At 41.5% G+C, this 576,716-nt stretch overlaps 7 protein-coding genes across 27 annotated transcripts; 4 read left to right on the top strand and 3 right to left on the bottom strand.

Annotated features, from left to right (window-relative positions):
- Positions 1-59,550: 59,550 nt before the first annotated feature.
- GRK4 (G protein-coupled receptor kinase 4) lies at positions 59,551-252,382 on the top strand. Of its 2 annotated transcripts, XM_063457695.1 has the most exons (16): positions 59,551-59,825; positions 143,458-143,553; positions 175,409-175,521; positions 190,265-190,342; positions 206,762-206,862; positions 224,213-224,305; positions 228,724-228,787; positions 229,157-229,297; positions 242,933-243,123; positions 244,247-244,284; positions 244,551-244,640; positions 244,791-244,999; positions 246,183-246,320; positions 247,873-248,010; positions 249,810-249,941; positions 251,177-252,382. In XM_063457695.1, the coding sequence occupies exons 1-16, from the start codon at positions 59,774-59,776 to the stop codon at positions 251,228-251,230; spliced, it is 1,728 nt and encodes a 575-aa protein (XP_063313765.1). In that variant the 5' UTR covers positions 59,551-59,773; the 3' UTR covers positions 251,231-252,382. The 2 variants fall into 2 exon arrangements, with proteins under 2 accessions (XP_063313765.1, XP_063313766.1); XM_063457696.1 differs by lacking the exon at positions 59,551-59,825 and having other exon boundaries at positions 143,491-143,553; positions 175,413-175,521.
- A 12,691-nt stretch (positions 252,383-265,073) lies between these two features.
- On the top strand, positions 265,074-338,855 carry LOC134566052 (piRNA biogenesis protein EXD1-like). The gene is made up of 12 exons (XM_063425764.1): positions 265,074-265,140; positions 280,742-280,884; positions 281,688-281,756; positions 284,573-284,615; positions 304,144-304,250; positions 314,880-314,941; positions 316,109-316,195; positions 320,258-320,362; positions 327,792-327,872; positions 332,179-332,322; positions 334,320-334,511; positions 338,307-338,855. The coding sequence occupies exons 1-12, from the start codon at positions 265,115-265,117 to the stop codon at positions 338,853-338,855; spliced, it is 1,608 nt and encodes a 535-aa protein (XP_063281834.1). The 5' UTR covers positions 265,074-265,114.
- Positions 338,856-349,839: 10,984 nt separating this feature from the next.
- NOP14 (NOP14 nucleolar protein) lies at positions 349,840-374,135 on the top strand. The gene is made up of 18 exons (XM_063457697.1): positions 349,840-350,374; positions 352,009-352,143; positions 354,798-354,939; positions 355,576-355,721; positions 356,122-356,256; positions 356,676-356,798; positions 357,082-357,213; positions 357,312-357,621; positions 358,995-359,125; positions 362,771-362,856; positions 363,611-363,746; positions 365,443-365,544; positions 366,088-366,241; positions 368,200-368,353; positions 371,436-371,583; positions 372,004-372,125; positions 372,787-372,942; positions 373,631-374,135. The coding sequence occupies exons 1-18, from the start codon at positions 350,183-350,185 to the stop codon at positions 373,731-373,733; spliced, it is 2,607 nt and encodes an 868-aa protein (XP_063313767.1). The 5' UTR covers positions 349,840-350,182; the 3' UTR covers positions 373,734-374,135.
- A 3,653-nt stretch (positions 374,136-377,788) lies between these two features.
- Positions 377,789-383,758, bottom strand: LOC134615345 (vimentin-like). Its single transcript, XM_063459851.1, has 3 exons — positions 383,250-383,758; positions 381,476-382,141; positions 377,789-378,589 (listed from the first exon to the last, which is right to left on the bottom strand). The coding sequence occupies exons 1-3, from the start codon at positions 383,713-383,715 to the stop codon at positions 378,531-378,533; spliced, it is 1,191 nt and encodes a 396-aa protein (XP_063315921.1). The 5' UTR covers positions 383,716-383,758; the 3' UTR covers positions 377,789-378,530.
- Positions 383,759-385,577: 1,819 nt separating this feature from the next.
- Positions 385,578-416,121, top strand: MFSD10 (major facilitator superfamily domain containing 10). Of its 4 annotated transcripts, none has more exons than XM_063457698.1 (14): positions 385,578-385,633; positions 386,228-386,329; positions 389,995-390,179; positions 390,845-390,941; positions 393,301-393,404; positions 395,870-396,028; positions 397,397-397,585; positions 399,703-399,811; positions 404,336-404,447; positions 406,578-406,686; positions 409,444-409,534; positions 410,967-411,014; positions 412,158-412,247; positions 414,085-416,121. In XM_063457698.1, exons 3-14 carry the CDS (start codon positions 390,024-390,026, stop codon positions 414,195-414,197), a joined length of 1,377 nt encoding a protein of 458 aa, XP_063313768.1. In that variant the 5' UTR covers positions 385,578-385,633; positions 386,228-386,329; positions 389,995-390,023; the 3' UTR covers positions 414,198-416,121. The 4 variants fall into 4 exon arrangements, with proteins under 4 accessions (XP_063313768.1, XP_063313771.1, XP_063313772.1 ...); XM_063457701.1 differs by lacking the exon at positions 385,578-385,633 and adding an exon at positions 385,693-385,766; XM_063457702.1 differs by lacking the exon at positions 385,578-385,633 and adding an exon at positions 385,722-385,741.
- A 6,503-nt stretch (positions 416,122-422,624) lies between these two features.
- Positions 422,625-488,443, bottom strand: ADD1 (adducin 1). 17 transcript variants are annotated; one of them, XM_063457712.1, is made up of 20 exons: positions 488,163-488,269; positions 488,113-488,132; positions 463,586-463,799; positions 458,582-458,744; positions 458,345-458,496; positions 455,741-455,821; positions 454,613-454,762; positions 452,495-452,638; positions 452,204-452,302; positions 451,327-451,500; positions 449,866-450,207; positions 445,639-445,740; positions 444,402-444,491; positions 444,291-444,308; positions 436,631-436,723; positions 433,308-433,464; positions 432,125-432,463; positions 431,015-431,104; positions 429,164-429,197; positions 426,498-426,587 (listed from the first exon to the last, which is right to left on the bottom strand). In XM_063457712.1, coding segments are annotated over exons 3-20 (2,424 nt in total). In that variant the 5' UTR covers positions 463,781-463,799; positions 488,113-488,132; positions 488,163-488,269; the 3' UTR covers positions 426,498-426,586. The 17 variants fall into 17 exon arrangements, with proteins under 17 accessions (XP_063313773.1, XP_063313776.1, XP_063313775.1 ...); XM_063457703.1 differs by lacking the exon at positions 429,164-429,197 and having other exon boundaries at positions 422,625-426,587; positions 488,163-488,268; XM_063457706.1 differs by lacking the exon at positions 429,164-429,197 and having other exon boundaries at positions 422,625-426,587; positions 449,959-450,207; positions 488,163-488,267.
- A 26,970-nt stretch (positions 488,444-515,413) lies between these two features.
- On the bottom strand, positions 515,414-564,566 carry SH3BP2 (SH3 domain binding protein 2). The gene is made up of 14 exons (XM_063457722.1): positions 564,367-564,566; positions 538,801-538,940; positions 533,886-533,988; positions 530,939-531,056; positions 529,786-529,856; positions 529,398-529,480; positions 528,676-528,735; positions 524,862-525,705; positions 523,772-523,889; positions 523,031-523,086; positions 522,315-522,393; positions 518,536-518,595; positions 516,989-518,052; positions 515,414-516,911 (listed from the first exon to the last, which is right to left on the bottom strand). Exons 1-13 carry the CDS (start codon positions 564,438-564,440, stop codon positions 517,912-517,914), a joined length of 1,947 nt encoding a protein of 648 aa, XP_063313792.1. The 5' UTR covers positions 564,441-564,566; the 3' UTR covers positions 515,414-516,911; positions 516,989-517,911.
- Positions 564,567-576,716: the final 12,150 nt, after the last annotated feature.

Below are 576,716 nucleotides of genomic sequence, written 5' to 3' on the forward strand. Positions count from 1 at the left end.
ACCCCCACTTGACTTATACTCGAGTCAATGTCTGTATTATGGCAACTTACATTGCCATAATACAGACCAGGACCGCCGGGCTCATTACAAGCCCGGCGGTCCTGTTGGGGGCTGGCAGGAAGCTGTAACTTATCTTTCCTGCAGCTCCTGTCAGCTCCCTTCTCTAACCTCCGGTCCGGTCAGCTCCACTGTAAGTCTCGTGAGAGCCGCGGGGTCAGAGCGTTGCCACGGGTTACCGTGGCAACGCGCGGCCGCAAGACTTACAGTGGGAGCTGACAGGGGAGCTGACCGGACCGGAGGAGAGAGAAGGGAGCTGACAGGAGCTGCAGGAGAGGTAAGTTACAGCTTCCCGTTTTCACAGTTTTTTTGGGTAATATTAGGGGCCTCTGCTTATATTCGGGTCGGCTTATACTCAAGTATATACGGTATATCTGCTATGTAGGGGAGATGAAATAGGATCAGTATTTCAATGCCTAGTGCAAGGGTGTTATATTTTCATCAACAGGAACTATTCTTACATTAGTTCACATAAACTAGAGGGACTTTTATGAATAACTCAATAAATCATACTACTTAATATAATAAAAGGTAATTGCTGGACTTTCCCTGCCTTCACTGTCTCCTCAACATCTGTTTTACCGTTTCATTCAAACATTCCACCATCTGTCTGCTTTCTAGACAGATGTCCACATGTTCTCGAAACGTGAAAAGTTGTAACAAATCTTTCATTATACGTCACCTAAACATACCCAGGTCTGTTAAATTCCCTTCATCCGTGCTGCGTACTATGCAGAATAGCTGCATTATTTAAAAAACGTGTTTATTTTTGTGAGCTTAAAGCGGCTTTGTCACCGCCCTGTCACTTTTGATTATTTCACAAACTCTTTATGAAATACTAATACTGACTGTGTTCAATCAACAGATATCTTGAGACAAAGTAGAAGCTATGGTCAAAATGAAAGTTGACAAAACTATACAAAAGGCAGAGCTTTCACCATCACTTTTACTAATCAACACAGCCACCTCTTGTGACATCTACAGGAAAAAGACATCTTCTTGCAGATCATGAGAGTTGGTCTATGGAGGATCCCATGCTTTTGCATGATCGGCCATAACATTTGAGTTGTACTCTCGCACATGCACAAGAGTATTACATTGACATGGGCTCCTTCATCCACGAGAGGCTAAAGATGTCCTCCGTAGTGAAGATGACAGCACCTATGAGGAAGAGGTTTTATTGGGTATATCTGCCTTCTCCTTCTGGCCCTGGAAACACAAGAGGGCATTTCATCATTTGAAGTCTTTGCAAAACATGCAGAGACTCCAGTCCTATCGGTGACAGAAACACTTTAAGAACATAAGAAAAATATCTCAGCACCAACACAATCACATTTGTGCACGGAGAAAGATATCGATTTTAATTTTTTTCCAGTAAGAAAGTAGGGACGACAACATATTGTTTGTCGTAGTTACAGCTCTTTAGTTCGATCCACATTATTACTATGGTTCACTGAGGTGATACTTTAACGTCTTAAGGATGGAGGCAATTGTCCGAGTTATGAACCAAAACAAAACCTAGAATTTGTTTACTATGGTTTAAGGGTGTCTCTGTAAGTACCCTCATACATATTCTTCATATAATACATTGTTTGGTTAACCACAGAAAATACTTCAATATAATGTCCCATGTGTATATGTAACACAGCAATAAGTGTTAATAAAAGGTTAAAAATGGGGGGGGAGGGGGACAAATTTTGTCACATTTTTGCTTACAATAATTTTTACACACCCAGTGCTACTAAATAAAAAGAGCTCAAAATAGATTTATGTATCAGCTCTGGTTGTTAAATGCCTCATATGTCTAGAATCTACACATTTTTTTTTGATAGTTAATGATGACCTTACCCCTAACCCTTTGCTTACACTAACTCTAGCCATATACTCAAGCGCTACGGAATCTGTTGGCGCTATATAAATGGCAATAATAATAATAATAATAATATACCTGCCTTAACCTTATCCTTAAATGTAAAAGGATATTATAAACAGCAAAATAACTTTAGTTTAATGAAGCAGTTTTGGTGTATAGATCATGCCACTGCAGTTTCACTGCTCAGTTCTCTGCCATTAACCCCTTAAGGACGGAGGACGGTTCAGGACCGTCATCGGCATTTTTGCGTTGCCGACCGGTGACGGTCCTGAACCGTCCTAACCGTCCAATGTACTTACCCGATCGCCGTCGTTCCCCCGGCGGCGATCGGCGGTGCTCCCGTTGTGGGGAGACTGCCTGCAGCCCAGACATTCTCCCCATGACGGTTTAGGACCCCTGTGGCCATGTGATCGCCCAACAGGGCGACCACATGGTCACAATAGGTGTCCAAGTATCTGCCTGCAGGGGGACTGTCTGTGCTGACAGGCAGTCTCCCTGCATGTGTAAAATCTGAAAAAAAATTAAAGTGAAAGTTAATTAAAAAAAATTATTATTATATATGTGTATATATATATGATATATAGACATATATTATACCTATATAATATATGTCTATATATCATATATATAATGTCATGCTAAGTGTATTTTTATATTAATATGTACATATATTAATATAAAAATACACTTATAATTAAATTACACACGTATATATATAATATATATAATAACTATATATATTGTATATATATTATTATAAAATACGAATAATAAGTAATTTAAATTAAATTAAAAAAATTAAAAATAATAATAAAAATTTAAAAAAATTATATATCTATACGAAATTTTATTCTAACTGTATTTATATATATATATATATATGATATATATTTATATCAAAATACACTTAGAATGAAATTGTATATATATCTATGTATATATAAATAAATAAAAAGAATGCAAACTATTCATATGTCCATATACAAAATTACATAAATAATTATATAAATATACACGTAGACTTCAAATATATAAATATGCATATATATTTAAATTCTACGTGCGTATTTATGTAATATTTTTACATAATTAAGTTATTTTATTGATTGCAATTTAAGGGACCTGCCTGCCAACCCAGGCCAAAAGTCCAGAGAATTTAATTTGCTATCACTGTATTTTACCCTGTAACGTTCTACGACACCCTAAAACATGTACATGGGGGGTACTGTTTTACTCGGGAGACTTCGCTGAACACAAATATTAGTGATTCAAAACAGTAAAACATATCACAGCGATGATATTGTCAGTGAAAGTGACTTTTTTTGCATTTTTCACACACAAACAGCACTTTTACTGATGATATAATTGTTGTGATACATTTTCCAGTTTTGAAACACTAATATTTGTGTTCAGCAAAGTCTCCTGAGTAGAACAGGACCCCCCATGTACAGGTTTGATAGCGTTTTTGAAAGTTACAGGGTCAAATATATGGGTCAAATATTTTTACATTGAAAACGGCCAGGTTGGTTACGTTGCCTTTGAGAGCGTATGGTAGCCCAGGAATGAGAATTACCCCCATGATGGCATACCATTTGCAAAAGAAGACAACCCAAGGTATTGCAAATGGGGTATGTCCAGTCTTTTTTAGTAACCACTTAGTCACAAACACTGGCCAAAATTAGCGTTCAATTTAGTTTTTTACTTTTTTCACACACAAACAAATATGAACGCTAACTTTGGCCAGTGTTTGCAACTAAGTGGCTACTAAAAAAGTCTGGACATACCCCATATTGAATACCCTGGGTTGTCTACTTTTAAAAAAATATGTACATGTGGGGTGTTATTTAGCGATTTATGACAGATAATAGTGTTACAATGTCACTATTGATACATTTTAAAAATGTATGTTTTGAAACCGCAATATCCTACTTGTACTTATAGCCCTATAACATGCAAAAAAATTGCAAAAATCATGTAAACACTGGGTATTTTTAAACTCAGGACAAAATTTTGAATCTATTTAGCAGTTTTTTTCACTCGCTTTTGTAGATGAGTAAAAGATTTTTCACATAAAAGTCAAAAAACTTGTGTTTTTTTAAATTTTTCATCATATTTTTTAATTTTTAAATTAAAATTAAATTACATGAGATTATATAAATAATGGTATGTAAAGAAAGCCCCTTTTGTCCTGAATTTTTTAATCTATTTAGCAGTTTTTTTCACTCGCTTTTGTAGATGAGTAAAAGATTTTTCACATAAAAGTAAAAAAACGTGTGTTTTTTTCAATTTTTCATCATATTTTTAAATTTTTAAATTAAAATTAAATTACATGAGATTATATAAATAATGGTATGTAAAGAAAGACCCTTTTGTCCTGAAAAAAACAATATATAATTTGTATGGGAACAGTAAACACCACAAAAGTGTAAAAAGATGCCTGGTCGCAAATGTACAACATCGCAAAAACAGTCCGGTCCTTAAGGGGTTAAGGAGTAATCACTTTGTTTATAGAGTCCTAGCCAAACCTCCCTGCATGTTACATATACAGCATTCCTAAGCACTTCCTGCAAAGAGAGATCTAATGTTTGCACTTCATTTATTGCAAATTCTGTAAATTCCTATCTCCTGCTCTTTTAATAACCTTCTAAAGCCTAGAGGAGCCTTCTATGATTAATTAAAATTTCTTTTGATGCCTATAGTATCCCTTTAAACCTACACTAACCCTAAAACAGCACTACGCCTTAATATATAATGTTATCCCCTCTCAGGTGACGTTTTTCTAAACTAAAGAGGTTTACATTTGTTAACCTTTCTTCATAGCTGATATGTTCCATTCCTTTTATTAATTTTGTAGCCCGCTTCTGCACTTTTTCTAGTGCCATAATATCCTTCTTTAGAACAGGTGTCCAAAATTGCAAAGCAAATTCAATATGTGGTCTTACCAGTGATTTCTAAAGAGGCAAAATGATATTCTCATCTCGAGAATGAATGCCCTTTTTCAAGCATGACAATACCCTACTGGCCTTGGCCACTGCTGATTGACATTGCACATTGTTGCATAGTTTGTTGTCTATAACATGAATGCACCAAAAATAAAAGACAAACAAAAAAAACACCAGTATAAGCTTGAGCTATATCATCTCAGACTAGTCAGAATTTTTCTTTTTGAATAGTTCAGAAATGATCATTTAATAGGGGAGCGACCTGGCTGTGATCATGGAAGAGCTCCACACCATCACAATTAGCAAGAAACAGACCGCGCAGGCCCTGCATATTATACATATTTAACAATCATTTGGGACTTTGACAACAAGGTTTGATGCATTGGATGATGCTGACAGGCACAAAAATATACAAATCAGCAGAGTATCATAAAATTGTTAGATCATCTTCTGCTGACCTTTTTTTTTTTAGTATTTATACCGATCCACTGTGATATGGAAACAGTCTCTATCCTTCACCACTAAACTGTGGGCGGACTCAGGAACAAGGTGCTGATGGGAAGGGGAATAGAAACCTTCTAGCTGTCGTGAACGGGGCGCAGTATAAGCTCACATCGGCGTCAGAGCCTGCTGCTTTTATACAAGTCTTGGGGCTACCTCCTACGTTTTCTCACTCATGGGATCACACCGTTTGTAGTCTGGCAATACTGGGTGAAATGCAGGACTTCATATATTACTTATATATAAGTATCACTCCAATAGCCATTTAAGTGTAAGCTCACTTGTTTATGCTTAGTTTTGTATTTTTATTTTTTCAAATTTCTATTCTCCTATATATTTGGATGTGGTGCCTATGGGATCTATTATGCCTTATACTTCTATGCCTCTTTTTATGTACATAGGTGAATTACCTGTATGATCCCCCCTCCCCAGCTCAGGGGTTATTGGGCACTTTACGAAACATCACTGTAGAGTTTCCTATGTTCATTAAATAGAGATCTGCCATATTTGGGCTATTTTAATACTAATTTATTTGATAACTGTGATTACTGTAATCTCTCCAGTGATTACAGTTTCCATGGGGTTGAATCCCAAATAATTCTGACAAACATTTTCACAATATTAATAATGTTCGATTTACGTTAGGTTCTCCTCATTATCTTTTACTATTTTCTTTACATACTCAAAAATTGGGTTGTATCGTCGATTGCATTGTTTTCTATTGTATTTTTATTTCTCTACCAAGCATTGAATTGTATGTGTCTTTTCATACACCCAATAAAAATGTGATCGACAAAAACAAATGCCCTTTAATAAATAGGCCAGTATCGTCCTGCAGTAAAATCCAGAATCTGGCTTGGGACCTACTGACTTTTGGCACATGTTGTTCTAACAGACCAGAGTGTTCCAATTTGTTTACAGATGCGCAATAAAATCTATTGACTTGTCTTTAATAGCATCCGCAGGGCCTGGAATATTCAACACACAGATTACACATGGTCGTTCTGGTAATAGCGCCAAAAAAGAATCAAAGAGATTGTTCACAAGAACACATAGACTTTACAATATATCAACATTTGTAGACAGGAATGTCTGCTTCTCTGGGTCATACAGTCAGACAGAAGCCTAGATTGAAATGGAGAAAATGTAACATTCCATTCACGATATTCAATACGTTTCAACTGCCTCCATACCTGCGCGATAGGAGGAAACTGTATTGCAATACTCAAGCTATACATTAATAGAGGAGATGTGACAGAATGAAGAAAGAAAAAAAGTATATTTCATCCAAATCCAAGATTTAAAATTGCTTCCTTGATGGCATCTTTATTATTATTATTATATTACTATTATAGAAAATGTGTATTCCTAACACCATAGTGCCTCTGCCATTGCCCCCTACCCTTACACCTTCTTGGCAAATTAAGAGTTAAAAAAACACCTATAAAACCCTTTGTATACTCACCAGATTCCCTTTGGTGCTGGGTCAGCCGATTGGAGGACCTAATGCACATGCATGTCTCAATGTTTTATTTAAATTCTTTATTTTTGCAGTGCAGAGATTTAACAAACACGCTTGTATCGCCACAATAGCGGGTACAAGCCGATGAAGAAATACAAGTTTTACAGTATCATAGCATCATTAACAGCACTTTTTTTTTTTTTTTTATGTGAAAAAACATAGTTATCCGGAAAATCAACATTTCTCAGAGTTTAGTAGGCTAGTCGCTGGTTAATCCCGGACCCTGTGGAGTTAACATGCTAGGTGAACGTGTCTAGCTCTTGCTTATGGTATATAAAGTATCATTGCTGTACTATCTAGACAAAGAAATGATTATGTAGAACAAGAGAAAATAAGCTTGTGCAAGATTGATCAAGAACATATATAACCAAGCTTAACGTTACAAGTAAGTACAAGAGTTATCTATTTGAGGCTTGTATCTTAGCTGAACAATACATTGCAAGAAATAAAACTGTTTAGGACAGTTGCATGGTGATTGGAGTAAGGTAGCACACATTTTTGGGTTAGTAAAACAAGTAAGTCTATAGGAGACCACTGGGAACAAGCTTTACCGATATTGGCTATGGGTGATGGGAGTTTGAAAAGGAGAAACACTGAGTTGGCGATAGGCTGTCCTAACGAGATGAGAAGTAAGTGCTTAGTGTCAGCAGTCCAGGTAGGGTTTGTTGCATGTCAGGTAAACAAATAAGATGCATAAAATAAATCAGCAACTGAAATACTGAATGACAAAAAAAGTTCACCCAATCCCCAGTTTCATCTTCCCTACTCCTTGGCTGGTGAATGTCCCATTGATCCGTAACTTGGGACTCTGTCTGCTCCAGGCTTGAGTAGGAACCCGTTTCAAGCTTGTCGGGCTGCGTGCATCTCCGATATCGGTATGTCGCTGTGGTTTGGTGTTTGCTGGGACTTGCGGTTTATCCCTCCGCAGGTGCGCTGCGTGCTTTGGGGAAGATCCCCTTGATGCTCTCAGCTTCGTTGTAGTGCGGTGAGTGAGCAAGTGTGGTTGGGGTCGGTTGTTCGTGCCTCTGGGCCTAAATAGAGTCTCTCGTGGAGAGGTGGGTGTCTGCTTGAGGTCGGGGGTTGTTTTTCGCAGTTTCCTCCCGCTTGCCGTTCTGCACAAGATGGGTGCGTGCTTACTTCGCCGTAGGGTGAGTTTAGGCGCCGTCTTGGCTGCAAGCTGGTGCTGAGTGCCGGGTGGCATTTGTCGAGGGCGGCGTGCAGTGAGTGGTCGCGGGGTGCCTTGTTGCAGCCTGTTTTCGGGTTTGAGCCAGAAGTTTAAGAATATCCTGTCTATGCTGGACAGGGAGCTTAGTGGTGTCTCATGGCTGTCTACTGGCCGCATGGTCTCCGCCATTTTAGGTTGGCCGCTCACCTCTCCGGCCCATGTCACTGTTGTCTCCATCGTGTTGGAGGGGACCCTCATGGGTGGTCCGGGATCACCCCCACCGGACCAAAGGGGGGGGGTTGCGGGGTATCCGCTCGTGGCAGGTGGTGTCCGGTTGGTTCCAGGCTGGGAGATCGGCCGACTCTCCCACCCGGTGCCCGCCAGGCCACATGTCCTCGCGGGAGCTTTCTGCCGTCTGTAGTCCGCTTACAGGCTGCATCACCGGTTTCCTGTAAGGGTAGAGGATTAGTAGGTCGCTTGGAGTCCTGTGGTACGGTTTGTAGCTGGATAGGGGTGCCTTTTCAACCATTTTTCCCGGATTAGTGTGGAGCTCTAGTTAGGCACGTCTTCCCTCCATGACAGTCAGGCCCCGCCCCCCTCAATGTTTTTATATGGACGTTCAGCATCATTTCACGGAGTCAAACTCTGTGAAACTGCAGGAAGCACCTCTAGCACTTCCATTAATAATGATAGAAGCAGCATGTTTGCTTGGAACAAGATATTTTGAGCTTTCTGTATCCCAACAGTTCTCTGACAGAATACTGTGATTACATCATGCAAGCAGCCAATAGGAAGACTCGTTACAACAACAAGTGACAATGAAAGTTATCGAGCTGTATTCCATATTTGTGTATATATACTTGTCAATAAAGGGACGCTACTGGGGAAGGCCTCTTGGGAAGCTATACTACCAGGGCCGGCGCCATTGTTAGGCGAACAGGCATTCGCCTAGGGTGCCAGCCTGCTGGGGGCGCCCACCGGGAGGTTTCCTGGTGGGCTGCCTGCCCCTGTCTGGGGCTGCAGCGCTGGGAGAGTGGCTCTTGTGCCACCCCCAGCGCCAGGCCGATCCTCAAGGCGCCCGAAGGTGGGGGAGCAGAGAGGAGCCCTGCCACATCTGGCCACCTCAGGGCGCCCCCGAAGCTGTATTAGGTAAGGCAGAGCAGACACCTGCTTACCTTGATGGCAGGTGCCTGCTCTGCCCAAAAATGCCGGTGACCTGTCCTGAGGAGAGGGGAATGGAGACGCCTAGCGGTGAGGAAGGCTGTTCTTGCAGCCTCTCACTCCTCCCTTGCGCGCTGTCTGTGATGCCAGGAGCCGGAATATGATGTAATTCCGGCCCCGCATACTAAACAGCGCGCTGGAGAAGTGAGGAGCTGTCCCACACTGGACCCGAGGATGGTGAGTGTTTGACCAGTGTTTGTGTGTGTGTGTGTCTGTCAGTGAGTGAGTGTATGTATGTCAGTGAGTGCCTGCCTGTGTGTGTGAGTGTTTAACTGTCAGTGTGTGTGTGTGTGTGTCCGTCAGTGAGTCTCTGCCTGTGTGTGTGTGTCTCTTAGTGAGTGGGTGTATGTCTGTTCGTAAGTGTCTGTGTGTCTGTCAGTGAGTGAGTGTATGTCTGTCAGTGAGTTTCTGTGTGTGTGTGTCAGTGAGTGAGTGTATGTGTGTCAGTGAGTGAGTATATGTCTGTCAGTGAGTGTCTGTCTGTCAGTGAGTGTGTGTGTCTGCCAGTGAGTGAGTGTATGTCTGTCAGTGAGTGTGTGTGTCTGTCAGTGAGTGAGTGTATGTCTGTCTGTCAATGAGTATCTGTGTGTGTCTCTTAGTGAGTGGGTGTATGTCTGTCCGTAAGTGTCTGTGTGTCTGTCAGTGAGTGAGTGTATCTCTGTCAGTGAGTTTCTGTGTGTGTGTGTGTGTGTCAGTGAGTGAGTATATGTCTGTCAGTGAGTGTGTGTGTGTGTCTTTCAGTGAGTGTGTATGTCTTCCAGTGTGTGTCTGTCAGTGAGTGAGTGTATGTGTGTCAGTGAGTGAGAGTATGTCTGTCAGTGAGTGTGTGTCTCTCAGTGAGCGTGTTTGTCTGTGTGTGTCTGCCAGTATGCGTCTGTCAGTGAGTGAGTGACATGAGGGGGTGGAAAAATGGATCTTTGCCTAGGGAAGCAGAATGTATACTACACTGAGTTAAATACTCTTGTTTGGATCTCACTCAACACTTATTTGGTGTAAGGGTGGTGTGGTATTCCTCTAAGCTTTTGTCTGTTCTCCAAGTTTTCATATTCTTTGTTTTTGCTATTTTGTTGATCTTTTATTTTCTGCTTAGTCCTCCAATTTGACAGCAGGAGTTTCTGGAAAATTAAGAGTTTGTAGAAAAGAGATGTGAAGCTCACTAGAAAGCAATCCCCCCTTGCAATCAACTATCAGGAACCACACTAGTTTTTAAAAACGTTTGTTCAGATTTTTCGATTACAGCTTATTTTAACCAAATATTTTGTGTATCGGTCGTTTCTAAAACTTTTCTTTAGCTCAACAGATAAAAATGATTCTATATACATGGGTGTGGTGGTAAACGAAAACGTGGATTAAAAATGGATTATTGGACTTGATCCTACTGCAGATCTATATAGAGAAAATTCACCTCATTCAATTAGCTCATTCAAATCATTACAACTACCTCTACCAGACTTTGGACGCTCATAACAGAAAACCTTCAAGACTGTAGACTAGTAGACAGTGACATTTACGGGATCCACTTGCATTTGTGCAGATCAAGGAGCAACAGGGAATATTGCAACCGGCATCAAAAAGCAGATTGAAAACTGTTAAAACTAAATAAGAACAATTCATATGCAAGTATAATCATTTTTTTTTTTTTTACTAGAAAGTTATTTCTTTGTTCATTATCTATTAAATTGAATTTTAAAAAAGGAATTGAAATTTCCACCCTGAATTATCCCTTTAAGAAGGCAGATCACGGGCCAAGTTCTCATGATGCAGTTCATTTGAGCATTTTCCACTTGTCATCACTTGAAGTCATTATCTGTGCAGCATGTATAACAGAAGGGGAAAGTTTCATTTTATCTATCATTGAAGAGAACGCCCATATTTTTTTTTTTTTCTTTCTCTTTTTCAAACAAAATACTGTTATGTTCCTTTTAGATAGCAAGATTGTTTTTTAAAGATATGTTTAGATGATTTTATAATTTTTCATGCTAGAAGAAACTACATAGAATCTAAAACAACTTAATTCAGCTTTAACGTGTACTCTAGAGCAGGGGTTCCCAACCTAGTCCCCAAGTACACCCTACCAGTCCTGGATTTAGGGAATACCCAGTTGTGTCTAAAATGTTTTTGTTTTTCTTCTTCTAAAACGCCTTAGACACAACTGGTAATCCCTAAATCCTGGACTGCTAAGGGGTACTTGGGGACTAGGTTGGGAACCCCTGCTCTAGAGGTAAAATCAAAATGCCATCTATGGGCTTCACACTGTACGTGCTCAATAGTCAGGTTTATTGGTGCTCACAGGATACAAGAAAATAAATACAATGTTTCGGCCTGCACTACTGTGGGGGTCGCAGATCCCTCTTTCACGAAACCCCTGCTGGGGTGCTGGTAATCAGAGACCAGTTACTGCTTGAGTGCCACAACACCCTATTATTGGAATTATACTCTAGAGGTGACATGGTCATAATTACTATTGTTTAGCAATAACTATGCTAGTATTACAATTTGTGAATCACTATATAAATGCAAGTCATTATTTAGTTTCACATGCACAGTAATATCAGGTGGACAGAACCAGTAGCAGGAGTCCAGTAGAAGACCTAAAAGGGGCCTGTTGTAATGCCACCACTTGTCCAGGTCCATAGAATGGAACAGTAAGGCATAGTCAAGACTCCAATCAAATAATATCCCCCTGGATGTAATTCCATAGCCACTCTAACTTGACATAAAGAATAGTGTAATGTCCTTGAGTAGGGTCCAAAACTGCAAAACACAAACAGAGAAAGAATGGAGAAACATTGACACGACATGAAATGAGTTGGGTCTTTCACCATCATAAAAAGACACTGATGGACCTGTAACATATACTCTGTGAATAGGTTTGAGGCATAATAGGTACAGGAATTCAAGCTATAGGATAGGGGTGCATTGCATTAGTGAAATATGACAAAGGATAAACATACAGATGTTATAGGGGGCATATTGATCATGCATTGTAATCAAAGAAGAATATAAAAATATAAGTACATAATCAATGAGCAAAGCCCTCATACCTGGTATAAGCATGCATTTTGCACACACATTCAGAGCTCCCTCTCATTTAGTATGCAGTATGTTAATTATACACAGTTTGCTATATTACTATGTCATATCCTTCCTGTGACCGATTTAACTAAAATACTGGTTACAGAGTTAGACCTCCAGGGAGCAGTGGTAGTGACTAAGGTCAGTACAAGCACAGACCTCAGCTTACTTGTTATAAGAATTCACTATTGAAATAGCATGGGAAGTGACATTGTTAAAATAGCACACATCAAAACTACATTTTGTTGTAATAGCATTGTATTCATTAAAATGCAGCATTATTACAGTACTGCTGTACTACTTTGTACCCAATAAGCATTGTATCCTAAACTTAAAGGACCACTATAGTGCCAGGAAAACAAACTTGTTTCCTGGTGATACCGGAGAAACTGACGGAAGCCAAGCACAGAGAGATGGACACAGGTTTCTTCAGGAAGGAAGAGATTCTTTATTGGATCACCGATCGGGACTCAGAGGGACTAATGTCACCAAAATACAGCAAGTTCTGAGCCCCGGACAATAGTGCAGGCTCCTTATATAGGCACATAACTCCTCCCATATTAAGCTCCACCCGCACATTCTCTTGACCAATCAATACAAATAAGAATTAACTTCCTGCTTGACCGCATGGCCTGTCCAGCACAATGGAGGAGGGGAATACTATATCCTGTATTCTTGCACATGCTCCGTACACTACTGATCGTATCTTGCCTCGTGCAACCAACTGATCGATACGTCAGCATATGCACGTACACATGCCACGTGGTAATCTCGGCCTACTAAATTTATTTTTACCGAGATTCCACCACATTCCCCCCTTCGATGCCTCTTGATATTTCACAATTACTTGAGGCATCACTTAACCTTGGTTTGCATACACCGCAAGTTACCTTGAACCAGACCAGACTTATCTATGATGTGAATCTTCAACACTCATCTTCCTGCATTAGTTCTCCCTGATCTAGAGCCTTATATTTATAAATTGCCATTATCTGTGCAGCAGCCTTCCTCTCTGCTATATTTTCTATCAGGCTTTGCACAGACCTAACTACTAAGGGTATAAGACATGGCAGGAGTAGACACAACATTAAAATCAGTAGGACTCCACCTACCACTGCCTTAAGCCCTCCAAACCACTCATACCAGCTACCAAACCAACTACTTGGATTATACCCTTTCCATACCTGAGTAGGTACATGCGCTAGTTTAACCATATGGCTAGTAAGCTCAGCTATTGCTTGCCCTTCGTCATCTATTTGAAGACAGCAATTGCTCAGGTTAAACTTCCCACATACACCTCCCTCTACTGCCAAAAGGTAATCCAAGGCTAATCTATTTTGGTATACTGCTGTCCTCATCCTGGTATTGTGCTTCGCTAGAAGATTGAGCGCTTGTGATGTCTCGTTAGTAATGATCTCAACCACTGCCTGTAATCTTATAATACGGTTGAGCATATAAATTGGGGTTCTATAACCAAAGGTACCATCCTCTGCCCACGTGGCTGGCCCATAGTAATCTATAATACGCTGGGGAGGCCATTCATTATCTTCCCAGGCGCCTATCTCTATGGGTCCCCTTTTCTTCCTATGATTCACATCATACACTTTAACACCTAAAGTCTCACCTGTTTCAATAGGTAACAAGAAGAAGGATGGTTTGAGCATACCCAACACACATGCCCCTTCCCAGTCCTGTGGCAACTCCGAATAGGCTTTCTTACCACAGATCCAGTACAAATTTGCTGGGGCTCTCCAGTTAGATGTGATGGTTAGATCAAACCACACATCCTTTAAATTGGCGTATCTAGCAAACGGGTTAGATGGTTCTGAGACATTTGAAGCCGACCACCAAGTTGTATTCTTTGTATCATCATCATAAGCTTTTTGCCCTAGACAAGTTAATTCTTGTACTTTCAGCTAAATCAATAAACAGGTTTTTAGCATTATGGGGGATCTTATTATCTATGCTCATCTTCTTCATAAAAGGAATGGTATACTTGATGAGTTTGGGAGGTTACCGTATCAGTCTCTATCCCTATAAACAATACTGTCCCAGGATCTAAAACCGTCCCATATATTTGAAACCCAAATAAATTACCATATTTATCTAAGAACTTGTCGGGGTTATTTTTTTTTTTTTTTTTTTTTTTTTTTTTTAATTCTTTATTTTTGATGTGCACAAATTTGACAAACAGCCTTGGCACGCCACAACAGCGGTGACAAGGCACTTCAATACTACATCATTACAGGTTGTGGCAATTATTAGTAAGGCACATTTTAATTTTAGTAGAGCTAATACGTAGAAGCGTTTATCACATTTACAATACTGCTGCACTTTACTAGTAAATACAAGCTATTTTAACTTTCCTGTCATCTATGAAGCAATGCAGGTGCTAAATATGACTGAATGCAACGATCTGCCATTGTTAAAATAAAGCTCGGGTAAAGACACGCTTAATAAGGCTTAATAAGGATGTTTCCTAACTTATCAATATCTTCGCAAAAAATATCACCCTGGCTAGTCTAAAAGGCATGTACTGCAGGGCGGGCATGACATCTCGCTGGTAGGGGCAGACCGTTCTGCTATGTCCGTGTGACAGTGCATGAGCGTCCGCCAGAGCAGGGATTCTAGCAAGGTCGTTGGCTTCGCTGTGGGAGTGCCTTGCTTGACCACTGTGTTGGAAGTCGCCGTCGGGGGCAGTCGTCGTGCGGTGTGCCATGGGCACAGTCTCTGGGATTCCCTGGGTGAGCGCCTGTTAGGACGGCTGTTTGGACCCTGTGTGATACAGTTGGCTGCTGGAGGAGACTGATGTTATGGCCGCCGGTGATCAGAAGGTGTGTGTGGGTTGCAGTTGTGGTCGGCCTTACTGTGGGTGTTCCCCGATCTGCTGCGTTGTCGGCATTCTCTGGTGGTGGAAGGCCGGGTGAAGTGTGGGCCGGTTCCGATGCCCTTGTGGCTCGCGCTAGGCCTCCTCCGCTGTTCGCCTGTGGCGAGGTCAGAGTGGTGGGCTGGCGAGTAGTCGCTTGTGGGATTGCGGTGGGCAGTATGAGGAGCTGGAGTTCTTCCGGCCCCCTGGGCCCTTGTCCAGAAACCCATTTTGTTGCTCTGCTCCCTGCAAGGGCGCGCTCCCTTTCCCCGGCCCCTGCGCACATGGTAGTCGCCATCTTGGATGCCGTGTTCGGGCCTGTAGGCAAGATGGTGGCGCCGTCGGGCCCTGGATGTGTAGCCTCTGGGTGAGGACCGGGATCTCCCCCGCCGGTCCATAGGGGGGGAACAGGGCCAGGACCGCCCGGGTCTCGATCTCCGGCTTAGTACCTTTGGGCAGGATAGTGGGGCAGCGGCCGCCTGCCCCTCTCACCGCCGGCGTAGGCCCCAACTTGATAGTCATGGGCTTCACCTCCTGGGGACTGTAGCTGCGGGAGCCAGCCTCTCCCAGGACCCGGTAACTTCGTGGTGCTGAAGACCCTTGCTGCCGGTTAATAGTTCGGTCGTTCGCCATAAATTTTAAGCATATTTGTGGGTATATTGCAGGAGCTGAACTTGTGTGCGACCGTCCAGCTCGGCGGTCCGGCCCCGCCCCCGTCGGGGTTATTTATAAGTATATGGACTGGATTGCATTCCATAGACTTACAATATGGACTGGTAGGCAACTTAGTCACAATCATGTCCTTGTCTGCTGTCTGTCCCCAAGTTGCCCACCCCACACAAGACCAATATGGGCAGAAGTTATAATCTCTATTTGGGCATCTAGGACTCACATACTTATTTTTACTACTGGGACAAATATATTTATCGTTAGACCCATACGTCCTCTCCCATCTAAGATCCCCACATACATTCCACGGCTTTCTACCACTTGATATCGCCTTACACGCATCAAATAGCAGAACACCCGAAGAATGTACGGATTCTAATACCGTCTTATTAATTAGGGTTCCCTGAGGATCTCCATTCCTGAGAGTCAACCAAATTGTACGAGGTTGATACTCTGGACTGAAGCACTTAGGTTCTCCTACTCCTAAATGGCACACACTATATTCTATATTTAAGTATCTACATCTTGATACATCTCCTTTACACTCGTATTGCGAATGCCAAATTAGGGTTTGGGAAATATGGTTACCTGTTCTTGTAGTCTTAATGCATACCTCACAGCTTGGAGTGTCGGTACCTCTACCTTCCTGAATATAAAAATACACATATAAAAACATTATCAGAAACACATCTTTCGTCGTCATCCTCAGTCTTCGTCCGTGCGAAGGCACCTCAGCTTCCAGGATGTAAGGGCTGCAGGGAATGGAGTTCTGCTCGTCTTCACAGGGGTCCCTTCGAGACTTTTCCTGACTTATACACTCGTTGGTGAGCGGACAGGCTTTATTATGGCCTTCTCACTCACTTACCAAATCTCTGAAACAATAAAATTTGTAATCCACAAGGTTCCTCGTCACTCCGACTGAGTCGTGCGCTTTAACCGGATCTTGCAGGGATTCTCTGGATCTGCTGTAGCTTGCCAAGAATCGACTGCTGCTGGTTTAACCCTGGAGTGATGTATCCACGGAGTCACTTCGGCTACTTTTATCGCTGTAGGGGTAGACAAAAGAACAACATAAGGACCTCTCCACTTGGGCCCTAACGGTACATTATTCCACTCTTTAATCCACACTTGGTCTCCTGGGTGGTAACTATGAACTGGGGGATAAATATTCACAGGTAATCTATCTTGTACCCATTTCTGTACCTCCTCCATAGTCTTACCCAACTCTACAACCTGCTGCCGGGTAATTCCTTCTCCCAACTGACTCAAATCCCCCCTTAAGTTACCAAGTACGGGAGGTGGTCGCCCATACATGATTTCAAAAGGAGAGAGGCCCATCCTTCTGGTAGGTGTACTGCGGATTCGCAATAGAGCTATGGGCAAGAGAGCGTTCCACTTAAGTTGGGTTTCCTGACACATTTTAGCCAACTGATTCTTAATAGTTCTATTCATTCTCTCTACCTTACCAGAACTCTGGGGTCTATATGCCGTATGAAGCCTCCACTTTATACCAAGCATATGAGTCAGTTGTTGTAGGCACTGATGAACAAAAGCTGGACCATTGTCCGATCCTATAGAGCAGGGTAGTCCATATCGGGGTATTATTTCTCGTAGCAGGAATCTCACAACTTCTCCTGTTTTCTCCGTACGAGTAGGACATGCTTCTACCCAGCCTGAATAGGTACACACAACTACCAGTAGGTAGCGATGTCCACCAGATTTAGGCATTACTGTATAGTCAATTTGTAGATCGGACATGGGGAGTCCCCCCATAAACTGGACTCCTGGTGGCTTTACTGGTCCTTGCCTTGCATTATTTTTAGCACACGTCTTCGTCATCTTCGTACAATGGCCTGAGTCAAGTTGGACAATCTTGGTATGTAGAAATGTTTTCTGAGAGATTCTTCTGTACTATCTCTCCCAGAATGTGTCCCGTTGTGATAGTTTTGGACAATTTCTACCGCTAGTGATGCTGGAATGACTATTCTTCCATCTTCTAACTGATACCATTTGTTCTCCAAATACTTTCCAGGTTCAGTCTTTAACCACTCCTCTTCTTGAGCTGTATAAACTGGAGTCCATTGAGACAGTGGAGTTGGTATAAGAGCAGCTATATGCCCCACATACTCCTGTCTTCCTGATTCAGCGGCACGCTTAGCTGCACTATCTGCCATCCGATTTCCTTTGGTTACATCACCATCTCCTCTCAGATGCGCTCGACAATGTATAATACCGACTTCTTTCGGCTCCCACACTGCTTCCAATAGTTGTAGGATTTCAGCTGCGTACTTGATTTCTTTGCCTTCTGAATTCAATAGTCCTCTTTCTTTATACAAAGCTCAGTGGGCACGAGTGGTTAAAAACGCATACTTGGAGTCCGTGTAGATATTCACTCTTAAACCTTCAGCCAATTGTAACGCTCGTGTTAGTGCTATCAATTCTGCCTTTTGTGCTGATGTTCCTTTTGCCAGTGGCCGAGCTTCTATCACCTTGTCTATCGTTGTTACTGCATATCCTGCATAGCGGATCCCTTCTTTCACATAACTACTGCCGTCGGTGTAATATTGAACATCGGGGTTCTGGATGGGAAAATCACGAAGATCTGGTCTACTTGAAAATACTTCATCCATTACTTCCAAACAATCATGTTGACTTTCAGTAGGTTGTGGCAAAATGGTAGCTGGATTTAATGTATTAACAGTCTCTAAATGCACTCTTGGGTTTTCACACAACATTGCTTGATACTTGGTCATACGGCTGTTACTAAACCAATGATTTCCTTAGTAATCCAACAACGTCTGTACTGCATGTGGGACTCGTACATAAAGTTCTTGACCCAGAGTGAGTTTATCGGCTTCAGCTACTAGCAGGGCGGCTGCAGCTACGGCTCTTAGACAAGGTGGAAGTCCGCTGGCCACTGCATCCAGTTGTTTAGACATGTAGGCAACAGGTCTTTGCCATGATCCCAAGTACTGTGTCAATACTCCCACAGCCATTCTTCTTTGCTCATGTACATACAGGTAGAATGGTCGTGTGTGATCAGGTAGACCTAATGCTGGGGCACTCATCAAAGCCTTCTTCACATCTTCAAATGCCGTTTGCTGTTCTTGAGTCCATAAGAAGGGGTCGTGCTCTGTACCTTTGATAGCTGCATACAGAGGTTTTGCCAGTATCGCGTAGCTGGGAATCCATATCCTACAGAAGCCTGCTGCCCCCAAGAATTCTCGCACTTGTCTTCTATTCTTGGGTATCGGTATTTGGCACACAGCTTCTTTTCTCTCTGGCCCCATAATTCTTTGACCTTCAGAGATATGGAATCCCAGATATTTAACAGTTGGTAAACACAACTGAGCCTTCTTTCTAGACACCTTGTATCCTGCCTTCCAGAGAATGTGTAGTAGATCGTGCGTTGCTTGCTGACATATTTCCTTTGTAACTGCTGCTATCAACAAGTCATCTACATATTGTAACAATACACACTCTCCTGGGATGGACTCGAAATCCAATAAATCTTGACTTAGAGCTGAACCAAATAGGGTAGGTGAATTTTTAAACCCTTGGGGCAGTCTTGTCCAGGTCATTTGGCGTTTCGAGCCCGTCACAGCGTTTTCCCATTGGAAAGCGAAGATACATTGACTTTCTGCGGCAATTCGGAGGCAAAAGAAGGCATCTTTGAGGTCTAAGACTGTAAAATAAGTAGCCCCGCCCGGAATTAAAGCAAGCAGGTTATATGGATTGGGTACAACTGGATGTATGCTAACAACCGCATCATTGACTGCTCTCAAGTCCTGCACAGGTCGATACTCATCTGTACCGGGCTTTTGAACAGGCAGCAATGGGGTGTTCCAGGGGGAAGTACAGAATTTTAGGATACCATACCGTATGAACTTATCCAGATAAGACTGGATGTTCTTCTTAGCCTTCTGCGGGATGTGATATTGTCTTAGGCTCACTGGATAAACCCCAAGTTTTAGTTCGATTTTAATAGGTGGAATATTGCGGGCCAGTCCTGGTGGGTTGTTCTCTGCCCAAACTCCTGGTATATTGAATAAGGATTCATCACTCCTAGGGTTTTGGCTAGTCAACGCTGTATAAAGTCGCCACTCTTCTTCCTTTGGTACGGATAATGTCATAATACCTGAAGGTCCATTAAACTTTAAGGATGTTGTTCCATTTGGTAGGAACGTAATCTGCGCTTGTAACTTAGATAGCATATCACGTCCCAGCAATTGGACTGGACATTCAGGCATGTAAAGGAATTGATGTTTTACTACGTGGCCTCCCAATGTACAGAGTCGACTTTTAAGAACCGGTTTTGCAGCACTTCTTCCAGTTGCTCCTATTACAGTAATAGGTCTTCCAGATGGAGGAGCAACTAGGTCAGTCACCACCGAATGTTCAGCACCAGTGTCGATCATGAACGCACTCCTTTTTCCCCCTATTGATACATCGACCATAGGCTCCGCTCGACCAAGGGGGATGGAGCCCGGTCGGTATCAATAGTCCTCCATGACCGTGTCAGCCAATCCTACAAAGTCCCTACCTTCTCTATCGCGGGACCTTTGCGCTGCTGGATAGTACCTATCTTCCCTTACACTTCCTCTGTTCCCATTACTTCCTCTATTACCATTGCTCCCTCCGGGGCCTCCTCTACCTCTCGCTCTGCCTCTAAAGTTTCCGTAACCTGCCCTGGGTAGGTCTCTCTCGTACTGCTCTCTTTGCGGACACTCGTTTCTCCAATGCCCTTCTTCCTTGCAATACGCGCACTGATTCCTACTCAAAGGCTCCCTATTCCATCTACTATCGCCTCTATCTGGGCCCCGTCTATCTACGCCTGCGATCGCTACCGCTAGCATATCAGCCTTTTTACGCATCTTGCGCTCTTCCTCTTTCTTTGTCTCTGTTTCCCTGTTCATGTATACTTTATTTGCTACCTCCATTAGTTGGGTGATAGACATTCCTGCAAACCCTTCTAACTTTTGTAGCTTGCGCTTAATATCTCCGTAAGCTTGGCTGACAAAGGCGGAGTTTACCATTCGGGAATTATCAGCGTCTTCCGGATTAAAGGGGGTATACAAGCGGTATGCCTCCAATAATTGGTCATAAAAGACACTGGGCGCTTCATCACTTTTCTGAATCACCTCAACTGTCTTCGACATATTAATAGCTTTCTTCCCTCCGGCTTTCATGCCAGCAATTATAGCGTCTCTATAGGCTTTGAGTTGAACCATATCTGCGCCATTAACATTCCAATCGGGATCGGTATTAGGGTAATGTGTTGCGGCCCATGCTGCCGGATTGGCTTGATTTAAAGCACGGGCTCTATCCTCTAGCGCTTTAATGGCCGCTTGGTTAATCCTTGTCCTTTCCTCATTATTAAACAATGTCATTAATAACTGCTGGCAATCAGCCCATGTCGGATTATGTGTCTGAACTATCGAGGTGAACAGATCGGTCATAGCTTGTGGTTTCTCAGTGTACGAGGAATTGTGGGTCTTCCAATTCAAGAGATCGGTAGTCGTGAACGGGACATATACGAAGACTGGGTCAGCATGTGCCATTTGACCTGCGGCATCGAGATAGGCTGACCCAGGATTCAGACGAAGAGGCATCTGATAATGTTTGAGTTGTTGGGTACCGGTCAGTTGTCTGGTTAGTATAGGGCTACGTGAAGGGGCGTCAGTTATGGGTTCCAGTCGGGGGGAAATAAGGCATGAGGATGTGGACGCTTGATTTTGGGAAAAGCTAGTAAATAGAATACTCCCAGCCGAGCTAGAAGAAGCTTGACAGGAAGTTTGAAGTGGCGCCAAATCAGGATATTCAGATCTAACGGGGGTTGGTTCTGGTTCCGGAAGGGGAGGTTTAATACGAGGGGGGGTGGATTCTGTACTGGAGGAGGAAGCGGAAGTGGATGAGGGCAATGAGGGGAGGGGTATAGAACTTCCTGCACTCGCGTCACCTCTTCCTATAGGGAAGTAAGGGGGCGGCAAAGGGATCTCGGACTCAGGGGGCGTGTCCAAAATGGGCCTAACCATAGTCCTAGTGGACAAACAAGTCCTGGCCACCATGAGGCGACATTGCTCCTCGTGGCATATCTGAATCCATTTTGGCGAGTCGTTTACGGCCTGTCTCCAACAATCAATATATGGAAACTGTCCGTAAAGTTCAGGCCTACCTGATACAGCCACGTGTACACGCTGTACCAGAGTTGGATCCAAACTGCCAAGTGGTGGCCATGCCGCAACCAAAGTAGGCCACTCCCTAGTGCACAAAGTGACCAAACGTACAGGAGACATTTTAACCCCAAAATCACATGTTTTAAATCCCTTTTTAAAATTCTTTACCATACAACCTAAGGGATCCAAAATAGTTGACTCCGACGCGCCCATACTTATCAATGGAACGTTGTTGACAACGAATACTATGCACGCGTTCTATTCAACAGTCATACCTGTTTCCTTCGGCAACAGCACCACGTGGTACGGTTACCAAGTGAAACGTACACAATAACACAATAAACACTCAGGGAATTCCCGTACACACACAGATGTTACACCAGTCACTAAATAATCAATATTATGCCCTTTGGCGAAACTATACAGTCACCCACGCTATAATTCTCTATATACGAATTACCCGTCTATAACACACCCCAGCAACATCGTCTTTTACAAATAGCGGTTACAGTACGGTTAGCATAGGTCAAAGCACAATTTAAGGTCACAATACAATTATTAGTGGTTATGGTGTTAAACATGCAATAGACGACAATGATTAGTACTTATATACAGTGTCAGTAAATATACAGGGTTATGGTACCGTGCACTATGATAAAGCAACACACTATTAACACTCTCGCTAGACGGCTGAGCTCGCGCTATCTAACAAGATATACACTTTACTAACAATCTTTAACACATATACAATCCCAACTAAACTATTGGCCAGTACCTTGAATGGACTACCTAAAACTATGTACACCCGTTTTGGTTAGCCACACTGCCCAAGCACCACATATAGCGAACTAGAGGGCGGAATTTACAACAGAACCCTCTTAGTCTATTTACTCTATCAAAAATCTAGTGGGTTCCAAATTTACACGCCTTCCCACTTAGCCAAGATAGGTTGAGATCTAGCGAACCGAATTTACACAGACGCCGCTTAGTCTCCCGGTCCCTCCGACCTAGCGAACAAAATATACACCCTAGAACACTAGTCTAGACAAGACACCGGTGTCCGGCTAGGGCTATTTACACAGGACCCCGCCTGACTCCAAACCAAATCAAACGGTCTTACTAAAGAGCGTTCGATTGAGCGGTGCGCCTTCGCTCCTTCCCTCCGACAGAGGGGGCAGATTCCATACACAGATTTAAACCCCTTTTGGGCCTACCGCACAATCGGTATACCCCTAGTGGGTCTGCCGTCTAAAACAGCAGTTGTCTTACCTCCTCGTTCCTGAACCTGAGTTCACACTCATCGACGGGGACACCCCAGCACTTCTTACGTAGAGGCCGATGATCTCCTGGACAACAGACCAGTGGCGCCGAGACGAAGGGAGGTCCACGCAGAAGTTCAGGGGTGCAGCCGTAGAGAACGTGGGCAAAGATAGACCGTCTCACGCCTCTGCCTCTCAGCTACCGTTGAACGATGAGCTTCCCGGCCAATGCACCAAATGATACCGGAGAAACTGACGGAAGCCAAGCACAGAGAGATGGACACAGGTTTCTTCAGGAAGGAAGAGATTCTTTATTGGATCACCGATCGGGACTCAGAGGGACTAATGTCACCAAAATACAGCAAGTTCTGAGCCCCGGACAATAGTGCAGGCTCCTTATATAGGCACATAACTCCTCCCATATTAAGCTCCACCCGCACATTCTCTTGACCAATCAATACAAATAAGAATTAACTTCCTGCTTGACCGCATGGCCTGTCCAGCACAATGGAGGAGGGGAATACTATATCCTGTATTCTTGCACATGCTCCGTACACTACTGATCGTATCTTGCCTCGTGCAACCAACTGATCGATACGTCAGCATATGCACGTACACATGCCACGTGGTAATCTCGGCCTACTAAATTTATTTTTACCGAGATTCCACCACACTGGCACTATAGGGTCATTAGGTCGCCCCCCACCTTCAGGGCCCCTCTCCTGCTGGGCTGAAGGGGTTTTACCTTTCTCCAGCGCCGGGCGCGCTGGTGACCTCTCCTCCCCCTGCCGACGTCAGATCCGAATGCACATGAGCGGCAAGAGCCACGCACGCATTCAAACCGCCCATAGGAAAGCATTACTCAATGCTTTCCTATGGACGTCCAGCGTCTTTTCACTGTGATTTTCAGGGAGACAGCCACTAGAGGCTGAATTAACCCTCAGTGAAACATAGCAGTTTCTCTGAAACTGCTATGTTTAGAGCTGCAGGGTTAAAACTAGAGGGACCTGGCACCCAGACCACTTCATTGAGCTGAAGTGGTCTGGGTGACTATAGTGGTCCTTTAATAACTAAAGTCTCAGAATAGAACGCATTATTACTAAAACCGAAAAGAACATTAATTTCCCCATCACAAAGCAATCAGAAAATGTAACTTTTATATAATTATAGGATTCCGATTAAATTAGAAAGCTATAATGTTTGTCCACTCGGTTTAGTTTATTCAAAAAATCATTTAATTAAATATTGCATTCCATTTCATTCTCGTGGTCTGGGTGCCTATAGTGGTCCTTTAAACATGGACATTAGAGATAAAATGTAATGATCATCACTCTTTGGCTTTCTGAGAATCATGGGAGTTACAATCCTCAACTTCCTAAGAGCAGATGCATACCCTAATTTTTATGAACATGTCTCTAAACATGGACACTGTATATGCATAACCTTCAACCTTGTCACACAGTATAGGGTTAACCTAACCCCTAACCAGGGGTTCATAAACCTAAAGAAGGGGTATAACGAGGTACCGACGATCTTTTGTGAAAAATCCTCACAACTTGGAAGCTGCAATTACTCTGTGCAATATCCTACATGTAGACTCTACTGACTTTAACTACTCTCAGCCAAACTGTGAACCTTATAGTCATTTAGACTACACAGTCCTCTTGGACTGTCCCTGAAACCTAAGCCTGGGCAGTGGGGCTATGGGTACCTGTTCCTCATTTAAAAAAAAAAAAAAGGTTCTAAACAAGGGCAAAGTAATAATGCTGATTAATAAAGGCAACATTATGACAAAGCTAACATTTTCATTAAACAGAAGTTAGATTTATCATTTATCACCTAAAACACAAAAAATGAGTGTCAGGGATTTCAATCGCCTCCCCTTAAGCTCTATGAAAAACACAACACTGACAAGGCTGTTCACTAAACTCATAATGGTCCAGTACCGACTGAATGGGGTAAAACCATCCGGTGTTGTACAGGGCCATTCATACTCTTTAACAGAGTCCAGATACTGCAGAGAAGGCTCAGAACGAGCCCGGATATGGTCCAAATTTCACCTGAACCAAAGACTGCCATATGGTTGAAATCTGTACCTGGATTGTTAAATATCCAAACTATATGCCCACTGACAGTGCTAGCAGCCAGTGGGAAAATAGTTAAATAACCCTAGGCAAAGCAAGGGTTAATCAAGTGGCAGATGGCCAGCACGCTAGCCAGCCGCTACTTTAAAACAGTAAAACTTTAAGTTTAGGGGGACATTATGACCCCTATATTGCTATAAAGGAGGTTGCAGATCTCCCCTTGCCAAATCAGCTATGCAGCTGGTAAGGGCATATCTGCTAAGCATAAAAATCCCCCATTGGGGAAAGCCATCTTTAATGTGGGGCAAACGGGGCAGCTGCCTCGGGCCCTATTACTCCTGGGGGTTGAAAAGCAATTTCGTATAGGATCCAGCAACGTCGGAACTGCCACCGGTGCATCAGGTAGCACATGCATTTAGGGCCACCTGATTGGTATCGCCCAAGAGGGGCCCGGTCAGGTGCCGCTGTCTTTAAAAGCAAGACTGGCCAGCTAGGGAAGTGACAGCTGATCTCTTCCCCCCAGCTTTAAGGAGAGAGTGCCGCATGGGAGGCAAAAAAGGCACAGGCAGCAGCTGGTAGCGACACAAGGAGTGAGCTGCTGAAGACTCCCCATGCATCAGTCTCTGCCAGCAGCACCCCAAGCAAGTCGCCTTTCTGCAGACAAAAGATATGCTAACAGGAAGGTGGCTGCAAATATAAACATTACGATGTGTGTGTACCTGTTTGTGCATATGTCAGTGTGTGTATCTGTGTGCCAGTGTGTCTACGTGTTATTGAGTGTATTTGTGTGTCTGGATGCGCCAGCGTGTATCTCTGTGTATTATTATTATTATTATTGCCATTTATATAGCGCCAACAAATTCCGTAGCGCTTTACAATATTATGTGCCATTGTGTGTAACTGTGTGTCAGTGTGTGTATCTGTGAGTCAATGTGTATATCTGTGTGTCAATCTGTGTATTTGAGTGTGTGTATGTTTCTGTATACAGTGTGTGTGTGTGTATCTTTGAGTCAGTGTGTATCTGTGTGTGTGTGTGTGTGTATCTGAGTGTGTTTATGTGCCAGTGTGTTTCTCAGATTGTGTGTATGTGCCAGTGTGTGCATCTGTGAGTCAGTGTGTCTATATGCCAGTATGTGTGTTTTTGCCACAGTGTGTATGTGTGTGTCAGTGTCTTTATCTGTCTGTCAAGGTGTATGTATGTGTCAAAGTGTGTCTGTGTCCAGGTGTGTGCATGTGTCCGTGTGTTTATATATGTGTATCTGTGTGATAGATTACATACAAACACACCCCTGAATTAAAACTCCAAAATTAGATACAAACACACCCCTATAATCCAAACACTATCCTGCATGGAGCTCACGGAGCAGTCCCTCGTAGACGTGGTCTTGGGCATATTTAGGCCACTTCTCCCCGACGTGCCGGAGCATCTGTGGCACATTGAGCGGGCACATCGAGCACTCCGAGCCAGGAGGGCGGATGATAGAAGGCCGAGGGATGTCATTATAAAATTCCTGTCTTTCCAAACAAAGGAGGCCTTGATGAAGCGGGGCAGGGATGGCCCAATTACTTACAGAGGGGTAGACCTGGCCCTGTACCAATACTTAACCCCGGCTACTTTGCGAAAACGGCGAGAGTGGCGCCCTATTACCGATCTCCTGCAGCGGGCTTCCATTAAGTATGCCTGGGGTCACCCTTTTCGGCTACTAGCCTTTAAGGATGGCCGCACGAGAATTTTGTTTGCAGATGGCGATCCGGCGGGTTTCCTGAGAGAGCTGGGGATCCGACTCCCGGAGGGTTTTGCGGTTCCGATGGTGGCGGCGGCGGTCCTTCCTACCCTTCCTCGTGAGTGGTATGCGGCTGATGATTGAGGTTTGCTCTTCCAACGCAGCTGAGGGTTGGCTGTTGGCGGATCCATGCGGTGAGCCTCTCCGGGTGGGCCCCTGTTGTTTGGGAGGGTGGGTTGCGGAGTAAGCCCCCCCCCTTTTTTACACCCTTTTTTCGCCCTTTCCAGTCCGGGTTTCTGGGGTTCCTGGGGGTATTGCCTCGGTTCGTATTCCCTCCCTTCCTCGGGCGGGTTCGCTATGTTTGGGGCGGGCTAGGGGTTCTATCAGTGTGCTTGACTTCGCTGCCATTTACTTGCAATCCTCCTGGTATGGCCCTCAGCTCATGTTTGCTTCTACGTCCGGGGGGGTTGAGGGGGGATCTGCGGCATTGCGAAGAAGGTTGTCCCTCATTGCCCTTGTGAGTCCGGGCCGGCAGCGGGCGATTTTTAATCTTTGCCGTTTATCTGACTTTCGATTCCTCTTCTGTTGGACCTCGGGACTACTCTAGGCGGTGGGCGGGGGTTTCTTATACGGTTGGGACAATTGCTATATGATGTGTGCTATTTGTTTAATATTGCATTGTATTCTCGATTGCTAGGCGTGGGGGGTTAGCTTTGCAAGGGGTTTGGATCCGGGTCTGGAGGGGTTCAGCGGTAGCTAGTCCGGTCATGCCTCTGAGGCGGGGAGCGGGCCCTCTGTTTTGTGCTTCCCCCCTTCACTAGGTGATACGTGTGATAGGGTTTTTCTTGTGGGATTTTACTTGCTCGTTTATTTACCGCCTCTGAGTTACTTGTGGTGGGCTATGTGGGGGGCGGCATGTCCTCTGGGGTTGCGGGTGGGTTCGGTTTTACCCCTCTCCTCATATTTTTGCTAATCCCGTTTTTTTTTTGTTTGTTTTTTTGCCTGTCTATGTTCCGGGGGGCAGACGGTTGGGTGCCCGCATCCTTGCGGCTGCCCCCCGGGGCATCCGGCTCTCGATTGGGGGATCCCGATCTGGAGGGGTGTTTCCCCCCCCCTCCTCTTGGTCTTCCCTTCCCCTTGAAAAAAAAAAGGTTTTTTGTTTGTACGGATGCTGTATTCACTATCTGCTGTCCCCCCCCTCTGCCCCCTGTCGGTCATGGAAGGGGAGCTTCCCTCCTGGGTGGCGGGGAGGGGCGTTGGGAATTGCACCGAACTGAGCTGACTTGGTGGGGAAGATGGCCCCTCGGCACGGGGGCAGGGGGTGGGGCCGCAACCGGCGGTTTCGTAAAGCGCGTCGTATTTCATGAAAGGTTTTATATGGGCACCCTGGGGGTGCTTGTTTTTCGTTGGTCTATGTTTCGGCTACTCTGGAGCCTTTGCTGGGCTCTCGATGTGCTTCAACATATTCCCCAATTTACCCTGGCTATAGGTAAGACCAGGCGTTTGTTCTTTGTGTTACTCTTTCTCTCTTTTCTTCTTTCTTCTCTTTCCTCTCCCCCTTCTTTCCACCCCCCCTCCCCCCCTTTATGAGATTCCCTTTGGGAGGGGATGCTGGTATAACTTGCTGCGCAATACTGCTCTGTTCTGGCCAATGGAGACCGGGCAGCTGTTCTCCATTGCTGCATCATTTATTATTCCTTTTATACCAGCTCCTGGTGAGACTGGTCGGGAGGATGGGCCTACCTCTTGATTGGCCACAATGCCCCTGAAAATATTATCCCTGAATGTTAAGGGCCTAAATGCTCCGAGGAAACGTCGCCTTATGTTCAGGGACCTTAAACGCTTGAACCCGGATATAGCGTTCCTGCAGGAGACACATATACCGATCTCAGCGAAATTTGCTCTCAAGGATCATACATTTAGGTCTGTACACGAAGCGAGTAGGTACTGTTACCGCTGATCCGAGTGGGCGCTATGTCATAGTATCCGGGAGTTTGTATTCACACACTATACACTTTTTAAATATCTACGCTCCCAACGACCCCTCTGTAGACTTTTGGGATAACATGACTCACATGGTGAACGGCTTACCCCACGGCATGGTAATTGTCGGGGAGACCTTAACGCTACACCGTGCCCTGCGGTGGACAGGGGCCTGTGCGGTTGACTCCCGCAATCGCACAGGAGAGGAGGCCAAGACAAGTTACTTCGCTCCTTTTTGCACCATACGGGCCTCATCGACATCTGGAGGGCACAACACCCGGATGACCGCGACTACACCTTTTACTCAGCGCCCCATGACACCTACTCTAGGATAGACTTATTCTTGGTGAACTCTCATTCCGCATCCAGAGTTTCGGATACTGCAATCGGCTCTATTACATGGTCAGACCACGCAGAGGTCACGCTAACTTTGGATAGGTTGTGTGCGGCTTCTCCGTGGTCTTGGAAATTAAATACTTCCTTACTGCCGGATCCGGCCGTAGTAGACACGGTCCGCAGGGAATTGTTGAAATATTTCGCGAGGAATACGGAAGCTGGCCTCCGGCCGGCTACGGTGTGGGCCGCGCATAAAGCGGTTATTAGGGGTGTATTAATCTGTGAAGCTTCCTTGAAGAAGAAACGTAAATCACAACTATTGTCATCATTATTGGAGGCTCTGGGAAAGGCGGAGGAGAAACATAAGGCTAACCCATCACCTGGCACTCTGTCAGATGTACGAAATTTGCGATCCTCGGTCCGCGAAACGCTCTTAGACGATACTGCCAGAGATATAACATGGTCCAAGAGGACTTTTTATGAAAAATCCAATAAAATGGATACACTGTTAGCCAGATCTCTCCGCCCGAGACAGGGACACTCACATATTACAAGGATTAAGGACGCCTCAGGTAAGTTTTGTATGGACCCTACTGAAATCGCTAAGGTTTTTACGGAGTATTATACCAAATTATACAATCACTCCAATGGGACCGCCTTGGACCACCAGCGCGAAACTGACGACACTCGTGCCTTCCTGTCCCACCTATCTTTACCAACATTGCGGGGAGAAGAATCTGCCGCCCTTGGAACACGGATCTCTGCTGAAGAAATAGATGATGCAATCTCACTGTTGAAAGGCAATAAAGCTCCAGGTCCGGACGGTTTTGAGGGCGGCTATTATAAGACTTTCCAGGAGGAACTCACCCCCCACTTGGAGACGTGGTTTAATGACCTTATGGAGGGGGGCGCCCCGGATAGAGATATGTCACTGGCGGATATCGTGCTTTTACCGAAACCGGGCAAAGATGACCTTATCCCGAGCAACTTCCGCCCGATCTCGTTGATCAATCACGACTCGAAAATTCTGGCGAAAATATTGGCTGGCCGACTGAATCCCCTGCTAACAAGATTGATACACCCAGATCAAGTGGGATTTGTACCCGGCCGGCAACTGTTCGAGAACACTAGGCGAAACGTTGACCTCATTTGGAGGCAGACAGATAAAAAGATCCCGACGTTGCTTTTATCCCTAGATGCGGAGAAGGCCTTTGATAGGGTTAAGTGGCCCTATCTCTTTGAGGTTCTTCGACACTTTGGCCTCCCGGGCCCTTTCATTACCGCAATTCAAGCAATGTATACAGATGTTAAGGCACGGGTTCGGATATCGGGGGCAAAAATTACGCCTTTTAGCTTGGGGAACGGTACTAGGCAGGGATGTCCTTTGTCTCCCTTGCTGTTCGTCCTCTCCTTGGAGCCCCTTTTGCAGGAGATACGGAATAGCTCAGATATTCAGGGGATTTCGATTAGGGGCCAGCGGTATGTGGTGTCGGGTTTCACCGACGACATCTTGCTGACCCTGACGGACCCGGTCAAGTCAATGGGGGTGCTGGCAGCTGTCCTTGACGCCTACGGCAGGCTGACCGGTTATAGGGTGAACATGCCTAAGTCTAGCGCACTCCCTCTTTGCATGTCTGCTCCTGACATAGCCTTCATCGGTGACACCTACAAGATTTGTATAACAAGAGACCACGTTAAATACCTAGGGGTTTGGTTGACGGCGGATCCTACCCGTCTATATCAACAAAATTACGCACCCTTGATTCGCGCCTTGATAACCGATATGGAGAAATGGCTGGATAAACCGATCTCTTGGATCGGTAGAATTCATTCGGTAAAGATGAACATTCTCCCCAGAATTCTATTCCTGTTCCAGGCCCTCCCGGTCAGGTTGGCTAAATCTGACCTGGGTGTGCTCCAGCAGGCTATAGGAAAATGTATCTGGCAAAATAAGAGACAAAGAATTTCCCGAAATATTCTCTATAGGGCTAAGACAAGGGGGGGTTTGGGCCTCCCGAATCTATACTTCTACTATTTGGCGGCTCAGCTAACACAAATAGCTCTATGGCACTCTCCCCCAGAAGAGAGGCGGTGGGTAGACTTAGAGTCAGCTCTAATTGGTTCCGACTTGCCCCAATTTTTGATGTGGGTCCCTAAAGACCATAGCCCATCGACCCGCATTGACTGTCCAGCCATTGCGAACTCCTTGAGACTTTGGGACGCCACATCGACTAAGTATGGTTTGACACCCCGACTTTCACCCTTGGCCCCTTTTTTGAGAAATAAAGCTTTTACCCCGGGACTAGTAGCTAAGGATTTTAAAGGTATTGAAAGCACAGGGATCCAACGTCTTTGCCATCTGTACGAAGGTGGATCCCTTATATCGTTTGAGGAATTGAAAACCAGGGCTACTCTGCGCCCCGCTGATTTTTTCCGCTACCTTCAGATTTGGGATTTCGCCCAGACTCCTTCGGATAAGAACAGCGCCCTGATGCCGCCTACTTTCTTTGAAAATATGTGCCATAAGGAGCGGTTCCCTAGGAGCCTCATCTCCATATTGTATACACACTTAAGCACGAGCACGACGGAATGGGGGGAACACACTTACATCTCTCAATGGGAAGCTGACCTGGGCGAGGAATTGGAAGGTGTTGATTGGCAGGAGATCTGGGAAGCCGCGGCGACCTCGTCTATATGTGTCTCTATGCAAGAACAAGCATATAAAACTATCTTTAGGTGGTACACCACCCTGGTAAAGTTATGTAGGATGCACAAGTTGCCCACAGATCTGTGCTGGAGATATTGTGGTCAGAAGGGGACATACCTACACATGTGGTGGGAGTGTCCTGAGGCACAAAAATTTGGGAAACTAGTGGCGGGACTCTTGAAGGATATCTTTGATAGGGAGGTTAAATTAGACCCTTGGGTATTCCTTCTGGCCAGATCTCTGGACGATTGGTCCAGAATGGAACAAAATTTACTACATAAAGTGAACCTGGCAGCCAGGAGAGCCCTCGCACAGGTGTGGCTACATAGGGAGACCCCCCTACTTGGAGTGGTGATACAGAAGATCAAAGACGCCTTCATCATGGATAAGCTAACGGCGTGGGTGAGGGGCACCTTTAAGAAGTTTGATAGGGTCTGGGCCCCATGGATAGATAGCGGAGTAGGCGATTAGGAGGCGGGGAAGACGGGTTCATCCCCCGGGCCCCTGCCTCTGTTACCATTTTCTTAGCCTCGTTCGACTCTCTCAATCTGATCTCCTAGGGTGGGACTTTCAGGATCCCGCCGGGAGGTTTTCGGACATGGCCCGCGCCTTGGGTACCATGGTCTTGCCCATCTTACATGGCTATATGGATTCTAGCTCACGGGAACTGCTCATAATATTATTTTATTGGCAGTGTATTATACTCCCCCCTCCCATCCCTTCTCCCAACCCCATAGTCATTGCTTCTTCTCTACTTTTCTTCTCTCTACCTACTCTACGATCATCTATATTTTTCCTTTGTACCCCTCTCTATTACGCTTCCTCTTTGGACTGCCTTCTCCAGTTAATGCATCAGGTAACGACACCCCAAGTGTTCATGTGGTGGGTTATATGGAGCCTATTGCCAATCCGGGGCCAGCTAAACCATCTATACAGGTGGCCCCGTGCTTTTGATTGGTGATGGCAGGTCTTACTGGCTAAGAGTACTTGTTCCATATCCCAATGAACGTGGGAGACATATGAGCCTGATGGGTATGATGTAGATGATCGCATTTTTCTTGTTTACTTATTACTTAAAAAGACAGGGTGAGACGCCATGAACACTTGACTTCCTATGGCTAAGGAACACTCATTTGTTATAGACCAGCCACAATGGTTTCTATTATTGCTCCTTATGCTTTCGTATTATTCGTGCTGATATTATATGTGTTCATGTCTATGACATTGTACTTAAAAGTATTTCGCTGTTTCATACTGTTTTATGTTGCCTGTGGTGTTTAACCTTGAAATAAATAAAGAATTAAAAAAAAAAAAATAGCAGCCATTTTAATGAGTGGCCATTTTAATCTGAGCTTCACTAACCTGTCACTTGTCCCTCCCACCCTCCCTATGTGTTGTGGTCAGTTCCCGTTTGGTCACAACGGCGGGAACAGGGCGTGGTAAAGTCAGAATTTTGCTGGAATTGGAAATGGACAGGCCAAGGCCTAGGCTGGAGTAGGCCAGATGGAAGTGAGTGTTGGTAGGTTCAAGCTCTTCGGTGGCTACGAACCTGAGGGGTAGGGGGTGTCTGGTTACACCCGTACAGTCAACCTTATGGATATGGGGCCTCTTTGGAAGGCCATGTGTTACAAGTTAAATGTTGTTTAAATGTGAATTATTGGTCAAGTGATAGGGTCATTGTCAAGGGTATTGTGCGGGGGGATAGTAATATAATGTCAGTTATGACAATGACCCTAAATGTTAATTTATTTATATTTAATAATTAATAAAGCTGTGGACATTATACTCCAACAGGTTAAAACGGTGTCCGTGTTTTATTTAAGTTAAGATAGCACTTGCCGAATAACGATGGTGCATATGTCATGCAAATGCAAACATTACATACAAATACACTACTGTATTAAAATGCTAAAATGAAATAGAAACAGCAACTCTATACACAAAAGCACACCTGCATTTAAAAAATGCAAGGGAGGGGGGGCAGGATGCAGGGGGCTCAAGCAAATGCTTGCCCAGGGTCCAAAAGACAGCCCTGCAGTTGGGCAATTGATAAAGTCATAAAGTAGAGGGTGGATAATGTAGTCCAGGCACTCAGAATCTTTTTCAAAAAGCAGTTTTATTAGAGAAACACAGCAAACAAAGCAACGTTTCGATCCACACTCGGATCTTTGTCAAACTTGACAAAGTGGGTCGAAACGTTGCTGTGTTTGCTGTGTTTCTCCAATAAAACTGCTGTTTTAAAAAGACCCTGAGTGCCTGGACTACATTGTCTTCACTATATGGAATGGGGGTCTGCCAGCCCTAGGTACAGTGCATCAAAGTCTACAAGTGATGAGAGTACGGATCCCTCCTTTGTTTGCAATAAAGTAGAGGGGGGGACATAGTGTTCCCTTATGCCCCCACCTGTGGCCAGTGGGTGGAAGCTATTAAATAAAATGAATGGGGAGGACCTAGTGTCCTCAACCCAGCTCTCACCCTTTGGTGGCAGGTGGGGGCTATTAGTATAAAAATAAACACAGGGGGTCCACCAGGTACCCTCCCCCCCCCCCCCCATTAGTGGAAGATGGAGGCTTTAAATATAACAAACCAGAAGGACCCATTGGCAGCGATTGAGAGTTAATAATAAAATATACAGGGAGCGTGGACATTTTATTGTCCACTCCCCCCATAAAAAATAAATTGTGGCTATTTCTAACACTTCCCAGTGTCTAGGAATACCCAAGCCCCTAGCCATCCCCAGCAATACAATGACCTTGCTTACTGCCGTTACACTAATAATAGTGATAGTAGGGTCAATCAACTAAATTCCTGTAGGAAAAAAAATGATAGTTACCATAAAATGCCATCTATCTTATTCTAACTAATTGAACATCACTTTGCAATTGTCAATAACCCATGACTGCTTTTAAGTTGTTGATATTATTCGTGTCATATATTTTGTATCTTGCATTCACAATAATAATTGTTATGGAAAAATCGCAACAACAAAAAAACAATAAAAAACTAAACAGAAAAAAAAAACTGTGACATAAAAATTAAATGTCCAGCCATCGATGGTTCTGCAAAGACTGAGCTTCCATGATGGGAACAATCCTTGTAAGGCTATCCCATTGCTATCCCACATTATGCAATCTTGGTCAGAGTGCACTGATTGGTTGTCTTGTAAGCCAACCAATCAGAGCATTCTGACACACAACTCTCACTTTTCTTGAGATAGAGAAGTGAGAATCCTGTCAGAGCACTCTTATTGTTTGACTTGTGAGCCAACCAAACCGATTAGAGTGCTTTGAAGGAGAGTGCTTTGCAAAGGAAACCCTTATAACCCAGCAAGCTCAGTCTGCATGGAGCCCTTGAAAGACCAACTTGGATTATTATTATTTTTGTTCTTTTGTGAGCAGGTCCTTTTTAAATTTGAATACTTGCATTGGAACAAAAAAAAAAAAATCAAATTACGAAGTGATTGCAGGAGCTACGATAATGCTTTAAAATTCACCATCCAATTGTGTCCCCTCAGGGGAATGCTTCTGTCTGGTCTCCCGCTAAGGCCTCAGATCAACCACAATTATTTGCTTTAATAAAATGTAACACTGGCATGTCATCATACTTAGGAATAGTGCATCATGTTAGGAATAGTTTCAACAAAGAGGTTAATGAACTATTTCAATGTTTTTCACATCCCCAGATCACGTTCCATTTGACACACAGAGAGATACATGCTTTATTCCTGTTTAAATGGAACTCATTAAGAAACATTTTTCTAGTTTTCAAACTCTCGTCTTACAGTTACTGAGTTCTGAAGAAATATGGTTATAAGATGAAGCTCACATCAATTCAGGAAAGGACAGCAATGCTCCCATACTGTCCGAGCGTCTCTGCAATTCACGCCACATTCCAAATTACAGTCATAATGTAAACCATCTGCACACTACTGTATGTATAAAGGGGGTGTGGAGGGTAAAGGAGGGTCCGTTATCTTACTCTTAGTTCTTGGTTCTAGCTCTGAAACTTCAGCTATTTAGAACAGATGTGAAATTGACGTACTCACTGCTTATAAAATAAACAAACATCAGGAACATTTGCCAAACAATTTCGAGAAAAGCACTTAGAATAACTAATGCTTCATGTGGACATCACAATGTATAAATAAATACAAGCACTTATATTTTTTTTGTAGGAAGCACATTGTATTAAGTCCACGATATAAGCAAAAAATAGGCATGTCACAAAAATTCCAGTTAATACGAAAATACATTTGTTTCAAATAATTTATTTTGGTTTTATTTTCATGTAAACATTGCAAAGAAAAAAATAACATGTTAATGCGTTACATTTCTTAGTGGGGGTGCTGGTTCAGATTTTGCTTTTTTTGGTGTCTCTATATGGCGCTACCTAGTACCCTTTTGTTTTCTAGGAGTAGGTACTGCTAGTCCTTGGTTTCTAATGTCAGCCGTACATCTTGTACCTGGTTTATAATGACAAACCTCTGTTGCTGGTATGAATATCATTTAATCAGATGAACATCCCTTTCCAGGTTCCTAATGTCACAGAAGCACCATGAACTGGCTCCCAAGTCCAACTGGCTCCCAAGTCTACATAGGCTGAAAAGAGACATGCGTCCATCAAGGTCAGCCTCACACCTGTTTTTGTTCCAACTTTACTACTCCTTTACCGGGTCCCTTGACTTTGGCTTCTTAACGGATGACTGACTCCATAATGTGTTTCAGTCACCTCTCTGCTCCAAAACCTGAGGATGCCCCAACTGGCCTTCTAGGAAATATATAAAAATCATACTAAATGCGTCCAAAAATATTGTCATTGGCATCTGAGACAGCATCTTCCTCTAACTTGTTTGACTGGCTGAGAGACCTTAAATGACGAACGAATCCTTACCTTAGCTACATGACAGGCACCTTAAGCCATATACATTCATCTTGGGTCAGACAGTGTTTGAAAACCCACAGTCAGTCTCTATGGTCTTCCCTGCTTCACTCTCAGCACAGAACAAAGAAGACCATAGAGACTACACTGTCTGGCCCCAGTTGTGTGTATATGGCTAAAGGTTCCTGTCATACTCTAAATGTAGGGATTCATTTTCTTTCTTTTCTTTCTATATATGCTTCATATATAAAATAAAGAAACATATTTTTTTTTCCATACCTGATGAAAAGATAATTATACCAAAAATAGTTTTGGGGTGACAGTTGTCCTTTAACATTTCCTTTTCATACAATTACACACAGAAATTGAGATGACTATTAAACTGTATATAGAGAGAAAGAGGGAAAAAAGGTTAGTTTGGCTAATGACGTGGCCATGGCCAATAGCAATTTGCCATCATTCCACAAAATATAGTACTCTTAGAATGAATCCTTTCTAAATAACCAATAGAACAGATCATTTAGGGGGCGACGCCTGACTCGCAAGCTGGCCAGACGTGTTCTCGAGGAGCTCCTGACAACTAAACTCTTGAAACTACCCAAATCGCACAAAATAGCAGCACAAAAGTCTCATCTACCGACTGGGACACCGAGGTCTCCCAACTCTCATGACTCAGCTACCATAGACCACGGGGGCCTGCCACCGCAGTCAAGCACCACGTACGCCCACAGCAAGGCAATGCTCGGACGAGATGAGATGGGCGAAACCCAAACATGGGGCTGGCAGTGGGAGCACGGAAGCGGGCACCTCGTAAAGGGCATCGCCGCAGAAGCTCTGGCAATTCTGTGAACAACCAACGACATGGACCACAGACAGACCAGAGAAGTCCCCACACCACTCGCTCACGCCCGCTAGCGATGTCCACCTATTGGAACAAGAACACTCCTGGAAGCAGTCTCCAGACTCGGGTCCTATGTGCGGCTCGGCGAGACAGCGCTCCAGTCTTTGGTTGCGGGGGAGAAGCTAAGTGGGCCACCCATGAACACTCTCCCTGGATAAGGGGACAATATCGGTCAGGCATAGGTTGAACCAGACGCTCACACACAGCAATTTAACAGACGCTGTGACACCAACTGTATATACCTTCTCACTCATTGTCAGACACAGTAATATTTGCATCTCATGTTATTATCGATGTGATTGGGTGTCCAACCAGTGGTATAACTGCATGCTGTTTCTGCCGGTTACCCTTGACAAGGTACAACCTTAACCAGCAACCACACAAGTTGTGGCCTAACTTTAACACACTTACTCAGCTAGAATGCACCTCACCAGACATAAAACACACATATATGTGCATATAGCCTGAACGCGCCACTGCTTACTCACAACCGCACGCTCACACATTAGTCTATCAGATGTTTGCTCTACACCTGAGGCATGCTACTTATCCTACTAATCCTATTATTACCCTATGTCAACCTCTATAAATGCCAAGTTATATAATCCTGTATTACCCTACTACCTACTCATATTTTGGCATGACCTACATACTGTCACAGTTCTCACCGCGACAGACAGATGGCCAGACGTGGTCGTCCCAGGAGTTCCCAACAGGGGAACTTCGCAATCCTGGTCCTGCTTCCTACCTCTGAGCCACAGCAGCTTTGTTTATCTACTAGTCATTCCAGTCCTGTTCATCCTGGCATGTCTACAACACTGGGGGCTGTACCTTGACTATGACTGTGCTTCACCTGACCCTGATCAGACATCAGCAGGGTATATAAACCCAACCTCGCCCTGTGATCTGGATCAAGTCTTTGATCCTGTTTTGTGTTCCGTACCAGTGTTCCTGTCGTTTGATCTTCTACTTATTATTGACCCCGGCTTCTGACTACGTTTACTCTGACCTCTGGCATCCCTTGACTTCGGCTACTCCTCGTTGTTCCTGCTCTCTGGCATCCTTTGACCTCGGCTATTCCTTGACGATCCTGCTGTTTGAGTCCTTGCCTGTGCTGTGACTTGGAACTTCATTCTGCACAGCCCCCGTGCACAGACCCACAGGCCAGGTGAATTCTTACCTGACCACCTTGGCCTGTGGCTATCTGCAAGGGTGAGCAACATATCTGCGCTACAGACTCCCAACCCAGGTAAGACCCTGACACATTATCTTGTTTCCTTATTTAAAAATTGTGCAGTTCAATCTTATGTTATGATACTCAATGCATTGATATGCCTGTGAATGCTGTTGTGGCACCGCAGGCCTGCTTGTAACTCATCTTGCACAACAAAAATAAAGAATTAAAAGAACAGATCATTTCAACTTACCATTCCTTCTTCCCCTCGCATTCCCCTTTTTTCTTTTTTTTCCCTTTATTTACTGTTTTGACTTAATTATCTACTTTTTAATTTCTTTGTTTCATCCAGGATGGTTTTATGATATTCTAAGATTTCTTGACTCTTTTATGGTACACATTAGGATGTTACCAAAATATTTCATGTTGTGTTTTCTGACAATGTATTGGTTTATCTCTAATGTCTAAATGAAATGAAGAATTATAAAGGAATACATAGAAGCTAGCGTGCTATACCGCATGTAACATTGTAGAATGCGTTCCCACCTGGTCATGTTCTCAACCCCACGCACTGTTCTGTTAGTGCAGATATATCACACAGTGCAGGAAGTCCATGCCTGGATCCTCTAGTTGGTGTCTGATACTGCTTGGAGTTATTATAAGTACTGTATGTGAGAGTGCTGTTGTGCTTAGACAATAGAATTCATGGAAGTCAGGAGACCTGATATAACATCTTACGAACATTATTATTCACCATAGTTTGTAATAAAATTCAAAATTCTTGGCATGAAGGTGATCAAAAGATGCAGATGGTAATGAACAAGAAAATCTCTTTAGCAGTAATAATCTCCAGTTAAAAGATGAGCCTTAACCATTATTCCCTTTTTATTCATAACACTGATCCGGGTGTTGCTCAAAATCTCGAAGTCTGCAAACTCCAGACTTTCATTCGGTTTGATCATCGATATATTGGTCCAGGTTCCCCCTTCTTCTCGCTCTAGGTGTGCATAGCAAATGCTTACCAGTTGCACTGCAACCTTCGATAAATGTACCATACCTGACGCAGCAGGAAGAAGAACTAAAAAAAGATCCTATTTAAAAGATTTTCTCTGGCTGAGTGGACTTAAGTGAAATCCACTAAAATTTAAAGGAATCCTGCATACGCTACCAATACAAGGGAAGCAAACCTGACTACACGACTGCTTTTTAAATAGCATGTCCACAATACTGATTGTAAAGTAGGTAGGAGGCATTCAGATGTTGCATGATCTGCAATGGGTGGCCTAGGTCAGCAATTAAAGTAAACAGAACAATAAAATACACAAATGCATTCATATTATATGAAATCCTTGATTCCAATAAATTGTATTTTTTTGAATTTCATAAACATTAAAGTTTCTCTTTATCTTTAACAGGTTAGCACAAAGCCAGGTTGACTGACGGAACACTAAAAATAATCCTCATTAATGCTTTGAAAAGTAAAAACATATAGACAGCTTTAATATTCTTCACACACCAGGACAGTTAACAGGGTTTCTAGACGTGTATGACCATAATATGCAGACCTAGCTGAGAGAACTTGAGAAAAAAAGATAGTACTGTATACTGGTCCTTAGAGTGGCCAGGCTTAACGTAATGTCTAGATAGGTGAAATAGTGGCAAATAGACAGGAAAAAGCTAAGGTCAACTGGGATATAGAAGGGCACAAAGTGAGAAACAGCCAAGGTAAAGGATGAGTAGTCATCATAGAAAAGCTAAGTCAAAACCAGAAGACCCAAGAATGTATCACATTTGCTCTTGGGTATGTAAAAGTCATAGCAGGACAAGGAACAGAGCCTGGTCCAAATTACATATAGACCCTTACTATTGGTCAGCATCAGAAAAGCAATGCCAGAACGTTCACGACCAATGTCACCTTATTGACACAGTCAACTCAAAAAAATTATACTCTCCATTCTGGGTATAAAAGGTTGGCGCCAGAACGAGTGGGCGCCAGAATCACAAACGTCATTTATTTTTGTACAATAACAGCACTCAGCTGGAGGAGGAACTGCAAATACTGTGACAAATGGGGAAGCTCAAGACAACCTTAGGCAGTGCTCCTCAACCCTCCCCTGAAGGCACACCTAATAGTCCAGGATTTAGTGACTACCCAGGTGTGTGTCTCAGGCGTTTAGAAAAGAAAAAAAAAACAACCATAGAGTCTAAAGCAGGTATAGGAATGGAGTGCCGAAGGTTGCCTACCCCTGTCATAGACCTTTCTGTTAGTTGCCAGAACCATTTATAAAAATGTTTTAGAGCATCCAAGACTAACCCATAACTTTAGTGCCTTGATCCCCAAAACTCACAATATAGGCTCTAGGACTACTTCATCTCAATGTTTTAACCCTGCAACTGAAAACACTGCTGTTTTGCAGGAACATCAATGTTTTCAATGCAGGGTAAACATGTCTCTAGTGGCTGTCACACTTAGAGCCACTAGAAGCAGTTCTGTCCCAGTTGCCGAGTTTGTTTGGCGCAGGGCTGTGTTTTGATGCACATTTGCACTAGCCTCCAGTTATGAGCACAGCCAAAGAGGCATAGCGTGATCGTAGAGACCAGTACGTCGAGGGCTGAAAGGTAAGTACTACTAACCCTTAAAATGCTCACATGGCAAGGACACAAATCACAATACGTAACAGAACACTATAGCATTGGAAAGACATGTTTGCAGTCTTAACGCTATAGATGGTGTTCCTTTACGTACCAAGCCAACAAAACTGTGTGAAATGCTAAAGGGTGCTATTTTGCTCCACAACCTTATATAAGCAGTTCCACCTTTCAGCTTTCACCCAATTCCACCATGCTGGTACTGTGCTCTTTAATTGCAGCTAGTGGGTTGCATAATCAGATCAAAACAAAAAAGACCAAATCACATACCTTATTTATCGGCGTATAACACGCACTTTTTCTCCCTGAAAATAGGGGGAAAATGATGTGTGCGTGTTATACGCCGATATACCGTATTTTTCGCTCCATAAGACGCACTTTTTTTCCCCTCAAAAGTGAGGGGAAATGTCTGTGCGTCTTATGGAGCGAATGTGAAGGTTTACTTACCTGTCTTGAAGCGTGGGCCGGTGTTCAGCGCGCACCGCGGTACTGGAACTTCAATTTCAGGTTCCGGTTTCCGGCGGGACTGAAAGGAAGTGCGCACTCAGTGTGCACACTTCCTTTCAGTCCCGCCGGAAACCGGAACCTGAAATTGAAGTTCCTGTACCGCGGTGCGCGCTGTGAAGCCGGCCCACGCTTCAAGACAGGTAAGTAATTATGGGACAAGGGGAGGGAAAGTGCACTATGGGACAAGGGGAGGGGGGACACTATGGGAGGGGGGAAAACACTATGGGATGAGGGGGGAAACACTATGGGAGGGGTGGAGAATACTATGGGAGGGGGGGAGAATACTATGGAAAGGGGGGGGACACTATGGGATGAGGGGGGGGAACACTATTGGAGGGGGGGAGAATACTATGGGGGGGGGGAATTTCCTGAAATTTCCTTCTTAAAATGAGGTGCGTGTTATACGCCGGTGCGTGTTATACGCCGATAAATACGGTAGTTCGCACCACTTGCGGCTTGACATTTTTGGACTTTGGGAAAATCACGTGTAGTACGAAGCTACCGGTACTTTTTTAAATCTCCAATTATTCCCATGGCCCCTTCATTGGCATAGGTGAGATCTTGAAATTATTTGAGAATATGTGATACGCTGACTAGTTTTTAAGACCTTTGCTCTGAATCTGAGCTGTCCAGCATTTAACTTGTTGACATTCATAGGTTCGCCAGGGTAATCAATTCATGTTTCATGATGCACAATGTTGACATTAGCAAATCCAGCATAGGCTTTTTTTGCAAATGTTATTTGGAGCATTTTGAGAAACGTGCAGAATTTAGTTTGAACATGGTTTGCTCATTTGCAAAACAAAACATCATATACATACTCTGTACATCTGGGAAGCAAGATTCCAGTCTCTCATATGCACATGACTTGGGGGCTGCGCTTCCAAGCTTTTTATTAGTGAAATAAAGAGTTTTGGGGGAGTAGGACTGCAGACACTATAACAACTTCAAAAAAATGAGCTTGTTAAAGTGCCCACAGTGCTCCTTTAATGTATTATAAGGGACGTATAATGATCCATATATCTATTAGCAGTTCCTCACATAAATTACCTTAATTGTCTGCGTTTATAGTATAAAAAATAAAAAAATAAATCTCCCTATAGTATAGTTTATTTCACCAGGGACACCCAGCATGGATATTTTATCACATAGACAATAGTAAGAAATTACTCCAACAAAACTACTCCAACTTTTGGACAAAGGCAGGCATAAACTACCCTCATACCTGTGTAGCATTGATTAACTTACACCCACTATATTCATTTTAAATCAGGTCATATGTAGTCATAATACTGTCTTACAAACATTGACCCTGCTTTTGATTGGATAACACTGTTGTGTGACAGACCTGTTCTACAGTGTTTATCTAGGAACACATTAGGACCCAACTGAATCTAGTATCACATTCCAAAGGACTAGCACTGTGCTGGACAGACATACCTGAACTAAACACACGTCAGTGTATCAATGCCAGTAAGCAAATAAATTAATATTTACCGGAAGCTACCTTCCAGGAAAGAACCCTGAAGTTATGGCACAGGGCATACCCGACCCATTCTCTTCAGTTTAAAAGTATCTTCCATACAGACTCCTGTCCCAAATGTGACCCTGCCAATTCTAACTTAAAGGAACACTGCAAATGCATAATCACTACAGCGTGCAGTAGTTGTTATGGTGCCAGGAATGCCCTGGTGCTCCCCGATTTTAGACTGGTTTGACTTCTTACCTGGGGCTCACTAGATGCCACATTGGACAGCTCTTAGAAGAACCATAAACTTTTGCTTAGTAACTTCAATTAGTTTTCCTGAGTTAAGCCCCGTAGAACCAGTTTATTGGTGGAGACTCTCAGTTGATCACTTTCAGCCACAGGGCTTAGCTTAGACCTAGAACTTCCACCTAAGGATTCCTAGTTTTTTATGTTAATTTATTGCCACCAACATCCAAAGTCAATCCCCAAGAGCAACAGGTTTTGCAGTCATATTCCACATCACAAGGCCTCCAGAGAGCACTTAACAGACTTGTCATTATGTCCAAGGATACCGCACTGTTTAACTACTTGCCTTTTCACATTTTGGCTAAGGTATTAAAACTTGTTGCCTGCATCAAGCTTGATATTGTAAACCTGAATATGAAAATATCCCCATTTGGCGGGGGTGGGGGGGAGTGGCTGATTGTCTCGCTGAATAGATGTGTATATGTGTATCCCACAAGCAGGGCCGGATTTAGATGAAAAGAGGCCCTAGGGCTAGGCTATTCCACTTATGAGGCCCTTTCACCTCCCATTTTTAAGTTTGTAACTGACATGAGAGACAATAAAATACATCATTACTGTGATATATATCAATATGTTAAATGAAACATGTTGTGATTGGTACTAACCTTTATAAAAATGTGGCACGGATAATAAATAAAAATAAAGTCGAGATGAGGAGGGGGGGGTGATTGTGAGAGGGAGGGGGTGATGAGGAGAGGGGTAGTGATTGTGATAGGGGGGTGATTGTAAGAGGGAGGGGGTGATGAGGAGAGGGGGGGGTGATTGTGAGAGGGAGGGGGGTGATAAGGAGAGGGGGGTGATTGTGAAAGGGAGAGGGGTGATGAGGAGAGGGGTGGTGACTAAAACAATTACCTTAAATCTCTGGTGGTCCAGTGGGGGCTGCCAGGTGGTCCGGTGGGATCCCTGGTGGTCCGGTGGCCCTCATTTCCGGTAGACCATGGATCTCGCGAGACCCAATCAGAGCGTTGCCGTGGTAACCCGCGGCAACGCTCTGATTGGGCAGTGCATGGTCTGCAGCTCTGCACATTGCGGAGCTGCAGACCACCGGTCTCAGCGATCGCGGCAGGAGAGGCATTGCAGTCTGCCCCGGGCACCCCCCTAGTAAGTGGCACCCGGGGCGGACCGCCCCCCCCCCGCAACTCTCTTAGTACGCCACTGGTCATATCATATGCGTAGAATTTCTCCTTATTTTCGGTTCAGTGTTTTAGTGTTCACTGTTTTTAGAATAGTGTAATTTTAATTCTGCTAACAATTTGAATGTAGGCCCCTCTTGATCTTGAGGCCCTAGGCTGAAGCCTAGTTAGCCTATAGGAAAATCCGGCCCTGCCCACAAGCAACTATATACATGCTTCCTCCCCAGATGCCAATATAGGGCGCAAGAACAAATCGTTTCGCTTCGCAAAGACCTCTAAATTATCGGATATTCGACTGTTGTTTGAACGGCCTACACCACCTTCTCCATGCAAGATTGTGCCGGAGGCACACAGCGATGAGGAGGCCTCAGAAGACTCCCAGGACAGGGGGAGCTTTATCTCATCATCAGAAGGGGGCCCTCTACCATGAATCAAACTCTTATGAGCTATAATGCAGAGCTATAAAAATTGTGAAAGCAACCTTGGGGATAAAACAACCCTAAGGGATAAAAAAAAAAAAAAAAGAGCTACAACCTTGGTACTAAAATCCAATAATCAGTTTATCACCAATGCTGCTATCACATATATAAGTCCTGATGCTGCCTTCAAATGGAGATATCTTTAATACTCCTGTGTATATCAGATATAAATAAAAAGTAAAAGAAAGCACAAAAAGCTGTATATCATGTGACTAAATAATTCATTTTATTCATAAATGTAAACAAATAAAGTGTAATGACATAAAAATGTATATGCTTACAATTTTAAAAATATACCAGTGGTTATCAGAAGGATCAGAGGGAACTTCCACCTAATAAAATCTAGTACACAGGACCCGTTCGATTAACGCGGGATGCGAATCCTACGCATTTCGTGAGTCTTGCGCTCACTTCTTTAGGGATGAATTACGAACACCGAGATAGACGTGTGTGGCTTAAATACGCGAAGAAATCACTTCTTTGAACCACATGTGTGGTAATTAAATTACTAAATACATTTGAGAATTCACATCTGCTCTCAATAAAAACGAAATAATATTGCAATATAGATTACATTCTGAGTTACATGGATTCCAGCACCACACTTCAAAGAATATATAGAAGGTTTAAAATATATAGAAGGTTTAAAATATATAAATATATAAAATGTCTGAAAAATGGGGTCTTGTATTGATACATTGTATTTGAATTTTTTATAAAAAGAGTGACTAGGAGTAATAGAGGACTGCTATTAGTATTGAAAAGTCCATGTTTTATCCATGAATTTAGGTCCGTGGATGAAAAATATTCTTAAAAATTCTTCAAAAGGTATGAAAATGTGTATATATAAATATATATATATATATATATATATATATATATATATATATAAAAGTGTGTAAAAAAAAAAAATATATATACCCTACTATGTACCCCACCCTCCCTCCCTTTCTGATTCTGTAACCCTCACCCCTACCAACCTATGACCAAAAATACAAATAAAGAATGAAAAAAATATATATATATATATATAATAATGTATAAAAAGTAAATATATAAAAAATATATATAGTTAGAAATAAAAAAAATATCTATAGTGGACCTCACATTGTATACATATATTTCTCATTAATAGCTGTTATATACCCCTTTGTAGACTGGAGAGCTAATTTATCCGCTAATTTAGAAAGCTGCTATGTCTAGGTCTTTATTTAATCCACCATTATACAAAGTGCCCATCTTAAAAGTCCAATATGACTCTCTCTGTGTTAAAATCCTAAGTCTATCTCCACCTCTCTTTGTGGGATAAATATTTTCTATTCCCTTCACGCTTAGGCCTTGTGGATCTCCATTATGTGCCTCGAGAAAGTGTTGGGGAACTCCATGGTAAGTACATTTTTTATTTATGGCTCGTACATGCTCACTAATTCTCGTTTTTAGTTTTCTGCATGTACAGCCAATATATTGTTTGCCACACGGGCATTCTATGAGATAAATGACATAGGATTCATTACAGTTGATGAATCCTTTTATTTCATATTTTTTGTCTTTATTGTTGTGGTTGGACGAAAAATATTTATTGTCCTTTGATTTAATAAATGTGCATGTAATGCAGTTTTTTCTTCCACATCTATATATTCCTTTCAGTGACAAATTACCAGTATTTTTATTTTTATTCCGTATCACGCTTGGGGCGATAATATTTTTAAGTGTCTGGTTCTTCTTGAATACAATTCTTTTGATGGTTTATTGCCATCTTCTATGTTCATCTTGTTTTCCTGTGTTATAATTGGCCAGTGCTTCCACGTGATATTCTTAATTTCTAGTGCTGCTGAATTATACGTAGTCACAAAAGTTGGAAGAGGTTTGGCTTTGGTTGTGTCTAGTACTGTTTCTTTGTTCTCAAGTGCTTTTTTAGAAATTAAGTTTTCTCTGTTGATGTTTTGAACTTCATCACAGATGTTCACCAGATGTTTGTAGTTGTAATGTTTTTGAACAGATCTGGTCGTTACATTTTTTAATTCTTCCTCACGGTCTGTGGGTCTACTACAATTCCTTTTTATCCTCATGTATTGGCTCTTGGGAATATTTCTTATCTATCCTGGGTGGTGGGCACTTCTAGCATTGAGATAGCCATTACAATCAACTTTCTTAAGCTGGTTCTTTGTTTGCAGGTGTCCATTTTCATCCACGAATATGTTTAGATCCAAGAACGTGATGCTCGTTTTACTCACTTCATATGTGAATTTCAAATTTAGGGTATTGGAGTTGGTATAATTAATAAATTGGTTAAGGTGATTTTCGTCTCCTCGCCATACCAATAAAATATCGTCGATGAAGCATTTATAGAATGCCAGATGTTTCTTGAAAGGGTTGTGATTCCAGATGTATTGGCTTTCCCACCATCCTATAGTTAGTTTCGTCACCTTAGCATTCCCTCTTGTTTGAAGATAAAATTGGTTATCAAAGAGGAAGTAGTTATGTTCTAGAACAAAACTAATACAATCCAATACAAATTCTTGTAGGTCTTTATTTACCTCATTGAATAGATCCAAAAAGTACTTGACTGCTTCTCTCCCAATTTTCTGTGGAATAATGGTATAGAGTGATGTTAAATCAAGACTCGCTAGATAGCAGTCTTGGGTTCATTCTATATCAGGAATGAGTTGTAAGAGATGAGATGTATCTTTCAAATGGGAATCCAGATGTATTACCATAATTTGAAGATAAAAGTCCACATATGCTGACATATTGCTGGTCAGAGAATCTATACCCGATATGATGGGTCTATCAGGAGGATTATATAGGTCTTTGTGGATTTTGGGTAAATGGTAAAAGATAGCTATTACTGTATTTCTTGATATAGGAAATGAAATTCTTCTTGATTTAAGATCCCTTTTCTTTTAGCTTCTAGTAACAGTATAAGTAGATCTTTCTTGAAGTCTTGAGTGGGATCTACATCCAATTTCCTGTATGTAACTTGATCTCCTATAAATCTATGTGCTTCTTGGTTGTATTCGTCTTTGTCTTGTATGACTATGGCTCCCCCTTTATCCACTTCTCTTATTTGTATAGTCATATTATTTTGGAGGTCCAGTAGGGCCCTTTTTTCATCATGTGTCAAATTTGATTTTATCTACTTCTTTCAAGCACATACGTTCTGAATGTCTTTAACTACCAAGTCGTTATATACTTTGATGTATTCTCCTTGTTCATGACTCGGATAAAACGTGGATGTTGGTTTGAAATTTGAATGGATAACCCGGTTTGAAGTTTTTGAGCACTCCTTGATATCCTGTAATGATTGAAGTGTACGAATCCCTTCCAGATCTCTTATTGGGATATCCTCAGGGAGTTGCCATGGAGTACCCTTTCTGTCATGTACAGTGTCTTTCCGTTTGTTGAAATATCTTTGTAATGTTTATTTGTGAATACATTTCTATACGTCAATGAATATAGTGAAATGGTTGGGAGTTTGTTTAGGGGCAAATTTTAAGCCATGTTTTAACACCCCTTTTCTTCTTTGGGGGATAGAGTGTATTTAGAGGTGTTAACAATGGAATTTACTTCTCCAATCTTGCATTTTCTCTGTTGGATCATGGCTCCTGCTCTGTTTCCTCTCTTTCCAGGTTTCTTTTTTGTTGCTGTTTGGTTTGAGGGGTATTGTTTAAATATTGGAGTTCCTTGGTCTGTTTTGTATTTACCAATTTTTTTACATACCTTTCCATATATATATATATATATATATATATATATATATGTATATATATATATATATATATATATATATATATATACATATATTCATACTTTTTGAAGAATTTCGAAGAATATTTTTGGTCCACGGACTTTACAATTTTAATAGCAGGCCTCTATTACTCCTAGTCACTCTTTTTATAAAAATTCAAATACAATGTATCAATACAAGACCCCATTTTTAAGACATTTTAAACATTCTATATATTTTAAATGTATTCTTTGAAGTCTGGTGCTGGAATCCATGTAACTCAGAATGTAATCTATATTGCAATATTGTTTCGTTTTTATTGAGAGCAGATGTGAATTCTCATATTTATTTAGTAATTTAATTACCACACATGTAGTTCAAAAAAGTGATTCCCTTAAGTATTTAAGCCACACACGTCTATCTCAGTGTTCGTAATTCAACTCTGAGGAAGTGAGCGCAAGACTCACGAAACGCATAGGATTCGCATACCGAGATAATCGAACGGCTCCTGTGTAACCTGGGAGCCTCCGTACCTTTATACTCCGGTTTTCGATACACGTAAAGCTTTTTGGCCGGAGAGGATCTTAGATTCATTTTATTTATTTGTTCGTGAGGAATACCGGCGGATCACTCATAGGAGCTACATAGCTGAGAGGATTGGATACACCGTAACTCAATTTACACCACAAGGATAGACCGAGCAGAGCAGGAGCGCACTCCAGCTATCAGATTCAGTTTAGATTTTAGCATCTTTCCTACAACGGACATTTTATTTTTTATCTATCCTTACTAGATTTTATTAGGTGGAAGTTCCCTCTGATCTTCTGATAACCACTGGTATATTTTTTAATATTTTGTATTTTAAGCGTATACATTTTTTATGTCATTACACTTTATTTGTTTACATTTATCAATAAAATTAATGATTTAGTCACATGATATACAGCCTTTGGCGCTTTCTTTTCATTTTATCTATAATAAATTGTCACAGAAGGATACAGGGCACGTAGCCCTACGTCTATGTTAACTGCCCAATAATGTGTCAAGGGGGCTTGTAATTTTGGTTTAGTGCCTCTTCTTTTCTCTGGTGCCAATTTTTCATGGATGAAAGGTTTCTCCAAACTGTGTCCACTGGGTGCTCATTTCAGGTGCTCTCCAGAGTGGTAGTTCACTGTGTGCTTTGTACCACTTGGTTCCACAAGGACAATCGGTTGCAGCCACATGAAAGCCAGGTTTATTTTTAGTGAACATCTAACTATGCTCACATTCAGCATTTCCTGGTCATTTTTCTTGTTGCCTTTTATGCTCAATAATATTTTCCTCCCGTCTAGTAATGGCATTTATTTTTCCACATTTAATATTAAATTAAGTTCAGCTTATTATATAAACTGATCATTCAACTTCTATGTATATTTCATGTTTCTAATTTACGTTGTTTCGTTTGTTTGACTGGAAAAATCATTTTCTTCTTTAGTGCCTTATTGTTCAATGATTTCTTCTGGCTTTTGTCTACAATTTCTCTCCCTATCTGCCGCCTTATTCCTCACATACACTATAAGCCATACATGCTTGGAGATTTACAATATGCTTTGCATATCCGCTCTTTGTTTTTTCTCGTTAGAGAATGTTATTTTAACAACCCCTCCTCCCCCCCCCCCCCCCCCCCCAAAAAAAAAACCAAACAAACATTTCAGCAATACATTTTTGGGAAAATAATGTGATAATTATAAAAGAATAATTAATATTATTTTAACTATTATGTAGAGGCGAGAATAAAACAGGTCTGGTGAGAATTGTAGGTGCAAAAAGATTTACAGAGTTCAGGGAGCTCTGGGGAATCTGGGAAAAAGTTTACGAACCAGGGGGTTGATGCTTGATTGACATTTGTCTTAGAGATTCATACAAGGACCTCTAGTAATCTGCCTACAAAAAGAAATGAAACATGTTATTCCAACGGTTGGTTCAGCTTTATCCTAGGTCTGATTATGGTTCATGGTTTAGAGCAGAGAGGCTGTAGCTTTCCTTGACTTCTGGAGTCCATGCTGTTACATCATGAGTTGCCTACAAAAATAAACTGCATTTCATTGACGAGGCCCAATGTAAACTGAGGATGTGTCTTCAGATTTATGTTTCATTTGATTTCAAATAGATTTGCCTGGAACTTTGAGGCTAGTCTCCTTTTTTGTGTGGATTGATTCAGACTTATCTGCTACAGGATATTTCAATCATTTAATCAATCCGCAATGATCACATACAGCTCTTTTACATTACAGACAAATTACGGAGCTTCTAAAGTTTTTATACATTTTTCATTTTCAAGTGACATAGTGACATAAAAAAAATTAGATCCGACCTCTTTCAGACGAAATAGCTTACTTCCAATCTATATTGTGATACATGTTCCAATTTGCCATTATAGTTTCCTTGTCAAACCAGTGGTACACAGATCTTGCGATTACACGAGTCCCTCTTTTAGGTGGTAATTATGGAAGAGATACCCAAAGGTAATCTACGATACAATATAAACAAAAAGAAAAACATCAAGCAACTAGACAAGCGATGGCATCATAGAAGGACCTTATGGACCAAAGGAAAGGGGACCTGTCACTCCACAGGATGTTATGTTTACTTATCCCTAAGAGAGTTATTTACTAAAGTGAAAATAAAGCATCGAATCCAAAGTGAATTTCTAGTTTAAGGCCAGCATAGCCGAAAAGCAAACATCGCTGTCATAAGAAAACATTTCCAGTTTGGCCATTTCACTTTGAAATTTCATGATGTATGTAACACATATATATTTGTGAAGTATGAATTAAATTAACACTATAATGTTAGGAATGCAAAGCTGTATTCCTTTTTTTTTTTTTTTTTATTCTTTATTTTTGTTGTGCAAGGTTTAACAGCAAGCCCGTGGTGCCATAACAGCAGTCCCAGGCATAACATCATCGTACATTATCATACATGGCAAATGAGAGAACTGCACATTTTTTATATTTTGAAGCGGAAAGGTCGGGTCATCTAACGATTTTGTTAAAATAAAGGACATGAAAGCGTGGTCCAGATATGCTTGTATACGGTACTAACATAATAACATTAAACATTAAGAAACATGTGTTGGTCGCGAAACCGGACATAAGTTACGCTCAATAGAAGCGATAAAAAGTTATGGTGTAATATCACCCAGCTATCTAGCGTAGTTTTTAAGTGTACATTTACGCTGTAATCAGGCTTAGTCAGTGCAAAGGTTAAATCGTTGGCATCGCGAGTAATACAATTATACATTGCCAGCTAAATAGTCAGGCTGGTACGGTTAAGTTTGTTAACTGTAGCCTATAGTTGAGGCACTGTAGCCTAATAGTGGTAAACTCTGCAGGTATGTGACCCCAACAGAAAAATGTCAAACCGAAATAAAAAAGGCTAGCTGGTTAGACAATAAGTCATGCATGTATTAATAACAGTGTTGAGTTCCATTGTTGCCCCCTGGCTGATGGCGAGTCGCTTAGCTGCGTTATATAAAGCAGTGTGGGGGATGTATCGGTTGCTCGTAGAGGGTGAATATCATGGCCTTGTGTGAAATGCCCTGTTATGTGACAAGGATAATATATGTATGTCTGTGTTCGCTACTGTCGGCTCCGCTACGTCATCTCTATAGTAAGGCTAGCTGTAAATACGTATGCGTGGTGTAAAGCCATCAATAAGCAGGATTAGTGAAACACGTTTGAGTGGTAGTGAGCAGCATAAAATAAGGGATTAAACCAAAATAGCATATCGTTAATAGTAACATGCTAGAATCATGTACATATGACGGAAAATATCTATTAGCTATGCCCGTATATATATATAAACTCATACACAATAGCATTGCTAGAATAGTGCAATAACCCTGCCATGGGCAACCCGATTAGTGTAATTGTGTATCATTAGTCGTTTTACAGGGCTATGTTAGCTATGCTCATATACTTATAAAATCTATATACATAACATTTCCAAGGTATTCTGTCACTTCAGGACCACAGCAGTATGTTGGCCTGCACTACCAGTAACTCAGGGAGTAGGCCGATTCTGATGGGAAAGGTAAATGCTAAGAAATAAACAGTAATCATTGTAGCTTGTTATCTGAGATCAAATTAGGAGTAGCTAGGGTACATGCCTAACACTAAGCATGATAGCAATGCCTTGCCTCCGTCTGCTGTAAATACCAGTCTTTGCTTCCTAGGCAGGGTTGTCGGCCGTAGGCCGTGTGGTGCTTGAGAGTCTACTGTGTCACCCGATGCCCGTTTTAGCAGCCTTGCTTGTGCCGTTGGGTAAGAGTCCCTTCTGGATTTCCACCCCGGTATGTCGTGAGCAGGTTTGCTGCCTGTTGCGTCTCCTGGGGTCCAGCTTCGTTGCTGTCCGGTCGTCGGCACGCCATGCTTTATGGGCCACTGTGTGCAGGCTTATGCTCTGCTGCTCGTTGTTGTTGTCTGTGGTTGCTGAGCGAGAGGTATGTCGGATCTGCTTCTGCTGTGTGGGGTCGTGAGAATTGGCGTCCAGAAGGCCCTGCGTCGTTTCCCGCCAGTTTGGGCCTGGGCTCCAGCCCCGTGTGGAGGCCGCTCTGGAGCCGCAGGGGGGGCCCCATTGTAAGGTACGCCGGATGGTCGGGCGAATCCACGCAGCCACCGCTCTCATCAGCCTCTGGTAGGGTTGGATCCGCGCTTTCAGCCTTGCCCAGTGGTGAGATCTTACCAAGTCCACAAAGTCCTTTGTGTGCTCGGGCGGTGTGATGCACGGTTGCTTGACCCGGGGCCGCGCCGCCATCTTGGCTGGGCCCTGCGTCTTTCTTTTGCTGGGCGAGTACACTGCTTGTTCAGGTATGCTTGTGGGGGTAATCGTCCCCAGCGAGGACCGGGATGTCCCCCACCGGTCCAAAGGGGGGGGCAGCAGGGCTGTTTTGGGCTGTTGCTTAGGAGCTCGTACTGTGCAGGGAGGTCAGCTGTCCTCCCCGGGCGTCATGCTCTGCATTAGGTTAGGCCGCATGGCCTGTTGCAGCTTTTCCGCGGCAGATCGGTGCCGGGTTTGTATCCTCGTGTGCTGGGTGCTGTTCTGCTTCTGCTCCCAGTCACCGTTTGTCGCTTATGCTGTCCTGCCTGTCGGTATTGTCGCTTGTGGGTCCGTTATTGCAGGAGCTCCCGAAAAGTGCGTCCGGCCATGTCTGCTGTCAGGCCCCGCCCCGCAAAGCTGTATTCCTAACACTATAGAAACCTTCTCCCCCCCAGAGATGTAAAGGGGTAAAAAAAAACAAAAAAACAAGGGACGTTGGCACAGGAATCAGCTAAGTGATTAAAGTTTTTGTCTGTAAAGCTCCTCCTCTGCTGACGGCAGGCAATGGGGGGACCTAATGCGCATGCATGGTGAATGCCGCATGTGCATTAGGCCTCCCCATAGGAGAGGATTGATTTAATGCTTTCCTACAGGGTTTTTCAACACAATAGACATCCTCTTGCAAAGCGTTTGGATGTAAATCGTCGTTTCACAGAATCAAACTCCGTGAAACTGCAAGAAGCACCTCAAGTGGCTGTCTGTTGAGGCTGTGCAGAATAATTCTCTAAGACGCAGTACAGGAACGGATAAAACAGGAGAATCGTCGTGGGTAAGCCAGAGGTCAGAGGGTGCCAGAAATCAGGATATTCGGAGTAACAAGCCATGGTCAGGAATCAACAGGAGCACACTTGAACACAAACAGCAATACGGAACCAGAGTCAAGGAACTGACCCTGCCTTCTGGGAGAGGCAGGGTTATATACCTGGCTAATGAAACTATCATCTTCAGGTGTACCAAGAGTGACAGGAGTAATTCCAATGCTGGATACTGGCACCTGGTACAGAAGGAAGAACTATGCTTTCGGTAATAAAATCATCTTCATGCATGACAACGCACCATCTCATGCTGCAAAGAATACCTATGCATCAATGGCTGCTATGGGGATTAAAGGAGAGAAAGTCATGATGTGGCCTCCATCCTCCCCTGACCTCAATCCTGTTGAGAACCTTTGGAGCATCCTCAAGCAAAAGATCTATGAGGGTGGGAGGCAGTTTACATCCAAACAGGGATAGCCTCTGGGAGGCTATTCTAACATCTTGCAAACAGATTCAAGCAGAAACTGTCCACAAACTCACACGTTCAATGGATGCAAGACTTGTGAAGCTGCTAGCAAATAAGGGGTCCTATGTTAAAATGTAACATGACCTGTTAAAATGTTTAAAAAGTTAAAATGTTGTTATAAGTTTGATTGAAATAGCTTTTGATTTCAGTAAATATGCTGCAAACACAGCAAATGACCATTTTCAGTTCTTTACAACCTATAAAGTGTTGTGCGTAATAATTTGGAACAGTGCAGTGCAAAAAATACTGTTATCATTAGGAGGTTTGTTCAATAAAATTTGAATTGTACTCTTAATAGTTGATAACTGAGAATTAAGCTGACTGTTATTTACATAAATTATTTAGGTAAATGAGAAAAATATCATTTGCATAATAATTTGGAACAGGGTGTATATATTAATATCAAAATTCAGTTAGAATAAAATTATATATATATACATAATTTTTATATTATATTTAAATTTTTAAATTTATTTTTAATCAATTTGTATTTATTTTTTATAAGGCCGCGGGGGCCTAATTTGCAGAGGGGGGACTGTCTGGGCTGTCAGACAGTCCTCCCAGACGGAGAGGAACACTAATCGCCGGCGGGGGAATGCCGGCGATCGGGTAAGAAAATAGGAATAGGTATGTCCGTAGTCCTGTGTGTGGGGGTGGGTTAATACTTATATAAATATTTTTTTAAATTACACTAACACACGCTCTGCATTCATTACACTAACACACGCTCTGCATTCACTACGCTAACACACACACTCTGCATTCACTAGTACAACACACACACTCTACATTCATTACACTAACACACACTCTGCATGCACAACACTAACACACACTCTGCTTTCATTACACTAACACACACTGCATTCATTACACTAACACATGCTCTGCATTCACTACGCTAATACACACACTCTGTATTCACTAGTACAACACACACTCTGCATTCATTACACTAACACACACTCTGCTTACACTACACTAACACACAGTCTGCATTCACTACATTAACACACACTCTGCTTTCACTACACTAACACACACTCTGCATCCTCCACCACACACTCTGCATTCACTGCATTGACACACACTCTGCATTCACCACACTAACACACACTCTGCATTCACTATACATACTCAACATCCACTACACACACACACACACAAACACACACTATGCATTCACTATACACACACTACACACACACACACACTATGCATTCACTATACGCACACTACACACACTATGCATGCACTAAACTGACACACACTCTGCATTCACTGTACACACAGCATCCACTACACACACTCTGCATGCACTAAACTGACACACACTCTGCATTCACTGTACACACAGCATCCACTACACACACTCTGCATTCACCGTACACACATCACATCCACTACACATTCAAACACTCTGCATTCACTATACACAGACATTGCATCAAATACACACACACTTCATCCGCTACACAAATACATATTCTGCATTCACTATACACAGACACTGCATACACTACACACACTGCATCTAATACACACAAACACTACATCCATTACTCAGACACACACTACATCCACTACACAAACACACTCTGCATTCACTGTACACACAGCATCCACTACACACACTCTGCATGCACTAAACTGACACACACTCTGCATTCACTGTACACACAGCATCCACTACACACACTCTGCATTCACCGTACACACATCACATCCACTACACATTCAAACACTCTGCATTCACTATACACAGACATTGCATCAAATACACACACACACACTTCATCCGCTGAACAAATACATATTCTGCATTCACTATACACAGACACTGCATTCGCTGCACACACTGTATCTAATACACACAAACACTACATCCATTACACAAATGTAAAATCTGCATCCACTATACACACTGCAGCCATTTTCCACTCACTCTGCATCCACTATACACACTGCATCCACTTTACACACACTGCATCCACTTTACACATGCACTCTGTGTCCATTACACACATTCTAGTTCTACATCCACTATACACTCACCACATTCAGTACTGGATCCCTGTGGGCGGTTCAGGAAGAACCTTGTGAGCGGACTCAGGGGTGGGCCCCGGGGGCCCCAGACCTTAAGCTTTGTCAGGGGCCCCAAAATGTCTAATGGCAGTCAGGGCTGGACTGGGGATACAAAGCAGCCCTGGAAAAAAAATCTGTGCCAGCCCCATAAGTCATTGTGCCATGTGTTGTGTGTATTGTGTATATATTATTCAATCATCTGGGTGGCAAGATAGAGCCTTACATATTATTGGCATATTTATTTTTCTAATTCAAAATATTGGTCCTTTCAGAGTAAAACATTTCATTTCAAGTCCCGGGCCCCACATTCCCTTTCTGCACATATATATATAGCGATGATCGCTATAGATATGTGCAGTGCAGGTGCAGCCACGGGCCCAAGGCTCCCTGTATTTGCAGAGGGGGCCCAGCAGTTTGCAGCTGTTCATTACAGCTCTTACCTCTCTCTAACTCCCCGCGAGATGTGCGGTCGTCAGAGCGTTGCCACGTATTACCATGGCAACGCTCCGCGCGGCATGCACATCACGCTCGCGGGAGTTAGAGAGAGGGAAGAGCTGTAATGAACAGCTGCAAACTGCTGGGCCCCCTCTGCAAATACAGGGAGCCGGGGGGCCCCACCATGCCACCGGACCACCAGGGATGGAATCTCCACCGTCCCTGAACCAGGTAAGAAGCAGGGAAGGGGGAGAAACAGATTTTACATTTACATTATTACATTACATGCATACACTAGTAAACACACACACACTCTCCATTCACTACACTAACACACACACTGCATTCACTACACTAACACACACTCTGCATTCACTACACTAACATACACTCTGCATTCACCAGACTGACACACTCTGCATTCACTACACATTAACATACACTCTGCATTCACTACACTAACACACACTGCATTCACTACACTAACACACACTCTGCATTCATTACACTAACACACACTCTGCATTCACTACACTGACACACACTCTGCATTCACTACACTAACACACACACTGCATTCACTACACTGACACATACTCTGCATTCATTACACTGACACACACTCTGCATTCACTACACTAACACATACTCTGCATTCATTACACTGACACACACTCTGCATTCACTACACTGACACACACATTTTGCATTCATTACACTAGCACACACTCTGCATTCACTACACTACAGCGGGCACAACTGCGGCTGCACCAGCCCCCAGCTCCTCCCTCTTTACTCCCCTTGGACTGAGGCTGGCACAGTCCGAGGGGAAAATCATTTAAATGACATTAGCCTCATGATTTGGGCTGTCTGCCCGGCCCCCAGGTGCCGCGGCCCATCGGGAAATTACCCATTGATACCTAGAAAGCAGGATAATATGCAAGTGTGTGTTTTAAGGCGTTCAGAATCTTCCAACCCAATCCAATACAATGCAATTAGTCTTTACCATGATAATAGATTAGTTTTGTTGTTGGTTTTTTAAATTGCAACAAAAATGATAAAGTCCAGCTTCACCTGCCCCCAAAGACCAGCAGGCTCCAATATTGCTTTTTAAATAATTAGTGTAAAACTAATATTGTATACATGAGATGGGTTCATTTTTACCATACACAGTGTGCCCACTGAGCTGGTATGAAGTTTACAATGGCTATTTTGTTACAATATTGTAAGTATATTCCCCATGCCAGGAAGCAGCCCAGCAATCAATCACAAGCACTGATCACAGCAAGCAGTCCTTTTATATGTGAGCTACTAGTTTTATGGGACTTTTATTAATAAGGTGGCACTTTAGATGAAGATCATTGATTAAACCGGTTCCCCTTTTCGTTCAGCTGGCAGGAGGTGACTGCAGGATCTGACAGTAGTTGTTCAGCCTGCTTTCAGGAGGGGCCAAGGGCTGGATCCCCGCCTCACTATAGGGGCAGCCCTGAGAGCAAAACAGGAAGGAAGGAGCCCAGAGCAGGGACAGAGAGAGGGATAGAGGGTAGGGAGGCTGGCTCACTCTGCACCCTTGTCATTTAATGCAATGTGCAGGAGATGAGGCTCTGCACACCCAGCAGGATCTATGCAAGAGGAGGGCAGGTGGTGCTTGTCTTGAAGGGTGGCCATTAAGGATCTATCACTGGTCTGCAGTCAGGGATGTATGGTTTTTACTGCACTGATTCCTGATCATGGAGATTGAAAACATTGTAGCCAACACCGTTCTATTGAAAGCCAGAGAAGGTAAGAGAGAGAGGGGGGGGTACAGGCTGTGTGGGGCTGTGTGAAGTTGGGAGCATTGCAGGATAGTATGGGATTGTGCAGCCTTAACATTGCTGGGGCAAGCATGCATGGTATGTGAGCAGGGCTTCCCCAGCCCCAGTCTTTTTTTTTTTTTTTATTCTGCAAAAATAAGGGAAGGGGGGCTGACAGTTTGTGACATAGGGGGCGCTTATATTGCTGTCATTCAGTCATCTTACTCATGCCTTGCCAATCAATGCTTACTTTCATGCTGCCTCCTAATGTATGAAAAGGATTACAAATTGCCTGAGCCACCGCTGAGCTCTCATAGACAGCCTGCAGAGAGCATATTAGTAATACACAGCTGATGCAGAGCCTCTTGGCAAAGAAAAACGAACCCCACAAAGTAACAATGTGTATATTATTGCTCTGGATTTTTCTTTATTTCCATGTATTGGAAATCTATGATAAGCAGGCTATTGGCTATTTTCTTTATTCAATAGATGTGCTGCAGATGTTCTGTTCTGTAGTGTGCTGATATTGCTGAGTGACAAGCCCCAAGCCACTGTCCCAGGTGGTGTCCTTTCACTCTGGTATTGTAGCCACAGGTGTACATACAGGAGGTTCTGCAGTCTCTGAGCATGCTGTCCTGTTTAATCTTGTGAATGCAAAATAGAAATCCCCCATAATCTAGATCAGGGGGTTCCAAACTCTGGCCCGCCAGATGTTGCAGAACTACAGCTCCCATGATTCTCCAGCTATCTGTTTCATTCAAAGAGTCATGGGAGTTGTAGTTCAGCAACATTTGGAGGGCCAGAGTTTAGAGAACCCTCCTCTGGTTTGCAAATTTGGCACTTGTGCACCTTGTATAAAATCACAGTTAATCAGCACCTGGTTTGATCAGAATATGAATGGCACTGTGTGTTTTTTGTAAAGGTGCTATTCTGTTAAAAGGACTGTAATCATTTCATATAAGCAGTGACTAAACCTGTTTGTAAAGTACACTTGCTATGATGCACAGTCAGCCATTGGGCTTGCTGAGCATAATGTGAGCATCATGAGAGATGTCATTTACAAACGCTGAGCCATCACAGTTTAACTTGCAAATTGTCCAGCGTTGGTGAAAACGGATGCACCTTTATGGCGACTGCTTGCTAGAAGAAAAGAAAAGGTTTTGAAATGAAACTTTGAACGTTCTATTTCTTATCACCGTTAGGATTGGATGAAGACGGCTATAATGCTGTCATAAGAAATAGTTCATAAAGATATAATGTAAATAAGATGACAAGGCGAATATGGACTGCTGTGCTTCTTCATAATCCGGTTTCAATTCAGTTTTCAAGATTTGCTATTTAAGGTGTTTTTGGTTTTTTTTGCGTTAAAATAAATTAAATACTATTTACGGTTAGTTTACTTGCTGGAAACGACTTTCCCAGAAACCCCCCACTCCCAAAAACTGGACTCTCTTTTTGGGACCCTCCACTCCTCCAGTTCATCCGTCTCCCATCCCACCTATTGTATTTTTATTTTGTCTATTATTTTCTTATGTTGTTATGGGATATTATGCACTAACTAAGGCTGGCTTAAAAGTTTACTACTAATATATTTGTTTTAACCCTTTTAAGTGTTGGATATATATTTTTTCTGTACCTAACCAAGGATTAAAATCATTGCTAAGTGTGCTTTATCTATTTTTATTAATTTTGTTTTTAATGAGCCTAGAGTAGGTTCAATTTATATTACCGTAAGCGGAGAAAAGGTTAATTTTTACACGCCTACACCTTTTGGATAGTTTGTTTACTTAGGTTTTACACTTAAGAGATGAACAAATCATTTAATGTAATGTTTTGACTTTTCAGATAATCACTTTCTTTTATTTATTTATTTTCTTACTTTTGCACTTTATGCTCCAAAACGGCCTTTTCTTTTCTTGGTCGTGTCAAAAAGCACCGGAATTTAGTGAAGGTATGGCTACTGATTACAAAACGTTGAACGTCGAGGCTTAAAATGTCATGTTGATCGCTTTCAGCAATTTTACTAAAATGTGTGTCGTTTACTGTTCCTGCTACAGATTATGTTGGTATTTTGTCAAAGATTAAAGTGAATATTTCTAAAATAACAGTATCGTGACCCTTCAATCTTATGTGAATAATTTTTTATTTTTCACAATCACTTGAATTTGAGATTAATTTCTTTTTATTTATTTAAAAAAAAAAAACTTTAAAATTAATATTTATATATATATTTTTTTTAATGACTTTTTTTTTTTTTTGCTTTATAATCATGAGACTACTTGGTTAATGTTCATCTATCATTCTGTTAGACCTGTCTGATGCTTTTATGCGTATTTTTGTTTTGTTAAATGGCTGAGGGTGATAGGAATGGCAGTCTGCACTCTGGAGTCTTGTTGAAGGACTGTATTTGCTTAGCCCTGTGCTCGTGGCAGTTGGGTGCAACCCAGCACTGATGTATTCTGAACAATTATTTCATATCTCAGCGTTAAGTGCTTGGGTGCTTCTGGGAGGTAGCTTGCAGGCTGTGAGCCATACCATACAACTCACTCTAGTGTCGCAGAGGGACAAGAGTACTTCACCTTAGTCCTGAGAACGTGGCTAACTTTAGATACTACTTGCTATTTTTAAACTGTCTATCGGAGTTTCTTCCCTATTATCCCTCATGTATTGTACATTCCAGGAGAGTGTGATGTGTATGGGCTGCTATAAGGAGAGAGAGCCCTTAGCAGCCTGATGTATGTTGTGGACAAAGATTGTCTTTCTCCCGAGCTCTGAACTACTGATGGTGTCCTAACAGGTGTACACATTGAACCTCTCTATCCAAGGCTGGTGCCAAGCTGGAAGGGTTTATAGGCCACATGTGGCGGTATTGTAAATAATTATCAGAACTCACGCCTCATGTGCCAACGGATTGCGGAACATTAACATTGTCATCTAGGGAAACATTTAAAGCTTGCTAGGTTATTGGTATGGCTCTCTATTTATGTAATCTATTTGGACAGATGGAGGTTTGGTACTTCTGGAATGTATGTAGGAAAAACAAAGTTTGTTTACCTTAAATTATTAGCTCATAAATACACGAAGGTGGCGTATACAGTGTATGGAAGAAAGCTGGCCTTGGAGATTTAATCATAGGCAACAGTAGCAGATGGAGGACATAGGGGCCTTAATCATAGGCTTACTTTATATTGTCTAGGCCGGGCTTCCCCAAACTCCGGCCCTCCAGATGTTGCTGAACTCCAAGTCCCATTATTCTCAGCCTATCTATTTCATTCATAGAATCATGGGAGTTGTAGTTCAGCAACATCTGGAGGGCTGGAGTTTGGGGAAGCCTGGTCTAGGGTTTTGCTTGACTGCAAGCTGAGAAGTTGTCTAGGGCAGCCATACACTGAAGGAACAGCGTTCGGTCTGGAGCTGCAAATTTTAAATAAAAGTAAATGAAATTGGTGATGACTAGGAAAAAGGTGTGTGTGCAATTATCAAAGCTAGCTGTAGGGAAAAAATAGTTATTCACTAAACCATGGATTGTCAAAAACTTACCAGCGCACGCACATTTTAGCACAAAATAATTTGGGAAAAATCTCCAGGTCAACTGTGTTTTCCAGCACATCTATTTTACTTTACATTTTCAATACCCTAGTGATTTATTTGTATAGTTCAAGGTAGTGCAAATCCCTGAACGTGATGGTCAAAGAGTGAGCTGTCCCTGCTTAGAGTGCCCTTCTGTTGATTCCATCAGAACAATAGGACCCTTAATGTGGGGAGCGTTGATTGACTGACCGTGAACAAGTCAAAGTGAATGCTTCTGGTATCAGCTTTAAAATCCCTCGAGAAGAGAAAGTGACATTTAGACAGGAGGCTATCTCCTGCTTTAAGCACTGTCTGTCTGTAGCATCTTGTGTCTATGTTGGGCACACTGTATGCGTAATGTATATTGATCTGCTAAGGATGGATATCCATCCAGTACTATATAACCAGGATAAGAAGGCGTATTGATCATACAATTATTACTTTTCAAGTACCATTTTCCGATCACTGGTAAATAAAAATATGAAATTAATATGTCCCTCTCTCCCATCCAGACAGAATTTCTGTCTACTTGCTCTTTGCTAATGGAATTATTGATTTGCACTTCCCCAATGCACATCCTTGTGTACTGTTTCTATCTCCTAGCAATGTTCCTACCTGCATGATCTCATGGTTTTCTACTTCTAGAATGCCTTTTGGGTATCTTCATTTTTTTAAAAAAAAATATTTTCTGTTCACTCACCTTTTCTGATTGTTCTTACTGCTTAGTTTTATCCACCTTAATTAAAAAAAAACAAACAAAAAAAAAACCTCAAAGCAAAATCTAAGAAAAGCCCTCCTGGCTTACCTAACTGTAACCTAACCTATACAGTGTACCCATTTGCAAAAAAAACCCAAAAAACTTGTTCCTAAATATGAATAATGAATAATTTGAATGTTTTTCAGGTGTCTGATCCTCCTTTGCTAAATCTTAGAAAGCGTAGATTGGCTGAGCTCTCAATCTGTCCCCAAGAACCATGCCAGTTGAGATCCCTATTCTCGTTAAATTATATAAAGTAGTGGATATCACGTCAGCGAGGGAGTGATAGTGGCAGACTCTCTAGTTAGTTACATGATTTATATTGGTGAATAGGCATGCTAGTTCCTTGATATATACAAATTAATAACCGGGATTTAGAGAACCGTATGCTATTCATGGACTCCCTCAATTCTAAGGTACAGCTTGGGGTTCGCGGACTTGTCTTGATGCTTGTTATTGTCTGACCTTCCATAGAAGTTGAGTAATGACCCATACGGATGACTAGAACAATCATTTTCTAGAAGGCCGGTATTTTTAAAAAGCTTTTCATAAATATTAAAGTGTTGCCTTCCAAGAAATGAATGTAAGTGTGCCGTATTAGCTCTGTGCTGGTGGCTTCTCACTGTAGTGTATTAGGAGTATGATGTCCATTGTACTCCTAGTTTGTGGCTATTATACGTTTTGGAGGGGGGCATTTCCTTTGAATATTGTGATTTATTTTAACTGCATCCATTAATACACCACGTGCTGTATCGTGGTTATAATACCAGTAGGTTTTTAGAACCTTTTGTTTTTAAGCCTTGGTGTAATGACACATATTGCATGTCTTTCACTTAGTTTTTAATCTGTGTTGGGAGCAGTTGAAAGGGTTGATTTCCTTCAGGAAATCCTTGTTCTGAATCCTTTTTTTATTTAAAAAAAAATAAAAAATTTAATACAGATATATAAGCCATTTGCATTATATGTGCTGACAAGGAAAGGAGGTTTGGTGGAAAATAGTTATTTATTTATTTTTGTTGAGAAGAAACAAAAGCTGGAATAAAAATGAGATATAAAAATGAAATGACTGACTTTGCAATACAATCAGAAGATACATACTAGACAAAATATGAGCAAATTTGTCTCATGCAGGACCCAGTTTTGACAAAATGTGCAAACGGGTGGAGCTTCCACGTGACGTTTGATAGGAACATGTAACGTCACACAGGATATGCTGTGGATGTCTACGACGTCTTATTGTTTATGCACAGAAAGGTCCCATTGTCTTCTAAAGCAGGGGTGCCCAAAAGGTATATCCCAGGATGTGTGAACTACAACTTCCATGATGCTTTGCATGCCTTCAGAATTCTTTAGTATTATTATTATTATTTATATAGTGCCAACAAATTCCGCAAAGCATCATGGAAGTTGTAGTTTAAAAACATTTGGGGATCTACCTTTTGGGCACCCCTGTTCTAGAGCTATCCTTAAAAAAACAAAACAAGTTAAAATGGCCATAATTTTATGACATTTTATAGGACTGACATTAGCAAGTGAGAAACGGGGGGAGAAGGATGAAGAAGCGAGAGGACAGGAATACAGTTGGGTATACAAGAGAGGGGTTAGTATGGTTTGTAGTTCATTAACAGCTGGTATTATGGAATTTCTCTACCTCTCTTCTGGTAAACCAAAGAAAATCTAACCTATCTATCCATGTGTTACTGCAGCAGCTAAAAAACACAAAGATAACAAACTTTTAATATTTGTTTCCCACTTGGCCAATACTTTACACTAGGGCTGTAGTTGATAGTCTTCATTCTTTTCATTTCAGCCCTGTGGAATGCATTTTTTTTTTTTTTTTAAAATATGAAATATTTTGCCCTACATCGGTGTTTATCAACAGATGGCATTCTAATGAATGGCTATGGCTCCCATAATGAAATTAAATAAAATAATAAAAAAAAAAAAAAAAAAAAGTGAAACACTACATTTAAAATAGGTGTGTACTTTTTGTGGTTTTGGCAAGAACATTTAACATAATCAGCTCATCCTGTACCCGAAGACAGGTTTTTGTAATCAAAACTAGCTACTTACCTGTTGATATTTAGATCATTTGTAGGACGAGGAGGCAAAAGGTGAATTGTTTGCTGTTGACCCCTGCCCTGCCTGTATAAGGTGATCAGAAGAACAGGATGCGTGTGGGGATTTAAGTCTCAATACGTGAACATTAGTAGAATCAAGAAATACTGGCTTAACTTGTATTTTACATTTTCTCACACGCAAAAGCCACACAATTTGCACAATTCTTGGGCTGCTCAGAGTAGTTGTCTTTATGATTTCGGACTGAAGGAATGGTTATCACCCTACGCTACACCTCTTTGAAAAGGTGCAACATTTTTTGCTACGCTCGCCTTAAAGACCTCGAGCAGGATCCAAATGAGTGCAGGGCTTCAAACTTTACTGCTGAAACTGGCACTAGATCAAACAGAATAAACTGCATCACAGTTACGGTAGTTAATGGATTACTCTAACCATCAGAACCACTGTAACCTGCTGTATTGGTTATGATGGTAGGAGTACTGTGGTCTCGTTCCACGATAAAGGGGCAGTTTTCAGGTCCTGCCGAACACAGAGTTTCCGATAAAGGCAGAGTAGCAGTAGCCAGATGTCTATTTTGCCTCACGTTCATTGGCTGAGTGACTGTCAGCTGAGCGCTCTCAGCAAATGAATGAGGGTCTTTGCCTTGAAATATGCACAGAATTAACATTAGCCAGCAGAGAACTCTTGTCCGAGCTTATTGATAACGCCCTATGAAAAGGATAAAAGGATAAAATACTGTAGGCACCCTGACCACTTCAGCTCATTGAGCATGTAATTATTGCAGTTTTTATAAACTGTAATAATTACCTGCTAGGGTTAACTCCTCTTGTGGCTGTCTACCAGACAGCCACTAGAGAGACTTCCGGGCTCGCAGGCGACTTCTGGACTTCCTCACGCGTTGCAATAATGCTTTCCCAAGGGGGAATCCTAATGCGAGCGTGGCCATTGCCGCGCATGCCCAATTGGATTTCCTCTGCTGACATTAGTACTGACATCAGCAGAGGGATTTTCTAGCTAACACAGAACAGTCCGCTCTTTGAGGGATGCATACTGCTCATTTGTCAGTCTGGTGCCACTAAATATGGCCCGAGGTATCGATTTGATAACCTGGGTCTCCTCCATGTGTGCAGGGTTTTAACCCTGCCCACGCCAGAACTGCCAGACATTCCATGCTGTCCTAACAACGTTAAAGGCCACTATTTTTAGGACGTTCTATAATATCCTAACGTTATTAAGGGATTAAATGTAAAATGTCATAGCTACATTTGCAAAAGCAAATTCATTTTATTATTGGAGAACTGATGTGTGGTAGAACGACCAATTTATCCATCCATCAATCCTCATGCATACACATCCATGCATACACATCCATCCTTTCATCAGTCTGCACACTTGGGTACACACATGCATCCATCTATCATCATGCACACTTTATACACTTACCATAATACATCGGCACACATCTATTAATTCATGCATCTCTTCTGTCTTTCCATCCATCTGTGCACTCATACACATCCATCCATCCTCATGCTCACACACACACGTTCAGCTGTCTGTCCACATACAAGCTCATGAACACATCCATCTGTACATATACAGACTCACACAGCCACCCACATCTATGTGCCTGCTCATGTGTTTTGGCTAAAATGAACTAATTCTCCATAAGTTTAGTGAATAAACCCCTTTGTATGAAATGTATTAAGGAAATAAAATAAGCACCTCCTCTCAAAGCTTTTCTCAGCTGGGATCCTGGTAAAGTGGTATAATTTATCAGGTTGTGTGCCAGGTAATTTCCCTTCTCACCGCAAGCAAACAGCAGTACATTGGGTTAGGAATGTTACAGCAGTGGTTTACACTTTAATCTTTCCACGTCAGCACTCTGAGTGCAATTAATCTTACATGCATATTGATGAAGTTTTTACTGGAGCCCAAAATGGCAGATATCCCACCTATTGGTGCCAAAGGGATGAGGAGTACGTTACTCTTCCCCTCTGGCACAGGAAGGCAAACATGCCTTTTAATCTGCATTTTTCTGGGTGTAAGACGTCTGATTGGAAGTTTGAAATCTGTTTTCTCACTGTAGAAGTAGTTTGGATATAGGATAGTTTGGGAATGTCTGGTTGCAAATGTAGCCTTCCACTCTCTGATAGCCCTGCATTCGTGCACTTTTGTGTGAGTTTGGGGTTAGCTTGTTATGCTCTGAAGCAATCAAAATCATAACTCTGTATATCCCTGATCACAAGTGGGAACAGATGTATCTTGTTTTTTTATTTTTTATTTTTTTTATTTCTGCCATGGTGAATTCATAGCACACTTGCCACAATAGACATGCAGAGGCCTCTTTAAGGCGCATGCCAAAGGTTTACTATATTGCGAGGATGGTGCTATACGTAAGGCGGCACAGGTGGGGTGCTAAGCAGGGGTGCTTAGTGTCTGAATATACTGCTGCAGTATACTGCATTTAAAAAAAAAATTCCATGATGGTCAGGTGGTTAAGCACATGCTCTGCACTTCCACTTGGTGCAGACCACATTAATAATTGTATTGTGGTTTCATCGCTCAGTGAGGGAGATGGCACAGTTGCAGGGATTCTGTACTGTGACTGTCTCACTGATCGCTAGACGAGAAGAAGCCATCAATATGGTCTGCACTAAGTGGATGTGCAGACCATGCACTCCATCACTGGACTACCAGGGATTTATTAAGAAATACAAGGTGGACAAGCGTTAAAGGACCACTATAGTGCCAGGAAAACAAACTCGTTTTCCTGGCACTAGTGCCCTGAGGGTGCCCCCACCCTCTGGGTTCCACTCCCGCCGGGCGGGGGGTGGGGAGGGGCATGGGTCAGTCTGTGTCTGTGGGTGGGGGGGTGGGCAGTCTGTGTGGGGGTGGGTTCAGTCTGTGTCTGTGGGTGGGGGAGGGCAGTCTGTGTCTGTGTGTAGGGGTTCAGTCTGTGTGGGAGGGTCAGTCTGTGTGTGTGTATGGGGATGGGTGGTGCAGTCTGTGTGTGGGTGTGGGGGGTCTGTGTGTGGGGGTTGGGGTTTAGTCTGTGTGTATGTATGTGGGGGTTTAGTCTGTCTGTGTGTGGGAGGGTCAGTCTGTGTGTGTATGGGGATGGGTGGTTCAGTCTGTGTGTGGGTGTGGGGTCAGTTTATGGGGATGGATCAGTCTGTGTGTGTGTATGGGGTACATATTACAAGCACAGCATATATGTTGTTTTAATGTTTAATTGCAGTGTTGAGATAAATAACCTGGTCTCCAGTTTCAGTTTGGGCACTCTAACTTTAAAAGGTTCGCCATCACTGGCCTAATGTGTTCAGGGAGTGATCGCATTTATTAGACCTGGTTGGTTGAAACTGAAGATGGATTTTTTTCATGTTCAAAAAGAACATCTTTGGTTAAAAGAATTTGTGCATACCATCTCAAATCTAGGCTAAAATGTTACAGGCAGGGTACGGTATCTGTTCAGTATCATTGGATTTAATGCTGTAATCAGACAGTTTTATCTGGGAGGAGAGTTAGAATGTATTAAACTATGGGGAGTTTCCTTGATAAAGCTGGGTGTGTAACTGTGTGTACAATGTACACAGTTAAACATTGCAATGTCCTCTGCGTACGTTATCCATCTCAAACTGCAACTAATGAATCCAAATGCCTCCTTTCTCCCTGTTCCTTGGGTTCACTTTACTATTTTTCTGTTTAAAGTACAGGAATGCCAAGACGTACGCTGATCGTGCATTGGCATGTGCTTCTTTTTTCAGATTTCTTGTCTCTTCAATAAAGAATACAAATACAAAAAAAACCAAAAACACATTGGAGCACTACTTTTCCTTACATTTGCTTTCCAGCACCATATTAGGTTAAGATATATATCCCTTTAAGGATCTAAAACTCTCTTTTTGACGAACCGCTAACTTGGAAAATGTGCAGCTCAAAGTTATTAAAGGGACATGAGGCATTACGTTTATTATTGCCACACTCTAAGCGCCAAAACCACTACAGCATTATGTTACCAGGAGTCCCAGGATTTTTCAGATCTGAATTGATCTGATAAAATGTAAGTTCGTACTTCCATGTTATCACAACCAACTGATGGTTCTCGGCCAATGAATTGCTTTGTGATAGCAATTTAGACCAGAACGATTGCAAGAGCCTTACCCAGAAGGGTAATTAGCAAATCTTTCATGAATGATTTGACAGATTACTGTCAGACGGCACCTGGTGACTTCTGGCACCATAACCACTATATCCCACTTTAGTGGTTCTGGTGCTTAAAGGGTCCTTTTAAAGAGGCACATTTATCCAGATTTGTTTATCTTAATCCTGCTTGGTTATTTGGCTTACAAACGTCCTGTGACGTTTGCTGTAACCACTATTAACCAAACAAACCGCATCCTATAAGTATGGCTATATTCAAATAGACTTATTGGAAGCTGTGAGTTTTGTTTGAAAATAGTCCCAGTCGAATACAAACCAAACGGCAACGAAATTTCCCTATAATGAGCAGACAAAGCTACGATATCCCACTTTTCTTTACTTCGATTTTTAGGGAGAGAGGGCGGTATAGTAGGCTGTCAGCCGAGGTAATTCACTTTCTGTCATTTTCTGTCTATCTTGCTAAATATACTGGGGACAGTATATATGTTGTGCTACATACCATTTGTGAAATTTTACGATAAGTCGTTTAGTAGAACACTTGCTGCCTCAGACAAAGTTTTATGATTGAGCTCACTCTCGAATAAATCATTCTCAATTGAGATATAGATAGACTTTATTGTTTTCAATTCCACTATGATTTATTCAATATCCCTTTATCTCCGTAGACTAAATCACACTCATTCTAACAAAGACTAGATAGGATTTTTATTTATGACAAACATTGAGACTTGTGTGATAACCACATAGGCATCTACTGATACACTGTACATTATAATTAGGTAATTTGTCATTTGTCTTAGTCTTTTTTTCTGTTACATTTTTTTGGGGAGATAATTAACGTTGGAGTGTCAAGATAAGGTGAAGGGTATAATCTCCGTGATTTAGATTTAGGGGACATTTTCTCTGGTCTGCATTGAGGGATATGATCTAAATAATTAAAGAAACACTAGAGTGTTATAGTAACTGTTTTACATTATTGCCGGTCCCCCTCCAATAAAATGAAAAGATTGGCTTACCTTTATTCCCCCATGGCACAATGCCTCCACTGGCTGAGGTAATCAACCCTGATTATCTTAGCATCCAATGCTTCCCTATAGGGTATCATTAGAGGCTAGTGTGCATGCGCGGCACATCACCACTCTAAGCCATTCAGCATCTCTGCATAGAATCGCATTGCCTCAATGCATCTCTGTCCAGGGCGTTCAGCGTCTCCAAGCACAGTGTGGAGACTCTGAACGGCAGTCCTGTAATGTTTTAAGTGACATCCACTTTGCAGCCTACAATGACATGTTAAATGCCCCAGAATTGCTACATTACACTGTAGTGGTTCTGGTGCATATAGTGTCCCTTTAAGGAGATTTGACTGCATTTGTTCCTATGTATTTAACGGTTAACTGAACAGCACCTTAATGCTAGTGCAGACATGGGTGAACTAATTTAATCTGACTTTTCTGTATAGCTGAATGTGTTTTAACTTTTAGTTGAAATATCCATATTTGAACAACCTAATGTCAATTGGCTGCTGTTTGATTTTTAATGAATAGATCATTTCACTTTGTTTTTCCACCAAGAATTTTATCTGTAGAAATAACTGCATTGTACGAAAAGCCCATTCAGTATTTTCACTCTCTGCCTTTTTGTAAGAACCATTATTCTACATCATTAATAAATGAAGACAACAAATGGAAGGCAGCACAAATCTGTGAAAAAAATGGCTTCAATTACATATTTTTGTTCTTCCGTAAGTCATTAATATTTCAGGGAAACTGGATGTTCTCCACAAACTGCTGACCATTCCTGGTTCTTTTTACACGTATAGTTCCTCCTAAACACTTCATAGTGAATAGTTGTAGTCTCTTTACCCATACAATGGAACATGTTCCTGTTCCTGGGAAATGGCAATATTTACAATTGTCTGAGAACATGTGTCTAATGGCTGGAGGCACTTCTTCAAGAGCTTTGATTTTTTTTTACGGTCGTTGAATTCCGCATCATAATGTACAACTGGCAACACTAAACACAGCTAATGTGCTTTTATGTACAATCATTGGATTCAGTGTTTTTCAATGAGAAGCATCAGATTGATGAAGAATGGCAATTCCCCTGACAAGGCATAGATCTGCAATGCTATTTTAATCTTTTTTTAAATTTTCCCCTCTAGGCGAGTCGAGTGGCTTATAGTGATAGCTCCTAGCAGAGGTTATTACTCCCCTGGCAGGATTATCTCTCTCTCCCAGAATTGCTTATGTGAGTGGAGGGTACATTAATAATTGCCGGGGAAGGGGGGGGGGGTGTATTAAGACATCATAATTAGCGTAAGTGTCAACTAGCTGTACAGAGCTATAGGTGGAGGCATGTGTAAATATCTCCGGGCGGTGTGAAAGGCAGACAACTCCTAACAGTGTAGTTAGGTAGCCAACATATCATATAAAACTAAAAACAAAACAGAAACATTCTGTAACTGTGCCGCTATGAATAACCACTATTGAGGGAACTGCGGTCTGAGGGCTAGGTGTCCCCTAACATGACCGTTAAGTCATGGGAAACTCTTAGCTGTTCAGGTCTTCTCCCGTGGAGGTGTTGGTCATCTGGATGATCGGGGAACGAACTCCGGTACTGCAGAGGTATCCTGTCGGGACAGAACCGATGTCGCCATCTTGGGAGAGTCTGCAAGTCCCAATTTGCATAAGAGTGTCTCCAGCTTGGAGAAACCGCAAGCTCAATGTGTTGTGCCCTGATGTTGAAAAGGGAGCATTCTCGGGGTCTCCCACCGATACTGGATGCCCTTGTCATGGAGCAGAGATAGTAGTGGCCGCAGGGCCCTGCGTCACTCAATGGTGCCTCTAGTGAGATCAGGGAACAAGGTCAGCGTGGCTCCTTCGAAGTGTAAGGGAGTCTTCCCTCTGGCAGCCACCAATAGGAGAGTCTTGTCTTGCATGAACTGAAATTGGATTATCAGATCCGTGTGAGCGGATGCTGGCGCTGTGGATGATGAGGTAAGTCTGTTAGGCCGACAGAGTCCGGTATACCGCAGATTTTGAGGTTCTAACGCCTCCGTTGAACCTCAAAGGTGTCAACCCTGTTGTTGGTGGCTGTTTGTTGTTGCTGGATCTCTGCTATTTTAATCTCCATTAATTCTTTGGTCTAGGGATATTGATGAGGCCTCCAGCGGGGTGATCCTTGAGGTGAAACCTTCTATAGCGTCTTTAATGCATCTTTAATGCGACGTTCTTCCGTAATTCAGCTAGCATGCTCATTAATTGAGTAGCTGTCACCGGTACTCCAGTGGCGGCATGCTGGGGCTTCAGTCCGGCTATTGGAACACACATTGCCCCTTCTCCTTTATCGAATGCCTCATCTTCTGAGAAGTCATCCTCCAGCGCCTTTTTTTTTTTCTTGATGACATCACTTTAATTTTAAGTGTAACTTCTTTATGGCCTGATCAGTGGTAAATAACGTAATCCATCAATCAAACAAAGATGAGTTTTATGGGAAAATAACCATGGCAATGGGGTCAGAAGCTTGACTAAGCTCTGCCTATTGCTAAAGATTACAAAATAGCAAGTTCCCCAAAAGAAAAAAATCTTTATTACATCTTATAGAAAAGTTGAAAAATGATTTCATAAAAAATGATATAAAACAAAGGAACCGAGAGAGAGAACGTGGGTAATTTTTGTTTGTTTTCTTCTTTAATGAAAAAAACAATAGTTCTTCATTTTAAAAGACATTAAAAGGACTGTCCTAGTTTATTATTTTTTTCTGGGATTCCTTTGTATTTATTTATTTATTTTTTTAAATTATTTTTTTAATACTGACTGATGTATACTTTTTGTTGACTAATGCCACTCAAAATATATTTGTATAACTGGCATATTGTACATCCTGTCAATGTTAAAGAATTATATAAAAAAAAAAAAAAAAAAGGGTTAATGTCCAAGTCAGGTCTGTGAATGCTCTTCGTAACTGGGGCCTATTATTCTGGGCTAGATGCCTTGTGAACCTATGGTCTGGCCAAATCGTTTTCAAGGTGTTCTAGGTGCGCTTAGCAAAACTGATCATCTTTTTTTCATGACTGGAAATAAAATCCATTTGCCAAAAGTAACATGAGCGATGAAGGAAGATGTTCTTTACCAAAAAGGAGATGAACATCTGGCATTTCCTTTCCAACAAGCAAAAGCATTTTTAAGTAAAACATTTATCATTCTGTGTGTGTGTTTATGTATAAATGTATGTAAAACATATAAAACCACGCTCTGACTGTAATTTCAACTGGTAGGCTGTGTTTTCAAATCACATAAACCGCATGTCCTAGTGTGGCGTAACTTGGAATCTCAGGGTTTTGCCAATCGTGGTACAGCACCGGGGCATACCATTCCTGAGCTGCCCGTTCAGTCACAAGCACAGCTGCTGTCATTAATATGCCCCCCTCTTGTTATTAATGCTGGGTGATCTATAATAATTATTTATAAAAAGTGTTCTGACAAGTGGTGCAAAGATTTAAAATGAGAGGAATCCCCAATGGAATGTCTGCTGGTGATAGCACTACTTTTTAGAACTTTACACAAATATTCAGCACGTGACACTTTTTTTTTTGTTTTCATGCATAACTCTCTGCGTGTCTCCCTCCCCAGCACCTTTCTCTGCAAAACGGTAATAAGAGAGGGATTAAACAAATGACCGTAGCAGGGAATTGAACCTGCTGCCTGGGAGTGTGACTTCCTTTAATATGTGACTGTACCGCTGCAGCACAATAAATAGGCAACTATGTAAGAGTGTATGTAGCATTCCGCAGCAGCTTGAATAAAAAAAACAAAGCAATCCTATAATATAAAAGATAGTTAACAGTGAAGTGACCCTTGGTCTTTTGGTTTATGATGTCTCCAGAACTCCCTGATGGCATTATTTTCCCATAATAGAATCTGTTATGTGTCCTCTTACATATGTTATTTTAATGAGGGAATGAATATGACTTCACTCAGTACGCTGTCCGTAGCAAATGACATATCCAGTTACAGGAGTGGCTGCCATCGCAGGAAGGCATTATATTACTTGTACGAATCAATCATTTTTTTTTTTACTTTTTTTTTGTTTGTTTTTTGTTTATTCCTCCTTAATAGGGACTGTACATTTTATTTGAGTTTCCTATGTCTTGGTGAACCGAAACCTAATTTTCGTTCATGTTCATTATTTAATGGACCCCTGTCATGCCTAAAACTACTTTAGCTCTTTTTAGAGAGCATTTAATATCATATATGCATTGTGCTAGCAGTTTTGCAAGCAAATGTATAGATTAGAAGAGACCCCTATGAAAGAGTTTTTTGTTTTTTTTTGTTTTTCTCTCCAACTCGTCAATCAATTGAAAAATGGAGAGGAGTAGAAACCTCCCACAGGCAGTGTATCTGCTCTCCACCCATAGCAACCACAGTGCATGAGCTGTGGTTGCTAAGCTAACTCCCCAGCCAGCGCTGCTGGTGCTGGTAGCGAGTATAGGAATTGTGTCGATGTCATGGAGAAGGTTTGCCCTTCTTGGGAAGATGAGCGAGTGCGGTTTTACCATAGTGTACCTGTGTAATGAGATTGTGGCAGGGGAGCGAAGGCTGAGGTAACTGGTGGCATGTTCCCTTTAAGGGAACACTATTTTTTAGCAATGTACTTGTATTCTTATTATTATTATCATTGGCATTTATATAGCATCAACTTATTCTGCAGCACTTTACAATGTTGTAAAAAGGGGGAAATATAACCATAAATGAGACAATTACAAGATGTTTCAGGAACAATAGATTGATGCTTACCACTATGGTTTCCTGTTACTATCTAAATATGTCGTTCGATGTCCGTGTGAGCATCTGAAAAGTGAGTATTGCTTATTTCAGCTGCTCCTCTCACTGCCGGGCCCGCCTCTTTGGCTGAGATTATCACTTTTGATGATTTCAGCCGATCCACTTTCCCGTAGGGTGGCATTGGGAGGCTAATGCTCATGCATTATAGCAGAGGAATTGCCTTTAGTGGCAGTCAGAATGATGGCCACTAGAGGCGTCTTAGACCTGCAATGTGAACATTGCCATTTCCAAAAGAAAGCCAGTGATTTTTAGATTTTAGATTTTAGATTTGAACAAACAGGGGCAGTGCACCCAGATGACTTCATTGAGACTTCCGGTAGCCTTTAGTGTCCCTGTAACGTAAAAATCCACTTATCTTTATGTAGTATTTCCATTTCTTAAGTAAAACCTTTTTATGGTAACATACAGCATTATTTATATGAGACAATGCTGTGTGTGATGGAAAAGCGTTGAGCACCCGCACCATGTGCTTATAAACAGTGCCAGTTTTATTTTGTCAGCTGATTCATTAAGTATATTTTTGGCAAGTGATGGAAAATTCACTTTGACCAGGGTATCAAAAATAAATATATAGCTTGTGTGCCCCTTTAAATTCTGTTCTTCTGCTCCCGTATGGATTTCGGATATTTTTAATTTGAATAGATCGATAGATTTATAAATATGCATTTCTCGCTCTCCCCCCTCTCCATTAACTATTCTACTTTATGATGACCATACATGACTTGGTATTAGGCTTGCATGTGATTTCCTCTTATTTGTCTCACTGTGTCACAGTGCACTTAAAGAGTCTGTGATCTGAAGTGGTCATGATGCATGTAGTTTCTATGTGCAGTGTTTTGCTATAAACTGCTGCATATTAACAATTTAACCCCTATGCTTCTGGACTTGAAGCTCCACCCCCAGCGGTGTCATTAGCCAGCCCTGAACTAAAGTTCCAGGGTGGCTAAAGGAAATTCTATGCATATTGGATGCTGGCAACAGCAGTCTAATTAGATATAATTTAATTCTAAGTGTATTTCGATAATAATTAAATAAAATATATTTTAAATAGATTAAATATATCTACATACATATTCCAAAATAGAATGGGGGATATAAATGGATGGGGATATATATATATATATATATATATATATATATTTTGTGCATAATCATGTGATTTTATTAATCATATGATGGGGGATCTGCCTGGCAAACCAGGCAGTCCCCCGCCAGGTTAATCTGTCAATCACGTTGACCCGAGTCATGTGATTGCAAAGTCACCACAAAGATCGTCGGGATTGGAGGCAGGAGGACTCCCTCGATTTTTAGACACTAACTCCGATCGGATACAGCGATGAGGGAGAGTATTTTTACTTGCAAGGAGGGCCTGGTCGTTGTGCTACGCCGTCCTAACAGCGTTAAACCCCTCCTTCTTTATGATGGCATAGCACGCCCCAATGTCGAGAAAGGGTTAAAGTCTGCTATTGAAATGTGACACTTGTGAATGTGTATGCTGTTAGGACTCTGTACAGAAATAATGTGCTCATTAAATTGTTCTGCTGCTCAGACATGTAACTGGGATTATTCACGAGCTTTAGGGTTTTAACTGATGAGTGCATGAGACGCTATCTTCCCCTCATCTTTTATCATCTCCTTAACAAACAAAATAAAAAAGGATGAACTTTTGAATTGCATTGACGTCACTAAGGAAAATAAGCACTGGAGAACAAAGCCTCATATTTTGTAAATTGTGGTCTCTCCCCTTGGATACACAAGGATGATTATTTATTTGTCTAAGGATTTTATGTTCTCTCTTGGAAACTGAAATATGGAATTGTGGTAAAATATTAGCTTTTTTTCAGAACAACATTATATATAGTAAAGGAACACTAGGCACTATAACCACTTCAGCTTCCCCATTGTAAGGAGTCAAATTATTTGTTTTCCTTACTGGTGTCTGCCAGGCACTGCACCCGCCCTCTACTACAGTCTCCCAAGAGCCAGAAGTTCCCCACCAGAGACCGTTGTCTCTGGTTAGGTAAGCGTGCAATTAAGTGAGCTGTAGTGGTTATGGTTCTTACTGTATTCCTTTAAAGATGAACGATCACTTCCAGAGAAGTAACAGTTCTTCATTCGTATATCCCAGGAAATGTTTTTACTTGGGTAAATAGAGCTGTGAAAGTAAGTAAAAAGCTTCATCGCCTAATGATACCTTGCGCTTGGGCTTCTAAGGGAAATGCTATATGAAACTGGGATTGAGAATTCCTTTCTACCCTTCAACTAAACCAAGCCCTAACCTTTATTTTATCATTAAAAGGACACTATAGTCACCTAAACAACGTTATCTTAATAAAAACAGTTTTTGTTTATAGATCATGCCTCTGACGTTTCTCTGCTCAATTCTGTCATTTAGAAGTGAAATCACTTTTGTTTCTGCCCATGCAGCCCTAACCACACCTCCCCTGGCTGTGACTGACAGCCCCCATTAAAAAATAAATAAATAAAAAATGGTTTCTTTATTTAAGATGTTAACATACTTTATATGTTTTTATATCCTGTTCTGTAAATGTAATTTTTATCACAAACAAGAGGCTCCTGCAAGATTTACTGCAAGGTTTACAGCAATATAGGATATAAAAAATTCTAAATTAAACAGACTGTGCAATAAAGAAACCATTTTATTATTAGATCTCTCTTTACAGGAAATGTGTGGAGGCTGTGAGTCACATGCGGGGAGCTGTAACTAGGGCTACGTAAACAACGTGCTTTAATGTTTTAAATGGCCTAAATTGAGCAGTGAGGCTGCAGGGGCATGATCTATATACCAAAACTGCTTTTATTAAGCTAAATTGTTTTGGTGACGATAGTGTGCCTTTAACACAATCTGGCGAATTTCAATTTCAATTTCAAATGTAACGTGCTATATTGACCCTGTAACTTCCCAAAACACCATAAAACCTGTACATAGGGGGTACTGTTTTACTCATGAGACTTTGCTGAATACAAATATGTGTATTTTATTGCAGTAAAAGCAAACAGTATTATGACATTGACAGTTAAAATGTCATGTAGAACTAAAGAAATAACAAAATGTCTTATTTTCTCCCAATTTTTTCATATTAAATTATGTTTCATAGCTAAATATTTAATATTAAATGAAAGCCATGTTTCCCCTAAATAAAATGATATATAATAAGGGGGGGGTGCATTTAATATGAAAGAGGTGAATTACGGTTGGACAGACATATAGCGCAAATGCCAGGTTTTTTTTACTTGTTTGTTTTGTTCTGTTCACAACGTGTACATTTGGCTCAGTCCTTAAGGGGTTAAACTGCAGTAAACCCATTTAGAAATAATTCTGTATAAATAAGATGCTATGGTCTTGCTCCAAAGTACATTTTACATAAATGTTTGAGTAAGTTATGGAGTTTTTAAATGTCCTGGAATTGTGCTGATTCTCCTGCCACACCTCCAGAAAGCACTTCTAAAATGAAAGCGTTCCCTCTTTGCTCATTTCAAATTTTACACAGTGTTTAAGCCGTTTTCTACCTTTCTAATATACTTTAAGTAAAACCCTCACTACTACCACTCCAGGATCTTGTATCCTTCTGTCACGTTTTATGTGTAATTTGCCAATTCTGCTGTTCTTTGGGGGAAGGCAAAGGGAAACCGTTCCTTCCATTTAACATGGACTATTTAGTGGGTGTAGCAGTAACACGGCATTCTGTTCTATGGGTCTTTTCACAAGCCGTCTATCCTGTAGCTGCAGTTCCACTCATCACAAAGTATGAGTAAAACTACTTTATAAAATGATATCAGCCATTCTATTGCTATGCACGCAGCCCAGTTTACTGATATGTCTGTAGATAAGCCTGGGTTCAAACCGCAGCAATTAAAGTGACCCTTTTAATAATATTAAAATCCCATCATGTTTAAATAAATCATAAAGGCTAGTTTGGCCTAAAATGTTAAGTTCACTTCGAATTCCTGAAAAGTCACAATTTAGTGAGTAACCATTGTAGTCTACGCCTGGAAGCTGCCATCTTTCAGATGGACAGTACTTAATACCAATAGTTATGCTCTATTAGTTTTTCATATGTCAGATCATTTAAAGAAGGCTCCATGATATGACGTATAGTCTTCTGGTGGTTATTGTACTTTGTTTCCCAGAATTCTCTGTGAGCGGCAGAGAGCCACGATCGGGCACTGTTGTGTTGTGTAACTCTTCCAGTGCTCTCAGTAATTCTTCTACTCCAACCACTCACTTTCTCCAAACACTGGCTTTATTTAATGTGTGTGCTGCCTGCCCCCTCTCCTGACTTTTTTTCTGCTTTGCTTTGATCCTGTAACTGATGTGTATCATTCACTGGGGAGGAAATCTTCATCTGTGATGATGAGTCATATGTTTGATCTCAAAGGCTTTCCCCATATCTCTCTCATCATTTTCCCTGATGCCGAATGTCTAAGTGAGATTCTAAGCACTTAAGACCTCATATAATCGCTGCTGCAGTACACAGGCATTTAATAGTTTCTGCACTCCTAGCACTTGGTAAGTGTGGCTGTGTAAACGGGTTCTTTTTCCGGCCGAGTTCTTATTGATACGGTTATATTGGCAGCGGGCATTTGTGTTTAGTACCCTTAACGCAGCTCTGTCACCAAAAAGAAACTTAAAGGGTTACTTCAACCTCCCCCCACCCCACCCACAGCCTCCATTTTTATTTAAAATGCCCTATTAGCCACTATTCATTTGGTTCCCCATATAGCTTGCAGTAAAAACTGAAAAATAAGTTTTTTTTTTTTTTACCTGGAATCCAGCAGCAGGCGACGCTCCCAGAGCTGCCTTCCAGAGCTTGCGTGCTGACGACAGATGCAAATTTTGCACAGGATTAGCATAGGGCAACATTTTCCATACATTGGCTTATATGAGTATGCTGCCAACTCTCCTGAATGTTTCTGCTTTCCTTTGATCCTGTAAGTGATGTATCATCCACTGGGGAGGAAATCGTCATCTGAGATTAGTCATATGTTTGATCTCAAAGGCTTCCCCCATATCTCTCTCATCATTTTCTCTGATGCCGTATGTCCAAGTGAGATTATAAACATTTAAGCCATGACATAATCTCCTAAATAATGAGTGCCGGTGGTTGCAAAACCACAAAACTACCACCCCCGGGTTAGCCCCGCTCTCCCCCCCCCCCCCCCCCATATTGAGAATTTCAACAATTTTTTTTTCCATTTGTTAGATATTTGTTAGATCAATAATTTTTTTTGTCAGATCTACTCTAAAATATGCAATATTAACAGCCATTTTCAGAGGGGGCTAACCCGTAGCCAGCCCCCCGCTCTACAAAAAGTTGTACAAAATTTTGTTGATTATGATAGCTCTACGTTAGATCAGGCAAAAATATTGTAAGGTCTAGTCTAATCACTGAGATATCGCATATATAATTAGGGGTGGCTAGCCTCCCCTCAACTAAAATTTGGACAAAATATTAAAGATTTGGGTAGATAATGATATTCGTAAGATCAGGTTTGAGCAACTGGTTTTTTTTTTTTTTAGATCTATTACGCAAGAGGCGATATTCACTGAACGACTTTGTGGCCAGAAGTACGGGTTGCCCTCCCCATCAACTGAAATTTACATTTTTATTTTTTTTTATTGATTTTGGTAGATATTCGTTAGATCAGGTTTGATCAACAGTTTTGCACAGCAAGTAAAATGAATTCAAGGACAGAGAACCCATAACTGAGATTATCGAGGCACATTTACTTTTTATAGAATTGAGTGAGTTCTTCTGCCAATCCTCTACTTATATCTCTGTATACATTGTCTTCGGACTCAGCATTGGCTAAACCCATCATAATCCCATTGTCAAAAAAAGAAATCACACACTACTTGCCGTTTATAAATGAATAAGTTATATATATTTTTTTCCAAACAAACAGTCTGTGTGTGAAATATGTTGATGTGTGAAATAGCGTTTAGTGATGCGCCATTGATGTCATCTGTTTATTAGTATTACAAATCTAGGGAGAGATTTATGGGCCACAGGCATTCTCCATAAGTCCAATAAGCAGTTTAAAGCTACACTGTCACAGTCCAGCTACATTGTGTAGATTTTATGTCCGTTATATCTTCAGCTCCTGGAGGCTTCATTTTCCAGGAGCCACCGTCCCTTTTGCTCAGTTGCGTATGTGGAAAAAAAACCCAAAAGAGAAATTTCTATAGATAAATTTTAGAATTGGCTGCTGAAGCAAAGATAATATAATGAGAATCGCAATTATAGTAAGCAGAGAAGCACCCACAACTGGCCATGGCAAAAAGGATCTCCACTTAAATAGTCACAAATAGAATTAATTCAGAAGTCTGCAGTAGATTTCAACTAAAACCTACCAAAGGCTGCTGGGAAATAGCAGGCTGTAGAGGCAGAAATTCCGCCCATTGCCACATTTGTTTTAAAAAGAATTACATGACACAAAGTACTCCCCTACTGTTTGTATGTGTTTTTATTGCATGAGATGTCAATTAAATTTCAATGCAGCCATAATTAGTTTTTATAAAGAATCTATCTTTATGGAAACTTAAAAATGACAGTGCTGCTTTAAACCACTAAGTGAAAAGAGGGTGGTGTTCACATTTGTTATAAGTAGGATTCTCTCTGATACTGTGGAAGTAAAAAATGTGATGCTCAAGGGCACAATTCTATTCTAATTTTTAATGAAATGTAAAATGCTACAAGTAATCTTTCCATATATGATGATGTCTCCAAATTATAGGGATTTATTTGAAAGAGCAATTTAGTGGGATTTATTCACTACAGATGGCAAATGAGATACAAGATTGATAATTGTATTTGGAATGTTAAAGGGACACTATCGGCACCATAGATATTTTCTGATTTGAAGTGGTTATGGTGCATGAAGTCCCTTGGCGCTAGCTCATGGTTCATGGTTAAAGAGGAACTGGCACTTCATGAGAAGTAACAAAGCCTCATTCTTTCTCTCTAGTAAATGTTATGTCGGCTTTTACAGGGGGTGAATAACACAGTGAAGATAAGTAAGGAACTTCCGTCTGTTGCTCTTCCATGTACGACTTCGCCACCCCATGATGCCTCAGGTGCTTGAAGCATGTAATTTAAAATAAAAGAAGATAGGGGTATAAACCTTTTAATAGCAGTAGTAAATCCTGGGTTTGCTTTAGTTTTATCTGTCACTGAAGGTGTATGGCTACAGCAGACTTACACCATGTATAAGCCACACCAACTCATATGTACGATGGGCTCCTGTGAAATACCGAGAGAGGTTATCTGATTTATTTATTTTTTTATCAGCGGTTGCTGCAGAATCATTAGCCAGAGGAGCTGGGTTTTAGGCACCCAGTGTTCAACTGTTTAAAAAACGTTTTTTCCACTCAATTGGGAGGTGTTGTTAGGGACTCAAATCACCATAACCACTTTAATGAGATGAAGTTGATATGGTGCCTAAAGTATCCCATTAAGCACAAGATACATCTAAAATGAATGTGCTCAGGCGAAAGGGAATCCTTGCAGGAGCATGACGGAGATCAACAATAGCAGCTCAATAGCAGTGCACTGTGTCAGACTGCAGCTGCAAAAGCAAACCAAACATGTCAATGCTTTAAAGGGGCTCTGTCATCTTCTGGGGTCTTTACATATTTTGCAAAGATCCCCGATAGTGAAATCACCACTTGGGGTGCAGAGCCTGGCAGTATAGGAGTGTTGAGTTGTATTTATCTGATACTGTCCCCGGCGTGCGCCACCATCTTTGATCTTTAGCATCTGGCACTTTATCTGCCAGGAGCTCACGTCAGTGCGGTAGGCTCGCGCAAGGCTGTCTATTGAGGATCCAACAAGAGTCAGACCTCAGGAGCTTGACAGTGGTAGGCCTGCTTTTTAGCAAGCTTTGTCCCCGTTTTGTCTTATATCTTTTGACTGCAATGAAATTTCGTTGAAATTCCAACAGTCTTTTTTTAAATTTTTAAATATTTTTATTTTTTTCCCCCTGTCTTTTTGTTTTTGTTTTGCTTTTGGGGGGCGGGTGGGTTTGAGTCACTTTAACATTTTGAAGAAAGAGCAGCCACCAGCTTTCATTGCAGTCTACCTACAATATTTAATACGTATGAAACTAGTCCCTGAAAAAGAAATGCTAAAACATGAGTCAAGGGTTGGAAAAAAAAGTCTAGTGAAATGTGATATATTAACTGTGAATGTAGAATTCATATTTATAGGACATAAAAACCGTGTTTGGAGAGTAATGTAATCTTTTGTGACAGAATCATGCAAGTCCTTTAGACAAATTCTTCTTTAATTTATTTTTTCTACAGAAAAGAAAACCTGTTTTACAGTACCAAGACAATGCAAGCATGACACTGGTGCACTTTAAAGATCTCGTATGTTGTTTTATGCTTTGTGTTAACCTAAATGCTATGAAATGTAGATTAAAATATACTTAATCTGCAGATTATATTTTTTTAAAAAATTGTTCACACCTTTTATGCTTTTTGTGTTGGCAAAGAGAAGAGATTGTAGATCTGCACTACATAGGGTGGTATTTCCATTATGGATCTTCCATTGACTCTCCTGAGTTGCACTGTAGTGGTTATGGTGTTTGGATTGATCCTTTAACAAATTGGGGTCAAGCTAATGTATGTTTTTAGGGGAATTTGTAATCAATTTTAGGTGTTGTTTTCTTTTTTTTGTTTTGTTTACTATAGTCCCAAAAACAACTTAAAGGACCACTATAGTGCCAGGAAAACATACTCGTTATAGTGCCCCCACCCTCAGGGATCCCCTCCCGCCCGGCTCTGGGGAGAGGAAAGGGTTAAAACTTACTTTTATTCCGGGGCCGGCCGGGAGCTCTCCTCCTCCTCTCCGCCTCCGATCCTCCCTTTCGGCTGAATGCGCATGCGCGGCAAGAACTGCGCGCGCATTCAGCCGGCCGCATAGGAAAGCATTTACAATGCTTTCCTATGGACGCTTGCGTGCTCTCACTGTGATTTTCACAGTGAGAATCACGCAAGCGCCTCTAGCGGCTGTCAGTCAGCCACTAGAGGATTTAGAGGCTGGCTTAACCCTTATATAAACATAGCAGTTTCTCTGAAACTGCTATGTTTATATAAAAAAGGGTTAAACCTAGGTGGACCAGGCACCCAGGCCACTTCATTAAGATGAAGTGGTCTGGGTGCCTAGAGTGGTCCTTTAAGCTTAATGAAGAAGTTTTGGTGTATAGATTGTGTAGTTCAGTTAGCTTTTTGGGTTGTGCAGAAATCTTGGTAACGGTACCGCTTTAAACCTGGCAAAGGATATTGGGAATTTTATTTCAGCAGCAGCTTGGAAACCATTTTGTGGCCACCCCTGAAACTATAACTAATATCAAGATCGTGAGTTACAGTCTGTGGCAACTAAAACTCAGATGTTGCAGCTACACACACACATACGTCCTGTAAACTGTAAGAATCTTGTGGTTTCATTAGATTAAGGACTGGATGTAGCAGAAAAGGGTTAACCCATTCACAGTATCCTCATAAACATTTTAAAATGATGGTTTCTCGTTTGTCACCGTTTTAGTGAAATTGAACATTAGGTAACATTTCCTGACTTACGTAACATGCACTTTAAAAGTCCATTTAGCAAGGTACATAAAAAGTAATAGTATTTGTCTATGCACACCCTTTTTATTGAACTCCTGCTTTTGATAGTGGTAATACGGTCTGGACACCATGCTGTTTTACATTTTATACAAGCCCTATAAAACAAGAACTTCGAAAACATAGGAAACTATTTACACGCTTTCTGCCTCTATTTCTATCTTTCCAAGTATAGTATTATTGCCTATGCCGAAAGATACTTACATTTTTTTTATTTTTTATTTTTTTATTTTTTTTAAATTGGAACCTTTATATCCGCATGTTTAAAACCATTTCTGGAATATATAACAATTTGATTAAACCAATAGTCCTTTTAGTTGTGCTTATCACTTTTGGGTAGACTTATCAGTATTTTATGAATATTCTTAAACCCAGAAAGACCTTTAACGAAAAAAATAAATAAATACATTTAAAAAAACAACAACACAGTAATGTGCTTTAAACACTCCCAACCCTCATAACCGCTTCATCTCATTTAAGTTGTTATGGTGGCAGCACTGACGGAGCACGAGGCATTCAATATTACCATAAAGAGTATTTCTGCAGTTGCTGCTCATAAACTCATGCACAATTTCCCCATTTTACATACAAAATTGCAGATATTACAATCTATCCAGTGCAGTGCAAAATAATTTTTTTTTTTTTAGAATCCATAAAATTAAGTGTCCACTTACAATATTTGTAACCTTTATATTTGGGTCTGCGTATGCACACTGGATTTTTTTTTCACGAAGCCTGACTTTCTTTGTTTTACCCAAGTGACATTTACTGGATATAGAGGAAAACAGAAATGGCATATGATGCCTACAGCTTAATGTGCAGCTATTGGTATTCCACTGTGCAGGCAAGATTATTATTATTATTATTATTGCCATTTATATAGCGCCAACGGATTCCGTAGCTCTACGGATTACAATATTATGAGAGGGGATTTAACCATAAATAGGACAATTACAAATAAACTTACAGGAACAATAGGTTGAAGAGGACCCTGCTCAATCAAGCTTACATTCTATAGGACAGTGATGGCGAACCTATGGCACGCATGCCACAGGTGGCACGCCGAGCCCTCTCTGTGGGCACGCGGCCACAGGTCCGCCATCACTGCAGAATATGCGAATGCCTGCCCGAAATGGCAGGCGCCTATTCTGCTTCCGGGTCGGGAGGCAGGGGGAGGGATCTGTGTAGCAGCTCCCCTGTCCTCCCGCGCGATGCTGTGTGGAGCGTTGCCGAGCGTTACCATGGCAACCCTCCACACAGCATCGCGCGGGAGGACAGGGGGAGCTGCTACACAGATCCCTCCCCCTGCAGTACTTACCACCACCGGACCACCAGGGATGGCTGTGTCCCCCCCCCCCACACTTCATTGAAGGTAAGAAGGAGGGGGTGGGATACTAACACACCACCCCTACCCCCCCAGAAGTACCCTTACCCCCCCTGCAACACCCCACCCCCCAGCACCACCCCTACCCACCACAGCAGCACCCTACCCACCACAGCAGCACCCTACCCACCACAGCAGCACCCTACCCCCCCAGCACCACCCCTACCCACCACAGCACCCTACCCACCACAGCACCACCCCTACCCCCCAGCAGCACCACCCCACCCCCCAGCAGCACCCTACCCCCCCAGCACCACCCCTACCCACCACAGCACCACCCCTACCCACCACAGCACCCTACCCACCACAGCACCCTACCCACCCCCCCAGCAGCACCCTACCCCCCCAGCACCCTACCCACCACAGCACCACCCCTACCCCCCAAAGCACCACCCTACCCCCCAGCACCACCCCTACCCCCCACAGCAGCACCCTACCCCCCCAGCACCCTACCCACCACAGCACCACCCCTACCCCCCCAGCACCACCCCTACCCCCCCAGCACCACCCTACCCCCAGCAGCACCCTACCCCCCAGCACCACCCCTACCCACCACAGCACCCTACCCCCCCAGCACCACCCCTACCCACCACAGCACCCCACCCCCCAGCACCACCCTACCCCCCAGCACCACCCTACCCCCCAGCACCACCCTACCCCCCAGCACCACCCCACCCCCCAGCAGCACCGTACCCCCCAGCAGCACCGTACCCCCCCAGCACCACCCCACCCCCCCAGCAGCAGCCCCCCCCCCCCCCAGCACCACCCCTACCCACCACAGCACCACCCCACCCCACCACCCCAGCAGCACCCCTACCCACCACAGCACCACCCCACCCCCCCAGCAGCACCCCTACCCCCCACAACAGTACCCCTACCCCCCACAACAGTACCCCTACCCCCCACAACAGTACCCCTACCCCCCACAACAGTACCCCTACCCCCCACAACAGTACCCCTACTCCCCCACACACAGTACCCCTACCCCCCCCACACAGTACCCCTTACCCCCCACAGCACAGCACCCCTCTCACACACATACAGCACCCCTCTCACACACATACAGCACCCCTCTCACACACACACAGCACCCCCACAAACACACACACAGCACCCCCACAAACACACACACAGCACCCCCCCAGACACACACACAGCACCCCCCCAAAACACACACAGCACCCCCCCAAACACACAGCACCCCCAACACACCTCACCCCCCCAAACACCCAGCACTCCCCCCAAACACCCAGCACTCCCCCCAAACACCCAGCACTCCCCCCAAACACCCAGCACTCCCCCCAAACACCCAGCACTCCCCCCAAACACCCAGCACTCCCCCCAAACACCCAGCACTCCCCCCAAACACCCAGCACTCCCCCCAAACACCCAGCACTCCCCCCAAACACCCAGCACTCCCCCCAAACACCCAGCACTCCCCCCACACACCCAGCACTCCCCCCACACACCCAGCACTCCCCCCACACACAGCACCCCCCCACACACACACAGCACCCCCCCCACACACCCAGCACCCCCCCCACACCCAGCACCCCCACACACACACAGCACCCCCACACACACACAGCACCCCCCCACACACACAGCACCCCCCCACACACACAGCACCCCCCACACACACACACACACAGCACCCCTCATTTACACATACAACACGCACCCTCCCCCCCACACACGCACCCCCCCCCCCCCCACACACACACGCAATTGCCGAGTGGCACTTTAAGGAAAAAAAAGTTGGCATGTATTGCGGTTTGGGCACTTGGGCTCAAAAAGGTTCGCCATCACTGCTATAGGAGGTGGGGTGTAATACACATTAGGAATTTGCAATCAAATAAGGTGGGCTGCCCTTTAGGAGAGGGCAAGAGACAGGTGTGTGAGGAAGGGGTTAGTCTTGGAGGCCATAAGCTTTCCTAAAGAGATGGGTTTTAAGGCACTTCTTAAAAGATGCAAGACTGGCGGTAGGCAGGCTATTCCATAGGAAGGGAGCCGCCCGCGAGAAGTCCTGCAAGCGCGAGTTGGCCGTACGGGTGCGGACAACGGACAGGAGGTGGTCACGGGCAGAGCGGAGAGACCGAGAAGGGACATACCTATGGATCTGTGAGGAGATATAAGAGGGGCTAGAGTTGTTCAGTGCTTTATAGGTGTGAGTTAGTACCTTGAATTGACTCCTATAGCATACAGGAAGCCAATGTCTAGTAGTAGGTATACTCTAAATAAGGATGTGAGATAGGTAGGTCTAAATGTATCTGAAGATACAATTCCAGCGGATTACTGGTATAGTACCAGTAGCTGGGGATTGGGATTTGTTTCCAAAATGCCAGTATCACCTGTTCCATAGGGGTGTAGTTTATGAACTGCGCTCAAATTGTGACACACGTCAGGTATTTCTTGTAAAACTCTGTCAACCCTGAGACTTATCCTACTTATTTTTATGAGTACCCGTGTGGATACTGGCAAATGTATAGGTTCTGTATTTATTGGAGTTGCAGTTTTTAGAATGTGTTTTTGTTTGTTTTAATATCCCCTCCATGGTCGAATTTGATTTATAGTTAAGCACTTGATGATATTTTTTTTTTTTTTTTTTAAAAAGGGTTTGTTTTTTAAAATAAAAATGTTTTTATTTATTTTTTTACAACATTGTCACATTATTTGTTAGTTTCATGGTTCAGTCTTGTGCTTTGCCTTTTTAGAAATTGTATGACCTTCTTGTCTTGGATAAACATTCATTAGATAATTGTCTATTTATGACTAAGAAAACTCGAGACTTGTTTTTTTTTTCTTTCAAGAAACTTTTGGCAGAAGATAAGTATTTTTTTTTTTGCTTTGTTATTGGTGTAGAAGCATTGTCTGTTTAATATAGTTTCCTCAAACAGATCCACTCCTAAAACAGGGCTGCCCCACTGGGGTCCCAATGAATTGATTTTAAACCCTTGAGGGCAATCGAGTTGTCCAACGCCTTTTCTAAAAAAGATCAAAAGGTTACGTTATATTGTTTTTGTAATCCTCATCGACTTGAGCCTAATAATAGACTAATCGTATTCTTAAAGGATCACTATAGTGTCAGAAAAACAAAGCACTTTTCCTGACACTATATTGCCCTAAGGGTTCTGCCACCCTCAGGGTCCCCCTCCCGTGGCGCTGGATGGGTTAAAACCCCTTCAGCAGCTTACCTTTATCCAGCGCCGGGCTCCCTCGGTGCTGGTGACCTCTCCTCCCCCGCCAACGTCGGCTCCCGCGCGCTCATTCAAACCGTCCATAGGAAAGCATTTCTCAATGCTTTCCTATGGACGCAATGCGCGATGGATGTGAAAGTCGCAGACGCGCCTCTAGCGGCTGTCGGGAAGACAGCCACTAGAAGCTGGATTAACTCCTAATGTAAACATGGCATTTTCTCTGAAACTGCTATGTTTACATCTGAAGGGTTAACACCTCTGGGACCTGGCACCCAGACCACTTAATTGAGCTGAAGTGGTCTGGGTGACTATAGTGTCCCTTTAATACATTATTCTTCTAAGCAGGGGGTTATTATTGGTGGTGGCAGCGGGAAGCTGGTAGAAAATATATAACAAGATGGAATAAGACTTATAGGTCAAAAGATATATCTAATTGTTCCAAATAATTTTGATGCACATAACCTGTTCCTCTTGGATTGTTTTAAGTTCCACCAACTGTTACAACTGTTTATTGTAATCTTCCTGCTGTCACATTTGAAGGGTGAAGGGTTCCCCTTAAAATTACTCTCCCTAGCAATAGGCTAGCTGTATTGGACGTTGAACGTTGTTGGTTATAATCTACACTGGATATTCGTGGACATCCTGTTAATGGTTTTATGACTGTGATCTTGAAGGTGTGTAAACATTGGCACACATTTGGTGACGGTATCATTAAAGTGGCACTGTCACCATCTGGGGACTTTGTATAATCTGGCCATCTTCTTACCGCCGGTCGTCTTCTGCCAATGTCACTGCTGTAGTCTTGTGAATTCACGTGAGTACATCATTGAGGTCTATGGAGGATCAAGAAATATCCTCCATGGACACCGCAAATACCTCCGCAGTCGTCGACAACTGGGAGATTGACACTGTTAAACTGGGCTGAGTTACCGCTGTGTTGAAGTGTCAGACGTAGGAAATATACTATTTTTTTTATATATATTGATAAAGTGTGGGGGGGATGCCCATCCATATTTCATTTCTTTATCAAGGAAGCTTTGCAGGATTTTTTATAGTATGTATACTTGTCCTCTGCGTTTAACAAATATGTATTCATGAGGTTTGAAAAATAAAAATGTTCAAACCAGCAACTTTTTTTTTTTTTTTCTGCTACTTTTATCTTTGCCTCCTGAACACCACTATTAGTAGCTTTGCCATCTGTACCTGGCAGAGAAGGCAGTGTTTACATTAAATAGCCTGCAGGGACAGGCTATATACCCCAGAACCACTACATTAAGATGCAGTTGTTTTGGTGACTGTAGTGTCCCTTTAAAGAGCTCCAATGCCAAGGTTGCACGACAGGTGTACTTTAAACATTAATAGTACCTTGAAACTGCTATTACGAGCCATACATTAAGAATGTCTACTCTCATTACAGGTTGTTGGGTATTGGTAATGTGCTAAAGTGCATTGTTGACTGCTTTGAGAATGAGCATTGCCAACCCTGTTCTGAAGACGTCTGACCATAAAATCAGAGTGCTCTTGGTTAAAGATTTATTAATAACCTTTGTGCCTTGGGATTTCCTGCTTCATAATGGACTGGATGAGCTGATGTTTAACTTCCAGGCAATGCCGTTTTTATACAGTTGTTTTATTTATTTATTTGTTTGTTTTTTCAATGCTGATTTAAATATCCAATAGCCGATTGTGTGCTGATATTGAAATCTCTTTTTTTTTTTTTTGATCACTGTCATTTTAAGTCTATTCTTGGCCAACTCATTTGTCTAATTTGAAAGACAAGTCACGTTTTTGCATTCTGTATGTTTTTAGATAGATAAATCACTTTCAGGACTTTGATTATTTCTGTTATTTGTTGTGTACAATATTACTAATCCATACATTACTGCTGACATCCTTTCTGGCAAACATGCATGAGGTCAGTTTTGGATTGTAAATCCCTTAAAGACCAAGTTTAATTTGCCTGTTTCTCACTGAAGGTTCAAAGCCATTATTGCCGTGTGTGTTCAAGCATAATTTCCATCTTTTTCATTTATTTCACCAACACATCTTATATACCGTTTTTTAAAGTACAAAAGTGCTCAAATTTGATGTGACCCACACACGTGTGTGTGTGTGTGTGTATATGTGTGTATGTATATGTGTGTGTGTATATCTATGTAAATTATCATTTATTTATAAAATAAAAAATGAGATAAAAATTGAAAAACACATTTTCCCCACTATTTTAGCAATACTAACTTGTGCAAAATTAGTGCAGCTTATGAGAAATAATTCAAAATAAATGTATTTATTTGGCAGGATTTACAGAGTACATCATATGTCTAGGATTTCAGTTTAATTTTGATAGTTACAGGGCACATAATACAAGCAATAAAATAAAAATTCAATGTGGAGCTATTTTAGAATTTAGTATGTTTAATAACACTACAAAATATACAATTGCCACTCAAAAGTATATATTTATTTAAAGTAGACATCTCAGGCTATTTACTGAAGGGTATTTTGACACTTTTTACATTTAACTCTCTGCTAATTATTGTAGTAAAATTATGTTTTTTCTGATCTGTAACATACAATTAGGTTATTTAAAAGTGTATTTCGTAAACATGATATGTGCTACTCCTGTGCAAAACTCAAAATTTACAAGATAGTCTTACGGCATACATTGGTGGGTATTGCTGTGTACAGCAATACCCACCAATGTATGCCGTAGGCGCTATCTTGTGAAGTTACAGTACCATAAAAGAAACCACACCATCTTAGCTTTTTAGGTGTGAATATTCATAGATATATTTGATGGGTCTATGTCTCATTTTGGGACATTTAGCAGTCAGCAGACACTCTTAGCCAATCAGTAACCCCCCATTCACAAAACTGGCTTGGTGTCAGGATCGGGACAGGGATCCAACACGCAAAGTACAAACAGGACAGGGTACGTATACCGGACCTTAGAATGGCCGGACTAACGTACGGAGAGTAAAGAGAATGGTCAGAAACAAGCCGAGGTCGAGGGAACGAGAGGACAGGTGAGCGAGGAACAAGCCGGGTCAAGGATACCAGAGGGAAACAGAGTAAGTCAAACTAGCCGGGTCGGAACCAAAGGAATAACTGAAATCGCCAGAGCACTGTGTGACTAGACAGGCTAGAACCACGACAGGGCAATGAGTGAATGGGAGAAACAGGTTTAAATACCCTGGTTACAGTGAGTATGCCCGCCTCCGACGAGTCCTGAGTGGCTTCCAGTCACTTGAGTGACAGATCGGTCCGGACTGACGTCATGACGTCGGGCAGCGTGCGTGACGTCATAAAATGAGACGGATCCCTCGCAGCCGGCGTGAGAGTGTCTAGGAGAGCCGCGAGGGATGGAGGAAGCCGACCTGCTGGAGGAGTAAACTAATAAGTCTCTACCTCTTTCGGAGGTAGAGGCTTCAGGTACCCTGACACTTGGAAAAGAACGTACCTTTTCCAAGCCAGTTTTGTGATTGGGGAGTCACTGGTTGGCTGAGTGCATCAGCCGGCCACTCTCAGCCAATCAGAGGTGCCCCTACCTGGAGGCACTCCGCACTTACTGAATCTGAAATTTCAGAAGCTGGATGCTGCGATTGGGGAGTGGAGAATGGCGCTGGAGTCAGCTTTGGGGTTAAATCTTTTAAAGGTAAGAATGTGCCCGGGGCCTTCTGGCACCATAACAACTTAATTTAGATGAACCAGTGTTGGTGCCTGTAGTGTTCCTTTAAGCTGAAGTTGTTTTGATGCTTTTACTTTTCCTATAATGTAGGTTGAAAAAAAGACTTGTGTCAATGAAGATCAACCTTTCACAAAAAGAGGACAATACATTATTTTGGACTGGAGGGGTGTATGTCTGGTTCAGATTTATTTGTTAATATTTTCATACTTAAAGGACCACTCTAGGCACCCAGACCACTTCAGCTTAATGACGTGGTCTGGGTGCCAGGTCCAGCTAGGGTTAACCCATTTTTTTTTATAAACATAGCAGTTTCAGAGAAACTGCTATGTTTATCAATTAGTTAAGCCTTCCCCCTAATCCTCTAGTGGCTGTCTCATTGACAGCCGCTAGAGGCGCTTGCGTGATTCTCACTGTGAAAATCACAGTGAGAGCACGCAAGCGTCCATAGGAAAGCATTGTAAATGCTTTCCTATGCGACCGGCTGAATGCGCGCGCAAGCTCTTGCCGCGCGTGCGCATTCAGCCGACTGGGCGGAACGGAGGCAGAGATCTCCCCGCCCAGCGCTGGAAAAATAAGTTTTACCCCTTTTCCCCTTTCCAGAGCCGGGTGGGAGGGGGTCCCTGAGGGTGTAGGCACCCTCAGGGCACTATAGTGCCAGGAAAACGAGTATGTTTTCCTGGCACTAGAGTGGTCCTTTAAATACTTGTATATCCTAATGTTCTATATTTTCACTTATTGTTTACTCTTTACTTTTATATACAATATAGATCATGTTAACACTTCCAATATCATACGCTGATGACCTCAAAATATATTAACATTTTTTTTTTTTTACTATTTATTTATCATTCTAACCTATAATATAATCATGAAAGCCAACTGTTCTACTGGAAATCAATTATTTAATAAACTAGGAGGAAAACTGGGTGGTGGTGGTGGTGGTGGTGGTGAGGACCTATAGGATTTAAATGATTTTGAAATTCTCACTCGTTTCTCCTGGTGATACCGTTGAAGATGTAGATTCAGGTCTGGGCACTGATTATATGATTAGATCAGGTAGCTGTTCGCTGTGATGCAGATGTAGGCAGACGTGTGGTCATTGGTGATCTGGGGTGAAACTTTAGGACTTGAAGACTTGTTTTTTCACTGTGATAGAAAAAGAATCACATTGGTGGGCCGTAGACTAAGGAAAATGTGTCTTTGATATATATATATATATATATATATATATATATATATTTATTTCTTCGTTTTGAAATGCCATTCTCGCTATGCCTGTTTGAGATGTTAGGACTACTGGCTGACGGGCCCAGGCAGACCAGTTAGACTCTCTAGGGGTATCTGGATGTGGTTGCCTCAGTGACCACCTTCTGAGTGTAATGCAAGACAGGATTATATTCCGATTGCTCTTGGTGGTATTTTACCCCAGTTGGTAAAAGCTGTATTAGGCGTAGTAGGCGTAGATCAGCTGCCGCATTATATGCTATGTGCAGGCAAAATAAAGTTGCTTCCTTTATTATGTCCATTTTTGTTCGTAGCGGTGGCTGTGTGTGCTATGCTATTTGTGTGGATCATATTTTGTTTCTGGTAGAGAATAGGGAATGGATGCAGCATAAAAAAAAGTTTGCTTTCTCTTATAGTAGTGGACTTCTGATTCTGAACATCTGTTATTCCTGTTTAACAAAAATAAACATTTCCTTTTCATGTAAATGACACAGCGAATATTTACTGCAACCGAAAGGACGTCAAAAAGTTTTGTTGATCTTCTTTTTTGAAAATGTATTTTCTAGAAGTGTAAATGCTATCTAGCCTGCTGTTTAAAAGTCTTAGTTCTTTCATTTGTATTTTGGTTTTTGCTTTTTGGATTGTTTGTGGTTTTTTTTTAAACTGGAACCTTTCTTTAATTTGCTAAAGTTTTTAACTGGGTCTGAAAGGCTCTTTGAAACTGCTTCATTGTAAAAAGTATCCTCAAGCGCATATAATATATGGTAAGAAAACTAAATAGTTTGAGGGCTCCCTGGACGTCAGTCTGGGACGGTTTTGTTTCTCTTGGTAATAGTTGGTTTAATTGCAAGGTTCTGTTAAAGGAACACTATAGGGTCAGGAATACAAACCTGTATTCCTGACCCTATAGTGTTAAAAACATGTCAAGTGGTTGCCTTTCTGCCTTAAAATGGGTCAAAACTCTCTTGTATTTCAGCGCCTCACAGGTCCACCGCCGCTGGTTCTGCATACGATCTGTTCCCTTGTATAATCTTTTCTAATCCAATGCATTCCCATAGGAACGCATTGGGAGTCTAATGCGCACACGCAGCAGAACAGTGTGCTGCATCAATCCGCTTCTCCGCATAGAGATGTATTGAATCAATGTATCTCTATGGGAAAAGTTTAGCGCCTCCATGCAGAGTGTGGAGACGCTGAAAGTAGTGCAGCACTGATCCAGGAAGCACCTCTAGTAGCCATCTGAGGAGTGTAAACATAGCCTTTTCAGAGACAATGCCGGCAGGGACTGACTACACACACCAGAACAGGTACATTAAGCTGTAGTTGTTCTGGTGACTATAGTGTCACTTTAAGCTTATAGGACACACATGCAGTACTCCCCACATTAGAAAGAATTGAAGATTCTTATCCACACACACATTGACCGTGCATTCACAGGACATATGCAAACATCACACATTCATTCCTGTGGGGAATAGCCAGGCATGAATAGTAGGGAAGGTACAGCACTTTCCTAAACCAGAAAATTAAAGCCTGAGTACTCACCAATGAGAAAGCATAAATCTTCAGGTATTCCTGCATCAGGTAATACATTTGATGGGTACTTTTCTACTAAGGAAAACAAAGAAAATTAAGTGTGTAAATTGCTGCCTAAGGACATCTCCAGTAGCAGTTGCTCATACGGCCACTGGAGGTGCTTCCTGGGTCAGTGAATGCACAAACTGCATTCATTATACACACACTACACAAACACACACTCTGCATTCATTCTATACACACTACACAAACACACTGCATTCAGCATACACACACTACACAAACACACTGCATTCACTATATACACACTACACAAACACACTGCATTCACTATACACACACTACACAGAGTGTGTGTTTGTCTAGTGTGTGTATAGTGAATGCAGTGTGTGTATATAATGAATGAAAACACACACTGCATTCACTATACACACACACACTGCATTCACTATACACACACACACACACACACACTGCATTCACTATACACACACACACACTGCATTCACTATACACACACTGCATCCACTACACAAACATGCACTGCATCCACTAATCAAATACTTTCACTGCATCCACTACACACACATATATTCTTGAAAACGTAAAAAAATCTGACTGGCATGTATATTTTGTGCATTTACCTTAATTAAAAAAATGTTGCAAAATAATAAATAATAAACATGTTCAGTTAACAGTAGATTTGTGTAGAAATAGTTTTTTTTTTTTTAAATGGTAAATGTACAAAGTATCGGTAAGTTATCGGCTATCAGCCTAAAAGTTCACAGATTATCGGTATCGGCTCTACAAAAATCAACGTCAGTCGATCCCTAATAACAATTTGTGATGACTAAAGCCTTTTTTGAATTAAACTCCGTATGAAGCTTGCCATGAGAACTATGTCTATGAAAAGGGGACAGAAGCAGCTTTAAAGTGGGCTCGTCCAGGATTTAAACCCAAAGCACGCCATTCTTTGAAACTAAGATGCAGGCACCCAGTTGCAAGATAACTTTTAATTTTATGTTTCATGCCTCACAAATATGTATTTGTTTCCTATAGGGTATAAGTAAAGTAAACATAATATTAAAAAAAAAAACATGGGTTGACAATTCCCCTTACAGTCCTATAACATGGGACAAAAAGGTTCCGGTGCAATGCTACACTAGGTTTAAAAAAAGTTCTGATATTCTCCTATACATGCAGATAGTAAATGTTCTGGTATTGTGTTATAGTGGGAAAATATTTTTCACAAATGCTTTTTACAATATTTTGAATTGTAGGTATTAGTAGAGTCTTTTACTAGATTCACAGATATTGTACTCTTCCTTCCTGTCTACTGTAGACTTTAAACTTGGACCTTACCTCATCATGGGATTGGTGAGTACCCACACACACCAATGTCCTTGGTAACCATTTTGCTACTCCTGAGTTTTAATCACGTGATAAATTGATCAGAAACCTTTTTGTATTCACTATGAGGACAGACAAAGAGCAGTGATTGATTGGAAGGTTAGTATCAGTGTATTTTGGCAAATGCGCATGCAACTCTGACTTTATTTGGTGTATGGGTTTGTGAATAAGGTTAGGATTGTGGTTTCCTTACTAAAGTGACAGCCCTTCTCACATCTGCTCTGTGTTTTAGTTCCTTTTTTGTATTTTTTTCAAAAACTTTCTTTTTTTCTCTTGTCTTTCTGTTGGTGGGTGCGGCACATTTTCGACACCCAAAATCCGTTCACTCATATTGAAACTGTAAGCAGGAGCCTGTTCGCGGAAGGCACAGTTACCACGGTTATTTTACATTTCTCTGCATTTATTGTTTGAATTTAGCTTGCTCTACCTACAATGACAGCCATAAATTAGAACCCAGTTCTCATGAGATTTTACCCGCTTTTAAGGTTATTGAATTATTTTACCATTTAGCAGTTTTAGTATTGATTAGGTAGTGTTACAAACCAGAAAACACTTAAGATGTACTCCCCATGCCTAATTAGAGGGACACTAAAGGCAGCCAGGCAACCATCTCAATGAAGTGGACTGGATACAGTGGCCATGTCATTTCAATCTAAAATCTTGTAGGTTTGTAGAAATATATTTCTAGTGGCTCTGCAACTACTCCGGTTTTACTCGGTCATGTGATATCCATGAGGACTTCAAACATAATAAAATGCATTTCATAGAGAAACATTCCTTATTTATATTGCTTTAAAGTCTGTTGTTTTAAAGTTGTGATATCTGACACTGTCCTTACTAGTTATAGAATTCTAAGATAACCAAAAAGGGACAGCGATTTAATTTTTTTCCCTGTGAATATTTCACATTTGGAAACATCTCATAAGAGTTTAGCTTGGTTGTATTAATACACAAAACCTTTCCATTAGGATGTCAGGCTAATTCCAGAACGGTCTGGGTGCACAGTGTCAAGCAAGTATGTTGCAAAGGATTTCGCTTGTTTTAGGAAAAGTGCTTTGCGTCTTGGATTGTGCACTCTGGAAATCGGGGTGGCTTAGCAGAATGTGAAAGGGGTGGCTGTTGAGTCAAGTGTGTTCTCTTTAATATTAAAAACCATTTTGAAAAAGATGATGTGAAGATTGTATTTTGAAAGGTGTATTTTTTTTTTGTATGATGTCCTGCGTTTTATATTGTATTTTTGCACCTTTTCATCTACATTACTGTGTAACAATGAACAAGACTTGCATGTGATGTTATGTAATAATTGTGGTCTCACACTAGCAGCTGTGGGGCCTGTTGTTCTGTTTTCCACAGTTTATGCAACAAATATTCTGGTAATGGAATAGTCAAGTGGGTTTCCTTGCTAAAATGTGAGAGTAAAAAAAACAATATATATATATTATTAATGATGTCCAGTTGTCTTATATTAAAGTGGATCTGTCAATAAATGGGGGTCTTTGCACACTTTGCCATGACCCCCAAAACGGACAGATACGGTGAGGGTCCTGTGCCCAGGGGTGCAGGGGAGGTGAGTTATACTTGCCTTAGACTGACCCTTGCGACCACAGTAATGCTGCAGGCCCTGTGTGGCTTTAGCTACCAGGAGCCATGTCTCCCGCGCATGCATTTAATAATGTGTTTTAGAGTCTAGAACCTTAGTACTATCTCAATTCACTGCCTGTGATGGTGTGTGCGATCATTTTTCATTGCATCCAGGCTACCATTACATCTTTTTCTAGATGATGAATTCTGACAAACAAATCTTTGTGTCTTAGATTGCTCTTTGCGTGCCGGTTTTTGTTCAATGTTCAGTTCAATTTCTTTCAAATGCATTTGTGGCTTTCTAGGTGTATACTTATTTATTTATAAATGCAGTTGTTTCCTCTTTCTGTGTTGTTTTTGAGGTTGATTTTAACTGTGATCTCACACACTTGTATGCAAACGGGATCTCTGCTAAGAAAATGTTTCTGGTCAACTTCGGCATTCTGATACCCGTATATCAGGGTTTTAAATTACGAATGAAAGTGGTTTTGATGTTTCCACATCCTCTTAAGCTGCTTTTATAAAAAAGAAAATTTACTTGAAAAATATAAAATGCATTTTTTTGGGGGTTGTATTGAGTTCAGCAATAGATGAGACATGGACATTTACTTTGTGTGTGTGTGTGTGTGTGTGTGCGTGCAAGATTCCCTGGGAAACATTTTAATTCACTATTTACAGGCAATCAAGCTTTCACTTTTTGACGGTGATATTCTGGTGGTTTATCATTAAATAGTTGACACTCGATTGACAAAATGTAGGTTGAAATAACCTTGTTGGGGTGGGGGAAACCCTTTTTTTTTTTATTCTTTATTTTAGTAGTGCATAGAAAGGATACCAACAGTTTACAACATGACATTAATAGTTAATACAATCAGGTAAGTTGCATATACATAACAGGTCATGTTAGGAGGCTTGCACTTTTTTGTATAAATCATTCAAGAGGTAAGAAATATAGACATGAGAAAAACATTGAGCAAAAATAATAGCAAGCGTGTTATTCATGTCAGGAAGAATTCTCATTTTGGTAGTATACTAAACAAGAGTATGTTGTCGCTTACGCTGAGGCCATTGTGAGATAATTACAGGAGAGTCCAAGCAATGCTACAAGGTTATCAACGGCCTGGCTAGAGTGACCGCCAGCTCATCTATATGGTGACTTTTATGTATCTATACTAGGCAATATTCATGCTAGACAGTGTCAAACAAGTATTATCGGCAGAAAACAGATTAGCAAATCATAAACACAAGTCGCATCAATATTAGTCTGTATGGCAACTCTTAAGAGCTAAGGAGCTTAATGCATGCTTAAATACAGGATTTAACAAAATGCCTAGACAGGATAAACTCAGTGGGCTGCGGGGTCAGCCGGAGACAGGTCCAAGGAGATGGTCAGCGCAGCCAGAGGGGATCCTCCAGTCTCACTCACCAGGAGTGGTCAGGAAGCAGCTCGCCATGTTTAGCAGTTCCCTCCTCGCCGTTTGTGTAAGGAGAGTTTTCTGTTTGGAGCCTCCCGGTACTCTCTCCCCTCACCTCTTTGTTATGGGAGATGCGAGGGAGCCCTTCTGGATCGGAGATCGCCGGACCAGTGGTTGGTAAGTGGAGCTGTATGGCTCTTTCCTCCACCCCTCTCCAGTGTGCAGGTCCCCATAATCTCACTATAAAACCCCCCTCTGACTTTGGGTGCTTCTCTGCTGCCCTGTTCTGTCTTGGAGTTGAAGTTGCCGCCATCTTAGATGTGGTTGGCGGTCGTGTTTGGCCCAGTATAGAGTAGTGTGCTGGCGGGGACCGGGATGACCCCCACCGGCCCAGAGGGGGCGGGGGGGGAAACGGGACCATTTTGCCGCGCCTTTGAAGAGCCAGCGTTGGGCAGTGAGCAAGGAAGCAAGGCGGCGGCCGTCCACCTCACTCCTCGCTCGAATAGGCCTCAGTTTCCGAGGTCTCGTTGTATGGGTTCAGGCTTTAGTGTTCCCGGAATTGGACCTGGCACCATCACCAGCCGTTGTCCAGGTAGCAGTGTCTCACTTTTCGGCTCCAAATAGGGTCAGGCTCTGCTGATTTTCAGCGCTGTAAGTCAAGGTCCCCAGGAGCTGCTCGGGCTTGCGACCTGTCGGCATGGCGGTCCGGCCCCGCCCCCCGGGGGAAACCCTTTTAACTGGACACTATTCACTATATTAAACAACTTACAAATGTTTGAATTTTAAAGTGACACTGTAGTCACCAGAACAACTACAGCTTAATGTAGATGTTATGGTGTCTATAGTCAGTCCCTGCGTGATTTTTATGTATACACTGCCTTTGAAGAGAAAATACAGTGTTTACATTAGTGCTTAGGAACACTTCTAGTGGCAGACACTCAGACAGCCACTAGAGGTGCATTGTGGGTCAGTGCTGCACATTGTACAGCACTGGCTTTCAGCGAGACGCTGAACGTTCCCCATAGAGATGCACTGATTCAATGCATCTCTATGAGGAGATGCTGTTGCTGAAAATACATTTACCTATTTCAAGCCAGTTTTATGAATGCCAGTCAGCTGCACCCCAACCTAATTTCCTGAAAGTGAGGATCGGTGCTGGAGGCACTCTTTGGGGTTAAACCATCCAAGAACGGTTTAACCCCTTAATGTAAAAGTGTGCCTGGGGGCATTCTGGTACCATAACAACTTTAGTAAGATAACATTATGGTGCCTAAACTGTCCTTTTTAATGAAGCAGTTTGGATGTATAAAGATATTCTAGGCTCCTCTATTATCTTCTGTTGCACAGTCTGCTTAATCAAGAATATCGTATCTCCTGCTCTGTTAATGGTCTCCTAGACTCTGTGTGTTTAAAGTTCCATTAACACAGCAGGAGCAGGAAATAAAACCATCTAAAGTAAGTTAAGATCCTAAATGCAACCAATTTAATTTTTCCTGCAGGTTGTTTGAGTCACAGCCAAGAGAGGTGTGGCTAGATCTGCATAAACAGAAACAAAAGTGATTTAACCCCTTAAGACCGCAGCCAAATGTACAAGTTGTGATCCAAAAAAACGTAAACAAAACCTGGCATTTGCGCTATATGTCTGTCCAACCATAATTCACCTCTTTCATATTAAATGCACCCCCCATTATTATATATCATTTTATTCAGGGGAAACGGGGCTTTCGTTTAACATCAAATATTTAGGTATGGAACATAATTTAATATGAAAATAATATTTAAAAAATGGGAGAAAATAAGAATTTTAAAAAAATTTTTAGTTCTACGTGACATTCTAACTGTGAATGTCATAATACTGTTTGCTTTTACTGCAATACAATACAGATATTTGTATTCAGCGATGTCTCGCGTGTAAAACAGTACCCCCTATGTACAGGTTTTATGGTGTTGTGGGAAGTTACAGGGTCAAATATAGCGTGTTACATATTTCAGTTTTTTTACATTGAAATTCGCCAGATTGGTTACGTTGCCTTTGAGACCATATGGTAGCCCAGAAATAAGAATTACCCCCATGATGGCATACCATTTGCAAAAGTAGACAACCTAAGGTATTGCAAATTGAGTATGTCCAGTCTTTTTTAGTAGCCACTTGGTCACAAACACTGGCCAAAGTTAGTGTTAATATTTGAAAATGCAAAAAACTAATTTGAACGCAAATTTTGGCCAGTGTTTGTGACTAAGTGGCTACTAAAAAAACTGAACATACCCTATTTGCAATACCCTGGGTTGTCTACTATTGCAAATGGTATGCCATCATGGGGATAATTTTCATTCCTGGGCTACCATACGGTCTCAAAGGCAACCTGGCGAATTTTAATGTGAAAAAACTGAAACGCAAACCTTATATTTGACACTGTAACTTTTGAAAACACCATAAAACCTGTACATGGGGGGTACTGTTTTACTCGGGAGACTTCGCTGAACACAAATATTAGTGTTTCAAAACAGTAAAACGTATCACAACAATTATATCGTCAGTGTAAGTGCCATTTGTGTGTGAAAAATGCAAAAAATGTCACTGTCACTGACGATATCGTCGTTGTAATATATTTTACTGTTTTGAAACACTAATATTTGTGTTCAGCGAAGTCTTCCGAGTAAAACAGTACCCCCCATGTACAGGTTTCATGGTGTCTTGGAAAGTTACAGAGTTAAATATAGTGCTAGACAATGTAATTCCCTGAACTTTTGGCCTGGGTTGGCAGGCAGGTCCTGCAAATTGTAATTAATAAAATGACCTAATTATGTAAAATTATTACATAAATATATGGGTAGAATTATTATATATATATGTGTGTATATATATATGTGTGTATATATATGTATATAATTTTTTTTAATTATTTTTATTTATATATAGGTATATACATAGTGATATATACGTATATACTTATGTATATAGATATATATATTATTTCGTTCTACATGTATTTTGATATCAATATATATATATTAATTTTAAAATACAGTTAGAACGAAATTACGCATGTTTATATATTTTTTATCTATTTTTTTTTCATTATTTTTTTATTATTTTTTTATTTATTTTTTTAACGTATTTATATATTTATTTATTTTTTATTATATATAAATATATATATAATGAAAATTATATATATATTTAATCAATATCATTGTACGTGTATTTTGATATTAATATATATATATATAATTATGTATATATTAATATTAAAATACACGTAGACAGTGTATGCATATTTATGTGTATGTGTGTATATGTGTGTATATATATACTTAGATCATATATATAATAAATATATATATGATCTAAGTATATATAATTTATTTTTACACTGTTTTAACATTTTTTTTTTTTTTTCAGACAGCAGGGGGAGTACCTGTCATTACAGGCACTCCCCCTGCTGGCAATGCCTTGGACGGCTATGCCGTCCATGTGATCGCGGGGTCCTCGCAAGGACCTCGCGATCACATGGCCCTGGGCGGCTGAAGAGGACGCAGGGGGACTCCCTGGGCTCCCAGGTAAGTCCCCCATACCGCGATCGCCGGCGTGGGATCGCCGGCGACCGGGTAAGTACATAAGATCGCAGGACGTACTATGCCGTCCTGCGGCTTTTAGAGCCACCAAAATAAGGACGGCATAGTACGTCCTGCGGTCTTAAGGGGTTAAAACCTACATGACAGACAATTGAGCAGTAAGGCTGCAGGGGCATGATCTATACACCAAAACTGCTTTGTTAACCTAAAACTGTTTTGATGGCCATTGTGTCCCTTTAAATTACTAAATTTCTGAAGCTGTTCTTTTCTTGAAGTCTGTGTGCCTGTGCTATGTTCACTACCAGGTGTTTCTACTCAGGAAGCTAACATTCACAACTATAGTGTGCTCACATTATACATCAATGATGAAACATAAATATGACGGATTTCCTCTCCAAACGTCCTATCTGGGCCCTGTATTACTTACTGAATTCTTCTTCATTGCAAGGCCTTAACTAGCACATTGTTCTTTTTCTGAATATGTTTTATCCTGCATGCTAGTTGGCTTGTTGTGTTTTACAGAATGTAACTTATGGCTTTGCAGTTTATGAAGGTGACTTAAATGAACGGCAATTATTTTTTTTCCATTGCCATTGCAGGATTTAATGCCTCTCCAGCTGCTGTCACTACGCAGAAATTTCAACGTAAAACTAGGATATTTCTATCACATCTTTTTGCAGAGCAGCATTTTGCCACCCTGGATCACTTGCCTCCCAACGCTATCTATGGCAAGCATTTGCAGGTGCAGGACAGTCACCTAAACGGCCACCAGGGGCAGGGCACTATAGTGTTAGTAATAAACAAATCAATTCCTAGCGCTATATTGTTCCTTTACATTTTGGGCCCTGCTTGCCCAACCTATAAACCCGGACATCTAATTTCCTATTTAATTTTACCTTGTTCTCCTTGCCAACCCTATTAAGTTTCCAAGCATTAAGTGGAGGAATATAAGGGCTCACAGAGGTATTGGCCTCACACTATTTACAGATATTAAAGTTGAACATCTATTCTCGCTACTGTCTTCTGAATGAGAGGTGGTGAATAACACTACAGGTCAGGTGAAATTGTTTGTGGATGGAGATGGCCTAGGACAGAATAGGCTTGGGGTACAGATATGTTTTTGTAAGTGGAACTGTCCATACTCTGGAAATTACAGGTGCAATTTATTAAATCTGTCTGGTATTTTCGTCTGTTGCTTCTTTGTTTTTTATCAGTTTGTCCTTTTACTTTTTCCGTCAGGAAAGTGTTTTCGTTTAACTTCTCTGTCTTTTCCACAAATCCAAATTTGGTGTACTTTTCTTAAATGGATATCTCTCGATAAAGGGAGTTTCTGTTTTAGCATTAGCTAACCCTTTTCCACTTATCACTGGGGACCAACTTTGGGGGGGTTGAACCGTTACAAAACATTTTTACACCAGAAGGGTAGGTGGCACCCAGATACTTGTGCCACCACAACAACTTCAGTGGGCTGAAGCTGTCATGGTGGTGAGGGTATTTGTTTAAAGTAAAAATAAACCGGTCTGTGTCGTATTTTAAAGTGTACCTTTTATTTTTCGTGTAGATATTTTAATGTGTTTGCTGTTCAGGTTTCATACATTGCTTTTGTGGTGGAATCTCAGTAAAAATAAATTTACTAGGACAAGATTGCCATGTGGCATATGTGTAAATGGTGTATCAGTTAGTTAGTTTCACGTAGCTAAGATACAATCAACACCGTATTGAGCAAATGCAGGAATGCAGAAACTGAAAACACTTCCCCCCTCCTCCATTGTTCTGGGTGAGCCATGTGGTCTAATAAGTAAGGGAAGTTAGGCTTTGTTCAGCTGATTGTGTAAAGAGTATATGGGGGTAGAGTTAACTATAGGAGGAGCTATATGTCTATATCATGCATTTACACAGTTAGTTCTGGGCTCAGATCTTGTTGTATTTTGGTGACATAAGTCCCTCTGAGCCCCGGTCGGTGAATCGAATAAAGAATCTCTTCCTTCCTGAAGAAACCTGTGTCCATCTCTCTGTGCTTGGCTTCCGTCAGTTTCTCCGGTATCATTTGGTGCATTGGGCCGGGAAGCTCATCGTTCAACGGTAGCTGAGAAGCAGAGGCGTGAGACGGTCTATCTTTGCCCACGTTCTCTACGGCTGCACCCCTGAACTTCTGCGTGGACCTCCCTTCGTCTCGGCGCCACTGGTCTTTTGTCCAGGAGATCATCGGCCTCTACGTAGTAAGTGCTGGGGTGTCCCCGTCGATGAGTGTGAACCCAGGTTCAGGAACGAGGAGGTAAGACAACTGCTGTTTTAGACGGCAGACCCACTAGGGGTATACCGATTGTGCGGTAGGCCCAAAAGGGGTTTAAATCTGTGTATGGAATCTGCCCCCTCTGTCGGAGGGAAGGAGCGAAGGCGCACCGCTCAATCGAACGCTCTTTAGTAAGACCGTTTGATTTGGTTAGTCAGGCGGGGTTCTGGTGTAAATAGCCCTAGCCGGACACCGGTGTCTTGTCTAGACTAGCGTTCTAGGGTGTATATTACGTTCGCTAGGTCGGAGGGACCGGGAGACTAAGCGGCGTCTGTGTAAATTCGGTTCGCTAGCTCTCAACCTATCTTGGCTAAGTGGGAAGGCGTGTAAATTTGGAACCCACTAGATTTTTGATAGTAATCGACTAAGAGGCGTCTGTGTAAATTCGGTCCTCTAGCTCGCTATATGTGGTGCTTGGGCAGTGTGGCTAACCAAAACGGATGTATATAGTTTTAGGTAGTCCATTCAAGGTACTGGCCAATAGTTTAGTTGGGATTGTAAATGTGCTAAAGATTGTTTAGTAAAGTGTATATCTTGTTAGATAGCGCGAGCTCAGCCGTCTAGCGAGAGTGTTAATAGTGTGTTGCTGTATCATAGTGCACGGTACCATAACCCTGTATATTTACTGACACTGTATATAAGTACTAATCATTGTCGTCTAATGCATGTTTCACACCATAACCACTAATAATTGTATTGTGACCTTAAATTGTGCTTTGACTTATGCTAACCGTACTGTAACCGCTATTTGTAAAAGACGATGTTACTGGGGTGTGTTATAGACAGGTAATTCATATATAGAGAATTATAGCGTGGGTGACTGTATAGTTTCGCCAAAGGGCACAGTATTAGTTACTTAGTGACTGGTGTAACAGCTGTGTGTGTACGGGAATTCCCTGTATGTTTTGTTGTATGAGTTTGACCTAGTAACTGTGCCACATGGTGCTGTTGCCAGGGAAACAAATGTGACTGTTGTAGGTGTGTTTGTTGTGTTTCTTTGAATTAGACGCTCCATTGCTAAGTATGGCAGCGCCGATTTAAAGATTGTTGATCCCTTAGAATGTATGCTAAATAACTTTAAAAAGGGATATAATGTGTGTGATTTTGGGGACTACCTTATGTAGTAGAGAATGACCAGTTTTTGACTGTTAACACAGTTTGTGTTACTAGATGGTTATCAAAACTGGTCTGTCCATCCCCAATGGAATCTGACCCATCTGACCATCCCTCAACTAAATTCTTTAGCAAAAACTGGTGCAGCTGGTATGTCCCCCTGTGCTCTAATTGTCTCTGGCTCTCAGATGCCTGTCCCCTCCTTTTTCTGTGCCTACCTACCCCCCCAACTGGTTCTTTGTATTCAGTTTTATTATTAGCAGTCAAAATTGTGAGGAGAATTCTTAATAACAGTAACTGAATCCACTGAAATCAGATAATTCTCAGCAATTACAAAACACCATAACCACTGAAAATACCATAACCACTGATAATACCATAACCACTGATAATACCATAACCACTGAAAATACCATAACCACTGATAATACCATAATCACTGAAAACACCATAACCACTGATAATACCATAACCACTGATAATACCATAATCACTGAAAACACCATAACCACTGATAATACCATAACCACTGATAATACCATAACCACTGAAAACACCATAACTACTGAAAACACCATAACCACTGATAATACCATAACCACTGATAATACCATAACCACTGAAAACACCATAACCACTGATAATACCATAATCACTGAAAACACCATAACCACTGACATAACACTATAATTACTGAGCCTTGTGTGCCTTTAGTAACAGTAAATTAGTTTTGAAATACAACTGGATGAAATGGTCAATGGTATAGGACGCTGGAATACACTTTTACCATTTTTGGTTACTGGTCAGGCTCCTCCTAGCCCTGTCCGAAACATTTTGTTAACCAAGTTACTGACCAGTAAAATTAATTTATCCATTTCCACCTACCTCACCACTCCCCGACCGGAACCTATGACTAAACAACCCTATCTAAGTCCCACCCTAACCTGACAAATGACCGGTGCCCTCCAACTTTGACATTTACAAATGCCACTGTAGCTTACCCCTGGTCCACCACACATTGATATTAATGGTCAATTACAGTTGGCAGACCCTGTATTTGTTTATGTCCCGTTCACCATGACTGATCTGTTTAATTGGAAGACCCATAATTCCTTTACGAAAGCAGACGAGTAACCTAATGCTTTCTATGAGAGATTGCTGGAGTCATATAGATTATATACTCCTTTTAATCCAGAGGCCCCTGAGAACTCTCGAATGAACAACTCAGCATTTGTCAGCCAGACCCAAGGTGATATCAAAAGAAAATTGCTAAAGTTAAAGGGATTTGTAGGAATGTCCATATCACAGTTCAGGTGTATATGAACAGGGAGATTGAAACAAAGCAGGAGGAAGAACGTAAAATGAGGATGAAGGCAGATATGCTAGCTGTAGCTATCATAAGTGTAGAGAGACAGGGAAGGGAGGTGAATAGAGGAGTTGAGAATAGCCTGAGTAAGGGAGGAAGTAGGAATCACTGTGCGTATTGTAGAGAGGAAGGATATTGGAAAAGTGACTGCCCACAGAGGGAATATAAAGCAAGTTATAGATAAGACAAGAGAGAAGGTTACGAGATGGTTACAGAGGTGGCTATAGAGAAAGTCTTGGAGGTAATGACAGTAGTAACAGAGGAGGTGTTCAGGGAAGTAGATACTATTCCCCTACCCAGAGATTAAGGGATAGAGAAGATAGAGATTTTGTCGGTCTGGCTGACACTGTCATGGAAGACTATTGATACCGACTGGGCTCCATCCCCCTTTAGCCGAGTGCAGCCTATGGTCGATGTATCAATAGAGGGAAAGAGGAGCTTTTTCATGATTGACACTGGTGCTGAGTACTCTGTGGTAACTAACCTAGTTGCTCCTCCTTCAGGAAGACTATAATTATGATAGGAGCTACTGGGAAAAGCGCTGCTAGACCAATTCTCAGGAGTCATACTTGTATTCTAGGAGGCCATTTGGTTAAGCACCAGTTCCTATATATGCTGGAGTGTCCAGTTCAGCTTCTAGGACGAGATCTATTATTAAAGCTTCAAGCCCAGATAACTTTTAAACCCAACGGATCAACGTCTCTGAAGTTTAATAGATCACCAGGCATAATATCAGTATCGGTGCAAAAGGAAGAAGAATGGCACTTCTACTCTATAATAACAAATACAGACCCTAAGAGTGATGAATCCTTATTTGACATTTCAAGAATATGGACAGAGAATAATCCTCCAGGACTTGCTCGCAATATTCCACCAATACACATTGAATCAAAGCTTGGAGCATATCCTGTTAGCCTTAGTTAGTACCATATATTATAGAGGGCTAAGGAAAATATACAAACCTATGTGGATAAGTGTGCAAAGTATGACATCCTAAAATTCTGTACCTCCCCTTGGAACACTCCATTATTACCTGTTCAGAATCCGGGATCAGATGAGTATCATCCTGTACAAGATCTAAACGCAGTTAATAATGCAGTAGTCAATATACACCCAGTGGTACCCATCCCCTATAATCTGCTTGCTTTAATACCAGGTGGGGCAACCTACTATACCTTCCTAGACCTCAAAGATGCTTTCTTTTGTTTCTGGGGTACTGCTGAAAAATTATGTATGGGCATCCACCTTCCATACTTGGTAACTTAACGGGGGATTTGAGTCAGTTGGGAGAAGGAATTACCCGGCAGCAGGTTGTAGAGTTGGGTAAAACTATGGAGGAGGTACAGAAATGGGTACAAGATAGATTACCTGTGAATATTTATCCACCTGTTCATTCTTGCCATCTAGGGGATCAAGTGTGGATAAAAAAATGGAACACTGTTCCATTAGGTTCCAAGTGGAGAGGTCCCTATGTTGTTATTTTATCTACCCCAACAGTTGTAAAGGTTGTAGAAGTGACTCCGTGGATTCATCACTCTAGGGTAAAAAAAAAAAAAAAAAAACAGCGGCAGATTCCTGACAAGCTACCATAGATCCAGAGAATCCTTGCAAGATCCAGTTGAAGCGTGTGACCGAGTTGGATTAAAAGTGGTTTTTTTTTGCGAAGATAATATTGTTAAAAGGGAACATCAACAAAGATCTACAAGTGAGTGTTTTTGACGGCCATAATAATGCCTGTCCGCTCACCAAAGTGTTATTAAAAGCCAGGAAAGTCTCGAAGGGACCCCTGTGAAGACGAGCAGAACTCCATTCCCTGCAGCCCTTACATCCTGGAAGCTGAGGTGCCATCGCACGGACGAAGACTGAGGATGAAGACGTCGAAAGAAGTGTTTTTGATAATATGTATTTTTGTGTCTTTTTATATTCAGGAAGGTAGAGGTACCGACACTCCTAGCTGTGAGGTATGCATTAAGACTACAAGAACAGGTAACCATATTTCCCAGACCCTAATTTGGCATTCACAATATGAATGTAACGGAGATGTATCAAGATGTAGATACTTAAATATAGAATATAGTGTGTGCCATTTAGGAGTAGGAGAACCTAAGTGCTTCAGTCCAGAGTATCAACCCCGTACAATTTGGTTGACCCTCGGGAATGGAGATCCTCAGGGGACCCTAATAAATAAAACTGAGTTAGAAACCGTACATTCTTCGGGTGTTCTGCTATTTGATGCATGTAAAGCAATATCAAGTGGTAGAAAGCCGTGGAATGTATGTGGGGATCTTAGATGGGAGAGAACATATGGGTCTAATGATAAATATATTTGTCCCAGTAGTAAAAATAAGTATGAGTCCGAGATGCCCAAATAGAGAATATAATTTTTGCCCATATTGGTCTTGTGTGGGGTGGGCAACTTGGGGACAGACAGCAGACAAGGACATGATTGTGACTAAGTTGCCTACCAGTCCATACTGTAAGTCTATGGAATGCAATCCAATCCATATACTTATAAATAACCCCGACAAGTTCTTAGATAAATATGGTAATTTATTTGGGTTTCAAATATATGGGACGGGTTTAGATCCTGGGACAGTATTGTTTATAGGGATAGAGACTGATACGGTAACCTCCCAAACTCATCAAGTATACCATTCCTTTTATGAAGAGATGAGTATAGATAATAAGATCCCCCATAATGCTAAAAACCTGTTCATAGATTTAGCCAAAAGTATTGCCGGTAGTCTTAATGTTACCAACTGCTATGTGTGTGGAGGTACTAACATGGGAGACCAATGGCCTTGGGAAGCAAAGGAGGTAATGTCCGGTTCTGAGGCAGTTGACCAATTAATATCTACACAAGCCGATTATCATATGAGTGTTAGAGGTAAATCTGAGTGGAGATTAAAGACCTCCATCATAGGTTATGTTTGCATAGCAAGGAAAGGAATAATGTATAATACTTCTGTAGGAGAATTAACTTGTCTAGGGCAAAAAGCTTATGATGATGATACGAAGAATACAACTTGGTGGTCGGCTTCAAATGTCTCAGAACCATCTAACCCGTTTGCTAGATACGCCAATTTAAAGGATGTGTGGTTTGACCTATCCATCACATCTACCTGGAGAGCCCCAGCAAATTTGTACTGGATCTGTGGTAAGAAAGTATATTCGGAGTTACCACAGGACTGGGAAGGGGCATGTGTATTAGGTATGCTCAAACCATCCTTCTTCTTGTTGCCAATTGAAACAGCAGAGACCTTGAGAGTTAAAGTTTATGATGTGAATCATAAAAAGAAGCTAGCATCCTTGAATGTAGGTAGCTGGGAAGATGAGTGGCACTGGCTACCTTAGCGCGCTTCATTGCCAATAGGAGGGATGTAATATGTGAGGGAACTGGTTAACAGCCAAACTGTATGCCCATGAAGTGTTATTGTATTCTAATACAGGGATTCAAGCCTCATTCTACCATTAGGCAATTATGGATTCCTCTGTAAAGCACATAGCCTTATTACCAGGTAAACCAGTTGGGCTGTTGATAAAGTCCTCCATTCACTTCCAGTGCAAATAGAAGGAGGTGTATGTGGAAAGTTCAATCTCAGCAACTGTTGTCTGCACATAGATGATGAAGGGCAGGCAGTGGCTGATCTCACAAGCCACATGGCTAAACTGACGCATGTACCGACTTAAGCCTGGAACGGGTACAATTCTAGTAGTTGGTTTGGAAGTAGGTACGAGCAGCTTGGAGGGATCAAGACATTGGTAGGAGGAGTCATGTTGATTATAGTGTGTCTCTTTCTACCATGTTTGGTTCCATTGGTAATTAGGTCCATACAGAGTGTCATAGAGAGCACGACAGAAAGGAAACCAGCTGCGCATGTAATGGCTGTTTGCAAGTATGAACCCTTAGCCCAGAGAGAATATATTCAGAATGAGGAGTGCTGAAGGAATTTGTAAGGATGCTAAGATGCTTACGAGGTCTGTTCTGATTCATGGCAACCTGAGGTGTAAGCAAACTATGGTTAAGTGATGCATCTGGAATTGTGAAATATCAGAAGCATCAAAGGGGGGAATGTGGTGGAATCTCAGTAAAAATAAATTTACTAGGACAAGATTGCCATGTGGCATATGTGTAAATGGTGTATCAGTTAGTTAGTTTCACGTAGCTAAGATACAATCAACACCGTATTGAGCAAATGCAGGAATGCAGAAACTGAAAACACTTCCCCCCTCCTCCATTGTTCTGGGTGAGCCATGTGGTCTAATAAGTAAGGGAAGTTAGGCTTTGTTCAGCTGATTGTGTAAAGAGTATATGGGGGTAGAGTTAACTATAGGAGGAGCTATATGTCTATATCATGCATTTACACAGTTAGTTCTGGGCTCAGATCTTGTTGTATTTTGGTGACATAAGTCCCTCTGAGCCCCGGTCGGTGAATCGAATAAAGAATCTCTTCCTTCCTGAAGAAACCTGTGTCCATCTCTCTGTGCTTGGCTTCCGTCAGTTTCTCCGGTATCACTTTTTGTTCGTTTTGTACTCTGAATCGTCACTGCAGTCAATATCTGTATGTGCGATCATCTGCCTTTCCAAATGACTTTGTTTGACTTTTACAGATGGGTACATAAAACAGTCCTATTCATCTTATGATGATGAATAGGATTGCTGTTTGCGAATAAAGTCCTTATCTCATATAAACCCTTACTGGATAATGCAGCAACTCTGGGAACTCTTAAAGGTAATTATTGTTTTGTTTGTTTTTGCATTCTTCTTTAAGTGCATAATGTATAGAATGTTTTACAAATGTGGAGTCAATGCTTGATGTTTTTTGTCTTCCTTAAACATATTCTTGTGTCAGTCTATTAAAGGAAGACTCCACTGCCAAAATTAGAAAAATAAATAAATACAAATCACTGTTTAGCAGTTGCACCCCCAATGAATACATGCATACATTTTCATGCATGTATTAACTGGGGATGTAGCTTAAAACAGTTTGCATAATCTGCAATTTGTATTATCTGCAGCGTTTGCAAGCCCTCAACCATATTTCCTTGGAACAACCTATTAGAGCTGTTGGCTTTCCTGAGCTGGAAGGAACCTCCCCCCCCCCCCCCCCTGGCTGATTAAATATTTACAAAAGTGCTGATTTCTAATATCACATTCATAAACTGTCAATATTATTGGATTCTCCTCACCCATAAAAACCTTCAGAAAGTTGGAGTGTTCTTTTAAAATGGCAATTCTTCCTATAATTATTGCCATTTATATAGCGCCAACAGATTCCGTAGCGCTTTACAATATTATGAGAGGGGGGATTTAACAATAAATAGGACAATTACAAAAAACGTACAGGAACGATGGGTTGAAGAGGACCCTGCTCAGACGAGCTTACAGTCTGTAGGATGCACTATAATAACGTCATGGGGGTAGGCTTAGGAGACGGCGTAAAATCCTTGCAAGTTATTACCAGTCTTGGAAGTGTGTGAGCTGTTTTGCGGGATGTTAAATATCTCCCAAGATTCATTTGCTATTTCAACACCTATTTGTGTGGGATGTCACAGGCACCATTGAACTTAGTAGAACAAAGTGGAGAAGCCCTTCTCTACACTCCAGCAAAAGCCATATTGTCACCTTACAGCAGCATTTTCCAGTGAACCGTATGTGCGCTGTGCCAAGTAGGCAAGAGGAGTGACGGTGACAATACTTGAGTCTCTCCCTAATTTTGTATTAAACCTTCTTGGCAGGATAGTAATAAATATCAAGCATGGGTAGGCCTGGTGTACACAAATAATATCTAAACCTCTCCAATGCCTTAACATTTACTTTCTGTTTCAGCTGCAATTCACGAGCTGCAAGGGTCCATCCAGGATGCATATAGTGGGGATTAATCACTAAATTATAACTTGTCAGGTATTCAAAGCGCATTTTACTGTTTTAAGTAAAAATAGTCAAACTGCTGCTCTTGTTATCGTTTTTTTTTTTTTTTTTTAATGGATCAGTTCCTACTTTTTAAATACTTTGCAGAGTCACTCCTGACACCCACAAGTATGGTTGCAATATGTAGGCTATGTTACAGTTGTGTATTTTTTTTTGTGTGTTCTTTTGCTTTACTCATAGGACAACTTACCGTAATAAAATGAGAGAGTCAATTCTGTTTTCATTATGGCTATTTTGGCCTTAAATATGAAATTCCATTTTAATTCATTTTTTTTTTTTTTTTTTACTACTGGTAATGCCATACTTGTCTCTTTCTGCCGCCCTCCTTTCAATCCTCAATTGTTTACTTATTTTTGCACCAAAATTACTGCTGTACATGTGGTCATGGCTTAAGCTTCTGGGAGTTGTAGTTAATTTAACTTTTTACAGAACAGAGAGCTGATCTACCACTCCGAGAAACCCAACTGTTCACTCAAACACTGTTCAGCCAAAACATTAAAACCACTGACGGGTAAATATATTATATCTTTACAACGGCACCTGTCAGGGGTTGGGATATATTAAGGCTCAGGTGAACAGTCAGCTCTTGAGTTTCATGTGTCAGAAGCAGGAAAAATGGGCAAGTGAAAAGGTTTGAGTGATTTTAACAAGGGCCAAACAGTTATGTCTGGATTACTATTATTTCCCAAACAGCAAGTCTTGTGAAGTGTTCACGGGAAGGAGTGCTTAGTACCTACCAAAAGTGGTGCAAGGAAGCACAACCAGAGAACCGGCGTCAGTCATGGGAGCTCAAGCCTCATTGATGCACATGGGGAGCAAAGGCAGCCCATGTGGTCCGGTCACAAGAGTTACGTAACTGTACTCCAAATTGCTCAAAAACATAAAGTTGCCCATGATAGAAAGATGTCAGAACACTCAGTGTATCACAGTTTGCTGCGTATGGGGCTGTGTAGCCGCAAACCGTTCAAAGTGCCCATGATGACTGCTGTCCACTGCTGAAAGTGCTTTCAATGGTTATGTGAGTGTCATAACTGGACAATGGAGCAATGGAAGAAGGTTGCCTGGTCTGATCAATCATGTTTTCTTGTAGATCAGGTGGATGGCCGGATGCATGTGTGTCATTTACCTGGGGTAGTGATAACAGCAGGATGCACTATGGAAAGAAGGCAGGCCGGTAGAGGCAGTGTTATGTTCTGGGCAATGTTTTGCTGGGAAACCTTGGGTTCTGGCATTCATATGGACGTTACATTGGCAAATACCACCTACCTAGAGCTTATTGCAGACCATATATACTTCTTCGTGGCAATGGTGTTCCCTGATGGCAGTGGCCTCTTTCAGCAGGAAAATTCACCCTGCCACACTGCAAAAAGTGTTCAGGGATGCTTTAAGAAACATGACAGAGTTCACGGTATTGCACTGTCCTCCAAATTCCCATAGAACTCAGTCCGATTGAGCATCTGTGGATGTGCTGGAACAACAAATCAGATCCATGGAGGCCCCACCTTGCAACTTGCAGGACTTAAAGGATCTGCTGTTCATGTCTTGGTGCCAGATAGCACGGGACACATTCAGAGGTCTTGTGAAGTCCAAGACTTGAGGGATCAGAGCAGTTTTGGCAGCACGAGGGGGACCTTCATGATATTAGGCAGTGGTTTTAATATTGTCAATGTACTTTTATTATTTTATTTAAAGAAGCACTGGAAGTACCATAACTAAATCTGCTCAGTGTAGTTGGCTATAGTGCTGTAAGTCAACAAATGCTGCCACCCTTTTCGTGTGTTTTTTTTAAAGCAATTTGAAACAAAAATGGGGCTCCTCCTGCCCCACTACAAACCCCTGAGTGCCTCTTCTTCAGCTACACTTATAATGCAGAAACCACAATTTTAGTTTTTGTGTTTTAAGTAAAAGCACTTAAAGGACCACTATAGGCACCCAGACCACTTCAGCTTAATGACGTGGTCTGGGTGCCAGGTCCCTCTAGGATTAACCCTTTCTGCTGTAAACATAGCAGTTTCAGAGAAACTATGTTTACAAATGGGTTAATCCAGCCTCTAGTGGCTGTCTCATTGACAGCCGCTAGAGGCGCTACCGCGCTTCTCACTGTGATTTTCACAGTGAGAAAACGCCAGCGTCCATAGGAAAGCATTGATAATGCTTTCCTATGAGACTGGCTGAATGCACGCGGGGCTCATGCCGCGCATGCGCATTCAGCCGATGACGGGAAAGGAGGAAGAGAGTCCCCAGTGCCGAGGGAGCCAGACGCTGGAAAAAATTTAAGGGATTAACCTCTTCCTCCCTCTAGAGCCCGGCGGGAGGGGGACCCAGAGGGTGAGAAGGACCCTACAGAGCCAGGAAAACAAGTATGTTTTCCTGGCGCTATAGTGGTCCTTTAATACAGGAGTTACTTTATAAAGGGAGATATTTTACTTACAGGGTTATTCAGTAAAGTGAGAATTCAAAGTGAATTTAAAATTTAAGGTAAAAATTGCACGCCCGGGAAAAGTCAGCTATGGTTTAAGTTAGGCTACTTTGACTTTAAGTCTGAAAATTACTTTGAATTCCCACTTTAGTAAGGGAATTCCTGTTTGTCCAATAAAAAACTTAATAGCAAAATACTGTAATCCTCCATTATACTGCACGTCTATACCCTCCAGCACACTCCTATATTTAAACTTTTCTAAATGTGCTCGTTTATATAAACCAAAGTTCATCTGAATAATCACTCTCATTAAAGCTGCTGTTAACACAAGATGTAGTAACATATTCGAGTGCTGTGTAAATGAAATGTAAACTTTTACTTGGGTGACAGCACTGCTTAAATATCATGAGTTGCCATTCAGGTTTATTATCGTTTTATGTTTAACACATTCCTTGGGGCCTCCGTAATCTACAATAACATTGTCACGTCTGTCGTCACTCTGCATTGGTTATCTTTGCTCAGACTGTGTTACATGTGACTTCTGTTTCACTGCACAACCCTAAAAGGGTTTCCAACGCATTTGCGTGTGTTCTCCTTACTGTGTGTGGCATTGCCTTAGGATTCACACTGACTGCTTTAAAGATATCATGACTTTTAGAATAATCTTATTGTGTCTGATCTTCTGTGCTTTAAACTGAGGTAATTGGCGCTGATTTGTACATACCGAATGTAAAGGGTTACTCCAAGCACTATGATCACTTCAGTTGTTTAAAGTGGTTATGGTGCCTGTAGGCGCTATAATAAACTACACATGCAGAGATTAACCCCTCTGCTGCCAGAGGTGAATCTCCACCTTCAACACGGTCATGGGGCTGTCATGTTATCTGCCATCCAGGAACTCCTGGCTGGCTAATGTCAATTCTGTACAACGTTTGTTGCTCAGAATGACCGTCATTGGCTGAAAGCATCTGCTCTCAAACAATGACCGTCATTTTGTGCATCAAATGGCCACAGCTTCCAGCATTTGCAGCTCTATGTAAACAAAAACAAAAAAAGAAATTCTTCCTATAATATGTATTTCTCTTTCCTCTTGTTGGAAGGCTTGCCGTGATGTTAATATACATAAATATTCAACTTCTTCTGTGTGTCAGCTAGAAACAACAATATGCATCAACATTTTCTTTAGGTTTATTCTGCTTACAATTACTAATATATAATAAAATAACAAAGAATGTTACAAGATGATGGATATTTAACAGCAGATGCTAATTGCTAGACTCAGGAAAGTAGAGAGAGATTATTTAATGTCTGAGAACAGACCGACAACAAGCCTCGTTGTCCTTTGTCCATTATTCTGTATAGCTATGACCATAATGATGTCAGACCTTATAGCTAAAACTCTGGCCATATAAGGACACGCATGAAGACCCTCTTCATATGCAACCACATTCCAGAATTCTCAAACGAAAAAAGCCATGTGACTTATTGATACCATCTGTTACTTATGTTCAATCCAGACACCCATAACTAATGTGAATAGAATGCACATTATTCTACACTCTACAAAAGGTGGAAGATCGTCACTGGACCACTAGGGATTATTGGAGCACTTTGGGGACTTAGGTAAGGGGGCAAACTGTTGTTGACTGGCATAGCTGACTTAGATCATTTTTCCATTTCAATACCTGCACATATTGTGTTAAACCTACCTAAATCCAATGCCGCCTAGCTGCCAGAGCTGCTCTCCATTCCTCTTTCCAATGTCTTCCCCGCCCTCCAAAAGCATATGATTGGACAGTTTGCCAGCTCAGCACATGCGCACTCTGAACAGGGTGCTACTAGCCCCTGGCACAAAAGTGCAGATTACTCTGTATGTGCAGCTTTTCAAGCTATAACACTGCACATGCCAACTCCTACCACCACGACCACTTCAAGTCACTGAAGTGGTCATGGTGGTTGGAATAACACTTTAAGTTTTGCTACTGTGCGCTAACTCTAATAAGTAACTTTCCTCTTTAAGGTGTTCATGACTTTTCAGAAGCATTTCAAGCTGCTGGAATACCAGCACAGTACTGTTCAAAACATTGACCTATAGAAGGAAATGTTCTGTTGAATTATTATTATTATTATTTTTTTTTACTAGGTTGGCTGAGCATAATGGGAATATGTTGGGAATAATCTATAGAGTCGCGGTTAACTTTCAGACACATGGTGACAACAGTGCACATTTTGCTTCCACCCAACTGCCCAGTATGGGATCCGTGTCATTATTCAGGAATCGGCTTTGCATACGTACTTATTTAGTTTGTTCTACTGTGGTGTTTTTTTAAAGATTTATTTACTTTTGCTGTTGTAAACCTCTATTTGTAAACTGCCTTTGTTTCTCTTATCTTAAATGCCAAATTCTTTCCCTCAGGTGCAGCCATATGTGGCAGGGAACACGTTAACCTGAATTGGTGCGTTATCATGTAAACTTGCTCACTCATGCCCAAGTTACTTTGCACGCACATGATGTGACGAGGCTTCTGGAACTGGCTGATAAGCCTCGATATGCAGTATTTACGCAAAGTCAGTGGCAAGTCACTGGCTTTTACATGTGGTGTCCTAGTAAGGATAAACCCATTGGACAGCTAGTACTTTTTTCTCTTTCAAGGTTGGCTAGTACATTAAAGCCCCCTTTTCATGCTTGTTTATTGCCAAGAGAATATTCTAATCAAACTTTTCATGTAATCAAACTTACCTTTTCTCTGTCTGCACTGAAGAGATTTAGCAGTCCATGTTTTTACTCTTTAAATGGTTACTCTAAGCACCATGACCACTTCAGTGATTTGCAGTGGTCATGGTGCCTGGAATATGTATGGGCCGCATTTCACTTTGAAAAACTGCACATACAGTGATGGACCCCTTTCATGGCGGTATAACTTCACCTTAGCCAGTGTCATTACCCAACCCAGAAAAACTGTCCGGACTATTGTCAATTCTGTACAAAATTGGCATTTAATGGCAGCACACACATCGTGCAAGGCAGGTGCTCTGGGCAGTTGCTGCATCTTGAGTTTAGCTTTACTGAGCTAAACAACCAGGAAGTAACATGACTGATTGAGAGCCTGGGGATGTACCAAGGTTGATTGATAAAAGTGCTTTATTCTACTGAAATCTGCACTTTTTGTATAATTCAAAAAAGGACACATATTTTATACGTAAATCTGAACTTCTTTAGAGTGTTCATTTAAAAACTCACTTTCCTTCTGCTGCAAGAAGGGTTTGACTTTGATATTTTTTCAAGCCCAGGCTTAATAATGGCTATATGTTGTGCCAGCCCCCACTGCCCCTGTCCCTGTCCCTGTCTGCAATTCTCCTATTTCCCCTTAATATGCGTTATCGGAAGCTAATTACCTCGTGAGCACTGAGAGCCTTGAACGAGCTGTGTTCAGGGCTATTTATTTTGTGCTACAACACTGGCCGTGAGAGGCTGTCATTGTTCCCTTTTGGCTTATATCGTTGACTGTGGAGGTGTTTTCCCACAGGAACTAACTGTAGGCTCAGTGAGCTGCACAGTCTGACGTCAGAACCCGACACCAGCGAACAATGACTGACTTAGGAAACCCAGCCTGCTCTATGTGTACATCTACTATAATTTAACACTTCGTTACCAGGATGATACTGTAATTGCCTTGTTGAGAAAGGGGAGCGAGTTCATTCCCTCAAAACAAATGGTTAAAGTTCGGTGCTGATCCAAACAGCTCTGTGTAGCAGGATTTCCTTTCTGTTGGGATTATGTATCTAGATTGTGGTTTTGTTGCTATATGTATGGTAGGCAATATTTGTATAAATAAAACGAGACACACAATAACCACAGACAATGTTTTTAATTGGCTTGGCTGCCGTGTTTATTCAAAGCTCAAGGGGCCTACAACCATAACTTTGTAACCATAACCATATAACACATGGTTCACCAACTTTAAAAACTTTGAACTTTATTAACCACCAAATAGCCAGTCAGTCATAACTAACCTGACTGCCTTTTATTTAAAACCATTTTCCACCATATCCTTCCTCAGAACTTGACCCTGAGGATGACTTTTGCCCCAGTGCTTCATAACACCACGACAATACAATTAAATAAAAGAAAAGGGAGGGGGAGGCGGGGTGCATCCGCACCGTTCCTGCTTCGGTCCACTCTGACAGGATTAAACTTGTGCTGCTTCTTTTTATACTGTTCTAGTTTCCCGCTCTTTTTCTGCTTGCAACTTTCAACCAATCCCAGGCCAGCGGCAGCCCCCAGAAACAGCTGTCATCAATTTTGCCCAGATACCTGTCTTATTGACAAACTACCACAAGATGTAAATTTCCTCATATTAACCCTTTAAGTCCGGAGGACGTACTATTACGCCACGCAGAAACCGGCTCTAAACGCCGGCGGGCGTAATAGTACGTCCTCGCTTTTATTGCCGCCCACGTGGCCGGCGGTATTCTCCCGCTGCAGATCGCGGTCGGGGGGGATGCCTGGCCCCCCGGGCAACCCCCCCTGTGGCCGGTGACTGCGATCTGCAGTCTCTGATCGCAGTGACAGGCTGTCACTGCGACCAGTATTCAGCATGTGTCAGCCGATTTCAAATCGGCTGACACATGCGGCCGGCGGCTTTCCCGTTGTGCAGATCGCGGTCGGGGGACTTACCTGGCCCCCCAGGCAGTCCCCCTGGGGTCAGTGACCGCGATCTGCTAAGTCTGATCGCAGTGACAGGCTGTCACTGCGATCTCAAAGCACTCTGATCGCAGTGACAGCCTGTCACTGCGATCAGTGTTACATGTGTCAGCCTATTGGCTGACACATGTAACTGGCACAGTGATCCCCCTGCAGATTGGAAGGGGGGAGTGCTTGTACCACCCAGGCACTCCCCCCTGTGGTCAATTACCCAATCTGCAGGAGGTGATCACAGTGACAGGCAGTCACTGTGATCACTGATCCTGTGTGTCAGCCAGTGATGTGACATCACTGGCTGACACTGTCTCTGCCCCCTGTCCTGTAAAAAAAATAAAATATTAGTTCAAAAAATAAATTAAAAAAATTACAGTTACAAATAAAATATACTTAGATCATATATATATAATATATATGATCTAAGTATATATATATATATACACATATACACACACACACACACACACACACATTTACACATACACGACGTGTATTTAAATATTAATAAATATATATATATATATATATATATATATATATATTAATATCAAATTACACGTAGACTGATACTGATTAAATATATATATAATTATTGTTATATATATATTTATATATAATATAAAAAATATATATATGTAAATACGTAAAAAAATTAAATTAAAAAAATTAAAAATAAATAATTAAAAAATATATAGATGTGTGTTATTTCGTTCTAACTGTATTGTGATAATAATATATATATATTTATATCAAAATACACGTAGAACAAAATAATATATATCTATATACATAAATATATACGTATATATCACTATATATACCTAATATATAAATAAAAATATTAAAAAAAAATTATATATATATATACTTATATATACACATATGTATATTGTTACAGAAACACTAGTTCTCATTATGCACCTTTAAATTATTGGGGAACCGCATTGCAATATTTGAACGGACACTTCGAATACCGCTGACGTGCCGAAGCCGTCGAAGTCCCTGAGGTAATCGAAGCGGCCGCCATTACAGTCGAACACGTGGCGGCGGCCATTTTAATGCAGTCCAATGCGGTCATCGGTAACCAGTGTCTTCTCCGACGCTTTGACACGAGCCGAAGTACGTTTGAATATTCGAACACCGGCTTCGGATGGAACTTTACCTCAACCGACCACACAGCCGGAATCGGTAGAACTGGTTCTGGACTTACAAACCGGCGTGCGGTCGGTATAAAAAGGACTTTTTAATATCTTTTGAACTACTGGGCGGATTCGCACGAAATTCGAGTATGTTGTTCCCCACTGTATGTCCTCCACAAAAATACAAGTTTTATTAATGTGCTAGGTAAAATAAAGAAGTTATAAAAATGTATAAAAATGTATAAGTTTCAGCTTGGAGATAATCGAGTAGATACAGTAGGAAACTCAATTATCTCCCAAGCTGAGGGGAGGGCATCAGGGGGCTGTACTATGTCGTTATTGGTTATTTTATACCTCCCCCTGGGAGGGGTTTGTGTGTACCTGATTGTAATAAAAAGCAGGTTGGGTGTTCCAAACCTCAGTTCTTACTTGACCCTCAAATCGCTGCTTTGACTCGTTTTGTGGGCAGAAAGGTATCCTAGCTATGCTATAGCTAGTGGGATGAGTCTACACTTACAGGACTCATATGGAATACTATGGAAATCGGCTCTCCCCTCTTCAACAACTAGGAATCCAGACGACTAAACGGTCCAGCTCTCAGCAAGCCTAAGGGTAACCGTAACATATATATATATATATATATATACATATATTAATTCTACACATATATTTATGTAATAATTTTACATAATTAGGTATCCTAATTAATTACAATTAGCGGGACCTGCCTGACAACCCATGTCGAAAGTATAGGGAATTTAATTTGCTAGCACTATATTTAACCCTATAACTTTCCAAGACACCATAAAACCTGTACATGGGGGGTACTGTTTTACTCGGGAGACTTCGCTGAACACAAATATTAGTGTTTCAAAACAGTAAAATGTATTACAACGATGATATCGCCAGTAAAAGTGACGTTTTCTGCATTTTTCACGCACAAACAGCACTTACACGGACGATATTATTGCTGCAATACTTTTTACTGTTTTTAAATACAAATATTTGTGTTGAGCGAAGTCTCCCGAGTACAACAGTACCCCACATGTACAGGTTTTATGGTGTTTTCAAAAGTTACAGCGTCAAATATAAGGCTTGTGTTTCATTTTTTTCACATTAAAATTCGCCAGATTGCTTACGTTGCCTTTGTGACCCTATGGTAGCCCAAGAATGAAAATTACCCCTATGATGGCATACCATTTGCAATAGTAGACAACCCAAGGTATTGCAAATGGGGTTTGTCCAGACTTTTTTAGTAGCCACTTAGTCACAAACACTGGCCAAAATTGGCGTTTTTTGCATTTTTCACACACAAACAAATACTAACGCTAACTTTGGCCAGTGTTTGTGACCAAATGGCTACTAAAAACGACTGGACATACCCCATTTGCAATACCTTGGGTTGTCTACTATTGCAAATGGTATGCCATTATGGGTGTAAATTTAATTCCTGGGCTACTATACAGCCTCAAAGGCAACGTAACCAATCTGGCAAATTTCAATTTCAAATGTAACACGCTATATTTGACCCTGTAACTTCCCAAAACACCATAAAACCTGTACATAGGGGGTACTGTTTTACACGTGAGACATCGCTGAATACAAATATGTGTATTGTATTGCAGTAAAAGCAAACAGTATTTTGACATCCACAGTTAAAATGTCACATAGAACTAAAAAAAATTAAAAAAAAAAAATTTTCTCCCATTTTTTTATATATTTTTTATATTAAATTATGTTTAATACCTAAATATTTGATGTTAAATGAAAGCCCTGTTTCCCCTGAATAAAATGATATATAATAAGGGGGGATGCATTTCATATGAAAGAGGTGAATTACGGTTGGACAGACATATAGCGCAAATGCCAGGTTTTGTTTACGTTTTGTTCTGTTCACAACTTGTACATTTGGCTGCGGTGTTAAGGGGTTAAAATCCTAGACAAAACAGATTAACTCCATCATTGCCAGCATACATATATGCCACAGTGCTTAGTGCCTGTGACTTCTTTTTAAGTACTAAACAGGTGAACGGTTATCATACAGCTCCGTTAAGAGGTTTGGGATGGGGAGTATAGAGAAAGACTTTTATTTTTTTTATTTTTTTTTAGGTTTTTGACAGAATTGCAGCTCCTAAAATTATTTCTAGAGCATTAATAATAATAATAAAAAAAAGCAAGTTTGAACTTTCAGGTTTTGCAATGTGCGGCACATACCAGGCAAAGTATAAAAATCTGGGAACTGTGGATGTGAATTCCATGTTTTCATGTAGATAGGTGCACCCAAACTGCAGACGATGTGTTATACAGGGCGTTGACACAAAGTGGATGATTGATTTTTTTTTTTTTTCTTAATCCTTAATATTTCTAGCCATAACCTCATTACAGGTGTGTGGTTTGACGCCACAGTTTTGTTACCATAGAGAGACTCAATCACAACCTGGGAAAACAACTATCTTTATAACACAGCAATGCGAATGTGTTTTATTACGAAATAAGGAAGGAACTATTCACACTCAAAGCAATGCAGTTATTTGGGGGGGGGGGATCACCAAAATTTAATGAAAAATATATGTAATTTGATAGTACACTAATCCCTTAAAAATTGGGCCCCCATTCTATATCTCCAAATATTGGAAACAGGTGTGTCATATTCATTAGGCCTCAGGCAACTGCCTGTAGTAAACTGTTTATTGTAGCAGCTCTGTATTCCCCGAATGTATTTACCGTATATATATATATTATAAGAGATTGAAAGAATAGCCCACAGAGTTGCAGTGTTAAATTCACTGTTCCTTTCATATTAGTATGTGTAAATTGATTGTTTATATTTCCAAATGGTACAGCGCTGTGGAGTATGTTGGCGCTATACATAGTTTTTAAAAAGAAAAACACAAAAAAAATAAACATGTTTGTATTGTTGGTAGCTGTCAAATGTGGTTCAGAATAATTGATTTGACTGCACTGTCGGTACACAATAACAATAAATTATATTTTCCTGCCTAAAGTAATTGGTTGTAGTATAAAATAATGCACGCTCTTTGGATTATCCACTAGAAGGTTTACAGATTTGCTGAATTGCAGTGAAATAAATATAATGGCAAAAAACAAAGTTGGCAGAGGAGCGGTTACTTTCTCCTTTCTACTATAATGGCTTACATTTTGCATGACTGCAAACGACTATGACCAGGACAGACCTAATCTCTGTCATCACTCCAAGTAAATGCTCTCCATCCACTCTACAAATGTCTAACCACACTGTTTTCAAATATTAAAACGTTACTCCAAGCACCATCACCACTTCAGTCATGTGAAGTGGTGATGGTGCCTGGAGTCTGTATGTGCAGTGTTTCACTACGAAGCCCTGCTCATGTAGAGTTTAAATATATCTATATATCTTGTCCTTACCCACCACCTGTCAATGTGTGGGGATGACGCCTACCGTAGTCTAAAACAAGCTGAAATCTAAAAAAACTGAAAATGAGCGGATGTGACAAAAATGAAAGGTTCAGTGCAATGCATGGGTCGATGCTCTCATGCCTTATAACTGATGGGTTTTTTTTTTGTTTAGTTTTTTTGCTTATTCGGATTTCAGCATAAATTTAACTCCCTAATTCTGTGGCAGATTGGTAGCTAATGTGAATAGGAAAATTGGCTTATTCTAAAGCAGAATTGAATTCTTCCTCCAAATTGCAAACTCTGCAGAATCATTCGAATTTTTGTTCAATGAATAGCTTAACAGGAAGTGGGTTTGTTTGTTTGTTTGTGTGTGTGTTTTCCCTTCCAGTTTGACAGTACTGTCATTGCATTTGCATTGTTTGACCACAAAATAGCCAATTCCGCCTTTTAGTGAATAACTCTCTGTGCGGCAAGTATCCAATACATAAACAGTAATTAATCCTGTAGAGAACTGGATTTATCTCCGGAATCTAGAAAATCTATCAACCACAGTCCGGCTGTAATGATCGTAACAAACACTAAACAAAAGAGCATACAGAGGGCGGAGGTATACCTGAATAGTAATTTAAGGGTAAGTGTGAAGTTATACAAGCAAAAGAACCTTTCTCCATAAAGGTGTAATGGCTATGTGTAGACTGCTAATATAATTTAAATGAATGCCACATTCTCTAGCCAGTTCTGTTTTCTGCTGAACTACTTTGACCTAAAATTCTAAATTGTCTTGCAGTCTTAAGCGATATACACTTTTATTCCATGCGCGTTGCATTCAAAGATACAGATATGTATGAAAAATAGATTGAAGTAGATCTGTTTTTATTTGTTTTTATTTTGGTTGGTAGTTTGCATAATAAATTGAGCCACCTATCTTTTCCCCAATTTTTAAAGTGTTCTATTAAAGGACCACTCTAGGCACCCAGACCACTTCAGCTTAATTAAGTGGTCTGGGTGCCAGGTCCAGCTAGGGTTAACCCATTTTTTTATAAACATAGCAGTTTCAGAGAAACTGCTATGTTTATTAATGGGTTAAGCCTTCCCCCAAATCCTCTAGTGGCTGTCTCATTGACAGTCGCTAGAGGTGCTTGCGTGATTCTCACTGTGAAAATCACAGTGAGAGCACGCAAGCGTCCATAGGAAAGCATTGTAAATGCTTTCCTATGCGACCGGCTGAATGCGCGCGCAAGCTCTTGCCGCGCGTGCGCATTCAGCCGACGGGGCGGAACGGAGGAGGATCGGAGGCAGAGATCTCCCCGCCCAGCGCTGGAAAAATGTAAGTTTTACCCCTTTTTCCCCTTTCCAGAGCCGGGCGGAAGGGGGACCCTGAGGGTGGGGGCACCCTCAGGGCACTCTAGTGCCAGGAAAACGAGTATGTTTTCCTGGCACTAGAGTGGTCCTTTAAGTTATTGTAAATGTAGGGGCTATTTCACGTAATGGGTCTTTCCTTTTAGAATCTCTGTATGACCCAACTAGAACTCACTACCTCTAAGCCGAATTTTCTTTAACCTCAGGTTGTCCATTTATAAAATGTTCTCTCGACACTTTTGCATTGGTGCATCAGAGAAAATGTAACTAGGATGGTGGGCCAGAGATCCCAAATGGTATGGGAAAATGTATATACTTGGCCAGGTAGATGGGTGCCTTGAGTCATATTATTAATTTATAATGCTATATTGTGGGGAGTAATTGTAGTAGAGCAAGTTCCTGGAAATAGTAGGGAACATATTTAGCAAATTTCTGAGTGAGAAGCCCTTTTACCTTTTTGTTCCTTTTTGCTTGGAGTGAGAACATTTAAATGTAAACCTATTAATTGATCTGCTAATTTGTTGTTACAACACAATGAGTGCTTTGCTGTTTATACTTACTCGGAGGTAAATAGGTTACACAGATAAAAATGATTTGATAAAAGCTAGATCTCCAGCTGTTCTACAACTCCGGATTTTCTGATGTTTTGTCAGGTTTAGGCATAACATAAAAGGGAGCTATCCCTGCTTAAAGGAAGTCTCGTTGCCCTGACTTCCCCTGGTCATTTTGGGTCTGCACCAGTTGTTTTGATTAACTTCTGTGTACTTTAAGTCTTGTGTTATTTCTTTTTTTTTTTTGTGGTTTCTTACACGTCAGTACTGTATGTATACTTCCTGTACTAATTAGGGACTTCTATATAAACACAGATTATTTGTGTATAGATATTGCGTTTAGTTCACGACCCAGCATAATAATGATGGGAGCAGTAGAACGCAACCAGAATTTTAGCAGGCTCCCCTCCCCCCACCCCTTATTTTATTTTATTTTCCAATGCTGTTTGAAAGACAGATATTTACTGTGGCAGTATAGAGCGATATTATTCCAGTAATGTTTAATTTTTGGAGTGTTGGCATTCGTGGCCCACAGCTCTTGTCATGATTTGCCAGTCTTAAAATTTTATGCATGCATCAGTGGTTCTTAATCTATTTATTTAAACTGGGACTCTTGTTATGTACATGGCTTTGGTTTGGTGATCCATTCATCAAGTGCATTAGAATTTAAAGTAAACTACATTTCTAAAAGTGCCTTCATTAGTCTCTTCTACGTATCAAAACATCTTTATTGCAGTGGGGACAGCAGTGGCGTTGCAGTAAATACATAATTAAAGGCATTTGCAGGAGTTTGAACATGATGTCTGAGGGACCTGACCATAAGTAAAAGCTATTGACCAATAATGATACATTTTGTGGTTTTATTACCTTCTTTAGAATCACAACAGAACATGATGTGGCTGAATTTGATGGAATTGAATTGTTTTCTGATCTTGATTGCTATGTAACTGTAATGCAAAATTGCAGACTTTACCAGGATAAGGTGAAGTTCTCCTCCTTGTCAGAGATGGGACTGTATGAAGCAAACCTATTCTAACTTAAAGGGACCTGTATTCCTAAAGCTTTAGTATGCCTGTCCTTCGTTGTGTATGTTTCTCTTTCCACCCCCATTATGTACCAAACATAAAAAATAAAAAATAAACTATTCACTTACCTTTTTCCTCCATTTGTTCAGCTTACCTCTCCTCCCGTAAAGCCATGGAAGAGACATGACCTCCTTATCGATGGTCTAATCCAATGCTCCTCATAGAGTGTGCACATTCAAGTTTCCTCATAGGAAATCATTGAATTAATGCTTTCTTGTGTGGGCTTCCGCATTACGTGACTGAGTTTTCATGGGTTGTTACACTGACAGCCACTGGAGGAGTTGTCTGCTGCAGCAGCCACCGGAGGTGTTGCATTGCCATTTCTGCAAAACCTGGGTAACTTTAGTGGTTGTCATTCTTCCTCTTACTAAGTCACTTACCTCTTACCTGTCCGCCACTGGCACAACCCCCACATCAGTTACAATGACATGCTGGTGTTCCTGAAATAGTGTTTGTGGTGATCCCCTGGTTTTGTCAAACCTGCCCCTAATGACTCTTTTAGGAGTACCGGCGAGGTGGGGGTTGTTGCAGATGCTGACAGGTGAGAGGAAGGATGACGTTGGCTAGAATAGGCTTGATTCATACAGTCCCACTTCTGACGTGGGGGAAAAGACCCTCCTTTCCTGCCTTTTTCCCATGAAGAAGTATTATGGGTCTACCTGGATAATTTCCCAAAAAGGTTATGAACCTTTTACGTTATTTAGTGGAGCATAAACAGTGTCTATGTATTGTTCACTTTAAAAAAAAAAAAATATTTTTAAAGGTTGATCAGGTTTTGCTTCTTCATAATGATGCAGTTTCCAGTGACCTGGATCAGCTGCGTACCATTGGTTTATTGCTTTAATAAAACGGATTCACCCTAGAAACGTAACAAAAATATTGATGTTGTCTAGATTGACATACTCTTCATTGGGTTTACTGTCCTTCTTCAACACACAGTTCTTTATACTCTTACTGATAAGGCATTTAAAACAGCTGCACAGCTTAGTTTCCCCTGTGTTGACATATTTTATTGCATGAGAGTTAAAGAAACAAACTCCATCGTTGTTTATTCCTGTATTCTATTGTTGTATATGCCCACAACAATACATGGGAGGTTTATTCACTTTATAGAGAATTATGGTGAATTAACTTTGTTGAATAATGCAGGTCAAGTTAATAGAAGGACAACAACAACAAAAAACTCCAAAAGAAACAAACTGTGGTACATTTTCAGTTGTCCACCCTGCCCCCTCACAATTTACAGAATAATATATTGATAAGTGATGCACCCTGTTAAATGGAAAAATCCTAATCCAGCGAGGTTATGTTTTTAGAGATAAGTTTAATACTTCTGTTTCGGGGTCTTGCTTCCATTCTTGTAATGTCTCTCGGGGTCTTGCTCCTACTCCTGAAACTTCTCTTGGAACATCTCTCGGGTTCTTGCTCCCATTCCTGGAACATCTCTTGGGGTCTTGCTCCCATTCCTGGAACATCTCTTGGGGTCTTGCTCCCATTCCTGGAACATCTCTTGGGGTCTTGCTCCCATTCCTGGAACATCTCTTGGGGTCTTGCTCCCATTCCTGGAACATCTCTTGGGGTCTTGCTCCCATTCCTGGAACATCTCTTGGGGTCTTGCTCCCATTCCTGGAACATCTCCCGGGGTCTTGCTCTCAGTCCTCGAACATCACTCTGGGTCTTTCTCCCGTTCCTGGAACATCTCTTGGCTCCTTGCTCCCATTCCTGAATTGTCTCAATTGGTCTTTCCCCCAGTTGAATCAGTATTTTCTAATTCATTTATTCCACCTGTTTGGAAGAAGCTGATTTGTGCTTACTGCTGCTAACCGTGAGTAATTGAATGAAAAACATTTCAAAACGTATGACCCCCATGTTTTATTTATTTTTTTAATCTAAGTTACACTTGTGCCTAATTAGTAATGGTAATATCCGTATACTAAAGGCACTTTTACAGACATGAACGGACCTTAAGATATTCGTTGATGTATTTATTCCATGTAGAAATTGTTCTCAGTATATGCAGAACCCAGTGGTGTCCAAACACACATACACACACTCACACAGTGATTTTTTTTTTAATATCTCCAGCCACCCTCCTGTTAACTTACCTTATGTGCCAGGAGGGTTGCTTGGAGTCCTGCTGCTTTGGGAGTGAGGGGTCATGAGCTCTTCATGCTCCTCTCCTCTCACACTGCAGCTGCCTCCTCTCCCTCCCGCGTTGTCTCCCTGCGTGATGCTAAGAGGAAGAGACAAGCTGTCACTTCCTCCCAGCCGGCCGACATTACAGGGGCCCGGTTGCGGTCTTAAAGGACCGCGGCACTCGACCGGGTCCCTGTTGAGTAGTAATGTTTCCCTCGTGGCTATAATCATAGCACCGGGGAAATATTCTGCAGCTCCCCTGTGTGTCTTCCGTGGCACACAGTTTGGGAACCGCTGGCATAACCCATCCTGTGTAATGAGAAATTGCATGAAAATGTTGCTACTAAGTCACAGAAAGTGGCATATGTTCGAACAGTTATCACAGCTTTGGCATCAAAAATAGACATCTCTACACTGATATAAAGAGTTTTCCTGCTCACATGACATCCTGTACACAACATTAAACATTGGGGCAAGCAGAAAAAGATAAAGCACTTATCATTTATTTAAAACATCTTGCCATTGACCTTATTTTGGTTTTAATGTTGGAAGAAGAAGTCACAGAATATTCGCACGATATCCACAAATCTTCCTTTTCGTGTGCTGCTTTTAATGTGCAGAATTGCTAATCTCTGTTATGCCGAATATATCGTTATATTAAAGGGACACTATAGTCCCTTTATTTACGGTACAAGAAATTGTTGTGGATTGCAAATTTTAGACCAAAATTAACGTAATAAAAGAATTCTCCAACACAGATATGTTTGTTGTTCGGTTTGGCCCGCATTTTAATTTACCATGTCAATTCTCTATAGTTAACCTCCTCCCCCACCCCTTGGAATGAATTCACTAAACTGGGAATTATGTGGAATTCACAAGGAAATCGCAAACGTTAGGCTAAAATAGTTGGCTGGAAAAATAGCCTAGAGAATCTTTGGTTTTTTACTTTTCTAACATTTTCAGATCTCTTAGTCATTTCTTGGCAATCCCTGGTTTAGTGTACAAACTTTCTGTGCGTGTGTGTGTGTATAGATTGCGTGTTTGCATATGCAGTTGTGGATCTGTTTGTATGCATACAGATAGTGTCTGTGTCTATTAAACATATGCTTAATGTCACTTTTGGAATGTGTGCCCTTTCTATTTGCACTTTGCTAATAATGTGTGCTTGTATATAGTACACACGGACTTGCATATTTTAAAAATATAGCTGCAAGCCTCGACACTTATTATTAATGTATAGTCCTTATGACATCAATGCTGAATGCCACGCATATAACAGACCCAAATGCCAAAGTAAATAGCTTGCAAGGGTTTTCGGATAGATGTTTACATAAAAACACATAACCTTAGAATTGTTCATGCCAGTGTGACACAGATGCTTGCGACCATCTGCAGCTCAGACATCCCAATGTTCCCTGGAGTGCAGCTGGATTTTAAGACTGTCTCTCTCGGGTTTTCCAGCATATATAGCAATGACGTCTCTGAGCTGTCACTTACTACAGAAATATAAACAAACAAAAAAAATGAAAAGGACAGAGGTTACATGATGTTCCCAAGGTGATTTCTGGAAAATCATTACAATGGCAGAAAAGGAATAGCAGAAAGCAGTAAAGACCAATGCACATAAGTAGTAACTGTATATCGATATAGAAAGAGAGAAACGATAACAGAAAATCATATATTATGGGAAAAATAAGGGCATCAATGCATTCTGAGACATATTTTGCCTGACAGCCAGATGGTGTAACTAAGGGATCATTCTCTTGAAATTGGCACTTTTATAAAATATGCCAAAGGGGACATGGAGGTAACCCTTAAAGTACTGCAGAGTGTCCTTTTGATTCAGCTCCCTTTAGTGATGTACCAGGAGAAGAGCTGGGTAGAAAAGTAATCATGCCTTCACTCACTCTCAATCTGTCTAATATGTACAGAATTGTTCCGTGGGCTGGCTAACGGGATAGACTTTTACCTCCGACAGCTGAGGAATAAACTTTGTTTGGGCAGCATTTTAAAGCGAAACACAGCACATACAGACTGCAGGCACCATGACCATTTCAAATCATTGAAGTGGTCATGGTGCTTGGAGAAACGCTTTAACCGTGCAAAATTAATTTAAGGACAATAAAACACAAGCCTTGAACACGACTTCCTTCTTTTCTTTTTTTTTTTTTTTTTAAATAAAACCAAAAATGACATTTAATGCCAAAAACTGTGAAATAACTTCCCTTTATATCACCTGCAGGCTGCAGTCATTTTTTTGTGCATTTCTATGCGTGCATTGGCTTATGTTGTGTATTGTGAAATATTTTTTCTCTGTGATTTTTTTTTTTATTTTGAATTTTGAATTTTTTAATTTGGAATGTCCCTTTTAATATTCACCATGTATGCAATGAGTATGTGCAGCTATCTATAGTAATTCTAAGTCAGAGTACACAGCACTAATATTGCTTTACTGTATATTCTAATTGTATGCCCAGAATCCTTGATAGCGTCTAACATTCTTATATTACCATTCTGAAACCACTTTGTATGACCGTGCCCTCGCTAACCTTCCTTCAATTGTTAAGCGATGCAGACAATCTGTGACTTTCCTAGGTGTGCCCAAATCTATCTGTACGTAAGAATTTGTCTGGAAATATAAAAATATTAACCCTTAGGCCGTAGGAGAGTAGCAGGAATATTTAATGAAGTCCATTACATTGAGCATTAAGGAAACTATCCCTTGCCAGCCGGAGAATGATCCCCTGTATGAAACCAGAAAAAGAAACAATTAAAATAAATCTGAAACAAAGTAAAGAGTTGGATACTGACGGTGATGTGTTTTTTGTCGGTTCCAGGAATTTGTCAAGCTGGGATGTAAGTACCAAGGCTCACAACCATTGTGGAACACTTGGACAATATGTAGTTTATGGCGGTGTGCGCACATAGCGTAGACATGGTTGACAATACTCATTTTAGCATCGGTTCTAGGATGATATAACCCCTTAGCCATAGATAAATGAAAAACTTGATTAAAAGTAAAAGATAACATCTACTATAGCCCCCTCTGTATACTATTAGTTAATCATACATGTAAGTAAATACATCCTTTTCATTGCATCTAATGGCTTATCCTACTTTATCGGGCAGCCATCTTAAATCTTTCAGTATTTATTAACTAAAGTGAGAATTCAAAGTGAATTTCAAATTTAGGGTCAAAGTAGCCCGGACTAGAAACATTATCTAAGTCAGTTGCACCTTCAGTTGAGCTATTCTGGCATTAAATTTGATATCCACTTTCAATTCGCTTTGAATTCTTACTTCAGTAAATATCGCCGTTTGGATAAGATCGCTAGTGTGCGTTCACACATCTACAAAATCTAAAATCAAATAAAAATTGCACTCTACCCAGTTTTACTGTTAAAAAAAGTTAATATCAAATATTTCATATGCATTATCAACGTTGTTATTGTACTCTACTCGTTTTCTTAATGATGCAGCCATGCATGGCAAATCAATTATATCTTGCCTTCACACAATATATATATATATATATATATATATATTTTTTTTTTAAATGCACTCCGTTTTGGCTTCCGTCCTTCACATTGTGATAGTACATAAGTAATCCTTCTGACCAGATTGGAATAAAGATGGCTGCCCCCACTGAGCAAGGGTAGGCCAGGAGGTGTGCTCACTAGAAATATTGAGTAGAGGAGATCTCATCTACTCCATATCAACTACCAGACAAGAGAGACTCTGGTCTGTGGGTATAATAGCTGGCTTTCACATATGGTCATTGTAAGTGCTCGAAACCTCTTTTATTTTCACTAGAAGTATTGACTTACAAAATAATGCATGATACATTTAACTGTGTCAGGCCTATTTATCATGATCTCATTGCTATAAGTAAATTTAAACCCCTGATATCAAACCTAAACATAGATCCGTGTACGATTTGTGCGGGTATCCGCTGGTTGGAATATTCATAACCATTTTTTTTTTTTTTTAGGGCATAGGCAACTACTCATTATATACCCTGCTTATTATAGGTGCACTTCTTTGTGGACAAGTCTAATGAAGGCATATAGATGTTAAAGGACCACTATAGGCACCCAGACCACTTCAGCTTTATGAAGTGGTCTGGGTGCCAGGTCCATCTAGGTTTAACCCTTTTTGCTGTAAACATAGCAGTTTCAGAGAAACTGCTATGCTTACCTTTGGGTTAATCCAGCCTCTAGTGGCTGTCTCATTGACAGCCGCTAGAGGTGCTTCTGCGCTTCTCACTGTGATTTTCACAGTGAGAAGACGCCAGCGTCCATAGGAAAGCATTGAGAATGCTTTCCTATGGACTGGCTGAATGCGCGCGTGGCTCTTGCCGCGCATGCGCACTCAGCCGATGACGGCGAAGAGGAGGAGGAGAGTTCCCCGTGCCGAGGGAGCGCGGCGAGGAAAAACAGGTAAGATTTAACCCCTTCCACCCCCTAGAGCCCGGCAGGAGGGGGCCCCAGAGGGTGGGGGGACCTAGAGACCCTATAGTGCCAGGAAAACAAGTATGTTTTCCTGGCACTATAGTGGTCCTTTAATAGAATGAGACAATGTAATAAATAATTGGTCATTAAGTAACATTTCCAACATAGGCCTTGATTTAATAAGCCTTCCAAATGATTCGATACCGTGAGAAAGATATTCCCAATAATGTATCTGCCGTAGTCAACATTAAAGTGAATGGAACATTTTGTAGAAAAATCATTTGGAAAGTTTCTCTGATAGTATTGAATCATATGGAAAGCGTATTAAATTGAAGCCATCATTTTTTTAAAAAAAATTCTTAAAGCGATTTCCCTACTGTGTAGCGTTTTTTTTTTTTTTTTTTTTTTTTAAAAAGCCTGCACTTGCAATCACATTTAATGGAGACAGGTGAGCATTCGCAATCATATTAAAATACTTAGCGATTATTCTGCGATATACATAGATTACTGCTGCCAACAGTCATACTAAGGTGTGTTACTGCGCGACTTATAAACCCATGTGGCTTCAGGCTATGTGTAAGCTAATACCATGGAAAAGCACATCTCTAAGAGACATAAACGTGATAGAAAAGAAGACTATCCAAACTAATGAGTTTCCTATAACGGGTGTCTGATGGGTGTACAGTTTAAAGCTTTTCCATTGCAACAGCACATTTAAAATATCATTGAGTGCCACTTGTAAGAGCTCAGTATTGTTCTACTGCCATTCATAATCGCACCTGCTCTAAATGGAGAGCTAAGCTTAGGAGCGGTGAGCAAGGTAAAAACAAGTGCTATTCTGGTACTAATATGTCTCTAAACATTTAGCACTTTGCACCTGTTTTGCCTTGATAAATATCCCCCTTAGAGTAATGAGAAGCGGTTTATCACTTTACCCCATGCTTTAAGGATGCGGGGTTACTGCAATGCCTTCCACTTAACTTGTACACTTGCTATAACTGGGTGACTGGCTGGCTGAGCATCATAAGAGATGTAGTCCATCCCAGTCATAGTTCCACAGAATCAACATCACTGTTCTAGCTAGTCACAAGACCACGATTCCCCTCCCTGTATGATGGCTTGGTAGGCTGTATGTTCTGCAGCACGGTGAGTTGCAGTTTGAAGGTCTGCAAGTGGTGTATGTTTTGGCAGCTGTTGCCGGATGATCAGTGTTTGCCTCTGTCATTCTAGGGCTTGTACCTTGCTACACTTGGCTTGTCATCATTTGGAAGTAGGAAAACTCAATCCAGGTTTGTTCTACTGGTTTAAATGCAAAACTGTCAATCTCTCTTTAAAGTGAACCTGTTACGACAGATACAGATTTGCAGTTTTCGAAACATCTGGCTTTACTTATATTACACAATTAAGTGTTTCTTTCCGTAATACTAGAATAAACTCATATTTTAATTTATTTCTGTGATCCCTGTCTCCTGCTAAGACTATATCATGTTTTCAGTAGGTGTTACAGGTGGTGTGAGGCACACCTCTCCTGCATACCCATCTTTGGGAATCATAGACTTGCTTCCCATAACAGGTTAAAAGTCATCAACATTTTATGTTGGTGTAAATAAAACAGATTTGTTCTCTCTTTCTCCATTCTCAGATTGCTAATATAAAGCAATAAATCATCCTAGCTGTTTCTCACCTTCCTCTGTGCTGCTGCTACTCTCACATAGAACCAGGCCACCCTCACCTTTTCCCCTTGCAGGCATTGCTTTCCTTAAGACTGAATTCAAGCACAGACTGGCACAAACTTGACTGAGGAGTGGGAAAGGGCTGTTTCTAACCTCCTGATTTTAGAGAAATCTAGACATTTGCTAGCAATTCTGCTTATATAACTAAACATAGAACTTAAAAATGAAAAATTAAGGGGGGCGGGGCCTGGCAGCCAAAATGGCCGGACGTGTCCTCTGAGGGCTCCTGCACCGGTGGGCACACAAACGTCCAAAATACCTGATATATCGAAGCCCACAACACAAGCTGTCTGGATATCGATCCGGGACACCAAGCGGAGCAGAATGGTACCACTCCGGTACCGAACCGCCACAGAGAAGCCCGAACCGGCCATGCGGCCTAATACTGAGCGGGGCCTAGAGCATGGAGGAGGCGGCCGATCCCCCGGCTCGGGGCCCGCTCACAAGCGAGAGGAAAGCGAAGCCCTGCTACCCCCCCCTCCGGACCGGCGGGGGTTATCCCGGTCCAGCCTGGGGACGACAACCCCTGCGAAACCGCAAAAGCAAGCGACGACCTCACAGGACCCACGAGGTCCAAACAAGATGGCGGCAACGAAACAGCCGGAGACGAAGCTCACAACACACAAGCCCCCCGGAAACATAACAGAGTTCTGCGGCAGACTCATGGCTTACCTCTGCACACAGTTCCACACCCGGGGACAAGCCTTTAGGTGGGCAAGGAGCGAGGCAGCAGCTTGGATCCGCCCGACGACCAGACGGCGCATGAGCTGGATCCCTCCTCGGACCTCCAAAAGGGCGCCGGGGAGGAAACGCCGGCACCTCACAAAGCGGGACCAGCAGTCAAACCCCTTGAGCACTGGCACTCGCTACCGACTAAGCCAGGGCGAGAGCCGCAAACAAGGCCAGCCAGAAGACCATCGGGTGGTACCGGACTCCTCAAGCCAGCGGCAGACCTTGCAGCAAACCTGGACACACGTCGTCCGCAACAGAGGACACCAAACAGCTGAAGGGACTGGTGCTACAGAGCGAAATGAGCGGAGAGCTGTACCTCGACCTGCCGGGGGGAGACCCCCAAGAGGACAGGGACTAACCATATGCACACGGGCATGGCGATTCCCAGCCCTGGGAGTGGGCTGAAGAGACACTTGCCGACCAGCACAAGCCCAAACCCCAAGAGACTTACTCGTTTATCCTGCCTGCGCTATTATCGGTAATGTTATCAGGGAGAGCCCCAGCAGTGCACCCATAAATAGATCCCAGCCATATGTTTTATGTGCTATGTTTTCAGTTTGCTTACCCTTCAGTAGTCATGTAAAGTTTTTAATGGCATAGCCGGTCGAGACCTCCCCAGCTTTTATCATATCCTTATTGTCAGTTAACCTAATCTGCTGTCTCATCTCGATATACTATTCCCTGACAAACGCTTTCTTTGTTTTCCTCACTATACATCACAATCGTACCTAGCATGTTCCAACGTAATACAAAAAAAAAAAGTGCAGTTTTTACGTGCCTATCTGAATAATCTGTTGACTAATCTATGCGTGCTGTTGTGGCACTTTTGCTATACTTGTAATTCTTCTTGCACAGTAAAAATAAAGAATTAAAAAAAAAAAAAAAAAAAAAAAATGAAAAATTAAGCCAGTTTAGAATAAATAGTGTTTAAACGCTGCAGCAGATTACTTTTTTTTCCCTCTAAGTAGAAAGCAGTCTGATGAGTGTCTCCATTAAACAATGAGGGGTCATTCAGGGAGACTAACGCACCCCCCACTGATCATTTGGCATCCGGCAAGCTATAATGTTTTTACTGGCATTAGTTGAGAAAGTGGTTTTGCTAAATGTAAATGATACTGTTTCTGGAGAGGAGTCTATGAAATACTCTATCTGAGAGTCTTGTGTAAGGACTGATGATTTAACCATCTATAGGCTTGAGAAGAAAGCTATGTGCCGACTAAGAACATCCAAGTTAGGCACACTCTGTTGTGTTATTTTTCAAGTACCATTTGCGAATATGAAAAGTTTATAGCTCAGCTTGTGAATGTAGTGGGACATAACTAATTTAGTTTTTTTAGTAAACGCCACAACACAAGTTATTGAATGTGTTTCTGTACACAAAATCATGAGATTACATTATACTACATTAAGGTGCCTGGGAGTGACTGGGTAATTGCAGGAAATAATGTTTGGAACCTACAGAGAAAGTAGTCTGCAACTTTATTTCACATATTTACAAATAAAAAAGTTTCTGTTTTTCTTTTCCAAGATCCAAGGCTGCTCTCAGGCTAGGCTAGTTGGCAATTGCCAGAGGCCTGTGCCTTTAGGGAATACCCTATTGGGAATTAAAAACACTAGCAGTGACTTTGGGGAAAGGGTGGGCTGCTTGTAATGTTAGGGTTGAGCATGCTGATGACTAGGAAATGCAGGTGGGTATGAGCTCATGACATTAGGGATGTATAGTGACAAACTTACCAAGATAGGTCTGAAATCGGAGGAGGGTGGGCAGATAATGCAGTTAGTAGCACAAAAAATGTATCCACCGAAAATAGGCAGGTCACGTGATCAAGGAGACCCATATACTGACCACTGCTGCAGCTCTCACGGATGGAGTGAATTTCAGGGCATTTCAATAGAAGTGTGGTAAATAATGGGATCGCACTGCACTTTACTCCAGGCCTTTTCCCGTGCTGATCTGTCGGGCAATCTGGAGGATTGTGCGAAGCTCATATATCACAAGGAGTTTGTGTGACTCTACAAATATTGGTGTCAATAGGGCAGGTGGAATCTTACTTGATATCGACGAACCATGAATGAAAACTAATATACTGTCCATGTGGCATATCAGGCTGCCTTGATTCTAGTGCTTAGTGTGTATCACACACACATATGTATTTATATTTTTAATGTATATCGAAGAGTGAAAACTAGGGACATCCGTGGAAAGCCAGCGAATATCTGAATGTACCTTTCCTGGTTTAACACTTTCAAATATTTCTGTAGCTTGGTTCAGCATGTTCAAGTAGATGTCTTCTACTCTGGGTCTTATCTTCTTGGTTATCAGTCTGTATTCTAATTTAAAAAAAGGAAAAAGCATAACAGCCCGAAAGCAACCTGTGCAACAGACTCTTGCAAGAACTATAATTAAAGCAAAAATTTAGGAAGACCATCCCAAAAAAGTAATAGTCTTGGGCTGCCCCATTGCTGCTTTCTCCCAGATGTGCAACGTGTATGGTTTCATATCATTCCATGTAGCTCTTTATAATGCCACCTACACATTTTGTAGATTAATTCAATAACTACCATACAAATTCAAACGTATAGAAAGGGTTTTTATTTATCCATCTCTGTATGCTGAGCACAATCAGACGGCTAAAATTCAAGCCAGCATTTGGCAGATCTAATATTCACATGTCTAGGAATATCCTGAGATCCTGGGTTTGACACCTAATTTCTCAGACTCCAGTTTTTCACCTAATTGCCAAGCTTCCGTGTTTGTGTACTTAATCAGTGTTTTCTCAAACTATTTCCATCCAAACCAGTAGGAGATTATTCTGTCCACCTACTAAGTAGAATAAGCCAATTCTTGCATCGGAACTTGAAACTGTAAAGGTTGAGAAGCCCCTGGTACTAAAAATGGTGTAAGAATGGAGGTAATGTCAACCCACTCTCGATGCAGAGCAAAACCGTTTTGACACTTGCAGGGGTTGTGCACTCCTAGAGTTTTTCGTGCAAGCTCACATACGAAATTCTGTATGCTAGTTGCTCAAGTATGTGTTCTGAACAGTCTGAGTGGGCATGAATTAGGAAATAGTACTGTGTCTTTGAGCTACAACTATTTAGATGGCCCAATGATGAAGCAACGCATTAGAGTAGAATTTTCCAATATACAAAACATTTTGTATTATATAAAAAATGTAGATGCTTTTAAATGGTAAGACTGGTACATGGTATTTGCACTATAACTGCTATTATACGGGAGGTATGAACTTGGGATTGGGGGCTACCTAAACCTTGATGGCAGGCCTACCTAAAAAGGGTCATGATAATCTGGTGTGTATTCATGGAATTAAGATGCTCCTGCCAGGCCCACTCTGCCTACAGAACACTGAAGCACTCTCCCTGTTAGCTGACCCCTAAGAGCCCTCCTGAACTTTTTAAATGATGCACTCTCTGCACTTTCTGGGGACAATTTACTGGTTTCAACAGGTGCTAGTTATCAGGGGGGAAAAAAACTGTGAGGCAGGACCTAAATCTGGACTTTTCGGCCAAATCTTTGACTATTGAGAAGCTTGCTATAGTGATTCTGTTGCTTGAAGTGTTAATTTTGATCTGTTTTATTTATTTTTTTCTTCATTTTTATACATCCGACTTATTGCCCCCCAATCTCCCCCCCACCAGTGCTGTGTACAATAATGGCACATTCCAGCACATCGTGTGGCAATGGCTTTACAAATGCATACTCCTAATGGTAATTTACACCTTCCTTCACTGTACTCTTGATCCCAGTAAGAGATTCAACAATGATTTCTGGGGTGATGGAATGAAGAACTGTCCTTTTCTGTTAAATAACTATTCTACGGAATAACCCCCTGAGACAGGTGGCCAGCACTGCTGACATAGCATGCATAGGGTAGATAAGAGATAAGTGGAGATGCCCAAATGAAAATTTTGTGTGAAATGTCTTAAGACTTAAATGGAGAGCATGCAGACTAACTGGGTGAATTCAGAGTCAATTTCAAATTTTGAGGCCAAAATTTTACTTTGACCTTACGTTTAAAGTTAGAATTTGCCACAATTCTCACTTTACTAAATAACGCTGTAAGTGGAGAAATAAGCTAAAATGAATACTGATTATTTGTTTTTTCTTCTTGTTTTACAGGGGGAGGTGGCAAGCGGAATGGCCGCAGTAAAAAGTGGAAGGATATGCTGAAACTGCCGCACATTAGTCAGTGTGAGGAGCTCCGGCGTACTATTGGTGAGTACAGTAAACTGGAAGGACGTGGAACCTGGAGATACGGCTCAATTCTTTCTAAGATACATTTTGTAATGTTTAACTTCACCTTTGTGATGGTAAAATGGAGCAACGGCACATATTTAAATCATACATTTAAACAAAAACAATTCTGGTAAGCTGGGCAGAATGGATTTCATGCCCATATTGAGATTAGCAAAGCCACCAATGAGTGCCAAGTTTGAAAACCGCTTGTTCAGATTTTGGCCCTATAATTTCCCAGATGGCTCCTAGATCTACGCCTGTTCATGTATTTCCAGAATACGGCAAGTTAGAACAATTGCAAGTGATGGTTTAAGCAAAGCAATCTGCAGAAAATCTGTTTAGAAACTGTAAAGGTCATGTTATGATTTTAAGTTCTGTAACTTCCTGAAAACTTGCAAAATCTATAAAAGTGGGATATTTCTGTAATCAGGAGACTTCGCTGAATCGATTTTTTTTTTTTTTTTTTCTTTTTACTGTTGGACATATCCTGTTCAAGAAATCCTAATCAGCATTGCTGCACGTGTTAAAAACAAGCATAACACGTAGGAATTGGAGCAGATTTTAACTCTGTGACCTTTGTTACAGAACTTGACAGATTTAATCCATTTTGGGAACCAGTTCAAACATTAAAGGACCACTATAGGCTCCAAGACAACTTTAGCTCATTGAAGTAGTCTAGGTGCAGTGCCATTATTTCCCTTTATTCCTGCAATGTAAAACATTGCAGTTTTCGAGAAACTGTAATGATTACTTTGCGTTACTAAGACAGCCTCTAGCAGCTTTCTACCAGAAGTTGGAGGAGGTGACGTCTAAGGAGGCGAATCGGGTAAGTGATTGAAGGGTTTTTAACCCTTTATTGGCCGAGGCAGGAGGAACTACAGTATTCATAACCCCATAGTATCCCTTTAAGCAGTTAGACAGCACATGCAAAATGGCACTTAAATTGCACCCATCATTTGCTACATCCTTCTAACACACACGGTCTTCTAAACTATCCCACTCTTGACATCTAAATTTTTTAAGACCAATCTAACATTAAGAGTTCATATATTTTTTTTTTATTATTATTTTTTTATTTTATTTTTTATTTTATTTTTTAATTCTTTATTTTTGTTGTGCGGGTGGGTACGAGGTTTTATCAGACGCCACAACAGCGTATTGCAGGATTAATACATGTTTAGCAGTGGCATGAAAAATCGCACAGTTTCATGTATTTACAGTTACAGTCATGGTTCCGCAAATACTATCCCCCAAACACCACACTCAGGCAAGACTGGCAATTACCGCCTCTTGAGCAACTATGTATACAAAACAAGCCTCCCACTAAACTAATATCCCAATTGTACAATATAATTATCCAAAGACTTTACACTGCAAAGCCCACTTTTATCTCAACTTGGGAAACAGACCTCCAAAAGAAATTGGAGGAATCCCAATGGGCCCGTATATTTATGGCAAATAGGAACTTAACACTATGCACCACACATGTAGAAATGTCTAGAAAGTTGTTATATCGCTGGCACCTGGTTCCAACCAAGTTAAAACATATCAACCCCCAAAATTCAGGGCCATGTTGGAGGTGCAAAGAGCAGCCAGGCACTGTGTATCACATATGGTGGTCTTGCCCGAAAATAACACCATTCTGGACTCAAATCTCGAAGCTAATAACAGAGTCCTCAAAAATGGTAATGCCCCTCCAACCCGAATTATATCTGTTACAACTATTCCCACAAAACATGGCAAAAACCGCAAGATACCCGATTTATCACATACTCATTGCAGCACTACAAACAATCAGCAGAAACTGGTTAGCATTTCACACACCGACTTTAACGGAATGCACCCAAATTGTAGAATCCTCTAAACTATACGAAACCATGGCTAGGAAAACAAGGCCCACACAAAAAATTTGGGTAGAGGCTTGGGAATTATGGGATGACTACAATAGGCGAATAACTCCAAACACCGCAAATTAAGAAGAACAAAATGGAAATCTAATACTAACTGAAACCAAGATTTGAACCATAAATCTTATCTACCTCGACCACATTTTTCCTTATTGTGAGAACATTTTTTTACATTTGTTGATGTTGAAGTTAATGAAAACTGGAAGGTTTACAATATTTATCTACTAAACAAATGCCAAACTTACTCTGTATAATATTCAGACTTTTGAAGAAAAGCTTTAACCCCTTAAGGACACATGACGGAAATATTCTGTCATGATTCCCTTTTATTTTAGAAGTTGTGTCCTTAAGTGGTTAATAAAGTCTATGTCCAGAGCTGTGCTGCTGGCTGCGACTCTGCGAAGAGCTTATCATTTTTGTTTTCTTCTGGTTTTCCTTTTCTTATGCCTCTTTTATCGTAATGATTATACTCCCTCCTTAAATTTTCTTTGTGCTGGATCTCAATACCTGGACGTAGCTATTTTCTTCTCTATTGCCCATGTTGACTACTGATGCTCTTTTGTAGGGTGGATATATTTGATTGGCTACTGAAGAAGAACCACCTTGCTTAAAGCCCCGTCCACTGTATAGTTTTGCCAACTTGACTGCTATTCATAAGGAAAAACAGTACCTACAGTTCTTTATGCATTTTATGAAAAGTAGACTGGTCAGGAAAAATTGAGAGATCAAGACAAGAAGCAATATAGAAGCATATTAGATCAAGTTTATTTTTATTGACTGGGCCGCTTTAAAGGGACGTTGTAGGCACCCAGACCTCTTCATCTCATTGAAGTGGACTGGGAGCACTCTCACTGTCCCCCTTAGTCCTGCAATGTAAAATATTGCAATTTTAGTGAAACTGCTATAAGACTACCTCAAGTAGCTGTCTATCAGACTCCCCATAGAGGCACTTCCCGGAGTTTCACATAGTTTAACTCCATAAAACAACATTGGACATCCCGCGCTGTACGTAAGGACATCCGGTATTAAGGAAAACCCAGAAGGAAAGCATTGAGGCAATAATTTCCTACAAGGAAGGCTTAATGCTCGTGCAGAGCACATTAGAGGAGGCGGAGGGTGACCCAGCACCGAGTGACATGGTCGCTTGATTCAGGTAATTGAATAAAGGCTTATTTAAACCTTTACATCACTGCAGGGAGGCAGAGCAGCACGTTGGTTAGGAATACATCTTTGTATTCCTAACACTAAAGTGCTCCTTTAACATAGCACTGTTCACTAAAGCGTAAATGGTTAATCTGGTAACATCTGCGGTATCAATGCTATACGTTTACAGGGCAGCACCAGTTATCACGTGATAAGTAGTTTATCCCAAGAGCACTTCAACTTATCCAATAAAACCCTGCTAAGGAGAATTTTTCCTCCAAATTTTCCTTTTGCTTTCCCTTAATTTGATGGAGCAATAATTTGAGTTTATAAGTTATATACTTGTAAACACTAGTCTTACAATAATTTTATTAGAGCTAGTATTCCCTTATATATGTAAACAGCCCAACCTCCTGTCTATCTCTGTTGATGACTCCTACTTGACCTCAACATGCTTTCCTCCACCAGAGACTTGTGTCATCCTTAAAATGATTGTTTTACCAGTGAGCGTGGGTATTTGCTTTTTCGTATTCTATTTAAAAATAAAATAAAAATTTTTACAAAATTGAGCGCTCTGAGTTTGATGTGTTTTATAATATTCTTGTGTTTGCCAGTTAAGATGATGATCTGAGTGATGACTGCAAAGTTGTTAGGGCATGTTCAGACAAGTGATGTCATGATTTACGTGAAAAGAGAGGGACGTCCTACTTTGACAAAACACAGTGTTCTAGCATGTTAACCCCTAACTACACATTTTGTGTATTTTACTGCTGCTGAGTTCTGCCCGCTCTGCATAGGAAGTTATGATTCTGCATTAGATATATAACTTTTGTCCTTGTAATGACTTTATTCCTTGATTTGGAGTGTTAGATGATACTCTCAGCCCATGAATACATCAAAAGACAGACAAAAGTAACCATCAGATAATGCAAAATTACATTATGAACAGAGTGGCCCTTTAAGGAGTTAAGCACATTTATTCTTGTATTCTCCTAAAAGTGCGATAACCATTTTATTTATTTATTTAGAAAAAAAATAAAGGAAGGCTCTTAACCTATCTTGTCTCACATGGTTACTGGCCTGCAGAAATGTTTTAGAAAGCTACCTGCAATGAATGAGACAAACTTTTAACTTGGTGAAATAAATAGTTCTGAGCAGACTTTGGGCATTGAGTGTAAGGTGCGTGGTTCCTAATGATGTAACTGGGGCCTTTCTTTCTATTTAAAACACACTATACATTAGGTTGACCATTTTGCATATTTCGTAAAAGACTTCCGATGGTGGTTGGTGTGTAGTGACCACCAGACTGCTGAATCCGTACACACACGCAGACTGCTGAATCCGTACACACACGCAGACTGCTGAATCCGTACACACACGCAGACTGCTGAATCCGTACACACACGCAGACTGCTGAATCCGTACGCAGACTGCTGAATCCGTACACACACGCAGACTGCTGAATCCGTACGCAGACTGCTGAATCCGTACACACACGCAGACTGCTGAATCCGTACACACACGCAGACTGCTGAATCCGTACACACACGCAGACTGCTGAATCCGTACACACACGCAGACTGCTGAGTCCGTACACACACGCAGACTGCTGAGTCCGTACACACACGCAGACTGCTGAGTCCGTACACACACGCAGACTGCTGAGTCCGTACACACACGCAGACTGCTGAGTCCGTACACACACGCAGACTGCTGAGTCCGTACACACACGCAGACTGCTGAGTCCGTACACACACGCAGACTGCTGAGTCCGTACACACACGCAGACTGCTGAGTCCGTACACACACGCAGACTGCTGAGTCCGTACACACACGCAGACTGCTGAGTCCGTACACACACGCAGACTGCTGAATCCGTACACACACGCAGACTGCTGAACGCATACCTCAGCAACATCAAGGATCCAGTCCACTGAAAGTCCAACACAGCCAATGTAAGTTTTTCATTACCATTTTATTTTTATGAAATACTCAGTTTTTATTGGGGAAGTTACCAAGTCGCTTTCAGTGGAGAGTTTACCAGTGCAATATAATGGTTTTGCCTTTTTGTTTTGTTTGTCTTCCCATTGTGTTATACATCGTTATTTATAAAAATTTGTTAATGAATCCCTTTGGGTTTATTATACTGAGGATCTGTCTTGGTAATTCTGAAGTACACTGTTTGCCTCCACAAACGTTCCCATAGCTTGAAACTGAATTCTTTTTTCGAGAGTTTCTAGTAGGTGTGCTGTAAATATTATTCAAGCTGTTTTGTAAGAAAGCTTTGATCTCTGGAAATTTGGAATTGCTGATGTGATATTCCCTCATTTTGGTATGAACCTCCCCATGAAAACCTTCATGGAATGTGTTTATTTCTGCTCATTGTGCAGTCACGGTAAGTAACCTCTTACTGGCTGACATTTGTTTTCATTGCAACTTTATATCACTAGAACATTTGAATTATTTATCTATTCACTCATCCTTGTTCAATAGTATAAAAAAAGTATGAGTCCTCTATTTTTATAGATCCTGTGTTGGCTGCCAACAGACCCAACCAGTGGTGTACACCCCAAACAGTGTTGGCCATACAAAGCCGTTAGCAAGGCGGTCGCGATTGGATGAGAATCTATACTCTGTTAAAGTCACGTGTTTTTATATAAAACCAGCAAGAGAACCTAGATCAGGCATAGGCAACCTTCGGCACTCCAGATGTTTTGGACAACACCTCCCATGATGCTTTGCTAGCATTATAGGTGTAAGAGCATTATGGGGGATGTAGTCCACAACATCTGGAGTGCCGAAGGTTGCCTATCCCTGACCTAGATAATGCCTTCCCAGGGGTAGGCAACCTTCAGCACTCCAGATGTTGCGGCATCATCTCCCGTAATGCGTTTACAGCCATAATGCTCGCAAAGCATCAGAGGAGATGTAGTTCACAACATCTGAAATTGGTTGCCAAAGATTGCCTGCTCCTGCTCTAGTCTTTGTCAAATCCAAAAAAAAACAGCAATACTCGCTGCAGGAAGCGTTGTGTAGCTGTCTGTGATAGTGCAATTCTGCTTCTCTCATCATCAATCATAACACAACTGGCACAACGTAAAACGGCATCTTAACCAGCACATGCCATTTTATCCTCATTGTGGGTTAGTCATGGTTTACAACGTGTTTTCTTTCAAAGAAACAAAAGTTGCAAAGGTTTATGAAAGCTTCACATATAATTCTTTTTATTGGAAGCATTTTATTGTGCAATGATAATTTTTGTTTATATTAGTACATTTTTCACACTATGTGGAAAGTGATAATATGGATTCACTGATGCTGATTTGAGATACGATATCATGTTTGTTTTTATCATCATTTTTTGTGTACTATAACTAAATATATATACTACTATATATTCTTCATTTAAATAAACACGGTAACTCCTGTTTATTCCACCCGTTAAGTTCACATGCTTATTTGGACACTGGTGTGTGCATATTGGCAATAGGGAAACCCCAATAAAAAGAATTATAAGAATTCTGTAAATGGTTGTTTTTTTCTGTTTTTTTTTTTTTTTTCCTGAAAATGGGTTAGATTTTAAAAGCACATCTGAAAATGTGACAATGCAACATCAATTGCATTTAGTGCGGTAAAATAATATATTACTAATTTTGGCAGCAAATTACACCTTTACTTCCATCATGACATGTAAGGAATGTATAGACTGAAGAGGGAATTGTGGACAATTGACAAGGGAATTACGAATATTAGGCTAAATTGGTAGATTGAAAAAGTATTATTTTTTAGCTTGGTTGGTTTGGTCTTAAATTTTCAATTAATACCTAGGTTCTCCACACAATTTCCAGTATAGTCATCGAACCCCAAAAATAAATGAGTAACCGGTCATTTTGATTTTAAGTTTTTTTTAAACAAAGCTCTTGGAATAAAGTAAAATTATGTTGTAGAATCCTGTAATGAATAAATTACTGGAAAATCCTAAACACTCAATGTTCTAATCCATATATAACAAGGGTTCAATTACTGTTAGGATTGTATGTATGCATATAATATGCAAATATTTATATTTGTGTTCTTTTATTGTATGTTTGTAATGCACACACTACCCTAAATTATTAATTCTTGCCACTTTTGCATAGAAAGAGTTAAGGTTTATATATTTAAACTTTTATAGTTTTTTTTTCCTTTTTTTCCTTAGTTTGTAAATTAATACACACACATCTGTTTCTAAGCGCTGTCTCTTGTCCTCCAATTACTCTGCTGCTTTACTAAGGGCTTGCGTCATTCATGTTTATAAGCTGACATATCTTTAAGAGCATATGTTTGGCTGCAGATGTTAACTTGTAAAAATATGCGTAGCGGTTACTCTAAGAGCTCTCTGTTGTGTGAACTTGAACACAAATTATGGTTTTAATTTACTCTGGGTACCCGCACTTTTTTCTTTTCTTTCTTTTTTTTTTTTTTTCTTCTTCTTTGCGTAGACTCTCTAATTTTGTGGAATTATTTGACCTTGCACTTGGCATCTGTACGTATACTCTGGAACAACGACAAAATAAGTGATTAAACATTTACAAGGAGCAGAAATATATAAGTTGACAGTAGATACGGTTTTAGTGCTTAAACTTTTTTTTAAAAATGTCCTCTGTTTTTGTAGAACTTCAGATACTTTAAATTTCTTTCATGTGTTTCATGACATTCTGTCTGTCCCGAGTGCATTTTTTCTCTTTACAACATATTCGCCATAAGTTACACGAAGAGATAATATCTGGTATTTCCCACGGGCCCGTCATATTCCACGCTGAGAACCGCTTGTGCTTGTTCATATTACTTTGAAATATGTTTTTAGTTCTGTTACTTCTTGAAGGCATTGACGCATTTTAGAATCCTTGGATTCTGTTTCAAAAAGATGTATGTAGCCGTAACTTGAAATGTTTCTATAGTACATTTAAGGATTTCCAGATCTGTGCTGACAAACCTAATCTGTCCTCATGTTATACGAAACTGCATTGAAATTCAGATAGCAAGTTAAAGGGACACTTCAGGCTAGAAATTACCAATTATTTTTTTAATGCACTGTATAGATTACGCATTAAGATATGCAGAAACAACCGGTACAAAATAATATAGATAAAAAAGACACTTTTAACATTCTTCTTTTTCCCATACTAGGAAGTGTCTTGGCCAATCAGGAGCCTCTCATTTTGGTCTTTGGATTGTGTACTGTAAAAATGAAAATCCAGTGCACTCCCTTATCTACTAAACAGCTACTTTGGTGCTGACCGATTTTGCTAGTTCTATTAAAAACACCTTATCTAGGCAAAAAATAATTGGGGTTTAGTTACATTATATGGTCATACATCTTTGGCAGGTCCTACTCTAATAGCCAAATGTCTCTCTTGGGGAAATCCTTCCGTCTCTGCAGTAGAGATGAGGCACCTGTGACAGGGAGGGGTGCAAAACCAAGGAGCTCACTAGACTCCTAAATAAATAAATATATATATATAAACAAAGTAGAAGAGGTGCACTCGTGGCACTTTTTCAAAGGTGAAATCTATTTTTTCAATATAACAAAATTGATCCCGACGTTTCGACCCCTCAGGGGACCCTGAGGGGTCGAAACGTTGGGATCAATTTTGTTATATTGAAAAAATACATTTCACCTTTGAAAAAGTCCTACGAGTGCACCTCTTCTACTTTGTTTATATATCTATACGCTGGTAGCACCAAGGCTGAAAAAACATTAAGGAAGTGTGCCAAGGATTACCTACTGTGTATGTGTATGTGTATGTGTGTGTGTGTGTGTGTGTGTGTGTTTGTGTGTGTATATATATATATATATATATATATATATATATATATACTGGATTTTAATTTTTACTGTACTTATTGGCCCCCAGCAGCACCCCAATTAAGCATGTTCAGGTGAGTGCAGCCAACCCCTTGTTTTGGATTGTGTACTGCCCAGTATATTTAACTCATGACTGCAAGTGTTAAAATGCAAATTGGGCACTAGTCTTAACTTTCTTTAAAGAGATTAGATATGTGACAGTCACTAGCAAACACAAGATAACTCATTCCCTAGTAATCTGTTAAGCAGTCTTTCGTCGTTAGTTGTGGGGGAACTCACTCTTTCTTTGTGCAAAGCCTCAATTATTCCTTCGCAGGGATTTTTGTGACTTTCATTTCAGTTATTGGCTTCCTAATTATTATTTTTATTTATATATTGCCAACATATTCTGTAAAATTTTACAATAATACATTGAGTATATAAAACAAATGTTGACATACAAAGTAATGTTGACAGACGAGTTCAAAATAGCTCACAATCTAAAACTTATGAGCTGACTAAGCTTCAATTTTCTGAAACCTTTGCTGTGCCCAGTGGCGTACCTACCACGGTCGCAGTGGTTGCAGCTGCGACCGTGGGCCGCCTAGACACCGCCCCCTCCGAGTTTCCCCTGTCATAGGGGAGCCCAAGAGGTGGCATGCTGGCCACCTAATGGACCCCCCTCAGCGAGTGGCAGAGTTCCTGTCAGGCGCGGCGAGGGAGCTGCGCTTCCTCACGCGCTGTTTGCTGATGCCGGGAGCCATAATATGATATCATATTCCGGCTCCCGGCATCAGTAGACTGCCCGCGATGGAGCAGAGCAGAGAGAACACAGCTCCCTCGCCACGTCTTACTAGAACTTTGCCGCCCGCCGTACTGAAGCCCCTCTGGACGCCAGGGACAGATCCACGCCAGCTCTCCAGGTAGGGAGGCTGGGTGGACATTTAATATTAATAATGTGTGTGTGTCTGTAAGTGTATGTGTGTGTAAGTGTACATGTGAATATGTCTGAGTGTGTGTATATGAGTGTATGTGTGTGTGTCTCTACATGTGTCTGTATGTATGGGTCTGTGTGTGTGTCTGCATGTATATCTGTTTGTCTGTGTGTGTGTGTGTGTGTGTGTGGGGGGGGACGACGTGTTGCGTGGGAGGTAGATGTATGGTGGGGGCCCCAGGGTAATTTTTGCACCAGGGCCCTGTGGATTCTAGTTACGCCTCTGGCTGTGCCTCATGGTCACATGTACATCTGTTTTATTGTAGGTGGAGGAAAGGGACAGTTCCACCATGAAGAATGTGTTTTAGACTAGTGAATTTGGGGTCGGAATAGACAGTGATAAAGGGGACACTCCAAGCACAGAAAGAACCTATGTTTCTTGCAAATCAGATGGTGTAATGAGATCCTTGGTCCTATGGCGGTGATGTTGCCAAGAGGTCCTTGAGCTGTCCAGTGGTAACTAATCAAACCGTTTTAAATGAATTGACACTAAACTGAGTCCTTCAAGTACCCTCTGACCTTCTGCTTGTCACTAAAGTTGAAGTTTCGATTCCATGTTAGAAATATCAATTTTGTCCCTAATGTTGACCAAGTGCACTGGGAGTTTGTTTATAAATTAGCTGAAATGCAGGAGAGTGGGTTGGCTTGAGGGACTAGGTTTTTGCCCCGTAGAGAGAACAAATATTTATAAAACGACTCAAATTTCTTTTGACATAAACTAGGTACATGACTTCCTGTAACTCATTGCACAATGAACACTACTGTGATCTGTAGTAATTACAGTGTTGAGAAATTTCTTGAAGCTACTGCACTTGCACTTCAAAGATGGTGCAGCAGAAGACATTTCCCAGACCTGCAAGAGACTCCTCCAGTCAGGAGCCACCTGGTCTGGTCTGTGTCATCTGATCTTACCCATAAAGTCCTGAAGCAGAAATGTATGGAAAGTTCAGCCCAAGCTTCGATAGGATTTGATGAGAAGAACGGCAAAATACGTTGGTAGCAGCATATGTTAGTTTATTAAAGGAACACGCTATGGTTGTCATGACAAATACAATTTAATCTTAAATGATAGTGAATCCGATTTAATCTATTCTTTGTGCTTTCAGAATTGCTAGCAAATGACTAGATTTATCTAAAATCATCTAAAATTATCTAAAAACAGTCCTTTTCCTCTTGTCTTCAGTCACTGCCGACCAACCCAGGGATATAAAGGCAATACTCCCCATGTCTGTTATCAGGGAATCCCTCCTCTGGGTATCTCTCCTGCTTGAATTCTGTCTTGGGTAGAGCAATGCCTACAAGGGGAAGGAGGAAGAAGGGGCAGGCTTTGTGTGTTAGAGCAGCACAAAGAAAGCCAGAATTATTTACTTCTAGCAGCTTTGGACTGACAATAGAGCACAAAATGGACACAAAGCCAACATAAGGTGATGGGGACATTTATCCTGTTATGGGAAGCAAGTCTGGGCTCGACAAACAGGGATATATGCAGGAGAGGTGTGTTGTACAGCAAGTGTAACACTGACAAACATTGTTAATGCTCTCCGCATATGAGATTGTAATTTTATAAGGGAAGGAACACTTAATTGAACAACATGAGTCAAACCAGATGGTTAGAAAACTGCAAACCTATATCTGTCGTGACTGGTTCACTTTAAAAATAAATGTGCTAATTTATTAATTTAGATTCAACCTGTACCCTTTTAAAATTTGATAAATTTAAAATAAAAAAAGATCTTACCTGTCATCCAGTGTCAAGACAGGGTTACCTCTTGGCAGCCGATTTGCCTCTTCTGAGATCATCATTTGTGATGAAATGAGTTCAGTGCTCCTTGTAGAGGGAATACTTAGTGTGATGATGCTTACATTTTTAAGATCTTTCTTCGTGCCTGCCCGACAGCCATCAAAGGAGTGTTATGCGGCAAATGTAAGCTTTGCGGTTTCCCTGAAATGGCAATGTTTTACATCGCCAGAGACAGGGTCTATGCATCAAACCATTTAATTAAGATGAAGTGTTTTTTTCTGCTTAGTGTCTCTTTAACAGACCAGTTTACAGTTTTGAGAACATGACATTCTCCCAAGGTGCAGACCATCTATGCACATTCCTCTGAACTGTCCCAATTTCAGCTGTATAGTCCAGATTTTCAGGTGCTCATCTGACTTGGGCCTCAATTTTAATATTGGTGGATAAGCTTTCCAAATTATTTGATATTTTTGGATAAACGTTTAAAATGATTTATTATTATTAAAAAATATTTTAATTTTGTAATATTTGTATTTTTTTTTTTTTGTAAAACAATTTAATTTGTAAATTACATTTTATTTTATATTTTAGTATGTTGGAAAAAAAAATCATTTGAAAAGTTTATCCAAAATATTGGATAATTTGGAAAGCTTATTTTTAAGCTAATATTAGCTTATCTTTAAGCTAATATTAAATAGTTTCCTGGTGTCCCCAAAAGCAGGAATATCACGCTATGTTCAAGGCACTAAAACCCTGAAAGGAACTTGTGCGAACACAAGGGCACAACCCTTTGAGGGCAGAGCTAGATCTATCTATCTATCTATGATCGATTGATCGATCTATCTATCAATCTATCTATCTATATCTCTCTCTCTCTCTCTCGCTCATGCTGAAGTACATGGCATATTTGTTTTTACACTGCAACATGGGTTAAACACTTCCTAACAAATAGGATGTATTTGATTATAAATAATTCTTAAGTTAATATCTATTGCCACATTATACTGTTTTGCGTGTTTCCCAGTCAAGTTACACACCTGAAAAGAGACATGCGTCTATCAAGTTCAGCCTTTCTCACACCTAATTGAAAAAGTCTGATAAATAGCTACCCCCACCCCCCTGCTACTTTAAACATTTTATCTGTATGCATTGACGTAGACACAAAATGAGTTGTAAAACTTAATATACAAACCATCACAATATAATAGAAAAGCTCAAGGGGAAGTCCCTGGCCTCATTTTATATCACTCACGAGCACTTCTAGATTCAGTGCGATTGCATAGTGTTAAACAAATTAGAAAACCTTTTTATTATGTTTGCAGAGAGTGAGCACACTAATTACAATTAAACATACACAATGCAAATTGGCTAATTATTGAAGTGAAGACTTTGATCACAACAGAAGGACTGAGAGCATCTTTATCAAATTGAAGTTGATCTCATTTCATGTGTAATATTAAATTCGATCTCTCTTATTGGAAATACTGAATGCTGAGAGTTGTAGTTTATAATAAGATGGTAAAATAAATTGTCTTACGTGGTTATTCATTGAAGAGTGAATTGTTAGGTGTTTAACGTGAATCTCACCTTTTTAGATATGCAGTCACTGAATGTTGGGAAGCTGTAACAGACTGTGACTCAAAATTATTCTTCCAAAACCCATGCTTTAAGAGCCTTACCAAGTGATATTGCTCTCGTGTTTACATCTAATGAGACAAAGTATTAGAGGAGGTGTGACTATGGCTGTCCAGTATTATGTCCAATGTTGGGATGGTCTTGGTGTTCACGCAGTCTAGTCTAAAAGAATAGAAAGTTTAAGGTTCTATCAGTTCCAAAAGACTGTAAGTGCAATTCTTTAATTTACCTCACCAATGCTATTGATATATTACACTATATTCCACCTCCACAATCACAATATAGCACATTGGCAGGTCCTCACTCTTATAAGATAGATATATGTATATCTATTAGAACAGGCTCCCAGCTTGCATTGCAGTATCTAGACAATGTTCAGATTTGGGTAGAGGAGTCCTCCTTGGATTCCAATTTAGATATGCACCCATTAGTTTATTGATCTGGTCATAATAACCTTATAAACACAGTGCTAAATGGGGTCATGTCACCATATACAAACTCGGTTCTCATCTTATTACATGTAGACAAACCATTACAAATATTCTGGTGTGTGACGTGTAATGGTCCAGGGGTGATCTACCCTTTCATAAGAATGTCATTGGTTAGGTACTGACTGCAATATGTGGCCCATCTGGCTTCTCTCAGAACCTGTTTTTTCAAACGTAATGTATTTCCAAATTCTCTACTATATTGATGGGGTTTGGTGTATTTTGAAATGAAGGATAAAGATTTATTGTTTTAATTATTTAATTATAGTCCAGGGCAAATAGTGTAAATTATCATTGACGAAGAGAGATCGGATCTTGCGCGGACATCTTTGGAAAACTAATTCGTAGATTACGTGGAGACTGTTAACAGTCAAACCTTGTGTGTATGTGTGTGTATATGTGGGAGGTTGTTGATGGTAAGCGGTGTAAAGAAGACCTGTTATTATTAATTTGCCAAAAAAACTTGGCAAATTTTAAAAATGATTCCCAGAAATGCCAGTGTTTGTGTATATATAGATATATATAGTTATAAAATATACACCTTAAGGAATGTTTATATGATTATGGTGTCTTTTTACAAAGGAACATTGTGCGAATATTTACAGCGTATTTATTTTTCTTCATGTCCCCACTCGCCAACATTAGGAATGTTAACAGACAGGCCATTGCAAATGGGTAGGTATTTATAGTCTCATCTCTACATCAATATCTAACGTATGGATTTACTTGATTTACTACAACTGTAAGCTTAAATCATTGGTTAGGAGACTTGAACTATGTATCAATACTTTGACAGTTCAGTTTGTATGCCTATCCCCTCCCAGGACTATGAGACTAGTGGTCTGTTAACTGTAATTTTTTTTAAAATACATTTTCTTGTGAAAGTGTTTGTGTGGTTTTTTTTTTTTTTATAATTATGAAATCCATTAACACAGGATAAAGGTTTCAATTTAAGTAAAACAAGCACTAAAGTATATATTCTACATGAGCAACACATTTAAGAAAGCATTTCATTATGAAAATGAATTATTATAAATACAAAAAAAAAAACAATGAAACCCCCCCACCACACAGACACTCATTTGCCAATAGGTATATAACCATTGTAATGACATGGGTCACAACTCCACCAGGTTCAGTGCTGGGACCATTTGATGATCAAAGTAAACAATTGTAAGGGTTAGATAATTTAATGGTATCTGAAATATATTCCACAGAGAATTTACCTAATATTAGTTTGGATCATTGCTGCAGAAGATGATGCATCTTCTAGTACACTGGTGTCCAAAAGGTAGATCCCCAGATGTTTTAAAACTAAAACTGCTTTGCCACTAGCCATTGTACAGACTGGCAAAGCATCATGGTAGTTGTAGTTCTACATCACATAGAGCACTCCTGGTTTAGCACCTTGCCACACATTGGCAGACTGCTGTAAAGATTCCAGTTACAAATCTGGTCGAGATGCGCTACACCAAGGCTGGACAAATCCCAGGCGTCAGGTCAACTAAGAATTTTGCCCTGGCGCCTGGAATTGGTCGGCCAGTTCTCTCGTTCCTCCCGCAGGAGAATTGCAAGCTTGAAGGGCAGCATTTAAAGATTGCCAACTTGCTTCCCGTCCGCATTCCTCCGACCACGCTCACTCACATTGCGCAAAGCTGGTCTGCCCGCTCCCATTCCACAGAGTCAGCCCAGCCGCTTTCCCTAGAGCCAGACGCCAGCCCGTCCCTTCCAACTTTAGTGGCCGTTTAAATGACGGCCACTAGAGGTGTTACTAGGCAGCAATGTAAACACTGCCTTTTCTCTGAAAAAGGGACAGTCTATAGACACCAGACCACTATATTAAGCTGTAGTAGTTCTAGCGAGTATAGTGTCCCTTTAAGAATTGTATTTTTGTCGTTGGAAAAAACTGGCTCCTAACTTTTTTTAGCTGACTCCTTGATTGAAAGAAAAAATTTTTAAGCCCTGCGCTACACTTACCTTTATAGCTTTTTCTAAAACTGGGAAAAAGATCTAATAAAACACCATACCAAAGATATTCAGGATTTGAATGTGGGCAATTGATTATCCTGTTCTTTTTTTATATATATAATGGGGGGTTTAAAATCTTTTTTTTTTTGTTTATCTTTTCATTAAACAGGAAGCATGTGGTGACTTGGGATATGTAAAACTGCATAATTATCAAGACATAGGTCCTGTCTAAGGTGTCTGCTCAGCTAAGAAACTATACTCCACGAAAGCTTATGTATATATGTGTGTGGCAGTGAATTTTATGCAAAGATAACTCCATTTCCCACTTCATTATTTTTCTTTTCTTTTTTGTTTTAGTTTCTTTGTTTTTTTTTGTTTTTTTTTAAAACCTAGGATTTATTTATGTGGATCCAAAGGAGTACAATCAAACAGTGCAAAAATCCACCATATATCAAATGTGCCAAGTAAGACACCAAGTCATAGTTAAAGAAACGCAACGGACATTATAAAAGGTTATATGAATATGAATAAAGGTGGTAAGAATATGCAAAACAATATAAAGAAAAAAGAAAGGAACAAACCGTAAAGCGTGTTTAAATAATAAATCGAATAAATGTGGGCTGTATATGTATGTTCAGTGTCAAGGTAGAATATATTATAAATCTTGCAGAAACGGTTTGTCCATGTCTTATTCATTTATGATGAGTGTAAGTATCCCAATATCGATAAAATATTAGTTTTCTCCCCCCCTTTTTTTTCTTTTTGCACAGCTCTACTCATCAATACATGTGATTCCTAAAGGAAATGCACATGATTTAGAGCAATAGCCTTCTCTCCAGGTAGAGGGCCTTTGAAATGTGTTTACCTTGAACTAAAAGTAAATGCATGGGGAAAATATTGGGCTGTGAGAACATACATATAGCCAGACACCATCCATCTGGTGTAGTGAGAATATTTAGCAATATCTAGTTGTTTGAGGATAAGTGACAAAATTCTCAATTTAAATCAGATTCTTACTATCCTGCACAACGCGTTTCACATTAAGAAACCCTACAAATCAGTTAATTGAATGGTAGAATTGTATATTGTTTAATTTAGAATGACTTCTTATTAGCTTTATTTTACCTGTTGCTTATATGTTGAACACTCTCCATGTAGTTGCTCTCCCCATTCAAGACATGTTTTCACAAGTGTCTCAATCAATCTGTTAAGACGTGTTCTGTTGATTCAGTTTTATATCCTAATTGGAGATAAGCTTGCCAAATATATACACACAGTGTATGTGTTTAATTTTTTTTTTCTTTTTCTTTTATATAATGCTCTGGGGGGCATTGAACTGAGTGAATAGTACTCAAGCAATTTCAGTTGCAGCTTCTAATGGCAGGTTAGTGAATAATGGGGTCTTGATGTTAAAATAATCTAAATTTTATTAAAGATAGGAGGTGAATATTTTCCTTAAACCTTCTTTACCAACACCTCCATCAGCAAAGGAACAATTAACACAGGTATCAGAAAACAACCAATCAGTACAAGGAAGGGCATATAAAAACCCCAACAGTACCCTCCCAATTCTTTTTTCTTTGATGAGGTTGATCAGAAGCGTATAAAACTCTAAAGATGAACTGAAATGAAACAAAAAACTCAGGTGAATAAGAACCATAGGAAACCATCCAGATCAAACAAAAAAAAATGAAAAAAGAAAATCATAAATGAAAATGCAAAAAACAAAATGCATGAGCTACTAAGTGATTAAGAGCAGTAACATAATGCAACAACACAAACCTCGGGCGAAAAAGAATGGACTTCAGATACCTGATGAAACTAGATCAGTCAAAATAGAAGGGGTCTTTGTCTGGCCATTCCTCCCAAAAAATGAGAGCGGAGTGTGGGAGCCTCAGAAGGAAGCAATTATGCTAAAGGAAAGAGGCAGGGGGAGCACAGGAAAGTTATGCGACCGCAGAGCCCAGTCAGGCCCAATGCAATCATGGGGGAGAGCCAAGGAGATCCCTGGAGAACCAACCCTCCCAGGCAGTCCCATTTATAGCAGCATATAAAAAAAGAACACTCACTAACAATAAAAAAAAAAAAAAAACTGAAATGGTAACCACTCACCTGGAGGCAGCGGCAAAGAATGAGAGTGGGAGGGTACTGCTGGGAGGGGGAGGGAGGAGGGGGGTGTTATGTCCATCCTTGTGCTGATTGGTTGTTTTCTGATACTTTTGTTAACTGTATCCGTAAATAAGTTTTAAGCAAAATCTGAAGCCTCCTGTCTTGCTGTAAAATTCTACTTTGGCGTTCCTATTGAATGGTTGAATTTCAGCATTAACTTATTTCAACTGTGATTACCGCTAAAGAACACTTAACACATTGAATGCATTTCCCATTAATACATAGTGCTTTGAAATCACTATTTGGAAACGGTTTACATTGTAAACAGAACATTTATTATAGATCTCCTCAAAGAGTAAACCACACACCAGCAGTTCATTCATCAGATCACTGGTCTCATGGCGTTAGAGGATTGGAACACACAGCTATACGCTGTTAAATATACGGTATTCTGTTGTTACATTATTTCTTTGCTAGTTTGTTTTATATTTTAAGTGTCCACCTGAAAATTAAGAATGTTTGTTCATATGGTAGATACAGTTGCATCTGTATGTCACAAGAATACTCAAATGGCTTAAATAGTCACACAAGACAGCTGATAACCTCGATAAAGTGGCAGCTTGTTGGTGTCAGGCCTATATGACAGTGTGACAAAATGCTCTCTGTACTACATTAGATCTGCCACTATGAATTGTTGTTGTTTTTTTATCGCTGATGAAGCCTATTGGGATGTTACACTTTGGCTATGGGGATTGATGCTAATTGAATTATATGTTCAGACGTTTGTCCTCAGTACTACTGCCTTCAATAAATAGTCTGGAGGGAACTTCAGCATGTAACATTTCAACATGAGATCCAAAGCCGTACTCCCCAGTGGAGTTTGACTGCACCCACTGCTGTTAGTGTAAAAGTGATGAATTCCCGATTCCCTTGGCATGATCACCCAAGAAAAGGTAGCTATTACCTCCCCCATTTTGCTGTTTTACATGTGGATAGACGAGGAGTGTGTTCAATATCCTTTGCTACACTGCCGGCTTGTACAACTTCTAGTGGCCCAGCGTGTGGATAACCCAGTACATCATGCTTTGTCAAAAAAAAGGCTTATACAGAAGTTTATATAGGACTCTCTAGCAGATAACTATCTTTAATATTGAAATTATATTTTGTCATTCAATCGCTTTAATTCATTTGCGGAGTAAGTATGTGCATTGTTATATTTTACGTGTTCATTGTAGAGGTGAAACTGTTCTTTCACTTTGTTGTTTAATTTTTTAAATTAGGGAAGCAACATTCTTTTGTTATTATTTTTCTCCCTCCCGTAAATCACATCTGCTCTCCTCTTGTGAACCTTAGAGACTTGTCTTTGTATAAATAAATAACTTAATACTATCTCATAGAAGAGGCACCATCTCTGTTTGCTTTTTCCCAAGATCCATTTTGACTAACCTGAAACAGATGTCCCATAGAAGAAACAAAAAATATAATGCAATTGAATTTCTTTGCCTGTCAAAAGGTTTATTGTACTTTGGTGGAATACTTGTCAAATATATATAATCGCTTGCAGAGGGAGCATTTTGGTAACCATGAAAAGTGTAAGTGACATCGTAATTTAAATACTATTGATGTCCCCCCACCACCCCTGTTATTTAAACTGCTTATATGTTTATACTGTTTATGTATCAGATTATCTGCATGCCAGCCTCACATTGGTGACAACATTTGCCAGTTGTGGTACAGTGCCCTGTCATTAGCTTTCTTTTACAAAACTGAGGTTGGTGTAGCAAGTGTGATACTTCCTGCTGCTTGATAATGGCGTGGTGAGCGCTACACAAAGCTAAACTGAGACAATCATATTTATCAAAAATTGCATGGTTCAAGTACGGACACATGCTCTGACCAATTATAGGAAAGAGGAGGCCTGGTATTTAGTTAGTAAAAATATTTGATTTGATGTTGCGCTGTTCCATTCAAGCATTGTTTAAGGAATAAGCTTAGCAATTCTGTAGAATGTTCCCGGAGTCTGAAGTTACCACCAAAAATTCCATCACCATTTTCTGTAAGATAAGATCACAATATACATTAGGATAAGAAAAAACTGCCTACAAACTCTTTTCACGTACATCTACAGCATATGTCCTGGTTTGGTGAGAATCCATTGCAGAAACTGCAGAGACTGGGGTTTTGTATCTTTTTTTATTGTTTATAGTTTTTGAATATTTTTAAAGTTGCATCTATATCATTTTAAATATACTTTATTGTTCTTCTGATGGCAGTGGGGGTAAAAGCTACCATCTTAATTTAAAGTTTTAAATACATTTTGTTATCATTATTTTTTTTAACTTGGCATAATGTAAGGCTGACTTGAACAACATTTTATTTTTAATAATTACAACTTATCATTTGGTTGCGTATTAATTAAAAGGAACAGTATTAATAACTGATCTTCCTATATACTTTCCAACATGGGGAGGTATGCAATGGGGTCAGGTGGGCAGGCCCAATAGGAGGGCAACTGTAATGCCTATAATGGCTGGCTCTGCTTATAAAAGGGGATGGTCCACCCACTGAATGACAGAAGATGCCGGTCTGGCTAACAAACTAAATTAGTATGGTGGGACAGGCCCTAAAATTGGGACTGTCCCAACTAAATCTGGACTGTTGGGTCACCTGCTCCTATATAGGGCATAGCACCGTGCTTCCATTGTTATGTCCTGTATTGTAGCTTATTTCACTCAATTAGGCCCTGAACATATTCCAGATGCAATGGCAACCAAGATTCACTTAAATATTTAAAGAGGCTAAATGTCTTGAGTTGGAAACTCTGGTGTTGAATAGTGTAATATAAAATGCAAATGTATCCTCTTATCGCTGCTTCGTAAGGTAATCTGACTAAATGGAAATGGAAAAATGATATAAACATTAAAAGCATTTTTAAAGTGATTTTTTTTTTGGGTTCTTTGGGAAATCTCTTTTAATAAGTTAGTGAAATGACTTTACACTTTTTTTTCTTTCATTCTTTCTTTGCAGAAAGCAAAACTATTGTTTCTACGAACGTGTTTATTGCAGATAATTCCAAGTGAATTTCAAATTTTAGGCCTGAATTGTTGAATTGGAAATAATCCTCAAATCACCTATTTTAGCCCGAAATTTAATTTACATTTCAATTTACCGGCTATTCACAGTTTAGGGAATAGCCCTGTCAGTCAGAACCCCCTGTCTACGGAATTATCTTTGTATTTTTAAAACATTTGAAGCAGTAATACAGTGAACTCATGTGTTTGCTAGGCATTGTGGGATTGCAAGGGAATTGTTTGGAGGCATGTGGACACTAATGTTATAGATGTGTTCTGTCTCTCTTACCTATGGCCCTATAGCATAGAAAAGCAATGGATAAAATGTGGGAAAATGCCTAGTATTTACTGGGGACCTCTAAGCATCATAACCACTACAGCAAAGAGTAGCTTTTATGGTGCTGAGAAGCTATGGGGGACACCTTGTGTTTCTGTGTCCAATGTTTAGGTGTAGTTTAGAATATAAACAAACAATAGAAACACTATTTATTAATCATTACGTTTGAAGGTTTTATGTATTTTTAGCATCAGGGGTCAGAAACAGACACAATCCAATTCAAATGAAAAAGACATATTGTAATATTTTCAATATTTGTTTTTGTTTTCTCAGCTCATACGTCTAAACATGTGTCTGTTATTTTACTTTATTGTTGTCATCCCCATCGTATTCTTGTCTCATTAATGGACCACTATAGTGCCAGGAAAACATACTCGTTTTCCTGGCTCTATAGGGTCCTTGGGTCCCCTTACCCTCGGGGCCCCCCCTCACACCTGGCTCTAGGGTGAGGAAGGGGTTAATCCCTTACCTTTTTTCCAGCGCCGGGCTCCCTCGGCGCTGGGGAATCTCCTCCTCCTTTCCCGTCATCGGCTGAATGTGCATGCACGGCACGAGCCGCGCACGCATTCAGCCAGTCTCCTAGGAAAGCATTCTCAATGCTTTCCTATGGACGCTGGCGTCTTCTCATTGTGAAAATCACAGTGAGAAGCATGGAATCGCCTCTAGCAGCTGTCAATGATACAGCCACTAGAGGCTGGATTAACCCTAGGGTAAACAATACAGTTTCTCTGAAAATGCTATGTTTACAGCAGAAAGGGTTAATCCTAGATGGACCTGGCACCCAGACCACTTCATTAAGCTGAAGTGGTCTGGGTGCCTATAGTGGTCCTTTAATCACCCCTTTTCCACTTACCCCATTCTTTCTTTTTTTTTTTTTTTTTCATTCTTTATTTTGTAAAATTTTGTTGTAGGGGGGAGGGGTACAAAAGAGAAGTGGGGGGTCAACGTTTGTCATCCAACTTTCATCACATATACATGAGCTAGTGATTCATCTCGTAACAGGCATTAAACATCGGCCTAAAGGTGTACATAGCAGGTCGCATGGCAACATTGGGCAATTCAATAAAGTATACATTTTGCTGTAATCTACGGGTGCGTACAGTGTGCATTATAGGTCGTACGAAATGCATTTCTTGCTGTGTGTAGCATTCCCGTAGTACAGGTAGCCTACTGGGTGGAGTAGGTGTTAGGAAGCCGCCTCTTGTCGCGGTTTCAGCGGTTTCTATATTTGTTTGCATTGTATTGGTCAGGTGTAGTCTTGGCAAGCCGAACACTGTGTTCGGAAGTAGGTGGGGGGGATTTGCGGGCAGCAGGGAGGCACGGTCTTGGGGTCCCTGTTAGATAGGTCTGTTCGAGGTCTATGGGGTGGGGGGGAGTGGGGGGCCGTTTTCAAGTAGTAGGTGCATTTAGTGGTCGAGGGGTATGTCAGGTAGTTTTGTCCTGTGTGTGCGTTACCCCGGGGTCGTGTCCTTGATAGTCGCTTCCTTGGGATGTCTCTGGGTTTTGGCCGAGTGTTACCTATTTGTTTGGAGTCTGTCCAGTCCAGTTTGGTGCTCTGGCTAGTATCGGGGGCGTCTCAGTCGGGCTGGCACTGTTCCGGGTTGTGAGGGTTGGGTGGTGTCTGAAATTGTAGGATAGTGGTCCTGGGTATTGGGCGTTTGGGTAGTCTGGTTGAGGTGGTCCGTCTCACAATCAACATTTGTAGGCCCTGGGGGGTCTTTCGTGAGTGTTGTGTCGTGTAGTTGGTCTCTCCAGTGAGCGGGGGGGGGGGGTTTCTATCTGAGTGGGTCAGCATGGTGGCGGTGGGTCCTTCGTTGTGGGGTGTGCTGTGGAGGAGGTGGGGTTGCAGGTTAGTGGGGTAAGGGTATTGCAGGTGTGGAGGAGAGTAGGTGTAGGCATAGAGGGGGGGAGGGTGCAGAGGATCCACAGGGGGGAGCGGTGTCCGGTCCCGGGCCCCCAGCCCAGCCCCCCCCCCGCCCCCCGGGACGCGGGGCAGCTCCGGCTCTTCGTGATCGTCTTGGTTTGGTTGGGCGGACGGCCCGGCTCCCGCACCGTCGCCAGCTGGGTCCGCCAGGGCGTCAGCATCTTCCTCTATTGTCAGGTGTTGTGCTGCCCCCGCGTTTGTTGCAGTGGAGGCGAGCCATTGGAGCCAGTGGTACCACGCTTCGTGGTAGCGTTGTATGCGTCCCGTTGCGGAGTGGATTAGCTCTTCTATGCGCCTGATGTCCTCCACTCTGGTCATCCACTCTCTGATTGTCGGCGCCGTGCGTTGTTTCCAGTGTCCCGGGATGAGACTACGGGCTGCGTTCAGTAAGTGTGGGATCGCCGTCTTTTTAAAGCTGTTGATGGGGATCGTCGTTAGTTGGAGTAGGTATGTTTCGGGCGTAGGTTGCAGGTCTGCATCTGTTATGGTTGTGAGTATTTTGTGGACCTCCGTCCAGAAGGGCTGGATGAGGGGGCAGGACCACCATATATGGAAGAGGGACCCGAGTTCTCTCCCGCATCTCCAGCATTCCGGTTCGTTTGTGGCTTTCATCGTGGTTAGCTTTTCAGGCGTCCTGTACCAGTGCGAGAGCATCTTATATCCTGTTTCTTGGAATTTGGTGGAGATGGAGGCTTTGTGTGTGAGTGTGAACACCGTTGACCATTGTTCCGCTGAGAGCGTGTGTCCTAGATCCCTTTCCCAGTACTTGGTGAAGTAAGGGGGGGTGCGTTGGTGGGGGTGTTGGTTTGCATGCGGTATAGGATCGAGATTACGTGTGGGGGGGAGGGAGGATTTGCACAGATGGTCTCAAACACGGAGGGCGTTCGTGATGCCGAATCTAGAGTCGGTATGCTTCTCAGGAACCTCGTGAGTTGGTGGTATCTGAAGCGTAATAGCGTGGTGTGTGGAGTATTCGGGACCAGGGTGTCCAGGGGCGTTATCGTGCCTTGGTGGTATACATCTTTCAGTCTGCAGGGGGTCGGTAGGCCCAGGGCAGGCATGTAGAGGGGGTCCAATGCTGGGGTAAATTTCGGGTTGTGTGATATGGGGCACAGTGGTGACAGTTCCGGGGCTAAGTCCGTCCGGTGCGCCAGTCTCCTCCAGACTGCCATTGTGGCTTTTATTGTTGGGTGTTTTCTTGGTAGCTCTCCAGCCATGGTTTTCGGCAGCCAAGGGAGCAGTGTTAGGGGTATTTGTGAGAAGCTGGCCTCTATGGATATCCATAGTTTGTCTTTCGGGCCATGTGTCCATTCGATCAATCGTTGGAGGTGTACAGCATGTCTGTATTTCGTCATGTCGGGTAATCCCAGTCCACCTTGTAGTTTGGGTTTGGTGAGGGTGGCGAAGTTTAGTCTCGCTTTTTTGCGGGCCCAGACGTATTCCGTCAGGGTTTTACGGGTTTGTGACAGGAAGGTTTTGGGGATCTGAATTGGTAGGGTTTGTAGGAGGTACAGGAGTCGCGGGAGTATATTCATTTTGAGGACACTGATCCTCCCTAGCCACGTAATGTGCGGGAGCTGCCAGGAGTCAAGGTCCTTCTGTATCCGCTCGAGGAGGGGCGGGAAGTTGATACGGTAGATGTTCGATAGGTCTGCCGACAGCCATATCCCTAGGTATTTGATCATTTCTTTGCACCAGTGGAAGGGGAACTCTGTTTGCAGCACGGTTGCCAGTGCTGGGGGGCAGTTAACGTTGAGAATTTCGGATTTTGTGTAATTTATTTTTAGGTTGGATAGGGTGCCATATATGTCAAATTGGTGCGTGAGCTCCCTGAGGGAGGTTGTCGGGTTGGCGATTGTGAACAGGAGGTCGTCCGCGTAGGCGGAGACTTTGCTGGCTCCCCAGCTGCCCCCAATTCCTGTTATGTGGGGTTGGGCTCGTATTGCATTGAGGAACGGTTCCAGGGTTATGACAAAAAGTAGGGGCGATAGGGGGCACCCCTGTCTGGTGCCGTTCCTGATCTCAAATGGGTCAGAGAGAATCCCGTTGACTTGGACTCGGGCCGTCGGATAGGCGTACAGGGCCAGGATTCGTGCCATCATATGGGGTCCCATTCCCAGGCGTTCTAGCGTGTATCTTAGGAAGGACCAATCGACCCTGTCGAACGCCTTCTCCGCGTCGGTCGAGACCAGCAGGGCGGGGGAGGTTCCTCTCCGGGCCGCATGGAGAAGGTTGAGTGCCTTGGTTGTGTTGTCCCTGGCCTCCCGGCCCTCCACAAAGCCCACCTGATCAGGGTGGATGAGATTCGGCAGTAGGGGCTGCAGGCGCAGGGACAGTATTTTGGCAAACAGTTTGAGATCGGCGTTCAACAGGGAGATCGGTCTGTAGTTGGCGCATGAGGAGGGGTCTTTTCCTTCTTTTGGGAGTACCACGACGTGTGCTAGGAGCATGTTGGGGTCCAGCGAGCCTCCGCATTGTGTTGCGTTAAAGAGTGCAAGTAGGTGCGGGGCGAGTCTATCTGCAAACATTTTGTAGTACTTCGCCGTGTATCCGTCTGGTCCGGGGCTCTTTCCCTGTTTGGCCAGTTTAATGGCCCTATGTATCTCCGCTTCCGTTATATCTTCTTCGAGTGCAGATATGTCCTGGGGTGTCAGTGTGGTAGTGATATTCTGTTCAATGTATGACTTTTGCCGTGTTCTGAATGCCTCCTCTCCTTCTTGTGCACGTACAGTGTTCGAGGGTAGACAGTATAACGAGGCGTAATATTGCCGGAAGCCCTCTGCTATGGCCTTCGGGGTCTGTAGCGTGGTTCCTGCCATGGATATCTTTGGGACGTAGCTCTTCTGCCTCCGGGCCCTCAATGCCCTAGCAAGCAATTTGCCGCTTTTGTTTCCATATTCATAGAATGTCTTTTTCGTGAGCTGGAATTGGAATTGTATTTTTGACGTTAGACAGGAGTTGAGTTTCGCTCTGATCTCTAGGAGTTGTTTATAAGTTTCGTCTCGGAGGTCATGTTTGTGGAGCGTTTCGAGTTGCGCCAGTTGAGTGGAGAGGTGCGCAATTTCTTTTGTGCGCTGTTTTTTCAGGCGGGTGCCGTGTTTAATGAGTATCCCTCGAATAACGCATTTATGCGCTTCCCAGATGGCCGTTGGTGTGCTGTCTGTTGTCTTGTTGGTGAGGAAGAAGTGGTCCAGGGTGTTTTTAATTTCCGTTTGTATCAGCGGGTCTTCTAAGAGTGATTCGTTGAGTTTCCATGTCCATTGTGGTCGGAAGGGTCTTGGGTTTTCTATGGTGAGTATCACAGGCGCGTGATCCGACCAGGTCATGGGGGCGATACGGGCTGAACGCAGTATGTCTAAGGCTCTGTGCTGGGTTAGGAAGTAATCTATCCTCGAGTAGGATTTGTGTGGTGGTGAGTAGTAAGTGTAATCCTTCTCTGCGTGGTTTAGGATGCGCCAGCAGTCTACGAGTTGGTGGTTCGTAAGGAGGGTCTTCAGTCCTCTGGTGACGTGTTCCGGGATTGTGGAGCTTCCTTTAGATGTGTCCATTCTGGGGTCCAAGGGGGCGTTGAGGTCTCCTCCTATTATAACTGTTCCCGCGCTGAACGCGTCCAGGTTTCGCAGAGCCGAGGCTAGAAATGGTTTTTGGCCTTTGTTTGGGAGGTAGAGGTTCGCGAGTGTGACTTTGGTGTCCCCTATATACCCTCTGAGAAAGAGGTATCTTCCTTCCCGGTCCCTCTCCTCCGCTTCCAAGCGGAACTGGGTGTCCGCCGAGAACAGTATGGCCACTCCTTTGGATTTGGTGGAGGGGTTATGCGCGTAGTAGCCAGTTGGGAAGTATTTATCTGAGAATTTGGGGGCCTGTGTTGCTAGGAAGTGTGTTTCCTGAAAGAAAGCTATTGATATCTTGAGTGCTCTGATTTCTCTCAGTGCTCTTGCTCGTTTTTGTGGAGAGTTCAATCCCTTCGCGTTGATTGTGTAGAGTTTAATGCCCTCTACCCCATTCTTTCAATAACCCCAGTCTTCTTCTCATTTCAGCACTTTGTTATCCTCTGTCTTATATTTGTTTTGTTTTTTAATTATCTTTTTCAATATGCATGTTTATAAGGGTATATTTTATTAACTGACACATTACTACCTCAGTTATAAAAACTATTACATCAGACATATGCAGTATTCTGTATACTTAAACAAGTGGTTCAGTTTAAACTAGAGATGTGCATGGGTGAAGAAAAAAAAAAGTTTGTTTAGAATATTTCAGTTTGGTCGAAATTCTGAAAAAAATCAATTTGGACAAACCAAATTTTGTGCAAAATTTAGATAATTCCCTTAGATAACTCCCTAATTTACTATCTTTACGAGGCATTGCCAATAAGGATGCAAATAATCAAATAAGGGAGTCAAAACGTAGGGGGTAGCCACAGAATCTCACCTTCAATACGGAAGATGGTCACCTAAACTGTGCTTCCTCAGAGTGGATAACCCTTAAGTAACCAATAGAAATTAGAAAAATCCCAGTACACTCCCCTAAAAAGTAGAGTGGTAGGAACACAGTCAAGGTAATAGTAGCAAGTACATTTTTGTTTTTAAATGTCTGGCTTTTCCTTTATATGAATTTCTGTTGAGTATGATTTAAAGCGGCTCTATCACATTCGGGGATCTTCGCGTATTTTGCAAAGAACCCAATGGAAACCAATTCGTAGCAGTGGCCGGGAGTGCAGGAGAAGGTTGATTTTACAATCTTTAGCTCTAGGTACTTCAGCTGCCATGAGCCCACGTCAGTGCGTTACGCTTGCCCATGTGCGAAAGTACAACGCTGATGTTTATAGAAGATCCCGTGGTAGCCGTCATAGACTATGCTTTTTTTCCCTCACAGTTCATAATATAATTTTTCTGTGTCTGCCATGCAGAGGCAGGTTTTAAATATTAAGGATCAGGTGTAGACTGTCACATTGGAAACCAGTGCCATTAGCAGTAATGTCATCCGGTATCTCCTGTCGCAAACTGTTAAGTCACTAACTAGTTTGGCGCCAGCTACGTTGGAGATTAATGGCTGGTCACTTGCAAGCCAGTCTTAAACTGGAAAGTCTTAGAATCAGCTGCTGTTTTGGTTACATTATGACCGTTTTTATTCCCTTCATGTGCTATCTCCCTGGGATATGCTTCCTTCGGTTTTGCACTGCTATGTCCCTACATTTTTTTTCTCAGACTGTTTCAATAAAATTTATGTTTTATTTAAAAATTGATTACATCCAAATTATATATATATATATATATATATATATATATATATATATATATATATATATATGATTTTCAGTGTTAGCCGGCGTATCCATGGATTTTGTCAAGTCCTAAACTGGGAATTCTTGGAATCCGCTGTGGGTTTGGTTACATTTTGACAGATTTTTCTCTCCTTTATTGGAGAAACGTGCTGCATAGCATATACTTATGTGTCCTACATGCAAGAAAATGAAATCTTAGGGATGTGTGTGCTTGGAGAGCCCAGCAATAGATCAGAGGTTTTCACAATGATTTAAATGGTGACATAAGTAGCACTATGATCAGTTTTGCATGACACAGATTACCAGGGGAGGGACTCTTATTGCTAAATAGTTTGGCATTTTTGTGAAATTAGTGAAGAATTGCGAAATAAGACTCTAGGTAATCTGATAAGAGCAGACTTTCTCTATCACTGGGGAATAAGCATGAAATATAAATATATAATAATATAATATAAATAAGCATATATACTAGTAGTATTTTTTGTAAAGTGTCTTTTTATTTATTTATTTTGTTGTCAATCTCTTTTTATTGTCAATCCACAATTAAGACATGCATTGCAAAATAATAATAAACAGTTGTGAGGCAAGGCAATTAAAGCATGGTATTCAAAACAATACTGCTATTCTAGGATTGATGGTTTTTGGTTGTATTAAAAGTATGTGTCACAGGTTCAGGCTTGAACTAAGCCCTCTGTACCCCAGTAGGAGATCTGCAGCTTGTTCTAAAGTGACGCGTGAGTAGGTAGGCTATATACCTCCATGGTCACGGGTTGCTACTCAGGTTATCAAGGAGCGGAGGCTATCACCCATTTTGCAAGTTGTGGGAAAGTGGCTTAAAGCCATGGTCAGTTGGTGTGAGGTTGGGGGGGGGGGGGAGGAAAGGTGGTGAGGGGCACTGAGACCCCTTTGTCAGAGGAAGGTAAATGCGTGTGCAGCGGAGTGCTTATTCTCTGCATAAGCTAATACAACAGCATTAAGCTAACAGACATAAAACGTTGCTAACTCTCTGTGCCTAAAGTAGACAAAATGCGCAATAACATTAAGTCATTCAAGCGATACCCTGGGTCGCGGTGCTGTTCCGTCGGGAGGCAGGGACAAATGGGCGCACTACCGCCGGATTTCAGGTGGTCTTCTGCGCAAGGAATACTGAAGGCTGTTCTCTTGTATCAACGGGCGACAGCCCGAATTGCTGAAAGATGCTGGTCGCTTCTGAACCACTTCTTGGTATTAGTAGGCACCGTGGTGCACCCCATTTATAGGGTATCTTCTGTTTCTGGAACTCAGTGGTCAGCACTCGCAGGGACCTGTGCCAGTCCATGGTGGCCTTGAAGATGTCAGGATAAAACTGTAAGGAATGTTCCTCAAAGTAATAGGGAGAGGCGTTGCGCACCGCGGACAAGAAGGCTTACCTGTCCGGGCCGTTCTGAAAGCTGATGATCACATCTCTACTGGACCGTGATGTTGTAGCTTGTGGCGGTGGTAGCCGGTAGTAGTCATCTAGCGTCATAGCCTTTGCTTGTTTAGGGGAGAATAGGCCAGTAAGTAATTTCTTTGTTAGGTGTGGAATATCAGTCAGGGTGATGCTGTCAGGTAGGCCCCTTACTTTCACGTTCTTCCAGTGTCTATGGTCTTTCATTGCTGCCATATGGCACTGGGATTGGGTCATTTCTTGCCTGAGCGTTGCCATCTCTGTTTCCAGGCTAGCAATGCGCACCTTATGAGCAGCGGTGGTGACCTCGGTGTCATGGAGGCATGCAGACACCCCATTGATTTCTTCCTTTAAGCCGTAATACTTTGGCGGAGTTCATCGAGGTAGACTTTCAGCGTTGCTTCTGTGTCCAGAGGGCTTCCTCTCTGCATGGCAGGCTGTTCTGCTCTCCTCTTTGTGACTAGTTGCTCAGAGCCCCTTAGGTCGGTCAGGGAGTCCTCACTGGTCGAGCAAGAGGGCCCGTCCGAGAGCGGCCTCATGTGATCTTGCGGCCTGCGCAGCAGTTCGTCAATATCTGCGGTAAACGGGGGGTTTTCCAGCTGATGTTTTTTGCTTTTGCGCCTCATATCATAGTCGGAGTCGGTTTGGTAAGTAGGCGGGTTATTTTGCCGTTTTTAGCTTCAATTATCTCGGAGCCCCGCTGAAACTCATTCATTAAGTATGGCTGCTGGTTCCGCCCCCCTCTTGTAAAGTGTCTTGATTTGACTCTTAATTGACTTAATAGCCACCCCTCTTCCAGTTGCACAGAGCAGGGCTTTATAATTCTTGACTGTTTAGATATGACCTGGAATCTGTAGGGTTTGTAATATGGATTGCTGTCTATTGGCTTTCTATAGCCTGAATTTATTCTCCTGATGAAAAATTTGAGTTGCTACTATACGGAAAATTGCTAATGTTTAGTTTAGTCTACAAGCTCCATCTTGTTCAACTCAACACCACTGCTTGGCTTTCATAAATGTTGGATGGGTGACCAGGGAGTTGATCCCCCAACTGTGGTGGCCTGGAAGTAGATCCCTCAGCTATGGTGACCAGGAAGTAGATCCCTCAGCTATGGTGACCAGGAAGTAGATCCCTCAGCTATGGTGACCAGGAAGTAGATCCCTCAGCTATGGTGACCAGGAAGTAGATCCCTCAGCTATGGTGACCAGGAAGTAGATCCCTCAGCTATGGTGATCAGGTAGTGGATCCCTCAGCTGTGGTGGTCAGGATGTAGATCTAGTTGTGGTAGCCAGGAAGTAGATCCCTCAGCTGTGGTGGCTGGGAAGTAGATCCCTCAGCTGTGGTGGCTGGGAAGTAGATCAACTGGGGTGGCCAAGGAGTAGATCCCCCAGCTGGGGTGGCCAAGGAGTAGATCCCCCAGCTGGGGTGGCCAAGGAGTAGATCCCCCCAGCTTGGGTGGCCAAGGAGTAAATATTGAGCTGCTGTAGAACTTGAGAATTCTGATTGATCTCATGTGAACTGTAGTTCTGTAACAGCTGAGAATCTGCCATTTGTCATTGCTAATGTATAATAATGGTTACTGAGTTGCTAAACTGTGAGGCTCAAAACTGTCTATCTTTCTAGATTTATGTTTCTGGCTATAAACCTATAAGTGTCTGTATTGCACTATATTCCACATTTGTAAACTTTTACTTATATAATTGAGTAGATGGTTAGCAGATGTCTTTAAATAATTAGATTTTCTGACAGCGAGAAGAGTCAACATTAACCCCCTAAGGACACATGACATAAATATTCCGCCATGATTCCCTTTTATTCCAGAAGTTATGTCCTTAAGGGGTTAAATACAACTTGAACGAAGGTAATGTGTTATGGAGGGATGCTTAATCTTCTTTTCGGAGGTGTATGTGTGTCTACTTACTGTGGGATTCTGGCACTTTCCCTGCTAACTCTGTTTATTCTCTTTTTTTCACCTAGAAAGAGACTACCGCAATTTGTGTGAGAAGCAGCCGATAGGTAGACTGCTTTTCAGGCAGTATTGCGACACCAGGCCGGAGCTGAAAAGATGCATTGACTTCCTGGATTCTGTGGTGAGCACTCTATCATTCGATATAGTTTTAAATGCTGTCGGTTATACGTATTCTCTTGTACAGTCAAATCAGAATACATTGGGGGAGATTTATCAAAGTGTCACGGATCACTTTATGCCTCTTTTTGCTTTTTGTTGCACAATGTATTAGTTATTTATTTTTAGTATTTTGTTATTTTTTTTTTTTGTCTGTTACTTCTTTTGTACCTTACTATTGTACGCCTTGTATATAGCGATCTTCACTTTTTTTCCCCACCCCTTTAAATTTGGCGGTGTGTTCTGAAATAAGTATTGATGTAAGAAATGGCAGACATTTTAAGTATAGAAAAACAGACCCTTATTAAAATATTTTTAGAGAAAAATTACATATAAACAGAGTAAACATCAAAAATAGAAGACACTCTTCAGAATACTTTGATTAATCTTCTCGAGCATTACATATTATGGGGGTGGATGGAATGCTGTAATTTAAAGGAACATTATATCTATAGTAATTCAATGGGTATTCCTATCACCATAGTGCCCTGTTAGAAGAATAGATGAAGAAACGATCTAACCGTCCAAAGGAAATTAAGTAGTTTACTTACCTTTTTCACCCATGCCGCGGTGCTCTGTCTCTCACCTCCATGGCTGAGATCATCAAGGCTGATGATCTTTGTCAATCCAATTCTTTCCCTAGGAAAGCATCGGAAGGCAAGTGCACATGAGCGTCAAAACTCTGCGCCAACTACCGTCTGATAGAAATAGCCGAGTTTATTAAAATATTTCAAAGGAAGAGCCTATAGTAGCCGTCACAGTGATGGCCACTAGAGGCTTTTAAACCTTGCAGTGCAAAGATAACCATACTTCTAGAACAGCAATATTTTACATTGCGGGGTTAAGCAGACCGTGACATGGCACCCAGGCCACTTCATTGACATTGTCCCTTTAAATATGTTTTAGTAACCACCCGTGTAAGAAATACATGTATCATGTGAAAGAGATCTCCCTTTGTGTGAAAATGAGGGTGTCTGACGATATTAGATCCCTGCAGAACAATGTTACAATTGTTTTTCTGACTATAAACTTGATTTCATTAGAGTCAATATGTTTTATTTTCTCCTGCTAAGCATTTTATTGGTTTGAATTACTATTTAAATACATTTAAAAAAATATATTCACAAATTAGTACTAACAATGTGTGGTTTGTTTGCTTGTCGTCCAGTCCCCCCAAGTAATATTAACTTTTTATCACTGTTACACAATTGTATTTCCTTTGCTAATACTTGATGGTCATGGGACAAATGCCATTCAGACAAAAGTGAGAGATTCTGTGTTCTAATTGATTATGAATGACCTGACTAAAGGATTACTTTATGAAGAGTGAGAAGGAAAAGGAACATCCGTTAACTCACATGATAAACTGTAAGAAATGGCTGTCATCCAGGGCCGGTGCAAGGATTTTTGCCGCCACCCCATATGTTCTGTCCACCATGTGGCATCACAAAGCCCCGCCCACATGATCTGCCATATGGGCCAACGCCAGTTCTGCATGAGGTGTCTTTTATCTGAAAAGGCAGTGTGTTTACATTAAAAAGCCTACAGGGACAGGCTGTAGACACCAGAACCACTTCATTAAGCTGTAGTGGTTCTGGTGACTATGGTATCCCTTTAATGTGAGGTAAATTAGAGATTAGTGCCGCTAATAATATATTGGGTTGCCTACTTACCACCAGATGAGGACAAGAGGATGATGATGGGCTCAGGCTGCAGTCTGGCTCCACAGGTCTGGTGGAGAAGAGGCTCTCTGGAGAGTGTTTGTAACACACAAAAATCAATGAACAGGAAGCAGCTCCATTGTTTGGGGCCCCTTACACAACTCAATGTCTGGGCCCCCAGGACCTTACTGTGAGTATAATCTAAGACTAATGAGAAAGTTTTAAATTGGCCTGCCTACAATCTGAAACCTCCACGGCTATCATGAAATAGTTATGCTTTAAGAGGCACAAGCTATTTTTAAAGTTTATTGACTCTTTGAAAGAATCAACTTCTCATTTATATTGCTTTGTTCTTTAGATGAAAATAAACCAACCTTTGCTAAACCCACTCCCACCCCAAATGTAATAGAGCTCAGCCATGTTGTATGCTGCTGGCATAGATTTGATACTGGCGCACGAAACCCTTTTATCTCTGCATCCAATTACAATGTTTCACAACACATTTTTTCCAAGTAAGTTAAAGTGAGACTGCAGGCTCTGTAACTGAGTCATCTCATTGAAGTGGTTATAGTGTCTGCAGTTTCCTGGTGTCATTGTTCCATGCAGTATCAATTATTTTTTTTTTTTTATGTTTTAATGCTAAATACGAGTCCCCAGCAGCTTATCCCCTCTGTGCTGCTTTGGCTAATGAGGAAGAATTAGCCTTAGCAGCAATGGGCGGCTGTAATTGGATTAGTGTCAGGTGTGGATAGCCAGGGACCATTATTTAGTGTTATACTGCTTAAAAAATGGTTTCACTGTAGACACCATAACAACTTCACAGATTTTAAGTTATTATGGCACCAGGAGGTGCTTGGCACTGGCTTACCTTTAGGGGTTAAAACGTTCATGAACCCCAAAAGTCCTCTCTCTTGTGCGGTTTATTTCTGCTCCTGTCCTTCCGCTTCTCTGAGATTCTTCAAATAGGAAGCCTCGGACTCCCCCTGTCAGGAACATCACTGATTTGCTGAGAGAATCCGCTAAAACAGTAAGCCAATCAATAGTGCCCCATTCACAAAAACGGATTGAGAAATGTACATATTTTTCTCTAGTCATTGAGCTAGTAATTTGTTTAGAGACACTGGAGAAGTGTAGAAACCGGCCTCCTGCCACCGACTATGGTCCAGGTCTGGGATACCGTTTGGGAGTTATTATATATGTAGCGGGATAGAGGACCTAACTACACTGCATGGATCTGAGTGCTATTTGGATAACTTGGTGCTCAGATCAGGGATTTTTAACAATGTATTGCTTGTGGTGTCCCCTGTTTGTTTTCCCTTTGACTGATTCTGCTCTGGGAGAGGGGAGTTGGGAGGGGAGAATGGCTACCGTTTTGCCCACACACACAAAGTCCCATTGGACCCCCAAGGTCTTGGACTGTGGACTCAGGGGGGGTCCAACAGACTTGTTGCAGGCCCGTCGTGGGTCTGGCCACAAGTCTGTCTATTTCTATGGGGGGGAGATATATGATGGATGGCTTGATTTGTTTGACACAAGCCATAAGCTTGCGGCGCCATTTTTGTGACTGTTTTCCATGTATCTAGATATCGCTGTATTGTGTACCTGTATTCGTCATAGAGCAGTTTGTGTCATAGAGCAGTGTGTATATGCAACGGTGGGTCAACAAAGCAGCTCTATAAACTATAACGTTTAGTTAGGTGTGAAATGTATTCTATGTGTTAATTAGGATAATTGCTGTACTGTGAGTGACCACCTGGTGTGGGAGTCAGCAAGTCTATCTACGACAGCAAAAGGCTGTGTTAATGTAACCAGAGATTGCTCTGAAAGGAACAGTGGGTCCAACCAAGATAACCTTTTGTTGTCATGGTGGATTGATGTATTGGAGGTGGTAACTAGAGTAAGAAATCACTTTGTTGCTTTGTAGTTCTTTCTCTGTGACCTGCTCTGTTTTCCCATTGGTGAAAGTTTTGTGTAATTTTATGGAGACCCCCTGCTGGGGGTCTGTGTATAAACTGGCTGAACCATGTCCCATTAAAATCAGTTCAGTTGACTCCCAGGACTATGTTTCGTCTGGTTACTGGGGGAATGGGTATTTACGTGCTGATGGTTCCAGAGGGGATGAAGGAAGGTAATAGCGGAGGTAACCAGTCGGGTGACCTGTGGTCCGCTACAATGACTTCCTGTACAGATCGAGTAGATGTGCAAACTATAGATACCAACCCAGAATGCGCATTTCAAGTTCTAGTCATGAATATTACAAATTTGAATTCTTAGCTAAATTTTCATTTCAGCTATATTGTCCTAAAATTTAAGAGTCACTTTGAATTCCTGACAATCCACATTATTCATCAATAATCCTATCAGGCACTATGTAGGTAACGGCAAATATTTGTGAAAAAATAATGGTCGATGGCCTTACATAAGATACAAAGACAAGAGGGAGAGCAGGAGAAACCGGATTCATATAGAGGATCCTCTATATGGCAGACTGTCACTTCCTCCCAGCCAGCCGACATTACAGGAGCCCGGTCGCGGTCTTCAAGGACTGCGGCACCCGACCGGGCCCCTGTTCAGCAGTAATGTTTCCCCGGTGCTATAATCATAGCACTGGAGAAACATTCCGCTGCACCCCTGTGTGCCTGTCGCAGCGCCTCAGGGCGCCACGGCACACCGTTTGGGAACCGCTGGTTTAGCATATGCAGACTTAAAGGACCACTCTAGTGCCAGGAAAGCATACTCGTTTTCCTGGCACTAGAGTGCCCTGAGGGTGCCCCCACCCTCAGGGACCCCCTCCCGCCCGGCTCTGGAAAGGGGAAAGGGGTTAAATCTTACCTTTTTCCAGCGCTGGGCGGAGAGATCTCCTCCTGCTCTCCTCCTCCGATCCTCCTCTTCTCCTCCCCGTCGGCTGAATGCGCACGCGCGGCAAGAGCTGCGCGCGCATTCAGCCGGTCACATAGGAAAGCATTCATAATGCTTTCCTATGGACGCTTGCGTGCTCTCACTGTGATTTTCACAGTGAGAATCACGCAAGCGCCTCTAGCGGCTGTCAGTGAGACAGCCACTAGAGGACATAGGGGGAAGGCTTAACCCATTCATAAACATAGCAGTTTCTCTGAAACTGCTATGTTTATGAAAAAATGGGTTAACCCTAGAAGGACCTGGCACCCAGACCACCTCATTAAGCTGAAGTGGTCTGGGTGCCTAGAGTGGTCCTTTAAAGGAAAAGAATACAAAAATAAACTAAAACAAAACTTTGTTATTGACATTTTTTATTTGAGAGAAAAGTCAGAAAAGAAGGACATTGTGACATGCAGTAAATTGTCCAATGTTCGTAGAGTTCCCACCAGTGTAAGTGTAGTCTATGCGGGTATAGCATTTTTACAAAACAAATAAAAGTGGTATAGCTAATAGTGACAAGTGAAAAAATTGCTCTAAAACACCCGTGTGGTATCACCTATACCAACACAAAAATATACATACAGTACAAACACAATGGATGGAGCAATTATAATCCCCTCTTCTCAATTCAATAATTCTGTGGAGACAGAGAGGTACACTAAATAGTGCAGATAACTTTAAATATAAATATAAAGTGACATATGCAAGGTAACACTCACAAAGGTAGAGCCAATTGTAAACCTGGCTCTGGTGTCAATAGCCTCAGGATCTTTCAAGGGTGATCCAAGTCCCTCTCTGGATGGTCTGGATGTCCAAAAATAAGTTAACTCCCAATCATAGACTGAAATAAATCCAGATTGTTTAAAAGTAAAACTTGGATTTATTGGTACATAAAATGGAAATAAAAGTCTATATAAAGTAAAGTAAATAAATAGCCAAAACGCGTTTCGCCTCTGTGGCTTCCTCAGTTGGTTGTATGTTGGCTATTGCATCCATATTTGTCTTTAAATGCTGTGTTTCGCGGTCTTTTTCCGGTGGAACGCACCTTGCGTTCCATTCCTTTGTTGGCAGTTGCTTCTGGGTTCCGGTCACGTGGGGCGTCAGCGCTTTCTTCCGGTTTTCGTTCTGTGTTCGTAGGTGGAACGCAAATTGCGTTCCACTGAAGGAGCATCAAATCCTGTGATATTCTCAAACGGAATTTATGTAAATTAACATTAAAATTAAAATTAACAAATTTTATCGGATAGGCATAATAAAATATGCATCAAGATCAATTCTTTGTATCATTCATATATATATATATATATATATATATATATATATACAAAATTACAAGATCACTAGATATTTATTAACAGTGCAAATGCAAATATCCTTCTATTAACTATCTTAAAGTGTCAGTGCACATTTTCTGTAAACTAAAATGACACTCTCTTATACAAAGGATTTTTATAAATAAAAGTGAATGTGACAGAAAAATATATAGTATAAATTATAATCATCTTATTAAAAATCAATACACATGTCCCTATAAAAAACTTTAAAAGACTATATAAAATGGCATAACTCAAAATCTTGATTAAGACCATGTGGCATTAGTGTCTTAAAATTATAAATACACTTCATCTCTTCCTCTCCTATATTTTTATTAAAATCTCCTCCTCTCCCGATCTTTTTGTACCAACTTAATAGCACAAAAAAACATGTTCACTATTATGGTGTGTTTTAAAGTGATTTGACACGCTGTGCGTTTCTAAACCCTTTTTAATATTTCTTATGTGTTCTGCAATCCTGACATGCAGGCATCTAATAGTCCTGCCCACATATATTGGACCACACGGGCATCTGAGAATATATATATCAACATTTTTTGAATAACATGTTAATAAGTTATTGATGGTAAATACTTTATCCTTTGGAAATTGGAAAGAAGTAGTATGCCTTTTTTCTTGGTTGGTCCCTCTGCAGGCTAAACAAGATCCACAACCGTAGAAGCCTTTATTTTTATTTTAAAAAGTGTTCTGTTTTTTTACTTTTAAAACTACTTTTCACTACCATTTGTTTTAGGTTTTTACATCCCCTATATACTATCATTGGTTTAGGGGGTAGGATCTGTTTTAAAATAGGGTCTTCCTGTAAAATCGGCCAATATTTAATAATAAAGTATAGCCTTTTTGGTCGTAAAAATAAAATGTAATTTAATTCACCATTTATTTAATGCTTTCCTATGGGGATTCCGGCGATGCTGGAGGTCCTCATGCATAGAGTGAGGACGTCCAGCGTAGTTTAAAACACTTTTCGTGTTTTAAGAACACGGAAGTCCCTCTAGTGGCTGTCTGATAGACAGCCACTAGAGGAGGAATTAACCCCACCAGGTAATTATTGCAGTTTATAAAATTGCACTTGCAGGGTTAAGGGTGATGGGAGTTGGCACCCACACCACTCCAATGGGCAGAAGTGGTCTGGGTGCCTGGAGTGTCCCTTTAACGGAGTTCTCTCTCGGATTAGATATATCTCATCAGCCAAATACTTTAGAATAAAACAGAATATGGTACAGAAGCATGTTTTACAAATCATTCTCCATGAATGCACGTTCAGTAATAAAATCTGAAAACATGAAAAATAGTAAGTTGAACGTAATATTTAATAGGCTGAGCACTTAAACCAGTAATGCCTAACCTTTTTACCCAGATGTCAAAAATAGCCAATCTTGGCACCTTAAATGAATATGGAAATGCCGCTGTGTTACCTCCCTGTACAGATGTTTAACGATATACTTCACTTTTAGTCACTTTGCAGATTAAGTCCAGAAATACTAATTATAATAGTCTTTTGTGTGTTTCTCATTGGCAACACAGGATTTTCACAGTGTGACGCCTGGAATTATTTTCACATGTTTAAGGTAACGGTTTGAGAATGTCTATTGCCATCATGAGTAATGGCTGATTAACCCAAATTTATTTTTCCCTGGGACTAAATCCTTTGATGTTTGATTTTAAACACCTTTGGCCAGATGTAGCAGAATAAAACAGACTCCAGTTTAGCAGGCTGTATTGCATACCATTTTCTATCAATAAGCCTTCAGTAAGTAATATTAGACAAAAAAAATATACTATAAAAAAAAGTGGGTGTTCTGAATAGATTTTTAAGTACATTTCCCAGGATGCCCCGCTTTCGAAGCTGGCTGAACATTCTGTGATGCTGAGGTTAGCCGTAAGTGAGATGGGGAATTATTTACTTCTCTAAGAATCATAGTATATTGAAAACCAAATTGTAAAATGTAGATAAAGCTAGCCAAGCTGTAGCTGTTACTGAGCCCACACAGTAGTATATAGAATGTATCTGCCGCTAGAGGGAAATCCATTAAATAGTGATAGCTGCTCCTTTAGGATCACAGATTGCAGGACACTATTTGTCATATACTACCTTACAGCATGTGGAAATGATGCCTGTAGGAAAACATAGTGAATTTAGCAACCCTGAGCATTACACACTTAGTTTCTCTAGTACATCAATTAGGGAGCTACATTAACCCTATGCAGAGGGGAATCTGTCTCTCCTGTGAGAAGCTGGGGCGGAGACAGAGAGACTGTGAGTCAAAAAGACTGCTGAAACCGTGGGAACAAAAAGGTATTCCGCAAGCCTTCTATTTTGTTATTTGTTAAACTGCTAGAGTCAGCAGCATAGAAAGGGTAGTCTCCAGCCAGCCTATATATATATATATATATAGAGTACATGAGTGGTTCACTGGCTTTGCTCCTCTTCCCAAGTTGTGTTTTAAAGCTGTTGTATACAGCAGACACATACTCCAAGGATTCCATGTGTAAATGGTTTTTTTTTGTTGAGTTCATTTGCATACGCCTACCCAGAATCCCTTGCAGTAGTGAGAGCACTGTTTAAGTGAGATTCCTGTGGGAAAAGCAAGTCTTATGGCTTGACTGGTGTGTGCATTTGTGATTAGCAATGTATTGGCTATACACACACACACATATATATGTATATATATATACCGTATATACTCGAGTATAAGCCGACCCGAATATAAGCCGACGCCCCTAATTTTACCCAAAAAACCTGGGAAAACTTATTGACTCGAGTATAAGACTAGGGTGGGAAATGCAGCAGCTACTGGTAAATTTCTAAATAAAATTAGATCCTAAAAAAAATATATTAATTGAATATTTATTTACAGTGTGTGTATAATGAATTCAGTGTGAGTGTATGAGTGCAGCGTGTGTGTATGAGTGCAGCGTGTATGAGTGCAGTGTGTGTGTGTTGCAGAGCCCTGGTGGGGGGTGGACAATTTTTTTTAATTTTTTTTTAATTATTTAAAAAAAAAAATATTATTATTTATTATTATTATTTTTTTTATTATTATTTAATTTATTATTATTTATTATTTAATTTAATTATTATTATTTTTTATTATTACTATATATTTTTTTCGTCCCCCCTCCCTGCTTGATACATGGCAGGGAGGGGGGCTCTCCTTCCCTGGTGGTCCAGCATTGGTAGTTCAGTGGGGGGGAGAGGGGGGCTGGCAGAGCTGTAACTTACCTGTCCTGCAGCTCCTGTCAGCTCTCTCCTCCTCCGCGCCGTCCGTTCAGCTCTTCTGTCAGCTCACAGTGTAAGTCTCGCGAGAGCTGCACTATGAACCCGCGGCTCTCGCGAGACTTACACTGGGAGCTGACCGAGGTGCTGAACGGACGGCGCGGAGGAGGAGGGAGCTGACAGGAGCTGCAGGAGAGGTAAGTAAACTCTCTGCCAGCCCCCAGTCTGTATTATGGCAATGTAAATTGCCATAATACAGACTATTGACTCGAGTATAAGCCGAGTTGGGGTTTTTCAGCACAAAAAATGTGCTGAAAAACTCGGCTTATACTCGAGTATATACGGTATATATATATATATATATTGTTTTGTGTCACAGTTTTTGTATTGTTCTCATATTCACACAAATCTGAATCTGTAAACATGTGTAGATGTAATTATGTGTGTGTGATTGTATAAGCATGTTGTGTGTAGATACACATATATACGCATTCACACACCTCTACGAAAAACGATTTCATAATGGGAACTATGCTTGGAGAGCTCCATGCACCATAAGCACTGCAGCCTGCTGGCTCCCTCCCAGAGTAAGTTTGAGAGCAGTTTGACAACTTACCTGTAAGTAACCATGTGGACATATAACTATATGTGCACATATAGAATAAAATTGCCTGTACCTCATGCAGAGCATTGTGCCACTTGTCACTGTTGTTTAGAGGGGTAGTATAGGAGTAGCTTCATGCAGCCCTGTGCGTTCCCCCATTGTTCATAGAACTACCCGAGTTCCATCTTTCATTGAACAGCTAGCAGAAAGCTATCCTGTATGTGGATCAAGTCAATGCGGAGTATACTGTTCCACACAAAGGAGGTCAGCTGCTCTCTTGTGTATGGAAAACAGACATTAGTGTGCAGGACAGCATAGCATACATTGCTAGCATTCTTTCCTTTTCCTCATATCCCAGCAGCCAGCCAAGCAGTAATCTCTGACTACTACGGAGCCCTCACACTCCTCTTCCTCAAGGTTGACAGCAGGAGGGGAGAAAAAGAGTGACCCGTCCCAAACTTACTCAATTAAACTTTAGAGAGTCCAGTTTTAGAATTCATGAACTGGGTGCCAAAATAAGGGACTGCACCAGCAACATCTGGACAGTTGGGAACTAATACAAGTGTACCGTCTGTATATCCAGGTCTGTGCAACAGAAAATAGCAACATAACTGCTTAACATTGGGGGATTTATCGAAGAGTTCTGTTCTAAAAAGTGGAACGTTTATGGTTCGCATCTAGGCAATGGACAAACCATAAAAAATAAAAATATAGCGGCTAGGCTAACTCTTTTTCTCCTGGCACAGGCATCTTTATGGGAGCAGCAGGCGCCTTTTGAGCCGTTTTCACCACTTTCTATCACAGTAAGGCAAGGTGGATTTGATTTAAATCTATTTATTTTTAATAACTTTCAGATTAGTTCTACACTTACATCATACACCATTAGATGGTTCATCTTGCAATAACTTCATCATTAATAGATTAATCACTCCTGTTTAGAAAAGCGCTTAAATTAACACTTTAACATCTTTAGGACATGTCCTAAAGTTTTAAGTGTGAGCAGGGTTAAATCCCTGCTCACATCAAGTAGTTCTAAGTATCAATCCCGTCTGTTCAGGTGGGCCATTTTACTGAGCTGCTTGCAGGTCTTTAAATAGGCATTTAAATGCCTACGACTGGAGTAGGGTTATTGTTCTTGTACCCTGCAGCACTATATGCATATATTGTCACATTAACATGTTTTGTAAAGTTCTGCATCCCTAGACTTTCCACTTCACCTATGACGCCTGTTCCGGGTTCTCCAGCCTGCATGGACTAAGACGTCTCACTTTCCCAGCTCCCTCACAGACAGCAGTGTAGTAGAGCTTTGATCCCATGCCCATTGTCTTTATGCACTGGCTATGGTGACCAAGATTTGTGTGTATCTTGGAATCCTGGAGAGAGTGTTTTTTGTTTTGTTTTGACTGTTTTTTACATTAATGTCTGTGTATGAATTGGAGCGTTACCTTTTAGGAAAAAATAATATATTTTAGAGCCCCTTTCAGCTCCCAATCCTCTGTTATGACAGAGCTTTCAGTTCAATTTTTCTCATATTCCAGACACTGACATTAATATTATTGGGCAAGAAAAGTCATTGTATCTTTTTATCTATAAGAGCTGAAGGTTATGTGTACTTTGTATACAAATAAAGCAAACATAGAGCTGTTAAAACACTGTTCCAAAAAAAATAAATCGTGTTTTAATTGAAAAATAAACACTTCGGGCTTGTTTTGCTACTTTTTATCGGACAGCCTTTACTCACTAAAATGCCTGTCGCTGCTGTTGGTGAGAAGCGCCCACTTACTGACAGCAAGATTTTCACCAGCAGCAACACATAGTTACCAGCTTAAAGCCAGTCTATAAGTATTCTCTTTGGGAGTCATTAACAATTACTTTGCTACTGTTTACAACCTGGTTTTCATCCCTCTCATTATATATATATTTTTTTTAATTCTTTATTTATAGCGTGCAGGGAATTACAATCATGCATGGTGTGCCACGATAGCACGAACAAGAATATACATTATAGATTTTCATGGCTGTTTGAAACAAGACTGCACATTTTATATTTAAGATAAACAAGTTAGACTAAGCATTTTTCAGTTTTAAATGGTTCACATGCTGGTGTTGAGTATGTCGGTTTACATGAAGTCGTACATTAGTTGGGTCATTTCGATTAGATGCATGAGGTATGCCTAGTCAGAATATGCACATTAAGAGACAAAAGAACAAGAGTAAAAAATAAACATGCTTTCAACATAGTAATAGGTGGCTGGAAACCATGGACAGGCTAATTAGAGCTGACTAACAATTATCCGAGACGCTAGCCACGGGAGTTTTCTTAAGTAAAGTAAAGCAGGGGCCACTGATCTGACAAAGTTGCTTAACACGAGTGGGTATGCTGGTGTGTGGCGTGAAACTTGCCGGTGTGGTTCGCGTGTTTACACTAAACGATTAATAAACCAGTGGTCGTTTGACTAGCTGGTCTGTCTTCATGAGATTAGTGAGTAGCAAGCTATCTGCGCTGTGGCGGAGTAGGTGCTGTACCTGCTAGTTATCAAGATACGAGGAGGCAAAGATTAGTGGTAGTGACTGCCATGGGGTTAGCTTACAGTGCAATACATTGGTAGAGATCAAGGTTTGGGAACCCCTGGGTGCATTCTATCAGCGCGGCATCAATTAAAGAAGTATAGCTGAGATAGGGTCAATATAGGCTTAGTGTGTGGCCATCATCATTCACTCAAAACACTCAGTCTCTGTATTGACATTTATATTTACATGGCGTAGGCAGTCTATATGTCGACGGCTATTGCCAGCTGTGATTGTGCCTTCCAGAAGTATATGTGGGCTGTTCACCTGGGAGGCACAGAGGCAGGTCCCTCAGCCAATGCCCAGCGCATGGGCGCGTCTCCTGCTTTCAGCGGTGGGCTCCCCGAGGGTGTCCTGGCACTGGGGCTCTTCTCCAGCAGCAGTCGGCAGGGTGTTCGCCTGTGCTGTTCTCTGGTCCGCAGCTGTGATGTGAAGGGATGGGTGCGAGCCATGCTGGATATTGGCACTCGTAGCTGGTGTGTAGCTCATGTGGGAAGCCAGCTTAGCGGTCTCGTTCTCCCGGGTGCAGGGGCCATTGTGGTCGCCCATGCAGTATGGCGTTGTTTCCCGCCCTTGGGTTTGATGGTGTTTGCGGGGTCTGGATGCCTTTCTGGGTGCTTGTAGTGGGTGCCTGTAATGGCGCCGTCTGGTTATTGGACGGATCCATGTGGCCACTAATTTCACCGCCAGATGGTAAGCCATTCCGCGGTCTCTCAGCATAGACCAGAAGCTCGCACAGAGTCGATCGAAGTCCCCCAGGGGGTTCATGGTTGATTGGGCCTCTGTACTTCGCTGGTGGGGCCTTCGCTGGGCGGCCATCTTAGCAACTTCCCTGTGACCCGGTGATTATTGGTGCCGTGCTGGCTCAGTAGGACAGTCACCTCTGTGTTGCAGTCGTTGCTTTAGGTGCCGGGATATCCCTCTCCGGCGGGGGGGGGGAGGAAGTATACCGGGGAGACTTCCAGGTGAGTGGCCGCAGTCCCTCGCTTTGTCAGGGTAGGCCTCTGGTAGGCCTCAGGTCTATCCCCGGGTAGGAGCCTCCGATTACAGTCGGGATGCTTGGCTCTTGGTTCGACACTGTCGTGTCCCCTTTTTCCAGGTCGCCCAACCGTCGCTTTGGGTAAATTTTGCCCTGATTTTGGGTGTTCGAGTGCGATTATGCACGGAGCCCATATGCAGTGCGACCGCTCGGCATGGCCGCTTAGCTCCGCCCCCCTCTCATTATATTTTAATGGCGTACCCTCAACCCAGTCTCTTGCCTGGTGTAAAGAAGTTAACAACGACCTCCCTTCATCAAATAGAAGGAATACATGTTAGCTACATGACATTAGATGGAAACCCTACAGCACATGTCAAAGCATATCTAATAGCAATAAAATTAAAGTACATGCCAGACACATTTTATAGAACATACAATTGTTCTTTATATTTATGTAAAGAGCATGTCTCTGGCAAAGTTGTTTTCTTTTCTTCAAGTAGTTTTATTCATCCCCCCCATCCCTCTCCACTAGATATAGTAAAATCTTACTTTTATTCCAGCCTGCTGCTGCTGGCTCTGCCCCTCACCTGCCTGCTTGTTTGACATTATCAGAAATTATGATCTCAGCCAATCACAATGCTTTCCCATAGAAAAGCATTAGATTGGCTGATATTGTCAAAGAGTCAGATTAGAGCCAGCACAAGCTATGCACAGGGTGAGCCCTTTTTACTGATAAGGAGTGTTTTGCTATGGTGATCGGTATCTCTGCGAGCAAGTGTTCTTGCTAGCCAGCAAGTAAAATATAAAAAAAAGGAGAGTTGAAAGCCAGTTGGTAATTAGATGACATCAGCTGTTGATATAAATAATAACTATTTGCCAACAAGGTTAGAATCGAGCCCTGTTGTTTCTCCCCACTTATTGTACCAATTTCTTCAGTTCCCTGGTGATCTCATGCACAACCATCTAAATGCGGCACGCTCTGACGTAAGCAGGTAACATGAGCTCTAGGAGAGATTGTGGTCTTTTTCCAGTGTGTCTAGAATACGTGGCCACATGTCTACTAATCTACATTAAGACTTTCACTCTCCTCCTAGTTCATTGCAGAAAGGCTACATGAAACCTGGACTATTTTGCTGACACCTTTGAAAATATTGGACAGATGAGGGAATGTCTTATGTGGGTGAAAAAAAATGTTTTCATTTACTTTTTTTTTTTTTGGACCTTGCTCTGTGGGTCACATTATTTTTTTTTCTCTTCAAATTGAGATTTTTTTTTTTCTGCCCAGGAAAATCTGTAATCTTAATTGCAATAACAGAACAGGAACACTTTTATGATAGCCATCACCCGCCTTAATAAATCTGGTTTGCAACCTGCAGCAAAGTGTGATTTTGAAAACGAATAAAAGGAAAGTTTTTTTCAATCTGATTTTTTTTTTTTCCACTCCTAGGCAGAATACGAGTTGGCTCCGGATGAGAAGAGAAAAGATCATGGTCTGCTAGTGATGAACAAGTTCTTTAACAATAGGGTAAGAATCTTCGCTGATTTTCTTCACAAAAAAAAAAACAGTGCTGCCGATAGAGCGCATGTGGGGATTTAACGTTCGGAATGTTGTCTTCACTAAGCAAACACATGCAATGGCAAATGTAATCATGGGCTTCCTATAACTGGCAGCATGACTTTGTATCCTTTTGAGAAATTTAAATACCAGGTCTTTTCCTTTGACTTTGACAGAGAGGTCAGTGGTTTTACCATACCACAAGATGGAAATACAAGGAGGTGTTTATTGATGCCCATCTGTCATTTCTGCTGGTGTGTGGTTTTACAGAATTCAGTGTAGATTCTTGAGGAGGAAGAGATTCAGCTGCGTGTGGCAGGCAAGCGCGGAAGCGAAAAATATATCTAAATTATATTAAAAAAAATATGCATATCGTATGTGGGGGAAAAAAAAGCAGTGGTGGTTATGGTGCTTAGACTGCCCCTTTAAAGGACCACTATAGTGCCAGGAAAACTTTCTCGTTTTTGATTTGTCAGTGTCTGTGTGTGTGTGTGTGTGCCTGTAATTGTATTTGTGTAAGTCAGTGATTTTGTGTGTGGGTCTGTGACTGTGTGTGTGTGTGTGTGTGTGTGTATGATTGTGTTTGTAGGTATGTGACTGTGCGTATAGGTCTGTGACTGTGTGTATGCATTTGTGATTGTGTGTGCATGTATGTGACTGTGTATGCGTCTGTTATTGTGTGTGGATATATCTGTAAATGTGTGTGTGGGTCTGTGATTGTGTATGTATGTGACTGTGTGTATAGGTCTGTGATTGTGTGTGTATATTTGTGATTGTGTGTGTATATTTGTGATTGTGTGTATAGGTCCGTGATTGTATGTGTATGTCTGTGTGTGTGTACATCTCTGATTATGTGTGCACATGTGACTGTGTATAGGTCTGTGATTATATGTGTGTGTGTGTATAGGTCTGTGATTGTGTGTTTATATTTGTTATTGTGCGCATAGGTCTGTGAGTGTATGTATGTGTGTGTGTGATTGTGTGTGTATACCTGGGGTTATGTGTGCATGTGCATATACATGTGTATGTATTAGTAGATAGCGCCCTAATTTGCTATCCTTAAATATGGCAATTCCACATAAGGATAACAAATAAGGGAGTTATCTACTAAACAAAATACATTAACAGGTTTTTTAAGTTTTTTATTATATAAATTAAATATATTATAGATTTTATGTGTTTCCCAAAACAATTCCTCTGCGCTAATCTGCTTAAACAATAGACTGATCAGGATTTGCAGGGAGACTTTGGATTCAATGCTTCTTATTAAGAAACTTTGCCATGCAGTGATTGCACTTCATGCACCGTGCATCCCAATGCATATCTGTGAAAAGTATTCTGTTGACTGAGCGTTCCTCAGTGTTGATGGTTTCCCAGAGCTGCAGTGAGGAACCGTATTGATGCCATAGTAGAGGTAAGTTTTATTTATTTACATCTATTGGGAGGAGTGGGGACAGAAGACTCCCCAACACTCCAGTATTCTAAATAAATCTATTTACTTAGAATGTCGGAGTGTTGCTTTAAATTATGTATTATAGAAGGTATGTGTGGTGCCTCCAGTCTGGAATGTTCCTTTAACTACAGCCACTTAATATACTGGCCAGAAAAAATAATCTTTTCTTTATTTTTTAAACTCCCATAGCTTAAGAGAAGACAGACGATTATTTTGTTTTTCAAATCTTTTAATAGCTTAAAAGTCACATAAAATAGTTTTTTTTGACAGAAGGCTAAAAAGGTCATAAAAAAGCACCGTATAGATGAAGTTCAGTTTCCGTTACATTATAAGTTATATAGGAGCATTTTTACACTCATAAAGCTGCACTTGTGACAAAAATCACACCTGCAACTTGTCTATTGTTTACGGCTTACAATTGAAATATAAAGGATGGGGGCTTGCATTCCTTGTGCAAGTTTGTATGTGCCATTGTGTTTTATTAAATAGGTCACTATCTAAAATGTTTCTTATGCCACAGGCATCTGTATTTACACTTTTTTCCAACTTAGTACGCAATCAATTGATTGTCTACTGTGGCCGTTCTAGAATGAAAACTCTGAGTGTTCCAGAAGCCTCTTCATGTTGCCTTATTGCTAGACTGTTTTTTGCACTCTGCGGATCTTGGAAAGCGCATTGTGACTCTTTTTCTGAAACCCATTCTTCAAGACCTCTGAAATGTTAAACAGATGTTCTTGGCCAAGTACAATAGCAACAGGAAATTAGTTTTGAGTGCGTTTTTTGCAGTCTGGCTCAGAATCAAAGCTCACAAACTATTAGCCATAAGGCATATTATAAAGAAAATGCAGATTATGGTAGGTGTGTGTGTAGGTTGTATGATTATTTTTCACTTAATGGGAACATTTAGATAATATATTTTCATTCACACTAGCTAAAGCTTTTAACAGTTCCTCTCAGGAACAGTTCAGAAATCTTTGTGTAAACTTAGATAAACTCTGGTTTTGTGATGTAATTTGTCGTGAGATTGTATTCACAAAAATAAACAGGATGAAATTGTAAGTACAGATCTGTAAAATAGTCTTCAAATGTATCAAATATCTAACCCACTCTGGTGGGAGCTACAAATCACATTTCCCTGGCAGAAGGAGATGATTTCGAGACTTGTGTTGGTGTGATCATTTTCAAGTGGCCCTGTCCACTTGAGAATGGTCACACCGCTTGACCAGCATGGCTGCCCTTCGGTATGGTGAACATATCTACTTTAGAACTCTCCATAAAGCACTCATGCCTGATTGATTGGACGTCTAAATTTTACCCAGGATTCCATGTGCTCTGTGAGTTAATCTAATGAAACAGATGGCTTGGCCTGTTTCAAACATTTAACTGTGCTCCAAAATGTTCTTTTGCTTTCCAATGACAGCTATAAAAGGTCAGTGAATGTCTGTATTTTCAGTAAAGCAGGCGAATATGGGCAGATAACAATTTATGCCGGTTGCCAAGTACAATTTCCCAAGGAAAATTCAACAAATGCGTGGTATTTCCATTAGGTGTTGTCAGGTGATCACGCTTCACTTGAAATCATGTATTATTCCAGTGTCTAGTGAAATTTGCTGCTCTCGTGGGTGGCTTTAAAAATAAACTTTTGTTTTAACCAGTCCCAGGGAGAGAGATTTGGCATTAATATTCCTGACTTGTTACAAAAAATACCTTCAGGTTAGACAGTTCACTCTGGGCTCTTGGTCCAAATTTCCTGCACAGTGGAGTTTCAAGGTTTTGTTTTGTTTAGGTGGAGGGTCCCCCTTATATTTAGCAACCAGTCTATCATCAAAATTGAATTATGTTGTAATGGAAAATGGATAATCAGCATGTGTTGTCCTCTCCCCCCTTGCTCGGCATAGAAAGTGTTCAAAAAACTTGTTCCAGCCAGTGTTAATTTTGTTAGTTATCAATTTTAGTCAGATTTTAGTCGACTAAAACTAAAACAATTCAGATTACTAAAATACGACTAAAACTAAAATAGCTTTACGGTCAAAAGACTATGGCTAAAACTAAACTGAAATGTTTCACCAAATTTAACACTGATTCCAGCGCAGAGGGATTAGATCTCCTATCCCAGCGATGGTTGAGTCCAGGTCTCCTAGAGGAGCAATGGGGACCTAATGGGCATGGGCGGCGAGTGCACATATTCAAACTTTCCCATAGGAAAACATGAAATCAATGCTTTCGTATGGGGTTTCCATGTCACAGGTTTTACTCAAAAAGTGAGATGTTTTGCACTGCAGTGTTAAGGGGACAGGAACTCCGCACCCAAACCAGTTAATTGAGATGGTGGTCTGGGTGACTATAGTGTTCTTTTATCAACTTAACCCCCTATGGACGGAGGCAATTGTCCACATTCTGAAACAAAACAAAACCTTGGATTTAAGCTATAGGCTTGTTCCACCGTAATGTAAAGGTTTCTTTTCCAGTGCCCCCATACATATTATAGGACCGAAAGGGCCTTCATATAACATCCTATATGTATACCTAACACAACTTTGTGTTGAAAAAAATTGGAATAGAGAAGAAAAAAACTAATTTTGTTCAGATTTTTGCATTAATCATTTTTTAAATTCCAGTGCAACTAATTAAAAGGAAGTCAAAATAGATTCATACATCAGTCCTGATTGCTAAATACTGAAATATGTTTAGGATCTAAATTCATTTTTGATAGTTAGCGCTAACCCTATACCAACCCGCACACTTACGGTATACCAACCATATACCTTACTTAATGCTTACATTAGCTCTAACTGTTTACCTAATCATACCCTTAATTTCAACCCTACACAATCTTTAACCCTAACAGCATTAACCTACACCCAGCATCAACCCTTACCTTACACTAACCCTACCCCAACTAAGAAGTGGCCAATTGGAGGTGTCTTTAGAGGCAATGTAAACACTGCCTTTTCTCTGAAAAGGCAGTGTTTGCATGAAAATGCCTGAAGGGAACTACTATACTCACCAGAACTACTACATTAAACTGTAGAGTTGTTCTGGTGACTTCAGTGTCACTTTAAATAGCCCTTGGAGACATACTAGAAAACCTCCAGTTATTTAAATGTGCATAGGGATTTTTTATTTGTTTTTTTGTTGTCTGTACTAGAGCTGATGTGTACTATAGTAATTGCTGCCGCCCAGGAGTAGTGGGAGTTTGAGCGCAGGACCTAATTTTATAATTTATTATTTCTCTCCAACTCTCAATAGGTGAGTTGGTAATAGACCAAATATGCTGAAAATATTTAGGAAAACCCCATTTAATAGAAATGTTTCTAGTACTTGGAACAACATAAGTTTTGACACAAGTTTGTGGTTCCTGGCCTGTGTGGAAGCGTTTTTGTTTACACAGTTATTTTGCTACCAACTTATGCTTAGTGTGAAATTCATTTTTGTGCCTCATAAATTGTACATGGACATTTTGAAAGCGTCTACAAACTCCATAGTGTTTCAGATGAATTGCTACATGAAAAAGGAAATAAAAGTAAAACCGTCAGAAGAGCGCAAAAGAAAAGAAACATTCCAAATTATATCGTTAATTCCAAATACCTTGTTCGGAATCAGACAGACAATCCCGGCGTGTCTTCAGCCCGGAGCTGCAGTTCCATTCCTTATAAAGGATTAGTGGAGCGTCTGTATAGGTTGATAGCAGCTATATAGCGACTAATATTAGCTTTTTGACAGCCCTGTTCACACTTTTATAAATTTGGTTTTGCACAGCATTTTTCCAAGCCGCCATAATTGCACCCGCTTTAACCTTGGCTTTTGGTGAAACCCTGTAAGGGTAGGAGTGGTGATTCATCAACATGCACATGTCCTACAGATATTTGCAAATATATGAGCAAGTAAGGTAGTGAAACTGCAACTTTGTGAAAGAAGGAACAGGCAACCTCCACTTTGAGCTGTGCGCAGTGAGCATAAGTTGTTATGGTGCTCGAAGTGTTGCTTTAAATGTACTAACAATGAAAAATGAATGTCATCAAACATAGTAACTTCAGGTTTGTCAATGCAAGTGCTTTTTGTCCTTGTTTGGTTTGGTGGGAGGGGGTTGTTAGTTTTTTTTCCTTTTTTTTTTTTTTTTATAGGGACAGCACGGAAAAAATAATGTACAGCCGTCTTGATGTCTGCACAATCTTTGAATTCTTACTATTCATCCTTACCAACCTTTTGTTTTTGGCAATTAATAAATGCCACACCCTTCCTTCCTTTTTGTAACTGGCACTTTTTTCCTCTACTTCCCTGGGGACACAAAAAACTGGGAAAAAAAAAAAGCAAATCAAACAAGAAAACACTTATTGTAAGACGTAGTTTTGGGATATTTCCAGATTAAGCGAAGCTGTGCCAACCCATTATAGTTTCCCTTAGATGGAAATACTGCATAGGAACAGCAGATACATTTTACAGATTTATGCCTTCATTGCTGGAGCCTGTCACTGCCTTAACAGCCTGTAACATGCTGTTCCTGTGACTACTCAAGTGATAAGGTGTAATAGGAATTATGATTTAAATCATGATATTTTTGTATTTTTTTTTTTTTTATATTCCCACATTACAAAAGAGGTCACAATAATGTGTCATATTCTCATAAACATCATGATGGCCAAATTTTGCATATATGGCAACATGCAATTTGAGAAGTGTTTTTTGGATAGCAATTTTGTAGTTAAGCTAAAATATCAGCAGATGAAATGCATATCTAGGTATTATTTACTGAACAGAGAGCTGATGCCTTAAACCATAGTATAATGTAGACTCAAAATGATCAGGCTAGTCTTACTGAATATAATAAAGAGAAAACCGAACTAAACATTTTTATTGCGGTGGGTACATAAGTAAGTGAAGCCTGCCCGTAGACAGTAGTAAGCCTGACAAATTCCTCAACCTATTCCCCTTTGACAGATTTGAATATGTGGCATATAATTAGAAAATGGGGGTAAGCACATGTGAAGGCCCCCATGACATAGACAGGAGGATCCACAGAGTAGTCTCAGCTCAAGGACACACATATGCCTCCAATGCCAATCGATGATATCAGCTTTGCTGCCCGAAGTTGATCCACTATATGCCAGGTAGTACCTATAGAGTGTTAAGAGGTGTCGATGCGCCATGTAGCACACCTTACTCTCTTCCGTCTGCGGTGGTAGCGGGTAAGGTGTCCGTGAAGTAAGGTTCTCCTTCTGTGGGCCCATTGTGTAGAGAGTAGTCTAGGTCATGGCTTCTGCCTGACAAGTGAATCAATAGACTCTTGTGCATCTAGACTCTTGTGCATCTCCTGCTTATGTGTGGCATCGGAATCAGTCTTCCCATTATTCAGAACGGTGCTGTTGTCCCGTCGATTAAAGACATGGACCCCTGACTTGGCTGAACTGCACTTGTTCCCAGTTGCTCAAATGCTTCTAAAAATCCTCTGAACTTGCCCACACACCATCTTAGGTGAGTTTGGAGTACCAGGATAACCAGGGAACTCCGTGGAGGCGTTCAAGACAAGGTGGAGGGATCGGCTGCCTCCCTCTCTCCAATGTCAACTAGTAGGCCGCCTCCACAGAGAGCTGCCAAATGTGATCAGAGCTGGCTTAAGGAGTTCGTTGAGTAATATCGTTGAAATAGGGAGAATTGTTGTGAGTAAATCAGGCAAATCTCACTCAATTATCCGAAAAGGTGTTTTTCCTCTCAGAGCTCACACGCTTTGCATCTAAATTGCTTGACAGTCAGGCCCTGAATTTTAAAGGTAAATATTCATTCTTGCCGGTTGATGTACTATTTAATATATGCAAGCAGATGAAGATTTCATATTTACAATAATAACTTTTCAGTTTTGTTTAGCAGTTATATCTGAACTAATTTTGTTATATAGCCTGAAATATTTATATAGCTAATGATAAAAGTATTGCAAGGTGGACTTTTTAATAGGTTAATCACTCATGTTTGGAGAACAACTTTGTTTAAAGGTGTTAATTACATGTAAATAGATTTGCAGAATAACAATGGTAATTAAAGCGGCACTGTCACGCCTCCCCCGCTCTGAAAGTATCTCCATGAAGATAGAATCTTTACGAAATATTCATATTGACTGTGTTGGAATTTCACTCAAATTCCACAAAGTAAAGATTATTTGTCTCTGTATATTTCCCCCGCCTGACACTTCTAGTCACTGGGCGGCTCTACCGCTGTCTAGAAGTGTCAATCATCCGCAGCCATTACCGGTCATGGCTGCAGGGAATTGGCTTTAACTGTGGTCTCACGGGATCTCTGCAGTCTCACGGGATCCTTCATAGTCCTCAGTGCTGTATTACTGCATTGAACCTGCCAGGAGAAGATTGCCGCACCCATGAGGGAAGGTTTAGGTATGTAGAGCTCATCTTTACCCACCTTGACACAGACAGAGTTACAATGCAGTCACTACACACAGGAATAATGGAAAAGTGTGACACAAAGAGAGCCCCTAGACGTTTAACACAGACTGTCGGGTCAAGCAGCAGATTTTCTCAGTTACTTGACTGAAAACAAGGAACATATATTTAATTTGTTTAAAAATGTAAATAGGTTCCTTGTCTTCAGTTTAAAATACAATTCTTACGGTGCTCAGCCAGAAACACGGGGTAGCAGGCTAGCCATCACTGAGTTTTATTTAATGGGTAACTATTGCGCTATTGTAAAGCTATTGAAAGATAGCTGCTGTGGATAAGGCAGAGTTGAAAATGAACGTGTGTGTGTATGTATGCGTATGTGTGTTTCTATATACCGTAAATATATGTGTGTCTGTGTATGTGTGTGTCTGTGTATGTGTTAGATGGATCAGAGAATAGACTCTTATCAGCCGTTATAATCTCTGTTTCTATAGAAGTGCTGATTACATGGACACGTTTGCCAATATTTATCCACTGAAAGTTGGTACATTTTTGGAGCAAAGTGAGTGATTGCTGCAAATTTATCAAAGAACAAAATCCTATTGTGTGCTTGTGTAATATTTTTTTCTTTTTTTTATGGGACTTTATGCAGAGTTCCCTAAAGTTGGAGACAAGGGGTTAATGAATGACTTGTCTCCATTCTTGGCTGTGAGCCTGATACATGATCTTTATATGGTCAACAGTTTAAAAGCCACTGTGCAGATTACCTTTTACTGAACAAATATTGACAGGTGTGTATAAATTCAGCTAATTTACTGTTTCAGTTGTAAAAGACCTGAAAGGTTATGTGTGGTATGAGCCTAGCCTGCTAGGATGTAAACTCATTGTGCAAGCCATGCTCCCTTTCAGAGGTCACTTAGACACAGACTTTTCCCACAGCACTTTGACAGCACTTGGATTGCGTTAAAGCAAGTGTTCTACCTGTTGTTTCTGGTTATTTTTTATTGAAGCTGCTACTGAAGGGGATCAAACAAGGTTAGGCATTTTATATGAAGGTGGACCAGGTCTGACTTCAAGCACAAGATGCCATACCATTGGTTCTTAAAGTACCTCTAAAGGAACCCAGAACATTTCATCTCAGCGGAGTGTGCAATGTAAAGGATTGCTGTTTATTTAATACAGCAATGCATACAGGGTTAAATACACCCTTAGTCAAACTCTGGTCTCACAGAAAACCTTCATTTGATTGGAGGAGCACATGCCCAATCACTTAAACTAAGTGCAGAGGAGAGCACTATAGCAGGGTGGTATACCCAAGGCTATAGTGTTCCTTTAAAAAAAATGTTTACAAGACATTAAAATTAACATTATAAGAAACCTTAATTAGACTCTTCCCACATAGGTGTACAGCGTAGGGCAAGAGGGGGAAATGGACTCTTCAAATATTACATGCTCCCTAATGTTTATTTATATTTTTTTGTCAACCAATCTTGACAGATGGGTTTGGCTTTATACCCGTTATAACAACCACTGCTTGCGCCTCCAGCAGATCCATCCTTTTGGCTGGCCTATATAGAGAGCAGGAGTGAATGGCGTTAAGGAAAGGGTGGCATTATCACTAATATACATGGTTCATGTACACTGGTCCACATTAGTATTCAGATTGACTCCAGGTCCTTCCATCTCACATCTAAGTCTCCCATATTACATGCTACAACACTGATCACACATACGTCGGCCCCATCATTTTGCTGGAACAGCCACCATTAAATCTAAACCCAGAATTACTACAATGCGTAAAACACTTCATGTATTTTATATATTCCACCATCATCCTGTCTAATCCCTTTACATTCATTCCATTGTTTCTCCTTTATTTAGTCATTGATCCACATCTCTCGTCCCATGCCTCTAACATCCCTGCTTTTCATTTTATTGCTTCCCACATGCGTCATCTCTTTCTTCTCCTTTCCCATCTTTTAACTTGTGTGTTTAATTTTTCCATTTCCCGTCTAGCTTTTTCATTCCATTTATCTCCTTCTGTATTCCGTTGTTTAATTAATCTGATTTATTTAAAATGTTAACTTCCATCTCATGTCTTCATCCTCTTTATTTCATTGCTCTTGTGGTGTGAAGCACTGTTATATACAGTTCTTCCAGCTGGTCATTTAAAAGGTATGTTTGGATTCCAGTACACTGTATTGCTTTGCATTCCATCCTACACTTATGGACGTTGGGGTTCCAAAGAATAGATTGTGAGGAGAAGCAGGACATGATCTGTTTATTCATTACACAAATTCATAGATAAATATGTAGACAGTGTCTCTGTAAAAGAAATGTGGAACAATAAATAAAATCCCCGTTATTTTTTTTCAACTGTTTTATTTATATATATATATATATATATATATATATATATATATATATATATATATATTTTTTTTTTTTCCTTCATTTGAAATATTTCCTCCGGTAACATTTGTAATAGCATGGTGCAATTTGAAACTTTTAATGACCAATGATAGCTTATACCATCTCTACAATCTTGTCCCTAAAATCCCTATGCCAGTATTAAATTTCTTGCTTAGCATTAAATATATATATATATATCCCTACCAACGTTTAAATAAGTGCAAAATTCATTTTTAGTGAAAATGGACAGTTATTGTACAAATTTTAATTTTTTCGAGGTAATTGGCCATCGTCTTATCTTAATTATTTATTTTTTTTACTCTTAAAGGGACACTATAGTCACCAGAACGACTACAGGTTAATGTAGTGGTTCTGGTGTCTATAGCCTGTCCTTGTAGGCTGAGCACTGTAAACAATGCCTTTTCAGAGAAAAAACTGTATTTATATTGCTGTATAGAAATACCTCCAGTGGCAGTCACTCAGACAGTTCCATATGGTGAAACTGAATCTCCAAATTTGTTTGCTGAGATAGGTACTTGTACTTTTGCTCATTTAAAAAAAAAAAATCCTTCTTAATAGTCAATTATCTGGCTGTTAAAAGTTACCGGTATTTGTTTATAAACCTTTACATTAAATAGCATTATCCTGAAAGTATATCTTGTTTCTGATCTACACTCATTGTTTTATTTTGTCCTTTCTTGTGAATAGCATCAGGAGACCTAAAATACAGTAATTCTCTAACATCCTGAAATACTATAAAGCCGCTCAACTCTACCATTTTAGTGTACTGGCATTATCCCAAAAACGGATGGAGGCTTTGCCTGTGACCTATTTCTTAATTGCTCTCACATTAAATGCCATTATGTGGCTTCCCTCAAACTGAGAGAGACAAACAACTTGCCCTCAACACCATCTATCATTCTCTGGCAACTAAAATGCCAAAGGAGTTACCCACAAGCATACCACGCTCCACCGTATGCCAGACTTCGGCCATGAATAACACAGCTTTCTAATCATCGATAGATTGACAGGGATATTTCATTGCGGCAACTTTAAAAAAAAATTCCTTTATTATCTTTGTTGTTTGTGTAATTAGGACCGTCATATATCATACATCATATATGAACTACACTTTTATTCCAGAGGCAACTCCTAGTATACCAGAACAATGGTATTCTATAAAGAGCAGTTACTGAAAGCATACATATTTTAAAAGAAAATACTTGGCTTGGCGCTCAGGAGCAATAACTCTCAAAACTAGCCTGTTTGCCAAAGCAATCAAAACTGCAAAATAAAGGACTATTAAAGATGCCCTTAAAAATCCCATAATAGTGTGATTGTCAAGACAGGTTCAGTAAGCTTGGAAAAGGGCACTCTGTGATAGATTTAGTTCACAGCAAAGATTGCAAGTTTGAACTGCGTATACCGGTAAGTGTAATTAAAGTATGCTGCCTTTAAACAATCAGTGCCCACTTCCAAATAAAACATAAGATCACTCTAGAGCAAATAGTCCTATTCAATTAATCTCCACTGAAGGTGAAAAGTAGTCTCGCAGAACATCTTTGTGCAAAGTAACTTTGTTCCTGATCAGGTTGAGAGAACATATGAGAGAATTAGACAGGGTTTCCCATTAGACATTAGATTTCCCATTGATATACAAATAAGGGTCAAGGTCCCATAATAGACCAATTTCCCAGACTGGAACTTGGTCATAGCGTAAAGTACCGGTATGTTTAAAGGCTCTTAATGTTTTCACAAAATGGCAGTCATATCGAGTCTGCATCTCCTTATTTTCTGCACTGGGGCTGGCTTCTTCTTCCAGAAGTCTGCAAATATTTTATCTAGCTAAGCTAAGCCAATGTGTCACAAGTGGTCTACAGGTAGAAGGTCTACATCCACCATCTTAGTGTTGCTGCTGCATCATCCAGTTCACCTTCAACTGCCACTGGTTACAGTAGGCATATAAGTCCTCTGAAGGTCTGTTTGTACCAGGACTAACCCCACCAGCCCCAACCAACATAAGTGCAATTGATAGATTTTGACGCGTAATCATGCTGTATTTTTCTTCTTTTTCTGGCAGGGGAGACCTAATGTGCCATTGCTGCGCGCATTAGACCTCTCCATACGAAAGCATCATTCAACGCTTTCCTATGGGGAAAATCTGACGCTGAACGCCGTGAGAACGTTCAGTGTCAGATAACGGACCAAAGTTCCATTTGGATTCCGGAAGCCCTTTAGTGGCTGTCTGTTAGCCACAGAGGGCAGACTTAGAGCTGCAATGTAAACATTGAGCTCTCTGGAACTGCAATGTTTTACATTGCAGCACTAAGTGCAAAAGGGTCACAGCACCCAGACTACTTCAATTAGCTGAAGTGGTCTGGGTGCCTACAGGGCCGGTGCAAAGAATTTTGGGTACATAGGCGAAGATGCATTTTTCCGCCCCCCCCCCAAACATCTGAACCTGTGTGCCTCTTAACCTCCCTTTTGTGTTTCTTATCCCGTCTTTAAATATCTGACTCCATTTAGTGTATTTTATCTCCTATTTTTGCCTTTGTGTGTCTCCTATGTCTCTCTTTGTATGACTTACATCCTCACACATTTTGTGTGTCTTACTCCTCCCAGACCCTTTGTGTGACTCATTTTCTCCCAGCCCTTTTGTGTATTTTACTCTTCCCAGCTCCTTTGTGTGTGTCTCTTTCCTTCTCAAGCCCCGCTGTGTGTTTCTTTCACATTCAGCCCCTCTCCACGTCCCTTATGGTCCCCTCCCTTCTCTGACCCTTACTGTTCCTCTCCCCTCTCTCCTCCTTTCCCTGTCCCTTAGTGTTCCTCTCCCCTCCCCCCTCTGTTCCCTGTCGCTTAGTGTTCCTTTCCCCCCCTCCCTCCTTTTCCTGTACCTCAGGGTATTTCTCCCCTCCTCACCCACCCCCATAGTGGTCCCCTCCCCTTCCTGGTGTGCCTCCTACCTTTCTTGTAGCGTGGCTGAGCGGAGCGAATCCCGGTACAGTGAGCTTTTCATGTCAGTCCTGCCAGGTACAGGAAACAGAAGTTCCTGTACCACGGTACACTCTGCTTGCCCACGCTACAGTCAGGGGTGTATAAACACTGACCGTCACACACACTCAATGACAAACACACAGACGTCTCTGACAGCCAGACTCACTTATCTGACACACTCATTCATTGACAGACACACTCACTCACACACAAACTCATAGACACTTACACACATACTCACATGCGCACACACACACACACTGACACACACACACACACACAAACTCACAGACACTTACACACACACACTAACAGACACACTTACTCACATGCGCACACACACACAAACTCACAGACACACATACTGGAACACACACTGACAGACACACATACTCACATGCACACACACACACTGACATACACACTCACACACACTGACAGACAAACTCATAGACACACACTGACACACACACACAAACTCACAGACACACACACACACTGACACGCACACTGACAGGCACACATACACACTCACATGCACACACAGTAATTAATAAAGTAATTAATAATAAACCTGGAGTGCTGGCGTGGGTCTCTCACTGGTGGTCCAGTGAGGCTGCTGGGAGGCGTGTGGCTGAAGTGGATAAAGAGGCGGCGAGGCAGCTCCCTCGCAGGCTGTTTTCTGATGCTGCGGGAGCCGGAATATGACGTCATATTCCGGCTCCCGCGGCATCAGCAAAAGGCGCGCGAGGGAGCCGGTCAGAAAGATCAGAGCTCCCTCGCCGCCTCCTAATCCACTTCAGCCGCACGCCGCGCCGCTCCGGGGATCCAGGAGGTGACCAGGCAGGAGGGAGCACTTCCCTCCTGCCGGTCACTTGAATTTTGCGCCCCCAGACCCGGTGCGCCCTAAGGCGGCCGCCTGTGCCGCCTTATGGACGCGCCGGCCCTGGGTGCCTACAGTGTCCCTTTAATTATGATTTGTTGGTTGTTTTTTTTGGGGTGGGTGGGCAGGAGGGGTTATATCTAAAAACAGTTAACAAAAGTTGCAGATCTCTTGTCTGGAGCCTTTGCAAGCCCCTACTTTATTCCCCAGCCCAATCTTTATATGACTGTAGAATCTCAGACTTTCCAGTGCAGCTCCACAAGAAGTTTTTACAAGACAGGTGCTCAGGGCAATTGTCTGTCTATTGAATTTAGCTCCACTGAGCTAAACAACCAGGAAATAACAGGATCTATTGTTTGATTGACAATTTGATTGTTTGATTGACAGCCAGGGGGTGTAACAAGGTTCATTTATAAATGTGCCAATTTCTATTGAAACTGGCACTTTTTGTAAAATGAAAAAAAGAGGACACACTTTTATCACATCAGGCACTTTAGAAAACTGAAGTACTCTAGGGGTCTGGAGTGTCCTTTTAATTTTTTGTTATTATTCTAGCAGTGATGATTTGTCACGTGTCTCACTTTTTCGAATCTCAGGTTAACTCAAATAGTTACAAAACCACACTTTTACTGAAATCTCTAAACTACCTACCAAATATTGATTGGCTATCTAAATAAAATTGTTTTGCTTCCTTAACTATTCCATGTGTTGACTATATTCCTCAGAGTCCAGAACTACATAAGTCCATTTTTGGGGCGTCCATTTTTGGGGCGTCCGTAAGGACCAATCAGAAAAGATCTTGGATCAAGTTAAAAGATCAGTAATTCATCTCACATTCACATTTCAAAGTGCGTACTTCATAATGTACCTCTGCTCTAGAGCCATTTACAGATAAACTACCTAACTACACATGGAAGGCATGGAAGGCATGTTACTTATGTTATATCTGGACCCCTTGGCGTCACACCTTTGTTTTTTGTTTTTTGAATTTATATATATATTTAATTATTTCCCCATCCTTCTCAGACCGTTTCCAATTATTCTATCACAATATTCCTTCTTTTCCTCTTTCCTTCCTTTTATTGTCTAAATATGCAGACATATTCAGTTATGATTTAAAAAATGTTTTTTTTTTTTTTTACTCCACCTGCTTTTCTGCCTTTTATTTTATATAACAAGTAATCCTAATTAACAATAGGATTACCTCTTAGTACTTGTGCCTTCAAGATTTTCATTTCCCCCAACATCACTTTATAGAAATGTCTTAATGCTACTTTTATAGGTGGATTTAGCCCCCTTTAGGTGTACGTCTAGAGAAGCCAGGACATGGGTTACATCAGGCTACTTTATCATTAAAGTGTTAGTCCAACCACCATGACCACTAAAGTGATTTAATGTTGTCATGGTGGTAGGAGTCTGTATGTGCAGCATTTCTGCTTGAAACACACATACAGAGAAATCTACACTTTTGCACCAGGTACTAGATAAAAGGAAATCTGATCCGGACTTAGGAAGCCTGATCCGAGCTGCCTAATATAAGTTCTGTGCAAAATGTACATCTATGCCGTGACATAACTTCTAGTTAAAGAAAACTCTGATGAAAGTAGAATTTTGTTGTTTTTTTTCAGTATTAAAAGTGGCAGTGCCACTTTGCTGTTTTGTTTTTCATTTAATTTTATATTTTTTTTGACAGTCGGTTTCCCTTTTTACTTTTTAAAGGATCACCTTAATATGTTTAGTTATACATACATTAAAGTAGAGACCAAGTTCTCCTACGGGGAGCTTGGCCTTTGATAATGGGCAGAGCTTAAGCAAAGCAGTAGCAAAGCTAATTCACCCACAATCCATCATTCAAAGAATCCCATAGAATGGCAAACTACAGACATCCTGGGAGGAGGTCAACAAAATGGTAACACCATAACATAATAAATATATATTTTTTAATGATTTCCCTCTTTTCAAACTTTGTCTTTGATTTTTTTTTCTTTTAATTTAGATGAGATCATGCAGTGGTACAGTAGTTACAAGCTTTTTTAACTTTTATGTCACAGTAAATATTATTTTGCACCTTTAAAGTGTTAAGCTAATTGTAAAACAAATGCAAAAAAAAAAAAAAATCAATAAAGTCCATATATTGATTCCATGTGTAAATGTCCAATGGGTGTGAATACTTATACAAGATAATTCTATTTTACGTGATTAGGTGGATCGGTTCAATCTACTAATTTTCACTTTTTCTATTTATTTTCATGTCCTATTAGTATTCAACCTGTTTGCCGGAAATACCTCAGGAAACAGTGCGTGATTGTAAGGAGGGGCTGGATCAGAGTCCCTGCAAGGAACTTTTTAAAGAATGCACTAGGTAAGCAATGGATGTCATTTCTGTGTCTCCCATCCCCTACACAAGGAAAACCACGATGCTTTTGGTCATGGGGGAGAGGTAAGCCAACATAGTCCTTCTAAAACAGAGGCCTCATCTCATATGCTTCAGCCGCATGGAATGTGTGCCCTGCTTGAGCCATATGGGATTAAGTGCCAATAGCAACAGCAGATAGTGGTCCTGGTTCCCCTACTTTCCTGTTCCTCCTTTGGTCTACAGTCTTTGTCACTTTTGCTATGTAGAAATAATGGTATTTACGTTTTACTTGGCTATTAAAGGTTTGTTTGTTTTTGTTTTTTTCTGGCAATCACCCAACTGGGGTCCACACTCTATACATTGGATATTTATTTCAATATTGGAATTTCACACCTCCCCTGTAGAGTGCACATCTATTTTATTACAATTTCTGACCTATACTTCACTTTGTGCATGAGCCATCCCATCTTCCCACTCCTGTGCCTTCTCAAAAGCATAGCAGTCTACAGCACATGATTTCAATTGCTTCAAGTTAAGGCCATGTTTCAAACTTGGGTTAAACCGTATTTCTTCAAAGGTAAGAAGAAAGCCTTTAATTGTCCACTGTAGGTCAATATAGGTAGAGGCATGAGCTCGCTACATTCCTAATTTGGGGGTTTCATTCTGGATAATGATTTCAAATGAACACTTTTTTTTAGAATTTTTCATGGAATATAATTTTATTGGAATATTGACAAAGACTAACCAGAGGATTCCTACTGACAAAAAAACAGCGTGTGAAGGGCTCATTGCCAATCTAAATAGCTGTCGCTATTAACAGGCTGTAGTTAGTAGGAGCTACTAATTACTAACTGGTTTGCAACTTACCAACGTCTTTTACTGGCTGACTTCCTATACCATCGGCTTGCAAAGATACTGGCCACTCACTGGTAAAGCATAGAAACATACGACCTTTAAATTGTCACCATAGCAGCCACAACTTGCCAGAAAAAATAAAAAATGCTCACCTTGATCATGCGTCCTTCATTCTGAGTGGCCCTAGCAGGAGATAGCAATAGTGTCAACATTGTATTAAAATTTGATTTATTTAATTATGCATTGGTATAATATATAGGTAACTTTTTTAAAGTGAATTTCTAGAGTGTGAATTGCTCGGTTATATGACACATGCACTTTACTTACTAATAATGTTGTTATATCACGTGTCTGATCTTTTATTTCATTTTACTGCTTTTTGTACTAGGCAAGAGGCTTGGGTTAAATTTTGAAGGTTAGTGGTGGTAGCTGTTAAACAGTCGTGACAGGATTAGAAACCAGTTGCTAAGTAGCAGTGAGCCACTACTTAGCAGCTGACTTAAGAGTTACTCCAAGTACCATGACCACTTCAGTGATTTGAAGTGGTCATAGTTCACCATTTCGCAATGAGTTTAGCCCCTTTGAGAACGGAGGTGTTACTCCACCTCCAACGGTGTCATAAGCTATCTTGTTCCAGGTTGACTAATGTACATTCTGTGCATGTTTCTATGCACAGAATGTTATTTATTGGCCGAGAGCGCACAACGGACTCTCTCACCCAATGAATGGCCAACAAGATTTGCATCTGACTTAACATAGAATGTGACGGCAGATAAGAACCATTCGGGCCATCTAGACTGCAGAATTTTCTAAATATTTTTATTAGTCCCTGGCCTTATCTTATAGCTAGGATAGCCTTATGCCTATCCCACGCATGCTTAAAGGACCACTGTAGTGCCAGGAAACCATACTTGTTTTCCTGGCTCTGTAGGGTCCTTGGGTCCCCCTTACCCTCAGGGCCTCCCTCCCGCCGGGCTCCAGGGTGAGGAAGGGGTTAATCCCTTACCTTTTTTCCAGTGCCGGGCTCCCTCGGCGCTGGGGACTCTCCTCCTCCTTTCCTCGTCATCGGCTGGATGCGCTATAACCATTTAATCTCATTGCATTAATCAGAGTGCTTGGAGTGCTTGGAGTCCTCTGGCACTGTCCCTCCATTTAGTGTTAAACCATTTTTGGGCAGTTTAACACTAAAAAGGGTCCTTGGTCACCCACAGCCCCCAAGGAAGGTATGGCTACGGGAGAGATTACACACTTCCTTCAAGCCATACTAGTTCACACCAGAAACGACCACTGTGATAGGCTGAAAAATGGTCCGCTTACACTCAGCCAATCACAGCCACACATTGCTGCTTAGGCTAATGATTCTTCAAGTCCACGCAGCACAGAGAAGATGGGCAACTGGGAACTCTTGTTTAGCATTAAAACATTAAGAATATTTTAAAGCTGAATGGAACGATAGCTCCTGGGGACACTCTATACTAAAACCACTTTAGTGAGATGGCGCAGTTACAGTGCGTACATAGTCCCTTTAAGCACCAATATCTTGCTTTATTAAAATATGATTTAATTAAGATCTGTCTTGACCATAGTGGCGCCACTCTTTCCCTGAAGGTAACAATTGGTCCATGATGTTCCGAAGTTGCTAATTCTTTAGTTACAGCTAAAGTATTTATAGTATACCTGGATATGTTGGCAAGGGCACCCATATAAAGTCTAAGCGGTAGCAGCGTATTTAGTATAACCTAGGGATGCTAGGATTTGGGGGGGTGGTTACTTTGTATAATTTTGTGTCCTGGTGGTTTCAGTCCAGAGGCTGAAGAATATTACCCCTTTCATACTCACACTCTCCTAATTGTCACAGCTTGGCTGGCAAACCTAGTCATGACACTCACTGTTTAGGCAATAAACCCTTAAGTGACCACATGCGTATATATATATTACTGAAATTAAAATACAGGTACTGTAGAAAAACAAGACAATTTACTAAACGTTAATGACAGTAAAATGGACGATGGTTAATCTGTTATATCAGTTGAAAGCACTTCTAATATTTATAAGACCCTACGGACTAATACATCTTTTCAGAAGGTATTTTCTGACGTTGAAACAAAAAGAAATAATGTGAAACGTCTGACCCTTTCAGATGTACGCATCCTGTTTAAATTGTAGTTGTGCGTAATGCATTTTTTCATATTCTGCAATATCATATATAGCACAATTCATTCAGAATGGATGGATGCATGCCTCCTACCATAAATCCCAAGAAATGTAACGCCAATTTAGCACTGTAACTCTACCATCTGATTTACGTTTTCTTGGCTTTTTCTTTTGAAATTGCAAATACTTTCTTACTTTTAAATGCCTGTGGGAACCACAACTGTCCATATAGTTAATAGCTGTGTCAAAATATTAATTTCACTCTGTGTCACTTTATACCTCTTTTGTTGTTGCTCCCATCCTCTAGCACTCTTCCCCTCTGTCACTGTCCCCTTGCTTATTTGTGTCACTCTTTCCGTTAAATGCAGGTTCACGTTCTGTCCTCATATATAAATATATATATATATATTTGACATTACAGGCAATTCGAATGAATGAAACCATATGTTCATGCACAGATATCATAATTACAGATGTTTAAAACTAATGCTACATATGCAGCATAGTCCACAATGCATATATAAAATCAACATGTAGGTATTGTTAAAGCTCTTACCACCTTTGATACATGCCACAAAAAAAACAAAGAAATTTGCATACAGAGGGCAGGTCAAAAGTTGATTTGCACGAAAGATAAAGCAACCCCATGAGATTGTTTTGGCCTCGTTGGGCCTTTTAATTAATATTTAGCTGGTGTGCGTACATTCATGAATTAAACAAAAATATACAGGTTGCGCCCAAAAAAATACTCCAAAGACAATAGTATATAATAATAAGAGCAATAAAAAGAGTCCACAATAAAACTTGAAAGAATAAAAAATACAAAATGGTACGGCACAGTCTTAAAGGTGGCAATAGATCTTCTAGTCTGCAAAAACAGAGGCAAACCAATCGTACAATATGGTAGTACGTGGTAGGACAAATTACATTTAGAGAAGATGTCAACTCCCATATGGTAGAGCTATAACCAGCTCTAGGTAAAACAGCATGCAGTGGTATACAATCCCCACTTGCAGGATATCCCTCTGGTTTTGGTACACAGTAGAATGATGGTAAATCACAACTGGATCAAATGGAATGACAAAAAAGCAGCCAATATAGATAGGTAAATATCAATAAGGTAAATAAAAATATACTTACAATAGAGTGAGCAGACTCACCGCTCTATGTATCAAGCCTGGGTGGTATAATCCCCACCAAGGATTTCTTTGGTTGGATCCAGATGTCAGGTAAAAGTATAAGAATAAATATTAATAAGTACTAAAAATATATGGCTAAAAGGCAGGTAGTGAGGTAGCCAAAATACTTTATTTAACAACAGCATAAAAACCACAACACGTCTCTCTCCTTAGAGCTTTCTCAAGTGGTAAAAACTGACATAACTGGGTTTATATAGGCTTTAAAACACTTAATTTTGGCGCAAAAAAAACCACAACACATTTTTTGCAGCACATTTAAAGCCAAAGGATCCACTAGATTCAAATAAAGTATGGATATCACCAATAGTTGTGAAATGTAAGCTTCACACGTAGGACAATCCACTGATCTGTGTGTGAACGTTTATGAAGAATTGTTGACAAAGTGTTGAGTCACGTCACATTCCATTAGTCATTATGTAGTTAATAATACAAATATCTTCTTGATGGAAACCCTCTGCTATGTAAATACAGAATGGAGTAGTATACTTTGTTTTGCTATGTCCGTGTAATCTGCCGTCATTGCAGCTTTGCCAGATAATGTCAGCTGTGTACGTTTATTTGCTTTCTAATGAAAGTGAGGTGTTGGAACGTTAGTTTGCTACGCACTTGGTAAAACTGTCAATCCAGACCTCGCTACAGCCGCCTGTTAACGTCACAAACAATGAAACCGGTTACGTCTCTCCTTGGATATGAAAGTAGCTTGTAACTCAGGCATTATGCCCTTTAATTTTCTACTAAATTTAATTTTAAGTAAATCAGAAAAGAAGTCTGGTAAAACATTACTTGTACGTCAATATTATTAATTCTATTCTGTTTACTAGAATAATTCCAACAGCCAGTCACTGTGTAGTAAGGATAGTCATGCCTACAATTCTTTGTCTTCCTGTTGAATAGGAGTAGCATGTATGGGTAGTGTCGACAAATCCTGCCCCATGCAACTCCCATAATACTTTGGCAGACTATTGCACAAGGCTAGTTTAAGTGGAACTCCACTCTCATGATGCTTCGCCAGATTCACACAGCAGAGATCACAGAACCATTACAGTGTTTTCAGTTTTTTTGTAAAACCGTTTATGTGGAATCCTTAAACTATTTCCCTCTTACCTGTATATACCCAAGTTCCCACTAATACAAATAACCCCCCAGCCACAAATGTGCAGTTCAGCTGATATGCCTATTTCCAGACACAGTGTGTGCAGAGATGGAGCGGGAATTCTCAGAATGCATATTCTCCCGTGTTAAAGGGAAGCTGAACACGTCTTTGAGATGTGGGCCAAAAAAAGGGACCATCACGTGTAAAGTCGTACATTTGTAACGTGTTAAATTCTTTCAGAAGCTATTGTGCCGTTACATGCATCCTTTAAAACGTAACCTCATATAAAAAATTATTTCATAAAGATATAACCTTTTATGAAATACTCAGATTGACTGTGTTGGGATTTCACTGAAATTCCAACCCAGTCAAAAGATATCCTGAGACAAATTAGGGTTTTTGTTTTGTCTCTGTATTTTTCATCCTGTTGACAAACTTGACAAAAAGCTACCTTTTGTCAAAATTTCCATTTCTGCCGGCCATCACCTGTGATGGCAGAAGAGGGAAAAAATGATTTCTATGGAGGATCTTGGGGGATCCTTCATAGATTTTAATGCATGCACCAGAATAAAGTGCTGATGTTGATGAAGAAGAGTATGATGGCACCAATGAGGGACATGTTCAGATAAGTAAATCTAATTTCCCTTCCCCTCATGCCCACCGGATGCTCAGCGGTATGTTACTTTTGGTGGTCTTCGCGAATTATGCAAAGACCCAAGACGGTGACAGAGCCGCTTTACACTTCCATGCATTTCAGTATTGTAAAATGTTTACATTTAAAAGTACTGCAAAGTTCTAAAACTATGCAACAATCAATTGGTTTCCATTATGGCTGCTCCATTTTAAAAATTTGCACCAATTTTTATCAACTTGTTTTACAAATCTCCAATACTAGGTTAAAATAATTTTTTGTCCCCCAAACATTTTTTAAAAAGAAAGAGTAGATAAGGTGCAATAAACAAAATACAGGAGTACAGTATATATATATCTCAATTGTAGCTTTGAAAAGTATTTTTATACTCTTCATTTTCGCGTGGTCATGTTGTACACAAGATTTTTCAGTCTGTGCAAATACTTCTTATAGGTTTTTTTTTTTTTCCATAGGAACGCATGATGAATAATTAGTCCCTGTGACATTTTTATCTGGAACAGACCTGATTACGCATATTTTCCACAGTGGATGGAATGTGTGCAAGTGACCTTTTTGCTTGGCGTAGTTACGCACTGTTTTTGTAGGACCTCTGTTAATGAAGAAATCTGTCCAGGTTGTGTTCTTAAATGCATATTAAAGGGCATAGCAGACTAGCTACTTATTTTGATATGTGCTTTCAAAATGAGAATAAGACCTCCGTTCAATCTTCAAAGTAGTTATACACTGGGGTGGAAGATTTTATGCAAAATGCTACAAACGTTATGCAATCTGACTATTTGGTAAATGTTTTGGTGGCTTGAAAAAGGAATTGCACATTTTAGACCAAATTGGTGGAATATAGAAATATCTAACATTAATGCACCTCCCTCCCCCCCAAAAATACTGTACAGTTACTGTTTGAGAATAATCCCTTTTTTTTTTTTTTTAGTACTTTATTTTTGTGTAAAAGTCTTGTCACAATAACAGCATACAATAGTTGGTGTACATTAGGTATAAGACATGTTCAATTACAATATTCCATACGTATTGTCGGTAGTTCTGTGTCTGCTCCTAGTATCAAGCATGTTATATAACAATGACATTTCACATTTTATGATATACTCAAAACTTGGATATCTAACTATCGGTGTTCCTGGATCGATAAGCTATCTACGCTATTGTGATCCTTTTAACCAAATTAAATCCTGAATTTCGGTAGTGGTTTGTGTCACCTTTCCCTCTTGGTGCTATCCTGGTCCAGCCAGGTTGTGTGATACCTATGTTGCTTAGGGATTTGGCACTAAACCCTTTTCCGAGATTGGGATAAGAAGGAGTTAAGTAATGAGAGAGACGAGAAGAGAGAATAGAAAAAAAAAGGGGGGGGAGGGGGAGTAATATAGGAATAGTGGAGATGAAGGGGAGGTGTGCGTCGGGTCGGTGGGAGCCGGGAGTGTCCGATGCCTCTCCTTTCATGCTTATCTATTGAAGGTGTCTCTTTTAAGTGCATGCCTCGCCCAAAAGGTCTTGAAATTATGCGTCATAGGTTACGTCATTCGCGGAATAGTTCGCTACTTGTCCATGGTTCCCAGATCTTTTCGAATCTAGCCATGGAGCCGCGCACCTTGGCTGTCAAATTATCCATGAGATATACTTCCTTCAAATTGGAAATCACCTTCCGAATGGAAGGTAATTTTACCTGTAGCCATGACTGTGCTAGTGTTCTTCGTGCTGCCAGTGTTACTTTATGTACTAATTTTTGTTCCCTGTTAGTCCAGTCATCTAGGGATCTATTTAGCAGGTACGTCCAGGGGTTCAGCTCGGGCGCCCTGTGGAAGATCTGTCTAAGTAAGTCGTATATTTTCGACCAGTAAGTTTGTACCTGAGGACATTCCCACCACATGTGGAGATATGTGCCCCTGAGGCCACATCCCCGCCAGCAGTCGTCGGATGGTGTTTGGTGCATATGAAATAGTTTTACCGGGGTGGTGTACCACCGAAACATGGTTTTAAAGGATTGTTCCTGGAGGGATACACATATGGATACTGCATTGTTCGCTTCCCATATTTCTCTCCATTCTGTTCCCTCCAGGACTTCTCCCAATTCTCTCTCCCATGTCTCAGTGTATGTGAGTGTTCCCCATTCTGCTGTTTCCGAGCATATGTGTGCGTATATTGTCGTGATAAGTCCTGCTGGTGTGGATTCGTTTAAGCACATTTTTTCATAAAATGTCAATGGGGTTTTCCCTGCTTGTTGTATGAGTGGCCGTCGTGCGAAGTCTTTAAGCTGTATGTACCGGAAAAAATCCCTGGGAGTGAGATGTGTCTCCTGTTTCAGTCTTTCGAATGTGACTATGCCTGCGCTTTCATACATGTGGCAAGCCCTCTGTAAGCCTGCTCTTTCTAGGTTTGCGAATTCCCTGGCCTCCATTCCCGGAGGGAAGGCCCTGTTTCTTAATAGTGGTAGTAGAGGGGAAGGGGAGCTTGCCAATTTATATTTGGATGCCGATGCGTCCCAAATTCTCAGTGAGTTTAATATTGCTGGGCATGTGGTTCTGAGGATGGGTCTATCTTCTCTGGGCACCCACATGTGGTATTGTGGTAGATCAGGGCCAGTGAGGTGGGACTCCAGGTCCACCCATCTCCTTACTTCTAGCGGTGTATGCCACATGGCCACCTGTGCTAGTTGCGCCGCTAGGTAGTAGAAATAAAAGTGTGGGAGCCCTAATCCTCCTCTCTGTCTATGTCTGTATAATATGTTTCGGGAGATTCTGTGGCGCCGGTTTTGCCATATGAAGTTCCCGACTGCCTTTTGCAGTGGGGCTAAGTCGGATTTTAACAGTTTGATGGGTAGCGCTTGAAACAGAAAAAGGATACGGGGTAGCACATTCATCTTAATAGTGTGAATACGCCCGATCCAGGAGATAGGTTTATCCTGCCATTTATCCAGGTCTCGCGTTAGTGTTCGTATGAGTGGTGTATAGTTTAAGTGATACAGTTTGGTATGGTCATTTGGAAGTTGTATCCCTAGGTATTTTATGTGATCCCTAGCTATGGGTATGTTATGAGTAGTCTGCAACGCCACCGTGTCCTCCGCGGACAGGCCCATGAGTAGGGTACTAGATTTTCCTAGGTTGGCTCTGTAGCCTGAGAATGTTCCGAAACGAGACAGGACTTCGTGTAGTGCCGCCATCGACTCCTTCGGATTTGTAACTGTCAGTAGGACATCGTCTGCATAGGCAGACACTAAAAATTCTTGTCCTCCCACCGTTATGCCGTTTATATTCGGGTGCTTGCGCAGCGCCTGGAGCAATGGTTCCAGGGACAGCGCAAACAACAACGGGGAGAGGGGGCATCCCTGTCGGGTGCCATTCCCCAGTTGGAAGGGGATGCACCTAGCTCCGGTAATTTTGACCTGGGCGGATACTTGATGGTACATAGCTTTGATTGTGGCTATGTACTTTCCGGGTAATCCCAGATATTCCAGTAGCTGGAACAGATAGGGCCATTCGACTCTGTCGAAGGCCTTCTCTGCGTCTATTGCGACTATTGCCGTGGGCATCGCCGTGGTCCGCTGTCTCCAAATGAGATCTATATTCCTCCTGGTATTTTCGAATAGTTGTCTATCTGGTATAAAGCCCACCTGGTCCGGGTGTATTAATGTTTTCAAATGAGGGTTGAGGCGATCTGCTAGGACTTTCGCTAGAATCTTTATGTCGTGATTAATTAGCGAGATGGGTCTGTAGTTGTCGGGGAGTAAGGGGTCTCTACCAGGTTTTTGAAGGAGTATAATGTTTGCCAAGGACATTCCGCTCTCCGGGGTGCCGCCATTCATAAAGTCGTTGAAAAGTCGTTCTAAGTGAGGTGTAAGGTCTTCTCTATACGTTTTATAGTAGGCCCCGTCGAACCCGTCCGGACCAGGGGCTTTATTCCCCTTAAGCTGTGCGATTGCCCTGTCTATTTCGTCTCCGGTGATGGCTTCATCCATGTGTGTCGTCGCCACTGTCGAGAGTTTTGGTAGGTCAAGCTGGTTTAAGAAGGTGTTGACATCAGTATTCGCCGCTGCCTGAGCGATGGGATCTCTTGGAGAATGGTTGTAGAGCGATTTGTAGTAATCTGTAAACACTTGCGCAATTTCCGATGGGGTGTTTTTTATGGTGCCATCTCTGTGTTTGATTGCAGTGATGTGTGTCCTATGTTGTCGTGGGCGCAGGGTCCTAGCTAAGAGAGTGTCCATCTTGTTGGATTTCTCGTAGAACAACCTCCTAGACCAGGTGATGGCTTTGGCAGCGTCGTCTAGAAGCAGTTCTGTGATAGAATGTCTAGTGTTTCCCAAGTGTTCCAGTATTTGCGGGGTTGGTGCCGTCTTATGTTGTTGCTCCTGTTTTCTCAGCACGTCTAATAGTTGGGTTAATCTCTGTGCCTTCAGTTTTTTCTTTCGGGTGGCCAATTTTATGCACGTGCCTCTAATCACTGCCTTATGCGCTGCCCAAATGGTGCTCGGGGACATGTCTGCAGTATCATTCGTATCGAAATATTCTTGTATGTCTTTTTGTATCTCCTCACGCGAGTCCTGGTCCCTCAGTAAGTGAGGGCTGAGTCTCCAATTCCACGATGTCGCTGTACACATGTTCCCCAGGGTAAGGGAGATATCTGCGTGGTCTGACCACGCTATGGAGCCTATCCCCGAGTCCAGGACCCTAGCCATGCATACGTTATTCACTAGGAAGTGGTCGATCCTGGAGTAGGTCCCATGTGGGGCTGAGAAAAAGGTGTAATCCTTCGTGCTGGGGTGTTGTGCCCGCCAGGCATCGATCAGACCAATGTCCTGCATGAATTCATGCAGAAGTTTGTCTTGACTCCCCCTGCCCTGTGACCTCAATTGGCCTGGTTTGGAGCTCCTGTCCGCGGCCGGACACGGTACGGCGTTCATGTCTCCCCCCACAATGAGCATACCATGTGGGAGTGCTTTGAGTTTAGTGGATAGGGTGTCCCAAAAAGCTACGTCCGGTGAGTTGGGAGCGTAAATGTTAACCAGATGTATGGTATGGGAATGCATGGTGCCAGTGAGTATGATGTACCTCCCTCCTGGGTCTTGGTCGCTTGTTGTAATGTGTAATGGGCATCTACTGTGTATAAGGACCGCTACCCCATTGTTTTTTCTATGGGATCGCGCTTCATATGAGGTGGAATATGTGCGGTCTCTTAGTTGGAGTGTCGTATTTTTGGGTATGTGCGTCTCTTGCAAGAAGGTGATGTCGGCGCCCATTCTCTTAACTTCCCTGAACATCAGTCTTCTCTTTTTGGGAGCGTTCAGTCCTTTAACGTTAATAGACGTCAGTTTTAGGGCCATACTTACGTTTGTGATGGGGGGCCGTGCTTATGTGTGTATGACGTCTGTCTTACGTGACACCTATGTGGGGTCCCTATGGGTGATTCCTGAGCACCACTCGGAGTGCCCACCGATTCCGACGCAGGTAGATGGGTGACAATAGAGGGGGCAGAAGGGAAAGTATAGAAAAGCTGAGAGAGTAAGAGAATGGTAAGAAATTGAAGACGTCTGGACTTACCAATCGCCAGACCGGAGTGGGGTGAAGTTATCCGTCCCATGTCCACACTTTCAGGAGGGATATGAGACGAAGGTTCCTGTACCACGTGGTTACCACACCGCGTATATGGTACTTGATTGTGTAACGCAAACTGTTTTTAACCTTATATGTTCAACGACAGCCCTTGCCTGGCTGTTCCTGGGGAGTCTTCAACCATGGGCCTTAACTATCATGGACGTGGGCCGGGTAGGGTGTCCTTCTGCCCTCGGTAAATGTTCTGCAGCTGATGTCCTATGTGTTAGTCAACATGTACAGGCGCGTATCTACTCCCCGGTGAGACATGACGTGGAGCGTGAGGCATACACACGCACGTCGCAGCTGCCTCTGGTATGCCCTGTCACGTGTACCCAAAAAGTGGAGGGCCATCCGGGGCTTCCCCGTCCCAAAAAATGCCGCAGGGCCACAGGGTTGTTACGCCCAGGGGAGGGAGGGAGGGGAGGGAGGGGGGGGGGGACACGCAGGTCTCTTCCCTTGGTCACAAAAAGGAAAGCATAAGTACAACCTGATCTAGTCCATAGGGGCAAGCATTCGCAGTTCTAGCGGAGGTCTGTATGTTCCGCAAACACTACATTTAGTAACCACATTATCTAGACACAACATGCACTTGATCTGGTTCCCCAAACTGCGAATACTCCCGATGCGTTACCATAGATGTTAATTGTAGATGCTGGTCCCCGCCACCCCCCCCCCCCCCCCAAGACCCCCCCCCCCCAAGACCCCCCCCCCCCCCGACAGTGCCCCCCTGTAAATGTGCACGTATGTCTCTCCCGCCGCCCATTGAAGTCCTGTCTCATGGTGGGGCTGTTTAAGCTGTCCGGATGAGCACCAGTAAGGTGTGTCCGTCAAGAGCATGGTCCGTCTAATGAGTATGTCGTGGTGGATGGGTCAGTGCTGATACAGTATTTATAAGTCACTTCTCTGTGGGCAAAGTACATAGCGGTCCCCTTGGGAGTGTGTGGGTTACCCTTCTGGCTAAGGGGTTTGTCCCCGGATGGCACGTTTATGTCAATGTGGTCGTCCGTCCGGTATTAGTCGGTGGCAGGGTCGGGTATTTATGGCGTCCTGGGGGACAAACAGTTATGTGGTTGGAGCTATCCGGGTTGGTTGTCGGCGTGTACTGCCCTCGGGGGCCTGTGTACAGTCATGTGTGTGTGTGTGCGAGTGGTATGCCCGGATTAAGTCTCATATTGGGATCATGGGTAGTAGTTTGCAATAGTCAGTCATGGTGTATGTGTACAGGAGAACCAAAAATTCGGCCGCTGGGGGGCCATGCATATCTGCCAATCAGTACATACATTGCAGTTAACATAATATTAGTGCCGCAAGTATAAGCAAGTGTCCCATATGCTGCAGTAGTTCTTATATCAGTCCCCTTATAGGTGAGCCTGGTTTCCCCATCGGGGTATGCAGCGCTAGTATGCGGCCATGTCGGAGCTGCGTCATCCCAGCCCTCTCGTGGCTTAAGCGTTCTATATTTACAGTTTTACATGTATCCCTGGCCCAACGCCATGTCTCGGGGCGGAACCCCCAGAGCCCGTTTCCAGTTTCCGTACCCCCCGTCCCCCTCCCCAATGTCCATGCCGCACACAGTTCCCGGTGAGTCCATATGTCCCACATCCATGTGTAAGTCTCCCCAGTTTATCTAAGTTGGTTGATTGTAACCCGTTTGCCCCGGTACCTTACTCTCCCGCGGTACGCCATTCGCTAGGGAGAGGTGGCAGGTCGCCTGCGTCGTTCATCATGGAGGGTATCTGTGCCGGAGCCTGGAGCCCAAGGGCTGCAAATAGGGCTGTCACATCGTCGCCAGGTTGGAGGACGTAGGTCTTGCCATGTTTGAATGCTAGAAGTTTAAAGGGGTATCCCCAGGCGTACTTCACGTTGGCTGCTCTCAGGGTTTCCGTGATGGGCTTCCATTCCCGCCTCCGTTGTAGAGTAGCTGGGGCGAGGTCATGGTAGAGCGTGATATCAGCGCCTTGGTAGCGGATTGGGCCTTCCCTGCCTCTCCTGATCAGTGCCTCCTTCGTCTGGAAGTGCAGGAACCGCATTATGATGTCTCTCGGGGTGTTAGTGTCTGATCTCCTGGTGCGCAGCGCCCTGTGGGCTCTTTCAATATGCCACAGGTGGTCTGGGAGCTCAGGAAGTAGAGGTTTGAGTATAGCCGTTACCACATCTATGACAGGGCCTTCCCCTGAGTTCTCTGGGAGGCCCCTCAGGCGTAGGTTATTACGGCGTGACCTGTTCGCCATGTCTTCTATGGCCAGCTCCGCTGCCGCCATTCTGGCGGTTAAGTGATTCACTTGGTGGATTGCTGTGTTATGTGCTGCTGTGGTAACCTCCAGCCTATGTTCTAATTGCGCGGTGCGTTCACCAATGGCGTGCATTTCGCTCCGCAGTACCTGTGTGGAGCGTTCTATTTCCCCTGCCAGGAACTCTTTCACCTCCGCCAGGGTCGCCAGTATAGTCGCTGTTTCCACGGAGCCCTGAGCGCCCCCGGGTTCTGCTGCTGATTTCACTGGGGATCTAGGCGATCCGGCGCCTTCTCGGCCTGTGCCGCCGCCATCTTGTGTACACGCGGGCCCACCTCGCGGCGTCGTAAAGAACTCAGCCATCGATGTTCCCGCGTCCGGTCCCTTTTTCGGGAGTTTCTTGGTTTGCCGCCTGTCCATTTTCGACGGGTAAGCTCGGCTGTCGCTGGTTATTTTAGCTGATTTTAGCAATCTGCGGTGTGGACGGAGCGGAGCTCTAGGCACACACGTCCAGCTCGCTCAGTGTCCAGGCCACGCCCCGAGAATAATCCCTTTTAAGTGAAAAGTTGGTGAATATTTCAATCAGTGGGTGCCACAGAAACCATGGGACACCCTGGCACACAGTCACAGACATGCACAGGTTTATATACATTCCCAGATATGCTTTCCCAGACACACAGACAGTTACACATTCACGGATAAAAAAAAAAACTGATAAAAGTTGGTAAATGCTGTCTGGTTTTGGAATTATTTCTGGATCTCTTGTGGAGTATCACAAAGTCACAGTTGATAAAGCGGGTACTATTGACTTGGGTAATATAAAGCCATTCCATTCCCAGGACATACGTGTTGACTAGTAACAAGGTAGATGCATTTTTCTTTGTTAATTACATTGATATTAATATTTATTCTGTGAGATTTTTTTATTTTTTATTTTTGCTTAAAGTGGCTCTGTTACCTCAAACTTACTTTTCTTCCCATGTTTCCTCTTGTCTTCCTCTTTCAGAATCTCTTCTTTATTTCTCTTTAGAACATAAGACAAAGGCTACTTTGTCTTGTGTATTGTTCCTAAGCTTGATAATTGTGACAAAGGGTGGAGTTTAAGGCAAGCTTCACTTATTTGTCAAGCTAACAAGGGAAGCCCCACCCTCTGTCAAGATTGCCAAGTGTAAGAAAAATACAGTCCTTACTTTGTCTTGTATATAAGAATTGAAGAACAGAATCCAAAAGAGGAAGCAAAGAAGAAACATTAGGATAAAGGTAAGTTTGAGTTGACAGAGCCACTTTAAAGGAACATTATAGAGTCAAGAATAAAAACACGTATTCCTGACGCTATAGTCTTTTAACTATTTAGATCCCCGACATTTCCCACACTGCGCCAGTCTCAGCCACGTCTGGCTCCACTTCCATGGCTGAGATAATCAGTCTAGATTATCTCAGCCAATCCAATGCTTTCCCATAGGTAAGCATTGGGAGGCTATTGCTCATGCCCAGCAAAACGCCACATGCACCAATCAGCATCTCCTCCGAGATGCATTGAATCAATTCATCCTAATGGGAAATGTTCAGTGCCTTCATACAGGGCGTGGAGACGCTGAATGTCTCCTGAGTGCCGCACACAGGAAGTATCTCTAGTGGCATCTGAGTGACTACCCCTAGAGGTGTAATTAGCCAGCAATGTGAACGATACCTTTTCTCTAAAAAGGCAGTGTTTATAGTGCTAAGGCAGCAGGGACGGGCTATAGACACCAGGACAACTACATTGCTGTAGTGTTTCTGGTGACTATTGTGTCCCTTTTTATTTTTGGACTTTGCAATACATAACATATATCCACAAGTACCAAACGGCATTACAAAGCCTTTTTATAAACTTCCATCATCAACTGATAATGAGAATTGACATGTCTCCATTACCTTTAAACAGTCTATTTTTGCTTTTTATAGCTATCATTTTTAAGAATGCTGCAAACCATATATCATGAAGTTTAAATGTCATGCCTACATTGCAGTCCATAAGTAAAATAGCATGTCTGCGTACTCTTGTTCTTTTGTATGTTTTTAATTAATGACAAATTAAACGTCTTTGTGGCCCAGACTGACCTTTCCCGTGGAGTATGATTTCAATAATCCTTTGGTATGCACCAAATTGGATAATTTAACTTACGGTTAACATATTTGGTTGTAAATTGTTTGCTGTTGATATATGCCTGCCGTTTATGACCTAATGACAGGACTATTCTTGATATCTTTACTGGCAAGGTTGGCAATAATAATCTTGATTTGACCCAGGAAAACGACTTTGTTGCTTAATAGTGTGTTTGTGGTCATTGTCCTAGGGCGAGGTGAGATGTTCAATGAGGTTAAAGCATTGATTGGATTTGAGCATGTATAGCTTGGAGGAAAGACGAGACAGGGGGGATGTGATAGAAACATTTAAATACATAAAGGGAATCAACACAGTAAAGCAGGAGACTATATTTAAAAGAAGAAAAACTACCACAACAAGAGGACATAGTCTTAAATTAGAGGGACAAAGGTTTAAAAATAATATCAGGAAGTAATACTTTACTGAGAGGGTAGTGGATGCATGGAATAGCCTTCCAGCTGAAGTGGTAGAGGTTAACACAGTAAAGGAGTTTAAGCGTGTGTGGGATAGGCATAAGGCTATCCTAGCTATAAAATTAGGCCAGGGACTAATGAAAGTATTTAGAAAATTGGGCAGACTAGATGGGCCGAATGGTTCTTATCTGCCATCACATTCTATGTTTCTATGAGAAGAGAAGATCTTTCAATACCCTTCACAATTCGTTCTGCTGATGCAGTCATCCATGAATCGCATCATTACATTAGTTTTAGGTCTAGTGGTAGACATGCTTGCTAAAACCACTACATTATCTCCAACATGTTCCACCGAGTAGGTACAGATTGTAAGGATTGCATTCTATACTATACTTTCTTTGAAACATTTAACCGGTAGACCCTGTTCCAGAATTATACAGGGTTTTCGAACTACTTTCTAGCAAACTGCAACTTTCCCATTTTGTTTTTGAGTTTTAGTGGTTTGGACTTTGTGCCAAATTCTCTGACATAATGCTGGTGTGGTCTTCTTATTATGGTGCACTTTGGCTCTCCTATTTATAGTGACACTTTCTGTTTGCTATACACTTGCAAGCATTTTTCAGTCAACCACTACAATGTCCTTTCATCATTTACTACAATAATTGCTATTGTTGAGATCATCCGTGTGTTTTTTGCTTCATAACAATGTATCACACACTGTATCCTCAAGTTATGCCGCTGAGAGCCAAAACCTTGTATCACTGTACAAATACCAAACTGACATGTATACCTTTTGGTTTTTCCCATACTTCACTGTCCCATTAAATAACCCTAGCACGACCTATTTTAAAGAATAGATTTTACATTTGTTACCCTCAATCCATTACCGAGTTTAGTTTACATGTAGATTTTTCATGACAATGAAAGTAAATGTAATGTTTTAATCTCGTTTCTTTTGGGAGTGGTCTTTCTCTTAGTGTTATTGATACAAATGTTTGCGTTTCAATTTACAGAATTGTCCATGATTATTTGAGTGGAGTTCCATTTGAAGACTTTCACGAGAGCATGTACTTTTCACGTTTTCTGCAGTGGAAGTGGCTTGAGAGGTTGGTATCAAACAGCATTTTTGTGGATGTCTTTTGTTTTTGCAATACATTGAGCACCTCGCAAAGCGTGGCTGTATTGTGGCTGACTGAAAATATATTTCACTGTAACATATCTTGTTGAGGAAAGAGGGAGGAATCTCCTACCTTTCCTACATTTGTATTCTAGGAATTCGGGGTGGAAGGGAGAGTTACATTAAAAAAAAAAAAAAAAAAAATGCAATGTAATTTCCACTAGCCACTGGTGAATGGAAATGTATCCCTGCCAGTACGAAATTGACCCAGTATGCCATGGACTCTCCAGGTTTCCAGTGGTAACTTTTAGGACTTGGCTAAAAACTTGAACTTTTGTGCCCTGTATGAGATTTATGTGTTTTTTGATACTTTTATACTTTCTTTCTTCTGCATCAATAATTTTGCTTATTCACATAAAAGTAAATTGTTAAGCTAGCCTATATCTTACTAATATTCACACACTTTTGGCAAGAAATCCGTAGAATAAAGGGTGGGTAAAAAAAAAACAGTTTGCAAAGATTAATAATATAAAAAATAAAGAGTAGCAGCTTGAATTGAAACAAGTAATTAAGTTTGTCTGCCGTCAGAGAGGGCTGTATAGAGCACTTACCCAGGCAATTTACTGCTATAAATGGAAGCCTTATTACTGTCATAAAATGAATGTACACTTGCCACTCCGATAAGGCTCTGCCCATAACTTTGGTTTAGTTTGTCCATCTGTCTATGGTGTTGTTTAAAGCACTGCGATGTGGTTTATGTCTATTGGACCTTGGTCAGTTAAGTGGCCTTTTGGATTTTAATATATGTTCTAATGGATTTCCTTTTGCCATATCTTCAATAAACCATTACCTTCCATGTGAATGCCAGTAAGCATGTGCTTTTACACTTAGAACACAAAGAGTGAGTTAACATTGTTCTGTTCCTTCTTGGCAATCAGTATAGATTATCTCTGTATAAATGGATCATCTGCTGCCTGTTTAGTTACATTGGGTGCAGGAAGGTCTTCTTTCCTTAATTACTTTAATTACCTTCTTTGGCATCAGCTTAAGACCATATAGTTCCTACCAGTACAGTCTACACAAAATAACACAGGATTGTTTGTCTTTATCAGAACTAAGGGCAAGTTATATTTAAGATGATTTTTATAGATAGCCTGTTTCTCTTAATTTTGCGTGCAGTCTTGTGAGGTCCAGAAGACCGTACCACGCCTTGTAATTAACACACACATTTTTACAGCAGAAATTCAGAATATTCCAAGTTGATATCTGTCATGAATAGTTCTTCAAACTCTGTGGGTCTCTGCCAAGGCCTCGGCCCTCTGCCCTTTTCTCCAGCTATTGACCTATTCAGATAGCTTTACAGTTCAAAAACATTAGTTATAATAGCAATGATAATACTAACAAATCAGCCAGTACCAGACTGGAATGCATTGAATCACTGGGGGTTCTAGGATTGCAATGTTGATCTATACGTATTTCTTCAAATGTCCTCCCAATGGTTCATTGTTTTCCCATGTAGTAAATTTCCTGTGGGATAGGTTAAAATTGGACTGGGAAGTATTGTTGGAATTTGAGTGTGTGTGTGTGTGTATATATATATATATATATATATATATATATATAAATCTTCTTTAATCTGTAGATGTCTTATCTAGATTAAAACTACTCTTATTTTCTCTTGAAAGCTGTCAGGAGCCTGTGTCGGCATTCCCAAAAATGTTAACAGGGAGGGGAAATGCCTTTATTTACCGACTGAATACCTTTGAATATATATTTTAACCCCTTAAGGACCAAACTTCTGGAATAAAAGGGAATCATGACATGTCACACGTGTCATGTGTCCTTAAGGGGTTAAAGTGGATCTGTCACTTTTCAGTATTAAGTTATAATCTTTCTGAAATACTGGTTAAGACTGCGTTGTAATTTCACTGAAAGTCCAGCACAATCCAAAGTTATCGTAAGACAAATAAGGGACTACTTTGTCTTATGGTAAAGCCTGAGGATGACTGTGGCTCTGGATATAGTTTAATCTTTATGTTGGTAATTTTACCAGCACAATGTATAGGTTAACCCCTTAAGGACACATGACATGTGTGACATGTCATGATTCCCTTTTATTCCAGAAGTTTGGTCCTTAAGGGGTTAAAGCTATACATGCCTGAATATAAACGTGATATTACAGGTTCACTTTAAAATTCTTGAATTGAGTGACAGCGCCCTCTGGTGACACTGTGTGAAGGTAGAAAGCATTGCTAGATAGGTGATATAAAATACATTTATTTATTGTTTTACTTAAAGTAGCACTAATTAAAAACAAAACCATTATAATTATATACACAAATATATAAAAAAAAATGTTATTGTCTGTGCTCCTTTCTGCTTTAGATTTTTTTATTTAAATAATAAAAAAAACTTAATTAACCCCTTAAGGACACATGACATGTGTGACATGTCATGATTCCCTTTTATTCCAGAAGTTTGGTCCTTAATGGGTTAAAGCCCTTAAACCTACTTGTAATGCTGTGATGGGACTGATTCATCACTGTAGGGTAATTCTCCTGTGGTGAGCTCATCATGCTTAATGATCAGTGTCCAATCAGATGCTTCTCTTAGAGAAGCATTGCAGACATCCAGAACATGCGTGGCAATCACTACAATCTGTTACTTCTATTCTTCTCTATGAGAAGCATCGGAATCAACATTTGTTTCCATTGCTGGCACATGTTCCATAATGGTGCAGAACATCAAATAGATTCATTAATTGCCTCTAGAAGCATAGGGCTTGCAGTGTGTAAACTCAGAAACATCCCAATTTGAATTTGCAAGACTGCATGGGCAGCATCTGTAGCCTAAAACAATTTCGTTAAAACTAGATGATATTGGCACTTAGACTTTGCCTTAAAGTCAAAAAGTATAAAGCTTAAAAACTTTACGGAATCAGAACAGTATTCATAACAAGTTCATATTCATTTCCTTTAAAATTAAAACTGAAAACTATTTGATGTTTATGAAAAAATAAAATGAGGAAATAATTATGACAGCATATGATGTCTATCAGAACAATGGGGAGTTGAGATGATTTGCTCCCAGCACCCATTAACTACAAATCAAATGCTCTGGACATCAGGGGCATCTTACAGGCTGCCCACTAGAGGCATTACCACTAACTACTCACTCACTCCAGGGGTGGCAGATCTAGGGAGCTAAACTGCTGCCGCTAAATAGACGCTTATATCTTGCACCGGTCGCTGCTTTGGCACTCTGTGTGACAGATCTATATATATCACATACTGGCATTAAAAGGCTTCTCAGATATACACAATCTCAGAAATTTATAAATTTGAAGAATTACGCTCAATATTCCCCATACCAGCTAGGGATCTATTCTCTACCCACACATAGCTAACAAGATCAGTCCATTCAGCATACTATGCCCTGGTTGCCTGAAAAATATCAAGCCGCTGTCAATCTGCTACTGCTCACTGCTGGAACTAAATTATACCAGAAAATTACATTTATGACCCAGTTGGAAAAAGAGTAGAGGGGGGGGGGGAAGAGAGTTGGGCTAAACCTACTCTACGCAAACATGGCACAAAGCTGTATCTAATATCTACAGAATGTCCAAGAGTATCTCACACTGGGAAGCAAATCGTAAACTAATGCTGAGATGGTGTATGTTCTCTTCAAGACTAGCCCACATTTTCCCTGCATGCGCTAACACATGTTGGAGATGTAACTCACAAGTAGTATCTTTCCTCCACATCATTTGGAAGCCCTCCTAGAAAACCATATTGGACAATGATTCAAAGCCTGATGCAAGATAGTGCAGACTACCCCTGGAACCTGAGAGCTTTATACTGGATATGGTCCCACTCATGGTCAAACGACCCCAGAAACACATAATATTACACATACTCCCTGCAGCTTGACCAATGTAACAAAACACTGGAAATTAGCCGCAATGCCTCCAACGCAACACATCCACATGTCACTCCATCGCACCAGGCAGTTTGTGGAAATGGCAGTTTGTGTAAAGGGCAAAGATGCTCTGTCAAGCTTTTAAGGGAGTCTTGGGGTGTCATGGGATGACTTCTCCAGGAACATGAATTAGATGCCGCATGGATTGTCACTTCTTTTTTTCCTCTTTCCCTTACCGCTCTTACTATACCCCCTACTTGCATACCTATCCTGGAACTATACTGCCACTTCCCCCTTTGTACCAAAAATTGTATGGAGAATGTTTTATGTTTGCCATATTTGCAAAACTCAAATATAAAAATAAACATTGAAAGAAATACCAGGTAACTCTTTTTAGGATTTGTGATGACCCTTGGTACTGTAACTGGGGTATCTATAAAAAATATAAAAAATCTTTATTGGTCCTTTTTTTTTTTTTTTTTTTTTTAGGCAACCAGTGACAAAAAACACATTTCGGCATTACCGGGTGCTGGGTAAAGGAGGATTTGGAGAGGTGAGTCCATGTCAAAATCAAGTCAGTAATGATTCACCGCTCCTGTCTTACAGGAAGTCCTCGCAGTAGAATTCAAGGATAGCCCAGCAATTTATACTCCACATGGCGTGTCCTGGATAGAATTAGATATGTGTCGCTGAAAACACAGATCTCCCTATACATGTGAACTATCTTGTCTGTGCTTGCTGCAGCAGACGATATCAAGATATGGTGTCAACATTGTACCCTCAATTCCGGTTATATCACCAATAATTTAATAACTGGCAGCAGAGGCATTACCCTACCAAAATACAGTGTGCTACATCACTTGCTTACATCGGCGAACCCAATTTTGTCCTCATGTACACCGTTTATTTGTGTTCTCTTTAGGTGTGCGCATGTCAAGTCAGAGCCACAGGGAAAATGTATGCGTGCAAAAAGCTGGAAAAGAAAAGGATAAAGAAGAGAAAAGGAGAAGCTATGGCATTAAACGAGAAACAGATATTAGAAAAAGTAAATAGTCGATTTGTAGTAAGTATCAATTTTTTCATCTTTGGATTAACCCCTTAAGGATACAGCTTCAGTTTGCTTGTTTTGTGCATAAGGACACAAGCAATTTTTGCTGTGTGCTTGTTCAACCGCAGTTTCCATCTTTCTCATTTATTACACCAACAGATATTATATCGAATTTTTTTAAAGTATAAAAATAGCTTTAATTTGATGTGACACATTAAATTCTCATTTATTCTAAAAAGAAAAAAAACGATGTATTCACAATTTGGAAATAATAATGTGCAGCGTGTGTATGAGTGCAGTGTGTGTGTATGAGTGCAGCGTGTGTGTATGAGTGCAGCGTGTGTGTATGAGTGCAGCGTGTGTGTATGAGTGCAGCGTGTGTGTATGAGTGCAGCGTGTGTGTATGAGTGCAGCGTGTGTGTATGAGTGCAGCGTGTGTGTATGAGTGCAGCGTGTGTGTATGAGTGCAGCGTGTGTGTATGAGTGCAGCGTGTGTGTATGAGTGCAGCGTGTGTGTATGAGTGCAGCGTGTGTGTATGAGTGCAGCGTGTGTGTATGAGTGCAGCGTGTGTATGAGTGCAGCGTGTGTATGAGTGCAGCGTGTGTATGAATGCAGTGTGTGTGTGTGAGTGCAGTGTGTGTGTGTGAGTGCAGTGTGTGTGTGTGAGTGCAGTGTGTGTGTGTGAGTGCAGTGTGTGTGTGTGAGTGCAGTGTGTATGAATGCAGTGTGTGTGTGTATGAGTGCAGTGTGTGCATGAATGCAGTGTGTGTGTGTATGTGTGTGTTGCAGAGCCTTGGGGGGGAGGGGGGGCAATTTTATTATTTTTTTTACATTATTTTAATATTTTTTTTTCATTATTTTTTTTATTTACTTATTATTTTTTTTTAATTATTTTCATATTTTTTTATTATTATTTATAATGTTAGTTTTTTTTATTATTATTATGATTTTATTATTAATTTATTTTTGTTTCGTCCCCCCTCCCTGCTTGCTAGCTGGCCAGGGAGGGGGGCTCCTTCCCTGGTGGTCCAGTGGGGTTGGTAGTTCAGTGGGGGGGCTGTGGGGGCTGCAGAGATGTTGCTTACCTGTCCTGCAACTCCTGTCAGCTCTCTCCTCCTCCGCGCGGTCTGTGCAGCTCCCTCTGTCAGCTCTCTCGCGAGATTTACACTGGGAGCTGACCGAGGTGCTGAACGGACGGCGCAGAGGAGGAGGGAGCTGACAGGAGCTGCAGGAGAGGTAAGTAACATCTCTGCAGCCCCCAGTCTGTATTATGGCAATGAAAATTGCCATAATACAGACTATTGACTCGAGTATAAGCCGAGTTGGGGTTTTTCAGCAGAAAAAATGTGCTGAAAAACTATGCTTATACTCGAGTATATACGGTACCCCACAAGGGCCTGCCATTTGTGAAATTAGATCTTCCAGGGTATCTCATATGCTGCCATCTTTGCACTAGTTTCTGTCAAAGTTTGTTCTAAAAGATTTGTTTTTGTTTTTGCATTTCTTTACAAACACATTAAACACATTACTTTCCAGAGTACAGAATGGCCAATTTCACACATCTTTGTCAGGTTTTTGTGAACCTGCAATTGAAGATGGGTTTATGGGGCATTTTGGTAGCTCACATATTTAAATCACTCCATAAATGCATGACATTTGCAAATGTGAACAACATGGGGCCTATCACGTGAAATATTTTGATCTTCATTGAGGTGCCATTTTTTTCACCAATTTCCTTTTTCACCGTTTGTGATATACATTTTGATGTTTTACGTTTAACGTGCACGTTGTACTTTTGTGTGTCACAGCAATAAAATATTCTAACTGTACTCTGAAACAGCTTCTGAGTACAACATTAACCAACATGTATACTTTGCAAAGTATCAATCTTAAATCATATCCCTAATCTTAAACCAAACCCTAAGTGTAAACCAAACCCTAATCCTAACATGAATCCTATGCCTAACCTAATTATAACCCTGATACTAGCTATTGTGTTTGAAGGATTCCCTCTGATGTCAGCAGAGGGATTTCCTTGCTGATTTCATTATAGGGATTCCCTTGCTGGCACTAATCATCTTTATAAACCTAATACTAATACTTAATCCAACCTTACTCCCAATGGTTTCCTCTGATAAAATCAATACGGATATTAGCAAAGGGAATTCTAAAATAAAAGTAGAGTATGTTGCCAGCTGTTTTCATCATGACAGATCCCAGTCATACTGAAAAATGTAATGCAAACTGATTCGAGCTGTGCAAGTGGCAAAGCCCAGCACAGATCCAACCTGCATGGAGTTCAGACCCTGGAGGTCTCCCACAAAGCCCAGCACCAATCCTGTTCAGACCCTGGATTTCTCCCACAAAGCCCAGCACCAATCCTGTTCAGACCCTGGATTGCTCCCACAAAGCCCAGCACCAATCCTGTTCAGACCCTGGATTGCTCCCACAAAGCCCAGCACCGATCCTGTTCAGACCCCGGAGGTCTCCCACAAAGCCCAGCATCGATCCTGTTCAGACCCTGGATTTCTCCCACAAAGCCCAGCACCAATCCTGTTCAGACCCCGGAGGTCTCCCACAAAGCCCAGCACCGATCCTGTTCAGACCCCGGAGGTCTCCCACAAAGTCCAGCACCGATCCTGTTCAGACCCTGTATTCCTCCCACAAAGCCCAGCACCGATCCTGTTCAGACACTGGAGGTCTCCCACAAAGCCCAGCACCGATCCTGTTCAGACACTGGAAGTCTCCCACAAAGCCCAGCACCGATCCTGTTCAGACACTGGAGGTCTCCCACAAAGAAGCTGCTCAGAATCATCCTGGCTATGCTAGATTGCTCTACCATAGTGTACTCAATGCATTTAAACGGCTGTAAGCATTGCTCACTTTGAGCACTACATACAGCTCATTGGTCAGTCTGGGGCCACTCATTGTTGCTGACAGAGGGGAGCTCCAGGTATCGATTGATACCTAGGTCTCTCTAGTATGAGCAGGGATTTAATCCTGCTCACACCACACTGCTCTTTAGGTGGATTGCTATATGGCGTACCCACTTGAAAAGCTACATGAAACTCATCTTTCAGTGTAGGGCTCCTAATTCTGGCCTCAGCCGAGAGGCGGGCCCCAGGTGTCTAATGATACCTGTGCTTCCCCTGTTACAATTAGGAAAGCCATTTTGTTATCCATCCTATAGAGATTAATAGACCACTCATTCTATGATTCATGTCCACCATCTCACTTATACAATACTGTATCTTAACAATTTTGCAAATGAAATAGTAGAAATCTTACTACTAAACATGGGAGAGCTCTAGTCTTCTTTGGGAATGTAGAAACCGGAAAGCCTGGCCTGTAAAGGGTTAGATAAGCAACTCACTGTCTGTTTTTTAAAACCTATGTCATGGTCAGGGGTTAAAAAGTACTTTCAAAATTAAAAATAAAGCCTGACAAAGAAAGGCAGATAATTATATACTGAGAGCACAGAAGTTTCCGCTCGTTTGCGCCTGGTAAATAATGTTCTGAAGGCCAGCAGGAATATTGACTTTTCTAGAACATTGGTTGGGCTTGTAACATTTTCCACTATTATATGGACATCAGTAACATCCTTCCTCCCATCTGTATACTAATATGTTACTATTATTATGAATATATTTTATATGGTCTGGGAAAGAAATGAAGAACAAATGAGTGTAAGACACTATTGTTTTGGGTCTGTGTAGTTGGATATGTAGATATCTTAGTTGTTAATTGTGTTTGTCCGCACACATTTTTCATAAAGCAAGCACGGACCATGATATCACTTACTGAATGTAAGGTACCATTTCCTCTGCTCCTATTGCTACCAAGTGTACAAAGTGTAGCACACTTACAACATCCTTGGCCGTGAAATAGTCCCCACGGCAGAGTTCAGGAAACTTGGGGAAAATATAGGAGTAGTAGCAGCTCATCTGTAAGTCAATCTTGCACGATCTCACAGAACATGACTGCTAAATATGTTGCCAAAGAACACAGCATGTAAAAAATAATCTGTGCCACAGTCAGTGCAATAACTGTACATTATGAGCTTCATGACATGCGTTCCGTAACAAAGCAGCCACGTACACAGCCTGTTGTAACTAAGTGGAGGCAGGTCAAATTTAAAGATGGTGGTACCCACTTAACCCCAATGAGATGCCATACCTTCTTCAAAACCAGCTGCATCTCCATTATCAATTAATCGGGGAATGGAAACTGCAGATATGATCACGACAGGCACACACTTATCAGTGGTCCTTAGAATGCCAATAGATTTGATTGATATTTGCAACAAAAACTAGGTGGGGACGCGCCCCCTTCATGTCTACCTATGAACCATCCTCCACTGCTAGTTACTAAAGTGCCATCTGAAGTGGTGTAACAATTTCTTCTCTTGGACTCAAAAGCAGTGGAAATTCTCTGGATTAATCAATATTCACCACTTGCTCAATATGAGTGCCTAACCTCACCAATCCATGCAACTGCAATCAAACATCTGTGACAGGGGATCTTAACCCACTGTCTGAACCTACACATGGTGGGTTCATGTGGTTTACGATTGAGGGCTTGAAGCAGGACTTTCTTATCTGAGATGTTGGCACATCCCTCTAGCGACAAAAAGGTTCAGAGAGGTTTTTTTTTTTTTAAAATATTTCAATTCTGAACTGTTGTGTTTTTTTTTGTATTTTAAATTGTATGTCTTGCAAAACCTGTTCTCAGTTGCAGATATTTTGCCATCCAATACTCACTGTTCTCATTCTTGGTCTTTCTAAGTATGCAGGTTTAGTAAGCACAGCACTATAAACAAGCAACTAAATGTATATATTCGTCATATTCTGATGGGCAATGAATAAATCATGAATGTATATGACATGTAGCAGGTGTGAACCCAAAGTAATTTTGTGGTTTGTGGGTTTACATTATATTTGTGTGTATTTTTATTGAAAGATAAGTTTCCACATACCGGTATATATTTTCCCACTTCCTCCTGTAACTGTCATCTGTCATAAACTTACCCGACTAGTCTTGAAAAATATGTAATTTTTAAATTTTATTTATTTTTTTGTCTGTGGCTTGTCCCAGACCACGTTATACTCGACCCTTTAATACCACTTCAGACATGTGGCATAATTATGATCTGAAATAGAGCTGGCTTTATTCTCAGACAGTGCTCCCTCTAAGGTGATCCAGCAAGGAACCTGTGTAATTCCTTGTTAACACTTGTACTGGAGTAAAAGGTCGATGTCTGATCCACACCCAATCATTTTACCTTTTTCATACCGGAAGGCATGCCAATTTCTTTAATAGACATACTTTGTCCTCTTACTTAAGGGAGGCCGTCAATTCCATCAGACTTCAAATTGCTGAAACACATAAATTAAAGCAGATTCAGTCACTTAAACAATGATAGTGGCCATAAAATGCTGGACAGCTATCGATTGTGTTAAAAAATGCATGAACTCTGCACTGTTCTCCGCAAAAGAAGAAAACATCTTATACATTTTTAAACATTTGAGCAATTTGCTTTCTGTACGGTACTTAGAATGTCATTAATGTTCCATGAACAAGTTCTCTTTTTTTTCCGTAGCATGGTGTTTGTCCTCACATCTTGATTTTCTGGGTTTGTTTGAATAGAGAGACCCCTAATGTTATTTCTCTAGCAGGACAAGGATGAAATTATTCACTAAAGTGTGAAACTGCAGGCAATTGAAAGTGAGTTAGAAGTGAATTTCAAAATGTAGACCAAGATAGCCCCAATGAAAACATAGTTGAGAAAATGTTCATTTTGGCTTTTTGACTTAGAATTTTTGACATTTCACACATTAGTGAATAACCCTGATGGGTATATTCACAAAATAATTCTAATTGTAATTAATTGACAACGGAATTGCAGCATTTAGGCAACAAGAGCAGATTTAGAATAAAATTCTAAACTGAGCTATATCCACACCTTGGCTATTTTGGTAGAACTCTTGACCCTGTAGATACAGATATTTTAAAGTACATTTCCCATGATACTGCTAGCTTTCACTTTATGTAGTAGTTATGGTGCAATGACTTTTACTGTAGTGGTTATGGTGCCTCGAGCACCCTCTCCGAGTAAGTAGTGAAACAATTTGTGAACAATTTAATATATTACCTGAGGTCTGCCGGCTGCCAGCTTCATCCTCCTGTGGAGCTGATAGCTCCTTTAAGGAGCTTTCTTTAGCGTCAATGAGCTATGCCGATGCTCTCGGACAATGAGTTAGTTATGGTCCTTGGAGTCTTCCTAAAACAAAACTAAAGAAACCTAGTGACAACTTTATTAATATATGTGTAAAACCAAAAAAAGAAAGTATATACACTAGAGGTGAAGAAAACGTATAGCTGAAAGTGATCCCAGGTGTACTTCACAGCCACCTAAGAAAATATACACATATACAAAGAAGTGGAAATCACCCAGAATACGTATAGATACAATATATAATAGAATGACCTGTATTTAGGTGAACTCTCCAGGCATATGTTCTGTGTGAATAAATCAAATAGCTAACACAGCGTAAAATAGTATGTAATAAGGATGTGAAATAAATGTGATATAAATGCACTCACAAACGGATAAGATAATCAGGCCTTTCACCCACTCAGGGGTATTTGATGAGTATGAGATGAGATGTAATGTCTTCCAACCAGATATATGAAATAAAAAGATCAAATATAGTGAAGTACGTATAAAATAATGTATAACAAATTTATTGGTCGCACTTACACTTAAGAAGTATAAAAACAGCGTATCTCCTAGTTAGTATACCCTCCTGGATGGATGTTTCCTTCAAAATCACCACAGTAGGAGTTAGGAGCAGCAGTATATTACAGCAAAAAGTAAAACAAACACATATAAATAAAAGAAATGTCCACAAGGGGTTAATCCAACGCGTTTCGTCCGGTCAAATGTTGGACTTCTTCAGGGATATTTCGGGGTTCGTCCTTGTGGGTTTTTATAGCTGGTGTAATTTCCCAAACGTCTGGACAGCTGGTAGATCCGCGTGCGTTCCATTCGTGGAACGCAAAAAAAGCGCCAAGCGTCCGGGATTCTCTGTTAATAGTTCCGGGTTTTTCTGTGCGCATGCGCGTATCACGTAACCTGCGAGGGACATAAAGTATATGGCGAAAGCGCCTGAATAACTGTTCAAATGAACCATTCTAATTTATAAAATAACACTAGAACTACCAATGTATATTAAAGGGTAGGGGTATAAAACTGAACATAAATGGAAGAGGTATCCATATATACACTTAAATGTATTTATAGGGTTAGGCTATTAGATGGTTAAATAAAAAATATATATGTATATACACAACCTAAACAATAATTAGTTAATAGAATATAATGAAATTAACTCAAATGTACATTATACATAAAATGACTTGGTGTATCATATCAGGACAACTGTGTATTATGTGGTTATGCATATCCAATAATTTTGAAGAATATGGCTAATGTATCATACCAGAACAACTATATATTGTGTGGTTATGCATATCCAATAATTTTAAAGAATATGATTATCCAACCACACACTAAAAAAGTAATACCCATTAAAGCTCAACACATTTAAGTGCACATGATCCATTTATAATAAAAAACATGAATTTATGTGTATACCTCTTAATGAGAAACACAAAGAAACCAGAGTTATTTAGATGAGACCTAATAGGTCAATTTCTTGATTTAATCCCAAATCTAAAGTTTTTAAATTAAAGATCCACGAAGCTTCCTTTCTGGCCAATTCCTGCATTTTGTCTCCTCCTCTCCATCCCAATTGAACAGAGTCAATTCCAAAAGCCTGGAAAGTATTCCAACAAAACAAAGGGCATGAGTTACAGTGTTGAGGTACACTGTGATCAAGCCTATTTTTCTTTATATTGTTGAAATGTTCCAGGATTCTGGTGTGAAGTTTTCTAGATGTTCGACCTACATATTGGGCTCCACAGCCACATTGTAGCAAATAAATAACAAAGGAAGAAGAGCAATTAACATGTTTTTTAATAGTATAGATTTTTTTAGTGTAAGTACCCACAAATTCCTTGATTTTCCTTTTTTGGTGTCTACAAGTTGAACAACGGCCACAGCTGTAAAAACCCTGTATCGGGATTTTTGAAAAATGGTTACAGGGAGGTGTACTAGGTAATAAACTAGGTGCCAGTTTGTTTTTTAGGTTAGTGGATTTTTTATAAATGACCATTGGAAAATCAGGTAACATATGTTTTAAGATGTCATCTCTTTTCAGGAGGTACCAATGTTTTTTGAGTACTTTTTCAATCTGCTTTGCTTGAGAGTTGAATTGGGTTATGAAGGCAAATTCAAATCTGTTCTTCATATCTTTATTTTTATTTTTATCATTGTGTATAAATTTGTTTTTAATTTTGTGTTGTGGAACTGTTAAATGGTCGTCTTCCTCTTTATTTTTATCCCTCAAAAACACTGCTCTATCAGTGTTTAGTATCTCAATTTCTGACTTATCCATATTTTTACTGTCATAGCCCTTATCTGCATATCTTTGCTTTATAATTGTGGATTGTTCCAAGAAAACCTGTGTGTCTGTGCAATTTCTTCTGAGCCTAGTTAGCTGACTTTTGGGAATATTTGAGAGCCAGGGACGGTGGTGGCTACTTGAATATTCTATGGCCGTGTTGCAGTCGGTGGGTTTAAAGAAAGTTTTTGTTTTTAACTGATCCTGTTCTATGTATATGTATATACATATACATAGAACAGAATCAGTATTCTATGGCCGTGTTGCAGTCGGTGGGTTTAAAGAAAGTTTTTGTTTTTAACTGATTCTGTTCTATGTATATGTATATACATATACATAGAACAGAATCAGTTAAAAACAAAAACTTTCTTTCTTTAAACCCACCGACTGCAACACGGCCATAGAATATTCAAGTAGCCACCACCGTCCCTGGCTCTCAAATATTCCCAAAAGTCAGCTAACTAGGCTCAGAAGAAATTGCACAGACACACAGGTTTTCTTGGAACAATCCACAATTATAAAGCAAAGATATGCAGATAAGGGCTATGACAGTAAAAATATGGATAAGTCAGAAATTGAGATACTAAACACTGATAGAGCAGTGTTTTTGAGGGATAAAAATAAAGAGGAAGACGACCATTTAACAGTTCCACAACACAAAATTAAAAACAAATTTATACACAATGATAAAAATAAAAATAAAGATATGAAGAACAGATTTGAATTTGCCTTCATAACCCAATTCAACTCTCAAGCAAAGCAGATTGAAAAAGTACTCAAAAAACATTGGTACCTCCTGAAAAGAGATGACATCTTAAAACATATGTTACCTGATTTTCCAATGGTCATTTATAAAAAATCCACTAACCTAAAAAACAAACTGGCACCTAGTTTATTACCTAGTACACCTCCCTGTAACCATTTTTCAAAAATCCCGATACAGGGTTTTTACAGCTGTGGCCGTTGTTCAACTTGTAAACACCAAAAAAGGAAAATCAAGGAATTTGTGGGTACTTACACTAAAAAAAATCTATACTATTAAAAAACATGTTAATTGCTCTTCTTCCTTTGTTATTTATTTGCTACAATGTGGCTGTGGAGCCCAATATGTAGGTCGAACATCTAGAAAACTTCACACCAGAATCCTGGAACATTTCAACAATATAAAGAAAAATAGGCTTGATCACAGTGTACCTCAACACTGTAACTCATGCCCTTTGTTTTGTTGGAATACTTTCCAGGCTTTTGGAATTGACTCTGTTCAATTGGGATGGAGAGGAGGAGACAAAATGCAGGAATTGGCCAGAGAGGAAGCTTCGTGGATCTTTAATTTAAAAACTTTAGATTTGGGATTAAATCAAGAAATTTACCTATTAGGTCTCATCTAAATAACTCTGGTTTCTTTGTGTTTCTCATTAAGAGGTATACACATAAATTCATGTTTGTATTATAAATGGATCATGTGCACTTAAATGTGTTGAGCTTTAATGGGTATTACTTTTTTAGTGTGTGGTTGGATAATCATATTCTTTAAAATTATTGGATATGCATAACCACACAATATATAGTTGTTCTGGTATGATACATTAGCCATATTCTTCAAAATTATTGGATATGCATAACCACATAATACACAGTTGTCCTGATATGATACACCAAGTCATTTTATGTATAATGTACATATGAGTTCATTTCATTATATTCTATTAACTAATTATTGTTTAGGTTGTGTATATACATATATATTTTTTATTTAACCATCTAATAGCCTAACCCTATAAATACATTTAAGTGTATATATGGATACCTCTTCCATTTATGTTCAGTTTTATACCCCTACTCTTTAATATACATTGGTAGTTCTAGTGTTATTTTATAAATTAGAATGGTTCATTTGAACAGTTATTCAGGCGCTTTCGCCATATACTTTATGTCCCTCGCAGGTTACGGTATTCTTTATCCACGCATGCGCGTGATACGCGCATGCGCACAGAAAAACCCGGAACTATTAACAGAGAATCCCGGACGCTTGGCGCTTTTTTTGCGTTCCACGAATGGAACGCACGCGGATCTACCAGCTGTCCAGACGTTTGGGAAATTACACCAGCTATAAAAACCCACAAGGACGAACCCCGAAATATCCCTGAAGAAGTCCAACATTTGACCGGACGAAACGCGTTGGATTAACCCCTTGTGGACATTTCTTTTATTTATATGTGTTTGTTTTACTTTTTGCTGTAATATACTGCTGCTCCTAACTCCTACTGTGGTGATTTTTAAGGAAACATCCATCCAGGAGGGTATACTAACTTGGAGATACGCGGTTTTTATACTTCTTAATGGAAGTGCGACCAATAAATTTGTTATACATTATTTTATACGTACTTCACTATATTTGATCTTTTTATTTCATATATTTGGTTGGAAGACATTACATCTCATCTCATACTCATCAAATACCCCTGAGTGGGTGAAAGGCCTGATTATCTTATCCGTTTGTGAGTGCATTTATATCACATTTATTTCACATCCTTATTACATACTATTTTACGCTATGTTAGCTATTTGATTTATTCACACAGAACATATGCCTGGAGAGTTCACCTAAATACAGGTCATTCTAATATATATTGTATCTATACGTATTCTGGGTGATTTCCTCTTCTTTGTATATGTGTATAACTTTATTAATATAGTCTGGCTAAATCTCTCTTTTTCAGTCTTAAATGCGGTTTATTGGGTTTATTTCCTAAACCAAGAGTAAAAAAATCCAATTTGGAAAAACACCTCTGCATTTCTACTTACCGTATTTCCAGTTTGGACATTGCAGCTATAAAATCTGCAATTCGGGGGGCGGGGCCGGGCCGCCAAGCGGAGCGGCAGCCATCCACGCTAGCTCCGATCCTGAATGGCACAATAGCCCAGAAAAAGCCCCAAAAGGGCCCAGGAAACTACTCCCTGTGAGCACCGGGAGCCGTGGCAGCACATATGGAGTGCCCAAGAGATGAAAAAGCGGGCGCTGCAACCACGACGCCCGAATGACTGACACAAGGCCTACACACGTGGAGACGGCGGTGCAGATAAGGCAGTGAAGGGAGAGAGGTGGACGTCGGCCCGGTCCCGCTTTCCCCCCCTGGCCGGTGGGGGTAATCCCAGCCCATGAGTCAGCCCTTCAAAGGCTGGAGGCAAAGGGCCGCGCGGCGCGGGGACCCTTCCCAGGGGAAACCAAGATGGCGGATGCACAAACGCGGCTGAGAGCCACGCTGGGTCGCCTGGACCCCCAGGATGCCGGACCCCATGGAGGAACCACTCGGGACGGAGAACTGCCGGACAAGGAGCCGGTCTTGGCCCCAGGATTTGGTGGTGGTCCAGGGGCAGACGCCCCCAACTCTGCGAGCCCTGCAGTACTGAGGTGTACTGACCCCCGGCGGACCGGTGGCTGGGGAGGCGCGCACAGACGCCGAGCATGTGGCCGGAGAAGGGTGAGGCATCAAAGGACTGGAGCTCCAGCAGAGGTCAGCAGGAGTTGGGGAGGTGCAGGGGACGGGGGGGACCCGCGGACTTTTCAGGGGTGGGAGACCGCCGGACTCTTTCCGACCCTGAGTGCCCACAACACTGAGAGACTCTCTGATGCACAGCAGGCGCAAGCCCTGGGGGGTGCCGAGGGGGTTCGATACCTGCGGGACACTGGGGGGCCCAAACGGCAAACAGTCAGCACGAAGCACAAAAGACTACCAGAGAAGCCATATACCACGGGATAGGGGATCCCCCCCGCAGCAGAGCTGTTAAACCACCTCCAGAGAAGAGACTCACCCTTTTTTCTTTCCTATATGTCCTGAGGCACAAGCCCTGAGATGACATAACACACATGGTCTACTGAATTTATTCCCGAATTATTCTGCTTGTTATCTTAATTACTGATGCAGTAATGCCCATAGGAGCCTCAGGTTGATGCTATCCATTGATGCATATTTAACATCAGACTGCTTCATGATAGACTGCACAGTCACTTACTACTGTAAACTTGATATCTGAATAGCTTCATAAAGTATTATTGCACAGCAGCTTAAAATCACTATGTCGGCTTAAAATGCCAAAGAAATATACAGGGCACACTAAGACGCCCATAGGGGCCAAGGATTGATGTTGCCTGCCATTGCATACTTAATGGCTTACTGTAGCATAGTAGCCTGTAAAGTCGCTTATTACTGCGTACTTGATAGCCTCGATAGCCTGCTAGCTTCATTGTATCCTAATGCACAGCAGCTTAAAAACAGATATGCTCCCTAGGTTAAAAGTTGTAAAAGTTTTTGTATTTTTGACTATTACTTACCGCCTACATGTATCCTGCAAGTTGTTTTATCCGCCTCTGCACAGGCGACAATCTGCGTTCACCAACCAGCAAACAATTATTACTGCCTACTTATACAGTCAGGCTGTTGCATAGGATGACTACTATTAATATGCTTTTACTTAGGCACAGTAACGACCACGCTCATTGAGACGTATATATATGTTACTAGTCTTCCCGTTTATACAAATGCAGCAAGGTATTGCTAATAGATGAGTGCATGACCTCACAGATTAAGCGTATACTACAGCTAACTTTACATTAACTGCCCCTCTACACATCAACGCCCTAAGTCCATGCAGGTTTAAGCTAGCAGTACAATTCTGTATTCATAAAATGCTGTTAATTAAATCAAAACAAATAGCGCATTAGCTCAGTCTATACAGCTCATGTTGTAATGCCGATAAGTGTATCCGTACAAAGTTTAGTATGTGTAAAAAAAAAAAAAAAAATCTGCAATTCTTTGTATCCACACTTCCTCCTTGAATTAATAACCCCGCGACCAATCAAAGCACTGAAGGCATCCTGATATCACTGGTTAGAAAGGGGCAGTGACTCTTTTCTCATTGAATTATTTTATCTCCCAGTGCATGTTGCGTAGATAGATTAAGGAATGGGAATGCAACACAATCCCTAACAAATTTGCAAAGTAGTCCATATTAACATGAGCAAATCACACATTTCATGTAAGTTTACTTCTAATTATTAAAGAATATCTGATATGAATATAAATTGCAATTTAAGTTTGTATAATATTGTATATATGTTTTCAGGTTAGTTTAGCCTACACGTATGAAACGAAGGATGCCCTTTGCCTAGTATTAACCATAATGAATGGAGGGGATTTGAAGTTTCACATATACAACATGGGGAACCCAGGATTTGATGAGCAGAGAGCCGTGTTTTACGCTGCAGAGCTGTGCTGTGGGCTGGGAAACCTGCAAATGGAGAGAATAGTTTACAGGTAAGCATGGCGCTGTAACAGGCTTGTCCCGCACATCAATGACTGTAATTCAAAATTAGCCACCCAGCATCACGGGCTGAGCAGCTCTAACGCTTGTCCATTTGTTTATGAATCCTTGATTATTTGGGGACTACAGGAATTTATTTTATATCTCAGCAGTTGTGAGATAATGCAGGCTCTATAGTATACGATTCTGTGGTCTGGAGCACCATAATAAGAATGTTTTTTGGGTTTTTTTTCATCCGAATTAAGCACCTGGCATCCATTAGTTACGTTATACTTCATACACCTGCCTTTAAATGTATCCTGCAAATGATTACCGACAAACTATCCTGCAAGTCACAACATTTAATCTGAGGATATTTTGTGAGCAAGGGTTAACCAAGGAATTTAATCTACAATGAGGGGATATTTTATTAAGGACAAAAAGTAATAGAAACTGAATTATCCGAATCTACAGACAATACTTTTAGGTGATTCGTATTTTATGAGACAAGTCATTTCTCTCCACATTTCATTGTTGTTTTTTTTGTTTTGTTTTGTTTTTGTTACCATACGTACCATTTTAATTAATGTATCCTAGTTGCATTGGCATTTATTGATCTCTGTAGAACCTGTTAAGCATGTTCACTAAAAAAAAAAAAGGTTGGAAACGTTGGAATTGGGAACATTCAGGGTTATTCACTTAAGTGAGAATTGTCAGGAATTTAACTGTGAATTAAAGTTTTAGGTCATTTAAGTATGGCTGACTTGGAAAAAATTTCAAGTTAAGCTATTTTGGTCTTAAATTTTACATTTAGTTTTAATTTTAAATTTCCAACAATCCACTCTTCGCTCATAAATAATCCTGGTAGACGTAGTTACAATTATTGTAGAGGAGACATACAAACAGACACCCATACTCATTATATATATATATATATATATATATATATATATATATATACACACACATTTTCACCAGGATTTCACAGTCCGTGGTATAACCTGTATATAATGAGTACGTACGTTTGTATATTTATTTCCATGTCAGAGGATATACATGAATATACTAGTTGGAATACATTTATTAACCCATTGTTTTCATTCGCCATTTCTAATATTTTTTAAATCTTTTATTTAGGGACCTGAAGCCAGAAAACATTTTACTGGATGACCGTGGTAAGTTTTCTCACTGTGAGTTCAATGTTCTCGGAAGCAGTGTACGATAAAACATCCAACTTTGTTTGTTGCTGAATTTCTTGCAATGGTTGCCAGAGCAAAACTATGTGCAAGAGAGAAAAGTATATCTTGTGCAAAATCTCACTTGCTCGGAACATCAGTTATGAGAAATTTTAAATATATATATATATAACACTTAGACTTTGATTATTTTCTGTGTACGTGAGTCCATTCACCCTGAATATACATGGGATTTTATTGTACAGGACACATCAGGATTTCAGATCTTGGACTAGCAGTGCAGATACCTGAGGGAGAAACCATCCGTGGGCGAGTTGGCACAGTGGGCTACATGGGTATGTGTCTTATATTGGTGCTGTATTACGTGCTGATGCTTGGTTTGACTGTAGCAGCCATAACATAATATATTTGTCTGGAATAGTGTAATATATCCCATGGAGTTACTCTCTCACATGATCAATTCTTTCAACATGTCTTTTAACTAGCACCAGAAGTCATTAACAATGAAAGCTACACATTCAGCCCGGACTGGTGGGGTCTCGGCTGCCTTATATATGAAATGATTCAGGGACAGTCACCCTTCAGAAAACGTAAAGAGAAGGTAAAGCGTGACGAAGTGGACCGGCGTGTCAAAGAAGATGAGGAAACCTATTCAGATAAATTTTCAGAGGATGCCAAATCTATCTGCAGGATGGTAGGTGAAGATGGAGGTTTGCGTATACATTTAATAAAGTACATTTGTATCCATTGGTGTTAAATGTACTTCCTTCTGATTTGCCGCTACACTCATGGCCTCCTCCTTGTGCCTTTGTTGGGCCTGATTTCCCAAAGTTAAAATTGTCTTCTTCATGTATATCAGTGGTTCTTGTATTTAAATATTGGATGTAGGTCCCAGGCTTTTGCCCACAATCACAGATGTAGTGTAGTAGTAGCATTGCTTTCCCCAGAACTCTCGTATATTGAGTCTCAGTGAAGGTGTTCTGTTGTGGATTTGTTTAGTGCACAGTAATGTACAATTGCCATATGGGTTGCTGAGCTAATTTTAAGATTTAAAAATGGGTTCATAGTCGAATGCTACGTACATAATTTGGTTCCTGTAAAGAATAAAAGGTTTAAGAACAATTTACCCACATCCATCTGCAGCTCTTCACTGTCCATCCACTCAGGGGCTCTTTCAATCACACTAACACGTTTCACAAATGCCCTGTCATCAGCCAGAATAAAGAGTTAATTTGTGACGAGTGATGAAAGAGGAATGAGGACCCGTGCACATGTTCGGAATAATCTTTTCAAAAATACAAAATAAATATGTGTTACCTGTAAACACTCTTGAGTAGATAATCTTCATTTGCACTAACAATAATAAAATGCATTGTAAATGTTGGTGTCCGCAACCTCTTATATGTGGCACAGACATGGACGTGTTTATGGATATCAAGATTAGACCTGCATTTAGAGTAGATCAGTAGTTTGGGGGTTATTTGTATTATTATTCTATATTGCTGAACTGTCTCTATGGTCATGTTAAAGCGAGGGAAGCTTTAATATATGTTCCAATTCATGCATCATTATTGTTTAGGCGAATGGGTGCAGATAATAAGAGAAAAGCGATTGGCTGCCGGGTAGAATCATGTCAGCAGCTCACCTCGCACTGATATTTGATTGACTGAGCGGAGTATGTACACTGTGCACATCCAATCAGGAAGCAGCTTTGTGAAAAGTGGAGGCATTGCCGAAGGAGTCTGGTCATACTGCAGAAAGCTGCAAAACTTATATCAGATTTGTATCAACTGCACTTACACTGGATTGGTGCCAGACATGTCCTTTTTAAATACACTGCACAAAATTAACTTGCTTGTTTTCACTATTCATTCCAGCTACTTGCTAAAGACCCAAAGCAAAGACTGGGATGTACAGGAGATGGAGCAAGTGCTGTAAAACAGCACCCAATTTTCAGGAACATCAACTTCAAGCGTCTAGAAGCCAACATCTTGGATCCACCATTTGTTCCAGATGTGAGTAGATATTTAGATATTTTTGTGTGATGTAATCTTAGCTGTGCATCTCTAGAGCATGTAGCACCTAATAATAGAATAGGTCAAAGTAGATGGCAAGTTCAACAGCAGGTAAACGCTAACATTTAATCTATAGTATACACTGCGCAGCCACAACATTAAAACGACTGACTGGTGAAGTGAATAACATTGATTATATCATTACAATGGCACCTGTCTAGGGGTGGGATATATTAGACAGCAAGTGAACCATCAGTTCTTTAATCAATCATGGGTTTGAACTGGGGGGAAATGGCCAAAAAAAAAGAGTGACATTGATGAGGGTCAAATACTGATGGCTAGACCACTGGGTCAGAGCATCTTCAAAACAGCAAGTCTTGTGGGGTGTTCCTAGTATGCAGTGGTTATTACCTACCAAAAGTGGTACAAACAAGCACAACAGGCGTCAGGGTCATAGGACACAAGGCTCATTGATGCACGTGAGGAGTGAAGGCTAGCCTGTTTGGTCTGATCACACTGAAGAGCTACTGTAGCTTAAATTGATGATATGCCGGCCAGTGACGGAAAGGTGTCTGAACACACAGTGCATCGCAGTTTGCTGCGTAGCTGCAGACCTGTCAGAGTGCCCAGGGTCAAAAGTGGACCAATAGAAGAAGGTTGCTTGGTCTGATGAATCATATTTTCTTTTAGATCAAGTGGATGGCCAGGCAAGAAGGCAGGCTGGTAGGAGCAGTGTTACGCTCTGGGCAATATTCTGTTAGGAACCTTGGGTCCTGGCATTCATGTGGATGTTACTTTGACATGTACCACCTACCTAGAGATTGTTGCAGACCACATACACCCCTTAATGGCAATGGTGTTCTCTGATGGCAGTGGCCTCTTTCAGCAGGAAAATGCACCCTGCCACACTGCAAAAATTGTTCAGGAATGGTTTGAGAAACATAACAAAGAGTTCAACGTGTTGCCTTTGCCTCCAAATCTGATTGAGCATCTGTTCGATTTGCTGGAACAAGTAGTCCGACCCATGTAGGGCCCCACCTGGCAACTTGCAAGACTTAAATGATCTTGGTTCCAGATACCACAGGACACGTTCAGAGGTCTTGTGGAGTCCATGCCTCCACACATCAGAGCTGTTTTGGGGGACCTATGCAACAGGGTGGACTCCTGTCCACTCTGTCTTCAATGGGTACGCAGGTGGTTCTAATGTTGTGGCTGATCAGTGTATTATTATATCAGGGAATCAATGAACAGATTAATTATAATGCTGATGTTTGGATCCTGATTCCAGATTTACAGAGTACACATTGTATTATACAATAATATATTATGAAAGATAAACTGGGGGTGAGATTCAGAAATTTCCTGTTAATAGTTAAAGAGCCCCAACAGTCTGGAACTTGCCCATGTGCTAAATATATATTCTACGGATTGTATTCTAAAACACTAGAGTCTATGGGTGACTCCAGTGTACCTACAATCACTATTAAGGCCAGCAAGGCATTGTGGGTGTGAATATTCATATTGTGTTGTTGGTTTTTTATTTCTTTACTAGCCACGAGCTGTATATTGTAAGGACGTGTTGGATATTGAGCAGTTTTCCACAGTGAAAGGAGTTAACTTGGACACAACGGATGATGATTTCTATTCAAAGTTTGTAACAGGCTGTGTCTCCATCCCCTGGCAAGAAGAGGTACTGCAGTTATTAATCTGAAATAATAATGTTTTAGATGTATGTTTTCACAAACCCCGTATTGTGCAAAAAAGCCATATGAATACCACTGCAGTGCATCGTTTTATTTATTTATTTTATTTCCCCTTGGAGTGTTAATATGTTTAAATTACAAGAAGCCTTAATTTTTGCAGAGTGAGTGCGGCCCGGAACAGTCGCTACTTTACAACCTGGACGTGTTACTAAGGGGATTTATAAATGGGATGATTTCTTATTACTTATAACTTTTATAAAACAAGTCTGCAGGGACATGCAGCTAACCACTAGAGTCCTTCACCAGTCTCAAGTGTGTTGGGGCACAGTAGTGTCTTTTTAAAAGTTTCCCATTAAAGAGTTACTCCAAGCACCATGACAACTTCACTGATTTGGGCTGATTGGAGTCTGTATGTGCAGTGTTTTGCTGGTAAACGCTGCACATCCAGAGATGTAGTCCTTTGCTACCAGATGTGTAACTCTATGTCCATTAGCATCATTAGCCCGCGCGGAACAAGACTTTCCCGATATTGAGGCAGTTGAACATAACTTGCTAATGAACGTTCTGTGCATATGGTGCCCTGGTCGGTGGCATGCAGAGCATGCTGGTGGCAGGAGACCAATGGTGTCACGACACAATCCTGCTCAAGTCCTCCTTGACATCAAACCCTCTCCAGCAGAGAAGGATCAGGCTTGCCGGGAGAACGTAGCCTTGGAACGCAGCAAAGTTATTCCTTTTATTCTGCTATAATGTTTGAGCTACGACTGCCATACTTCTCTGCCATGCGCAGGGTTTAGGAACAATATGGGAGTAGCAGTCCCACATCACTAGGACTTGGGTAGGCAACCTTCGTCACTCTAGATGTTGCGGACTACATCTCCCCTGATGCCTTGCCAGCATTATGTCAGTATGGGCATTATGGAAGTTGTAGTCCACAACATCTGGAATGCCGAAGGTTGCTTACCCTTGAACTAGGAAATGCAAGTCCTGTGTCCCTGAGATAGAAAAATGGTATTTTGCCTTTTTCGGACCAGTTTTTGATGGATTGGTTTCAGCCATGGAAATTATTTTTATTCTTTTATTTTTGTAGAGTTTTGTAGTTTTATAAACGCAAAATATACAATCAAAATATGATTCGAATATAAGAGTACAAAAAAAGCCAAAAGAAAAACATAGTTAGTGGCCTAGAATAGGTATACATGTTCAATATAGTTGTATACAAGGTTGCTATATCTCGACCAATATATTATATAATGAAAAATATATAACAAGGGTGATATCAATAAGTAGAAGGTATAGGTACTCTGTGTAAGGTGAGAGTACGACCAATTTGGTCAGACCTCCTTTGATGAGGTATGTCACAAAGGCCCTAGAATGTGTGGTATGCAGCACAATGTTGGGATGCTCAGTAGAGCATTCCGATAGTCTGATATAACGGCCAAGGTCCGCTACAATTGTGTACTATATTGTTGGAAAAATGTCCTAAAGCCTTAACCCTCGGGGCCGACAGTTAGTGCCTACAATGAGAACTGTTGGTATGTGTATTGGCATACTTTGTAATGGATGGCCTCTAGAGAGGTACCCATAGAGCATTTGTACATCTATATTACTATATATAATTAAGAAAAAAAATTGCAAGGTATGGGTTACAGAATGTTTGTGTTTGTCAGTATCATGTTTTAACCTTGAAACTGTTAACAAGGTCAACATTTTGCCATCATCTTACAACTTCTTACATCTTACAACTTAGTCACGTTATTCTGAACATGCAAATTTTTCAATGCAGATGATTGAAACAGACTGTTTTAAAGACATCAATGTTTATGAGACGGATGGCTACTTGTCTCCAGATCTAGATGTGAGCAAACAGAACATTAGACCAAAGAGAAGCTTCTTCCATCGACTGTTCCGAAGAGGGGTGAGCATGCCCTGACCTGTTAGGAAATTGACCATCTGTATAGAACACTAAATCCTATTCATAACAATGCTATTAATACTATTTGTACTATAAGTGTATTGGCCTGAATTGTGCCTTGTAGACAGAAGCAAGCTATCTTGTTATCTTAAAGTGGGGAAAGGACTGGAATGGCCCAATGGTGTGTAGCAGGCTAAGAGCTAATTTCTAACCTTGTTGCTAACTGTTAGCAACCAGCTACCAACAGCTGTTTGCTAAATACATAATCTTCCCATTAGCCACAGGGATTTACTAGCTGACTTTACTGTTAACTGCTTCCACAGAATATAATGGGAGCAGTAAACCAGCACCTGTGGTTTTGCAAGGGGTAATTTTGGACACATATGGTGGGATTGTCATAAACTGAGAAATCTGTGGTTGGAAACACAAAAGTTTATATCTGTAGATCTGAAACTCGAGTTGAGAATTTCCCCGGAGGTCGTTTTGTTACATCTAAATTGGCCACCTATGTTGTATGAATCAAAATGAATTCTTACTCACCTTTTTTTGGCTGTTAAAATAGTTGTTGTGAGATGGTGGGAAAAACGATCTAGACGTCCCCTGGAAGAAAGTTACAAATCAACTCAAGTTTCAGATAAAAATGGAGTTAATGTTGAGTAAACAAAAATTAAGCAAAAAAAGTATCTGTTCGAAATGTTCGGAATGAATTAATAGAGGAAATATGAGATAAGTAAGTCTCTATTAAGTTGAAGTAATATTAGCTAAATTGTGAATACCTTGGACATTAGTAATTTTAGAGCTATATTCAGAGTGCTCCTTCCACCCTTCTAAGGAAAACTTTCTAAATTTCCAAATATGTTGCAATGTTGTGTATTGTATTATATTGTAAATTGGTATAGTGTATGTATCATTAGTAATGTAATATATTATGTTATGTTTTTTGTATATGTCTTAAGCTTAAATGAATCGAATATTGATTATATTATATCCATAGAAGTATAAACTATTAATGGAAGTATTGTTATTTGTAAAATGTTTAAATTAAAAAAAAACATCCCCGAATTGTTTTGGAAATTCAATTTTGGCCAGATAAGTGCTTGCTTTGGAGAACTGTTTGCTGCAAATCATGGATAAGTTTATAGGAATGGGGAGAGTGTTTTGTCAATCAAATATGATTATAATAAAACAGTAATACATTCTTCTGATTATAATTTTTTTTTATTATTTGTCTTTTTAAGGTCTGTTTTAAATCTTCCTACAGTGACGATGAAGAAGATGCCTCCCGACCATGAACCACTGTCCAATAGCCAAAAAAAAATCAAATACCAGAGCGTTAAACTGCAAATATTTTATTGTATCTATAAACTGTAAAGGTGTATTATAAATTAAAAAAAAAAAAAAATTCTGTATGAGTTTACAGATTTTGTACATTTGTACTTGAATTATGTTAAGATGTATATTTTCACGAACAGCGTATTGTACAAAAAAAGCCATATTAATACCACTCCAATGCATACATATATATGTATGCCTATTTATGGGTGTGAGTACATATTAACAGTACTAGTCAAACGTTCTGGTACACTTGCTTGGTAGCATCATTGTTATTCTGGGGTTGATTTGTTAGTGACGGATTTGGTAACATTTACCAAGTCTATGGCAAACTCAACCATCATGGCTGTCATGCCATGCTTGAAACAAATGTTTTCTATCCCATCAAAACTGTGTCTTGTTGAGCAAACCTTCATTTTTCAGCAACATAATGCACCTCAAACTTGGGCAAAAACATTAGGAATAGTCTATAAAAGTTCTTTATGACTTGGCGCTAGAGACTGGGCACATTATGTCATTAGTTGGAGTTGTGCTTTGTTCTCCTTAATTGCTATAATTTCCAAACATTGCTTTTATGTGCTATACATTTTCTCCATTGCAATATGTGATCAAGTAAGTTATATAATAGAAAACATTACCCATTACGAAATAAACCAGAATTCAAACAAGTGTACTCAAATATTTGACTGTATGCGAGCAGTTGTGTCTTCACACATTATCTCTACACACACATCATATGTATGTGTGTGTGTGTGTGTGTGTGTGTGTGTATATGCATAATTTTATTTAAAATAATTTAAAGTTTGTAAGGCTTTAGCTAAATTTAGAACTTTTTTTTTTTTTCACATTACACAGTGCAACAGAAAACCGGTAGGCTTTATTTTTTAATTTGATGATTAAAAACTCCTATTTAACCCTCGCTGTGCCAGAGAGGGTCGTGACCGTGGCATTCCTTGCCCTTGTCGGTACTCACAGGGTTAAATACCTCATGGTCAATCTGTTTAATCTGTGTGCTGGGTGTCTGAAATAGTAGACAGCAGGCAAAGGAAGGGTTTGTGTGCACTGTTTATATGGTGTCAAGCTATATTTTATTAAAGGAATCTTTTTACATATTTGTTTTATTTAAAGTTTTTTTTTTCTTTGTTTGTTTGGGAGAGGCCTGGAAAGAAAATCATTGGTTAAACCCTCTTCTACCAATCTCTGTCATCTCTATGAAGGTGACAGAATATACCAGTGTGTTAGCTGGTTAAAGCTCTAGCCGTAGCACTTCTTCAATGCTCCCAATTTGTAGCTCTAACAGAGACAACACAGCTTTTCATCCTTCCATGGTAAATAAAACATGTACCATTAATTCCCTTAAGAACCAAGGCACTTTTGAGATGTGATGGGTTTGTGACCAAGGCCTTTTTGGCACATTTTCCATCCTATCACAATCCAACCTTTACGTTTTAGTGCACACATATGTATTACATATTCTTTTTTTAAAGGAGAAATAGAGCTTTCTTTTGATGCCCTATATGTATACATGACACAATATTAAACAAGTTAAATTAATTTTCCATTACATTTCATAATTTCTACACAACAAACTAAAGACCACTAACTGAAAGTATATTCACTAATTACTCGTGGAGGTTAAAATGATCAATATTTCTAGAATTTTCAATACATTTTTAGAAGTTAAAAAAAAAAAAATTGCAAAGAGTGAAATTTTGGCATGCTGAATTTACATGTTTTATAGTAGTCACAGAATCTAAAACTGCTACACAAGTCTTGTAGATACATCCCCCAAGTTGTTTAACCAAAAGCATTTTGACAGTTTCATTTAATAATCTTATCACAAACTGTGTCATAATATATATATTTTTTGTGGTATTTCACACATGATTATTTTGGAGAAATTCACAGATTACGTATATCCCAATACTGTAAACCAAAAAAAAGTTTGCTGTGTCTTTAAGACAAATACAATATTAAGTTAATATCAGTTATCAATAAAGTGTTGTTAAACCAACAAGTGTTCATTAACACCAAAGTGCACAACACAAACAATAAAGTGCATAAAAGATAAGTGGAACTGAAGTTCACCTCTAGTGTAAAGTGCTTTATTTACTCACTTTATTTACTCACTTTATTTACATCATACACAATCCATATATTATATATACAAAGAAAAACAGAATGTAGTGTAATATTGTTTTAAATATATATTACTTATGTTAGTGCAAGTTCACTCACAAGTGTAGAGCAGGTAAGTCTGCTTAGGCTATAGGTCCTCTTCTCTGGATCAAATAGATGCAGAATATCTTCCAAAGTCTTTTACAGCTTGCAGAAAACCGCTCCAACAAAAGTGTTAAAAACGTAAAAGCTATAAAGCTTAATGGATCACTATAGGATCCAGAACACAAACATGTATTCCTGACCCTATAGTGTTAAAATCTCTATCTAGCCCCCCTGACCACCTACTTGCCCCCCTAAATATAGTACAATCCTACCTGCATTCCAAACTGCTGGGGCTGGCTCTACCCCTGATCTGCCTCCTTGGCTGACATCATCAAAAGTGATGATCTCAGCTAATCACAATGCTTTACCATAAGAAAGCATTGGATTAAATGAGATTGTCAATTCTGATTATCTCAGTCAAGGAGGCGGGCTGAGGGCGGAGCCAAACAAAGGCCTGGTCAATCAGCATCTCCTCATAAAGATGCATTGAATAAATGCATCTCAATGCAGAAAGTAGTGTTGTCGCGAACCCGGAATTTTCGGTTCGCGAACGGCGAACGCGAACTATCGCAAATGTTCGCGAACCGCCATTGACTTCAATGGGCAGGCGAATTTTAAAAACAACAGGGACTCTTTCTGGCCACAATAGTGATGGAAAAGTTGTTTCAAGGGGACTAACACCTGGACTGTGGCATGCCAGAGGGGGATCCATGGCAAAACTCCCATGGAAAATTGCACAGTTGATGCAGAGTCTGCTTTTAATCCATAAAGGGCAGAAATCACCTAACATTGACACCTGTCCTCAAAGCCCAGCCCTGATACACACTGACACAGAGCAGAATAGAGACTGTCCCCCCTACATAGGGTCACTTGGCAGATATGGATTGACACGTGTCCTCAAAACCCCTGATACACACTGACACAGAGCAGAATAGGGACTGTTCCCCCTACATAGGGTCACTTGGCAGATATGGATTGACACCTATCCTAATGATCCCTGATACACACTGACACAGAGCAGAATAGAGACTGTTCCCCCTACATAGGGTCACTTGGCAGATATGGATTGACACCTGTCCTCAAAACCCCTGATACACACTGACACAGAGCAGAATAGGGACTGTTCCCCCTACATAGGGTCACTTGGCAGATATGGATTGACACCTATCCTAATGATCCCTGATACACAGTGACACAGAGCAGAATAGGGACTGTTCCTCCTACATAGGGTCACTTGGCAGATATGGATTGACACCTATCCTAATGATCCCTGATACACAGTGACACAGAGCAGAATAGGGACTGTTCCTCCTACATAGGGTTACTTGGCAGATATGGATTGACACCTATCCTAATGATCCCTGATACACACTGACACAGAGCAGAATAGAGACTGTTCCCCCTACATAGGGTCACTTGGCAGATATGGATTGACAAATCCCTGACAAACAGCTACCACATGCAAGGAAGGCAGCAGGGGCGCAAATGACCCACTCCCGACGCGGGAAGGTAGTGACGACAAATAACAATACAGGACTCTTTAGAGGCCCTGTAATTGTAATAAGTCCACTTGAAATCCTTTAACTTTGATCAATTGGAGGGAAGTCTGGTGCAGAGCCACTGACCCATGCGCAGGGCCAGCCTTAGGCCTTTGGGCGCGCTGTGCAAGAAATCTTCACCCTGTCACACCCATGTGCAAGAAATCTTCACCCTGTCATAGGGTCACTTGGCAGATATGGATTGACAAATCCCTGACAAACAGCTACCACATGCAAGGAAGGCAGCAGGGGGTCAAACGACCCACTCCCGACGCGGGAAGGTAGTGACGACAAATAACAATACAGGACTCTTTAGAGGCCCTGTAATTGTAATCAGTCCACTTGAAATCCTTTAACTTTGATCAATTGGAGGGAAGTCTGGTGCAGAGCCACTGACCCATGCGCAGGGCCAGCCTTAGGCCTTTGGGCGCCCTGTGCAAGAAATCTTCCCGACGCGGGAAGGTAGTGATGACAAATAACAATACAGGACTCTTTAGAGGCCCTGTAATTGTAATCAGTCCACTTGAAATCCTTTAACTTTGATCAATTGGAGGGAAGTCTGGTGCAGAGCCACTGACCCATGCGCAGGGCCAGCCTTAGGCCTTTGGGCGCCCTGTGCAAGAAATCTTCACCCTGTCACACCCATGTGCAAGAAATCTTCACCCTGTCACACACACACACACAGGCAGACAGCCATACACACGCACACACACAACTGCGACTGACTAGGTTTGTCACCTCCTCAAAAGGACGCATTGCGCATGAGCGTCCAGTAACGTGGCAAAAAAATTCCCAGCTCCCCAGAGGCTGTCCTAGCACCCCGGTCATACAAATATTCATTATCATTAACAGCTTTTTCTTGTTGGAGCAGGCGGTCGAACATTAGGAGTGTTGAATTCCAACGTGTAGGGCTGTCGCAAATCAAGCGCCTCACTGGCATGTTGTTTCGCCGCTGGATATCGGCAAAGTGAGCCATGGCCGTGTAGGAACGCCTGAAATGGCCACACACCTTCCTGGCCTGCTTCAGGACGTCCTGTAAGCCTGTGTACTTATGCACAAAGCGTTGTATGATCAGATTACACACATGTGCCATGCACGGCACATGTGTCAACTTGCCCAACTTCAATGCCGCTATCAAATTTTTTCCGTTGTCACACACCACTTTGCCGATATCCAGTTGCTGCGGAGTCAGCCACTTTTCCACCTGTGCGTTCAGGGCGGACAGGAGTGCTTGTCCGGTGTGACTCTGCTTTCAAGCAAGTCAAACCCAAGACGGCGTGACACTGCCGTATCCGGGATGTGGAATAGTACCTGGGGAGCTGGGGGGGTGCCGTTGATGTGGAGCAAGAAGCAGCGGCACAAGAGGACTCAGCCGAGGAGGTTATGGAAGAGGATGGAGTAGGAGGAGTAGAGGAGGTGGCAGCAGGACTGCCTGCAATTCGTGGCGGTGTCACCAACTCCTCTGCAATGCCACGCATTCCTTGCTTGTCAGCCGTCAGCAGGTTTACCCAATGCGCAGTGTAGGTGATATACCTGCCCTGACCATGCTTTGCAGACCAGGTATCAGTGGTCAGATGGACCCTTGCCCCAACACTGTGTGCCAGACATGCCATGACTTCCTTTTTCACAATCGAGTACAAGTTGGGGATTGCCTTTTGTGAAAAGAAATTCCGTCCGGGTACCTTCCACTGCGGTGTCCCAATAGCTAAAAATTTTTTGAACGCCTCAGACTCAACCAGATTGTATGGTAAAAGCTGGCGGGCTAATAGTTCGGACAAGCCAGCTGTCAGACGCTGGGCAAGGGGGTGACTTGGTGACATTGGCTTCTTACGCTCAAACATGTCCTTGACAGAAACACATGACTGTGGGCAGATGAGCGGGAACTGCTCAAGGCGGGAGACGGAGTGGCGGATGGTTGAGAGGGGGCAAGAAGGACAGCAGTGGTTGACGTGGCTGAAGATGCTGGACCAGGAGGAGGATGGCGGCTTAGAGTAGGCGTGCTGCTTGTACTCATGTGTTGATCCCATAGGCGTTTGTGATGTGAGATCATGTGCCTACGCAAAGCAGTTGTACCTAGGTGGGTGTTGGACCTCCCACGACTCAGTTTCCTTTGGCACAGGTTGCAAATGGCATCGCTGTTGTCAGAGGCAGACACACAAAAAAAATACCACACTGCTGAGCTCTGCAATGACGGCATTCTGGTGGTGGACACAGCATGCGTTGATTGGCGTGCTGTCGGGCTGACCCCGGGTGCCGATGCATGCTGTCTGACTGTGCCACTAGCTCCTTGCGACGACCCCCCCCTGCTTCCAACTGGTCTCCTCCTCCTCCTCTCTGTCTCCCCATCTGAACTTTCGCCCTGTTCTTCTTCTCTTCTAGCGGGCACCCACGTGACATCCATGGACGCATCGTCATCATCAACCGCTTTGCTTGTATCTGACAACTCAGAAAAGGAAGCAGCAGCGGGTACAACATCATCATCATCACACCGTACCTCCACGTGTTTAATGCTGCCTGCCTGAGACATATCCCTGTTATCTACATCCTCTAGCAATAATGGTTGCGCATCACTCATTTCTTCAAACGTGTGTGAATAACTCCTCTGACATACCAAGTAAAGCGGCTGTGGTGCTAGTTTTGGTGGTGGCGGGAGGCGGGTGAGTGCTATCTTGAGAGGTGCCTGAAGCTAAGCTGGAGGAGGATGGTACGTCAAGGTTCCGAGCGGAGGCTGTACAAGATTGGGTGTCCTGTGTTAGCCAGTCAACTAAGTCCTCAGAACTTTTCAAGTTCAGGGTACGTGGCTTCTGAAAACTGGGCATTATTCTAGGGCAAAAGGGAATCACAGCACCACGACCACGACGGCCCCTGCGGGGTGGCCTGCCTCTGCCTGTCATTTTTTGGGGGATTAGTGGTACTATGCGTGCAAGCTACTGTGAGACCAGATATGATTGGCAATGTGCACTGGAACAGTTCTGCAGAGCACACGCTGAAGGAAGGACTGACAGAGCCGCTTGAAGACAAGTAACTGCTATTCAATCTATAACAGTGAAAAACAAATTTTGGTTGTAAAAGCACGCTATAGAGACACAAGATATGAGTGGCAACTGTCAAAGCACGCTGGCACAGGTCTGCAGAGCACACGCTGAAGTAGGCCTGAAACACAGACGCTTGCAGACAACTAACTGCTCTTCTATTACAGTGAAAAAAAAATATTTCTTTTAAATCTAAAGCTTAACCAATTGTTAAAACAGATATGAGTGGTGGCACTGGGCAAATAGGCACAGTATCCAATGTGAACCTCACACAGAAGCTGGCAGGCAGGCAACTGCTCTTCTATTACAGTGGAAACAAAATTTTGGTTGTAAAAGCACGCTATAGAGACACCAGATATGATTGGCAACTGTCAAAGCACGCTGGCACAGGTCTGCAGAGCACACGCTGAAGTAGGCCTGAAACACAGACGCTTGCAGACAACTAACTGCTCTTCTATTACAGTGAAAAAAAAATATTTATTTTAAATGTAAAGCTTAACCTATTGTTAAAACAGATATGAGTGGTGGCACTGGGCAAATAGGCACAGTATCCAATGTGAACCTCACACAGAAGCTGGCAGGCAGGCAACTGCTCTTCTATTACAGTGGAAACAAAATTTTGGTTGTAAAAGCACGCTAAAGAGACACCAGATATGATTGGCAACTGTCAAAGCACGCTGGCACAGGTCTGCAGAGCACACGCTGAAGTAGGCCTGAAACACAGACGCTTGCAGACAACTAACTGCTCTTCTATTACAGTGAAAAAAAAATATTTATTTTAAATGTAAAGCTTAACCTATTGTTAAAACAGATATGAGTGGTGGCACTGGGCAAATAGGCACAGTATCCAATGTGAACCTCACACAGAAGCTGGCAGGCAGGCAACTGCTCTTCTATTACAGTGAAAAAAAAATATTTATTTTAAATGTAAAGCTTAACCTATTGTTAAAACAGATATGAGTGGTGGCACTGGGCAAATAGGCACAGTATCCAATGTGAACCTCACACAGAAGCTGGCAGGCAGGCAACTGCTCTTCTATTACAGTGAAAAAAAAATATTTATTTTAAATGTAAAGCTTAACCTATTGTTAAAACAGATATGAGTGGTGGCACTGGGCAAATAGGCACAGTATCCAATGTGAACCTCACACAGAAGCTGGCAGGCAGGCAACTGCTCTTCTATTACAGTGGAAACAAAATTTTGGTTGTAAAAGCACGCTAAAGAGACACCAGATATGATTGGCAACTGTCAAAGCACGCTGGCACAGGTCTGCAGAGCACACGCTGAAGTAGGCCTGAAACACAGACGCTTGCAGACAACTAACTGCTCTTCTATTACAGTGAAAAAAAAATATTTCTTTTAAATCGAAAGCTTAACCAATTGTTAAAACAGATATGAGTGGTGGCACTGGGCAAATAGGCACAGTATCCAATGTGAACCTCACACAGAAGCTGGCAGGCAGGCAACTGCTCTTCTATTACAGTGGAAACAAAATTTTGGTTGTAAAAGCACGCTAAAGAGACACCAGATATGATTGGCAACTGTCAAAGCACGCTGGCACAGGTCTGCAGAGCACACGCTGAAGTAGGCCTGAAACACAGACGCTTGTAGACAACTAACTGCTCTTCTATTACAGTGAAAAAAAAATATTTATTTTAAATGTAAAGCTTAACCTATTGTTAAAACAGATATGAGTGGTGGCACTGGGCAAATAGGCACAGTATCCAATGTGAACCTCACACAGAAGCTGGCAGGCAGGCAACTGCTCTTCTATTACAGTGAAAAAAAATATTTATTTTAAATGTAAAGCTTAACCTATTGTTAAAACAGATATGAGTGGTGGCACTGGGCAAATAGGCACAGTATCCAATGTGAACCTCACACAGAAGCTGGCAGGCAGGCACCTGCAATTACATTACACAGGAAAAAAAAAAAAAAGCAGCCTGATGTTATAGCCCTAAAAATGGCTTTTTGGGGTGCTGTCCTTACAGCAGAGATCAGATGAGTCCTTCAGGATTGTAGTGGACACTGAATACCCTAGCCTAGCTATCAATTTCCCTATGTAATCAGCAGCAGCTAAACTTTCCCTCCTCTCACTAAGCATGCATCTTCCGAATTAATCGAAAATGGATGCTGGGAGGGAGGTTGGAGGGTGTGGAAGGGAGGGAGTGCTGCTGATTGGCTGTAATGTGTCTGCTGACCGAGAGGCACAGGGTCAAAGTTTGCCCAATGATGACGAATAGGGGGCGGATCGAACTGCGCATGTGTCCGCCCACCACGGCGAACGCGAACACGCTAATTTCGCCGGGAACTGTTCGCCGGCGGACAGTTCGGTACATCACTAGCAGAAAGTCTAGACACTGAATGTCAGTGCACACTGTGCAGCACTGTCCCAGGAAGCACCACTAGTAGTCATCTGAGGAGTGGCCACTGGGCTGTAATGTAAACACTGCCTTTTCTATGATAAGAGTGTATACCGCAAAATGCCTGCAAGGACTGACTACTCACCAGAACAAATACTATAAGGTGTAGTTGTTATGGTAACTATAGTCCCCCTTTAGGCTTAGATAACCTTATAGAGTCCCCTGGTAGAGTGAGGTCTGTCTGCCAGCCTGGGTACCGCCCTTCTCAAGACTGTGGGATTTAATTTCGGCTTGAAAACTCTTCTAGGAGGCAGGGATAGTGACGTCTGATGTGCCGTAATGACATCAAAAGTGATGACACGTTTCGCTGATCAAGTCGTCTTCCTCAGATCTGCAAGTTGCTGCCAGTCTCTTTTAAGTCGAGCTTATGGGCGTTTACATCCCAAAGAGTCAGAGAATAAAGTGATCTCATTAGTTACATCTTAAAACTTCATTAACATAAGGTAAAAACTGCAGAATTTAGTGCAAAAGACGAATATCAACGAAACTAGTACTTAGACCTTTGATAAAATGCTCCATATTAAGAAATTAATTACTCTATATCAGAAACAAATGCCAGATTAAAAGTTCACAAGAGGAGTATCCATATATCAATAACATCTACTACTGGGAAGAAAAAGGGAAATACAAGTATTTAATAATATTAATAAAAGGAATTAAAAAATAAATCCCAAAGAATGAGAGCACTCACTGGCTTTAGAAAAAAAGTGTATTTAAATGTTAAGCAAACAAATCAACGTTTCGACCGTCAAGCGGTCTATCAAGATGTTGATAAAGACCGCTTGACGGTCGAAACGTTGATTTGTTTGCTTAACATTTAAATACACTTTTTTTCTAAAGCCAGTGAGTGCTCTCATTCTTTGGGATTCTATATACACACCGAGAAGCACCTTGGTCAGTATTTTTTCGTGATTGCTTTTGTGGGAAGAGTGCCAGAGATTGTTGAATTATCTTGTGTGTGTGTGTGTGTGTGTGTGTATATATACACATTTGTAAATCTATACAAGCACAAAATACATTTTCTCCTCTATAGGGTTTATTAACTACTTGTATTCCCAGAAAGGCTAAGCTTCCTAGGTCCATGTTACGATATTCTTTCAGAATGTGTGGAAACGGTGTGTTGTGTGAAATCTTTTAAATTATTAACATGTTCACCAATCCTTTTGCGGAGTGGGCGTATAGTGCAACCCACATATTGCAAGCCACAAGGGCAAATTAAAAGAAAAGTAACATTTCTAGTAAAACGTAATAAAATGATTGATAAAAAAAAATCTCCATTACCGTATTTCGTTTTAAATTCATAATTTGGTTGTGATCTGAAGAAGCCTTTGTAACAGCGAAACGCATCATCACAGTATTACCGTAATTACGCACGCAATCCTGAAAACCCCCGCCTCCTGGAAGAATTGTAGCGCTACCCAGCACCCCGTTTCAGAGGTCTGATATTGCCTTTAGACTGATCAGAACGCCTGGTATTGTGCCTCACTGGAGGAAAGGATTCAAAGGATGGTACTTGCCCGTTTTTTTTTTGTTTGTTTGTTTTTATAGTTATATGAATAAAAGTTGTTGTTTTTTTTGTTACACTATATATTTTTACTTTTCTCGTCTATGTTATGTCATATTGAACTTACCTGGTAATATACTGTAAGGTTTTTATGTACATTTTGGAGAGTGGATTTTCACAGGTTGTGAACACTTTCATCGCTATGCTAATGCTTTCTGTGTGATTACTGGGAAGTGGTACAATTTTATGCGCTTAACTTCCATTGTGCGTTATATTATTAGCACTTTAGAAATTTATATTGCACTTTAATACTTGAATAATTGTCACCGAGAAAAAATTATTTTGGTCTCAAAGACACAGTACACTCTTTTACGTCAATAAACTGCAAAACAGACTGGCGGGTGTCAAACGGCATGGGCCACAGGTAGGTACGCTGACTGGAAACAATGAGGACCAGAGATCAAGTGCAGTCAGATCTACCAAAGGAGTGGCCACGCGTGGCAGTCTAAAGAGATGGGGACAAACTGTAACAGTCATATGATTTAGTAGTTAAATTTGGTAGTCAAGTAAGCAGTTGTTAAAATAGTTGTTAAGCCAAAGTGTTACCGAGTAAACTAACATAAGCCAAACACAGAGAGATGGATGCAGGTCTTCAGGAAGTAAGAAGTCTTTATTAACATACTGATCGGGCCTCAGATGAACTCCTGTTCCAAAAATATCTGAGAGACCAATACATGGTGTACATTCCTTATATAATACTATAACTCCTCCCATTAATAGCTACGCCCACATATACCTTTAACCAATCCATGAGCAGAGTATAGACTTGTACATCTGGTCAGACCACATGGCTCATCCCAGACAAAGGAAATAAATGCAACTTCAGTTCCTGCATTCCTGCACATGCTCAGTACATTGATGATGGTATCCTAGCTACGTGTAGCTAACTAACTGACACAACATACACATATGCCATGTGGAAATCTCAGCCTACTAAATTTACATTCACTGAAATTCCACCACAAAAGAGTATGCTTTGAGGTCTATTTGTACAATGTGCCTATTATTATTATTATGATATTTATAAAGCGCCATCAAATTCCGCAGTGCTTTACAATGGGTGGACGAACAGACATGTAGTTGTAACCAGACAAGTTGGACACACAGGAACAGAGGGGTTGAGGGCCCTGCTCAATGAGCTTACATGCTAGAGGGAGTGGGGTAAAATGACACAAAAAGGTAAGGATAGTATTAGACTAATGACAGTTGCAGAAGATGAATCAGTCTGGAGTTATTAACAGTTTAATTGATACGCTTTTATGAAGAAGTGGGTTTTTAATGATTTTTTGAAGGAGTGGAGACTGGGTGAGCATCTAGGAAAGCGAGTTCCACAGGAATGGTGCAGCCCTCGAGAAATCTTGAAGGCGAGCATCAGAGGTGGTAGTACGTACAGAAGATAGACATAAGTCTTCAGCAGATCGTAAGGGCCTAGACGGGACATACTTGTGTATAAGGGAGGATAGATAGGTGGGAGCAGCATTATGTAGAGATTTGAAAGCAAGAACCAGAATTTTAAATTGAGCTCTATATTTTATAGGAAGCCAATGTAGGGACTGACAGAAGGGTGAGGCATAGGAGGTGCGGGCGGACAGGAAGATGAGCCACGCCGCCACATTCATTATGGACTGTAACGGCGCAAGTTGGAAGCACGTAAGACCACTGAGAAGCGGATTACAGTAGTCAAGGCGTGAAAGGACAGTGGAATGGACCAACACCTTAGTCGCATCTGGCGTTAAGTAGGGGCGGATGTGCGCAATGTTTTTGAGATGGAAATGACAGGATTTGGCGATAGAGTGAACATGAGGCTTGAAGGAGAGGTCGGAGTCAAAGAGAACACCTAGGCAGCGAGCCTGCGTGGTGGAGCTGATGGTAGCACCATTGACTTGGAGGGAGACAGACACAGGAGTAACAACACTTGAGGGAGGAAAGACCAGAATTTCAGTTTTGGTCAAGTTTAGTTTAAGGAAGTGGGCAGCCATCCAGTTAGAAACAGCAGAGAGGCAGTCAGACACTAGTCAAGAGGGACGGGGAGAGATCAGTAGAGGACAGGTAGATTTGCGTGTCATCTGCATAGAAATGATATTGGACGCCAAAGGAGCTAATGAGTTTACCAAGGGAGGCAGTATAGATGGAGAACAGTAGGGGACCAAGGACTGAACCTTGGGGGACACCAACAGAGAGGAGTTGGGGAGAAGAAGCAGAGCCAGAGAAAGAAACACTGAAAGAGCGCTGGGAGAGGTAGGAGGAGCACCAGGAGAGAGCAATATCTTGTAGACCGATATTGCGAAGGATGAGAAGAAGCTATTAAGATCCACACCTCATCTCACTAGCTGTAGCACTTACGCCAGACTGCAACGTAGCAAATGGTGTTGCAGCTTTTTTTTCCTTCTTCTTCAGTTTGATGGTTTTCTGTAGTGGTTATGGTGTCCCTTCAACTCCCTATGGACTTTTTGTCAAGCACAAAAAAAGGGGATCTCAAGATAAAGGAATCTGTCTAATCCCTGGTTGTTATGAGTACAGCCAGCATCCAGTTTTATGCTTGGGGTCTGTATTGATTCATGCAGTGTTATTTATAAGAAACAGGCCCCCAATGTACAGCGCTACGGAATGTGATGGCGCTATATAAATAATAAAATAATAATAATATACTAAATTATGTTTAATGTAATTTGTAAAGCCATTGTGTGCATTCAATATTAACAGCTTGAGCCCTGGTTTGTTTCCATGTGCAATGAGCATTTTATAACGTGTGTGTATGTGTTAAAGTTACTCTGTGGCCTACCCCTAGACTGCTCCCCCAAAACATGTGCCCACTGAAGCACGTGACAGCAGTGACGTAACGGAGTCTCCAGATTGGAACGTAGAACGTCTGTCCAGGCTAGTCACGTGACGGAGGAGCCGTTGCGGGTGAAACCCACCCCCGCCCCACGTGGCACGCAGTGAGCTCCGCGCGTGGCATGGGTCTGGCGGGCGGCCATATTAAACAGCCCGCGCGGTGACAGCGGCCGCTGGCACAGAGAGTGTGGGAAAGAGAGAGCTGGTCATTACCTGCTGACCGTCTCCATGGCAACCGAAGACAGCATGGACATGTAAGGCATCTCCCATTATAGTGTATGTACACAGTGTCTAACATGGCGGCGGAGGGAGGTGCTGAACTCATGAGCTTTTTGCTCTGGGGAAAAAAGAAAATATATATTTATTATTTTAATTTTATTTTATTTTTTACAAATTATTTTTAGGTAGTGATCCCATTCCCTTTTAACTGCAGTATTTCCAGTTACCCAGATCTATAACCTGATTTAATAACATAACTGTCAGGGTATTACTAACAGGGTTACTCTGTATAATGTGTGTAATACTACATAGGGTGCAGATATTTAGGCACATTCTATTGTTAAGGTTTCAGTTTATATCTTGGTAATTTGGAGTTAAAGGGACACTATGCTGGCACCCAGACCATTTAATCTAATTGAAGGGGTTATGGTGCCATGTCTCTAATCTAAAACATCAAACTTTAACACTTATTCACAAAAGGGAGAAATATGAAAAAAAAGTGAAATTTAAAACTTTACAGCAACTCACTGACTGTTGTCTTTGCGTAATTTGTGAATACGCTGGGCAGGGGAAGGTAGGTTATACTTACTGAACCTGACCCTCGCGGGTGCCGGCGCCCTCCTCTGTCTGGTCCTTGTCCGCGCCTGGGTTTGAGCTGCCAGGATCTGATGTCGGCACCGCATTCTCGGGCGTATGCGGCTAGGGAAAGAGGACAAGAATGACAAAATGTAGCTCTGCCTTTTGTCAGGTGGAGGAAAAATACAGAGGCTTTGTCTCAGTATATCTTTAGAGTAGGCTGGAATTGCAGTAAAAATTAGTATTTCATAAAGCGTTTATCTTTATAAAAATAACCCCTATTTGAATTTAGGGGTGATAGAGCCGCTGTAAGGCAAAAGTAATTGAGCTGCAAGAACAGTTGAATTGGAGATTTTTTTATTTTTTTTTTCCGGTTTGGCTATTTTGACCTTTTACATTTTTTTAAATTTTTTTTATTCACTTTGAATTGTCACATTAGTGAATAACCCTCTTAGATTCTGGTAGTCTACTTTCTAGGGGTAGCTACCTTGCTGTAATGTAATCCACTGTAGAGTGCTCAAACTGATTTAGGTTGTCATCCATTTTATCAGGACTCGACAAGTCGCCATGGCGACTAGGATTTTTGACCTCACTTCTGGGATTAGTTGGCCAGTTTGGCCCCCGGGGTGGTCGGCTGCCTATGAGTGGAGGCAGATGCACTGTCATTTGTCTGTTTGCCGATCTGCTCGCTGCAGATGGAGAGCATGGGCGTGAGGCTCTTGGAGGATTTGGGCTGGCGTGCGAGGGAGCTGTTACCGCTCTGCCAGCTCACACGCCCACCAGTGATGCCGTTAGCCGGAATATGCCAACCTTACTAAAACATGCGCTAGAAAGCAGACCAGTGATATGACTGACGCCCCACTGGATTACAGGGAAAACCAAACCACTCCAGCTCTTCCAAAGGTAGGAAAGCTGGGTGGTCACATTTATGTGGGAGTCGGTGGAAGAAGATTTCGTCTAAGGCAAAGGAAAGGGTTTTTTACTGTAAGAACAATCAGGATGTGGAATTCTCTGCCTGAAGAAGTGGTTTTATCAGAGTCCATACAGATGTTCAAACAGCTACTAGATGCATACTTGCAAAGACAGAATATTCAAGGATATAATCTTTCAATGTAGGGTAATAACTGCTTGATTCAAGGATAAATCTGACTGCCATTCTGGGGTCAAGAAGGATTTTTTTTCCTAGCTTGTTGCAAAATTGTGCTTCAAACTGGGGTTTTTTTTTTTTTTTGTTTTTTTTTTCTTTTGGATCAACAGCAAAAAACAGGTGTGAGGAAGGCTGAACTTGATGGACGCAAGTCTCTTTTCAGCTATCTAACTATGTAACTATGTAACACTATATGGGACATGGAAGGGGGGGAGTGGTTGGAAGAACACTATATGGGACATGGAAGGGGGGGAGTGGTTGGAAGAACACTATATGGGACATGGAAGGGGGGAGTGGGTGGAAGAACACTATATGGGACGTGGAAGAGGGGGGAGTGGTTGGAAGAACACTTTATGGGACATGGAAGGGGGGGAGTGGGTGGAAGAACACTATATGGGACATGGAAGGGGGGGAGTGGGTGGAAGAACACTATACGGGACATGGAAGGGGGGGAGTGGGTGGAAGAACACTATACGGGACATGGAAGGGGGGGAGTGGGTGGAAGAACACTATACGGGACATGGAAGGGGGGGAGTGGGTGGAAGAACACTATACGGGACATGGAAGGGGGGGAGTGGGTGGAAGAACACTATATGGGACATGGAAGGGGGGAGTGGGTGGAAGAACACTATATGGGACATGGAAGGGGGGGAGTGGGTGGAAGAACACTATATGGGACGTGGAAGAACACTATATGGGACATGGAAGGGGGCGAGTGGGTGGAAGAACACTATATGGGACATGGAAGGGGGGTAAGTGGGTGGAAGAACACTATATGGGACATGGAAGGGGGGTAAGTGGGTGGAAGAACACTATATGGGACATGGAAGGGGGGTAAGTGGGTGGAAGAACACTATATGGGACATGGAAGGGGGGTAAGTGGGTGGAAGAACACTATATGGGACATGGAAGGGGGGGGAGTGGGTGGAAGAACACTATATGGGACATGGAAGGGGGGGAAGTGGGTGGAAGAACACTATATGGGACATGGAAGGGGGGGGGGAGTGGGTGGAAGAACACTATATGGGACGGGGGATAAGGAACACATTTATTTTCTTGTTTTCCTACTGTAAAAACTAGGTGCGTCTTATGGTCAGGTGCGTCTTGTAGAGCGAAAAATACGGTAACTGTGCTGTTAGATTATGGAAAGACAAATACACAAGCAAAAGAAAAATTGAACGGTGGTACAATCATAAATGTATAGCACTTCTCAATGTATCTGGATGTTCTAACACCGCTTGTAAGACATCCACAGATCAGCCCCTAGGTAGCAAGATAGCACAGTGCCGAGTCAATCCTGCAGCCCAGAACTGTTCCCTAACAGTTTATGGCATAATTGGATGAGCAGAAGCGTCATTGGTCCAACTGGTGCCGATGCCCTCCCTTGGTAAGTGCGGAAATGTTGATGGCGTGGAGGAGTACACCTCTGGCTGTCTGTGGCTTTTTCCAAGGGCAGGTAGGTAGTGGGCCCTTATACATCTTTAATGCACTCTGAGCTGCATAAGCCTTCTTCACAATATGTGGAACCAGACTCTCTGCAGGTAGTAGGCAAGTGGATATAAGAATTCATGTGTCTCTGTTAAGCTCCAACATGGAAAGCTGCAGTCTATGGTCGCACCTCAGCCAGTGAGTAATGACCTTATCCAGACTTTATGGTAGCAGGACATAAGATTCAAAGGAGCACGTGACATATGCTGTCTTGGAGAGAACATTGACACCTCCCTTAGAAGTTGACAGTGCCTCTGTAACACAAGCAGGTAAAAAAGGCATATCCCTCAAGGGCAAGGGGGGAAACGGGGATCTAAGCACTGGCAGCTGTCTATGACATGAGGATAGATGGTTTGGCTGCCTACCACACATACAGTTCACCAAGTAGGCTACAGGTAAGCCTCAGTGTTGCTGCCTAACGTCTTAAACACGTTCATTAGGTATACTCTGGAGCCCCCAAGAGTGTAAGACAAAAGCAATCAAGGTCATTTTGTAGGTTAAAGATCAACGGTCCTCTTAGAGCTCTGCAAAAACACAACCGCTCAGCTTGACAGTCAGGCCCTGCCCCACATTACAGTTCACACATAATTCATTTTGTATTAAAGGACCACTATAGTGCCAGGAAAACATACTCGTTTTCCTGGCACTATAGTACCCTTGTTATGGTACTTTTTCAGTAAACCAAAATGTTTAAGTGTCTATCTGTTCCTGTCCAAATTAAAGAGAATTGAATTGCGTATATACGCTGAAGTAATTCAGTCTGACACACGGAGTTCAGGTTAAAATAACTTCGAGGAAATTTATTGGCAAGTGCAGAATCAGCGGGCGCGCAGGCCCTTTTAAGAGACATTTTCGTCATCATTGGTTATCAAGATAACAGTGAATAAACATCATTAATTGGATTAATTGTTAAGTGTCTGGGTTAGTGTCCACCTATCAATATAATTAATTGGATCAAAAGCTAAGTGGTTAGTTCCGTGTCCACCCACCAAGAGGTGGTACTTTTTCGGACACGGGTGGGGGACAAGGGGTCTTGAGCGTCATTTTACTCGGTCGGTGATGTCAAATCTCGTGGTTAGGTGCAAGGTCTCTTATGAATAGAACATTTCATTACTACTGTGTTCTCATGGCCTTTAAATTATACTATGTTGCGAGTTAGGGGAAATTCAACAGTTCCTGGGTTAGTCATATCCTTATGGAGAATACAGTCTTTGTCTATTGTATTAGATGTGCTGAGAAATACTGTCATGTAATGTAGTTTTCATATGAAGAAGTCAGGTTATGAGGACAAAATGGAGGATTTGTCACAGTATCAGGTTAATACAGAGTTAGAGCAGCAATTCAATATATATACAATAAGATTTTTTTAATAATTCTACATCAGTCCCCCCTATGAAATGTTAGATTCTAAGAGATAAAAACTTTATTTGTTAATACCAGAAGACGTGTTAGCCCAAAGGCACAGAAACCCCGTGGCCGCTAGCTAGGTGTTAATGCAAAGTGCAAGTCTGTCCCTATTTTCTGACCCTACTAGGCTAGCTCATCTGTCAGTATGGCTCTCGAACACTTCACACCCATGGGTATCCCATGGCAGCTAATCCACCACTTCTCCAACACGGGGCCTTTACCATTCACTGACAGATGCTGTCCCTAAGGTGGTCCCTTCCTAGAACTCTCGCACTTTATCATCAAAAGGGATGGATTGCAGCGGCAAACAGGGTGAGTTGAGATCCTGGAAATCTTGGTCATCAACATCAAGTAGTGTGAAAGTGGGTGCCGCTTGGTCAATAGTCTTCGTGAGAGCTTTCCTCAGGCAGGGGAAGACACAACAAAAGAGAAGAGCAAAGATAAAAAAAGAAATTAGTATTGCCATACCAATATACATTAAAGCCTTTTTCCAACCCGTCATCCAACCAAACCATCTGTCCCAGGGATCTTTTATCCCGGAATTCCTTTTTAATTCTTCTGAGAGGTCATTTAATTTTGCTATGGCTAATGTAACTTTACCATTAGGACCTGTGTTTTCTGGGATGTAGGTACAACATGTCATGGTGTCGGGCAAAATTTTACATACCCCTCCTTTTTCGGCTAGGATCATATCCAGGGCTATTCTATTTTGGAAGGCCATTTGGGATGTTGCCTGCAATTGTTCGGCTAATCCCTGGAGGGCATCTCTGGTGTAATTAACGAAACGCTGTTGATTGTAATAAATGTAGTTTATCCAATTTAAGTTCTTGTTTGCAGTAACTATGGTAAAAATTGATTCAAATCCTGCAGCAACTTCATCTCTTGCTTTAAATTCATTGGGTACCCCCCTAGGCACCCCAATGGCATCAATGTAAATGTGAGGGTCAAAACTTCCTTTTACTGGGGCTTCACGCTTGGCCTTAGTGTGGCTGGACTCATGGGTGTTGGTGTGTGTGTCAGAAATAATGTGTATAGGCATAATGGCCTTGGCCAATGTACACTCCCCCCACCACTCTGTGTCCATTCTGGATCTTAACTGTAAATCCCCACACAACCAGTAAATATCTCCCAGTGACCTAGTGTGCTGCTGCAGCAAACGTACAGGAACAGTTCTATAGGTAGTACAATAACCTGCGGGAAAGTTACCCACAAATTTACCAATCCCATCATGTTTGACATAGCAAGTGTAATTACCTTTATATACGGTAACACCATGAGGAGGTCTTACATTTTTGGCTATAAGAGGATACTCCGCTGTCCATGCTTGACATTGAGACCTGTTGAAATTATATTGGTAGGCAAAAAGACTTAAAATGCAATTTTCTTCATCTACTGGCAGGGTTAAAGGTACAGTGCCCAGATGAGGCCGGGCACCACCACACACATAGCATGCGGTTCGGTTATGTTTGTTGGCATTATATTTCATCCATTCTAACCATAGGTTAACATCATTAAAACCTGTTTCAGCGGCCATAGTATCTTCAAAGGTGGGGTTAGCAATGGCCATCATGTCCTTAAAGGACTGGATGTGTGGTTTTAATGGGTTTGTGACCATATGAGTAGCTCCTCGCCACTCAGGGGAATTACACATATCTTTAAGGTAGAAATGCCCTAATTTAGTATAGGAACCCTTTTTCCAGTACATTCCCAATACATACTGGTCTGCATCTGTTGGGCTTGGATGCTCAACATTAAGAATTAATTTCATTGGTGTGCCTCCTCCAGGCTTTCTCAGAGTCATTCTTTGAAGGAGGGACCTACCATGATCATCTACTTTAGATAAGGCACTTTTTGGCTTGTAGCCCCAGGAAGGTCCGGCATTCCATCCCGCCGCCCCCCAATGGCCACAATTATGCCCCCATTGTTTGTCAACTACACAAACATATGGATCTTTTACATGAGGGATATCTCTATAGATATTCTGGATTTGTGTTGTAGTGAATGGGCATTCTACGATGTCACAATAATCAAAGGTATAGGTAGCCACACGGGTACATGATGAATTATACCAGAAGGTGTACCCACTAACATCTTTAGTGATGGCTACTTGCTGGGCCTTAATTAAACTAATTAAGGAGACAATGTACCAGAGGTACATGGTTGTGCGGTATCTGCTTCCTCTGGGGCAGGAGACTTCTTGCAGTGGGAAGCGTGGATCCAATGTGGCCTGCCGGCCAATTTGACGGAAGTTGCGGTGATCAGGAGAACTTGGAATGGCCCGTCAAATCTTGGTTCCAGGGTGCTTTTCCGCACGAACTTCTTAACCAGAACCCAATCTCCGGGAAGCAGGTTATGGGTACCTGTGTTCAGATCAGGATCTGGAATTGAAGAGAAAACTTGGGCATGTATTTTGTTCAAGGCACTTGCAAGTTCAGTTACATAGTCTATTAAAACATCTGATTGAAGCTGTAACTGCTGTGGATAATAACAACCTAGCCTGGGTGCTGTCCCAAATAGAATTTCATATGGGGATAACGAGTGTTTCCCTCTAGGTGTGTGCCTAACGCTGAACAAAGCTATTGACAGACTTTCTGGCCAGGGCATTTTTGTTTCTTGTGACATTTTTAACATTCTGGCTTTTAGAGTGCCATTCATGCGCTCTACTTTACCACTACTTTGTGGGTGGTAAGGGGTGTGGAAGGCTAGGGTCACTCCCAGAGCAGTCCAAATTTCTTTAGTCACTGTTGCTGTAAAGGCTGGGCCTTGATCACTTTCAATGACTTCTGGAAGTCCAAATCTACATACAATGTCTGTAAGTAGGCGTCTTGCGGTTGTTTTTGCAGTGATATTGGCTACAGGGTAGGCTTCTGGCCAGCCTGAGAACATATCCACCATTACTAGTGCATATTCATGAGACCCACTCTTGGGCATTTGGATATGATCAATTTGAATTCTCTGGAATGGGTACATGGGTTTTGCTAGGTGCTTTGCAGGCACCTTGATTGGTCTTCCTGGATTACATTTTGCACAAATGACACAGGCCCTGCAGAAGCTGTTGATCAGGGTTGTGATTCCAGGTGCTTCATAATATTTTTGAATGAGGGCGGCCATTAGGTCTTTTGACAGATGTGCAGGCCCATGGGCCCATTGGACAACTGCTGGGTATAAGTTTCTTGGAAGGCAAAATTTAGAATTGTTGTAGTAAATTCCGTCCTTTAGGACAGCTCCTTTCTTCTTCCATTTCTGGATTTCTTCAGGGGTAATTATAGCTTGTTGTTCTCGTAGAATTCTTAGGTCAGTAGGAAGAGTTTGTAAGGTAAAGATAGGAACTTCTTCTTCTTGACCGGACACTTCTTCATCCACTTCCTGCAAATTTCTGGCTGCTTGCTTAGCAGCCTGATCGGCCAAATGGTTGCCCTTTGCTTCATCTGAATCCAATTTCCCATGTGCCTTTACTTTCAAAACGGCCACTTCTTCAGGGAGTAGGAGGGCATCCATTAGTTCCTTGATTGCAGAGCTGTGTTTGACTGGTGTACCGGCAGTGGTAAGAAATCCTCTTGTCTTCCAAATGAGGCCGAAGTCATGTGCCACACCCAGAGCATATCTTGAATCTGTATAGATGTTGGCACGCTTTCCCTTGGAAATCTTGCATGCTGAAGTCAGGGCTTGCAATTCAGCTTCTTGCGCAGACATTGCTGGCGGTAGAGGTGATGACTTGAGAACTTCCTCTGTTGTGGTTACGGCATATCCTGTATGGTATTTTCTTTCTTCATCAGCATACCTTGAACCGTCCACAAACAGAGTAAAATCCGGATCCGGTAATGGATTCTCATGCACAGTTGGTAAGTGTACTGTTTCCATTTTCATCTGTTCGAAACAGTCATGAGGAGTTTCTGGGTCATAGTCATTTGTTATAACTAGGTCTTTAAATTCTCTTTCCAGGAAATGTCGTGGCCATGCTTCAAGAAGGTCAGTTGCTGGGTATTTGGCAATGCCATTTTCCTGTAGTTGTGATTCATCCATGGTGGCCCATAATTTTGCCATGGGCCCAAGGTCATTCCATGATCTTGTCTTTAACTTGGTAACAGGAATATGTGGAATAGCAGTATCCCAATGATGGTATAGGTAATTGAGTTCTGGGGGCAGTTGGATCAGGACCATGCTGTTGCCTTCCGAGTCACAATAGAAATCTTGGGCAGTGAGCTTTACTTCAAACCAGTGGTAGAGCTCATCTTCATAGCAAGGTTCAGGAGTAATGTCTGGCTTGTACCACATGGTACAGAAGGCGTAATCTGGACCTTCACAGAGAGGTGTCTTGTCCTCGTGAAAAGTTAAATGTGGATGCATTTTCTTGATACATCCACAGAGAAGGTAAATGTAGGTTTCATCTGTGACAAACCCATAGTAGATACCCCCCTCAGGGAGTGGAAGAAGAGTGGATGGGTTAAGAACTTGACACCTTTGTATAGAAATGTTGTCAGGCAGAAGAAGATGACATTGCAGACGTAGGTGTCTAGCGGGAGACACGTGCTTGAGCTGGACTTGGTTGATAATGGCAGAGATGTCATGAGGGGCCAAAACAACCAACGGGTGGCCAAGGACCAGGTCCGAAGTTCTTTCAATAAGTTCTCTTGCAGCAAAAACAGCCCTAAGGCAGGAAGGGGTCCCTCTAGCCACAATGTCCAGTTGGCATGAAAAGTATCCAATAGGCCTCTGGCGGCCTTTTAAGTCATTGGTTTGGGTAAGAACTCCTGTAGCATGACCTAGTCTTTCAGAGACAAATAATTTGAAAGGCTTGGTATAGTCTGGTAGGCCCAAGGCAGGAGCAGAGACAATGGCACGTTTAAGAGATTTGAAATTGTCCAGAGCTTCGTTGGTCAGGCCGAATGGATCTGACTTGAGTGCATCGTAGAGAGGTTGCATAAGCAGAGAGGCCTCTGGGATCCATGCTCTGCAGTAGGAAATGAGGCCTAAGAAGGCATGAAGAGATTTTGAAGTCCTTGGGGGTTGAATGTCCAGAATTGTTCTGACTCGGTCCCGAGTGAGATGTCTGGTACCTTGAGATAGGCAATGTCCAAGGAAAATCACAGAGGGTTGACAGAATTGCAGCTTGAGAAGCGAAGCTTTACATCCTTGTTCTGCCAAATAGCAAAGCAGACTAATTGAACATTTTTCAGTAGTGGGTATATCATCTCCACAGAGCAACAAATCATCCACATACTGGAGTAAAACAACTTCTGGGTGTTCAGCTTGCCATGGGTCAAGAATAGTACACATGGCTTTGGCAAATTGACTTGGAGAATTTTGTGCCCCTTGGGGCATGACAGTCCATGTATATTGTTGCATTTCATGGGTGAAAGCGAACAGGTATTGACAGGATGGATCTAGTGGAACACTGAAAAAGGCATTAGCTAGATCAATGACTGTGAAATACTTTGCAGAAGGTGGGACGCCAGAGAGCAGGGTATGGGGGTTTGGTACAAGAGGGGTGTCCAGGACAGTGGCTTCATTGACCGCACGGAGATCCTGAACCATCCTGTACTTTACTGGCTCACCTTTTAGAGTCTTCTTCTTCACAGGAAATAATGGAGTATTACATTCTGATTTACACTCCACTAAAGCACCCTTTTCCAGGAGCGCTTTGATGTGAATAGAAATGGCTGCAGCCTGTGCTGGTTTTAGAGGATATTGTGGTTTCCTTGGTAACTTAGCTCCTGGGATAAGCTTAACCACCACAGGTGGGACATTTAGATGACCTATATCCTCTGGGCCTGAGGACCATAACTTAGCAGGCACCTGAGTTTTTAACTCATCTGGGAAATTGGACCTGGGTTCTGCTGCTTGCTCATTGGGTATATCTAATTGCAGCATCAAAGGTAAGGAGCACAGGGCTGAAGTGTCAGAAACAGATAGAGGTGTAGACATTTCTACCTGTCCATCTGGAGTGAAGGTTATAGACGCCTGCAGGCGTGAAAGGACATCAGCGCCTAACAGGTTAATTGGGCATGTGGAGGAAACTACAAAACGAGCAAGTAAGCTTGTGCCAACCCGCAGAGGGGTTGTTAGAGGACTGTGTCTCGGTTGGCCATCCACTCCAACACAGGAGACATCAATACTTGACAAGAAAGATGGGTCTGGCAGGTCTTGTTCTCTGAGAACACTTCGGGCTGCGCCTGTGTCAATAAGAAATGTGGTAGGTTGGCCTTCAATGGGTAAAGTCACTGTGGCAAGTGGCCCCCCTCCCTTATCCCCTGTAAACACTGCCATGACAGGGGTTAATGACACAGGTTTGCCAATTTCCTAATCATCATCTGGTTCCTCAACAATTGGAACCGTTTTCATGGTCTTAGGGGCCGGGGCAGGCTTGGGAAACTTTTTGGGCTCCCCTGTAGGAAACTTTTTGGGCTCCCCCGGTTCCCTTTTGGGTTCTGGACAGTCACTTCTGTAGTGTCCCTTAGCCCCACAATTAAAACATGTTACGTCCTCTAACTTGACACCCTTGGTGCCAGGGGTGATGGGGGTGGCACGGGCCACCATGAGAGGAGCTGAATTGGGTCTTCTGGGGGTTTGGGCAGATTCCAAACCTCTAGCAACTAGGAGTAACGTATCTAGGGGAACAACCTTGTATTCAGGGCGTGCAGCAATGATTCCCTTGCGTATGGAATCTTTAACACCTTGGACAAACGCACCTGATAGCATTTGTGAATGAATTTTGTCAGTGAGATCAAATCCCAAATCTGTAAACATTTGATATAATCTTGCATGAAACCTTTCCACTGATTCTCCTTTGTCTTGCACAACATCAGTAAGGCCAGCAGCTTGATCTGCAAGTTTATCCTTAGCCCAATCTCTCAATTGATTGCAAAAGGTTACTCCGGAGGGATAATCAACATCACTTGTAAGCAGATCTGTACTAAGGTGGCGGGCCATGCTGGGCCAATATGCATCCCCTGCTTTAATAGCACAAATGCTCAGTAGGTCACGCCAGGCGGCGGAATAAGTCTTTTGTATCTGAACTATCCCTCGGTAAAAAGGCATAGGCTGTTTCTCTGGGTCAGGGAGAGATTTCATTAAAGCACTAGCTTGTGTGGGGTTAAAAGCGACATATTTAGGAGGGGCCTGTTCTCCCCGACCCTGATGGCCGAAGGGATCTTCAATAGAACGGTGGGCTCTCGCAGCCTCCATTGAACCCTGGGACAGCCTGTCATCCTCTTCCTCATCTAGCTCTATTATCTGGGACCTTCTGCGTGAGGGGAACACCTGAGGAGACAGGGCCGGGGGATAGGAGGGAGCTCCGGAGGCGGGAGTTGCCATTGGGTCATAACCTTGGGACCGGTAATCACCGGGAAGCACCGGCATCAGGGGTGCTGAATGGCTGGGGGCCGCCATATTGGAGGCGGGGAAGGAAGTTGCATTGGGGTTAAGGGAAGACGTGGCGGCCATGTTGGATGTGGGCACGTCCGGGGCAGACTGAACCGGACTGGGCATGACCGGAACCTGGGGAGTGACTTGGGGAAAGGGGTATGGCCAGTGAGGATAGGGGTATGGGAAGGGGTATGGCCAGGCCATTTGGGTGGGAGTTGGGGCGGAACCTGGAGTGGGCAGTGAGGTTGGGGAGGGATTAGCAGAGGGGGTGGGAAACTGGGCTGTGGTCGGGGCGGGCGAGGGAGAGGGTGGGGAAGAGTCAGTAAAGGTGCCTGAAGGAGGAGGAGCCGGAGTGGGATCAGCAAGATTGACAGTGGCAGGAGAGGAGGGGTTAGTGCACTGGGCAGATGCAGATGGGAGGGTAGGATTATCTACGGAGACAAAGTGTGAGGAAGGAATGGCAGATGAGATGTTAGCATTAGACTCAGAAGGTGGCTTGGGGATGGATGAGGATGATGGGAATGTTAGGGAGGGAGAAGGGGAAAAGTAGGATCCATCAGAATTTAGGACCGGGCAAACGGGAGAGGTGACGGGATGGGGATTGGGAGGATTAATCAGCTGGCAATCTCCCATTACTGACTGGATCTTTGGGATAGACATCCCCCGGGCGCCATTTTGGGGCGCTGGCTGAGGAAGAGCCCCAGCAACACAATTATTATGATACACAAACATTTTCACACCCTTGTGAATTATTTCTTCTTCAACCCAACCTTCTTGCTGAATAGCCTTTGCTACTCTGTACCATGCTTCAGCTGTTTTTAATAAATCATAATTTGCAAGCTTGCCTTTCTTTTCCATCAACAATCTACGCCAACTTTCTGGTTGTAATCTACCACATGTCGGCACAGCTATTTTACAAACTTTTGCAATCTTTTCAACACCTTTAACCATCTCCTCACCCTCTCTGTCATCAACTAAATCACATGCTAACCAGCCCTTACTGGGCTTACTTAAATCCTGCCCCATGATCCCTTCTCCCCTACACCAGCGTCCCAGATATAGGGAAAGATAAGGAAAATTGAACCGGAACGTCTACAATGCTCGACTGCCACCTGAGAATCGTGGGTCTTTCTCAAGTGCGTCTTCCCAAAACGTAGACTAGTCACTGAATCCGCCTACCCGGGGTGGTAGACACGGATTGGAGCGAGGTGAGAAGTGTGTGACCAATCACTTCTCTATTAAGAGGAATGGGAGTGGATAGTATAATAGTACAGGAAGTGTAGAAAAGGTAAAGAGTAAGGGAAGAAAAAATCCTTAGAGACAGATACAGGAGTTTAAATGACTCCACATTAAACAAACAAGACAACAGTACAGTTGAAATACAGTGCATGCATCACAGTTCAAATGAAATCAACAGTAATCCCTTTCCTTCTACATGTGCTTACTCCAAAGTCACCTTTCTCAACCTCGTAGTGTCCCCGCTCGGAGAATGACTTCCTCAAGTCTCACTACCAGCGGCCAAGGATAACAGCTAACACCGGTCCGAAATCCTTTCTAGCCTCCCTCGTTACAGCAGTCCACTTAAAGTGGCCACGCCACCCTCACTCCCGTAGTGCCCTTATAAAACCCACTCTATAAGTCTCACTACCACGTGATGCGGAAAACAAGCAATGCCTGCCTGAATCCCCCCAGGAAACTGAGTCCCCTGCCACAAGGCTAAGTCTCCTACCACAGTTAAAATAATCAGTGGACCTTCAACTCAACTAGAGCCGAAGGGTCCGGGTCAGGACGTCCCCAACTCAACTAGAGCTGGATGGTCCGGGTCAGGACGTCCCCAACTCAACTAGAGCTGGATGGTCCGAAAGTGCACAGTGAAGCTAGCTAGGCTATCAAAGTGACACAAAATTGGATCACAGGAAACTATGATTCTACACAGATCCCACAATTCCACAAACTTCTTTTTCCTTACAGCCACAGCCACGAGGCTCCTAAAAGAAGTAAACAGGCAAAGAAGACCCCCAGGAACACATCCACAGGTCAACCCCCCTTTTTCCCTACAGCCACAAACACGTGGCTCCTAAAAGGAGTAAAACAGGCAACAGGACTCCAGGCAAATCCCCCGGGTCCACCCCCCCCTTTATCCCAAAAGGGGAAAACAGACAAACACAGGACCCTCAAGCAGAACTACCACTGGTCCACCCCCCCCCTTTATCCCAAAAAGGGGAAACAAATAAACATTCAGCCCGGGCAACCAAACTAGACACACCCAGGCAACAGATAGACTAAATGCAGGTAACAAATGGGTAATAAGACTCCGGGCAAGATATTACCTGTCTTTGATGTCCTCCCGGGAAGCAGTCACAGACACGTGGACGGGTCAATCAAAGGGGCCGGAACATACCGGTGGCTCTGCAGAAGTCTCTACCGTGTACTTGGAGGTGATCAGTCTCCCTTCCTTCCCCCTGGATTCCTCCGTCCACCCTTGTCTTCCTTAGGACGGCTCACCGGCCAGACATAGCCCGGAGTCCCTGTTCGGGCGCCAAAGTTGTTATGGTACTTTTTCAGTAAACCAAAATGTTTAAGTGTCTATCTGTTCCTGTCCAAATTAAAGAGAATTGAATTGCGTATATACGCTGAAGTAATTCAGTCTGACACACGGAGTTCAGGTTAAAATAACTTCGAGGAAATTTATTGGCAAGTGCAGAATCAGCGGGCGCGCAGGCCCTTTTAAGAGACATTTTCGTCATCATTGGTTATCAAGATAACAGTGAATAAACATCATTAATTGGATTAATTGTTAAGTGTCTGGGTTAGTGTCCACCTATCAATATAATTAATTGGATCAAAAGCTAAGTGGTTAGTTCCGTGTCCACCCACCAAGAGGTGGTACTTTTTCGGACACGGGTGGGGGACAAGGGGTCTTGAGCGTCATTTTACTCGGTCGGTGATGTCAAATCTCGTGGTTAGGTGCAAGGTCTCTTATGAATAGAACATTTCATTACTACTGTGTTCTCATGGCCTTTAAATTATACTATGTTGCGAGTTAGGGGAAATTCAACAGTTCCTGGGTTAGTCATATCCTTATGGAGAATACAGTCTTTGTCTATTGTATTAGATGTGCTGAGAAATACTGTCATGTAATGTAGTTTTCATATGAAGAAGTCAGGTTATGAGGACAAAATGGAGGATTTGTCACAGTATCAGGTTAATACAGAGTTAGAGCAGCAATTCAATATATATACAATAAGATTTTTTTAATAATTCTACATCACCCTGAGGGTGCCCGATCCTCCTCCGTTCCGCCCCGGCAAGAGCTGCGCGCGCATTCAGCCGGTCGCATAGGAAAGCATTATCAATGCTTTCCTATGGACGCTTGCGTGCTCTCACTGTGATTTTCACAGTGAGAATTACGCAAGCGCCTCTAGCGGCTGTCAATGAGACAGCCGCTAGAGGCTTTGGGGAAAGGCTTAACCCATTTATAAACATAGCAGTTTCTCTGAAACTGCTATGTTTATAAAAAAATGGGTTAACCCTAGCTGGACCTGGCACCCAGACCACTTCATTAAGCTGAAGTGGTCTGGGTGCCTAGAGTGGTCCTTTAACTTCACTAAACAGGTGATATCTTAAATATTATACACTTTGTGAAATTACAGGTGGCTGAGGGAAGCTGTGAACCTCAATGAAAAATTTTGGAACAGAATTATTGGTAGAACAATTCAACTTACAACCTATTTTGGGATGTACGAGGGTGTCTTAACTAGTATTGATACGGGTCACGCCATTCTGCTAAGCAAAGGTAAGTCTACAAAATGTAATATATGCATTGTAACAAATCATTTCACTTGGTCGTACAAATCAGATTAACAGAGCAACAACATTTTAATATCTGATTCATTTTATAAAAAAAAAAATTCAAATGTATATGTGTGGGTTTATGTTTGTGTTTTTTTGCCAAAATAAAAATCTGCTTTTTCACATGGGCCTTTGTTCTAAAGGCTATCTATGTAAGTTGAAAAGCTAAAGGAGAACTGTCACTCATTCCTCACTGTGGTAAATCCTATTAAAGCTGGAGTGTGCGGCGGTAAGCAATGACATCACACTCTCCTCCGCAGCTGTTTCTTGTTCAGTACCACATCATCCCCAAAATAGAAGTCTCGCTGTTGACCATTTTGCTTTAAAGTGTTCTCTGGGCACCACAAAGGAATGCGTAGAGAAAAAAATTGCAGATGTTTAAATTGTTACATTTATTTACAGCAGTTTATAGAATTACAGGTATTTGGAATGGCTTTTTATAGCAGAGCAAACGGTATTGCTCCTTTAACCAAAACAGCAGACCCAGTTGAACCTATTGGTATGGCTCCAAAGGGTTTGATAATTTAGATCAATGCCAAATAATGTTAGTGATGTTGCAGTGAAATTTTTTTTTTTGTAGACTGGTTGTATATTTCTTTTAACCCCTTAAGGACCAAACTTCTGGAATAAAAGGGAATCATGACATGTCACACATGTCATGTGTCCTTAAGGGATTAAAGCAATACAGTTTTTTTGCATTTGATTTTACCTACCAATTAACCAAAGATTTGTACTCTTGTCTTGTAGTCAAAGATTTGAAAACTAGCCAGAATGTGCAAGGAATACAGCCATTTAAGGGTTCAGATATCCTACATGGTAATTATTTAGCTATTTTTTTATCTAATATATATTACAGTAATTCAGTTGACCTAAAATCAGGTGGAAAAAAATTATTTGTATGATGTTTATTTTCCCCTCAAAATTTTATTTGTTAGATTTCTATTTATTCAAGTCATCGTATATAAACTGTAAGCACATGTGAAAGAGGCGTAGTTGTCATTGAACCAATTGCAGAATTTGCAGAGAACCATAGTACAGCTGTCATTTGTAACTGATGCTGAGAAAAAGTATTTAATTTATATACTATGCAAGGTAATTAGTGCATCACTTCAATCCAAAAAAAATATTTGATATGTACAAAGATATTTAGATAAAGATTGCTGACTGCATTCTGTACACTGATTTATATATAAAAGATCTAGCCAATAATTGTAAATCAGAAGAAAAAAAATAATTTTAAATGAAATCATTGTATAGATTCATTAAAAAAATACATATATAGTGCATACAGAGATAAACGCTGGGTTCTCTTGCAGGGTACAGCGTTTATTCCAAGCAGCACTGCTCTTCTCACGATCCCTCCAACCAGCTATCTTTTCGACAGATCAGACGCACACATTTCTGCAAGGCGACCATAATGGGGATCATGGCAACAAAAACCTGACATCTCCCAGCCTCCACCTGTATTGGATCCAAGTATTCCCAGTACCCTTCTGGGTAATGGTGAGATCCAACCATTATCATCTATACTTTTTTTTTTTTCTTTTGTACAGACATTTGAGTACTTACCGTATATACTCGAGTATAAGACGAGTTTTTCAGCACATTTTTTGTGCTGAAAAACTCCCACTCGTCTTATACTCGAGTGAGTGTCTGTATTATGGCAATTTTCATTGCCATAATACAGACTGGGGGGAGAGGGGGGCTGGCAGAGCTGTAACTTACCTTCACAGCAGCTCCTGTCAGCTCCCTTCTCTCTCCTCCGTCCGTGCAGCTCCCAGGTCGGCTTCCTCTGCAACTCTCGCGAGAGCCGCGGGGTCAGAGCGTTGCCACGGGTTACCGTGGCAACGCTCCGCGCGGCCGCGAGAGTTGCAGAGGAAGCTGACCTGGGAGCTGCACGGACGGAGGAGAGAGAAGGGAGCTGACAGGGGCTGCGGTGAAGGTAAGTTACAGCTTCCTGCCAGCCCCCCTCCTACAGCCCATCCACTGGACCACCAGGGAGTGAGAGCCCCCCTCCCTGGCCAGCTAACAGGCAGGGAGGGGGGACGAAAAAATAAAAATATTAATAAAACAAATAATAAGAAAAAAAAATATTAAAATAATAACAAAAAAAATAATACAATTAATAATAAAATAAAAAATAATTACCTAAAAAAAATAACAAAAAAAAATATTAAGATAATAATTAAATAATAATTAATAAAATGCCCAACCCCCACCAATGCTCTGCACACACACACACACACACACACACACACACACACACACACACACACTGCACTGCATTCATTATATACACACTGCACTCATACACACACACTGCACTGCATTCATTATACACACACTACATACACACTGCACTCATACACACACACTGCACTGCATTCATTATACACACACTACATACACACTGCACTCATACACACACACTGCACTGCATTCATTATACACACACTACATACACACTGCACTCATACACACACACTGCATTCATCATTCATTATATACACACTGCACTCATATACACACTGCACTCATATACACACTGCACTCATATACACACACTGCACTCATATACACACACTGCACTCATATACACACACTGCACTCATATACACACACTGCACTCATATACACACACTGCACTCATATACACACACTGCACTCATATACACACACTGCACTCATATACACACACTGCACTCATATACACACACTGCACTCATATACACACACTGCACTCATATACACACACTGCACTGCATTCATTATATACACACTGCACTCATACACACTGCATACACACACTGCATTCATATACACACTGCATTCATTATATACACACGCTGTAAATAAATATTCAGTTAATATAATTTTTTTAGGATCTAATTTTATTTAGAAATTTACCAGTAGCTGCTTCATTTCCCACCCTAGTCTTATACTCGAGTCAATACGTTTTCCCAATTTTTGGGGGTAAAATTAGGGGCCTCGGCTTATATTCGGGTCGGCTTATACTCGAGTATATACGGTAAAAGGAATTTGAGTCTTTTTTTCTTTCTAATTTTTTATTTTTTTAGAATTTCCATAACTCTATTGGCTGGCACTGCAAGTGCATCATACACAATTACAGTGTGGACTTTGGTATCTGGTCTCTTAAACATATTTACTAAACAGTTCTTTAGGCAGACAGTTTACAGGACATATGAATTATCCACTTGCAATAATCTCTGTATGCACTATATATGTAATTTTTGAATGAATTTATACAATGATTTAACTTAATGAATTTTTTTTTCATCTGATTTACAAATATTGGCTAAATCTTTTATATTTAATCAGTGTACAGAATGCAGTCAGCAATCTTTATGTAAATGTCTTTGTACATATCAATTCTTTCTTCTTTTTTTTTTTTGATTGAAGTGATGCACTAATTAACTTGCATAGTATTTAAATACTTTTTCTCAGCATCACATTTGGAGTGTGGTATCAATATTTTGTTTTTTGTAGATTTTGCCTTGAGGTTATTAGGTGGGTAACCTCGATACCTGCACCCAGTTACAGCCTTGAGTGCCAACATACACTGGTATTGTTTTCATTTGTAACTATATTCTTTGTGTCTTTGTGTGCTCCAGTGGAATTGTTGCAAGATCCAGAACACAACACTGCATTTGGAAGGTTAGTTTGCATATTATGGGCAAAAGGAAATACATTTAAGGGGTTAAAAAGAGGTGGTGGTAAGACCAGTGCATGTCTCAGATTAACCCCTTAAGGACCAAACTTCTGGAATAAAAGGGAATCATGACATGTCACACATGTCATGTGTCCTTAAGGGGTTAGCCAACTATAATCTACAGGCATGGCCCTTATCTTGTTTTCTCTTTCTTATATAAAACACGCAAAGTTTATTACAAGCAAGGTTTACTATATAAGAAACGCAGTCTTTTCTCATGCCATACTACTGTTCACTTTGAGTTGCCAGTATATCTTCTGTTGTGGCATTACCAGCATTTCCGTACCTTTCATGCACAGCAACAACAAAAAAAGGTGGAGATTGCAGTAGATGTCCTGGCGCGGAGGGAATTGGCAGGGAAGTGGCTGCAGGGATAGGGATAGTAAATGTGCTAGATGGGTAACGTATACTAAACACTTAAAGCCATAGAGAATAATTGTCTTTAAAAGTAATTAAGACATTTTGAATACGAACAGTAAATCAAGTTGCCCTGAGCTCTGTTTTGGAGACAATGCTTTGCAATCTTGCTATATGTATGTCCTTGACATCATACCTGCCTAGTTTAAGTGCAAAACTTCAAACATAAATGCAATAGTAAACCTAATATTTATTTTAACAAAAATGTTAAAAAGTGGAGCGAGCAATAAAAGAAACAAAAAAAAAAACATTCAAACTCCTTAAAGAAGCCTTTATCTTGTAAAAAAAACAAAAACTTTTGGGACATTAAAAAAGGGAGGGGGGCGGAAACGGGATGCTGCAAGTCCCATATAAAAAAATCCAACAAACCTATACACATCCAATGGGAAATATAGAAAACAAAAGAAAGGCCTGTGCCACACTTCAAGAAATAGCTCTTAATACAAAGTAATGCCCAGCAATATGGACTTTGTCTATGCCACTCATTTTGTGGGATAATGAACAAGTGACCAGACAACATATAAAATTGATTAAATAAGCTATTGATGCTTTATTTCAAGTTTCAGGTTAAACCTACATTGATTTTATAATATATCTAAGCCGGGTCTGTCCAAAGTCTATGGGCCGCATCTCAATACTAAATGCCCGACCCATTTCCCAACACAAGGAAATGTAACTCCCCCTTTGGATGGCACTGTACCTAGTCATGATCTTTCCAATGTACGCCTTCTAATCATAGTGTCTGGCACATTAAATTCTCTGTTCAAGAGGGGCGGAGTCTGGCAGCCGATCAGAGCAGACGCAGGGTGGATGGGCTCCGTGGATACCCAGTGTAACCCAACGAATATCGGCCACCGAACCCCTAAAAATAACACCAAGGCGACCCAGAACGGCAATGGGGAGGAAGACAAAAAAACAAAAACCAATTCGACCCGCACAGGGGACCAGCATACGAGATCTCTTCCACCAGGCGCAGGGTGCCTACGGCCCCAAGATGGCCGCCGACCTCGAAGATTTTTCCGACTCCTCTGAGGATTTCTATCCGGAGGACGCCACTATCAGCTTACCTCCAGAGAGACCCCAACAACCGACACCAAGCCCAGCGGCAGCAGAACCAGTCACGGCAACGCTATTGAAGACTCTCCTAGGAGACCTGCAGAAAACTCTCCAGGCGGACGTCGCACAGCTACGCACAGACCTCGAGGGCCTGGTGAGCCGCATCGACGCGGCCGAAGCTACCTCCACACGGCAAACACAAGCAGGCCAAAACCGACCAGCGCTTCGTGGCAATGGAGGATGCCAGGCGCCGCAACAATTTAAAGATACGCGGAATTCCGGTGGATATCTCAGCAGAAGAAATCCCTCACCTCTTGAGATGGCACTCGGGAGCTCTGCTGACACCTAAACAAGCCAGGAACATTGGCTTTGAGGCAGCCTTCTGGATCCCCGGAGAGCTCCTGAGGCGGCCCCCCCGAGACCTAGTGGTGAGATATAAAAGCCCGACAGACAAGATGGCGGTACTGGCAGCCCTGAAGGGATCCACCACCTACACCTTTTGAAGACATGACACTAGCCTTCTATGCGGACCTGTCAGGGGAGATCCTACAATGGCGCAGGTCCCTACAACCCCTCACCTCACTGCTGCGGGGGAAGCAAATTACCTACCGCTGGCGCACACCGCGCATGCTACGAATCCAACATGACAACCAGACCTACACCATTCAGACATCCAGGAAGCAACCGCCTTGCTGCCTCAACTGGGCTTACTCACGGAGGGGCTGTCAACCACAGCTGCACCTGAACAAACAGCGGCAGCACCGAGATGGGACCCGGCGAAGACTGTCCCCTTCATCCCACGGGGAAAGGGGAAAGCCGCACTCGCAGCACCCACCACCTGAGGGCAGATCAAAACTCCCCTACTGCAGGACAATACACCACAGGCGACAACCTGGTTCATTGTTGTTACCCTCCCCACCCAAAGGCGAAACCCAACCCAGGACTGGCCTCTAAGGCCCCTGTAAAGGACTACTGCGAACTTCACAGTTGAAGATGCCCCAATTACCTGTTTCATAAACGTCTGGTATATATTGTTACCTTACACACGCGATATTAGATGCCAGGGGGCTCAAATTTCAGGGCACACCCCATATTACACACCTGCAAACAAAATACCAAAAAGCCCAACTACAGCAGTTACACTCGCAACCACAGGGCAGCCCGACCGAGACTGGCCCATCCAAAGCCCGTCCACTTACTCTTGCTCATACCTCCCTCCCCTCCCCCGGGTCACAGGGGCTACCAAACCCACATGGCAGGCCACAAACCACCCGACTCTCTACGACCACACACATCGGGTGCCGGGAATGCCATGTTTCCTTGAGACAACTAGCCAAGGCAAACACCAGCAAATAAGAGACACACACACAACATTACGCAACTAAACCATCGCTCACTACACGACCTACGCCTTGCCACCACTTCTTGAATGCCTCCAGAAACAACACTACTTAATTAAATATAAAATTATGCAGTCTAAACAAAGCCATATTATTGACCAAAGTTGAATGTTGTTATTGCGCTTGAAACAGCTGTTGTGGCAGTTCAGGCATATCTGTTACTATTTGCACATGAAAAATAAAGAATAAAAAAAAAAAACTATTCTCTGTTCAAGAGCAATGGAGGTATCCTTCTCCTTTATTAATCTTTTTCCCTGGTCACCACTTACTCCTCTTCAAATGACTAAAGTTGGAGGCAGATGTTGCTGATCCTAATGACCTTTTGATACAACTATACTGTCTGAGAATTATCCATAACTATGTTATACTTGGCAAACTTGGGGGAAAAAAAAGTGAATGTGAATGCTTCATGTACACTCTTGACTCTATCTGTTCCATGACAAACTTCCTGTAGCTGAAACTATGTTGGCATATGTGTTGTATTTAACATTCACAATAAAAAGAAAGGTTTGTTTAAAAAAAAAAAAAAAAGTTTATTACTACACAGGAGGGAGTGGAAATCATTTATTATTTATTTTGATTATTTTTACCTATTTGGATTAGTTTAGGCAGAAATATTAACCCCTTCAGGACCGCTGACGGTTCAGGACCGTCAGCGGTAAAACGTGCGTTTGGACCGCTGACGGTCCTGAACCGTCATAACGGTTTTGGGCTACTTACCTGATCGCCGTCGGTCCCACGGCGGCGATCAGCTCTCCTCCCGGTCCAGGGGGACTGCCTGTCTGCCCGGGCAGTCCCCCCTCGGCAGATCAGGACCCCACGGCCATGTGATCACTCGATCACATGACTGCAATAGGGGTCTTTGTATCTGCCTGCAGGGGGACTGTCTGTGCTGACAGGCAGTCTCCCTGCAAGTGTAAAATCATAAAATAAAGTAAAAAAAAAAACAATCAGTGTAAAAAAAATTATAATATGTGTATATATATATATATATGATATATATACATGTATTATATCTATATATAATATATGTATATGTATCATATATATAATGTCACACTAAGTGTATTTTTATATTTATATATACGTATATTAATATAAAAATACACTTATATTTAAATTACACACGAATATATACAATATATATAATAACTATATATATGGTATATATATATTATTATAAAATACAAATAATATGTTAATAAAAATAAATAACAAAAAATAAAAATAATTTGTAATAATTAAAAAAAAAATTATATATATATATTCAGTTTTATTCTAACAGTATTTTGATATTGATATATATATATTTATATCAAAATACACTTAGAATGTAATGATATGGGGCGTGGCCGGACCGTGCATGAGAGCAGACGTGTAGTCTCCGAGCTCCGTGCCCTCGGCCTATACTTACAGCTACCAAAGCCTGCAAAAGACCCCTAAATGGTCCGTACAAAGAGGCACCTACTCCTGGGTACCCCCCACACCGGTTCCCCGAGGAACAGTAGAGGTACCTTAGACGATTTTGTGTCCACACCGTCGGACTCTCGCTCCGCCGGGCCTACTACAAAGATGGCGTCGGCTTCCCCCGATGCAGAAAGCGCGGGAGCCCCATCCGAAGATGGGGAACAGGCGGATGCGCTGACACTGATCCGGCAAGAACTCTCACGGATCTCGTCCAGCATGCTCACTAAAGCAGACTCTACCGGGATGCTGAAAGAGTTTCGCGCAGCAATGCGAGAAGAGATCGCCTCCATGCGCACCGAGCTGACGGCGGTAGAGGTGAGAGTGGAGGCCCTTGAGACTGAAGCGGAGGCGAGCCGGTCCCAACACAGGTCTGCTGAGGTTGCCGCCACAAGACAAGGCAACCTCTTACTCACTCTGAGGCGGCAGGTGGAGGACTTAGAGAACCGGAGCCGCCGCCAGAACATCCGCATCCGAGGCCTACCTGAACCAGACTCAACCCCGCTGTCTGAGACGGTACAGACCCTGTTTAGGCAGATCCTAGGCCGCAACTGCCCAGAGACCATCCAATTCGACAGGATCCACAGAGCCCTGGGCCCCACGAGGCAAGATGGGAAGCCCAGAGATGTGCTATGCTGCCTACACGCCTATAGCCTGAAAGACGCACTAATGGCGGCCACCAGGGGCTCAGACTCCATATCGTTCCAGGGCGCAAACGTGGCGCTGTTCCAGGACCTCTCCAGCCTGACCTTAGACGCTAGGAGAGCACTACGGCCCATAACTGCCATACTACGGGAGAAAAATGTGCCCTACCGCTGGGGCTTCCCGTTCAGCCTACAGATTCGACAGGGCAATACCTGGCTACACATCAGATGGCCGGACGACGTGGCCCCCACTCTACGTGCGTTACACATACCCTTCATACGCACCCGTAACTGGCTCCTAGAGACACCATTGGCACCCAACCGGAGACGAGGTACGGGCAGCCCACCGCCAGACGCGAGGAGAGAACGAGACCCCCCGGCTCGGATGATTGGAGGCCCGACGGGATCTGAAGAGTGACCCAGAAGAGATCTACAACTGAGGTACCTGGGATGGGCATCGAGGTTGACCATAGTGGGCAGTAGTGGATAGGTTGGGAGGGGGGCCTGAACCTCGGACACTGGCCTAAGGTGACTCTGCTGCTGCCCCCCCCCCCCCCCCGCGCTGGTCGACATCGCCATGCACTTGGGACGCTATCCAGTAACTACGCTCCCCACCTCACCCCCCCCCCCCCCCATTGATAACTTTGGGTCAGCGTATTTACCAAGCGTCAGCCCCTCCCTGGGATTTGGGTGGGGGACCGGTTTCCGGACAATACCACCCGGATGGGACTCGGGTGAACTGGCTAAAACGACCCAACTTGAAAGTTGCTTTTGGGGTGGCATGGGTAGGGGAATTGAATGTGTGTAAATAATAGCAATAGGCCCAGTAACATATGGTGTGCCTCGCGGCCCGGGGGGATGGGGTTTGAAGATCAGTCCGTTAGCCTTGATTTAAGCCCCCTGCACTGTAAAATATTAACCGAACCCAGAGAAGTACCTAGACCTTAACCATAGTTTTGCTCAAATCAGACCGGCCGAGGGCCGGACGTTGTAGTATACGACACACTAAATCTCTCTTATCTGTTATCACACTGTACCACATTTACACTGATTGCATTGAGTATACCTGTACGGTTTCTGTTCACGACCCCGAGGACAGACTGCGGGTTACAGACGGGAGGACCGCGGGCGACTGAGTCACTTAAAGGGCTTGGGGACTCAGACCTGTCGGACGCCTTCCACACAGTCAAGTCCATTCACTTTTGATAGCGGTAAAACCGCTATCTCCTGACCTCTCTCCCTACCTCACTGACCACCCACACCCCCCCCCCTGACAGTTGCCCTACCCTTCCCCCCCCCCCCCCTGACTGCACTCCTCCCTCCCTCCCACTCTCCGAACCCACCCCCCCCCCCCCCCTTGTCGGCTATGGCGGGGAGCCCTGGTGGGGGTTTCGGCCCGGCCCCTCTGCGCCTCTGGACCAACAATGTGAGGGGCCTTAACACCCCGGAAAGGAGGTCTCATTTGCTCCGGTCCCTGTGGACGGCTCGGGCCTCCATAGCGTTCCTCCAGGAGACCCACTTTAAAGGTGCTGCTCCCCCCCCCCTGAGGGACTCGAGGTTCCCAACTGGGTACTTCGCAAACCACCAGTCAGCTAAGAGAGCAGGTGTGGCAATTCTAATCTCCCAACACATCCCGTTTTGCTGCCTGGATACGAAAATAGATCCGAACGGGCGCTACTTATTCCTAAAAGGCACAATTGCCGATAAGAAATATACACTGGCCACGATATACGCCCCGAACACGGGACAACACCGATTTTTATCAAGGACCCTCCAACTCCTAGACAGGTTCCGAGAGGGACTACTCATAATAGCTGGGGACACTAATGTCCCATTAGACCCACGTCTCGACACCTCTAGAGGGTGTAGCTCGCACTCCGGTCTCTGTGTCCGGACGGTAGGGAAGGCCCTGCGTGATTCGGGTTTGGCTGACGCTTGGAGAGTGCTCCACCCGGAAGACAGAGACTACTCGTTTTACTCGCAGGTCCACCACGGTTACAGCCGCCTGGACTATATCCTGATTGCTCAGGAATACCTACACCTCCTTCTGACCTGCGACATCCAGACGACCGTCTGGTCAGACCATGCCCCGGTACTAGCCACGCTGCGCTCTCCCTTATTTAAACCAAGTGACAGGCAATGGAGACTAAATGAACAGGTGCTTGGAGATACAGTTGTGTGCACAGACACGAGAGAGGTCATCCGACGCTACTTCCTAGAGAACCCGGCCACGGACACCTCCCCACAAGTTCGATGGGAAGCCCACAAATGTGTCCTCCGAGGCCACTTTATTAGGACATGCACAAGACGCAAACGGGACCAAAATCACGCACTGAAGGACCTACACAAACAAACAGCGCAGCTGGAACTGGCACACAGAGCTGATCCGACCGAAGACAACCTCCGCCCCCTGCTAGAGGCGAGGAGGAACCTACGCTCCCTCCTGTCCAGGAACCTGACACACACACTCCGCAAATCCCGGAGATTCTTCTATGAGAACTCGAACAAATGCGGTCGCCTTTTGGCTCACATGCTCCGCAAGAAAAGGAGACAGTCCCGCATTACTCTCCTGCAAAAGGCTAATTCGCCCCCTGAACGGAGGCCACAAGCCATCATGGAAGAATTTGGAGAGTTCTATGCGAAACTATACAACCTACCGAAGGAGGAAGGAGCAGAGGCGAAACTTCGGAGACGTGCCGACATTCGGGAATACCTGGAACAGCACCTCACCCAGAGACTCACGCGGACCCAGGCTGAGGACCTGGACGCCCCCATCACCCTAGAGGAGCTCAAAGGAGCCCTTAAGGCAGCAAAAGCGAACAAGGCGCCGGGTCCCGACGGCTTCCCAGTGAGATATCTGCGGACATTCGAAGAGTTGCTCATGCCCGAACTACTGACAAGCCTTAATTCGTTGCTGGATGGTGGGAGGTTCCCAGAGGATACATTGATGGCCACAGTAGCGGTGGTCCCCAAAGAGGGTAAGGACCCTACATCCTGCGCCAGCTATCGACCTATCTCCCTCCTTAATGCGGACCTTAAGCTTTTTACGAAGATCCTGGCCCGACGAGTAGGGGAGGTTGCACCGGAACTGGTGCACCCGGACCAAACTGGCTTCATCCCAGGACGTGAGGCGAAAGATAATACGACCAGAGCCCTCAATATCATCCATTCCGCTAAAACCACCTCCCGAGGGGGCCTCCTGCTCTCCACCGACGCCGAGAAGGCTTTTGACAGAGTCGACTGGCAATTCATGGAAGAAACCCTCCAGGCTATGGGTTTCGGCCCCAACATCAGAACTTGGATAGCAGCCCTATATACGTCACCGAAGGCCCGCCTGCGGATTAACGGAGCACTATCCCCCGCTTTCCCCATCAGCAACGGCACGCGACAAGGGTGCCCCCTGTCCCCCCTCCTGTTTGCCCTCACGCTAGAGCCCTTTCTGGCGGCGGTCAGACGGGATGGGGGTATTACGGGAATACAGGTAGCCAAATCGGAACACAAAGTGGCCGCTTATGCGGATGACTTACTCTTCTTTATCGGCAACCCGATAGTCTCGCTCCCCAATCTACTACGGTCCTTTCGAACGTATGGAGCACTCTCCAACTTACGCCTGAATACGGAGAAATCCGAGGCTCTGCCCTTGGGGCTCCCCCCCGGCCTAACAACCCATCTAAAGGCAAACTTCTCATTTCGTTGGTGCACGCAACGCATTAAATACCTCGGCATCTGGCTGATGAGCGACCTAGCAAAGATGTTCACGGAAAACTTTCTCCCCCTCCTACGGACACTGGCCGCGGACATGAAAAGATGGGGGGGATCCTGTATTTCATGGTTCGGGAGGATAAACGCGGTGAAGATGAACCTCCTACCGCGCCTCCTGTACTTGTTTCAGACGATCCCCATCAAAATCCCCAAAACCTTCTTCAACGAGATGTCCACGGTCATCAATCGCTTCGTCTGGGCTTCAGGAGCAGCCAGACTCCGACACACGCACCTGACTAGACCAAAACGCCAGGGTGGAGTGGCACTTCCCTCGGTCCAAACATACTACCAGGCAGCTCACCTCCTCAGGGTGATAGAATGGCACGTGCAGGACTCAGATAAACAATGGGTTAGTCTAGAGCGAGCTGCTTCCAAAGAGCGCCTGCCCTGGATTACCTGGTTGCCAAAACCCGCACAGACTAAAGAAATCAGGTCTCACCCACTCATTGGAGCTACACTGCAGATCTGGGCGACTCTACGTTACAAGCTCGACCTCACCACCAACCCCAATCCGCTGACCCCAGTGATCTACAATCCAGAGATTGCCGGAGGTCTGGCCCCAGGGGACATCACAGGCCTAGGCAACCCGAACGCCCCATGGCTTGGAGACTGGTGTGAAGACACACACCTGAAACCTTTCGAGACGCTAACCTCCTTAACACCTCCAACGGGGCTAGCCCGTTTCCGATACCATCAGATCCAACACTACCATAGCTCCCTCCAGGGAAAGCAACTACTATCCAGGAAAAAGACGGGCTTTGAGACTCTCTGTACGGAGAATCGACACCTTCCGCGAGGTATCTCCACGCTGTATTCTATGATACTACAAGCTACCAGGCTCCCCCCTGCGAGATACCAAACTAAATGGGAACAAGCCACGGGAACTACCCTCACTGAAATGGAATGGGAAAAAATACACGTCCTCGCCCATCAAGGTTCGACCAGTGCGAAACTTCAAGAAACCAATTACAAGCTTATGACGAACTGGTATCGGACCCCCAATAAGCTTTACCAGATGGGGTTGCTACCATCGGCTAGGTGCTGGAGATGTGGAGCGGACGATGGCACGGACCTACACATCTGGTGGGCATGCCCGCCTATCGAGACATTCTGGCGACAAGTACACGGGAAGCTACGCGAGATCCTTGACTCCGACATACCACTACAACCCCTACCGATGCTACTCCACCACTCAACGATGCCCCTAGGAGCCTACAAGAGATCTCTCACGCGACACTTCCTAAACGCGGCCAAGAGCCTCATCCCCGCCCGCTGGAAATCCACAACAACCCCCACCATGGCTAACTGGATGGAAGCAGTTGAAGAAATATACAGTATGGAGAGCCTCACAGCAGACCTACAGGGGACGGCGGAGAAGTGCGCCCGGCTTTGGGCCCCCTGGATCGAATACATGGCTCGTGTGCCGGCGGGTCCCCGGAGACGTGGGACCGAATAAACGGGAGTGTGGGTGGACTCGGGTTGTTGGGCTACGGGCCGCGGTGTCGCTGGCGGACTCTCCCCCTGGTCCCCTCCCTGCTGCTGCCGACCCTCTCTCCCCCCCCCCTGTAGTCCTTCCCCATCTACCCTAAACTACCTTGCCTAAGCAACAGTCCCCCCACTGTATGGCCCTCTGACCTAGCTATGGTTACGGAAGTAACATACTGTATATAGACGACGAATCTACCCGCCTTCTCTTGAGTAGTATGGACCGAGATGCCTACCTACACCACCGGGCGCCTACTTGACGTTGACATGCCCTGACAAGGGACCCTTGACCACTCAGACTTGCCCCCGACCTGTTTCCCACTCCTTCCCTCCCCCCCCCCCCTTCCCCCCCCCCCATAGGGGGACAGACAGATACCGACTAGAGACAATATAGTTTCGCAGTTGCGCCTGTTCAGGGCATCACCAATTAGGGTCTAAGTAGGGTGACAGTTCCAACATTGACTTAAGTGATTAGTCAACCAAGCTAACATACACCTGGGCTTTAGTTTGAAATTTTGTAATACTGCTGAGTTGGGTGGCATATGAGACCTATCAGGCAATATCTGTGTTATAAGCAAGACCCCCTAAGCTGTAAAAGGCCCTATATTTCCCACATGACTCTGGGAGACTAAGCTGAGCCCCCCCTTTTCCAAGACGGGGCTGTAAATTCCTGGTTGAATCTCCTGTTCCCTCAATGTTGAGGAGAACACCCAACCCGCTTTGTTCACCTATTTCGATATACAACTCCCACTGTGTATGTTTACGCACTTACCCTTATAACTGCTTATTTGTTTGTTATGTTATAATGTCTTGATAAAATCCAAATAAACATTCAGATTGTCAAAAAAAAAAAGAATGTAATGATATATATATCTATGTATAAATAAATAAATAAAAATAATACGAAATATACATATGTCCACATACAAAATTACATTAATAATTTCATAAATATACACGTAGACGTCAAATATATAAATATGTATATATATTAAAATTCTACGTGCATATTTATGTAATATTTTTACCTAATTAAGTAATTTTAATGATTGCAATTTGAGGGACCTGCCTGCCAACCCAGGCCAAAAGTCCAGATAATTTAATTTGCTAGCACTGTGCTTAACCCTGTAACTTTCTATGACACCCTAAATCCTGTACATGGGGGTACTGTTTTACTCGGGAGACTTCGCTGAACACAAATATTAGTGTTTCAAAACAGTAAAACATATCACAGCGATGATATTGTCAGTGAAAGTGAAGTTTTTTGCATTTTTCACACACAAACAGCTCTTTCACTGAGGATATTATTGCTGTGATATATTTTACTGTTCTGATACACTAATATTTGTGTTCAGTGAAGTCTCCTGAGTATAACAGTACCCCACATGTAGAGGTTTTATAGTGTTTGTGAAAGTTACAGGGTCAAATATAAGGCTTGATTTTACTTTTTTTTTTTTTTTTATTGAAATTTGTCAGATTGGTTAGGTTGCCTTTGACAGCGTATGGTAGCCAAGGAATGAGAATTAGCCCCATGATGGCATACCATTTACAAAAGAAGACAACCCAAGGTATTGCAAATGGGGTATGTTCAGCCTTTTTTAGTAGCCACTTAGTCACAAACACCGGCCAAAGTTAGCGGTTTTTGCATTTTTTTTTTTTTTTAAATTCTTTATTTTTATTGCGCAGGTGAGTACAAACATGTCAATAAACGCCACAACAGCGTACATGTGGGTATAAAAGAGTGGAACTGTGGCAGGGGCAGTTGCGCATTTTACATTTTAACAGAATTACTTTAGTAACAGGAGAGTTAACACATAATATCGCTAAAGGTCAATGATCATACCATCTAAGTAATGTTTAAGTATTAGCTATCAAAATAAAAATTAAAAAAAATAAAAATAAGGAGGGCCTGGCTTCTCATGTTTAGCGGGCCGCCTTAGCCAAACTTTTCATGGCTTCAGTGAGATACATCATAGAACAAACGTGGCAATAAACGCCACAACAGCGTACCTGTGGGTGTAAGCAGGTGAAACTGTGGCAGACACGGTTGCGCATTTTACATTTTTAACAGAATTACGATAGTAACAGGAGAATTAACACATAATATCGCTAAAGGCCGATGATCATACAATCTAAGTAATGTTTAAATATTAGCTACTAAAATATAAAATAAAGTAAAAATAAAAATAAAAATGGAGAGAGCCTGGCTTCTCATGCTTAGCGGGCCTCCTTAGCCAAAATTTTCATTGCTTCAGTAAAATACATCATGGAACAAACATGTCAATAAACGCCACAACAGCGTACGTGTGGGTATAAGCAGGTGAGACTATGGCAGACACGGTTGCGCATTTTACATTTTTAACAGAATTACGATAGTGACAGGAGAATTAACACATAATATCGCTAAAGGTCAATGATCATACAATCTAAGTAATGTTTAAATATTAGCTACTAAATTAAAATAAAAATAAAAATAAAGAGAGCCTGGCTTCTCATGCTTAGCGGGCCTCCGTAGGCAAGATTTTCATTGCTTCAGTAAAATATATCATATAATAGAGGTATTAAGTGGACTAACCCTGCGTGTCTAGCGTTTTCATGTATAGAAGCTAGCTAGATAAGGGGTAGTTTTATTTATAGTTGAGGGAGGATTTTGCTGTAAAGCTCTGTCATGGAGGCCCCTCGGCTGGTGGTTGTGTCCTGTCAGGTCCGTGTCTGCGTGTGTCTGTGCCGGCCCAACGGTTAGTGTTGCCTGTGCTTTAGTGGTGCACATTAGTGCACCTTTGGTCAAGGCGGGAAGGCTAGTGAGTCTTGTTCACGTTAACTGTATCTGCGATTGGCCTTGTGGACCTTACAATGTGGCCAGATATGAAAATTTACATGTCCTCTGTCAGTGTATGCTAGCGTATACCTTAGAGCTGTGTTTAGGAGACCTCCTTACTGACTATATATCTTTCCTAGCTAAGTCTTAGAGGTGTGTGGCTTTCTGCCACTTTTGGCGGGTATAGAGCTACCAATCTTGTATGCTTAAAACATCTCTAGTGTCCAGGCAGGGCTACCTTAATGACATAGTTAAACAAAACGAAACAAAACAATAGGTACAACGTTGGTGGAGGGCAGTAGCTGGAAGTTAGCTGTTCAGACCGGTTGTCCGTGTAGTCTTCGAGGTAAAGTTATTATTGATGGTGTGGGGCTGGTCTCGGTCCTCTGGCCTCTAATGTTGCCTAGGTCGAGGGGGGTCCGGTTGGCTGGTGCCCATCTTTGCCAGTGGTGGTTTCTTGGTGCGAGTAGTGCACAGTAAGGTTTGTCAGGGAAGCATGTCCATTCGGGGTGGGGGGTGAGTCTATAATTAAGTCTTAAAGCAACTGGTCGTAATCCCCGTCTAGGGGTTTGTTGTAGTTTGGGTACCTGTCCCTTTAAGTGTCTGCTTGATGTCGGTTCACCCGTTGCGCCTCGTAAGCGGTGGAAGGTGCGGCGTTTGTGGTCGCGGGTTGAAACGGTCTGACGTTCGAGACATCCCAGGTGTGACAGGACTTTGGCCTTTGTTCGGTTGTGACTTGGTCCTGTCTCAGTTGCAGGCCCAGTGCTGCCATTACGGGATCAATTTCTGAGGGGTCAGCGACCCGAGTTGTTGCGCCCTTGTGTGTAATGATTATGCTTCTGGGGAATGCCCAGCGGTATGGGATTAAGTTTTGGCGGAGAGCGGCTGTCAGAGGTTTGAAGAGGCCTCTCCATAGCAGCGTGGGCCTGGATAGGTCCCGGAAGAATGACAGACTGGCGGTCTCAAAGAGGTGGGATGCCTTCCCTCTCACCGCCGCCATGAAGGCTGCTTGGCCTGTCCTCGTTTGGAAGCGGAGGATAATATCTCTCGGGGTGTCTGCTGGGGCTCTGGCGGCCCTCGGGATTCGGTAAATCTCGTCTATAAGGGCAGTCTTCGCTTGCTGTTGCGTGAGTAGGAGGGCGATGAGTCGTCCAATATATTCTCGTGTGTCCCCTTGGGTCACTGTTTCGGGAACCCCTCTTATCTTTACATTCCGGCTTCTGTGCCGGTCCTCTACCGCATCCAGGCGGTTGGTGAGCAATGTCTGGGAGCGCTGCAGCTCTGCGTTTTGCGCTTCTAGTTGTATGCAGCGTGCGGTGAGGCCCTGTGAGTCTACTTCTGTTTTTTTCACTCGCCCCTCCACGGTGTGGATCTCTTCTCTTAGGACCGCCATGTCAGCCGCAAAGAGGGAGCGAATATTGCTTAGAAGGGCTTTTATGTCGCCCTTAGTGGAGGGCAGTTCATTGTCTTCGTCCGAAGATATGTTGTGTAGGCCCCCTGTGCTGGGGAATTCGTCTAGTTCGTCTAGGATGTGTTCTCCGGAGGAGGCTGATGCCGAGTCGCCATCTTGGTTTGGCGCGGGAGTTACTGCGGCCTTGGCAGGTCGGAGGAGAAGTGCTCCGATATCGCGGGTCCCCCCCGTTTTTACGGCCCCCTGGTGTCTGGATTTCTTTCCCATCTCGTGGCGTTATCTTTTAAGTCGTTGTGGTTGAGTTAAACTCATGTAATTTGCGATTTACAGGCTTTTGGATGCGGAGCTCTGGTGGTGCACGTCTGCTTTGGTCGGCTGTTGGCTCCGCCCCCCCGGTTTTTGCATTTTTAACACACAAACAAATATAAATGCTAACTTTGGCCAGTGTTTGTGACTAGGTGGCTACTAAAAAAGACTGGACATACCCCATTTTAAATACCCTGGGTTGTCTACTTTAAAAAATATGTACATGTTAGGTGTGTTTCGGGGATTTATGACAGATAACGGTGTAACAATGTCACTATTGATACATTTAAAATATATATATATTGAAACAGCAATTTCCTACTTGTATTTATAGGCCTATAACTTGCAAAAAAAAGCAATAAAGCATGTAAACACTGGGTGTTTTTAAACTCGGGACAAAATTTTGAATCTATTTAGCAGTTTTTTTCATTAGCTTTTGTAGATAAGTAAAAGATTTTTCAAGTAAAAGTCCAAAAACATGTTTTTTTTTTTTCACCATATTTCATTATTTTTTTTAAATACAATATATGACATAATATAAATACTGGTATGTAAAGAAAGCACTTCTTGTCGTGAAAAAAACAGTATATAACTTGTATGGGAACCGTAAATGAGAGAGCGGAAAATTACAGCTAAACACAAACACCACAAAAGTGTTAAAACTGCTCTGGTCCTTAACGTACAAACATCGCAAAAACAGGCCGGTCCTGAAGGGGTTAAGGGAGTGTGTGTCAGGTTACTCTGTAAGAATTTTGTTTGTGTTTTTTTGGGGGGGGAGGGGGGGAGGTGGATGTTGGGAAGGGGTAACTCCTAAAATGAACATTCAATTACCAGGAAACAGGAAAAAAAAAAGGGGGAAAAGTGATAACAAACCTTATAAAAATAAAATCATGGTGGGTGGGGCCAGACGCGTCTGGGATGAGCTCCGGTGCTTAGACTGTTATATCTCACTAATCATGCAGTTTATACCCCCACTGATGACTCAGCTTGCCCCTAAAGTACCCCTGTAACCAGTGGGGACGTACCAGAGCGTGTCTGATGTCTCAGTTTCCACGTTGATGGAAAGCTGAGGGTTAACCTGGTGCGTCTAGAGGTGTGGATTAGTGCTCCACTTTGAACTTTTGGGCGTGATCACGGTCCACTCCATGAAGGCCTCTGCAAATGCTGAGGATGTGCGACATTATTTCAGGCACCACACCCAAGATGGTGGACGCTGCGTGTTCCCCCCGATACTCTGCAAAGCATGTGCTGCTGCTCAAACACAACTATATTGTTCTGATGGGCAGAGGAAGAATCACTGATGGAATTCCAGCCCACCCGCTGGTCAGAGGGGCTACGGTGCCAGACTGAGAGGAGGGCGGCAGAGCTCTTCCTTGATAACCTGAGCCTACACATCAGGCAGATGGGTTAGATCCCACATAAATCTTGACAGGCTTGGGACGTTTTCTCTCTGACCCAGGGACATTAACAAGCAGCATCTACCTGATAGTCTACACTCAGGACATTCACTCCAGGGACCTCCTGGAGGTTTCATTAATGACACTGGATACTCCCATAGTGCTCCTGAACCGATTAGGGTTATAGGAACGTGTATTGATGCCACTGGGTGTCCACGCTACCGAGGAAAACTGAGCTGGCTTGGCGGCCTAGTGAATCTGGGAGAGTGGGGAAGTGGTTGATCTCTGCCCCAAACCTGTGCTGCCGACTGGTGCCCCGTTTCCCCCCTTTGGACCAGTGGGGGTTATCCCGGTCTGCTATTTGGAGGCTTCCTTGCAAAACTGCAGGCACGCAGCCTCCCCAATTAACAAGCAACTGGCACTCACGCGAACACAAGATGTGGTGGGAGCTGCATGCTCCTTCATTCCACACTATAGCCTCAACTATGTTCTGCACCACCTGAATGACATACCCAAACCCTCAGTGGCGAAGCTGGAGACTTGTCTGGTGCCTGCTGCTCCAAAGAACCACGCAAGCGTAGTCCATCTAAGACTGAGAGCGGATGACCGGGCCCGAAAATACAGACAGAGGCCCATTGTGACACCTGCAGCACACGTCGCAGCATGCTGGCTCTTGGTACCATCGAGGGGATCCCTGCTAGCCGCACAGGGCTTACCGGGCTGCCACAAAGCAACCCAGCTGAGACTTATACTGGGACTTCCCTGGAGAGTCTGTACACGGCCCCTACGGGGCATAGGTTAAGTCCAAGGCTGGGTCTGGGACTACCCCTTTATGACCATATATCCTGGCAAGGAATTTTGCTAATGGAACAGCTAGTGTGCTTATTTTCACTTATTGCTCTTTATCTCTTTTGTTGGGCTTTCGTTTATAGCCTGTTAAAGGGGCCTCCGAGGGGTCTTTACTCAAAGCTGCTTGTCTGCCTATACAGTTAAGCGCGGTCAACTCTATAAAGCTTATTCCCAGTGCATAAAGCCTGCATACTTCCTACCCTACTGTTCTTATCAATATGCACTGTGCTCTTCTTGTCATCTATATTTATTAATTTAAAAAAAAAAAAAATTTGTGCCCTTGAAATGCTACACTATGACAGATTACTTCACATGAGACTACCCAATGTGTATTATGCACTTTATGTTCTGCCAAGCACATGAAAAAAAGAAATCTTAACTAGAAATGATTAAATTCGACCTATGCAGCTACTAAGTCGCTTCTTCACGAGTTTTTTCAATGGGAGGAAATTGACAGGCAGATTTTATTCATTCTTTGGATTCACTTTTATTTTTTTTTTGGATTCATTCTTTTATTAATATTTCTTTATTTTTATTGTGCTTGAATCAACAATACAGGCTTGTCTAGCCACAACAGCGTCCACAAGCTTATTTACAACAATTATTAGTGGTATTGTGGCATTTCGGGTAGCCTTGCACATTTTATAATAACATGAGGCATTTAAACATGAGTTAAGTAGCTTATAAGTAAATAACATAGAATATCGGTCCTGCAAGCATATCAGGTGCATGCGGCTAGTCATACATTGGTAAGGCGAATAAGAGGCAGCGCTTGTTATACGGGAACTATGAAGCTGTGAAGAGAGCTACAACCTGTGCGCTTGCCATGGACGGCATGGTAGACCTGGCTGTCAGGAGTTTGTATGCAGGCTAGTATGATGAGACAAAGAGCAATATAACATAGTTAGCAGACTAGGCTAAGCAGGTAGGTTAGATAAGATGGTACATGGATTGCCATTAGTTACTCTAGGTAGGGGAAAACATAGGGTATTATAGACAACTCTGTAGGGGGCTACCCTGTGGCGGCTAGGGGGCAACCAATACTCTGTGTGTTGGCCACTTGTTAAGAGTCATGAGAGTTGGAGTCATAGTTTGACCCAGCGTGTAGATCTGGCAGGGTATTGTCTCGGGAGACCGGTAAGTCCGTGGAGTTCCTGCCGTCTGGCTGACGGGTGCTTTAGCCGATTCCTACAGGAGGAGGCATGGTTACCCTTAGGTGTGGCGGTAGTAGGCAGTGGGAAGGGGTGTTGTTGACAGTCCCAGTGGGTCTTGGGTTATTCCATGCCCTCTCACCCTTACCAGCCTGGGTCGTGTAGGGGTTCCGTGCTTGATGAGGTGGGGTCCGCCGGCTTGGCGCTGTAAGGTGGAAGTACCGTGATCTCGGGTGGCGGTAGTTCCTCCGCTTACGCGGTCTGTAGGCTTGTGTTTGGGGCTGCTTGATCCTCCGTTTGGGAGTAGGTCGCCGCGCCAGAGCTCCGCCTGTCGGATGTGACTCAGGGGCGACTATGGTCGGCTGCTGCTTCTGTGTCTCCACTCTCCTCCAAAACCGCTGGCAGATGTCGTTGAACTTTTCCGGGGGGAGGGGGGGGAACGGGCGTTATCGGGAGTCTATGTCAATTGCAGCGGCGGGGGAGCGGCCGCCTCTGGCTGATCAGGCTTGTAGGCCGAGGAGGCCGCGTGGCATGGGTCAGCAAGGAATCAGCCTAGTTTTGTATGAGTCGGTAGCTTATGCCGTCACCTGGCTCCCGGTAGCCGTTTTTTTGCTTGTGGTAGCGTATTTCAGTCGGTTGATGGGTAAAAATCACCCTCGGGAGCAGGAGCTGTGGAACCATGCGGCTGCTCTGCTCCGAGACAGCCCCCCCCCCCCCCCCCCCATATAAAGGGTTTTATCGTCACTTTTTTTTTTTTTTCCCCTTTTTTTCCTGGTATTTGAATACCTATTTGGATTATTTACAAATTTTTAATCCTATAGTTTTTTTCAAGTTTTCTCTTTTGGTTTTATTCCTGCATATGCACCTATTTTTAATATCACTTCAAAGTTGTCACTTTTTCATTATCCCACAAAATGTGTTGGATAGACCAAGTCTATATTGCTGGGTATTAGTTTGTATTAAGAGTTATTTTGAGAGAGGTGGCACATGCCTTTTTTTATTTATTTATTATAATCTTTATTTTAACAGTTACCACCTGCTTTATTAGATCTATTTTTGGTATGACAATCTGCCAGCATCCCGAGAATGGTTAGCCTGCAGCTAGACTCTATTTTAGAAAGAGAGTTAATGATGTAGTGCTAGTCTCCAAGAAGTGTTCTTGTTTACGGTTATTAAAAATAAAAAAATGTATTCTGAATGTACAATCAAAATGTTATTGTGTCAACATGGTGGTTTTTGATGAGAAATATGGTGCGTAACTAAAGTATTTTGAATGCATGTATTAATATATTGCCAATTTGCCTATTTTCTAGTGTGACTCTACAGACCGAAAAGCCTTCCAAAAACGCAGAGAAATCACTTCCCTTTAATATTCAGCCAGGAAATCCTACTGCTACCTTAGAGGCTATAAATGCTGCAGGTGACGTCACTTGAATATCTCTTACAAAGGAAACTGAATGCTTCCCCCTTTTGTAAAAACCTGTGTAGTCCAGTAAATCAAAACCCTTTAGTTGGGTCCCAGCATGGAGTTCCCATGCTTCTTGAGTGGGTGATGGGTTGACAATAATCTGCTCATCAGGCCCCAGGCAACTGCCTACAATTGTTTTACTGCCTTCTGTTCAATGGTAAACCTTTCATGGTGGGGAAAGTATAATGAAAGTATTTTGCAAAGTTAATTTTGTTAGAATTTGCAGAATAGGTCACTGACACAATTTTACAATTGAAGAATTGTGTAGCTAAGCTTATGATGTGTTATTAATTTCAGATCCCTATGAAAATAGAGCAAACTAATTCTATATTGTTAGGCATACATATCTGTATCCCCCAGCACAGCGGTTCCCAAAGTGTGGGTCGCGACCCACTGGTGGGTCGCTGGGCGATTCCCAGTGGGTCGCGCTGACCCACACATCCAGGGCCGCCGGCAGTCAGGCAGACTGACACCAGGAGGGAGCCCGGCGGCCTGCCCTGTATGCCGCCGGGCTCCCTCCAATCAATCTGCCCAGCAGCTCCGGTCTGCAGCTCCGCCGGGTGCAGAGCTGCAGACTGTGTGATAGAAGTCTCGCGAGCTCCCAGAGCGTTACCATGGCAACACTCAGGGAGCTCGCGAGATTTTTATTACACTGTCTGCAGCTCTGCACCCGGCGGAGCTGCAGACCGGAGAGTTACCCCACTGGACCACCAGGGAGACACTGGACCACCAGGGAATTAAATTAAGGTAGGACACAGCCCCCAAATCCTGACCCCTAATGTAAATAAATAATTTTCTCCCTACCCCCCCCCCCCCCAAACTGTAACCCCTTCACTCCCTGCCCCTTCCCACCCTGTAACCCCTTCACTCCCTGCCCCCTCCCCACCCTGTAACCCCTTCACTCACTGCCCCCCTCCCCACCCTGTAACCCCTTCACTCCCTGCCCCCTCCCCACCCTGTAACCCCTTCGCTCCCTGCCCCTTCCCCTCCCCACCCTGTAACCCCTTCACTCCCTTCCCCACCCTGTAACCCCTTCACTCCCTGCCCCCCTCTCCCCACTGTAACCCCTGCCCCCCCACACTGTAACGCCTGCTCCCCCACTGTAACCCATTTTCTTCCTGCCCCCCCCACTGTAGCCCTCTCTCCCCCTGCCCCCCACTGTAGCCCTCTCTACCCCTGCCCCCCCACTGTAGCCCCCTCTGCCCCCACTGTAGCCCTTTCTCCCCCTGCCCCCTACACTGTAGCCCTTTCTCCCCCTGCCCCCTACACTGTAGCCCTTTCTCCCCCTGCCCCCTACACTGTAGCCCTTTCTCCCCCTGCCCCCTACACTATAGCCCTTTCTCTCCCCTGCCCACCCACTGTAACACTTTCTCCCCCTGCCCACCCACTGTAACACTTTCTCCCCCTGCCCGCCGCCCACTGTAACCCTTTTTCACCCTGCCCCCCTACACTGTTACCTGCACACACACTCCCTACCACACGGTCACCCTCACCTGTCTCTGCGTGTATGTGTATGAGTCTCCTTTTGTGTCAGTGTGTGTGTATTTGTGTGTCAGTGTGTATCTGTTTACATGAGTGTATGTGTATCTGTGTGTAGGAAAATAAGTGTCATTGTGTGTGTATCGCTGTGTCAGTATGTGTATGTGTGTGTCTCTGTATGTGTGTATGTGTGTGTCTCTGTATGTGTATACACTGCACACATACTCTATGCAAAAAACATGCTTACATCCAAACACACATTGTGCATATGTATATTTTATATACACAATATACACACACTGCATCCACTACACACGCACTGCAATCAAACGCAAACATTACATACAAACACACCCATGTATTAAAACACCAAAATGATATACGAACACCCCTTCATTCAAAAACCGACACTACACACAAAAAGCACACCTACATTTAAAGTCCAGCACTACATTCAAACACCCCTGCGTTCAGACGCAAACATTACAAACAAGTACACCACTACATTCCAATGGCAACAGTACATACAAACACTCCCATACATGCACACACATACTTAAAGGACCACTTCAGCTTAATTAAGTGGTCTGGGTGCCAGGTCCATCTAGGATTAACCCTGCCTGCTGTAAACATAGCAGTTTCAGATAAATTGCTATGTTTACAAATGGGTTCATCCAGCCTCTAGTGGCTGACTCATTGACAGCTGCTAGAGGCGCTTCAGCGCTTCTTACTGTGATTTTCACAGTGAGAAGACACCAGCGTCCATAGGAAAGCATTGAAAATGCTTTCCTATGGACTGGCTATATGCGCGCACGGCTCTTGCCGCGCATGCGCATTCAGCCGATGACGGCTAAAGGAGGAGAGTCCCCAGCGCCAAGGGAGCCCGGCGCTGGAGAAAGGTTAGTTTTTAACCCCCTTTCTCTCCCTTCAGCCTGGCGGGAATGGGACCCTGAGGGTGGGGGCACCCTCGGGGCACTTTAGTGCCAGGAAAACGAGTTTGTTTTCCTGGCACTATAGTGGTCCTTTAATACACAAACATGCTTACATTTAAACGCTCAAACACTGCTCACAAATATAACCCTGCAACGATGGACAAATGGTAGATTCCCAGCAGGCATAGCATTGTTGAAGTTCTCCGACAGGTGGAGATCTACCTTTTGGCCACAATTGCACTAGAGGGGGCCCCAGAAAGCATACTTGCACCAGGGCTCTCTCTACATTAGTTCCACCACTGGGATAATCAATGTGAGGGGCCTGGATGAGCAGGACACAATGTCTGATTCTGACTGAGTCTGTGAGTAAGCAGTTGTATGCCTCTAAAACTGATTGCCATGATATGCAAAGTTTCTGCCTCTAAAACTGCCATGATATATCAACATTATGCATCTAAAACTGCCATGATATGCCAAATTATGCCTCTAAAACTGCCATGATATGCCAATTTTATGCATCTAAAGCTGATTGCCATGGTGTGCCAATTGTATGCCTCTGAAGCTGATTGCCATGATGTGCAAAGTTTGTGCATCTAAAAGTGATTGCCATGATATGCCAAGTTTATGCATCTAAAGCTGATTGCCATGGTGTGCCAAGTTTATGCATCTAAAGCTGATTGCCATGGTGTGCCAAGTTTATGTATTTAAAGCTGCCCTGATGTTCCAATTGTATGCCTCTAAACCTGGTTGCCATAGTGTTCCATTTGTAAGCCTCTAAAACTGATTGCACGGGTGTGCCAATTTTATGCACCTAAAGTTGCCATGATGTGCCAAGTTTATACATGTAAAACTGATTGCCATAATGTACCAATTTTATGCATCTAAAGCTGCCATAATGTTCCAATTGTATGCCTGTAAAGCTGATTGCCATGGTGTGCCAATTGTAAGCCTCTAAAGCTGATTGCCATGGTATGCCAACTGTATGCCTCTAAAGCGGATTGCTATAGTGTGCCAATTGTATGCCTCTTAAGCTGTTTGCCATGGTGTGCCAGATTTATGCCTCTAAAAGCAATTGCCATGGTGTACATCTAAAGCGGATTGCTATGGTGTGTCAATTGTATGCCTCTAAAGCGGATTGTCTTGGTGTTTACTTTTTAAAATATGCATTAAAAAAAGCAAGTGGGTCTCGAAAAATTACCATTTTGAAAAGTGGGTCTCGGGCCATAAAAGTTTGGGAAGCCCTGCCCCAGCACATAAAAGGGGCCCAATGCGTGGCGAGTGCTGCAGAAAAGCATTAACTCAATGCTTTACTATGGGGTTTTGGGGGTTTCACGGAAACTGGATGTCCTCATAATGCAGAGCGTGAGGATGTCCACCGTCATTTAAAGGACTGAGTCCCCTAGAATCCAGTCTTAGTGCTGGAAAAAAGCTGTGATAACTAGTTCAAGATGATTGAGGTAGGTGCGGTAAGGGGACGAAATCCCTGTCAGGCATTGCATCGCCTTGTAGTGTAGTGGTCCCTGAAATATCACCTGAATTGGGGACGACAGAAGATCCACTATACGGACTGGAATCCAAAGGGGAATTGTGTCCATACAAAGAACCTGTCTGAACCCAGTGGTGTGCCATGAAAACCACATCAGTAGTTGTACACTTGGTACAGAATATAATATATCCCCGTTAAAGGGTAGTAGTGATACACGCAGTCCAGAAATTCCACATCTTATGTCCAATACTGGTTTGGTATTTGTGACGAAACCAATCTCGCCACATTGTATTGGAGGAGCCTGGTTGCCCGCCTGCTGCCTTTGGATTATGGACCGGCAGCTAAAGGGTTAATTTTACTGTGCAGAAGGATTTATTTCTCCCTTTCTGCACAGCAGTTCGGTAGATTTCATATACCGAACAAACAGCCGTTCACCAACCTCCCCAGAGCCGTGGGAAGCCGGCCGGCGTTGTTAATTGAGTTACAGGGGGCAGAGGTAGTTGTTCCTGCCCCCCAGCAGCAGAGTGGTATGCCAGGAAGGCAGTGGGAAATACAGGGAGAGGAGAGCAGTGTCCTCCCTCCCCAGCGGCAGCGTGATTTTTCGGGAATTGGGAGCCCAGTCTCCATTCTCCAGCGGCAGTGTGATGTGCCCGGAATTTGGAGCCAAGTCTCCATTCTCCAGCGGCAGTGTTATTTGCCGGGAATTGGGAGCCCAGTCTCCAGTCCCCAGCGGCAGAGTATCCAGCAGGGAATAGAGAGCCCAGCCTCCTTTCCCCAGCAGCAGGAGTCTGTATTGGGAGGAGAGACAGTCGGTCTCCCTCCGCAAAGACTGGAAGTATGTATGGGAGAGGAGATTGTTACCACCTCTCCCCAGCGGCGGATCATTAATGGGCAGAGTGTTATATCGGGAGAGGAGCTTGTTACCCCCTCTCCCCAGCGGCAGCTTAATGTACCAGGGGGAGACTGTAAACCCCCCACCGGTGCAGATGGGACCGTGGTCTCTGCACTCACCACACAGGGGGTAGGGACGGTCGGTCCTACCCCCCCACGACAGAGCTGTGTATCCAAGGGGGAGACAGTCCGTCTCCAGCAACCAGGCTCCAACCAGACTACTCCGGTGGTAGTGCTGGCACCAGGACAGAGTACCGCTGATCTCTGCCCACTCAGCAACCCACCAAGGCAGCCTACCGGTCCCCCACACAGTCGTGGTGAGGCACCTGGACATGGACAAGATTCTCCTCTACCCAGGTGTAGTAACCATTTATTGTGGGTGGGCTGTACTGTTTTTTCTGCTTTGTGGGTGGGCTGCTGGACTAACAAGGGCACTGACCGGCAGGAGGTCAGGTACCCTGTTAGTCTTTTTGGAAAGGGGGAGAGATGTGACGAAACCAATCTCGCCACATTGTATTGGAGGAGCCTGGTTGCCTGCCTGCTGCCTTTGGATTATGGACCGGCAGCTAAAGGGTTAATTTTACTGTGCAGAAGGATTTATTTCTCCCTTTCTGCACAGCAGTTCGGTAGATTTCATATACCGAACAAACAGCCGTTCACCAACCTCCCCAGAGCCGTGGGAAGCCGGCCGGCGTTGTTAATTGGCCACCCAGAAGCTGGAGTGTGCTGCCAATTTACCTCCCTGAAGCTGCGGTTAACCGCAGCTTAATTGCTTGTTAACTGTGTGGCCGCTGTTACACTTAGCGGCTGCTAGGTGGCGCTGTTCTGGAGCTCCCCGGGCAGCCAGCACTTTTCTGCCCGGCTTTCATGCACCAAAATCACTTTTACGTGCAGGCACGTTTACGTGCAGGCACCGCTGAACCTCCAGCCCCTGGTTCTCATTCGTATGAATTTGGTGAATGCAGGAAAATTCGGTATTTTATGTTTTATGTGAACTGTAGTAACCCAGATAGCCTGCCATGGAGCCTGTTTGTGGAATTAAAGACTTTGGCTCCATGGCAATTAAAATGTATTTGTGTGGTCTGGGTGCCATTCACCTAATAATGTGCACCCAGACCTGAGCTATCTGGGGATATGTTACATTGATGTAGATTAATTTAGAAATAAACACATATGTTTAAATGTCTATCTGTTCCTGTCCAAATCTGAGATGATTACATTGCATATACGCAGAAGTAATTCAGACTGACACACGGAGTTCAGGTTAAAATAACTTCAGAAAATGTAATGCCATCTGGTTAGAAAACGGGTATGCAGACCCTTTTAAAGGCAAAATGACATCATCATTGAATATCAGATAATAACAAATAAACATCATTAATTGGATTAAATGTTAAGTGGCTATGTCAGTGTCCACCCATCAATATTATTAATTGGCTCAGGGATTTGAGTGACTAGTGGGGCACCCTCCCATCATGGGATGTCGTCTTTACTCGATGGGAGGGGGAATCTGGCGACTAGCCATTTTGGGTAGTTAGTGATGTCAGACTCGTGATCAGGCTCAGGGTTCTTTTTATGAATAGAACATTTCATTAGTACAGTGTTCTCATGGCCTTCAGATTATACTATGTTGCAAATTACAGGAGATTCAGCAATTCCGGGGTTAGTCATGTCTTTATAGAAAATACAGTCTCTATTCATTATACTAAATGCTGTTAGGAAATTCTGTCATGTAATGTAGACAAAATGGAGGGTCTGTCATAATGTGAGGTTATGTGAGATCAAAATGGAGTTAGTACAATAATTCAATACAGGTGCAATAAAGATTTTTAAATAATTCTACATCAACATGTCTGTGTTTTATGTATAAAATATGTCTGTATGTATTTTAAAGTGATAGTCTGTTTCTGTGTCACCATGTGCATAATGGAGTCTGGCCTTTGTCCTGGGAGATAATTGAATTACTTCATTAATTATCTCCAGGACAGAGAGGAGGAAACCAAGATGCATTTTGGGAAAGTATTGTGGCTGTGTGTACGAAAATGATACATGTCTGTCTGCTGTTTCAGTCTTCCATCTGGTCCCCTAGGGGAGTGTCCACCAGGTGGGAGACCTGCATAAATACAGGGGCAGGTAGCCCTGAATAAACAGACCACTGCTTGACCTTCAACACGGAGCCTTGTCTCGTTCTTGGGGGGATTCACTGTATGCTGATAGGGACTGACTGCCAGGAGTGTAAGCCGCTTGGGAGCTTTTCCTGTTCGTCTGCTAGCAGCAATTCGTGAGGTTCCAGTTCGGGAGTTTGGAGTGCTACCTTATTCCCTTGTATGCAGTTCGGGAGTTTGGTGCATTCACCTATATCCAATTCGTGAGTTTTGGTGCTTTTACAGTAGCTGTGCCTTTTTGTGAAAAGGGGATTATTGCCTAAACGGATTTTTCCCCTTTTATGCTGAAACGGTCCGTAACCGTATTCTTGTATCAATTAAAAATGTGACTGGCAGTGTAAACAATGCAGCAATGTGAAGTAAGTACCTTTTAGCTGATGTACAGTTCTTGAATGGGGACAGTTAGTGGTAATCCTAGTCCTGAAGTCTCCTAAAGTCCGGGTCGAATGAATCCCGATCTGGAATGAAGGTCTGAGGCAATTAGTAGAAGTGGCAGAGGAACAAGTCCACAATGTGCCAGACTCCTGGTGCAACTGGGGCTCGCTGTGTTGAGTGTAGTAGGTGCCTGTGAAAGAGGGCTCGCCTTCTAGTGGTACAAAATGGGGTTTCCCTTGAGTGATATGGGAGACGTAATAGTCTCATAAAATTGGGGTTCACCCAATAAGACCCTTTTGTGGGATTTGGTACCCGAGTGGGGCTCACCCTCTAAACAGGCGCTCGGAGGCATGTAATTATATTGGGGCTCACCCCCGTTGTACTCAAGAGCTGTACCTTTTTGGTCAGCAAGAGTATTCAGCCCAATCACATGGGTATTAACATTGCAAGTAAGGTACCATATCTTTGTAAAGTCTGCTCCGGCTGAGCTATACATAATAATCTGGGGGCTCACCCCAGGTGGCGTGCCGTTAAAAACCCAGAGGACACCCACATAGTAGTAATACACACTTGGCACTGTACAAAATAATCCCTGTGGATGAACAGGTCTGTAATAATTTCCTGTCTTAAAGACCGCCATATGTAGAAAATCCATATATATGCTACTCATGTGAAATGAATTCCAAGTATAAACCTGTACAAGCAGAATTAAATAGTTTTAGTAAGCAGTACATTGATAGCATCCACAGTAGGTATATTTGGTAGCAGCTTGTGAAATCTGAGTCCAAGCCGAGTGATTCCCGATCTGGAATGACCGGAATAAGATGGCGGTTGTGAATCTCGCTGTACTCACGAGATCCAAAATGGCCAGTACTCGCGCGCAACGGTCCGCCGGCCTTGCGGCCACAGGTCCACTAAACAAAAACGCAACTAATGAGAACCAGTCTCCCCCGACCTACACCATCCAGAGCAGCCCCCAAAGGCCGTGTCCCCAGAAGGAAAATAGAGTGCAATAGCAGCTGCGACGCGCAAAAACTGAAGAATAGGGACAGAGTAAAACAGACCTGAGGGGAGCAGACAGAGGGTAGTGGAGGACGGAAAGAAAGAAAAGAATGAATGAAAAACAAATATTGTCCAAAAAAACTAAAGGGGGCGGAGCTAAGCAACCAAGCAGCCCAGACGTGTCTGGCGAGAGCTCCCACGTCTGGGGACGATAAAACGGGGAATTCTACCTGTAAATCGTGGCTGACAGCCGGCTACCCACGACGACTGCGACTAGGAGAGGCTGCTGCATCGATCGGTGCCTCTCCCAAGCTCCGGCACAGCCAAACGGACACACCGAGGCTTGCGGCCTACCAGGAACTGAGCCACGGGGAGACGGCCGCTCTCCGGGCACAGGTACGGCGACTGCAGCCTCATACACACACCTCTCCCCCCCCGGTCCAGTGGGGATAATCCTGGACCACACAGAACCGCAGTGGAGAACCTCTGAACGCTGACAGCAAGCGAGCGGAATTGAAGAAGCGAGGGGCAGTCGGAGCGTGTCCAAGATGGCCGCCCGACAGCAACCACAGCGACAGACCACGAGCAGCAGTCAGATGCCCAACTCCCTAGAGGCCCTCGACAGACTCTGTTCAGCCTTTTATGACATAATGTGCAGTCGGGGTATGCCCTACCATCAAGCGGCCCGAACTGTGGCCACGTGGATCCGCCCAACGACCCGCCGAAGCTACTATGATGTTCCACAGCGGATATTTCAGGCGGGCGTCCGACGGAGCATGCACGGACAAACACACAGGCGGGAAACAGACCGCGCTAACCCGGACACGCATACTTACACAAGCGGTGAAAAAAAAAACAGACATTCCCAAACAGCCGATACCGATACCCAGAAGGTCCCTACCCCTGCATCAGGAGTACAACAAGTGATACTTGCCTACAGAGCTGCATTGGGAGCGAAGAGGTCGACTTGCCGCCAGGCCCAGACCCCCTCCACTCGAGGTACTCAAGGAGGATTGGGGGGCAGAGACAGAACCACACCAGCTCACTTGACCCACGACGCCGAGGCTCGGTGTTCATACTGGTTGCGGGACTTTGTAACTCGGAGGGCGGGCATAGGTTGAAAATGCCGCAGCCTGACGGACTTACAAGCCATTCACCTCACCCACAACAAGCGGGGGAAATGGCATATAATTATAAACGGACGTTATTCTGACTTTTAATGTTAAATGTGTTGCAGCCATTCACACTAGACAGTCGATATGTAACTATACCCCTCGGAATATGTGAATCTTTATTCCATACTTTTTGCCTCATATCCTTATGCTTAGTGATACTTCACCGCACCTGTAGAGAGATGGGCCACTACACCATTAGAAATGCTTACCGTACACACCACGAGTGGCATTATCCCTACTCATGCACACGTAACAACATGCTACCTGGTACATATGCATAGAGAGCAGCCTACTAGGTGATGACCTGTTACCTTAACACAGACAAGAACTCACTGAATATGACACCTGCCTCAGTCTGCCCTACGAATAAATGAACACCATACACAACACTGCTGCCCTAGCACGTAAAGCTGAAGCCCAGAGCTGAGACCTCACTTTTAGAACATTTAAGCTCTCCACAGAGCGCATCATGCGTCATTTTTAGCTGATAGAGCCTCCTACATTGTTTGTTAATGCATCTTAAACATACAAGTTAACATGTTTCACAACACGACTATGACTACTTCTTTCTCTTGCAATACTTTTTGTTTAATTCATGTTCCTACTCGACAAAAAAAAAAAAGTGCAGCACCTCTTGACTATATGCATCAACTGTTTGCAATAATATTGTATACTAAACATGTCATCGATTAAGCTTGTAATCATCTCTGCACTCAAAAATAAAGAATTTAAAAAAAAAAAAAACTAAAGGACGTGGTCTTACAGGGCCTTTTGTGTAACATCCTCCTTTTCTAATTGGTTGTTTATGATCTGTGATGCTGGAGATTTTCAGTAAAGTTATGCAAATATGAAGCCTCCTGTCATGTGGTAAAAATATGGTTTACCCATGAAATTATCTTGCTATCTGAGCTAAAGAATAATTGTCACTTTGTATGCTGTAAACATGTGATATGAGTTCATCTTAGCAATTATTCTAATGGTGTTGTTGGTATTAGCTGTACCATTGATTTTTAAAGTTGGTATTTCAGGTACTTGATATAAGAGTCAGCTATTTATTTATTTTTTTTCATTTGTAGCAGAGAAGATTGATGTGCAATACATTCTAATTGACCAGATCCAGACATTGTTTGGTCCTGCTGTAAGTAATGTCCACACAATGAAAGCGCTTTAATATCCAGACTTCCATGAGATGGCAGAAACCGGTTTCCCAACACTCTGTTTTAGGTTTTCAAAGTCATGCTATACTATCCGTCCTTCATCCCCTTCACTCACACACAAACCCTTCCCTCCTCCCATTGGTTGGAATAAAGCCGCTGCTTATATGTATTTTATGTCCCCTAATTGGCCCCACACTCCAGCTTTGAATGTCCGATTCTGTTTTCCACCTGTTATTCTATCATTGTCATAACCGAATAAGAAGTAAAAATGATACTAAGGCACCCAGACCACTTAAGCTCATTGAAGGGGTCTGGGTGCAGTGTTCCTGTCTCAGTAGCTCTGCAATGTAAAACATTGCTTTTATAGAGCAACTCCAATGTTTATTTTACAGGCTTAAGACTGCCTCTAGTGACTGTCTACCAGAAAGCTACCAGAGGCACTTCCTGTATTTACACGTTAAACTCTGAAACCATGCTAGACATCCTCAAGCTTTGCATTCCAGTGTCTTGAAAAACCCCATAGGAAAGCATTGATTCAAATCTTTATTATGGGGAAAATGTAATGCGCTTGGGGCACATGTAGATTAGGTTCCCTGATTGCCGTGACATCACAGGAGGAGGGGGTTTAATCCAGTGCTGGAATCTGGTCAATGTTAAGAGATTTTAACCCTTTCTTGACGTGGGGGGAGGGGGTGCTGCAGAAGCACAATATGTTAGGAATACAAAACTGTATTCCTAACAATATAGTGTTCCTTTAAAAGGAGGCAAAAACTATTTTGAGACCTGAGCGGGGATGTACCAAAGGGTAAGCTAAAGTAGAGTCTCTCTAAGCTTTTGTCTGTTCTCAGAGTTCTCATCCTTTTTATTTTTTTAATGTATTTATTTTTATTGCACAGATAAGCAGAGAAAAGTACATTTCTCAATCCCCTGCCTCCTTACACCATAATGTGGGATATATACCCCAAAATACACAAAATAATGTGGAGGAGGAAGTAGGACTGAAAATTTAAGGGGGGTTCGGGTAAGAGTAACTCTCCCAGGCAGAATTTTAAATAATTAAAGATTTAGGATCTGCACCATTTGATCTTGGTATGCTTAGCCATATTGTACTAAGTTTAACGATGCCATTGTTCCCCTCTACTTATCAGATGCTGCATATACAGAGTCAGAATGTTCTTGGTGTGTCTTCTGCTGGTTTTAACATGTGTCGCGATGGAAAGCTCTGCTGGCTGCAGGTAAAAACACAGTTTGGAATGGCTTCTAAGCATTTTTCATTGCTATCCGTTCCACCTTTTGCTAGCCGTTATAATAAATTGACCAGGGAGATGACATTACTTTTACTCTATAGTCTTCTTTGAGAAAGTTTCTTTATAAGGGACCTGTCACTTCCCAGGATGTGTGAGCTTAAAAATTAAAATAAATAACATCATATATTCACACTCACATCTGGGGCCCTCCCTGGTCTCATTGTTTTAATGTCTGGCCTTTGTACCTGTCAGTTAGCATACTTAAAACATACAGAGATGAGGAGAACCGAGGCAATGTGCATCTGTACATGCTGTTTACATATGAGCAGGGTGACCAGCTTTGTGTAAATTCTCACTACAGATAGACAGTGGTAAGTGAGTCAGGACTAATAAATTAATAGCATGTGAAAATAAGTATCTCTGTCTCCAGGACCAGAATGAGGTTGCTCTGATGCCACTTGGCTCTACCTGTATTCAATAAAATCTGAAATATATAAGCTCCCTGCTACATAAGCTGGGTAATAACACTCAGTATGTCAGGATGCATCCAGAGACCCTAGGGTGGGATTGCAGGCCGCCGCGTGGTATGCACGAAGAGTCAACCTATGCCAGCCACAGGGAAGCTCACAGCAGGTAGGTAGCGTCCACTGGGTGTGCAAGCATAATTTGCCAAGAGGGCACAATTATCCCACCCCAGGCCTATTCAGGAACCTTCACCTCAATGCCACAAACTCGGGTGGCTTTAAGGTCCAAGTCTGCCTGAGAGGGGCAACCGAAATCCTGTATGGTCTGTGTCCTATTTCTGCCTTTGGTCCTCCGCTGGCGTGGCCGTTGTCTTAGGGGCAAGCCCCATGTGGCCTCAGGGTGGGTGGGCGTTAGGTACAAGTGACTCGTTGTGAAGCGGATATGTTCCCCAGAGAGGGGCCCTCTGGTATGGGCAGGTCAGGCTTCACATAATGTCTACCCTCCACGGCCATCTTAGAACACGTGGCAGGAGGCCAGCATTACGGGCCTGTCCTTTCATATGGCCATGAGTAGTTCGGCACTCCAGTGGAGACTGGTATATCTCCTGCCGGTCCAGAGGAGAAGAGGGTAGAAAAGGGGTGTAGCACTGTACTTCTCATAGGAGAGTGAGGAAATCTGCCACCTTTCCTCAGCCCAGGCTGCAGCTTGCCACAGCAGTTCCCAATGGCCACAGGTCTTGAGTCAGGGCTCGTTAGACTCATCGGTAGCACCTTGGCAGGATGGTCTCAGCAAAATTTTTGCCGGTATACATATGCAGCGGAAGCCCGTACAGACCTGTCTTGTCAGACTGCCCATCTTCAATTAAATCTTTCTCTGGCTTCCTGCTTTTCATTGCCCATGCATTTTTCCTTACAAGCAGCCGTCTTTGCCATCCCTAGCACAAGTCCTTCCTTAACCCCCATCATTAAACGCACAATCACTCTATTTCAAACATTGTACAAACCTTCCTTAAAGGAACACTATAGGGTCAGGAACACAAACCTGTATTCCTGACCCTATAGTGTTTAACCCACCATTTAGGTGGCTTGCCACCCCTCCCCTCCCCCCCCCCCCCCTAAAAAAAGTTTAAAACTCACCTTAATTACAGCAATGCGCGGATCTGCCGGTGCTGGCTCTGCCCCCTTTGTGACATCATCAAAATGGCACGGGGGGGCGGGGCCTGACCTGCAAGCGGAGCAGTCGCATGGTGGATGAGCTCCCACCACATAGACTGGTTACAGGGAACTACTGGCTGATACCAGGCCTGAATTGATGCCGGGGTGTGTTACCCATGCTGGGGGCACCCTGGTGAATCACCAGATACTGAATCCAAGTGTTCCCCGCAAGCGAGAACCCAAGATGACAGGCAGCGGCCTGCGGTGGAAGGAGCAGAGGGGGGACGGCCGCTCTCCTCGCACCTACGCCGGAGGTACTGCAATGCTGAATACCCACTCCCCCCCCTAGGACCGGCGGGGGTGATCCCGGTCCAACCCGTCCAGGCAGCAGGGCTACAACGCGAGCTGATGGCAGAGCTTACAGGGCAACCCCAAGCTACACGGGCTTTTAAAATGGCGGACGCTACGTGCGCTCAACACTGCCGCTCAGACAGCCCCAGCATAAGATTCATGGCACGACTCGACGCCATACTCGACGCCTTTTGGGCACAGATTTCAAGAGGAGAGCGCTATACTAAAACACCAGTGCATAAACCCAACGAGAAACCCGTACATACTAGACACGACTGCACTGGCCCTTGACTGATGGGACCTAAAAGATGGCGCCGACGGCGGAGATCTCATCTGCTGAAACGCAAACAGGCAAGATCACACCACGCTACGATCACTGCCCTAACGGGCCCACAAGATCAACCCAGATCCTGCTTGAAACGGAGACCCGAACAGCACGCAGCAACAAGCCAGCCACGACCCCACATGACGCCACGGAAGGCCCCAAAGCACCAGAAGGTGACTCCACTTGCCTGCACCGTCAGAGCGGGCTTCCACAGCGACGGACGGACGAGACAGCAGCTGGAGCCCACAAAGCTGCACCTCGCGGTGCCTCACCAGGACTCTCAACCATCCCGAACACCCTTCAATGTGCAAGGTATCGGCTGAGGCAGACTAACCCAAGCCCAGGACCGATGGACTGTTGCCAGACACCACCGTTAACCGCTTCCATGACCCGCATATATAATTGCTGCCTCCCTAACCCTCGACATCCAGGACTCTCGATCCCAGACGAAGTGCAGGGAAAGCTGGGTCTTTGCACCTTTGGACATGGGCTAGGTACTCTGTTAGATCTTACTGGCGGCCTACTGATTATTGAAACAGGCTTGCTGCAAACCTAATGTATAAAAATACTACCTAGTAGTTATCCTTATAGTCACACATGAATGTGCAAAATGTCAGCCATCACTGGCTACTCGATATACCTTGCTCTTAGTGTGTCCCACTTTATTATTTACCAGGCTGTCTCCCTCCTGATGCCCACAGCAATGTTTAGCAAGCCTACTGTATACAACTGCATAGTATCAGCTACTATATTGTACTTATCATTTAACGGAGCTCCATGTTAACATTTTATGTTGCCCACCCTTATTTTATGCCTAGCGGAACTCTCCAGTTGCAACTAAATGGTTCAAACCTGTTATATATATATAAAAAATGTGCATGATCCTCAAAAGTCACTTTACGTTTTAAACATACTGTACTGAAGCTTGTTCATGATGCTGTGACTTATAGAAAGCTTGTTTGTAATTCTCATATCTGCACGACCAAAATAAAGAATTAAAAAAAAAAAAAAAAATCATTATAATAAAAAAAATGGCACGGGGCGGGCCAAATGCAGTTTTGGCCAATCAGGACCTCCTCATGGATTCATTGAATCAATTAATCTCTACGAGGAAAATTAAGCATCTCCATGCAGAGCGTGGGGGCGGTGAACGTCAGGGCTGTCTTATCGGTAGCACTGACCCAGGAAGCACCTCCAGTGGCCATCTGAGGAGTGGCCACTTGGAGGTGTCCGTAGAGGCAATGTAACCATTGCCTTTTCTCTGAAAAGGCAGTGTTTGCATGAAAAAAGCCTGAAGGGAGCTATTATACTCACAAGAACTACTACATTAAGCTGTAGTTGTTCTGGTGACTATAGTGTCCCTTTAACATTTCCTTCCATATCTTCAGTAGCAATGCTTTATTCTTGAGCCTGCTTCCCTGGGAACCCTGCCTAGCCAACAGCATTCACCTTTCCACAACTTTCATATGCAAGTGTAGGTTTGGGTGTAATAACATGAACCTACCTGATAGCAGCATCACTATGCTGATGTTCCGGTCTTACTGCACAGCATGTAACTTAATAACTGCATTATTATGGGCTTGACTGCGTATTAGGGGTAGAGATGTAAAAATAGAATTGCAATATATAAAGGTCTCCATGCTGTGCAGTGTTTTTAGTCCTGGACAGCTGTCCGTTATTGTTGTTCTCCTTCACGTGTTCTTCCAAGGTCTAGTTTATTTAGGTTGTCTCATTTCATTATGTTCCTTCTTCTAGGTGGCAACTAAGAGTCAAGTCTACCTGTTCGATATATTCACCTTGGGGCCATCGGTATTTAAAAATGGATTAAAAATGGTGCTGGAGGACAGAGGCATTGTAAAGGTTGGTATTCTTGGGGTTGAGCGTTTGGGCTTTTGGAGTTTACTGGAGTAAAGAGTGCAACAGTGGTTATATAAAACACACTGACTGTTCATGCAGATACACCCTTTATTCACACCATGCCAAGGTGTGAATTGTCATGAATTCAAAGTGAATTTAAAATTTGAGACAAAATAGCTAAACTTGAAAAAATCTCTAAATCAACTTTGTTCATCATGGCCTCTCATTTATTTTTTTTTTTATATATCTCTTTAAGCGCTGTGTATATGTAGCTTTATTTATTGTGATCTGTTTAATGAACGTCTGTATTGTATACTCGTTTCCTAGCAACCATGCATCATGAGGTCATAAGCAGCGTGCGTGCGTGATATGACGTCACGCCCATGCTTGCCGGAAACCAAAAGTGTGCTCAAAGATGGTGTAGGGAAGCCAAACTAAGACACCGCTGCACTTTATCTGTGGGGGGCGGGACCTGGGTTCTTAACTTGTTGCACATTGTATATAAACTGGTGAGTTTCACTGCATATTTAACCCCTTAAGACCGCAGGGCGTACTATTACGTCCTTTTTAAAGCGGCTCTAAACGCCGCAGGACGTAATAGTACGCCCTCCGTTGTTTTTTTACTTACCCGGTCGCCGGCGATCGCGGTTGGGGGGACTCCCAGGGAGCCCCCGGCGGCACCTCCGTCCTCTTCAGCCCCCCCGGGCCATGTGAGAGTGAGGTCCTTGCGAGGACCTCACAATCACATGGCCGGGATAGCTGGCTGGTGCATTGCCAGCAGGGGGACTAACTGTAATGACAGTTAGTCCCCCTGCTGGCTGAAAATCTAATTAAAATTAAATAAGTGTAAAAAAAAATATATATATATATATATATATGTAAATACGTAAAAAAAATAAAATAAAAAAATAATTAAAAATAAAATATTAAATATATAGATGTGTTTTATTTCGTTCTAACTGTATTGTGATAATAAATATATATATATCAAAATACACGTAGAACGAAATAATATATATATCTATATACATAAATATATACGTATATATCACTATATATATAAATATATTTTAAAAAATTATATATATATATATATATATATATATTAATTCTACACATATATTTATGTAATAATTTTACATAATTAGGTATCCTAATTAATTACAATTAGCGGGACCTGCCTGACAACCCATGTCGAAAGAATAGGGAATTTAATTTGCTAGCACTATATTTAACCCTATAACTTTCCAAGACACCATAAAACCTGTACATGGGGGGTACTGTTTTACTCGGGAGACTTCGCTGAACACAAATATTAGTGTTTCAAAACAGTAAAATGTATTACAACGATGATATCGCCAGTAAAAGTGAAGTTTTTTGCATTTTTCACGCACAAACAGCACTTACACGGACGATATTATTGCTGCAATACTTTTTACTGTTTTGAAACACAAATACTTGTGTTCAGCGAAGTCTTTCGAGTACAACAGTACCCCTCATGTACAGGTTTTATGGTGTTTTCAAAAATTACAGCGTCAAATATAAAGCTTGTGTTTCATTTTTTTCACATTAAAATTCGCCAGATTGCTTACATTGCCTTTATGCCCCTGTGGTAGCCCAAGAATGAAAATTACCCCTATAATGGCATACTATTTGCAATAGTAGACAACCCAAGGTATTGCAAATGGGGTATGTCCAGTCTTTTTTAGTAGCCACTTAGTCACAAACACTGTCCAAAATTGGCGGTTTTTGCATTTTTCACACACAAACAAATACGAACGCTAACTTTGGCCAGTGTTTGTGACCAAATGGCTACTAAAAAAGACTGGACATACCCCATTTGCAATACCTTGGGTCATCTACTATTGCAAATGGTATGCCATTATGGGTGTAAATTTATTTCCTGGGCTACTATACAGTCTCAAAGGCAACGTAACCAATCTGGCGAATTTCAATTTCAAATGTAACACGCTATATTTGACCCTGTAACTTTCCAAAACACCATAAAACCTGTACATAGGGGGTACTGTTTTACACGTGAGACTTTGCTGAATACATTTTATTGCAGTAAAAGCAAACAGTATTATGACAGTGACAGTTAAAATGTCATGTAGAACTAAACAAAATAACAAAATTTCTTATTTTCTCCCATTTTTTTCATATTAAATTATGTTTCATAGCTAAATATTTGATATTAAATGAAAGCCCTGTTTCCCCTGAATAAAATGATACATAATAAGGGGGGGTGCATTTAATATGAAAGAGGTGAATTACGGTTGGACAGACATATAGCGCAAATGCCAGGTTTTGTTTCGTTCACAACTTGTACATTTGGCTGCGGTCTTAAGGGGTTAAGGACATTTGCATTTAAAAAGGGTTTGTGCCCAAAACATTTGCCTGTATTTTATGTCCTTCAAATAAATGCTTGGTAGCACATTGGTGCACACTAAAATTCCTCATTTTTTGTATGTTTATTTGGTTCAAAATCCAGACTGGTCTTTCATACCCATCCTAGATTTAAAATAATTAAATATGTTCATCACAAAGAAAAATTTTGTATGGAGACCATCCAATCAGCCACTCATATAATTCGAGAAGGAGATGGGCTGTATTTGCTAGACCTCAATGACACAGAAAGCAGCCTTCTATCCTGCATTTTCAATACAGATCTCTTCTATTTGGCTTCTCCTCAGCTCAGCAGTTTTTTTTTCTAAGGTACTGGTGGCCTTTACAGCTGCATTAAGGAAAGACTGTCTCCATATTGTTCCATACTTAGACGATTGGCTACTCACAGCTTCCTCGAGAGAGAGAGAGAGAGAGAGAGAGAGAGAGACTTGCAGGATCTAGAAACTGTCTCTATTTGACCAAAATCACATGGATGCATTTTAAACCTAGAAAAATCAGAGCTGATTTCCATCAGAAGTATTCAATTTTTGGGTTTAAGTATAGATTTCATTTGTATAAAGATGTTTCTCCCACCAGAAAAAAGAGCAAGTATCGTCTGATCAATGATGGCTCTAGAAGTAAAGAAATTCTGCACTTTAAGAGAAGCAATAAGCCTATTGGGTCTTTCCACCTCCACAACTCTGGCTGTCAACTGGGCCAAAGCAAGAATGGGACATCAACAGAGAAATATCCTGGTAGAATGGAACAGAGAAACTCCCCCTGGATCTGCTGATGAGGGTTTTGACCTCCATGAGAAGTTTTTATTGGTGGAAAACCTCTCGTTTTTATGTTTTTGTTTTTTCCAGAAGGTCTTTCATTCAGAATGAGAAATCACATTATCCTCACCTATCAGTTGGGGAGCACATCTGTGAAAATATGTAACAATGGGTCTATGGACATCTCAAGATTCACAGAAATCATCAAATCACAGAACTCAAGGCAGTCTGGTTGGCCCTCCTGAGTTTAAGGAAACATTTACAGGGATATCGCATTCAACTTGGAGTGGACAATGCAACCGCAGTTGCATATCTAAACAGGGAAGGAAGTACTCTGTCTCCCTCTCTAGCAAGGTTATGAACCAAAATGATGCTTTGGTCAGGAAGTCACCTGTTTTCTCTATCGGCAGTCCATCTGAAAGGAGAGACGTATATTCTAGCAGATGCACTGAGCAGGGACCACTTGAAACAAGGGGAGTTGGTCTTTTTCCAATCAGGATAGTTTTAAAATTAGAAATTTCAGAGTTGGATCTGATGGCTTAAAAAAATTAACATTAACATTAAAACTTAATTTAATTTTGATGTCCTAGGGCAGGGGATCTCAACCTTGTCCTCAAGGACCCCCTACCAATCCAGGGTTTAGGGATTACCTGGGTGTATCTAATGTGTTTAGAAAAAGGAAGAAAAAAAACACCTTAGACACACCCAGGTAATCCCCAAATCCTGGACTGGTAGGGGGTCCTGAGGACTGGGTTGAGAACCCCTGCCCTAGGGATTCCTTGCGACTTTCAACTGGCTTACATCTTCCCTTCAGTCATTAGAATGCCACGTGTTTTGCAGAAAGCTTTTCTAAAGTAAGCAAGAATCATTGCTATCCATCCTTTTGGCATTGCAGAAGTTCGTTCTCAATCCTTTTGAACCTCTCAAAAAGGAAATTATCCTTCCTATTATCACTAGTATCAGAGAAATTGTCCCTCCATGGGAACTGAATTTGTTTCTGGCAGTGATCTGTAAACCTACCCTTGTCACATCCGCTAAAAGACTCAAATTACAAGCTCCTTATCTTGTTTTTTATCTTTATATGGTCGTTTTGAAGATTTACCCTTTATTTCTGCCTAAAATATTTTCGAAGGACAATATTAATGAAGAAATTGTGGTCCCAAAACTTCTGTCAGAAAGCTCAGAACTTAAAAGAAAGTAAATTTAATTACCTAGATGCTATCTGCGGAAGACTAAACCTTTTGAGCGTTCCAGTAGGCTATTTGTTCTGTCAAGGCCAGAAGAAAGGTCTCATGGCATCCAAGGTATTCTTGGCTAGATGGAATAAAGAAGCTATTACTCTAACTTAAGTCCTCTCATTTTACTTCTCCCCTTCATTTAAAAGCTCGTTCCACCAGAGCAATTTTTACATCATTGGTGTCTAAGTTTTTGCTACTCCAGCTCAGATCTGCAAGGCTGCCACCTGTTCCTCCCTCTATTTAGACCTTCTCCAATCATCTGGAGAGAAGAGACCATATTTTACTTACCATAAATTATTTATTTTGAAATACTATTTTGAGATCACAGGACCAGTTAGATAATGTTCACATTAGTGTTCAAAACATACCCTGCACCTACTGCACTCTTGTCTTACGGACTATGTCAAACCAAGGTCATACACACATGTTAAGCGAACCATCACCTCTGTAACGCTGAAGAAAACTATATAAGCAGCCATATGCAGGATGTATTGTACCCTATTTGTTCCAAGGATTGGTATGTTCTAGATGTTATCTTTACCTGACGTTTTATTCCATGTCAACCACCCTTTCTCTCTTCTGTACCCCAACCCACATTGAAAATATCTACAAATAAAGATTGTCTAAAAAAAAAAATAAAAAAAAAATTGTGTTCAACTGTGTTTACATTGCTGAAATAAGACATATTTGTTTGGCATAGTGTTTTGTGAAAAGGAATTAAGCAATCACAGAGCATCTGTTCTTCTAAGTGTCTTAGGTAGAGTCTCGACATGTTAATCATTCCTGCTGATTTTCTGGCCTGTCCCGTGTCTGATTTTTAATATTCAATATGTCCCTCTCTTAATACTGCTTGCATGGTTGTAAATATGTTGGGGAAACGGTATTACTATGCACCCTCACATAGAAAGCACTTACACGATAGGTGGCACTTCATGGCTGCTGAACAACACATAGCTATACACATCCCCCCTTGCAACCACGCCATCAGGGCTGCTGAGCCGCACAAACCGCCCTCACCTAGCATCACTGACTTCAGTTGCTATAGTTTAGCCCGACATCTGAAGCACCATACATGTCCAGGGCACTCACTGTAAGTAGCGAGGTTCACCTCACCACTAACCACATCACACACCACAGGGATTAACCATCCCTCTCCACCAAAGACACTCAGGGCAACTAACCTCACCTGTAAGCTATCCAATTACTAAATCCTACAGGTTATCTGCCGAACACCCATCCACACCCCTCAATAATGCAGACCCAGCCTCTAAAGTTATAACAGGCATCTTTATTTTATCGGGCGGCACACTGCATTAATTTAAGTTATAATTTATTTTGATCTTGATCTCTTATGCCTCAATGTCCGCCTTCCATACACCTGTGCTCCACGGCGGGACCTGTACATATGTTTTGTGCTTTTTTGTGTTTACATGTATATTTTTACAACGTTTGGCTCACTGCACACCTTGTGCAACCTTAAACAGGGCAGAAGCCCTACTTAACTAAAGCAACAGGCCTAGCCGAGATTACACGCTCTATATCTAACTGTATACCACGGTCCAATGTCAATGCTAAAGAAATATTTTAAGTCCAGATACAGGATGCTGCAAATGCCCGATAAACCTTACTGCATAGCGCTCAGACCTAAATGGTTACGTGTTTCATTGTTTAAAACTTTTCCATTATATAAAAATGTGCACCGTCTCCCATGCCAATGTTCATAAGGCAATGTTCAAGATTACGCTGTTGTGGCGTTGTGGAACCTGTCTGTAAAACATGCACAATAAAATAAAGAATAAAAAAAAAAAAAAAAAAAAAAATATGTCCCTCTCTTGATATGGAAAGGGTACAGTGAACTAAAGGAAAATAAAGATGAGTAAAAGGAGAAGAGGACAGGGGGATAAAAAGGCTTCCACTTTCCTCCAGCATTTGTCCGTTCTTTATCCATCACTTTAATTTTGATTTTGGTCGTATTCTAATAACTGCCATAACTTATTAAATGTAGGTAAAGAATTGTGCACTTGGCCATTGGCTTGTCCATTAAGTAATTGTCTTTTAGTTTTAGAAGTATGTGCTCCTTGCCAGGGAAGTCAGTGCCCAACCAACATTGTGCCAGATCTCTGCATGCCGCTAGTACGATTTTGTTCACCAAAATTTGTACATCATTGGGGAGACCTTCAATTGGCTTGGCTAAGAAGAAGGCCCAACGCTCAACTTCTTCATTGGAGTGGAGAATGTCGATGTAGAGGTCTTTTACCATCTCCCAGTATTGTTCCACTTTAGGACATGTCCACCGCATATTAATGTATGTACCCTTGTTTCCTTAGGATTGGAGGCAATGCACATATCTCCATGCCCCTCCTCCTTATTATATTTTTGCAGTTCTCTGGCTTCTGTATTTTCAGGGGTTTCTGGGTTTGTGTGTGGTTTTAGACTTTGTGGGCAGGAGTATAAGGAGGAGCTTAACTTTCAAATCAAGCTGCCTGCGTTTTCTGCCCAGCGTTGGTGGGTAGCCCTGTTGTTGTGCACTGCCTTTACTTAAGTGACATAACCAGAGTTATGGGCAGAACAAAATTTGGCGCCTACTTTAAGTGGAGCTGGTATGTTTGTTCTCCCTGGGATCCAGAGGGCTCCTGCACTCTCCCAGGTCCCCCCTTATGTGCTGTCTAGTGATGCCAGGGCCGCAGTGACATCCTATTCCGACTCCCGGCATCACCGACGAGGGCACGCAAGGGAGCAGTGTCAGGAACGGGAAGATCACCGCTTCCTCACAGCCACCACTGCATCCTGCCTCCCCCCTCTGGTATATTTCGCCAGAGTAGGCACCAGCCATCCAGGTAAACAGTTGCATACTCCCCCGCCCCATATGTAGTTGCGCCACTGCTCTAATTCTAAGGAAAAATACATTTACTGAAAGTAAAATTTATTATTTTTCTTGCACAATGGTCACTACATTAAGCCGTTATAGTTCTTAGACAAAAAAAATTGAAATAATTATGAATGCTATTCTCTTATTTAGATGTTTTTTTTTAGGTGATTCATGATTGCCGTGGACTTTCAGACTGTCTCGCTCACCAGTATGGGATTGGTCTTTCTAATGTGTTTGACACACAGGTTGGTTTTAACAGTACATTTGTAGTCCCTTTCTTGTACATGCATTACAACATATTATAAAACAATTTATTTGGTTCGTTTTGTTTGCTCCCAATAGCAGAAAAGAAGAAAAGTGGTCATGAGTAATTTGCTGTAAACATTTCTGCCGCATACTTTCTCTGTTTTATGTTTTGGAACATTTTCTTCAAGCTCTTAGAGCATATTAACTAGGTTATGTACCTCCAGTCTTAAAAAAAGATATATTTTATTTATAGGGTTTAATAATGATAGTTTAAACTATGCATATCATTTAAAGTATAATCTTATTTACTAGGTAATTGACGGGCATCACTATGAGAATATGTTTAAAATTATATTTATTTGACCTGTCTACAGATTGAGGTATTGCCTCAACACATTTTCAGGTATAACCGTAGCGCCTTGTGTTGATGGACTCCAAACTTTCCAAATACAGCAATCTGCCAAACTTATTCCACCATGTCATTATTTCTTTCCAAGAAAAATCTTCGATATGAGAAGAATATGTGAACGCATGAGTATTCGAAGATAAAATGTTATTTCTTCATGATTCTGCACACATTTGCCACCTAAGGCTAGAGTCTCTTAGAGCACAGACAATTCTCATTTTTCCTTTTAGTCTTGAAAGGAAGGATTGCTATAAATTCCAGAATCTAGTTCAGTATATTTAGGGAAATATTAGATCACTTTTTTTTGTCTAATTTGTTTTGGTGTATTTAAGTGCAGTCCACAAAACTCCCTCTGAAAAATAAAATGAATTTCCTATTTCTGAATTTACACGTCATTGTAAAAACTCAAGTCTGGAAAAAGTCCTTCAAATATAGTGGAATAGTGTACTTTCGTTTATCCTCTGTTTCAGTATATTGACCGTTAGGACCTTCACTTTCATGCATGTAAGGACTTCACAATTTACACACACCCTTAATCCCAAGGTGTACTAGAATTCAACCTTTTTACCCAATGCCCATACACTTTATGATTTCACCTATTCTAGAAAGACTGCCAATCCAGCATCAAATAAGCCAATATAGAATATTGATTGCAGTAATTCATATGGATTTCTTAACAGATCTGGAACAGTAATTGGAAGCACTGGTAGTAATTCAGGAAAATCCAGACATAGCCCTAGAATTGGAGGAAGCCATGGCAGAGATATGAAAAGGGGGATAGTTAAAACGAATATTGCTGTCAAATATACAAAAAAGTGGAGCACTTTTAAAAGGGCTCAGGGTAGGAAAAGAATTGAGATATCAGTCTTTTATTTTTTTCAATATGTTTTACTTTTTTTTTTTTTTCTTCATTCAAGGAATGTTTTTATTCAGATCAGTTAGCATACATTTGCAGTAGGAAGTGCAGACATGTTACAGTATAAGCTGGTGCACAACAATAGAGATGCATTACAATGCAGTAAGGTTAATCGTTTTTGCAATAATGTGATTGCAGAACTTAAAAAAAAATATATATATTGCTGCAATAAAAGTAAACTTCAGAGATTATATCAGTTTGCAGACATTTGCCGTTATGAATGTGAACGTAATACATTGCATACGAAAATATTACAAAAGGTTATTGCATGCATGAAGGGTGAACGCAATTGCATCAAACTTAAAAATAACGGAACCTCGTTGAGGTTATTTGTGCACAAACACAGAATAGTAAATTATGCAGCACTATCAGTGGTAACTTAAGGTATAGGCATTAATACTCCTTTAAATACACAGAAATTATGAGTGTATACAGCATAGGTATAGCGAATAACGGTATGAAATTACAGTTAGAAACGTGCTCATTGAACTCAATAATAACAAATAGGTTAATTAATAATATCATCAACGGTAGCTTCAGGTGCTTGTTTCACTGTTAGTGGAAGTGCATCAGGATTATAAGCGCATACCATATAGATTTAACTAATGCTCTGTACGGAATCATGCAGGATTTAGTGTTGCTGTTGGAGTTATGGTTCCACAGCCCAGGCAACATATTGGGTTTGTGACAAGTATGTCTCCCCCTAGCTATCTGGCTAGTTATAGTGTGATACTTTAGATTGTAAGAGAAGGGGAAAAGTAAAAAAGGGGGGGGGGGGGGGAAGAGGGTGCCCCGGGGAGTGTGTAGGGGCTCGTAGGATAGGGCCCAACATGAAGATCCCTGGGTATCTTGGTCCAGGCACGTGCGGCCAGATTATATAAATTAAAAGGGGCTAAAATAATTAAGGAAAGAAATAAAAGTATGAATTAGAACTGCCTGCCTTAGGTGAGAGCTATCTCTGCCTGTGAATGAGTCTCTGGTCATCCCATGTGCCCGTGTGGGAGTAAAGGGTAGTGTGAAGCCTCCAGAAGGCCCTACTCAATGCACCAACATCAGGTCCACGTGGGCGCCACCAACTGCACCGACACCTGACGAAGCCCCGAACCATGAGCTCCCTGATACAGCGGGCACTCAAGGAACCCCCCAGTCCATGAGACCACCCTCTCTTAGTCCACTAACCGGACGGCCTCTGCACCTCCACTGTCCTGGTAGAGTCTCGGAGGGTCAGACGTGGCACCCCTGTGGGCCTCCTCAATCGCCGACCACTTCTCCTGAGCATAGTCCATGCGGCCACCGGTCCGCCTCAGCCCCCCACAGACCAGCCCGGCTAGGCTCACAGCAACGGGGAGCAGCCTCCTCCAGGTCTCCGGATCTCCCTGAGGTAGGGGTTGCCACTGTCCGACCCGAGACCGCTTGGTAGTCTTGGTGTCAATGCCCGTCGGCGACCCTGCCGGTGTGCCCGCGTGATGCATGAGCAGTCTCTTGGATGAGTGTGTTCAGGTTGTTTTATCCGCTTCTTGATAAGGCAACTAGGAGGTTGGCACTGTGTGAGTATTGCCTCTTATGCAGTGGCTGGTGACACGCGGGAGCTGCCTCCCACGTTCCTCAATTGCAGGCTGATAATCCTTAGCTTAGATATGGAAACTTGCAGTGTAAGTCAGGAAGCAAGTGAACTGAACTGGTGACCGTGATAACCCCCGGGTCCTGGTGGGGTGCAGGGCCATACCACAGCTTCTCCGGTCGCCTCTTGTGTGTTGGGAAAGACATGCGCTTCTATATCGGGTTTATTCATGAAACGTGTATGGCTTTTCTAGGCTCAGCAGTAGGCCGCAGGATCATGCCGTCTGGTAGGCCCGAGCTTTCAAATTGCTCACATTTGTGGGGTCTGCGGCTGCCAATTGGTCTCTGAGTGATGCTGGCAAGTTTCTCTAGTCAAATATGGTATTTTGAAAGGTAGCTGGTCGGTTGGTGAGCGGTAAATCCGTGTTTTTTCGGGCTAAGGACCGGAGCTGCAAGAGATGGTTTCCTTTCAGCTCAACGGTCCGCCCCCGCCCGCCATTTTTTTTTTTTATTCCCTTTTGGAGAAAAACTCAGGTCACACTAGTTGTCAGCCTTTTTTCATATATGGGTAATTCTCCTTTTAAATTTTAATCCAGTATATTAGAAGAGAGAGAGAATAAGATAACTGATAAAAAATTAAACCTGCTGACAGAGCCGCATCTTTGAACTTTTTGTTGTTATAATGGGACTCTGCATATGCCATGATGCTTATCATTTGTGGAAGTAAGCTGCTAAACGCTCTCCTGCTGTAAATATTTGCCACTCGAGGAGTTGTGGCCATTCAGACTAGAAGAGGACGTATTGCCTTAAGTTTAAACCGCTCTTATTACTACGTGGAGCAGCCTTTTAAGTGATCTTTTTAAATGTGAGTTTCTGATCCAATATCTTTCTCCTATTTATTTATATGTTAAAGAGAGAACTTGCAGTAGGAAATGCTTTTTCTATGATTTTTTTTATTTATTTTTTAACACATCGGGAAAACAGATTTACACAGTCTGCTGGTTTGGAATTTTAAAGGGGAGTTACCCATATATAAATTAAAAAAAGATTTATTGAAAGTAATAAGTAATTTTGATGCTTTTCCTACACTGAGGGCCTTTTAATGCTGCTCCACTTTTCTGTACATTTTTCTTTTGGATGCGTGTTTTGTACACACAAACTGGAGAGAACCTCTATTTTAAAAGGAATTCCACTTGATATGACATATGAAAGCGTCTTTATTACGGTTTATGTTGTAAATATCACTGTCATTTGACATAACTTGCATGTATTTAAGAATGGGGGGAATGCATAGTTCCTTTTAACCCAGATTTTCAAAAATGTTGACCGCCACATAGCTTTCCTGAAGCTTTTAAGACTATCCAGTCTCTTTCCAGTCTGAGATAAAACTACCCTGTATGTTTTATCGGTGTTTCCCTCTCAGGTTGCCGATGTTTTCCTGTTTTCTGTGGCCACTGGTGGCTTTCTCCCACATTGTACTTGTACTGTGGATGAATGCTTGAAAAGTCATCTAAATTTGACGTCACCACATGCTTCCTTCCTGTCTTATAAAGGAGAAATTGCAAAGGTGAGTAAAGGAACATGAGTTGGCAAATGCAAGGTAATGAATGCATTACGTTATCCAAAGTTCTGTAATAAGATTCTATATAAGACATTCATATCTATATCAAAATTACAAAATGCTTGCAGTGAACGGATGTGCATGCTACCTTTTTTTTTTTTTTTTAAATACATTTTTAATGTATATTTATATATACAGTGAGGGAAAGTATTTGAACCCCTGCTGATTTTGAACGTTTGCCCACTGACAAAGAAATGGTCTATAATTTTAATGGTAGGTGTATTTTAACAGTGAGAGACAGAATAACAAAAAGAAAATCCAAAAAATGTTTGTCAAATTATAAATTGATTTGCATGTCAATGAGTGAAATATGTATTTGATCCCCTATCAATCAGCAAGATTTCTGGCTCCCAGGTGTTTTTTTTTTGTTTGTTTGTTTGTTTGTTTTTTTAGTGCAGGTAACGAGCTGAGATTAGGAGCACTCTCTCCTACAAAAGGCTGGAATGGGCTACAAGACCATCACCAAGCAGCTTGGTGAGAAGGTGACAACAGTTGGTACGATTATTTAGCAAATGGAAGAAACACAAAATAACGGTCGGTCTCCCTTGGTCTGGTGCTCCATGCAAGATCTCACCTCATGGAGTTTCAGTGATCATGAGAATGGTGAGGAATCAGCCCAGAACTACACAAGAGGATCTTGTTAATGATCTAAAGGCAGCTGGGAAAACAATTGGTAACACACTACGCCGTGAAGAACTGAAATCCTGCAGCGCCCGCAAGGTCCCCCTGCTCAAGAAAGTTCATGTACAGGCCCGTCTGAAGTTTGCCATTAAACATCTGAATGTTTCAGAGGAGAACTGGGTGAAAGTGTTGTGGTCAGATGAGACCAAAATCAAGCTCTTTGGCATTAACTCAACTCGCCGTGTTTGGAGGAGGAGGAATGCTGCCTATGACCCCAAGAACACCATCCCCACCATCAAACATGGAGGTGGAAACATTATGCTTTGGGGGTGCTAAGGGGACAAGACAACTGCACCGCATCAAAGGGACGATGGATGGGGCCATGTACCGTCAAATCTTTGGTGAGAACCTCCTGCCCAGAGCCACGGCATTGAAAATTGGTTGTGGATCGGTTTTCCAGCATGACAATGACCCAAAACACAGCCAAGGCAACAAAGGAGTGGCTCAAGAAGAAGCACATCAAGGTCCTGGAGTGGCCTAGCCAGTCTCCAGACCTTAATCCCATAGCAAATCTGTGGAGGGAGCTGAATGTTCGAGTTGCCTAACGTCAGCCTCGAAACCCTAATGACTTGGAGAGGATTTGCAAAGAGGAGTGGGACATAATCCTTCCTGAGATGTGTGCAAACCTGGTGGCGAACTACAAGAAAAATCTGACCTCTGTGATTGCCAACAAGGGTTTTGCCAGCAAGTACCAAGTCGAAGGGGTCAAATACTTATTTCACTCCTTGACATGCAAATTAATTTATAATTTTTTTGACATGCGATTTTCTGGATTTTTTTTTTGTTCTGTTTCTCACTGTTAAAATGCACCTACCGTTAAAATTATAGACTGATCATTTATTTGTCAGTGGGCAAATGTTCAAAATCAGCAGGTGATCAAATACTTGTTTCCATTACTGTATATCCGCATACACTGATAAAATAGAATACCAATTAGTTGCTTACGGAAATATTTATTATATCTGATAAAAACAATGTGGTCCAGCTAATCCACCCATTTGATGTCTCAAAGCCCAGACGTTTTATTCCCTCATTATGTGTAACTTGTCTAGATGTCCTGGATACGTTATTCTTTTTGTCTTCTGCAATGTGTTGTCAATTGTACATTTTCTCGATCTCCCTTTCTTTCTTGTTTACAAACAAACTTTGATTTAGAATTTAAGTTTGTGTGTTTGTCCTTTTGTGCAAATAGGCACAGCTAATATGTGATTAGATGTTTAATACATTACATGAATTGTGTTTTTTGTTTTTTACATGTAAAGGAAACCCCAGACGTATGGATTACACGTCCTTTACCAGTGTCTTTAATGAAACTTTTGGCCCTGGAGGTGGTCTATCTCTGTACTCTGCGCTTCGCCATGCTGGAAGCCATGATGACAGATTTTACTTGTTCAGTGGAGCGGTATCTCAACATTCATAAACGAAGTGCGGTGGAATTACAGAATGGATGTCTGGTATGTTGGGGCTTTTATTTGCTAATGCTTTGTATTTGTAAAATGTTTTTGTTAAACATATATTCAGACCCCTTGGCTAAATTAAAGATGGCTCTAAGGCAGGACATTTAACCCCTTAGTGAGCAGACCATTTTTCAATTTTCTTACCGTTAAGGACCAGGGCTCTTTTTACATTTCTGTGGTGTTTGTGTTTAGCTGTAATTTTCCTCATTTACTGTACCCACACATATTATGTTTTTCTCGCCATTAAATGTTATTTCTAAAGATACCATTATTTTCATCATATCATATTATTTACTATAAAAAAATATAAAATATGATGAAAAAATTTACAAAAACACACCTTTTCTAACTTTGACCCCCAAAATCTGTTACGCATCAACAACCGCCCAAAAAAACTGTGCTAAATAGTTTGTAAATTGTAAAAAGGTCTGCATTCGTTAGTTTTCTCATCTAACACCTATCTTCATTGAAGCTCCTTTGATCAGTTATGTTCAGATCGGATGCCTGAGGGATTCTGCTATACATTCTCTCGATTTCATAACAGCCACAAGGTGATCTCTTCACTCTCTTTTGTCTGTTGATCTTGGAAGATACAACTTTGGTTGCAGATTTTTTTGCAGTGAGACTTGAATCCCGCCCTAAGGGATTGCTTTTGGAGATCCCAGTCGTAAAGCACTGCCTCTAATCTGAAGGGAAAAACAAAAATTTTTACTTACCGTAAATTTCTTTTTCCAGAAGATTAGAGGCAGTGCTTACTTCCTCCCCTCCCCCCCCCCCCCAAATTTGTTCATAGTCTGAGTTGGTACGGTTATTCGGCTTTTGTAATTTCTGGGGATGTCTTGGATAGGAAGCAATTTATAAGGCCAAAGGTTAATTGGGGGAGGTACTTGAAAAGTTTTGGAGATTGCCTGCCTGTTTTATCCCTCCAAATGAAATCCCAGTCGTAAAGCACTGCCTCTAATCTTCTGGAAAAAAAATTACGGTAAGTAAAAAAATTTGTTTTTGAATACCCTGGGTTGTTTACATTTGAATATGGTATGCCATGATGGGGTTATTTCACATTCCTGGGCTACCATATGGTCTTTAAAGGCAACACAGACCTAGCAAACCAATCTGGCAAACTGAATTGGGCAAGCCCTATATTGACCCTGTAACTTTCCAAAACACCATAAAACCTGTACATGGGGGGTGTTGTTCTACTCGGGAGACTTCGCTGAACACAAATATGCGTGTTTAAAACCGTAAAACTTATCACAACGATGAAATCACCCGTAAAAGTGCAAGAGTTTGTGGCTACTACAAAAGACTGGACATACCTCATTTTGAATACCCTGGGTTGTCTACTTTCACAAATGGTATGCCCTGATGGGGTTATTATCTATTATGGGCTGCTATACGGTCTCAAAGGTAACATATGCCCAGCAAACCAATCTGGCAAATTTCAATGTGCAAACATGGAAAAGTGGAAAGCCCTACATTTGACCCCTGTAAGCTTGCAAAAACCCATAAAACCTGCACATTGGCGGCACTGTTTTACTCGGGAGATGTTGCTTGAACACATATTGGGGTGTTCTTTGTCAGTAACACATAACAGGAACTGAGAATCCATACCTAAAGTACAATGTGAGCGAAAAATGACACAAAATGACTACCCAAAAGTTTGACAAAGACTGGTGGTAGAATTAGTGCATGGAAAGTGTTCAAATGACACCATTTGAAATACCCTAGGGTGTCTACTTTTATAAATATGTGATTTGATGGGGGTGAATTATATTGTCAGGCTTCAAAAATGTCCCAAATAGGACATGGGTGCATGATGACTAGCTGTGAAAATTCCAAGTTGGAAGACTGGAAAGCGAACCCTCCAAATAAGGTCCAAATAAGGTATTTTAGCCCCCAGAGAACCCGACACACCTATATATGGGTGGTATCACTGTTCTCAGGAGATGTTGCTGAACACATATTGGGGTGTTATTTGGCAGTAACCCTTAAAGTTCTCAGTACATGTATTCTTAAATTGCTATGTGTGTCAAAAAATCACCAATTATTTATTTTTAATTTTGTATTTGGCATAGATTGGTGGTAAAATAGCTGCATGAAAAGAGTCAAAATAATAAATGTGAATGGTTATTCAGGGATTCCTGACAGATATCAATGTTACAATGTAACACGCGTTAATTTTGAAAATAAATGGTTTGGAAATAGCAAAGTGCTACTTGTACTTATTGCCCTATAACTTGCAACAAACTAAAAAAAAAAAAAAAGCTAAGAACATAGTAACATTTCTAAACTCAGGACAAAATTTAGAAACTATTTAGCACGGGTGTTCTTTGGCGGTTGTAGACACGCAACAGATTTTGGGGGTCAAAGTTAGAAAAGGTGTGTGTTTTTTTTTTTTTGTTTTTGTTTGTTTTTTTACATTTTTTTCATCATATTTTATAAAAAAAAATTAAAGTAAATGATATGATGAAAATAATGGTATCTTTAGAAAGATCATTCAATGGCGATAAAACTGTATATAATATGTGTGGGTACAGTAAATGAGTAAGAAAATGACAGCTAAACCCAAACACCGCAGAAATGTAAAAAAAAAACCTGGTCCCAAACGGTAAGAAAATTGAAAAGCGGTCTTGTCACTAAGGGGTTAAACTAATGGACATAAGTTAATAGCTCTCCCCTGCAAAAGAAAAAACACTTTCCTGCAGTTTTTTTTGTTTTTTAATTTGAGCGTTTTTAAGCAGAAATGCTACATTTATAAATTCTTATCACCATGACCACTTCTAAAAGCAGAAGTGACCGTGGTGGTTGTTCTAAATTTTTGAGTTGCTATGTTTATATAAGATATATTTTGTACCATTTAAAAAAAATTATAAAAGAATATATTAAGATATTTTGGGCTTTTTTTTTTTTTTTTAAGAATTTTTTTTAATAAGCATAATCTTTGTATATTTACCAGGCAACAAAACATTACAAAAATAACACATTTTGAATCTATCTATATCTCTCAAGAGATAGCTGTGCCATGGACTTTTCAAGCTTCTTGAAGGGTGCATTGGCGAGTAACGTTTACTTGAAATGTTAATATATGTATATTGTATAGTTTTCCACATTACCAATACGATATCACCCTCACATTGTTACATCTGGACACAGTGTATACCTGGCTGTGTGCATTTGTGTCTGGCACTATGTAATGGTGTCTCTGCATGCTTGTCTGTCATTGTGTATATGTTTGTGTTTTGATGACTGTCTAGAATGAATGCCTGTGCATCTCTGCATCTGTAAGCATAGCTATTTGTCTTAGATCATATGTGTGGCAGCTGTTTGCAGTGTGTGGGATGCTTGTGGTGTTTTGTTTGTTAGGGCTGGAGTGACTGTGTGTGAAGGTTACTGTGTATATGAAGGGAACGTTCTTTGGGTGGTGAGTGTGGAACATGCGTTTGTGTGGATGAAGTGTGTCTTGTGTTCAACTCCCTCCCCCTGCCCCAGTGCGTCTCTTTAAAAATACTGGATGGTCAGGTGTGGGCTAGCCAATTGAGCTTTACTTTAATACAAAACTTGGGAAAAGGGCAAAAACATCAAACCACTAATACAATATCTAATTTCTTCTTTAGTTTGAATGAAATTGTTAGTGAAGGGATATTCAAAATAATATCAATAGATATTTTATTTATTTTTCTTTCCTTGCTTGGACAGTTGACCTTGTGGATCTGAGCAGACTTCTCAAAAGTTATTGCTGTGGTATTAAATTAACGATACTACATGTTGTCTTGTATTCTTTTCTGTTTGTAGTTTCCTGGCTCTGTTCTACCAGAAGAGTTGCGAGAATTGAGTGTTCTGCAGGAAACCAGACAAAAAATGGCTCTGGAAAAATTTGAGGTAAATGACATGGGCTTACTGATGCGGCTTGAAGAAAAGCTGATTACTCCGACGGAAAATGGCAAACTTAAACAAGAGTTAATGCTTCCTTTTTCTGATGAGCTGTGCCCCGCTGAGAGAAAGGGACTGCCCAGGTTAGGTGCATTGCCCAAGCAGTCTGGCAAAACAAATCAAAGTGCAGAATCTCAGATGTCACCTAAGAAAGAAGAGTTTGGAGTCAAAGCTCATGAATGTTCTGTTTCGGTAGATACTTCTGGGACAACTGCACAGTTACTTGCCAAGTCTTTGCAGAAGACCTCTCAATGTAGAAACAAAGAAGGACCGGTTCTAGGTTTGGAGAATCTACATTTAACTAGCTATCAAAGGCCAGTCACTAATTTTTCCTGTCCAATAGGAACACAACTCCGGATGTCTGCACCTCAGTTTTTGACCAGAAATTTATATAAATCTAGTTCTTGGTGAGAAATTTTGGAGGGATGTCTAGTGCAACACCATGTGTAGTGGTTGAAGGTGCATTCATAGGCACAAGGGGGGATTTATAAAAACTACAGTAATGCAGAGTTCTAAAAGTTGTCCAATCACCTTGAAAACGAATGGACTTGGCAAGGGCATTGTATTTGTTTTTTTTTGCTTTGCTGTTGGAGCTTTGCACCACTTTTTTTTTTTTTTTTTTTTTTAAAGCAACACTTTCGGAACCAACCCAAGCATTCATTCTGAAGCAATACTATTAAACTGACGCCATCAAAATCGTGAATTTAAATGTAATCCTAGTAACACCGTGATAGCACTGCGTTCAGTAGAGTGGGGTATCGTTATGGCAGATTTCATTAGAGTGGGGCATACATTGGTATAACTGCATCATTAGAGTGCTTGGATACACAGTGTTCTTTTTGCATGAATAGGGAGTCCTGGGAGCATAAGTTATGTTCACTGAATGTAAAAAACAGAAATAAGTGCTCTCTATCTATAGATGAGCTGCAATTCACCAACAAAGTGTTCCCCCAACCTTGTGAAAAACAAGACAGGTATATAAAATAAAAAGGATGAACAGCGCTAACAATATAAAAAATGTATTACATACATAGTTGAAGATACTTGTCAATAGTATAGCTTAAAAGAGAAAACAAAATAAAATAGTGCAATATATTATAACAGTGGAGTGAATATTGAAAGAATATATGGTCCACACTCACACTTTGGAGAGCTATATAAGCTCAATTGTAAGGGCCTGGACGGAATAATACCCGTCTAAGGATTTCTTGATATGTGGTCTTCCTGGTAGACTTATAGATATGGGTATTCGTAATATATAATACAAAAAAGAAAAGAAAAGGAACACCAATGGTATAGATTGTAAGTATAGGTGTAGCGCAGATAAAAGTAATCCTACTTACATATACTAGAGCAATGAACCTGCTCTAGTGTAGACAGCTTCAGGTGGTATAATCCCCACCTAGGGATATAGTGGACCCAAATGTAGCAGCAGCAAGATGAAGTAGGAAGTAGGACTGAGAGAGACTGGGTTTACATAAAATGTATATACTTTATTTTAACAAATATTTAAAAGTGAAATAACAAATAAAATACCAGTCAGAATAAAAAAGTCCGTATTTCTTCCTCACTAGACGCGTTTTGCCGTGGCTTTTTCAAAAGTGAATGCTATTCACTTTTGAAAAAGCCACTGCGAAACGCGTCTAGTGAGGAAGAAATACAGACTTTTTTATTCTGACTGGTATTTTATAATTTTATTTGTTATTTCACTTTTAAATATTTGTTAAAATAAAGTATATACATTTTATGTAAACCCAGTCTCTCTCAGTCCTACTTCCTACTTCATCTTGCTGCTGCTACATTTGGGTCCACTATATCCCTAGGTGGGGATTATACCACCTGAAGCTGTCTACACTAGAGCAGGTTCATTGCTCTAGTATATGTAAGTAGGATTACTTTTATCTGCGTTACACCTATACTTACAATCTATACCATTGGTTTTTCTTTTCTTTTTTTGTATTCTATATTACGAATACCCATATCTATAAGTCTACCAGGAAGACCACATATCAAGAAATCCTTAGACTGGTATTATTCCGTCCAGGCCCTTACAATTGAGCTTATATAGCTCTCCAAAGTGTGAGTGTGGACCATATATTCTTTCAATATTCATTCCACTGTTATAATATATTGCACTATTATTTTATTTTGTTTTCTCTTTTAAGCTCTACCATTGACAAGTATCTTCAACTACGTATGTAATACATTTTTGATATTGTTAGCGCTGTTCACCTTTTTATTTTATATACATGTTTACTGAATGTACTGTGGATAGTAACTCATACCATTCTAACCAAAAACCATTGAGATTGAGTCCACAGATGTACACTCTAACGCAATCATGTCAAACTCAAAGTCTGGCACAGGCCACATAAACAAGGTTTAAATAAAAAAATACCTTAAATTTTCATAGAAACGTAGGTTTATCTTAAAGTACAGTATATTAAAAAAAAGCACCCCCCTCTACTAAATCCTAGTCCCCTCCCCTTTACTAAACCACAGCACTCCCCTCTACCACCCTGTGCCAAATCTGATTCTCCCGTTGACACTCACACACACACACATACTCAGACAGATACACACATACTTACTGACACACACACACACACTGACACAGACACTCACTCACAGACACACATACTCACTGAGAGACATTCACACATCCATGCTTTTCTTTATTGCTCCCTACTTTTTGGAGCTGATGTGGGGCATCTCCCTGGGGTCCTTCCTGCTCCCTCACGCAGTTTCGTGATGCCGGAATATGACGTCATATTTCGGCGCCCCGCTTCACTACAGACGTGGCGCGCGTGAAGGAGCAGTGAGGAGCTGGAACACTAAGCTCCCTCTCTGACCCTCCTCCGTGGCCGGGTAAGTGTTAGAGTAGTAGGCAGGTGCCTACTCTGCTATAACACCGACCATGTACTCGCGGCTTGTTGGACCGCAAAGATGGCCCTTGTGGGCCGCGAGTTTGTGGATAGTCTCCTAAATACATTTATAAGCCATGACATTAAAACCACTTGCCTAATATGGTGACTGTCACCCTCTTGCTGCCAAAACAGCTTTGATGCATTGAGCCATGGACATCATAATCAGAATACCTCTGATCATGTCCTGTGGTGTCTGGCACCAAAATATTAGCATTAGATCATTTAAAGGGACACTCCACTTCCAGATACATGAAAAATAATCACTCTTTAGTAGATATAACCAAAAGAAAACATGCATGCATTTGATTATGCATTTTTTTTCATTGGAGTTATATCTAAAAACAGCTTGCAAAACCTGTAGATGTCTGCTGTCTTTACAAGCCCTCCTCTTCTAGCCCACCCTGACTTTATGTGACTGTTCAATCACAGACTTTCTAATGAAGCTCGATGAGAAGTCTTTGCAAGGCAGGTGCAGTGGGCCGTTACTGCCTCTTGAGTTTAATTCAGATAAGGACCTGTTGTCTGCTTGAAAAGCCAGGGTGATGTAACCAGGTTGATTTATAAAAGTCTATTGAAATCTGCACCATTTCCAAAAGAAAAAAGAAAAAGGGCACACTCTTCACGCTAAAGTGCTTTAGGGTTCTGGAGTGTCTATTTAAGTCTTGCAAGGTTTGGCCTCCATGCATTGGATTTGTTGTTCCAGCACATCCCAGAGATGCTCAATCAGATTGAGATCTGGGGACTTTGGAGGCAAAGGAAGCACCTTGAACTCTGTCATATTCCTCAAACCATTCCTGAACAACCTTTGATGTGTGGCAGGGTGCATTATCCTGCTGAAAGAGGCCAATGCCACCAGGGAAAACCATTGCCGTGGTCTGCAACAATCTCTTGTTAGTTGGTACACATCAAAGTAACAGCCATGTGAATGCCAGGACCCAAGGTTCCCAAGCAGAACATTGCCCAGAGCATAAAACTGCCTCTGCCAGCCTGCCTTCTTGCCATAGTATATCTTGCTTCTCTCTCTTCCCCAGGTAAACTATGCACACGCACCCGGCCATTTGCCTGATCTAAAAGAAAGCGTAGACCAGGCAACATTCTTCCATTGCTCAATGGTCCAGTTCTGTCACATCCGCATAAAGGTCGTTTTCGGCGGTGGACAGGAGTGCTGACAAGTCTACGGCTATGCAGCCTAATACGCAATAAACTGATACTATGGGTGTTCTAAAACCTTTCTATTATGGACAGCATTAAGTTTTTTTCAGCAATTTTAGATACAGATAATAGTTCAACTGAACTATTATCTGTATCTCAAATTGCTGAAAAAACCTTCCTTGCATCATTTTTGGCAGGAACTAACCACACGAGATTGTATGTTTTGGATATGCTCTGACCCAGTCATCTAGCCATCACTTTTTTGCCCTTGTCAAAGTCACTCAGATCTTTTTGCTTGCCAATTTTTCTGCTTTCAACACATGCAATTGAAAAACTGACTGCTCGCTTGCTGCCTCCAATATCCTTCCCTTTTATTGGTGCCCTTGAAATGATAAAATCTGTGTTATTCACTTCACCTGTGATTGTTTTTTAAAGGAACACTATAGGGTCAGGAACACAAACCTGTATTCCTGACCCTATAGGGTTAAAACCACCATCTAGCCACCCCGGGCCCCTCATGCCTTCATAAATATAGCAACATTTTACTGTATTTAAGCCTGAAGCTGTAGATCTGCATGCGGTTTGCCTCAGAAAAACAAGCGGTCTGCTGACTTCATCAGAAGTGGTAGCCAGATGATCCAATCACAATGCTTCCCCATAGGATTGGCTGAGACTGACAAAGAGGCAGATCAGGGGCCGAGCCAGCACAATTCAAACACAGCCCTGGCCAATCAGCATCTCCTCATAGAGATTAATTGAATCAATGAATCTCTATGAGGAAAGTGCAGTGTCTGTATGCAGAGGGAGGAGACTCTGAATGTTTGGATGCATTTTAGGCAGTCATGACCCAGGAAGGATCTCTAACAGCCATCTGAGGAGTGGCCAGTGAAGTTATCACTAGGCTGTAATGTAAACACTGTTTACAGCAAAAAGCCTGAAGGTAATGATTCTACTCACCAGAACAAATTCATTAAGCTGTAGTTGTTCTGGTGACTATAGTGTCCCTTTAATGTTGTGGCTGATCAGTGTATGGATAAAGTTAGTGCCACAACTCTATGTTCATTATATATGTTGCTGTAATAAAGGACCTTGTAACGAGAGCTTTCTTATGAATCCAACACCATTCTGGTGCTCAATATTTTAAATACTCCTTTTCAAAACCATACAGATTGAGCCAACTATTAAAGCAACAAGCAGGTTTAATTTATAGGGAAACTATAGTGCCTCCCTCAGCGCTGAAAGAGTTAAAAGCTATTTTGTAACTCGCCTGATTCCAGCGCCGATGTCCCTCGGCTTTGAGTCAGAATTAGTCGACAGGGTGGCCCTAATGCGCATGTGTGGCAAGCTCCATGATCGCATTACTACTTCCCCATAGGAAAGCATTGAACCAAGCGTGTCTAGCGTCATTAGGACCAGGAAGCGCCTGTAGTAACTGTCTGGTAGACCGCCACTGGAGGTGGAGTTAACCTGCAAGGTAATTCTTGCAGTTTCTCAAAAACTGCAATAATTATTATTGCAGGGTTAAAGGGACAGGGGCACTGCACCCATACCACTTCAATGAGATAAAGTTGTCTGGGTGCCTATAGTGTCCCTTTTAAATATCTTTTGGGTTACTTGTTTTAGATATTCCTTAATCTTTATTTTGGTCTCTTTCATATAACTTGTTTATAATGTGGAACTGTCATTTCTCTGAAAGTGATTTTTCAGATTCCTTTACCCCAGTAAAGTCTATTGATGCGTAACTGTTGGCTTTTGGATTGTGCCAAAATTAAAATGCAACAGTTCCACTTTAACAGAGCCCCATTTTATTATTTCAACTTGGTCTATGATAGTAATTTAAAACAAGCACCAGGCCATGTGATCTCATGCTGTTTGGCTGCAGCAGTATTTTTCTCCTGTTAAAGGGATACAATAGTGCCAGGAATACAAAGCTATATTCCTGGCATTATATTATCTTCTTCCCCTCCCCCCAGCCTGCTAAATAACACAATTGAGAAAAAAGAAAATCAGCGATAACTTGTGTCAACCATTTGTTCTTGAGATGCTAATTTATCTTTTAAATTAAGGATATAGCAGGTGAGATCACAATTCAGTGTTTTACAAATGTGGGGGAGAAATACAAATATTTAATTTATCCTCTCTTCCATATGCTTTCTCTATGGTGCCTGCAAGATACAATTATGTACCGTCATACACACAAGACCACTCATTTTCCAATCTCAGACAGTTCCTGATGTTGGTGATACTCTCAAAAGGCAAAAATGCCTTCCTTACTCTAATAATGCATGCCTAGATAAAACTTGCACACTTTTTTTTCTGCTAACGCTGTAAATATGCCCTGTTCATATATTACACCTAATTATTTGCAACAGTTTACGCTGGCCACCCAGTGGCATTTAAAATCTCGAATGGCACCCACAATTCTACACGATACTGTTGAGAAATCTTTCTGTTTTCATTACGTGGTAGAATTACAAAGCATGTTTACTTGCCTAAAAAATTGTGCTGACCTATCAAATGTCATTATACTATATCTGAAATTGTCTTTATAAGCTTGTACATGTTGTCGTGGCATTACAAGCCTCCTTGTTACTCTAAGCACAGAAAAAGAAAGAATTCTTAAAAATTCAGAAATGCCTCGTAATTTAATCCAGAACCCAAAGGGTGGAAGGACCGTGATCTTTAGAAATAAACTCTTTCAATCATAACTCTCAGTGGCTCTATTTTCCTCTGAAAGCTGTTTCAGTCTCTGAATGTTCAAGTGGTGAGTGTGATGTTTAGTTAGAAGCCATGCTCCAAAATCTGCCTTTTTGAAGGTCACAGAAAACACTTATTGCTTCACTAATTCCATGTAAATCCTTAAACTTCTTGTGTGTAAAAATATCCTTTGCTGTGTTATTTGCCTGGGTGTTGACCATCTCCAAAAGAATCCTAGATATGAACTTTCGAAGTAATGTAAGTAATTTATAAATCTTTGAGGAAGATACAAAAGATTATTTCATATTTATTAATGGGATTAAAGTAGATGTTGCCTTGCATGTGTCATCTTGCTTCAAAACAAATCAAAATCAGTCCTCTTGCTTTAAAAGACACCATTCTTCCAACATTTAACTGGGGAGTGTTGTATGTCATTCAGTCTGGCTTCTGGTCCCCATTAAATCTATGTAAATCTGTGTTACTGGCATTTTGAGACCATACAGAATATTTGATAAGTGCATTTACATGCCAGTTGACAACTTGGTTTCGATAGTTATAGTCATAATATGGGGTAGGCCTAGTGCTGGTAGGACCAAATTTTTGTCTCCAAACCAGTCTAAATTCTTGTTATAGATTCAGTATGTTGCTGGAAACTGTCACTGGAAATTTTGTTCCAGGACAATTTTAGCATTATTCAGTTCCTGATAACTTCTTGACCATGCATTTATAAGTATTACAGTACTCCGCTTTTGAACCTACTTTATGAAGAATGAAACATTGTCACTGTTTACATCACTGTCTTAATTAAGAAAGAATGCTTAGCAGAGAATGAATGCTGGAAAGCTTGGGGGTAAATTTTCCTCTAATCTGCAGTGGTCATTAATCCCAAACCCACGTGTACGAAGGTTCTTCCCTACATTAAAGGGATACTATAGGCACACATACAACCTAGCTTAAAGAAGCATTCTCACAGCTTACATCTTTGCCATATATGAGTTAAATCACTATGTTTATGCAGGCCTAGTCACACTTCCCTACACGTCTTACACAGCTCTCCTAAGCACTTCATAGAAAGTGAGATCTAATGTTTTATTTTTATGTTGTATATGTAAAAAAAAATTCACTACTACTACATTCGATGATTGCGCTAGATGCAACAACCTTAAAATAAGAGGGGTGCCAGAGTCCATCACTATGGAGGAATTGCCACACTAGCTAGGGCAACTAGTGGCCTCCCTGTTACCCCCGACACACAAGCCAAAAAAAAACTCATGTTCAATGGTATATTTTGTCTGCCAAAACCACCCAAGGCACCGACCAATGTCACAAGCGACATCATAATACGCTGCTCCCTTGCACAAGACGAGAGAAATCCTGACTGCACTACGAGCCCAGACGCCTTAATCGTTAGAAGGAACCGACCTATTCTTTTACCAAGACCTTTCGAGGTCCACCTTACAATGGCGCAGAGCGCTCCTTCCAATAACAAGCCAACTCAAAACTGCGGGAGTGACATATCGATGGACCACCCCAAGATCCCTAATGGTGAACCACAATGGGACTGTATTCAGCCTGTCTTCGACTGAAGAGGCACCAGCTATGTTTCAAACATTGGGATTACCTGTTCCTGGCATGATGACGGAAAACCACAGAAGCACTCATGCCTGGGACCCGATCACCGTAGTCCCTTTCACCCCATGGGGCCACCCATCGACAAGAACTGGGACATGACTGAGCTCCAGACTGCTGGGAAAGCCAGCAGCAATTGGCCATCGCCCCCAGAAATCGTTATTTGTTTTTGCTTTATATTGTTTGTCTGTTGATAAGGTTTCACAGGGTTACCATAACCGACAGTCTCCTGGTACCTGAGAGGGTGGGATAAGACCCTGCTACTAGAGACTCAAAGATAATGGCGCTGTTCTGATTGAGAGGGATCGGGCATAGCCCCCTTGGTTAGGGGTACCAACAGCAAGAGCTGGTTTAAGCACATCATACCATAGTTCCACTACTCAGCATGCCCTATGCTCATAAACGACAATCGCTCAATAGTGCACGTCACCAACTAACGCTCAGCCCGTTTACTCTTATCAGTCATCGGATTCCTCCCCCTAATCGCCCCTCCATGTTTCCATGGTCACACAACGACACCAAAATCCTCATAGTCTCCCTTACAAGATTACAGCACAGTCAGTAAAAAAAAAAGGGGGGGGGGGGGACAAAACATTTTTTAGATACAAAAACGAGAAAAGGAAAGTAAAACAAGGATTAGTTAGATTAAAAACAAAAGGACTGTATGTAGAAGAGGATAAAAGTCTAGCTGACTGCCTCAATTAATATTTTTCTTCACTATTTACAGACTAAATCGAAGGGAATGGACGTCAGTTGGGAAAAAGGACAAATTAGTAATTTGTTACATGTGAGTTTACAGAGGAAGAGGTTCTATTTCAACTGTCAAAAGTAAAGACAAATAAGTCAATGGGACCTGATGGAATACACCCAAAGTTATTAAAAGAGCTTAGTGGTGTACTAGCAAAACCATTAACAGATTTATTTAACCAATCATTGTTAACAGCAGTAGTCCCAGAAGATTGGAAGTTAGCGAACTTTGTGCCCATTCACAAGAAAGTTAGTAGGGAGGAGTTGGGCAACTATAGACCAGTAACCCTTACTTCAGTACTGGGGAAAGTAATGGAAACCATGTTAAAGGATAGGATTGTTGAACATCGAAAAACACATGGATTTCAAGAACAGAGACAGCATGGGTTTACTTCAGGAAGATCAAGCCAAACTAATCTTGTTGATTTTTTTTGATTGGGTAAATTAAAATAATAGATCAGGGTGGTGCAGTAGACATTGCTTACCTAGATTTCAGTAAGGCTTTTGACACTATTGCACATAGAAGGCTTATCAATAAACTGCAATCTTAAAAGTTTGGATTCCAATATTGTTGAATTGTTAAGGCAGTGGCTGAGTGACAAGCAACAGGGTTGTAGTCAATGGAGTATATTCAAAGCATGGTCTTGTCGCCAGTGGGGTACCTCAGGGATCTGTACTTGGACCCATTCTGTTTTAATATTTTTATTCGCGATATTGCAGAACGTCTTAATGGTAAGGTATGTAATTTTGCTGATGATGCTAAGATATGTAACAGGGTTGATGTTTCAGGAGGGATAAGCCAAATGGCAAATGATTTAGGTAAACTAGAAAAATGGTCAGAGTTGTGGCAGCTGACATTTAATGTGGATAAGTGCAAGATAATCCATATTGGATGTAAAAACCCAAGGGCAGAGTACAGAATATTTGATAGTCCTAACCTCAACATCTGAGGAAAGGGATTTAGGGGTAATTATTTCTGATGACTTAAAGGTAGGCAGACAATGTAAAAGAGCAGCAGGAAATGCTAGCAGAATGCTTGGCTGTATAGGGAGAGGCAAGTTGGGGTAGGTAAAGGTGATTTTTCTTATCAGAACCTGTCCCTCGCAGGCGCTGCCATCTTTGTCCAATGTGGTACTCCTCAGCGCTGACATCACTGTTGTACTCTCAACAGTTTTAAGGTCTATGGGAGAGACTGCAGGATCCTTCAGACATGGCCTATTCCCTGCAGCCACCACTGATGATGGCTGCAGGGATTGACACTCGCTTCAAACTTGGATGTTAACTACAGACAGTCTGCAAACCTTACTCATAATGTGGCAGCCAACAGAAAGTTAGATGGCAGCGGCATTGCTCTGGGGGATCAACATCAGGGTCAAACTATTGGAAAACTGTTTAACTCCCAGTCCTGACCCTATAATAACATCAATGAGGTGATGTTGTTAAAGGATCACTATAGTGTCAGGAAAACAAACTTGTTTTTCCTGACACTATAGCATCCTTAGGTCCCCCCCACCCTTGGCACTGAAGGGATTAAAACCCCGTCAGCCACTTACCTTAATCCAGTGCCGGGCTCCCTCAGCGCTGGTGACCTCTCTTCCCCTGCCAACGTCAGCTCCCGAGTGGAGCGGAATGCGCATGCGCGGCAAGTGCCACGCGCGCATTCAAACAGTCCATAGGAAAGCATTTCTCAATGCTTTCCTGTGGACGTTCTGCACGCTGAATGCGAATTTCGCATCCAGTGTCGCAGAAGGGCCTCTAGCGGCTGTCAAGAAGACAGCCACCAGAGGTTGGCTTAACCCTGCAATGTAAACATAGCAGTTTCACAAGTGAAGGGTTAAAATCTGAGGGACCTGGCACCCAGACCATTTCATTGAGCTGAAGTGGTCTGGGTGACTATAGTGTCCCTTTAAGGGGGTTGGAGTTTTCCTTTAACAAACCGAGAGCTGATGCTCCATATCATTGTTTATCCAAGCAATCTACAGGGCTCAGCAATACTTTATAGAAGTTATAGTTCGACTTTAGTTTGTAGGGTCCAAACATCTGAAGCAAAACACCCACATGATGCAAGGTTGTGGCATAAGCTTTATTCGCTAAACGGCAAACCGCAATGAACCGAAAACTACATGGCAAAATTCAGGGAAAAAATTACTGATTTGCAAAAAAAAAAAAGTTATAGTCACAACTTTTAGCTTAAATTTTGGAATTCAGATTAGTGAATAAACTGCAAATGTATTCACACAACTCACAATTGCAAAAAGGGAGACAGATCAAAGGATCAAGGATGCTAATGGAGCAAAAGTAAATGATCCACTTTCTGGTAGCAATGCAATAACTTAATTGCAGGAGCCATGAAAGTGTAGACCATTACCTTGATATACTACAGACTAGCATGAAACTTGGTCTTCGGCAATATGGCGGCCACTATCTAGAAGGCTAAACCATTGCTCCCTCTAGTGTGCGAAGTAGGAACTGCAAGTAGACAGGAATACGTCATCCGTCCGCGCAAGATTCCATCCGGCTCTGCCTACACGTGTGTGATCTCAGGCTGTGGTCGGTGGGATCGGAGAGACCTGCTAACCGGTTACTATGGGGAAAGCCGCCGGGAAGAAGAAAGGAAAACAGGCTCCAGGCCGCAGTGTCCCAGCCAAGGCCCGTGCGGAGGTCAACAATAACCCATTCGAAGTGAAAATCAACAAACAGAAATTCAATGTTTTAGGGAAAAAAACCAAGCACGACGTGGGGTTGCCTGGGGTGTCCAAATCTAAAGCTATCAGGAAGGTGAGAGACAAGGACTGGAGAAATGGGTGTCAGCATGCCTGGCCCACACTGTGTGTTTATTAGATATTAAATATCTAAAGCTATCAGGAAGGTGAGAGACAGGGACTGGAGAAATGTGTGTCAGCCTGCCTGGCCCACACTGTGTGTTTATTAGATATTAAACATCTAAAGCTATCAGGAAGGTGAGAGACAGGGACTGGAGAAATGTGTGTCAGCATGCCTGGCTCTCACTGTCTGTATATATTGTAACTAGAACTGCTGCACGTTGTGTCACCTTGTTTTAATTCATCTTATTATTAAAATGTCCCAAGCCACTTGTCACAAGGATGGTCATTTATTAATGGTCAAAAGTTAGATTGGGGCAATTACTGAAAGCTATAGATCTACAGAACCAACCCATCACACAATTGGCTATGAATTAGACACTTGGAAGGTATTGTATAATGTACGCTCAGTCAGTGCCTGCATTATATATATATATTGGTGTGTAGGAGATGGAGTTATAGCTGAACATCTATGCATTTCTTTGAATACTGTGGAGGGAATTATTTCCACTATGGTCCATGTTATGTGTTAGTGTTAGTGTATGTGTTAGTGTTCCTTTCGTTTGCAAGGCCTATGAGCATTATACTCGCGTTTCTGTCAGATTATGCTCAAGGTGTATCTAGATTAATGTTAAAAGGAACACTCTCTCCCCTAACCCCTCACCGTAACAAAGCTCATTTAACTTACCTTCAGTGGTCAAACCATTTGGCAATGGTTTAATCCTGAAATTGGTGCTCTGGCATTTCTAACTCTCTGCTTCCTTTCCTGACTGCACTGCAGTATGAGTGATATGTACAGCGCTATGGAAGTTGCTGGCGCTATATAATAAAATGTCAGTGATTCCTTAAAGAGGCTTTCCAAGCCAAGTTATACTAATGGTGTTTTTATGGTGCTATTGGGCTGTGTTCTGTGTCTTAGGCAAAACAATATTCAAGCTGTTTGACCGTAATAGGGTGTACGTGATGCACCAGTTTTGGTTTGTATTAGGGGTGGAACTTTTGCCCCAGCAGTCTGATTAGCAGGGACTAGGCGGTAGGTTCCTCAGGGGCCCCTGGTTTTATTTAAAAATAAAATACTCAAAAATAGACTAGGAGAGAGCGTCATCCAGAGCCTAATAACACCATAACCTCGACAACATGTAGTGGTTATAGTGCTTAGATTGGTCCTTTCATTTATATGGGTTTTTTATGTGAAATAAGACAAATTTAAAACTTGTATACGTGTAGTTATACGATTTCCATGTTGAGTTTTACTCACTGCTGCAGGAAGCCCACACATTTAAGTTAAAGGCTTCTGGGAGAGAGAAACAGAATGCACCCACTGGAAAGCAAACTAGTTTTGGGAATGGCTGATGTGTCCAGTCCTTTTTAAATTTTACTTTATTTTGATTTTTATTTTTTTTCAGCATAGTTTAAATAGACAACCATATGAAACTGCTGGTTATTATTATTCTATGACTACTTAAGACCATATGAGAGCCACTCAGGACCTCCAGCTACACCGATCTAACTACAAATGCAGTTTTAATTATTTTTTTGTTTTTGTCCCTATAATTATTACACGTAACTTACTACTCTCTGCTTTTTCAGCGCAAAGAAACTCTCCTTAAAGAATATCAGCAACGAGGGAAATCCAGTTTATTTACGGATCGGCGATTTGGGGAGTATGACCGTAAACTCACTTCGGAAGAAAAGATGTTGAAGAGATTTGCTTTGGAACGACAGGTAATATTGCCCATCATAGAAGCTGTTCTAGTATATCAGATGTCTGTCTTACACTTGTTATTTAATACAGTCCCTGCCAGGGCTTTATTGGGGATGGTGGTTGCCATTTCAGAACTAACTCAATATGCATAAAGTGGACCAGCACTCGCTAAAAATTTCTGTCCTTAGTTAATCCAGACCACGGTGGACCATTCCCAATGTATCAGTAATCATGAAGAAAGTTGGACCATATACATGGTGTTAAGGCAGATTTTATTGGAAAACGATGGTGTTTTGGCTCCCATAGGAGTCTTTATTAAACTAGCTGTTGTATGGTTTTCCAATAAAATGTGCCTTAACACCATTGATATGTGCCTGGTCCAACTTTCTTAATGATTATGCCAGAACTAAACCAAACATCCATTATTTGTATCACTATGGGGAGAATAAGAAATGACGTGTATCCACTTGTTGCTGAGTGTTTTAGATTGCATATGTTTTGCTTACACATTATAGTTTAACAACAATATGAACTTCATATTCAAACAAAAATGATACTTAACCTTTGTTACTGTACTCCTTTTAAATGGCACCTGCATTATTATTAATTACAAATGAATAAAGGTTGTTACTATGTTCTGCTGTTAGTTTGAATCGTGTACGTAAACAAGAACAGAAAGGAAGGTTAGAAGGTGAAGGGATATTGACTGGACTGGGCACAAAAAGGTTAAGATTAAATTCCTGGGGAGCAGTCAAGAAAACTTGTATATCAGTGCTAGGCGACATTTGACACTCCAGATGTTTTGGACTACATCTCCCCTGATGCTTTGCCATCATTATGGCTGTAAGAGCATTATTTATTTATTTATTTATTTATTTATATTTATAAAATATTCTACCAGGAAGGATGCATTGAGATTTCTCTCGTTTTCAAGTATGTCCTGGGTCCACACAACATTGCATTGATACAATAGGGTACAATAAAATACAAAAACAATATTAATACATAACATATACACAATTTAACATCGAACGGTAGGAAATATATTATTATGGGAGATGTAGTCCTCAACATCTCGAGTGCCTATGGTTTCCAAACTCTGTTCTTTATCATTGGCCAGTGTTAAGTTTGCAAGTTGTGTAGCGGGCATGTATTTATTTAAAAAGTATAACAAACAGAGGAAAAAATGCAACTAGTCTCAGTGGATCCCTGAGTGCAGCTGCATCACCTGGAAATGTGTATAGCTATTTAGAAGTTGTAATAAATTGGCTAGAACATATATCTTAAATTATATTAGAGATCCAATAAAGTAAAAAATAATGAAAAAATATAATAAACCAAAATAATAAAAATACTAAAGCTAATATGCTAACCAGGGAAGTAGGTCAGGTAAGGCTTATCATGCATGATCCTTAAATGATTGTATGTACCCAAACCTAAATTACAGCTTTATTCGAAAAATACTAAATAGGAATAGATCAATCACACTAATGATATCCTAATACTAGGCTGTCTCTGGATAATATCTACCTATTCCTGTATATTATCTTCCGGGTAGTGCTGCGCTTACATATAGAATGAATCCCCCTCTGTATGCAACAGAGTATAATATGCGTTTAAACACAGACCCAACCAATCAATCATGAATCTTCATAATGAAAAATAGATTACAAATTAGATTGCAAACAGGAAAAGAGGTTAACCAGAGAAATATATCAGGTAGAGCTATCCTGATAACTCCTTTAATGATTAGTTGCACCCAAACCTGAATAACAGCTATATTGGTCAAATGCTAGTAAGGATAGAGCAATCACACTAACGATATCCTCTCTGGATAAAATCTACCTATTCCTGTATATTATATCATCTGTGTGGTACTGTGCTTATATATAGAGTGGAACCCCCTCTGTATATAGTAGAGTATAATATGGTTTTAAGCACAGACCCAACCAATCAAACATGAATCATCATAGAGTAAAAAAGATTATAGACAGGAAAAAGTTCATAGTAAAACACAGAAAGAGAGGGAAAATATAGTATATAATTAGAAGGTCAGTATCTAAAAACCTGACAATGTTCAAATTAGAAAGCCTCTCTCCCTGGTAAACTAGCTAGATAGGCATAGAAGCGGAAAATAAAAATAAAATCAAAAAAATCCCATCAATCTAGTGTAAAACATGGTGTTGTAAACACCAGTGCCCATATATTATGAAAAAAACGCCTGACGCACGTTTCGGTGCCTTAAGGGATGCACCTTCGTCAGGGGCCAACATAAAACTAATCAGATCTCACTTAAATACTAAAGAGCCAAAAAGGCATGAATACCTGTGTCCAATGGGGCATAGGAGATTATCCCACATGTGTGTCCGCATGAGCATACAATGTCTTTCTCTATATTTTGATAGCAGTTGTGTAGACTGAGAGAAAATTTACATATGGGTTTTTCTCCCAGCTGTCAGTGTCTTGGCTTCTAGCGCTGACTAGGGAGTATAGGAACGGAGTGGCTTCACTCCATTCCGACACAGGCACGCTGGCAAAGAAGCCTATGTGCCAACACCACTATTACATTGATATCACATTAGAGCTTGAAACTTTCAAACCAGTAAAAAAAATAAAATTAAAATTCCTTCTAAATATTAATATATATAATTATTATAAATATTTTTTTTCGTAGCGCAATGTTGAGAAGCAAAACATGTTTAACCTTAATGAAGAGGAGGAGCTGACTCATTATGGGCAGTCGCTGGCAGCCATTGAGAAACTGAACGATGCTGTGGAGAGTGACAGTGACACAGAAGAACGAGGAGCTTTATCAGGTCAGTGACATTGTTTTGGTTTTCATGGCATTCGCTAGGACTCTGGTAGTTAGACATTTTTGTTTTTTTGTAAAGACAACACGTCATACATTATATGCCCTCTAAGAACTGTGAATGTGTGTATTGCTTTTTTTATTATTTATTTTCCTATGTATGAATGGAGACTTTGCAGTTGTTTATAGTATGATGGTTGTTTTGCTCTCCTTCCCTCAGTGGAGGAAAGAGTTGTGTTTTTTTTTTTTTTGCTTACTACCCATGACCTTGAACTAGCCCGTCAAGGTTAGTCACTAAACCAGGCATTGACCAGGAACTTTTGCTCCAACATGTTGAAAGCCACAGGTTAGTTTTCTTACAATTTACTGAATAACCTGTGTATCATATTATTAAAATAGTTCCACTGCTTTGGATTGTTTATGTTGCACGTTTTGCCCTTACCTTCTGGTTTATGTTAAGAATTGTTTGTCATTAATATAGTATTTGGTTTTACTCTTTGAAACTAGAGCAGGATTGTGAATTTGGGCAGAGGATAATGGTGGAGGATTCTTTAGCCCGTAATACTCTGGCTTAGTGAACTTCAATGCAGGAGTTACCTTATAACATGAGAAGTGTAATTAACTGAATGTTCTTTCTCTACAGCCGAATTGACAGCTGCTCATTTTGGAGGTGGTGGTGGCCTGCTTAGAAAAAAAGCCCCATCTGAGCAGAAAGATGAAGAATTGGAAAAACCAAAGACGCGGAAAGAATTGATTGAAGAGCTGATCGTCAAGTCTAAACTAGAGAAGGTGTGTCTTCATTTTTTCCTGTTATCACTTAAAGCCTGGCCATAACATCTGTATTGCACCATAGAAGGTCCTACTCACTGTGGAGCACACAATGATGTTTAAGCCAGACATTGCGTGCTGACGTAGCGTCTGACACCAAATTGTGTTTATAATACAGGATATCATTGTTCCTTAAGAAATCGACAAGATGAGCCAAACAGACAATGTGTTCTAGACATTCCATGCTTGTTGTGTGCTTTTATCTTGACATACTTTCATACAGCTTTGTTTCCTTTCTTTCCCACGATTTGCGCTTTCATTTCATTATGTATTTTTTATTTTTCTTCTTCTTTTTTTTATTGTCCATCTGTGGTGTTAAATGGAGTAAATTCACCTGGGCTATTTTGTTTCTTTTTGAAAGAGAGAAAGACAGAATCAAAAGGAAAAGACGCTGGAGCTTACAGAAAGACTGGATAGCGACTGGAGAAAAATCCAAACACTTCTAGCTCATAAGACTCCTAAATCTGAACGAAATGCTGAAGTAGAAAAGCCAAAGGTAGGTTTGAAGACTGACCTCTTCTCACTTGATGAAAAAGCTGTAGATGTTTTTATACATCAATCCTAGACAGATGATGTGGGTCAGCGTACCTTGAGGCTAAACATAGGTTAGACTTCCTGGAGCCTGGACCCATGAGCTGACATGGATAAGAGTACCGTGAGTTTACAGATGGTGTGGGAGAAGGGTCAAATGTGTCTGGACTCTAGTAAGGGTACATCCTGTTAAATAATAACGGTGACATAGGTGAGAGTTTTGTTTTCTGCAAAAAGGAGCTTACGCTCCTACGAGAACATTGTGTGTATAGACTCTAGAACTGGCGAGGGTAAGAGCACATTGTGTCAGGACAGACCGGCAACGCGGGTGGGATCTGTTATCTTCTATACTTGTTTAACTTTTTTTTTTCTGCCACTTTCTAGCCTGACGAGTATGATAAGATTGTGCGTGAGCTGGGCTTTGAGATGAAGGCTCAGCCATCGGAACGACTGAAGTCTGAAGAGGAATTGGCTAAAGAGGAGCAGGAGCGCCTACAGAATCTGGAGGTAATTATTAAATACGTCGGCTTGTCCAGCTCATATTTTAATTGTTTCAAAGCTCTGTGGAATCTCCCTTTATTTATCTCCTATTAAAATGTAGGTTTATGTTCTGTTAATGTATAAATTCTTAACAATTTTCATAAAAAATCAGCCCACAGTTTCTCTATAATTTTTAAAATCCTCTTGCTTCCTCCTGCCCACAGAGCCTCTATCGTAATGTCTGCTTTTACCAATGCAATTTGCTGTTGCTTTTATTTCTGTGACATTGACTTCTGATGTCAAATTATAGGCTGAGCGGCTCAGGCGGATGCGCGGAGGGGATGACGATAAACATATGAAGAGACCAGCACATGTTTCTGCGGATGATTTAATGGATGATTTCGTACTGGATAAAGATGATAGATTAATGCTTTCCTATAAGGTATGTGATTTGCATAGTTTCAGAATACATCCGAGTGGGGGAAAATCGGTTTAAATTTAAAGAATTATTATATTTTATTTTTTTATATCCCTGACTAGGATGGTGCCATGAATCTACCAGAGGACCATGATGGAGAGGAGGAAGACCATGATGGAGAGGAGGAAGACCATGATGGAGAGGAGGAAGGGATGGAGGATGGTAGTGACCAGGAGGAAGATGATGGAAGTGATGAAGGTTCAGAAGAAAGTGATGCATCAGACAATTACACTGATCTAGAATCTGATGCAGGAAGCGATGGACAGGAAGATCATACTGAAGTAAAAACCAGGGAGAAAAAAAACAAAAGCAAGGAAGAGATAAAGGCTGACGCAGAGGCTGCCAAGTCTGAGCTTCCATTCACATTCGCTGGTATGTTTCCGGACAAGTCATTTCTTGTGATGTTCTTCTAGAAATATCACTAAAAACAACTATTTTTACATCTCCCTTTTCTTACCTCCTCTCCCCCTACCCTCAATCCATCTGAGACTCAACACATAACATCTCACTTCCCTTGCCTCATCTCCCCCTACCCTCAATCCATCTGAAACTCAACACATAACATCTCACTTTCCATTCCTCATTCCCTCCTACTGTAAATCCATCTTCCCCCTACAGTTACAATTATTTTAAAGCGCCAACATATTCCACAATGCTGTATTATAAATAAAACAAAACATGTTTGACAAATGGGAACTGTAAGTGAGTAAAAGTGGAATATAATAAAATAGAAAAGGCACTCACATTGAACGGAGCCCCTACAATGGCTCCTATAATATAGCGTGAAGTGGTAAAATCCCCTGTCTAGGATTATTGCTACGTCTCCGTGATGTATATATGCAAGAGAACAGAGGCAGAAATATAATGCACACTGCAGTATGGGAAAACTACATACAGGTGTAGCACAAAATAGGTTGCTCAATCCATACATCATAGGTGGCATAGTCCCCACCAAGGAAAATGTTCAGAGGGGACTGCATCAAAAGAGGGAGGCTCCAGAAGTCTTGAATGAATAATTTATTTTTATTGTGATGTAATACAAAAACCACTATAGAGTATTAAAATCGGGCACAAATAGTAACACTAACGCTTTGCACCATAAATGTTTTCTCAAATTGTTAGTTACCTGGACAGATACTCGTTTTATAACAAATTGTAAAATTGAAATTCGCTGTCATATGATGTCTAATTTCTTTCGACTAAAATCTCCAGTAGATTTAGTCAACTAAAACCAAAACAATTCAGATGACTAAAAACTAAAATGCCTTTTTTTTTTTTTTTCTTCTTCAAAAAACTGACTAAAACTAAATTGACATTTTCTGCCAAAATGAACACTGATCCCAGAGCAGTCCCCTTGTGTTCAGCATGGAGCCTTTGTGATTGTTAGATCTTCAGCAGGTTTAACTTCTATCTAGTTGTATTTTTGCTGAATACCATCTGCTGATAATTGTACATTGGATTTCCCACAATATTTGGTTTTACATGGCATTCGTTAATCCAATTCAGTTTTTTTAGTATCAGAATATTTTTCTTCTGTCTCATGTTTAAATACCCTTTCTTTTCCATTTGGGGGGGAAAAAAAATCGCTCTCCTTTCCCATATAATTATTTAAACGTATATATTTTTCCTAATTTCTCACTGCTAATTGTTTATTTTTTCATGTTCGTGGGTTATTGTGTTTTTGTTTTTGGTTTTGTCAACAAAGACGTATGTTTTTCAAGTTACCATTTTTCTTCCCTCGCCAGTTCCAGAGTCTTATGAGAGTTTCCTGTCCCTCCTGGTTGGGAAGTCAGCAGAGCAGCAGCTGGTTGTGCTGGAGAGGGTTCAGAAGTGCAATCACCCCAGCCTTGCAGAAGGAAACAAAGCCAAGTTAGAGGTTTGTCACCTTCTCCCGATATGCTTAACATAAACACCATATTTATGTACATTGTGACAGAGACTTCAGGTTGCTGAACTTCTAAACATAAAATCTGCAATATAATTTACTCTATTAGCTCTGTACTGTAGTGAGATCGTCCTGTAATGCTGCATCTCTGATTACGAAGTAAAAAAGGGCATGCCGTAAGACCTCATCAGTCTTTCTAGTGGCAGACTCGGAATCACAGCAGCAGAGTGTGATTTCTTAGCTGTTTAAATCCTTTTAAATTGCATGGCTATGTGCAGGGCTCACTTTGAGCACACCTCTAATCTTTGGGTCTGGTTCCCCTAATTGTGGCCCCAGTTGACAAAGGGGACCCTCGGTATCTTAAAGCGACACTGTCATGCCAAACTTACCTTTCTTTAATCGATTCCTCTTATCTCCCTCTGTCAGGATCTGTTCTTCATTTCTTCCTGTCTGCTCTAGTTTTCTTTAAATAATAAGACAAAGTAGGGACCTACTTGGTCTTATGGAAGTTTCCTACACCTGACCAGCGGAGGAGCAAAGTGTGCTCAGTTTCCTGTGGTCAGATAAAATTTCCCACAATTCTTACCTTTCCACCGTGATCTCGCGATGCTTCCTGTCAGTATTCCCGAACGTCCTGTCACTTAGAACGCCGACGAAACTACTGAATTTCGTCCTAACAGAATGAGAGCAGTTTCTTCATTCATGTTAGGACGCAATTCAGGACTTTGTTCTGATTGGAATTTCATTTTCCTCTATACTGACAGGTAAGTCTCTACATTTACCTGTCACAACACTCTGATTGGTTGGCTTAAAAATCCAACCAATCAGAGTGCTCTGTGTAATTTTACACAGTGTGGCAAAGTTCTTTGGACTTTTCCCATGCTGTGTAAGTTGACTCATAACAACACTAAGGTTTAAAGCAACCAATCAGAGTGTTATGAGTCAAATTACACAGCATGGGAAAATTACAAATTATAAGCCTTTCCCTGCCCTGCGGAGCTCAGTCTGTGCAGTGCCCTCGCTGGGTGAAGATGGATTACTTTTTTAGAGTGGGGGTCAGGGTGAGGACAATAGGTTCCCCCCCTTATTGTTATTGCTCATGGGTGCCGTGTGGGGACCCTATGTCCCCCATTTACTTTTATAGCCCCTACTCGCGGGGGGAACTATGTAGAGATATTTGTAATCTCCCTTAAGCTGTTATGGGGGTCATATTGACCCCCATAGAGTGAGGGAAGACATTGGAGACTTAGGAAGTGGCGGGGAGCACTGCTCCCTGCCGCTTCTATTTTTACATATTACAAGGAGGGAGCTGCACACCGGTAGCTCCCTCCTTGTAATAAAACAAACAAACGAACAAAGAGATCTTCGTTCATTCGTTTGAAATTTCTATTAATTTATTAATCTTTCTGATGAATGAATGAATAGATGAAATTCCCGTTTGAATGCCCAAGTGTTTAACTGGGCATGCGTGGGAATTTCACAGTGCTATCTAGTGTGGGCAGATGACGTGTCCCACAGGGACTTCATCTACCCACACAAAGATGGCGGCGCCCAGGACCTAGGTCCTGGCAGAAAATAAAGTTTAAAAAATAGGTTAGAGGGGGCGGGGCCTGACTGCAGAGGGGAGCAGACGCATGTCGCTGCTGCTCCCGCTAATCAACTCGCCTAAAGCCGATTATCGATCACCGGAGGCAGTAAACTGGAATCCCGGTGCTCCCAAGCGTTAGGGGACATCGAGACCAACATGATGACACCACGCAAGTGGTTCTGTGTTCCGGACCCGACCCACGCAAGTTTGCGGCCTACAAGCATGGTAGCGGTGGGAGAGACGGCCGCTCCCCCACTGCAGACACACACGGCGAGGCAAAGCTGGAAACCCCGTCCCCCCCCTATGGACCGGCGGGGGTTATCCCGGTCCCCACCGAAGCGACACACATGGCTATGCGGAAGGCAACTCTGCAGAAGTCCCTAGCCTTATAATTCCTGAAACCGCACAAGCCACAAGCCTGGACTTAATATTCCAACAATTCATGGAAAAGCTGGACAGAATCTTTGCGGCACCCAGAGTACACAACGTAGGTACAGAATGTGGGCCGGGGAAACTGGGACGGACAGGGCCTACTACGGGCACCATATACCTTTCAGCGCTAAAATCTAGCACCGACCGCCCTCCCGGGCCGGGGGTCACCAGGAGGCTAACTCCACAGCATCAGCCACATCGCCGGAAGCCTAACCGCCGCTGGCGGCGACGAACCACCGGGGCTATCCGAAGCGCCCTCACAGGGAAGAACTCGGCCCCTTGTGGCACCCAAGTTCGTGGAACCAGGATGCAGACCCCACACGGAACCCGGGGCCAAGGGGAGACCCGACCGCCCCCACAACCCCCCTGCACTCAACGCACACAGCCCCTCACCGGCAGCAGACACGGATGGAGGTTCTCGACGGGAAATGCCGGAGAGGGCGACTCACCAAGGCATCATTCCGACCACGATACCTGGCCCGTCCAGCCAGCACTCAGAGCCGGCATAGGCTGAGCATACCGAACTGTATGTACGATACTCCTGCTAACCTCACAGTGGAGGCAAGACTGGACTCTGTCGGACAATATATCATTTAACAACTCGTTAGCAGTATAGTGCTTAAGCATGCAGTATTTACCTTCCTTTGAATATTACTAACAGATACTCACTGCTCACAATGCTAATGAGTCTTAAGCTCCCGTTTGCCAGTATATAATACCTAAACTAGACCTCCAGCTAAGACTAACTAAATTTGTATACCAATAATACTTCTAGTATATAGCCTGTTCCATCTGTTAAATGACGCATGCGACCACAACAGCTTTAGGTCATCTTTTCTATTTGTTCAGCTTGAATGTCTAGGCCTCTCCTTATACTTTGTCGATGTACATTAATTTGTGTAGCAGTGTTCCATGCCTGATCAGCCTGACACCAGCTCAGAATACCTGTTTAGCCAGGTCGTGGGCCCCATAGCCTGTTTATCTCTCTGTTATTTCCATGCCACACTAAGCATAGATTGTATACCGTATGTTAATCATCAGTTATACGCTTGTTTCTTTTACTTTATCGCTGACGGTATCACCGTATAGTCTAAAGCTACCTTTCTCGTTACTACTTTACGCAGGATCTTAACTATTTGGAAAGCGTACTTAATAAAAAATAATGAGGCTCCCAATCGTAGGAGATGTACTACTGTGTTACAATGATCCCACTATGTACTTTTACTATGCATCCCCTCCTCTTCATTCTGTATCCCATTTAACCCCTGCCTCAATAAAAGAAAGATTGACAAAAAAAAAAAAATAGGTTAGATGGGGGGCTTAGGGGCATTTGGGAGTGACTAGGGGGACAATTAGATGTTGTGGAGTCGGGAAGGGGGGGGGGGGGGGGTGAAAAAAATTTAAGGGATTTGGCCATGACCGACTGTGGTAGGCTCCCTGGTACCAGCAGAGATTTAACCCTGCTGGTGATTTTAATGTATGACCGTCTGTGTCGTCAGAAGGTGTTAAAGCCCTGCACAGCATGACGGCATAGATAGTAACAATTTTTTCTGCCACGGAGGAAACCGTACATTCATTAATCTTATTTTATTTTTATTTTCTATCTGACTTTGCAGAAGCTGTTTGGCTTTCTTCTGGAATACATAACTGATTTGGCCAAAAAAGACTCTCCTGACTTGCCGATGATTGACAAGCTAGTGCTGTAAGTTATACAGAGGGGGGGGGGGGGGGTTATAAATACTGGTGTAAACTAAAGGAACATTTGTTTTCTTTTGTCTTTTAAAGTGCGAAAATGCAGATATTTCTGTTACGTGCTCTTTGAATGATATATCGCTGCACCCTAATGTGCATTATCACCCTTTAAAAGGTATCAAAGTTCCAAAAACAAAGTTTAAATAACCTGCTGTTGCTTCATTTTATTTTAAAACCAATCCTCGTGCTGGAATGAAGTCTGTTTTACAGCATGAGTTTATTCTGTGCTATCTGTTTGTATCTGTTTATATAGCAGAACTGAACGGAGTACTTTTTATATCGCACAGACGTGTAATTGTTATGACCGTATGGGTGACATATCAGATTTGTTGCTACTGCTTTTTTTTTCTCTTGGACATTTAACAGAATCCGGTTGTAATTAACCCATTTTATGCTAGAGCTTCTCTACATTCTTATATATATATATAGAAAAACTGCAAAGAAAAGACATGTGGGAAATCCACAGAAATACATGTATGTAGCATTATTTAAAGGGGTAAAATCTACCTGTAAATGGTGCTGCGTCCTCTCTCTTTATTATGTCCTTTATATGGTTTGGATGGTCAGTGATCTATAGTGTCCATGTAAACGTACTTCATTATATTAGTTTTTCTTCTAAAAGCAGCTCTCTGTAGCACTTTGGATAAACTGTTCATTTTTATATCTTTTTGCTCAAATAATTATTTTTTTCTATTTTCTTTCAGCCCCCTGTACAATCTGTGCAAGACATTTCCTGAAGCAGCGGCAGCCTGTGTCCGAGACGCCCTGCAGGACGCAACAGAAAGCATGAATGAAATGCTGAAAATCAGAAGTCGCAGCGCTCACCCTGCGTTACATGTGGTACGTACTTAAATCCGTAATCTTTGATGGTGCCATTATCCACCATCTTGTTGGCTGAAGCTAAATGACACAGGTGGCTATTTCTTTATAGCTTTTGTACAATAAAGGGATAAAGTCAACAGTTGCATCTCATAGATTAAAATGACCAGTTCAGGGGGCGGGGCCTAGCCGCTGAACAGAGAGGATGCAGAACTTTTCAAGGCAAAAATCGCTGCATACAGGCCACAAATGACCCGCAAAAGACCCAAAAGGGTCACCAATCAAGAGGTGAACTAGCGGGGCTCACGATGACACCAAATACAATGCCATCCCTGCAAAAATCACTGAAGCGACAACTGCGGCCTACAAGCCTGCATGGCACTGGAGAGACGGCCGCTCCCCGATTTCCCTCGGAGGCAAACAGCTGGCGATCGGACCCCTATGGACCGACGGGGGTCATCCCGGTCCCTGAAAGACCCCAACAGCCCCGGGGGAAGCACACACAAGCAGCGCTTACCAAACCCAAAATGGCGGCAAATGCCCTGGAGCCACAAGACAAAGCACACTGGTCCGACATTCTCACGCGGCTGGAGGCCACATTTGCAGCCTTCTGGACGAAACTGGTAGAACGGCAGGCTGGGGCACACACTCTGGAAGAGCACCTACCGACAGCATTCACCGCACACCCTCTGCCACGAGGCACACCTCGCAGAAAGAAGGGAGCACGAAAATGGCGCCACCAAAAGCTAAACCTACAGCACGAGTACAGACCCACGCGGCTCCGGCCACAGGCAGCCACCTTCTTAAGCATGAAAAAGCCACCCACACTCAAACACGCCACCAAGCTTCGGCCCAACAAGAGACCCACAGACCTGACCAGAAGTTACAGAGAAGGCGGTCCAGGGCTGCACGCCCTCTCGCAAGCCGGGGGCTGGAGGTATCCCTCGCCCTGCTGCGCTACAGTGGATCCAAGCGGGACACTCATTACACACAGGACTCTGGTAGCCAGCACGGGCATAGGGTGAATAGCAGCCAGGTCAAGGGTGTGGGGGGGACAGGCAGAAGCACTAGCTTACTCTGACCGCTTATATCCTAGGGTCCCCCATCGTCCGAGAGGTCCCTTACACCCCGCAGAACCTGCCCCACGTTTACCTCGTTAATTTAGTTCAGCATGTATCCAACATCAGTTATTTTCTAATACACATCAGGGCATGTTCTACTCAGTCGGGGGTCAGCCTACTTATTGTTATCACCAAACTTTGTTATATACGATATGCACTAGAAGATAGTTACTAAATACCTTAGCATGCAACCAAAACCACTCAATTTCATTTATTGGATACTGTCTTCCTTAGTCTAGCATAATATATGTGAAGCTGCAGTTAAAACCATGTGTACTTATCTACCACAAAAAAGTGCAATGTTTCTCTTTAATGCCATATGTTTAAACGTGAATGCAAACCTGGTTGCACCAGCTGTCGTGGCAGTGCAATTCCACATGTATAACTCATGCACGAATAAAATAAAGAATTTAAAAATAAAATGACCAGTTCAGATACCCTTTCAATCCTCTCTCAGAATCTCGGAATGCGTGGGTCTCTCAGTGAGATTGGAGAATTCTATAGAATGTCTGTCAATGAGTAAACTCACTGAATAATATATCTAATGAACATACTTTTATAAACATGGTCACTAATGCTGATATTTTGCTTTCCAGCTAGTATACCTAAAAATTACCGGATTATTATTCCCCACATCGGACTTTTGGCATCCAGTGGTCACGCCGGCGATGATCTTAATGAGTCAGATATTGACGCAGGTAAGTTTCTATGATTCCTATTGTAGACTTGTTTTTGGACGTATGGCTAATGAAGAAGCCGGATTAATGGGGGGGGCGTAACGATCTGCAAATTGTACATTTTACACTCGGTGCATCCTGCGCATAACTAAGCCATCATCTTCTGTTTGACATTACAATTACTACCTAGACGTGGCAGACATGGAGAATTACTCTTACAATCTCACTTGTATGAAGTCTGATACAGGCTTATCAAAATCCAAAAAATGCATCTTCTGAAACATTACACTCCAGTGTTTAGGTGGCCAGGCCAGCACTGCAAGGGTTAAAAAGGTAATTTACTTCCTTTTATTCCTTTGCTGCACAGGTCTCCTTTCTCACCTCTAGTACTGATTTATCCCACTGTAAACTTCCCATAGTGCACTCTGTACGTTTTAAAAGCTATTCACTATGTGCAATGATTGAATCTCTATCTACTGACTGGGGGTATGATGGTTTGTGTCTAGATCAGACTAGACCTGAATTTCTATTCCTCTAAAGTGACCATTGCCGTCTGTATTCCAGTGTCCAGTCTCCTCGTTACAAGGCATTGCTGCCGGCCTGTTTGTATGCTGTATGTTTACGGAGTACGTGTCCCTGTCTCGGAGGTTTATACCGGAACTGATTAACTACCTCTTGGGGATTCTTCACCTGGCTGTTCCAAACAAACAGACACAGAGTAAGTCTCTAATTTACTACTCCACATTTATATTTTCCAAACCAGTATTTTCCATGTGTATTTTTTCATACTTTCCTTCCTCTATATGCATAAATATGTAGAATCTGCAGTATCGTATACACCTATATCTGTAAAATAATAATTGTATTTATTTGTAAAGTGCCATCACGTCCCGCAGGACTGTCAATGGGTACAATTGGTACAAGTAACATGGCACATCTAAGAGGACAGTACAGAATTTGACAAACACATGAGGAGTTGACAGCTTGATTCCTATCTAGGTGGATAAGGGGTATATGATATATAAAAGAAAGCAATGTGTAAGCGCTGTGGGATGTAATACAGACAATATGGCAGCGCTTAAACCAACAATGCACACAGAAGTGTGTGTGTGTGTGTGTGTATATAGAAACAATAATTACCAACAAAAGCGCGCTTAATTAATCTGTAAATATAAAGAACAAATAATAGTGCAGACAATCTGGATAAACATGAATGGGAAAAAAAGAATGAGGGGAAAAAACTCACATGTCCCAGAGCCCTATCACCCCTGGCTCTGGGTTTGCAAAGCTCCTTTGGAGAGGGGATATCCCCACACTGAAGATTGTTCCAAAGTATGTATCCACTGGCAGTTCAGTAATGCTGTGTGAAAAAGAAGGGCAGGACCTCCAATTGAATAATATCACGGGCAGTTTATTTAATAACAAAAGTTAAAAACCCTTACTTGGGATATGGTGGGTATAGACTCACAGAGTCGCCCACATAAAAGCATGTAAAGCAGTAAAAGATGTGAATCACTTCCTGGTTTCGTTCCGATCACGTGCTCCGCTTCCGGGTCCGCCCCCCTGATGACGTACGTGTGACGCGTTTTGCCCGTCTCCACAGGCCTCCTCCTGTTATATATACCCAATGAGAAAATGCGTAATTAAATGCATGCATGTTTTCATTTAGGTTACATTTACTAAACAATGATTTATTAATTTTTTGGGTGGAGTGGGGGGTGCAGTCGAGTGCCTGTCCTTTTTGGGGGAGCCAATGAAGGGACAGAAATACAGAGCAATAGTAAGTTGGACTAGCCTGGCTTGGCATTTAGAATGAACTGACGAGGGAGAGGCGGTAGAGCGGAAGTCCAATTAGGTTATTGCAGTCAAGACAAGAAATAACAAGGGAATAGATGACCATTTAAAAGATTTAATTAACCCTCTGCCTTCAAACATACTTTGATTCCAAAGCTATTACCAATCCCTGTTAATGTGAACTGGTGATTTCAGCCTGAATTACAATATGTCTTCATTAACCTGAGACCCTGGATTCTCACCATCAAAATGAAATGGATTTAAACCGAGGGAATGCAGAGATTGTGTTCTATGGTCTTTCCATGTCTCCACACAATGCGTGTTACTAGATGCCTTCTGCCAGCTAGTTCTGAGAAGCTGTTTTTCACACTAAAATCAGTGTCTGTGTGAAGGTGTTTTCACCTATTTTACTGTATTTGTTTCATATTGACCTGAAGCACAATGCAAGACGTAGAATCTCCCCAAACACCCTGCAAAGTGTATTTTTATCTAGTTTTCTCCAGCTTTACATAAAATGATTAATAAAAATTAACTAAACACGTCAGTTCCCATCTCAATGTAATCTGCTCACTGCAGGCAGGACTTCTGAATATCAATATACAAGATACAATGTTATCCTGCTCAGATAACACTCAATTCTGAGATTTTCAGGGTTGGGGGTTGAACCTTTTTAGTTGTTTGTGTTGTCACCATTTTTGAGTTTGTTTAGTTTAGCAGTATAGCAGTATATGTCAGCCCAATGTTCAATACCCTGGTAATCCCAAGTAAAACAGATCTTCCCTGCTGTGTAGAGATTGTTTTGATGCCATATGAAGTGTTAAATGTTTCCATTTTCAGATAATGCTTAGAAAGTCACATTGATAAATGGTTTAATTCTTACAGATTACACACTGATTCCCCCATTTAAACCCCATGGGAGGCACACTGAGCTGCTGGTAATTCAGAGCAAGGAGGACACAGACACCTGGGTGAAGAGCAAGCTGTTGTTATCAGATCTGCGTTGTCTGGGAAATAAAACTGAAACCATCCATTTCAAGTGAGTATCAGCATTTGGTCTACGATGCAATCTGGCTATTACTTATCACTTGATAACGTCCTGGAGGTCGTATCCTTCTTCAGATCATTTTGTAGGATTCAAGAATGTATAAAATCTCCAGTCATGATTCTCATTCATATTTTTTTTCCCTCTCTGTCTCTCTCTCTTCTTTTTTACTTTAAAAACTTTTTATACTTGTATTATACGTATCAGTGGGAAAACTGAAACGTACAGTTTTTGTTTCACAACTTTCTGTAGTTTTTTATTTATTTTTTTAAAATATATTCTAACCTGTTACTGTTGTGCTTTATCATGAGAACTCCTGTTTAATTACAGTGAAAGATTGAGTTGGTTGCTTAGATGGGCTATCTGTAATCTATGGTTCATTTTTCAATCCTAATTATTATAAAATTCTAATAAATAGTGGGTGTATTATCAATAATATACTTGATGCAGTATTTTATGTAAATCTTTCTTTTATTATGGCATATACGTTATGGGGTACAGAAGAGAAAGAGGAGGTATTGTGGGGTAACACAAGGTGGTGGTAACAAGGTAACAATACACCTCTGATAAAGACTGCCATATTTTTTGTTTTTTTAGAACGTCATATAAACAGGTTTATACAAGCGTGGTTAATAAAATAGGAATTAGAATAATAGACATTTGTCGCTGAAACAATTGTCGCTTAAACAGTTGTCGCTTAGACAGTTGTCGCTTAGACAGTTGTCGCTTAGACAGTTGTCGCTTAGACAGTTGTCGCTTAGACAGTTGTCGCTTAGACAGTTGTCGCTTAGACAGTTGTCGCTTAGACAGTTGTCGCTTAGACAGTTGTCGCTTAGACAGTTGTCGCTTAAACAGTTGTCGCTTAGACAGTTGTCGCTTAGACAGTTGTCGCCTAAACATTTGTCGCCTAAACATTTGTCGCCTAAACATTTGTCGCCTAAACATTTGTCGCCTAAACATTTGTCGCCTAAACATTTGTCGCCTAAACATTTGTCGCTAAAACAGTTGTCGCTGAAACAGTTGTCGCTAAAACAGTTGTCGCTAAAACAGCCGTCGCTTAATCAGTCGTCGCTTAAACCTTTGTCACTCAAACATTTGTCGCTTAAACATTTGTCACTGAAATAATTGTCGCTTAAACATTAGTCGCCTAAACATTTGTCGCCTCACCAGCAATCTCAGGGACAAAGGTTGAATCTACATTCAAACATGCAAGCGTAGTTAGATTATGTGGTGGCTTAATTTAAAAGGTGTATCTGGACTGCTGTCTAAGACGTGCTATAGTCATGTGTCTGCTCCACTGACTACTGTCGTATGATTTATCGTGTGACTGTACAGGCTAGATACTTCAGACTGAGATCATGCTAGGCGGATGTGTCTGAGAGTGGGCAGGCTAGTTAAACATTTAGTCATGTATTCGTTGAGGACAGTATACCACTGGGTACTGGGACTGGGAGCAGCAAACTATGCAAACTGTTAGATCAAAATTATAAGCATATTTATAAGCAGTTAACTAGATAAAGCGCAGTTAGTACTTCCTCCACAATAAATGGAGAGTCTCTTATCAGGCTTGGTCCGTCACTCGGTGTCTTCTGCGAGTTACCAGGAGCTCTGGGTGTGATTTCAGGTGCCCGGTCATCCTATCCCTAGTAGCGGAAAGGGTGATATCAGTGTGGGGGAGTCCCAGTGACTGTCTGCCGCAGTGTGTCGCCTCATGGCGCTCTTCCAGCACAGGGTCTGCAGTGAGGCAGGAATCGCTAGTCCAGTGCTCCCAGTGGTCCTGTGGATCAAGTCCATCTTCTGCTGTAGGTTTGTGGAGGGTCTTAGGCAACTGCGGTCATGGCAGGCGATTTCTCGCATAGATGGCAGTTGCAGGGAGGCAGTGCATCGAGGTGTGTACAGCCTGGAAGGGTGAGCAGCAAGTAGGGTGGTTGGCTGTTTGTGGTGATTGCCGGGTTCAGGCGAGGGGCAGCAGGTGCGGGAGTTTGTCCTCCAACCCCGGGCCGTTGTGGTAGCCGACACCCTCTGTCCACGGACTCGGTTCCTACGTGTGGCCCAGTCCTGGCCCCCCCAGGGGCAGTTGGAGGAGCGCGGTGGCATCCGCCGCCTGCGGCGTGCGTTCCCCCACCTGTGTGGTCGGTGTCTCGAGGTCATGCCTCTGTTGGCTATCAGCCCAGGCGGGCAGCCGTTGAAGCTGTGTGGTGTTGTGGTAAGTTTTGTGCCCGGAGGGGTGTCTCCCGCCACCCGGTTTGTACCCTGGTTGGGTTGGTCAGCAGTGGCTCGGGCCTGTATTTTGTCCCAAAATGCCTGAAACAGAGCATCCAGTCTGGATTCGATAGTGTCTTGGAACGGCCCTCCTGCCTGTGTGGGAGTTTGTGGGGCTTGTGGTTGGGCCTCCGCCATTTCGTGAGGTTGGAGTGCCTTGATGCGTCTGCTGCGTTCAGTCGGTGGGTGTAACGGTTGCTTCCGCCGTCCGTCCTCCCAGTGGGGACCGGGATAACCCCCGCCGGTCCAAAGGGGGGGGGGTAGGAGATCAATGGAGTCGCTTGGTTCGTCTGGTGTCGGGGTGAGCGGCCGTCTCTCCCCGGCTCCAACTTTAGTAGGCCGCACTCGGCGTTTCGTCCTCCCGGCCCCGACGGGTCTCAAAGGGGTATCGTTCGGTTCCGTGGCTCACTCCCAGCACGAGTAGTGTAGCCCGGTGAGTCTTCGGGCTATGTAGCCGCTGATTTTATCCTCAATTTAGCCCGTCAGGCGAGAGCTCGTGTTGCCCACGTCTTTACTGCTTGGCGGTCAGGCTCCGCCCCCTTGATGCAGTATTTTAGATAATGATCAGAATTCTGTCCAGATGTGTTCTTCCATCTCTGAAGAGGGACACAGTATTTTGAAATGTTGTCGGGTCTAAATTTGCAGGTGGTGGAATAGATTGGTGCAAGGTTTGACTGAAACAATCTCTATTGTTTGCTAATTGTACTTTATCTGATCAGGGAATCCAAATAGGTCTTTTTTTTTTTTTTTTTTTCACTCTTTATTACCGGTCCCATTGAGTCATGAAGCTGAGCTTAGTATTGCTGTCTTGCAGATTGAACTGTGTGGCCGTGTGCTTGGATCTGCTACAAAAGTGTGTTAAGATGTACGGGCCTCTGCCAGCCTTCCGAGAGATTATACAGCCCATCGCATTGCTCCTCCGTGAACATCTTCCCATGGCAGATTATCCAGAGAAGCTCCAGGTCAGACTATAATTAGAATGGGTTTCTTTGCCAATAATTATTATTACTGTAAGATGTTCTGGTTCTGAGACTGGAAGGTCGTTTGAGCAGGGCTTCTTCACCTCGTCTCTGTTAATATTTTATATGTCAACTACCTGTCAATTATCCCCATTATATTATAGAAAAGCATTATAGTATTGGTTATGTTTGTTTTTTGCCCTATTGTCACATGATCCAGCTCTGCAGAATGTTACCATGCTATAAATAATAATATAATGCTTGTTGGCATTTCATATGCCATATTTATATATAGAGAGTACACTTTCTCATTAGAAGTCCAGAGATTTTGCAGGAGGGAATGTTCTGCTTTAGTAGTTTTGATTCTGCCGTCTGGAAGGAGATGACCTTGCATTGGATGTGCTGAGATGTCCTTTCTTTTAGGCTTTGCATTCAGACATTCTGAAAGAGATTGAGACACACACGAAGAAGCTGTACACACCCCTGGTGTTTGAAAAACAGGCGCCAGTCCCCATGAAAATGTTCACCCCAAAAATAATGCCTGTGTGAGTATTTTTTGCTGGTGTGTTCCTTATGTGATATAGTTATACTTGCATACAGAGAAGCATAGACCGTGATCTTGCATACAGAGAAGCATAGACCGTGATCTTGCATACAGAGAAGCATAGACCGTGATCTTGCATACAGCGAAGCATAGACCGTGATCTTGCATGCAGAGAAGCACAGACCGTGATCTTGCATGCAGAGAAGCACAGACCGTGATCTTGCATGCAGAGAAGCACAGACCGTGATCTTGCATGCAGAGAAGCACAGACCGTGATCTTGCATGCAGAGAAGCACAGACCGTGATCTTGCATGCAGAGAAGCACAGACCGTGATCTTGCATGCAGAGAAGCACAGACCGTGATCTTGCATGCAGAGAAGCACAGACCGTGATCTTGCATGCAGAGAAGCACAGACCGTGATCTTGCATGCAGAGAAGCACAGACCGTGATCTTGCATGCAGAGAAGCACAGGGATCCAATAAGAACAGTTTTCCTTTTATAAATGCTGCACTGGTCCTCATACTGAAACTTCAGGCATTGAGCCCCTGGGTAAGAAAAGCCAGCTTCTTGGTTAGTCTAGATTTGCATCAAGCGTGGATGTCACTGTTCTCAACCAGCCTTGCCTGGTTTGGTCTCCTAACCGGATTTGGTTCTGTTTCAGACTTGAATATGGGAAAAGACAAGGCTGCAACAAAGTGGAGCGGGAGAGAAAAAGACTGGTTCATAAACACAAACGAGAATATAAAGGAGCCGTTCGTGAAATACGCAGAGACAACCAGTTCCTGGCGAGAGTGCAGCTCTCAGAGGCCATGGACAGGTACGTAATTCTCTTTCTGTTCACACAACGATAATAACGTGCACTGGGTGGCCATGAACGCAGACATTCTTTTATTTAATAACATACAAACATCCGAGCTAAAGCATAGACTGCAGCATTCACACACTTACACATTTAACCAGCAGAGCTCTGAAGCATTCATTGTTTGCACCCTGATTGAAATCATAATGTGAAAGATCCATTTAAGGTTGTAGCATGAAATATCCTGCGTTAGAGTACTTTAAGCAGAAATTTATCTTGTGTACATTAGTTGCAGACTGTCAGGGTGCCTGTAGGCATCCAGCTATATTTCCAAGACATTCACCTTCATTTTGAGGCAAGTGAAGGTGATTCAAAACATCTTTGTAATCAAGCATGTTATCGGGGTGAATACAGCGACTTTGTTCAGAGGCTGGTCAAGGTGATACAGTGCTATTTCACAATGAGAACGTTGCAATAGTAAATGTAAAGTGATGGGTCACAAAGCCACGAATGAGCTGTTTGCCATGCCAGACACCGCAGCTATGCACAGTGGTAGCTGAAGGTGATTAATTTTTTATGTTTAATGTTGACAGTACTTCCAGCATAATCGCAGTTAGAGAGACTCACGGCTTAAAATCAAAATCACAATTCAGTGTCCCTCTCCAATACTTTATGGAATCTTTTTATTTTTTTCATCTTAATCCAGGGATGCGGAGAGGAAACGGAAAGTGAAGGAGCTTTTCAACAGTCTGTCAACGCAGGAGGGTGAGTGGAAGGCCCTGAAGAAGAGGAAGCTGAAGGGAAAGTAACGGAACACATGATGGAACATCCAGGAGACTAAATACCTCTTCAGTAATCGTGGAGAACTAAGAACTGCTATATTTTCCACTTTTTTTGTGGAAATATTTCGGGACTATTGCATTTAATTGCATCACTTGATTAGCCTGAGGACCTCCATTTCACAATATGTAAATAGTGGCTAACGTTTCAACTGTGGCACAGCCGTGCCGAGAAATGCGACCAGGTTCGTGCCCGCTCAAATGGTGGAGGAAAAAAAATCTCGAAGATGCCATTTTATTTCCACTTTTATTTGTGGAATCTTTGTATTTTTAAATGCTAGAAATGTGATTCACCTTGTGTTTACCTGAACGGTCTATATAACACAACGTGTTATGGGATATTGTATAGCTTTAAAAAATAAATGATATCCCGTTCTGTATTAAATATCATGTGATCAATGTGCCGTCGGAGTAACTAAACCGTGAATTCTGATATGCCATTTTATATCCCTTTATCTTTTTCCAGAGTAGGGAGGAGGCAGGGCAGCCAAATATAAGGAACTCTGTTGATTATGTTGGATTTAAGCTGCTGTTCTTTTGAAAGTGGGATTTATGTAAATGGGGGAAATCCTCTCTCATGTCCTGTCTGTATACAGATTAACATCCTGCTGCTCTTCGCCTGATTACCCCCATATTGTGTTTTGTTTTTTTCTCTCCTTGGAATATTAAGAGGAAACAGGTGCGTAATGAATATTACAGCGATAGTAGTGGAAAAAGAAATAGGAATAAAATACCATAATACCATGACCTCGTGTGTCAACAGGAAGCCCGATCACAGTGATATACAGGATGAGTCCTGATACATTGACCGTTATTATCTGTATCCGGCGCTGGGCTTTGTTACTACATCATCTTCAGTGATATTACAGTGAACCTGCCTGTTACCCAGATCTCACATGTTACAAAGTGGAGTCCGTGCACATCCACAGAGAACATGTTGGATATACTTTAAAAACTCCTTCCAAAGATGATCCGTATAGAGATGTTTAAAAAAAAAAAAATTCTGTAATGTTTGAACAATATGTTTATGGAAACTTGCAGGCTGCATGCGGCCCACAATGGATATATTTGCGGCCCACCTGCCCTGGGGCCACTTTGTGTTGTGGATGCGACCAGTCTCAACTCAGGAAAGCTATTTCCTGTCTGATTCTTGTACCCTCCCACGGCCGATCGCGTGCTCCTGCAGGCCAGCCAGTCCCCCTTCCCTCCTGCTCGCAGTGCCAGAGGAGCGTCACGCCTGCTTGAACAGAGAAGAGCAAGGCTGGAACCGGAGGGCGGGCGGCTCATCTTAAAGGGATTCTCCAGTGCCAGAAAAACATATTCATTTTCCTGGCACTGCAGGACACTCTAGTGCCCCTCTACCCCCCACCCAAAGTTGCTGAAGGGGTTTAAAAAAAAAAAAATGCACGTGCATTAGGCCTCCCCATAGGAAAGCATTATTCAATGCTTTCTTATGGGGATTTCGGCGACGCTGGAGGTCCTCACATAGCGTGTGGATGTCCAGCGTCGTGTTCTATGAACATGGAAGTCTCCTCTAGTGGCTGTCTACTAGACAGCCACTAGAGGAGGACTTAACCCTGCAAGGTAAATATTGCAGTTTCTGAAAGCTGCAATAATTACAGCTGCAGGGTTAAGGGTAGTGGGAGTTGGCACCCAATGGGCAGAAGTGGTCTGGGTGCCTGGAGTCTCCCTTTAAGGTAGGGGAAGAGGGACCTGGGGGCTGTGTATTCATTTTAGGGAGGGGGCACTATATTAATTTGGGCAAGCGAAGGGGGTCCATGTATTAAATTGGGGCGGGTGGGCACTGTATTAAATTGGAGGGGGGAGGGACAGTGTATTAAATTGGGGGGGGGGGGGAGGGACAGTGTATTAAATTGGGGGGGGGGAGGGACAGTGTATTAAATTGGGGGGGGGAGGGACAGTGTATTAAATTGGGGGGGGGGGAGGGACAGTGTATTAAATTGGGGGGGGGGGGAGGGACAGTGTATTAAATTGGGGGGGGGGGAGGGACAGTGTATTAAATTGGGGGGGGGAGGGACAGTGTATTAAATTGGGGGGGGAGGGACAGTGCATTAAATTAGCGTGGATGGGCAGTGTATTAGAATGGGTGGAGGCGGCAGGGTATTAGATTGGGTCTGCAGGGAGGTGCTGAATGCTCCCATGGAGATGCTGATTGGCCGTACATGCACAATAGCCTCCCAATGCTTTCCTGTGGGAAAGCGTTGGATTGGTTGAGATCATCAAGTTTTACGGTTTCAGCCAAAGTGAAGAACACACTCATAGGACTTCAAAATCCACAAGTTAACGTCATTTGTCTTTAACTGCTGTGCGACAGCATACATTCACCATTTCAGTCCTATTACCAAACTTTTCTTAATATGTCAAGCTAGTTGGACTGAAACATATAGGTTAGGAAACTTTTTTTTTTTATACTGTACTTTTCAAAATAAACCTACGTTTCTATGGAAACTGACGTTTTATTGTTTTGTTTTTTTTGCGGCCCACATAAATTAAACCTTGTTTAGTTGGCCTGTGTTAGCCTTTGAGTTTGACATGGTCGCTGTAATCCTTTTACGCCGACTACGGCTTTCCTGGAGACGTCGGCCGCTGCGGTTCTGGTTTTAATAGGAGACTTACTTCCACCCAAAGTAAAGATGGCGCCAACGTCACGTCATAGACGCGCACGCATGTTTTGGGGTCAGAGGTCATAAACAGCCAATTACAGCCTTAGGAGGGCTATTTAAACCCAAATTACCTTTTTGTCAGTGCCCTGTCATGGTTTCCACTAGCTGGTTATCTGAGAGTGTGTTCCTGATCGTGTTTTTCTGGTATTTGACTTTGGCTTCGTTTTGACTTCCCTGATTTCTGGTATCCTTGACTTCTGGCTTTCCTTATCGCTGTGTCCCATTCTGTGTCCCTGACCTCGGCAAGTATTCTGACTATTCTCTGGTACGTTAAGTCCGGCCATTCTAAGGTCCGGTTAGATGTTATCCTTAGTCCTAGGTGTGATACATTTCTGCATGCTGGATCAATTATAATCCTGACACCAGCAGCCTTGCACTTGAAAACTGTACCATTTGCGAGAAATGAAACTTTTTTTTTTTTTTTTTTGTCACAATTTTCGCGGTTCTAGTGTCTGTCATTTAAGGCTTCGGGCCAAAATAGATGCAATTTGAATTAATTGTATGTCTGATGTCAGCATTGCCATGTTTACGGATGCTGGCTGTGCTTATAATGCTTATCTGTGGAGATTGCCATGCATGCATTGAAGGCTTGCGGAGGCTGCCATGCATGCATGCATTGGCGGCTTGCGGAGGCTGCTATGCATGCATGAATGGACGGCTTGCGGAGGCTGCCATCCATGCATGCATTGAAGGCTTGCGGAGGTCGCCATGCATGCATGCATTGAAGGCTTGCGGAGGCCGCCATGCATGCATGCATTGAAGGCTTGCGGAGGCCGCCATGCATGCATGCATTGAAGGCTTGCGGAGGCCGGCATGCATGCATGCATTGAAGGCTTGCGGAGGCCGCCATGCATGCATGCATTGAAGGCTTGCGGAGGCTGCCATGCATGCACTTTGTGCGCACAATGCTTCTGCATGAGAAACATCTGATTGGACTAAAGTCATCGTGCTTTATGACTTTGCAGCCGGAGGTTTGGGCTGCTGTGGGCAGTCTGTCTCAGAGCTGAATTGTTAATATTGTATATTATGGGGGTTGGAGGTTATTAATCTAAATACTTTACTTTTAACTGTGAAGTTAAATATTGATTGTTCACTAAAGTGTTAACTGTCATGCATTCAAACTGTGCAGTATTTAAAACTTGGGCCAAAATAGTAAAATTAATACAAAATCTCCCTCAGCAATGTTTTCAGTCCAGCTAGATTGGTTTAATGTTGGTAAATAGCATAAAATGCCTGCTTATTTAAATGTATATATTTATAGGATTGTACAAACAAGCTGGGCCATCTTATGATCTAAGCAGATATCGTTCCCGTAGTGTAGAAATTAAACAAGCCAGGCCCTAGACTTTGATATGTGTTTATTAATTTCAAATGTACCAGGACAATGAAAATATAATTACATTCAGACCTAACCATGGAGTGCCAGGCATTATTGATTCCCCTGAGGCCTAGTTGAGGGATTGGCATCATTGAGACCGTTTAGTTAAGGCTCCTAAAATGCACCCGGGGGGGAGGGGGATCTTCATTGGATTGCCCATTTCTGTAACATTATTCTCATGTAATATGTATTGATGGGCAAGCAAACTAAACCATAACATGTCAAATTAGTATAGCATAAAATAATTTATTTATTTTTTTTAGCAAATAATCGCTTTTCATTCTGAAGAACTGATCAAACCTTGTGTTTCCATTAGTTGAGGAGGGCATTAAATCCTTTTCGATGTAAATAGAGCACGAACTGGGTTATTTATTCACTAATCTGGAGACTTCTAATGGAATTTCACATTTTATCCAGAATAGCTGAGATGTAAAAAGTTGGAGCATTTTTCCAATTTATCTATTTCACCTAATCTAGCAGATCCCTCTTTGGTTCCCAGCAATTTCCAGCTTAGTGAATAATCGACTGAAAATGAAAATCTGCCCTCCTTTGCTGCCTGGCACGATAATATGATAGAAACACAGTTAGTATTTGAGAGTAAATAAACATATTATGAAGCAGCTATGTAGGACTTTTAATGGATGCGATGAAGAAGAAATTGCGAAGTCGTGATCATCAGACTCGCACGCTACGTGAACCGGACCCTCAAGACTTTGATTTCTGGGTTTCAGTTTTTGTTTTGTCCTCTGAGCTATCACCACGGGCTGAAAGATGTAAAAACCACAGCAATTAAAATTATGAAAACTACTTAAATACTTTCTCTACTGTTTCTTGTGTTAGTTCTGTTTAAAAAAAGTTCTAGAACACTGAAATATCTTCAGCTGATTAGTTCTCCTGAACCACCAACTTGCATGGGTTGTAGCATTATTCCTGGCTTGTTGGCGGTTCTGTAGGAATGGTTTGAGAATTTCACATGTTTCTGCTGAGCTCGTTTATGGAACTATAGAGCAGTAATGTGAATAACAGGCCTAGTTCTGCATGAATTGGTTTTGTAACAAGGGGAATTCGTGTTGTCATTCATAGACAAACGAGGGCAGTGCGACTGTGGGAAGACTGTAGAAATATTTTTCTGTTCCTTTAAGAATATGGATGACCCTCCATCGTTATGTATAGAGGTGAAGTCTGGACAAGTTAATTTCCTCAATGATTATCCTGTTCAGGTCAATACAATAGTGATTACATAGAATATCTAGGCTTCCCACCCTGTTTCACCATGGGTTTAGTGAAGTAGCCTTAGTTGCTCAGCGATGTTTAATTTGTGTCTGTTTGTGGGGGAGGGGGTTAACTTATTAGCAATTATGGAGCAAACCTGTCACTCAAAAAATAAAATGAAGCAACGTCCTAAATATGTAACACAATACTGATTAAGAAACCGCTTACTAAAGAGAAATATGGTTTAAAACTTTTTATAGGGTTACTTCAACCACCATGGTCACTTTAGTAATTTCAAGTGGTCAGAGTTTCTGCTTGAAATATTGCACATACTGAGTTTTTGGCACTTGTGGGCCGGGGCCCAGTTGCACCCGTGAATTAGGCACACAAGAACTCTGTTCTGGGCTGCCTAAGGTGCATAAAGAAAGGTCTATCATCTGCAAACTCTGAAAGGGGAAGCTCATTCTCCCCTCCAATGATTTAATAAGCCCATTCTGCTTCCCCAAGTTTTTGTTTTGTATTTTTTCCTCCCCTGTCCACCTCCCATTCCTTCCCTCGCTGACCCAGAGCACACGTATGCACTCTAAGCCGGCAAAACCGTCCAATCACTGAGCTCTCTATGAGAAGCCTGTGATGGGACCGTGGAGGCTGATGACGTAGGGAGGACAGTGCTGGGATCTTTGCCAAGCGATTGATGTCAGCTAAGTTTTTTGGTTTTTTTTACAGCATTTTGTATAATAGTAATGCCCAATAGCCCATTTAAGCTAAGCATATTTGTTCAAGAAGGTTTAAAATCTCACATGTCAGCAAAATAATACATTGCACTACATCACAGTAACCCAATATCGGTGGGTCCTGCACTAATTTTAACGTGGGCAACTAACATGCTAACTGCAATACCCAATGCTTAAACTGCTTCCAGAGTCTCTACTTAAATGTTTCCTGTGGTCACCTCCAGAGACACCTATACCGTAAATAAAATATATAAGAAGGCATGGTACCAAATGGGTCTGGGCATCTAAACCGCAATAGAAAATGTATCCACCACTAAAAGGCTGTCTCGGTTTTGCTAGGTGGAAGTTTCGCATGCCAAGCAATTCACCCACAATCTATTCGTAAAATCAGTCCTACAAAAAGGCAAATAGCAGACCTGATGGACAGGGGCCACTGAATACTGAAATCCAGCACAAGGAAGAAACGATAAATAAATACAACGCAAGGGGGTTAATATAATTCTTAAGATACTAGGAGCGTAGTAAAAGGAAAACGTAGTTTTTCAGCACAAACGATATAAAACAATGTTATATTCAGCAGGTCACTGTTGCCCAATTGCTGCTTTTCATACGCATACGTCAACTCTGAAAGTTCGAATTTAACAGGTTTTATTCTATTTCCTTGTTAACACTGTTTGCAATTTCCCCTAGCCATTTATAAGTACAGGAAATTGTTTTTAAAAATGTAATAATTAAACCATTCACTAATTGCTAGGCAACCAGACATACGCAACAATAACGAGAGACACTCCAGGCACCATAGCATTCTATATCAATTGTTCCTTGTCTCACTTTACTGTGTTTCGCTACAGTAACTTTTTACTGAGTTCCAAATTTGCTGCAGCTAAACCGCACCCAATCTTTATTTAGTCACTGGAGGAAACTGTGTTTCCCCTGCTTAAGATGGCATAGCATACACATCCTAAGTAATTTATATAGGGATCTATTGTACCTTTCTATTTGATAAATTTTTTTTAAGTAGCTTCATTTATATCTTTTCATGAATGAAACAATTTGGAACCTGTTACCTACTTTTTCTTTAAACTCCTGCTAATCAGGGGTTTATGAAAATATGCAAAACAAGAGGAGGACCAGGTCTGGTTGAGAAATCTCAGAAGCAGAAAAGATAAGCTTCAAAGCAATGAAATTCAAATTTCATTTTCTCTCCTGTTGTTTTTTTTCCTTGTATTATTTTAGATTGTCTCCATAATTTATGCCTGGAATCTCTGCTGTCAGGAAACCTACTTGCATTCCTCAGCCAATGCTCTCAGGTTTCACTTTACTGTTATGATGTCTTCGGGGCCAGACAAGCAATGTGAATGGAAGAGGAAGAGGCCAACGCTAGAGGAAAAATAAAAACTGACTGCGGAACCAGTGCTGGTGTAATGGCGTTTCAGGGGTTTACCGTTTCAGATTATGGCAAAAATAATTCTGCTACAGAATTTGCTGGCTCCATATAGAGATAACAGTAATTTATTGTGATTGTCCTATAGTTGTTTCTAACTATGACTATATTTGTTCTCCATTTTGGTAAAAGCACGTTTCACCAAACAAACAAACAAAAACAAAAATTTTTTGAATTGGAGGTGGTTTCATTTTGCAGTGATATTTAAATGAGTTAGTATTGGTATTTGCGTGTCTTTCACCTTGCTCTAGAGCACTCACCTTTGTTTTCTCCATTGATCCCCAGTCTCTCTTCTTCTGCTTCCAGCAGCTTCCGGTAGACGGCTATTTCAGCATCCAGCCTGAGTTTGATGTTGAGCAGATCTTGATAATCTTTAAGGTATCTTCCTAAATCTGACTGTGTCGCTAACAGGCGCCATTCTAGTTTATTCAGGGTCTCATGGAGGACATCACTTTCTTCCAGATGTTTGGCTTTCATGTCCTCCAACTGGTTTTCAAGGGCTTCATTACGGGCTCTCAAAGCATCAATTTGGGACTGTAGGTCAGACACCTGGTTGGTGTACCTACTAATATCTTCTTTGAGGGTATGGATCTTTTCTTCATTCTTGTAGACATGGTCCTTCAGTGAACATAACTTGGTCTTGTACCACGTTTCAGCATCTTGAAAGATTTTCTTGGATGCCTGTTCAATTTGACCACGTAAGGCCCGAAGTGCTGCAGCCAGGTCAGGGCGACTGCTTTCAAGGTCCACATTTACCTTTGAATCTTCAATCTGCTTCAGTAAATCAGCAACCTCTTCATCGTGAAGCTTCTTTAGGAACTCAAGTTCGTCCACCAGCTGCTCAACTCTCTTTTCCAGTTCCAGCTTCTGCAAGGTGGCATCGTCCACATCCTGACGGAATTCTCTGAGCGTTTTCTCTGCCTCTTCTGTCAAAATAAAACAAAAACATTCTACTTGTAGAGGGCAGTTTGTGATGTTTTCTTATCATTCATTAGAAAATAATTTAGACAAACTATCAAGTAGGTTAATGTATTGAATTTAACAGAATACCACGAGGCTGAGAAAAGCGTATTCTTTACATTTGTTAGACACCTCTTGGAAAAGAAAGATATTAAGGGAACAATTAGTGCCTACAGTTTTAGTTAAAGGAAAACCTAATCAACTGAAGACTTTGCCCTAATATTCACTTCATTCTGAAGTTTTTTTGGTTGAACTACTTCATCTCATTAAAGTGGTTATAGTACCCAGTGCCCCCTGGATTTATACTTCCATTGTTTGTTAGACTGTATTTAATGTTAAGCAAGAGTCCCCAGCACCCCTTCCCCTCTGTACTTTTTGAGCTAATGAGGAAGTATTAGCCTGAGCAGCAATAATTGGCCGAGAGTGTCAGCTGACCACTTTTTTTTAGCCTATCACAACCGTCACTACATGTATGAATTTGTGTCGGTAGAACATAACTCTCAACATTGGAAGATATGAGATTGGGAAGCATGGGTGCTCCACGGTAAGCCTGGCGTCAAGCACACTGGGTACAGATAGCCTAGTGCAGGCATAGGCAACCTTCGGCACTCCTGATGTTTTGGACTACACCTCCCATGATACTTTGCCAGCATTATGGGTGTAAGAGCATTATGGAGGATGTAGTTCAGAACATATGGAATGCCAAAGGTTGCCTATCCCTGGCCTTAAGATGTCCTTGTGCTGTGCTGAGGACAGCTCACCAGGGAACAAAATCGGAATGGCAGGACAGGACCCTGAAATCATGGATATAATACCGAAATTGGGACTGTTAGAAGGTGGTATGATCTCTGTCTAAGCAACCTGACTTTCTATAGTCCAGTATTGGCTGGGCTCTGGGAAGCCAGGTGCCCTCTTAGATACCCACAAACAAAGCATACAAAAACAAAATAAAGCATACAGTAACAAAATACATGCATGTTTTCTTGTTACATCTACTAAATTGCTATAAAATTATTTCAAATGGAGTGTTCCTTCAAACTACATTTCCCATGATGCTCGCTTTGCCATTCGTACCTTTGAGAGATAGTTCTACCTCACACTTGTCATTCCAAATGTTGATCTCTTCCTCTAAGTTCCCCCTCTCGATATCTGCCGTGTCTTTCTCTTTGTTTAAACTCTCAATCAGATCTTTTAGCTCTTTGAATTGCTTCTCATATTCCTCCGATATTCCAGGTCCTCTCTTCTTCAAGAGAGCAGTTAGTGTGACAAGCTCTGCATTCAAGGCCTTGTTCTTTTCTTCAAGTGATCGGACCTTTTCAATGTAACCAGCAAATCGTGTGTTCAACTGCTGGAGCTCTTCCTTCTCATTGGGGCGAGGAACTTGGGCTTTCTTGGTAGACAGTTCCCCCTCAAATTCTGTGCTGGACACATCGCCCTGAAATCCTTCCTGGACTTTGCTTGAGGAATAAGCGGAGCCACCAATGCCTTTACTGGACTCATTCACCGTTGTCGTTTTTTGAGAGTATGAAATGTTCCTCATTGTGTCTACCAAGGGTCTACAAGGCTTTCAGAAACAGAAAAGCTAGCAGCGAATCCCTAACTTTTATATAGAAGAGTGGAATGTGACAGATAGCTGTAGCTGTTCATGTTTTAATGTATGATTCAATTAGGCTGATTCTCAATAGCCAATCGAAGTCTATTGTAGCGAAGCTTGCCATCATGTCAACATTCTTGAAGTGTCTCACTTCAGTGCAACATATCTTGAGCTTTATGCCTACTGATAGAAAATTCAATTCAGAAAAAAACAAACAGGGAGTGGTACTGTATTAGCCATAGAAATAAAGGAAACATATACATTAAGTGGTAATGTATTTTATTATCAAACTAGGTTGATTTTGAGCGCAAGCTCTGAAACCTAATCCAGATTTCATCTTCAGGCATAGAGTGGTCATGGGAGCTTGGACTCCTATTTCAACAAACCAAAAACACTTATTTACTCAATCTCATCAAATTATCAGAGATGGCGGGTTCTCTTACACAAATTGCATCTTAATTGTTTTTATAAACCTGGGGCATGTTTCAGCCAGTTATACCACTGTGATTACCGGTGGATTTGCCACCAAACAAGTATTTCACAACCAGCTGACTGGAAAACGCGACTTGAAGCTATTGAAGGTAGATTAACTTGCGAGAAACTCTAGCTTTCCAGTCTTATACAGGAGGCAAACAAGCCCATTACCTTTTCTTATGAGATGTTCTTATCTTTTGTTTGTGATTCCAAAGCAGTAAATATTAGTATTTCCTAAAAATGTTATCTTTATGAAATAGTCAGAAATTATCTATTTGTGGCAGAACAGTCAGTTATATATTTGCAGGCATAGGGATTTTAAAAGGGTTACGCCATGACCACCTTAATTATTTGAAGTGGTCATGGTGCCTGGAGTCTGTATGTTCAGCTTTTTGCTTTGAAACCGGGCACATACAGAAATTAACTCAACCTCTAGCAGCATCATTGGTTATCCCAAAACAAAAGTTCGAAGCTGGCTGATGTCAATTCTGTATTAGTACGCACAGCTTGCTGGCGCCAGGCAGACAATGGTGGCATGGCCCCCACACCATGACGCCCATGTCCTCCCTCATCCTCTGGCAAGAGGGGGTAACAATAGGCAAGGATGACTGGACTGCAGGGGGAACTTGGTCTTAACAATGGAATGGGGGTGAGTTAAGCATTTTATTTATTTAGTTTTAGGCGGGTGGACCAAACACTGCCCAAAATTAAATAAATAAAATGCTAAATTGGAATAACCTTTAGGATGAGCTATCAGGTAACAGATTCCTGAATTAAGACCTCAGAACTCAATATAACTATTACCCAGCTTAACTGAAATTAAAAAGGGGTTAAATACAATATATATATATATCTATATCCCAATCATATTAAAGGAGAGATATGTGCAATTCCCCTCTATATTGTAAGCTACTGGGGGAGGGGTTTTTCTTCTCCTTGTGTTCCAGTGTGTCTACATATTTCTCCCTGTTTGTATAAAACCAGTTATTTTGTATAAATTGCAAAGCCATCTGGATAAGAACTCCATGCTATATAAAAACTGATCATACATAATAATAATATATTTTCCTACAATAACCACTTCACAGTTCTCTCTCTCTCGCAAGAAACTGACAGGCAAGAGCAGCCAATCGTCCCAACAACCTGCTCCCATCATGCTCAGGCACACTGAGCTGCTGGCTGCGTGCTGTGGGAGTTGCAGTTGCCAGCTGTGGTGGCAGGTATGCAGCATGTTTGTGCCCTCTGGCTTGTAAAATGATAGCATTGAGTGAGTCAGATGAGGAAGAAGTTGCCAGGGTTGAGAAGTTAGTGATGCACATTGAAGGAGGAGGGGAGGGGAGGGATCTGAGAGTGTGAGTTCAGCCCAGCCATAGAGACTGCAGGAAGCTGGGTAAGTAGGCATGAGGGGACTGTCTAACAATTAGATGTATCATGGCACCCAGCCTGGCATGGACTGCCCCTCCTGGCTGGGGAGAGAGGGGGATGGGAGGAGGATAAAGTATTAGCTCTTGGAGTTGAAAAGGGTGCATAGAGGGGGGTAGTTGAGTTAGAGGGAGGGGTGTGAGTGGTAAGAGCAGGGCAGAGCTGGAGGGAGGGTTGAGAAGGGGTTAATACAGGTAGGTGGGCAGACAGGTAGTATGCTGCTCAAGGCACCTAGTACAATGCATTGTGGGAGCAGAGTGCCAGGTTTAACCCTTTGAGTGCCAGGGCTGATTGATTACATTTTGACTTTTTTTAAAATTTTGTTCCTCTTGATTAAAGTCATAAAGTACACATGTATGTATGTAATAAATGCATTATTTGATATGCATTTTGGAAATTATCCCTAAGATAAGATAGATAGATGGACAGATAGATATGTTCTGGGGAAATCTCCAAAATGCATTGTGAGTATCAGTAATCAGTAAGACTGGGACATGTGCCATACATTTTATTTAGTTTTTGTGATGTTAAATGTATTTATTTATATTTTGCATGCTGATAGGAGTATCAAGCAGCCTGGTAAATAAAGGATGCTCTGAGACTGGGGCAGCAGGACCAGCGGACAACTTGGTACATTGTGCATTCGGCTGTGAAGAAAATTGAGGTTTGTCACCTGAAATATCAGTTCTATAAATTTAATGTGCATTGTATGAAAAGCGCTTCCACGTATTGTGTAGAACCGAAATGTTGCAGGTAGGAGATTGGGTGATTAATCAATCCTCAATCTTGCACTACACAATTTTTACATACCACGATGTAGCACTTTTCATTCACTGTCCATTAACAAAAACATAATGTGTCCAGGAAAACGTGAGGGATAGGGCTACCTTATGAGATTTATTCATTAAAGTCTGAATTGTAGAAAAGTAAAATCCAAATGGAAAACTTAGGATACAATAGCCAAAATTCCCCAGTATTTGCAAGTTCTTTTCAAAATCAGCTAAGTTTGTATAGATTTTGCCATATTGATTTTAATTTGCTACAATTCAGAGTTTTTAGATCAAGATTAATGTTAAATCTCATAATTAGTTTTTTATTTTTTTTTACTTTTTGATTATTTTCATTCTAGATTTGGCCTATTTTTGTCAGGCACAGATTGGGAGCCATTTGAAGGCCCTGTGTAAGAGTTTTAGTGCTGAGCAATTCAAACACTGAAATGGATTCTAAGGGGTGTATCCACTAAATGGAGAGGTGACTACACCACCAAGTCAAATAGGAAAAATCATCTTTGCTCTTTGGCCAAAATGAGTAATTCTCTAAAATTAACACTTTACAGGGTTATTCATGTGATTTGTGTGTAAATTGCCAGGAATTCAAAGTGAATTTCAGTTTCTAGTCCAAAACTCTGAAAATGTTGCTGATTTGGGGAATTTTCCAAATTTTTGGCCTAAAATGTTAAATTCACCATGATTGTCTGATAATTCCCACTTTAGTTATTGAGTAGCCCTGATAGTAAATAACCTGTCTGTTTTAACCCCTCCCTTACCCCTTTAGTACAGTCCCATCCCAACCAACTCTGAGGAGGACCTGCCCTGGTACATATAGTCAGTAATAAAATCATTTGCTGGAGTATTGGCCATTTTACCATTATCACATGTCTGTTGGGCTGCCCAACAGTAAGTATTGGTATTCTGTGTTACCAGAGGGATATAGATTAATAATTAAGGGAATACTATTGAAATTAGTATAGTTTTATTGATTTCCCCTCAGACACAGTAGGGATTTCCCATACTACCAGGAAAACCTCAGACAACCCAAAAATACAAAACAACTTTTCCAGGTATGCAATTAGCACTAAATGAGTTAATACAATCCAGCTACCTGCAGGCCATGGTTTAAGGAAATGCTCATTTGACCTAAGGAATGTGAATTTTGAGAATTTCCCAAATTTGTGGACTTAGTTTCATAATGCTGTTTGAGTTAGCCAGGTTCTCAGTGAATACACCCCAATGGAAAGGGAATGCATATAGCTGCAGGGATGGGCTGTTGGTAATTGAACGCCTGAAGGTCAAGGGAGGAGAGTTTATCAGTTTGCTGTAAAATCTGGAGACAGCCTGCTAATGGCATTGCTAAAGGGTTACCTTGAAGGGAGACTCCAGGCACCAACACAATGCATTATATTGTATATTAAAGGGACACTATAGTCACCTGAACAACTACAGCTTAATGTAGTTGTTCTGGTGAGTATAATAGCTCCCTCCAGCCAATCCAATGCTTTCCCTATGGGATGTCACAAAGGGGGCAGAGCCAGGGCTGGCAGACATGCGTGGTGCTGGAAATAAGGTGAGTTTTATAGTGATCCTTTAAATAAAATAAATAAAGGTACACTGTAAGTAACATCTGGCTGTAGTAGTTATGTCGCCACGAATGTCCAGTTTAATGTCCGTTAATGTCAGTTTAATTATTTAGAAATGTTTTGAGCCCTGGGGTCGCCCCCTCCCTAGACACACTTAGACAGCAGGATTATCTTTTGCCAGTTTTGTCCAGCCTAGATGGTGATGATTTGCCGAGTAATAATAATTAGTCAGTGGTTTTAGTCAATCTATATATATCTTCAAAGCACTGACTATACTGTGCATTACAAAAAAATGTCTCGGTCCCAGCATGGAGTGCTCCTTCAAACCATTAACTGCAACAAATAAATCCATGCGCAGAGTGACGCAGTTAAGGTTAAGATCCATTGTTTTTATGGGCACACAACAGTCGCTGTTTTTTTTTTTTTTTTGTTTTTTTTTTTTTTTTAAATGTGTAGTTTTGTCATGGAAACACAAACAATAGGATAGACAATATAAAGGAGAAAGTACACTCAAGCAGGGGACTCTGCTACTTGGTTACAATAACAATGGGAAGCCAGGGACAGCAGAGTTCCATGCGTAACTGTCAGGTTTATGATCACGCTCATTTGTATAGGTGCTATAAGGCTATGTCTGAGGTCGATGCCCCACAATTCCACTCAACACACAAAGCGGCTAGTAGCTATCCAATCTACCATGAATAATAGCAAGTCCAGCCCTGCTAATGGGGCAACCTGGCTATCCACCCATAATGCTATCCGCTAGAGCAGAAGTTGTAGCATACTGCCATCACACCTACAACCCTGGTGTGCAAGAGCAAGTGGCGAAACTGAAATTAATAGAAAAAGAGGCAGAGTGTGGCAACCAACCCCGCGGCACGCCCACAACCCATCCCGGCCCCCCCAGAACCCTCCACATCAGTAACCTCCTAATTTAAAGATGCTGTGCTGCTCTGAGGCCCCCACATCTGCCCCTCCCCCATCTCCCGTCGGGACATAAACGCATCCTATGGATACCACTGTCCAGAGTGATTGAGGCCAACTCCTCTCAGAGAGGCCATTATGCCCTCAGCTGCCTTGATCTCTTCTATCCTATGAAACCAGCTCTGTCGAGAGCAGGAGTGCCCAAAAGGTAGACCCACAGATGTTGTTGAACTACAACTCCCCTGATGCATTGCATGGCTTTAGAATGATACAGCATTATGGATGCTGTAGTTTTAAAACATCTAGGGATCCACCTTGTGGGCAGTCCTGGTCTGGACTGTATGTCTGGCTTATGCCAGGGTGCAGGTATTGGCGATTTATCAGCATTCAATAGGTGACGTCTGATGGGAAGGGAAGGGGTGTGGTGTGGAGCAGAACATTTTCAACCAAGTTTGTCCATCAAATATGTCAATGAGTGTATCTCAGGCCATCAAAAATGTGCAATTTCCTTTACCATCAAACCTGAATGAGAAAGGTGCGCTTGTGTGTATCTCCCAAATGCCAGTTTCTGTCTGCAATGTGCCCTCCATGATGTTTAATAGAATTTGCATAATTATTTTGTATTTGTGACTGTTTACATTGAAATGCTATCAGTTAAAGAATTTAATACCCAAGTTGTGACTATAGAAGAGATGGAGAATTTTACCAAATCAGCTGTTTGTTTGTTTTTTTTCTACATTTTGCAATTCCATTTTAAATTCACTGCGGTTTGGAGTTTAGTAAAAATAAACCCGGTTTGTCTGCAGCTCAGCCTTAATCAGTAACAATTTTATGGTTCTGCTTCCTGTTGCAAGCAGTGTTAACAGTTACTGTTTGTATTGCAAAAGCTGAGCGAAATTGGTGTTTCATGACCGAGTGTTTTCTAAGTAGTCCTGGACCATGATGTGTTGCTCAATAAACTACAAGTAGCAGAGCAGCAGGAGGGAGTCAGCAGTAGGTACCCTGTGTGGGATTAGCAGTAAGGTGCTTAGGACTCTCTCTCTACTTTATAGAAATCATCTGAGTGACAATTAAAGGAGTGATGGAGAAAAGAAGCACAGGGACCCAACCGGCCCCCGGTCCGTCCTCTAATAGAGTCATTACTGTGGTGTTCTTGGCTCTGCTCATAGACCTTCTGGGATTCACGCTGATCCTGCCGCTCTTTCCCACCATATTGGATCACTACAGCAAGTCAGATGTAAGTATGGACATTACCGTGCCAAGTTGGACGTGTCTTGATTGTGCTCAGAAATTGTTAACGTTATCCGAGTGCAGCAAGGAGCAACCTGTGTGCTGGTCAACCAAGGGTTAAACGGCAGAGCCTGCAAAGAGGCAAGCCATCCTTACTGAGATAGAATGTCAAGTATCGCAGTAAGAGACGGGATTCTTTTTATTGCCCCTTCTATCGCGCTCAGAGGGCCTGTGGCTGAAAGCATAATGGGAATAGTAGTCTGCAACAGCTGCAGTGCCAGCTGACACTAGTTGTATTTTTATACATTCAAGAGTGCCAAAAATGAATTAAAATTGTCGTGTTTCCATGGAAACTTAGCGTTTGTGTCTAGCAGTTGTGCCTGACAGCCCCTTGCCTTGTCCAAAACAAAAGATGGCTATAAGTGGCAGCCAGGGATTGCTGTATTCCCATTAATGATTAGTTATTTAATGTAAGATAAAGTTCTTCTGCTTTTTGATCGATCAGGCACTTCCATGTGTGCCTGTTGGATTACGATCCTCATTATTCTGAGCCAGCTGAGGAGAATTCAAATGGTTGTTCAGTGCCATCTCCATGAGCTGACATGTTCTGGCTTGGTAGAAAGCTGTGGGTGATAAAATATAAATAATACCTGTGTTTTCTGTACAATTTAGGATAATCTTTACCAGAAGTTACAGAATGCTGTGGACTGGTTCGCGTCATCTGTTGGGGTTCCCCAAGAAAGAAAATACAACAGTGTCTTGTTTGGAGGTATGTTGGATGATAACAAGAATAGACTATTATTCTTTTTAAATCTCTGTAATTTGCCTGTTAATCTGTCATTCCTTTCCTAACTAATGGAATTAAGATCTCACAGAGCCCTAGGCAGGTTACCAGTTTGTCCCCCTCCCCCTTCATTCATCAATGGGATGGTTAATGAGGCAAAGCAAATTCATGGTTCCGGGCCCATGCCTAACCCCTGGGCCCCAGGCGGCTGCTTAGGGTCAGTTTATGGTTTATCCTGCTCTGTTTGTAAATAGTAATCTCTTTGCACACTGTTTGACACTTGCAATGTTCATTGCAGAATGCACAGTTTGTATCCAATATTGCTAAGATTGATTGATCAAAGAAGCCGTATCATTGGTGGATGGAGCTACATAAGTGATAAGCACAGTGACGTTCTTACTGCTGTAAAGAAATTCATAATTCTCGAGAAATAAATTTTTATATTTATTAATTTGTGAATTATCAGAGATTGAAAGTGGAAGCACAGCTGGCTTGTTTTCGGTCCAGTTTGTTTTGTACAATGTGAAGGTCACTATAACTTTCTGATCTGTATACGCTGGTGAATAACCACGGGCACTCTTTGGGTATGTCTACATTGTCGCAGACTGGTACTGTTCTCAAACAGTCTGACTAACTGCATCATGGGAGTTGTAGTACAAGGCAGATCTGGTGCCAGGTATTTTTTTTATTTTTATTCTCTGTGTATTGTTTTCATTTTATTGTGTTTGCTTAAGGATCAGAGCTGGGCAAACACTTTGTTAATGTAAATGATCTGACATGTCATCTGTCCCGAAGGGGTTAAGGAGGAGGAAGAAGGAAATAGCATGTGGTTTCATATAATTAAGGATCGTTTACATAAGAACAAGTAATGTGACAATCTGTGAAACACATTGCTGTAGCTCCGGCTCCTTTGCATATTAGTTTCCTTGTGTTAGTAAGTTAGCCCTTTTTTTAGAATATGTAAAGAAGCAGCAAGATACACGACCAGTTACAATATACATAAAGATATATTAGAGCATTATAAGAGGGGTCTAATCGCGGAACACTGACATGACTGTCGCTAAAGTAAGAATTATTGTCAATCCCAAGTTAAAACTGCTTTGGATTCCTTTGCATTCACAATAATTCTCACATTAGTGAATAACTAAGTTGTGATGAGTTGCGAACCAACGTACAAAGTCTATCCTGCGATAGCTGGCTTGGGGAAAAAAAACACAATCTGGCACAACTGTTATAAATTATTATTATTTTTTTTTTTTTTATTCTGCTATTTTAACCCCGTAATAACTACAGCTGCTCACTGTTTAGTAAATACATCCCAGAGAGTAAGCATCCACAAAAAGACCTGTACCTCATTTAACCACTATCCTGAAAGAAAAGAAAATTAGAGTGAACGTCTTTATTTTTCTCGTGAAAATTGCGTTAGTGTGTGTGTGTCCAGCTATGAATAGTATCCTGCCACTTAATCATAAACAAAGCAAATCAATGTCACACTTTGGACATGTGACAAGCAGCCGAGCCCATCTGGAGAATGGAGCCTAACTATATAAATATTGCACGCTAACTCAATAGAAATTATTATCTGAAAGAACTGAATTTCAGTAATCATCCCAGCAATAACATTATAAATCTGAGCAACATTTGTTATATTTCTCTGTCTTAAAGGTACAATCTAAGCACCGAAGCAACTTTAGCTTAATTAAGCAGTTTTGGTGTATAGACCTTTCCCTGCAGTCTCACTGCTCAATTCGCTGCCATTTAGGAGGTAAATCACTTGTTTATCCAGCTCTCGTCACAGCTCCCTGCATGTGGCCTACACACTTCCCATCTCATTTCTAAACTTCCTTTACTACACATTGTGTAGATTTTCTAAACACCTGCTGGTTTTATTTTTTTTGCAGTAGCCTCATCTCTGACTAAAGTTCAATTAACAGAGAAGGAGGTAAAAACTTTGAAAGTAAACACACTGTGCTGTAATCTCTGATTAAAAAATTAAAACCATTGTTTTTCATGAAGTTGTGTGAGCCACGGTCTGGGGAGGTGTAGCTAGGGCTGCATAATCAAAGTGATTTAACTCTTAAAATAGCAGAGAATTGAGCAGTGAGACTGTAGGGGCATGAACTGTACATCAAAGCTATCGCTGGGGTCTGTACTTTTTCTGTCCTCGGTCTTGTCTCTAGTGGTCCCTCAGTTGCATTTCTCTTATTCGATGCTTCTGAATAGTGACATGTGAGCTCTGTTCTTGATTATCACGACTGAATGTCTGACTCTGTACTTCTGTCAATACCTTGTTATGAACGCTATACAAAGACTGTAAATGATCGCATCCACTGTTATTTTTCAGGTCTTATTGGCTCCCTCTTCTCCCTCCTGCAGTTTATCGGCTCGCCACTGACAGGCGCTGTGTCTGATTACATGGGAAGAAGGAAAGCTCTGCTCATAACCGCGGTGCGTTTTTATCTTTTCCTTTAATTTTATGAATTCTATTTATTAGTATACGTTTTGTATGAATAAAGCAAATTAGCATTGAAATATCATAGAACTGATTCCCAATATAGATTTTCTGTTTCCCACCTGTATCGACACATACCTGTGCGAAGTGCAAGTGACATTATCAGAAAGGGCATAAATAATTTTGTCGTTTTTTTTTTTTTGTATTATATTTATTTGTATCCTCCAACGATTTCTCTCCATCCGGTGCACACATAACGTGGAAAGACTCACATCTAAGATTAATACCACAAGCCAAACTGCTCACGACACCTGATAAAACCCTGACTCTGTACATTCGCATGGTTAGACATTGCGCAGATCTGTGGTCAGTATTCTTATCTGTGGACCAGAAACCTTGTACTCTGCTACAGTTAGGGCCTTTGCAATGTTATTGTGCACCTATTCTCTCCACATCCATTTAACCCCTTAAGGACACATGACATGTGTGACATGTCACGATTCCCTTTTATTCCAGAAGTTTGATCCTTAAGGGGTTAAATACACCCAGCCATGCTCGTACACAAACCTGCACTTACTCGCAGCTCCTGGTTTTCCAAAACCCTGACACCAGCCGAAAACACTTGAACTACACGACTTGTTACAAATCCTGCACAGATCAAGTGCAGCCTCTTATCCTGTTTTTCCTGAGTTAAGTGGGAGTTACACCTCTAGACCGCACCTGTCTTTATTTTAATAACTGTAGCTGGAATAGCAGTCTCCGAGGACTGTAACTCCCCTTAATCTCTGGCATCACTGAAAGCTATCTTAGGGAGGAAAATAAAATGGATAGATCTCTCCTAGGTTATATAAATGTAAATTTGCCACGGGCCAGTCAGGCAGTGTTCTGTTACGTACTCTTGGAGGAAGTGAAACTTTGCTTACAGATTTAGAAATCTTTTTTAAGAATGCAATAAAGAATGCAGGGAGGAACAGAGGGAAACGTATTGCTGATTTCTTCACCCATTACACCATTGTGGAAAAAGGAAACCATGATGGTTTCTGCATTCAACTTTCACAGTCTTTAATCTACCTGAATCCTGTGTTGACTGTATCCCCTATCCCCATATGCACGTATATTGGTACATTTCCTGTTACCCTTCTTAAGGAAAAAGTGGCAGATTGCAAGGTGTTTAAAGATCGTTAGCTGGATGCGAATAAGGCTTGAAATACATTTTCTGCCTTTTATTAATATACTAATACTTTCCTAAATATCTTGCAGTCACTTGTGCTCTTTCTTGAATAACACTGTCAGATTGTGTTCTTTATTTTTTGCCTCTTTGTAAACACATTGCTCCCTAGGGATACCTCCAGTGGCTACTCCTCAGATGGCCACTGGAGGTGCTTCCTGTGACATTGGTGCAAAGTGTGCTGCACTGACATTCTCTGAATGGAGACGCTGAACAACTTTCCACATAGATATGCATTGATTCATTGCATCTCTATGAGGAAGTTCTGATTGGCCAAGCCGATGTTAGGCCCTGACCCCGTCCCGCCTCCTTGCCGATTTCAACCAATCCAAAGCTTTCCCTATGGGAAAGAATTGGATTGGCCGAAATCATTTAATTCTGATGATCTCAGCAAGGGGCTAGGGTGGGGCGACACGGGCAGCACTGGAAATAAGGGGAGTTTTATTACCTTTTTAAGGGGGGGCAAGCCACCTAAATGGTGGATTTAACGCTATAGGGTGAGGAATACATGTTTGTGTTCCTGACCCTATAGTGTTCCTTTAATCTGCAACTTACTGCATCCATTTAAGTTCCCTGTCAATTATTGTTATAAGCTCTGTCCTTCGCGCCTGTCAATCAGCATAGAACGAGCACCGAAAGAGGAGCAGAAACAAAACATGTTTGTTTATCCCCCTCATTTGCAATGTGTGCCCTGACTGTGCCTGGCCTGATCTGGTATTTGGTGTTGTTTGCTACATTTTACATTTCGATGTAAAAAAGAAAACCTAGCTTCCCATGGGGGGAAAAATGGTCAACCCAAGTTACCAGAGAAGTGACTGTTTCCTATTTAATATCATGTCTAGATATCCCTCGTATATTGAACAAATATGTGTTTGTGAAGTTTGGAAATAAAATAAATGTAGACATCCACACCGCGGTACTTACCTTTTATCCTGAAATGGCGTACCTCCATCTTGGCTGTTAGTCTTTGTTATTCTGTCTCTCTCTGTCGTGTGTTTGTTTTTTGTTTTGTTTTAACCTGTCCGTCAACATAGAAACCTCCAACAAATACATGCCTGCAGGAAGAGATAATGGGCAGTAATTTCCACAGAAGTGACGTTTCCACAGATTTGACCAATTTGTACCAAAAATCTGCAGAATATTTGTTTACTATTCCATTTAATATTGAGAATCCCATATCCATGTGTAGGAATTGTGATGTAATAAATCCACATGTTTTGACCTGTTTTACAGGTGGGGCTGATTGCATCCTACGCGTTATGGGCAATCTCAAGAAGTTTTGGGGTTTTCCTTTTGTCTCGCGTGGTCGGAGGACTAAGCAAAGGAAACGTCAGCCTGTGTACTGCCATTATTGCTGATCTTCCCTCCTTGCAAAGCCGTAGCAAAGGAATGGTAAGTTGCACAATCAGTTATAGGAAGATGCCATGTGGGGGGAGTGAGAGGAAATTGCACAATGTACCAGTCGGTTCAGGAAAAATGTAAACACAGCCATATCTTATGATGTAATTTAACCACCTTGTTGTGCGTGCGCGTCTGTGTACAGTGCTATGGAAGGAGTGCTTGGGAACGTGGGTGTTCCAAGCAGTTCCCAATGTATCATAGTGACACTACCCACAAATAAATGTGCTACTGTGTGTGTGTTCACACTCCTTGAAGGTGCACAAAACAGACGCTGGCTCTGCAACCATTCCATGCAGAATCCAAAAAGGAAATATTTTTTAGCACACATCAATAGGTAAAAAGGACTCTAAATGTATTGAGACCCTTTCAGTAAGCTGAACATTTAGACCTAACAATAGGTCTTTGTCAAGAAAATTCTTTATATTATGCAAACGTATTCCTTACATTTAAAAAAATAACTAATTGTACACATCGTACGTCCACACCTCCATCTTAGCTCCTTGTCAATCATTGTTCGAAGCTCGGTCCTTTGTACCGGACAGTCAGCACAGAGAGAGCCTGCAGAGAAGACGAGGAATGAAACAAGATTTAAATTTCTCCTTCTAATTTGCATTGAGTGCCTTGGCAGTGCCTTGTCTGAACTGCGATGTTATTAACTAAATATTTAATGTACATTTGAAAGAAAATAGAATGTCACACGGACAAGGTAAACCCAAATGACAGGTGAATTTTCAATCTATGGTGTCATTTTTAGAGTAGTGACTGCTTTTTTTTTTATATTAAGATTTTTCTTATTTTCCGTGGGTTTTGGGATTTTCAGACATTCAGTGCAATATGGTTACAAGGCAAGGATACACCTTTTAACATGTGCAAAACAAATAACACATTAATCATTACTGGCATGGAGGTACAGATAGGATTTAAAATATTTATTAGAAATTTAATAAAGACGTTGAAAATTATGCTGTCATTTTTTGTTGTTGTTTGTTTTTACTCTGTGGGAGCGTTGAGGCTCTTTTTCTTTCTTTATTGAGAGATGAAGAATATCACAATAAGAGAATGCGTAATACAAACGTCTATGTAATATAAACATAATTGAGAACAGCAAGACTTACAACAGACGGTCCTACTATGTAAAACCATGCTGTCGAGCCTTTCAGGCTTTTTTTTTTTTCTTCCATTGAACATGCTTGTGTTATGTCGAGTTTAATCAGTCAAGTTCAGCCATCTTTTAACTGTTTACATAGAAATGAATGAGTGATCAAAGCTTGAATATTTATGAATGTCGTGTTTAGTGGATTTCATTCCCCATTGAAAATAATGTTGCTTTTTATCTAACAATGAATATATTTGCTTTAGGCAATGATTGGAGTAGCCTTCTCGTTGGGATTCACAGTAGGCCCCATGGTCGGAGCTTACTTTGCAATGAATGCTGCTACCGAAGAGCTGTTTTATGTCCGGCCGGCCATTCTCGCCCTACTTCTTTCGGTTGCCGATTTGATATTCATCTTTTTGCTTCTTCCTGAGACCCTTCGCAAGGAGAACCGGGTAAATTATCCTGTTTAAACATGATTGTAACCTGGCCAGACCGCTGTTCACATTTGCAGACATGCCATAGAAAGTACTAGTGACATAAAACTGATTGTGTGTCACTGAAATAATCGGATCTTTGTATATATTACTGTGATGACTTTTGTTATACATTTAGAACTTGGAGCATTTTCTATTATTGGCTACCAGAACATTAAATTATTAAATAAGCTCCTTTGAGGCTCCCCAACACAGGGGAAACTGCTAGCATTATACAGAAAATCCAAGTTTATTTTCTATATGTATAATGCTTATAAGCAAACTCGTATCAATACACTGAACCCACATACACCAAGTCTTGGGAGCGCAAAGTAATAAAATAGCAACATTCTTGGAGCTTAAACGGGAGAGAATAATTTTGCAGCTGTAATTCGCTCCGTATTTAATAAAGTTTTATATTTTGAAGTAAATTAACTATACTAATATATCAGCTGATGACTGAACAGCAGAGCTCTCACTTGGTCTGGTTACAGCAGGAGGGTGTGTTGGGTAATTCCTCAACCCACATGTTGAATGTTACACTATGAGCTGATGATCTCACATCGAGTAATTTAAAAGGGGAGAATCCCTGTTTGATTTCTCCACCCATAAATCTTACTACTCCGTTTGGGTTTTGCTGATTTCATTATTAAATTACAGAGCCGTAAACTCTATTAATATTATAGGTTGCCACCTTCAATAGAACTCCGGCGCGGCATCCTGGGAGAAGTGATATGACATCACATATTTCTATTCTGGCTGCGGGAATACAAAGGGATCTGTCAGTCTGGTCTGGAACGGGGGGACCTCTGTGTTCCTGCTTTTCAGTGTGGTCCAATTGAGAGACTGGATAGCATTGCATTACACTCTCCAGATGGAGCCCTTTACCAGATTAATGCCTGACCCATATCTGTTGGCCCTGTCAGACTGTATATGTATTTATCTTTGTGCCTATATTTCTGTGTCACTTTCTGTATGTCTGTATTTCTCTATATTAATGTGTCTGTCTGTTGTTGTATCTTTTGTACATCTGTGTCTATGTGTGTGTGTTTTTTTTTTTTTTTTCTATACCTTTTTGATTATTTATCTAATTTTGAGCAATAACAGTTCTTTTTGGGATCTGTTCTTTGGTGTCTCCAGAAATAGGGCACTTGAGAAAACTGGGGATATAAATACAGGGGTCTGATATTATGACTGTCTTTGGACAAATGTTATATATTTTGTTTTCCTATGTAAACATAAATGTTTTCCATAAATAAAACGATCCCAGGGGAATGTAATCCGTCTCCTAAATACCACGTTTCTTAAGTGAGTCACTTATAAAAGAAACGTTCCATACACGCATAATAATGTTTACAGAAATGATTCATTGTATGTTTAGTTCTCCTTCGCCCCCTTTCATAGAAGATGTTACTTGATCATATCTTTAAATCCAGCTGAGCCTGTTTATTGTATTGTGTACATTAATTAGAATACCTAGTACATGTCATGCACTGGGAATTTGGGGGGGGTCTTGCGTTTTTTGTAAAGAAGTGTAGAAAGTCTAGCCTGATTTATCTGCGTGTTATATTGTTTTAGAATGGTTTTGTGGGGCACTCCCTGCAAATGGAATGTCAGTCATGAGATCAATGTTGGGTTTGTGGATCTAAATAATAACCCTCCCCCTACTCGTGTTTTCCACGGATTATTCTACTTATAATTTAAACGGGTTTATAGAAAAACATATAATGTATCTTCTGCATCACTGTATACCACTGGATGGAAACTTATTTATGGTTATTCACTACAGCAGATATTTACCAACAATATTGGAACATAAGTGGGCTTCCATGCAGCCGTGTCCCCATTCAATGTGCTGCAAGTTGGGGAGGTATATATGTATAAACCTACCAAAGGAGTTATGATAAGACTTCGCTCAGGTTGACAATCTTGCAAAAGTTATTAAACGTTTAATGCCTGACAATTCTCCTTTATTATCCTTCGTTATTGCCAGGGGTCATTACACAGTAATATGGCCTATTGATATGTTTTATTTAAATATGTTGTGGTGGTCTCACATTTCCACATTTTGGTCCATTCTGTGTGCTCTCTTGTAGGTGTCGTCGGTGATTGAGGGAATTCAGGGAGCTTCGGACCTTGTCAGTCCCATGGCCTTGTTTAACTTCTCAGCTGTCACAAGAAGAAAGGACTCTCCTTCTCCTGAAAGTAAGTTTCGTCTTTGATAGCATTTGTTTAGTTGTTGTATGAAAAAGGAAGAAAATGATGCAACAATTTGTATTTAAGGTCCTCTTTTCTATACAAACATGTCTTATTCCAATTCTAAACCCTTCTGGTAGAAAGCAATCCCTCCTGATCATCTGTGTATTTTTGCATACTACCAACCTTCAATGTAATATCTTTCTGTGGCTGGATGGTAATTACAATAGTGATTCATCTAGAAACATAGAAACATAGAATGTGACGGCAGATAAGAACCATTCGGCCCATCTAGTCTGCCCAGTTTTCTAAATACCGTATATACTCGAGTATAAGCCGAGTTTTTCAGCACATTTTTTGTGCTGAAAAACCCCAACTCGGCTTATACTCGAGTCAATAGTCTGTATTATGGCAATTTACATTGCCATAATACAGACTGGGGGCTGCAGAGATGTTACTTACCTCTCCTGCAGCTCCTGTCAGCTCTCTCCTCCTCCGCGCCGTCCATTCAGCACCTCGGTCAGCTCCCAGTGTAAATCTCGCGAGAGCCGCGGCTCTCGCGAGACTTACAGTGTGAGCTGACAGAGGGAGCTGACCGGACGGCGCGGAGGAGGAGAGAGCTGACAGGAGCTGCAGGAGAGGTAAGTAACATCTCTGCAGCCCCCACAGCCCCCCCACTGAAGTACCAACCCCACTGGACCACCAGGGAAGGAGCCCCCCTCCCTGGCCAGCTAGCAAGCAGGGAGGGGGGATGAAACAAAAATAAATTAATAATAAAATAATAATAATTAAAAAAAAATAACATTACAAATAATAAATAATAATAAAAAATATGAAAATAATTAAAAAAAAATAATCAGTAAATAAAAAAACAATAATGAAAAAAAAATATTAAAATAATGTAAAAAAAATAATAAAATTGCCCACCCCCCCAAGGCTCTGCAACACACACATACACACACACACACTGCACTCATACACACTGCACTCATACACACTGCACTCATACACACTGCACTCATACACCAACACACTGCATTCATGCACACACTGCACTCATACACACACACACACTGCATTCATGCACACACTGCACTCATACACACACACACACTGCATTCATACACACTGCACTCATATACACACACACTGCATTCATACACACTGCATTCATACACACACACACACTGCATTCATACACACACACACACTGCATTCATACACACACACACACACACACTGCATTCATACACACTGCATTCATACACACACACACACACTGCATTCATACACACACTGCATTCATACACACACACACTGCATTCATACACACACTGCACTCATATACACACACACTGCATTCATACACACACTGCATTCATACACACACTGCACTCATACACACACACTGCATTCATACACACACTGCATTCATACACACACTGCATTCATACACACACTGCACTCATACACACACTGCATTCATACACACACTGCACTCATACACACACTGCATTCATATACACACTGCATTCATACACACACTGCACTCATATACACACACACTGCATTCATACACACACTGCATTCATACACACACTGCACTCATATACACACACACTGCATTCATACACACACACTGCATTCATACACAAACTGCATTCATACACACACACTGCACTCATACACACACACTGCATTCATACACACGCTGCACTCATACACACACACTGCATTCATTATATACACACACTGGAAATAAATATTCAATTAATATAATTTTTTTAGGATCTAATTTTATTTAGAAATTTACCAGTAGCTGCTGCATTTCCCACCCTAGTCTTATACTCGAGTCAATACGTTTTCCCAGTTTTTGGGGGTAAAATTAGGGGCCTCGGCTTATATTCGGGTCGGCTTATACTCGAGTATATACGGTACTTTCATTAGTCTCTGGCCTTATCTTATAGTTAGGATAGCCTTATGCCTATCCCACGCATTCTTAAGCTCCTTTACTGTGTTAACCTCTACCACTTCAGCTGGAAGGCTATTCCATGCATCCACTACCCTCTCAGTAAAGTAATACTTCCTGATGTTATTTTTAAACCTTTGTCCCTCTATTTTAAGACTATGTCCTCTTGTTGTGGTAGTTTTTCTTCTTTTAAATATAGTCTCCTCCTTTACTGTGTTGATTCCCTTTATGTATTTAAATGTTTCTATCATATCCCCCCTGTCTCGTCTTTCCTCCAAGCTATACATGTTAAGATCCTTTAACCTTTCCTGGTAAGTTTTATCCTGCAATCTATGGACCAGTTTAGTAGCCCTTCTCTGAACTCTGTCTAAGGTATCAATATCCTTCTGAATGAACTCTCTCTAAGGTATCAAAATCCTTCTGAATTTAGTATTCCCTATGGAAACCAGGAACTAACCGGATCAGCCATAGGGTGTAACCAGTATAATTTATAAAAGTATCACTTTCTATTGAAATCTTCACTTTTTGCAAAATGAGAAGAGGACACACTCTTCACACATCAAACTTTTCAGCAAGCCAAAGTGCTTTAGGGGTCTGGAGTGTCCCTTTAACATTTGTTTGTTTTTAGTGCAAGACAAAATTAAGTCTATACTCCTCTTTGCACCAGTGCGGGTGTTCACCCTGCAAAGAAACTAATTTCTCTGCCACCGCACCATTCTGTTTCTCTACGGTCTTGAAATCCCAGAAATACTTTCAGGTTCCCACAAGCAGGCGACTTTGACCATATTTTTCTAAATCTAATTTAAAGGGACACTATAGTCACCCAGACCACTTCAGCTCAATGTTTACTGCTATGTTTACATTTGGGGTTAAGCCAGCCTCTAGTGTCTTCCGGACAGCCACTAGAGGCGCATCTGCGACGCTGGAGGCATATTATGCCTCCATCGCGCAGAGTGTCCATAGGAAAGCATTGAGAAATGCTTTCCTATTGACAGCTTGAATGTGCGCCTGCGCATTCGACTCCGCTGGCGGTGGGGGAGGAGAGGTGACCAGCGCCAAGGGAGCCTGGCGCTGGATTAAGGTAAGCTGCTGAAGGGGTTTTAACTTATAACTCCATATAATCTTCAGCGCCACCAGAAGGGGACCGCTTTGTTTTCCTGACACTATAGTGATCCTTTAAATGTCATGCGGTTTGTTTTAACGACAATTAGATCTGCATGGCTTTAGATATACAATACAGAAGGATAGCAGATCAGATGTGTGATGTATACAGCATACTAAATACAGAATCTACAGCAATATCATACACACAATAGACCACACACTAAATCTAAAATACACAGATGTGTAAATATTGGTCTGAGCATGATTTGCAGTAAATTTTGGCATTTGTATTAGTATGTGTGATTTGAATCTAAATCTGTACATTACCCCTTGGTAGAATATCATTCTTGTATAATACACAATACAGTTCTACTTGTATTATGGGTGTTACAATCTTAAAAACCTGAGAACCTTCTTTTGGGGAACTTTTGAAGGGAGATTCTATGCAGCATAACCACTAAAGCTTTGTTTAATGATTAGGACGCAATCAATCTATCGGCGCCTGAACCCCATTTTCTGTTCAAGCTATTTTGGAGGACAGTGACGGAAAATGGGTCACTTCCCATCATCCACTGGCAGGCCCCTCTGCAACTGGTCAGATAATGTGCCAATGAATCATCACATTATCTTTCCAGAATGGTCCTACCTTGGATGGCAATAGTGGGGTGTGAGCACTGATGATAAGTTAGCACCCAAAGCCTCATATCACCATAACCACTACAATGCACTGTAGGGATTATGTTACTTAGAGTTTCTATTTAAGTCTATAACAAGGATAAAGAAAATGAATCAAGTTGAAATAAAACCATCTTGACATTATAAAACATGTGTCTAGCATTTCCCTATTTGACTCCGTAAATGAATCTAGCTTTTCTGTAATAATATAGAATGCATTCACTAAACAATGAATGACTAGGGAATTGAAAAACAAATTACATAATCCAGGTTAAAAAAAGCCAAACTGTATCAATAGTGGGATTGGAGAATTATCCGACTCTGCTATTTCAGGCTAAAACTTGCAATTTGTTTTTCAATCCACCACAATTCAGTCGTTTGTGAATAAATGTGTGCCCTCTGTAGAAATGCAATGCTGTGTATATCTGCCAGAGGGCGCAAGAATCCTTAGACGTTCCCTGGGTGGAGGAAAAAATGAAATACGAATTCTACACTCTCTCCAACAACCCTGACTTTTATCTACAGGAATACAATGGAACAATTAACTGTTTGTTAAAAGCATGTTTGCAGCTTTTCAAGCTTGTAATCTGTAAAAAAAAAAAAAAAATGTTGCTAATTAAAATGAGGCTACCATCTAGGTGGCCACAGCTAGTGCGTTTCTGATGGAATAGTATTGCCATCTATACAATAAAGTTGATAAAAGTCGTAGGTTTCCTGTACGTACAGCTCCATCCAGTCCGTTATATGTCTGGCGGCTCGACGATTTAATGTATCTTTATTTGCAGATCTTCAGAACCTGCAAGTTCTGGGTCTGGTTTACTTCCTGTACCTTTTCCTGTTCTCTGGTCTGGAGTACACCATAAGCTTCCTGACCCACCAGCGGTTCCAGTTTACCAGGTAAGGCCTGACTTGTTTATACGTGCCATCAACAGGATTTTGTAGTTTGTGTTTTTTTTTTCTTTCAATTATTCTTATTATTTATATGGAGATTATCATCATGAATTGAATCTGACTCTCAATCTGATAAATGACATGAATTCGTTGATAATCCATTCGTGCCTTATACAATGTTTAACAGTGATTCTTGCAATAAAGTCGTTTATACTTTGCCTTAAGTGTAACTTTAAAGTGGGAGGCAATTTCAATAAAATAAAAACAAACAGGCTGTTTTTTTTTATTTATTTATTTTTAATGAAATGTAATTCTGTCGAGTTGTGTATGACTTGGCTATGCAATAAATACCTACTATCACAATATCCAGGTTATCCTTCCTCTAATGCACCTAGCTGCTATTAATAAATTCACCAATTATTTCTGGTACGTACGAAGCGTTGAAGATGTCTTGTATCTGTTGTTTGACTGGTTGGATTGGCACTTCTAAATGGCAGGTTCAGTTATTTTCTGCTAATTCTCAAACAAGTCTATTATGGCGAGCAGGCCTACTTATCCTGATAAGCATGGCAGGACCCTAGCTTGTCACTCTGTCTGACACTATCCCTGCTGACAGTCTGTGCGACACTGTGCTCTGATACCGAGCTGTCACAGTCAGCTGTGCTATTCCCATTCATAGCGGACTCCTGAATTAATAAGGGCTTATTGTTAGCCTCTTCGTGGTTTAGGAACTTTGCCTTCAAGCTTTTTTTCCGTGGCAGCATCTTTGGTGGGGAAAGAGTTTGTTATAATTTTTTTTCATAGCTGCCCATTTTTGTAATCTATTATTTTTTTGTCTGAATTTGACAAGCTTTCAGTTATTTATAACCATAGCATACAGAATAGAATGTGTTCCTGTAATATGCCGTCCTGCACTTTTACATAGGGACTCCTGTACCATTTTTCTTTCTCTCTGTGAATGCAACACGTGGTAATACCATAATATAAAACAAATGCAGTTCTAGTTTACAATCCGTTACAGCACAGTAAATGATAGTTGGATGAGTTTTAGGAATAATATTGTGCCAGAAGGACATATGGTGATGAATGAGGTATGCCCTTTAATTTCCTTTTAAGGGAAGGAGAGGAAAGGGCAGAGGAGATGAGGTTAGGGCTGTATAAGCAAAGTCATTTAACCCCTTAAGGACCAAACTTCTGGAATAAAAGGGAATCATGACATGTCACACATGTCATGTGTCCTTAAGGGGTTAAAAATGAAAGAGAATTGACCAGTTAGAACTCGTGGAAATGATCTGTACATCAAAACAAACTCCATTAGCTAAACGTGTTTTGGTGCTACTAGTGTCCCTTTTAGTTTCATCCTTTTTAAATAATCGTTATTTGGCACAGCGGGTACAGTGGGTACTACAATGGAGTTGGGTTAATGCCGTGCTGTGTTTGGGGCAAGTTGTGTTTATACATTTGTTCTGTTTGGGGTTTATTGAAGTCATGCCTAGCGGTGTTTGGTTCAGATTAAGGCAGGTGAAATCCATATCTTTATGTAATGAAGCTGTGAGTGAAATGTTTACTGAATTCCAAATTTGGCTGACATTTATTCACGAGTGTCCCAAGGTTTATAAAGGTAATTTAATCACATTTGATGGATACTGATAAAGTAAAGCATTTCGACAGGCCAGTTCTGTAGTTTACGTATATATGAGATGTTTTCTTAGGTGTAATGTCATCCGCAGTGTAGGCTGGGGGAAGGGTTCTGTAAAAGTTTTCTTGAGAAGTGAATACAAAGTGCCTTATTAATATTTAAAGGCCGGGCACCTTGACTTTATTGATTTCCTGTGTGTTCAATGGCCAGCTCTATTTACTTATTAATATTACAATAAATGAGATTTGCGCTGGTTTTATTTTTATTTTTTCTTTCCATTGACTGTCAGCTCTGTAGTTAAAAACTGAAAATCTTTACTTTGCTGAGAATATTATAAACGCTGTCATTTGCACACCACCATCTGGTGCTAGTTAACATTTAGATGGGATCAGCCCAAATCGAAGAGTAAACAGTCCGCTGACACTACAATCCACTATGTAAATGGTCCCAGCTGTGAAACCTGCCCGGATCCTGACATTTCCCGTTTCTGTTGGCAGCATGCAGCAAGGAAAGATGTTTTTCTTCATTGGAATAACGATGGCGTTGATCCAAGGAGGGTATGCTCGAAGAATCAAACCAGGAAATGAAATCAAAGCTGTGAAAAGGGTACCTAAAGCATGTGTGTGAATGGACAGCTTAGTCAGGAAGTCAGTGAATCACCCCTGTAATACATCACTACTCCGGGTGCAGGGTTATGTAATAACTACTGCGAGTGCAAGTGTATAGTAATAACTACTCCGGGTGCAGGGTTATGTAATAACTACTGCGAGTGCAAGTGTATAGTAATAACTACTCCGGGTGCAGGGTTATAGTAATAACTACTCCGGGTGCAGGGTTATAGTAATAACTACTCCGGGTGCAGGATTATAGTAATAACTACTCCGGGTGCAGGGTTATAGTAATAACTACTCCGGGTGCAGGGTTATGTAATAACTACTGCGAGTGCAAGTGTATAGTAATAACTACTCCGGGTGCAGGATTATAGTAATAACTACTCCGGGTGCAGGATTATAGTAATAACTACTCCGGGTGCAGGATTATAGTAATAACTACTGCGAGTGCAAGTGTATAGTAATAACTACTCCGGGTGCAGGATTATAGTAATAACTACTCCGGGTGCAGGGTTATGTAATAACTACTCCGGGTGCAGGGTCATGTAATAACTACTGCGAGTGCAAGTGTATAGTAATAACTACTCCGGGTGCAGGGTTATAGTAATAACTACTCCGGGTGCAGGGTTATAGTAATAACTACTCCGGGTGCAGGGTTATAGTAATAACTACTCCGGGTGCAGGGTTATAGTAATAACTACTCCGGGTGCAGGGTTATAGTAATAACTACTCCGGGTGCAGGGTTATAGTAATAACTACTCCGGGTGCAGGATTATGTAATAACTACTCCGGGTGCAGGTGTCTAGTAATAACTACTCTGGGTGCAGGATTATAGTAATAACTACTGCGAGTGCAAGTGTATAGTAATAACTACTCCGGGTGCAGGATTATAGTAATAACTACTCCGGGTGCAGGGTTATGTAATAACTACTCCGGGTGCAGGGTCATGTAATAACTACTGCGAGTGCAAGTGTATAGTAATAACTACTCCGGGTGCAGGATTATAGTAATAACTACTCCGGGTGCAGGGTTATAGTAATAACTACTCCGGGTGCAGGGTTATAGTAATAACTACTCCGGGTGCAGGGTTATAGTAATAACTACTCCGGGTGCAGGGTTATAGTAATAACTACTCCGGGTGCAGGGTTATAGTAATAACTACTCCGGGTGCAGGATTATGTAATAACTACTCCGGGTGCAGGTGTCTAGTAATAACTACTCTGGGTGCAGGATTATAGTAATAACTACTGCGAGTGCAAGTGTATAGTAATAACTACTCCGGGTGCAGGATTATAGTAATAACTACTCCGGGTGCAGGATTATAGTAATAACTACTCCGGGTGCAGGATTATAGTAATAACTACTGCGAGTGCAAGTGTATAGTAATAACTACTCCGGGTGCAGGATTATAGTAATAACTACTCCGGGTGCAGGATTATAGTAATAACTACTGCGAGTGCAAGTGTATAGTAATAACTACTCCGGGTGCAGGATTATAGTAATAACTACTCCGGGTGCAGGATTATAGTAATAACTACTCCGGGTGTAGGGTTATAGTAATAACTACTCCGGGTGTAGGGTTATAGTAATAACTACTCCGGGTGCAGGATTATAGTAATAACTACTCCGGGTGCAGGGTTATGTAATAACTACTGCGAGTGCAAGTGTATAGTAATAACTACTCCGGGTGCAGGATTATAGTAATAACTACTCCGGGTGCAGGATTATAGTAATAACTACTCCGGGTGCAGGGTTATAGTAATAACTACTCCGGGTGCAGGGTTATAGTAATAACTACTCCGGGTGCAGGGTTATAGTAATAACTACTCCGGGTGCAGGGTTATAGTAATAACTACTCTGGGTGTAGGGTATAGTAATAACTACTCCGGGTGCAGGATTATAGTAATAACTACTCCTGGTGCAGGATTATAGTAATAACTACTCCGGGTGCAGGATTATAGTAATAACTACTCTGGGTGCAGGATTATAGTAATAACTACTCTGGGTGCAGGATTATAGTAATAACTACTCTGGGTGCAGGGTTATGTAATAACTACTCCGGGTGCAGGGTTATAGTAATAACTACTCCAGGTGTAGGGTTATAGTAATAACTACTCCGGGTGCAGGGTTATAGTAATAACTATTCCGGGTGTAGGGTTATAGTAATAACTATTCCGGGTGTAGGGTTATAGTAATAACTACTCCGGGTGTAGGGTTATAGTAATAACTATTCCGGGTGTAGGGTTATAGTAATAACTATTCCGGGTGTAGGGTTATAGTAATAACTATTCCGGGTGTAGGGTTATAGTAATAACTACTCCGGGTGTAGGGTTACAGTAATAACTACTCCGGGTGTATAGTAACTCCTCCAGTTTAGGTTTTCTAGTACAAAGCTATTGTATTTATTGTTTATTCACAATCGAAAGACAACTGGGAGTATTGAAAGTACCACGCGTCATTTTTCAAGATACCTAAAAAATATTTAGCAAATTTCTAGAATGATACAAAGTGCAGTACATGCATGGTGGTGGATTTCCTGCTAGCTGAACTAATTGAGAGAGTTGTCTGAGCAAGTTGTATATTTAGAATATTTTCCAATTTGTATATTTTAGAGGATAGCTTGGAATTGGCATCTCTGAATTAGTAGCAGATGTCTGATATTCTTTGCTGATATAACCTTGGTCTAGGTTTTGTTTCTATGTGGCACTCAATTAATTTTCGTACACACATAATACATTGATATCTTCTGCAGGCCATCATTCTCCTGATTCCAGCGTTCATTCTGATAGGATGGTCAAACAACATGGGCGTCCTGGCCGCTGGCCTCATCCTTTACTCCCTCGGTAAGTTAGTCCTGTTGCAATGGAGATGATATGGACTTTCAGACACAGGGATTTATGGGAAATAGAGAAGAGCATTGGAGTAATGATTTAGATATCCATTGCAGTCTGGTTTAGACACCCTTATTCTGGAACGAAAGTGTAATACAAAAAGAAACCACAGGATTCATTAAAATAATGTCTATTAACGAGATCTACTAATCTGTGACTAACCAACTGTCCATTAGCTACAAGTCCTACGTTGTTTCGTTGCTGAGGGTACTGATTGTTTCATTCCAATAGTTTCTGGATTTATGCCAGCTTTGGCCCTATCCCACCGTTCTGCTTTATCAAATGAAGGGTTGGATCTGTCCATTTTTGCTGAGCGTTTTCGTTTGTATTATCTCTGCCTGGAAGAACTTTTTTGTAAATGCACGTTGACCTTCAGTAATTAATGTCTGCCTCCCTGATTTCTGGGCCCCCGCTATTGTAGCAATTGTTTTGCTGACATAGTGACTAGTGTTTGGAACAGAGCCATCTCACGCCCTGCTAGGCTAATATGAAACACATGCTAAAAGCTGTATTCTCCGTTCTGTATTCTTGGCTATATGGTATAAGTCTATATGACTTGAAATCCTTTTGTTTTTTTGTATTCAGTTGTTCTAATTGCGGACTCTCACAGTGCATCATCAGACCGATGTATCAGTTAGAACCCTTATCAAAGTGGAATTGTAACTCACTCTGTGGGGGTTATGTAGGAGTAATATTGCTTTTATCAACACTGAAAACTTTAATCACTGAACAGCATTGAAAACCTATATCTAAATTTCATGCTAAATTAACCACTAGGTGCTTTAATTTTGCCCAGGCTTTCATTTCACTAGAATTGGTTGTTTAATGGCTAAACCCATTTTTCGCATTTCGGTTTTTATAAAAGGGTCTAAACGTGGCTTACACCCAAGAACACTTGCAGCTTTTTATTCTCATTTTGCACCTTTCGTCCAGCGCATACAGCACCAGTTACCGGATGCTGGGAATTGTAGTGCAATGATGTGAGAGAAATTCTGCACGTTGACCCTTATTTTTACCTATTGTGCAACAAATGAGAATATCGATTTTTATTTTAATGCAGCTGGCTCCCTTATTTTAGACTGTAAGGGAGATACTTGCTAGCTTGATATGTGTCTTAGAAAATCAGTTTGTCTTTAATGGATGCAGCACTACTGAGATGGGACGCTTCCATCAAAAGATGTGACTTTCATGAATTATGATTTCACTGTAAACCTTAGCTCTTTGCTATACACCTTTTATAGGTTACTGTGAAATTGGGACATGTTCATTAAATGACACGTAAGCCGTGGTTAATAATGAAATTTGTAGATTTTGCTTTATCTCATCTGCCAATAGAATGGTTTCATGTTTTGAAGAGTAACATGGCATGTATTTTGTATTCCAGCTGCTGCTATTGTTGTGCCATGTTTATCCTCCGTGGTGTCAACCTACGGTACGTATAACAAAGATACATTGAGTCTCCAATTGTGTTTTTATTTCTTTAAATCATTTAGATATAAAACTAAAGTGTAACTGCATGGGCAAAACCTGCATATACAGACTCAAAGCAACATGACCACTTCAAATCCCTGAAGTGGTCGTGGTGCTTGCAGTAACCCTTTAACACTCTGTATAGTTGGATTTGAATGTACAAAGTGTTAAAACTGCAATAGTCCCTAACCTCAGCAGTAATGGGCTTTTGTCCTCTCCATTTTTTTCATAATGCAGACTTAATGCATAGATCGGTACAGTTTATTATGCTGGCATGACATTAGAGTGGGAAAGATGGTGCCCAGTGTTATATGAGTACTACAGTTGATGCGGAGAAAACCATGCTAACATTAATGAAAGACCATGAAATAATTTCTATATTGTTTATATGCAGATGTGTGTAATACATTTTCAGCTATCAGTAAATTGCAATTCTCCAATCTCTACAATGACAAGGACGGTCATCAAATATGGCACACATATTAACACGCTATCAATATCATGCATTTAAGTGATTAAAAAAACAAACCCTATTAGCGTGCTGGAATGTTAAGAGACTTTGTTTTCCTGCACCGTCCTCTACATGTGACATTGAATGAAGAGATCTACATTAAAGGAATACTGTAGGCACTAGAACAAATTTATCTAATTGAAGTGGATATAGTTCCTTAAAGGAACACCTATAGCGTTAGGAAAACACACGTGTTCCGAACGCTATAGTGATCTGCTCACTATTTAGGTTACACCCCCTCCTTTGTGAAGTGAAAAGGTACTTTACTCAACATTTCTCCCTCGCCGCGATCCGATGAAGTGGTCTGGGTGCCTATAGTGTCCCTTTAAGTAGGTGTCTTAGCCTCCAATAGTTTATATTTTACCAGTTTGTAGGCTTGGAAGCATTGGCTACAGTGTACACTAGTGGGGACCTAAATCTAACTATAGTGTTAGAAATAGAAACTTGTATTCCTAACCCTATCATATCTCTTTAAGGTGTTCGATTTAAAGTAAATTAAACATGGCCTGTTCTTGCAGTACTTCTCTGGACTTGCTTGATGTATTTCCCTCCTATGTTCATGTCTTTAGTTTTTTTTTACATCTTCTTTTATAGGGTCGGCTAGCCAGAAAGGGACCGTCATGGGTATTCTCCGAAGCCTGGGGGCTTTGGCTAGAGCTGTGGGACCTATTTTATCAGCAACATGTGAGTACTGTCTAACTACAGGCTGAGCCTCCTTGCACCCACTTAACAGAAGCTGCATTTTTTATAGCAGAATGCTACTATAGAGGACTTATATCTGTTAGAATGTCTGGGCACCCACCAAAGATATTCAAAATTGAGAGAAAAAGTTAAAAAAAAATGCACTTTCTCACCCTTGCATTTAAAAATAATAACAAGAGAACTCTCAAACATGAAATATCCTGCATGCACACTATCCTTACCTAAGCACCCCTTTAAATAAATAGCCCTCCCCATTATAGCTGAACCTAACAGTGGAAACTTTCAGCAATCTTGCATTGTGCTGCCTGGGTCCAAGGATGAAATGCTATGGATGGGCCACCATGCTTGAGTCTTACATAATAACTTAACAAGAATGTGCAAAATGTTTATGTATGTACATGTAATTTGTAATGGGCTCTAGAGATGTTTTTAGTCCAAGGAACTAGGACCACCCTGAGCAGAGATACTGCGGTTTCTGTTAACATCTGTATAACTAAAATGTGTTGTGCGCCTTGGCATAAAGACGTCTGCCACGGTTCAACCAAGTTAAATTACATTTTATTTTTATTTTTAAATTGGGTTTTGCCATACCAATACATGAAGGTAATCATTTAATTAAAAAAAAAAAAAAAAATTAAAAATTAAAAAAGGTCAAGCAATTTATGCTGGACCACTTATGATGGCTTAATCAATATGCTTTGATGTGAACTTTTCATCTATCCCTTTTAAAGGGACACTGAGCACCAAACTAACTTTAGCTTAATGGCGTATGCCGCTGCAGTCCTACTACTTAATTCTATGCCTTTTAGGGGTTAAATCACTTTGTTTGTGCAGCCCCTGTCACAACCTCCCTCTCCACTTCCTGAACAAGAGGTTTTATGTAAAAAAATAAATAAAAAAAATGTAAATTTTATTTTTAAATCTCCTGCTCTGTGAATTGCCTGCTGGAGCCTTCAGCAGCCTCCTGTGCGTAATCAAAGTTCAATAAACAGAGTAGAGGATAGGAACTTCTAAAGTAAACACAATGTACTGTACAAATTAAAACCTTTTTCATTTTGTGGGGGCTGTATGAGTCACAGCCAGGGGTATATAAACAATGTGATTTCATTCCTAATAGGCATATTAAGGAGCAGTAAGGGTGCAGTGGAATGCTCTATATGTGGAAACTGCTTAATTTTAATAAATAGATTAAAGCTAACGATGTTTTGGTGCTTAGAGTATATGTTTAATACGAGCATGTACTGCATGAGATTACGTTTTTACGAGTACTACATTGCGGGATTCCCTGTCAGTCCCTGGAGCACAAACTGCGAAGGGTTTACAAAGCTGGCTGCAAATATCCAGCAATATAGCTCAATCTCTGAATCCTTGACCATTAGTGGCTGTTAAGAATTGATCTATTGGGTGCTGGGCTTCTGTTTACCGTTTACAGACATGGCCTGGTGATGGCTGCTTGACTTGCAGGGTCACTGCAAAATAATCCCGATACTCAATCCTTATGTTACACATAAACAAACTTTTTCCTTTGTTAAATCTGGCCAATTTGTTTTACTTATGACAATTCAGCTGTAAGTAAGAAATAAACTCCTGTATGTCACAGGGTTCTCACTAGCTAAATTAAATCAGCAGATTACCTGGGTCAGTTTCTGGGTTGAGCTGTTTTGCGGAGGGGGAGGACATACAGTGTTAGCAGTTACAGTGAATGGAACATAGTGCATTATTTTCCCAGCTGCTCAGAGCTCACAGGTCAGATCTCATTGCCAGGTGCTCACAGCCTGATAAGTCTCCTACATAACCCATGAACCCTTCTCTCTTGCAGTGTACTGGCTCATCGGGGCCGAGCTTTGCTTCAGCATTTGTGCAGTATGTTTCCTGATTCCAGTTCTCTGTCTCCGACGAGTGAAAGTACAACTTAAACAGGAAACGGAATAACGAACAGAAGAGATTGTTACAACTGGCAAACGATGTGCCATGTAACGCTAAAGGGATCGGACGTGCATCTTGCTGGAATTATGGGGAAGATGTTCTCTGTGGGTCATCTAATACAGACCGGTGTTAAATGATTTTTAATGAAGGACAATTTTTCTCTTTTAATACTGCTCACCCATCCATCCACAGTAACATTTTGTGATGCGTTTTCTCATAGTGATTTGAATTTTAGCACTAGCTGGTGCTATTTGGCTAACTCCGTATTATGGGTATTATCGTGCTTTACATCACGAGAAACATCGCCCCAGCCGCTCTAAGCTCAACCCTCTAAACCACGGTTCTCCAGACTCTGGCCCTCCAGATGTTTCTGAACTACAACTCATATGATTATCTGGCTCTCTCATTTAAAGAATTGAAAGAATAGTGGGAGTCGTACTTCAGCAACATCTGGATTTGTAAAAAGGTTCAGTAGCCGTATTGGAGAAAACTGAAAACAGCTGATTTGGAGAATTCTTCCAATTTGATTTATTATGGACTAAAATGTAAAAATTTTTACATTCACGATGAATTCCTGATAAAATATCACGTATGTGAATACCCCCTGTTATAGTAACCGTGAGTAGGGGGTGGGGGAATCATCAACCCAATATACCACAAACCTGCCATTTGTGACCAAAATCTTGAACATTTGATTTACTGCATAAAACCCAATAGCACCTTAACCCCTTAAGGACCAAACTTCTGGAATAAAAGGGAATCATGACCTGTCACACATGTCATGTGTCCTTAAGGGGTTAAATATTGAAAATGGAGGTGCATAGAGCACTCCTTTATTGGCTGATACATGGGTGTCTTCATAAAATATGTTTGTTCCTCAATTACATTTTTACTGTTACCCTGATTGACAATTCCTGCCCTAGGAGCTTATTTGATGTTCTAGCATATTATACCATACTAGTTATTGAACACTAATTGTAAATGGTCGCTTTCTAACTTAAAGCTGACAAAGCACCATAAAGACTGTAGTTGTGCAGAAGCTGCCCATATCACATTGCGGAGGAGTTTTAGCAAAAAGAATTGAGAGGAAATCGCGACTCACAAACCACTGACCAAAGAACCATCTATTTTGTAAATTGACAACTAAAAGTTAAATACCGGTACGAGGGCAGATTTCTATAAATGAGTAAAAACAGAATGATTGCCCGATAATAAATCTCCTGGGATATCATAAATCAATTCAGTAATTATCCCTGAGCTTTGTTGTAAAGATACCATATCAAGGAAGGCTAATGATGTGGCTAGACCATAAGTCAGCAGGATATTACCGTGTAATAAAGATATGAGACGTAGCGAGAAACGTGCAATAGAAATGGTTAGAAAAAACAGTGACTTTCTATCAGGATGAACAGCTCAATACATTACCAGTCTCATACTAAACACTTGGGATTAAGTGTATAGCATGACAGTGATTCTAGGCCCAAATACCTTCTCTTTTTTTTAATTTTTTTATTATTATTCTGCTCCCTGACAACTATACCTTATTGTGAGTCAACGTGATTTCCTATTTAAATATAGCACATTATGTGAACTGCATTTGAAAACAACTTACACAGATCAATGACATTCCAGGATATGCAATATATTATTTTACTAGGTGTTTGTGTGTGTATATATTTTTTATATATTGTTTTTTTACAATGTTTACAAGGTTAGGCTATGGAACTGTTGTATGATTTTTAGCTCTGGCTTTACGGTGCATAATTTGGTGTAGCTTGATTTGGGCTTGTGTAACCAGGCAACGAGAGTGGCCTGACCCTTACAATAAGATAAGGGCAACCACCAATCTCTCTGCAATTCGCTGGTATGGCAGTGTCTCTTCCAAATGGTGGCATTTATGATATGAATAAAAGGTTTTGTTTTTATAGCATTGGCGAACAGATTTGTATCAGCTTTCTTCAGAGTACCAAAGATTCCATGTTTTAGCTTTATTTGTATTACAGACGTATATATTTAATATTGTTCTATAGAGAAGGAGGAAAATATACCCTTTGTAATAATAATGGTGTTTATGGTGCCTTATGAGATAGACCTCTCTTTAGCTTTGAACAAGGACGGTTAAGCGTTGGGGTATTTCATTGTTGTGAATAATACTTTTGTTATGTTTGTTCCAATTTTGTTTACAGCATCACTAATCCTAGTCACGTTTCTAAAATACTTAATTTAAAAATAGAATAGAAATTTTTTATGCAGTGACAGGATTTGTTGTTTTGTTTTTTAAGGTTATATTTAAAGTGACAAAGTCAAACATTGAGTTTAAGCTGTAGCATCCCAGATTTTTGGGGAAAGGCCTCGATGATTCTCAGTGAGGCTGTTTTGCAATCGTCACGGGAACTGTAGTTTCAATTGGTTTTAGATTCCAAATCTAACACTCTGACCCAAAGTATTGTAGAAATACTTTTAGATTAAACTTTCAATTTCAGTTATCTATGCAGACTGCTTGGAATTCATACTCTTTCCCTCTACTCCTTCATATTGTATCAGCTGGTAGTTCACTTATCATTAAAGTGGCTCTGTCACCTCAGACTTACCTTTACCATACCTTATTACATGCCTTTTATCTTCCCCTTTCAGAATCTGTTCCTTTTTCATCTATTTCTATTTAAAGAAATATACATAAGACAAAGTAGTCTCTACTTTTTGTCTTTTTTTTTTCCCCCCAAGAGAAATCAATCGGAAAAGAACAGATTCTGAAAGAGGAGGCGAGAAGGAAACAATACGGGAAAGGTACATTTGAGGTGACAGAGTAACAAGGGATTATGTAGCAATACACAATTTCCGTTATACCTTTTATAGAAGAGCTCTACACAATAAAGCCATTGAAAGGATACTGCAGGCTGTCATTGATACATTCCATAATACAGTAGTCTATAAATCAATTTAGATAAGATACATTTTAAGCATGTTTTTACTGCAAATCCTAAAACTTTCCAACTTCTGTAGGGAGCTCTGCCCAGATGAGGAAGTGACTCTACCACTCATGGTACTTGTTTATTTATCTATAGTACACATCAGAGCTTGTCCCATAAACAGTGCATTTTACAGTGTAAAAAATAATTAACAGCTGAATTACAACTCCCAGAAGTCTGATCATACTGAGCTGAAGCAGATCATTTTATTTTAAGGTCTCTGATAACTTCACTTTCTTTTTATGTGCACTGTCTAGTAACTGGTGTTTGACCTTTAGATAAGTGTTTTGTTATGTGCCGTATCCTGTTGAAAGAGCCCAAGGTCTGCTTCCCCACCCAGTAACTAAATCAATGTGTTTTACTCTAAATAATACATTTTAGAAGCAGATTTGGGCTGAGAGTCTCTAAGTGAACATTTGGAAGGCCGCCGGTTTAAAATTCTCCAAAACATGTTGTAGTGAGGAAATGTAAAATATTCTGTACAGTTTCCATTATCTGATCACTGAAGTGTTCTCAGCAACGAACAATGTTTGTTATTGAAAACAATAGCTTGCCATGCCATACTATTAAATACACAAAAGTCAGATAATAAGTAACCTTTATGTTACAGCCCCTTTACAGAGTATAGTGGCATTTTAAACCCCGTCCGCCTCTTTTCAGGCTGCCCATGGCATCATACCACTGCAATTGAATGTCAGGTATTACATGGTATAGGTGGTGACATGTGGGCCTGTAACTGGCTATATTGCCGGGTGACTCAAGACATTCTGCAGTAGCTATATAGAGCCAGCCTGACGTAGAAGCACTGTGATAACCCATGCACTGTATCTGCCGCGATTAGTATTTGCTGGGCTATTGCTGGCTTGATTATAATGCTGTCTGCAAAGACATAGACATGCTATTACCATGATTGCACATCCTGGGGTCCAGTACACTAAACAGTGCATTGCTAGGGTTAGATAAAGTTAGAGATTTATAGTAAAACCCTGTTCAGTATTGTGCCATATATAGTATCACTTCTTAAACAAATTGTTTATTTGGAAATCAAGAAAAGAGGCATAGCAAAATTAGCACATCTTTACTAAAATCTGGCAATACGTGTGGGGCATTGATGTACAAAGGAGAAACAGAAGAAGTTTGAAATCAAATATGAGGCCTGCAGCAATTGTTGGGGGGAGACGGGGACCTTTAAAATGAAAATGGTCACGTCTGTAATTTAACATAAATTGGGCAGAATACAAATTTGGGATTTACAGTAGTGGGACGCAAGGTCTTTGAAATTTCTTAGCAATATAAAATGTGTCTGTAGGAAACTAACACTATATATGTGACTGAGGTTGGTGATAAAATTGCTAAATGTGTGAATGATTTTGTGTACATACCCATACCTTGAGGGGCTCTTTTTTTTTTTTTTTAAACAAATATAAACTTTATTAATGTTATATAGTCAGTGCAGGGCTGGTGTGTCCTATAGGCCGCTTGTTAAGGGGGGCGCCGGGTCAAAATGTGTGCTGCAGAATAGCGCCCGGTGCCATCAACCTCAGTCGCCCCCCTACAAACCTCTCATTTGCTGCACTGATTGCCTCTATACCTCACACAATGTCACTGATGGGGCAGCACTGGTCCAATCCAATGTTCCTCATACAGGAGCATTGGGGACCTGATGCACATCAGTGCTTCTCGTACTTAAACATGGCATTGTAGCAGAGGCGCCTCTAGTGACTGTCAGTGTGACCGCTACTAGAGGCTTGTTTAACCCTTCAGGGTAAGGCAATGTTTTATCCTGTGGGGTTAAACATACAGGACCCCTGTGTAGCGAATGGGGTGGCAAAAATCCTTGCACGGGCCCGGAGTGTCAGCAGATCATATTTTATAAGATGTAGGTTTAATAATGGAATTCCCACTTTGCAATTTTTGTCCTATAAATTCCACAAATTAATAGAAACCCTAGATAACATTTTAAGAGATCAGGACTATTTTTTGAACTATTTTAATTGCACTAGTGGTATAGAAGTTATTGTAAGCAAAACTATGAAAATGGTGGTGGAACAAACATATAGTAAAAGTATGGGGGGGAGCCTTGGTTATGAATGGGTTTAATCTCAAAAGTCTTTTACGAAGGCATTAATCGATTGTTAAAAATATATATACTTAGAGCAGCCACATGTAATATGCTGCTTAGCAATTTTTCATTTAATATGCTAACATAGCCTCAAAGGAGTTATGAAAAGCGGCCAGTCACAGATAGACGTAGGCTATATACTTTTTAATATTAACATTTCAAGTGTATGATAGTTTTAATAGTTTGGGGTTTGTTCTTTTTATGTAAGGTGTAACCAATTTTAGTACAATCTCTCTATTTTCTCAAGTGCTGTTTGTACCAATAAATTTTTATTTTATTTTTACAGAGTGTTTTTTTTTTTTTTTTTTGTACATATATTTTGCACCCTCTGTGTCACAGGTGCCTCAGTCCAGGGCCCTATTTAACCTTGACCTGCAGAATCCAAGGAGGAAGCATTTCCCAATAAGTGGATTCATCTCATAAGAGCAAGCATTAGGCTGCTAGAGTAGGACCTGCCAAGAATGGGGTACATTGGCGTTGTAGCAGGCATATGCAACGTGTGATCATATAATGTAACTAAACCCCCATTATTTTTGTCTAGTTTGTAATAGTTTTTATAAAAAACACATTCTGTGAGCTTTGAAATTGCTATTTAGTGAGTGCGTGCGTGCATGCATGCGTGCTCTGGATCATGTATGAATTGTCCCCAACAGCACCCTTACAATGTATGCATGTTCAGGTGAGTGCAGCCTCTTGGCTTTATAAAATTTTATATATATATATATATATACTCTACTGAGTTGAACAGATTGCGTGTGGTTATTAAATGCCACACTAACTCAGTCTATTAAAAGTTATTGGTGTCCAACTTCACAATAAAAACACTATACTTAATTTCCATTCTTGTACAGCACTGATATATGAAAACAGCATCAGTGGAAATTGTCTAGACCCCGTGTTGTGAGTTCCAGATCCAGGTTAAAAAAAAAAAAAAAAAGTATTGTTACTAGGACTACTCCCAGAATATATATTCGGCTGCCACCTCCTGCCCTTGAGCTAAGCCTGGTGATGCAGGAAATCGATCAATTGCTGTAAGCACTCGGCCAACGAGTCTAGCTCTGACAACTTGGCGTAGCACTGGGGAGCTAACAGAAGCTCCTTGCAGGAGAGTTCAGCAATGAGGTAACTCTGTGGGACCCATTAAGTTACCGTTCTAAAATGGTTTGAATACGTTTTCTGGGAGGAGGCCAGGGCCCTCCTGGCAGCATAGACAATACAGTGGGCTGAAGTGTTTGATGCTTGGAGTGTTCATTTGAGATGTGTACCCATTCTTCTAATGAATGTTTTATATGTCCAGCATACAGGATGATCACACAATCATACAGAATCATTCAAAAACAGACACCAACTATTCAGACAAATCAAGTCTTTGCAATTATTTTACTACTAAACCTGGTTAGCCATCTAACTAGATTTTCATTCCATGGGCAACATAAATTTGAATTTAAAAAATTGCACTAATTAGAAATTTGTGTTTACAGTTTTTGAAATAGTAGGAGCCTGCGCCCTCTAAGTCAGGGGTGCTGAAAAGGTATGTTTTAAAACTACAGCTTCCATTATGCGTTGCCATTCTAAAGCATTCTAATTTCATGCAAAGCATCATGGGAGTGGTGTTAAAACATCTGGGGATCTACCTTCTGGGCACCTCTGCTCTACATGAGTAAGTGCTGGCTACATATTACAGATGTATAAGCATTAAAAAAAAAAAAAAAACATTTCTGGAATAAATCTGTAGAAGAGTTGGGGGTATTATTTTTACATTAATACACCTGTCAGTGCATTTTACAGTTTGGGCAATTGCTTGTGTTTTATTTCCATTTATATATAGGTATATTAGGTTTAAGCCTAAGGGGTTACTGCCTAAATGCAAAATAAATAAAAATCACTGTTTATGAGATATACCCAACATGACAGCATGCATCTATTTATTTGTGCAATTTTTCATTTGGGATATATCTATCACTTCAAAATATTCAGTGCTCTTGTCTGCATCCTTTGCACACCCACCCAGACTTTTTGTGGCTGTCCAATCACAGACTTCCCAATGCAGCTTAATGAGAAGTCTTTGCAAGGCAGATGCTCTGGGCTATTGCAGCCTCTTGAACTAACCAAACCAGGAAGTAACATCGCCCGTTGTCTGCATGAAAGCCAGGTGGGTGTTGCCAGGTTAATTTAGTGTCAATTTGTATTGAAAGCTGTACTGTAAATAGTGTCCTTTTTCATTTTACCAAAAGCTTTTCAGCAAGCTAAAGTGATTTATGGGTCTGAAGTGAAGTATAGGTTTACTCATTGGCATATTTATATTATTTCTATATAAAGATAACCCTCGGATATGGTCTCAATAGGGCACCAATAAATGTATACATGTCACAAATATAACATTTTCCTACCTCAGTAACAAATCATTAATAAAAGCATAAAATCATTTGCACTTTTTAATCCTATAACACGTTAAAGAAATGGGTGATAAAGTTCACCAGTGTTACTTTTGATAAATTAATTTCCCTGTGCATTTGCGATCACTTCCAACAGTAAACAATATGTATGTACTTCAAACTCAAATTAATATTTAGTAGATATAGCCCAAATGAAAAATGTGTACATTTGTTTCACTGGGGGTTTATCGGAAAAACGCTTACAAACACTGCAGGTATTTTCTCTGAAGCCCTTGCACGCCCTCCCCTGCTTCATAGTTACATAGGGGAAAAGAGACTTGCGTCCATCAAGTTCAGCCTTCCTCACATATGTTTTTGCTGTTGATCCAAAAGGAAGCAAAAAACCTAGTCTGAAGGGTTTCCAATTTTGCAACAAACTAAGGAAAAAAATGCCTTTTTGACCCCAAAATAGCAGTCAGATATCTCCTTGGATCAAGCAGCTATTACTCCACTAATTAGAAATTAAATCCCTGTATGTTGTGTTTTTGCAAGTATTTATCCAATTGCTGTTTAAACATCTGTAATGACTGATAAAACCACCTCTTCAGGTAGAGAAGTCCATATCCTTATTGCTCTTACTGTGCCTCGTGTCCTATGTATAGCCCTGCTTCCCCAGCACATACTTTCTGTGGCTGTCCAAACAGACTTTCAAGTGCAGATCAATAAGAAGTCTTTGCAATGCAGGTGCTCTATGCTCTTCATTTATCTGCACATTTTGTAAAGTGAAAAAAAAACAACCACTTCAACAAGCTAGTATGCTTTAGAGGCGTGGAATGTAACTTTAACAGACATTCAAGTTAGCATTTACCTAATGCACTACTTGTCCATTTGCAAAGCAGACCTAAATGGAACTATTTAGATACGTTGCATGGATTCCTAACATGCAAGTATAAAAATCAGACTAAACCAGAGTTTAATGAATTTTATTTTTGAGTAAAATAACAGTACAATAAAGGGGGGGAAAAAAATGCATGAATTTAGTAATTCTGAAATGTGTATCAGTACATCACTACACTAAAAAAAACATTGCATAAGTAGAGAAGGAGAAAATGCAAGTATTTGTCAAGCAATGTATTGTACTATAACTACATGATGCTAGCAACTAGACAGTGGCAAAGAAAAAAAAATGATGTGCTCTAATGCGTGTTAAGGGGAAGGAAGGGGTGCAGTGTGTGTTTTCTCAACTGAACTGACCATAACATGTGAATTGAAGTATATGATTAGATACAGATAAAAGCAGGCATTGCAAAGGGATTTGGGGAATGTCCTTATACGTTTTCTGAATATGTGAGCTTGCCACTAAATTGTGCTGAACAGGAACGGTTTAGGGGTGAAGAATAATATTCTATGGAAAAGCCGCACTTTAATACGTGAACATTCTAAACATAGTACAAGATGTTAGATTTTTATGGCATGCCTCAGCTGAAAATGAAGTGCCTTCTCATTATGTGATAACAGGTTGTAGCATTAAGTACACCCAGCTGTATGAAGACTACACAGGTTGGTGCAGTTCAGCAGGGATAATTAGCAATAGTGCATGCTAAAGGGATCACTCCTGGTTTCTTCATAAAAACAGGCATCACAGCAAGCAAAAACTCACTGCAAGTTGACCCGAATAACTGTATTTAAACATACACTCTGAAAACCATGCTAAATTTTTTTTATTAAAAAGCCAGAGATTTAAAAACTTAAATTTTCTTTAAACAAAAACAAATCTAAAAGAATGCCTTCGTATCTATGGATTGTAATAGATACAAGAACTGGCTTTTTGACAGTATTTCACGTTTTTCTCATTTGGTCAGTTTTTGTGAAAAACTCTTAAAAGAGGACATTGGACAGTGCCACTGATAATGTCCAAGCTACTACATTGATTTAATTTACACACATGTAAAGGAAAGTTCTATTTTTGAAGTGGATCAATAAAGCTGGCATTTAGTTTTCACAAATTAGTACAAAATTGGCTATGCAGCATTTCTGAATGAAGTGTTAAAAAAAAAAAAACTTGAGATATCCTGAAACACAGCTGTCAAAGGTTTGTACTGTTCCTACAGAACAATTTAAAATGTATAAATTGTTAGACAGAACAAGAAACTTTGCAAATCCAAATGGGGTATGTTATTCGGTATTGCTTGGCCTTTATATTGTCTTAGATTACAATATCTGTATTCACCAAACACAATTAATAGATTATTTTTTTAAATGCATTTTGTAATGCGGAATATGTTTTTAAAATTAGGGTTTTTTTTTGTTTTTTTTTTAAGGTTATGTAGGAATGTTATGTAATGGGTGAGAGATTAAACTGGAGATCCTCAAAGGGATTTTAAACCATAATGTAATGCATATAAAATAAACACCAGAAATATGGGCTGACAATCAATATTATAATATGGTTATTTTTGTGTGCATTGCACGATCCCCAATTGTACTAGTTAATTTGCACAGGATTATTATCCCTTATTATGTGACTTGGGGAAAAAAAGTATTCCTAAAATGTAAAACAGATTATAGATTATCACTTTTTTAAATGGTTTTTTTTTTTTTTTTTGCTGGACAACATGCAGGGCAGGGCAGTGCATGGAGAAATGAAATTTAAATTCTCAAACCAAAGATGCATCTTATTTTGTGATAATTTGTATTAGAGCTCTCTAATCACAAAATAATATTCTAAATTATGTTGGAAAAAAAAAAACTTTCTTGGTCTATAAAAGGAGTCATAGCTTTAGTAAAAAGTGAATATTGGATTTGTGCAAAAATATTTTCCAGCCTCTTCGTCCGAATCAAAGTTCTTTAAATCCATTGCTGGAAAAAACAATTCATCTGGGATTTACCTGTGGGGTATTACTAATCTTTGCACAAGTCTAGTGAATATGTGGATATATAATTCAACAGTGTATAAAAATTGATTTTTGGAAGCTACAGATTCATTTCAATGCTCATGTCACATTTTATACGACACTATAAAGTGCACTACTCTACTCACAGCAAGGTTTGTGGGTTACTTGGGGACATTTCTCAAAACCAGTGCCAAATAAGTATACAAAATATTACCTATTAAATAAACAAAGATACAACGAAGCGACAGGTTTAAAATATCAGTGCATTTATGTAAAAAGCAAGAAGTCTAACATTTGAGAAAAGCTGAATAATACAAATCACGTGTTTATTGTAAATGCACCTTTGTTTTGTAATGAGATGATACAGGAAGGATAATAATATTATACAGATGAAAAGAAAGGATTTTCCCCAGGAGCTTTCATTCTATGTCATTAAGGCAGAAGCAGCCATTCCCAAGTATAACAATAGTTATGCCAGCACGATTACACCAACATCCACTATGGAGCTTTAATATACGGTAGAGAATGACATGTACTTCTCAATTTCACATTAAAGCAGATTCATCACATGAATACCAAATACTGCAAAAAACAAAACGGTCCACACATTGCACTTTATATTTACCGTTGAACAGTATAGAAACTTTCGAGTAGAATATTTATATCTTAAATATACCTGCTTTTTGTGCTTTGAATGTATTTCCAAGCATTCATGTGACCTCGTCTCATTTAGCAGCTCTGTCTATGGCAGGGCTTAACATGCCAAGTCCTACACAGAAAACCAGGCCTTAAGAAATATTGACCACGGCAAGCCTGGAGAGTCCATGGTATACTCACCATGGGTGAACATCTATTTGTCAGCCCTGATCTATGGATGGATGTGTGTATATATAATGTATTAAGACACTTGTTGAGGGGGGTGAGGGGGAGGAAGTGTAATATATAATATTTTTTTCTTCCCCAACAACTGTCATAACTTGTGCAGATAATGAGAGAGAAGGGATGTTGAATGTTTAAACTGCAGAACGTTTCAGAGAGGGGGAAAAAAAAAGGTAATATATAGACCGTTTGTTTTTAAATGTTTTTTGTTTGTTTATTTTGTTGGTTTTAGATCCAGTTTTGGGGCAAGGGGGAAAAAAAGTCCAGAAAGAGGCAATGTACAAACATGTAAGGTTAGATTACTAGTTACTAAAAGCTTCATACAGCAGCATTTTACAAGTTACTTGAGTAGTGGGTACTGTGATTAATCACTTTTTCCCCGCAACAAGGCATATATGAATTTTAATTAAACCCAATTTTGTGGAGTGTAGGTGGGCACTAAATAAAACATGCTCATGAAATACTTAGAAGAGCATTAAGGGTATGGATTGTGTGATATAGAAAAGAGGAACAAAAAATTGCAGTATCATATTTTAGGAACATATACAAATTTAATGCTCTGTAAGCAGCTGAACACACAGGTTAGCACCTCTTATGGAAGTTAATTTCCTGGCTTAACCTTTAACAATTAGGCTACAACTAGCAGGTTCAGCTATTTTGTTTTCTTGCATTCCTTTATATAATGAAAAGACAAAACAATACAAATTGGGTACATTCTAGTGGTTAATTTAATTAACTGATTGACTCTTAGAAACATGACAGTGTTCCTGCAGGTCTTTACGATTCACTCTTCTTTTTATTCTTCTTCAGGAAGGAGGGAGTGCGGAATTTCTTTTTCTTTTTAGAAGGAGATTTGCCCGGAGACTCATCACTGCCACCATCTGCATGAGCAGCTTCTGCCGCTTCTTCGGCTTCTGGCGTTGTGGGAGGATCAGCATTCTGGGGTTGTGTCTCTTGATTTTGTTCATGGGTGGACTCTGCATGGGCTTTAACTAGGTCTCCTTCACAAGACTTGCTTTCTTCATCTTCATCAACTTCTTTTGTCAAAGCTGGAAAGCCAAGAGATTCTGAAGGTTCATCAGGGGTGAGGTCTGGAAGGGTTTGCTTGAATGTTGCAGCATCACTGTCATCTTTGTAAGTCTGCTCTTGTTGGGATTCTGAAGGATAGTAAGCCACAATTGGTAAACAATATCCAACGAGATGCAATATTTACTGAATATTATTACACACTTAAAATGCTTCAAATAGTGTATACTTATTTTAGCATATTAAAGCCGTTTCAGGTATTTAAATTATATATAATGATAGAACACATTTTTCATTGTAATCTTTGTAGCACATAGCTAGATGCTTTCAGTGCTACTTTAAAAAGTATATATATATTTTAACTTAATAGCAATAAAATTTGCTTCTTAAAGTTGCGTAAATGTGTAATAAATTCAGTATTAAACAGCTTAATCAACAAAGAAAAGAAAGGACAGATGGCAAAAGACCAAGATTATTGTTTAAAAAGCTGTTAAAACTAGAGACTAGTAAAAAGCAAAATAGAAAAATTATAAAGAAGTACATGGAATAAATAAAATATCCCTATTAACAAATTAGAAAATGGATAATGATAAGACATTAGCCTAGTATAAAAATATAATGGTTATGACTAATAATGAAAGCATTTAAAAGCTAGGTTTGGTGATATTTTAGATCCATAGGCGCACAAGCCTTTGATCACATTACATAGCAGAAGAAACCACACTGATTTTTATCTATATTAAAGGGATCCACGTGTATAAGGCCAAAAAAGCATTAAGTGGTAATGTTTAAACAATTTGTTTCAATGATGTAACATTGCAACAGAATTGTATTGCACGCGATCCCCTGTTTGAATATGTATATAAAGACTGAATGTAGTCTTCCTGGCAAACCAATTAGAGAGAGAGAGTAGTTCACTTCCATAACCCAATGAACACAAATCTTACATGTGACCCAAAGAACACGATCACCCTTTTCTTTATGCCCAAAACATGTAATGTATAAGAAAGCATCATGGTGCTACACAGCAATAAAACAGTAACATGAAGTCTACAGAAATCCACAAAAGAAAAACTCACAGTAGTGTTCTCTGTCCACGAGTGAATCACAGAACTACATGGCAGTAAACCCAACAGTAATGCAATAAGCACAAGTATCGCAGAGCAAAACAAAACGCAAAGTACTATAATGTTTAAATTGTAGTAAATGTGTACTTTCTGGTTACCTATTCAGTTACACAGCAGACTAATGTACTAAAATATTTGGTATTACACTCCCTGCCTTGTTTTGTAATGGAAAGCAAACGAACAGCACAGAATTAAAAAGGATAAGGGAACACCCAACAATTTTGAGTGAACTGTAGCTTTGGTGCATTACCCTCAAACTCTTGTGCTTATAGCACAGCTGGGTTATAAATGTAGCCAAGCCAGAGATTGTAAAGGGACACTATATGCACCCAGACTACTTCAGCTTATTGAAGTAGTCTGGGTGCAGTGTCCCTATTGTACTTCGTGCTGCAATGTAAAACATTGCATTTTCAGAGAAACTGCAATGTTTACATGGCAGCACTAAGTGTGCCTCCAGTGGCTGTCTACGAGACGGTCACTGGAGGCGCTTCCTGGATCCCAACGGACCTTGGTTAACAGACTTTCCAGCATAACAGAGTCTGGACATCCAGCATCAAATGTTTCCATGATTTAATGCTTTCCTACGGGGAGGTCTAAAGCGCGTCCGGCATTTGCCACGCATGCGCATGAACTCCCACCTGTCGCGGGGTGACTGAGGAGGCGAAGCCACAACAGAAGTACAAAACAGCAAATGTGTGGGGTTTTTTTTTGTTTTGTTTTAGACTTCTGCCCAGTACATGTATATTTATTTCACCTTCAATGGCTGCTTTTGCTGTACTTTGTTTCTTTAATGTGCATAACTTTTATCATAACCAGTAGGGTTGCCAGATCAACATGTTGGTTTGCGGGCAGATGTGAAGGTTTAATGCTTTGGGATAGTGCATACAAACCACTGCTATTTTAAGTTAAAACTCCTTCAGACACTTACTTGAATCCAGCACCGATGTCCCTCGGCGCTGGGTCAGGCTCTGCCCACGCTTCGCATATTAGACCTCCCTATAGGAAAGCATTGTTCAATGCTTTCCTATGGGGATTCTGGCAACGCTGGAGGTCCTCATGCATAGTGTGAGGACGTCCAGCGTCAATTAGACAACCAAAAGTCGTCTAAGAAGCCTGAAGTCCCTCTAGTGGCTGTCTGGTAGACAGCCATTAGAGGAGGACTTAACACTGCAAGGTAATTATTGCAGTTTATAAAAACTGTAGTAGCAAAAGGGTTTCAACTTATATTACCGATTTTTTTCTGAATAAAAGCACGTTAAACTTCATGGTCGCTCATTGACACATATTTCTATTACTTTATTATACACAATAGAATAATTCAACAGACCCATTGTAAGGGCCGAATCTTACAATGAATAGCATTAAGAAGCGTTATGAAATATAGAGGTAGGTCTATAACCCAACCCACATTTCTGCATAACCGTTAACCTTCATCAGCTTGGGTGTCTACCACTAAATCAGAGTATTTGGTAGTAGTTAATTTAATTGAAAACAAAGATGCGATAGAATGAAGCAAAGCACACAAGGATTTTGGGAAAATAGAAAACAGAACAGAGTTCAGAGAATGAGATGATACTTACTATGGTAAGAGGTACTCTTTAGCATATCCATCTCCTGTTTGTAAGGCAGCCACAAGAAAAAAGCAAAAGTAGAAAAAAAAATCTAATGCATTCATTGAAGCCTTAGTGTTAAAAGTCAAATGAATGGCTGGCACCACTCAAGATGATAAAGACAAGGAATGTAAGGGGGATGGAAATCTCTTGCAGACACATGATATCAAGGAGGAGGAGAAAACACAAGACAGTGCTAAAAGCATGAAAGCTTTGCAAGAGAGAAATTTGGTCAAATATATAGTCTAATCCTAATTTTCCAATGGATGTAAATTGAATTCCCATTTGAAACCAAGTATTTAAAGTGTTCCTGCTGAAGCTAGACTTCAATTCATGGCATAGAAATACAATAGGATTATTGTCAGACCTCCAAACTGGAATACCAATAGGCAATACTGTTCTAACACACAAAAAATACATTTTCCTCCTAGAAATATTTTTATTAAAAAAAATGTTTTTAAATTACTGATCAATACTTTAGCACTGGAGGTAAACAAATCCTTGTATAGCCTAAGTTAAAGCAATTTTGTACTAGTCTCCATGTTGGACATCATAGCTGCTAAATAATACATACATGTCTTAATGATTAAGAATTTACACACCAGAACCTCTCTCTAATGATATAGAAGGACAAAAAAAAAATATTCATATAAAAAAAAATATTTATATTATAGTATTACCTAAAAAGCATTTAGGTGTGCAGACTATTGCTCATATTATAAAACCAATATTTACTAGCATTATTAAGAATGGACAAAAGGTGTGACGGGCTAAGTCCATGAAAATAACCATTAGTCCTTTGATTTGTTTGGCCCTGAAGTTTTGATTTAAAATTCCATTTCATGTTACCAACAATTTCACGAATATTTAAACTTTTGCCCAGTTTATGTGCGAATTAGAATGATGCTCAATTAAAGTACTATGGTGCCCGAGTCACTCAGCAGTTTTACCTGTAAGTATTAAACCGTTCTGAAACAGTACCTTTTGCCCTACTACATATACATGATGCCCTTTTCATATTTTTTCCCGTGTGTGGTGTGGGATTTCTCTCTCTCTGCCTATATTCTTGTAGATTGTCTCAATCTTATCTGTAACATTACTCACCTTTTTAAATTACTTAAATGAATCGTTTGGGGTCAGCAACAATTTCGTCTCATTGAAGTTGTTATGGTGCCTCGAGTCCCCAAGCAGAGACTTAACCTTGAGAATGACTTAACACTAAAGATCTGTCCACAGGAGCCAGTCTCTCCCTTTCCTCTTTTGCGCTGACTAATGCATAAGAGCAAGCACTAGGAAGCAGCAGTGTCATCTGACACTTTCGTCCTATCACTTGCCACCCCTGTGTGTTAAAAGATAGGTATATTTATAACCTTTATGCATGATGAGTGGCCATTTATTATCTGAGTGTGTCAATTACTGCCCATACAAATGCTTCTGCATTAACCCGAATAGAAAAGGAATGGGAGAGGAAGCTCGCCGCACCTGTGAGGGACAGACTCTGGTAAATAAATCTCATCTCTACCTGCCATGTGCGACGTCACAGTCGCGGGTCTTTGAGAATTACACAAAGTCCCTAGACAGTAACAGTGCCTCTTTAAGTAATATAAAAAAAGATGAATGTCACAACTGAGATACCTCCTAATGTGATAAATATCTACCAAAATATAGGCAGAGTGGAAAAAGCCACACGACACGACACAAAATAAAAAAGATGTTTAAGTGTATGTAGTAAGGCAAGGCACAAACTTTGTATGTTTGTTTGTGTGTTTTCCCGATCCTGTAAAATATGCCAATTAAATATTAGATTAACAAACAACATACCTTCTTGTTTAATTGGTGTGCTGGGAGGGGTACGAGTTAAAGCATGGTCAAGGGTGGCTTCCTTCTGCTCAGTTACCTCTTCTGGTGGTTCTGTCAGGAAAAAAAAAAAAAAAAAGTTATCAAAACATGTATATAGAGTAGGGACGCAACAGTAGGTAGAGATAACAAAAACAACACACACTATATATAAATAGAAAAAAGATCTTGCATTCCATGTTGTATTCAGATACTTGCCAGGTGCTAGTCAGGCACAATGTACAGAAAATAATATACACAGCACTCTCAGGCCTTTGTCAAAATAAAACTTAGCTTTTAATTAGCTTGAGATAGATAGAATATATATATATATATATATATATATATATATATATATATATATATATATATATATATATAGATATAGATATACACACACACACACACACACACACACACATATATATATATATATATACATACACAGACACTATAGTCACTCATACCACATCATCTCAATGAAGTGGTCTGGGTGCAGTTGTCCTATCACTAACTCTGCAAAGTAAAACATTGCAGTTTTTAGTTTCTTTTAAACTGCAATCTTTACATTGCATTGTTAAATCCAACTAATAGCTAGCGCTTCCTCCTTCACACAGAGTAAAAAGCAGTCTGGTAATCAAAATGCAGCTGAGAGAAAGTTACATAAAATATATAAATACAAATTCAAAACAGCATTATGTGCATAATATCCACTTTACCTTTGTAAAAAAACTGATAAAAAGATTACATTTTCTGGGAACATAATAGAAATCGCACACATTCATGACATGTATGCCACAATTTTTAGTAATGGAGTAAAATGATGTACTCGAAATGCTTACAACACGATTAGATTTAAACAATATAACATGAATCATTGAATTCATTAAACAATTCACTGACCACCAAGGAAAATAGATTTACAGGGTTAGTGCATCCACCCAGAGATTTGCAAATTGAAATTTAAAAAGTGGAAAGAATCTCCCAAACTAGTTACCCAAAGCCTGTAAGAGTGATCACGTGTAAAGATTGCTGGAGCTGATTGGAGAATGAAGAGTCATTGATTGTGTAAAGGGTTCACAGTGTTTTCAATACCTGATGACGCATTGGGCAAGAAGTCCATGCTGGAGTTTAGTGCCTGTATAACAGCATGATGAAGGTCTTCATGGGGAGACTCTTCCAGAGTAAGTTGCATGATGTCTAGATTTAATTCTGGAGTGGCTTCTATTACAGGCTTCATACAAACCAGGTCAGGCTCCAAATGCACTTTAGTGTTTTCATCATCTTTTCTTGTCAAACTGTCAGCACAAGAGGAAGGCCCCTGTTCTTTCACTGAGTCTATGGGGTCATCGGATTTGTGGCTTTGGACCCCAGTTAATCTATCATTTTCATTATGCCTCAGGACAACAGAGACGCCATACTCTGAGAAACCATCTAGATGGGATGTTGCAAAATTGCAAATAAAATATGAAAACGATAGGAGAAAACGTAAAAAACTCACATTTCGTCACAACGTCAGTGTGACAGATCAAATTTAGAATATAAAAAAAAGTTGTGTGTGAAAAATTAGTGAGAATTGCGATTGGCAAATCTCTGTAAAACATTCTTCGTATGTGCCACAGTGCAAGTCAAAATGGCAAGGCTGCATATTTATTTGTTACACTGTATGACAATAAGCCTATTTATCAAACTGGTGTAAATTCAAAGTAATTATTTTTTTTAAGCTTGTCATTATCCAATACAAATTTGAACCTTTAGCTCAGTACACAAATGTGATCTAAAGTAGCCTGCTGATTGTAAGAAAACTTACTGTATTGCTAAGCTGGTAAACATTAAGAATATTCACTAAAGTGTAGATGGTTAGGAATTCAAAATGAATTACAAATTTAAAGCCAAACTAGTGATACTGGAAAAGTTCTCCTCGTCACCTATATTTTCAAAGCATCTACTTTGGTCCGCAATTAAAGTCTCACTTTGAATTCTGGCCAATTCAAATGTCTGTTAAAAAAAAAACTGATATGTTGATACTAGAGATAAACATCCAAAGTTTGTGTGTATAGTGCATTATAGGGAAAATTGCGCAGGAATGAAATGTCACAATTGCTGTAAAACTGTAATGTTCACCCTACAGCGGGGCAAGGAATTTATAGAACTCTTACTGATATTTAAACATAAGGCCGGTAATAAAAATAGTTTGAAAAGGAGCATACATTCACTAAGTATAAGTGTTTCAAATAATTATGTGGCACTCATAAACCACTATACAACGCAGAATTACCGTCAGCACTCTTCTGCTTGCGCTCCACTTCTTTGCGGTATTCTTCAAATTCCCGGTCTGTAAATTTGTTGAAAGGGTTAGGGCCAGTTGTACTAACAACAACCCTTGGTTGGTACTCTTTCTCAATAATGGCTTTAGATGCTGTAACGAGTTCTCCCTATCAAATGCAAAAAAGGAAAAGAAAAAAAATTCTTGATTGGTTTAAAAAAAAAAAAAAAAAATCAATAAGCAAAACCACTCAAAAGACATAACAAATACAGTCCCTTATATACATATCTCCCCTCTTCCCACCCAATAAAACATAATACTCAGAGTTCGTATTGCACCCAGCAGCTGGAAATATCAGGTAAAAGTAACACTCCAAAAAACCAACCACTATGACTTATTGTAGTGGAAATAGTACACAGAGTTCTCTGGATTAATATCAATATAATATAGAATTTAATAAAGTCCGAAGGATTCATATAAAACCTTCTCAGCACCCAGGGACTGCCTCATAAATGTGTAAATTAAACATTCACATAATCCTTGTCAATATTTTCAAGTTCCCTGTGTATACCCTCTGTTACCAAAAAAAACAAACGACTAAAGTGGTAACTTGTATTAGTCATATTTTTGTCTTCAGCATGCAAGGGCTCTACACGAACAATCCTAGAAAAAGGGGGGGGGGAATGGAGGTTTGTAAACTCCTTATCCAAAGAGCACAAAAGCTTGATTTGACAGATGCAGGTGAATAATAATAATATTAATACCAACAAGTCTCCTCCTCGTATTTATTTATTTTTAATAATAAACAATGGAAAGGCTGGTACAATGTCATAAGACAAAAAGTGTATGCTAATGTTTCATGTACACTTGACAATTCCATCTGTCTGATATGTGAAAGTAGCCTTTGTGAATCGTCAGCAGCATACAAAACCATGATTATTTGGAAATTTAACCTCTTTGTTATTACAGATATACTGCTACAAATAGGCGCACTTCATGTGAAATTACACTGTAAGAAATCCATAGCAAAAAAAAAAAAGGCAAAATTGATTGAGTTATTAACTGATGAAGGGATAAAACAGTCAAAATAATATCCTGCAAATTCCAGAGTTCTAATCTATTTGTGGGATACTGGTAAGGTGAAATATAAGAGTGGGATGGAATATAACTTCTAACATGCCAAGCGAGAGAGAAGAGACAATGTAGAAAACGCAAGGCCTTTAGTTTACTTAGAATAAAAAATAAAATACAAAAAATATTTTTAAAAAAAGAATTGATCCACAAACGCTTTCAGGGACAATATTCACTGGATGAAGTTTAAAAGGAGGGGTAGAAGGAAAGACGAAAACAAAAAACAAACTTTTGAACAGGAGAATCTGAATGCAAATGGCAGAAGGAGAGAGTATGAGGTTTCAGTAAGTAATTTAGCATGATTGTGAAAGGAAAGGGCACACAAAAAGACACAATGTTTCTGTAAAAACTGTATAAATGTTATTGGCTATGAGATCATCTTGAAAGCTGCATTAAGTATTTTATATAAACTAGGAAGTTATATCCAACAGTCATAAAGAGCAAAGGCTTCACTTCAAAACCTGATGGGTACATCAGCAGAAGAGTGTGTTATACAATATAAATACTAAATCACAAAACACATACAGTATAACACATACAGTATAATGTAAATATAGATATAAAATTTCAAAGCCAAACATTTAATAGAATAAAAATAAATACAGACAGTATTAGCATTTCAAAATGCGGGTAAACTGCCTGCACCATGGCCTACTTCCATTTAATTATATTTATTTTTACCCTTAGGAAAGGGACACTCCACTACCCAAATAAAATTTTAAAAATACATCCATGTTCAGCAGATTTACCCCCAATGTAAACGTGCCTTTAATTATGTATTTTTCATTGGGTTATATCTAAAATTATTTTGCAAAAGCTGCAAAGCTCTTGTCTGCAGCTTTTACAATCCAGACTTTTTGTGGCTGTCCCATCACAGACTTTCCAATACAGCTAAATGAGAAGATATTTTTTAAGCAAGCCAATGTGCTTCATGTCAGGGTTCTGGAGTAAAAGGGACCATTCCAGGCACAAACACCACTCCATGTTATTAAAGTGGTTATGGTGCCAGAGTCCACTGGCACCTTCTTACCTTTAAGTTTTAAAAATTTTCAAATAGTTAACAATTAAGTGCTGTCCCCCAGTGGAGTCTGGCTTTCTCACAAGAGTGGAAGCCGACCGAGAGCATCAGTGTAAGCCCTCAATTTACCTCTGCTGCTGTGAGGTTTATGGAATTACCTAATGCAGCATCATGGAATATATACTATTTTATAGAAGCCGACAAGATGATACACATACATGTACACACATACTATAGTATCCCTTGTTATTCTAAATATAACATTTTAATGATTGGGTAGGGTAGTTGCTGCTCCTGCTAACACACAGCAAGCAGAAGCAACAGGCAGTCCTCTTCAGGCTAGTAAGAGGCTCACCTGTTGGAAGCCTCTCTTTTGGGTTTATGGGATTTTTTTTGTTAATCTTAAACCTCAGTCCACATTAATGGGGTATGCAGTCAAGCGCTTGGCCACATTTCCACTCATATCGGAGAAGTAGAAATGCTGAATGGATGCCAGCTAATACAATACCTGCTAAAGGTTTATTCATAGCTCATTTCATAATTCTGGGATTGGGGTTATTACAGCAGACTCCTGTTGCTGCACCTGTGTGTAGCTACTGCTTTGTGCTCTGATATCTATGGAAAGAAGAGGAGTGTGCAAGCTGCATGCACAACATGGGTAGGTCTTGGAATGCAAAAGGATTAAAAAAAAAAAAAAAAAAAAAAAAAAAAAAAAATCTGCTAACCCAGTAAAAACCCTACTTTAAAACAGAAAAATAAAACAGCATATAGATGCAGTAAGGAGCCAATTTTAACCCAAATAAAATAACACCGTTAAGGATAGCAGTGATATATTAATGGACAGTGCTCTGGTACAAGGACTAGACCAGCTAGATGTACAGCTATGGAGATATAAGTCTGAAAATATCCCCATGCGACAGGTATTTGGATATGAGGACATATGAAGAGTGGCAAACATGTCCTTTCACCTTTGTTTTTAACAATTACAAATGTAAGATGTAGCATTTCTTTATAAGAAAATAACTTTTAGTGAGGCACCGTATCAATCCACCCCCTCAATAAAACAAAAAACACAACAAAAAGTGTTTGAGAACCAGTTTTACAACCGTGTGAAGATTGACGAAATGGTCATTATTTATTTTTTACGCATCCCAAATTCATAGTGTAATGACAGGGCAGTATATACCTTTCTAAATGAGAGGGTTTTAGCTGGACTAAAGGAATGCTCTGTGAAATCGAGCCCTTCAATAGTTTCCGTACAGTCTGAAAGAGGCGCATCCTGCAACAGTAAATGTAGTAAACACAGCAAACCAAGCCTCACGTCAACCATAACACATTGTGGAGCTAGAAAGGATCATGCAAAAAACTTGAATATGAGCAAGGGGAAGAGCTACATGCGCGCGCGCACACACACAGTACAGCAAAAAGGAAAAGTGAATAGGTGTGAACAGAAATGGCTAGTTTGGATGGAGACAGGTTACTCAGACAGATAACAAGGTCACACAGAATGCAAATGATTTATCCTCGTGGTCACAAACAATAAAAATGAAAAAATAATTCTTTACAAACAAAACTTGTGTTGAGCTTATGTGCTGTTTTACATAAAATATATCAGTTAGATTATTAAAAGTACTGTCTTGTTTTAATTTCGTGTTATTATTTCTAAACAACTCTCTATGCCATACCACTGCTATAATATGCCTGTTGAATAGCTTACTCTATGATTTGGGTATCACAAGCCTGTTTGTAACCTATATCGATATCTCTTTCTTTATTTTCTTTGTGTGTGTGTATATTAGAAAGTATACATATATACACACATACACAAAAACACCTCTTTCAGTTTTGAAAGTCACAATATACCAAACATGCACAATCTGTTTAGAACCCAGTCCATAAAGACAATAGTGTAGGACACATTATGAATCACAAGATAAACAGATAACCAAGTTAGTTTCCAAAGCATGAGTCACCCAAATATGTAACTTTATGCTAAATTTATGGAAGTAATCATTAGTGACCTCCAGTCCAACACGGTCAGCTTAAGGTGTACCGCACAAACCAATGTTGATCAGAAAAAAATTAAAATAAATAAAGCGCGTGTGTGGGGGGAAAGGGTCATTTGAAATATCCTAAAACCGGACTGTCTATTCTGATTTAGTGTTGTTGGCCTAAGATTTGCAATTAATCAGTTCCTCGAAATTCCTAGTTTTGTGAACAAAACTCAATTTCTGCAACCGCTAAAATGTAGTAGTTATGATGTATAAAATTACCCTTTAACGAAGAATGCAGAAGAGAACCTGCAAATAACAGCTGCTCAAAGGGAGTGCAACTCCCACTAATCCCAAGTCATATGCACATTTGGTGCTGCTCTAAGATTAAAAGAAGCATATTGAAAAGAAAAAAGTTTTTGGGAAAAACACTCATCTTTGATTATCTTCTAAAGGAATGAAAATAGTTTGGAAGTGACCTGTGGGTGTCATAAAAGGATGTAGGTCTAACACAGACTTCAAACCCCCAAACCATGACAGGTTCACAATCTTTATTGCCCCAATTGGAAGCATATTTATGTGAGAGGATTAAAGCTTAAAGCTAAAAAAGTATTTTTCCTTATGGTTTTCCTTTCCTTATCCCCCTGTATCCAAGGCATTATAATGCCCTCTTTTGCCACTTGCCTTTATTTAGGTTCTTTTTTCCTAGTGGGTGTCACAATTTTGTTCTTATCTGTCCATGATGCCTGCAGTTTATCCAGAAACACAAGTTTATAATGTGACAAAGATCCCACAGATGGATTCATTATTTAAATAACATTATAGCAACATGCCAATATTTGTAGTAACTTTCACAATTTTAAAGGTTAATGCCTGTGCCAACGGTTTAAAGAGAAGGGCTATCCAAATAGTTGTTTTTATTAAAAAAAAAAAGTGTATGAAAGGGCGCGAGACCGATTGAACACAACCCTTGGAACCCAAGTAACCTCATGCTAGCCCTAAACAAATGATCAGAATGACGATCATTTTAACGCAGGCTGGCACTTTATGCAAGAAACTCTACACCGCTTCTAGCCCTTGCTTACTAATGATACACATCTCAGATGTGTTTAGCCCATAGGCAAGCATAACAGAATATAAAGAAGAATATAAATAGAAATTGGCCACAAAATTCCCTTATTACTTTGCACCTGAAGTATGCTGCTCCAGTTTGGTTTATCTATTTGTATTTATTTAATTTTTTTAATTCTTTTACGGTATATGATTGAATGTATGACTGCCCATTGTGTTAATACGCATCCCAATTTCTTGTAAAATACTTAAAGGATTTTAAGCAATATTCTTAAAGTCCCACAAATTAGAGTCAGTCAGTCTGTTTAAGTTCTTATTACCTTTAATATTGCATCTGGTAGTGCTACGGTAGACGCATAAATTTTGGTGCTTTATGGTTTTAAGTTGCTCTTCATTAGGAGATATTTATCTCATCATTTATCTCATCATTTGCTTTAAATTAGGTGGCGAGGTGTTTGCTATGTAGTTGATTGCCCAACAAGAGCTTTACATAGAGTTATGTATATTCACTGATCAATAGGCACATCTAGGGCTTGGCAGATTTCTACACATCTGTTTAAGCTAATTTTATCCATTCATACGCTCTTCAGTTTGAGTATCTGTGCAGAAATACTATCGATCGCTTTATCTTGGAGATGAGTGTGGTTAGAGGACATTTCATACAAAAGAGCACACTCCTGAAGAGACAGAGGGAGGCGCGGATGGCCACAATACTGACAGAAATGCGACACCTAGACGCCCTCAACAAACGCCTCCAACTCCCCACACACCAGGCGACTCTCCTCTCCCTACGGAGGGAACTGACTGCACTAATACACTCTCAACACCATAGAGAGGCACTGCGCCATAGGGCATTCTTTGCCATAAACGGAAATAAAAGTGGGAAGCTTCTAGCACGCATGATCAATAAAAAACGCCAGGCCACCTACATCGACCGCATACGAGACAAGGGTGGGACCCTACACAGACACCCCACTAAGATACAAGAGGTCATTCGAGCATACTATGCAGAGTTGTATTCAATACCGAGACCACAATCAACTACACACGCCCACAAGCTCCGCTCCTCCTTAGACGACTACCTCCAATCCCATGCACTCCCTTGTTTACCGACAACGGCGGTGGACCAACTAGAGGAACCCATTACCATAGAGGAGTTAGCTCTAGCGATCAAACACTCTAAAACGGGGAAGAGCCCAGGCCCAGACGGACGACCCATTAAATATTATAAGAGATATGCAGATGTTCTATACCCCCCGTTACTGGCCATGTTCAACGCAATCAGGGAGGGGCACGACATCCCCAAGCAAACATTGATGGCGCACATCACCATAATCCCTAAGGAGGGCAAGGATAGGGAACTACCGACCTATCTCCCTCATCAATAACGACCTCAAAATGTTGGCAAAAGTCCTGGCGACCAGACTCCAGACACACATACCCAGACTGGTCCACGCGGACCAGGTGGGGTTTGTGATGGGACGAGAAGCAAGGGATAATACGATCCGAGCCCTCACACTCATGCATAGGTCGACAGGGGAAGACAGGGGCCTTCTCCTGCTGTCCACGGACGCGGAGAAGGCCTTTGACTGGGTCTGCTGGGAATACATGTTCCAGACCTTGGCACACATGGGAATGGGACCACACCTCCAGGGCTGGATCAAAGCCCTTTACTCCCAGCCGACGGCACATGTCCTGGTAAACGGGGCACTTACGGAGGCCTTCCCAATCTATAATGGCACACGACAGGGTTGTCCTCTGTCCCCATTGTTGTTTGTTCTGGCCCTAGAACCCTTCCTGAACACTATCAGACACCACCCCGACATCAAGGGAATCCATGCAGGAGATACACATCACAAAATAGCCGCATACGCGGATGACCTACTGTTTTTTATAACTCATCCGGAGGTCTCCCTACCGAACCTATTGCAGGCATTTCACACGTATGGGCTAATATCGGGACTGAAAATCAACCTCTCAAAATCCTATATTCTAAATATTAACCTGCCCACGCAGAGGGCCACCCAACTAAAACAGAGTCATGCATTCCAATGGGCCCCAGACAAAATTGGATACCTTGGCACCTGGTTAACGACAAAAGCAGCGAATCTGTACACGGCAAACTTCGCCCCACTACTACTCCAGTTCCAGAAAGAACTAAGAGAGTGGGCCTCCCCTCACATATCCTGGCTTGGTAGAGTACAAGTGGTGAAAATGAATTTTTTGCCGAGATTGCTCTACCTCTTCCAGGCCCTACCCATAGTGATCCCAACCTCCTTCTTCAAGACACTTAGGGGAGCAATGGGGGCTTATGTGTTGGATGGCAGGAGACCTAGATTAAGATACGCATTACTCACACAACCCAAAGACAAAGGGGGACTAGCCCTGCCAGACTTCACACTATATTATAAAGCATGCCACCTACAGCGCGTTATGGAGTGGTCCAAAACGGGTGTCACCAAGCTCTGGAAAACAGCGGAGGAGGAAATGGCGGGCACGCCCGCCACCCTCCTCCCGTGGCTACCCACGAAAGGGGGGGCAGGGGGAGGGAAGGAAGATACTCAGCCTACACCAAAGCCACGCTGACGGTGTGGCGGAGGAGCATAGTCCGACATACCCTCTCCACATATCCATCCCCACTACTACCTCTCACACACAACGTAGACTTCCCGCTGGGTCTAGACCCGCGAGCCCTTCGGGCCCTGGTGGGAGACCCTCTACCACGACTGAGACATGTATGCACCAGACGAGGACTGAAGGGCCTGACAGAGATATGTGGGGAGAACCCTCAATGCTTCCTCGCACAGTTTAGGTACGAACAGTTGCGCAGCTATGTGAGACTCCTCCCGCAAGGAGTAGCTCTGACCAGGGACCTCACTGCTTTCGAAAGGCTATGCACAGACTCAGATCCACTACCACACGGGGTGACACACCTATACTCCCTCCTCCAGTCACAAACCCCAGGGGAACTGCCTAAATTTATGGGGCAATGGGAGGAATCTTTAAACCAAACATTCAGCACCCAAGAATGGGAAAAGATGTGCAATATCATACATCATTGCTCTGTTTTTAGCAAAAGCCAAGAGACGGCTTACAAGTTGCTTACACGGTGGTATTACACGCCAGCCACGGCACACCACATACACACCAACGAGACTCGTCTCTGCTGGAGATGTGACAAGACAATAGGCACTCTCCTACACATATGGTGGGACTGCGACCTCATACAGCCTTTCTGGCGCACTATTCACACAATACTGTCCCAAATCTCAGACAACCCACCACCACTGGAACCGGCAGCCATGCTACTCCATCATACGACAACTCCGACATCCAAATATAAAAAATCACTCACGATTCGAATCCTCAACGTTGCTAAACAGACAGTCCCACAGTTCTGGAAGAAAAAAGAAACCCCATCCATACACACATGGTTCACCCAAATGGAAGACCTCAGAGCCATAGAGGATCTTACCATGCACGCGGCTGGACCGCAACAACAGACATACCTCGATATATGGACCCACTGGATACTGACAACCGCTAAACCCGAATTTCAGACACTGCTGACTGCGCACATACCTAGGGACACACAACTTACTTTCACGGACACGGAAAAGTGAACAATCTCAGATAGCGTAACCGTACGTTCCGGACGACAGTCACGGAACGAAGCAATATAGGCTCAAATAACACTGATGAGCTGACGACAGACACCACAGACGACTTGAAAGGTCAACTTGTCCCACAATATAGATAATACACACATCACTATAATACCATGTTCATAATACTCTAAATGCTACAAAAACTATGCTTGAAACAGATAAGACACATGGTACACTGTGTAACTGTTTACAGAAACAACTGGCTGTGAAGGGATACCTTGGGTCAAACAGGGACCTATGAATCCATTGATAATGTGGGCCTGCGTGCCCGAATATATGCTGTTTTTCTCCTACACATGCTGTGAACTAGCTACAACACTTAATTGCAATTTGGGACTCGCGAGTCCAGACAGGACCGTTATATCTCGAAGAAATACTGTACTGACAAAACGAAACTACGACAACAAAAATTGCATAGTGGAAGCTAATATCTAACTTATAGTCTGATGTCTTAGAGAAACCTACTAGGGACCTGCGAGTCCAACGATACTGAGGGCCTATGCGCCCAATTGTTTGTGATTCATCCCATGTTTATTCTTTTATCTTGCTCTGAGACATGTTGTGTCCTGACCACCTGATTAAAATGCAATTGGAGACCTGTGAGTCTCACTGTGAACCTTTCATTCAATAAAAATCATATTTACAAAAAAAAAAAAAAGAAACAACAGAGGGACTGAAATGGCTTTTAAATTTTATTTATGCACTGTTGAGACTTTGGTAATTTTCTAGGTGTTTAAAGTTACACTCTAGGAAGCAAAAATAAATAAATGTAAATGATGAGACACTCTTACCTCAAGTGGTTAAAACGTTATCTCATGGGTTGCCCCAAAGTTGCCTCCAGTGGCAATGTCCAAGCCCGCAATGTCCAAGCGTGCTTCTGAATTTTGAGATTCAGGAAGAACAGAGTGCCTCCAAGCAGGGGTGTCACAGATTGGCTGAGAGCAGTCAGCTGATGCTCTAAGCCAATCAGTGACTCCCCATTCACTAAACTGGCTTGGAAAGAAACTTACCTTTTCCTTTCCAAGTCAGTTTAGTGAATGGCGAGTCAAAAATTGGCTGAGAGCGTCAGCTCATCCTTCATCCAATCGGAAGCACCCCTGACTGGCGGCACTCCACGCTTCCTGTTGCTGAAAATAGAGAGTCTTCTCATCATGAGGAGTACCTGAAGTGTGCGTTTAAGTTTCTTTTTATATTAAATCACAGTTAATATTTTTATGATCAAAATATTGGAACAACAGTAATTTTATATTGTGCACCCAGGCTGGCAACCTTAAACATCCATGACCACAAACTAGTGATAACATGTGGTGGCATTGATAGGATTACTTTGTTTATTTAGTTCAACTTCATGTCATGGAAGGTATAATAAGTTGATGGCATGCATCTTTTGGATTCACTGTTTTATGCCCACATTCTCTCCATTGTCTACGTGGCTTCCACACTCATTTACAGGAGAAACACCTTACTTAGCGGATAGGATCAATGTCACTTTCATTTATAGCCTCAAAGATCATATACTACCTGAACCATGAAGAGGTTGATTATGATAATGAAATTGGAACGCTTTGTGGGTGGAGATTAGCAACCAGGTTTTAGTTTTTTCCCCCACTTTATTGTTCTGACGAATAGAATTCGGTAAGAACCATCTAAATCAACTGGTTTCAATGTATGTTTTAAATACATAGCCTGAGGTAGATAGTGTAATGACTACCAACTGCAGTTGGTCAGAGGAAATACATGGGGTGTGGGGACAACAACAAAAGTTATTTAAAATAAGTATAGATAAAATATTCAAAACATGAGGCTACTCAAAGTCATAATACTGCACTAAAACAGGGAGAGAACAAGAAAGTGAGCTTGACCTTGAGGGCTTGGTGAAGGTTGCTCTGGGAAACAATAGGTTTGGAGCATAAATACTGAATGTGCCAAGTAGCCTTGCTAGATGTCTCCATAACTACTGGAAGGTAATAAAGAAGCATGGTCATGCATGGCATTCAGCAATGGAGCTTGAAGCATCTGTCACTCACATGCTTATACCACACACAGAAGCTTCTGAGCTCTACAGTAATAACCTATACATCTGCAGAGGTTAATGAAGCCACCGTTAAATGCTTACCTTATACACAGATAATTTCTGTCAATTAAAAAATACGATTAGTGAAGTACAGTAACAAAACTACAGAGCAGGGTTTTGTTTTGTTTTTGCATTAGTTGCCTGGACACTGACCTGCGCGATGCTCCTTTCCATTACCCCTCCACACAACACCTGCGACTGAGGGCCTGCAGTCTTAATATCCTGTAGATTCTGTTCTCTTATCTGAGATTTAAAATAAAATAATCTAAGAGTTAATTTTTACATGAAAGTGTTATTATACATCTATTTTGCATAATTTATTCAATTACAAATAGCTAAAGATCTGTTATCTATAACTTAAAAAAAAGAGAAGAATATAATTGAGTTACAGATCAAAAACCACAAAACTGGGAGGGAATTCTCCCTAGGCTATTCTACAACATGGCCAAAAAAAATAAAAAATAAAAAAAATAAAAAGCTCCCTCCTACAAACAAATGCCCTGGGTGCCTAGTTGGTCTTAGTAAGACCATGTGCAAATAAAGTGCTTTGAACACAAATCTGCAAAGGAAATTATATCAACTGTTACTCTAAAAGGATGGGCAGGACATATACTGGACATTTGTGTAAGCTCTGACCACTCCAAAAGAGTGTGCACTAAAGCCCTATTGTTATAGGGGAGGGGAGCATTTTCTATCAAATCAGTAAGGTTAAGGAACAGACTCAAATACCCCAAACTTTATATAACCTTGGTTAAATAATATACACTAATGAGGGTATACCAACGACAGTTTACTCTTTTATATGGAAAAAAAATACATACTACTCATAAAAGTAGTGTTACACACAAAAGTGAGTGAGGAAAATGTATTTCTGGCTTTCACAAAAGTGAAGTTAAAGGAGCACTCCAAGTACCATAACAACTGCAACACAATTATTACAGGTTTTGCTCCCTGCCTCCACTGCAGCTGGAAGCTCTCAGCTATGATCAAAGGCTGGTTGTGCAGGGCTTAGCTCAGAAGAGTCAAGAGATTCTGCATAACATGAGCTTCTGGCACTCCTTAGGTTTTAAAGGAGGCGTTTGTAAAGATGGGCTTGTGGAGCCCTGCTCAGAAGTCAAATCACTATCAAACAGCGTAACTGCTTACATTAGGGGTGTACCAGGTTACTCCTGGTATGCTGCAGTGGAAATGAGGTTTGGAGAGTTTAAGGTTAACGGCAACAAAGTTGATAGAGTCTCCATTACTTTACAGTACGGTTCTACCAAAATAATGTAGGTAGAAGTAGTGCATCACTAATAAATACAGAACCATAACATCATCAGCTTATTAAAGACCAATATATCTATAAAGTATTATTGCCACTATCCAAATAAAAAGCAAACCAAAATACCTTGTTTCTCATCTCTTGTACTTCCTTGGGGTCTGTGTTTAACGGGACAAACAGACTAGGGACAGCAGAGGTGGCAGCTTTGAGTCCATCCTCTTTAGTCCACTGCAAAGTTAAAACAAGAGTTAATTGGTTAGTGTAGCATTAACCATGCATTCAATATGGAACATAAACTTTACAAATCATGCATTTGACAAGTAAAATAGGGAAAATGAACCAATGAATATTCTGCAATTAAGTACCTTGTAGTATGTTTCAAAAACAGGTAAATATAGGATAAACCTTTATAACTGGACATAATGATTCTTGGAAAATGATGCTACAGAATTATATAGCAACGATTCATATGATGAGTTTGAATTATACTAGATTAAACAAGATTTTTACAGTTTAATATTATAAATCCACCAGGTAATTTGCTCCCTGGGGCTTTGTATCTTCTTACATATAACCAACACATGAACACTATGATATATATTGCACATTGGTGTTTGTCATGTCTAAATGTGGTTAAAATTTGGGTTATTAAATACCACTAGGCAATAAAACCGTGCCGGAAATAATATTCCAAAAAATAGTAGGCTCTGTAAAAGTGTACTTTAATAACTTTATGCTAAACTATTTGTCGTTTAGATGGCTCAAGGGTCATTAACTGTAGGTCCCAAAATATGGATATCAAGAAATAAACTGGACACACATCTACACGACATTTGTCATGTTGATTACTAAATTAAATAAAATGTTTAACAAAACAGATATCATTGATTCACTCTTCCTATTAAAGGAAAAACAAAACAATGCACCAAAAGCAAAAATTGGTAAGCGAAAGATGAAATAACAGCTGAAAACAATACAAATTCACTCACTGGACTTTAACCCTTTTGTGCAGATGGAGTCTGCAAATCATCACTTTAAAGTTATTTTACAGGACTCATCTTGCACAAAAGGGTGCAGGGCATCTTTTAGTGAGTGGGCATCACCAAAGTTTGGCATGAAATTAAAATAATGGCTACAGAAACAGCATGGATACTCTGTTCCACTGGAAGAAAACAGCCATGTTAGAGCAAAATAAAAGTAATTCAAGCTAATTTACATTAATAAACAACTTTTTTTTTTTTCTCGAATGGGAAAATAAAGATAGAAAATGGAACTAAAATAGAACACAAAAATCTGAAAGAGAAAAGTAAAAGCAGCGACAGTACATGGAAAGAAAAGGGTTTATACCATTAGTGCACATGGCTATGTGCTCACATATATGCATAAGTCTTTTCTCTCTCCTAGGGTTGCACTGAGAACCCATTGCCTGAATTACATACAGTTCAGCAACTGATGTCAAGAAACAAGCGCAAGAATAAAATAAAAATAAAAAATTAAATAAAATGTAAATCAAAGAAAGTATATTTTGCCAACCGCAGGAAGAAATAAAATAATGTAGAATGAATTATGTAGTCAGAGCATACTCACTTCAAGTCTTCACACATTATTATTGCACCCTAATTTTGTGTTTGTGTAAAGAGACAAACACAAAAATAAATTGACATGGATGTTGCGGCTTAAATCCAATCAGATCAAATTGCAGGCTGCAGACAGAGCTGGAATTACCCCTTCATGCAACATTAGGCATAGGATCTTTGGTTCTTGCTGAACCCCTGAACATATCAATTTGGAACTTTAACGATTTGTGAACATTACAATAGTACAGATTTAAGGGCAGTCATGCATACCAATAGACGGCAACCAATGCTATGAAAAATACTTTAATTTTAACTCTGATATAATGATTCATTGGAATTTGAAGATATGAGGAACATGCCAAGATTGTATAATGGCAAATCCAGCCCCGGTCGCATGTTTCACAGGGAAATAATATCCTTTAGGACTCAATTCTCTAAATCTCATTCAATTCACACAAGTTTCATCAGCCATGGTTTCCAACTCATTTTCACCAACACCCTCAGGGTTATTCAGTATAGTGAGAATTCAGTGAATTTCAATTTAAGGTCAACATAGCCTAACTGGATATATTATGTTTAAGCTTTGCTTTTAGTTCGACTATTCTGGGCCTAAAAAGTGAAATTCATTTTAGTAAATTATCTTGCCTGGTACACATACCGCTCAGAACGCTCAGATTAGTGCAGTCTATCTCACAAGAATGACTTAAATACATTCCAAGCTTTACCCAGAAAAGCACATTCATCAAATACTGAAATTGTACGTCAAAGGTGCAAAGAGAAACATGGGAATTACATGGACAGCCAGGTTCCAGCACAAGTGATGTTCATTCAATCCACTGTGGAAAACACAGGAATGACTACACCACCACCAGTTTGTAAAAATCAATTTATACCATTACCGATTATTAAGAATAGTGGTCTCTATAACATAAACCTATAGAAATCTGATTTCATGTTTACACGTCATACTGAACATTTCGTTTATAGGCAATATTCTACTAAACTGATTTGGTTACCAAATTTTGACATTTTGCCAACATTTGAGAAGTTGCACTCATGCTGATTATTATATTATTTAAACCCTGTAGAATGGCTTCTAAATTTACATTTACACAATTCCAAGCCTCCATAGGCTTGCAGCAGCTCACTAAAACCATAAAGTAGGAATTGATAAATCCACTATGCTCAAAATGGGGCCTGACAGAAAGAGATACAAGATGTCCTAACTGTTCAAATTAGGCTGAAGACAGCTCTTGTTTCTCACCTGTAGTCCTGTGTGGCATACAGAACAAGAAAGACAGCAAGACATGATATGTTCTATCCATGATCTAATAACGGAATGTGAAGTGCTAGGGTACTCGAAAGCAGGGACCACAGAGTAAAAACAGTGCACTTTCCCCTAAAAGAGCTCTCCACCTGCTTTAGGAATGTGATGAATGGTGAGAGTGGAAATACATGACTGGGGGATAGGACAGTCCTAGAGGGCCTCATAAAACAGTTTAGTAAGGAGATCTGTGAATTACAAAGGCAGTCCTGTAGGTCTTCGGGCACGTAATTATTTTAGTAATAGACCAAGTTATCTAGAATAATTATCTAAAACAGTTTTGGAACTATACTTGTAACAATCTCTAATTTCCTTTATTGCTATAGAAGTCATAAGATCATATAACACACGATAAGCTAGGAATGACCGGGAAACAGACTTTTCTTAAGAGCCATAGCGACCAATATTGTAGGGTCAATAGAAACGTACAGCTTATTCAAGCACAAGCTTAAAATGTGCCAAAAATGCACAAGGTGAAAATAGGGCAGGGGGAAGCTGCCAATCTAAAAGTATGAATCAGAGGTAAAAATTAAAACCACAGGGATTTATCCCACGTGCTTATAGGCAATATGGAAAATTGGACTATTTTGTATATAAACAAGGATACAAAAGCTGAAAGACTAGTCTAAATTCAACTTTCCTTTGATTGTCGCCATTTGCAACGGTCTTGTAGCATGAGATTATTTATAAACAGAAATAAATAGTATTTATACATATACACACGTATAGTCTGCAAGTGTAAGTTTAGAATACCGATTCACATAACACATCATACCAATCATTGCAGAACCAAACCATACACAAATGAACATTGTGACAGTGCTCTCACGTAGTGTGCGTGTCTAAAGAACAAATTACTATATATTAATTTAAACATATTTTCAGATCCGCCATTTTCAACATAATGCCAATGAGAGTGCCAGTTGGGAGACCAAGCTGCACTTTAGTCATGCCGCACTCTAATTGTACGGTCAATCATCAGGTATGGCCATCTAATTGCATGCAACAAAAACGTGCAGAAGGAAACTGGCTTGAAAATCGTGAAGGCTTTGGGAAAAGTAGCTTTGAAGAATCATAAGAAAAATATCTAAACATTAAATTAGGTTAGCAAAGCAAACTGCTTAAGAGGTTAACTGATAGAGATATGGTTAGTAAAAGGCACAAATCTCAAGCCAATTTCTAAAGGCATCATCATAATCATGTTTATTAATCTGAACTGTGAATATGTACACATGAAAGGTAAGTTAGACAGGAAAGTCTTAAGCAGTTTAAGGCAGATTTCAAGATTTGTTCTACAGACTGATTTTAAGGAGGTATGGTTAAGCAACATAAGGGTTAGCAAAGGCCACAAGTAAAGGAAAGGAAAAAAAGTTACAGTATTCCCAAAGCCTCCAGGAGCCAGACACCTTAGGTTGCTTTATATCAACTATGAACAGTAAGGTAGGCACAGACCAAGCAGTTGGTAATACAGCTTGGCACGCAGACACCGGACGAGAGAGACTGCAGCAAGGGTTTCACGTGATCGTGTGTAATGTTCGTCCACACCTTAGTCTTCGACTTGGGGCTGCCACCGTTCTGCCCATCTTCGGAGCCATCATCAGCTTTACCAGAATTCAGCCACTTGGTCTTCTCCCGTTGTTGTTTTTGAAAACTGTGTCTGAGAGGAGAACACGTGCCAGAGTCGCCATCGCCAAAGGAATAACCTGTAACGCTTGCTGGGATTTCTACATCACTGAACTTTTTGACCTTGTCGCGTAGGGCGGGACATCTATATGGATAGCCAGTTCTGTAACCCTGCAAAGAGGTACAGAGAAAACATCACTATTTTAGGCATACAAAGCTCCATGTTAGTATTTTTATATGTTATAACATATAAACAGCAACAAAAAAAAAAATGCTGAATTTTTGCCTTCAATGCAGAAATTGTTGTTTTAACGCCAAACAAAAATCCAAATTCTTACAATTTCAGATTCTGTTCTGTTTCACTACTCTGGCCCTGAAAATAAGGATTAAGAGGGGGAAATAATTTGAGTAGAACTGCTGTACCATGTTCTAAAAATATGTGCTGCCTTTCCATAACAAAACTTTTAAATGCTCATAATATGTAGTTTTGCTTTATTATTCCTTTGTCATTCTATTCTGCAAGTAAAAAGCCACTAAACTAAACATTTAAATAATAGAAGTAAAACAAAATTAAATGTTTACAACTTGTTGACATTACTTCCAGGGATTTATGTAGGTGTGTAAGTCAAGAATATATTCGACATTTACTTTACTTGCATGCCAAGGAGAAGAAATATATATGTCATATTCTAAATCTGTGAAAACGGCAGCAAGCCGTCTCCTTAGAATTATCTTGAAACATTTACCCACATGGGGATTTTACACTCTGTGCCAGCCTGTCATGTGTACATTTCCCTTAAAACATAACTGTATATGCTGTAATGAAATGTACTAAAAGACCTAGGCTCAGAACCAGGGTTCCAGCTACCAGTAGATAGGCAACAATGTTTTATCTTACACAATTTCCTTTCACCAAAAGGTTTTCACATTTTTTTCAATACCACTGAGCTTGATCCAAGAAAATGACCGTCCGGGCTACAAGGATTTTTTACTAACTTGTTGCAAAATTGGGAAGGTTTCAGATTAGGTGAGTAGCCTTCTTTTGGTTTAACAGCAAAAATAGATGTGAGAAAAGCTGAACTTAATGGACGCAAGTCTTTTTATCAGCCTACGTAACTATTTAATATGCTAAACCCAACAGCAATTAGTGTAAAACAAATGAGGTGTCTCTATACCAAAAAAAAACCCCCAAAAAAACAAACAACATTTTAGCTTTATAACATGGTTATTCTCAGTTGTAAAACCATAAAAACAATTTTATAATTGCACTTTACTACAGATATGTCTTACCAGGTTATCCAACATGCGCATAAGGGCTTCAAACTCTTGCTCCCCAACAAGCCACTTTGGATGAGGTGCACTCCCATCTCCAGATGGCGACTCAGGTGAACGGGATTTTTTATATTTCCCAGGATCCAATAATACCAAGTTATCTGGTCCACCAGCACTGGCAAGAGTGCGTACCTGATGCAATATAAAATAGTAAAGGGAAGGGGAGGAGGGGCATAGCAATTGATGAATATGTTACTTTAAGAAAGAAAATTCCACTTACATAGTTTTGTGACATCACTACTTCAAAAAGGCATTCTAGGTAACAACACGTAAGGTGAAATGTGTAAGTTTGTTTACATTTAGGAATATAAAAAAAAAAAAAAAAAAATGTTCCAGCACCAAATTCAAACATTTAGGCAATCAGCCCCACTGACATTAACCAATGAGTCTTTTGAACGCCACGATCCTCAGTCACAACAAAACAGCTCAGTAATTGAGAATGAATCATATAGCATCAATAACTGGTACAAGAGGAATACTCATGTAGTAAAAACTAGAAACTCTCTGGACACCCCCACCTTCACCAAACGCGTTTTGTGCTGTACTCGGCAGGTAATAATAGGTATACCAAAATGTACTTGCGAAGTTCAGCACAAAAAACTCTTTAGGTGGGGATACGGGGTCTTTCAGTGTATGCAATTTTTACTTGCTTTGTATCAAACAAAGAAGACTTATGTGCACGAGCTGCTGTATGGATATTTTGTATTCCTTTTGTTCCAATTATTGATGCTACAGTTCGTTCGAGCAAAAAAACATTTCTCTTGTTTTAGCTTTTTAAAATAGTGCCTTAAAACATCATCCCTGAAAATGAATTCAGCCAACATCCAATAATTACCTGAATCTCACAGGCAGACATAAGATTGTGAATATAATAAAAAGCCTCTTCAACAGTTTCTCCCATAGTTACTAAGCCATGATTTCTGAGAATAAGAACCTAAGGAAAAAAAATAAAATAAAAAATAAAACAACACATATATATATATATATATATATATATATATATATATATATATATAGATAGATAGATAGATAGATATCTACAATAATAAATATAAATATATATACACACACACACACACAGAAGAATTAGTCATGCACTAAAAAAAAAAAAAAGACAAATACTCACTTTGCTTTTAGGTCCCAAGTTCTTCTGTATTAATACTTTTTCTTCTTCATCTACAAGTATGCCATGGTAGTCATGATAAGTCACCTCTCCTAAAGACAAGGCTTCTGGAGAAAGAGGCAATAAGCCACATTTCATAGCAGATACCTGTGTTCATTAAATATCAAAGTGAATTAAAAAAAAATACAATTAAAATAACAGGGAAACACATAAACTGCCATTATATTCAATGTTCTATTACAAAAAAACCTAGAGTTATTTGCACGTGATCATTCCTCTGCGAGGACATCTCTCTATATATCCATTACTTCTTGCATTCTTCTTTCCAACTTCCCCACATTTTTCCCTATCAAGGTTCTCCTTTTTGCTATTCTATGTTGCCATTTAAATTAGTTGATGGATTAGCTTGCCAGGGGGGACTGATTACGGTTCATGTTAAAAAGTCTGTCATATCTTGAATGTAACGGTCATTCTAGTAATTTTAAATATTATGCGTACATCTAACAAATAATTTTTGTTGAGTATAAGTGATATGTGCAACAGAAACTTAAATGTAAACATTCACACATCTTCATCCTACAGGTGAGCACCTGCATCGTAGCTCCCTGTCAATCACTGTCATAAGCGGTGTCCTTTGCGCCTGGCACTCAGCATAGATTAAGCATATGAAGTTAAAATGTTTCTACTTCAGCTCATTTGCAAAGTATGCCCTGGCTAGGTCTGGACAGAACTGGTGATAGACTATACCAGAAAGTGAATATTGTCACTTTCCTGATATTTTTGTGATAGATGGCTTGATTGCCCTGATTTTTTTTGCACAAGCCGTAAGCTCGGAGCGCAATTTTGTGAATCTTTTCGATGTACATAAGCATCTCTGTATTGTGTACCTGTATTGTACACAGAGCAGTATGTGTGTGTCTATAGGCAGCTGTGGGTCAAGAGAGGAGAAGGGACAGCAGCTCTCTATGCAGACATAAAAGTATACTCAGGTGTGAAATGCATTTTATAGGTGATCAAGATAAATGTACTGTAACTGACCACATGCTGTGGGAGCCAGCCAGTCTACATGTTATCTACTACAGCAAAGAAGGGCTGTTCCAATGTAATCCGAGATTGCTCTAAAGGGACAGTCAAGATAACCATTTGTTGTCAGAGTGTGCTTGCACATGGTGGGCGGGTTGGGGAGGAGGGGAAAGAACTAGTGTAATTAATCACTTTGTACCCTGTTCTGTATTCCCATTGGTGATTTTTTTATTTATTTTTTTAACTGTACGCTGTGAGCTATGTAAGCTGTTACAGGGTTTGAGTTCTTTGGAATTGCCAAGAAAGAAGCTGGTGTTGTCTCTTCCTTGATGTTTCACGAGATATGGCTATTAATTGTCCTCTACAGAGTAAATACTACTCAGAATATTGCCAGGTGACTAGATGGATAGAAGGTCCTAGCATTTAGTGGTGCGGGTTATGTAAAAAGAAACCCACTGATGATAGCGTTTCTTGAACTGTTGCGCCTTATGTAACAGATCCCAGGGTACATTGTTGCAATTTTGTAAAATTATTTAGTAAGGCAGCTTTAGAAAAAAACACTCCTTGGGCATGTAAAATAAAAAAAATATGCCCTCCATGTTTAGGTGATACATCCCTAATAAAATGGGAGTGGAGCAATACAGTGATTGCCCTGGCTAGGTCTGGACAGAACGGGACTCATGAAAATTGCTAAATCTTTAATATTACTTTAGAAAATGGAGTATATCACAGAAAACATTAATACAAATTATAGGTGATTTTTAATGTCTAACTCAATCATAAAATATCCTGATAAGTGATAACACCTTTTAAATTGACAGTACCACTTGCCTAATCTGTACTTCCTACACCTTGTACAACCAATTGTTAACACACACAAAAACACAAGCCAAGAAAGTATGTTTGACTACACTGAACTCAAGAACTGTAAAATGTTCAGAAAGAATCTTAACTAACCCAGGCACTGCATACATTTGGCTAAGCAACAGAAAATATTTTTTCCCAGATGCCTAGCACAATCATAATAGCAGTGAGTATCACCAAGACCCTACACAAGGTCTAGTCAAAACCCATTAAAATAATTTGTACATTACTTACTGCAGCCCCAGCAGGGGTGTGTATATGAACAATACATTTCACATCAGGTCGTGCAGCATAAATGGCTGAGTGCAACGTGAAGCCAGCTTTATTTACACCCAAGTTTGTGCTCCCACGATCAACCATGTCCCCTTGGAGATTAATCTTAACCTTGAAGAAAAAAAAAAAAAGATTTACAAATAAAATAAAGATCACACACACACACTTTTTCCCTGCTTATTTGTAAATTCTAAAATAAGCTTTCAGGGTACATAGTGAAAATAACAAATTGTCCCATTGTACAGCACTACGGAATCTGATGGCGCTATATAAATAAAATAATAATACATGCAAATAAATCAAACCAATATACAAAGTAAACATTATTTATTTCAAAGAGAATGTCTGACTAAACCCCTTACAATGGAGAGTTTTTATAATAAACAAAGTATTATCCACACTAAGGAGTCTTGGCTCATACAGTAGTCTCTGCGCTTAGAGGTTAACGGACCACTCCCTCCCCCCCCCCAAATGGGTGAGGTGTAGACTTGTTTAATCACAGTTTATAAAAGTGCTGATTTCTTATAGAAATCAGCACTTTTATAAATTTGCTTGGGGAAACATGCAGGGAGGTTTGTAGACTCCTTTCATTAGCTCCCCTGAGCCAACGGAAGTGGCAGGCATGCTGTACTTGAGTGCCTGCCTCCCAACTCACCAGTTCCACACCTCAGAACAGACGTGTGCACACAAGATTGGTTAGTTTCCAATGAAGAGACTGCAAGTCTCTTCCAGGAAAAAAAAAAAAAAAAAAAAAGAGAGCTTCCTAATGCTGCAATTCACTAGAAAGGGAGCCTTTGCAAGCTCTTTTAAGATATACCCCCAATAAATACACGCATGTATTCATGGGCATATATCTACTAAACAGTGATTTCATTTCCCTCCTCCCCCATGTGGGAAGTGGAGTGCTTCTTTCATATAAATTCAAAGCCGTTTTTTTTTTGTTTTTTTTTACAAAAACATAAGAACCAGCAGGCCATTGTTAAGAAATCAAATGCAACAAAAAAAGGTTGTTTTTTTTGTTTGTTTTTTTAATAGACACCAAACACCATAATACTTTAAGTTTTCTTTAACAAAACAATAAGAACTCACCAAACTAGATGCTGTAACTTCACTATAAAGGAGTCCGAATGGAACAATCAGGAAGTGTTCTTGTTCTGAGCTTACTCTGACCTGTGCAACATAAAATCAAAATGTTATATTTACACATAGGTGACTCGTTTCACGAATTGCACAAAAATACTGAATTTAGATTATTGCAGAGCAGGAAAGTAATAAAAAAAAATAAGTGTTTATTTCACAAATAATGAAAAAACTAATAAATTACTGCCGTCACACACTAAATATTCATGATACACTCCTAGTCTGTCTAATTGTGAAAAGAGTGGGTTACAAATCTAGTTTCATCACTGCTGTTCTTACACATAATTTCAGATCAAATTCGAAACTGGAATACGCGTAGCAAAAAATGCCTGGACGTAATGCAAAAGGATGTTTTAATAACATTTAATCTTTGTTAGTTAAAAATAGCTTTCCTATCATGAAGAAGACCAAAGAGATAGTTACATATATTAACAATACATACATCAAAAAGAAAGTATATACAGAAACCTGTTCGAATTACTCAGCAAGATCTCTAAAATATAGAGACAGCTGGTCCAAAGTGTGAAAAAGTATATAGTGGTTCTCAGTAGAGCTATATGTAGGTTTTAAAATGCAACAGAATAATTAATGTTGCGGGGGGCGGGGCCTGGCCGCCAGTCAGATCAGACACGCTGTGTCTGAGCTCCTGCCTCGGAGCTGGGAAAATCGGAGCTAACCGCGGGCCATGAGCAAACACCAGCCTGAAAATGCGACCACAAAATCTCCCAGGCGATGGCGAATCAGGGGATACCCAATAGGACCCCCAAAGGCACCAAAGTCACCCGATCGAGGCCTGAGCTGGGGTGGGACGGCCGCTCACCCAGTTCTCTGACCGGCGGTCTGCCATCCCTCCCCCTCTGGGCCGGGGGGGGTCATCCCGGTCCCCATGGGCGACCACCACCGTACACCGCAACATCTCCACTCCGACCGAGCATTGTGGAACGGACGGAGTGCACCAAGATGGCCGACCAACGGCTACACGACATACCCACCGAGCAGCACACAAATGAGTCTGGCTGTCACCTCGTGGTGGAGAACTGATGCGGCTCCCTCACCAAGCCCGGCGCCCACCTGGTGACATCCGTGCTAAAGGCGGGGGAGAGTGCGGAGATAGAGGAAGAGCGGGGGGAAGGACGGGACCTCCCTGGGCACTCTTTATCAGGCAACGATGCTGGCACACATAATGGGCCCACCTGGGCTGAAGACCGACGAGGGTGGAATCCCAGAGCACCGACCACCTATGCTGGAAATCACCCACAGCAGCCCCCCACAGGGGAAGAACTCGGCCTCCCACGTGAGTTATCCGGTTCGCGGACATGAGGTGCAGGCCTTCACGCAAGCCCGGGGCTATAGGGGGGACTTGACAAGACCCTGCCCCGCATCCCTGTACATTCCCACACACCTGAACCCGAGATGAGGCACGGGCTGGGCCTTTATACCCCAAAAAAGCACAGCAAGATGGCGGGTCAGCCCACACGCTGGACTCATTTGCACTGTACGGCCAAGCTGTCTTCCCGCTCCGGTGTGGTTAGTCACATGGAGAGCCCCGCTCATTTAAGTGCTATGTTAAGCGCCCGGCGAGTTTTAGCAGCTAATTCACTCGCATCACAGCTAGCCTGCAGTCTAACTTTGCCACACACACTCCACATAGCCTGCACAAAGTCAGTTAGACAAGCCAGAAGCTTTGCATGTTATTTTCTCTAAGTGTGCCGCAGCTATTGATCCTGTAGTCAAATGTCTATGCATGTTGCCCACCCATCTAAGCGTGAAACCTAAGCCTGAATCACTCACCCTTACTCTAACGCATGTGGTAACCTACTCATAGGTTCACTGGCTCTTGCCACTGCAAAATACCAGTAATCACAAGCCTAGAAAGTTAAGCGATATCACTCTGTTATGTTACCAAATACCTAAACAAAGTAAAGCTATACCGTTTCTATCGTTATATATAGAAAATGTGCTTGATCTACCTTGTACCCCTATGTTCAACTGTTCGTATTGTGCTAGAGGACTGCCTTTGGGGTACCTCACAAGCAACTGTCATTTCCCTACACACTACAAAAATAAAGAATTTAAAAAAAAAAAAAGAATAATGTTGCAATTCCCATGAAAATGGATACAAAAAACAAAACAAATTTTAGCAAACTAACTGGTCAAAGATAGATTAAAATAGCCTCCTCTCTGAATCTAAACAAATAACATTTAAAATCAGAAATACAAATATACTGGAGTGCAATTGATTCCATAACTGCAGTGGGGGACCATTGTCTAGGACAGGGATAAGCAACCTTGGACAATACTGATGTTCTGTACTATATGTCCTATAATGCTTGTAAATCATGGTAGATATAGTGCACATCACCTGGTGTGCAAAAAGCTGCCTACCCCCTGGTGTAGAACACGCATGCACAGGCATACGTAAGAGGTAAAAACATATTTGTGTAATGAAAGATTCCTATGAAAAGCTAGTAATGAGAGTCAAAACGCAAATGAAATATTGCGCCATTCTACATTCCGAAATATATTTAACAGTCGGCACAGCTGAATACTCACTGTAATGTGATTGTAGATCAGCTGAGACCATCCAAACAGGTCGGCTAATCTATAAAATGCCGCCAGTTTGCAACGCAGCAACTTTTCTCCTTTTTCGTAGGCAATAGAATCTGATCCTCTAAGGTCATTTACAGGAGTTACCATTCCAAGGCCTGAGACAAAAAAAATAAATAACAGATGTGGAAAAATACAAATGATAAAATAAAAGTAGGGGCTAATTTGATACATTTTACTCACTCAGGTTTAAAGCTGCCATTCCTCCTTGAGGTGCTGAAGGATAAACGCTTGGTACGCTTGTGGTCATGAAATCGGCTATTTGTTGTAATGCCAATAAGCCTGCAGGGTTCTTTCCTTTCTTGAGTTGGTCCTGAATCATGCTTTCTAGCTCATCACAAAATGCCTAATAAAAATATTCATATCATAATGACTGAAAGTTCCTTTGCACACTCATAAAATAAAACAAAATAAATACATTTAAAAATAAAAAATTAAAAAATTAAAAAGGGGGCTTATTTTTTATTTCACAGTGAACAATAAATCCCATATCTCCTACTTACGGTTTAAAAGCTTTGAACACAACAGTACAAAAAATTTCACATGAGATGTGAAACCTAAAATTATTTCAATTTGCTAAGAATTCTGCTACACTGGATGTTTATTTTCTCTGTACACATATTCCAAAAACACCCAACTGGTGAATGAGCACACTATAAAAATATGCAAGACAAATCATACATTGCACTAATTCCTGCTAATAACTGCTCTTCAACAAATTTTTAGAACATGTGCTTATTGATCCATTTTAGATTATTTCTTAATTTGTTCATATTTTTGCAATACATAAAGAAATCGTTGTGGAAACCATGTCACTAAGCTTGCATTCCTCTTCTGGTAGAGATTAATTCATGCATTTAGTATTGCCCCCTATATGTCCAGTAAACCAAAATTCATCATGGACACTTAAAAGTTTACTACTTTGTTTCGATTGTTCAGTGAAAATATAAATAAACCAAAAAGAAAAGAACACTTCAAAAAACGAACCTACAAAAAAAATAATTAAAATGAATAAGGAAATCTACAAATAAAGGGCAGGTGACAGGCATATGGAATATAAAAGGTAAACAACTCAAAATTATTCAGAAATTGAAGTGAACAGCAAACGAGTGACATGACAGCAGTGCAACAGTAACCCAGTAGTGAATATACAACTCATATGCCAGACATAAAAGGAGACAACCAAGACAAAAGGGCAGATCAGGTTCAAATATATGGGATGGGGGGGGGGGGGGGGGCAGAACGAGAGAAAGAAAGAAAAGGGAGAAAAAGAAAAAGGAGAAAAAGAGTAAAAGAAAAAAAGAAAGAAAGAAAGAAAGAGAAAAAGAAAAAGAAAACCATATCTACTAGGCTCCTCAGAATCAGGTATTAAACAAAAACACATCTAAACAAATTATGCATATATGAAGCAAATGGTTAACCACTGCCCTACACAAATCAATATCAGTTTGGAACTTAAATGATTTGTGAACATTACAATATTACAGATTTAAGGCCAGTCATACATACCAAAAGATGGCAACCAATGTTATTAAAAATACTTTAATTTTAACTCTGATAAAATGATTGATTGCAGTTTGAAAATATGACATTCATACATTCTGGGCATGAGCCGAATGTGTTCAGTGTATAATGGCAAATCCAGCCACACTTGCAGTTTTCACAAAAAAAAAAAAGTAAATTAAAGCGCACTGTCATGCCAAACTTACCTTTCTTTAATCGATTCCTCTTCTCTCCCTCTGTCAGGATCTGTTCTTCATTTCATCCAGTCTGCGCTAGCTTTCTATAAAACATAACACAAAGTAGGGACTACTTTGTCTTATGGAGGTTCCCACGCCTGACCACCTATGACCAGAGGAGGAACAAAGTGTGCTCCATTTCCAGGGGGGGGGGGGGGGTCAGAGCAATTTTTCCACAATTCTCATTTCTGTTTCCTCTGTGATCTTGTAATGCTTCCTGTCAGTATTCCCAGCCGCTTAGTAGATAGCTCCCTAATACCGTGGGAACTAGGGAGTTATCTATCAATAGTCTGAAAGACCTAAATTGGTCTTTCAGCCAAATTTACGAATATGAAGGAAAGATTACTTAGTATTAGTAAGTTCTGCCCCTACTCGCTATACTGAGAGTAGGGGCATGTCTAGTAAACAGCGACTTTTCCCATGCTGTGTAAAATGACAGAGCACTTTGGTTGGATTTCAAGCCAACAAGAGTGCTGTGACAGGTAAATGTAAAGACTTGCCTGTCAGAGCACTGATTGGTTTAAACCAATCACAGCGCTCTGAGCCTAGTTGCAGGGCGTTGGGAAAGCTTTATAAGCCTTTCCCTGCCCTGCGGGGCTCATTCTGCGTCGTGCACTCCATGTGGGGGGAGGGGAGGAGTACTAGGGTTTTGTTTTTGTTCTAACAGTGAGCAGCTACTGGTTGCTCTCTGTTTACTAGACATGCCCCTACTCGCAGTATAGCGAGTAGGGGCAGAATTTACTAATCCTAAGTAATATTTACTTCGTATTCGCAAATTTGTCTGAAAGACCAATTTAGGTCTTTCAGCCTTTTGGTAGATAGCTCCCTAATACCGTGGGAATTAGGGAGTTATATACCAAGTAGCTGCAAGATGCAGCCGCGGCACGAATGGGATCGGAGTTTCATTCATTAGAATGAAATTCCGATACGAACAAAGTCCTGAATTGCGTCTTAACATGAATGAACAAACTGTTCTCATTCTGTTTGGACACAATTCGATAGTTGCGCAGGTGTTCTGTCTAAGTGACAGGACGTTAGGTAATACTGACAGGAAGCATCACAAAACTTGAGCAGACAGGAAGAAATTAACAGATCCTGACAGATGAAGAGAACAGGAATTGATTAAAGAAAGGTAAGTTTGGCGTGACAGTGCCTCTTTAATACATTTTATATAGTACAAATTAAACCTTGGTGTACTATGTACTTTTCATGCTTGCAAGCATTTGTTTTGTTTTCCTTTTAATTTCTTTTCAAATAATTTTTATTAAAGTTTAAAAATGTTGTATAACAAGTAATAATCAAAACATTGTATTAGGGGTAGGAAAGGAAGGGTAACTTGGACATGGGAAGGGGTATCCATCCATCATTGAAATAGGCATAACAATGTATATGGCAAAAATGTTGTACATCAATGCACTTTAACAATAAATATATCAAAGAGCATAAACGGTTATGATTTTTTCTTCCCATTTATCCCAATTATATTTTAATATTGGGAAACCATGCACATTAGCTCTAAGCGATAATTTGTGTGCCTAGTTTTCTAGAATCAAATTAAAAACTTCTATGAGAGATGGAACATTTTGGGACTTCCAATGTCTAGGTAAACAGGATGTAGCAGTGATCAGAATGTGGCCTATGATTATTTTATCTGATCTATTAACGGACTCCAGGAGTTTTTTAAATAAGGCTAGTTCCGAAGTTAAAATGCTAATGGTTCTGTCCACTTTAATAATTAGATCATGCATCATTTTCCAATATTTAGTTAATTTGGGGCAGAACCACCAGATATGGGCCATATTGCCCACCCCCACAGTCTCTCCAACACCGGTCAGAATACATATTGTTCATGTTGTGCAATCTAGACGGAGCCAGGTACCAGCGATATAAAATTTTATAACGATTTTCAAAATGGTTGGTGCAATACGAAATACCTTTTAAACTTTTTAAAAAACCGAACCATTCTTCTAAAATCATACTGGGCACCCAACTCCGTCTCCCATGACAACATAGGTTTTAATTTAACTAAGGGCTTAGCATTATAAAACAAATAACATAAGGATATCATACCTTTACTAGCGGGGCTGTTTTAAAAAAAAAAAAAAAAAAAAAAAAAAAACCCTCTCTCTAAAGGAGATATCTCAAGTGATTTATAGTTTGTATCCGTTTCAGGTACCTGGTATCGTTTTTTCAATTTGTCAATGATTAGCATACATTTGTTAATCCATACTTAAGCTTCAATTTTTCCAAAGAAAGAATAGCATTGTCATAAAAAAAATTATCCAGATTAGTTATAGAGCAATCCTTCAACAGTTTTATTTTTAAGGATGGTATATAATCTTTCAATAACTCAATAGGTCCTTTTAATTTCTGATCTGGTATGTGTTTTAAACAGACTTAAAGGGAGATGACCTAAAATGAAGTAATCCTATGGACATAGCTTAGCCTTGAATAAACCTAATTAGGGCAGATGTCACAAAGCAAGGTTTTGCTAGCCTATTAGTCTAGCAGATTAGTTAAAATTATAAAACAAATTCACACAGTAAATTGTTTATGCAATAGGTCAGTAAATTTCATTAGACATTGTTATGAACAGTAGGCATTATTCACTTGATCACAAACTATGGATGAGAGAGCGAATTGTAAATTTAAAGCTAAATAGCCAAATCACAGACATTTTTTTAATTGTTTTTTTTTTTTTTAGAATATATATATATTTTCATTCCTCATGTCTGGCCCCACCCCTGATCCACCTCCTTGGCTGACATCACAATTGATGGTCCCATAGCAAAGCATTGGATTGGCTGTGATTTTTAATTTTGATAGTGTAACAGTCTCACAAAAACTGGGAGCGACTGTACAAATAGTTTCCTTGTACCATAACTCGGTGAAGATAAATTCAAGAGGCAGCAACTGCCAAGAGCACCTGTCTAGCAAAGTCTTCTCATTGAGCTGTATTGAGTCTGCGATTGGACAGCCACAGAAATTGTAGGCGGTGTTCGAAGGGGAGGGTTTGCAAAGGCAGCAGAAAAGAGAACTGCAGGTTTTGCAAGCGGGTTTTAATATTTTTCCAATGAAAACAAAATGCTAATAAAATTCATGCAAGTTCTTATTTGGGGCATATCTACTTAACAGTGTTTTATTTATTTTATACTTGGGTAGTGGACTGTCCCTGTAATTGTGATGTCAACCAAGGGGGTGGATTAGGGGTGGGGCCAGACATGAGGAACACAGCGCGTCTCTGGAAAAAGGTGAGTAAATCAACTTTCTAACAAGAGGTAAGGGAGGCCAACCACCTAAACAGTAGTCTTCGAACTATAGTGTCAGGAATACACTTGTGTTCCTGACACCATAGTGCCCCTTTAACATTCAAACACCAGCCCCCCACCCCCTTTCCCCAAAAAGTACATAATGACTGTTTAATAACACATGGAATAAAAACACTTACGGGGCTCTGCAGTATCATTGAGACCCTTTTCTTTTGCTCCATCATATTGAAGTCTTGGCGAAGGTCCGGTGCCATGTTTCTCTCCCGCAAGTACTCCGGATTGTTTTCATCTACTCGATCAAAATATTTCTCTTTGTGAGGAGCATTTGTTGGAGGTGGTGAAGTTACCACCCCGGCACCTGAATCACCATTCATTGCACGCCCTTATGCTGCCCTACACAGAAAAAAGGAAGGCAGCAGATTTTAAGTTCTGGACAAAAAAAAAGCAATGAAAACTGAATTCCCCCCCATTTAAAAGTAAACTTACTGCAATTCGCCAAAAACGCAAGAAAGATGACAAACAAATCCACACACAGTCCGCTGTTTTTGACAGCCTGTATGCACTATACACGCTCTGTAATTCTGACAGTCAGAAAATAAAACAACCCCAACAAATTAGCATGCGAGGAATGTAGTTTTAACGCATACCAGTGCAAAACATGACCTGAAGGTCATTACAGTCAAGAATACTAAATTAACCAGCAGTCTGCATTAGGCAGGTTTACACCTGTCATACAACAAATATATAGAACAAAGACTGAAATAAGCAAATGTTTTACTTTATTGCATTAATGACTTGGCACACAAAGATGAGAGGAAGTGGCCTAATAAACCAAATACAGGATTTTGCACTTAAAAATGTTCAGGAATTCAAAGCGAATTTGGAATCTAAGGCCAAAATTGCCAAACTGGTAGCACAGTTGCCTTACAACTTTTTCCAGTTTTGCTATTTTGCCCTCAAATTCCAAATTCACATTAAATTCCCAACAAATTTCACCTGAAATCTTAATGATCTCAGCCAATCCAATAGGAAAGGCAAAACTCCACACTGCGACAATCAGCATCTCCTCAGAGATGAATTGAATCAACGCATTTCTATGGGGAACATTCAGTGCCTCCATGCAGAGCATGGAGACGCTAAACGTAGGTCCTGCGCACTGTACAGCACTGACCTAGTATGCATCTGTAGAGGCTGAGTGACTGTCACTAGAAGTGCTACTAAGCAACAATGTAAATGCTGTTTTTTTTCTCTGAAAAGGCAGGGTTTACATTGAAAAATGTGCAGGGACAGGTTATAGACACAAGAACAACCACATTAAGCGGTATACTATACATTAAGCTGTAGTGGTTCTGGTGACTATAGCGTCCCTTTAAGAATTGCACATTTTACATTGAAAAGCCTGGCTCCTAACTTCATTTGCTGGCTCCTCGATTCCAAGCAAATTTGTCAAGCCCTGCTTTGAGACACGTTTAAAGATAGACTACAAAATATTCTAGAAGAATTCCAAGGATATCACCAGAGCACTTAGCATTCTAAAAATCCATGTTTACAAAAAACATATGAGTTGTCTGTAAATAGGTGAAAGAAAGTTAAACAATTTGTTGGATGCCCAGACGTCAACCACCAAAGTCAGTATATCATAGTAAAACATATGTTCCATATTAAAGGGACACTATAGTTCTCAGAACCACTAAAACTAAATGTAGTTGTTCTGGTGTCTATACCTGTCCCTGCATGCTGAGCACTGTAAACTCTGCCTTTTCAGATAAAAAGCAGTGTTTACATTCCTGCCTAGGAACACCTCTAAGGGCAGTCACTTAAGACAGCCACTAGAGGTGGTTCCTGGGTCAGTGCTGCACAGTGTGCATCACTGGCATTCAGAGTCTCCATGCTATGCACAAAGCCGACGAACGTTCCCTATAGAGAAGCAGTGAGTTTAATGAAACTCTATGAGGAGATGTGCAATAACCTCCCAATGCTTTCCAAGATTGATGATCTACGCCATAGTGGCAGAAACAGCCACAGCGAGACATGTCCGGCGTGGGTGGAAATGTATGTTTAAATACCGTTCCCATGCGATCTGAGGGGTGCTGGGGACCCAAACAGTTAAATACTATATAGTGTCAGAAATACATGTTTATAGTTCAAAGGGACACTATAGTATCAGGAATACAGAGTACCACTGTTATTAAGAGTCAGAAATGTGTTTAACAAGCAAATATGTACAGGCTAGAAAGATAAAGAAGATTTACTTTTCTTTTAAACTATACATGCTGGTAGTGAATATAAAATCACTAAAGAGAAGAAGAAAAAAAAAAAAAAAAAACACAATAGGTAGGAAACTTGCTTTTGACAAAGCATCTTTCTCTTACGCCCAAGATCTGAAGTAAAACGGCTGACGTAGAGGAATTTTATTATTAATATTAAATTGGGATAATGGCAAACATTATCTAAATGATCAAAAATTACATATTACACAGCATTATAATCCAATTAAAGAACTTACAATTAAACCTTAGAATGCCTGAATGCACCTATTGCATGAACTACATTTGTAACAAGAAGTTTATTAACCCCTTAAGGACCAAACTTCTGCAATAAAAGGGAATCATGACATGTCACACATGTCATGTGTCTTTAAGGGGTTAAATCTTTTTCTTGACAAGTGAGTGTACATTTGTACAAGGGAAACTAAGCATCAAAATAACTTTAGCCTAATGACATGATTTGGGGGTATAGATCACGCACCTGCAATCTCACTGCTCAATTTAGATTGGAATAACTTTAAGCAGCCCTAGCGACCCCACTCCTAACCGTGACTTACACAGTCTCCCTACACACTTCCTGTAAAGATAAATCTGTTTGAACCTCCTTTATTGCGTGTATTTTTTTTTGAATAGTCTGCTCTATTGATAGCCTGCTTGAGCCTCCTGTGTTCAATTACTTGAGTAGCAGATAAAATTTAAAATAAACACACTGTGCTCTATGATGTGATTGAAATTGAAAATCATTTCATGGGGGCTGTGTAGGATGCATAGACAGAAACAAAAGTGATTGAAATCCTAAATGACAGAATATAACCGTAAGACAGCAGGGGTGTGATCAATACACAGAAAAAAAAACTATTTTAATATATTATGTGTGTCAGTGTGTTTAAAGTGACACTGTAGGCACCCAGATCACTTCAGCTCATTGAAGTGATCTGGATGCCAACTCCCATCACCCTTAACCCTGCAAGTGTAATTATTGCAGTTATTATAAACTGCAATATTTACCTTGCAGTGTTAAGTCCTCCTCTGGTGACTGTCTACATTCTTGGACGACTTTTGGTAGTCTAAACAACGCTGGACATCCTCACACTATGCATGAGGACCTCCAGCGTCGCTGGAATCCCCATAGAAAAGCATTGACTCAGAACACTGATTGGTTGGCTTAAAATCCAACTAGAACGCACTGTCATTTTACACAGTGTGGGAAAATTCCAAAGAACTTTCTCACGCTGTGTAAAATAACTAGCACTCTGATTGGTTGAATTCAAAGATTTATAAGCCTTTTCCCGCCCTGCGGAGCTCAGTCTGGCCGGGTGAAGATGGATTCATTTTTTAGCGTCGGATTTTGTTTTTGCGCACAGGTTTTTTTTTTTTTTTTTACAAGTTTGACGGGTATTTTTATTTGGCCTTTTTGGGGGCAGAAAAATGAAGATTTTAGAGAAGGAAAAAAAAAAAAAGACATCAAATGGTAAGTTAACTTTTTTTTTTATCTCCCCCCTCACTATTTAGGGTGAGGGGGTTAGGTACGGGTTTATTAACTTGTTTTGGGTGGGGGGACAATTTCATTTAGGGCCCCCAGGGGTGGGGGCGGGAGAGGAGGACAATAGGTCCCCCCCATTGTTATTTATGGCCCCCACCTGTCGCACAGGGGTGGGAGGACAATAGGTCCCGAACATTGTTATTTATGGCCCCCACCCGCTGCTCAGGGGTGGGGGGGACACAATAGGTTATAGGCTGGGGTCCCCCCTTCAGTTTAATAGCCCCCACTCGCATGGCGAGTTTTTTTTTGTTTTTGTTTGTTTCTTTTTTAACACTGAGCAGCCACAGGCTGCTTCCTGTTTACTAGACATGCCCCTACTCGCGATATAGCGAGTAGGGGCAGAATTTACTAATACCAAGTAATCTTTACTTAGTATTAGTAAATTTGGCTTGAAGACCAATTTAGGTATTTCAGCCTTTTGGTAGATAACTCCCTAATTCCCACGGTATTAGGGAGCTATCTACTAAGTGGCTGCAAGATGCCTCCGGGACACGAATAGGATCAGAGTTTCATTCATTCTAATGAAATTCCAATCCGAACAAAGTCCCAAATTTCTCTGACCACCAGAAATAGAGCACACTTTGCTCCTCCGCCGGTCAGAGATGGTCAGGTGTAGGAAACCTACTTTGTCTTATGTTTATTAGAAAACTAGAGCAGAAAGGATGAAATGAAGAACAGATCCCAACAGGGGAGAGAAGAGGAATTGATTAAAGAAAGGTAAGTTCGGTATGACAGTGCCGCTTTAATGATTGGTTCCTTCTAAAATATGGAAAGCAGATGTGTCTGGAATCCTGCAAAACCTCTATCCACACAAAAGTAGAAAAAAAAATTAAAGGGACACTATAGTCACCTGAACAACTTTAGCTTAATGAAGCAGTTTTGGTGTATAGAACATGCCCCTGCTGCCTCACTGCTCAATCCTCTGCCATTTAGGAGTTAAATCCCTTTGTTTATGAACCCTAGTCACACCTCCCTGCATGTGACTTGCACAGCCTTCCATAAACACTTCCTGTAAAGAGAGCCCTATTTAGGCTTTTATTGCAAGTTTTGTTTAGTTAAGATTTTCTTATCCCCTGCTATGTTAATAGCTTGCTAGACCCTGCAAGAGCCTCCTGTGTGTGATTAAGGTTCAATTTAGAGATTGAGATACAATTATTTAAGGTAAATTACATCTGTTTGAAAGTGAAACTAGTCTTTTTTTCATGCAGGCTCTGTCAATCATAGCCAGGGGAGGTGTGGCTAGGGCTGCATAAACAGAAACAAAGTGATTTAACTCCTAAATTAAAGTGAATTGAGCAGTGAAATTGCATGGGGAATGATCTATACACTAAAACTGCTTTATTTAGCTAAAGTAATTTAGGTGACTATAGTGTTCCTTTAAGAAAAGAGGGAAAGAAAAAGGGGTAGAAAGTTTGGGGGGGTGGGGGGAGGAGTCATTTACAGAACACAACTGGAAGAAACCAAGCTTGATAAAAAAAAATATGAAAGGTCAGTGAATTATAACTATAATATAGGTTAAAAAAAAAAAAAAACATACATGCATTGGTATATAAGTGACAGATTTTCAACTTTTTGGAAAGTGACATAATGCATTGTCTCTCTACTCTGAAAAACAATACAACAATAAACAGATCATTCAAAATGTACATGCCTTTGGGTGAAACATAATTAAACTTGTAAACTCTAGTGTGATGTGTATTTTCTGGTTATTCGTTTTACACTATAGTCACCAGAACAGCTACAGATTATCGTATTTGTTCAGGTGAGTATAATCAGACTTTTTGCAGTGTGCAACACTGCCATTCAGTGTCTCCACGCTCTGTATGGAGACACTGTACTTTCCTCATACATTTCTATTAGGAGATGGTGATCAGCCAGGGCTGTGTTTGGCTTGTGCTGGCTGTGTCCCTGATCTGCTTCCTTCACAGTCTTAGCCAATCCAATGTTTTCCTATGGAAAAGCATTGTCATTGGCTTTGAATAACACTTCTGGTGATGTCAGCCTGGCAGGCAGATCAGGGCAGAGCCAGCAGCAGCAGACTGGAACAAAATTAAGATTATTCACTTATGTGTGAATTTAAATCGAATTCCAATTTAAGATCAAAATAGCTAAAATGAAAAAATTCTCTGAACCAGCTATGCTCAAACTTGGCTACTTTGGCTTAAAATTTGAAATTCACTAGGAATTCTCACTGAGCGATTAAATACAATCACAGCATAAGATAAATGCCCGAAAACCAGAGTCAAAACTCATTTGTGGGAGTGTGAAAGCTTGCCTTTTCTGAGCAGTTAAAATTAACCACTTGCCCCTCGTTCTAAACCTGCAATTGAAGACATTTCACCATGCAGAAATTATGTTTAAAATGTAGGGTTCAAGTGCCTCCAGTAGCTTTCATTGACATAGCCAGGTCAAATTCTGCTATACCAATCTGATTTACGCAGCACAGCGTTTTGTTGCACATGCGAACTAGCATCCCAATGCTTTCCTATGATGATCTCGTCTGAGGAGGCGGGCTAGCCATTGAGCGAGCAGCACAGTGTGGGATAAAAAGGATAAGGAATACCTTTTTAACCATTGCTGGTGATGACCAGTCACCAAAGCGGTGACTAGCACACTACAGTGTTCGGAATATACATTTGTATTCCTAACTTTATAGTGTTCCTTTAAGAAGGCTCTCTCAACATTTATATTATGTTTAAACAGTTCCAGTACATAATATGCCAGAAAGCATTTGAGAAAATGTTAAAATAATTCTGAGGGGTCGGAGTCTGACCTGTATGGCAGTCAGACGTGCAGAGTATGAGCACCTCACGAAACTAACAAAACTAGCCCCAACAGGGGAAATACAGGGAGTGCAGAATTATTAGGCAAGTTGTATTTTTGAGGATTAATTTTATTATTGAACAACAACCATGTTCTCAATGAACCCAAAAAACTCATTAATATCAAAGCTGAATATTTTTGGAAGTAGTTTTTAGTTTGTTTTTAGTTATAGCTATTTTAGGGGGATATATGTGTGTGCAGGTGACTATTACTGTGCATAATTATTAGGCAACTTAACAAAAAACAAATATATACCCATTTCAATTGTTTATTTTTACCAGTGAAACCAATATAACATCTCATCATTCACAAATATACATTTCTGACATTCAAAAACATAACAAAAACAAATCAGTGACCAATATAGCCACCTTTCTTTGCAAGGACACTCAAAAGCCTGCCATCCATGGATTCTGTCAGTGTTTTGATCTGTTCACCATCAACATTGCGTGCAGCAGCAACCACAGCCTCACAGACACTGTTCAGAGAGGTGTACTGTTTTCCCTCCTTGTAAATCTCACATTTGATGATGGACCACAGGTTCTCAATGGGGTTCAGATCAGGTGAACAAGGAGGCCATGTCATTAGATTTTCTTCTTTTATACCCTTTCTTGCCAGCCACGCTGTGGAGTACTTGGACGCGTGTGATGGAGCATTGTCCTGCATGAAAATCATGTTTTTCTTGAAGGATGCAGACTTCTTCCTGTACCACTGCTTGAAGGTGTCTTCCAGAAACTGGCAGTAGGACTGGGAGTTGAGCTTGACTCCATCCTCAACCCGAAAAGGCCCCACAAGCTCATCTTTGATGATACCAGCCCAAACCAGTACTCCACCTCCACCTTGCTGACGTCTGAGTCGGACTGGAGCTCTCTGCCCTTTACCAATCCATCCATCTGGCCCATCAAGACTCACTCTCATTTCATCAGTCCATAAAACCTTAGAAAAATCAGTCTTGAGATATTTCTTGGCCCAGTCTTGACGTTTCAGCTTGTGTGTCTTGTTCAGTGGTGGTCGTCTTTCAGCATTTCTTACCTTGGCCATGTCTCTGAGTATTGCACACCTTGTGCTTTTGGGCACTCCAGTGATGTTGCAGCTCTGAAATATGGCATCTTGGCAGCTGCACGCTTGACTTTTCTCAGTTCATGGGCAGTTATTTTGCGCCCTGGTTTCTCCACACGCTTGTTGCGACCCTGTTGACTATTTTGAATGAAACGCTTGATTGTTCGATGATCACGCTTCAGAAGCTTTGCAATTTTAAGAGTGCTGCATCCCTCTGCAAGATATCTCACTATTTTTGACTTTTCTGAGCCTGTCAAGTCCTTCTTTTGACCCATTTTGCCAAAGGAAAGGAAGTTTCCTAATAATTATGCACACCTGATATAGGGTGTGGATGTCATTAGACCACACCCCTTCTCATTACAGAGATGCACATCACCTAATATGCTTAATTGGTAGTAGGCTTTCGAGCCTATACAGCTTGGAGTAAGACAACATGCATAAAGAGGATGATGTGGTCAAAATACTAATTTGCCTAATAATTCTGCACTCCCTGTATACTCTCAGACAGTACCCAAGAGACTAAGCAACTGTCCCTGCATGCGGTGAGGCTGTCTCATGCCTTTCTGGAGCCTTCTCACAACTCGTGGTTTGGAGTGTATCGAGGCCTAAGCCTGCAGTGATCCTTGGAAAGGAGAAATGGTCGATCCCCGGCCTGGACCTGCTAACGTCGGCAACATTTGAAGCGACTGCACTGTTACCTTCCCCCCCCCTGGACCGGTGGGAGTTATCCCAGTCCCCCATTGGGAGAGCAGCACCGAATCCAGCTAAGAGACTCTGATAATCTGGGAGTCTCGCCACCGAGGCCTGGCCTAAGAGATGGCTACTGGAATGAGGCCTACAGGTACGCATGAACCTGTAGTGCCTCCCATACCATGCTGAGAGAATTAACCAGGCCTTCGAGCGATTCTGGTCGCAATTCTGGGCCAAAGTGCAATCACGCACAGAGGGCTCAAACTCGACTGAAAGCTCCCTGCCCACTAATCCAGGACAAACGAAAATGCTACGGTCGGCTTTGGGAGGCACTACTGCGACATCACCTGCAGTAAAAGTGCGGGAACAAGCAGCAAAATCCAAGATCCAACAGGCTACTACTAAACAAACCCTTAGACTGCGACCTCAGCCGATATGTCATGCAGCTATCCAGGAGGCACGGAGGCAGAGTGTGAGGAAACGGAGGAAGCTCCAATAACCAAGCAGACACCCTGCCGCCCACCAACACTTACCTGGGCCTCAGTCCACTGGAGGGTACCTGCCCAAGCACAGCCCACACTCTCGGGACAAATTTCCTCAGGGACACGCTCGATCTGCAGGGAACAGATCCTGAGCCGCTGCCCGGAACATTAAAGGAGAAGGATCAATGATGCAGACCTAGATAACCGGCCAGGGGGGATCCCACACTCAACTCCTGCTTCACAGAGCATCCGGTCATCCACAACTTAACAAACTGGACTAATAATCCTGAGCCCACTACTAGTTGCCATACAGTTAGCTCCTACCTATGTGCACTGTTCTCATTTTTATTATGTTTTGCCTTACCTATTATTTTGTGAAGTATAAACTCGGAGGAAGGCCTCAAGGAAACCTCTCTAGCTAAGATGTACAGCTACTGTTTATTTTCCATTTCTAGTCTTAGTATAAGCGAGTCAAAGCACCAAGCATAGTTTAACTACTCATTGATTGCATTTATCTTGTATGCATTAATATAAAGCTGTGCATGGTCCTTATGGCACTTACTGCTCAGAATTCTTGTTCAGCTAGCGTGCTAAGTAGCACGTAAAAGTTCTCACAATAGACATAACTTGGTATCAAATGTTTTCATTAGTTACTTTTTAATACTTTTTTCTTTTTAGTACTTTTGTCTAGTTTTGCTTCCAGAATGGCTACACGTAATTTGATATTTATTCTAGACATACTGGACTAGCATGATTTACTCAACAAAAAACTAAAATTTGTGCACGTAATTTAAATGCCATGCCACTGTCATAACATGTTTGAAAATGCATTGTTTGCCCCGCTGTCGTGGTGATGCAAGCTTTTTTTTGTATATTATCTGCACAACAAAAATAAAGCATTTTTAAAAATAATTCTGATATTTTGTTTGCAAGCAAACTAACTCTTGCAGGGTGCACTTCCAGCATCAATTAGTGATAAACACAACAAATAAAGTTGTTACAAAATACAGTGGTTCTCATCCTGTTTGTTTTTTTGTTTTTTTTTGGGCGGGGGGGGGGTCTAAATTGTTAAAACTTACTGGTAAATCCCCAACAAATCCAAGTTTGTAGAATATCCATGTATTATCCTGTTGATTTCTTCTGATTACTGGCCATGTTTGACCAAAAAAAAAAAAAAGGCCATTATGTTGTAAATATGCAGGTATTCATAAACCTTTACGTTGACACACAAAACAGCAAGATATCGGTTTATGGAAATGGTTTTAGACACTATGTGATATTCAGGGATTCTATGGACACTGGCAGATGGCACAGAGATATGTATATTAATGAAATGAATTGGAATCCTAAATTGAGATGCAAGTAGATTTTCTGCTTGGGTGTAACAGCTGCTGTCTGCATGTAGCCATTTATAGCAAATCAAAATAGAGCCCATTCCTTCCCAGGGCCTAAGAATAACAAATAAAGTGCGTAATCCGGGTGTAAAAAAAAAATATATAGTGAAAGTGATGCAGAAGTAGAATTTGACAGCAGAAACTGCATTATCTAGTCTGAACATTTGCTAGCTAAAAAAAAATATGCAAGTCAGTTTAGTTTTGATTTTGAATTTTTGCTCAGTACCACACAATCTCTGTTCCAAGCTCTCTTGGACACTATATCATTACTCTGCCACCTCTGCTAGAAAACTATACTTCAAATTATTTTCTGACAAGATGCCTTTGTTTTCCTTTAACTTTAATGTTTAGGAGGTTCGTGCTCACGCAGCTACTTCACGCTCATACAAGATACCTCCCAATTCCGGCATCCTGAGTGGGAGGGAGGTAAGCGGGGCTGACATGCAAGAAAATGTACAAATTGTGTGCTGAACAGAATTACCGTATTTTTCGCACCATAAGACGCACCTCACCATAAGACGCACCTAGTTTTTAGAGGAAGAAGCCCAGAAAACAATATATTCTGAACAAACTGTCCCATAGTGTTTCTTACTATGGGACAGTTTGTTCAGAATATTTTTTTTTCTCCCCTGTCCCATAGTGTCCCCCCTCCCCATAGTCTTCATCCCCCCTTCCCCTCCCCATAGTCTTCATCCCCCCTTCCCCTCCCCATAGTCTTCATCCCCCCTTCCCCTCCCCATAGTCTTCATCCCCCCTTCCCCTCCCCATAGTCTTCATCCCCCCTTCCCCTCCCCATAGTCTTCATCCCCCCTTCCCCTCCCCATAGTCTTCATCCCCCCTTCCCCTCCCCATAGTCTTCATCCCCCCCTTCCCCTCCCCATAGTCTTCATCCCCCCCTTCCCCTCCCCATAGTCTTCATCCCCCCCTTCCCCTCCCCATAGTCTTCATCCCCCCCTTCCCCTCCCCATAGTCTTCATCCCCCCCTTCCCCTCCCCATAGTCTTCATCCCCCCCTTCCCCTCCCCATAGTCTTCATCCCCCCCTTCCCCTCCCCATAGTCTTCATCCCCCCCTCCCCTCCCCATAGTCTTCATCCCCCCCTCCCCTCCCCATAGTCTTCATCCCCCCTCCCCTCCCCATAGTCTTCATCCCCCCTCCCCTCCCCTCCCCTCCGTCTTCATCCCCCCTCCCCTCCCCTCCCCATAGTCTTCATCCCCCCTCCCCTCCCCTCCCCATAGTCTTCATCCCCCTCCCCTCCTCATAGTCTTCATCCCCCTCCCCTCCCCTCCCCATAGTCTTCATCCCCCTCCCCTCCTCATAGTCTTCATCCCCCTCCCCTCCCCTCCCCATAGTCTTCATCCCCCCTCCCCTCCCCTCCCCATAGTCTTCATCCCCCCTCCCCTCCCCTCCCCATAGTCTTCATCCCCCCTCCCCTCCCCTCCCCATAGTCTTCATCCCCCCTCCCCTCCCCATAGTCTTCATCCCCCCTCCCCTCCCCTCCCCATAGTCTTCATCCCCCCTCCCCTCCCCTCCCCATAGTCTTCATCCCCCCTCCCCTCCCCTCCCCATAGTCTTCTCTTCTCTCCCATACTGTCCCCCTCCCCTTGTCCCATAATTACTTACCTGTCTTGTAGCGTTTCTCGGCAGCACAGGGCGCACCGCGGTACTGGAACTTGAATTTCATGTTCCGGTTTCCAGCGGGACTGAAAGGAAGTGCGCACACTGAGCTGAGTGCGCACTTCCTTTCAGTCCCGCCGGAAACCGGAACATGAAATTCAAGTTCCAGTACCGCGGTGCGCCCTGTGCTGCCGAGAAACGCTACAAGACAGGTAAGTAAAACTTCATATTCGCTCCATAAGACGCACAGACATTTCCCCTCACTTTTGAGGGGAAAAAAAGTGCGTCTTATGGAGCGAAAAATACGGTATATATAATATACAACTAGAGAAACAGAAAAGGTTCTGCTCAAGTGTATACAAAATAGACTATATAATCATGACATTGTCAAAATGCCTCACTTGTCCAGGATTTTAATTACTTTTGGACATGTATGACAAATATTGCATGGAGTGAGCTATTGTTTTATAAAAGAAAAGAGGGGAAAAAAAGTTTGCAAAATATGACCTGCTGAGACTAGAAGGTTTATTCAGTCACATAAATCCAAGACCAAGACAACTACACAAAAGTATTTGTAGGAAATAGCCACCCTAAAGTATCTGAACAAGCATTTTGATACTGTTCATTTAAAGGAACACTACAGTCACCAGAACAACTACAGCTTAATGTATTTTTTCTGTTAAGTATAATCAATCCATGTAGGCATTTTCATGTAAACACTGCCTTTTCTATGTGGAGGGATACCTTCACTGTCCACTGGAGGTGCTTCCTGGGGCAGTGCTGCACAATGTGCAGCACTGCCGTTCAGCGTCTCCACACTCTGCATGGAGACACTGAATTGTCATCATAGAAATACATTGATGCAATGCATCTTTATGAGGAAGTACTGATTGGCCAAGCTGGTGTTTGGCCCCACCCCTTCCCGATTTCAGCCAATCCAAAGCATTGGATTGGCTAAAAATTAAATTCTGATGATGTCAGCAAGGAGGCAGATCAGGGGTGAGACCAGCGCCAGCAGACATGTGCGCCAATGGAAATAAGATAAGTTTATTGCTCCTAAGGGGTGGGGGAGCCAACTAAATGGTGGTTTTAACACTACAGGGTCAGGAATACATGTTTGAGTGTTCCTGACCCTATAGTGTTCTTTAATAATTTCACAGAGATTTCCAAATCTGCGTATATATTTTGTGTGTATTTTGCATTCTACTACTACCCTCAAGTACAGCAATACTCCTGATGTAGATCAGATGCTTGATAAGTTACATGGTTTTATTCCAGAAATGCCAATTTCAGCTTTCAAATTTTACGTTTTCACAGATTCCTTAACTGGGCAAATGTTGCTATTGAGCAGTAACCCCTTACAGCACTTCACCGCCATGACATACCCTTTGTAAAAAATGACAACTTGGACAATTCAATATGGGGCATTTTAAGTATTTTCACTGGGCTTTTTCATCACAAATTTCTCCAAAGATTGGCTGCCAAGTCTCATAATATTAAAAACTTTCATAATGAATATCACAGGCCTTATGCCTTATGAGTCATGGTACTTCAACGTCCCGATTTGTATTCTGTTGCATCCTAAGTACAGCATTACCCCACAAACAGTCAAGTCAACTTCTATGAAAAACCAGGAGACATGCCTAATTTTTACATGCCTTTTGGCTTGCTTCTCAGATTACTTGTTTGTTAAAGTGACACCACCTGTACCACCATACCGATTTGCACCTTACTTTGAGGCCATTTGTAACCCTAGCCAACCCGAACATCTGTTTAGTACATTGGGCTCCCTGATCACTGTGAAAACCAGTCACAAGGATCACACTGCCTTAACTGCAAGCTAGGGCAAGTGATTGCTGATACTGATCACAGGGTGATCATCCCAATAACTAGTCATATAAATTATAATGGAGGTCCGCCAGGATGGCTGCGAGCGACTGCCTTAGCATTTGTGGGGACGGCTTGGGGAACCTCCATGTGGATATTTCTTTAAAGAGTACTGAGGCGTCAAGAAAGTCTGGTCTTGAGAATGGTGACATGATCGGCTTTGACACCATGAGGCATGACAGCAGAGCTGTAAAATGTATGGCAAGCAATCTGTCCGGTTCCAATTGTGTCAAAACATTTGACAGATCAGACAACCAGGTGGAATTAATCTGTTCTACTAGAATGCATTTAATATCTTACAATTGATATTACAGACAAAACAGAAAAGAAACTGATAAAATAATATTTTAACAAATTAAATCTGCAAACAATTTACAGATGCGCTTCCTGTTCCTTTCAAAACATTAGTGTAAACCAAGCCTGTTCAGCAGGAAAAATAGTTCACCTAGTTTAGGCATTATCTTCTCCCTCTCCTTTAAAAGACCCTCTGTGAATACACAGCTGAAATCAGGATAATTGCATAAAGTGCAGTTTATTAACTCAAATACTTAACAGATTAGTCAGAGCTGCCTTTTCCTGAGCCACACTGACCTTTCTATGTGGTAGTTTGGGGAAAAGGCATTTAAGAAGAGAACACTAATGAAAAATCAGAACGAGGGCTGATTTATATATCTCAATATAGCTAGCATGCAGGAGAGAGACAATTGGACAATGACAAGAGAAAGTGAGACCATTTAAAAGACTATACTGCAGAAAAAAGGAAAAAAATACACTTTTCCACATCTTGATCTGATATACGCAAGTTATTAGCAGTAAATCTAGAAAATCTGGAACAAATGTCTGTTGTTACATTACAATAAGAGAGATATCCAGCCCATTTGCGTATAAACAACTTAATGTGCTCTGAAATAACAGCTTAGGTTGCATGCACCATGACAGGTACGTGTTAAAGTAAGAAGGCTGTTTCTCATGTTTTATACTAAAAGGGCTGCAGTGAAATGTTCACCAGTCATTCATTACCTTAAAATAGTTCCTTCTCATTTATTTACTACAATATAAATAGTTTATTATGCTATGACAGTCCATGCATCAAGAAAAAGCTTGACAAGCAACAAAGTGAGATCCAAGTAGCTCAGCAGTAAATTAGGTCACTATTACAGCTTCAGCCTCGCCCACTCGTTCTTTTTAGAAGTATGACATGGGACAGAGAGCATACTGTATATTCATATAGACTGTGATATGACCTAACACTTGGTGAGAAAAACAGTTATACCACAATTTAAGATATCCACATTATATGTCAACTATAAAATGCATTCACACAGTTTACAATGTACAACAAGGCTTCCAAGATCTTATCTTATTCTCCAGTAAAGTTAATTACACCCAATTTACACAGATTTTTCTCCCAGAATAAATTGTTTTGAATTTAAGATTACTCACTGCAGGAGCAATGAAACAAAGTCCATGTTTTTGTCTGACATGCTGATCACATTCAATGACTAGCACACAGGGAAAAATACATGTTATGACTGTTTATTTACACACACACACACACACCAACTTTTGCACATAGTAAGGGACAGTTAAAGTCAATAATGATATGTATAATTAAGTAAGATACATAATACTCCACTTTTAACACAATTGACCAAACTTCTCTAAAAAAAATACCTGGCAAGTCTTCTATCATGATTCTGACAATATATATGATGATTTCCTAAATAGTATATATGCTTAAATAAAAATAGAATCTCAAAAGAGCCTATTGAAGAAACCTTATGCTAAAATACTAAAACCTAATGGCTGGAGACTAACAAATAAATATAGCGATATCTTACTTTTATTTCAGTCTGCTGCTGCTGCCTCTGATCTGCCTGCTTGGCTGACATCATGAGAAGTGATTCTCTCTTCTCTTTCAAATAGGAAAGCACTGGATTGGCCAAGACTGTCAAGGAAGCAGATCAAGGGCAGAGCCAGCAAAAGCCAAACACAGCCCTGGCTGATCAGCATCTCCTCATAGAAATGTAGTGAATCAATGCATCTCTAAGAGGAAAGTTCAGTGTCTCCATGCAGAGGGTGGAGACACTGAATGGAAATGCTGCTCACTGTGCAGCATTGTCCCAGGAAGCACCTCTAGTAGCCATATGATGAGTGGACAGTGGAAGCATCCCTAGGCTGAAATGTAAACACTGCTTTTGTTCTCTGAAAAAAAAAAAAAAAACATGGTTTACTGCAAAAAGCCTGAAGGTAATGATTATACTCACCAGAACAAATACAATAATATGTAGTTGTTCTGGTGACTATAGTGTCCCTAGAAAGCCACCACAAAAGTATTTTAAAAATAAACTAAAAGCATAAGGAGATCACGATTAGGTTATCCACCCATAACGTCCAATGTCCCATGGGAGGGAGTCTATATCCTAAAAGGTGAGCAGCCAGCAGCTGCTCAACTGTTAACACTACATCCACTGAGCTCCATCCAATGAATCATGTCCATATGCATACTCCATCCAATGATTAATATGCAAAATTACTATATGCACTGGTATGCTAATGGTGATGTGAATTGTTTTAACTCGGAAGATGTGGTGAGACAGTGCATGGCAGATTGTAAATAGTTATATCGTTACAGCTTCCTCTTCATTATCTTTAACAGATAGGATGTCTAGTTATATGATCATACCCAAGTGAAAAGCAAATGACAATTTTTATACAAAGAGGAAATACATACAGAATATGGAGTAACAGTCAAAAGGGAAGGAAGAACTTTTTTTTTTTTGCATCCTCTACTGAAATGAACATATTTGGCTTTACAAGTTATTTCCTTCCCAGTCAGTGTTTCTGAATTGTCATGTCAAGAGCGCATTATACCACAGACATGTGAATGATAGAAATATTTCATAGAACTGCATTCTATGCCAACAGTATCCAAGATAAACATTTCCGACAATGTAAACTTTCTAGCAGTTACTTGGACCAAGGGAAACTCAACCATTTAAAAAGCTACAGAGTCATATGGAGATTTAAAAAAAAAAAAAAAAACACAACACCAATATAAACAATCCAGTCAGTAAGAACCAGTCCACATAAGAATGCCAGAATTCCGTTTTCAAAGTACCATAACCACTATTTGTGTTTAGGACGCCAGGAGTACCTTGGGACTCTCCCAGAGTAAATAAGCAAACTGTTTTAGGCCAGTTTGACAACTTTCCTTGGTCCCCAATGCTCTCACACCGTACTCTGCTTCAACTGGAAGTTATGGAGGTAATTTTTAAATTGAAGAAAAACTATAGAACAGGTCTACGATCTAATGCCATGTACATGGTTGGGTACTTGTCAAAAAGGTTAAATCAGTGGTCTAGTATCAAAAACAGATTGTCAAACCTTGTATTAAGCTATACAACATAAACTGGATTCCTAAACAGTTTCCTTCCTCTCCAAGTGAATAATGTAGCTTTATATTTTTGGACAAAATAAACATCTATGCTGTACACACGATCCAAGGAACTAAAAGGATTATGGTCACTTTTTATCATTTAGAATTCCAGCAGGTATGCCCTTAACAGTATACTGGGAAACTGCACAATTCAAGATGAAAACCCTCTAAGTGTGTGAAGATTAAGGTCAAGAAATGAGTTTTGTCTGAGTGTCCCAAAATAGGTTTTTATTTTGGTGTTTTTAAGTGGAGGCATTATCACCATTATGGAATGACTTTAGCACAGTTTGGTGCACTTGTTCCTGCATAATAGTATGATAGTCATTAGCTATTTTCAGACAATGCAATTCACAGCTGAAACTATTCTTGTGAATGTACAGCTTTTATTGATACAGGGTCACAGAGGAATGTATTAAATTCCATGTCAAATGAGCACTCTAAGCAAGATAATCAAAACTGCTCCAGCTCAGTGTATACTGGTCAAGCTGCCAAGAAGCTACAAGTGCTGTCTCCCACTCATTTTGTCAATATGCTTGGAGACAGGGGGTGGGGTGAGGGATTAACCCCTTAAGGACCAAACTTCTGGAATAAAAGGGAATCATGACGTGTCACACACGTCGTGTGTCCTTAAGGGGTTAATAAAATATTCTGTCCAACCTGTACAATAGTGGTAAAACGAGAGCACTGAGCTAACCTGTCTCCACCATGCAAAGCTTACCACTATCAGTTTGACTAGAATTGATATTGATAATGCATTAATATAAATTTCACATAAAGTTGGCAGAAAAGGAGGCAATATTTTGGGACATTTAGCACGTATTCTGTAAAATATCTCCACGTGACATAAAAGGTAATTCATTTTGAGATTGATCTCATTGCAATTAAATAATTTTTGATTTTTTTTGTTTGCAACAGATGGACCTGCAATTTAACACTAGCTACATGGCCATTAAATCAAGAAAGGAGTTAATTTACCCAAAATATTGGTAAACAAGTGAAAATGTTTTGGTTATGCTACAGAAAGGTGGGGGATTACAAAAATATAAAATCCTACAAGTGACATTTTCTTTTAAATGTTTCAGCACAAAATACATAAGGAAACATAGTTCCTCGGCCTTCATATCCTCCTGTCTGTATAGGACATCTCACTGCAGTCACATTTCCACTACCTGATTATATAAGGATTTCAATGCATTTGTTTTGATTAATCTTCTGCTGTTTCCCCTCTACTTATGCATTCCATGCTATATCTCTTTTGATAAGTCGCTATAAGTATGTTGCTTTTTCATGTCCCACAAACAAAAAGGTGTCTGACATGCTCTTTATTGAATAGACTTTGTAATACTATTTAACTTGGTGTGAGAGCTAATGCCTAAATAAAAAAAGAAGTTGATGGCAAAAAAAACAGAAACAAAGGCACAGCTTAAATATAATAAATGGAACAATCCAAGCACCATACAGCCTGCTGTAGAGTTTATTCCATAACACTGTAATTTGTCACACCATTTTGGAATGGTTTGACAATTTACCTGGCCCTTTGTCAGTCTCATTGTGGCCGCACAGCCTGCTTCTGGATTTTCCTTGTGGAAGAATTTAGTTAGCTCCACTGACCGAAGCAGGGCTTTGCAATTAGTTTTTACAGCATCAGCCAGGCAAAACAGTTTGACAAAAAAAAACACTAAGAGGGTGTTGGGGCACTAAAGCAGGATGTAGTGGCTATGGCGCTTGAGTGCTTCTTTACTATAAGAGGACAGGAGACATGTACTAGTACAATGCTTCTCACAGCTATGGAGCTTTTAAAACGTAAAGTGAAGTGTGGCTAAAGAAAGGAATCCGCATATACTAAGAAAATGATGAACTGTGTTGTTTAAACTTTAATAAACATGACTAAGTCTCCGAATAATACGTTTTCATTTTGATCATGATTTTAGATTATTCTTGACACCCCCCCACCTTCCTCTTTAACCCGTTAACGCCGTTACGGCGTTCCATGCCGTCCCCATTATAATGGGCTTTAAAGCCGTTGCGGCGGCATGGAACGCCGTAACGGCTTTGAGCCCCAGGAGGTAAGTTATACTTACCTCCGCCGCGATCCTCTTCTGGGGGGCTGCCTGACAGCCCAGGCAGCCCTCCCACGGCAAATGAGGCCCCCGAGGGCCATGTGATCGCTCTCAAAGAGCGATCACATGGCCCCCTATAGCTGGCTATGGATCTGCCTGCAGGGGGACTGTCTAAAATATCAGACAGTCCCCCTGCTGGTAAGAAAGTATAAAAAAAGAAATTAAACATGTTAAAAAATAAATTGAAAATATTTTTATATATATATAATATGTATATATATAATATATATACATATTATATATATGTAACGTCATACAAAGTGTATTTTAATACTAATATAAGTATATATATTAGCATTAAAATACACTTAGAATGATGTTACATATATATAATATGTATATATATTATATATATAATAGATGTACATATATATATTATATATATATATACGTATAATTAAAATAATAAATAAATAAAATAATAAAATAAATAAATAAAATATTGAAACAAAATTTAATATAAATTATATATTCATATGTAATTTCATTCTAACTGTATTTTGTTATTAATATATATATATTGGTAACAAAATACACTTAGAATGACATTCTATATATATCTATCTATATATAAAATACAAATAACCGCAAATATATATATATAGATAAATACATATAATTACATAAAAGATTACATTAGTATACACGTAGAATTTAAATACATATATATGTATATATATTAAAATTCTACATGTATATTTAAATAATCTTTTAACATAATTATGTGATTTGATTAATTAAAATTTGATTGACATGCCTGACAACACAGGGAGAAAGTGCAGAGAATTTAATTTGCAAGCACTATATTTGACCCTGTAATACTCCACGACACCATAAAACCTGTACATAGGGGGTACTGTTTTACTCGGGAGACTTCGCTGAACTCAAATATTAGTGTTTCAAACTGGTAAATTGTATTACAACGATGATATTTTAAGTAAAAGTGAAGTTTTTTGCATTTTTTACAAACAAACGGCACTTTTATGGACTATATTATTGTTGTAATATGTTTTACTGTTTTAAAACACTAATATTTGTGTTTAGTGAAGTCTCCCGAGAATAACAGTACCCCCCATGTACAGGTTTTATGGTGTTTTGGAAAGTTAGAGAGTCACATATAAGGCTTGCGTTTCATTTTTTTCACATTGAAATTTGCTAGATTGGTTATGTTGCCTTTGAGAGCGTATGGTAGCCCAGGAATGAGAATTACCCCCATGATGGCATACCATTTGCAAAAGTAGACAACCCGAGGTATTGCAAGTGGGGTATGTCCAGTCTTTCTTAGTAGCCACTTAGTCACAAACACTGGCCAAATATTCGTTTTTTGCTTTTTTCACACAAAAACAAATATGAACGCTAACTTTGGCCAGTGTTTGTGACTAAGTGGCTACTAACAAAGACTAAACATACCCCACTTTCAATACCTTGGCTTGTCTACTTTTTCAAATGGTATGCCATTATGGGGGTAATTCTCATTCCTGGGCTACCACACCGTCTCAAAGGTAACATTACTAATCTGGCAAATTTCAATTTGAAAATGGAACGTTCTATATTTGACCCTGTAACTTTCCAAAACAACATAAAACCTGTTAATGGGGGATACTGTTGTACTCGTGAGACATCGCTGATTCCAAATATGTGCATTTTGTTGCAGTAAAACCTAACAGTATTATGACATTTACAGCTAAAATGTGAGGCGGAACTACACATTTTTAAAAAATAAATAAATTTCTCACAGTTTTTTATTTTATTCATAATAAATTATATTCCATATATGAATAGTTAATGGTAAATTAAAGCCCTGTTTCTCCTGAACAAAATGATATATAATAAGTGTGGGTGCATATAATATGAAAGAGGGGAACTACGGGTGAACAGACATATAGCGCAAATTCCAGTTTTTGTTTACGTTTTGTTTTGATCAGAACGTGCACTATTGACTCCGTCCTGAAGGGGTTAAATGACTTTTAGCCATTGTTTGTTTCCTTGTGTGTGTGTAAACTAAACAATTCCCCCTCCCCCCCCCCCCAAAAAAAACACCACAAGAGACAAATAGGTTCCACTTTAGAAGATCTGTAGGACAAACTGCACTAGCTGATCAACTGTCTGATTGCTCTAGTCTAAATGACTATTGTGTGCTGATAAAAAATATCAGAGATCAAACTGTTTAAAAATGATCCTACCTGGCACCACTATATAGATTTACGCATGTGCTTAGACTCAGATTCTCCTTTTCCATTTTATATTCTTCAATATGCTGAATGTGAAAACTGCCATTTTCTGGGGCATAACGGTCCTGAGAGCAGCAATACATACTCTGCTTGGCTGCACACAGGTCGGAATCAAATAATTTTAAATACAAAAACAACCAAAAATTTTTACAAATGTAATACCCATGTTGTAAACTGAACACCCTAATGAAAGAGAACCATCGCATTCCTCCACATATGATTCCAAACATGCAAATTATGCAGCAGCTACTTTACAATACATCAAACACCAACCCACACACAGACCTCCCACACACACACACTTTAACACCCAATGTAGAGCACATCTCGTTCCAAGTATAATCATTACATATAACTACAAAGTGTAAAAACTAATGTTGTAGAGATCATGGATCCTGGGTACATTTAAATAACATGTAAACTATTGATACTAATCTTGCTTTCAGATTTGATACATTTTTTTTTCTTCTAGTTTCAAGATAATAAATAAATGACTGAAAAACCAAAGATGAGGAATTATACACACCCAAAACCCATCAGCTACATCATAAGGTATGCTGTATTTCTCCACAACCAAAACATAAGGGTACTTACACCACACCTCCGCTAGCACAGTAATAACATCCCAGACCTAGCTACCACAAGTATTGGATGATTACTCATTACTGAATTTATTTACACATATTGTCATTGAATGCCAGTTAACAATATGCAAGGCACTTGTTTATACAACACAAACACATTTAAATCCAATAACAGGTCACCCAATCCATCAATTATTGCATTGGATTTATCTGCTTGCAGAATATACAGCCACATCATTAGCAAAATATGAAACTGTAAAAGACTGTCCTGCAGCCATCTGAGCATCATAGGAACAGTAGTTGACAACAGACGGTGTACCAAAAGTTGACCATCACAAGTGTCACTGGCTTGTACGGAAAATGTGTTACCCAGCATCCTGTCATTCCTCTGCAGTGAATATTTCCCTACAAGTGTATTATGAGGCTTCACACTATTCCTCAGATGGGCCTGCTAACCATCCGATGTGTAACCAACATGTTTATAACCAAGAGCTAAGGATATGTCTCTTTTGTCAATACATTATAAAAACACACAGCCTCACAGATTATAAGCATAGTAAAACCCACCCATAGTGAAACAAATTTTACTGAAACCCCCATTGCATCATTTACAGCCCATTGTACATCCTGTACCACCCCATTTTTATTTTCTCCACACCCAGCAAATTTTGCTTCCTCTGCATTACTATCAGATACAGTCAATAAAACCGACATCTTAAACACACTGTGCAGGGCCAACAATTATCTAGAATTTAACACCAATATACATCTCCAATTACACTATGGTGTAGAATGAATAACAAAATAGTCAATACAAGTGTGAAACACCCTGTAATTATGTAATTGACATGACTCTACATGGTAGACTGTACCAACCCTCAACTTTCACTCCACAAGACAACAATCACATATCAACATACTGTCAGTTAACATTAATGCTTTGCTATGCTAGTCTTAACCAATATCAGTAAGCCCCCATAATTAGAAGAGTGTACATCAATGGGCATCTCACCAACTCATTCCCAATGATGCATTTTAAACACCCATCAGTAAGTAAAAATCACCAATCAGCAATAGGCAACTCATGTCACAAACCTCAACATGTACCGCCAGGACAGACAGTAGCCCCCTCCTCACCACTGAGCCCCCCCTCTTTCCCCCCCCCCCCGCACCAGCCACAACCGCTGTGCACCCGCACCGGAGCACCAGCCACAACAACTGTGCACCCCCTCCCCCGCGCACCAGCCAAAACCACTGTGCACCTGCACCCGCCCACCAGCCACAACAACTGTGCAACCCCTCCCCCGCGCACCAGCCACAACCACTGTGCACCAGCCACATCAACTGAGCTCCCCCCCCACCAGTCACATCAACTGAGCTCCCCCCACCAGTCACAACCACTGAGCTCGCGTCACAACCACTGAGCTCCCCCCCACCAGTCACAACCACTGAGCTCCCCCCCACCAGTCACAACCACTGAGCTCCCCCCCACCAGTCACAACCACTGAGCTCCCCCCCACCAGTCACAACCACTGAGCCCCCCCCCCACCAGCCACAACAACTGTGCAACCCCTCCCCCGCGCACCAGCCACAACCACTGTGCACCAGCCACATCAACTGAGCTCCCCCCCACCAGTCACAACCACTGAGCTCCCCCCCACCAGTCACAACCACTGAGCCCCCCCCCCCCCACACACACCAGTCACAACCACTGAGCTACCCCCCTACACAACCTACAGAAGTCAATTACCCATATGTCATCCACTATTAGTAGGCATCCGCTGTAACCTGCAACTCTAAGCAATTCGTCAGCTTCTTCCCCGAATTACATGTGTTTACCCTCTCTGCCAGTCCAGTGTGACCATCCCTGCTGTAACATCACTAAGCAGCACTCTGTCCCCAGTCCCCAGCCTGCAGCCAGGGACCAGTCCCCAGCCTGCAGCCAGGGACCAGTCCCCAGCCTGCAGCCAGGGACCAGTCCCCAGCCTGCAGCCAGGGACCAGTCCCCAGCCTGCAGCCAGGGACCAGTCCCCAGCCTGCAGCCAGGGACCAGTCCCCAGCCTGCAGCCAGGGACCAGTCCCCAGCCTGCAGCCAGGGACCAGTCCCCAGCCTGCAGCCAGGGACCAGTCCCCAGCCTGCAGCCAGGGACCAGTCCCCAGCCTGCAGCCAGGGACCAGTCCCCAGCCTGCAGCCAGGGACCAGTCCCCAGCCTGCCCTTTCCCCAACCTGCACCCAGAGACCAGTCCCCATCCCCAACCTGCAATCAGGGACCAGTCCCCCTTTCCCAGCCTGCACCCAGGGACCAGTCCCCATCCCCAACCAACAGGTTTCACCCTCAATGCCAGCAATGTGAGTACCCCCTGCAACACCCAGCAGATGCTAGAGTCTTGTGTGCCACCCAACTGCCATCCCATGTCAGGATCCACAGCTGCCACCCTAGGCCACAGAGCAGCCCCAGCCCTGGGTGACAGAGCCAGGACATGGTGGGCACAGTCATGCCAGGCTCCCCGACCCCCATGCCAGGCTCCCCATGCCATGCAGTACCGGGGCCATGCAGCCAGGGCCACCTACCGTCTCGGTGAGAGCTGAGGGCCCGGTGTGCTCCGGGGGAGGAAGGCAGAGCCCGCCCTGGGTATCAGTGTGCAGTGCAGCCTCCCTGGGCCTCTCCTCGGTAATATGTCCGCTCCTTCCCCCTCCACTGGGATTGTATGGACCCCCTCCCTCTGCGCATGAACAGCTCTCCCACCCCTCCCCTTCCAACACAGGGGGCCGGACCCGGCCCGAGGGCGGCGATTAGCGCACAGTACTGGGCCGAGTTACCTCACACCCCTCTCACACAGGCCGCAGACCGCCTGACAGCCGGCTCCACAGCGCCCCCCGCCGCTCACACAGCCAATAACACAGCCTCTCACCGCCCGTCACTCAGCCGCAGCCACGCCCACTCCCGGCCCTGCACTCCGCCGCGATAACACGGGCGCGGCCTTGCAGGCGAGCAACATCAAGGGAATTGATTGGCCGCCAGCGGCTCGGGGCAGACCATGGGGCGCGCTGATTGGCTGGCTGCAGAAGGCGGGAAAAGAGGCGGACCGGTGACGGAGAGTTTAACTTTCATGTCACACAAATATTATCTACTGCTATAGTAAAAATGTGAAAACACAGTGTCATCAACTGGGGCGTCCTCCAAATCCTATAAAATAATAAAAAAAATTAAAAATGGTACACTGGTGTAATATCCTTCCCATTTATTAATATAGCCTTCCCATAAACATTCACAGAACAAATTGAGAAACAGTGAAAATAGGGGAGCTCTTCACAAATAAAATAAAATAAAAAAATCAATAATTTCCACACTGGGGAACACATTTCTCCACATTCCCAATTTACCACGAAATTGCAAATATGTTACAACAAATCATATAAACAGATAAATAAATAAAACCACAATGTCATATGTTGTGTCACAAATCCATCATGTCATCTTGAGAAATTAAGCATGTTTTCAATATTAAAAATGATACAATAATCGGGGGGCCTGGCTGCCGACCAAGATGGCCGCATGCAGAGTGTGCTCCGTGTAAAATACTCCAGCAAAGCCCTAATTCAGAACTTTTCCCTCAGCATACTTGACTATCTGCAGGCAGGCAGAAGCGGACTTCAACTCTGCAACACCTGGCAGATTTCTGGGCACAAAATGAGCAGACTGTTCTCGACACACAACTGCGGCCTACACAGAGGGGCTGGCGTGGAAGAAGCGGCCGATCTTCCTGCTGGCTATCCGGCTGCTAGAGGTGGACACAACAAGGGTTCCCGGCTCCAGCACCCACACCGTACTCACAACCACCCGGTGGCCATGCGACCTTGCACACGTCCCTGCTGGAAGAATCGGCGGGAGCCAAGATGGCGGGCGCAGGTCCTCACACCGTGCTACAAGACCCGAAAAACACAACACTCGCAAAGCTGATTGTAATATTCACAAAATTTTGGCGTAAGCTCGAGGAGAGGCAACGGAGTGCCAGCATGCAAGGCTACTCACCTCCGGCAGCAGCTACAAAGAGCCGAAACCAGCCCGCACCTAAAGCACTGGAGGCCCACGGACGGGTAACCTCCACTCGGCGACCACACACCACAGGGGTCTGCCGCTCATCGGTAATCACACAAGCATTTACTCGCATTAAGAAGCGGAGGACAGTCCGTTAGACGAAAAAAGTCATAGCAAAGCCGACTCACCTGCAATGCCTCGTTAAGTTACAGCCCACCAGGCGAACTACTGCTGCTTCGCTGAAAGTGGGGAGGCCTGCCAGGGGATGCCAACTGGCTGAACCCTACCATCAACGGCACAACTCGCACCCTGTGAGAGATCTGGTTCATCAAAAGGAAAAGCACCAAGGAGGAGGGCTGCTGTCCCACATGATGGTCAACGCTACTCCCCAAGCCTGTACTTACCTGAGTTCACCAGAGACAAACAAAGCCTTGCACTTCCCTTGCCTGACTCGACACTCCACTGACCGGGACCCACTGAAGGGCATTGGGTTGCTGCAAACACAGGGCCATACCCTGCCACAGGTCTCCCACCACGCTAGGCCACACATAGCAGTACTTAATCCAGCTAGTTTAGCTTGCTTTTTTCCATTGCTAGCTACTTAACACTCCTGGCAGAGCAGGCCCCCAGTACTGTTAATATGCTCCATTGTTTTATATTGCTTTTTTGCTTATTCTGTTATCAGTTAGTTAAGGCTGTATAATTGGTGTCAAGGGCCATTGGCATATCTCTGGTGTGTAACCCCCAACATGATAAAACATGAATCTAAGTCAGACCTTCTGTTTAGATCAACAGTTTAGCTTGTTTATTAAACTTATACAAATGTGCACAATCCTCAAATGCTATGACACAACTTTTTGATGTACAATAACAAAAAATGATACAATAATCAACATATCAAAATGGTTTGTTAAATTGTAGCAAAAATAAAAAATAAAGAGTTTCTGGACAGTAAACGGTAAGCCACCATCCACAGGGGTCAGCCCCCCCACTCCAATCCCCAAATCCCTCTTTTTGCAGCTAAGGAAATACATTTATATTGGGGATAAAGGAATTGGGGGATACAAACTGCACCCGAGATATGGGTGTCCCCAGTCCGGGGTGGCCACACAGGGCAGAGAAGAAGGTCAGTAGACGTGAGTCAAAGACAGTTTGCTCACGTGATAAAAGAACAAAATTAAATTAAGATGTAAACATGTTAAAAAGTCCCTCCAAATCTCACCCCTGAAAATGTGTTTGTCATTGGGAGTGCCAGATAGTAGCATATATAATAAGAACAAATAAAAGAGAAACATTTGGATAAGGTAGGTAAAGTCGTGATGTACAGGGATATACAAAGTTCGGCATTCCAAAACATTTTAAAAAATACACAACCAAGTATAGAGGAGAAAATAAAACAAAGCAAAAAGTTAAACATACGTTTATACGTTCAAACCATTAGCCCTTGTCCGGACAATGGACACAAACTATAGAAATGACAGAGGCCTTTATTGCCTCTTGTAAAAGGTAAGGTACTAGTTGGAGCTATGAGGCAGATACTTGGACTTGGTGATATGGCAATGAGCCATGAACTAGTAGCACATACAATAAGATAGTGCTGGACCCACATGTCCTCTTAAAACCGTGTGCTACTAAAAGTGAAAACTAGCGGGCCTGTTAATCCTCCTAACCACAGATAAGCAACAATAACTTGTCAACACCACAGAATGCCCCCCCTCCCCCCCACGCAACCTCTGCCATAGTTGTATGAGTAGGGCCAGTGCAAGGATTTTTGCCTACACAGGCAAAGACTTGTTATGCTGCCCCTCCTCCTCTCCCTGGTTATCCCCCCAAAAATGCATCTTCATCTGTGTTTCCCATAATACTTACCCCCTCATTTTTGTATCCTCTCATGTGTGTATCTCTTACACGCCCCCTTGTGTGTCTCTTACTTCCCTCCAGCTCCTTTGTGTGTCTCTTACTCCCCTCCAGCCCCTTTGTGTGTCTCTTACTACCCCAGCCTCTTTGTGTGTTTCTTTCTCCCCTTTCCTATTTCCTCTGTATATCTCTTCCACCCTGCCCCTTTTGTGTCTTTCTTTCTCCCCTTCCCTAACCTCTCTATGTCTCTTTCTCTCCCAGCCCCTCTGTGTGTCTCTTCGCCCCAGCACCTCTTTTTTTCTCCCCCACCTCAGATCCACATCCACTCTTCGTAGCTTACTATTCTCCTCCCGATTCAAACCCTTAGAGCAGAGCATAAGTTGATCTTATGGATGGGCTTAGTGCATTCAATTTAAATTAATTTGTTGTTCCACCTCCTCTACCTTTTCTAGGCTCTTCCAATATCTGTAACTAAAACAGACCGTGACAGTTTACAAATGCACATAGACCGAATTATATGGAATAAAAGGAGACAAAGTATAGCTAAAAAATTATTATACAGGCCACTGGAAAAAAAAAAAAAGATTAGGGTTACCTAAAATGGTTATGTATTACTATGCGGCCCAATTAACCCAAGTTGTCGTGTGGCATACCCCACCTGGTGTTAGACAATGAGTGGATCTACTTAAATAGTGGCTGTGATACTCACAAAGAGCAATCCTGAAAACTCAATGTCCAGCCATCCACAATCCTCTCAGGATCTGGGATAGGAACAAAGATAAACTTAGCCTCTCAGGCATTCCTTCACCTATGGCTTCTTATTTAAGGAATAGAGATTATCCACCTAGATGTGTCCACAGGATATTGGGAGTCTGGATGAGGTGGGAATACATCATATTTATCATTTATGGGAAGGAAACCCACCAATAGAATGAGAAGCTGTCTGAGAAAGTCTAACTGACCCCCAGGGATTTATTCAGATATGTCCAGGTTAGGGAATATGCCACAAAAGATGGGGTGAAAAAGATAGCAAACATGAACTTACCATTTTTTGAAAGATAATGCAACTAAGATAGTGTGCCCAAAGGGCTGATTTCCTCTATATACAGCTATACCTGTTCATACTCAATGGTGTGGGACAGGGCCAGATTAACATAGGGGCTAATGGAGCTGCAGCTCCAGGCCCAGGCCCATGGAATAGGCCAATAAAAAAAAAAAAAAAGTTTTTATTTTTTATTTTATTTTTTTACACACTACTCTTAGGTTTACCGTGTTATACCGAAAATAAGACCAGGTCTTATATTAATTTTAGTCACAAAAAACACACTAGGGCTTATTTTCAGGGTAGGGCTTATTTATTTACGGTACCGGTATGTACATTGAACAACATTTAAACAACATTTAAACAACATTTCTTCAAATACCGGTACAGTCATCTTCATTTTCCTTTGAACCATTGATCCTAATCTCTCATTTACAGCAATATATGGTACAGTAGCTCTCCCTACTGTAAACAACATTTATTCAATTACAATCATGTCATCTTCTTCTGGAATATCATCATAACTCTCCAAACCCTGATTGCCAGCCTGAATTTCTTGCATCTCCATTTCCTTTTGAACCATTGGGCCTAATCTCTCATGTAAAGCAATATAGCTCTCCTTAACCCCTTAAGGACCAAACTTCTGGAATAAAAGAAAATCATGACATGTCACACATGTCATGTGTCCTTAAGGGGTTAAACGAGTACTTCTTGTCCATGTAGCCTGCTCGTAGTGCTTTGGCAACACAGCTGTAGGTGATTTTATCCCATAAATTCTTCACCCATGTCACGACCTCTAGCAGTTTAGGCTTCACAAAGTTTCCACGCTGATTTCTGACCAATCTATTTTCAGTGTATTCATTGATTTCTGTGCGCAAATGGTCCTTGAATGGTTTGTTTATTGCAATATCAAGAGTTTGGAGATAAGCAGTCATTTCTGCGGGAATCATTACTTGATCTGTTCTTCTCTCTGCAAGGAAGTTCTCCATGTCTTTTGCGCGGTGAGTGCTGGCTGAATCCCAGACTAGCAGACCTCTCAGAACAAGTGGCAGCATTAAATCGATCCACTTTCTTATAACTGCTTGTGTGCACCAGGCTTTTTCTGTTTCAAGAACATAAATGCATGAAACGCGTTCAATCTTATCTTTCTTGCCCTTTGCGATAATTAGAGGTGTGGCTTTTGTTCCATCCAGACGAATTGCCAAAACACAAGTAACACGTGCAATTTCATAACCAGTGGAGGGAACATAGATTGAGGAGGCTCCCCTCTGATCAATTGTCGTTTGAGATCCTTGGCCCACATACACTACAGTTTCATCCATCGCAATCATGTTGGAGAGTTGGTATTTAGAAAAGTCTATGCCATCAATAAAGAACTTGAATGCAAGTGAACGTTTAACAACTTCATTATCTTCCAGCTTGAACAGTGTTGTCGATCTTCTTAGAGACAGTTCATATCGCTTAAGGAAGCCATCCAGCCAGTGGTGTGATGCTTTGAAATCGTCTGTGGATATGTCAAATTGTGGTGCCATTTCAAGGGCAAATGCTTGAATATCAGCCCTGCACACAACCAAAGTCTTTGCTCTCTTGTCAGCAATCCATTCACAGATGACATCTTCCAGCTCAAGATATAATGGCTGGCGACCTGATCCACACTTGCGCTTCTTAGCATTTCCCTCGTCCACCTTTTGACTGAGGTTACCATACTCTGCTCGCCATTTTCGGACCATTCGGAGATCTAACTTCATCTCTTTGCAGAAAGTGGTCAGATTCTTGCCGTGGGAGTCCTCCACGATTCCTTTCTTGTACTCGACAGAATAGCTCTTTCTCTTTGCACTCATCTTGTCTGGGGATCAAAATACCGTACTGTATTAATACCGTATACAGTACGCATAAAGTGCACAAAAAGTCTGAAGTCTGGCTGGTTGTTGCTTTAAGAAAAATCCTGTTCCTTTAAAGCATGATAAAGAACACTGTGTCATTTATCCCTCTCTATTTTCTAAAAAAAAACTGTTAAAATCTAATAATTCTGTGTCCTGTCTTCCCCTCAGGTGTCCCCCCACCACCACCACCACCCCCCTTATCATGTCGGGAGGCAGGAGTCCGTTTTTTTTTCCCTTTACATTCTCTGTTTTTTTGATGATCAATTCTGGTACTGTGGTTCAGTGCATACATAACGGTAACGGTGTGAGATATTCTGGTGTACCTAATGTAACACACAGAGGAGAGGGAGATAGACTGGCACTCAGCTGCTCAAAAAACTGGAATCAATAGGGATTCATTAAAAACCTATGTGGAAGAAGGGTAAAAACACTCTAAAATTCAATATAGATAATGAGATTAGGTGTGTGGGTCCAGGAGCTGGCTGGTGACTACTGGCTATAGTGTATAAATATAGAGTATAATAATGTGTATATACCAGATGGAGACAGGTTGGTACCGTATATAAGGTGTCTTGTACCTTTAAGTGCTAATATTACGTAATACCCCTTTAAGTGCAATAGGAAAGGCTGAATGAAAAAAGAAAAAAAAAAGGGAATAATAATAATACGGTAAATACCAGTAAAAATAAATAGATAAAAGAATATAGATAAAAATCAAGATAACATGGAAGATATAATAAATAAAGAAGAAGAGAGAAAGAAATAAACAAATGAATTAGGAAATTGGAAGACAACACTAAGACTGCATAAAACAAAAAACAAACAGCTTTATTCTTTTTTATGATTACCGTACCGGTAGAAGAAGAAGTTCAGCTGTGATGACGTCAGCCCGCTCCGTGCACTAAAGAGGGAGGGGGGCGCAGATGTCCGCGGGAGGAGAGGAGGAAAAAGAAGAGCCAAGATCCCTGGCTGACGCGCGCACAGGAGGAAGCAGCAGCAGACATCAGCCGGGAGGAGAGAAGAGGACCTCCGGCGGGGCAGCGGTGGGTGCAAACAAGTTTTCCACGTACCGGTAGATTGCCTAGGTCTTATTTTCCGGGTAGGGCTTATATTGCAGCCCACCCCAATAATCCAGCTAGGGCTTATTTTCGGGGTAGGGTGTATTTTCAGGGAAACACGGTACCACCTGACTGGTATTTTACTGGCACAGCTGGTATTTGAGACTGTCTGGCCATGCCGGTATTGCAGTAATACCGGCAATACAAATGCAGATATTTTTCTCAGTATAAACAGAGATTACTCTGCAATACCAGCACCAGCCAGTAGGTGTCACTGTGTGTGGAGAGAGGCAGGGATAGGAAGTTACAGCATATCCCTCCCTGCCTCTCTCTACTCCCTGACCCGCGGGGGAGCAGCTACACATCACAGAGAGTCCACATAGCAGCTCCCAGCCTGCAGAAACAGCCTACAGCTCAGGGAAGTGAGGGATGAGGGGAAAAGCAGCAGGGAGACATGGGGACACTGAGAGACATGGGGATGCTGAGACACATGGGTACGTTGTCAGACATAGGGAAATTGGGAGACACATTGGGACACAGTGTCCCCATGTCTCCCCATGTCCCCATGTCTCCCAGCCAGTGTCCCTAGTGTCTCAGTGTCCCCATGGCTCCCAGTGTCTCCTAGTCTCCCAGTGTCTGTCTCCATGTCGATCAGTGTCCCTAGTGTCCCCATGGCTCCCAGTGTCCCCAAATGTCTGTCACCATGTCTCCCAGCCAGTGTCCCTAGTGTCTCAGTGTCCCCACGTCTCCCTGTGTCCCTATGTCTCCCAGCCAGTGCCCCTAGTGTCTCAGTGTCCCCATGTCTCCCAGTGTCTGTGTCCCCATGTCTCTCAGTGTCCTTATTGTCCCCATGTCTCCCAGTGTCCCCAAATGTCTGTCCCCATGTCTAAGTACACAAGTGCCCCCATGTCTCCCAGTGTCCTCAAGTGTCTCAGTGTCCCCATGCCTCCCAGTGTCTCCTAGTCTCCCAGTGTCTGTCTCCATGTCTATCAGTGTCCCTAGTGTCCCCATGGCTCCCAGTGTCCCCAAATGTCTGTCCCCATGTCTCCCAGCCAGTGTCCCTAGTGTCTCAGAGTCCCCATGTCTCCCAGTGTCCATATGTCTCCGAGCCAGTGTCCCTACTGTCTCAGTGTCCCCATGTCTCCCAGTGTCTGTGTCCCCATGTCTCTCAGTGTCCTTATTGTCCCCATGTATCCCAGTGTCCCCAAATGTCTGTCCCCATGTCTAGGTCCACAAGTGCCCCCATGTCTCCCAGTGTCCTCAAGTGTCTCAGTGTCCCCATGCCTCCCCATGGCTCCCAGGGTCTCCTAGTCTCCCAGTGTCTGTCTCCATGTCTATCAGTGTCCATAGTGTCTCCATGGCTCTCAGTGTCCCCAAATGTCTCCCAGCCAGTGTCCCTAGTGTCTCAGTGTCCCCATGTCTCCCAGTGTCCCTATGTCTCAGAGCCAGTGTCCCTAGTGTCTCAGTGTCCCCATGTCTCCCACTGTCTGTGTCCCCATGTCTCTCAGTGTCCTTATTGTCCCCATGTATCCCAGTGTCCCCAAATGTCTGTCCCCATGTCTATGTCCACAAGTGTCCCCATGTCTCCCAGTGTCCTCAAGTGTCTCAGTGTCCCCATGTATCCCCATGGCTCCCAGTGTCTCCTAGTCTCCCAGTGTCTGTCTCCATGTCTATCAGTGTCCCCATGTCTCCCAGTTTCCCCAAATGTCTGTCCCCATGCCCCCCAGCCAGTGTCCCTAGTGTCTCAGTGTCCCCATGTCTCCCAGTGTCCCTATGTCTCCCAGCCAGTGTCCCTAGTGTCTCAGTGTCCCCATGTCTCCCACTGTCTGTGTCCCCATGTATCCCAGTGTTCCCAAATGTCTGTCCCCATGTCTATGTCCACAAGTGCCCCCATGTCTCCCAGTGTTCTCAAGTGTCTCAGTGTCCCCATGCCTCCCAGTGTCCCCTAGTCTTCCAGTGTCTGTGTTCCCATGTCTCTCAGTGTCCCTAGTGTCTTAGTGTCCCCAAATGTCACAGTGTCTCCCAGTGTCCTCATGTCTGTATCCACAAGTGCCCCCATGTTGCCAAGTGTCTCAGTGCCCCTATGTCTCCCAGTATCCCCAAGTGTCTTAGTGTCCCAGGGTCTCTCAGTGTCCCCATGTCTCCCAGTGTCGCCAAGTGTCTCAGTGCCCCTATGTCTCCCAGTGTCCTCAAGTGTCTCAGGGTCCCCGGATCTCTCAGTGTCCCCATGTCTCACTGTGTCCCCATGTCTCTCAATGTCCCCTAGTATCGTAGAGACACAGGACACACTGAGGCATGGGGACACTGGGAGAAATGGGGACACTGAGACACTGGGAGACTAGGGGAGTGGGCGACATGGGAACACTGACACTGTGATACATAGGGACACTGATGCCAAACTGGGCTTCCAATTCTTTGGACAGACATGCCCCCTTTTTGGGCATGTTCTCCCCTTTTGGCAGTTCTGGTCACGTGATTCACGTCAGTGGCCCACCCTTTTACCCCACCCATTTACTTCCTACTTCACTGGACACTGCTGTTAGGGGGTATGGATTTACTTGAAAGATGAAAGCACAAATTAGAGAGAGATTAGCATAGAGTATGTGTTTTCGTATAGCTGCATCCTTTGAGTTTCCCTCCAACACCATCTCCATCAGATACATGACGCTTGAGAGGTATGACTGTGTTAGTGTTTTTGGTCGATAAGATTCTGTAATTAGGCCCCATCATAATGGTCAGCACCAGGCCCACTGGACTCTTAATCTGGCCCTTGTGTGGGGTGACCTGACATACACGAGAAAGTAGGAGGACAACTTGGGAGAGGTTTTGGAAGGTGAGTATGTGATGTGTATGCCCTGGCTGTATGTGATGTGTGTGCTGGCTGAATGTGGTTGTCACTGGCATCTAAAGGATTCATACTTAGGGGGGGCACATAAGGGTAATACAGCCTTACGGCACATAATTGATGAGATTTGGTGTGTAATGGGATGGAGCATGTATGCATGTATGTGTGTGTGGGGGTGAAGGTATGTGGGGAAGAAGTGTGTACGTGGGTGAAGAGACGATCTGTGTAAGGGGTGCACTGTGTGTGTATGCAATGGTGTACTCTGTGTTTGTGGGAGTGTACTGTATGTGTGGGGTTCACTGTCTGTGAGGGTGTACTGTGTTCAGGGGGTGTAGAGAATGGGATAGGAAAGAGCTTTACAATTTTTAATTTAATAATTGTTTACAAAAAAAAATAATATTCCCCTTTCCCTCATCTAACCTTGCAGTGAGGCGGTGGCTTAATCAGGTCCACGGTGGTTGAGAAGGCTGCCTATCCATCTGGTACAGGGGAGGTCACGAGATGAGAGGTATCTCTCTTGAAGCTCAAGCACTTACAAAGACTGACACATACAAACCCAGACTGACCCATACAAACCCACAGGCTGACCCATTCACACACACACTGCTCCCCACACACAGACTGACCCATACACAGACTGACCCTCCCCACACACAGGCAGACCCATACACACACACACAGACTGACCCCACACACACAGACTGACCCATACACACACACAGACTGACCCACCCACCCCACACACAGACTGGCCCATACACACACACAGACTGACCCACCCACCCCACACACAGACTGACCCATACACACACACAGAGACTGACCCATGCACACACACACACACACACACACAGACTGACCCCACACCACAGTCTGACCCATACACACACACACACACACAGACTGACCCCCCACACACACAGACTGACCCATACACACACACACACAGATTGACCCCACACACAGTCTGACCCATACACACACACACAGACTGACCCCCCACACCAGACTGACCCATACACACACACAGAGACTGACCCCTCCATACACACAGACCGATCCCCCCACACACAGACTGACCCATACACACACAGACTGACCGACCCCACACAGAATGACCCATACACACAGACTGAACCCCCTACCTCCACACACAGACTGAACCCCCCATCTCTACACAGACTGATCCCCAGACACACAAACTGACCCCCCCACACCGATACACACACAGACTGACCCACCCCACACAGACTGACCCATAAACACAAACTGACCCCCCACACAGACTGAACCCCCCACCCCCACACACATACTGATCCCCCCACACACAGACTGACCACCCACACACAGACTGATCTATATACACAAATTGACCCCAAACACACAGACTGAACCCCCCAGCCACACACACTGACTGACCCATACACCCACACACAGACTGACCCTCCCCCCCACACAGACTGACCGACCCCACACACACAAACTGACCCCTACCCCCCCCCCCACACACGCACAGATACTAAATCACACACACACTGACTCACACTTACCAGCAGCTGCCTGGATGCCTCTGTGCAGAGCTGAGCTTCCTCTCCCTGTCTCTCCCCTGCGCTGCTCTCTGTGACCCAGGAGGAAGTCCTCCCAGCATAGTGCCTCCTCTGGCCGCTTGTGGGAAAAGGGTGCAACATAGTTCCATAGTGACAGTGCTGCTGCAGCTTGTGTAGAAAGACTTAAATTTCAATTGGGGGGCACAAGGGCACATGACCCCCTCTGCCCCCCCCCCCCCCCAGTAATGCCACTGGTTGTGATACATTGATACACACACACACTGACACATTGACCCATACACAAACACAATGACACTCATTTACCCATCCAAACACAAACTATGCATAACGCATTCACACACGGGACAGATTACCAGCACCTGATGTTCAGTGGATGTGCAGCTCACTCTGCCCTTTACAGAGTGTTGACTGCAGAGATATGACATCATGCTGACTCCCGGTGGCTATTAGTCTTTTGCATTATGACGAGGGAGACATTCTCAGTCACATAGCTAGGATATGGCACGATGAGGAACATAAGTCCAGCTCCACCATTTTGACATTGGTGGCTGGGCTGCAAGACTGAGCATTGCTTCCAACCATGAGTAAACTGTTTAGCAGTGATGTGGGACCTGGTTCCGGCAGACTTATTGCACCATAAACACATCAGTCAGCTAAAGTGGTTATGGTGTCTATAGTGTTCTTAATTTTTCAGCCCCACGTGCTGCCAATAGGTGATGGAAGATGGGAACACTGGGATGTATCCCTCACCTACTGCTATTGGGTGGTGGGGAAAATGCATGTCTCCCCCAAATCTGTCATTACTAAGTCCCCATCTTCTGCTCATGAGTGGGGTGGGCGGGTGGACAAAGGCATGCTCAAGCCCCAACTATTAATTTACCAGCAGTAGAACCAGTGGCAGGTCCCCGCCAAGGTTTATACAGGATGCATCCTACTATTAACGCCATAGCTGACTAGTAATTATTTTATTTTACTCCCTAACTGTTGGACAATGAGAGAGGAATGTGACCAGAGACAGGTCCCAATTTCTTCTCATTTTAATCCCCCTACCCACTTTCATATAATGGGGTATTAACGGTTTAGCAGCTGCTCATCATTTAAGGGATGTGGCCCAACCTGGGCTATGTCATTATTATTATTTATAAAGTGCCAAAACATTCCGTAGCAATGTAAATGGGTGGACTAACATGTCCACCGATATACATTGCTGCGGAATTTGTTAAGAAGATATGTCACATAGGGGTTAAGAGGATAAAAGCCTACCAATTATTATGTAAGGGTCATATTGACCCCCATACGCCTTTTTAATTTATTTTTTTTGTTTGATGACTGGATAGTCCTTACATTACTGGGGTTTTTTTTTTTTTTTTAACTATTTACCCACTAGCTACTCCTGCTGCCATCAGGAAATATTACAGTTTTTTTCAATACAGAGCTGAATTTTCATTATGCTAATTTCAGCCATTCAGTTGAATCCAAACTGGCTGAATTCTGCTTTACAAATTCAGGACATTGATAAATCTTGTGAACAAGTCCAGATTTTGCAGTCTAAATGCACTTAGATAGACCTAGATTATTTAAGATAACCCAGACAGGGAGGATTAAGGCCTTAGAGCGGAACTGTCTTTTTTATTTTTTACCCCCTCTTCCCAACTCCACTACATTTTACCTTTTTTTATAAATTTTTATTTTGTGCTCGGACCTAGGTCCTGGGTGCTGCCATCTTTCTTTGGGCAGTTGAAAGCCCTGAAGGACACAACATCTATCAACACTAGATGCCGCTGTCAAATTAATGCGCATGCCCAGTTAAACACTTGAAATTTCAAATGAACGAACAAAGACCGAATTTTGGTATTCATTCGATTAGTTTATTACAGGGAGGGAGCTACCGACTCGCGGCTCCCTCCTAATCCCCCCCCCCCCCCCCCGTGCCCCTATCATTCTATGAGGGTCAATCTGACCTCCATATTAGCAGCAGGGATTAAAATCTCCCGAATACCCCTCCTTGCTATTCCGCAAGTAGTACTACTAAAAAGTGAGCAGCCTAGCAAATAAATAAAGGAGGACATAGCAATGGTCTCCCATGATCCCATGGTGGGGCATCTATTAAAATAATAACATGGGGGGACATAATGTGGAGTTAATGATTCTGTTTTACCTTATCATAGCTATAAAAAAAGACGGGCCAAATGTTATTGTTAAAAGTTTGAATGTAAGCATTGTTTGAGAAGGTAGAAGTGAACCGGGAGAAGGCCCTTCCTAAATGATGAGCTTGTCAATCGGGTAAGTACCACAACAAAACATTCTCATAAAATCCTGAATAACTGTCTCTAATAAAAATAATCTATCTTATTTCAGATAAATGTATTAAGGTATTAAAGTAATAAATACAGGGGGCGGGGCGGGGCGGGGCCCCCGAGCTGAGCGGTCGCAGGACAGCTCGGCTCCTGCAAACAGATGCACATACAGCCTATAAATTGAGATTTTGGGGGGATTTGCCTGCCAATAACTGCGACCCTCGAAGTAACCGGGCTACCTGAGCTGAGGAGAGGCTTGCTCTCGGAGTTTTAGTCCCTCGGAGGATGGGGCCCGCTGCATCAGGTGGGACCTATGCTGGCGGTGAGTGAAGCAGACGGCTGCCGCGACACTATCCTGCCCGATGGAGCCCGACACACGTGGACTACCTGCGGACCCGGTCCTGTTCCCCCCCCTCTGGACCGGGGGGGTGATCCCGGTCCAAGCTATACAGCTAAACGTGGAAGCACTGACATGCAGATCCGAGACCCGCGTCCAAGATGGCGGAGACCATGTGCGCAGGGCCTGCAATGTAGAGCACAAGGCGGTCGGCAGCCACCACCTGGTCTGGCACACAGGGTAATAAGCGACAACGGATCACTACCAAGCAACGGCCCCAACACCCGGAGACACCCCTGGCATATGGCGCTCGTCAATCACCACACACGTGGATACCACTGCCGAGAGGCCCGCTCACTCTTCATCTGAGCTGGGCGCTCAAGGGAGGAACCCCCCCACAGCCTGCCATACCTCCAGGGAGATCCGGCGGAACCCTGGGCCCACGATCCTGGTGATGGGATCAATGGCATAAGGGCGCGAGCACCTATTAAGGCTCAGGCCGAAGACAAGCGGCCCTCGGACGCAGAGGAGCAACGGCAATGAATATAGCGTTACAACCCGCAGCCACAGCGCCCAGTGGAGGAACCGGGGAACCGTGCAAACCAGGCGCATGGAAAAGCGGGCTGGCAATGCATAGCCATGGGTTGGAACATATGGGTAACCGACTTCCGCCTCTGCCGTGCTTTATCAGGACAGACTAATGTTTACACAGCTTCTGTGATGGACTGATGCGACCTGATTCTGTGCTATTGTCGTGCCTGTGCATGCTGTGCCTGGCGTGGACACTAACCAGCAGGGCTTCACCTGATGAGTACCTTCGTTAAGAGTACTGTGTTTTGTTTTATGATTTCTTGTTTGACCGCTAACAGCATACTTACACCATCAGGCAGACATCGCTAGTGTTAGCCACACAGAGGTATACTCTGCTGAATCTTTATCTAGTATCCTGAAGTAACTAGCAGGAGGGCCAGTCTATACTTACGCCTTGCATACCAGCCACTGACTTAAAATACACATAACAAGACACACCACGCCAGGTCGGCTCACACAGCTCAGCTCACTCAGCTCAGCCGCTCTGAGGGTCTGACAATGATGGGCATACAGCAGGAACATAACTCGACCAGCCTGTTCACAGTTATACTTACTCCATAACGCTGAAGCGATGACCACTGCCTGACTTATCAACCATGTACCTTACGCGGGCCTGTGACCCTTTATAATCCTGGACTATTCTTTAGACCACTTAACTAGATAGGCAATACATTCGAGTGAACTCACAGGATTTGTACTAATTTGCTAATATCATATAAGCCGAGCTAATCAGACATAGTAATTAAAATATAAAATGAAGCAGACATTCCTGTGAATATGTATTGACAAGGAAAGCTATCGCAATTATATGCATATTTGCTGATATACTTTTCATTCTTGTATTATCTCCTGTAACGGAAATGTATAAGCCTGTATAACTAATAATGTTAAAAAGTATTAAGCAAAACAGTTGAGCATGTTTAAGCTTTTATAACTTATCAAAATGAGGCACTGTTATCCAGGAAATGTTATTTACAGCTGTGTTTCCCTAACATATATTTTAAATTGCACATTTCCCTCTTCTTTTATCTGTATCCCAACTCAATTGCCTCAATAAAAAAAAAAAAAAGATTGACAAAAAAAAAGAAGTAATAAATACATTTAAGCGTTACTCCAGGCACCATGAACTTTTCAGTGATTTGAATTGGTGATTGTGATTTGCAGTGCACATACAGAGTTAAAGCCCTTAGCTGCCGGGGGTGTAACCAGTTAATTCCACACACTATTTTACTTTGCATTCGTATCTTGGGTCTAACCACCAAGCATTTTTTACAGGAACATGTGGAATTGATTGGGCCCGATAAATATACCTTCTGCCAATCAAGAGGATGAACATAAGCCCGTGATGGATGTCACCACCAGTACGGGTGTATCGTTCAGCCATAAATATGGAGCTGAGATGGCAAGTAGAATATCTGTGATTAACTAAAGACATATGTGCGTTTTTTTTACATAACCAGCCGATGGATGTGCAGAAATTTCAATATAGCTTTACAGATTCCACCGGTCTAAACACACATAAACTGCAGTTTGGTTTTTTTATATGAATATATGAAAAAGCACACAGGAAAAAATAAACAAAAAAATAAATAAATAAACAAAACACCGTACTGTGTGAGTGTGTGACAGATCTCCACAGAAATAACAAAATCAACATTGTACAGTGTATTTCATACATCATATATTATTATTATTTTATTCTTTATAAAGCACCAGCAAATTCCATAGCACTGTACTAATGGGTGGACGAACAAACATGTAATTGTAACCAGACAAATTGGACACACAGGAACAGAGGGATTAAGGGCCCTGCTCAGTGAGTTCAACTTAACATCAATAAAAAATAACAGCATAGATGTAAGGTTTTTGAGCAGGGCTTGCTTCTCCTTTTGTCCCTGTTAATTATAGTATTGTGCTGCAGAATCTGAATATGCTGAATAAATGCTGCTTATAATAATAACAATAATATTTAGTGTGTACGGTTTGGTCTTCACCATCCTAAATGTTTTTCAAAATGTGCATTTATTTTTATTTTTTTGTCAATCTTTGTTTATTAGAATATTTTTCAAAGTATTAAGTGGTACAGAAAGTAGAAATAGAATAGCATTTAAACAACACATTAAGGTAAGTACATACATCCTTCAGGCTGCTACCCCCATCTAAGCGTACACATCAGGGGTCATGTGGCGGGGTATTTACGTGCGTTGGTGGTTGGACTTCAGTTCGCATGACCCTTAGTTGTCTAATTCGCTAAGGTTTACTGCGCCTCCTTTGGAGGGTCTAGGGGGTATGGAGGTGTTACAGTTCTATATTTCACCCTCTGTGTCTCTGTCCTACATCCCAGGGCTCCCCCTGCCTTTTCCTGTGCTTGTTGCATTTATTTTTATAACCTCTAGATGTCAGTGTAGTTTTCTGTATTCCCTGCTTTGAGAAAAAAATGTTTCCTCAAATGCAGTCTTCTTCAGTACATCCTATGAGTAAAGGCAAGTAAAGTTCAAAATGTGTTAGGACTTTAGTTCTGTTCATTCCGTCATCTGGAGCCTGCATTATATAATTGAATAAAGCCAGCTACACTATCCCACTGTGAGCGGTGATTTTTTTTTTTCTGGTGTAGCCTGAAAATTGTTCTCTTGTGGAAAATCTACGGACGAATTAAAAATACTGGGTTCTTGCAGTCCTATTCTAATTTGCTAGCCTAGGCTCAACCAAGTCTAAATGACCTGTAGGTGAATACAACAATGGCTGCTATGCTCTATCATGGAAATTTGCAGGTATGCCATACTGGGGTAATACCTGTGTTACACTGCAAGCACGTGTTCCATGTTTAAATATTTACTTGGTGCCGTCACATACATGATTCTCCTGCAGTGGTAGAAAACTGCCCGTTTCCTTATTGAAAGTAACAATAGGGGAACTCGGCCTACTTGTTAGACCTCTGGGTGGGTGTGCATTAGGACTGTCTGGGAGATCACTGCTTTCAGAGTAGTTCTCATGGAACGCAAAAATCAGATTGTATCAGTATCCCTAAGTGAAATAATATTAAAGGAACACACCACTGCTGCCCAAATACAAAAAATAAAAATAAATAAAGTACCGTATTTTTCGCTCCATAAGACACACCTAGTTTTTAGAGGAGGAAAACAAGAAAAAAATATTCTGAAGAAACAGAATTTACAACATATGGCCGACTATCCTAATACTGTTTAAGAGACAGAAACAAACAAAAAAATGGGCTTTGTGCATCATATGTATAAATTAATCATTGATTACGGGAGTCAATTATTACTTTATACATCTGATGTACAAAGTACATTTTTTTTGTTTGTTTATGCCCCTTACGTAGAATTGCAGCCGGCATTGTTTTTTAAGAAACAGAGACAATGTTTGTGTATGCGCTTCAGAGATAAAAATAACAGAAAATGGGTGTGAAGAAGGTGTATTCCTCTATCACCTTCAATGAAAGATAAAAACAGAAGTAAAGAATCTACACACCCAAAGTGTACACACAGGGTATACTTAAATGAATTTTTAAACAGCACAGGCTCAGTATATCTGTGGAAATAAAAATAATAAACACATAGTGCTTTCTGTATATAGCCAAAATAAATGCAGCATGGTGAGAAGAAAGAAACTCACAAAGCAGGAGCCGTGCCAGGCTCTATGTAATCAGTGTATGGGTGCCTATACAGGCTCAACGATATAGTGCCTTGTTTTTTACCTTAGACAGTGATTGAAAGAGTAAGGTAACGGGCGCACTGCTGTCCCGGCGAGACCAGTTGCTAGGCGAGGAGCAGGGGAAGCAGCGTGCAGCAGGGTAGACCCAACACAGGAATCCCAGCACCAGCAGCCTCCTTCATGCCGCACGCTTCCATGCTTCCCGACCAGGATCTGCCTTTCGCCCCTGCACTCGGACTTGGCGATTCGGCTCCAGTGAACACACATTCGCTCCATAAGACGCACAGACGTTTCCCCTTACGTCTATGGAGCAAAGAATACAGTACTGTTTGGTAAATATAACCCCAATGAAAACATTTATGCATTTAATTATGCATTATTTTAAATTGCCTTTGTTAGAGAGTGAATATCTAAAAACAGCTTGCAGTTCTCTTGTCTGTAGCCTTTACAATCCTTCCTCTTCTAACCCAGCCAGACTTTCTGTGGCTGTCCAATTACAGACTTCCCAATGCAGCTCAATGAGAAGTCTTTGCAAGGCAAGTTCTCTGAGCAATTGCTGCGTCTTGAGTTTAGTCCTCCTGAGCTAACAAAATCAGCAAATAACAGACCGGTTGTCTGACTGAAAGCCAGGGGGTGTAACAAAGTTCACTTATGAAAGTGCCTGTTTCTATTGAAATCTACACTTTTTTCAAATGAAAAAGAGGACACGCTGTTCACACATAAATCACTTCAGCAAACTGAAGAGCTTAGGGGGTCTGGAATGCCTCTTTAAGTAATCTGCAAATCCTGGACTTTAAATGCCCCTTAAGTATTCTGAAGAAACATTTTTAGGGTTATATTAAAGCAGACAGACAGTAAGTGTCAGGGAAGCAACCCAGTTATGCAGCGCTGTACTTAGCACAATAAAACGCCTTATCGCCCCCAAAACGCCTTACCAGCCTCCTGGTACGGACGAATTAAAAATACTGGGTTCTTGCAGTCCTATTCTAATTTGCTAGCCTAGGCTCAACCAAGTCTAAATGACCTGTAGGTGAATACAACAATGGCTGCTATGCTCTATCATGGAAATTTGCAGGTATGCCATACTGGGGTAATACCTGTGTTACACTGCAAGCACGTGTTCCATGTTTAAATATTTACTTGGTGCCGTCACATACATGATTCTCCTGCAGTGGTAGAAAACTGCCCGTTTCCTTATTGAAAGTAACAATAGGGGAACTCGGCCTACTTGTTAGACCTCTGGGTGGGTGTGCATTAGGACTGTCTGGGAGATCACTGCTTTCAGAGTAGTTCTCATGGAACGCAAAAATCAGATTGTATCAGTATCCCTAAGTGAAATAATATTAAAGGAACACACCACTGCTGCCCAAATACAAAAAATAAAAATAAATAAAGTACCGTATTTTTCGCTCCATAAGACACACCTAGTTTTTAGAGGAGGAAAACAAGAAAAAAATATTCTGAAGAAACAGAATTTACAACATATGGCCGACTATCCTAATACTGTTTAAGAGACAGAAACAAACAAAAAAATGGGCTTTGTGCATCATATGTATAAATTAATCATTGATTACGGGAGTCAATTATTACTTTATACATCTGATGTACAAAGTACATTTTTTTTGTTTGTTTATGCCCCTTACGTAGAATTGCAGCCGGCATTGTTTTTTAAGAAACAGAGACAATGTTTGTGTATGCGCTTCAGAGATAAAAATAACAGAAAATGGGTGTGAAGAAGGTGTATTCCTCTATCACCTTCAATGAAAGATAAAAACAGAAGTAAAGAATCTACACACCCAAAGTGTACACACAGGGTATACTTAAATGAATTTTTAAACAGCACAGGCTCAGTATATCTGTGGAAATAAAAATAATAAACACATAGTGCTTTCTGTATATAGCCAAAATAAATGCAGCATGGTGAGAAGAAAGAAACTCACAAAGCAGGAGCCGTGCCAGGCTCTATGTAATCAGTGTATGGGTGCCTATACAGGCTCAACGATATAGTGCCTTGTTTTTTACCTTAGACAGTGATTGAAAGAGTAAGGTAACGGGCGCACTGCTGTCCCGGCGAGACCAGTTGCTAGGCGAGGAGCAGGGGAAGCAGCGTGCAGCAGGGTAGACCCAACACAGGAATCCCAGCACCAGCAGCCTCCTTCATGCCGCACGCTTCCATGCTTCCCGACCAGGATCTGCCTTTCGCCCCTGCACTCGGACTTGGCGATTCGGCTCCAGTGAACACACATTCGCTCCATAAGACGCACAGACGTTTCCCCTTACGTCTATGGAGCAAAGAATACAGTACTGTTTGGTAAATATAACCCCAATGAAAACATTTATGCATTTAATTATGCATTATTTTAAATTGCCTTTGTTAGAGAGTGAATATCTAAAAACAGCTTGCAGTTCTCTTGTCTGTAGCCTTTACAATCCTTCCTCTTCTAACCCAGCCAGACTTTCTGTGGCTGTCCAATTACAGACTTCCCAATGCAGCTCAATGAGAAGTCTTTGCAAGGCAAGTTCTCTGAGCAATTGCTGCGTCTTGAGTTTAGTCCTCCTGAGCTAACGAAATCAGCAAATAACAGACCGGTTGTCTGACTGAAAGCCAGGGGGTGTAACAAAGTTCACTTATGAAAGTGCCTGTTTCTATTGAAATCTACACTTTTTTCAAATGAAAAAGAGGACACGCTGTTCACACATAAATCACTTCAGCAAACTGAAGAGCTTAGGGGGTCTGGAATGCCTCTTTAAGTAATCTGCAAATCCTGGACTTTAAATGCCCCTTAAGTATTCTGAAGAAACATTTTTAGGGTTATATTAAAGCAGACAGACAGTAAGTGTCAGGGAAGCAACCCAGTTATGCAGCGCTGTACTTAGCACAATAAAACGCCTTATCGCCCCCAAAACGCCTTACCAGCCTCCTGCCCTGGGGGACCAGAGAGCTTCCCCCCCGAGGCTGGCATCTCCTGATTTAGGCGGGCGGCGAGGGAACACTGTCCCCTGAGCTCTCCCTGCTCAGCTCCGGCATCACTGAGAGGCGAGCGAGGGAGCTGAGCAGGAGGATGAGAGCTCCCTCGCCACCCGCCTGAACTCTGCTACTGTCTCCCCGACCGCCTGCCAGCCCAACCAGCAGCAGCCCCACTGGACCACAGGAAAAAAATCCAAAATGTAAGCAAAAAAAATAATATAATTGTTAGTGTGTTAGTGTGTCTGTTAGTAAGTGTGTTTAGTGTGTCTGTTAGTGAGAGTGTGTATCTGTCGGTGAATGGGAGTGTGTGTGTAACTTGAATGAGTGATTGTGCATGCCTGTGAATGCGTATGTTTCAGTGAAAGTGGGTGTTGGTTAAACAGTGTGTGTGACAATGACTGTGTATCTGTGAGTGTATGCAGGGCATGCATCAGTGAGGGTGTGTGTCTGTCAGGAAGAGAAATTTAGAAGGGGGAGGGTGCCTGGATTTTGTCATACCTAGGGCAGCACAAAACCAGAATACCCCACTGCTGTTATGTCAGAGGGCATAGTGCAGACAATACACCGTATTTAGACCATTCTGAGATATCTAACTAGGCATGTTATTGTAGTATGGATGGAAGTGTAAATCTGTTTCAGTGAGAAGCAAGTAAATGCCAACTACATTATTTTAAAATAATTCACAAAAAAGAGGATTTTAATTCAGAATGTAATTAAAGTAAATTGGGCGATGGCACTCCCCTCTTTCAGTGTGCCATGAAGTGGAGCAGATGAGGAAGTGACTGCTTAAAATAGACATTACATACAGAAGCTGGATATTCTCTGTTTGGTCGGATATCCTGTTTGTACATTTTACTCATAGCTTTGCAGAGCTATAATAAACTCGTTTCAGAAAAAGAAAAAATAAATTCAAAAAAAGGAAGCCAATGGAATGGAATAAAATTTGCATTTGAAGCCTAGGACATAAGAAGGTTTCAAAAACATATATTTATAACATCAACATAACAATATATTTATGACATCAATGCTTGGACTGGGGTGGTGTATAAAATGCATTTCTTTACACCAGGGGACAGCACCAGGGCACCAGCGAGCTGTAGTGGGTATATTGCTCAGATTAAAATATGAAAATGTGGCCAGCTACTGCTAGCAATCTGCTAATGTAGTAAAGTAAATTAATTTGGACAGTATAGTCACCAGAACAACTACAGCTTATTGAATTTGTTCTGGTGAGTAGAATCAGTGCCTTCAGGCTTTTTGCTGTAAACACTGTCTTTTCAGAGAAAATGCAGTGTTTACATTACAGCCTAGTGATAACTTCACTGGCCACGCCTCAGATAGCTGTTAGAGATCCTTCCTGGGTCATGGCTGCCTAAAATGCACCCAAACATTCAGTATCTCCTCCCTCTGCATGCAGACACTGAACTTTCCTCATAGAGATTCATTGATTCAATTCATCTCTATGAGGAGATGCTGATTGGCCAGGGCTCTGTTTAAATCATACTGGCTCTTCCCCTGATCTGGCTCTTTGTCAGTCTCAGCCAATCCCCTTGGCTTCTAGCAGTTCAGCTCACTCAGTACTGACTGTGACTGACCAATGTACTTGAATGGGTTGACAGGACTAAAAAGGATAGCGTATGGTAAAGCATTCTACAAACTTTTTTCTTTTCCTATTACTTATCCATTCCTGAATTGTTTCCTTTGCCGCCAAGATCTGTGTGTTTATACTCTTTTGGAGGTCTGTGCATCTCATCTAACTGCACTTGCGTTATACAATGTGGGGACCTGTGTGTCCCACCACTTTTTCACTTAATGTGTTTTGAGAATCGAACATTTTCTTAATAAAAAGTAATTTACAAAAAAAACCCACTTTTTTTCCAGCAAAAACAATGATTTTAACATGCAAAAACAGAGCATGTAAATCAGTACAACACCTATGAAATGCATTAAAGTTGCGTTGGTTCCTGGAGTATCCGTTTAATAGTTAGGCCTTTTCCATTTTCTAGGGTACTTCCTGTTCATTTGCCTTCTATCAGCTAAACCCAGGCACTCAACATCATCTCTTCTGCTTTCTTCAGTACCAAATCAACTTGCTACCACCGTGGCAGATTGCATATCTAAAGATTTATTTTGACTAATTCTGTTAACTATGAGGAATTAATGTCAGTTGGGGGAGAACCTGCTAAAATACCTAATAATCTTATCAGAATGAAAGCGTCAGCTGAACTCAACTGGATCTTGGCAGCAATTTAAGAAGCCAGAACTTCCCGCCAAGTGCAGCTGTAGTTCTCCCTAGATTTCACGTTGAATTTGGCAGTGTCTAAGTTCTAGTGCGTCTGCCAAATCCACGGGAGCTGTAGCTGAATTGACGTTGGATACCCCAGCATTGTAGTCAACAATTATCAGAATGGAAAAAATTGAACTTGGTGTTTTGTGATTCTGTCACAGGAATTATTCTCCAATTTCTTTAGATGTACAGAACCAAAATATACATCTGTAAATAATGTCCCAGCAAGTAATCTACCCAAAATATTTCCAAACATAATTATCTGTATACATTAAAAATCATTAATTTCACAATACAAAAACATCCATAAGTATCTGTTGTGAGGGGGCTTTACAGGAGACAACAGGGAAATCAAAAGTTTTCCCTACACACCCTGTGCCCCTCACATGATCACTGGTGGTTTGTTGGACTATCCTCACCACTATCGAATGCAAATCACTTAAACCACTACCTTGGTGTTCCCTGGGCGTTCTGTGTGCTCTGAGTCATTAACTGAGCACCAGACCGCAAGAATCTCTTAAAGTAATTTACACCTAATAAGGGTTCCCCCAACGGACCACCATACAGCCCCGAGTGCCATCCACTGGACCACCAGGGATCTTAAAATGAATGGCCACCACTGGACCACTAGGCATTACATTCCCTCTTGCCAAAAATAAGCAGGAGGGAATGTCAAAAGAAAGAAATCTCCACACACACTCAAACACATTACTCAGCCACACTCAGAATCCCCTACACACAAAATTTAGCCACCGCGCACACAACAATCAACCAGCACACAGAGACAAACTCACCCCCACGCAGTCTGCATACAGCTCACAACCTTACAAAATACAGGTCAAGGAACAGTGCACACACAAAACAAAAAACAGTTAACATTTTTACAAGGATACTTAAAAATCACCTATCTCAGCAATCAAACATGGGGTTACCGTATATACTCGAGTATAAGACGAGTTTTTCAGCACATTTTTTGTGTGCTGAAAAACCCCCACTCGTCTTATACTTGAGTCAATTGTCTGTATTATGGCAATTTACATTGCCATAATACAGACAAGGACCGGGGGCTGGCAGGAAGCTGTAACTTACCTTCACCGCAGCTCCTGTCAGCTCCCTTCTCTCTCCTCCGGTCTGTGCAGCTCCCAGGTCAGCTCCCTCTGCAAGTCTCGCGAGAGCTGCGGGGTCAGAGCGTTGCCACGGGTTACCATGGCAACGCTCCGCGCGGCCGCGAGACTTGCAGAGGGAGCTGACCTGGGAGCTGCACGGACCGGAGGAGAGAGAAGGGAGCTGACAGGAGCTGCTGTGAAGGTAAGTAAGAGCTCGCTGCCAGCCCCCCTCCTACAGCCCATCCACTGGACCACCAGGGAGTGAGAGCCCCCCTCCCTGGCCAGCTAACAAGCAGGGAGGGGGGACGAAAAAAAAATCAAAAAATTATAATAAAATAAAAAAAATAATAATATAAGAAAAAAAATAATATTAAAATAATAATAATTAAATAATAATAAAAAATGCCCACCCCCCACCAATGCTCTGCATCACACACACACACACTGCACTCATATACACACACCACTCATACACACACTGCACTCATACACACACTGCACTCATACACACACTGCATACACACACACACTGCACTCATACACACTGCATTCATACACACACTGCATACACACAGCATTCATACACACACACTGCATTCATACACACACTGCATTCATACACACACACTGCACTCATACACACACTGCACTCATACACACACTGCACTCATACACACACTGCATTCATACACACACTGCATTCATACACACACACTGCATTCATTATATACACACACACTGTAAATAAATATTAAATTAATATAATTCTTTTAGGATCTAATTTTATTTAGAAATTTACCAGTAGCTACTGCATTTCCCACCCTAGTCTTATACTCGAGTCAATAAGTTTTCCTAGTTTTTTGGGGTAAAATTAGGGGCCTCGGCTTATATTCGGGTCGGCTTATACTCGAGTATATACGGTAAGTTCCACCATACGAACATATTGTGTTATGCCCACCACTATGTGACAGTACCCCTATATCTGTGGGTTCCACAGATATTGCAACATGTTAGATTTACTTGCTAACTTGCAACACTTACAGTTTGAACTGCTTCCAGAGACTCCTCAATTTATGCTTGTGGTCACCTCCATAGGGGCACCCATAGTTAATACTAAAGTATTAACCAACAGAAATACAATGAGGTTATTTCTTAAAGGAAAGCTCCAAGCTACAGTGATGGTGGTTATAGTGCCAGATGTCCACTGGCACCCTCCCACAGTAAGTAGTCAAAATTGAATCTAATGAATGTACCCACTCATCACATGTACTTCATGAAGCAATGATAACATTCTATAGAATGTAAGCTTGTTTGAGCAGGGTCCTCTTCAACCTATCGTTCCTGTAAGTTTTCTTGTAATTGTCCTATTTATAGTTAAATCCCCCCTCTCATAATATTGTAAAGCTCTACGGAATCTGTTGGCACTATATAAATGGCAATAATAATAATAATAATAATAATAATAATAACATTCAATAAACGCACTGTTTTAATTTTTTTTTAAAAAGCATGGTGTCACAGAAGGATTAAGATCCCACGGAGACAAAGCTTGCTTTGTGCCAACATCTACCTTAATTCTTCACACATGGATGGATGGCAGATTGGTCCAGGCAAATTCCAGGTTCTTGGGACTCTATCTATTCGTTGAGACCTAAGGTCACTGTATTGTTAATTCTGCACTGCATGACTGTGACTATTAGAAAACAAACAATTGCATTTTTGAAAATGCTGAGATTTTATTGTTTATATGCGGAATGTCAGTCTTTCCATCACTTAATTAACGAAATTACATGTAACACTTCCTCTTACAGCCCCATCACAATCCTTGTTTTGGAAACCTATAAAGGTAAGCAATGCCTGGGCTTTACAGTCAGCAACACACGGACGGGGGCGATGAAAAACAAAAATTGACCATAACATATTAACGATTGACAGAATTTAGCAGACACATACAAGGCTAATACTAGCAGTAACTAGACACAGAATTTGCAACATGTAGGCTAAAATAGTCAAGCTTTGAATGCCATCGTGGTCTTTGGTTTGCCAGGTCAATTTTCAATTTGCCCAAAATATACTATTTTTTTTCTTGAAAATAATACTTTACAGTGGACAACCAAACTACAGTGGACAACCAAATAACATAATTGTGCTGTTGTTAAAATGAACAGATAGTAATGCTTCGGTTATTTAAATATTAATTTACTATACACATAAAGCATCCTCATCATTAAGAAATTAAATATTTTTCTATATATTATATATATATATATATAGATAGATAGATAGATAGATATATTTGTTTGTTTGTTTTTTAGAAAAAGGAAAAAAGTAACTAAACAGAAAACAAATTGTGAGGTGCAGACACATTTCTGAAAATCTTTTTAATATCTTTAGATGAGCCAAAAGGAAGGAGGCAGACAAGATTAAATAGAATTTAGGAGACAGTAAACATTTTACAATTCACTTTTACAAGCTGTAACCCCCGTGTCCGTGAAATGCTCTGCATAATAGCTAATACATTCCATTCCTATAAGACTGTGTTCACCTATAAATCCAGGTGACATTTGTAGTGTATAAAATACAAAATATGTCAGATAAAAACCGTTAATACATTTTATGGTCATAAACCAACAATCTTTTCTAAAAGGAGGGTGTTTAAACCAGAAGGATGTCATATAATGAACACCAATAAACAGGCTGGAATGGTGGATTCCAGTTAACATATTGACTGTACATTACACCACAAGCAATGCGAATAACCCAAAGTTTGGACACGTATAGACACATATAAGGAAGACATTGACTACCATCTAGATCTTCCCTTCTCATTCCTCACTGTACAAGTTACCCTTTTTAATAGAACACACAGCATCCTTTCAATAAGGATGGATTCCTGCTGGTGGACAACAATACATTTATCTGGAAATAGTTTGGCAGCCAAATTGTTAATGTGTTGAGCATTTTCTCCAACAGTTTTTTTTTTTTTGCACTGTTGGTGACAAGGTATTTGAATAAAAATGTTGTATGCAGAGGGGGCATGGATTATCCACACTTTGACCTTGCCGATATCAGCAGATTTGGGATATTTTATACATGCAATAACTGATCACATTGTATCTCTGGTTTAAACATATCTGCTGGTCCGATGGCCGATTTGTAAAGTCCTGGGCGTGATCCTTGAGAAGTAGCAGGTGGACATATATTAAATTATACATTTCTTAATCATCTACTAGTTTGTTCACAATTTAATCTATTTAGATATTTGAGGACTACAGTTTCCCATAATGCTCAGTCTGAACCCATAAAAAAGTAGTCCAAGGGTATCTGCAGTGCAGAACTTAGCTGTCACTGACATTCATTCTTAATGAAATCTAAAACTTTTTAACGGGGGACTCGAATCCCCATAGTCACTACAGTATTTTATATTGGCTATGGTGCCAGAAGTTTTCCTGGGTTGCCGTCCCACTATTAAGACATTCTGTAAAACAATTTGCCAGTGTGATGGTGTCGGGTGACTACTGACACCATAATCACTACAGCACACCATAGGTGATTATGGTGCTTAAGTGTCCCTTTGATATTCTACAGACACAGATATTGGAACATGGCAGGCAGATTTTTTAACAATAGATTCTCTACACACACGTTTCATAATGTATCAAATGTGCCACTAGCATATTAGAATAAATGTAAACACTGAATTATAAAGGGACACTCCAAGAACTAAACACAAAACCACCACAGCCTGCTGTAGTGGTTATAGTGTCAGAAGTGCCCTGGCACCCTCCCAAATTAATTTGTCAAACCATTTTAACCCCTTAAGGACACATGACATGTGTGACATGTCATGATTCCCTTTTATTCCAGGAGTTTGGTCCTTAAGGGGTTAAAAACAGTTTGACAGCTTACCTGGGTCCTGTCAGGTGCCAGGGCACTGGTATTGTAACCACTACCAGTGTAATGGTTATAGTGGTTGGAAGCTTACCTTTAAATCTCCTATGTTGTAAATTCAACGGCAGATTACCAAATTACACTAAAGAAACCGCCGCGCAGCTCAGGACTCTAAAACAATATGCATTGCAACTGAAACAAACAGATGTAAAGGGACATATAATGTCATGATTTCATTCTGTGCACAGATTAACCATTTTGTATATTACTTCCAATGCTTTTGATAGAAAATTGCCATGCAAAAGATCTCAGTACGAGATATTTTTTGGTAAAAAGGAGAGAAAACAGTCTTCAGCAATAATACGTGGTTAACACACCCCTACTGGAATATATTCCCCGTCCATTCATACTAAAGGTTTCACAGAGAATTCTTCTAAATATGATGATAGGACCCCCATGGACACATTTAATTTTAATTCAGAGAAGGTTCTTTGGAAACAGAACAGGCGTTGGAAGAAGGATTTGCGATGGTGATATTTGGTAAATCAGTGAGCAAAAACGCAGAATGCACCGGTCACAGTTCACAGCTGGACTAAGGGATGCCGGGCCAAAACCACACCCAGCCAGTTACACACACACACACATTGTGTGTACACCTAAGGCCACAACGTCCCATTGTTGCTGGTTTCATCCAGAGTCTCTAATGAGGTAAAATGGGCTCCACAAGCCATGTCCGTTGATGAGATAATACTCCGTTGATGAGTTAAGAGTTATTTTCAGACTCTCATTAACACAACTATTCTCCAGTTAAAGTCATTCATGTCCATTATATTCTTATATAAAAAAAATAGAGAAAAAAATATTCACATTTCTATTGGCAGAACCCATTCCGTTTATCAATTTATTATTGTTCATATACGGTCTTGTCACCTTGCAGAACTCGGACACCCATAAGCATGTTTAAGAATTAGATTTTCATGGCTGGGTAGTTTATTTGCATAGTAGTGTTCAACCAGACTTCCAACGTCTTCAAACAATACATCTGCTTCTAGGTAAACTTTGTTATCCTAAAAGAAGAGAAGATATTACAATAATTTTACTTCACCTCAGTGGATCTTAAAGGTTAGTTCAGGACTCAAAAACTGCAATTTTAGTGGGTCTTCCCTGTTTTGAAAACACTTTATTTTTCTTAATTTTGCTAATTTTGCAGTTCAACTATGTACATAACTTGAGTCTCTGTTTAAAAAGTTTTATGGGGTTTATTCACAAAATTATAGACAATAATGACAAATAAATCGCAAATTACTTGAAGGCTAACGTATTAGGACAAATATGAAAGCATTATGTGCACAAGACCTGCTAAATGAAAAAGAACCAGTGGGTCTGTCATAGAACTTTGATGCAATGGTTTGAATATTTATTTCACCAACACAAAATATGCAGTTCCTTTTACCAAAGAGGCTTAAATAAGGTTCTGCATGACTCAAAGTTCACATATTTCTGTTGGGGGTGGAGTATCGTGTGTTTTTTTTAAAAAAAAATCTACCAACCTTTTCAAAGATCCTGTAGTTCCGGACTTTGTCGGCCATCCCATCCCACACAACTAAAACCTTGAATGAAAGATGGAAGACTGTTATTTCAGCAAACGCTGTAATTTCAAATGTTTTTATTTATATTGCATTCTTACTAACAATTGATCTATAGAATGTTTAATTACAATAGTTAAGTCACAAAACCGAGTTATGTATTGAAAACAAATGAGCACATCAACTAATTTCAAAGCGAAAAAACCCACGTGTGTTTGTATCGAAGATAGTCATGAACTGTTTATTTTATTAACATGTCTTTCTACTGAGTTAACCTGATCTACTTGTTATTTTAAAGGAGACAGCTATGTTTTCAAAATCCAAGCAGCATTGTGGATGATACCACAGGGACATAAAAACTATAATGCATGGTGTGATTGCATATACATGTCTTGAATTGCTGTGTTCCATTCCCTAATGTAGTACTCTCCTGTAGAGATGTACTTTGTCAAAAATAAATTTGTTTCAGTTCGTTGTTAATTTGTAATTTTTTAAATGTCTACAAATTTAGATTCAGAACGAATTGCTTTTTAGTGACACTGGCAGTTTAGTAGAGAGGTCCGTAAACAGCTAAAGTCGCTAAACAGCAATTCCCACGTAAGGTAGGAATCAGAATACCAAATTAGCTATCTACTAAACAGATAAGAGAGAAAAAATAAGAAAAGCCCTTTATTCTTAAATTTGCTTGTTCAGTTGCTCAGTGGACACATCCCTTATTTGGCAATCCAACATAAGGATAGGATACTGTCTACTAAACAGATGAAAAATCAAAATTAAGAAAAAAAAATCAGTTTCTTAAATTTGCTGTTTCAGTTTCTTAGTCAATAAGTCCCTGGTTGACTATCCCTGTGAAACCAAATGGATCTGGAATAATTTGTTTTGATTTGCTCAGAATTTATTTGTTTTCGGATTGTATCAATGTCAGCCAATTCTGAAATTCAGACGCTTTCAAATGACTAAATTCGTACAAAATTCTATTTGGAATGAAACAAATTGCACTTGTCTATTCTCCTGCTACTGATATGAAAGGGGAAAGTCTTGATACATAACGCTGATGTGTTTATAAGTAAAGAATATTGTTATCTTGGGTTTCTGGAGACATTTATAAACCCCCTCAACCTTCGGACTCATGATTTACCATAATGTCTCATCGGAATTATTTTCCCATAATAAATGCTTCACCATTATCTATTTTATATTTATATGAGCATTACCGCATTACCATTCAATGGAGAGCTTTTGAATTGCACTATACTTTCAGTTATAAACAATTAAAAGTCAACCAGACTTGATAGAAAGTATATATTTACTCTTAGCCTCAGTCTCTACGAACTATGCTATTTTGTTAAACTTGTGATGATTTCACTGTGCTGTGTGCACCACATGCGTGTTTGAAAGCTGCTGACTAAAGCAGTGCATCTTTTATTTTTTTTTTTTTTTGTCAATCTTTATTTTATTTGTGCTTAGAGAGAACAGAGATGCCTAGCTCGCCACAACCGCGGGCATAGACAGGCATATAGACACATCGTGTCATAAACATAACAATACTTTGCAGTAAAATATCACATTGTGGTACAAATCGTTAGGTATTGTGAAAGTAACTATACACAAATTTGTTTTGTTTTTATAGTGGGCTAGAGTGTTAAAACGAGTTGTCTCCTCTATGACTGTAAAGGTGCCAGGCTAGAGATGGCATTGTCAATGTTGTAAGGGGTGTGTTGGTTTGTGTGCTTGGGGCCTATATGGTAATTGTCCTCCCACCTGGTGTTGGTGTAGCAGGGCTCTATTTAGCTAGTCGTTGTGTTCGGTCGCCCCCCTATTTGCTTAGTAAATTGTAGTGGTGAGAGCGTGTTGTCCTACCATAGCGGTCTAGTGTATACTCAGTGTTCTGTGGCGGTAGAGTCTCTCACATCCCCCATTAGGTGGGGTCTGTTGGGTTGCCTCACTGCCTGGCTAAAAGTTCAGCTTCTATACGGGATGGTGTCGTATGTCGGAGCTGTGGTGACTGTGGTCTTCGGGACCTGTCTAAGGTAGTCGTGTGTTTTGGCCCTATGTCCGGTTCCTGGGGTGATATGTGGCGCTCCATGCTGTACTGTGCTCCTTTACCCTGGAGCACTCGGGGGGGGGGGGTGGTTGTATAGACGTAACGTGGTGTTGCCACCTTGTGGCTTAGGCCTATCAGAGAGAGTGGTATTGGTAAGATATATACGAACTTTAAAACAGAATTAAAACATAAACACAAATTATAATTTGAAAGTCTCCTTGACTGAAGAAGTTCAGGTAAGTCTCTTATCCCTTCCCGGCTCAAGCGTGGGTTTGGCCGTGGCCGCTCTTGCGGGTGTGTGCCCATGGGAAGCTGTGCGTTGCTGTGGGATACCCAGTGCCGTCAGCAGGGCCGGGATTTCGGTCGGGTCTGTGGCCTTGTACGATTTGTCAGCTTTTGTGACCCAGATTGATCGTGGTGTCGCCCATCTGTAGGGCTGCTTCTCGGCTTGCAGGATTTTCGTTAGGGGTTGCATGGATTTCCTCCACAACAAGGTGGATCTGCTTAAATCCTGGAAGAGGGAGAGTTGGCATTGTTCAAATTCGTAGGGAGACTGTCCCTTCAGTGCTTGTAGGAGTCCCATCTTGTCCGTGATTGATTGGCATCGCAGGATGACGTCCCGGGGTGCTGTCGCTGGTGCCTGGGGGGATTTGGTGATCCTATATACACCATCGAAGGTAAAGTATTTGGCCTGCTTTGCTGGGAGTAGGGAGGCCACCAGCCTCCGGATAAAGTGTGGCAGCTCGTCGAGAGGGATTGTTTCTAGGACCCCCCTGATCTTTAAATTCTTCCTCCGCCCCCTATCGTCCAAGATATTCACTTGCCTGTTTGTTTCGTACTGTGAGGCCTGTATTTGTTGTACCCGGTCGCCCAGCTCCTTCAGCCCCTGCTTAAGGTCAATCACCTCCCCCTCTGTGGCTTGGGTGCGTGCAGTGACGGCCTGTACCTCCGTGGTGAGCACCGCCAAATCAGCTTCCCACATTCTCCGGAGGTTATGCTGGAGGCTGGTAAGCATGTCCTTTATCTCCTGTTTGGTTGCAGGAGTTGCTTCAGGTGTTTGTGAGGCACTCCCTGAGGCTGGTGCTGGGTTCCGAGGGGAAGCTCCCCCTCCCGACCATGAGGGTGAGGAGTCTCTCGAGCAGGAGATTTCCCGCTGGGTTGGGGCCAGCGTTGGAGGCTGTAGCATGAGGCCGATGTCTCTCTGTGTCTTGTTGTCGGTTACCGGCTGCTTTTGGGATTTCCTCCCCATGTCTCCCTCTGTCGGTGTAGTCGGTAGGAGCGTGGACAGGTCGAAGTCACTCCACGTTGGGTACCCCCTTTGGTACGCGAGGGCCTGGTCTCTCACGCGGTAGGCCTTTGGGCCGCGACTGCGGATTTTTTTGCCCGGTGTGCTGAAAAAAGGCATCGGCCGCTGCAGTGTAACGTTCTGCAGACGGAGCTGTCCCCGGTTTCTATTTTGGCGATACGATGCCGCCGTTATTCGCCTTTTAGTGCGGTAAGTCGCTGGAGCGGTGTTCAGGTGCGACCACTCTGTTGCGCTGCTAGGCTCCGCCCCGCAGTGCATCTTTTAAACAAGATTTCTTTGCCTCCCGGGGGGAACGCAGGAAATGACTTTGAAAACAATAACTTTGCACATCTAACAGTGATAGCCAACCCAATATGAAGATACAGCCAATCTCGAGTGCAGCGTGAGTTTTACCTTTCCGGCCTTTGCAGACTTTCTAATACAGAATAGCCCATTCTCGGGACTTCCTCTTTGGCTCACAGCTTTGAACATCCTGGAAAAAAAACAACAATATCCTCATTTATGTCCAACGTGCACAAGCAGCACAATATAATTCCACATGCATGCTGAGTACATGTGCTTCCAGACTAGCAGCGGGGATGTTTTCTCAACCTTTCACATGCTGATATGCATAGTTACAAAGGCAAATGCCTACAGACTTCAGCAAAAAAAAGAAAGGAAATTCATTTAACTAATTTGTGAGCTGATACGAGCTATTTAGACCGGCTACAAAATAACTGAAGCACAGTAGTGTTCCGGGGTAGCCCGATAAAAATAGCCATCAGTTTTATTTAGCACCTTCTCAGTTTTCCCTTTCTCACAGAATCTACTGGACTCTGTGTGGGGAAATGGAGGAGTTTCTATATCCTTCGGAAGATGGAAGGGTGGTATCTCATTGGGGAGAAGCAAAAGTGTAATCTCGGTGGAGAGATCTAAGAATTGTATCTCAATGTGGTATCTATGTGTGTGGATGGAGAGGTAATACCTTTGTGAGAAGATAACATGACAGATCTGTTTACATCTTCCCCCCATACCCGCCCCCCCCACCCCCCGCCACAGACTGGGAGTCACTGGCAAGATTCTATGTCAATCAATATGCAACCAATAAAACCCAGTACGAAATAAAATACCTTTCAATGTCAGCAGATTCAGTGGTATCAATAAATACAGAGGGAGGTAAGGGAACCTGAAAAAAAGATGGCATTTCGATTACTTTATTGTGACAAAGGATGTAAACATTTTATATTTAACCGACGTTAAAGGGACATTCTAAGCACAAAACAACTACATTTTAATGTGAAAAATGCATATATATTTTTTTTACTTTAACAGGGAGCCCAATAATCTAAAAAAAAAAAACATCTAAAAAGAACACTGCGTAAATAATGTGTTTCTTGAAATAATAATCATCAAAAATGTAATCATCGTTATAACCTTATATTATTCTATGCTACACTTTACACTGCTGTACTATACTTGTACACTGTAGTGTACTATACTATACTACACTATATCTATTGTACAATGCTATACTATATTGGATTCTATTGCACTTCCACTATACAATATGATACCATACTTCATGCTAGAGTACAATCTACTACACTGTATCTCATTATAATACACTAGTACACTATAGTATAACAAACTATATTATGCTACAGAACAAAGTAAACATTGTTAGGATATTGGAAACTTGTATAATTTGAAAATCGTCATTACTTGGGTGATTAAAATACATTTCATATGAAGTTGGTTTCCTAATTCTGGTTGAAATTTTCCAGTAATTTTTTATTTGCACTGTTTGGCATGTTTGACATTTAGAATGAGTGTCAAAGTCAGGAATAAAATGACAGACACGGCACCTTTACCTTTTCATAATCGTCCTCACTGTCGCTTTTGTCATCCAACGTATCTTTCCGCTTTGCGGGGATAACTGGAGTTTCCAGTGCAAATGCCCTAAAACTCTGTCCATCCGGTGACGTTCTCCTAAAAAGAGAATGATAACATTTAGATGCACATTTAAGAAAAAAGAAAAAAGGCGTCAGAGTTGTGCTTTGCAAAACAGGATCCCAGGCAAGGATCTTCCTTGTAACTCAACTCCGCTTGTGTGAAGATCATCCCACCCAATTATCATGGATGACTTCTCTCACAATGAGGGGAAAAGAACAAACGTTCTTTGGAATGCAGTAGAATTTTTTTTTTTATATTGACATTACCTAACTGTGAGTCCTGATACAGAGAATAATAAGATGGTCATAATAACATAATACAACAACTTGCACAATAGTTTGGATTGTCCTCTTCTAATCCTATCTTGTTTGCCGAATTCCTCTAAACATTGGGTAATATTGTTGACGTTAGGGTAATGCAAGGCAATTTTTGTGTAGCTCACTTTAATTAACTTATGGAAATGATTTAGACTGGTCTTTGCAATTTCATTAACCCCTTAAGGACACATGACGTGTGTGACACGTCATGATTCCCTTTTATTCCAGAAGTTTGGTCCTTAAGGGGTTAAACTGCTTTCACGTACACATTATATGTTAAAGGTGTAAAAGAATAATACTTGTACATGCCATATAGGAAGTACCAGAGAAAACAAACAAAATCTCAAGGTAAACTTTCTGGTATGAGCCTTATTGAGCATAACGGTCAGAAGAATGTTTTCTTTACAAAGGCACTACATTTAAAAAGGGGGCAGATTTTGAATAAACTGATAAATTAAATAAACAGGTATGGTATTCGTTTTTATAAAGGTTTTTAGAAAAAATAAATATCTCAGCCTTTACACATCATGAGTTAATATTTTTAAAGAAAATCTGATTGATAATAGGCCGTTGCTCTGCCCCCTAGCAAAATCTGAAACTGAATTCCAATGTGATTACTTCAATCATTCTAAACAATGTATTATAATCATTTCTACAGAATTCACTCTCTTTATTTCTGTTTTGTACTTACAATATTGGAGAAGCGGAGGGTCTTTCCACTGCTGCACAATTCTTTCCAGCCATCTGATTCCTGGATATGGGTGGAGGCTTCTGTAGACTTATCTTTAGCAGAGTAGGTTTGGTTCCTTCGATGATAGGGCTGACATTAGGTGATTTCTCAATAGAGTCTAATCTGGGCTTGTTGGGAGGTACTGGAGGACTTGGAGTGGTCATAACATTGTTTGGTTTAAACATAGATGTTTGGTTGTTGGGTTTGCTTGGTGGGACTGGAGGTGGTCTAGTAATTGTTCCTATAGACTTGTCAGTTCCTGGTTTGTTTGTTGGTACTGGAGGTGGTATAGGAGAGCTCATTTTAAACTTATTGTTGAGTTCTTTACTCAAATTGTTAACAACACTCTCACCTGACTGGGGTTTTGTTGCCCTGGTCCCCCTAGGTTCACAGTTTATAATACCTCTTCGTTGAGGTAATGGTTGTAGTAAGGGAGGTGGGAGATTTATACTTGCTTCAGAAACGTTGTGGTTGGGGAGGCAAGTAGATTCCTTTCTTTGACTTGGCACCTCTTTCTCAATCATGTCAGTTGAAATCCTTCGTACGGGTGCAATTGGGGGAGGAGGAGGTGGTGGCTCCCCTTTATTGTGAACTACAGGAAATACAGGTATTGGGGGTGGAGGTGGCTTTGTGCTGGGAAAGTTCTTTCTTGGATTTGTGACATCTAGCTCTTTCAGATCAGGTAAGCTGGCTTTAGTAGAGGAAATAGGAGAAAGGTGCTTAGTGGGTGTTGGAACATCGGATATCCTTCTCTCACTCTGTTTCGTCCGTGGAATTGGTGGTGGGGGATAGGATGGTGCACTAGCTGCATAAGAACAAATAAACAATGAGAGTATTAATAAGACAAACAAAAAAAAATAGCCCATTTGTCATTGTCACTTTAACTCTTATAGCATACATAGTGTTTTAATTACAAAAGTATTACTGTTTAAGCTAACCTAGTCTTTGCTGCAGTTGTAGAGTAAAAGTTGTAGAGTAAAACACTTAGAACCTTAGGCCATTTTTATACTTATCTTGAAGATTCTCTGGATATATTTATGTGCTGGTTTCAAACATTCTAAGGAGATATTTATATATGTTGTTTGAATATTCCAAGGATGTATTTGTAAAACCTTTTTTTAACAATTATATATTTGTGTGTTTGTCTCATATTTATATATGCTATAAATTAATTTGTATGCGTGTCTTGAACAATCTAATGACGTATTTGTGTACTTTTGTTGAACAATCTTATGATATATTTGTACATATTTGTATGTGTTAAATACTGTACCGATGTCTAGTTGTATGATTACTTTTTACAGTTAGTGGATGACCTATTGTGTATGTAGGTGGATGTGCCCCTTCAAAATCTAAAAAGCGCACAAAAGAGTTTCTACAGTGAGTGAGCCAAACTGTGCTTACGATTTCACAATATCTATCCCAATCTCATTCTCCTGTTCACAAATCCCATCCCTGTGTGAGTGTAAAAAATGCAACATGCTAGGGGACAAGGATACACAAGATGACAAGGTATCCTGCATGTGACCATTTGCAACAAAATCCTCAATTTAAAGTAACACTCTGGGCACCATAACAACTTAATAGAAATTAAGTCATAATGGTGCCAGAGGGTCCCTAGCACTTCCTTACCAGTGATATAGAGTCTGCTCTGCAGTGCTGTTTCTATCTGTCCAGATATATATCCACTTTTAGAAATTCTTAGAAAGCAAATCTTTGCACTAATATTCGCATTAGAGCGGTCAGCTGACGTTCTAAGCCAATCATTAACTCTCCATTCATAAAAAAAAGGTAGGCTGTTATAGAGCCCTTTGTGTTCCTTTAATATTTTTGGATGAGCTTTTAAAATGATTTAATATTTTTGGATAAACTTTTAAAGGGACACTATAGTCACCGTAAAAACGTCAGCTTAATGAGGATGTTCAGGTGACAACTATAGCTCCCTGTAGCTTTTCTCATGTAAACACTGTATTTTCTGAGAAAATACAGTGTTTACATTGAAAGCTAGGAACACCTCCAGTTGCAGTCACTCAGAATGCCACCAGAAGGACTTCCGAGTTGATTGAGGCATAAAACTCCTCAATCCACTCAGATCTGCTGTCAGCAGAGCACAGGGCAGCACTGTGTCTCCTCCCTCTGCATGCAGACACTGAACTTTCCTCATAGAGATTCATTGATTCAATTCATTTCTATGAGGAGATGCTGATTGGCCAGGACTGTGTTTGAATCATGCTGGCTCTGCTCCTGATCTGCCTCTTTGTCAGTCTCAGCCAATCCTATGGGGAAGCACTGTGATTGGATCAGGCTACCACTTGTGATGATGTCAGCAGACTGTTTTTTTTTTGTTTAGGCAAACAGCATGCAGAGTTACAGCTTCAGACTTGAATACAGTAAGTGTTTGCTATATTTATGGAGGCATGAGGGGCCCAGGGGGGCTAGATGGTGGTGTTAACACTATAGGGTCAGGAATACATGTTTGTGTTCCTGACCTTATAGTGTTCCTTTAAGATTATATTTATATAATATATAAAAATATATTTTTTTGATAGGATTATTTTTATTTTTTTACGCATGATACATTTTGTGAAAGCTTATCCATAAATATTGAATGATTTGGAACCATTATACAACAATAATAAATCAAGTTCAAAGTCTGCTGAAGACTGTAAAACACAGAAAATAGGATACAAAATAACGCTTAGCTTGTTTTAAATATCTGATATTACTTGCAACATTCAAACTTAAATATAAAATATTGTTCTGTTTCAGCTTAATCTGAACATCTCTTGCTCAGCTGTAGCACCTTATCTCATCTCAGGCAAGAAGGGAAGTCATTTATCAAAGGAGCTAACTCTGCACGGAAATCCTGACTTGTCACTTGCTGTAGGGAGTCATGTTTAGTTATTCCACAGAAAATGAGGTAGGTAGCCATACATTATAGACTTACTATCAGAAAATGTTTTTCTTTAAATTGCCTGAACTGCTACAGAATGTATGAATTAATTTGTTTAAAAGCATCTTTCCTGTTACATTAAAGAACCACTATAGTGCCAGGAAAACAAACTAGTTTTCCTGGCACTATATAGTCCTTAGGTCCCCCCCACCCTCAGGGCCTTCCTCCAGCTGGGCTGAAGGGGTTAAAACCCCTTACCTTTATCCAGCGCCAGGTTCCCTCGGCGCTGGTGACATCTCCTCCCCCTCCGACGTCAGCTTCCGAGTGGAGCCGAATGTGCATGCGCGGCCAGAGGCACACGTGCATTCAAACCGCCCATAGGAAAGCATTTCTGAATGCTTTCCTATGGACGTTCTGCGTGCTCAATGCGATTTTCGTATCCAAAGCGCCTCTAGCGGCTGTCAGGAAGACAGCCACTAGAGGCTGGATTAACCCTCGGTGTAAACATAGCAGTTTCTCTGAAACTGCTATGTTTACAGCTGCAGGGTTAAAACCTGAGGGACCTGACACCCAGACCACTTCGTTGAGCTGAAGTGGTCTGGGTTACTATAGTGTCCCTTTAAATGAACTTAATGATTTTGGTGAATTTGTATTCTGTAACAAAAGGTCACTAAATTACAAAGATTTCTGGAAATCGTTGGCTCATCTAGTGTGACTCATTAATCATTATTTCATATCACTGGTCTGTCAAAAAAGGCCACAAACAAAATCTTTGTTTATAACTCTATTTAACCAGAGTGTGAAGTTTACCAAACCCACTCTAGGGAATAGTGTAACAATACTGATGTGTGCTATATTATGCTCAGTATATGTTTTACAAACCTTCTGCTCCATCGGGTAGCTCATAATCTTCATCATCTTCATCATCATCTTGCCAACTATCTAAATATAAAGAGAAAAGTCTCAATTTTCGGCTTCTATTCCCTAATGATAATAAGCAAAGCATTTAAAAAATATTCCTAGAAGTATTCTATTCTATTCATATATATTACCTAGATAGAATCTAATATTTCATATACTATGCTATTAATTTGGATACATTTAATCCAATAAATTGGAGAATTATTAATACTTCCATCAGCCTGGTTTGAGAAAAATCCCAACTCCAACACCAATTAACTAGTTTAACTGCTCTACAGAAAAGCGTTTCTTGTGTTTAGGTAACCTTTGGGGTGTTTCTAGTAGGACAATAGGAACTTTAGTGAAAGTTTCAATTATATTTAAGAAGCAGTTGTCCAAAGAATAATATTAAGAGTACACAGAAGAAAAGTATACAATACCCAACATGCTAAGATGTCATGAAAAACCAGCACATATAAATATATAAAGCATATAAATATACAATTGAGGCAGGTAATTGGGTATAACCGGTAATTTAGGAATTGTGAATGAAATGTTTCCAGCCTGGCACACACTAAGTCACAATCTTACCAATCATTCCATGAATGGAAGAACTAAAATCGAAGTTAATCAATAAAACAAATTGCCCACATTATCACACAAGATTTTAAAGCAAATTAAATTTATATTTTTGAATTTCTTACCATCTGCTGGATTGTGTGTATATTTAATATTCACAGGACGTTCCACTGAATCATAGAAGCTGTCGGTTTCTGACTCTTCATCACTAAAAAAAAAAAAAATAACAAAAATCAATTATACTATAGTTGACACTTTTCTCTGCCTAAACCCTACAAGTCCATGCAAAACCGTCCTATGATCTACCTTCAATCCATCCATTTGTTCCATCCTCCATCCATTTAAAATAAAGGCCAAAATGTAAAAGAATAAAAATCTATTTCAACTCAAAATCAAGACGTTTGTTTCTCTAACTTAACTGTATTTGTTTTCCTTTTGCAAGTCAGTTAGCAATCATCTAAAACAGATTTTCGAAATGAAACACTTTATTTTGCTTTTTTTGTCATAAAGTACCTTAAATCTGTGACTGTCTCCTTTTTCTCATGGTAGCGGTCAATTTCTTTCCTAAGCGATAACATCCATTTCTGAATAGGAACACGTTACGGACACATTATAAGATGCATTGGATTTGTTACAGAAGTAAAAATGTATCATTGTAATACAATCTGGCGTTATAGAATAGAATAAACCACACTGGCCTGCATATCACGAAGAAGCATTCTTAAGAAGTGGCTTTTTTTTACACTGTTGAAAGTGGGTCATGCTAACCGCACCTACTAAAGGTATTAAAGCAAAATAATAAAAATCTCTCAGCTAGCTGACAATAGAGCAGTTACAGTCTCCCGTCAGCTATACCTAAATATAAGTAAAAACAAGAACGCAGGTGTGAAAAAAAAAATCACATTAAAATATGTGTATTAAAAAGAAAATTAAAATAATGTTTTTAATACGATGGTTTTCTTTTCTGGCAGTTAATTATTTCCAATGTCAATTTGTGATCCTAGTTTAGGATTTCTAACTAGCTATCAGGGCAGGCAAGGTGTTAATACAAATAATTAAACAATACTCAATGTTACACATTGACCCACTAGATTTTTTTAAACTTAGTTGCAGACTAGAGCCAAGATTGGTAACTCGGAATGTGATTGATTTTGTGAAACTACAAATTGTCATTGGCATTCCACGTATTCCGGGAGTTTGAGTCTCTCACCCACTACAGATCTGCAAAATGCACCTCCTTTGATATAGTTTTCTGCTCTATGTCCAACAGGAGGCGCTGTATAGTATTCAAATTGTGCCCTGCTGATTGGTATGAGTGGCACTGACCATAAAATACCACTTCTTCACAGTTAGGTAAGCAATGGCTTTATGTTTGCACATTCTTAAAATGGAAATGTTTAACGCCTGCTTACTGTGCCTAGAGACGTTATCAACCATATCTCGCCAATGAGGCCAATAAGAATTAAAAAATGGTTGTTGCTGGATCTTAATTTATCAACAGGCCTGTGGGTCTGATGTTCTAATATTTCGGTTCCCAGTGGCATGGCACACATGTGATAAAACTAATGTAAGACTTCCTGGATAAATGACTACCTGATCAGGTTTTGTCCTTTCTCAGTGATTGTCTCTTACTCTGCGGGTTTGCATCGTGAAACAAATACTGTACCTTTCTCTCGTCCTCCGATGCTGCTGAAAAGTACCACGTCCGATGCTTCTTACTGATGTGAACCATTTTGAAGGGAAACACGTTGCTTGATGTGGTTTCTTCCGCTGCTCTCATTACCCTGGTAAAACAGACAGTGGAGAATATGACAGAATGCTCATCGCTAATCTGTCTCGCCATCAATTTCAAAATACATCTTATGGTCAGGAAGTTATACTTTTAGTGCAATCTTCACAATGTTTTCTGAAGAGTGAAACAGTTCATCAACAAGGGTCATAATAAAAAATTAAATGAGCAGATATTTCTATTACAGCTGGGAAATCTGGCACTCAGTATTTTGGGTTTAAGGGAACACTCCGAGCATCATAACTACTACAGTCCGTTGTTTTCTTTATGATGTTTGGGGTGTTCCTTTAACCTTGTGCCCGTGGGTCTCACGGAAAAGAGTCAAGGTTTGTGTATGAGCCAAGAGCCATATAGCTGAGCTGATATCTAATCTGATATCAGGCTAATGCAATTCTCAATATTAAAACAGACATCAAAGGTGACAAAAATTGATGTACTCCTTTAAACGTTTGGGTCTTTAACTTTTTTTTTTTTTTTATGGGAAGTCAGGGATTTGATAGTGGTAGTTTAGTTGAGATTTGACTAATGCATACGTAGGCCTTGCTTTAATATTGTTTGGATGAGCTTGTCAATTGGTTTATTATTTTTGGATGAACTTTTAAAACAATTTAATATCTTGAAAAATATTTTTATATTTGGATATAATTTTGATATTTTTTTTTATATATACATGATATATAGTTTTATATTTTATTATTTAAAAAAAAAATATTTACATTATTAAAAAGCTTATCAAAAAATATTAAATCATGACCTTAATTAGGTTACATGGGTTCATAAATGTCTCAGACATTCGGGAGTTCTGAGACGATTTTTTTTTATTTTTTATTAATTCTTTATTTTTTTTTATGTGCAAGAGATAACAAGCATACTTGTAATACCACAACGGCAGTTACAGGCTATTTGAATACATAGTTAAACAGTTACGTGGCATTTAAAGAAAAGGCCCAATTTTATAGAGTCTATAATGCAAGCTGAATATAAGCTAAATAAGTAAGTCCAATGTGGTGGGTCACGTTAAGGACCGCAAGCTTGAGACATTAAACATATGCTGCTTCTTGGATATGTAAGAGTTGGTTTTACAAGGAGGTCAGGTTCGCTTAATTATACAGGAATAAACAATGAGAACATATTGAACAGAAACTTGGTATGAGTAAGCAGTCTAGCTATACTATTCCTTAGGCTCAGATAAATGGACATGTCACATTTTATTTTAACTGTTGCTGCTGGGATCTTTTTTTTTTTAACCTTAAGTTCTGTTTTTTTAGAAGAAATGGATGTTTTTTCATGTACTGTGGTTACAAGCTGGTCTGTGGCTCGGAACCTGTGGTTGGTGGAACTCCTATGTAAGTTGGGGGATACCTAATTATCTTGGCAAGTTATGTTTGTATTTATTATATTATTTTTGTGTTATATATTTAATTATGCATAGTATACATATTTATTTGGAAGGTAGATAATCTTCTATTTCAATTAAGCTTAATGAAGCTTAGTGAATTCTACACAACAAATTAAAGTGTTAATTTTATTCAGTAGATTTACCTTAAATAAGACTATACTTTCACACCTATAGGTACTTAAAAACAACCCTGGGAGAAATAAATAATAAACATGGCCAATTTTACTTTGCTCATATTCTCTTCCCTTCTTTTTCCCTACTTTTTTTTTTTATTTAATTGCTTTTCTCTTAAAGGGACACAATAGTCACCTAAACAGCTTTAGCTTAATGAAGCAGTTTTAGTGTGTAGATCATGCCTCTCAGGTTTTACTGTTCAATTCATTGCCATTTAGGAGTTAAATCACTTGGTTTCTGTTTATGCAGCCCTAACCAACCTCCCCTGGCTCTGATTGACACAGCCTGCATGATAAAAAAATGGTTTCACTTGCACTCAGATGTAATTTACCTTAAACAATTTTATTTATTGCTTTGTAAATTGTACTTTAATCACACACAGGAGGCTTGCAGGGTGTAGCAAGCTATTAGGGGATAAGAAAATCTAAATTAAACAGAACTTGCAAAAAAGAAAGGATAAACTTTAGATAACTCTTTACAGGAAGTGTTTAGGAAGGTTGTGCAAGTCACATGCAGGGGTGTGTGTCTAGGATTCATGAAGAAAGTGATTTACTCCTAAATGGCTAAATGAGAAATGAGCAGTGAGGCTCCAGGGGCATGTTCTATACACCAAACCTGCTTCATTAAGCTAAAGTTGTTTTGGTGACTATAGTGTCCCTTTAAAGATAAACAATTTAACTTCATATCTTATACTGCTATGAATGACAATTTTATAACACTTCTAGATATAATAAATACACTTACCAAACTATCATGCTGAGACTATTTCGTCCACCACCTCTTTGACTTAACCCCTTAAGGACACATGACATGTGTGACATGTCATGATTCCCTTTTATTCCAGAAGTTTGGTCCTTAAGGGGTTAAACAAGCACAATGTGCACATTTTATTGACAAGCAAACCCTTTTTATCACACGTAGACTCATTCTATCTATTGACTAAATAGACTGGAACGTACTTAGTAAATACAGTTTAGAGCTGTGCACAGGAAGTGTTGAACATAAGTGACCACAGGAAGAACTCTTCCTCCCACAAACCATCACTATTTAATTTATTTTCTTATTTTAGCTTATGATATCTGTATACATCATTAAAAAAAACATGCATATATTTATTTAATAATTAAGAATGTCATGATTGTATAGCAGCGTCTCCATGACGATACAATGACAATGATAAGACTGTCGTTATTATGGGTCTATATGACATAGTGGCAGAGCGGATTGTCACATATTAGAATGTCCACCCACCTGTTGTAGCCATTTAGAGAGAAGGCTCCTTGTGATGATGCAGAGGTGCTTGTTTTGAAGTAATACACACAACCCTTGTGTATAATCACATATCTCAGCGGCCCTGAAGGAGAGGAATGCAGGCTGGTTGGAAGAGTTGATTTTTGCAGAAACAATTACAAAGATCTGTTTTCTGAATAGTAACAAACACTTTGCAAGTGATGTTGGTCAAAATAGAGGAATTGTCATTTGTGAGATTTTAGCACGGCCGAATAAAGAACTAAAAGTTAAAGAACATTCTAAGCACCGCACTCCCAATGACTTGCTGTATCAGCTATAAAACAGAAGTATCATCTTAGCTGTATCAGTTATGGTGTAAAGAGTCATTGGGCGGTATTTACTGTCAAACTGTTTTTGAGTTTTTACACATTAAAAACTGGACTCTCCTGTCACTGAGTTCTGAGCATTGATGTGATAATACGAATGTTCTACTTTCCCATTTTTTAAATCAAAATATGTCCAATCTTGGCTGTTAATGACTGGCAATGAGATCTGGGGCAGCGTAACACATGCCTGAGGGGCCGAATTTGGGTACCTGAAGCTATAAATGTTTTGTCAAAGTGCTTGAAAACTGGAACATGACACCCAGAGACTCTTTGCACCATAACCGCTACAATAAACTATAGCGGTTATTGTGCTTAAATTGCTCCTTTAACAGTGTTTTCATGGATTTTTTTTTAATAATGCTCTGGTATTTTTTTTATTTTTTTTTTTATTTACCTGTATGACAGATTATCAAGGCACACTAAGACATATAAAGTAAATGAAGGTAAGCAAAATTCACGCTTACCCCTTTATTACATAGCACCCCAGTAAATATTTCAAATGTAAAAGAAAAAGTGTGGTTATTAGCAAAAACCTAAATCTATAGAAGTTGTATTACCACTTAGTAGTCTTAAACAATGTATTGCAATGTATTACAGCAAATACCTACAGGTCATAAAAGTGATGTACAAAATAAACAGCATTTCTGTGTCATACAGTATATACTACACGTTCAGTTAAGCAACGTTTACAGTATAAGGGATGAAACTTGAAAAATTCATTTTTTTTGTTTACGATAATTTACTATTATTTCTAAGGGTATAAAAAAAGAACTCTAGTGCATTACCAGGTACATAATAAAATCAAACAGTAAACATTCAGTTTGCCTCTATTTTAAGTTTGTCTTGGAGTTTAGATGTTATTTACCCAATTTAATGGTATTCATTCCATTGACTTTGGAAGGATTTACGGTTGAGTTGGCCTGAATAGGTTTCAAACCTGTGACTCTGAGAAAGTGTAGTTGGAGACCTCACCAGCTTAAAGAGTTAGGCCAGTTTAAATTTTGCTTTAGGCAGTTCCTTCTATACCAGTAAGAGTTTGCGTCACCCAGAACATCTCATTCTGGTCATTTTGAAGTGATCTTATCCCATAATCCTCTGTATAGCGAATTATGGAATAAGTCATTTGTCCCAAAGAGAAATTCTAATAATCACATAGACTGATTTAAAACACTCAGTACAATGATATCAGAAATACAACAGGTCCAGGTCCAGTATACTTAAAACTGCATTGTTTAACCCTCTTAAGAATCAGATAATTCTGGTTTAGAATCACAAATGGCCAAAAGCCCATCTGTTGATAGTACTGAGTACCAGCACAGGGTAACCGAATGAGATTGTACTTTGGAGCAATGACATTCGCAGGAATGCATGACTCACATATAGTATTAAGGAACTTATCTGTCAAAACAAGGTAAAAACATAACTAAAAAGAGAGAGAGAGAATTTGTGTTGTGCAAACTGTGCAAAAACCCATCCTTGACATTTATGTCTCAGCCGAGACTGACCACATATACATGCGGTTTTCACATGTCAGAAGATGTTCTTTAATGACCTCCCTTACTGGCAGTCCCCTAACCACCAGTAGATATGTTCCTATCAGTGAAACGCTTCTTACTTTTCTATGCAGTGTCTACAAAAAAGTCTATACAGGATTACCTAGGGTATTCCATCCAAGGTCTCTTTCATTCTATGACAGACAGGAGGCACATAGCATCGCTCACTGAGTGGTAGCACTGAATCACATGTCTCAGGGTTAAATATCCACAGTGTCAATGGGGGTGACCATATATCAGACAGATCCTTTGTCATGCTCATATGCCAGGTGTTGCACAGGGTTTGTCTATTTGTTTTTGTTTTAAGTTTTTTAGTGGATATTACGGAAAGCGTTTGTCTCAAACATGAAAAAAACAAGACTGAAGAACTGAGCGACAGCAATAACTGTACTTACACATCAGCCCCAATACATAGCTCCAAAAAATACCTGCACACTGGAGGTTTTAAATAAATAAATAACTGGAGTTTTTTAGCACATCTTCAATGGCCATTAAAGTGTAAGCTCATCTGCCACGTCACGGCAAAACCTCTTAGCCGAGTCTTATCAATTCACCTTGCTTCTAAAAAAAAAATCTACTATAGTAGTTGCTGCTGCCCAGGAATAGTGGGAGTTTGAGCGCAGGGCTTAATTTTGTATGTTTGTATTTGCTTTTGTATTACACAGCCATGTTACAGTGCTGCCCCCCACCCCATGTGTTCCCTGTTAAAGGTTAATACGGTAAGTGTTATCCTGAAAGCTGAAAGAGAAAGGTGAATTGTTAGTGTAGGATTCGCCTAAGAGGTTTGCCTTGATGTGGCAGGTGGGCTGACACTTTAATGGCCATTGGAGTGATAGTAAAAACCTCCAGTAATTTAAATATACATAGGGATTTGGGATAGTGTGCAGGTAACTTTTTGGAGTTTTCAGACACCAAAAGTGTGAGATCAAGAAAGTATTTCTTATTCCTTTCCTGCCTGGCACTGAAAGGGTTACACTCTTATACTGCAATATGAGTGCTTGTTTAACTCTGATAATCAGGACAGAGATATTAAAGATTGCTCTGCACTCCATGAGTTAATGTTTTTACACAAGGAAGTATTTGTCCATGTTGATTTTAAACCAGGTCCCAGTGCACAAAATTCAAGGTCATCTCTGATTAAGCAAGGTTTGTCCAGTTACAATAATAGCAAAATCATCCATTAACTTGTTGGAGCCGGGGAATCCTTAAATAACTTAAAAACACAGCATGGTGTCTGAACTTTGCACAAACTGCTCCATCAACAACACAAGTTACTGCCAGATAAGTCTTACAATGTAGCCCTAAGCAGCAGCTATTTACTCAGCTGAGCAAGATTACAGGGGATCTGTCATGGGGATTGCTTCGCATTATCAATACCTGGGGAATCCATGTGGGCAGTCAAGAAACCTTTCCTATGTCTGTTCTCACCCCTTGGTTTACAGGGGTATTGTTCTGCTTTTTTATTTTTTTTTCTCATTTTTTTTCCCTCACCCAGGCATGATTACACAGTCGGAGAAACGAGGATGCCTAAAGAGGAAACTGTTTTGTGTAGAGTTAGGGCTCCTTATTAAAGGGACACTATAGTCACCTGAACAACTACAGCTTAATGTATTTGTTCAGGTGAGATCTATAGCTCCCTGCAGGCAATCTAATGTAAACACTGTATTTTCAGAGAAAATACAGTGTTTACATTGATTGATAGGAATACCTCCAGTGGCCGTCACTCAGACGGCCACTAGAGGCACTTCATATCATGCAGGGCCCTAAAAAGGCCCTGTACACGTCAGACGTTTGAAAATACGTCTGACGTGTGCTGGAGAGAGAAGGCACTGTGTGCGCGCCTTCTCTCTCCAGCCTGTCAGAGAGGAGAGGGGGCGGGCAAAGACCGCGAGCTGAGCTGTCAGTCAGCTCAGCTCGCGGCCGCTCACACCGCGCGCATGCGCGGTAGTGCACTGAGGACTTCAGGGGGCGGCATGAATGCCGCCCTCTGAAGTCTGTGCGCATGTGCGGCGAAGCCGCGCATGCGCACAAGGGAGCAATGACGCTTCCAAATGGAAGCGTCTGATTGCTCCCTGCTCACGCCCGCCTATTTTGTCATTTTGACGAAATAGGGGGCGCGGCTTCACGAGGCTCCCGGCGCTGGAACCAGGTGAGTAAACAGGGGCTGCCTGGAGAGTCCCTTTAAGCTACATTGCCTGGATTAAACACAAAATCCTCGATGGGAGGCAAGGTACAAAGGGATTAAAAAGAGGCTTGTCATGTGAGCTCATGTTACATATTGCATTTACAAGAATGTTCTCTTAAATATTGGCTTCTGCGCAAGCCCGACAGTTGTATTGTACTTGCTATACCTATCGTATGAAAAATAAAGAATTTAAAAAGAAAAAAAAACCTTTCCATTTTCTACCTTACTTTTTCCCATTGCAGGGACCACGACGAAAATCATAAAAAAAAGCACAACTTGCGCACACTAACAGCCATACTCTGCACATGGGTGAGCTTGATTGACAGGCCACTGATGTGTCAGCTCAGACAAGATGTATGCCATATTGACCGCTATATCTCTGGTAGCCATGTTGGCTCACACCCACGCTCCTCAATGCTCTCGTAGCCTGTTTACATCCTTTTGATTTCGTGCGTGGCATTCCACAACATCACACAGGTCAAACAACCATTACAACTTCACTGCACAGAAGCATACTGGGAGAGAGTCAGCAATGTGCCGAAATATAATTGTAGTATACTTTGGTGAGACGGAAATAGTATTCAGCCTGCTAGAAATATATTGTTAAATTGATTTATATAAGAATAATGTAAGGTCATGTCAATTTCTATCCATAATGAACAATGAAAGCAGTTTGCCAACATATTCTAGTTACAGCACAGACGGGTCCCCCCAGTATAAAGTAACGTGTCATACTGATACATTAAACATGCACGCTTAGCATGCGCTATGTAACACTCTACATGTATTTACTGTTAAAACACCAAACTTACATTTTAAGAGCTGAAAGTGTTTTCCTCCCCTTTTGTGCAGGTACCCTGCGTTTGTGACTCCGCCAGGCATTGTCAGTAGATTCTGGGCACCAATGGCCTTCATTGGCGTGGGCCAGCTGGGCTCCCCTGTAGCCATTATTCTGCAAGAAAATATATATGTTATTAAATGCAAATGTGGCAATTCACTATAGTGTGAACTGTCAGGAATTCCTCAAAGAATTGCCCATTTAAGGACAAAATAACTGATCCAGAAACAGGGCGACTTGAGAGGTTTTTCCAGTTTGGTTATATTGACGTACAATTTCCACTTCCCAAAATATTCACATTTTAATAGATAACCCTAGTGCATAATGTGATACATATAAACACGCAATAGTAACACAATATTACTGTTACAATACAGAATTCAATATCACCATTATATTATAGAAACAGTATCAGTGTTATGATATAGTAACATAATATCACATGCTATAAAATAGTAATGTAATATCACTGGAAACACTGTATCACTGTTAGGGTTATAGTAACACAGTAATAGAGCACTCTAATAGAATTGATGATACATAAGGATTCACTCGTTTGTAAAATAAGCACAATTCAGATGTATTTCAGAGAAAACATATCTGATACCAGTAAAAGCAAACAGAGGATAACAGCCATAGAGGTATACACCCCAAACATTTTGTTTGTTATGGGGAAATGTTTCTTTAAGCGAAGACAGACAGCAGCCAGACAAAACAAGTTGATTAAGATACTCGTGCGCTGCGGGACACATCGCACTGTAAGGTATCAGACCTTAGTGCTTAGTTATCAAGAGAGCTGTCCTGTCATGAGCAGTAATACTGAGATATTATTTTGGGTGTCCCTCACCATACCTCCCGACTGCCCCAGTTTCAGTGGAGCCCAGTTTTGGGCTCCTGTTCTGCTATCCTGTGTTTTCCCCTGTGCTGGGTAAATTCAGGGCATTAAACCCATCTATAGTGTGCTTCAGAAGTGCTCGCTGCACATAGTTTGCCCTAAATGCACTGTCCGTCAGCCTGCAAGCTGACACTCTCCTTACAGGGTGGGTGCACCAATCGTCACCAAGCAATCCTTGCCTGCCCACCTGTCTGTCCCAGATCCGAACCTCCCATGTTGGAGGTATATGGCACTAAGACAAGAATTGTGTAATATTATTAGTTTTAAAGAGCCATCAAATTTCACAGCACTGTACAATGGGTAAAAATAAGAGACATGTATTTACAACAAGACAAGTGGCATGCACAGGAACAGAGGTTGCTGAGGGCCTTGCTCACACAAGCTTACATTCTAGAGGGAGTGGGGTAAAGTGTTCTGTTGTAGTTCTAACAAGGCGATTACAATTTATAGGCCAGAATAGCTAAGGTTGAGAAATTATCCTGTTTGGCTTTTTTTTGCCCAGAAAATTAGCAGTTTCATTTTTAGTGATTCACAATTGATCTGATAATGGTACTTATCTAATCTTACAGTCTCTGCTTTATTTCCAGATCCCCCTTCATATAATACAACATGAAGCAGATACATCCACTCGTTACTTGTTTTTGGTAACACATATTTGATTAATCCTTTATCCTATGTCCAGTGTGGATATATGTTTTTTTAGTCACGATGGAATGTGTTTTGTACAGAGAACGACGTTCCGGACATAGGCCAGCATGTGTATGTGTGTGTGTGTAGAATTCTAATCGTACAATCAGCACATTATTCAGGAATTACTCTTAGAGCACTCTCATTATCTTTTTCAATATGTTCTATAGATTCTAGCATGCTTCTGGCTGTATTTATTACACGGAGAAGAGACTACTGTCACTAGTAGCTTATACTGTTCATTGAAACCTCAACCCATAATTATGTTTAAAACTGAACGCTGCTTGAACTCATGACTTCAGGTTCCCACAAAGCGGGATTATCTACCAGAGTATAAATAGGCTGCTGTGAAGAAAGGAACGGAGAATGGTTCAATTTCCATTCCGTGATAGCAGATGTTACCAACCCCATCATTTTATTTAATTTGAACACGAATCAAAGTGGTTACTGTAATCTTGATGAATAAGAAGCTGCTTAAAAAGCCGCATTCTAGTACCAATAAAACACATAAAAAATCCATTGTGTTCAACATGTGGCCTGGGGGGATTTTGATAGACGGTTTTGCATTAAGAATTTCAATTTTGTGTGTTCTACATTTTGAAATTGGTAATTATGAAACAAGTCAATTAGACTTGCAATCCGTGACGTGAGATTCTCTGATTACAACACTTGGGTATTTTTCATTTGTTTTTAACCATAAGCTAAATGCATGAAACTGAAAGTGCAGATTCTAAAAGTCTTTTCGTAAAATTCAGTTACTACAAATGATATGACGAACCTAGCCTCACAGCTGGCTGGCATTTCTATGATAGTCAAAACTGCTGTTTAACCCCTTAAGGACCAAGCTTCTGGAATAAAAGGGAATCATGACGTGTCACACATGTCATGTGTCCTTAAGGGGTTAAGGAGGCAGAGCCTGACCGCTAAGCTGACCAGACATGTCTAACCTGAGCTCCTGCATTTCTCATTGCCTTTTTGTGCCTGGTTCTGGGGCTTATTTTCTCAGACAGGCCCGGGCCTACCTTCCTTAAACATTTTCATCAGCGAGAGCCAGAGGTTCCTGTTGCGGCCTACTGGGGCCTGGACTGAGGAGAAGAAGCCGATTTTCTTTGTGACCTAGCCCTGCACGTAGATCCGGTGCACTCCCAACCCCCTCCACCCGGACCGGTGGGGGATATCCCAGTCTTCTCAGTGTTGAAAGACCTGGCTTGCGCATACCTTTCACACCATGCAACCATCGGTACATTGTGAGCAAAGCCGCAACATGTTGGGAGGTACTCTCACGCACTCACGTGGCATGAGTCCCCTCCAGAAGACTCCTAGCGACGCGGTTGCGGAGTTCCAAATGCAGCTTGACCGCCACTTCCAACACTTCTGGCTCAAGCTCCAGCACCATATGGCAACCACCACAGACGACCAAGGTAGCAGAGCCTTGGGAGACAAGCGACCAGAGACACAGGGGCCTACTTGCGGTGAAAAGCTTCGGAGACAGCCTGTGCATCCTGTGCTTCACTCACCTAGGCCGAGGGCCACGGGGGGGGGGGGCTTGTATACCCTGCATTATCCACCAAGGCTGAGGATGGTTCGCATTCAGCAGCGCCTGTCACCCCGATCCTCTGTCCACCCTCAACAGGGGATAGTCTCGGACGGCACTGGAGACCGAGCCTGTGGAACGCAGATGCCAGTCCTCATCAAGGCCTAGGGCTGGAGAGGCACCTGACCCTGGCACCAAGTTACTTCAAGCGGTTGATTCTGGCGAAATACTAACTGACACCCCCCCCTTGTTCAGCAGCACCTTACCTAACACTAAACCAAGTGCCACCAGTTCTCTCCCTCTATTTTTGTTGAATCATTTTGGCGTATACCTGCATATGAATACATCGGTAAACTGTAAAAGTGTAATGCTGTCAGCCTGAGATTTTCCTTCTTGAAACCAGCTTTTTAAATACTGATTTTATTAAAGACACGGAGGCTCCTATTATGCTTCTCTTTCTTTTATTTTCCCTCAGCAGCGAAGAGAGAAATGAGTGAAAAGAGAAAACCATATCATTAACATATATACATATTCAACATATTCCACAGTGCTACATAGGGGAACCTCCCCCTTTCAGTATATAAGGTGTAGCACTCTCTTCCTCTTCCTCTTTCTTCGCTGCTCCCTCAGACCAGCTAAGTACATTTATTGACTATATCATTTTACTGTCATCTATACCTACACTGCCTGCAGTTTATCTGCAGGGCTTGGTTTTTATGTTTAATTTTTTCCTTTATATACTGCTTATTCTTTCCTTTGGGGGTGGGCTCTTGCCCCTCTTCACCCTGGGCTGGGTTTTGACCCGACCCGTTTTCACCCGGGTCCCTGGGCTCCTCTGTGCCCCTGACAATCTCCCCACCCCACCCTTGTCGTTTTCGGCAACCTTTATATCCCGCCAACCTTACTCCCCGGCGGTTTTTCTCACCTTCTCGGTTCCGCCGCGGGCGCGTTCTGCGCATGCGCGGACACTCGCGGCGGCCATTTTCTTGGTTTCCCGTCGCCGATAGTGCCGGCGGCCATTTTAAGCCTCATTACTCGGCGTGTTTTTGCTCCGAGGAGGCTGCTTGACCCCCGCTCCTGCTCTTACCGGGTATTCTTTCTCTCCTGCTCTGTCCTTTGTGCGTGGGTTAAGCAATCCAGCACCTCTGTCCTTTAGCCTTACATTACCTAATAGTTTGTTATCATGCAGTCTGCCTGTGGTGATTTGAATCCCCACCCTGTCCCACTTAAGGGTACCACAGCATCTGATTCCCAGGCCGACTCTAACCTTATAGGTTCTGAGGAATTCCAATCCCTCTTGGACACCACTATGTCCACCTCCATTAACAAGGCCATTTCCTCGGCCATGGGAGCTATGTCCTCTAGTATCTCCCTATCCATCTCTCAGGCCCTTAGGCAGGCCCTTCCCACCCAGTCTGGCACAGGGCCCTCTCCCAACTCCCCTGAAGGGACTAGCCCAGGGCGCAAGGCGCCTGCCAAACGCAAACACACCGCTGACCCTCCCCACACCCAGGTAAAGCCTGGTTTGAATGACACGCCTCAGGCTGTCGATGATGGCGCGCAACAACCGCGCAGTAGAGCTACTGGCCGGGCTACGGCGGCCAGGGAATGGAAACGGGCACGTGCCCATGATTTATTGTCCGATTCGGACGAGGATGGGGACGAGGAGTCAGACAACCAATTCTCGGATCCCTACGGGGACGAGGTTTCAGGGGACGATGACCTGCCAGGGTCACAATTCCCTTCCAGGCAAACCAAGGCCAAAACCCCTTCAGGGGCCCATGATGCAGAGCTAACCTCTGACGATAAGGAGGCCCTGGCTTTTGACCCAGACAACCTCAGGCACCCTCGCTCCGCGGAATGGGAGCCTGCGACCCATATAGCCCGATACCTGGCCCTTAGGGTACGGAAATCCCTCTCACAGGAGGGTCGGAACAAGCTGAGGGCGGAATGCCCACGCCCGATCATACCCGATGCGGTAGCCAAGACCCCTGAGGTAGACCCCCAGATTGTGCAGTTTCTGGGCAAGTCGGGTTGGAAACCCAAAAAAGGCCTGGACTACTCCATGCGGAACTGCCAGGACAAGTTCCTTGACACCCTGGGCCCGGTCACCAAATTGTATGAGCTGCTGGAGACGGCTCAGTCTACTGGGGCTCCAGTAGACTTTGAGGTGGCGTTCGGCTGGCTCCAACGCCTAATTTGCATGATAGGCAACGCCAATACGGCCATGTCAACAGAGCGCAGGAAAGCCATCCTGCTCAAGATTGAGCCCAAGCTCGCAAGCATGGCCTCTAATGAGCCCGGTGCCTCCGCAAACGGCCTTCTATTTGGAGAATCCTTTGTAAAGGACCTAGGGTCTTACGTAAAGACATTCACGGCTTTGGACAAGGCCCAATCCTCCATTAAGAGGGTATTTAGCCCAAAGGTTTTTGGCGGGGCCGGTAGAGGTAGGAGCCGTCTACCCGGCCGCAACCCCCGGGGTTTCTCAAGACCGGGCAGAGGCTCCTTCAACCAACAGAGACCGACCCAGGAACGGTCCTTCACCCCATTCTTCCCCTCGCGAGGACGGGCTTGGCATACCCGCGGCAGTCGAGGAGCACCCACGGGAAAACGCCCTTATGGTGAGTACCATGTTTCCCCTTTCTTCCCATATACAGGTAGGGGGCAGACTGAACCGGTTCACCCGGGCATGGTCACTTATCACGTCAGACAGTTGGGTGTTACAGACAATAAAGGGCTACCACCTAGAACTAACCGCTCCCCCCATTCAGTCCTCTCCCCCAAGGGCGATTCACATGCCATCTGCACACTTAGATCTCATCTCTACGGAGATCAGGGAATTACAGGCCAAGAAGGCCATAGAAGAGGTCCCTCTAGACACACCGGGTTTCGTAAGCAACCTTTTTCTAGTGCCCAAAAAAGGAGGCGGGGTACGCCCGGTTATCAACCTACGGCCCCTGAATGCCTTCATACAATACAGGCACTTCAAGATGGAGGGCATTCACTGCCTCAGAGACCTACTCCTACCCGGAGACTGGATGGTCAAATTAGATTTGCAAGATGCTTACCTAACGATCCCGGTAGCCTCAATTCACAGGAACCTACTCCAGTTCTGCTGGGAAGGCAAGAAGTGGCGTTTCACATGCCTACCTTTCGGCCTGTCCTCCGCCCCGTGGTGTTTCACGAAAGTCCTAAAACCAGTGGTGGCCTTCCTCCGATTACACGGAGTCCGCCTTATCATTTACCTGGACGACATCCTAATACTCTCCGGGACTCGATCCCTCTTACTAGAACACTTAGGGTGGGCCCTACACCTCATACAGAACCTAGGCTTCCTTGTAAATTGGAAGAAGTCGGTTCTGATCCCCTCTCAACAAATGGAATTCCTCGGATTCCGTATCGACTCCGTACTACAGGTTCTCTGCCTCCCAGCAGAGAAGATGTCCAACATCAAGAGGGAAATAAAGAAACTTATGCAACGGCCGGACATATCCCTACGCCAACTGGCACGGGTCATCGGCCTGTTGGCGGCCTCTATCCAGGCGATTTTCCCAGGCCCGCTACACTACAGAGCCTTACAACGGCTGAAAGCGGCCTGCCTGAGGAGTGGCCACTCGTACGAATCTCACATTTCCCTGGATACAGAGTCGAGGGAGGAACTGAACTGGTGGCTAACCCACATGGAGGCTTGGAACGGCCGAGCGATCTTCGGGTCCACTCCAGACCTGGTGATCGAATCGGACGCCAGCTTACATGGTTGGGGCGCGCGCTGCGGCAATATATCCACAGGAGGCAGGTGGTCCACGGAGGAGTCCTTCTTACACATAAACTCTCTGGAACTGCTGGCGGCCTCGTTCGCCATTCGCAGTCTGTCTCCCAGAGGCATCTCATGCTCGATCCTCCTCAAGCTGGACAATGTCTCAGCCGTAAGATACATAAACCATCTAGGGGGAACCAGGTCTCGCATCCTAGCGGTTTTGGCCAGAGACTTCTGGAACTACTGCTTACAAAACAGCGTGTCTGTTACCGCGGAACACATCCCGGGCCTAGACAACTACACCGCGGACTGGAACTCCCGCTACCTGAGGGACTCGGGAGATTGGAAACTGCTACCGAAAATATTCCGCAGAATCTCGTCCCTGTGGGGACCTTTGAGCATGGATCTGTTCGCATCCAGACTCAACACACAACTACCGAAGTTCTGCAGCTGGAGACCAGACCCGGAGGCCGTAGCGACAGACGCTTTCCTCCAAGATTGGTCCGAGGGCAGGGCTTACGCCTTCCCACCATTCAACCTGATAGCTCGTTGTCTGGCGCACCTCCGGCGCTTCAAGAGCTCATTGGTACTGATAACCCCGTGCTGGAGATCTCAACCTTGGTTCCCACATCTGCTGGAGATGGCGATAGACCACCCACGGCTACTGCCGGACCATCCATCGCTATTGACCAACCCAGATGGGGAAAACCACCCCCTGGTGGAACAGGGCCTTCTCCGCCTCATGGCGTGGCTCCTTTCCGGGGACCCTGGGAGATCACGGAGGTTTCGAACACGACTGTGCGGCTCCTGGCAAACGCATGGGCACCTGGTACACGACAAGCCTATGCTGCAGCATGGAGACAGTGGGCCAATTGGTGCTTGGGACGATCATTGGATCCGATATCAGCCCCTGTAAAATCGGTACTAGATTTCCTTACGCACCTGTTCGAATCAGGCAAGGCCTTCCGCACGGTCAATGTTTTCCGCTCGGCCATCTCAGCCGGGCACGACCAGGTGGACGGCCTCCCACTGGGGCAGAATCCTCTAGTTTGTCATTTGCTTAAGGGAGTCCGTTTCTCACGTCCCCCCACGTCCAGATACGGGTCCTTCTGGGACATCAACTGTGTGTTCAGACTCATAGATGGCTGGCCCACTAACGTGGATCTTTCACTTAAACAATTGTCGGCAAAACTACTGATGCTGCTCTGCCTTCTATCCTGCAAACGGGTATCAGATGTGAGAGCCTTGGACTGGCGAGCACGTTCATTCACCCCGGAGGGGGTGTCGTTCGATATCTCACGAAGAACGAAGTCGGCCACCAAACAGGTCTGCTATCCACGGATACCGTGTTTACCTAACTTATGCCCAATAGCGTGCCTAAAAGAATACGAGTCTCGCACCTCTACACTGCGCCCGTCCAATGACGGGCCTCTGTTCATCTCCCTGAAGAAACCCCATCTGCCGGTATCCACGCCGACGCTGGCACGATGGATTAAATGGATGTTAGCTACGGCCGGAATCGACGTCTCTGTTTTCTCATCACACTCTGTTAGAGGCGCCATGGCCTCTAAAGCATCGGCGGCCGGATGCCGCTTGGAAGACATTCTGAAGGCTGCAGATTGGTCTACGGAATCCACATTCAGGAACTTTTACTTTAGACCGATACAACATTTTTCAGATAAAGTCATTGCTCAGCTTTAAACAAGCATAATAGGAGCCTCCGTGTCTTTAATAAAATTCCTAGATTTTACTAGTAGCATGACGTAAAGTCATGATTTTATTAATGACACGGAGGCGAGTATTATTCCCTCCCTCCCTCCCTGGGTTGGAGGTGGTGATATGTTTTCTGTTACACCCTGTTTTTCTGGACTGACTCACGACTTACTTCTTTAGGACGGGTCTTCCTGGCCCATATTCTATTTAATTATGCTGTATAGATTTGATGTTTTCTGTCGCTTAGCTTAGTTTACATTAGCTTTAATTGATCATGATCATCACACAATTTATGTTATGTCTAGTTAATATGACACTTATTCCTTTTCAGAAGTCAAGATTGCTATATATAATGGAAAATATTACACCCAGTTGCAAGTTGAGATTTTACCATATTTCTCCCCTCTTTTTTAGCATGATTCCAAATACTTATGGAACTAACAGGAGCTTCGCAGTTGACTCCACATTCCCAGGAAGATATGTTCAGCTTCCCGAGTTTACAGTTCAAATTCAAGTTCTGGTTCGGTTTACGGGTCTTCGGATCGCGACGAAAGAGGAAGAGGAAGAGAGTGCTACACCTTATATACTGAAAGGGGGAGGTTCCCCTATGTAGCACTGTGGAATATGTTGAATATGTATATATGTTAATGATATGGTTTTCTCTTTTCACTCATTTCTCTCTTCGCTGCTGAGGGAAAATAAAAGAAAGAGAAGCATAATACTCGCCTCCGTGTCATTAATAAAATCATGACTTTACGTCATGCTACTAGTAAAATCTAGGAATTTATTACATGTCTGCCTAGCACGATTGTCACTGCTTTACACACTTACCTTTCAAAAACAAATAACATGCAGTTCATCTTGACATTCTGTGCTCTAACCCTTAACCTATATTCTATCGCTTTGCCCTGCAACATATGTCAATGTCATATTGTGTTTATTTTACTGCAGTACAAAAATAAAAAAATGGAAAAAAATAAATAAATACAAAACTGCGGATTAAACACATTTAGGCTTACATGTTGGTTCATATTTTATTTTTACACAAGTGTTATTTTTCAGTAAAATAAACATCAAAGGAATTGGAAATATAAAGCCAGAATAGCAGAAGTGGAAAAATGTTTGAGTCTTGTTTAGAGAAATATATCGAAGAAATGGTAAACTGGGTGAAATGCCGTCATACCTTATTTGCATGCGATGCACTCTTTGACACTTGGCATGTGGCCGATATTTAGGGAGTTTTTCTCTTACCTCGATTTTTACTACATGATAAGATTCCTGGAATTCCTTTTCTGCAATAGTTTAGTAAATATGATATGTTTCTGTGTGCATTAAATCATAATGTAATATGGTCCTAAATATGTAGAGTGACAAGAATGAAAAAATGCCCCGTAATTGAACTTGTGAAGCCCTGGAAAAATCAGTGAGCAATGTGAATTTCAGGCTGATAAGAGAGATCTCATTTAGTGTCATGCACAGGCTCTTTGTATGATGATTTTCCCTGCAAGCTGGGCTTAAGATGCAAAGTACGTCAGAGGCTTTAAAGAGGTTACATAGAAGGCAGAAGACTATTTGCACACAATGACATGTTGTGGTAAACTTTATCTAAGCCATACAACCATAGACTAGTTACTTTCATTCTGCACACAGAATGACTATTTGATTTTTACATCACTTGAAGAACAAAAGAAGGGGACATACACAGGGGACATCGATCAGTCAGTGTCATCTTCTACATCAGGGGTTCCCAACCCAGTCCTCAAGTACCCCCTACCAGTCCAGGATTTAGGGATTACCCAGTTGTGTCTAAAGCAGCGGTTCCCAAACTGTGTGCCGCGGCACCCCAGGGGTGCCGTGGAATGTTTCCCCGGTGTGCCACGGTCCTTTAAGAGCATGACCGGGCCCCGGTAATGCCAGCCAGCTAGGAGGAAGTAACAGCCTGTCACTTCCTTACAGCATAATGCAGGGAGACATCGCAGGAGGGAGGCAGCCGCGAGGGGAGAGGGGACCTGCAGGAGCTGTTTAAGACTCACACCAGCCAGCAGGACGCCAAGCCACTCTCCCGGATACATAAGGTAAGATAACAGGAGGGTAGCTGGAGATATAAAGAAATATCACGTATGAGTGTGAGTGTTTGTATGAATGTGTATGAGTGCGTGCAAGTGTGTGTATGAGTGTGTGTGAGTGTGTGTATGAATGTGTATGAGTGCGTGCAAGTGTGTGTATGAGTGTGTGTGTACGAGTATGAGTGAGTGTGTTTACGAGTGAGTGTGTTTACGAATATGAGTAAGTGTGTGCAAGTGTGTGTATGTGTATGAGTGTGTGTGTGTGTGTGTATGTACAAGTATGAGTGTGTGTGAGTGTGTGTACGAGTATAAGTGTGTTTACGAGTATGAGTGTGTGCAAGTGTGTGTTTATGTGTATGAGTCTGTGTGAGTATAAATATGTGTATGTGTATGAGTGGGTCTGTGTGTATGTGTATGAGTGTGTGTGCACGTGTGTGTATTAGTGTGTGTGTGTATAAGTGTGTATGTATATGAGTGAGTATGTGCAAGAGTATGAGTGTATGTGTGTATATATATATATATATATGAGTGTGTGTGTGTGTGTGTCAGGGTGTGCATCTGTGTGTGTGTGTGTGTGTGTGTATATATATGTCAGTGTGCTTCTGTGTCAGTGTGTGTCTGTGTGTGTCTGTGTATGCGCACACATCTTCTGTGTATGTGCATCTTTGTGTCAGCGTGTGCATGTATCAATGTTTGTGTGTGTTGGTGTGTATCTATGTGTGTGTATGTGTCGGTACGTTTTGGTGTCTATATGAATTTGTATGTATGTGTCAGTGTATTTATATGTATCTGTGTGTTAATGTGCATGAATATCTGTCATATGTAAAATGCTAAAAGAAATGCTGGCAATGACAAATGCTTTTATTTCTATTTAGAAAATTCTAACTAAGCCTGGATGTGTGACATCAACAGACCCACATAATCTGCTCATTGAACTTCTCTTACTGGTAATCATGTGGGGTCCTTTTCCAAAAAAGGGATATGTAATTGTTTTCTCATGAGACTTTCGCTGTTGAATAACGGTGAGCGATAAAATTATATTGTTTTGCGTATTAAACACACTTTGTTTAATGTGATGAACACATTAGCTCCCAGCCCAGAATTTATAGATACATTAATTTCTGCATCATTAAAACTTGTATCAAAGAATTGTATAAAAAAAGATATGTGAGGAAGGCTGAACGTGATGAATGCAAGTCTCTTTTCAGCTATGTAACTATGTATGCGTATCTATCTATCTACCTTTCCGTCTGTCTATCTATATCTCTCTATCTACGTATCTCTATCTATCTATCTATCCATATCTATCTATCTATCTACGTATCTATATCTATCTATCTATCTACGTATCTATCTATTTGTCTATCTATCGATTTGTCCAGCTATCTACGTATCTAGCTATCTATCTCTATTTATCTATCTATGTATCTATCTATCCGTCTGTCTGTCTCTCTACGTATCTATCTATCTACGTATCTATCTTCGTATCTATCTATCTCTATTTATCTATTTATCTATCTACCTATCCGTCTGTCTATCTGTCTCTCTCTTTCTCTATCTACGTATCTATCTATGTATCTATCTATCTACGTATCTATCTATCTATTTATCTATCAGTCTATCTATCTATCTATCTGTCTGTCTGTCTCTCTCTCTCTCTCTACGTATCTATCTATCTATCTATCTATCTACGTATCTATCTATCGATTTATCTATCAGTCTATCAGTCTATCTGTCTGTCTGTCTGTGTGTGTCTCTCTCTCTCTCTCCGTATCTATCTATCTATCTATCTATGTATCTATCAGTCTATCTATGTATCTATCTATCGATCTATCTATCTATCAGTCTGTCTATCTATCTATCTATCTATCTGTCTGTCTGTCTGTCTATCTATCTTTCATGGTTTCTCACATGCTGACTGTCACATGCTTAAGTGCTGAGTTTTCTCTCCTTTGTCTGTTGAGGTTTAGACAGTCAGCTATACGTTCACTGAACATGAATGAAAAGATGCCACTTCTCGCCCTGATTCTGTTTCCTGTATCTACGTATCTATCTATCGATTTATCTATCAGTCTATCAGTCTATCTGTCTGTCTGTCTGTGTCTCTCTCTCTCTCTCTCCGTATCTATCTATCGATCTATCTATCTATCAGTCTGTCTATCTATCTATCTGTCTGTTTGTCTGTCTGTCTACCTATCCGTCTGTCTGTCTGTCTGTCTATCTATCTTTCATGGTTTCTCACATGCTGACTGTCACATGCTTAAGTGCTGAGTTTTCTCTCCTTTGTCTGTTGAGGTTTAGACAGTCAGCTATACGTTCACTGAACATGAATGAAAAGATGCCACTTCTCGCCCTGATTCTGTTTCCTGTACATAACAAATCCGTCCATTAGAAGTAAAGGTGCACGAAGTATGTTCGTGCTTTCAGAACTTCCCACACAAAATTCCCCATGAGTGTATATATATATATATATATAGAGAGAGAGAGAGAGAGACAGACACGCAAACACACCCACGAATAAGAAAGGACCACAACAGAGTAAACAATTGCAATTAAAGAGCCAGGTGATCACACTGTATAAAATAAGTTGTATATGAAATCTATTAAGGCAGAGAAATTAGAACTAACACTTAATAGTTTGTTGCCGGACCGAGATCCCACAATTGGTCCTCCATAACATTTCCAATTTCTAAACCCTCAATCCTAACCATTGAAACATAAAAACCTGTAATGAAATCTCAGATCTCCACATGCTGTTGAAAGCTACATGAAAAGGGTTTCCCTGTAATTTTCATACTCATGACACTTCCTACTAGTCCCAGCTATGATTAATTGACTTCCTGTACTTTCCAATAGCATGTAAAACTGTTAGCCGTCTTAGGAAACATGGACATTCCATTTAGAATGGCTTTACGCACTTTTTAGGCTTTCATCAATCCATTTCCTTTGTTGGTATGTCCACTGGGAAGTCAGCCAAAAAAACATCTACACCCCTTTCTGCAAAGAAGCACATTGACAAACTTTATGGTATCCTATAACAAAGAGTGTGAAGTCCAACTTCTCATTTTTCTTCTTTTAAATATAGTCTCCTCCTTTACTGTGTTGATTCCCTTTATGTATTTAAATGTTTCTATCATATCCCCCCTGTCTCGTCTTTCCTCCAAGCTATACATGTTAAGATCCTTTAACCTTTCCTGGTAAGTTTTATCCTGCAACCCACCAACCAGTTTAGTAGCTCTTCTCTGAACTCTCTCTAAGGTATCAATATCCTTCTGAAGATACGGTCTCCAGTACTGTGTACAGTACTCCAAGTGAGGTCTCACCAGTGTTCTGTACAATGGCATGAGCACTTCCCTCTTTCTACTGCTAATACCTCTCCCTATACAACCAAGCATTCTGCTAGCATTTCCTGCTGCTCTATTACATTGTCTGCCTACCTTTAAGTCATCAGAAATAATCACCCCTAAATCCCTTTCCTCAGATGTTGAGGTTAGGACTCTTATCAAATATTCTGTACTCTGCCCTTGGGTTTTTATGTCCAAGATGCATTATCTTGCACTTATCCACATTAAATGTCAGTTGCCACAACTCTGACCATTTTTCTAGTTTACCTAAATCATTTGCCATTTGGCTTATCCCTCCTGGAACATCAACCCTGTTACATATCTTAGTATCATCAGCAAAAAGACATACCTTACCATCAAGACCTTCTGCAATATCACTAATAAAAATATTAAAGAGAATGGGTCCAAGTACAGATCCCTGAGGTACCCCACTGGTGACAAGCCCAAGCTTCGAATATACTCCATTGACTACAACCCTCTGTTGCCTGTCACTCAGCCACTGCCTTACCCATTCAACAATATTGGAATCCAAACTTAAAGATTGCAGTTGATTGATAAGCCTTCTATGTGCAACAGTGTCAAAAGCCTTACTGAAATCTATGAGCAATTCATGAGCAATGGTCTCTGAAGCCTCCTTTATCTGTGGGACTTTTGAATGACGCACAATGTGTAATCATTATTTTGGTCCTGAAGAATGCAGAAGTGCATTTAGTAATGTAAATCAACCTTGCGTAAGAAATAACTTTTTTTTTTTTAAGCTCAATAGCATTCATGTTCATTGCAGCATTTTGCATCTGTATTCAATATTCCAACACTAACTTATTTGCAGACTGGGTAGGTAAACAGAAAATGATTTTCTTTAAACCAGGGGCAGGGCGCCTTCAGCACTCCAGATGTTGTGTTCTATAATCTACATCTCCCCCCGATGCTTTGCCAGCATTATGACGGTAATAGCATTATGGGAGATGCAGAACACGACACCTGAAGTGCTGATGGTTTCTCCGGTTCAATAATTTGCCCCTATATAAAGATCGGCTGATATAGCACAATTGGTAATATATGACTAACCTTTACCAATACCTTAATAGATAATAATCATGATCACATTTCCCCATGGTGACGAAAAATAGGGAAACACAAAACCCATTAGAACACGGACTCAAATCGGGTACTTGTTTCATCCCATAAGCAGAAAGATCCATTTAAAGAAATATGATTGCTGGATGCTAACTAGCTTAGTAAAGTATACAGATATTTATGGATGAGCCTCTTTCTGCAGGTTTTCAGTGAATTAAACGGTCTACCAAAAATGACATCCCCTGTCCATATTCCTAAGTCCCACAACTCCTAAACATGAAATCTTAACAACCGGTAACCACATAATGTGACATAATATAATCATCCTCCTTTAGCCTTACAACTCTATATTACATATAACATCACATATTAAATATAACATAGTGCATTGCAATAGCCGTTTTACAATACTTTAATCTAGGTATGTCGTTCTAAAACACCCTTAGCCTATTAAAAAAATAACATATTATGAGTCATTGCACTACTTGGCAGGGTTTATGCGCAAAACCAGAAATTGTGGAAAATTTACAAAAGAATTGCAGATTTTAGATCAAAATAGCCAGGCTGGAAAACCTCTCCACCTGTTTTAATCTCAGCTATTTTGGCTAAGAAATAGCCGATATCTAGTCAATGCGCTGCGCAATCCCCAGTATAAGGAATAAAACCATCCTCCGCTCTCCTTCACGTTAGGACTACCTCTATAAATTGTCTCCCCCCTCATCCCCATATGAGCCCCAGGGGCGGCCCTAAACCAAGGGCATACAGGTACCACACAATCCACATCCTTGCATGCGGACCTAGGATGTATTCTATCCCGCTCACTGGGGGAACTATCCTTTTACATCTACGCACTACCTTTAAAATAGAGCCTTTGCCGTCACTGTCACGTCATAGGCAACAACTCTTCTTGACTAGAACAAAGACACAGGTCGCCCGAGATACCAAGCCACCTTCCATGAGCCCACCGTCTGAACCCTTACCTGGCTGGTAACCTCATGACACGGGTATCACCCACACAGAGAAGGGAACTAGACAACCAAAGCCGGGACACAGCATAGCGGTGGAGGACTACAGCATTACCAGTCCCTACCTCCCCTATCCCCCTCCCCCCCCCCTTTTTTTTTTCCATCTCTGTCCCCCGCTCCCTATTACTTCTGTCCCCACTTCCTTCTTTTTCCCCCTTGCTGTACAAGGGAACCTCACAATTACAAAAACCTCTGTGGAATTCAGGGATACAAACCACTGTATATGCATATCCTAATATGTCACTCTTTCATTACTCTTCTTACTTATGTACCGTAATAACTGACACAGTTTTATGTGACGCGGGCTTCTGCGTAAGCCTAAAAGTTGTTAATTGCACTCCCTTTCCTGCCGAGTGAAAAAATAAAGAATAAAAAAAAAAAAAAGGAATAAAACCTTGTTAACTTGTAACGAATAGTGCTGCTAATTATTGCATTGAGATCTCCTTTAACCCCTTAAGGACCAAACTTCTGGAATAAAAGCGAATCCTGACATGTCACACATGTCATGGGTCCTTAAGGGGTTAAAATAACACATGGACAACTTTTCGATAATTTTTTCGATAAAAGCATGGCAATCTAAGAATAAGGATAATGTGACATTAACATACTATCAAGCAATACTGCTTATTCCTGACCTTTCTCAAATATAAGACACTAAACTAAAGGCAGGGAACAACATAAACAAATCTCCATTTGCTTATTGTATAATAACATTGTATTACCTTAGGACAGTGTAAACTAACCTTGGCATTGTAGGCATTACCAAACTACACATCTGATGATGCTCGGTTAGTCAGACCAGCTGAGCATCATGGGAAATGTAGTTCATGAACCTCCAAAAAGATTATGTTAGCCATTCACGGTCAGCATAACACAACTTATGGGTCTGTGCGTACAAACCACAATAGGTACGTATTTTCCCTCAGGTGTGACGCCACTTAATTTTAATTTCTGAGTAAATAAAGGTTTTGAGCTTTTAAATAAAGGCCGAGTGACTACATATTTGTAACATTTGAATCTCAGTGATCGGCCTTTTATTTGCTCATAATAAGACGCATTACCCACGTCCTTAGACCCTTTCAGAATGTGTGTATTGACTGGATTGACGTTCGATGCAGTGCGTTGAACTCCAAGCATAGCTGGTCATATGGTCTTATTATATTTATGGAAAGGGCATTCATTCTTCTGGTAGTAACACGTTTCATGTTATTTTTGTTACAGTCGTCCCACTCACATCCTGCTGCCAAAAATAGCTTTGTCAATGAGTGGGAGCAAAACAATAATACTATGGGAAGTGTAGGAGTCCGGAGGAGGTTTCAATAACTATAAATGGCTGAGAAAGTAAGGATATTTGTGATTTATTTATAAAGCAAACCACCAACACAGCATATACTCATACACTTACAAAAAAAAGATATGTTGAAATTTCAATCCATTATCTGCAATGGCCCTAAATTATCACCTCTGAATGTGTGTGCATTCTGTCAGGTTTAGACACATGGCGTATAATTACAGACACTTATACTGGCAAACAGGCAGAGATCACATGATATAAAACACAGATTGCTACCTGAAAATGTGTATTGCCATCCACCCGCGCTAACCAGCACATCATGCAGAAAGTAAAACTCACTGATTGTTTTTGAAAGGTATTTTTTAGTTCTTATCAACGTGATATAAGCTCAAGGAAAACACTGATTTCACTTATTATTATTATTATTGCCATTTATATAGCACCAACAGATTTCCAACAGATTTCGTAGCGCTTTACAATATTATGAGAGGGGGGATTTAACTATAAATTAGGACAATTACAAGAAAACATACAGGAATGATAGGTGGAAGAGGACCCTGCTCAAACGAGTTTACAGTCTATAGGAGGTGGGGTATAAAACACATTAGGACAGAAGATAGCAATCAAGTAAGGTGGGAGTGAAGCAGAGCTGGAGGAGAGAATAGAGTGCTGCCCTATAGGAGAGATAAAGAGACAGGTAAGGTAGAAGTTACCCTAGGAGGCCATAAGCTTTCCTAAAGAGATGGGTTTTAAGGCACTTCTTAAATGATTGAAGACTGATGGCGGTAGGCAGGCTATTCCATAGGATGGGAGCTGCCCGCGAGAAGTCCTGCAAGCGTGAGTTGGCCATACAGTTGCGAACAATGGACAGGAGAAGGTCACGGGCAGAGCGGAGAAACAGAGAAGGAGCATATCTGTGAAGAGGGGCTAGAATTGTTCAGTGCTTTATAGGTATGGGTTAGTACTTTGAATTGACTCCTATAGGATGCAGGAAGCCAATGTAAGGACTGACAGAGGGGTGCGGTGTGAGAAGACCGACTAGAGAGGAAAATCAGTCTGGCAGGAGCATTCATTACAGAGGGGCAATACGGCTTTTGGGAAGACCAATTAGGAGAGCATTACAATAATCCACTAGAGCATAGACAAGCTCCTTGGTAGCATCTTGCGTAAGAAAGGGGCGAATGTGGGCAATGTTTTTAAGATGGAATCTACAGAATTTGGCAACATACTGGATGTGAGGCTCAAAGGCCGGAGTCAAGTATGTCTTGGCGTCATACTTGACTCCGGCCTTGCAAGGATGGACTTATGTGGATACCACTAACTTGAAGGGAGAGCAAAAGAGGAGAATGAGTATTAGGAGGAGGAAAGACAAGGAGCTCAGTTTTAGAGAGATTGAGTTTCAGAAAAAGCGGGAGGACATCCAGTCAGAGAGGGAAGAAAGGCAAGCAGTGACACGTTGCAGGACGGCAGGAGAGAGATCCGGGGATGAGAGATATATTTGGGTGTCATCAGCATACAGGTGGTAGTGGAATCCAAATAAGGTAATACGTTTGCCAAGAGAGGCAGTATAAAGAGAAAATAGAAGGGGACCAAGGACAGAGCCTTGGGGAACTCCAACCAAGACAGGACAAGAGGAGGAGGTATCTTTAGAAAAGGAGACACTGAATGAGCGTTGGGAGAGATAAGAGGAAAACCACGAGAGGACAGAGTCACAGAGTCACAGAGTCTTAGGTATAAAGCATAAGGGGCTGAGGATTCTAGAAAAAGAAGAGGGAAGCAAACTTGACAGGTACCACCATAGGCCCCTGAGAGAACAACAAGACACAAGAGTAACCCAATTCAGAAATAAATCAAATTTCTCAAGAGCCATAGGCCTGCCCTGGACAGGTAGAGAACACAAGTAAATAAAGAGAGAAACCCAGAGGGGTTGGGGTAGTAGAGGGGGCTTAAGAAATGAATGCCTGTTTTCTTCCAGATCAATTCAAGCAGAATAAATATGCAAACTGAGTTCATAATATCCAACAGAGCTATTCAGGCAATATAAATTAAGGGCATACATTACAATGAAGAGGAGCATCTGAACACTACTAAGTACCAGAAGCAGGGGGTCCAGAATATGTCAAAGACAAGTTTTGACAGGGAGTGTCTGTAGATCCAGCCATAAGGCACACTGTCTGTCTCTATGTGTCCAAGATACCAAGTTCCTTTCCTTCGTTTTGTATGGCTGTAAAACATGGCATGACCCATGGTCATGAGTATTCTCTCTCTTTAACTTGGAAGAGTAGTAAAAGAGGATCTAGGCCACGTAGGGGAGTTCCACGATTAGTTTAGGAAGTTCTTGACCTTCAAGGGAAAATGAAGCTTTCTGCTGAATTGCAGAAAAGATAGAAGATTGATCATAGTTCTATGGAAAGCAAACAGACATGCTTGTTCTGGTTTGGGTAACCTGAACATCTTATCAGGTTGTAGAAATCTGACTTTTGTAAGGATGTATTGATGTGAACAGCCTACAGAGAAAATAAGGCAATTCTGTCAGGTCTACAGTGTCTGATATTCCTCTAACTGTGACTTGGTTTTGTCTTCTCTGGTCCTACATGAGATCAAGATGACAGTGGGTGTTGTTATGACCCCACTGAGCTCAGAACAAATTGTTTGAATTAGCCAACTCATTGGCTGTTCAGAGTTGGGACAAGGCCATAGCTATATACTGAGATGACTGATCTGTTGGTGAGAGTTCTTCCAGAATTCCTGCAGGGTAGAGTTTCCTATGCTTGAAAGAGTTGGTGGCACCAGGGTGTCCTGGACAGCCCCCTTCCACCGTGCAACCATATCATATTATTACCTGCACGCAATGCATAACTGGCTAAAACCACATGTAGATGGAAGCATTACAAGACATTAATTCAAAGACAAAATCTGTTTAAGATATATATATCTATATACACATTCTCATAATATCTACATATTTAAGAAAAACAAAACCACTGCTGAGAACAGTGAACATCCTAGTGTAACCCTTCCGAGTAGAATAATATACAGATTTTTCTATGCAAATTGTCCTTTATTTTTTTTTTGTCAATCTTTCTTTTATTAGAGGCAAATAAGATGGGATACATAAAAGAAATTGGGGGGAAACGTTCAAATGGATTACAGTATAGGGTCAGTACAGCAAGATTAAATGACATTTCCTGAATTGCAGTGCCTCAATTTTTTAAATTTTTGTCGTTAAAACCTTAGTTAGTAAATACAGGCTAAGGATCATAAGATCCGGTAGGTAACATGCTGACATATTAGAGGTCCTACAGTTGGTTTTACATGCATAGACAAGAAGCTCACAGTTTAAAGTAACAGCGGTGGAACATTTGGTTAAATGTTATAAGTATTGATCAGTTAAATAAAATGCAGGCTATGGATCAGAAGATCCGGTTGGGAACATGCTAAAAGACAACAAGGAGGTATATAGGACGGTAGCTTAGTGTTAGACTCATATGATTGCATGCAGGTAATATGCCTAGTTTGAGTAAGTACATGCTTAGGTATGAACAATGTAGTTAGGTATCAACTAAGTAATTTCACCTCTTACTCCCCTGTAGCCACTCGTGGATGGATGCAGTAGATAAGGGTCGAGAGCTATACAGTTAACCCCTTACCGCTGATAGTTATGCAGGAATACACACAATACAGAAATACACCCATTACTGTAAGGCAGACATCATATTGTTATATTTATACTAGGGAGGGTAAAGGCTAATCGGGTCATGCTTAAAAGGTCCCTTTATGTCCGAGAATTCTTGCCTTCCGTGGATTCAGTTTGAACTCCCCGTGGTCTGATTTTGCTCGCTTTGCGGCTGCTGTGGGCCGGCTAGTCGTCGCTGCATGGGTTGCTGTGTGACATCCGATGTACTGGATTTGGGCCCCGGGATTTCCAAGGGGTGATGTGGTGCAGAGTGAGGGCTGATATGTTCTGCCGGTCTGATAGTTGCAGGCTTAATGCGTGGTGCCCTGTTTCCCGCCGCTAGTTGTGGGTCCCTCTCCTTACCGGAGCTGAGATTCAGAGGAGGGTTCCGTGCGGTAAGTGTTCCAGTAGGGCGCCCTGTTGTAAATGTGCAGTTGCAGTCCATAGGTGGTAGATCCGGCAGCGTTGTGGGGCTATGGCGGTTTCGGTGGTTGTGGGGTGAGTCTCTCCCGCCCAGATCTAGTTGTTAGGTGTGTGTTCGCCGCCATTTTAAGATCTGGCGGTATTGCAAGGCCTCAGTCCCCTTCGTGGCTGTCCGGGTGGCAGGGTTTCAGTGTGAGGACCGGGATCACCCTCCCGGTCCAGGGGGGGGGAACGGAGCCGGTTCCTCGAGGGTCCAGGTCCCCGGCCGGGTACCATTCGGCGGGATAGCAGGGCAGCGGCCGTCCGCCCCGCTCACCGCTGGAGTAGGCCTCAAGTTCAGCCTCGAAGATTCCCCTCCCAGGGGACTACAACTCTGCGAGCTAGCCTCTCCCTGGGTCCCGGGCTCTGTGCCCATCGAGGGCCGCCGCTGCCGGTCGGTATACTTGGCCAATATAGCATTTTTAGCTCATATATGTTTAAGTTTCGCTGGAGCTGGTCAGTCTTGCGACCGTCCAGCTCGGCGGTCCGGCCCCGCCCCCCCAAATTGTCCTTTATTGACGAATATTTTTAAATACTCTGCCATGACCCAAAAGTTTATCTGCCATGACCCAAGGGTTTCCACGTCTTGTAAAATTACAACATCCAAAATGTTTTGGTAGTCTTTAGGCTTGATGACAATGTAAAAAATATGAAGGCAAAAGTAACATAAAAAGGAATGTGTTTCTTTTAAATTACTTTAGCTAAAAAAAAAGCAGTTTTAGTGTATAGATCATTCCCCTGCAATTTCACTGCTCAATTCACTGTCATTTAGGAGTTAAATCACTTTGTTTCTGTTTATGCAGCCCTAGCCACACCTCCCCTGGCTATGATTGACAGAGCCTGCATCAAAAAAAAAAAACTGGTTTCACTTTCAAACAGATGTAATTTACCTTAAATAATTGTATCTCAATCTATAAATTGAACTTTAATCACATACAGGAGGCTCTTGCAGGGTCTAGCAAGCTATTAACATAGCAGGGGATAAGAAAATCTTAATTAAACAGAACTTGAAATAAAGAAAGCCTAAATAGGGCTCTCTTTACAGGAAGTGTTTATGGAAGGCTGTGCAAGTCACATGCAGGGAGGTGTGACTAGGGTTCATAAACAAAGGGATTTAACTCCTAAATGGCAGAGGATTGAGCAGTGAGGCTGCAGGGGCATGTTCTATACACCAAAACTGCTTCATTAAGCTAAAGTTGTTCAGGTGACTATAGTGTCCCTTTAACCCCTTAAGGACCAAACTTCTGGAATAAAAGGGAATCATGACGTGTCACACACGTCATGTGTCCTTAAGGGGTTAAACATTAGCAACAACATTGAAAAGAAAGCCCAAGATTCTGTTGCTTTAATAAAAAATAAAAAAAAATGATTTGCTAATGTCCAATTAATTTTATAAATACATTTTTTTTTTTTTAAAAGGTGGGACAGAGTTCTGGGACAATAATAAATTGGAACAGGAGGCCAAAAAGGGACTGTCCCGTGATAAAAGCGACAGCTAGCGAGTATTTCTTGAGCCCAAAGAATAAGTAATCATGTAAAACCACCACATTCAGTCCTACATGTTATGTTATACACAGACACTGGCAAAAATCCCCGTCACTATTTCCTGATTGCGTTACTCTGGCCTTGTAAGCGTTGCCGGATATAATGACAAACCATGACATGAGCTCATGGGATCTCCGAATGTTAAGACACTTTTTTTACTATACTGGGCAATATTATTTTTCACATATAACTTGTTTTCCTAATGCCTTGATGAACAGAGAAAAGGCTTTAAAAAGATAAAGAAGATTAAATGGTAGAACCCGGTTACTTTTAGGCTATCTTACTAACAAAAAACACAAAACGTACACATCAGAGAGTGACCTTGAACAAAGTGTCAAAAATAAACATACGTCAAAAATAATAAATAAAAAGCCTCAAAATGCCTAATAAAATGAAAATTATTTATTAATGGAGGTAAATGTGTGCTTTTTAACCCCATGAAGTACATTCATCAATAAGCACAAAGTGAGATTATTTTTACAACTACCATTTATTTGTATAGTGCAACCAAATTCTGCATCACGAGATATGTGTAAAAAAAAAATATACAGTAACAAAATTTATTTTGACAGAAGTAAGCAAACTAAAAGAATGTGATTTATTTACTAAAATGGATTACACATTGATATGACAAAAGAACTGCACTTTCCAAATTAGCTAAGCTGGAGAAATAGTAGAATGTCTCCTATTTGGTCATTTGCTCTGAATTTTTTAATCCCTTTATCAATTTTCTACAATTCCTAGTAGCCTACAATCTGACAACTGCAACACGTGAAATTTCTGTATGCACGGGGCACATTCACTTCGTGATTTCTGAGAATGTCATACACTTGTTTAATTCTATACAAAAATATTGTGTCATGCAAAATTTTATCAAACCCACACTGATTAAATTGCGTACTAAAATATTTTTACATTCACTGTAAAATTGGCCTATAAACACTGTAGGGTTTATTCATAACACCGAACGGCAGCAAATTGAAAACTGAATTAAAATTAAATTTGGGGACCCCGAACTGTGTTTCATCCCCTCTCACCCCTTAAATTTTAGTTACTGTTCCTCGTGCCGCAACGAGGAAACATGACCAAACGTTCAAACTTGTTTATATTTGTTTTGGTTTGTTTAAAATGTTTAGAAACTTGTCAGAACAGAATCGCTTACGGAAAAATAACGTTGCATTACAAGATAACTACTTTACCTGTATATGCCTCTCTGTATCACAATGTTTTTTGTTTTTTTTTATCTATTCGCACTTTGGCTTTTGCATAAGCCAACACAATACCTTTTGTGCAACATTTGTGTACCTGTTAATTCTGTCAATCGTAAAATAAAGAATTAAAAAAATAAAAATAAATGACATTTGGGCTACAATAGTCAAGCTGTATGTTGCAATCCAGGGCACTCAACTGTTAATACCCTCAAGTTATATCTCATTTCCTACCTACAAGCTGAACTATTTCTACACATTGTTAATCCATCTGCCTTCACTGCCTTCTGAACTTTCATCATCATTGTACATCTAGAGGCCTGCGTGCATTCTTATCTCTATCACTGTTGAATCTCTGTAATAACTAAAACAATTTAATGAAATGTGATTTAAAAAAAAAAAAAAAAAAGAAATTGCCAAGTTGAATAGGGTGTTTTTTTTTTTCAAATCAACTACTTGTGTCTAAATTTCAAATTCCGTTTGTAATAGACCTCTCTGTTATACGACTAGGACTTTTGACAAGAAATACATGCTTTTAGGAACATAATTGAAATCCACAGCAGTAGGACCGACTAACTGCAGTGTCAGCACATGATTTCCTTCGTTAATAAAAGAAAATTAAAAAAAGCAAAACAAAAAAATATTTGTTGATTCTTACTGTACAAGTATGTTCGGAACAAATCTTTTACTAAATTAGAAAACAAAGTCAGATTTGATCACTTTTTACTTATAATACACTAACTAAAAACAGAAATTACGAACAAATACAAAACTTTTTTCTTTTTTTTTTTTAAAGAGAAGAAAAAACAAAATCCAACCATGGAGTCAAGTAATGTCTACTGAGCACACAACGTACAACCTTCAGCATTACTGACTAAACTGGATATGGCAAACGTTAGGACAAAGAATCCTCATAATCTATATTTCAAATTCGGCTATTTGGGGTTAAAATTTGCAAATCTTTTCCCGGTGTTCGTTTCTAAAAGCATTAAAACAGTTTATTAAACGGTTATAAATCTAAGAAGCCATGTTTTATCTACGGCAATCGTGGACTACGGACAAGGGAAGTTTTAGACCAAAGTAGCCGAGTTAGAGAACTTCACCAATACAAATTATTCCAGATAATTTATTTTTGGCCTACAACTTGCCAATTCTCTACAGTTCCCAATTTAGTAAATACAGCCTGTCTCATTCTCACCAGCCTATGGATTCCAAGCACAATTTCTGTCAGGAAGTAAGATTTCGTATGTTACTAACCTGTCCAAACGACACATTATTCTCCTCTCAATGGGTATGTTCAGCGACTGGGATCTTTTTATATTTATAGCCATGAGGTAGAAACCATTATCTTCACAGCTAAGCTCATACTGTTACCAGACGCCAATAAAGATGAGGGAGACGATGTTCGGGGTATATACACAACCTTGCTGCACACTCAGAGCACAGAATGATTGACTTTTTTTTTGCAGTTTGGTCAAGTGAGAGAGCTGGCCAGTGACTTATTTCCTATGGTGTGGTCTAAGCTTCCTCTTTCCTGGGGTGACAGAAGGCTGTGCGCTATCTGTTATAAGCTTCCTGTACTCACAGTTCAAGCTAAACATTAGAGACCGTCCAGCACACCGAACGTCTTCCAATAAAAAAAATACAAAATAAACACATTTGAAGGGTATTTCCAAAGAATCTTTTTTTTTTATATTCTCAAGTTTCTTCCTTATTTGTATAAAGAGGAACATGTGTAAAGCACATACAATGTAAAAAGGCAGGGTTTAGAACGTGTAGAGCAGGAGGACACGGAATTCTATTTAGATTTTTATATAAAAGGGCATACCGCCCAATTATCCCTTTTAGGAGGGAAATACCCAACTTGGTTCCTATATTCACCTGTCCATCTAATCTACACTGATCAGCCACAACATTAAAACCACTGACAGGTGCAGTGAATAACATTGATTATATATTGTTACAATGGCATCTGTCATGTGGTGGGATATATAAGGCAGCAAGTGAACAGTCAATTCTTGAATTTCATATATTGGAAGCAGAAAAAATAGGCAAGTGAAAAGGTCTGAGTGACTTTGACAAGGGCCAAATTTAAAGGGAAACTCCAGTGCCAGGAAAACAATCTGTTTTCCTGGCACTGGAGGGTCCCTCTCCCTCCCACCCACCAATCCCCAGTTACTGAAGGGATGAAAACCCCTTCAGTCACTTACCTGAGGCAGCGGCGATGTCACTCGCCGCTGTCTCCTCCTCCACGCCGCTCCTCCTACTGGCTCCGTCGGCCGGCGGGCGAGACTGATCCCGCCCACCGGCCGAGGAGACCTAATGCGCATGCGCGGCAATTCCGCGCATGCGCATTAGGTCTCCCCATAGGAAAGCATTGAAAACAAATTTCAATGCTTTCCTATGGGGATTTCAGCGACGCTGGAGGACGTGAGGACGTCAAGCGACGCTCTAGCACAGGTTTCCTGTGCTATGGATCAGGAAGAGACCTCTAGTGGCTGTCTAGTAGACAGCTACTAGAGGTGGAGTTAACCCTGCAAGGTAATTATTGCAGTTTATAAAAAACTGCAATAATTACACTTACAGGGTTAGGAGTAGTGGGAGTTGACACCCAGACCACTCCAATGAGCAGAAGTGATCTGGGTGCCTACAGTGTCCCTTTAAGATGCTGGACGACTGGGTTAGAGCTCATCTGCCTGTCTGTCTGCCCACGCCTCACACCTCTGTCAGTCCCTGCATTGGCTTCCCGTATGATATACGACTCAATATAAAATTCTGGTTCTTGCTTTCAAATCTCTAGATAATGCTGCTCCCACCTATCTATCCTCCCTAATTTCACAAGTATCTCCCATATTGGCCTCTACGCTCTGCTGAAGACCTGCGTCTATCTTCTGTTCGTACTCCCACCTCTGATGCTCGCCTTCAAGACTTCTCCAGGGCTGCACCGTTCCTGTGGAACTCCCTTCCCTTTTCAGTTGGATCCTCACCCAGTCTCCACCCCTTCAAAAAATCATTAATCATTACTCTCCTGCAACTGTCATTTAAATGAAACAAAAAAACAAAAAAAAAAACCCTACACTAAGTCTTCATTGAACACTATTCTACCAATCTACTTCCCTATACTTCCCTTACCTTTTGTGTTACTTTACCCCACTCCCTCTAGCATGTAAGCTAATTGAACAGGGCCCTCAACCTCCAAATTCCCCAGATCTTGATCTTATTAAGCATCTGTGGATGTGCTGGAACAACAAATCCAATACATGGAGGCCCCACCTCGCAACTTGCATGACTTAAAGGATCTGCTGCTCATGTCGTGGTGACAGATGCCAGAGGACATGTTCTGAGGTCTTGTAGAGTCCATGCCTCAACTACTTAGAGCTGTTTTGACAGCACAGAAATGACCTACACAATATTAGGCAGTTGGTTTTAATGTTATGGCTGATCAGTTTATCCTGGCATCCAAGGAGGCCAATATTATCTTTTCTAGGAGACCAATATTTTTGTGTTCTGCACGTATAACAACTTCACTGCAATAAAACTCTTTCACGGTTAGTCAATAAAGCATGAACTGCTGGTAATTCATAGCACAATTTATGAGATTTTACATTTATTCATAAATAGGCACACATAGTATGCAAGTAGGTCTATCAATAAAAGCATGGAAGTAATTTCTAGCCTATTAACGAACGACCTCCCGCAGACTTTCAAATCTTCCCTAAGCCTAAAGTCCTTTAAGAGATCCCTCTCTAAATATCTCAATACAGAATGCACCTGTCATGGTTGATTATATATTTCCTACCTGTTCTATGTTAAATATTGTATATATTGTGTATCAATATTGTTTTTGTATTTTATTGTACCCTAATTGTAACAATGCAATGTTTTGTGGACCCAGGACATACTTGAAAACGAGAGAAATCTCAATGTATCCTTCCTGGTAAAATATTTTATAAATAAATAAATATTGCCAGCAATACAAATTCAAGATATGTGCTTTAGAACACTGTATGATACAAAAAGAAGGCAAACCAACCAAAGCATAAGTCTTAAAGTAGAGTTAAACTAAAATCATAAAACGAGAGAAGGGAGCCCACTTGGAGAAGTAGCAGCGGATACCAAAACCAATGCCTCAAGTGCGAAGGAGATGCGAACTGTAACCGTAATTCGCCCATCAAACAAGTGTCCCGCATAGTGGGTCAAATTTATTAATTTCAAAAACAGCAGTTACCTATGTTTCCAGTTTATAGCAGACTGAAAGAAACCTTATGTCCACTGTCCACTGTGCAAACAAGTAATGTAGATCTGGCCTCCCAACCATAAGGATTTTAGTGGGACTACTCCAATGTTTGTGTCTTGTCCCACTGTCCTGATTTTGTTCCCTGGGCTCCCGCATTTGCTCGCACTATGCTTAGTGCAGAAGGACCATGCAGTAAGTGAGTGTGAAATGGTACTTTGTACATTATCTGTGTCATGTTATCTACCCAATCGATGCACCGATCGGTAGGGAGACCAGGCTGTTTCTAGATCTATAGTGTGGGAAGCTGCACGCTCGCGGCATTCCTCTTTTTAAATCAAATAGACACATGGCATCACTTCCAGCCCCACATTACCACGTCATTCCTGTGACTGTGATTTCATGCTTTTTGGGGCCACAGGGATGATGTGGACAATCAGCATGTATCCATTTATATATATATTGGTTTTGGTTTCTATTTCCATTTTGGTTCCCAGTCAGCACATTTATTTTCTCTTCTGATTTTCTGGTTTTCACTTTGGCTTGTTCTTGACTCTTGAGTATTTCTGAACTTTGCCTCATTATTCTGTTGCGTCATTATTCTGTTTCCCTGTACTCCTGACCTTGGCTAGTTTCCTCATTATTCTGTTTCCCTGTACTCCTGACCATGGCAGGTTTCCTCGTTATTCCATACATCTGTGCCACTAGGGGCACTTCATCCGAAATAATGTGCTATTTCAATAAAACATCATTAGATGGGTGCTCTAGCCTATGGGAAAGACAAGTGCTGCGAGAGATAAAACATTACAAAATACTAAAAAATGTTACCCTTGTCGCGGGGGCCTGGTCACTTAAACTGTGACTAGGGAACTATTACATTAGCAATACACATTTGTATTCCTAACACTATAGTATTCCTTTAAGACCATAGGAAACTGCATATATCATTGTGGTAGGCGGCAATCTTACTGTTTAAGATGTTAAACAACAGTGCTAGACACATTTTTAGTAATTCAGCAATCGGTACAGGCACTGTGATTTTATTTTTGTTCGAAGTGCAATTATAAGTTAAGTGTATAACTAAGAACAGTGATAAACAAACACCAAAATGTGATCAAGCACCATAAGTTGATTTTGAGATATTCAGCTTCATAACATGCTTTTCACTATGTGCTCAGTCATAGGTTAGATTAAAGAAATAGCAAAATGTTTTGTTTTAAAAAAAACAACAACTGGCAATCCCTTTATTTATTAATATCTAACTTAAAAGCAGATAATCCATGTGTTTTTTTTCTATTAACCAAGAAAATGCTATTTTTACATGAAAAATAAATTTGATATATAAAATAATGTTATATCCACAATCGGAAAAAATATATATTTTAATTTTGATATCAAACCACTTCTAAAAATGGCTCCTATAGAAATAAAAAAGCCTATCTAAATAAATTCAATGTCACAACGCTTCATATTTTATGCAGCACAGTCAACACTTTTTATTAAATGTCAGTGCAATATCAGCATATATAATCAATCCATATTTCTGGTAAATTGTAAGGCTTTATTAAACAATGAAGGAAAGCCAACAACATTTTATAGAGTGGAACCATTCTACAAACGCTTCCTATCCTAAAGAAAAAGAAACGAGGAGATAATATATTTTACGGAGAGCAAACAGGAACAAAGTATACATATAAAAGCAAAAACAAAAGAACAACTTCTCCTTAAATGTTTACCTCTATCCATACAATTAGGTATATCGCACTTGGTTTTAGTCCTTTTCAATTCATAAGCTTCCAAAGTGAAAATCCCGAATGCCTCTTTGGGGACATCGAGGTTTAGAAGTGTCCGTTCCACTGAATTCAATGTCAAATCCCTCCCATTATGTTCCACAAAAAAAGGAGAGTCTGATAATATTTTTCGTTTTGTTGTTTTTGTTGTTTGTTTATGTCTAGAATATGTTCTTTAATTCTTCCTTTTAAAAGGAAATTCCTTACAATGTATTGTACTCTACATTTTTTGCATTCCATAGAGTCAATGATATTTCTAGAAATACACGTTCTACCTTATACATTTGATGTTGTTAAATCAACTCGGTCAGTTATTCACTAAAGGGTCAATTGTTAGTAATTCACAGTGAATTGGATTTTTTTAGAATATTTTGTATTTTAACATAAATTTTGCAATTCACTATAAATTTCTAACAAATCGTACCACAACAACCAGATCTATTTGCAAGGCTTGTGTCAGATGAGCCCATTAACACCCCAAATTTAGGTCCAAACTGTACTCTCTCCTCCCGGTTTAGGTCACTAACAGAACGTTTGTGTGAGTTTGTGTTAGCTCTTTATCATATGATAAATGGTAAACATCTACTTTAGGAGTCGTTCTTGTTTTATTTTTTACTACTCTGTGGCGTCCAGGTCCATGCAAGTTACACTGTTGTAATACCAACCATCAGGAATGTTTGGAGTGAGAACTAGATTAGGACTTTCATAGGCCTCGAGTAGAAAATTTAAGGCCCTAATTACAAATATGAATTGACAAGTCTGAAAGCACTTTGTCACTCTGAATCATCAAAAGGATCATAGGCGTGCGCAGCCTATTGTATAAGGTGTGCACCCTAAAGCACAAACACACACGCCGCGTATATATATATATATATATATATATATATATATATATATATATAGCAAACAATCAAAAAAAGGGAGCACTCCAGGTCTTTTAGTCAAGTGGAAAAAATTGTATTTACAGTATCAAAACATGATACAAATTCTGTGCAAAGAGAATCAACGTTTCGACCCTGCTGGGGTCTTTATCAAGATCACAGTGAATTAGCATTACAGTGCAGAATATATACATGCAAACAAATGCTGCTTACCAATCAAGAGATCTCCGATCTCTTGATTGGTAAGCAGCATTTGTTTGTATGTATATATTGGGACAAAACTCTGCACTAAGCGGGGCCTGACTGCCATGGAGGGAAGACGTGCTTAACTGCAGCTCCTGAATAAGCTATGAAAAACAAGCTAAAAAGGCACTTCTAAACAGCATAAAACGGCATAGACTGACCATAAACGACGACCTGACACTCAGTCCACACGGTGAACCGGTGATGCGGACCGTACACGGACGACAGGCAACAGGCTATACCCGTGGAGGCATGTGGCCGGGTGCGCAATGGCGGGGAGCAGCGGCCGAGCTCCCAGCCCGGAGTGACCCGAGAGCTGAGTGTCACGCGCGGGTACCCCGCAACCCCCCCCTATGGACCGGTGGGGGTGATCCCGGTCCACTACTGGGAGTCCTCCCAGCCACAATCTCGCAGAAACCCGCTGATGGCCTGAGAGACTCACCAAAGATGGCGGCGACCACGCGGCCTACCGGCAGCCAGGATGAACAGGGATATGCGGCCAGGCTAGAGAGCATCTTTCAAAACTTTTGGCAGAAACTACAGGATAGGATGCTCCATCCAGCCCAGACTGTCATGACACTCCTTAGTCAATATGCCCTCATGCAGTACTCGCACTCACCACTCTTTCTGTTTGGCACTGTTTCTCATTTCCTTTCGTTAGGCACTACACCTGGCCCTTGTTTAGCACCTATATATTCTGGTTTCTCCCCTCACTCCCTGTCAGATCATTATCCTCTATCCTTGACCCTGTACCTGCTGTTTCCTGGTTCCCGTGATTCTGGCTCCTTGCTCCTGTGTCTTGTTTCCTGTGTATCCTGAGTATCCTGTGTTTCCTGATCCGGTGTTCCGATGTCCTTATGGTCCTGTGTTCTTGTCTCTGCCTGGTCCTGTGTCCTGTGCCTCCTGTTCCAGTGTTCGCCTGCAGTGTTCCTGCCTAGACTCCTTCTCCAGTGATTCTGACCTTGCTGCATTTTCTGTGTGACCTGCTTAGGGCTTTGCCCCTTGATGTTCATTTAGTACTTGGTGGCTGCACTACCCTGACTAAGCCTTTACCTTTGCCTAGGACTATCGTGGACTCTGCCTGCTCTATTGTATATATTGGGTTATTGTATATATTTATATATTTGTGGCATTGTCATATTTTGTTTTGTATATATTATATATATATCCTTTTGGTTTTCCTTAATACATTTTCTTTATTACTCCATTTATCGTGTCCTAGCATTATTTATCTGCTAAGTTGGTTCCCACACTTAAAGGGACAGTGCTGTTGCAGGGCAGCACCCCTTCATGTCCTTACACAGACCTACTCGGCTGCCAAACTGCCGCGGAAGCGACTGCCAGACTTAAGACACATACGCCCGGAGCCCGCACAACAACAAGCTTCAATATGGCGGCAAAACAAATCACACATGCATAGTCAAGCAAGAATGAAGGACACAAGGCGTACCCGCCCACGGCCTGCCTCACACCCGCAAGCCACTGTCACAGGCACCGTCAGTGGGACCCTGGCTAGGCCCAGTGACCTACCTCCGGACCCAAAGCATCTCCCACTGCGGCAGAAGTGCGACACCCGTAAGCTAAGACGGGCCACCCAGAGCCTCTATCACCTCACTCAGGAGAACATCGTTGGCCGCTCACAATACCTTCCCAGGCCGAAGACCACGTGGAGAAACTCTCCTAAGCACCGACCACAACGCCGGAGGAGCGCCCGTCGCGGGCGGCGGCAAGACATCCGAGCTCCCCACGGCGCCCGACAAAGGGATGACCCGGCCTCTCAGAGAAACCGAGTCAGTGGTATACAAGTGCAGGCCTTCCCACCGACCTGGGGCTGGAGGGCGACCGACACCCGTCCGCACCCTGCTGCTCCTATGTGGACCTTCCAGAGAATCGGTGCCAACACCCAGGCGACCAGGAGAAACTCCGGGGTAGACATGGGCCTGCCAAGCCGAGGTATTGGCTGACCGTGCTACATACCCTCGAGCAAGGTACCCATGTCCCCTTATGGACGTGCAGTCAAACCCTAGCTTGCCAATACTTAAGTAGCGATTAACATTAACCTGTAATGATGATATACGTTACTCACTTTATTCTTCAAATCTTAACGACCTAGCTAAACTATTTGCCTGTTATAAATGTCTACACATGTGTTTGTTTTCCACATATTGTCACTGACTACACATCTAGCATCAGACCTCAGGCCATGCCCTAGTCAGATATGGGGACCGTACAATTCAGCATGCGGATTAAATGTGATAGACATGTTAAGTGTACTGTTAACCTGCCTTAACCATCACTACAGTTATGATCTCGAAAATGTTCCGGTTATTTTATTGTTCCTTAGCATGACACATCCAATCAAGCATTGTCACATAGCGACCACTTAATTTTATTGATACGATAGTACCGCGGTTGTCATAGCTTAATAACTAATTGTTACCCTGCTAAATATGCTACTGAATCTTGGTGTACCTAGGGAAGTCACATGCATGTTTATTTGATACAAAGCCTGCGCACTTAATCCCTTTTTACTGGCTAATGTTAAGCGCCTTAAACTACATATTGATTGATCCTGATTACAAACGCAACGTTAAATTATAATATATATAAAAAAAAAGAGGTATAAATACTAAGGAAATGCACGTTTCCCTTTCTTGATTCTGTACCCTATCTAATTTACCTCAATAAAATACAGATTGACTAAAAAAACAAAACTCTGCACTAAGGGTCAGCACTTCCTCCTGTCCTTGAGGGAAATGGCGGCATAGATTCGCCCGGCCACCCAATGCCACCTAAACAGATACCCACCCCGGGCCCCCAGAGAAAAAGTCGGAGACCAGAATGGCGGAAAACGGCAACGTACCCCTCAGACTCGGGCACTCGCCCTAGCACACACCAGAGTGAGTCCACCAAGCCTGCCCGACCCGCTCACCACACAGCGGCACCGGAATCCTCCGATCCACGAAACGCGACCTCACATGCAAGGACTAACTCTGCCAGCAGCGTGGCTCACCACAATGCAGCACAGCTTTCCACAAGCGACAGACACAAGCGGAGAACCCCTCCAGGCCCTACGGGAAATGGAGCAACTTACACTGGTGGGGAGGGAGCAATGCTGTAGTGGTTTTGGTGCATTGAGTGTTTTTAAATGAAAAATATCTTATAATATTGATGAAGAACAGTGGCTAATTAAGAGTTCCAATAACGCACTGAATTTGAATTTACAAAACTTAACCCTGATAAACACAGTGGCGGCTAGTGAAATGTCATCATCATCTTATATATTTTGGGGGTATTATATTATTATTATCTATTGAGATTAACTGATCTTTAAAGAAGTGAAATATAAATGTAGGGAATATATAATAAAAACAGTAATTAAAATCTCATGCGGGGCGGGGCCGGGCCGCCATGCCGAACAGACGCACAATGGAGTAGCTCCTGAGATACTCTCCAGTTTTGGCAATTTTAAAACTACCTACATACTCATCCAAAGACTGGTAGCTGTGACCCAGTGCCTGAAGCCACCCTGGTCCCGGGGAGAGGCTTGCTGGGAAGTTTAAGTCCCTCGGAGGGGCGATCCCCGTCATCCACATGGGGACCGCTCGGGCGGTGAGTGGGGTGGACGGCCGCTGCCCGGCTATCCTGCCCGCCAGCGGCAAGGCAGAAGCACAAGGCTAGGCGGATCCGGCCCTGTTCCCCCCCCCCCTCTGGACCGGCGGGGGTGATCCCGGTCCCCACCCGCGGCCCATCAGAGTGCAGCAACAACGGCACTCAAAGCGCCAGCAGAGCGGACACAGTGCAAAGAGGCCGCTTCTAAAATGGCGGAGACGGCACGACAAGCCACCCACGATCAAAGGCCAAATGGCGCCCCCTCCTCTACTGACTCCACACGGGCGGACTGCCGATGCGGGCTGCAAGGGCACAAGCAAGTACAAGCCGTGACCCCACAAGCCAGGCTATGGCGGAGCTGCGCGACACCGATCAAGCCCAAAGCCATGAAGCACGGAGTGAGACACTACCATAGTGCACTGGCCTTACCTACCACACCGCCCAGATCATCACAGGGGGGCAGAAACAGAAGGATCTGCATCAATAGCCGACTGGTCTGCCGCCGAAGACAGGCACCCGACTGGATCACAGGTCAACCTTAAAGAGCCATACCGCCATGCTACTTTGCCACTTAACGGGACTAGAATTAACATAAGTCTCCAGACCTTTTGTACCTCTCCAAAATTAAACCTCCTTCACGACCAACGAAAGGTCTCTAAATGTACATCCACGGATCGTCACCCTGCTGGCATGGAGTCCAATTGGGGGTGGAAAAGCTGCAGGGCAATCTCGAAAGCTGATGCTCCCCCTGTTTTATTGCCTTTGCCCTCCAGCTACTAAATATCTAGGTTAAAGAACAACATTCAATTACATAGTCAATGCCTAGTCAGTCAAAAGCCTGTTTAACTACACCGCTATAGTATCAAAGCATGATAGTATTAATCGACTAATAACAGGGGTCAAGTCCTGGGGAAAAAAGTGTGGGAACTCACCCAAGATTCCTGGACTGCACTATATGCATAGGAGTGTCATTTTTTTTTTTTTTAAGGGGGGGGGGGGGGTAAAACATAAATTTTACTTACCGAAAATTTCTTTTTCCTGAAGATTAGAGGCAGTGCTTATACCACAGGGATATCCAATCTGGAGGGAAAAAACAGGCAGGCAAATCTCCAAACATTTTAACCCCTCCCCTAATTACCTCCTTTCCAATAAGTAGCAGCTCCTCCTGATCATCCCCAGACAATACATAAGCCAAATAGCTGCAAAATTACTGAGTTTATTAGAAAAAGGGGCGGGAATTGTAGCACTGCCTCTAATCTTCAGGAAAAAGAAATTTTCGGTAAGTAAAATTTATGTTTTTCCTTTCAGATTAGAGGCAGTGCTTATACCACAGGGATATAATAAAGCAGATCCAGAGGGCGGTTTCATTTCACTACTGCTTGAAGCACCTTGCGCCCAAAAGCTGCATCCTCCGAGGCCAGTATGTCCAACTTGTAGTGTCTTGAGAAAGTATGGAGAGAGGACCACGTAGCCGCTGAACAAATCTGAGAAGGAGAAGCAGCTGCTCGCAGAGCCCAGGACGTCGAAACAGCTCTAGTAGAATGGGCCTTTAAAGGGCCTGCATGATCCATGCCATTCTTGGAATAAGCCAACTGAATACAATCCTTCAGCCATCTAGCCAGAGAACTCTTCGAAACCTTCATGCCTTTCCTTGTGCCCTTGAATAAGACAAAAAGACTGTTATCCTTCCTGAAGGATTCTGTAGCTTTTAGATATTGCAAAAGACATCTCTTTACGTCTAGGCAGTGAAATTTGCTTTCCAAGGCATTAGATGGATTCTGACAAAAAGTCGGTAAGACCACTTCCTGGTTAACATTTGAAACAGAAAAAACTTTCGGGATGAATGAAGGATCGAGCTTTAGAACCACCTTGTCCTGATGAAAAACTAAAAAAGGAAAATTCGCCCGAAGAGCTTGGATCTCACATACTCTTTTAGCTGATGTAATAGCCACCAAAAAAACAGTTTTCAATGAAATGACCTTTAGGGAAGCTTCCTCCAATGGTTCAAAGGGCGGCTCACAAAGCGCGGAAAGGACTAAGTTTAGATCCCAGGGAGGACAGGTTTCCCTAACATAGGGCACCAAACGAGTCAGAGCTCTGAAGAACCTTGAAATCAGAATATTTGAGGCCAGGCATCTGAGGGAGAAGAAACTGATAGCAGAAACTTGCAATTTCAATGATGCAGGTTTAAGACCTTTTGCAAATCCCATCTGAAGGAAACTTAGAATTCTTCTGGATGGACGCGGAAACAGGGTAGACTTTAAACCTACAACACCACTGACAAAATATCTTCCAAATTCTAGTGTAGATCTCAGACGTAGATTCCTTGTTAGTTGCCAACAGGATTTTTATCACTTCAGGATCCAGACCTTTGCTCTCTAAAATCTGGAATTCAGAAACCAAGCCGTCAATTGGAATCTCCGAAGGGTCGGAAGAGGCACCATGGCGTCCTCTAGAATTTCTCCTGAAAGAGGAAGCTTCCAAAAGGTGGCCCCCGGAAAGTTCAGGAGAACCGAGAACCAACTTCTTCTTGGCCACCATGGAAGGATTAGGATAATTCTTACATTTTCCAGCCTTACATTTTGAAGTATTCTGGGAATAAGCACTACTGGCGGGAAGATATATGCCAGGTTGAACTTCCATGGTACTGACAGGGCATCTATGAAATCCGGCCTGTCTGCTGGATTTAGGGATGCAAAACGTCTTGTCTTCCTGTTCATTCTGGATGCCATCAGGTCTAACTCTGGAACACCGAAGCGGTCTGTGATGAACTTTAAAGTTCTGCATGACAGGGACCAATCTGCTTGTTTCAAATGATGCCTGCTCAGGGCATCTGCCACCACATTG

The sequence above is a fragment of the Pelobates fuscus genome, chromosome 6 (genome assembly GCF_036172605.1).
Source record: "Pelobates fuscus isolate aPelFus1 chromosome 6, aPelFus1.pri, whole genome shotgun sequence".
In the NCBI taxonomy this organism is placed as follows: Eukaryota; Metazoa; Chordata; class Amphibia; order Anura; family Pelobatidae; genus Pelobates; species Pelobates fuscus.

Coding starts and splice junctions, on each gene's coding strand:
- ADD1 (XM_063457705.1), bottom strand. CDS start 463,780: ATGAATGGTGATTCAGGTGCCGGGGTGGTAACTTCACCACCTCCAACA. Junction 444,492..445,638: donor TACAAGAGATGAGAAACAAG/GTATTTTGGTTT, acceptor TTTAAATCTCAG/ATAAGAGAACAGAATCTACA. Junction 432,464..433,307: donor CAAGCAGAAGAGTGCTGACG/GTAATTCTGCGT, acceptor CATCCCATCTAG/ATGGTTTCTCAGAGTATGGC.
- GRK4 (XM_063457695.1), top strand. CDS start 59,774: ATGGAGATTGAAAACATTGTAGCCAACACCGTTCTATTGAAAGCCAGA. Junction 206,863..224,212: donor CTTTTTAAAGAATGCACTAG/GTAAGCAATGGA, acceptor TTCAATTTACAG/AATTGTCCATGATTATTTGA. Junction 243,124..244,246: donor ATGGAGAGAATAGTTTACAG/GTAAGCATGGCG, acceptor TCTTTTATTTAG/GGACCTGAAGCCAGAAAACA.
- MFSD10 (XM_063457698.1), top strand. CDS start 390,024: ATGGAGAAAAGAAGCACAGGGACCCAACCGGCCCCCGGTCCGTCCTCT. Junction 397,586..399,702: donor CCCTTCGCAAGGAGAACCGG/GTAAATTATCCT, acceptor GCTCTCTTGTAG/GTGTCGTCGGTGATTGAGGG. Junction 406,687..409,443: donor AAATCAAAGCTGTGAAAAGG/GTACCTAAAGCA, acceptor TATCTTCTGCAG/GCCATCATTCTCCTGATTCC.
- SH3BP2 (XM_063457722.1), bottom strand. CDS start 564,440: ATGGCTATAAATATAAAAAGATCCCAGTCGCTGAACATACCCATTGAG. Junction 529,481..529,785: donor GAGACAGTCACAGATTTAAG/GTACTTTATGAC, acceptor TTTTTTTTTTAG/TGATGAAGAGTCAGAAACCG. Junction 518,053..518,535: donor ACTACAGGATCTTTGAAAAG/GTTGGTAGATTT, acceptor CTCTTCTTTTAG/GATAACAAAGTTTACCTAGA.
- LOC134615345 (XM_063459851.1), bottom strand. CDS start 383,715: ATGAGGAACATTTCATACTCTCAAAAAACGACAACGGTGAATGAGTCC. Junction 382,142..383,249: donor GGTAGAACTATCTCTCAAAG/GTACGAATGGCA, acceptor TTATTTTGACAG/AAGAGGCAGAGAAAACGCTC. Junction 378,590..381,475: donor GATCAATGGAGAAAACAAAG/GTGAGTGCTCTA, acceptor TACATCTTTCAG/CCCGTGGTGATAGCTCAGAG.
- LOC134566052 (XM_063425764.1), top strand. CDS start 265,115: ATGGCAACCGAAGACAGCATGGACAT. Junction 332,323..334,319: donor ATAAAGGAGAAATTGCAAAG/GTGAGTAAAGGA, acceptor TTACATGTAAAG/GAAACCCCAGACGTATGGAT. Junction 334,512..338,306: donor AATTACAGAATGGATGTCTG/GTATGTTGGGGC, acceptor TTCTGTTTGTAG/TTTCCTGGCTCTGTTCTACC.
- NOP14 (XM_063457697.1), top strand. CDS start 350,183: ATGGGGAAAGCCGCCGGGAAGAAGAAAGGAAAACAGGCTCCAGGCCGC. Junction 357,214..357,311: donor GATTAATGCTTTCCTATAAG/GTATGTGATTTG, acceptor ATCCCTGACTAG/GATGGTGCCATGAATCTACC. Junction 372,943..373,630: donor CTCTCAGAGGCCATGGACAG/GTACGTAATTCT, acceptor ATCTTAATCCAG/GGATGCGGAGAGGAAACGGA.